General features: G+C 41.9%; 1 protein-coding gene across 6 annotated transcripts; it reads left to right on the forward strand.

Moving 5' to 3' along the window:
• Nucleotides 1-17,691: 17,691 nt before the first annotated feature.
• Nucleotides 17,692-429,939, forward strand: ZNF385D (zinc finger protein 385D). Of its 6 annotated transcripts, XR_008933693.1 has the most exons (10): nucleotides 17,692-17,965; nucleotides 245,294-245,436; nucleotides 276,703-276,840; nucleotides 310,045-310,155; nucleotides 355,327-355,489; nucleotides 415,523-415,759; nucleotides 424,639-424,817; nucleotides 428,044-428,145; nucleotides 429,482-429,801; nucleotides 429,858-429,939. XR_008933693.1 is itself a non-coding variant. In XM_056857457.1 (9 exons), the coding sequence occupies exons 1-9, from the start codon at nucleotides 17,692-17,694 to the stop codon at nucleotides 429,713-429,715; spliced, it is 1,581 nt and encodes a 526-aa protein (XP_056713435.1). In that variant the 3' UTR covers nucleotides 429,716-429,807. The 6 variants fall into 6 exon arrangements, 5 of the variants coding, with proteins under 5 accessions (XP_056713435.1, XP_056713436.1, XP_056713437.1 ...); XM_056857457.1 differs by lacking the exon at nucleotides 429,858-429,939 and having other exon boundaries at nucleotides 429,482-429,807; XM_056857459.1 differs by lacking the exons at nucleotides 17,692-17,965; nucleotides 429,858-429,939 and adding an exon at nucleotides 198,494-198,608 and having other exon boundaries at nucleotides 429,482-429,807.
• The last annotated feature ends 146,777 nt before the right edge of the window (nucleotides 429,940-576,716 follow it).

A 576,716-nucleotide genomic window follows, 5' to 3' on the forward strand; every position in this document is an offset into this window, starting at 1 on the left:
TGCATTGTGACAGCCAGATAGATTTCCCCTGAATATGGAAGATCCACTTAAGCAGTCTGATTTAATAGTGTGTGATAACCTCTTTTCCTTTCTGTAAAATTATTGAAATGTATTAGGACAGCAAGGGATTAGCTTGTTGCTGGGCAGGATAACTCTATGTGTGTGTTGGAGGTACTGGGGGAAGAGTCATGGAAAGTCATGGTGAACGATAAATGGGAAAAAGCTGTTGGAGCCCTAAAGGCTCCAGACAGTGTTAAACAACCAGATAAGCATGGAATGTTGACGTGGCCTTGTCAGAGCACGGTTTTGGATAAATGTCTTCTCCCCGTTAGAATCGGGGCTCAGTTATTTTGCTTGTTAAAGCAACTGGGTGTCCAGCTGGAATAAAACTGTTTTTCTTGATAACGGTTTTTGGGTCTCTTTTCCTCCCCCTCGAACCCGGGTTTTCCGTTACAGCATGGAGACCATTCTTGTTGCATTGGGGCAAATTACATTTTTCTTTAGTGTGTTTTAATTTTGTACACTGGAATATTCTTTAAATTAAATTAAAACTGCAACACACACACACAAAAACTTTAGACTGAGATTTTCTACAATTATTTGGATCAAAAGTTTGAAACTTTAAATTGCAACCATGGCACTTTTCTGTTCCTGGGAAAAAATGCACACCAGTGCAAAAAAAGAAAAAAAAAAGAAATCTTTAAATGGCCATAAGGTATCCTGAGGAAAGGGTCACTGCACGTGAGATCTCACAGCCATAGAAATGTCAGGAGACATGCTGAGGCAGCAGGAGAACCGCAGTGTAAAATGTTTTGGTCAGTGCAGAATGATAAACATTGGGATCAATAATCAAGTGATTTGTGAAAAGCCGTTGATGACGGTGTATTTAGGTTGGTACCAAATGTGTACTAGAGTGAAGCCAGTTTCTATGGGCAAGTATCCCTGATGTGCACAAAGGTAAGATACTTAGGTTTGTTTCATATTGAACATATTCTGTTGTTGAGTTTTATTCTGTATGGAGGAAGTCTGGAGAGTTAGCTATATTAATCAGTTGCAGAAATAAAATAGTCTTCTACCACCGTAAGGACTAGAAAATAAACTGTGATACAAGATTTAATGGGTTGTTTGCAAATCTTATGAACCAGGCTCTTGCCCAAGAAAGATATGTATGTCCTTAATGTGCCAGAAAACTTCTTGTTCTATATAGTTTTAGATAGCAAAATTATAGGTTATCTAAGGGAACAGGAGTTAATGGTGGAATGATAAACTTCTTAAAGGAAAGTAACTTATTGCACTGTTTAACTGTTTAAGTTTGCAATCATGCCGTATGTGGCAATATTAACCTTTTTAACTGATCTGGATTTTCTTCAAAATAAATATCCATATGGTTGTATTGCAAAAGCAATGAATAATATTTTATGCCTAAATACTGTGACAGCAAAACACACGTATTTAAATAACTGTGTTTAATATGTTAGAACCATATGAGGTATTCAGTGTATTCTTGTTTTCTTATGGAATAACTTTATTTTGACAGGTTTTTCTTTTGTTTCTGCTTAGTGTTCTATAAAAAAAAGATGTTTAATATTCTTTTATTAAAAAAAATTATTGTTTCAGTTCACCTTACTACAGCTTTATTTCCATGTACCACTCTTTCTCCACTGTAATGTCATAAAGTATAACTCTTGTAGTAACGATTTCATGTCTATTTAAACAGTCTGTGCAGTTGCTGTCTAATATATTTACTCCTTGTATGCAGTCTTACTCTTTGAAGACATTATTGTGGCTGCTTAATACTGTTTTAGAATGTATCCTTTCTTTTCCCCCTCCCTTCCTAAACTTTGGGTCTGTCTTGTAACAAAAGAGAATTCTATAATGATAAACAACACGTTAAAACAAACACACGCAAACTCTTGTCTGTTTAATTAAATTATAGTAACATGATGTAGGGTGCTATTACTGTCACGGTAAAAGGTGTTTGAATATAAAATTGAAGCCAGTTTAGCGTGGCCATTTGAATCATAAATTGGGCTGTGGTTTTTATAAGGTGAATGGAGACAGCTTCCCTTCATTTCCTCTCTTCATAATTCTGTTCCTTTTACATTGATTTTACATGTCACAAAATCTATTGTAATCTGTCCAGGCTCACCATTGTTGTGTAGGTGCAATGGCATGTGAAAGAGGATTTGCTCTTTCACTTGCTGAGGATTGCTTTGTAGACAGCAATACAATTCAAAATAGACCACTGGATTCCAACATTGTTGGTTCCAAGTGTTGAACCTATTTTTCCCCACAGGTCATCAGAGATCACTGCAAAGTTATATCTCGCTTCTGTCAATTAGCATACATATTAAGTAAAAATGGATCATGAGAAGCATGATCGGAACAGGAATAAAGCGTAGCAGTAATTTAATAGGATTCTTTTGAGCTTGTCAATAAGAGAGATGGAATACAAGCTAATGACAATCAGAATCCTACATGGAATAGCTTTTGTGGTACACATATGCAAGTATATGAGGTGACTCACTTATGCCGCCTGCTACATGCCCACATAAAGGTCCAGACTCTGCCAGGATGAGCTCTTCTGTCTCAAATTACCATGATCATCTGTATCGGTCTCTTAAGTGGTAAGCAGAATTTGTCTGTGTGTGTTTGTGCAGGTATATTGTCAAATGCTCATTTGTTACTAGCCTCTGGCATTACAGGAGTTGGCTTCCTTGGGGAAAGTGCTCCATTCATGTTCCCCAAGGGAGAGAGTTAGGTTTGGTGGCCAGATGAGAAAAGAGATGCTCTGGGAGATCACAAGATGATGGTGGGCTCTATTTAATTCATTGGAAAATATAAATGATGTAACATCTTTTTTTCTTTGATGGCTATTGCTGCAAGGGAAGGGAGATGCAGCATTTGTGGGAAGTAATCATATTTTCAGCTGCTTTGAAGACCTTACTTGTGCAATCTTGATACCGGATCACATTGGAGAGGCTCCTGGACTGAAAAGTTAGCATATGAATCATGCTTGTCTACTCTGAAAGAGTGATGTACAAATTTTTCCTCTGAGAAAAAGCACGCATAACAACATTTCTGGAGGTATTAAGGTTATTCCATATGAAACAATTTACCAATCCCAAGACGTAACTGGCTGTTCTGCTTCTGTTAAACTTTCCCATTGAAGATATCAGCTTGAATTCAAAAGAGTCCTATTTTACTAAAGTCTGCTGTTTCATCTTCTTTCATTGCTGCAAAAAAGTCAGCAGTACTTTTTTGCATTTCTGCACAGTCAGGTCAACCCTGAGAATTTTCAATATACGAATACTTTACAGGACATGGATATTGTCTTTTCTTTATTTAACAGTCTGATGACCCAACAGTCTTGGACAGATCCAGTCTTACAAGTACCATCCTCTTATTTCCATCCTTGCATAGAAGCCACTGCTGCCAGATATTTGTGTGTGTGTAAAGTGCCGTCAAGTCGCCACAGGCAAAGTAATACCAGAGTCTGTGTAGGCTAACAGGGAAGACCTAGAAGCAAAGGAAACGATCACTGGCTGTGTCCACAGATCTCTCAAAGGGGCAGTCAACACACAATACAAAATGGGATAATGTTTCAATCATCCCAGACCCACGTGCATGTGAGCTACCTTTGTATGGTACTCCTGGGAATCTATCCACCAAAACAGCAGAGGGGGAAGCATTTAGTCTAGCCAAAAAAGCCCTCTGATATTTGGGGACAGTCAGTTGATGGAAATAAGATGAAAGGGTAAGAGGGAGCACAATACCAACAAACAGCATTGAGTTCTATGAGCCTTGCCATGAGACAATTGATGGTCTAATGCCTCCAGTGCTCTGTCTAAGGATAGTCTAGCAGCCCGTGGATCAATAGACAGGAGGGACAAAGGGGACAGCCCCCAAAAAGAAAGTTTGGATTCAAGATTAGACTGCCAATGCAAGACAAAAGGATCTGACTGTCAAGAAAGACTTCTGAGAAAGAAACTTATTAATATCTTCAGAAAACAAGACCTTCATATAAAAGTAAAATACCAGCTTCCCAGCTTGGCATTCCACTGTTCCCAAGCCCAGCAGTCATAAAACAAGATACATCTACAAGTTTTTGTAGTACTCTTTGAGGCATTTAGGATGAAAATTATTAGATTGCCTACCAAGAATTCCAAAGAAAAGGAAAAGCTCCAAGGCATCAACAACTTCTGTGACTGCTGAATGACTGAATGGCAGGCTTTGCTGTATGGAAATGTTGCCAGATCTTCACCTGGATCTGAGTCAAGTCTCTGTATGTCCACTTGAATCCTGGTCTCTGCTAAACTGCCATGTTTAATGACTGGTATGATCTCTGAGTCAAGACCTAGCATGCCATCTGTTTGGAGCATGCAGGGCCTTTTTCTTTGTAGCCTAACTGAACCAGCTGCGTTAGCAGCTTTACTTCTACTGAGCTCTTAAAGATTTTCCTCATTTTGATCTTGTAAATCATCCTACATTTGGAATATTTAGGAGTTATTTTCCTGAACCTAGTATTTCATGTCACAAAAAACTTTGCAAAGTACTTCTAGTGAGTTTGTACTCATCTTACTCTCAGCCAGCCTGGATCGTGAAGTTTAATTCTCTCAAACCCAGGGAGAAGTTTATGTATTCTCTCATGCATGGTACAATCCTTTGCTTTTCTACAGAGTTTGAGCTTAGTGAGGCATATTGGAAGAGTTTACTGACTCTGCCAGATGAGCCACAGGGGCTTGAAGGAGTTTGCACACTCAGCAGGGCTGGCATTAGCACTCCACAGAGGCTAAGCATAGAGTAAAGCTTTATTACAACAGTAGCTTCAAGGCTTTTGTTCAAGTTATCTGTAACATTCTCCAGTGGAAGGAGAACAGCAAGTCTACCTCTGAGGTCTTCTGATGAGTGGAGAATAGCCTTGATTCTGATACTTCTGTTTCTAGACGCATAAAAGGGAAAGGAATGCTTTTTCATTCCTGTTTCTCTCCCTGAAAATTCTCTTTTGGGGTTGTTATTTTAAGGCACTGCTGTGAATTACAGTGAATACAAAATTTTAATTTTAAAACAGGCAAAACAGATGCGGGAATGTGGGGCTGGGAGAGCCAGCTTTAACCCAATTAGCAGTACAAATTGGGAAGTTCATTAACACAAGACAGCAGAAATGACACTACATTTTACAGAGAAAGAAGTGGAGCTAAAAATTGATTGTTGATCCCCGTGAATGGTATATGAGATATTGCACTTCCTTTTAGTAAAACAAATTAAACATAGGGAGGTTTTTTTCTGATTACCATCTGTAGTTGTTGCACCTGTGGTGGTGAAGCCTTTGATATTAACACTGCAATCCTATGCAGAGGTGCTCTGGTGTGAGCCCATTCATTTCAGTGGACTTAGACTAGAACAACTCTGCATAGGAATGCACTGTAACTGGCTAAGATGATATAGAGTTCTGAATACTTGGGTGAAGATTAAAAATGTCCCACATGGGCGATAAGATGATTGGTGAAGGAACGTGGAAGGGGCTAAAGGATGGGTATAGTGTAGCATTGGATAGCTAGAGAAAGGTGTAACTGAAGGAAGGATAGGAGGGCAATTATGCATAAGGGAACAGGCATAGGTATCAGGAAAACAAGTCAAGATAGACCTAATCGGAGAGGAGGCTCTGAAAAAACCTTACAACTTTTACGGTCAGGTTAGGGAAAAGATAACGGTAGGAAAGCTGGTCAAGAATTACAAGTGGGCTGAAAATCTTGTTCAGACACTAGGCATTAGAGACAGAGAGTTGAAGAAAGGAGAGATAGGGTTATGCCCTATTTGCTAAAAGGACATGGAGAAGCAGCAGAAGGTTGGAGTCTGTGGGCTATGGTAAGAGGCATAAGGTTGAGGGTTTGGTCTTTTATGCATGGCTGTTTCACTTGCCATCACCCCTCCAACGACTTTGGGTCTTTTTGTTGATTTTGCATGTCGTTTCCGATTGTCAGAGGTTGCCTCGATCTCCCCCTGTGTTTTTCCATATTTTGCCTACGTTTTCAGACACCTGTTTTATCTAGAATTTGAAACCGCGGGTAAAACACAGGGAAATACAAGGGGAGAGCAATTCAACCTCTGATGGTCGGAAATGGCATGCATAATCAACACAAAGGCCCGAAGTCGTCACAAGGGTGACAGCAAGTGAAACAGCCATTCATAAAATACCTTTGTCTATTGGAAGCCAGGTTGACACAGCAACCACACAAATATAAGTATGATAAACTTAAATTAATTTTAATTGGATTTTACATGACAGGTACCAAGTGCTCTTGTAATCCCTATATTCTAGAGCAACCACTGATTGTTACTTTATTCACAAGATGAGAATAAACTTGGTCAGTAACTGATTCAGGGAGAGAGCTGCAGAATCATCTAGCAACTTTCCCGTTCCCATTATTTTTCAGAAATTCTAGTGGAAAACTGAATGTGTGCCTGCACTGTCTTTAAGCCAAGATTTAAGGCAAGCTTCTAATTTGTATGATTATTTGACTATTTACTGAACCTTCTTTTTTTATGCATTAGCTTTACTCTGTTGTGCGGTACTTCTATGTGGGGGGAAACAGTTCAGTGCCTCAAAAGAATGTATGTGTAAAGTGATGTCAAGTCACAGCCAATTTATGGAGACCCTAGCAAGAGGCTTTTAAGGCAAGTGAGAAACAGAGATGGGTTGCCATTGCCTCCCTCTGCAGAGTCTTCCTTAGTGGTCTCTTTCAAAGTACTGACCTTGCTTAGCTTCCGAGAGCTAATGGGATCGGGCTATACAATGCCACATCCCCTCCCCTCAAAATAATATAACTCAGATGAATTACTAAATTTCCCACGATTACCTGTTTCTTGTGGGACAAATGCAGTTTGCTTTCAATAGAGTTCTGCTAACCATGACAAAGCCAGATGATTTTAATTTGTCTCAGTGTTGCAGAAACGTTATTAATTGTAATGTGGTATCTTCTGTTTTAGTATTTGATGCTTATAAATTAATCACTTGGTTTTTAAGTAGTTTCAAGCCACCCCAAATACTCTATTATGTTTACACAGGCTTGAGAAAAAGATACATATTGCTAGCTAGTTAAATAACATATGGTGTTGATTAGTGTTTAGCTTTTTTATAGAACTCAATTAAAGAAAAGAGTGCAGTATATTTTAAGATGACAAGGTTCCTGTGAAGGTTCTTTCCAGCATGAAGAACTGACTGAACTTATGCATGAACTGTTTAGATGGAGCTATAGATTCTTTTTAGAGTGCCTGGCAGTTGCTGAGATATAGTGTGCCCAAATGCTGGACCGTTTTAAGTATTCCTGAATGAAGTAGATCTTTTCCCATCTGGTTTGGGACCTGGATATAGGACTGAAACAGTCTTGGTTGCCCTTGTGCATGGCCTGTACCAAGGGGGTAGGTGTCTGTAAGTGCTCCTAGTCTTCTCAGTGGCTTTTGACACAATCAATCATGGTATCCTTCTGGACCCCCTTTCCAGGCTGGGACTAGGAGGCACCATTTTGCAGAGGGTAGGTTTCAGAAGGTGGCTCTCAGGGGCTGCTGCTCTGTCCTTGGCCTTTGGTCTGTGGAGTCCCACAAGCCTCAGTCTTATCTCCTATGCTTTTCAATATCTACATGAAAGTGCTGGGTGAGGTGAGCTGGAGATTTGGGGCTCGGAGTTGTTATCCATAAGCCGATGACACTGAGCTCTATCTCATGCTTTCAGCCAATGTCAGGTAGGCTGCAGAACCCTGAACCAGTGCCTGGAGGCTGTTTTGGAGTGGATGTGGGTGACCGAAGCTTAATCCCGACAAGATGGAAGTGTTACTGGTGTGCAAAAGGTCTGACTTAGGACTTAAGATGCCACATGTTCTGGATGGGAACTTGAAGGAACCCAGTTTGAAGGAACATATCTGTAGTTTGGGTAACCTCTTGGTCCCAGACCTACTGCTGGATAAGTAGGTGGCAGCTGTGACCAGGAGTGCCTCCTGTCAGCTTTGATTGGTTGCCATCTATGGACTTTCCTGGGCACAAATATCTGGCATTATGGTACATGCCCTGGTTACATATAGAATAGATTACTGCAGTGCACTCTATGTGGGGCTGCCCTTGAAAAGTGTTCAGAAACTTCAACTGGTGCAGAATGCTTCAGCCAGGATGCTGACTAGAGTGGGTTGTAGGGATCATATCACTCCAGTCTTGGCCCATCTACACTAGCTCCTGGTCTGTTTCCAGGCACCATTGAAGGGGATGGTGTTGCCCTTTAAAGCCCTACATGGCCTGGGACCAGCATACCTGAAGGACTGTTTACTCCCTTACAAACCTACCTGACAGCTACGGTCATCTAACAAAGCCCTGTGTTGGGTACCGCCACCTCTCTTCCTAGGGAGAGTTGTCTGTCCCTTTGTGTTCCACTAGCGGGTGAAGACTTCTTTTGTTTCATCTGGCGTTCCCTCAGTAAATGGATTTGTGAATGTATTTTAGCTTTGGTTTTAACTGTTCTAAAGATCTGTTTTGTTTGCTTATAATGCTCTTCAAGACATGTTTTTTTATTATGTACGTTCAGTCTGTTAGTTGCCTTGGTGGCTCCGATGTAAATCTTGTATATAAAAAAATTGATAGCCCATCTAGGAAGACATTGGTAATCTGCTATAAGGCAGTGATAGGAACCCCCCTGCTTCTATTAAATATAGTATTGTAGGCAGTACATAGCCCAGCAATAATTATTTATGTCATCTGTGATGGACAGCTAACTGCAGATGCATTGTATCATCTGAAAACACTGAGGGGGGTTCAGGGAGAATCCTTCTGTTTACCTGAGAGAGGTCAGTTGAGAGTGTCGGTTAGGAAGTAGGGTTGGGGGAGTAGAGAGGAGAGTGAAGGATTTGGAAGGATTCTGAAATAGGGAAGGAGAACTGATAGTCCTTCCCTGCAGAAAATACCTCCCATAAAGGGTGTGTGTGATCCCTTATGAAGTGTTAAAGGTGGAAAATTGTAACCTACGTGTATATCCCCCCCCCCACAGATTTTATTAACTTTGTGTCAACTAAGCTTGTGCATGTTTATCTAAGTCACTGGTTCCCAACCAGGGGTCCACGGACCTAAATTAAGGTCCGTGAAACAAAGTTATAAACAGATAATAAATTAATATTTTCAATTAAAAGTTCTCTATTATAAAAATATATATTCAAATATTATTCTAAGTTTAATGTTTAACTAACAGTTATGATTAAAGTTTATTTTCAAATCCTCGGAATTTTTATTTTGAACCTTGGGGTCCCTGCACCGAACAAAAAAGTCCTAGTGGTCCCTGGTCAAAAAAAGGTTGGGAACCACTGATCTAAGTAGTGACAGCAGAGGGATCGCTTTCAACCGCTACAAACACCAGTTTGTAAAACAAAACAGCTACAGTTTTGTGACCAACTGTCTATTGTATATCGTTATACAGAGTTTTCCTCATTCCTGTTTCCTTTTCACCTGCCAAGTTTAAAACTGAAATCTCTCACTTGACCATTTCCCAGTGGGAGTGAAATAAAACAGTTTTTACATTGTGAATTCATATCAGCCTCATGTGTATTGTATTCAGACATATACCAATAAAGGATTTTCAGTTCCTCCACATTCTAGGTTGGGTCATACTATTTCTATATATATTTTAACCTCTGGAGAATAGACAGGGGGAAAAATAATGGAGCCATTTGGCAAAGTGAAAGGGAGGGGGAGCATCATACCATCATACAGATATGTGGAGACATGCACATTGTATTTCCCTACAACCCTTTCAGTTGGTGAATGAGTTATTCTGTGGATTAAAAAAAAAGAAGTTGGTGAGTTTTGCACAGAGGGGGCACTTAGAAGTGTTTCCGGTCCATGCTTTCATGGTGGTGTCTATGAACCCACTTGCCCTGGTGCTGCAAATCCTCAGCAACACCTCCCCACTCTCACTTGCACCCTGATTTGTAAAGAATCAGAAAAAACAAGAGCAGTTTCCAACCATTTCTTACCTTCTCTATAACCCAGTACAAGTTAGAGAAATTCCTCTGCTTAGGCCAGAAGGCGGGGTGCGGGGGGCAGTAAGAGGTTGGTTTTATCTCATTTGTGTCAATCTGTGACGAAGATAAGAACAGCTTCAGATGATTCTGCTGTCTCTTGTCTTCCACAAAGAAAAATGAAAAACAGCTGTCCGTGGCAAGTGCAGAGGATGTAGAGCAGAGTCTTATCTATAATCCAAGGGAAAAAGAGAGAGAGAGAGAGAGATCCTTGCCTCTCCCTCAAACTCTCTGTGCCTGTCAGGACTGAGAGGAAGACATGGTGTTGTTTCATGCCAAACACAAATTTTGGCTTGGCATAATATTAATTGCCAGCCTGTGTTCATAGCCCCCCAAGCTAATAAGGCTTTGATCCTGTGGAACATCTTCATGGATGGAAGGGATTTCCTTTTGTAGAGTGAGCCTTTGGTGCCTGTCCCCCGCTGCTGCAGCACAAAATGACTCCCCCTATGCTACTCCTTGGGGATGGGACCATCATGAGGGGGACATTTGGGGCTTCCAACCTCCAGGTAGTAGCTGGAGATCTCCTGCTATTACAGCTGATCTCCAGCCGATAGAGATCAATTCACCTGGAGAAAATGGCCACTTTGGCAATTGGACTCTATGGCTTCGAAGTCCCTCCCTTCCCCAAACCTCACCCTCCTCAGGCTCTGCCCCAAAAACCTCCCACCGGTGACAAAGAGGGACCTGGCAACCTTAGGGACATTGGATGCCTGCAACAGGAGGAAGGAGCTGACAAAATCCCCCCCTTCTGCTTGTGAAAATCCTTTGTGAGATCCAGCCCTAGGTATAGAAAAAGGCAGGTACAATATGAACGTCATGGCCAATTGATACAAATTCCCTCTCCCCAGTGACAAATTATTAGATTATATGTTTCCCTTTAGTTTGGCTTGAAGATTGTGTATACTTACTTTATTATTGTTCTGCATTTTGGGTTCTGGGTTTTTTAAAAATATATTTTAAAAGAGCCCGACCCCCAAAATCTTAAGAGGCTGTGTAGATCCTGTCAATTGCTTTATAGGAGCCTGTCACAGAAGGCTATTTATTTAGATGCTTAATTGGTTGACTGTAAATGTATGATTAGAAAAAAAACAGAATTAGAGTAATCTGAACAAAATGTATTATTTACTCAGCACACAAAAATACAAAATTTGAAAGACAGATTAAAAATAACAACATTGGCCATTTTGGGGTGACTGGAAAGTGTACATCAGGATGGAATGAGAAGGAAACTACTATTTCAGGAAAGGAGCTCAGTTTCTAAATCTCTTTTACCCTACCTCCAATTGTATCTTTAAATTGTATTTCCAACTGTGTTAGTTAAGCAAGAAATTGCGACAAATTATAGATCTTTTAGTTTTCCACAAGGGGTAGGTTTAAAAAACACTTATGTACAGTTAATACAGTCCAGCAAAGTTCAATGTGCTTGCAAGCATCATTGAACTAGAATTGAGTTCTGGGCTCCAGGGAGTTCTGGGTATGTTGTATAAGTATGCTCCAGGTTTGGGTTCTTACTTAGTTTGCTAATTTAACTTCTGCTGCACTGTCTTCTTAAATGTACACATTTTCTCTCATCAGTCGATCTCTTCCCACCCCCTCCACATCTGTTCATAAAGTCCTTTGCATAGTTACTGGAGAGAAATATCTGTACACTTAATCAAAATTAAAAAGAGGAAGAAAAACACAGGTGTAATTTTATAACGCTATATAGGACAAACTAAAATGAACTGGGTTATTACCAGCAGCTGAACGAAAACTAAAAATAGGCGAATGGAAGAATGCTTCATTTCTTTTACAAGTTTATTAGTGCGAGAAATTTGTCCCTGCCCTGTTCCATTGCATCTAAGGCAGTCATTTGTTCCCCAGATATTACTGGTGGATCCAAGTTTGTGGTGGTTAGAGCTGCGTGACAGGCAAAAATTTGGCATGTACAGCTCTTTCCATCAAGTAGATGCAGTACAGGAAAAGTTGTGTGCTTAGTATTTTTACAGATATGCAGCTGTTAAAATCAGTGAGCACATTTCAAGTGGAAAAATCCTTGGCAGTTCTAGTTATAACTGCTATACACACTGTTTCTCATATATATATATATATATACACACACACGCACACACACACACAAATTGTATGCTACCTCCCCATACCTGCTTGAGGCAGATCAACAAAGATAATAAAAACAAAAGTCATACCAAAATAAGTCAATTAAAAAGGCAATAAAAACCAGCAAGGACATAAAACAAGATAAAACACTTCATTTCAGATCACCTCAGAACTCTTTTGAGTTGTGATCCTGTCAAATCAGCCGTTTTCTGAGACTTAACCGTGTAGTCAATGCACAGACAGTACAAACATTTTTTAAAAAAATTAAACTTTTTAAAATGTACAGTCTTTTTTTCAGCTCACGTTACCAAGAAATATATCTCACAATATATTAGTGGGACTGCAAAGTTCATAAAAGATTACTGACAGATCTGTACATAAATAAAACATAGTTATGATGCTGGATTTATATATACAGTGTGAGTGTAGTAATTTTAAATTAATACTGCTCTCTAGTGGGGAAGTCTTTCAATGCAGAAGTTGTATTGATACAAACCTGAGTTTTTGTCATTCTGATGTTACTTCCTTACTTTTGTGTAAGGGCCATACTACCGCTACTATTACTTCTGAAGATTTATCAGCCATGTTACTTGGACAGAACATTTTTCTTTTTCTTCTTTCTTCTACTAGATCTGGCAAACAGAGCATCCTCCCTGTTTCTCTTTCAGTAAATCTCCACCACGAATCTTCTGTGTGCCGCCTTTGCATTTTTATCTAGGGCCTTAGAAAGGCCATTTCATACTGCTTACTGCAGAGTTTCCCCCTGCTAGAGGGGGGGGGAGCAGAATATGGTGTTGTTGTTTTTGGCAGAACATGGAATGCATTTGTTCTACTTTACCAAAACTCTAGAGTGGCTTCTGGACGCTTTGATGATTTCTGCCATTCACTCTAGGTATGATTAGTAGAATTGGAAATGATTGAGGGCCTGGCATGCAAGGTGGCTTCCTAGAGCATCCTCAGATGTTCCTAAGGTTCTGTAGGAAGATACATGATGTTTGTTGATTGTATCTAGCAGGGGGTGAAAACTCTTGTTGTGCCAGACATACATGCTTGTGTGAGGGTCTTTTTCAAGCTTGCGTGTGGGGATCTTCTCTGGGTACCTGCTAAGGTTGATTTTTGGGAGCATCAAAAGGTTCCCATTGCTTTTTTGGATGAAATAACAGACAAGCTTGGATTCTCTTAATACTGAGGATAGGTCAGGTTATAGTTGAGCTGCACAATCCTGTGAATGTTTAACCAGAGGTGAGCTCTATTAAATTCATTGGGGTTTGCTACACACTGAGACAATGCAGTTGGGGTGGTCAGAAGAGAAAAATGTATGGCTGAGCTGAAGGTCAGAGGTAGGAGACAACATTGTAGGCACAGCAGAATCAGAGTCAGGGTTGGGTCAAAAGTTAGGATCTGAGGGAAGGCAGAAGCTGAGATCAAGCAACGAGTGAGAATCTGCAAGGCAGCTCAGGGCAAGACAAAGCATAAAATCAAATGGGCAGAGGTCAAGAATCAGGACTACCAGAGTTAACACAGTCCCTTACTGTGCCCAAATAGCCCAGATTGAAAGGCTTAGCCTGAAGGCATCAGCTTTATAACTCCATGCTATATCTCACTTGATCTTTCAGTCAGCTGCTCTCAGCAGAACTCATTGGGCTACTTCAAGTGGGATGTGCTTCCTCAGTTGGCTATCATGAAGGAGAGCCCTGTGTGTGGTGCAGGGAGGATTATACTGGCAGTGGTCACTGAAAGCAGGAATCTCAGCTGACACACAGAGCACGAATGTTGAGCTGCTGGCACCAGGTGCTTAATTTAAGTCCTTAGGGACCTGACAGACTTAATGTCAGGAAAGTGGGCATAGGTTGCAACAGGTCATGCCTCTTGTCACCTCCTGTCTTACAGCTGATGGTGGGAATATCCTTACAAGGGCCTTACAAGTAACACAATTGATAGGGGCTAGCCTCTATCAATAACTTTACTCCAGCATTTTGGACCACCTGACATTTCTGTGTGGTCTTCAAAACCTGCACCATGTAGCTTCACTGCAGTAATCCAGTCAGGTCGGGTCTTACTGAGAGGTATATTGATGGTATACCAACCAAAGATAGCAAAAGGGACTTGAAGTGACACATGCCACTTGAATATCCAAAGATAAGACTGGCAATAAAAGAAAATCTCAACTTTGGTCTTTCTCCTTAAAGGGGAATGTAACTCTATCTATAGGACAGGCAACAGAAGTGAAATACTGTAACTTTTTCAAGTCGTATGACAGTTTGCTAGCAAAACTGCAACTGGGATTTTCCTTTTTTTGGGGTTTAACTTAATAGGACAGACTTCTGAATTCTGAAATGTTTGTTCTTTGGGTCCTTGTCTTGAAGATGTGTATGTGTCTCCTTGATTTCAGTGAGGCAACACGTCCATGCTTTCAGAACTGTGGCTTTGTTGCTTGAGGGACGGCCATTTAATTCTGGGGATTAATATATTTAAATTTCCCTGTTGGATCCAGAGCTTTAAAAATGTAATCATTTAATGTTTTGAAGCTTTCTCTTCTAGCTAATGAGATTCATGATTATGAAGTTGAAGGATGGGGGGCGGGGGGAACTACCAAATATCACAAGCACTATTATAAAATTGTAAAATTTACCATTGCTGTGTGAAGACTCAAAGGTCATCCACTGAGTGCCGTATGCATTAAAAAGAAGGTATTTGGGTCTTAAAATAGATCTCTAGACAATCAGCCTTATAGTGGCCTAATAAAACAACGGGAAAGCCTGTGTAGGTTAAAGGAACATTTAATTAATAAATGATGGGATTTAATGCAAGTTGAATGAATACATGTTAGTATTTGAAGTTAAGGAATTAATCATATGGAAATAGATTCTTAAATGTCCATAAGAATGTTTAGGCTACTTTCCATGACCCTGATAGCAAGATTTCCCATGATACCTCTGGTTGGAAATCAGAATGGACTGTTTTACATTAAACTACAGTGTAAATGGATTTAATTTTTCACGCTCTCTCTAATAAGAAAAACCTCCTGCAAACAGAAAATTAGTGCATATGTCTGTCTCAGGCCTTTGCATGCTATTGATGTTTTCTATTCATAGGAAGTTTTTTTTTTTTATTGTTTCTTTTTATACAAATTTCAAATATACATTTCTTATTCTGCATACATTATTTATATGTCATATTTTTCACATTCCCTTCCATCCCTCCCATCCCATCCCATCCCCTTCCCTAACCCCACTCCTTTTCTATATTTTTTAGTCTCTTAATCTACGGGCACAAAGTCTGGATCTTCCACCAAATAACTTTTCTTCCTTCCGTTGATATCCACTCTAAATAGGTCTTCCATCTACTCGTGATTTCCCTGCTCTTGTCTTCCCATGAAGCCTTCTGGCGCATCATCTCGACGATATCCGACTGTATAAATTCAAACAAAAAGTTGTGCCAGATTTCTATAGTCCATTTACTTTTGTCCTTCCAACCCAGAGCTATTACTGCTTTTTTTGCTAATAACATAGCCTTGAATATGGCCTGGTCCCTCTTGTTAACCCCTGAGTTCCCTGTTGTGCTCATTAACATTAGGTTAAAATCTATGGTTAAAGATACTTTACATTTTCTCCTTATAATTTCTATTATTTGTGTCCAAAAGACCTTAACCTCTGGGCATTCCCACCACATGTGGGAGAACCAACCCTTAGATTGTCTACAGTGCCAACACATAGGGCTTAGTCCTGGAAACATATTCGCTTATTGCGCTGGTATTTTATACCATTTTGTAAAAAATTTATGTTCCAATTCATTGAATTTAATCACTTTTATTTCCTCTAGTCCTTTCATAATTTTACCTGCTGTGGTTTCTGATATCTGACCTTCCTTACTCCAAGTTTTTTGTAAATATGTTATTGTCTTATCTTTATTTGAGATCATTTTCCTGTAGATTTTTCCTGCCAATCCTTGTTTTGATTTTTGCATTTCTTTATATATTTCTTCCATTGGTTCCTCTGACCATATTTCCCCTTTTTCGTTAATCATTTTAACCCTTCCATAAAGGCCTGTTGTTTTTAGCCAATGTTGTTTGCCTATCTCTTCTACTATCTCCTGTAAAGGTTTTAGGGTTCCTCCTCTGTACATATCTCCCAGTTTATAATATCCTTTTGACCTTAGGGTTTCCCACCATTTACTTTCTCTCATTTCAATATATCATAGGAAGTTTTTAATCAATAAAAATGCTGTATCCCACCTGCCATTACATGCGATGCAACCACTTTAGGGTGGTTCCACACAACATTTTTGTGCTGCTCAGTCATTCCTTTTCTGCATTTGGCTGCAGGCGGCATTGCAGTAGAGTATCCCTGAGTGGGTAGGCAACACAACACTGAATTAATCAATTTCCAGGATTTTCCCATTCACACGGGGGGGGGGTGGTTCTGTTATGGTCATGAGTCTGCCCATTCTCATTATTCACTGAAATGAATGGAAGTATCTTCCCATGACCTTAAAAAAAACTTTAGTTGATTTAGAGCGAAATCCTGAAGGGGGGTGGGGGTAGTTCCGCACAGCCTAAAAAAGCATTTTTTAAAATAAAAAAGGAAAAAAGGGGGAAATGCCCCATTGAAAACAGCAAGGTTGCGCCACCAAAAATGGTTATACAGCCCTGCCACTGCTCAAGGGGGTGTTCCTGGGGTGAAAGGGCTGTGGAAGCTACCTAAAGGCAGCTCTACCCCGGGAATGCCCCCTTGAGCGGCATCTTCTTGTTCAAAACTCTAAGCTTTTCTTCTCAAATTCAGAATTTCCTCTTTGAGTGCTATATGCTGAGAAATGGTGTTAATTTTAATGGCATTATAGTGCCAATGTTTGGAAGTAACAAGGAGCAGCCAGAAATTTCTAATGAACAGGAAGGACCAATTAGAATATTAGCACAAGGTCCACCAGCACTGTAGAAACTGTGTTACTGTTTTATAACAATAGGGGGAAAATGTAATATGTAGTCTCCCTTGGGAAAAAGAATAGGAGAACTGTAGGTTGTTAGTGATGCTGTCTGGAGTCACCATTATCACTATGTATGGATGATGGCAATTGCACTATAATTGCCTGAGTGCCAGCATGCTGTAGTGGTTACAGTGTCAGACTGGGATCTGGGAGGCCCAGGTTGTAATCACCACTCTGCCATGGGAAGTTGCTGGATGATCCTGGACCAGTCACACACTTTCAGCCTAACCTACCTGGCAGGGTTGTTGTGAGGATAAAATGGGGGACAGAAGAACAATGTAAGCCACTTTGGGTCTCAATTGAGGAGAAAGGTGGGGTATTCTTTGTACCATAGACCATTGATTTGCATTGTAAATAAAACGCTTCTTTGATAGATAGCCTTTGTCAATCATCATGCATGCTGACATGTACACCAACCACATCATCCCATGAGAAATGCAGCCAGGTTAATTTCTTTTGCTTTCTACCATCAAGTTTCCACAGGTTAAATTCTTGCCTTGTGACACGTGCATCACTCATGCTCTTTCTTTTGCTTGTCCTTTTTTTAGAAATCATGAAGAAACCCTGGAATCCTATTTCTTCCCAAGACAATGTCCCATGTACTGCAGATTTCACTTGTTTGCATGAAAGAGAAAGTGAGACAGAATTAGCACCTGATGATAGTGAAGAAAAGCAAGAACGGGAGAAGAAACATACCAGTTTTACATTGTGCAGTGTGTGCAACATTCAGCTGAACTCTGCTGCTCAGGCACAGATCCATTATAATGGGAAATCTCATCAGAAAAGGTTAAAACAGCTCAGCAATGGAAATCTCAAAAGTGACCATGGTAGGCATTTTGATATATTTTGTATTTTTTGTGTCTACCAGATTCCATTGCAAAGGTGACTAATATAATACTTTGAAATTGTGGTTGCATCTCTTTGTGTGGGAGGGGTTTACTTGATTTTTTAAGTAGTAGTGTTTGTTGATGCTGTGCAGAGTTTAGATGAGTAATGCAGTGTAAAGAGTAGGATTATTAGGAAGTTTAGAGATAATTTCTGATAAATGGAAGAAAAATGGTGGTGCAAATTATTCTAAATATCAGTTAATGTGGTGAATTGGAATTTTACTGTCTGTGTTGGATCTGGTGGCTGAACCTATCTGGAGAAACAACTATTTCTTATAACCATGTTTTGCAAACTTAATGTTGGACTACTACAATTCACTCTATTTGTGTGATATATTTGAGGAGTGTCTAAAATGTTACTGCATAATGTTGCAGGTTGTTTTCTGATGTGAAGTAAATATTGAGATAATAAACCTCAATTCTGCCACATCTTTTTTCTGGCTACCATATAATTTCTGGTTGCAAAACAACAACAGGAGGAGTAAATACTTCAGCCCAAAGCCTTGGTGGAGTAATTATGTTGTAATTACTGTGGAGATGAAACAGGAGCATGTGCTTCATGAACATGTTGTCTCCCCTTCCCTAAACTTGCCCCCACTTTTAGCAGTTGTTCACAACCTTTTTTGAAAGAGTAAAAGTATTCACAAGGGCAGATGTTGAGAAAGAGTGTGAATGTATCCCTGTTGCTAAGACAATCAAACCAGTGCTTCCTTTTCCGTGTCAATTAGTGCATATTTAGTTGTGTGTGAGCGCCAGATAAGAACGTCTAGGAAGCCCACAAACAAGACAACTGCAGCAGCATTGTCCTGCCTGTGTTCTACAGCACCTAATATAATAGGCATGCTCCTCTGATACTAGAGAAAATAGGGAATAGGTATTCATCATGACTAGTATTCATTTTGACTAGTAGCCATGGATAACTCTCTCATCCATGAACATGTCCACTCCCCTCTTAAAGCCTTCCAAGTTGGCAGCCATCACCACATCCTGGGTCAGGGAGTTCCACAGTTTAACGATGCGTTGTGTGAAGATGGGGATGTGTATTTGAGTGCACATCCAAATGAACACCTGAATTGATATCCTATTGATATTCTGTGGCATTGGCTGAGAATCAGGTGTCACAGGCCACTGGATATGGGCAAATGTTTTGTCATGTAACACTGGTGAGTAGTTAAACTGCAAGTGCAGCATGACATGCAGAATGTTAACATGCTTGTCTCAGCCATGGGGGCATGTTGCTGTTAGAAATGTCTGTAGGTGGTTAACAGTGCTATCCTAACCAGAATTACTCATGTGAAGTCCATTGAAATCAGTAGGCTTAGACTGGTGTAACCCTGTATAGGATTGTACAGTTAACTTAATTGGCTGCATGGTATCAGCTGGCTATCACATTTACTATGGGATCCTTGATTGGTTGGTGTCACATGATGTTTTTTAAAATATAGAATGGTGCCAAACAGTAGCAGAAAGAGATAACTTGGACAAAATAATATATAAAAGAACGGAAGTCAAAGAGTTTTTCACAATCCTCTTAGATGATGATTTTAGCACTGAAAGTAATTGATCATGAAAATTTGGTTCAGTATTAAACATCCTCATTAAAACTGTAACAATTTTATTTCATTCAGGGCGGCTTTTCGCAGTCATAGGCTTGACATCCTGACTGAGAATATTGGTTGCTTCCTTTCTGTCCTTGGACCCAAAGTGTCAGCACTGGTTACTATTTGGATGAAAGACTGCTAAGGAAGTCCAGGGTTGCTGTGTGAAGGCAGGCAATGGCAAACCACCTCTGTTAGTCTCTTGCCTTGGAAACTCTATGGGGTGGCATAGGTCAGCTGCATCTTGATGGCACTTTCCACCACCAATGTTGCAGTATTTTAAAAACTCTTATGTAAGCTGGATATATTTTATAGTTGGCTGTTCCTGAAACCACAGAAATAATTTGAGAATATTTTAGAGGCCCCACACAGCAGCTGTTATTGGGAGGGGCAGTAAAGTGTCACTGCCATCTGTTATTGGGGGGGAACCCTTTTCTTTTAAGATTCTCTGGGTGCCTTTTGCAAGATTACTTATCGTCTTGAAGCCAGTTCATCGTGGCAGGTTGTGTGAAAACACTACTGTGATTTGTTTCTTGTGTCCGGGTTCAGGCCCATGACATCTTGTTCTATTTCTGTGGTGAATTATTTCTACACAGAACAAACATTTTGATGAGTTTTATAACAAGGGGTTTAGAAACTGATAAGCAGTTTATGTGAATCAGCAGTCACATTTGCAGTAGCCTACTGGATGCGAGCAGGAGTCCTCTCAGTTACACTTATGTAATTAAAGCTATCACATACTGATCTACTTGTCAGATCTGAATTAATTAGTTTCTGTTTGCTAGGTGCATGTTTAAAAATAATTGCGCCAAACCACTCTTCAGATATCAAATATCAAAGAACTTATTTAGAGTACAATGAGGCAAAACAGTAGCTGTGTTATTTAATTATGGGTTACACTAACTCAGACTAGGGTTGAACCAGTGTTGAAAATGCCTTCCTTTTTTGTGCTCACCTATTATTTTAAATAAGGTCTATTTATTTTCATTGTCCTCTGATGTTGTCTGTCTCAATTGTTCAGTCACCATATGGCCAACTCTGCTTGGCTATATAGGAGTGTGTCATTATCCTGCTTAATTTCCAATTGTATGCAAGTTCCCCCATGTGAGGGAAGAAAAAACAAATATTAATTGTAACAATAAAAACTCTGGCATCAAAACTTCAGCATTTTGGAGAAAGAATACAACGAATGAAATTAAAAAGCTGACTGTTCTTATGCTTAAAAGATTGTCCAGTAATTGTTTTCCCTGTCTCATGAAAACATTATTTTAGGCCTTGCAAATCTAAATGGGAGAGTATGTGGTACTGCCCTAATTCAGACATAAAACATCTTTGCTAGAGTTGCTTTGTGTGTGTAAAGTGCCGTCAAGTCGCAGCCGAGTTATGGCGCCCCCCTTTTGGGGTTTTCATGGCAAGAGACTAACAGAGGTGGTTTGCCAGTGCCTTCCTCTAGAGTGTAACAAGGAATTTCTCAGAATTAGAAATATTTATCTTTCCCTCTCTGAAGGAAGGTCATCCTGTAATCATTGGGTGTTTCTCGTTCCCATTGCTTGGAGAGGCAGGACGAAGTTTAAATTAACTTCCTGTCTCGGGGCGAGGAACGCCCACAACTCCAGTTTTTCTCCTTCCTTCGCGGAGAGAGGACGTCCCAGCCTTAGCTGGGAACTAGCATTGCTGAAATTTGAGATTCTGAGCTTTTTTCCTTACCCTTTGTTTCCTCCAATTTGTTTACCTTCCCTTCCTCCCTCTGTTTTTGCTCCTGGTCTGCGTCTCCCCCGTTCCTTCTCTCCCGCCCGCCCGGACCTTAGCGGCTGCCGCTGCATTGCTCCGGTGGCGAGGCAAAGCTCACACAGAGAGAGAAGCCAAGATGGCCGCCCCCGCGGCCCGTTCAGAAGAAGTTGACCTTCTCTCTGACAACGATCGGGACGCAGCCCTCAAACCTCTTTCCACCGCCAGCCGCCCAGGCGGACTCGCGGCTCGGGAATCAGGGCAAGATGCTCCCCCCCCCCAAGCCTGAGACAAGCGGCGCCGCTGCGGAGGCGGCTGGAAAAGAGAAAGAAAAAAAGAGCGGGAAAAGGACGACCCGCTGCCGCCATCTTAAGAGGAGTGCCGCCCCGACCTCTAAGGTCCTTGCCGGCTCCTCCTCATCCAAGCGGGCAGATAGAACGTCTAAGGGTAAAGTACCCCCCCTCGGCTGAGGGCGGGGCCCCTGATGTTACCCCTATCACTGAGGAACGGGTCCAGACTTTAATTAAAAATACTTTTGAGGACCATTTCCTCAAGCTGCAGTCCCTTATCCTGACTGCTCAGAAGGGAGGAATTGGCACCCACCACGGGGACCCCCACAATTTGGAGTCATCCTCACAATCACCCTCTCAATCCTCTGCAGCCTCCTCTCCCTCACAAGAGGAACCAGGCTGCAGCCAAACTAATACTCAGTGGTTAACTAAGGCTGCCCTTAAGGCTAACCCCAAGAGGTCTGACCTACCCATTAGGGATGATGAGTCCGTGACCAGCCGGGATATTACACCTGGGGTTTTGGAGGAAGGAGAATTCATCTCTGATGAAGAGCTCCCCTCCACTCAGGAACAGCAACCCAGACTCTTTCATCATGAAGACTACCAGTCACTACTGGCCAAAGCTTTATTTGCTCTAGACCTACTGAGCGAACCGGAAACCTCAGAAGAGCCTCAGTCTAAGGTTAAACGCAGGGGGTGCAAGGACTATTTTCCCCAGGGGGATTCTCATGTTATTAAGGTTCCTCTCCCTGTACACTTTGAAAACCTTATAAGAGCAGAATGGGATAAACCCTTACACAATAAACAGTTTTCAGGCTCTGCTAAGAAACTGTATGACCTAGCTCCATATGCAATGGAACTGTTGGAGCTCCCCGTAGTGGATGCTGCAGTAACTGCGCTCCAAACTTCAGACTTCTTTACAGAAGATGGGGGAGGGTTTATCAAGGATTTGCTAGACAGAAAGATGGATTTCCTTTCTAGGAAAGTCCATGAGGCTTCCACCCTTGCTATACAGGCCAACACTACCACCGCCCTGATAGCTCGCGCAACCAATGCTTGGACTAAGAAATTAGTTACACTTCTCCCTACCACAGATAAAAGAGTAGCTGAGGGCTTGTCCAGAGTTTTGCAGGCCTCCGCCTTCATGGCAGATGCATCTCTGGATGCACTCATCCTTGCCTCCAGTGCAATAGCCTCGAACACTGCTATATGACGTGCCCTATGGCTTAGGCCTTGGCAGGTTGACTATCGATCCAAGGCCATACTTTTAGCTCACCCCTTCAAGGGAGGCAAACTTTTTGGAGAACGACTTGACAAAATGTTAGTCGACACCAAAGATAAGAATAGGTATATGCTAAAGAACCAGCGAAAGGATCACAGACACTCTCAGTACCCTCAAACTTTTCGTTCCTCCCATACTCTCTCAAGGTTTAGACAGGATCAGAGACGATCCTCCTGGTCCTCCCAGCGTGGTTCCTTTCGCAGATTCAATCGTTTCGGAAGACCTCCTCCATCCCAGTCATTCAAAGGGGACAAATTCGACAAATTTGACAAGTCTCCCAGAACCAACAAACAGTAAAGATTCTGTGGTGGGAGGCAGGCTTCAGGACTTCCTCGCACAATGGATCATTTCTCAGGCTGACACCTGGGTACTCCAATCCATTCAATTTGGCTACCTTATAGAATTTCAGTCACTCCCCAGAGATAGGTTTCAAACCTCTCCAGTTTATAAAAACCCAGACAAACATAGGATTACCCTGAACGCCATTTCACACCTCCTACACATTGGGGCAATTGAGGAGGTACCCTTCCCAGAATGTTCCACGGGTGTATACTCTATATTTTTCACCGTCCCTAAAAGGAACGGAGACTGGCGAGCGATCCTCGACCTCAAATACCTAAATCGCTTTGTCCAGAAGAAAAAATTTCGCATGGAAACCCTACGGTCCATCCTCGAGGCCCTTCGTCCTGGCTCCTACATGTCTTCAATTGATTTAACCGAAGCCTACCTTCACATACCTATCCACCCCTCTCATAGGAGGTTCCTCCGCTTCAATTATATGGACTTACACCTTCAGTTTAGGGCTTTACCTTTCGGTCTGGCTTCCGCACCACGTGTTTTTTCCAAAATCTTAATCACCATCATAGCCTCACTACGAACAGAAGGGATTCAATTACATCCATATCTTGATGACATTTTAATCTGTGCTCCATCTGCCACCTTAGCTTCAGATCATACAAATCGAGTAGTCCAAACACTTCAACTACACGGGTTCATCATCAATAAATCCAAAAGCTCCCTGATCCCGTCTCAACACATCCGACACTTAGGGGCCATCATTGACTCCAGCTTAAACAAGGTATTTCTTCCCCAGGACAAGGCGATCAAATTGGCCTTGACAGCAAGAGCATTAGCAAGAGCCCCTCATCATCGTCTCACGACCCTTGCAAAATTTCTTGGTTCGATGATTCCCTGCATCGACTTGGGACCATGGATCCGCTTCCATTCCAGACCCTTACAGAATGCTCTCCAGCCCTTCCAGCTTCTGATCGCCCACAAGATAGACAAGCAGATCAACCTGACCACAGATGTCAGAAAGAGTCTCATCTGGTGGTCCAACACCAGCAACCTTACAGGCGGCCAACATTATCTTCATCCAACACCGATCCAGGTATTCACCGACGCCAGCCTCGTGGGCTGGGGAGCAACCGTCTCAGGCACCTTCACCCAAGGCATCTGGTCCCCCTCGGAGTCCAGATCGCACATCAATCTTCTCGAACTGAGGGCAATCCACCTCGCCTCCTAAAGTTCCAATCCATACTACTCCATCAGCACGTCCTTATCAGGACAGACAACGTGGCTTCCAAAGCCTATATCAACAGGCAAGGCGGATCGAGATCCAAGACACTGAACAAGGAGGCCATCGCCATTCTTTCTTGGGCGGAGAAACATCTTCTTTCGTTGAAAGCGGAACATATTCAGGGTGCACACAACCTCAAAGCAGATTGGCTGAGCCGCCAACCTATCATCGAAGGAGAATGGTCAAGCCTTCCGGCAAGTAGCGGATCAGTTCGGAACCCCAGTCCTGGACCTGTTTGCCACAGCTCAGAACCGCCAGGTTCCTCGTTTTTTCTCCAGATTCTTCCACAGGGAAGCGGAAAAAGTGGATGCCCTTCTGACCCCTTGGCCGAAGGGACTCCTCTACAGCTTTCCACCTCTTCCCATCCTTCCAAAAGTAATTCGGAAAATTCGCCAAGAGAGAGCAGAGATAATCCTAATAGCTCCCAACTGGCCATGCCGCCCTTGGTTTCCAGCTCTGATGGAAATGTCTCTCCATCCTCCATGGCATCTACCAACAACGCACACTCTTCTCAGGCAGGGGCCCATCTACCATCCGGATCCAGGCTGGTTTCAATTAACCGCTTGGAGATTGAAGGCCCTTTCTGTGCGCAATGACTTATGCGTTTTCCACAAAGATAGAGTCGTTCTCCGGACTGACCCTTCCTTTACTCCAAAAGGGCAATCACGATTTCATCGAACACAGGATATTAATCTTCCTTCCTTCTGTCCCAACCCTGCCAACCCCAGAGAAGCAGCCTGGCATACACTGGACCTGCGACGGGCCTTGCACGTGTACATCTCCAGAACCGCCTCTTTTAGGAAAACCGAATATCTGTTTATCTCCCTCAATGCTCCCAATAAGGGCCTTCCCATGTCTCGCCAATCAATCAGTTCAACCCTCAGAGACTGCATCAAGGAAGCCTACTTAGCAAGTGGCATTGCAGTGCCTCACGGTATCACGGCACATTCCTTACGAAGTACCGCCACCTCAGCTGCCTTATTCAAACAGGCATCAACCGAGGAGATTTGCAGGGCCGCAACGTGGTCCAACCCTTCCACGTTCATTAGGCACTACCGCATAAACACCTTAGCTTCCGCAGAAGCGGCATTTGGTAGGCACATTCTACAACATGTAGTGGAAGATGAGGACTCAGATTCCCACCCAAAGTAAGGGCTCTTGGACATCCCAATGATTACAGGATGATCTTCCTTCAGAGCGGGAAAGGTACATTGTTTACTCACCGAGAAGGTCCTTTCCGCTCTGAAGTAGAAGGTCATCCTGCCCACCCGGAGATGTAGCTCATCTTCCTAGGGTGGCTATCCTCTGGTCAGCCAACTATCTTACGTTATTATACATTTACACTTAGAGGTTCATAGAAGTTTTTGGAAGTTATTACACTCATTAAGCACCATACAGCCAGTACTGGTTTTTCCCCTGTTCTATTGTTTATTTGTTACTTGTTTAATTGTCTTTCGTGAGCTCTTAGTAGAAAACTGGAGTTGTGGGCGTTCCTCGCCCCGAGACAGGAAGTTAATTTAAACTTCGTCCTGCCTCTCCAAGCAATGGGAATGAGAAACACCCAATGATTACAGGATGACCTTCTACTTCAGAGCGGAAAGGACGTTCTCGGTGAGTAAACAATGTACCTTTTTGGATGAAGATGGGTGTTTGCATTGTATTGAATTTTTGAAATGGATAGTGAAAAATATCCTGTCTAGCATAAATCACAATTTAGCAAATGAGGCAGTGCTAAAGCAAAAAGCAAAATTGCTTTTCTGTCAACACTATAAATGAGCTGGTAGAAAATCCTGGTGTAGGATGGATAAGACAAAATACCACATATTTACCATATCTCTTCCTTTGAAATCTTAGGGAAGTACTGCACTGAGTCATCTTAGTATTTGTAGGCTTTTACAGATAAGATAATTTTCAAGGTGAATCTCTTCTTTTTAAAAAAAACAAAAAAAGAATACTGGTGTCATGGCCATCCAATCCTTCATGTGGGCTTGCTGGTGGAGCCAATGGACTACCTTAATCACAATAAGGGGGCTGCCAATTGTGTAATCCAGTGCAGTTCCTCCAGCCTGTGCTCATTGGCTTCAGTGGGTGAATCTCTTCTGTCCTTTAAAATTATGGCTCTTGCTAGCAGTAATTTGCCTTTTCATTGGTGCTTCTCACACATAACTGCTCATTTCTTGTTCCCTCAGCATTTTCTCTGTATCTAACTACAAAAGAAATAACTATCCAGGGTAATCACTATATTAGAACAGGGATTTAAAGATTTTTAATTTTTAAGAGGGTAGCCATGTTGGTCTGCAGTAGATAGGGTTGCTAGCCTCCAGGTAATGATATGAGGTAGTGCAAATGCCTAAGGAAAAAAATCTCAGTACACAGCCACTGTACCCTTAAATGTATTCAATTATATCAAATTCTAAGGCATCAACATCAACGTGTACAAGTCTTTTCAACTGTTACCAATTTTAAAGAACAATTCTTTACACTTTCTTATTAAGTTTAAATGATACAAGGTGGCCCTGTTATACAGAAAAACACCTTTGGTAACAAATAAAACGCCCAGGGGGAAAAAGGTGTCACTCTTATGAACTGCAGATCTGCAGTCAGAATAAATTGCACAGTCTGAGGAAGCAAGTTGAACTTCAAGTTGAACTTCAACACGAAACAAGAAAACAACTGGGATCTTGTAATTTATGTGCATAACATTGTACAAACAACGCTAGCTTATCCAGCAGCCGGGAGAATCAGGCTCGTCAGCCTGCCCATCAGCCGCAGGATTCAAGAGGCGTGATTGGCCAGCACTTGTCAGCTGACCGCAACACCGAGTGCATCCTTCAGCACAGCACGCAGGATTTTGCTGCCGGATGTTTATACTTTTTTTCCCTGGGGGTTTTATTTGTTACCAAAGGTGTTTTTCTGTATAACAGGGCCACCTTGTATCATTTAAACTTAATAAGAAAGTGTAAAGAATTGTTCTTTAAAATTGGTAACAGTTTAAAAGACTTGTACACGTTGATGTTGATGCCTTAGAATTTGATATAATTGAATACATTTAGAGTATAGTGGCTGTGTACTGAGATTTTTTTCCTTAGGGATTTGAACAGCCTCCAGGTAATAGCTGAGATCTCCTGCTATTAAAAATGGTCTCCAGCTGATAGAGATCAGTTCACCTGGAGAAAATGGCCATTTTGGCAATTGGACTCTATGGCATTGAAGTCCCTCCCCTCCCCAAACTCCACCCTCCTCAGGCTCCGCCCCAAAATCCTCCCACCGGTGGCGAAGAGGGACCTGGCAACCCTAGCAGTAGAACAGTTTGATTTAAGTCCGGTAGCACCTTAGAGACCAACACGGGTTTCAGGGTATAAGCTTTCAAGAGAAGCTTTGAATCTCGAAAGCTTATACCCCGAAACTCTTGTTGGTCTCTAAGGTTCTATTGGACTCAAATCTGAAAGATTTTTTTAATGTTCTCAACTTGAGTCGTAAGTAACATTATGAAACAGGCATTTAGCCTTCCCCCCCCATCTATCTTTTCTTGTTTTCCATTTTTAGTCCTTTTGCTTATCCTACATGTGCCATCTTCAACGTACTCTCTGTATCTTCCCGAGTTCAGATATTTGTGCTGACAGCTCTGAACAGAGCAGTCTCTTCTAATTTTATGTGCTACAATGTTAGACTTCAGTTTCTCCACTAAATGACTCATTCTGTGAAGGCTTGAGCACTCCCTCCACGTGCCAGAATTCTTTTTTTACATTCCTGGTGCTATTTTAAGATAGAACTAAATAATTTGTGACCCACCTAGTATACCGGTCTATATTGGAAAAACGGCAACCTCTGTTTCTTCGACCTTGGCTTCAGCAATGGCCTAAGAAAAGGTTGCATTCCATCTGCTACGTTGGAGAGTGTTTTTTTTTTAAAGGTTATTAGTCTGTTGCTTTACAATTTACCCTGAGTATGGCACCAGTAGCTTTTCTGACAGGGGAAATAAACAGCTGCACTTGCTCTTTAACTCGTTAAACTATACCAGGATGGTTGGCGTGACTTCTGCTCTAATTCTGCTGGTTCCATTGTCACCATATATGCCATGATTATGGCTTCTTTCCAGCTTCTGAAAGTAGCTTGTCTGCCTGTTAATGCTGACACATTTTCCTGCTTGAGCATCTGGTATATGGCAAATCTGATGAAAGTTATGATCACCATTTATTCTGATTACCATTTGGCACTGCCATTCTTATAGCAATCCCCTCCCTTCTTCCTCTGCGGACGTTAGTAGAACATAATTATTTTTTCTCATTCACACGTACATAGGTCACACAAACTCTTTTCAAACCCCTATCTTCTCTGCACTGATCACATCCTGAAATGGCACACCTTTTATAACTTTTTTGCCTCTACCGTTGGCTTTCCCCATTCCAGTTCATTCTTAACCATTTCCCATTATCCTCTCATTTGATATTATTAGTTTAAACCAGGCCTACACCTGTTAGATAATTTATTTCATGAATCACTGATTGGCTTTTTCATATATGCCTCTCCCCCCCCCCCTGAACAAATTTAGACTGAGAGATCTCAAGAAGCCATTTCAGAACTTTAGAGGATTGTAGCCTAGAACACTTTGGAAACAGGGCAAAGTTGAAAATCAGGATGGCTTTGCTGATGGTGCCTTCACTGTCTTGCTATTTGGTGCATTTTGAAACTCGTGAAATGAAAGATTTTAAAACATCCTTAAAGAGTCCCAAGGAGACTGCTTGCTTTCCTGTTAAAACACTAAAAATTAAGGCTGTAGATTTGTTGGAGTAAATTGAGCACGATAATGAACTATTTTATTTAATTAGGATGCCTTTAGTGATGATTATGTGGCTAGGGAATTTACTGACTGATGGTTCTGTCTCTTCCATGGTTTAACAACTGGCTGAGATCCCGCTTTAGGGTTTTGTTTTGCAACTTAAAAAGCACAATCAAATTCAGTAGTGACAATAAACACATTGTCTTCAGTCCTTTGGATATGTTAGAAATTAGCAAAAAGTGTAACTATATGTAATAATATGTAATAGTAAATTGGCTGCCCCCTGTGTGGCAATCAAATCTGCAAAAGCTGCCACCCACGGACAACATAAGAGTATCTATGACTCACAAACTCCTTAGATATGCCAAAAAATATGACTATGCAGAAAAAATATGACTTTGTAAATTAACCAAAAGGCAAAAAAGAATCTTTAAAAACATGTTTTTAAGTAAGCTCGTTAGTATATATGCTTTAGTAACTTGGAATGTTTAAAAAGGAGAAAAGTGGGAGGATAAATAAGCTTACTCAAACCTCTGAGGGGTAATAGAATTCTGGAGTGGAAAATTGTGGGGTTTGTGGGCTGGGGTTTTTAAATTGCTTCCCTCTGCTAGGGTACCTCACAGACCTCCAGGTTGTAGCCTAACGGGTTGCCAATCTCCTGGACTGGTCATGGCAACCCCGGCAGATGTGTGCAGCAGCCTCTCCAGACCAAGTGGCAAGCCTGTGCCGCCATGGAAAGGACTCCTCTTCATCCCTCGAAACCAGCAGTCAAAGAGCAGCAGCCAAAGTAGTCCCTCCAGCAAACCAGAGGGCATCCATGTTCCTGTGTATCCTGCTCTAGTGAAAGCCATATTGTAGGGAATATGTCCAGGCATGTAGCCTGCACCAACACCCCCCCCCCCTCTTGCAACATCCGGACTAGTTCAGCAAAGCCATTCAGCAGACATTAAGATAACAATGACTCGCTCTTCAGCAACGATCTCCAGACATTAGCAGCGATCGCACCTTTTGTTTCAAGCCATTAAGCCAATCAGTGAGACTCCTGACTTCTCCTGGGGTTGCATAAGTCATTGGAATCAGAATAGATTTCCAAATTCTCACTACTCCACCCCAAGCCACAGATTAAGTCTGTTGTCACCTTTTTGCCACCTGGGAACCTAGGAGGGGGTGAAACCCTTCTCCCCGCCCCCAGAAAAACAGTATAACTGGGGTGCTCCCAGCCCATTCATTCTCTCTCTCTCCCTTGGGCCTTCCCCTCCATACTGCCTGGCACTCTGCCAGAGGGGGTGTTCATGCTTGGACACCTAGCCCCCCCCCCCATGTCCCCTTTTTATCCCCCAAAGCTGCATGGAATTTAGGACGGACAACTACTCTGCAAGAGAGGTGCAGTATATTTCCTCCTCTGCCTGCCACATGGCAAAAGTCTCTTTATTCCTCTCTTTATTTCCTAGATTCTCTGTATGTGTGTATGCATAATTGAATGCTTGAATATATAAACACTATTTAATTTGGAATCCTTTGTGTCTGTCTTTATTCAAGATCTCATTAAACGGATTCTGGTAGAGTTGAGTGCGAACCCGCTATATAAATACATAGTTATCGATTGTTCAGCTAATTTCCCCATATAAAGGAGCAATTCGGCTAACAAGGTTCTCGCTATATCAAATAGTGAACTGGCAGACCTCTTCCCCATTATGTTATGAATACAGCAAAATTGGGTCACCCATACATACTTAGGGGAATTCACAGATATACCGGTGTGTGTGTGTGCCAGAAGGCATTGTATGGTGCCATTGTGACCTGGCTCTTGGGATTTGTTGAGCCCAGAACTAACTGAAATCTATTTTGTTCCCCACTAGATAAATCACTTACTACATCTTGGCTTGAATCCCAAGGACAGTGAGTGCACAGGTTTCAGGTAGTCCCATACAGTGTAGAAAAATTCTGTCAATGCCTTGTATGAGCCCAAATGTTAGCTTTCATTAGGTTGCTATGGGAAATCTCTTCACTTGCTGTGGGAAATCTCTTCATCGGAATAATAGCTATTGACAATGCCATCAACAACACCATGATGGTGTTTTAAAGTGTTACATATGAGTGGAGAGTTTTAAAATTATATTTAATTTGGGTTCTTTCTCACTCTCTTTTGATGTCAGTCACCCTTGATAGACATAAATGGCTTGGCTACAGCTGAGAAAGCCAAAGAAAAATATTTTAACTCCTTGGTGAGTTACATGATACATTATAATGACATATAGAGCTGGCATTTAAAGACTTATTATTAATAAATGAGAGTATCTGGAGAACCATTTTAAGCTTGTAAATTTTTATGGACATCACAAATTAAGTTTGCATAACTTAAAAAGAACTCCAAGCGGCAGAGCTGCAGCTTTAAAAACCTTTTCAAATAGGTTGGACAGATCCAATGTAAATTATGTGAGAAGTAGAAAGCCAGAATGGAATTTGACTGTATTACCATCAGTCTGGTATTAGGTCTCTCTAGTGTTTGGGAAAGTGGTTTCCAACACAAATTCTTTCAAAAATACGTTACTTTATGTACGGAGGTGAGTCAGTGTTCATTTTTATTCTCCTAGTTATTTGTTCTGTGAAAATGTAGCCCATATTAAACATGGTCTTTCAAAGTAATTTTAATAATATACTACTACAGTTATTTGTCTTCTCTGAAATGCACAAGTCACCTGTATGCAAAGTGAATGGTTCAGCTCCTAGATAACCATGGTTCATCTTCAGCTCCTAGATAACCATGGTTCATCTTCAGTCTTCGGTGCAGCCCCACATGTGGGTCTGGGCCTGCGCGCAGGCCTGTCGCCGGAAACTTTTATTAGCCTTAGACCTCTAAGGGGGATGCCCCTCCCCTTGAGCAGCGGGCCGGCTTGGTGCCGAAACCACCGCATGCTCCTGGGCGGGGCATCCCCTCCCTCTTCAGTTCCTTCTTTGCCGCCGCCAAGAATGGAGCTTTTCGCCTGACCTCAGAGTTCTTTTGTCATTCTACTTTCGATTTGTGAGTTTTTCCCCCAGGGCTGCCGCTCGGGTCTCCCCGGCCAGCCCATCGACCTATACCAACTTTTTCTACCGTCCAAAGGATGAGGAGAGAGAGAAAGTCTGTACCTCGGTTCCCTCGGCCGCGTGCTGAGTCCCGGGATGGCCCCCAAGACCCCGTTTAAACTGTGTCCTAAGTGCGCTACGAAAATACCGCACACGGACCAACACGAACTGTGCTTGCTCTGCTTGGGCGAGGGGCATAACTTATCGACTTGTGGCATATGTCAAACGTTTTCCACTCGGGCTCGCAACGCCCGTGCGGTCCGCTTGAACGCTGAGCTCTGGAAGAAGGCCCTGATGGCTCCCTCCCCTTCAACTAGTTCCAAATCACCCAGAAGCACGCAATCTGCTCGCTCGGCTCCAACTTTGCAGGCACCCGGATCCGGCTCGGATCCGAGATCCTCGGATCTGACCCCTCACTCAGATCCAACGCACGTCTCTAAGAAGCACAAGCATAAGACGAAGCATAGAGAGAAACGCGCTGGATCCAGCCGCCCAAGCTCAAAACTGACTACTCCCGCTCCTACTCTCCTGAATCTGAGGCCCCTTCAACAGGCGCCTCTCCCGGTACCGAGGACCCCGTCGTTCCATTCGGGCTCACCTCTCCAATGCTTCTCCGATGTAGAGCTGGATCCATTAGACGACCCACTCTTACTTTCGGATTCGAACCCCTCGGATCCGACTTCCTCGGATCCGACCCCACCAGATCCGAGGACTACTCCACGACCTCTTCAGAGTCTTTCTGCTCAGCCTACCATCTCTCCAGAGCTAATAAAGGACTGGATCAAATTTTGCAGGTATCGCCAGATCACCCTCCAGGGCAAACCCCTAGTGCTCGAGACTCCTCAACTCCCCTCACCCTTCACTCCTCTGACTCAGCGGAGTCCTATGGTCGATTCAGATCCGGAGAATTCGGAAACAAGAGCCTCAGTAGGAACGTCGGAGGACGTCTCTGAACCTTCCCCTGATGAATTGGTGGGCGATACAGAGACAGTGTCACCTTCAGAGGACCTCAAGTTAAGAACGGAACAGATGATTCGGATGGCAGAGGCTTTGGATATTAACATCTCCACATCAGACAACAAGCCTAAGAACAAGATCCTCAGCCGCTTGTATCCCGATTCCCCGGGAATTGCTGCCTTCCCCATCCTGGAAGGTCTTTCCGATATCACCAAAACAGTTTGGAAAAAACCATCATCCACTCCTCTGTCCACTAAGAAGATAGAAAATCTCTATCGGGTCAAGCTGGACTCAGCAGAATTCCTGATGGTGCATCCTCCCCCATCCTCCATTGTCACAGGGGAGATGCAGTCTAGACAAAGACAAGGGCATCACTCAACCCCTTCGGACAAGGAGAGCAGACGCCTGGACCATCTGGGAAGGAAGGCCTATACCTCCTCGGCGTTAAACTTCCGTATCGCCAACTACGGTTATGGGAGGGTACCAATTGTTCCTGTGGGAAAAGGCCAGCCCCCACATAGACTTACTACCTGAGGAATCCAGATCTGCCCTAAAACATATACAAGCTGAAGCGACTCGCTTGTCAAAGCAGGAAATTAGTGCAGGCAAACATGCCGCTGAAGTCGCAGCCAGGTCCATGGCCACAGCCATTACATTAAGACTCCACTTTTGGCGGGGACTTCCGGTGGTGACCCTGGGGTGAGTGCCACATTCCCCCAGAGCTCCTGGGGGGAATCCAAGTTCGCGTTAAATAGGGGTGATTTATTTCACCCCAACCCAACCCTTGCAAGTGGGTTGGGTAGCAGGAACTCCCTGCAGCCCTCCGTGCGGTTTGACCTCCTAGATACTCTGAGGGAGCTTCTTTAAGTCCCCCGGAGATCTAGATGCCGGTCCAGCGGGCACCAAGGGAATACAATTGCCAAAACGCAACTTCGGCTGAAGACTCTACCCTCCACCATCTCACTCACAACATAAGGATAACATCAAGATAATTACCTCACCTCCAAGCGCCCAAGTGAGTACATGAGAATTCTTCGTCTCCTTACTGGCATACCGAATAACAGAGGGGGTAGAAAAAATATTCCCAGTAGCCTTGGCCCTCCCCAAATGTAATCAGATGAATTTGGACTAAAAGATCCACCAGCATAAACGGCAGGAACCTTATCAAACTGATCAGTTATAACCAAAACAACAAGCCGGATGGATAGACTTGTGATGGAATGAACTCCTAACCAATAAGATGCATGTCTTTTAGAGGAAGGGGAGGGAGAACAACTTTTGGACTTCCTGGTTTAAAGAGTCCTCCAGCCACGTTGTAAAACAGGGGATATCCAAGACCGGAAGATACTCTGTATTGTTTACTCCCTCTCTATCATCTGAGTAACACCAGAAACCAACCCGCAGGACCGGAAACACGTCCCACTCGTGTCACACTGTTATAGTTCCTGAAGGAAATAACCAGCGAGAAGAGGCGGTAGAAGGTCCGCGGTGTAAGGAACTTCCGGAGCACTTCCTGCTTTTGCCGACCTAGAGCGTCCGGAAACTCGTTGGTATTTTAAAACTTTAAAGGATTATTTCTACGTGGAAAACTGCTCTATTTGACCCGAACTTTTTTTTAAAAAAGCTGATCAGAGGCCTACCTTCTATTGACAGTTTGTTTGAATCCTGCCAGAGGTGACTTTCTTTTCCAGCTTTAAACATATGTAAATGTCTGGCCGCCCTCGTTCCAGCTCATTACATAGTCCTGCCTTCACTAAACTTAAAGAAACCACACAGAACACCATGGATAAGAAATTACAAGATATGTTAGCCAAACAATCGGAGGCTAATGCCAAGCAGTTTGAACAGATGTCCATTCAGATGACACAACTGACTTCTATGATGACTATGCTTAGTCAATCGACCCAAGCCATTAATCAGAAACTGGATGTTGTTACTGAAGATGTAAAAGATGTCAAAGCTCAAATGTCAACTATGAAGATGGATATGCAGGCTATGGACACATCAATCAAAAAGGTGATGGAAGAACATAAAGACACAAAGAAAAAAATAGAATCCCAAGAAAAACAGATTGAAACAATACAAGGCAATCAGGTTGTCGCAAAGGACCAAATTGCCATGATGGAGATGAAGGTCAGAGAAACCAACCTTCGTCTACGCAATTTACCAGAGGCGATGGGTGAGAATAAAGAGACTCTCCTTCCCAATTTGGCTTACTTATTTAATATGGAAGAAGAACTATAAGGCCAAGCAATAAATAGAGCCTATAGAGTACCATTGCCGGCAAGAATGAAGAGATCTAAGCCAAGGGATCTTATGATAGTCTTCTATGACACCAGGATTAAAGACAAGATGATGAAGATTCATTATGACAATCCAGTGTCAGTAGGAGACACCTCTTTGATACTCCTTAAGGACATACCAAGACATTTGCTCTCTCAGAGGAGTAATTACAAAGAATCTGTATCTGTTTTGAAAGCTAATGGTATCAAATACCGATGGATAATGCCACAGGGCTTGGCCTTTACTTACAAAGAAATAAAGACAACAATCACATCGCCAACAGATGTTGGGAAATTTTTGAGAAAATGTAAGAGAGAACTTAGGGGCTTAACTTCGGAACAAAAAGAAGAGGATGAAGAAGAGGAAGAGGATCCACAGGGAGCAGAAGGTGGTGCTGATCAATAAATTTAACATTTTGCTTTGTATAATATTACAGTATGGCAAAAGTAATTTCATGGAATGTGAATGGACTGAATGAAAAATTAAGAGGGCCAGAATTTTTAAACATCTACAGAAATATAAATACTCCCTAATTTGTCTACAAGAGACTCATATTGCAACAAGAAACAGAAAATATTTGGATAGACAAGTGCTTGGACAAGCATTTGTCACTTCAGCCAAAACAAAAACAAAGGAAGTAGTGATATACGCACATCCTAGTCTGAGCCCTGAACTACTGTACAAAGATGATGAAGGAAGAATTGTAATTATTAAAACAATTCTTCCTTCATCATCTTTGTACAGTAGTTCAGGGCTCAGACTAGGATGTGCGTATATCACTACTTCCTTTGGGGCAAAAGACAATTGTGGTAGGAATATATGCATCTAACGAAGGGAAAGCAAAGTTCTATGAACAATTACATTAAGTAATCTCTCAATATGCAAATGAACAGATTCTCTTGATGGGAGACTTTAACGGCGTTGTTTCACCGACTATGGATAAAAAATCAGACGCAAAAGACAAAAATGAGGGATGTTTACCTAAAACCTTCTTCTCCATGGCTTCTGAACTGGAATTACAGGATATCTGGAGAACTATGAATACTACAGCCAAAGAATTTACTTTTTATTCAGCAAGACACGACTCACATTCCAGGATAGATATGATATGGACCAGCAAATCAATTTTTACGCAATTACGTAAAATTCAAATTGTGCCTAGAACTTTTTCTGATCATAATCCAGTTACATTTGAGTGGAACAGCAAGCAGGCATTTAGATGGCGATTGAATGATAAACTTTTAAAAGATGTAAAGATTCAAAAGCAACTACAGGATTTAATCACAGACTTTTTTAAATTAAATCTCAATGGAGAAACATCTCTAAACACATTCTGGGATGCATTCAAGGCAGTATTAAGAGGATTTATGATACAGAAAAATGTGGCATGGAAGAAAACTCAATTACAACTTACCAACAATATTCTTTGGGATTTACAAAAATTGGAACAGAAACTCCTTACATAAACACAAGATGATGAAAAGAAAGATATTTTAATGAAGATATCTGCATCAAAACATCAATTGAACCTGGTAACGATGGAAGAAATGAATAGAAATTTAAAGTTTGCTAAACAGAAATATTTTGAACATGCGAATAAACCAGGGAAGTTTTTGGCATCTCAGCTGAAAGATTCTTTTCAAAAAAGGATAATAACTAAAATTCAATCATCTAAAGGACCTGTGTATAACCCTACAGATATACAAAAAAGAATTTGTAACATTTTATACTAAGTTATATCAGAGAGACAATATTTCGAATAAGAAAATGGACAATTTTTTAAACTCAATACAAATGAAATCTCTTTCAATGGCCCAACAACAAATAATAGATGCCCCAATCACTAAGGACGAATTACAAGATGCTATAATGAAACAGAAAACGGACAAGACACCCGGGCCAGATGGAATAACTGCGTTATTTTATAGAACATTTAAAGACAGCTTAGTGGAAATCTTTTTATCACTTTGCAATACAATTTTGGATAAGGGGGAGTCCCCAGAGACTTGGTCCCATGCATTTATATCATTGATACCTAAGGAAGGAAGAGATCCGGAAAAAACCTCCAATTATAGACCTATCTCATTACTTAATGTGGATTATAAAATTTACGCTTCGGTCTCATCGAACAGAGTAAAACATTTCATTAAAGATTTAATACATGAAGACCAAGCGGGTTTTGTTCCAGGAAGGCAAATCAAAGATAACATCAGAATCTTATTAGACTCGTTGGAATATTATGACCAGAATAGTCAACAAAAAGCAGCCTTTATTTTTTTGGATGCAGAAAAAGCCTTTGATATGGTCTCTTGGGATTTTATGAAAAAAATATTGGAGAAACTAAACTTCGGAGACCGTTTTTTGAGAGGCATATCGGCAATATACACATCCCAGTATGCAAAAATTTTAGTAAATGAATCAATGTCAGAAAATTGTTCAATAAGAAAAGGGACTAGACAGGGATATCCCTTATCTCCGATACTCTTTACTTTGGTGTTGGAATCATTATGTTGTAAAATAAGAGACCTGGAGGACATCCGCGGACTAAGAATTAAAAAACATGAATTTAAATTGAGAGCTTTCGCGGATGACCTCTTGTTGATTTTAGAAGAACCAACACAATCAATGAAGCCTTTGATGGAGATTTTGGACATTTTTGGGAAAGTTTCGGGTTTTAAAGTTAATCGTGAAAAAACAAAAACGATATTTAAGAATCTGACAGAAATGGAACAGAGAGACTTTATCTTTTACACAGGATGGGAGAAGACTACCAAGGTCAAGTATTTGGGAATCTGGATCTCAGCAAAGAATAAAGAACTGATAATAATTACTTTAAGTTATGGGAAAAGATAAAAACCGATATGATCATCTGGTCTAATAAAAAACTTTCACTCTTAGGACGTATAGCTACAGTCCAAATGAACATTCTACCAAGAATACTCTTCCTGTTCCAAAATTTACCTATAATTTCACATATCAAATATTTTAATATTTGGAGGAAAGATATCTTAAACTTCATTTGGCAAGGGAAGAAACCGAGGATTGCATATAAATACTTAGTGGACTCTAAAATTAGAGGAGGTTTTGCGTTACCAAACTTTCAATTATATGCTGAAGCGGCTGCTTTAGTATGGCTAAAGGATTGGATTAATTTATCTAATACACTACTGTTAGATTTAGAAGGATTCGACAATATAAGTGGATGGCACGGCTATTTGTGGTACAATAAAATTAAGATACAAGCATCATTTCGTAATCATATAATCAAGTCCTCCTTATTTCATGTTTGGATGAGGTATAAACACATTTTGGAACCAGTAACACCGTTATGGATCTCACCTCAAGAAATGCTAACTTTGCGCCCACTTAGACCAGACAAGTTTTTAACCTATCAAGATTTGATTGTTTGGGATGGAACAAAATATTCACTAAAAGACTTTCAACTCTTAAAAGAAGACCTGCAATGGCTCCAATATTATCAAATTAAATCTGTTTTCTTGCAAGATATGAAGAATGGATTTGCTAAGGATAGGTCAGTGTTTCACAAACTTTTTTTAGCTAATAAGACTCAACTGATCTCTAAAATGTATAGTCTTCTTCTAACAATCTACTGTGAGCAGGAAATAATAAAACCAACAATGATTGACTGGGCGCAAACTGTGGGGCACAATATAACCTTAGATAAATGGGAAAGACTATGGTCAAAGGATTTGAAAGGATTAAATGCACAATCAATTCGGGAGAATATTTATAAAATGATGTATAGATGGCATCTAACACCTAAGAAAATTGCAAAGATATATAAGGTGACTTCCCCTAAATGTTGGAAATGCAGTAAAGAAATTGGTTCCTTTTATCATATGTGGTGGACTTGTGATAAAGCTAAAGACTTTTGGGATATGATTTACAATGAAATAAGAATAATTCTTCAAAGAAATTTACCCAAAACACTGGAATTGATGCTACTCAGCATGATCCCAGATGATGTGATAATACAAAGGACATTCTTGATCTATGCTACAACAGCTGCAAGACTGCTGAATGCAGCTACATGGAAAGGGGCAGATATTCCTGAAAAAAAAGACTGGATTATAAAAATGTTTGAACTGGTGGAAATGGCGAAACTTACAGCTACTTTAAATCAAAAGGACAGTGAGCAATTTATGGGGGAGTGGGAGGTTTGGATGAATTACTGTAAACATGAATTAAGACTGGGAAAAATGGAAAAATACTTATTAATCTGATCCATGTGGTAATAATAATGTTAATAATTAATATTGAATAGATTATATAGCTTAGGAATGAAAATGTTATGGTTTTATTGGAAAGAATTAGGATCAGAACCCATCATGACGGAATTTAACCATTTTATTAAGAGGCAGACGGAGGTGAAGGGGAAGTCAAAATTTCTTTCTTTTCTTTTTCTTTTTCTTTTTCTATTATTATGTACTTAGAATATTAGCAACATACCTAGATATTTAAATGGTATATATTTTCAAATTGTTGCTTGTCTATTGGAAAAGATATAAAACCAATAAAATTTATTTTTTTTAAAAAAAGACTCCACTTTTGGCTACGCACAACGGCCCTTCCAGCAGATACCAGAACCCAGGTCGAGGACCTCCCTGTACTAGCCGGGCAGGCAGGCGGGACTGCAGCACGGTGTATAGACCTGAGGAAGGGTGTGACAGGACGCTGAGGGGGAGAGACTGAAGCTGCTGCTGCTTCTGCAGCCGGCTGGCTGCACTGGGTGAGAGAGAGAGCAGGGAAAGCACAGGTCAAGTCCAGTCCAAAAGTCAAGCCGGGGAAGTATTTGTTAGGAGTTAGGCAATAGCGTCGTTGAGTGGCAGTCTGTGGTCAAGGTCACTGGCAAGGCAGTCCGTAGTTCTAAATCCAGGCCAAAGTCACAAGCAGGCAAGGCAATCCTAGAGTGGAGCGTCTGATACCGGAGGTCAGTAAGTTGCTTCCACAACAGCGTTATCTTCGTCTGCTCCTTAAATCAGGCTGGTTCTCAGAACGAGGCGGGCCTGGCAATTAATCACTCTCCTCGTCAGCAGCTGTTAAATCGCGCCTCGCTTGAAGACGCGCTGATTTACGCCTTTCACTCATTAGCTGCCTCATCTTTCTTCATCTTTGTTCTCCCGGAGAGCATTCCTCTGTTTGCTGGCCTCCCGAGGGGCCCTGCAGCCCTTCTGTCTGCTTTGTTGTTTCCATCGGCACTCTCCCATCATCTGATGTTTGAGGAGGTTCTGCCACTGCAGTCTCTGGAGGGGCTGCTACTCGTTCCGGTTCTTCCTCAGACGAGCCAGAATCTTGGGCCACGACACTTCCCTTTGAAGGTGAAACCTTTTTCGCCTCAGGCACCACTGAGTTCTTGATAAACATAAAGAAAGACCACCAGACCGCAAGGTCTTTAGGCATTACCACGGCCTTTCAACCCCAACGAGATAGATTTCAACCTCGACACCAGAGCTTCGGCTAGAGTTAAAGGTTCTACCCACTTGTTCTCCCGCCATTTCTGCACGGACAACCCATTTCCAGAGTTTGCTCCCCAGTTAGAGGAGCTGTTGTTGAAAGGAGCGGTTCAGAAAGCCTCCCCAACTTGTTATGGTTTTTTCTCCAGGATATTTATGGTGGAGAAAAAGGATGGAGGTTCCAGACCCATTATTGATCTCAGAATCCTCAATAAATGTTTACAGATCTCAAAGTTCCGGATGGTCTCACTGACTTCTGTTATGGAACTCATCACTCCCAATACGTGGTTTGCAGTGGTGGACCTTAAAGACGTGTACTTTCACGTGTCTATACACCCAGACCATAGAAAATTCCTCATGTTCCGCTATGGGACGGAGGTGTTCCATTATACGGTTCTACCGTTTGGGCTTAGAGTTTTTACAAATGCATGGTGGTAGTCATGTCATATTTTAGGGACAAGGGGTGTAGCATTTTCCCATACCTTGACGACTGGCTCCTGACAGCCGACAGTCCTACCCTTTTGTTGTCCAACCTTGAGCTGGTCCTTTCCACTTGCGACAGACTAGGCCTCTTGGTCAACGTAAAGAAATCTAGGCTGGACCCCTCTCTCCAGGCCCGATTCATTGGGGCTGTGCTAGACTCCAGCACGGGTAAAGCTTTCTTGCCACGAGAAAGAGTGGCAGCAATTAGACGCCTAGTGCAACACTTCTTGAGGTGCAGACACCAACCGATAGTCTCAATCCAGAGACTTCTAGGCCTCATGGCCTCGACCACAGCTGTCACCCCCTTTTGCTAGACTGCAGATGAGAGAACTTCAAAATTGGTTTCTCAGGGCATTTGACCTTACCCGTCACTCCCAGTTGCATAGACTCTCTATCCGTAGAGGGGTGTTAAGATCATTACATTGGTGGCTTGCTGAACCCAATCTACTAAAGAGTATGCCTTTTGGTCATTGGACCCCGGAATTCACTCTTACCACAGACTCCTCCATGGCGGGTTGGGGTGGTCATCGTGGCAACATGTCTGTACAAGGGAGGTGGGAGTTCAGGGAATCATCCCTACATATCAACCTATTAGAATTACGAGCTGTACGTTATGTACTTACCTCCTTCACAGATATCCTATGGGGCTCCAGAACTCTCCTCCAATCACAACAACAGTGTTCTACATAAACAAGCAGTGAGGCACGGGCTCCATCCCCCTGTGTTCAGAGGCACAGAGGGTCTGGCTAGTGGCCCTCTTGAACGACATCCAATTGAGAGCCATACACATAGCAGGGATACACAATACCTGGGCAGACTCCCTCAGCAGGAAATTCCTCACCAATCACGAGTGGGAGCTGCAGGAATGTTTCTTACAACCAATATTTCGGGACTGGGGGGTCCATCAAGTAGACCTGTTCGCCACCAGGGAACAGGAAGGCAGAAGGGTTCTGCTCGCTGGCAGGGAACGACCCGATGTCCCTAGGGGATGCCTTTCAAATCAAGTGGTCGGGCTCCCTTTTCCTCGCCTTTCCCCCATTTCCCCTCTTAGCAAGAGACCTGGGGAAAATCAGGTCAGACAGGACCTTGTGCATTCTGATAGCGCCCATATGACCTCGCCAGATATGGTTCACGGAGCTGCTGCGTTTAGCAGAGGGGAACTACAGACCCCTGCCCAGACACCCGTGTATGCTCAGATGGGGAAGCCTTCTTCATCACGATGTGGACAGGTTGCACCTAGCAGCTTGGAGGATAATGCCCAATCAGGGAGGGGTCTGTCCTCCCCAGTAAGAGAAGTAATTCTTCAGGCCAGAAAACCTTCCACTCGATATTCATATGATAGGAAGTGGGAAAGGTTTGATAAGTGGTCTAAGACCAAGGGACTTTTGCCTTTTTTCTGCCCACTCCCTCGAATCTTAGACTACCTTTTGGATCTAACTAAGACAGGCCTCACCGTCTCCTCGGTGAGGGTACATCTCGCTGCGATTTCAGCGATCCATGATAAGTTGGAAGGGTACACTGTTGTTTCCCACCCTCTTTCCAAACGTTTTCTTAGAGGTCTTAACAATTTGTTTCCCCCTGTTCCAAGGTTGACTCCTCAGTGGTCCCTTTCACTGGTTTTGGCCAGGCTCATGTTACCCCTGTTTGAGCCTTTGGCTCACATGCACTTGTCACTACTTTCAGCCAAGGTTGCATTCCTAGTTGCGGTCATTTCAACCCGAAGGGTTAGTGAACTGGCTGCCCTCAGGATCGATAGCCCGTTTCTCAGAGTGTTTAATGAGAAGGTGGTGCTACACCCCAGCCTCAAATTCAAGCCTAAGGTGGCTCCTAGCTTTCATTTGTCTCAAGACTTAGTATTGCCAGTCTTTTTCCCTAGACCAACTTCCCCTGCGGAAAAAACCCTACACACTTTAGACCTTAAGAGGGCCATACTTTATTACATTGATAGAACTAAGCACTTTAGACAATCAAAATCCCTCTTTATTTGCTTCCAAGGCCCCAAGAAAGGGAAGCTAGCATCCCCCCAGTCTATAGCTAGGTGGGGGGTAACGGCAGTGAAGCTCGCTTACAGGGAAGCAAGAGTGACGTGTCCTTTGGAAGTCCGGGCTCATTCTACCAGAGCTCAAGGCTCCTCGGCTGCGCTTCTTAGAAGAGTCCCCGTTGGCGACATCTGCAAGGCGGCGACATGGGCAAGCAAAGACACGTTTGTCAGACACTACGCGGTGGACCTGCAAGCCAGGAGAGACGCGGAAGTGGGAAGAGCGGTCCTTTAGACGTTGTTTTCCTAGATCGACACCCGCCTTCTGTTGGGTAAGCTTGCTAAAATCCCACATGTGGGGCTGCACCGAAGTCTGAAGATGAAAACAGAGTTGCACTTACCTGTAACTGCTGTTCATTGAAGTCTTCGGTGCAGACACACATCCCTCCTTCCGACCCCACTGTCGACCTAAAAAAAAACAAGAAAGAAAGAGAAGTAAGTTAATGTATAATACAGAGGAGAGAGTGTTGGAATTACTTGATCATTACTCTTCTGTAGACGGACCTGTGACTCTTGTCCCAGGATATAGCTGGAAAAATTATCTACTGCATTGGCTAAGTTTGGCGGCGGGCGAGGAACTGAGGAGGGAGGGGATGCCCCGCCCAGGAACATGCGGTGGTTTCGGCGCCAAGCCGGCCCGCTGCTCAAGGGGAGGGGCATCCCCCTTAGAGATCTAAGGCTAATAAAAGTTTCTGGCAGCAGGCCTGCGCGCAGGCACAGTCCCACATGTGTGTCTGCACCGAAGACTTCAATGAACAGCAGTTACAGGTAAGTACAACTCTGTTTTACTTTTCAATTCCCTTCATAAAATGGATGGGATCCAGAAAATAGTGAGTAAAATTCTACTTGCAGAAGGAGCTTCCCCCTTCTTCTCTTTAGCTAGATCCCCCCCCCCCGGTACACCATGGAAAAAAGGCACATGGAAATGGTGTGGAATATAGCACCAAAGGCTTTAGTTGAAGAGGGTAAATAGACAGAAAACATGAACATGTAAGAAGTCCTTTCCACTTGTGCAAACTGGTTCTTGGAACCAACCCACTGGATTACTGGATTCTACCCTTCTGATTATATCTCATGCTACTGCTGTCCAGGTACAGCACTCTTCAGGCAGAAAATACAGTATTTTCATATAATTTCTACTGTGTGTGTGTGTGTGTTCAAGTCGCTTCCGACTCATGGTGACCCTATGAATGAAAGTCCTCCAAAATGTCCTATCTTTGACAGCCTTGCTCAGATCTTGCAAATTGAAGGCTGTGGCTTCCTTTATTGAGTCAATCCATCTCTTGTTGGGTCTTCCTCTTTTCCTGCTGCCCTCAACTTTTCAGTTTCTACTGTACAATCTATTTAATAGGGATTACTTGTAACCCAACTCCAAAATTAAATATCTTGGCATACAATATTTCATTTGCACTGTGAAATCAGCAGAAAATATTTAGCCCTCGTTCAGAATATCTTAAATTACCCTGGGATACTGATGTTAAAGCTTTTTGTGGGGGAAGTTGATGGGGTAGACTGGGAAGGAAAAACAGCCTGGAAAAAGGGCCATACCTTCCAATGGAGGGAAGACTGATGGTGGCGAGGGCTGTGAGCCAGGGATGCTGTCCATGAGTCTCAGCTGTAGGGGTTAGCCCTGCTTGAGATGAAGTCTCTCTTGTCTTGCACAGGATTCTCTTGCCTTATGTGGGTCGGGGTGAGGTAAGGCCAGTCTCACTTGTGCAGGGCCACCACCAGAGAGATGGTGGATGACACCCTGTGGGGTGGTCATCCTCTATGCCATTGTCCGCTGGGACAGATCAAACGGTCATTGCCTTAATACCATGTTCACTTTCTCCCTGTAGGTGATAGGTGGTCTTTTGCTTAATAGTTATAAATGGATATTATGAAAACCTTAGAATAACTGATATATCCCACAATAATATAATGGTAATCATGTTTGTTTTTTTAAATCTAGCTGTGCTGTCCTTATTTTTTTTTGTCTGTATGAATTACAGAGAATTTTCTGTCTGTGAGTGTATTTTCTTTCAATGAGTGCATTCCTTGGAAGTAACCCCTATTGAATTCCATGGGGTTTACTCTCAAATAAGTGTACATAGGATTACTACCTTATCTGTTTATTGGCTACAAATAATGATGCTATGAACTGCCTATTCTAGATAATATTGACACTTGTTGTTATGTGTACAGATGTTTCCTGAAGGTTCTCTTAGGATTTTAGTAACATTCTGTCCTGTTTTTGAAACTTTAGATGAATATCAGCTAATGCTCATAATGTCTGTGAACTTGGAATGGCTAATGTGTTGTGATTTTGTAATGGTGTTGCAGCCCTCACACAACAGGTTCTACGTGGGATGGGCTGAGAGAGTGCTGGCGAGTATAACATTGTTTGTGCTAGAAGAAAACCTAGTAATTTACAAAGCCTTTGCTTAATACTTGTTAAATTTAAGATTTTTCTTCTAGTACAGTTTATTAGGTTTATAAAAACAAGGAAGAAACCCCCACAGAGCCCTACTGTCTTATTTACTTGCTAGTAGCATTGCAAATGCAAGTCAGAACTTTATATATCAAGGATATTTTTTCTAGCAATATCAAGTGACATAGCTTCTGCTTATGACATTTGAAATATTTCCAAGTGGGAACAAATGTACATCTTTCTGCCACAGTAAATTATGGTTCTTTTATCAAGCAAACTCATTCTCTCCTTTTACATTAGTCTACTGGTAAATAATTTTCCTCCTTTGATCAACTAAAGGGTTGGGGCTTGTCTTCTTGAAAGTTTAAGTGATCACGCTACTTACCCATCAATTAGAGCCTGCAGTCACTTAAGAATTACAAGAGTAGTATCATGGGTTTGGGGGAATGAACATGAGAGAAAGTAATAAGTACAAAATATTTACAAACATACCTATATTAGACTATTTAATAATTTGAAAGCGTTACTGTTCACTGTGTGTTATTCTGTACATCTGCGAGTGGATAATGCTAGTGAGTTTTTGCTTGCCAGTGGGGGTCATTTGTGTTACATGTCTATTGAGCTGTAACCAACCAACTTTGGTATTGATACAAATTCAAGGAGGAGCAATCTTGCTCAGTTCTCCTTACTGCAGTCACCACCCACAAGGCATTTAATCTACATATGTCCAACAATCCTTGGCATACCAAAATGGGTCCTCCCACTTTAATTATTAGAAAAGGTGGCAGGGTCCAATTTATTATTACTAACATTTGCTATTGATAGAATTAACTTGTTTAATATCTAACATCATATAGCAACTATATCAGAATACTGGTGAGATCTTCTGTGCTTGTCAGTTTCTGCATAGTTTTCCAAGTCAGCTGTTCACAAGTGGTGGTAAGGGTGAAATGTTAGAATAGATGTGAACAGTAAACTAGAATGATACATATCTGTAGAATACTGTGGACCCTTTTTGGAAGTGTCTTCCAGCAGGCAAAGACTTCTTCATTTCATTTGGCATATCCCCAATAATAGTTATTGGCCCTCCTCTTTGCTATATGTTTTACTGAATTATTGTATAGTTTTAATGTTTTTGTGTGCGTGTGCCACCTTGGGGTCCCTGATCAGGTGGAAAGGCGGTATACAATGTTTTTAAATAAAAAGATTGAGTCTGTCATCTGGAACTACCTGGAAATGGGTCTATCATCTACTCATCATACATATTGACTAGTGATACCTGAGCTCAGTTTAAATTAGCCAGCCTGTTAAAGTCATGCTCTGGATGATTTGAAAACTTACCTCCATACTCTGCCAGGGTACACTGGAGGTGATGAAAGGCAGAAAGGTTTCTGGCTTTACTGGTAATTAATGTTGAATAGTTTTAAAGTCACCTTTCAATCTCCCCAAAGGCTTTTGTCTTGTGGGTCCTCATTAAACATGGCATTATATAGCTAATAAATGTAGTTCAATCATACATGTACTTCAGTCTGTGTGGAATTACACATTCATATTTATTGAACTATCAGCCTATTCCTGACTTCTGAGGATGAAAGTCCTCAGGAGGCTTGGAAGGGGCCGCACCGGTGTAAGTGGCATGGCTGCTGGCGGCTGTGCCACTTACACCATGCAAGTTAGCATGGCCGCCAGTGGGGAGGCCCAGACGCCGGTCTTCCAGTGCTGCCACAGCAACGCCACCCAGGGATGATGTTTGAGCCTTCTGCTGGCGTCCCACCGTTGTAAAGGCCCTCACCGGTGTTCCGGGGGGTGTTCCGGCATCCCATGGGGACTTTCTTGGGCCATGCAGGAGGGAGGAGGTAACTTTAGGCAGCTCCCTGTTTCCTTTCAGCCTGGCATGCTGGCGGTGAGAATGACGGTGCACCTTCTTTTTAGCAGGTGGTGCCTTGCTCTTCTTCTCTATGGGGTGAAAGGCCCCATTTAAAAAGCCTTTAAAATGCTTTTTTCTAGCTTTCGGCAGCCAGGAAATGGGTTAGGAGGCGCCTCCTCCCCGCTGTCCCCAGCCGCTGACAGCTTAGGAATGGGCAGAAACTCTATTTTTTTAAAAGGTAATGTCAGCATGTGAGAATTCTTTCTGTAATGCCGAACCTGTAATGGTGATTCACATGTGCAGGCTAGCATTTAGTAGTGCCCTCATTTGGTTATATCCAGTGATGTAAATGAGGAACCTTCTTCAGATAGAAGTGGCCTTGCTCTGGTGAGTGGAGAACCATCACTTACAGGAAGGAAGTCACTGGATCCAACCTACCATTCTTGTGTGAACATATGGCCTTGCATCTATCAGGATCCACTTGTGGAGTGGACCTTGCAGAACAGGACTTTCCCCTTCCCCCTTCCTGCTACAGCCTACTAAGCTCCCTAGTGGGAAGGGTAAAGTACCTGCTTTGCATACAGAAAGTCCCAGGCCCAATCCCTGGAACCTCCAGTTAGAGGAACAAGTAATAGGTAATGTGAAAGATCTTTGTCTGAGACTATGGAGAGCCATAGTCTTAGCAGACAATACCAACCTTAATAGACCAATAGTCTGATTCTGGCCCTGACCTGGATAGCTGAAGCTAGCCTGATGTCATCATATCTCAGAAGCCAACCTTGGCAAGTATTTGGGTGGGAGACCTCCAAGGAATACCAGGGTCATGACGCAGAGGCAGATTATGGGAAAACACCTCTGAACATCGCTTGCTTTGAAAATCCTACCAGGGGTCTTTATAACTTAGATGTGACTTAAAAAAAGAAGAAGTCTGATTTGTGGATAAGGTGGCTTCATGTATTCAGTTTTGTTCCTGGAATCAGCAGACCCTTGGTAACAGCTTAGGGGGGAAAGTAGAAGTCTGCAATGGGGGGAAGGGAATCAGCAGAAATCACTGCCCTCCCTTCCAAAGACAGAAGTGTCCTTATGTCTTTGGAACTGTGTTTTTGGATGCAAAACTACTTTAGATTTTAGAGCAGTAGCACCTTAGAGGCCAACAGGAGTTTGAGGATATAAGCTTCTGAGAGTCAAAGCTCCCTACTGTCTTACTATGCAAATGTTAAGTGGAACAGCATTTACTGCCTCTAAGGGATCTGGTGGTGGGAGTCACATGTTTTCCCTTGTACATTCTCTGGTCTGGCACTCAATTATCTTGATGGGGGAGCAGCACAAAACATTCCCTTCTGCCACCCAGAGAACATCAGGTATGACCTGAGTGCTGCATATTAACATCTGTTTATGTGAAGGCTCAGGTTTTGTGATGTCATCTGCTAACCAGGGCTCTGCATCATCTGTTTAAACTTGGTACATTCAGATGAGAATGGGGTGGGGGGTAGGGTGGGGTGGAAGATTGGTTCACACCATTCAACCACACAAATTGAAGTGTTTTCTTTAGAGAGCATATGAACCAAAGCTGTGTTCCTTGCCTTAATACTTTTTACCATTGCCTCAAATAAATGCCCTTAATTTTTGCAGTCAGTAATGGATTCCAAATGCATTCGTTAATCATTCTGTCCATTTTCCTAATTTGCTACTGCCACATACACTCATGACTATATTGTGAAATGAATGCTGATATGTCAGCAGCCTGAGAACACAAAAGCCTTATTAGCTTCATTGTCACACAGGGTACAGAGAGAGAAAAAATGAGTTCCTTCTATAAATAACAATAAAATTTGGCAGTATTGGTGGGTAATGAAGGGCACTAGAAGGACTAGTTTCTCTCCATATCCCGATTATTAGGAATATCATCACTATGGAAAAAAGGGTGGATAGGAATGAAAAGAATGAAAGTCTTTCCATATTCTCTTAGTATACATATTCTATGGGTTTATATTAAAATGTTTTGGCTCTTAGTGTTTTTACTTAAAAAATTTTTTATTTGAGTTGTACCCCACCCTTTCCCAGTTAAGCCAGTCACATAACATTACTTTCTGTTAGCTCTATGCTTTCCCAGTGGCAGTATGTGAATAATGTTCTTTATGCACTATTTCCTTGGTTACCCCCAATAGTCCAGTTGGGGGGAGGCAGGCAGGTTCACTGTTTGTAGTTGGGCTATCAGCTGCACCCAGTGCCCTGGGCTATGCTGTGCCAAGATCGGAGGAACCTGTAACGAGTAAAGGTGTGCCCTGATTTCCCCCCAGCTCTTTGCGTCTGTGTTGCCCTTCTTTCCTCCCCCTTCAGGCTAGTTCCCACTGCAAACACAGTGTTCCTTGCCAGCTTTTCTATTGGTAATTTCAGTCTAAACTGCCCATAATACTCTTTTGAGGGAGTACTTATTCCTAAATATATTGGGCAACATTTGCCTCTGGCTGTTGTTTGAGTATATCCAATTTTTCTGCAGAGATATTATTGCTAACAAAGTGAACTCTGATAAAATAAACTCCTTAGAAACCCTGTCTCAGCTTTGCTTTTGAATTTCCACATTAATACTAGATGACACAGTAGGCAGCATTTCCTGTGCAATTTGTAATATTGATTAAAAGTTGTTAATTCTACCCCCCCCCCAATCTTTGGAGAGATGGTGTCTTTCCAGATGATTAATAAAATATCTTCAGATTCACAGAGCTATACCATCACTATCAGCCTCCCATCTACTGGGATGTATTACAAATCCAGCATGCCTTTGTGCTTTGGCCAGGCAGGGCGGGTTATAAATCACAAAATAAATAAATAAATAAATATAGCAAAGAAATTATTTTTCCAAAGTTCATGAACTTGAGGGAAGGGTAATCACTGGGGAAGGTGATTACTAGGGGTGAGCTGCAGAAAAAATATGTTTTTCAGAACCAGGTTTTCCGGGCTCCAAATACTGGTGTGGTATTCTGATCCAGGTTTTTGGAGATTTCTGAAATTTTCCAGCTTCATTATTCCCTATAGGTAGATCCTTCTGAGGGGCTGGGTGGTGTTTTTAAAGGTCTTGGCACCAGAATTGCAGGGGAGTTGCTAGTGTCTGTTCTTTAAAAAATCCCCAAATTTCAAGCGAATTGGGCCAAGGGGTACAGTTTTATGGGCCACTGAACAAAGTGCCCTGTCAGCCTCCATTGTTTCCTATAGAGGAAACCCCTTCCTGGAAAAATGTAAAACCCGAGAACTCCCCCATGGGAATGCTATTGAAGCGAATGGTAAGCTCTACCAATGTAAAACCTTAAAATCTGAAACTATGAAACACTAAAGAATCTGACACTATGTAACACCTGAGACTAATTAATTAATGATTATTTATAAAACATATTCCCTTTCTATTTCTGCGTTATCCAGAGTAGTCAGCAAAAAGCACCTCTTCCTCCTTAGGTGTTGGCCCTCATATTTTGCCAGGACCAGATGAAAGAAGAAAGATCTTTTGCATGTATCGTACTACATCCTGTCATGTCAGTGTGGGTGCTAAGCCTGTTCCTAACTTTTTGTCATGGGTAAGGCAATAATGTGGAATGGAATAGATGTCTGCCATATTCTTGGATTCCTTCATACTTGTGATTTGAGTCTTTTAGAAGCAGCAGTCCTCTACTAAGCAATATGCTTAGCTGGGCCTAACGGCTTCTGTTGTCTATGGATGTCATCTATACATTTGTGATGCTAAAATGTGAACAGTGCATTTGACGTGTAAAATCTAAAATATAATGCGCCTATGAATTTGTCTAACAGCAAAAGAGAGAAGCAGGCTAACACTGTTAAAGTAGTGCTTGTTTCTATATTTTGCTCTTCTTCTTGGAAAACACTACTGTTATACACACAAAGCTCGTCATAATGTTGGAAAACTATTGGTTGCCAGTATTCAGTGACCAGTTGTGCTTTCCCCCATCTCATTTAGTAGGTTACAATTTAAAATACTTTGATCAATATATTTTCCCCATTTAAATAGTATTAAGAAGCAATTTAAAGGTTTAATCAAAGGTGTCAGCAATTGTTGATCATTATACATGGTGAATTAGATCATGGGCTCTAAAGTGTCAATTGACTCATAAATGAAATAAAGGAAATAAAGTGAATCAAGGTTTTTCTGAGCTCTGTAAGCAAGTTTGCAAGTGGGGTATTGATCCATTTGTGTTTGTACTTCTCCGCTTGGCCAGTCAATTATTTATACATCACTGAGACACTGGGCTTCAATAATCAGATTCATGGAGAAAGTTGATTGTGCAATTCTTGGTATTTTGCTTTGGGCAATGAGGAACTAATAAATAGTTTACTGTTTTGGAAAATCTCACTAGATAATTTAACAGGCCATTTTCAGAATGGCAATTTTATGAAGATGCCCTTAGCAATATAACACACATGGCCTTTTTGATATAGATATGAAAGTTCCAGCCTCTCACACTATATGAGATATAATTTTTGAAATATGCTTTAAAATACTTTGTGATGATATAACTTTAGATTTATGTCAGTTATGAATTGTGTTAAAGTTGAGTTCTCATCCCAAAGTTGTCAGGTGCAATAATAGCAAAGATCAGAAGAGTCAGAGTAAAGGGAAGACAAAATGATAATGTTTTAATCTAAACCGCATAGTTATGAATCAAGATACATTTATATGTTTTCTTGCCTTTCCTTGGCTGTCTTGCTGCTAACATTCATACAGGGCATCCTATATAACTACATGCGTGTGAAGGCCTTATATGCTTGACAGTCTGCATTGGGAAACTAGATTTTAAAAACAATTCTAAGAATTTAGTAGTTACTTGCATATGATGACCATTAATCACATAGCCACTGTCTTAAAAATCATTTCAAATGTGTTTCCCATCGTAATCCAATGATCTAGTCTTGTTTCCACTAGAATCACTCCAACATTCCCTCTTGCTTCTACAGCATCAGGAATTTACATACAGAGACTTATGCTGTTATCAAAAATAAGCATGTGGGGTAAATATGCATCTCACAGGACTGAGGTTATGGCTGGAAATTTCACCAAGGATAAGTTATGCAACATGGAATCCAGAGTTTTGAACTGTTCCTAATTGTAAGCTCAGGAAAAAAAATATAATACTTTCTTCAGTGACCTGAGCTTTGGTGATCCTAAAGCTTGAAAGGGAACAGATTGTACAAGCTTACATATCTAGTCATAATCATGCTGCAGGCCAGCAAACAACACAAAGATTTTCATTGTACATTAACTCATTGTATTTTATCTGCCAACCTTAGTTGAATTTCTTGGAGCTTTGCAGATACCTTATATTAAGTTACCAACTATACTAGATTGAAATGAGAGACAAGTCTATCTGCTCTTTGACAGGTGGCATGCTTAACCGTTCTGTTTTATAGCCCTATCATTTGGAAGGATCAAAACAAGTTTGTGAGGTTGAAACTTGGTACTCTGTTACCCTGACGATGAAATAATCTATTTGTAGTTGCCATAAAGCCAACTAATCCATGATGAAGCAAAATAAAGACTGTCTGGCATTTGTACAGAGCAAAGAATTTAGGAGTGAGTTTTCAAAAAAAAAAAAAAGCAACTGATTTGGATATCATCTGTGCATTTCCCTAGAATTTAGAAACTTACTTGCCCTTATTTTTTAAAGTCCCAGTTTGCTAATATTGCTCTTGTTTTATATACTTTATACTGTTGTTCTGAAAAAACTAGCCTTCTGGAAAAAGACAATGTAATACCAAATCTGTTTGGCTTTGATAGCACACCACCGGTAGTAATGTACTAAAATATAAGAAGAGCCCTTCTGGATCAGACCAAAGGTCCATCTAGTTCATCATCTTGTTTCACACAGCAGCCAACCAGTTGGCCCGGAGGGCCACTGAACAGAGCAGAGAGGTGAGGGCCCTCCCCTGATGTAGCCTCATAGCACAGGGTTTCAGAGGTTTGCTTCCTTTTACTAACTATGGCTAATAGCCACTGATGGACCCCTTCTCCATGAACCTGTAACCCCCTTTTAAAGCCATCTGTGCTCTTGGCCAACACTACACCCATTAGCAGTTAATACTACAATTTAATTATTCATTGAACAAAGAAATATTTCCTTTTGTGTGTCCTGTACCTATTGCCCATCAACTATACTCGGTTCTCGTATTATGGGAGGGGGGGAAAGCTCCACTTGCTCCTCCCCATGCATAATTTCATAAACCTCTATCATGTCCTCCCTTAGCTTTAGGTTACACTTTTTCATTATCTTAGCAAGTTCAAGCCAGCTATAAACAAAAGCAGGGGATCCATCAAATCCTGTTGGAAGGAGGTTGACCCACTTTGTTTGCTTTCTGCTATTTAGAATAATGCACAAATCTTCAACAATCAGTACATCTAATTGCAAAATCTGTACAATAGGGCCAGTCATGAATATGAGCAAGTGTTCTTTTGTTTTTGTTTAAAAACAACAACACTCACCTAATTTGGGGGTAACCATCTCTAATGTACTAGTGATGTTTGCACATACACATGGGCAGAAATTTTTTAAAAGCAAGAAAACAGATTTTCCCTTCCTGTGATTCCTCATGGGTCCTTCAGTTCTTACTATTATATTATGCTATGATTTTATGTTGTGATTTTTATGCTGTTGTTTTGTGATTTTATTACACTTTTTCTTTTACTTGTGAGCCATCTTGAACAGGTCTCTGAACAGGTGCCATTAAAAAAACTGAATAAATAGTATTATTACCCTGCAAAATTCAAAGTCTTAGAGTAATTGCATTTGGCAGCCATTTGTAAGTGAAGCTTGCCAAATGACTTGCATTTGAACCATAGGGTCTTTCTTCATTAATATTTTGGATCTGACTAAGCTGTCCATTCAGCAGAATCATGTATCTGAAGTCATATGAGAGCCAGAGTTAATAGTATTTTTCATATTAATTTATATACCTAAACATTTTTATCTACAGTTTTAACAGCTAATTCCATTAGACTGTCACTGAGTGAGTATGTTTTTGAAATATTTCCCACGTAATGCAAACAACTCCCTGCATGTAGGGAGGGGTTGCGGGTCAATGGTAGAACATTGACTTGGTATTGGGAGGAGCTGTGGCTCAGTGGTAGAGCATCTGCCTGGCATGCAGAAGGTCCCAGGTTCAATTGCCGCCATCTCCAGTTAAAGGGACTAGGCAAGTAGGTGATGTGAAAGACCTCTGCCTGAGACCTTGGAAAACGGCTTTCAGTCAGAATGGACCAAAGGTCTGATTCAGTATAAGGCTGCAGCTTCTCTTCCCATGCAGAATACTGGTGCATTAAGGACAAAACATTGCCTTTTCCCTAGACTGCTAGTTTTCTATGTGCATATAAAATCTCTGCAGGACTATGAAAGTTAATTTTGCTGAATGTATGGATCAGCCCTTATTTACTTAGAATTTACTTGGAATGATCTTAATGATGTGATTATATTCTGGGTAACTGTAAGGAGATGGGAAGCTCATTGGTTCTTATATGTCTACAAATCTTGCAAATTCTATGAGAGAACTTGCTACAGCCATTTTAGTAGGCCTAGAAATATTAATGCAGTGATCATATTATGTAGCATATATGGAGTAGCTGTTGCCTATACTATGGAAGCCAGAGTCTGTTGGTGAATCTTATACTAGTTCAGAGGATTTTTAAAAAAAACAAACAGTGAGCTTCTGCATTTAGCAGAAGGAAGGCATAGAGACTAGAGTCTACAGAAGTAATGGGTTTCATTTTTAGAGAAGACTGTTATGTTGTTTTACTGATATGGTTGCTGCAGTGAGCATGTATTGCTTGCAACTTAGTAGAGTGTCATTTTCACATGGTTCAGGCATTTTTAACCACACCAGCAAAACTAGTCCTCAAAGACATTTTGCTGACATAGTTAATATTGGTGAAATGTGAGAAACTGCTAGTGAGGAATGGGCCTTTAGAAGAAAAGATTGATCTGTCAGCACTTAGATTAATTTTCTCAAGTTAGGTATCACTCCTTCCTTTTGTTTCATGATGTTTCTCCGTGTTCTGCAGGCCTAAAGCTTTCTTGCTGTAGCTGCAACAGTAGAAAGAAGGGATAAAAAATATCTGCACAATAAATTGCTTACATGTTTTTCACTCTCTGTAAATGGATTGTATTGTCTAAATGAATGTAATATTCATATCTTGTTCCAGTCACAGAACTTGATGTGTATTAGTACAGAATTCTGGAAACCTTGAATATAGTTTTGGTAACCAAACATCTTACAGGTGTTTGTGTGTATATCTATTATCCATAGTGACATCTATACTCTATTTTCCTGAATACAATAACCATACGTTTGGGTGTCTAACAGAATCATCAATTGTTCTATCCCATGGGCAACATTTGGCTTAAAAATAAACTCACAAAACAGTTGGCTTTGAGTTATGGCTCTCTTGTTGTTGTTAAAACAGTTATTTGCAGACATTTTCAGATTATTTCTTGCTCTGTTTTGAGCAGCCCTCCAGGGCAATTGCTGTATGATGTATTGCAGAACAAAAATAGCTTGAAAATTCAACCCTAGGGCATGATCTTAGTTGCTTAGCAAAGGAACGCTGCACAGCAGCTTTGCCTAGTTTATTTTCATAACATTTCCACATGTAGGTCAACTCAAGATGATACAGTAGTTTAAAAGACAGGAAGACTTCCCAGAGGGACATGATATTAGTGTTTTCTGTAATGTATTTTAATCATAAGAAGGATTTTTCTAAAAACATTCTTATTACATAGGATTTTTATTTTTTCCAGGAAAAATGTTTCCACTATATTTTATGAACTGAAATTGTTGGATCCTATGATTCCTTCATCCAAATCTTCCTTCAATTGAGAGAGGCTACTATGGTGGAGAAGGCCCTTCTCTGTTGGACATGGCCAAAGGGAGTCATAGGATTCATACCATCATCCCCATGAAAGACACGTAGTTCTAGGTAAGCCACTTTGATGAAATAGAGTCTTGCAGCACCTAAAACCAGGTGTATTATAGCATACACTTTCATAGACTAAGTCCTCATTTGATGTGTGTTTTTGGGAGGGGGAGGTCAACAGCAAGCAAAATGCAAGAATAATATGAGGCAATCCGTGCAAAGCTTATCTCAAACCATGACATTTCTCATAGTTCCTGGGAAGTAGACTTACAGACAATGTTTTAATCAAAAACAACTAGTCGTTAGTAATAATTTTATTTTTTTATTTATTCAGCAACATTTATACCCCTCCCTTCTATCATCATTAAAACAATTAAAACCAGCGCTAAAATATACATAGAAAGCATAAAACGTTAGGAAGGAAGGAGGGATCGCTGAAGGAATGCCAAATGACAACAGAGATGACACAACTCTAGGAACCAAACCCTGCGACAAACCAGATGCTAACCTTTCCCGAAGAACATCAGCCATACCATTAAGGGCTTATTCATCTGCCCAATGTCCAACAATATATATTTCATCACACATCATAACAATGCTCTACATAGGACTGGCTGGTGCAGAAGAACAAATGGTCACATCAGACAAAAAAAAGGCAACATTCAGAAACCTTACAATATGCATCAGTGATGGGGAAGACAGATTAGTGTACTGGATCTACCACATGGATCGAAAGAATCAGGGCTTTAAGTAAATAAATTGTGAAATATAATTTGTATAGTTTTGTATGCACTCTTTTTGCCATCTCTGATTTGACACTCAGAAGCTATTCTTCAGTAAAAAAAAAAAAACCCTCAGTGATAATGACATAATGTATTTTGAATCAACCACTTAGATATTGGTATTGGATTTAATTGGAAAAGTTCCTTTTGCTGGGAAGTAGATTCTAGACAGAATGTGTATGCACAAACACATGAGTAATACTAAAATGCATAAGGAGATATTTTAATATGTTTTTAGTTTGTTTCAGTCAAATGGTTGATTTGGAAATGAGTCAGTTACAACAGCCCTCTGTCTACAATGGAACTGGACCATTAATCAGAATTCTCTGCAGTGGCTGGAAACAGCTGTTTCTACTTAACGGCTAACTCCATACTCAATTGTGCTACTTGCAATTCAAATATTTTAGATTTCCCAGTGCATTAAGGGCCTTATCCCAAGTCCCAGCCTGAAAGGGTTTAGGGTAATGACTAAGCCTTGCATCAGTGGCAAGCTTTGTTGGCGCCACACTAGTTCTGTGCTGGTGTAACTGTTATGCCAGTGTAGAATTGGGTGACATCAGTGACTTGACTGCCTATGGTTCTCCAACCTTGGATATGGTACTGATATTAGAGCAGTGTTATGCCACTGCAAACCTTGGCATAGCTCAGATTGTAATCCAATACAAGGAGAAAATCCAACTGCTCCCACCTCTCATTTTTATTCCTGCTCTTTAACCCATTTACTTATTTAGATTTTTACCCCACCCTCAATCTCTAGCTAAAGCCAGGCTCAGGGCAGCTCACAGCATAAAAGTTAATATGATAAATACAATAGAGAAACAGTTAAACATTTTAACAGCCCCATGAACGTCAAGCAAAATCAGCATAAGGTAAAATGAAAGTGGTGCTCAATTTAAGCACGGGGCCTGCTGCAGGGCCTGCGAGGCAGTCAGAGCCCTCCCATAAATGATGGTAACAATAAAGCAAATAAAAAGGAGATGAGGGGGATGTAGGGAGGCCAGCACTGATGGACAACCATAGCTGTCTTCAACTATAGGCCTGGTGGGTCCTCATGTGGGGTTCCAATCATTATAAAAATACAATGAAAATTAGTAATACGAAACAATAACAGATACAGTATAGCCAAAACAAGTAGTCATCTTAAAATAATACAATCCACCAATGAAATAGCAGTGCCAAAATCATTCTCGGAGCATTAATCATTGTAAAGCTGGAAGACTGCTAGTGGACTTTTCACCACATTGTCTAAATTCTGCCAATAATTATATTCATAATTATTGGCTTTCCCTGTCGTCTTTTCTTTGAGATGGAAAAATCTGTCTTGGCAGGTGCAGCTTTTCTCCACCAAAATGCACTTTGACATGACAAGCTGAAACTGACATGATAATATTAACAGGTTGAGAAAGTTACAACCTTGCTGGATCAGGGGAATGCTGTAGACATAGTTTATCTTGATTTCAGTAAGGCTTTTGATAAGGTTCCACATAATATTCTTGTTGACAAATTGGGAAAATGTGATTTAGATCCTATTACTGTTAGGTGGATCTGTAACTGTTTGACAAATCACACCCAAAGAGTGCTAGTTAATGGTTCCTCATCCACTTGGAAAGGAGTGACTAGTGGAATGCCTCAAAGATCTGTCCTGGGCCCTGTGTTGTTCAACATCTTTAGATATTATTTGAATGAAGGAATAGAGTAAATGCTTATTAAATTTGCAGATGATACTAAATTGGGAGGGTAACAAATACAGTAGAAGACAGAGCCAGGATACAGGATGATCTTGACAGGCTGGAGAATTGGGCTAAAACGAATAAAATGCATTTCAACAGAGATGAATGTAAAGTTCTGCATTTAGGTAGGAAAAATCAAATGCATAATTATAGAATGCGGGGACTTGTCTGAGTAGTAGTGTGTGTGAAAAGGATCTTGGGTCTTAGTAGACCAAACACTGAACATGAGTCAGCAGTGTGATGCGGTAGCTAAAAAGGCAAATGCGGTCTTGGGCTGCATCAACAGAAGTATAGTGTCCAGATTATGCGAAGTGATGGTATCACTTTACTCTGCTCTGGTTAGACCTCACCTAGAGTACTGTGTTAAGTTTTGGGCACCACAATTTAAGAAAGATGTAGACAAGCTGGAACGTGTCCAGAGGAGGGCAACAAAGATGGTGAGGGGTCTGGAGACCAAGTCCTATGAGGAAAGGTTGAAGGAGCTGGGTATGTTTAGCCTGAAGAGAAGATATGATAAACATCTTCAAGTACTTGAAGGACTGTCATATAGAAGATGGTGCTGAGTTGTTTTCTGTTGCCCCAGGAGGTCGGACCAAAACTAATGGGTTGAAATTAAATCAAAAGAGTTTCCATCAAGACATTAGAAAGAATTTTCTAACAGAGTGGTTCCTTAGTGGTACAGACTTCCTCTGGAGGTGGTAAGCTCTCCTCCCTTGGAGGTTTTTAAGCAGAGGCTAGATGGCCATCTGTCAGCAGTGCTGCTTCTATGACCTTTGGTAAATCATGAGAGGAAGGGCATCTTGGCCATTTTCTGGGCATGGATAGGGGTCACTGGGGGTGTGGGGGGAACATAAGAACATAAGAAAAGCCTTTCTGGATAAGACCAAAGCCCATCAAGTTCAGCAGTCTGTTCACACAGTGACCAACCAGGTGCCTCTTGGAAGCCCACAAGCAAGACGACTGCTGCAGCATTTTCCTGCCTGTGTTTCACAGCACCTAAGATAATAGTCATGCTCCTATGGTACTAGAGAGAATAGGTATGCATCATGACTAGCATTCATTTTGTCTAGTAGCCATGGATAGCCCTATCCTCCATGAACAGGTAGTTGTGAATTTCCTGCATTGTGCAGGGAGTTGGACTAGATGACCCCGGTGGTCCCTTCCAACTCTATGATTCTATGATGTACAAAGTTTCAAATGTAGCTTCTTACACATTTTAGTTGACATTCTTATGAAGTGTTCCCCCCCCCCAGTGTGCTGAGTACACATGTAGATGCATATTTATGTCACTACAATTAACAATCTATATGTGTAACTTTCACCCTTCTATGTATTTAATATATTGGTCCTGTCAAACAGAAGCACATGGCCCTTTTATTCTCTGAGGGAAGGGCATCCTGAGCTGTGGGGTTGTTTTCCTCTCCATCCGGGTAGGCAGGACCAAAACTTTGACTTCCTGTCTCCTTTGGCGGGAAAACAGCCTGAAGGAAGCCAGTTTCCGTCCTGCCTATTCGGGTAGAACAGGCACCCTCGCATCTCTGTGGCCAAGGAATTATTAGTACTAGATAGGATCCTTTCTACACCTTACCTTTTTTGCTTCTACCACCTGTGAGTCTTTCCACTCTTAACCTCACCCCCTTTCTTCAAGTTATCGTCCTCCCTACCGTCCCTTCTGTGTTTTTTCTCCTCTTGAGGGAGAGAAGCCGACTAGGATTTAAAATGGCCGACACCATTAATGTTAGAGAGGATGACCTACTCTCCGAGAAAGATTATCATAGAGGGTTGGTCCAAACCACCCACAAAGACTCAGTATCTCCCAACGGCCGCGTTTGCAGACCATTAGGGAGCGCTACACAGCCGGACGAGTCCCTGTCTGACGAGCCGCCCGCGTTGCAGCTGAAGGTAAAAAAGCCGCGAAAAGCCGCTCCGCTGCACCTGGGCGGCAAGAAAAGGAGATGCGCAAACAGGGCAAACACAGGGCAGAAAGCCGGGAGGAGCACTCCCGACTCTTCCCGCAATGCCTCCATTTCAGTCCCCAGCGCCCAGGCGGCTTCGGTGGCGGCGGCATTCTTCCCATCGGGAACGGGTAACTCGGCGGCTGCGGGCTTCTTCCCGGCGGGAGTTGGCAACCCTTCCCCTCCTTCAGGCGGCGGCAGGCGGCCATTTTCTTTCTTGGGAAAATGCTGATGAATTGATTAATTGTGCCCTCCAACGCCAGTGGCAGGCCTTTAAAGCCTTTCGAACGCGTATTCCCCCCCCTTTGGATGGGTCCCTATGGAACACCCCCCACCTCCTCTATCCCGGCCACCAATGCAACTGGGGAGGTTTTTGGTCCTAGCACCTCAGGTGCCAACAGACCCAACATTTGGCCCACTAAAGTGGCCATGAAGTAAAAATCAGGGGAACCCAGGGAATTACAAACAGACAATTCAAAATCTCCTGACTCTTCTATTGATTACGAAGAGGAGGAAAAGGAGGAAGGTGAATTTGACTCTGATGAGGAGCCCCCCCAGAACGCAGACCAACACACTAGGCTGTTCTTGGGGGAAGACTACCAAGCCCTCTTGGCCAAGGCCATCCTCGCCCTTGACCTCAATGAGGACACGGATTCCTCTGACGAACCCAAATCTAAATGGAAACAGGGAGTCAAGGAATGTTTTCCTAGACCTCAGCCCTATACAAACCTGGTTCCATTCCCCGAGTTCTTCATAAGAGCAGTTAGAGAAGAGTGGGAAAACCCCTCTTCTAATTGTCAACTTCCCCCCAATATTAAGAAGCTTTACACCATCGCACCGCATGCTATGGCCATGTTTAAAGTACCACTAGTGGATGCTCCAGTCCTAGACCTGCAGTCCTCGGGCCTGGTCCCACAGGATGGGGTAGGATCCCTAAGGGATCAGCTGGACAGGAAATCAGACTTCCTAGCAAAAAAGGCACATGAGGACTCGGCCCGAGCTATCCAATCTAGCACCACAACCTCTATTTTCGCCAGGGCTTCATACCTCTGGATAAAAAAGATCATTCAGTTGGTCCCTGAGGACAATCTCAGGGTGATATGAGGTCTTGAAAGAGTACAAAATGCTATTACCCCTATGGCTGATGCCTCCCTGGATACCATGTCATACGTGGCAAGGTCAATGGCCTCGGTCACTTCACTTAGAAGGGGCCTGTGGCTGAGAGCTTGGCCAGCGGATTTTAAAGCCAAGACTTCTCTCATGGCCTACCCAGTCAAGGAAGGTCACTTGTTCGGGGAAAAGCTCGACAGCATTTTAATAGAGACAAAAGACAAAAAACAGGTTCTCCCCGTACAAATCAGGAAGGATCACAGACCTCTTTCATACCCGGCCTTTCGTTCCTCAAAGTTCTCACCCAGATTTAGACCCGACTCCCGGAGAAGGTCTTGGGGACCCGTTTGTAGACGAGGGAGAATGGGCCTTAGATCAAGAAACATTTCATCAAGTCACAGACATATTTGGCACCCCTTCCGTCGACTTATTCGCCTCAGAATCAAACCACAAAGGTACCAAGATACTACTCAAGGTACTTTCACCCACGGGCAGAGGGAACAGACGCACTCCTGATCCCATGGCCCAGGGGACTGCTTTATGCCTTTCCCCCAATTCCCATCCTTCCCAAGGTACTCCGCAAAATCCATCAACAAAGAGCCAATGTAATTTTAATAACCCCATTTTGGCCCCGCAGGCCATGGTTCGTGACCCTAAAGCGGATGTCATGCCAGGAGCCCTGGCAGATCCCACCGAAGTGGGCCAAACTCCACCAGGGCCCCCTACTACATCCAGACCCACAGTGGTTTTGTTTGACCGCGTGGCACTTGAAAGGCGGGTTCTCTTAGACCTCGGGTACTCCAATGAGGTCGTCAACACCATCATAGAAGCCGTAGACCTTCCACCTGTCGCATATACAACATGTCCTGGAAGGCCTTTGTAAGGTGGGCAAAAAGAAAAAAGATTGACCCACTTCAGCCAGGCATACCAAGAATCCTAGAATTCTTGCAATAAGGAGTACGACTTAAACTATCATCTTCTACCTTGAGGCGCCAGATGCCAGCCTTGTCAACAGTACTTCCCTTCTCAGAAGGATGCCCTACAGCATAACACAGGCATATTCCCGCCTTTTTAAAGGGAGTCTCTCAAACTCAACCCCCAGTCATTCATAGATTCCCAACCTGGAATCTCAACCTGGTTCTAAAGGCCCTTACTGCTCCGCCCTTTGAGCCCCTCAGATCAGTATCTCTGAAGTACCTTCGCATGAAGGTACTCTTCCTCACAGCCATCACTTCGGCCAGGAGGGTTTCTGAACTCAGAGCCCTCTCTATTCGAAAAGGACTATGTGTCTTCCATAAAGACAAAGTCGTGCTCATACCTGACCCCACCTTCCAGCCAAAGTTGAACTCACGTTTCCACAGGACTCAGGAGATTAGCCTCCCATCGTTCTGTCCCAAACCATCTGGTCCAAAGGAGACCTCATGGCATTCCCTAGATTTACACAGAGCCCTCCGCATCTTCATTGATTGAACAGCAGAATTTAGAAAGTCCGACTTCATGTTTATTGGATTTCCAACCCCAATAAGGGACAAAGAATGACAGCTGCGGCCATTAGCTACACACGCAAAGCCTGTATCTCAGAGGCGTACAAGGCAAGCGGAACACCTGTTCCAGAGGGCGTCACAGCACACTCTCTTCGCAGCTCGGCTACTACAGCTTCATTTGACAAACAGGCTCCTGTGGAGGAGATTTGCCGTGCTGCCACCTGGTCCTCATCCCAGGCAGTCTTTGGACGCAGGGTATTGCAAAACGTAGTTGAATACGTAGTTTACCCACCTGTTTGGGAGCTCTGTAAAGTCCCACAGTTCAGGATGCCCTTGCCTCAGAGGAGAATACAGCCTTGGTTACTCACCGTGAGGGCTTATTCTCTCCTGAGGTGAAGGGCATCCTGCCCCACCCATTTACGTATCCAATGCATAATCTCTGTCGAAGTACCAGAGTCCAGCTCAAGTCGTAGGTGTTCACGCTGGTTGGACTCTATCCAAGGTTTCTTATAGCCCAAATTTAGTTAGAGCCCAAAGTTTGTCTTTAGACACCTTTCACTGTTCTTCTGACCTGTTGAAGTTATAACTGAGTTTTTTCTTGCAAGTTTGTTCTTGTTACTGTCAACGTAGCTAGTCAAGACAGTAACTGACTTCCTTCAGGCTGTTTTCCCGCCAAGGGAGACAGGAAGTCAACATTTTGGTCCTGCCTACCCTGATGGAGAGGAAAACAACCCTACAGCTCAGGATGCCCTTCGCCTCAGGAGAGAATAAGCCCTCATAGTGAGTAACCAAAGCTGTAATCTCATCTGACAGTCACAAATTTTGCCAGTTCTTTGTTTTCAGATTACTTAATTTGACGCTCTACTGCTGTTGGAACCAGCAATGTGGTCTTGTACCAGCTGTTCCTTCTAAGAATGAAATTAAGTCTTGCAGTTTTAAACAAACAGGAGTATTTCATTTAGCATCCTGGCTATTATTCAGTGTCATAATTAACTGCAGGTGTTTAATATTTTTGTTCTTCTCAAGTTCAGGGAACACACTTCTTCCCAATACAGTTGCAGGGGTTATATGCTGGTTGCTGTCAGTTGGTTTTAGTCCCCTTCTCCCTCTTCCATGCTGAATTACCAACTGATGTGCTTGCGGATTTTCTTCCTCTGTGTGTGGAGGTGTGTGTGCAGCCCTGCGGATACTTAAATCTGCAGATAGGGGGCACACTCACCCCCAACAGGTTTTTCTGCAGACTTGGGGGACCTCCTGGGTCTGCAGAGAAATTCAAAAAGTTTTTTAAAATGGGGATTTAAATGTGAAATCTAAAGAAAATACATTGGGGGGGGGGTTAAAAACCCAAAAATGAAAATAAAGTCTACATTGGGGGATTAAAAATCCTAATCATCATGAGATTGCAGTTCTTCTTCCCTTTGGAGCAGAAGAGGAAGGCTAAGAGGGCCTTGTTGCTGCAGCTTGTCTGCATGGGTAGGTGCCTATCCCAGTAGAGCACATGTGCATTTTCCACTTGCTGCAGAGCTCCATTTTTTTTAAAGGTGAAAACATACAATACATGCCAATGAGAACAGCTCTCCATCATGTCACAAGCAAGTGCTGAGGGAACAATAGATCATCCCCATAAAAAAAATCTAAAATTCCTACAGGGAAGTGGAATAATATTAATCCACAAGTTTGTTACAATTTCACCTCCTTTCCTTTTATCCAAGCACTAAGAATAGTGCAATATAAAAACATGTCTTTGCCCATGGGGGGAGGGGGTTAATCTACAATGTCCATGTTCTCCCATGTGGAACTAAATTCTCATGTTCTCCTGTGAGAATATGCATGTGCGAATTGATGAGTCCAGTTTGGCACCAGTTTGGCAGTTACGATAGACACCACGTTATGCTGCCATAAGGAACTTACCAATAACTAAGTAGTACACCTTATCATAAAATGACATTTTTTTTCTTTTAATAATGTACCCTATAACAACTGGAGGTGGTAATAGCAGATGCAGCAGTGTTGGCAAAGCAGTTGCACCATAGCAGCATGTAAGTGCATTTGTGTAGTCATGTTTCTGTTTGTAGTTGAATATGTTGGAGCTGTTCAGATGCAGCCAGCGTCTAAAACGTTCAGCTCTGATGATAGCTGCCTTCAAGTAGGAACAGCATGTCATCAAACACCCTTGGCATTAATGGTATGAAATGGTTATATTTCTTTTCAGACTACAGCCTTACAGAATGCTCTGGAAAAGTCTAATTAAATGGTATGAAGATATATACCAAAGAAAATTATGCTGAGTGTAATTTAGATTACAGTTACTGCAAATATGAAGCACGACATCCACTTTAAAAAGTCTACTAATACAGACTGTAGTAAATAACTTGAGGAATAACAAACAATAACTTGAGGAATAGCTGCAGTTGTTGGGGAATTCGTAGAACAAGAGAGTTCAGTTAGAGGCAGGAGTGCACCATGAACAACTTTACTTCAGTGAACAATTCCATGAGATTTTATCTCTGATACTATCATCTTGTGTTTCCTCTTTCTGTTTACATTGCTCATGCACAACACACTTTAATGTAATTTGAATTGCTTATTAACTGAGAAAACTAGTAACTAAGGACACTTTCCCCCCAAATTGAATCCAATCTAGCATAACTTTCAAGCACAAAATTACATATAGTTGAAGAGTCTTCATTTTGTGCAGCAATGTGTAGTGTGTAGTGGTTTCCATTAAGGACCTTATAAATGCAGTTTTGCCATGGAGGGCACTTACATTTCTAGGCAAATATGGATTCCTGCCATGTATTCATATATCTAAGATGCATGGCCTTCCTAATCCTGCAAGAGTGGTGATATGGAACCTTTTCTCTCCAATGTGGAGCTTTCCCCCAAATGTTCCCCCAAATGTCCCAATTTTTTTCATGGGAAAAATTAAGCTAAAGTTGGAAAACACTGGAAAAATGGACATAGTCCTTAGACTTTTTCATGCATTTTATTTGGAATGAGTAAAATGCTTTTTAAGGCAAGTTCTTTCTCATTCCAAAAGAGAAAGTATTTCACAGTTGTTTTTTCACAGTTCACAGTTGTGAACATTTTACCCAGTTTTTGGTTTCTGGCAATTAACGTTGCGATCTGCCTAGCTTCCATTGATTTCAGTGCCAAGGAGAAGTTTTTGGTAGATAAGGCCCTTGTGTTCTTTTTTTTCTTCAGCTAAGCAGAGCAGATGCTAAACACGCCAGTGTAATAACACTGAAGCAATCAAGAGATTTTTGAAGGCTATTCACAATAATGCTGGCAGCTCTGAACAGTCTTACAGTACATTGATGTGGATATAGTTCCCTTCAGTGCTAAGCAATTTTTAATCAAGACTTTGCTTTTGATGTTCCATCACTTCATTAATTGATTAATGCATTAGTTTGATTAATCCTGCTGATTCACACTGGTTCACCTATTAATATTCTCAGTCCAAGTAACTCCTCACTCTCAAATGCAAAATCAACTATTTCATGTATGTTTCCAGCTGTAACTAAAGTTTACAATGCCATCCTAAGCAGTTATATCCTTCTAAGACTTCAGTGGACTTAAAAATGTAATTCTGTTTATGATTGCCCTGTTTTCTTTCTACAGCCCCTATACTTTTAACAGCTGTGTGTGTGTGTGTGTGTGCGCGCAAAGTGCCATCAAGTCGCTTCCGACTCATGGCGACCCTATGAATCAATGTCCTCCAAAATGTCCTATCTTTGACAGCCTTGCTCAGGTCTTGCAAATTGAGGGCTGTGGCTTCCTTTATTGAGTCAATCCATCTCTTGTTGGGTCTTCCTCTTTTCCTGCTGCTCTCAACTTTTTTTAGCATGACTGTCTTTTCTAGTGACGCTTGCCTTCTCATAATGTGACCAAAATACGATAGCCTCAGTTTAGTCATTTTAGCTTCTAGGGTCAGTTCAGGCTGATTTTTTTTTTTTTTGGCAGTCCATGGTATCCGTAACACTCTCCTCCAACAGCTGTAGGGAATGCAAAAGTTCGATATATGAGATTGTTCGATATATGAGATTTTTTCGGGAAAAGCTATATCTGTTGAATTTCTGCTTGTTTTACATCTATTAAAAGCATAGAAGCTGTGCCAGAAAAAATGTGGTGACTCTTTTTTTGCATGCTGATGTTTTGACATACTTATATTCTCATGTACATAATCCTGTGTAGAAAAAAAAATTGCCATGTGACAACTGGTCTTAAGGCAGTAAGATGAAAATAAAACCCTTTTTGTGTGGTTTTTAATGATGATGTTCAGTATGCTGTACAATATCTGAGTATATATATATTTTTTTAATATCCTTGAAACCCATTGACTGTGACATAGGAACAGAATATATTATTCATTTCATACACCAGACTCTCATGTATGGAGTCGAATGTCTAAACTTCATAGGTTTCCTGAACTGTTGGTACAAGCAGTTAATTTTGCTGAGCCAAACATGAAGCTCTGTTCTGTTCCCCCCCCCCCCCTGGCATAAGTATTTATTATTACATTGCTGGTTAAGAGACCAAGCCAACCAGAAAGGAAAGAATATAAATATAACTTGATATACTGGGTGTTTTTCTATCACTATGAAATACGAATGCATTCCACTTCACCCCCACACCTAAGAGGGTCAGCCTCCCCCTGAACTTCAGTGAGCTGTGCTCAGTGACAAGCTTTCTACTTCAGTACCTTTTCAAAGCTTTAAGTACTGCAGGGCTGTCTTGGTGAAAAGAACAAAAGCATTCTGAAAGAGCTCAGAGAAAGTAATTCTGGCTTGTGTTGTTTTCTAGAGCTGCTTAGCTCAACACAGTGTTTAACTCGGCCTCTGCTTGTCCTTTTGAGTCTCAAATCAGTATCAAACTGAAAAGCAACATGATTGGAACAACATACAGCATCCTCCACAGCTTTAGAATATTTTCTTTTCAACTTATCTTTTAAGCAATAGTGTATTGAAACTGGTGTCATGCTAGGTGACATGGGCTTAAGATAACATTACTCTAACAGTATTAAATTGCCTGTTTCCTTTCGAAGCAATATTAGAGTTTCACTTGCTCACTGACTGATCCTTCCCATATATATTTTCTGCAAATTATTAGCTATTATTCTTGTGTATCTCAGTATGTCTCAGATCAGGTACACATGCTGGGAAATGTAAATATATATCCAGAAAAAGGTTAATGCCAATCTGCACCTTTATACTACACAGTACATTTTCCATCTTAGAAATTATTCAAGTATTCATTATTCAAGAACATAAGAAAAGCCATGCTGGATCAGACCAAGGCCCATCAAGTCCAGCAGTCTGTTTACACAGTGGCCAACCAGGTGCCTCTAGGAAGCCCACGAATAAGACGATTGCAGCAGCATCCTGCCTGTGTTCCACAGCACCTAATATAATCAGCATGCTCCTCTGATACTAGAGAGAATGGGTATGCATCATGACTAGTATTCATTTTGACTAGTAGCCATGGATAGCCCTATCCTCCATGAACCTGTCCACTCCCCTCTTAAAGCCTTCCAAGTTGGCAGCCATCATCACATCCTGGGGCAGGGAGTTCCACAATTTACCTATGTGTTGTGTGAAGAGGTCATAAGGTCCTCCGGATGTCTTGGTTTCAATGTGAAGCCTCCTGATATTAGAAAAACAACAAAACAGAGGAATTATGTTCTACACAGCCAAAATTACAGCTATACTTCGTCACTCTTGCTTATATGTGGCAGTATGGTACAGACCCATGGTATAGACACTTGGCATGCTAACACTGTGCATAGAGGCTGCAGTGACCTGGATTAAACATGAAGTTGGCTGTGCAGGATCTGAAACAAGTAAAATTTTATTGGAATTTTTCTCTAGCATCTCAGAGCCTCTGTCGCTCACATCATTTCTCTCTTCCAAATGAAATATTACAAAGCTTGATCTTCTGTGGCCTCATTTTTACTCCATATAATTTGTTAATGTTTTAGATAAAGAGTAATTTTATCCATCGTATCACAAGACTAAAATCTCCCATCATTTTTTTAACAGGGAGCAGGTCATGGTTGAAATATCAGAGAGGCTCACATTTAAGCTGGGTTTTTGAGTGATTAGTCACACGCGGCACAGATGTGATTTTTACTCTTGACAAAAAAATATTCAGGGCAGCCCTGAACCCTCCTGGGGAATTACTTTATTCCCTTGATAGAAGTGGTCTTTTTGATGTCAGCTTCTAAGGGCAATTTTCAAAGTTTCTTTGTACCATCTCAGTAGTGTATTCAATTATTGATTAAGGAAGTAATTTTGGCTTTTGATTCAGGTCTTGTGTGTCACATGGCATTGTGTAGGTGAACTCTTTTTCTCATTCCTGTGTCTTTAGAGGATGGCTCAACACATTCTATTGCAAAGATTATTTCAGTAGTTTCAAAGGCAACTATGCTACCGATCTAGGGTTATATATAGATGCAAAAATTTTAATACCTTTTTGGAATTAAAAATCTCAACCTGTTCAAAGTTCTCAACCTGGTGTTACATAGGAATAGCTAAGTTTCTTTATGCTGATATGATATTATTCATTTTTACATAAGTAGTCATGCTTAAGTATCTGCCAGTTTGGCTCTGTTTGCCAGTTGCAAGCAGGGAGCCAGTTATTTAGCGGTATGTCAGAGCAAACTGAGATGTTCCCTATTAGCATGATTGCAGTGCTTGCCTTCATGATGATTCTGCTTTCCTTCAGGTGCCACCCATCTGCTGATTTCTCCAGGTTTTTAAAAGGCACATAGAAAAAATAAAAAGGAAGTTTGAGCTAAGACTTACTTCTTAGGTGTTTTTGTGTGTCTTCAATGTCTGCCCATAAGCTCAACAAATCATGTGATTAATGATTGCAATAGGTGTTTGGATAGATGCCTCTGACACTACAGGCACAAAGAGGAGACTACTGACAAGCAATTTCATGCTTTTGGTAAATGGATCCATTTATTCCCAGGGGAGGCATTCTTCTTTTTTTGTTTATTGAGGCTATTTTATTTCTTGGACTGGACAAAATCAGCTGTGATCACCTGGCCCTGTACTATAAGCAGCTACTGCACAGATAATAGAGGTATTTAGTATGGTGCTAGCCCAAGGTGATTTTCACCAGTGAAAATTAAGGTGATGAAATGAAGAGCTCTCCTTGCTTGCAATGGAGGGAGTTTGAACAAGGTAAGTTCTGGAAATCATGTTTGCATTAAAATATATTCATGTTCTTGGAAATACTTTGGGTGGTCACTTTAATTGCTGTCACTTTCTCTGTCTCCATGTTATTGTAGACATGCTGTGCAATTTCATTTATTCTAAGTACCAAAGTGTATCAAAAGATAACCTAGAGATTTCTAGTGGAACTTACATTTAAATGTCAGGTAAGATATTTGAAATCTTTTCATCAGAAGTGGCCAGAAGGATACAATTAAGGAAAGGAAGTTGCATCATAGAATCATAGAATAGAATTGGAAGGGACCACCAGTGTCATCTAGTCCAACCCCCTGCACAATGCAGGAAATTACAAACTACCTTGCCCAGTGACCCCTACTCCATGCCCAAAAGATGGCCAAGATGCCCTCCCTCTCATGATCTGCCTAAGGTCATAGAATCAGCATTGCTGACAGATGTCCATCTTACCTCTGCTTAGAAATCTCCAGGGAAGGAGCACTTACCACCTCCTGAGGAAGCCTGTTCCACTGAGGAACCGCTCTAACTGCTAGAATCAGGCCTGGGTATTCCTTGTAGCCACAGTATTCATAAGCATGGTCACTGAAAAATGGCATTACTACAACAGTGGTCATATTAATTTCCACAGACAAACAACATGGTCATCCTTATCAGTCATTGTTTTTGTGTGTGCAATGACTGTGTCTATGGAGCTAATTACATGCAGGTGTTCAAACCTGGGGGAGAGAGAGTGTTGAACCTCTTGATGAATCCGAATGCAGCACTTTCATATTGGCTTATCCCTTTGAATTTCTTTTGTAGGAGAATTGTAACCTTTAGAACTGCAACAATATGTCCTGAATGATTAACATTTTCCTTCATTGGTGTCTGAATATTGTGATTTTTAATGTCAGATGTGTACATTTATTCTTTTGTGTAGGGGTGGATCTGTTTACTCAAGAAAGTAAATAAAATCTTGAGTAAAGATTTATTACATCTATTGGAACAATCTGTTTATGAAACATGGTGAAATCCTGTCTAAAATGTTATATATGTATTAGGATTGTGGTTATAGTGCTGCTGAAAATGTGGGTTATGAGATAATCAATTTAATTAATCTTTTAGTCAGTTTCTTTTTTAAAGAAAAGTTAAATTGAAGCTGGTGACTCTCCTGTTGGTTCTGATATGTGGGAAGGCACACAGTGAATGTCCTCCATGTCCTGTTGGTTCTAACATGGTAGCTATTGAGAATGAACAAGATTGGAATGGTGGTGTTTAAAAGGTCAGTCCCTTTTACGGGCATTCCTCCACTCTTATTATGAGGAATTGGTAAAATAAAAATCACACTCCTTTAGCCCTTGGCAAGTGTCTCACAATTCAGCATTTCCCTTCATACTTGTCTGGTATTTTCGTTACTTGTTCTCCATTAACTGCTTTTATTTTTCTTGAAGCACAAAAAGCACTCTCTTGAGTCTTGAAACAGCAAAGAAGAAAAGGGAGAACACCCATTATCATGTCTGATGTTTCACTTTACACAGGAGATGGTCCTCCAGTTTGTATAAAACGCTGAAGTATTTGTGTGTGAGAGAGTGTCATCAAGTCACAGCTGACTTATGACAACCCTGTACAGTTTTCAGGGCAAGAGATGTTCAGAGGAGGTTTGCCATTGCCTGTGAACTGACCCTGGACTTCCTTGGTGGTTTCCTATCCAAGTACTTGCCTGCTTAGCTTCTTAGCTGTGACGAGATGTGGGCTAGCTTTGGCCATCCAGGTCAGGGCAAAGTGTTTATAGCATATACGAATACTTGGATTTGAGTTCAGTAGCACCTTAGAGACCAACAAAATTTTCAGGGTATAAGCTTTTGAGAGTCAAAGCTCCCTTTGTCAGATACGAGTCAAATCTAGGTGTTCTACTGCAGACTGACATGGCTAGTCTCTAAAACTAAAGAATATTAACACTGTTTTAAAAACGTCTTTCAGCTTGTCAAGAATAAAAACTACAGGAATCTCATCTGGCTAGTTTTAAGTGCTCTTCACTGGCTACCATTCTGTCTCTGGATACAGTTCAAAGTGCTGATTATTTTCTGGTGGGCCTGGGTGAGACAGTCACAACCAATGGGAATAAGCTCCTCCCTAGAGGTGGGCAGAGTCATTAATCTTTTGCCGACTCCTAGTGGAGAGGGGCTTTTTTCTCAGTCTCCCAGATTTGGCCAGTCTGTCTAGCAAAAAGGTGATAGTTAACTGTCGTTGTTTAAGACAGCAGTGACTCTTTTCTGCACTGCCTTTCTTTTTTTATTTTCACCCCTCCCCCATCCTCTCTGCCTTATTTGAGGGCCCCTCACAGGGTATCTTCCCTCTTCTTCTGCCAGGAGTCAGGGTTGGCTGTCCTTATTAGGTGAGCCCCCCTCCAGGGAGGATGGCCACTCCATGCTTGGGCAAGGAGTTTCCCCTGTAGCTCCCTTTGAGGCAGTGGAGTCGCATCAGTGGTTGCAGCACCCAAACTCCTGTCAGCTGAAGCGGCTGTGAATAGGCCAAGTGAGGTGGCCCTTGTTATTCCCAAAATTGAGATAGAGGGGCAGGGTTTGGGGCTTCACTAATTCCCGCCTTGTCACCCCATGTTCTTGGGAGTCTCTTGCCTTACTTTCAGAGTCATGAGTGATAATCTTGGACCAAAGCCTGTTGCTTTTCTCCTCCTGTTCTCTTACTGTAGTGGTTAATCATTGGCTGTTGGAGGTTTTTTTTACAGTGCAGCCATATGCAAAGTTACTGCAGTCTAAGCCCATTAAAATTAATGGGCTTAGACTGGAGTAATTCTCTTTAGGATAGCACTATTAGTAAGTGTTTTAGAGTTATTGGGAGTACAGCTTCTGGAGCAATCTGGGAGACTGAAGGAGAAGTAGGCAAAAGATTAATGATCCTGCCTGCCTTGAGGGCTGAGCTTCTTCACATTGCTTGTGACTGTCCCAATCTACGACTACTGAGAAAGGAAATTCATAGTAAGTGAACCAACTTTCCATTATCTTCATGGCCTGGGATTAGGATACTTGAAGGGCCATTTTTTACTATATTAGCCTACCCTGCAGTTGAGGTGATCATTAGAGGCCCTGTTCTGTGTGCTCTTCCAATGAAGCAACAACACCGCTGGCAATAAATTTATAGCTTTATAGGTTTCAGGCAAGGTTTTGTTTTAATTTTTCCAACCTTTTAAATTAGTCCTGTCTCTTTATGATTTTATCTATGTTTATGGGTTGTGGTCCCTTGTTTTATTTGAGCTGGTTGTTTTGTTTTGAGTTACATGCTCTCTTTTTACTGTGTTTTATGCCTTTGGATATTGTTGTTGTAAGCTGCTTTGAACATTTTAGCACAGAGTGAGGAATACAAATAGTTCTAATAAATATCCCTCCCAGTAGATCTGTCAGAGTGCATTCACATCTGCAGAGTAATGTGAAGAAATGCCAAGAAAGATGTAATACAAGTAACAACTTGCCCCCAAATATCTTGCATTGGTAGGTATATGTAGCATGGCCCTGAAATGTAACTTTCAGTTCTCTCCGTTCATTGACCTATATTTTTGCATTCTCTTTCATTTACCTTTAATTATTATTTTCTTGAAGCAAGAGAACAAATAGATGCTTTTTAAATAAAAAGAGACAAGAAGGAACTGATGGTACTACAGAGAATTGTATAGTAGGCAAAATTGCATGGAGCAGGTACTGAAGTAATAACTAGGTTGATTATGAAAGACTTTTTAATAATAATTTTAAGGCAATCGAAGCATAAGAATTGTGGTGCATTGTTTTAAATTATTTTTGTTTAAAATGATTTAAATTACACAAAGAAGGAATTGAATAATCTGTGATAGGAACTTTACACAAATTACCAATCTAATAAATTTGTTCAGTATTTACTAAGCAGAGATCATACTGAAACAGAAGGATAAGCATAATCCCCCCTTTGTATTGTGAAAGCATGGGCAATATTCCAAAGAAAATAAGCACTAAGGATGAAATGTGTTATAACAGCTACCTGAATAATATGTATTGTTCTTACTTGGACAGCAATCTGAGCCTCTACACCCTACCCCCGTGCAGTGCCTCTACCTTGTCCTTGCAGTCTTTCCCTACTGATAGGATCTTGCTTCTTGAATTGTCAGAACATGATTCCAATTTTGTAAATGCACATGAAGAATATACAATGCACCATGTGCCAGGGAACCTGATTCCTTAGCATTTTTAGTGTTGAAGATGGATTACAAAAAAACCTCGGGATAGCCCTGGATAGGTCACCATTCAAAATAAATTTGGACTTGTGGGTCATCGTAGAAAAAGGTCGGGAACCATTCCTCTGATCAACAGGAGTGGCTTTTTCATGGGACGTGATAACGGCAGAAAGAGGGAGAAGGTGGCAAAGACCCTTTTTTCAATCAGAGCTCCACTCATAGCAGTCAGGATACCACCCTTCATCATTAAACTGGCATAATAGGAAATATTCAGAACCTAAAAGGGATAGGGAAAGACCAAAATTAAGAGTTTTGTGATTATCAAATTAGAATAATAGAATCATAGAGTTGGAAGGGAACACCAGGGCCATCTAGTCCAACCCCCTGTGCAATGCAGGAAATACCAAATTACCTCCCCCCACACTCCCAGTGACCCATACTCCATGCCCAGGAGATGGCCCAGGTGCACTCCCTCTCATGATCTGCCTAAGGTCATAGAATCAGCATTGCTGACAGATAGCCAACTAGCCTCTTTTTAAAAACCTCCAGGGAAGGAGCACTGACCACCTCCCGAGGGAGCCTGTTCCACTGAGGAACCGCTCTTACTGTTAGAAAATTCTTCCTAATGTCTAGACGGAAACTCTTTTGATTTAATTTCAACTCGTTGGTTCTGGTCCGACCTTCTGGAGCAACAGAAAACAACTCGGCACCATCCTCTATATGACAGCCCTTCAGGTACTTGAAGATGGTTATCATATCCCCTCTCAGTCTTCTCCTCTTCAGGCTAAACATACCCAGCTCCTTCAACCTTTCCTCATTGGTCTCCAGACCCCTCACCATCTTTGTTGCCCTCCTCTGGACACGTTCCAGCTTGTCTACATCTTCCTTAAATTGCAGTGCCCAAAACTGAACACAATACTTTAGGTGAGGACCAGAGCAGTGTAAAGTGATACTATCACTTCACATGATCTGGACACTATACTTAGCCTGAAGAGGAGAAGACTGAGAGGGGATATGATAACCATCTTCACGTACTTGAGGGGCTGTCATATTGAGGATGATGCCGAGTTGTTTTCTGTTGCCCAAGAAGGTCGGACCAGAACCAACAGGTTGAAATTAAATCAAAAGAGTTTCCGTCTAGACAGTAGGAAGAATTTTCTAACAGTTAGAGCGGTTCCTCGGTGGAAGAGGCTTCCTCGGGAGGTGGTAAGCTCTCCTTCCCTGGAGGTTTTAAAGAAGAGGTTAGATGGCCATCTGTCAGCAATGCTGATTCTGTGACCTTAGGCAGATGATGAGAGGGAGGGCATCTTGGCCATCTTCTGGTCACTAGGTGTGTGGGGGAGGTAGTTGTGAATTTCCTGCATTGTGCAGGGGGTTGGACTTGATGACCCTGGTGGTCCCTTCCAACTCTATGATTCTATGATTCTGTTGATATAGCCCAAGATCACATTTGCCTTTTTAGCTACCACATCACACTGCTGACTTATGTTCAGTGTTTGGTCTACTAAGACCCCAAGATCCTTTTCGCACACACTACTGCTGAGACAAGTCTCCCCCATTCTATAATTATGCATTTGATTTTTCCTACCTAAATGCAGAACTTTACATTTATTTTTGTTGAAGTGCATTTTATTAGTTTTAGCCCAATTCTCCAGCCTGTCAAGAAAGGACCTCCATTTTTGTGAAAAAGTTAGTGGTGCCCACATTCTCTTGAAACCTGTGGGGGTGTAGTCGTTCATGACTAAGTCCTCTGCCACTGATTTGCGTCGCGTTTAAATGTACTGATTATGCTCAGCGTATATACTGTATTTTTAACAGTTCTTTCAAAAGCACTGTTAGCAATGTAAGCACACTTCTCTTATACAGTCTGAATTTTCAGTAAATGTTTTGAAGTTTGCAGAGCACTAAACAGCAAATGATTGAGAACAGAAATACTTTGTGTTTTAAGTGATAAATGTCTCAAGAGAATCGTTATGAACATTTATTAGCAGCAATCATTGGGCATTATAATAATGGTGAACCTTTCAAGTATACAAGCAGAAGTTAACAGAGAAATGCAAATATGATTGCCCTTTGTCTCCTTTTTTAGGTAATTTTGCAAATTGTATTTCTTTCAAATTAAGATATTCAAAACCATGCACTCAGTTTTAGTAAATTAAAGTGCATTCCTCGTAAGAGAGAATATAATGGATATTATTGACTATTTTAAGTCAATGTACTAATTATTTCAGCTTCAGTTCACAGAGATCTCGGACAACTGCACTTTGCAACATACTTTATGTAGTGCTCATCATACATTTGAATATGTAAGAGGAGAACAGGGGTTCTCCTATATTATAAATTACACCATAAATCCAGAAACCCCTGCAGTCTGCAGCTGAACAGCTCTTAAAATGCAATGAGAAAAGCAGCAGATTGACAGAATTTAGATGGATTGGTTTGAAGTAATTTCAGGCTGCCTGAATTATTTTTCTGTGATAAGCTCTCTCATGCAAACCTTTCAAAGGAAACTGATTCCTCATCTACCATTGTCGGCTTAGCTACAGTCTCTGGCAGATTCTGCAATGTTTTCCCACCCCATATTGGGTTTTTTTGGGACAAAATAACCTGATCACCTGTGAAGAACTAACGGCCCCAAGGCTATAAACCAATTGCTAGTGGCTTATTCAAGTGTGACACTTCTCAGTGTGATCCTGACTGCTTTTCGTAAAACAAGCCGGCAAGGAAAGGGCTCAACAGACTTCCTTCTATTCATTTCTGTAATAGTTTTCGTGACACGGAGGCTTAAGAAGATTTGTACTGCCAGCTTTCTTTTCATTAGTCGAGACTGCAATGCTGTTGGGTAAGCTAATGCATGCATGACTATAACAGGAAAAAAGTGAAAGAATTATGAAATCTATGAAGGTTCTCCTTAATTTGGTTTTTTTAAAAAGACGATTGTTTTCCTCTCCTGAATGTGGACAGAAATAAAGAGGCTTTAAGAGTGGAGATGTTTACAGCTTTGTGTGCTAGAGAATCAAACTCTAGCCTTCCTGGGTTACATTTGTTGAATGCAGTTGAATACTTTGGTGATTTGAGGGTTTTTATGGCAGCAAGGCATTAAAAATTCCCAGTATTCATATAAGGCAAAGATGATCGAGTTTTTAGCCCAGTCACAGTTGTAAGCATTGGAATTTACAATATTAAATTATTTCTTTGTGCTTCCTTTTGCAACATAATGGAACAGTCTTCCAGGAGCTCCTTTTGGACAGCATGCTGCTTAAAAACTTGCCATACTTTGATTACTGTTAGAAGAATTTACTTCTTTCTTTTATGCTCTGTTGGCTTCACCTAAAATATCTTAGGAAAATAATAGAGAGATTTTGCATTGAAAACTATGTATTATACTGCATGTTACATGTTTTCTTTCTGGTTAAAAACAAGCTGGGAAAGAAGTTTCAGTACAAAGTAGCTGTCGGGAAGGGTTTAAACATTCCCTTCTCGCTTGTCATTTCTATGTGGCTTAAGTATAACATGTAGTCTGTCACTTTAAAGTTATACATCGGAATTGCCATTAAAAGTTTGAAATCCGTTGAGACCTACTGAACCACAATTCTGAACCTGTACAGTTAAAAAAATCCACAATTTTGTGAAGCCTGCGAGTTGGATCCAGGCTTAACTGGCAATTTCCACTGATTCCCCCTTCCTGCTGCAGACCCCCCTCAGTGTCCCCTATGTCCAGGAGGAGCGTTTTGTGGAGTACAGTGGGCTGCATTGGGAGGGGGAGGCAGAAAAGTTCCATTCTGCCACTGGAAAATGTCCTGTAGCTCCAACCCATAGGCTATGGATTGAAGCTAATTTAGTAACACTGCAAAAAAAAAATTCATTACTCTCTCCCCAAATGAATGTGAGTAACACAGCAATATTCACATGCTCAGGAGAAATGCTGTGAGTATAAATCCAATTAATTTATATGGATCTTTTGCCTGAAAACATCCCGGCAAGTCTTCTCTTATGAGTGCTTGAGCAACATACTGTATCACACATATGGAGTTTGAAATTTTAAATACTAAGATAGAGTTAACCACTGATAAATATGTTATCTATTCCCTATTATGAAAAACAGGTTTTCATAGGCAATGTCTTTGCCAGCAGTCAGATATCTCTCTGTATACATGCTGTAGGCAGCAGCATTGCCACCAAAATACACCATAAATCATGTAAAAATGGTATTCTTGGCTTATTTTGGGGTCACAATTTGCATCAGAGTTACCAATTTTCAGTCACTACCCTAAGAAAGTTATAATGGCTAGAGAAGGCAATTCATCCACTCTGTTTGTATCAGTGTTGCAGGTAAAACTCGGAATTCATAAACCAGAGCCTTAAAGGAGTGTAGAAAATGTGTGCCACGTGTATCTTCTGTATTGACTGCACTGACAGTAGATAGAGCTGAAACACAACAGAATGCCTACAACATGAAGGAAGACAACTCAATGTAACTCCTGACAATTCTCAGAGTTCTTACATAAACACCTGTCTGTAGGTAGATGGTTCTGTGCATGTGTGCATGGCATAGTGTAGATTTCTTGATGCCACATGTGCATCATAGCACTATAAAGCTATGTGTATCCGTAATGGCAGATGACACGGCCTTTGTTCATCTTCTGTCTTCGGTGCAGCCCCACATGTGGGACTGCGCCTGCGCGCAGGCCTGCCGCCGGAAAAAATTCAATAGCCTTAGTCCTCAACCGGGGGATGCCCCTCCCTCACAGGCGGGGCCAGCCTTCGCGCCGTGCAGCCCGCATGCTTCTGGGCGGGGCATCCCCTTCCCTCCTCAGTTCCTTTTTTGCCGCCGCCTGGATTGGAGCTCCTTGCCTTACCTCTCCGAGTTCGTAAGTTCTGTGGGCCGCGTCCGGCCCTTCTTCTCTTCCCCTACAAAAAAAAAAAAAAAAAAAGAAGAAGAAAGAAACTTAAAAATAAAATTAGTAACTAAAGGACGTTAACGAATAAGCTGAATTACGTGATGGCCTCTAAGGCCCCCTTTAAGATCTGTAAGAAGTGCCCGGCCAAGATACCGCACTCAGATCAACATGAACTCTGCCTAACTTGCTTAGGCGAAGGGCACAACGTGTCAAAATGTTCCATATGCCAAGGCTTCTCTACCCGGTCTCGCAATGCTCGCGCGCACCGGCTGAGTGCCGAATTGTGGAAAAAGGCCCTTTCGGCCCCCTCCCCTTCGACGGGTTCTCGGACCCCGGGAGATACGCAGTCGACCAGATCGGTACCGATCCCTGGTACCAGTTCGACACCGAGACCCTCGGATCCAACCTCCTCGGATCCGTCCCGGAGCCATAAGAAACACAAGCGCAAGACGAAACATCTTGAGAAGCAGTCTAGCTCCAGCCATCCAGTGCATAAGAGGCCTGCGGAGACACCAAGACCTCTGGTACCGGACGTCTCCATCTCGGTACCGCCCTCGGTACCGCCCTCGGCACCGCCCTCGGTACCACCCTCGGTACCACCCTCGGTACCGAGGACACCCTCGCCTCACCTGGACTCTCCGTTCCACTCCTTCTCTGAAGCAGACCTGGACCCTCTCGAGGACCCTCTTTTGGTTACGGATCCGGACCCATTAGACCCAGCTTCCATGGTACCGACCCCCTCGGTACCACAACAGATTTTCCAACCAGTCCCCTCCACTTCTGGGCCCACAATTTCCCCCGAGTTGGTCAAGGACTGGATCGAATTCTGCCGCTTTAGACAGCTCTCCATCAGGGGCGAACCGGTGGTCCTTCACACACCTCAACTGCCCTCCCCATTTACCCCTCTGACTCAGCGCACTCCTAGACCGGAGTCTGAAATAGAGGAAACAGGGTCAAAGGATGAAAGCTCTGAAGATGCTTCAGAACCCTCACCAGATGAACTGGTGGGAGACACAGATGCTATTTCACCATCTGAAGACCTCAAGCTCCGGACGGAGCAAATGATAAGGATGGCTGAAGCATTGGACATTAATATTTCCACAACGGACAATAGGCCCAAGGACAAGATCCTTAGTCGTCTCTACCCCGATACACCGGGCATTGCTGCCTTCCCCATACTGGAGGGCCTCTCAGAAATAGCTACATCTCTTTGGAAGAAACCTGCTTCCTTACCAGCTTCTTCTAAGAAGGTGGAAAACCTGTATAGGACAAAATCTGAGTCGGCTGAATTCCTCACAATTCACCCTCCGCCCTCCTCCATAGTGACCACGGAGATGCAATCTCGACAGCGCCAGGGGCCACATTCAACCCCTGCCGACAAAGAGAGTAAGCGACTGGATCAGCTGGGCAGACGGACGTACACCTCCTCTGCTCTGAGTTTCCGTATATCCAACTATCAAACCATCATGGGGGGGTACCAGCTTTTCTTGTGGGAAAAGGCTGCCCCTCATATCGACCTGCTTCCAGAGGAGTCTAGGAATGCCATGCGTCTTATCCAAGCAGAGGCCACTCGCTTATCGAGACAGCAGATCAACGCAGGCAAACATGCAGCAGATAGTGCAGCTAGAACGATGGCTTCAGCAATCACTCTACGCCGCCATTCCTGGCTTCGCTCTACTGCCCTTCCGTTGGACACGAGATCGCTCATCGAGGATCTCCCATTTGAGGGCGATACCCTATTCGCTTCGTCAACCACAGATTTCCTCACGAACCTCAAGAAGGACCGCCAGACCGCCCGTTCTCTAGGGGTGGCTCCTCCTTTCCACCAGCAACAAAGGGACAAACCTCAGTACCGTCAGCAATCCTTCGGCCCCTCCTTCAACAGATACCAGAGATTTCAAAGATTTCACCCGTATCCTCAACAGGATAAATTCCAACATCAGCAACCCAGACCAAAACACGTTTTCAAGCAACGCTCTAACCCTAACCCACAAAACAAGGATCAGAGACAATCCTCACAAAAGTTCTGACTACTTCCGCAACCCTCAGAGGAGGGGCTACCATTCCTGAATAGGTTGGCTAAGTTTTCTGAGGCCTGGCAGGTTATCTGTTCTGATACCTGGGTTCTCAGGGTTATTTCTCAGGGTTACCACCTGGAGTTTAAATCCATTCCTGCTTGTTTCTCTGCCAGTTCTGCGGCAGATAACCCACTCCCAGAATTTGCACCCCAACTAGGTGAACTTCTCCTGAAGGGTGCTGTTGAAAGGGTTAACCTCCCATGTTTGGGATTCTTTTCTCGTATCTTTATGGTTGATAAGAAGGATGGGGGCTCTAGACCCATTATTGATCTCAGATTTTTGAATAAATATTTACGAGTTTCCAAGTTCAGAAAGGTTTCCCTACCCTCTGTGATGGAACTTATTTCACCTCATACATGGTTCGCAGTTTTGGACCTGAAGGACGCTTACTTCCATATTTCCATCCACCCTGAACATTGACACTTCTTAATGTTTCGCTATGGGTCTGAATTTTTTCAATATTCTGTCCTCCCTTTCGGCCTTGCCACGGCCCCCAGAGTCTTTACAAAATGCATGGCGGTAGTTATGTCCTTCCTCAGAGACCAGGGATGCACGATTTATCCCTACCTTGACGATTGGCTGCTCACGGCTTCTAGCCCTGAGTCTCTCTCCGTCAATTTGCAACTGGTTCTCTCTACCTGTTCAAGGTTGGGACTGATGGTCAACTTGAAAAAGTCTAAACTAAGCCCTTCTCCCAGAGCTCAGTTTATTGGTGCTGTGTTAGATTCCACAGCAGGTCGGGCATTCCTCCCCACTGAGAGGGTGTCCTCCATTAAGAGGCTAGTTCATCTTTTCATGAGATATAGACACCAACCAGTAGTCTCTATACAGAGATTGTTAGGCCTAATGGCATCGACCACTGCAGTGACCCCTCTAGCCAGGCTTAAAATGAGGGAACTGCAAAATTGGTTCATTAGGTCCTACGACTGCTCTCGCCACTCCAAGTGGTATAGACTGTCTATCCCTAGGCCTATTCTGCGATCACTACAATGGTGGCTCTCTGAGCCTAATCTTCTTAAAGGGATCCCTCTGGGGTTTTGGACTCCAAGTTTTACGGTCACCACAGACGCCTCTATGGAGGGTTGGGGTGGTCACTGCGGGAGTCACTATGTCCAAGATAGATGGTCTCCTAGTGAGTTGTCGATGCACATTAATTTTCTAGAACTGAGAGCCGTGCGTTATGTTCTTACCTCATTCTCAGATATCCTCCAGAACTCGAGAACACTTTTACAATCGGACAACTCCTGCACAGTGTTTTATGTAAACAAACAAGGGGGCACAGGTTCCATTCCTCTCTCCAGGGAAGCCCAGAGGATCTGGGCAATAGCTGGGAGACACAACATAGACCTGCGTGCCATGCATATAGCGGGGATCCACAATACCTGGGCAGACTCCCTGAGCAGGGTTTTTACCACAAACCACGAATGGGAACTACAGGATCAGTTTATCCTCCCCATTTTTCAAGAATGGGGCACTCCTCAGATAGACCTGTTTGCGACCAGGGGCAACAAGAAAGCGGTAGAATTCTGCTCTCTGGCGGGGAGCGACCCCTTGTCCCTGGGAGACGCTTTCCAGCTCATTTGGTCGAACCGCCTGTTTTACGCCTTCCCCCCATTCCCCCTGCTTGCTCGGGTTCTGGGGAAAATAGCTGCAGACAACACCGACTGCATTCTCATAGCACCCCGATGGCCGAGACAGATATGGTTCACCCTTCTTACACACCTGGCGGGGGGGAATTACAAGCCACTTCCAGACCACCCGAACCTACTTCGCTGGGGGGAACTGGCCCACCACGATGTACAGAGACTACACCTTATGGCGTGGAGAATCCTTCCCTCTCATTAGTGGGTTGTTCACAGTCGGTTCAGGAGGTCCTTTTGCAAGCTAGAAGGCCCTCTACTCGTTATTCGTATGACAGGAAATGGGATAGATTTCTAACCTGGGCGAATCAAGAAAGTTTTTCTCCCTTTACCTGTCCTGTTCCTAAGATCTTGGATTATTTGTTGGAATTAACCAAGAGGGGACTGGCAGTCTCATCCATAAGGGTACATTTGGCTGCGATTTCAGCCTTCCACGATAAGGTGGAGGGTTATACAGTTTTCTCCCACCCCCTTGCAAAACGCTTTCTGAAGGGTCTTAATAATTTATTTCCTCCTACTCCTATACTAACGCCCCAATGGTCACTCTCCCTGGTCCTAGCCAAACTGATGCTAGCACCCTTTGAGCCCTTAGCTCAGGTACACCTGTCTTTTTTGTCAGCTAAGATAGCTTTCCTGGTGGCTGTGACATCAACTAGGAGAGTGGGAGAGCTGGCAGCCCTTCGTATTGATAGCCCCTTTCTCAGGGTTTATAATGAAAGGGTGGTCCTCCACCCTAGTTTTAGATTTAAACCCAAGGTGATCTCTTCTTTTCACCTAGCTCAAGATTTAGTTTTACCAGTGTTTTTCCCCAATCCTTCCTCTCAGGCAGAGAGGACACTGCATACCCTTGATGTAAAAAGAGCTCTCCTTTATTACATTGACCGTACCAAACAGTTTAGAAGGTCCAAATCCTTGTTTGTATGCTATCAGGGTCCCAAGAAAGGTAAAGCCGCCTCGGCCCAATCTATAGCGAGGTGGGTGGTCACGGCGGTTAGAATAGCCTATAAACAGGCGAAGGTGACATGCCCCTTAGGCATTAGGGCGCATTCCACCAGGGCGCAGGGCTCTTCTGCTGCTCTCCATAGAAAGGTTCCTGTTGGTGACATCTGTAGAGCGGCGACGTGGTCTTCAGAAGACACCTTTGTGAAGCACTACGCTCTGGACCTGCAAGCCAGGAAGGATGCAGCAGTGGGTAGAGCAGTTCTGCAGACCCTTTTCTCCTGAGTCGACCCCACCACCTACTGGGTAAGCTTGCTAATATCCCACATGTGGGGCTGCACCGAAGACAGAAGATGAAAACAGAGTTGCACTTACCTGTAACTGCTGTTCATTGATGTCTTCGGTGCAGACACACATCCCTCCCTTCCGACCCCGCTGTCGACCTAGAAACAAAAGAAACGAATTATTAGTAGAAGGATTAAGTTATAGCTGGTACGTGTATGCCAGTCTTGGTCGGCGGCGGAGAAGGAACTGAGGAGGGAAGGGGATGCCCCGCCCAGAAGCATGCGGGCTGCACGGCGCGAAGGCCGGCCCCGCCTGTGAGGGAGGGGCATCCCCCGGTTGAGGACTAAGGCTATTGAATTTTTTCCGGCGGCAGGCCTGCGCGCAGGCGCAGTCCCACATGTGTGTCTGCACCGAAGACATCAATGAACAGCAGTTACAGGTAAGTGCAACTCTGTTTTCCTTGGCAAAGTTTCTGTGAAACTTAGAGAAGCTGCTCCTGTCCCAGGCACGTAGCGTTAACTATTTTTAGTTCTTAGACTTAAACCAGGCCCAACCATTCCTGCTGCTTCCCTTCCCCAGCAGAAGGGCATAAGAAGCCTCTCCTCCATACAGATGGCAGCAATGAATGCAAGGACACTATCAGCATGCTGAGGTATGCCAGCCTTCTGCCCAGGATAAGTGATGCCAGATGTAGGATAAGGGGTTCTCCACCCATTTTCTGAAGTTGTCTATTGACTAGGACTAAGAGTGCCACCATAAACAGAATTGCACCCTTGTAAGGCTATTGACATCAGTGTTCTTGAAATTCTGTTGCTGTGGGAACTGCTTGAGACTATTATACAGATTCCCCTAAAGCAGTGTAAGTGAAACCACAAAAGACTCCCTGAGCCAATTCACAGTTTGGGCAAAGATGGATTCTTGGCCCTGTCAATTCCATCAAGCAACTGTATTGGTATAGCCACCTTTGAGCTTGAATCCCAGGGGAATGTGTGGAAAGGAGATCAAAGTGTAGTTGTGTTCTGGGTTTCTGGCCCTTGTTATATCCTTGCAGAATGGACCTGAGTGAACAGCTTTTTGCCCATGTCCACCTGATAAAGTGCCACACTGGACTGATCCACAACAGCAGCCAAATATGGCTTGTGTGGAGCAGAATGCCATATTCATAAACTCTTGTTACAATGCCCTTGCACCTCCCTTTCCACTCTTCTTTCAGTGACAACTAGACACCTGTGCCAGAGCGTATGCATATAACTGCCCTACTTGCATAGATCCTAGACCTTGGCTCTAGAAATCATAATCTTTATATACAGGAACAATCTTGGGGCAATATTTTGGGTGAAATTGTGAAGGGGACAGAGAGACATGCAGTAATTTTTAATTGACGGATTTGATCTTTATCAAACATACACAAGTAGAATTAAAATGTAAAGGCAACACAATGCAATACACTATGATTGGGAAATATACTAGCACTAAAAATCAGGCAAATACAAATTGGGGAATAAGCAATCCACGAGCAACAAACAATTCCTACTGAAAGCTGCTGTATTAAAATAGATGTATTTGCTCATGGCTAATCAAAAACCTGCATCCTTCCCATGTTATGAGTATATGGTATCCCTGAGAGAGAGAAGGAAAAGAGAGGAAGTAGGATTTTGAAGATTGGGAGGAGAGGACTGAGGTATAAGGTTGTGCGCCTCTGAGTGGAGCTACAGAGGAGGACTGCAGCTGTGACAGAGGGTGAGAGCAACTGGGTTTGGTTTGGGAGGCTAGGGAGACAACGGGGAAGGTGATGGGCAGAAGGGGATTTAGAGGAGAAAGGAGTGGAAGGTTCATATGTTGCTGGATCTGTAGCACAAATTGGAGTTCCAAAGGGATGAGGGATGAATTAAACCAAAGGGATAATGGATGAATAAAGCCTGTTGTACTGGTAGAGGGACGGACATCCTAGGAATTGCACTGGACGTGCAAATGTGTCTTCAGGAGTCCAGTTAATGGAGAAAAAGTCCAATGGTGAGAATCAGCCTGAGCTGCCACTTCTAAGGATGTGCTTAATTATACAGAGGAGGGGCTTAATTAAGATTTACACTCTTTTTTGACAGTGGTAGGAAACTGAAACTCAAGATAGTGATTATTGTGCCACCTGAGGGTTTTTGTCAGCCTTTAAAATATAAATAATTGCTAGATTGCTGTACTGTTATGATGATCTAGTGTCACTAGTTACTCTGAATTCCCAGCTTTTATTTTTTTAAAAATGGAAGCTCAGAATTCAGAGGAATGAGTAGATCATAACAATAGATCATTATAATGCTCTAGTGATCTAGCAATTGTCAATTTTTTAAAAGCCTGAAAAATTCCCTGATGGTGGGGGGGGGGATGGTGGTTGTTGGGGGCTGGGAGCAAGGAAAATGGCACTGATATGGGCATGACCTTCCTACCAACAGGATGTGGAAATGCCCTTCAACTGCTCTGATCTTAAAAAAAATGTATCAAACCAAGTTTGGGAAAGATTGGAGCAAAGCAGTAGAAAACTGGAAAATGGACTATTATAGGAATGGCTTCATGTGGATTCTTTAAAAAAAATCCTGCTCCAGTTTAGATACCAGACTCCACGTGGAATCAATTTTTGTATGTTATTTTGCTATTTATATTGATCTTTTTAAGTTGCGCTAAAGGTTTAAACAACCACAAATTTCCTTGTAACAAACACGTCGGGATATAAATCACTTGGATTAATTGATTAAAATAAAATGCCAGAGATATCTTAGAATTATTATTTGAGTTATTGAAACCATTTAAATTAAACAGGGGGAGGGTTGTGCCGGTAAAACTTTTTTTGTGGTTGAAAACTGCATCCCAGAAACCAAAGCCTTGCAGAGAATGACAGTGCTATGCAGTGTAGTGAGAAAATAATTTTTTTGAACCACCAAGTGACATGTGATATGTAATGGTTACATATCCTTGTTTAGTGTTCAGGCACTTCTGTCCCAACCGTTAATTCAAAATAACTTCTCCTCATATATGAGTTGCAAGATTTGAATGAAAAAGGGCAAAGAGAAATACAAACAGCATTGCAGAGCAAAAGCCCTGCCGTTGCTCAAGAATGCACAGAGCAATGAATGTTTTTGCTAACTTAGCAGAAAAGTAGGTCTTTTCCCTGTGATTAGAAGCACTAAAACCTGAAGCCTAAATGATTATTGTTATTACAATGTCAGGTGGCTCTCTAGGTGAACTCAATTACATTGACACAATAGAGCAAATACAAGTAAAAGTCATTGGCTTTATTGTATTCCAAAGGTCAAATGCACCAGACTGAATAACGTTTAAAATAGAAGATAGAACAGAGTATGGGGCTTTGATTGAAGATGTCTTGGATCACAAGGCTCTATTGTACCTGGATGTTTAAAAAGCAGTCCTTTGCGGCAGCCTCGCTTTGTGACAAAGTTCCCCGCCTTACTGTCCTTCAAGAAACGATGGAAGCCGTTGTTCTTTAGAAGGGACTTCGGGGGCTAAAAATGTTAGATCTGGTTGCTGTACGAATAATTATATATTAAAGTTGTTTCTTGCTGTGTCTAGTTTTTTTAAAATGGTCATTTTTATTGCAACTTTTTTGATGTCTTTGTGATGACTTACTATTTTTTATAATGTGTTTATTGGTAGCCTCTGAAGGAGACGGCAGGGAACAAATCTTTAAGTACATAAATTTTGCTCTCAGATAGTTTCGGTAACACCTTTGGACTTCTCTTAATTGTATATTTTTGTATGCAGCTTTCACTTTTACACTCTGAGATGCAAGTCTTATTTCTGTTGACTCTACAGTTAAAGCTTAGCAATACAGAACAGCAGCACAAAGCTACTCTGCAAAGGTCATTAATGAGCAAAGTAATGCCTGCCCTGAAGCTGAGAGTCAAGGCCAGGGTCAATTAACAACAGGTGTCTGCCTCATTCAAAGGATTAGTTGCCTCCATGTTGTGGATTAAAGTAACAGCTGATGTGCCAGTCCTAACGATATGCCTAGCTACAGTAATGTACAGAATAAGGACTGCTGACTGGATTTGCCCAGGGTTCGCTAAGGCAAAGTGAGACAGTTCTGTTCATCTATGCATCCTGTCCCTGGGGAGCAGGAAGGAGAGATTGGGAGGAGCCCTACTGCTAGCTGCAATGTTTTAGCTGTGATTTTGTTTTCTCTTCCAGCCTCAGGTGTGTGTGTGTGCGTTTTTGTGTACACACCCATCCACACAAACACACATACATATTCATACACTAGATGTGGCTAGGAAGCATGAGCATGTAGGTTGTAGTCTGGACAACTTGCCTGTTTGATTCCAGACTGGCCACAGGATGTAGTTCTTGTCTCCTTTACACACACAAACACACATACTGTACTATTTCCTCACCTGTAGCTGCTTCCTCTTTTAGCATACTTAAATTATTCTTCAGGATCCTAAATCTCCTTTCGCCTTCCCTTTGTGGAGTCAAGATGCATACTTGGCCCCCACCTTCCTCCTCCTTTCCAAGACCGAATACAACATAATCTTTTAGTTTTGGTCCCTGCACTAGGGGCAGAATCCTTTCCCAAATTCAGTTTTTGCAGGCTCTACACCACTTGTGCTTTAGCAACATCAACACTCTCATCTGGAACATGCTATATGGCACTATCCGGTCCTACTCTTGGATTTGCTCGGTGTCTTGTCACTTGATTCTGTATATGCTTCTGTATATGTTTGGCTGTTAGCCGTATTTTAATAAAGAAGGTTAAAAAAGAAGAAGAAGGTCACTTGATTCTCCTATTGAATCACTGGTTGGACCTTCAGGATTGGTAGATATACATCTCTCCTTTTGCTTCTCTTTCCTTCTTTATCTCTGTTCTCTATTCTAACCTAGGGTTGCCACATGGGTGGTTTCAGTGGGCAGTTGCCTGCCAATCCACCAGGCTGCTCCAGAGCAGGAATCGCATGAGTGCATGGCCGTGCATGATGCGATTACATCACACGTAGGAGTACAAGGCATTTCTAGAACATAATCCAGGGAAGAAGCATCATAACTCTAGCAGGCAGAAACTCTAATTAGGCTGTGGTAAATTCCCTCACATGTACTTACATAACAGCATTAGAAACCCTTTGGGTGCAATCCGTCAGACTGAGGTTGTGATACAGAGACCACACTGGTCTAACTTCACATCACACTTCCTCTACTTGCATGTAATTTAAAATCCCAACTTTTGCAAGTGAGTACATAGCGTGTGTGTGTAAGTGGCGTCAAGCCACTTCCAACTCATGGTGACCCTATGAATCAATGTCCTCCAAAATATCCTATCATTAACAGCCTTGCTTAGGTCTTGCAAAATGAGGGCTGTGACTTTTTTTCTAAAGTCAATCCACCTCATGTTGGGTCTTCCGCTTTTCCTGCTGCCTTCCAACTTCTCCTAGCATTATTCTCTTTTCCAGTGGCTGAAATCCAGCTTTCCTTATATGTTCTGTTATCGATTGAAGAGATAGAGAGATAAAATACATCCTTGTTATTGTCTTGGGGGTATTTTCTGGTGTTATTTCACTTGTTAATTCCACTCCCCAGATATCAGTAGGATTTCCCAAAAAGTTATTTCTGATTTAATTCTATCCAGATCTCAGTGTTCCTTCAAACTTGTTGTGGGTGTCCCCACCTAGTCACAAAATCTTTTATTAGTAGTTTATGAGTCATTGCATAGAAATGATTTGTTTTTACTTTCTTAGCTAGTGCTAAAACCGACAGCATGTTAAAATGAGGAGTTGTTGGAAATTGTTTCTTTTCCCTTGAGCTATTTTGAATGTAGATTTGGGCTGTAAGTGAAAAAAGGGCTATATTCACAGAAGAATGTGTTTGCAGCACATATGTATTCTAATTACAAACAGTAACAACTATAGAATCCTTCTGGTTTAACCACAGTTCGCAGCTTCTGGACCTGACATAATCCGAGGATACTGATGTAGTGCAGGTTAATCCAGACAGGGAAGCAAGATCACTTGACATCAGAGCTTGGAGAGTAGGGAAAAAGGAAAGTGCACTGACATCAGTAACCAGGTGTATAACACTGCCTATGTGAGTAAAGGGGATGGGGGTGTATGGAGGACTTTGGAGATGTTAGGTTGCACAATCATTGCCCCAACAGAGTGATGGTTCATTGTCAGTCTTCAGTGCAGCTGCAGGCCAGCCTTTGGTGGAAGATTCTCTAGTCTCTTAGATACAGAAGGGGAGCCCCTCCCTTTCCAAGAGTGTGCGCGGAAGTCCTTCCCACCCAAACCACCTCGTGACTCAGTGGGAGGGGCGCCCCCTCCTCCCTCAGTTTCTTTTCCGCCGCCTTTTAGTGTGGACGCGATTGTTAAGTTCTCCATTCCTTGTGATTCTTAGCCTGAGACAGTTTCCACTGGCCTAGGCCAACCCCTTCTGTGCCGCAATGGCGTCTAAACCTCTATTTAAAGGGTGCGCTCAGTGCGGCACGAAAATGCCAAAATCAGATGACCACGAGCTCTGTCTCCTCAGTCTTGGGGAAGGGCACATCGTGCCAACCTGCTCTATTTGTCGCAAGTTCACGAGTACCGCCCGTAAAGATAGGGCCTTTCGCCTTAAAGCTACCCTCTGGGAGAGGTCTCTTGAAGCGTCAGCGCCGCAAGCTGCGCTGGCACGCTCTGTTCCAGCCCGATGTCCTGCTCACCTATCAGAGATGGCTTCGGTCTGCTCTGCAAAAATGAGCACCGCTTCTGCGCCGGCCAACCCTTGGGGCCGGCTAAAAAGACTCCGACATGCCCCCTGATATCGGTACCGGGTGGGACGATTCCAGCCGCTACCGTTAAGCTCTCGACCCCGATCTCTGCAGTTCCGTCAGGCTCCGCGGTTCCGGCCGGCCAGGTTATTGCCGGCTCGGTTCCATCTGAATCGTTTTCACCCAGATTGGGCCCGAAGGCATCAGACCCGGCAACCAAGGGCGCGGTTCCATCAACCTCGGTTCTGTTGCCCTCCAAACAGAAGAGCTCGTCTTCCCAGGGAGAGTCCTCGGCTAAGAAGCCAAAACACAAGGACAAGTCTTCAAAGAAAAGGAAAGCCCCCAATGGCAACAAACAGAAAGAGCGGTCCATGACCCCATCCCCCCTAAGACTCCGTCTATGGGATCCCCTGCTCACTCTGATGTGGAGCAGGATTTTGAGTATCCCTCACCTGAAGGGTTTGAATCCAGAGCGGGCTCACCTGCACCTCCCAGCTCTTACTGGCAATGTTATCAGCAACCCCAACAGATGCTGATTTCCCCGGCTGACATCCCGAGCTGGATTGATTTCTGCAGAGCTAGAGGTCTGGATATAGCTGGCCAACCTGTCCATCAAGTATTACCTCATCAACCGGTGTTCCAGCCTGAGTTTCGACAGCCCCATCCCTGACCCAGAAGACCCTCTGGAGGGTACCTCGGTTACAACAATAGGTTCCGATGCGACCTCAGAATATTCCCCTGACAACAAAGTCGGGGATCAAGAGTCTTCCTCACCTACTGAGGACTCACAAATTAGGGCGGACCAGATGCTCAGGATCGCTACAGCTCTGGATTTGGACGTCATGGCAGTTGATAACAAGCCAAAGGACAAGATCCTCAGCAGGCTCCACGCTGGTGCTGCTGATATGGTGCTTTTTCCGGTCCTGGAGGGCCTTAAGAACATTCAAACTCCTATTTTTAGCAAGCCTGGCTCTACACCCCCCACTACACGGAGGGTGGAAAATTTGTACAGGGTCAAGCCTGAATCCTGTTCGTTCTTGACTACCCATCCTCTTCCCTCATCCATCGTAACGGAGGAGATGCAGTCAAAGCATAAGATTGGACATCAGGCCTCTCCTTCTGATAAGGAAAGTAAACGACTGGATTCTTTGGGAAGGAAGGTCTATTCTTCTGCAGCCCTCAACTTCCGGATTGTCAACTACCAAACCATCTTAGGTGGTTACCAGTTGTTTAAGTGGGAGAAAGATTCTCTGCACATGGATGATGTTCCAGAGGAGCCCAGGAAGGCCATTCAACAAATTCAGGCTGAAGCCATGAAAGTCTCGCTGCAGGATATCGCTACAGGTAAACATGCAGCTGATACTTCTACTCATGTCCTAGCCTCTGCGGTTACGCTTCGGCGACATTCGTGGCTACGTAATACAGCGCTTCCGGTTGACACCAGGGCCAGGGTCGAGGACCTACCCTTTGAAGGCGATTCGCTCTTCTCCTCGTCAACCAACAATTTTCTTAAAGGGAAGAAAACCAACCGGCGACCGGCGAGGTCGTACGGGGTCCTTCCCTCTCCCGGTGGAGGAAGAGACCTTTCAACCCCAAAGGAAGCAGAGCTACTACCCATCCTACTACAGTCCTCCTCAACAGCAACAGCAACCGCAACCGTATCCTCGTCAGTTCCCACAGTATCAGCCCCAGGGGAATAGAAGGAGGCCTAACAACTTTGGGGGAAATAGAAACCGAGCTGCTTCAGCTCCCCCACCCCAGAAAGATGGAGGCCGTAGGCCAATATTGGATTTGAGAAATAAATTTCTGTTCATTTCACGTTTCCGAATGGTGTCTCTTCCAGGTGTTATGGAGTTACTGTCATGTGATGCATGGTTTGTGGTGATGGATTTGAAAGACGCATATTTCCATATTTCCATCCACAAGGGCCACAGGAAGTTCTTACGTTTTAGGAAGGGAGAGAGTATCTATGAGTATACGGCCTTACCCTTTGGCCTAGCTACAGCCCCTCGGGTCTTCACTAAGACCATGGCTGTAGTAGTTGCTCATCTAAGGATGCTAGGTTGTACCATCTTTCCCTATCTGGATGATTGGCTGATTGTGGCCACTTCTCCTACCATCCTGGAGGGCCAGGTCAGCATTGTCCTATCCACCTGTACACAACTAGGCTTAGCCATAAATTGGAAAAAGTGTCACCTCGTACCAGTTCAGAAGGTCCCCTTCATTGGGGCGCTCTTAGATTCCCGTCCACACCTTGGCCTACTCCCTGTAGAAAGAGCTGCTTCTATTAAACAGCTGGCTCACGCCTTCCAACAAATGCGCTGGCAGACCGTCAGGTCAATCCAAAGGTTGTTGGGGCTCATGGCCTCTACCACTGCAGTGGTCCCTGACGCTAGGCTCCGTATGAGACCCTTGCAGATGTGGTTCCTCAGTCATTTCAAACCTATGGTACACTCTCCTTTCCATCATTTTTCGGTCCCTAGAGGGATCCTTAGGTCTTTGGACTGGTGGTTGGTTGATCAAAACCTGTTCAAGGGTATTCCCTTTGGCTATTGGGCTCATGAGGTGGTCCTCACTACAGATGCGTCCCTATGCAGATGGGGAGCCCATTGCGAAGGTCAGGCCATTCAGGGTTTGTGGACTATAGATCAATCCACTTTCAATATTAATATGCTGGAATTGGTTACTGTGCATCTGGCCCTTACCTCCCTTTCAGATGTGGTTCGTGGTCACAGGGTGCTCCTCCAGTCAGACAACATGACTACCATCTTTTATATCAACAAACAAGGGGGCACTGGTTCCAGGTCCCTCTGCGAGGAAGCCATCAGGCTTTGAGAAGTGGCTATTTCCAACAATGTCTCCATGAGGGCCATACATATCGCAGGGGTGTTGAATACATGGGCAGAAAACCTCAGCAGACAATACGTGACCAATCACAAGTGCTCCATACAAGTGAAATACCTCCTACCCATCTTAATAAATTGGGGTTACCCAGAAGTAGATTTGTTTGCTACCCGAGAGTCTGCAAAAGCAACCCAATTTTGCACCCTTGCAGAGAATGACAGCCTTTCTCTGGGGGATGCCTTCCAGATCAGTTGGTCCCACCGGTTTTGCTATGCTTCCCCCCCCCCTTACCGCTGTTGTCCAGGGTATTGGGCAAGATTGTGGCAGACAACGCCAAATGCATCCTCATTGCTCCCAGTTGGCCCAGACAAATCTGGTACCCAGAGTTAATCAGGCTTGCAGGCCACAATGTTATTCCCCTTCTGCAGGTCCCAGATCTACTGGTGTGGGCGGGGGCATGGCATCAAGACATACCCAGACTTCACCTGACTGCATGGCTGGTCGGCTCACAGTCAACACCCTGAGTACCGAGGTCCAGGATATTTTATTACAGGCTAAGAAGCCCACTAGGGACTCCTATGCTAAGAAGTGGAGACAATTTGATAAATGGGTTTCTGAGAAGAATGCTTCCCCTTTTGATTGTCCCTTACCTTTGGTTCTGGAGTTTCTACTCACGCTAGCACATAGAGTTCTAGCTGTTTCCTCAACTAAGGTTTTCCTAGCCACAGTTTCTGCTTACCATGATCCCGTGGAGGGATCTACAATTTTTTCTCACCGCCTTTCAAAAAGGTTCCTGAAAGGGCCATGAATGTTTCCCCCCCGGTGCCCATTCTGGTTCCCCAATGGTCCCTTCAGCTGGTTCTCCTTAGGCTGACAAGGCCTCCCTTCGAACCCATGAGTTTTTGCTCTATGTCCTTTCTGACTAGAAAGGTGGTTTTCCTGGTCGCCATCACCTCCACTAGGAGGGTGGGTGAACTGGCTGCTTTGCGGTCAGACCCCCCCTTCCTGAAGTTTTTTTCTGGAGTGGGTTTTTCTTCATCCCAGTTTGAAGTTCTTACTTAAAGTTGTTTCCAAGTTTCATATGGCTCAGGCCATTACCTTACCTGTGTTTTTTCCTAACCCTTCTTCTATTGCTGAAAAGACACTACACACGTTGGATGTTAAGAGGGCTGTTCTTTATTACCTGAATAGAACTAAACCCTTTAGGATAGATAAGTCCTTGTTTGTCTGCTATGCTGGCCCCAAAAAGGCGCACTCCACAAGAGCCAAAGGTGCATCGGCTGCCTTTCACAGGAGGGTCCCTCTACTTGACATCTGTAGAGCGGCGACGTGGTCGGATGCGGAGACCTTCGTCCGCCACTACGCCTTGGACCTGCAAGCGAGAAAAGAAACAGATGTTGGGAAAGCAGTGCTGCAGTTGCTGTTCCAATAGTGGGCCTCCCCACCTCTAGTATTGTGAGTAGCTCGCTAAAATCCCATATGTGGGGCTGCACTGAAGACCGACAATGAAAACAGAGTTGCACTTACCAGTAACTGGTGTTCATTGAAGTCTTCGTGCAGACACACATCCCTCCCTCCATCCCCGCTGTGGCTCACTATTGTTTTTTCTTCCTTACGATAGGCGTTTTCGGCGGCGTACAAGAACTGAGGGAGGAGGGGGCACCCCTCCCACTGAGTCGCGTGGTGGTTTGGGTGGGAAGGACCGCCACTCGCACTCTTGGAAAGGGAGGGGCTCCCCCTCTGTATCTAAGAGACTAGAGAATCTTCCACTGAAGGCTGGCCTGCGGCTGCACAGTCCCAAATGTGTGTCTGCACGAAGACTTCAATAAACACCAGTTACTGGTAAGTGCAACTCTGTTTTACCCACTAAAGTAGCAGTTACGTTTCATAGACCTTTACTTTCAAAGAAGTTAAACAACTCCTGGGTTAAATAGACTTACCTGCAACTTAAGAACGTGAGAACATAAGAAAAGCCCTGCTGGATCAGACCAAGGCCCATCAAGTCCAGAAGTCTGTTCACACAGTGGCCAACCAGGTGCCTCTAGGAAGCCCGCAAACAAGACGACTGCATCAGCACCATCCTGCCTGTGTTCCACAGCACCTAAGATAATAGGCATGCTCCTCTGATCCTGGAGAGAACTTGAATGTCCTATCTGTATGCTTACTTTAAGAGGCGTGTTTGGGGGGGGGGGACAGGTGGTTTTCCTGACTGAGCTGTACATCACATTCTTCACCTTACTGTTCCTGATGCATCACTTGTGATGTATAGGCTTAGGTCCAACAGACCATTCCCACTGGTAGAAAGGTTTCCACCTATGGAACATGATTTTTTTTGCCTCCCCTTCCTGCTACAGCCTTGAATGCCCTCCTAAATGCTGTTTCTGGGGATGCCTTGGTTGTAGTCTCCCTTTTGGTTGATGATGGAGTCAAGTAATTGAAAATCTTGAACAATTTCAATTTTTTCATCATCGGCCTAAAAGTTGTATAATTTCTCAGTAGTAATTGCTTTTGTCTTGATGTTCAGCTGTAATCCTGCTTTGGAACTTTCTGCTTTGAAATTCAAGTTTGTATTATTTTTTAATAACATTAACAGATTAGTTACACGAGATCAGACACAAACAGTGCCTAAATATTTTCAACACGTTATTTTGACAAAGATTTCTTTATTATCGCTAAATAACAATTCCAAGTAACACTTTCCCTTTTTTACAAGAAATAAAAGTATTGTAAGGTATGTAGAGGGAAAGGATAATTTTTTTGAAAAATCTAATTTTATGTGATGATATTTTATCGTGGTGAAGGTTATGAAATTTTGTAATTACAGATACAGTGTATGGAGTAGTTAAAATAAAATATTACCTGTGATAAATAGAAATAGCAGCTCTTTCAATAAACACGGGATCTGAATCAATGAGACTTTTTCACCTTCGTTGCTTATATTGGTCTTTTTGTTAATATCATGCTGTTCAGTTTGTAAAGATTATCCTATTATTCAACGAATGAGGAACGGTAATAAACTGTAAAGCTTAAAAGTAGCATGAACTAGTTCCTTCTGGGAAGCTTTTCTTTTGTTTATTCTTCCTTCCTTTCAGGCTCTGTCTGTTAAAGGCCATTTTCTTTCATACGATACAGTCTTTAGGACAATACTTGGGCTACACTAGTTTTAGTACAGTGCCAGTTGTGTGTCATCTCACATTATACTTCTTGTTGTTTGTAGAACAAAGCTGGTCAAACTTTCTAGCAATGTGTTTGCATTAATAAGGAGTGTGCATGGATGTGTAGGTGAGTAGGTTTTGAGGGAAGGCAGTCCAGTGATGTGGTAGCAAGCTAGATGTAATGTGCAATGAAAGCCAGTGTAGTGAAGTGCTTAGAGTGTCAAAATGGGATCTAGGAGACCCAGGTCTGAATCTCTACTCTTCCATGGAAGCTTGTTAGGTGGCCTTGTGCCTGTTATATGCTCTCAGCCTAACCTATCTTGGAGGATTGTTGTGAGGATAAAATGGAGTAGAGGAGAATGGTGTAAGCTCTTTTGGGGTCCCCACTGTAGAGTGGGAAAGAATGGTCTCATAAGCCTGCTCGTCCAAGAGATTGGAGAAGCCCCTGCTGCTGTCGTGGGTCTCTGCCCGTTGAGACATCCCTTTCCCTCACTCCTGGAAGTATCAATTTCTCTCTGGGTAGTAACCTGCTACCAACAAATCTGAAACATTATCTGTATGCTAGAAGGATTTGTACTCCTATCACTCTATACTGTGTTGCCATAAAAGTGCACACATGGTCTGTACAACCATCAGATTGATCAAGGATAAGAAGAAATAGTGTTAGGACACAGTTCTCTGAAACCTAATTCAATACTTATCCTAAACTATGGTTGTTTATGCATGGGAGTTTTACCTGAAGTTCGTTGCTCGCTGGACCCACACTTTCCTGTGGGGAATCTATGCACCAGCAGTCTCCAAGCTCAAACTAAGTCCCCAGCCCCTTAAATGCTGCTATGTAATTGGCTTACATTGTAGATTTTACTGTGAGAGAAAATCCCCCAAACCCAATTGCTACATAAAAAAGAATTTTAAGAACAACAAAAAAAAACCAAACCAAAACAAACAAAAAACCACCGGAGCAATCTGAAAGGAAGGAGGGAGAAATCCAGGCCTTATTTTTAAAAAGCCTTTCTTTTGCTCAGAAAGACCTCTGAGGAAGCAGGAAGTAATTACATCCCCACCTCTTTACATGTTGCTTTGTAATTGGGTGTGAGAGAAACCAAGCTTGTGTGTCCCACACTTTGCCTTATGCATGGGGATTTAACCTGGGCTGAGATGGAAGGAGAGGGAAGAATCGGGTTAACAGAGGAATGGGAAGACCCGGGATTTGTGAGGGTTTGCAGTGATGTCATCTCTAATGGACAGAAAACCCATGCATAACTCCAAGGAACAACCGAGACAGACCAGTTGTGAGTGAAGATACCCATAAACAACCTATGTTAAACTAAGATAGCGCAGTAACTCTTGAAGTTGCAGCATTTAAGATTCCTCCATTACCGTAGTTCTAAGAGACTGGGATTTCTTCTCATTGTCCATAGACACAGGTCAAGATGGAGTCCCTAGGTAAAGTTTTAGTCCTTCATGGATTGTGCCAATCTGAAGAAGATGAACAAAAAGAAGAGAACATCTTTTTTGTGTCCTGAGAATTTATAATCTTCTCTTGAGAGCCCATCCTCTTCTGGGGCCTTTCAAAATCTTCCTAACCAAGAATAAAGACATGCAATCTAGTCTTTTGACTTCCCCAGTCTCTAGTCCCTTTAGGTGTGACCATCTATCAGATGGTAAACTCTTTGTCTAACTCTGGCCAGAGCCATTTGCATTTCTAAGCACTGGTCTGCATTTGGAGTTTGAGAGCCAGTGTGGTGTAGTGGTTATGAGCGGTGGTTTGAAGCGGTAGACTCTGATCTGGAGAAATGGGTTTGATTCCCCACTCCTCCACATAAGTGACGGAGGCTAATCTGGTGAACTTGATTTGTTTCCCCACTCCTACACACAAAGTAAGCTGGGTGACCTGGGGCAAGTTACACTCTCTCAGCCTCACCTACCTCACAGGGTGTCTGTTGTGGGGAGGGGAAGGGAAGGTGATTGTAAGCTGGTTTGATTCTCCCTTAAGTGGAAGAGAAAGTCAGCATATAAAAACCAACTCCTCCTCCTCCTCCTCCTCCTTTGAATTATCCCCTGGCACCTTTCCCTCTTTGCCAGCTACGAACTTGCAGCCAGGCTTCAATAGTGCACTCCCAATCACTGGAATATAAATATGATCTCTAGAGTGAGGGCTGTTTCTCTACATTGACAAAAAGGGCTACAAATTAAGTAACTAAATAAATGTGGGAAAGTGCCAGACCAGGGATTCTAACAGTTAGGCCTGGGAACCTCTCTCTGTCACCCTAGCACTTTTTTTGCTGAGAGAACCTGCTGTTCTTTGCACTGTAATGTGGCTACTTTCCTTTGTCACCTTCAAGCTTATTTGAGGGTCTCCTGACACAAGTGGATGATGTTGTTCCACCCAGTCCTATAAAGCTTCTTGACTTGGACTTTGGTCATTAGCCTGAGCTACTTGTGTTGTGTTCTTAGACTTTCAATATTTGTTGCCTCCAGCGTCCTACCTACCTGATCAGTCTTTTTTTGTTGCCGGATTGCCAACTAGAGCGCTGGATGAATTTACAACTCCTGAATATTTTTTAAAATTTAGAAAATATAATTAAGAAATAGAAGTTCATCAAATGGCAAATGCAAATTATAGAGATGGTGTGTGTGTGTATGTGCCAGTTGTTACTACTGAGATCCCAGTTACCACCTAAAAGGTAACTTTTGGCTTCACAACAGAAGTTCTTTCGTGAGGGAAAACATCTGTATCCTGCACATAGATATGCTTAATGGAGACTTGTATGAGCTGTTGCTCTACCACATGTCTGGTAGCAAGTTTCACCAATATGAAAATATGCTTATGTATAACACAAAAGAGACTGATTATGGTATGCCTCGTCAATCATTGTTGAGAATGTGATTATGCCAAATTATTGTGTCCCAGAAGTAGATAGCTTTGTTAGAAGTATTTGGATAGAAATAAAATCTAATTGTCATGAGCATCTTTTTTGGATTTTTTTTTTTTTTTTTTTGCATTCAGTACTGGAAGTACTCTCTGTAACTTGGAATTCTGGAAAATGTCCAACCATTCAGTGGTACATGAGCTTACTGGTATGTGCAGCTTGTTTTCTGCAGGCTAGAACAGCTCTGAGTACTGGTATATCAGGGAAAACAGAAGCAAGTATAAAATAATTTAGACAGTATTGCTGTTCAATAGCTTTCTGTTGGCATCTGTTGGCCTATGGGAAAGAAGCAAATAAATGGGACACATTCTAATAGTGTGTATGTGTGATATGTGTGTGTGAAACAAGTTATAAATACATGCAATAGGAAAGCAGCTCATTTGCCATCAGGAAACAGTTGTTCAATAGCACCCACCTACCTCTGTATATTCTTTATTAAGATATTCTTTAAATCTCAGCTTCATTTTATCTAGGAGTCCAAAATCTATATGGAAAAAAGTGCTCTCTCACCACATTTTCTGTCCAATCATTTACCTCCCAACCCAGAACAGAAATGTGTTTATTTCATTTCTGTAGCGGTGTCTTGACTCTGGAGTTTCCTTCCCACATAGGGGACCTAGGACTACAATATTTTGGAACCTAGACTACAGAACTTGGAGTCACCAGTGAAAATGTTCCTTGTCCTTCACAGGCTTCTTCCTTACCCTCTTCCTCTCTGTTGTTTTAACTGCTCATTTATATTGCCATTTTATTGTTGCTGGGCTGGTTTAGATTTTTGTAATAGCTGTATTTGCTACTGTTCTATATGACTATGCCTTTTCATTTATTATAGTGTGGCTTGCTCTTATATGGTTTTATTTATATTCTAATTATTGTTTTATGTTTATATCGGAAGCTGCCACTTGAACTCTTCATGGGTTAAGAGTGTGAGGAATAAATCAACATCCCACCTTTCTTCCATCAAGGATCAAAAGGTGTCTTAAATATAGTCCCCCAGTAGGAAACCATATATAAGCTACTGACAAGAACAAGTCCTACTTAGTTTCTACATCATCTTGATATCATCTGCCCTCCCTGAAAGCTGTTTGCTCATATTTCATATGTTTATTATTTTTGCTTTCTCATAACTTAGGGACATAATTTTTAGAATTTGATGGGGAAAGGCCTATCACTCAGCTGTAGATCACATGCTTTGCATATACAGTAGAAAGATGGTTCCACAGTTAGGTGTTGGCATTTTAAAACAACTATCAAACAGCTTAAAAAGAACTCCAATTGGTGCCATAAAATGGCATATTGGGGGAAAATGGTGTGGTATTTCCCAAAATTCATGATTCATGTTAAATATCTGCATCTACTCTTAGGGGGAAATTGTACAATAGCTACATGGGGGGTCAGGGTTTGTTTAGTGGTTAAGAGTGGTAGACTCTAATCTGGAGAAACGGGTTCAATTCCCCACTCCTCCAGATGAAGCCTGTTGGGTAACCTTGGGCCAGTCACAGTTCTCTCAGAACTCTCTCAGTCCATGCAGAGGCAGGCAATGACAAACTACCTCAGAACGTCTCTTGCCTTGAAAGCCCTATGGTGTTGCCATAAGTTAACAGTGACTTGACGGCACACACACACATAGCCAAGCATAGGGGATGGAGTGTATCCTTTTTCTCCAACTCCCCACCCTCCCTCCTTTGGCTACATCTTAGGTAGCAGGACTGAGAATGAGCCAGCTTGAGCTCACATAAACAGTCAGTCACTCCAAGCATCCAAATGCTGTGCAGACTACTCAAGAGGAGAACTAAGAGGCTGGGGGTGGTGGGGAGAGTGGGAGAAAGCAGGGATGGTTATATCTGCCAGTCCATAAAGGTCCAACAGAGACCTAGATTTCAAGACAGGGGTCCAAACGTCTGTACAATAAATAATCCTAAATAGCACAAAGTGCAAGAAAAACAGAATAAATGTGCTGAGGGATACTCTGTAGTTCACCACAGGGGTATTCCTGTGCAGGCAAATGCTAACTTTCGAAACAGATTCTGGCTCCAGTGACAGTCTAGAAAGCAAACTCTAAAACTGATGTTGGCCCCTAGCCTGGTACATAGAGGTTTATTGAATGTGGACATTTTCTTTAGTCACCATGATTAGTAGCCATTGATAGGCCTATCCTCCATGAATCTGTCTAGGCTCCAATCCATGTCTGCCCTGAATCTATTGGATGCCCCCAAGTTCTAGCATTATGAGAGAGAAAGGAAAGGTCTCTCTATCAACTTTCTCTACCTCATGAATTACATGTCTAATTCCAAACCAGGCCATTAAGTGTGAATTAATAGATCTGCAAAATGGAGTAGGGAATGACAGGGAGAATTTCGTTACAAGCCTGAAGGAAGTCCTTGGTTTGCAGAAAAATTTGAAATCTACCAAAATAAACAACCCCTCCCCCGGGGATTAAAACTCCCCCAGATATAGAAACAGTACCTATAGCATAAAGAAAAGAATACCCACTGAGCTCACATTTTGGTTTAAATTACTTGTGAGCCACTTTAAGTATGTTTGAGTAGAGCAGTAGTCTAGAAATGCATTAAATAAGTAAGACCTTTCCCTTCATGGCTAAAGGCACACTGATTAATTATTGAGGCCCTAATTAATGATCTGACAGTCAGATAATGGACACAGTAAGACTTCTACCATCAATAGCTATTCTGTCTCGTTAACGGTAAGAAAATTAGGCGTGATCCCACCCCTTTAATGGCTTTAGTTGATGTAATAGCCTGAACCTGACTAATGAGGCAGAGGGTTGTGGGTGGGTAAAAAAAATGAACCAAAGTGAAAGCAACATGGCAACATGCTGTCATGTACAGATGTAAAATTTCAGGAAATTTTGAACCTATGAGGGGGTGGGGTTCTGGTGGTTCCCCACCTCAAAACAAATTAAGGGGAAATGGAACTATATGCTATACTTACTTTCCTATCTAGTTTCAACCTGTTTTGCTGCCTTAACAACATAAATGGTATCATTAATAACTTAATGGCCATATAAAATTGTATTAACTGGCATATTTATGGAGTTTGACATTATAAATTCCTTAGCTTTCCACAAGCAAAATTTCAAATAGTCCCAATATTTAAGCAAAAGAGAACTGCAAACTGCTGCACCCCATGCTGTTTTAGCACATTTCACCCAAACTCCCAGTACTTCATGTCTCTATCCCCTTTTAGTGTAGTGGTTAGAAGTTAATCTAGGACCAGGGACACCCTTAGTTGAAATCCCTACTCAGCCATGAAGATCAGTAGGTAGGGTTGCCAGCTTCTAGGTTGGGCTTGGAGATCCCTAGAATTACAACCAATGTCCAGATGACAGAGAACAGTTCCCCTGGAGAAAAAGGCTGTGTTGGAGGGTGGACTGTATGGCATTATATACCAATGAGGTCCCTCCCCCTCTTCTCTCCTAAGGCTCTACCCCCAAAATCTCCAGGTATCTCCCAATCCAGAGTTGGCAACCCTGTGACCTTTAGCCTGTCACACTCTCTGTAACTTATAATAACCCGTCTCTCAGGTTTTGTGAGGATAAAACTGAAAGTGGGGGCTGGGGAGGGGACTGTGTAAGTCACCTTGAGCTCTTCTGAACTGAAAATTAAAAAAAAAATTCTACAAAAGTCAAATCAGACGATTATTTATAATATTTTAAAAATCCCTCTTTAACAAACGTAACTGCTGGGAAGGGATCCAAGCATATAGTGTCCAAATACATTAGGTGTACAACCAGTAAGAAATGTGGGCAAGCAGGGGGTGGAAAGGAAGGCTGTGCCTGCAAAAGATTCCAGAGCCCATAAATGATTTCATTCAAGAAAGTAATTCGTACATTGATTTTCCCCTTCCCTAAACCCTTTCTTGCTCATTTTAGAGTATATGCTAGGCACTTTCCTCTTTTACACAATTGCTTTAACATCAGCTTAACATATACATCAGAGTTGATGAAGCTATTTCCTCTCAAGCAGCTGTTTTTAGCTAGAGATTGACATTTAGCTAGAGATTGATATAAGCAGCAAATATATAGTGCTTCATTATATCACAGTGAGTACAAAAATCTGCTTTTCTGGTTTCAAACAAACAGCACACATGCCTTCACTGTATATCTTTTTAAAAATTTGTGTTTTAGATTAAAAACCATGGGTGTTTATTGGGAATCAGATCCAAACATAGAATGGTGTGATGGACATCTGAATTCTACAGAGTTGTCCTGGTCATAGAACTCCTGTGATTTACAGGGAGTTCAAATAGCATTCTGAGAATGTCATTTAAAACTCTGACAGTTGAGAACTGACAGTTGACTAGGAGAGAAGTTGACAGTGCTTGGAAACAGTGATGTAAGTTGTCTGGTGGAGGAATCTCCTCAGGTTTGAAAATTTTGGGGTTTTGGATCAGGATAGGATCCATAACTAGTTATATAAGGAAAATGGTTCTAAAGTTTATAGAGTGATTCCTAAGAGTTTAAGAAGAGTGATCCCAGAGAGAAACTGGGGAAGTGTGTTAATGTTCTTAACTCCTACAGATATAGAACCACTGTGTAAAAGAAAAAAGCTTAAGTTTAAGAAAGTTCTAAAGAAACTTAAGTTTAAGAGACAAACAAACAAGGAGAAAAGAGAAAACAAAGATTCAAACACTTATATGTGAAACACCTTGATACAATTGGAAGTACAATATATCCCTTGAACTTAACCATCTCAATCTTCTCAGTTCTGTTATTCTGTTACAATCTACGTTTCCTTATGAATAATTGTTCCCCTGACTTTTAAATCCCACAAAAAGAGACACATAAAACTATTTTTAAGTTGTGTTGCAAAAAGCCTCTCAAATGCCAAATATTTCTGACCATTTTATCATTCAAAATAACCCCCTCTGTCATACATGGTTTAAAAAAGGAATACTTTATTCATGCCTCTTGAGGTACAGAGAGACTAGTACAAGACACAGTTTTCTTTCATGCTACTAGATCAATTATGAATACAAATCACACCTAAAAGAAATACATTCAAAGAAATTAATCCAAATGTAACATTTCGTGTATGAAGCAAATTTGTTTTTGAAGATTATATTCAGCTGCTTATTTTTGTCAAGCTTTCTGTTTATCACCTCTTCAGGGTAAGATAAAACATCCCATTCTATTGAAATACAGTTACAGCAAAATGCCACCACAATCTAAACAGATGTATGTCATCATAACATACTCTTTTTAGAAATATTCAGAATTTAAACAATTATGTTTAGTGACTTATTGGCAATTAAGTTTGTTTGTCTGGGGACTCTGCATGTTAATGAAAAACAAACCGGCCCTTTGCAGATATGATCAGTTGGCAGGCAGACAGTCAGATGAGAAAAAGGTTTAATTGCATTTTTGTTTAATTCAGTGACTTTAAAGGATTTCAACAAAGAAAAGAACATGCACAAAAGAAAGAGCTCTGAACTAAAAAAATGTGTTATAAACAGTATTTTTGTTATTAAAATTGTAGTTTGTAAACTCAGAGTGTGTGAATATGATACATTCAAAATTATAAATTACTGTTGTTATTTTGATATAACAAGCGGGTGACCTGTGGAATTGTGAGGGAAGAGAAATCCCTTTATTATTTCTGTTTCCAATTCATTGGCTTTGCAGTTCTCCTCAGGCAGGGAAATCTCTGAGGAATCTGTCATATACCACAGTACAGGAGCAACCCTAAGCAGGGCTACTAAGTAGGGTTGACGGGTCCTGTCTTACCTTCCGTGGGAGTTTTTTTTTTCTGGTGGGGCTGGGGGGAGCAAACCATAGAGTTTTCTGAGGTTATGGCTAGAGCGTCCCACATGATGCTGGAACTTCCGGGGTAAACCCGGAAGTGGCAGTAGCACGCCAGGAGCGCGCGCGGGGATCGCTCTCCCCTTCCTGCTTCCTCCTGCTGACCACCAGCAAGTCAGTGGGCAGCCCGGTTGATTGGTGGGCAGTTGCTTCCAGGAAATTACTTCCAGGAAAGTTTTGTTATGGTTGCAGCTTAAGGTGCGGAGAGAATGACTGGGAAAGGATCCCTGCTCCTTCCATTGCCAGTGTCTTTGTCACTCAGTTATAATGCTATAGTGATACTGCAGTTGTCAGTTTTATAAAAGCCTGAAAAATCCTCTTTTTATGAGGGAGAAAATGATGGCCGGGGCTGGGGGCAAGGAAAATGGCATTGAGATTGGCAAGGCCTTGGAAAAAAAATGTGATGTTGCAATCCACAGAGCGTGCAAATGCTCTTTGACTGCTTCAATCTTTGTAAAAATTTGTATCAAACCAAGTTTGGGACAGATTGGAGCAGAGCAGAGGAAACCCTGGAAAGTGGACTATTAGAAGAACACGCTCATGTGAGTGCTCAAAACATTCTGCCTCAGTTTGGATACCAAAGCCTATGTGGAAGCAATCTTTGTATGTTATTTTGCTATTAATATTTATCAGTGATGGTGATTCCTCAGTGCCTGCCTGCGAGCTGTAGAAGTGCAGAGGAAGGACAGCCCCTCCTAGGAGATTTGTCTATCTGTCATTGTTTTCTGCTGGGGGGGCATTTTTTGGTTTTGTTTGGTGTTCCCTCATTGATCCTGTTTATGTGCTTTAATTGTTTCTAGTTATATGTATATGTGTGTGTGTGTAATGTTTTAATGTTTTTGTTTTAATGTTTTTGACTTTGCCAATTTGGAGACCCTAAATTGGGTGGATCACAGCCATAAAAATGATTGAAATAAATAAAATGACATAAACCTAATTTCCCCCACCTCCATTGCTGAGGTAAAGCAACCTGTAATCCATTTGCTTTCCTTAAGCATAATGACCACCGCATACAGGCAGTGCTGGTAGCTGCCCTCTGCTCTCATACCTCTGGCATTCTCTGGTACTGCACAGAAACAGCCCTATTTTTGCCACTTTTTTAGGGTTCCTGCTCCTGCTTTTGTGGTACAACTTGAATCTCATTTTTTTTTCTGTATGCCTGGGATTCTCCCTCATTTACAGAAATCTCCCATGACTGGGACTTTGTTGCTCTTCCTTCTTTATCAGTTCAGGAGCTATTAGAAGGTACAGGATTTGGGAGTAGAAAATCTTGAAATTCCACTCCGAAAATCTTCATTCCCAATGTCTTGAACTGGCTGATTTCCCCACCCTACCATTACGTTTAAAGAATGCTCAACTTCTCTCAGAATTTTATCGCTTCTAGAGCTTATTTACCTGTAAGCAGGCTGCCTTTTGAAGATTTCCCCCCATTTTCTTACTGATAATTTTACAAAGCCATGTATTTCTGCATACTTCTGGAGTCCCCCAAGTATGCAGAGACTTGACTGTTAGAGACTTGATCTTGCGAGTTTTGTTATCCACATAGTGGCGAGACAATTTACAATGTAATAACAATTGCTTATGTCTTGAAACTATAAAATAGGAAACACATTGCTGCCAACATTTGTTCCATCTAGATTAGCTGGGAGAAACTAATGGAACTAGTTTATACGACTCCTCAAACCAAAACCATAAATATATATCTCACGTGACTAGTCCTTACGAGGGTTTATCACAGAGTGTACCAAGTCCTGCACAGCATATGACATTAAGATTTAGCTGGGATTTCCAGGATAAATATTTAGAATTATAGTGGACTTTGGTGTATGCATCTGACTTCAAATGAACAAAGCAGAATCCCCCTGTGTATTAGAATATTAGCTAAATGCCTAGCAGCTGTCTCACAAACATGAGAGCAGACAAAACAACCAAGCTGTAAATCTGTGCAAACTGCACGAAAGCTATGTAATGCAAACTGATTACTTTAAGACTTGAATTAATATAGGTGTGAATAAAAATAACCCATCAGCAAACCCTCTTCTAACTTTAACTGCAACTGAGGGGTAAAACTCAACAGATGGTTATGAGTCTGTATTATGAACTAACAAGGTGATCAAAGGAAAAAAAAACCCTAAAATTACTAATCTTCTGAAGTAAAAATGTTTTGTGCCAAAAAACATCCAAAATGTTAATTTGACTGGAAGAATTTTATGCAGTACAAATATGTGTATCTTTTAAAACCATCAGAAGTGTGATGGTATGCATTGTAAAAGGTGGGAGGTTTATATTGAAGTGGGTCAAGGCAGAAACCCCTCCGAGAGGCTTAGCATAATAACATATTTTCTTAAAATCTCTCCACTCTTGAGGCAGCTAATAATACCTTACAATACCTTTAAAATTAAATACTTTTAAAATCAAAAACAGATAACAGCCAAGATTTCTCAAGCCCTTATATTGGTAGAACAGAATTTGAAAATCAAATGCCTTCTGCTCTCTCATAAATTGCTGGTGGAAGGTAAGTAAGGAAATGTATCTACAAACCTCTCTAGGAAACCCCATTTGAAGAAACAGGAGAATGCTTTCAAGGTGGCTGATCAGACAAAACTAGCATAGTATTGGGATATTTGGGGCATTTATGCTGGGCTGTTTCCCTTGCAGTCACTGTCAGAGGTCGCCTCGCTCTCCCCGTGCATTTCCACTCATTTTGCCCATGTTTTCCGGATGCTGTTTTAGCCAGAATATGGAAAATACGAGCAAACACGAGCGCGAGCCAACCTCTGATGGTCAGGAAATGCATGCAGAATCAAAAGGAAGCCCTGAAGCAGTTGGCGAGGGTGACCATGGGGAAACAGCCCTGCATAAACGGCCTTGGTTAATATACCAGAGTTTGCCCAGCCACAGAAGCATGATATTGAGTGCAGTAAATAAATCTCCCAAGATATAAGTTTTGCAAAAAGTAAAACTTAAATTTATTCAAGCAGATTCTGTTCACATTCAGGTTGCAGTTGAAAGGAGAGAGAGAGAGAAGCCTAATCTAAAGAGTACTTTCCCTCTTACAAATGGCTAGTTGATCTGGCATTGTGTGTAAGGGAGCATGAGACATTATTTCTACAGGAGAGACCTGTAGATACATGTGACTCCACGAAGAGCCATGTGGGGGGAGGGAGGGAGGGAGAGAGAGGGAGAGGGATCAGAGGGCAGCTCCCAGGTTAAGACAAAGAAAGGCATTCCATTCAATGAGATAACACTTATACCCACTTAGAGTGATATAGCGCCCTCCAATGTCCAGGCACGCTGAGTCATTCACTCCAATATATAGCATATGTGTTCCTGGAAGCTGCCAACTTTTCTGTGGACACATTTGACACAGAAATGTGTGTTCTTTATACACACCCATATGCCTGCTTGCTTAGGCCCTCAGAACAACTAAGCCCTTTACAAGTGAGATACCTGTGTACAAGGCTACACCCACAGGGGAAGTAGGAACAAGTGCACTGGTGTGGAAGGACTTCAGACAAACATGCACAGGAAGGGGTGGGACAAGTGCATTACGTTGCATGGGGGGCTCAGCCAAACCATTTGCTCCTTCTTCCCTACCACATGTGTTACCTTGCGCACAGATATGTTACTTAGGCAGGACTATATAGTGATGGCCTCACTGCACTGTAGGAACATTTGTTAAACTTAAGAAATCACTTTACACACTCTTTCTTAAAAACCTTTTCTTTCTGATCTGATACTCAACTATTTAGACATAGAAAAAACTTGATCATTTTTAGAATAACGTCACTGATCTTGATTTTAAGTCTGTTTCTTCATCATAGTTCAGGTGGCATGCATGTAGGTTTATTTAAATTATCCTATCTTTTTGTCATTCCCACCAATATACCATGGATGCCAGTGACATTTTAAGTGCATAAAATTGGATCAAATTGTGTGAGCAGCCAGCAGTCCATCATCGGCTGCCCCTATGGACAGTACTTGGGGGCCAGCTATGTGTGCAGTTGTAATGGCAGAGTAGTTCAAATGTTAGTCCTTGATCATGGGTCATCAACATGGACTAGACAAGGCTTTTAGAAGGTGATCACAGGAAGGATAACAGGCATCATTATGATTAGTTTAATTATGATCAGTGATTATTATTTAATATGACTAGGAGTCTTCCTGTGATTGTGCCAAACACATCTTTCCTGAAGGATCATTCTATGCCCTGCAATATAGGCATGGGCCTAAAGTACTGTATCATTTGAGAACTGAAATTATTTTGTACCCTTGAGATTACTGAGCCAGTGAGAAAGCACTTATTCAAATTGCATGAATTTTAATAAGATACACTTTATCATTCTTGATAGTTGCAAGGCGGCATATAGAAGGAGAAAGACTGTCTACGAATTTCAGGATTATTTTATTAGACGATTATCCTGGTATACAAGCAATACTAGTTCTCAGAATACCAACCATTTTATTTATGTAATTAATTTTTATTCTGCTTTTCTCCCATAAGGAGAATCAAAGCAGCTTTTCAACTCGGATTGTTTTAATTGCCAATTTTATTGGAACCTGCTTTGGGAGCTGTCATAGCTGAAAAGTGTTGGTCCATAAGCATAGTAAATAAATAATATAAATAACCAAACTGGTCCATCAGCATAGTAAATAAATAATGTAAAGAGCCAAACTACAGGACAAAAAGAGCAGGGGGAATTATTTTATGAACTCCATGTTTTGTTTCATTGGACTGTGAACACATGAACTCATGAAACTGTCTTATACTGTTAGTCCATCAAGGTCAGTATTGTCTACTCAGACTGGCAGCAGCTCTACAGGATCTCAGGTGGAGATGTTTCACACCACCTGCACCCTGATCCTTAACTGGAGATGCCAGGGATTAAACCTGGGACCTTCTGCATGGCCTGTGGATGCTCTGCCACTCAGTCATGGCCCCTCCCTTGTAGAAGAATATTAATCACAAAACTAAATCCACAGATTTCATTAGTATATATCGGATGAGATGCCACTTAAGGGAGATTTATACAAACTTAACTGCTTATGGCATGTGAGTTAATTTAAGGTAGCTGAATTTTATGCTTTTCCAGTAACGTCTGTAAGGTGGACTAAGGTGACTTGACTTATGTGAATGATGCGCTTCCGTTCCATGTCAGCACATCCAGTGCTCATGGAGCAGTAATGTTCCCTGGGTAGAAGCTACATAATTTAGCACAGTGATCTTCAACTCATAGGTCTGGACGTTCAGGTGGGCCATGGTTCCCCTACCTGCTGGGTCAAGATAGAACAGCCATTTCATTGCTGCCTTTTGAAAGAATAATGCATTGGTATGCTTGTACAGAAACAAAAGATCCTATGCCGCCTATCTCTCCTTGCATGCACGGTGAGTGAGTTAACAGTATAAGGTGAGGTCATTCAGTGGTGGAGTGACCTTCACTGCAGTGCGCCTCTTGGTATTTGGTTGTGTTTCCTGTTCATGACTCTTGGTCTGTTGCCTACAATCCTACTCTGACTCTTATAACTCTAGAGGTAGGCAAGGGGTAATGGGCAATAGACCAAGAGAGTCAGGAACAGGAAACTCATATGGACTTCCTGTCACTTTTTTTTTTAACAGCTCAGTGGGTCCCAGGTCCGGAAAGACTGAAAACTAATATATAATTTCTTTACATGGTAACAGATGTTACCAAAGCAACATCGAGTTCAGCCAGGTAAAAGAAGTTCCCATATCACCTTGGAAATATATGCATCCAGTCTTATTGTTTCTGAAATGTACATTATTATTTCTTTCTCCCCATGCTCTAGTATTTATTTATAAATGTTATATTTGCTTTTTCTTGCTGAAAATGGACATCTACCTAGCCTGACAAAACCTCAACAAGAAATTGGCATAGCTATTTGCAGTCAGTTAAAGCGCTGCTACTTAGAGTGATTTAATGGGCTCGACTCTTTTGTCCACTTCTAGCTCCCTTGATTACCTTAATAGCAGGTAATTCTAATCTCTCCTGTACTAGAGTTTCTTAGCAACAAAGGAATTATAAAAATAACCAGTGGAAGTCTGCAAAAATTCACAGAAAGGGTTATTCTAATTGGTTTTATCTAAATGCAGTCCTTTCCATCATTCAGCAGTAATGAACCAACAGCAGAAATGAACATGTGCAGGTGTTCTTCTAAAGGAAACTGTTCAGTTTTCTCTTAACAGTGTCATCCACCAGGATGACCCAAAGGAAGAAAATAGTGCATTGAATATTCAGTCTTCTTTTGATCCTTGGCATCCTTCTCACCACTATCACAAACAGGCCATATGTGCTATGTTTCTTCCAGAGTATTCTTTGACATTGGAACAGTTTAACCAGTATGACAATGGAGGGATTATTGTCTATTTCCCTCAGTCATCTCTGCAATCCATATCCACTGTCCATTCTAAGAAGTCTTTTCTGCATTCTGCTTCCTGGAGAGATGACAAGCAATTCTGTATTGCACCCTCTGGGGACTCTGCCAGGATTTACTTTAAGGCATCTCTTTGAACAGATAGGACTTAGTTGCAGAAGCTGCAGGTCACTGGCTGATGTAGAGTAATTCATGCACCCCCTAGAAGACCCAAAAGAAGCTTTTATTTCATAGGATTTTACGTCATGCTGCAAGGCTGATAGCTTCATTTCTGGTTCTCTTCCTAGTGCACATTCTGTTTCTAGGCCAAAACAAAACTCACCAACTTTGGGGGAGGAGTAGTTTGTGCAGGGCTGCAGCATCTGAGAATCTTCATGAAGTGTTGAAGTCTGCAAAAAGCAACTGGATTCTGTAAATCTTTCTGGCAAAATCAGTTGTCCATACAGATTTCTGAACGTATCTTGGGAACCTGAATGGGAAGTCCAGCTCTTCACTTCTCTAGTCATACTTACATCCCCCCTCCACCCCCCACACACACTGGAAGCTGTTGCATGGAACTTTTATTGCCTGGTAGTCCAGCTCATATGCCTCATATCAGTTCATGATTGGATGCAAGTAACCATTTGTCTGGTTTAACTTACCATGATATATATATAGGATCGCAGACATATTTATGTTCCACCAAGTAAAGGGACTTTTATCACACTGTTATCACATGTTAAATAAACATGACTTCTGTTTTATTATGTGGACCCTTGCTATGGTGGTTCCTCTTTTTTTAAAAAATAAAGAAATTTATGCAACTCCTTTCCTTGGGAAGAATACCGTGAGTGCTTAAGCTTTGTTTTATGGAAGCTATTGAAATGTGTTCTGTTCTGGGAAGTCCTTAATCCTTTGGAAACCTAGCATCAAAGGGTTGGGGTATGGAGAGGGCAAGGTGAATAGACAAAGAATAACAAACACATCATTTGAGTTGAAATAGCCACAGCTTTATTGATTGTGGCCTTGGCACAGAATAGGGCAATGAATCCAGGCATTGGCTGACCTGCCTCTCGGCTGATGCAAGCCAAAGGTTGAATACAGGTGTGGTGGGCCTCATATTTATGGTGGGTGGACCAGAGGGAAGATTCCCTCCCCCAGATCCACCCACTGGAGACCCCCCTCCGCCAGTCAGCACCTGATTGGCAAGCCGGGGAGAAGGAAGGGAGGACCTATGATATTGCAGAGGCTGCCAGGAGGCCCCAAACCATGCTGCCAGTGGCAAACAGCGGCCTCCCCATGCTTCCCCCCCCCCACGGGCCCGTGAATGGAGGTCCCAGGTAAGTCCAGGTCGTGGATTTTTCCATTTGTAGTTAAAATTATGATGATTTGTTTTTTGTGTTATTTTTGCTCTGTTTTTGGTTATAGAGGATTGTGTTATTTTTGCTCTGTTTTTTGGTTATAGAGGATTGTTTATGTTGCTGGTTTAGTTGCTGTCTGTTGGTGGTTTTATGAATTGATTTTGACTGCTGCTTAAGATTGGTTTTAAACTCTTAAAAGAGAATGATCAGAATGATAACTTCGGCTGTTATTTTAAATTACAGTCAATGAAAGACTGTGTAGAATCTCAAGAAACCTACCTAGAAACCTACCTAGAGCAAAGTAAAATTAACTAGGTTTTCTACAACTTCTGTTGAAACAGGTGAGCACTTCATGTTCATATCTGACAACAATCACAGCATATAAATATCTGAAATAACTAGTCAGAAATGAATCGCTACTGCCACACTATCCAGATTATATTAAATTTTATTATTATATAATGTCACCAGTAGGCAGGTGCTTTACAGAATATCAAGGACACGAGTCCCAGGCCCAAGGTCTTTATAATCTAAAATGCTCCCATTTCTCAGTCACTACATTGGCATATGCATTGGAATAGCATCGTCCCTTGGGATGTTGGTTACTGAATTACGTACTTTGAATGCACGCTTCTGGCTTGTTTACAATCCTTCAAATGTTGAACTCATTTAAATTCATGCTTAACTCTTAGTATGTGACATTGTTAAGTGCTTTGCTGTGGAGAAATACTTTCCAGAGTTCATTGAAGAATTCCTGGAAATGGATGATATGCGCCATTCGTGGGGTGGGTGGGGGATAATAAGGAGTACAGCTACAGCAGTCCTGTTTCAAATAAGCTCTACCTTTGTGCTGCAAGAGCTGTTACAAGGCTTTGCTTTGCTTTTCTTTGAACTCTTTTTTAAAGGGAACAGCAATCTCAAACCAGGGACCCCATCAGCCAGTCCCAAGTGCTTTGCTATCTGTGTCATGGGGACAGATCACTGGCAGAGTGATCCAGTAGCTGGCTATCCCTTGCGCTTGGGTGGTACCAAAGCAAATTTATAGATGGAGGCACTGCAGCTTCTGTATTTGTTGCTGGTCAGCCTGCACAAGGAGGCAGTGGGGTTTTATCCACACTTGTAAAAACTCAGTTTCTGGCCTGGCTTCTTGGTTTGTGCAACTCATCTCTAGGAAACAAAACAAATTACTGCCACATGCCCACCTAGTGACTTTGCTGTGCCTCTCAGCATCAGCCTATTCTGTGGTTACTATTTGGTCATGGCTGTGCCACCATACTGCCTGCTGTGGAACCCTTTTCCCACACTGTGAGAGACCAAAATCCCAAATGCCATGTCACTCTTAAGAAAAGGATACAAGAGACATGGTGTGATGGGAATGGAAAAAAAGATTAAATGTTACTGTGTGCGATCAGGGAGACAAGTGTCAGAGTAGAAGTGGTATCCTTCTCAGTTCAGCCCAAATCCATTCTAGACTACTCAAAAGTATAAGGAATAAACCCTTTCTCTTGCTGCCCCTCCATTATGTGCTGGAAGAACTGCTCGCTTTGATTCTTCTTCCTCAGATGCTACGCTACCTTATTGTTCAGCATTGATTAACCCAGTCTTATTAATACATCTTTCATCTGGCACTCTTTTCTGCCCTTACTGCCATCAAATATTTTTCTGGCATGGGCCAGCTATCTGGAAAAGGACAGTGATAAAGGTGTGTGCCAAGAAAAAAAAATCATTATACTTTTGGATCCGGGCTTTGGGGAAGTGGGATTTTTTACTGTGCTTATATTCATGTAGGACATTACAGGTTCAGGATTCCAATCCATGTGATTTTTGAGGGTTGCCAAGTTCAGGACCATTATTTTCAGGGAATGGGTACAGGAATATAGGGCACCTGTTTATGGAGATAATGGCACCAGATTTGCACAGAATACAGCCCTTCCTCTAATCTAGCAGATTGCACAGAATACAGTCCTTCCTCTAATCAATCTATCGACCTTTATTGGTATATTTTCAGAAATATAGCGTCCTTCCTCTAATCTAGCAGATTGAACAAAGGGATTCGATTTTACAGACCTCTAAGATAGGCAACTCTCTGTGCAACTAAACTACTACACTCTCTCTCTTTTAAGTCACAGCTGACTTATGGTGAACCCCATAGGGTTTTCAAGGCAAGAGACATTCGGAGGTGGTTTGCCATTGCCTGCCTCCATGTCATGACTCTGATGTTCTTTGGAGGATCCCATCCGAATACTAACTAGGGCCAACCCTGCTTAGCTTCTGAGATCTGACGAGATCAGGCTAGCCTTGGGCTATCCAGGTCAGGGAAACATCTGTCTACTGATTCTTAAAATGGCAGTCAAGCATCCTTCTTAGGTGTGACCTATTTGTTGCCTTTCACAATATGAAGTTGGCTTCCTTTCCCTGTCCCTTTCCATCTGTCTGCCATTATTTCCTATGAGGGTGTTGGAGTGGCTATTTTCCAACCAAATGACATCAGACTGAAGTGGAGTGAGTGCTACCTGTCCACTAAAGAACTCCCAAGTTTCAAGTGAATTGGACCAAGGGATCAAAATATACAGGCCCCTGAACAAGCTGACTCAGCCATCATAGTTACAGCTTCATTCTTCCCTATGGGGGATGTTGTGGGGGGAGCAGCTATTTATTTTTTTAACCAAATGACACTAAATTGAGGTGGAGTGAGTGCTGCCTGTATGCTAAAGAACCCAAAAGTTTCAAGCAAATTGGACCAAGGGGTCGGATTCTTTTGTCCCCTGAACAAGGTACTCTAGCTTCACTATTTCCCCAACTGTAGCACTTGCAAAGAACAAAAGGGCTCCGCCCCCACAAAGAAGAAAGTGAAAAGGACTGTGGCTCTTTGTGGCTTGTCTCCAAAGGTGATTGGCTGGAAGTGCTCTGTGCTCCTTTCCTGCATGAATCTGATTGAAAAGGAGAGATGCCTGGGAAATCAATGGAATCAAAGAAAAATGCAAGCCCATGGTTGCTAGCAGCCTTCAAAGACGAAAAACAACACAGATTGTTCCTGGAGGGCATTTTCATAATACCTAAGAATCTCAGATTTCTGTTATCATTCCAGAAAATCATGGTAATGACCTGAACCAGCATTTTCCATGTATCTTTGGCTCAGGAATTTCATAATGCACAGCCCTAGATGATGATATCTAAATACCAATCTAGAAAAGGGTTATTAGTGTGGCTTCATGGAAAATGTTGATAGTAAATATTGAGTAAAAAGAAAGGACAGAAATGTATCCCCTTATTCTGTTTCTGGGACTGCTATTGTGCTTAAGGCAGGGTCACTTGAAAAGTATATTAATGCATAGATAGTTAAATACAGAAGTATTTTTAAGAAAATTACAAACCCTGACAAGAAAGTAGATTATTTTCTGTTTTGTTTTTTTGCAGGTAAATGAAGTAGTTATAAAAATTAGGCATCATCATTGTGTAATGCAAATATACCCTGTTCATGAAGAAATGTCACCTAGATGCCAAAGACTCACCTGTACACTTTCTTGAGTTACCAGAATATCTTGCACAGCCTGAGATTTATTTACTATTGAACAGAAAGTTCTTCTAAAACACAAATTAACATGAATCATGGGATTTGAGGGGAATGCATTTACTGCTATGACAGGGCAGTTTTTGGAAGTTGAGAGCTGCGACCTTCCTCCTCAGTAGGGTTGGGAAATTCATGGAGATTTGGGAGTGGAAGCTGGGGAAGGCAGGGTGTGAGGAGAGGAGGGACTTCAGCAGGCTATAATGCTGTAGAGTCCACATCCCAAAGCAGCCATTTTCTCCAGAGGTACTCATCTCTGTCATCTGGAGATCGTAATTCCGAAAGATTTCCAGCCCCCACCTGGAAGTCTGCAACCCTTCTCTTCTGGCTCACCCTCTTGTCTGCCATCCAGGCATCTGACAACAGTAAGCTAAGCAAGTGGAGCTGGTTGTGCCGTCCTAGGCATGTGTTGCAATTGGCACCGCTTTTTTGTCCCTGTGTGGGTAAAAGCCAACACGCTAGAGTAACGTGGCTGGGGTTTAAAGTCAAAGCCAAATGCAGGGTCTGTGTAATCCCACTACAGCAGGCTCTTTTCAAGCTGCCTTTCACATCTAATTACTTCCAGGCTTGTTTCAAACTAAATGTTTTACAAAGAATTGTTACACTGAATAAAACCTTGTAGATTTAATATTGAAGACAGCATGCAAAAAGCAAACCCTGGATTCATGTGTAGTACATTTGAAGAAAGGGCCAGAGGGCTCTCTATTGAAGCCACAGTGTTTCAGGTACATCTGGCTGACAATTTGTTTATTAGGTTATTCGGTTTGAAACCAACAGCTGTGAAATTCCGTGGGTGTTATCTTCTCCACCGGAGGGAGCCCATATTCCATGAAAGCCTGGTGAGAAATGTATTGGGAACTGCATGAAAAGCGTACGCTTTAAAATTTAGCGTTTCCTTAGATTACAAAATTTGTTTTCCCACTTGTAATCATGACAGGGTTTGGGGCAGAATTTCAGTCACTTGTATTTTTTAAACCCTCTGGCTTTTGTTCAGCGTTGTGTGCATGTATCAATCTGTGTGTGTGTGTGTGTGTGAGAGAGAGAGAGAGAGAGAGAGAGAGAGAGAGAGAGAGAGAGAGAGAGAGAGAGAGAGAGAGAGAGAGAGAGAGAGAGAGAGAGAATGGTAAGAGAATGGTAAGAGAATGATGAAACCCTTTCGCACTAGCAGGAATTTACTTGCAGATTTTAAAAATATGTTTCTGAAAACATATGCAGTGCTTGTAATGTGGAAAGTTGGTAGTGTCTCTACAGACCTAAAGATATTGAAAACCTTTTTATTTTGGAAAACCTTTCAAGAAGTAACGTTTGGATACGCAAGACAGGGGTGCTTTTATTGCATCCTAGTATGTTTTGAATTGATTTCATGAGTATAGTGGGTTAGATTCTATGAAACTGGATATTCTTGGGGTCTTGGGACTCTCTTGGACAAAAAAAAAATGGGATGGCTTTTTTCCCCATGTCAGTTTCCATGAGGAGGAACGTTAGGTGGGGGAATCCTTCTCTTGTACCCGTTTGAAAGCTGGTACCATTCAATCCATACTTTTATAACATTTTAATGATGCTTATTTTTTTTTGTTAGTTACCTTGAGTATTTTTCTGGTAGAAAGGCAGCATAGGAGTGTAACTAACTAAATATTTGAATGAATTAACCAGTGTGCTGAGGAGATATAGTTTCTGTAGTAATATCCCGATGATAGCTGAGTTTTTTTCTTTTTAAAAGCAGTCTTCCCATCAAATTTGATTTTTCATGGATAGCAGTGATACTGCTGTTTTTTTTTTTTTAATGTTGCTGGAGTAGCTTCTCTGACTTTGAAGATCTGATACAAATTAACCATCTTCAAATTAAAGTTCAGCATCTCAGGATGTTTCTGACATAATTCTGTTTGTCATCTTCAAACTGTCAGATAACAAGCAAAAAGAAAAAAAATCTTTTTCTTTTTTAAATTCCCTTTGTGGATTATTTAATTTGTGATTTGCCTTTTCCTCCTTGACAAATTGTGTACTCAAACCAATTTGTGATAACATGACCAAAAAGCTAAATTCAGCCCAGAGTTCATGATGACATTGTTATTCTGCACAAGAGGCCCTGGTGGGGATAGATAATGCCATAATTCAGATAACATGATGAAATGAGGTCTTGTATCACGAAGCCTTTGGTGATTGAAGAAATGCAAACATCTCCTCTTTTTAATATATATTAGAAGAAGAAGTGAGGTTACATTGAAGTGCCAAGTGTCTTTGCAGCAATGTGATCTGAACATAAATGTAGGAAATTAGTTTGTCATGTTCATGTGACACGCCGTTTGGGGCACGTTTCTAAAGACGGAGCTTGACTTTGTCAAGTAGTTTTGATTTCAGATGGGATGAGAAACAAACCAAGCACATCACTATATTTATCCTGGTGGTTATTTGGATAGTAAATTTCTTAAGCCTAGAAGCATTTTCAATTTTCAATCACCCTTAAGAATTACATTTGGAGCTCATGAGGCAAAATAGAACACTCCTTGTCTCAGATGAAATATTAATTTTACAGTTCGGAATGTACGGATCTTGAATGTAGATATAAGATTTTTAACCAGTGATGTTATTTATTTGTTTGTTTGTTTTTATTTGAAACATTTATTGGCCACCTTTCTACTTTTCAGAGCTCTATGCAGCTTGCAATATAAATAAAACAATTTATCTGTCACCTCTATTTCTGTCCTTCTGACATTATTAGCAGTTAACTCATTCTAGTAATTGAAATGTTAAGTGAAGTTTGTTTGTACACACATTGGAAACTGTTGCATGGAACTTTTATTGCCAGGTAGTCCAGCTCATATGCCTCATATTGCAACTACAAATGGAGCACCAAAAGCCACACAGAGAATTAACATAGAGTTGGAAGGGACCTCCAAGGTCATCTAGTCCAACCCCCTGCACAATGCAGGAAATTCACAACTACCTCTCCCCCCACCCCGGTAACCCCTGTTCTATGCCCAGATGAAGGCAAAAAACCTCTAGAATCCCCAGCCAATCTGGCCTGGAGAAAAATTGTTTCCTGAAGGGAAAACACACACAAGTGTATCTTGATTTGTGAGAGAACCAGCTCTGCCATCTGAGTGGGGCCCCCAGGTTTTTATTAAGAAAGACACATAATGAATAGCAAGGTTGATCATTACTTTAGACAATGGAATTTTAGGCAATGCATACCACGATTAATGATTAATGAGATCAAGGCATAGAGAAACAATGATACATTCTATCTTGGAGTTAGCATCTTTACAGCAAACATCTGCTTGTCTAGTACCTTACAATGAGTGGATTAAGCTAATCCCTTTAAGATTGCTCCACTGAGGTCATTAGGTCACTATACAGTCGGTAGACTTTGGACAGTATATATCCAGAGATGAGACCCAGAAATCGTTATGACAATATTATAAGCAATGAGGGTGTGCCCAGCCAAAGCAATAAAATCATAAGAACTGCTACAGTTTCCTGACCCCAAAGTGGTGATCAGCATTACCCTGGGCATGTAAGAAAGGGCCCATATTGGTGACACTGCACTAATGGGTTCATGTAGGTATTAAATAGCATGCAGATATTAAATACATCAAACCCTATGGAACTCTACAGACCAGCCTCCATGGGGCAGAGGAGGAATCCCTCAGCCTCCCATATAGGACTCAAAATTACTGTAACAATACCATACCATGGTCGATGGTATTGAAGGCTGCTGAGAGATCCAGCAGAACTAGCAGAGTCACAGTCCACCATCTAGTTCTCAGTAGAGGTCATCTACCAAGGTGACCAAAGCAGTCTGTGTTCCAAATCCTGACCTGAAGCCAGATTGAAATGGGTCCAGAAAAAACAGTCTCTTCCAAGAGCACTTAGAGCTGAGAAGCAGCCACCCACTCTAGCACTTTCCCCAAGAATGGAAGACTGGAGGGAAGTTTTCCAGTATGGTAAGGTTCAGAGAGGATGTTTTCAGAACAGGTCTAATAACTGCTCCTTGAACACAGGTGACACAATTTCTGCTCTCAAGGAGGCATTTACCACTCTCCTTGCCCACTTGGCCAGCCACTTTCTGGCAACTTTAATCAGCCAGCAAGGGCAAAGGTCAGTGACACAGATGGTAGTCTTCACCTCTCCAAGGATCCTGTATCCATATGAATCAGACAAGCAGATGCCATGGGTATGTCATCTGAACATGCATCCATGCCAGGGTTTAACACAGAGTAGATCTGGGCTATTTTGTTTGCATAGTAAGCCAGCATAGTAAACCGGCGTGGGGTAGTGGTTAAGAGCTGTGGTTTAGAGTGGTGGACTCTAATCTGGAGCACTGGGCTTGATTCCCCACTCCTCCACATGAGCAGCAGACACTAATCTGGTGAACCATATTGGTTTCCCCACTCCTACACATGAGGCCAGCTAGGTGATCTTGAGCTAGTCACACCTCTCTTAGAGCTCTCTCAGCCCCACCTACCTCACAGGGTGCCTGTTGTGTGGAGGGGAAGGGAAGGTGATTGTAAGCTGGTTTGATTCTTTCTTAAGTGGTATCGAAAGTTGGCATATAAAAACCAACTCTTTTTCTTCCTCTTCCACAATGGGCCATGGTGTGGTCTGAGTCGATTTCTATGTGGCTATGATGTAAGAGGCCCCAAACCCTACAGAACAGGTCAGCATTACTTACAGTTGCACTGTGAGAAGTAGAAGCTTGAAATCTAAGAGACAGAAGAACACTTACGACAATATAAGTAGGGATGATTCTGGGTAGTTCGTCTAAATGGACATGGTGAAAGAAGGTCAAGCCAAAAGTCAGGTTAACAGATAACAACTAACAGCAAGAAGAAGTGATGTAGGGCCATGTATGACCTGAGATCATCCCCATTATCTGGCTGTTCATCTAAATGTGAGTTCAGGCTGTCCATACAACAACTGTGTGAGGTAGGTGATGAAAGGTGGAGACTAGTCTAACATTACCAATTGACCTTCACGACTGAGTGCAGCAGTGCAAGCCAAACATTCTATATGCTATACCATATGGATTCTTTTTTCATATACATCGTAGTGAGATAAGATAACAGGACACACAAAACACAAGAGCAAAGTGGTGGATAATAAATTGGCCTTTTGCTTAACTCCCAAAGGACCTCAGGCTCATGGCCACGTGAAGCAATGACAGGTGGGAATTGCTGTGTTGGAGGAATAAACCTGTATTTATTGTTGTTATTATTGTAGTAGTCATCATCATAATCTGTAATAATTGCCTTCTATTCTGTGCTGAAGTACATATGGACATAAGACAGAACAAACAAATAAGGAACACTGCAATAAAATCCCTCTGGAAACCCAGCCAGCGGTTCTTGAAAAATGCCTTTTTACAGGTTGATGCACAGAGTTGATGCACAGAGTCAAGCCAGAGTGGCAGTAAATGAAAAATAGCAAATAAAATCAGTAGGAAGGAAGGGGGAAAGATGACAAGCGATCTCATTTTTTAAAAAGCAAGAATGAATCTACATTAAACAGCATCTGAGACTTTAAAAGCAATTTAACATATTTTCCATTGCCTAATCTTTGTAGCGCCAAACCATTAAACAATAAATAATGGAGTTCTGGCAGAGAAGCCATCTCATGCTATCAAATCAGTGAAATAAATCCACCCATATGGATTAGGAAGGCATCCTTATCTACTTACAGTATAATCTGCTGGTGATACATAGTATGTTCTCCTGTCATTTCTTTAATATGTTAGGAGACAAAGAACTCGTTACTCATTCCTAGATAGCCATCAAAAAGGCTTCTGAAGTGATCTTTTAATGAAGGTAATTTTTAATACTGAATTCTTTATAAATGTTTTCTGGGGCCAAAAAAGAACTCAAGGAGGGGAAGAAAGAATAAAACAACTATAGCGGTATCACATCTGAAATATTTTCCTCTGTACCATTGCTTCAGTGCTTGCATGAGATCTATGTTGTTTTTTTCAGGCATAATTTGTGGTGCTGCTTTTAATGGCATTTAACGGTTTTCACCCAATATTTGGGAGAGATCTGCCCAACCAGATTATCCTTCAGCTTCCTTAAAAACAAAACAAAAAAAACTTGGTTATTTATTTTAATTACACTATGGCAGTATGAGAAAAAAGAGAGGAAATGGGAACCTTCTGAGCTCTCCTACCTGTTGGCCTGTACACTTTTAACTAACGTGTGGATAAGAGCACAGTGTATCAAATGTATCAAGATGGTCGCATATGAATGAAATTTTAGGTTGGATTTTGCAACATTTAAAATGTGCAATCTCTTAAATTGGTGGTGGGATGGATTGGTCAAAAGCCATAAATTGTGGTGTTGAAAAAAATCCGTATATTAATTATCTGCCATTTTGTTTGTCCATGGCACATCTTTTTTTCTGAAGCAGTAGTGCATGACTACGTCAGATGTTCCACTTGATTTGGAAAATAATTACTTTATTTGCATTGCATAAGGCCAAATTTTACTAATATAGGCTTATTAAAAATACCTGACTTTTTATGAGTTCTGGTACAGTATTCCGTAATATTCTAAAATCTTTTATTTTCCTCATTGGGAACTTTTTATTGGCGCAATGCCTCAATAAATGTTTCTGATTCTGATTCATGGGGAATTTATTGTAGAACAATGTCTATGCAAAACATCTACATTAACAAGAAAAAGGACAGAAGCACTTCAAAGCTAGCAAGGACAGCAATACTGTCATAAGGACAGGAATAAATGAATCCCTTGGGCTTCCTTCTAAGAATGGACTTTGTCCCTATGATAACTCTATGTGTAAGCTGAAATCGTTTATTAAAATAAACTGGTGTTTTCAAGATTTGGGTGTTTCAGCTGATTGATATTAAAGGCAACAGAAAAGGATTTAAAAGCCTTCGGGGTTTGAGTGCCTATAAGAGCAAATTATCTCATTAGCGGACTGTCTTGTTACTAATGAGCAAAATGTGAAGGGTTGACACATTCAGTAACATGTAACAAATGTCGTATTTGTACATTTTTAAACATTCTTTGAATTTTCTAAAATATAGCCTTCAATACTGATTATACAGCAAATGTCTTGGTGCCATGTGTAAATGCAACAGAGAATCACATTATATGTGGTTGTACATCTGTAATCACCGCTAATAAGGGTTGAAGAAGGGGAATCACTTTTAGTAATTATGTGCCTGAAAAACTGACATGTTATCAGCAAAGCCTTTTGCCATTTTCTCAGTTGAAAGTTCTGTCTCCTTTATGACATATAGAATTAGGGCAATGGCATCAATTGTACAAGAAGATTGAAAATGAAATGATTTCATGTATATGTATACAATTGGAAGATAATGTTTTGGAGAACTCTGAGGTCTTGTTTACTGATTCATCTTGAACTCTTAAGAATGGATACCATATTTGAAACTGAAAGTTGGTCTGTATTGGAATTGCATGAACATATTGGGCTGTTGTTATGGAAAAAAAGGCTGATGAGAACAGCTGACTGGCAGTAGCCTTAATACTTTGATGATTCCTATCAGGATGTTCTGTCAAGTACTGCTGTGTGATTACCCCAAGATACAAAAACACCAGAAATTACAAACTGTAGATGTTTACAAAATTTATATCCTGCTTTTCTGCCCTCACAAGGGCAGATGGTCATTAAAACTCATGGGCATTTACGTTGTCTAGTATCTTAGATTCAAAACTTAGTTTAAAAAAAATAGAAAATGTACTGGTATGTTATGCTAAAGGAGATGGATGCATCTGTATAAATGAAATTCTGCTACATGTCAAAATGTGTTTTCAAGCTCAGTGTTGTAGTACTGTGAAACACAATGATATGTGCTACTAGAAACATTTTTGTTTATGTGGGAATGTTTCTACCACAAGATGTACTGGAATTTGGCTTAGGGTTAGGGTTGCCAGCCCTGTGCTTTGGAAGGAATAGAGCATGGGAAGGGGGGACAGCGCATGGTGACACCGCTTCTGGTGATTACTCAGAGGTGATGTCACGGCTCCTCAGATCTGCATGGTAAAGACAGAGATTGTGGAAATTTTTAGGACATTACAGACATTGTGAGTTGAAGTGATGTTACTTGATCCATGATATAACCCCCAGTTTTCTCCCTCTGCAAGAGTGGGGGGAGACCCATAGAGGCAGGAGTTGGCCACCACCTGCTTAGCCTCCTTAGGGTAACTTCCTTAGAGCAATCAGGTTAGCCTACGTAGGGTAGAAATACATTACATATGCAATATGTGTAAGTTTTTAAAAGAGTTGTTTTAATTAAACATATATTGCAACAGGGATGCAGATAGTAAAGACGTCATAGCTTCATTTTTGGTATTCCACCAGTCATACAAAGTGTTTAACAATGTGGCTTGAAACGCTCTCCCATCAAATCAGATAACATTCTTTAATGAATAATACCAAGTAGTCAACAATCAACTAAGTGGAATTCATCAAATTAGAAATCATCAAGTTGTCATGAGGTAAAGATAAATTGGAAAAGGCACATACAATGGATCCTCAGCTGCTAAAATGAAAGAGTGAAGACTAGAAAGCTTTGTTAGATAACAAATACAGCAGTAAGCTGCTCTCAACTATTCCATATAGGTAAGAAGGAAATCTGAGCAGTATATAAAACCCAAAGAGGCTAAAGAAATTTCTGAAGTTAAATACTCCTGGAGAGATCCCAGAATCCCTGCTAATGAATATTAAAAACTACCTTTCAGACTCTAAACAGAAGATAAAATTTGGTTCATTTTGGGATACCCACATACATGAGTAACATCAATAAGATGAATCTGCTTTGGATGTGGACATATGAGCAACAAGACATTAAAATACTACCATTCTTCTTCCTAGGTTGACAGCCCTTGTCAAGTGGTTATCATCAAAAAGGTGGTCTTTAGCAATGAAAATGTAGTGCTATCTACAGTACAATGATCAAAACAATTAATTTTAAACATGGTGTTATCACATATTCTTCCACTTTTAGCTGCATTTTTGAAGAAAGCAAATCTTGACTACCCTAAAGGTTGTTGTCATGCAAAGACTAACTTCTGAAAGACTCACAGAAACTGCAAGGGTAGTGGAGCAATTAGTATAGTCTGTCCCAGGAGGTTAATGGATCCAGAGGGATTTCTTGACGAATTTCTAGTCAGCAAGGCTGGCATTCCTGTTGCAGCCCTGGTTGACCTGAGTCTCATTGCCCCTGAGTCTTCTCTCTCCTTCCATGGAGTCTGCAATGCTACTTGGTTTACTTGAGGAGATTTGGATGATGAAATGGTTAGGCAGGTGGTTAGAACGCAAGTAGAGAAAAAGCTTGAAGTGAATGCGACCAAACACATCATGCCTACTATATGGCAGTGATGACAGCAAAGAAAGTTCACATTTCTGCCACCATTGTGTTTGCACGATGACATCTGGTAGAGCTTTTCCAGATTGTGAAGTGGGTTTTATTTTAAGCCCCAGAAGGCACTGACTCAGAAAATATACAAGCCTGAGGGGATTCCTTTCAATGCCTTTTGCAGATAAAATTGCTAATATTCACGACAACTTAGACACCACAGGTGGACTGGTTCAATTACAGGATGTTATTGGAGCATAGTATGATTTCAGTTGTATGCATGACTTTCAGTTGGTGAGGCCTGATGAAGTTGATAAGGTGGAGGCTCAGGTCTCCTCCATGGCACATAGCAGTTTTTATTAGCTCTGGCGGGCTATGGTTGTTCCTCAAAAAGCATGATCTGGCCTCAGTGATCCATGCTCTCATCATATCTAAGTTAGATTACTGTAATGCTGTCATTTAGGGCCGACTTTGAAAATGGTTCAGAAACTTCAGTTGGTCCCAAATGTGATGGCCTGTAAGAGGTTGGTTACAGGGATTGTATCACCTCTGTGCTGAAAGATCTGCACTGGCTACCCATCTGTTTCTGGACACAATTCAAATTGCTGGTTCTTGCCTTTAAGGCCCTAAAGAGCTTGAGGCCACAGTACCTGAAAGGCCTTCTCTTCCCATACTATCCAGCCCACCAGTTATTATCTGCCTCTCAAGCTCTGTTCTCTATGTCCCCACCTTCAGAGATGAGGTGGGTGGTGACTAGAGACTGTGCATTTTCAGTGGTGGCACCTGACCTTTGAAACTCCCTTCCCCTTGAGGCTCACTTGGCACCTACTTTACTTTCTTTTAGGTGCCAAGCTAAAAACATTTTTTTACCCAGGATTTTAATAAGGAGTTTTATCTTATCGGTTTTAATGGGTTTCTTCTGATTTATGGGTAGTTTTTTTATGCTGCTTATATTTAGTTGCTTGTTTTTAAATGGGTTGTTTTTAACAACCTTTTTACTATCGTGGTTTTTTATTATAAGCCTCAGGACTCTAAAGAGGTATCATAGAAATATTCTAAATGAAGACATGTGGGTGCTTAACACCACAATTGAAAACTGCATAAGCCTGTGTTAATGCACTTGATAGCTTTGATCCACTGGTTTTAAATGGGCTCTATTAACTGCAATACTACCTCTTTTAGGGTTTTGACTTTTGACCTTCAATTTTTCAGGCTCTTGATGATCACCATTTTTTGTATTTCCTTGCTCTGTGTTGAGGGAGGCAACCTACATATATGTTCAAGCCATGCTTTTATTAAATTGGTAATGCATATGCTGTAACTAACACATTTCCCCCTTTTGCATTAACACTGCTTACAATGCATAATGAATCTGCATGACTGTTATTGTGCATTTGGAATGCTTCATTAAAAATGTATATATCTTTTTAAGGTTTCTAATAGCACTGTATTTGTCTGGGTAATAATTTACTATTGATTATCTGGGAGGATATTGCTTAATGATGCTTATTCAAGATTAAGGATGTATCCTACTTGTAAGATGCATAGAACACACATTGAGTTCACTGGGACTATTTATGGTTGCTGATAGAGCTAAAGTTTGAAAAATAATGAGCTCAACATATGACTTTACCCAGCTTTCAATAATGATCTAATGGTTGTATCCAACCAGCTGTTGAAAAGGAAGTGAGTGGTTCTCTTTAACCAACAAAAAAGACTATGCTAGCTGCCATGGGTCCTATATGTACAAAATCATGTGGAATGGGGCTGTAATAAGTACAATAACTGGGTAGAATTGAGTAAAAATACTGGCTGTTTTCAACCACATATTTTGAAGTGAGGTTCCTTGTTTTTGAAATTGAGTTTGAATTTGAATATTACGAAGTGTTAATGTCGTGCATGTGCAGTCTGCGTTAGAAAAAGATAACTGTTCTTTTGGCACATTTATTGGTTGGTGAAATTGACTTGAACTTTAAAAACTGGGTTTATAATTTACAGTACAATACCATGGCTTTTCTGAGCTGTGTCTCTGTCAACCAGTGGCACTGAATTTGAAGTATATCCCAGGGACATAGTATAGATCATGTAAATGTGGCCTTTAAGAAAGCAACTTAAGAGTCCTTCCATTGGGTGAAAAAACCTTGGCAAACTGATCTGAGGCATCATGATACACAGTGTAACTGTGAGGAAAAAGAACACTGTATGGCTGCTTAGGGCTTCTCCTGCAGGACTTCTTAAAAAGACAGAAGTAAAATCCAAAATGATCATGATAGGTTGGAAAGCTGGACTGAAACTAAGAAAATGAAATTCAACAGAAATAAACGTAAAGTTCTGTAGTTAGGCAAAAATAATGCATGGGTATAGGATGAGGAATACCTGGATTGACAAGCAGTAGACATGAAAAGGATCTCTGCGTTGCAATCAATCACAAGCTGAACATAAGGTTGCAAAAAAATAAAGATTAGTGGAATATTGGGATGCATTAATAGAATAGTGGTATCCAATTCATGACAAATAATTATCCCACACTACACTGTGCTAGTTAATACCTTATCTGGAGTACTTTGTCCAGTTATGGACACTGTACTTTAAGATGTCAACAAATTGGAATGGGTTCATATGTGGGCCATAAATGTGTTGGAACGCATCTTATGAAGAAGGGTTGAAAAAAAAAAAGGATATTTTTAGCCTGGAGAGAGAAAGAGGAACAGTATTTGTATTTTCAGTCTTTGAATGCTTGAGGCGCTGTCACAGGGAAGAAGGCAAAGACAATTTTTAACGGATTTAAGAAACATTAGGGTAGATTGCAGTTAAACATTAAGAGAAACTTCGTAATGGTGAATACAGTTTGGCAATGGAACCAGTTACCTGGGTAAGTTGGTGAAATTTATAGTAATTCAGTGTGCTTGATCTTGATTCCCAGTGGTCTCCATTAGGGGTGTGCTCTAATTTTTTCCAGTATTTTTCAGGTTAAGATACATTAAATGCAGAAATTTCCAAAAATCTGGAAAAACTGGCTTTTTTGAAAATTTCAGGTTAATAAACCCAAATCCAAAAAATATCCAAACCCGAAAAATTAGTTTTAGGTCCATGCCATGGATTTCTTTCAGATCTGCGCCACCCCCAGTCTGGCTCACAGATTAGAACAGCAGCCACTGTACTACTTTTTCAATTAATTTTATTTAATCTCTTGTTCTAATATGTGTAGGGTGCCTTCCTACACATAGTTATACCAGTCAAAGCTGGTGGAGTTAGAAGGGTGTAATTCTGCTTATGATGGCACTGGTAGAACTAGAGAAGTAGAAGATTTGCTTTCCTTTCCTTTGCAAAAGGAAAAGCAATATTCTGAGAAAGTGTTAAAGGGCTCAGCAAAGACAGACAAACTGTTTTTATTGTTCTGAATGTACTGAGAAGTATATTTCCTGAAATCAGAAGAATCACAATGTGAGCAATAATAAACAGGTCTGCTTACAGAACAACCCTACACAGAATTATACCCTTTTAAATCCTTCCTTAGTTAGACTCTGGTAGCATTTGTACAAGCCTAAAAGGATTGCAATATTAGAATCCATCCTACTACAGTCTTTTCTATGGGACTTACTTCAAAGAAAGTGTTGTTAGGATGACCCTGTAAATAACTCAAGTTTTTGACGGGGAAAATGTTAAGAGTAAAAATACAAAACTAAAAAGACAACAAAAACAGCCCAGTGCTGTTTTATTCACAACTTCTTCATACACATTGTTTTTGTTGAGCACCCAAGATTTGTTTAAATATATACTTCAAAACGTAAAGTGCAAATACAATAAATGTACAAGAACAATAGTCAGAGGGCTAATATTAGCTAGCTGCCTACAGTAGTTTAGTAGACTGAGACAACGGGTTAGGAGACCTGAGGGCTAGTATAAAGTCTGCACAGCTGCATTAGACAATTAGGAATAAAATAAGACCCCTCTTTCCCTTAATACTTGCCCCTGCATACTAATTTATCTGTGCATGCTTCACTTTTGCTCACAGTGTTATTTACCTTAAACCAATTTTTGGATTTCAGAGTATTTTTTATTTGGATGTAAGTACTCAATGAAGGCAGCATGGATCTCTCTGCTTTAGTAGAGACCTTGATGACAGTAAAGAAAAACAGGCTTAGTCAATGTTAATAGAACAAGTGGGAAACATTTTGCCCTCATGTAAACTTCAAAAATTTACTCAGCTGTAAATATATGGAGAGTCAAATCTGTAATCCTTAATTGACAGATGAATTGATTAAATTCTGGAATATACCCATCCCAGATGGGGCAAAATTGGTATAGAGGAATCAAGTGCTTAATGCTGTACTACAGGAGATCAAACACGGGAATTCAGCCAGTAAGAAAAGCGGATGAGCAATGCAGAAGGGAAGATGAAATCCTGGAATGTTTCCATACAACAGAAGGGTTGGTGTGAACAGACAGCTATGAAAGTGGATCAAGTATTGTATTTTTATTTCTTTCCTGGGTGGTTATACGCTACTGCAAAGAGATCGTTAGCAGGAACACAGCCATCCAGGATATACCTACTGTACACTAATGAGAAGACATTAACTACTGGAGCATATCCAGCATAAAGAGAGCAACCCCATCACAGCAGTGAACAGATCAAATGTTTAACACCTGGCTCTTTCAGCTTCAAATAAAAGAGCCTGCCTAATGGGCCCTTCACCTTCATGGCTTTTATTATCTACATTAACTTGGTTGTTTTCAGCTTGATTGTTCCAAGTGCAGCTGTGGAACATGAGTAGTGCCCAATTCATGCTTTAGTCAATTCACATTATTCTTGATAAAATCCCCAAGACAATAGATGTTCATTTAGCGTTAGCAATGATATCCTAGTTTATTATGAGAGCTAAGTTGTGGTCATAGTTCAAATATCAGAGCAACGGTGGTTCCCAACCTTTTTGGTATGGTGGTCAAATTGACTTTGTACTGTGACCCATCCAGGGCTGGCCCAAGGTTTTTGGTAACTTTAGGTGAACTATGACTATAGCATCCATCTAGTCCAGCATTCCATTTTCTTCAGTGGCCAGCTAGTTGTTTGTGAGAAACTAACAAACATTGCAATGAGCACAGCTAGCCACCCCCCCCCCCAAGAACAGTGGCTTTCCAAAGCACACAGCCTTTTCATATGGAAGTTACATTCCAGCCCTCTTCTTCTCAATTATTCCCTCTAATCCTCTCTAAGATTCTAAGAAACTTGCTCTAGTAACCATCAGGACATGTTTTATTAATAAACCAGCACCACTAGTTTCCATCTAAACTTCAAAAACACTCATGGTTCTATTACCACTGGGTCAAATCCATAATGCATGGGAGGATAATTGCTACTCAACAGCTGTTTTTCAAAACTACTTAGCACTGAGCATTATACCACCTTTAACCACCTTCATCAGCGCTTGCATTGTGATAAGAGGAAAGATATAACCCACACTTTACTGATTGAGTATGGAAATTAAGAGGTCTCCATTACACTGACCAGCCAAATCCATCCATACAACTTGTCACTCATGGGGAGGAACAGTTATAACAAGGAGTCTTCTGAGTGAAGAAATCGCAAGGCTCCTTCTGAGGTCAAGTACCTGAGAGTAAAACCTCTCTTGGTTGTCTGCTCCTTCTCTGCCAGCTGGGCCATAGCAGAGATTGAGGAAGCATGCTGGGGGAGAGGGCACCAGGTTGAGGAAATGCGTAAAACAGTAGATGGTAGCAAAGGGGTTGGAAGTGAGGGGCTTGGTGCAGTACATCTCCCAAGGCAGGCAGAGGGCAGTGAGGGGCTGCAGAGGGCTTGGCAAGAGGTTGATCTACTGAAAGAACACATTTATATACATGATTCTTTCTCTCCTGCCCTTTCTTTCCCATCTGCTCAATAGCTCCTGCCAACTCTCCAGCCTTTCCCCCCTCCTTTCAACTACAACCATAAAGTTACTAGCTACCAGAGGGCTTTACATCCCTCATTACTGTTGCAAAGGGAGGGGGGAGGGGAGAATGTGAGAAGTTGGTGAGGAGGAAGATGAGAGAAAGCAAGAGATGCAAAGAGCAGAGATGGCCATTCAGGAGGGCTGGCCTGTGACCTACTTTTAAAGTTTCTGTTTCTTTTCAGATTGGGGTTACTTTGGCCCTATTTTCAATGGAGACCAGGTCTTCGGCCCATTGAGTACAGTGGGATTAACATGGCCACTAGAATCTGGAGAGTAGGTCTGTTTTCACAATTTCCAGTCAAAGGTAGACCTGGTGTCAGTCGATCAGGTCTACTCCCATTAATTCCAATGGGTGGTAGACCTGGTGTTATGGGATCTGGAGGCCATGTCTCCAGATACCTGATATTCCCAAACGTGAAAATATGCACCCAAAACAGATTTCAGAAACAATACTAATACTCCTGAAATTTCAGGAAAATGATAAACATGTCCTTTCTAAAATAACAAAATGAAATTAAAATGAATGTTAAGTGTACTGGAAGAAGAAGAAGAAGAGTTGGTTTTTATATGCCAATTTTCTCTACCACTTAAGGAAGACTCAAACCGGCTTACAATCACCTTACCTTCCTCTCCCCACTACAGACACCCTGTGAGGTACCGGTAGGTGAGGCTGAGAGAGCTGTGACTAGCCCAAGGTCACCCAGCTGGCTTCGTGTGTAGGAGTGGGGAAACAAATCCAGTTCACCAGATTAGCCTCCGCTGCTCATGTGGAGGAGTGGGGAATTGAACCCAGTTCTCCAGATCAGACTCCACCATTCCAACCCACTGCTCTTAACCACTATACCACACTGGCTAGATAGTCTTTAACTTTTTTTCTCTCAGTATTTTATTAATAGTACTCATAGAATTTATAATGTGTGACATGAATATTTATCCTGCTCAGAGGAAATCAGTATGGCTCCTGCAAAGGAAAGTTCTGCCTCACCAGCTGTATACATTTCTGGGATTGCAGGCTTTTGGCATTGGCAGGTGCTTGGCAGTTCCAGGCATTCCAAGATTAAGGGCATGGCTCTGCTGAAGGCATCCTCTACATTTCTTTGGTGTGTGGGTGAAGGTATGGAGAATTGCTAGTACTGGTCTGTAGCTCGAAGAGAAAAAGTTTTGGCCAAGTAAGAACAGTTAGAGGGGACTTGAATCCACACATTCTCTGAAATAAGAAGGTTGCCCGTATTGAATGTTGGGAAATTGTTTGTGTTGCACTCAAGACTTATTATTTTCAAAGTTATGGTTCGAAAATCACCAACTTTTGCTGTCTTCTGTCTTTATTCTGAGGTTGTGAGGACAAATGTGAGTTATTACTGTTAGTAGAATAAAGCCTTCACCCTTTTGAATTACATTAAATGGTCAGATAGCCAAAGCCACAACCCACTGGGAATATTTCCAGATAAGAAATTATATTTCTTTATTGAAATAAATGGGAACTGACTGTGCAAGAGCATGAGAACTGGGTGTGCCACTCCCATTCATTTTGGTAGTTGGGTGACGAAACATTCCTAGCAGATCCTGTCAAGCTTTTCCTCCATCAAATTATGCACATGAGTTGTATCTTTACACATTTCTCCTTTCAGTATTTAAGCCATGTTTTGGGTACCTAGCCCAGAATACAATCCACTTACTATGATTCATTTAATAGGCCTTTTAGAATATTTATTTCTCTTTCAAAAATTAATTGGTATTGCTTATAAATTAATTGTTTCTGTCTGTAACATGAACTACGTGCATTGTGCTATATTTGTATACATATGATTTTTGCTGTCTCATTTATTTTTCAAATAAAAGCTTTGCAACTCACAAAACTGAAGTGTACTTAGGTTAGATTAATCAATGTATATTTATAGTAATAAGAATGCTTGGCAGTCTTAAGGGTTTTTTAAACCTGTATTTAAATCCCATAATGGTGGTTTGTAGTAGATAAATATACACTAAATTGTTATTGCTAGACAAAGAATATGGTAAAAACGCATATTCTTTATTTTTAGCTTGCCTCACAGTCCGGTGCTTTCACAGCCAGAGACATCTAAGTGCGTGGTGTAGATATTACTTACCTTTCAAGTCCTTACACTTTTAAGAGCAGTAGGATTAGAACATCCCATTCCTGAGAGGGAGGGCTGACCCGGTGGCTGGAGGCAGCACAGCCACACCACCTCCAAAGGAGGATTCACCACTCCCCACTAAAACTGGCACTTTGCCCTTATCTGCAAGCCCTGTGGAACTGCTCCATAGGGTTCCATGGGGCTACGCCACCTAAAAAGGTGGCATAACTCCAGGTAAGGGCAAAGGGGGTGCTCCTGGCCTGAAGGGGGGTTAGGGAGCCACCTAAAGTCGGCTCTGACCCAGAACACCCTGGGAATGCCCCCTGGGATGACAACGAATGGAGGTGTGCCGTCAGGACGCCAGCAGGAGGCCAAGCCGAGGCCAGTGTGAGTGGCCCAACCCTTTTTCGGTATTTCTCAGGAGGGTTTTGTACTGTTAAAAAGAATGGTGGCAATTAAAGGGAGCTGAAAAAGCAGATCCTAAATAATGCTGATTTTTTTGGGCGTTATTCAGGGCTGCTTTGGCCCCGCCACCATTCCCTCCCCCCCCCCCAATTTACCTTCTGGCTGAGTCCTCACCGTCGCCTGCTGCCCCCAAAGTCCGCATAAGCTTTGAAGGGGGTAGGTGGCGGGGATTGGAACATCCAAGCGTCCATGGAGCCCAGTTCAGCTCAGCGCCACATATTTTTTGGGTTTGGGTTTAATATTTTTGGAAAAAGCCGAATCTGTTATATTCAGCTTTTTAGATTTTTCAAAATTTTCCAGGTTTATTAAACCCAAACCCAAAAAATAAGAAAAGAAATGAAAAGATGCGCAGCCCTAGTTCAAACCTCATATTTAAAGTTAGACCCTTCCCCCAATCTGGAACTCCTTGCTTACCTACATTGACCTTCATTTGCTATACAGTTACTTGGAGCTCTTCACAACCTGCTTTGGTTTTCTGAATGATTTAATAACATCTGCAAAAGTAGCTACTTTGCAACTCACCCCCAGATTCAGAACATTTATGAACAAATTAAATATAAGTCCCAATATGGATCCTTGTGGAACCCCACTGCATGCTTCCTTCTGTTGTGAGAACTGTCCGTTTATTCCTGCTCTCTACTTCCTGCCATTAAACCAATTTTTAATCCATAAGAAGACCTGTCATCTCATCTCATGACTGCTGTCCCATGCTTTTCCCATGACTGTTGTGTTTTGTGAAGGACCTTTTCAAAAAGTGTGCCAGATATTCTTATCCACATGCTTATTCTTTTTGCTGGTCATGTTTTAAACTTACATTTGTTTTTCCAGAACCTAAGCTCCTTAAGGCTCACCTCATTTCGGTAAACCTTTTTTTTTTAAAAGCGTTTTTGCTTGTTAGTGGAAACCTTCTATTGGTACAATTGTAAGAAGAGGAACTTCATATCTATATATCATTTAGTGTAATTCCTATTTAGAACCTTAATATGTACCTTATAGGCTGTTCATGTCCCCCTTCCCCCGAGTTTATGTGCAATGAGAAATTTCTGTCCATGTTTTAATAGAGATAATACCTTTTCTTCCATAATGTGAGCATTGTTCATTTCATTTTCTAAAATGTAATGACACGCTAACTCAGATTTGCAGGCTGGGCCTCTGCTAGTTTAGTTAGCAACTGCCCTATTAGAAAAAATGCCAGCTATTTTAAAAACAAAATATAATAGTATTCGTTCTAGGCACAGTGTATTCAGAGCATTTATGTCTGGGTTTGCACCATATCAAAGCAATTATGCTTATTATATTCCATTACACAAGAAGTCACATCTGTGTTGGGGATATTTCTATCAAGCAGTCTTTGCTTGCTTACTTTCTATCACAGTTAATTTGTATTTCAAATAGCTACTTTGCTAGCCCATTAAAATATATTCTTAGAATTCATGGGAAACATTACAGGAAGATACAGCCAGTGCTTCTTGGTTCTTGTAAACTGTCAACTAGATCGTATCAGTTTGGGAATGATCAAGAATGAAAATGCCCAATCCCGGGGATGAAGCCAACACATGAACAGCTTGGACATATGTAGGCACTGTCCCTACATTTGTGTAAATACTTGAAGAAAGGAGAAGGACCAGTGTAAATGGTTGTGAGTGAGAGGCCAGCTTGCTTATTCCTATCATTCTGAGCAATAGGGTTGCCAGGTCCTTCTTCGCCACCAGCGGGAGGTTTTTGGGGTGGAGCTTGAGGAGGGTGGGGTTGGGGAGGGGAGGGACTTCAGTGCCATAGAGTCCAATTGCTAAAGCAGCCATTTTCTCCAGGTGAACTGATCTCTATCAGCTGGAGATCGGTTGTAATAGCAGGAGATCTCCAGCTAGTACCTGGAGGTTGGCCACCCTACTGAGCAAGATATGTTTTCTGTACAGGACGTGAGTGTTCTGATGAACTTGCTGAGGTGACCCTATTATACCAGTGCTACGAAAATGCTCAGTTTTGGTATTGACAATGAAAGCCCTGAATGGCCTAAGACCAAGGTACTTGAAGAACTGTCTCTACCCATATGAGCTTGTCCTAGATCTAAATTTGTCTTCTGGCATCTGTTCTGTTTATCCAATCTGACAGACTTGAGATTGGCTGGTAGATGAGACAGAGGGGGCTTTTGGTTGCATCTTCCAAGCTTTGGAATTCCTTACCCAAAGAAGTGCATCATGCTGCCTTATTCTTGGCCTTGTAGAAATTTGTGAACACTGGTCTGGCCCTGGTGTTTGGTGATTTTATCCTGCCATTGGAATTTTTATCTGTTTTAGTGACTATGCTGAGGCAGTTTTTAAGATCTTTAAATGTCTACTTACTTGTAGCTCTGTCTTTTAAAAAGATTTTATTACTTTTTTGGTATGAGTTTTATTTTAGCCTTTTCCTTCTGATTTTTTAGTGTTTTATTAGATTTTGCATTATTTTAACTATTAATTTCCAGTAATTCTTACAGAAGATAAAATAATGCATTCTCAGAAAACATACCTTTCCAACACATAAACTACTTTTTTTTTGTAATAAAGCCTTGCCATATAGTAATTCAATTTCATTGAGAAAGTAAAATCCCAGATTCTGTAGAACCATTCTTCTAATAGTAAGGAAAACTTCTTTTTCCTATGTAAGGAAATTGTCATTTTAGCTACTATCAGTAAATTTAACACCAGTTCCCAAAACATATTTGAATGTTTATAATTAATGGCTGCCTTATGGGTTATTTTTTGATCACAATAAGGTGAGATCTCTCTATATATACATTTTAACAAGTAAAATGATATTCTGAAGAAGCAAAGAACTCTACCACACATGGTAAGCAGACGCATCAGGCAGAAAACTTGGCATCCTGTTTTCTGTGTGGAAGAATTTATTTTTCACTTTCAACACTTGAGCCACTACCTAGGATTTTAAACAATTCAGCTACTCTGAATGGGTGCAGAAGTGAAATATACACATATGAATGCGAATAGCAATAAATAAATAATGAAGTATTGTATCTTTGAATTTAATAACAGCTCTGTTTACTTATTCCATTCCTGGCCCTCTCCCATAAGGAAGTTCAGGTGACCAGGTATCAGAGGAGAGTGAGTATTGCTGAGGACAAGACTAATGTCTTATGCCAGGCCGCCATTGTGAGGTGAACTTGATGGGCTATAAAACCCTAGCTTGCACCTCACTTAGCCTCTTTTGGCATTTTCCCCCACAACATTGCAAGGCTTGCTTGTTGATTGCCTCTCTGTGTCCCAAGTAGGATTTTTTAAATCCCAGCAAAGGGTCATGGAGAAGGGTGAGTTTCACCTGCTCCGTCTTGCATGTCACCATATAGATAGATAAAGCACATAAAAGCCAGAAGCAGCAGTAAGCATCCCGAATGTGATGGTGGCCTTTCTCGGAATAGAAGCTCACACCTCCTTGCCCCAGAAAACTGAGATTGGGATACTCTTGGGGCAGCCCTTCCCCTGGACCCAGAAGGTCATGGATAGAGTGAAAGCACACTTCCCTCAGATATCTGTAATTGTCTGGCTGGGAGGAACCTCAGCAGTTCATGTAACTGCTCATGGAATTTGTCAGATGATGAAGTTGCTCAGATGTCAGGGAGGTCAGCAGAAGGAGACCTGACTCCACCTCTTTCTTGATATTAATTACCCACCTTGTTGGCAGAATAGGAAAGTTCAGTGCTTCTTTTGCCCATTGCATATCCTTTGTTTGAAACAATGAAGTTATGTATTTATCCAAGTATGCTTCCATGTGCAATGGCACATGTGCAATTATCCATTATGCTTCCATGTGCAATGGTCCTCCTAGAGACTGCATAATATTTTAAAGTCAGAGGTATTGAATATTTCCTGTTGTAAAGTGGTATAGCCCGATCTTGTCAGATCTCGGAAGCTAAGCAGGGTCATTACTTGGAAGGGAAAACACCAAGGAAGACTGCAGAGGAAAGCAATGGCAAACCAGCTCTACTTCTCACTTGCCTTGAAAGCCCCTTGCAGGTGTTGCCATAAGTCATCTGTGACTTGACAGCGCTTTACACATACACAAAGTGAGCCCATGCATCTCTCAGGGTGAGGCTCGTGCTGCATGTTGACAAGAATTTGACATAAGCAATGTAGTATTCAGGCTCTTACAATCCCCTTTCAGTTTTATGAGTTGCACAGATGGCTGTCCTGTGTTAGCAAGAGAGGACAGAAACATCTCATTTTGTGGACATAATGGAAAGCAATGCATTGTAAATGTTTGGCAAGGATTGTGTTTTGTCCTCCATTTATCATTAAGATGTTTAATAATTGAATGATTTAGCAAATAAAATGACAGATTCACCCCCAAGTCTGATATATGGCACAGTTTGAATCTTCACCATAAATTTACTTTTCTGAAAATGAGCTTCTCCTAAAGGCCTATAGAGAAAAAAATGTGTTGCTGATAGAGCATAGTAGATCAACCAATGTGATCATATGTGACATTTCAACCTTCTGCATTTGGTATGTATAATTTGCAAGACAAGCTCTCTATGATTATTCACTTTCTCTTCTACATTTTCTTTTCTACTATTATGGTTGGTATTTTGCTTCACCAGATGAATTTTCTCCTGACTTATCACTTGAATATTGCATAACTGATTGCAATGTCATCTCCTAACGGTGATATTTTCAGGTAGTTCTAGACTGCGCTAAGTGGTTTTATACTGACCCTTTCTTTTGTCATTAATGCCAGATGTTCTGGTGTGCTTATATGAAAGGTTGTTTTAATGTTGACATGTTTACAATTTTCATGTTTGCCACCTTAGGGCAGCTGAAATGTGGAAAGGCACTGTGGAAATATTTTGAATAATGATAACAACTTGCAGTATTCACTGGGAGAAAGATAGTGGAAGAATAAACGTGGAAGTGACTGGAATGGGACTTGCCTATCTTCTTATGGGCTTTATTTGGCCCGCCCTTCTGAGCCAGGACCCTGGAATTTAACTCCAGAGTCCAACTCCCTGATGATACCAATTTGAACAAAAAAAAAAAGTTCAATAAAGTGCTAATTGATTTACTCTTCAGAGTTTGTCTCCAGGTTCTGGTGAGAATAAATTCCATGTGCCTGCATGACAATATTGTACAGACAAAAATAAAGGACCTGGATCCCACATTAAATCTCCTCTAATGGAATGTCTTCTGGTCAGCCAAACAGGACTTTCTGCTGTAGCCCAGAATGTTCCATGTAATATTGTCCTGTGGAAGATAGGACCACCCAGCTAAGTATGAGGAGTGAGTCATTGGTTTGCAGCAGAAGGGACTTTCCAAAAATTACCCTTTTGTCTGATAGTAGACATTTATAAGTTTGGGTGTATTTGTGCACACTCTTACTTCTGAAAGCTTCATGGTATACACCACCAATATTATAGCAATTTACTATATGCTGCTGTGACTCAGCCTTGGTGTACCAAAGAATACAGTGATGGCCACAGGCATAGACAGCTTTAAAAGGGGATTTGACAGATTTATGGAGGTATCTGAAGAAGTGAGCTGTGGCTCACGAAAGCTCATACCCTGCCAGAATGTTTTTTTTTTTGTTAGTCTTTAAGGTGCTACTGGACTCTTGCTCTTTTCTACACATGGAGGATAGGTGTATCAGTGGCTACAACCCATGGTAACTAATGGGAACCTCCACATTCAGATGTATTAAACTTTTGAATACTAGTTCTAGGAGGCAACATTAGGGGACGGCCTCGGCCTCTGTGCCCTGTTGTTGCCCCTTTCTGAGTAATTGGTTGGCCACTGAGTGAGACAGGATGCTGGACTAGATGGACCACTATTCTGATCCAGCAGGGCTCTTCTTACATTCCTGTGTCAGCTGTGACTCATTGTAAACCATTTTAGAGAAGTGACTCGCTATATAAGAGCTCCCAATTTGCTCTGTCACCATAATGCTTCTATAAAGGAAACATACGTTCAGAGTGATATGAAGAAAAACTATCTGATCCATATGCTGAGCTAAATTTGAGTCTAGTAGCACTTTAAAGACAAAGTTTTCCATGGTAAAAGCTGAGCTAATGTACATGAATGTCACAGACTGTTACCACATGGGGACAGATGCCACAGGGAATAATTTAAAATAGCTGAGATGTGGTGGCCATACTATATATACAAATCCTAGGATTCTGCTGCAAGGGCATAATAGAACTTTTCTACTACTAAAGAGGTAGGATTATAAAAAAAAGAGCTGTAGGGGTAATTTCTAGTAGTGTGGTATGTTGCTATATCAGAGATAATCCCTTTGCATCTACATGTTCAAATGTGGTGAAAGAAAACATATGTTGGAAAGAAAATCACAAGCATTGCCATGGTATTAGCATGCAACTCTACCTATTAAAACACCTTAACTGTATGCCAGCTGAATAAAGTTGATGATAATTGATCTCTTTTGCCATAGCATAAACATCAAGGTAAGATATGTGGAAGATATTTTCATTCATTTATTACCAAAAACATTCTATCTACTTAACAATGGTAGAATCTGGCTATGGAGTCACACAGTCTAAACACACATTTTTGAAATTAACCTCTGTTTAAAAAATGTAACATTCTCAGCATTCATAGATATTAGGAGATGGCTTCCCGGATTGCCTTTGGATTAAATCAGAATTCCCTGTTTCTTTTATTGCTATTTCATGAACTGTATATTTTTTATCAGTTTGATAGGAGTTCGGGTGGAACTTTATTTTGATCCTATCATTTCTTAAGATAGAGATGCCTAAAAAAAGAGATATTTTTAAAAACTGAAAAACTGTGGGCTGGAGAGGAAGAGTTGAACTGTTCCAGGACTAAACTTTAAAAATATTTGAACTCAGAAAAAGGATTTCAGGAATCACCTTGGGGTTATGATAAAATGTTGGTCATTGATGTTTACTGTGTGGTTCAATAGATAAGAGATGCCAGCCTTGGCCCTGAGAGATCTGACTAAAACCTTTGCTCATCTCTGTAAAACCATGTGCTTCTCATCAACAATGCCTATATAAAAAGTGCTTAGCATTCCTAAAAAAAATCCAACAGTCTGGATTCTGAAGCTTTTTATCTGTTAAAGGTGTGGTGTCTTAGTACTGGATTTTAATGTGATATTAGCCACTTTGGGAGTCAATTTGAGGCTAAAAAGAATCAAAATGTGACATACATATAAACAACAAGTGGGAACCCTCCAGGACTTGTAGGCAGAATTTCATTTCCCCTTCCCCCACTGTTTTCTCTTTCCCTTCCCTGAAAGTCCCCCATAGCCTCTCCCCTTTTCCAGCTACCTTTTCTCCTTATAGGGTCACCAACATCCAGATGGGACCTGGAGATCTCTTGGGATCATAACTGATCTCCCAACTACAGAGATCAGTTCCCCCTTAGGGTTTGCCACTCCAGGCTGGAAAATTCTTGGAGATTTGAGGATGGCACATTGGAAAGGCGAGGTTTGGGAAGTGACCTTAGCAGGGTATAATGCCATAGAGTCCATCCTACAAAGCAGTCATTTTCTCCAGGAGAACTGATCTCTGTCATATGGAGATCAGTTGTAATTCTGGGTGATCTCCAGCTCCCACTTGGAGGTTGGCAATGCTAGATCCCCTGGAGGAAATGGCTGCTTTGGAGGGTGGAGTCTATGGTATTATACTCTTCAGAGATCCTCCCCTTTCAAACCCCACCCTCCCCAGGCTTCACCTCCTCAGTATCTAGGAATTTCTTAACCTGGAGTTGGCAACCCTATCTCCTTCCCACCCAACAGCCAATCTACCTTTATCTGCCCCTCTGTCTTCAGCTTTCCCCCTCCCCCCTCCCCCGACAGCCTCTTACTACGAAAACTGTGACCCAGTTGTGTATTGCCAGCTACTGGACCAGGCCCACTTGCATGTTAAGGAACCCACAAGGACTTGTGGGGTAGCACCTCACTTTACCCTCTGTCCCCCTCCCAACACTATTTCTTCTTTCCCTCCTCCTGGCAACCCCCATGCTCTCTTCCTTTCCCCTGCCTCATTCTCTCCTTCTGAGCCATTCACCAATCTACCTTTTATCTTCTTCCCTTCTTCAGCTATATTTGTTATTATTTATTTAATTCATTTATACCCCACTTTTCTCCACAGTGGGGACCAAAGCAGCTTACATTATTCCCCTCTCTTCCTTTTCATCTGCACAACAAACTTGTGTGGTAGGTTAGGCTGAAATAGGGTTTCCAATCTCCAGATACTAGCTGGAGATCTCCTGCTATTACAACTGATCTCCAGCCGATAGAGATCAGTTCACCTGGAGAAAATGGCCGCTTTAACAATTGAACTCTATGGCACTGAAGTTTTCCCCCTGCCCAAACCACACCCTCCTCTGGCTCTGCCCCAAAAATCTCCCCCCGGTGGAAAAGAGGGACCTGGCAACCCTATGCTGAAAGTATGTGACTGTCTGAAAGTACCCAGTGAGCTTCCACAACAAAATATAGGATCAGTCTTCTACCTATGGGGAGTTTAAACTTGTGCTTATAAGATAAAAAAGAAATACATTAAGGTAGTAACTACATTTTATTTTCTTATATATTTATATAGAAATAGTCAGAAAGAGAACATGTTATTGTATGAATTTTCATTGATGATAGGTTGAGGAACTGATGAAGAACGAAACGGCCATCGTCCTCACCTGTCTGACTTCTGATTAATATATTGTTGCTAAAGAAGAAGAAAAAATGTTGTTAGAATTATTATATACATGGTGATGTGTTTACTTACCTATATTTAAAACCAGGATTATACACTTACCTGTTTGTATGCACCTACTGGTGAACAATACATGTGACTTTGTAATTTATGACCTGTGCTTGGATATGACCTAGGATTCGAGCCTGGGTCTCTAGACCCTACTCAGAAGCTCTAATTGTGACACCACACTGGCTTTCATAGAGTGGCTGCTGCTTAATAGTAGCAAGCAGCAAAGGCAAGTTGAGTCATGGAAATCAGGTGGTATGAAGTCACCCAGAATTTGCTGTCAGGCAGGTATGGCCCCAAGGTGTGCCCTCCCTCAAAGGCCAAAATAGGCCAGGAAAAGAGCATTGAATTACTTACCGTGAAGGCTCCTCCTACTCTGAAGTACGGAGGACGTCTTCAGCTCGGGTTATTTACCTTTCCTTTCTAGGGAGGCAGGAACAAAATTCTACCAGGCCTTCCTGTCTCCCAGGGGAAATGACCCCCTCCTTCCTGAAAGCTTCAGTAATTGAAGAGCTAAAATACGTAACGGTAGACAGAAAGAACCTAAGTATGAATAACTGAACTTTCTATATAGCTAATGCTATTTAAGATAAAGTAGAAAACAATGAGGGGAAAAGAGACAAACTCCCCTGCAAAAAACTCTGTACACTTGGTCAGGTAAGAAAATCTGTCAATAAATGTGTGTGTGTATATATATATCTATATCTATATATAGGTTTGTTTTGTTATGTTTTAACTTGCAGGTACCATCGGGAGGGGAAGACGCCCTCCGTACCTCAAAGCAGAAGGAGCCTTCACGGTAAGTAATTCAAGGCTCTTTCTCGCTCTGAGGCAGGAGGGCGTCTTCAGCTCGGGACGTATCAGAGCTACCTATGCATAGGGTGGGATTGATTAGTTATCCTGCACTGCCTGAAGTACCCTTTGACCGAAAGTGATTGCTTCCTGGGGAAAAAGGTCTAATTTGTAGTGTCTGGTGAAGGTAGAAACGGACGACCACGTTGCCGCCTTACAAATTTGCTCTATCGACACTCTCTGATTAAAGGCGGTCGAAGTGGCCGTGCTCCTAACTGAGTGGGCTGTGATATTGAGTGGAGGCTGGAGTCCTGAAGACCTGTAAGCGAGTGTGATGCATTGCTTGATGGTGTTGCTGATAGCTGCCCTGGACATCGCTTTCCCCTTGTTGGGGGCTGTCAACGTAATGAAGAGGGGATCTGAGGTCCTGAGATGTTGAGTACTCCTTATGTAGATTCTCAGGGCTCTCTTAACGTCTAAGGAGTGCCACTCTTTTTCTTTCTGATTCGAAGAGTGGGGAACAAAGGTGGGTAGCATTATCTCCTGTTCACGGTGGAAGCGAGTGTTGACCTTCGGTACGGAGGGGTCGGTGTGCAGGACCACTCTATTCTTGTGAAAGATGCATAAGTCAGGTCTGATGGACAGAGCCCCGAGCTCTGACAGCCTCCTGGCCGATGTGATGGCCGTTAGGAACAGTGCCTTCATTTGTACCCATTTAACCTCCACCATCCTTAGTGGTTCGAACGGAGGTTTAGTGAGAGCCTGTAGGACTGCGCATAGACTCCAGTTGGGGTATCGATGGACAATAGGCAAATGTGACTCCTCGCAAGAATGCTTTGATGTGTAGATGAGCGCTCAGGACGTAGCCTGACACGCAAGGAACAAGGGTGGTGATGGTAGCCAACTGACGTCACATAGTGGAGGTTTTAAGCCCTAATTTTCTCCCATCTTGGAGAAAGGACAAGATGTCGATCACCATGAGTTTGAGTGAATTCACGGCGTTTCTGGCGCACCACGTTGCAAAGGCTTTCCAGGTGGCTCCGTAAATTCGGTGGGTGGCTGGTCTTCTAGAAGTCCATATGGTGTTGACTATCTCTGCGCTGTAACCCAGGTCGGCTAGTCTTTGCCTCTGGGTTCAGGGACCATTCGGCCTCCTCGAGTTGTCGCTGGCTCAGCCAGTCTGCCTGTGTATTCAGGGTGCCCCGGATATGCTCTGCTGTCAGTAAGGCTAGGTGACCCTCCGCCAAGTTGAGGACTAGGGAAGCTTGCTCGTGGAGACTGGACAAACGTGACCCACCCTGCTTGTTGACGTGCACTTTGGCCGCCACATTGTCTGTCCTGATGAGTAGGGGCCGAAGTGCTGCAGAGCCTTCAAGATGGCTGTGATCTCCAGGAAGTTTATACTCTTGCCTTTCTCCTGTGGGCCCCAAAGGCCTTGAGCCGGCTGGCTCTGAAAAGTGGCCCCCCAGCCCGTCAGGCTGGCATCGGTGAATAATTGGACTGGTGGATCGTGAAGAAAAACCAGACTGCTCGACAAATTGGTCGGAATTTTCCACCATTTTAGACTTAGCAGGGCCGGGCTTGACAGGACTAAGATTCTGTTCCTTTTCCGGGTGATATCCTGCTGGAAGGCGCAGAGAAATCATTGGAGGGGCCTGGCACGATTCCGGGCCCAAGGAACCGCCGGGATGCAAGCTATCATTTGACCCTGTAACATGAGACAGACTGTCGTAGCGATTGCAGTTCTCTTGGCCATGGCTGAGATTGTCGTCACCTTCTCCGGAGGAAGGATGAGTCGATTGAAAAGGGTGTCTATGATCACCCCTAGGTGGGTCAGCCTCTAGGATGGGGTCAGGTGGCTCTTGTCCCAATTGCAATCGGCACTTGAACTAGCTGGGTAGATGTGGGGGGCAACGTATAAAACTTTCTGGCTACAACAGTGGTCTGTTTATTTGCCAGGGGCTTTCCCCATTCTGATGTAATAAGAGTGGTAAAATATTCAGGGACTGGAATAGCCCTAGAGGGGGCTGTATGTCTATGGAAAAATTCCCTAGATCCCCTCAGGTTATCAGGTGGTAGAGCCTCTTGCTCTGAGAGGTCTAACGCTGCTAAGGTCTTAGACAGCAGAGAAGGAAAAACCTCCTGTGGGAACAGTCTGAGTTGCTTTTCCTCGGGGGGGGGACCCCCTTCTTTGGAGAGAATCAGCCCTCCTCCCTTTCTTTGTCGTCTGTGGCGTCAGGGGACGAGTCAGCCTCGCCCCGTGTTGAGGGGGTAGGCTTTGAATGGCGAGAGTACTCTGCTCCACTGTGCCCCTGTGATCTCGGCTTGATCCTTCTAGGGGATCCTGAGAGAGATTAACATCATGCAGAGAGGGGGAGGGAGAGGCTTGAATAGCCTGCAATCCTTCTAAGAGGACGCTGCGAAATAGATCGGTCAGCTTCAGCCTCAAGGCAGCAGTTTACCCCCCAGGGGCGGTCCCTGCGAGCAGCTGTACATTACCCCCCCATGGTCACAGGAACGATGTTCTGAGGAGTAGGTTGCGGGACAGGTCAGTCTCCCTCCGGGGGAGAAGTGGTCCGTGGCCCCAGAGTTGGGCTAGAAGCCGCGTAGCTCGTCCCGGGCATCCGGCTAGCAGCTGCGCCCTCACTTTGGTTCCCGCCGCTGTTCTTTGGAGGCGGGTTGGGAATTGCCAGCGACTCGGCTGGCAGCCGCGCTAATCTTAACTCTTTCAGCCACCGAAGACAAGGCGCTGCTCTGTGGCGCCCAGCTAGAAGCCGTGCCTGATCCCTGTCTCTTGCTTCATTCCCGGCTGAGAGGAGCGCTTGGGCTTCTTCGCCCGTTTGTCCTTCTTTAGGGATGTTTTGCGCTTGGTCTCCCTAACCGGAGCCTGTGTTGGCTCCTCGACAGAAGGGCCGGCCTCAGGGTCTTCCCTGCCCTGGTTAGCCACAGTGAGAAGCCCCTGGTCTAAGTCTCTAGACAAAATGTATTTGTCGTTATTATGGGCCGCCATTTTTTTGGGGGCGGGAACAAATTAACCGCTATTTAAGGGAGCCGACAGATGGGGGACAAGAACAAGAACAACACTCTATAGTATCCTAAAACTAATTCTAATTCTAATTCTTATTCTTATTCTATTCTATTCTATTCTATTCTATTCTATTCTATTCTATTCTAATAACATATAAATTCTGTCTCTTAATCACTAACAGCAGCAAGACGCTGCAGGTCCTGCTTCCCTATCGAAGGCAGGAAACAAAACTGAAGCTTTCAGGAAGGAGGGGGTCATTTCCCCCGGGAGACAGGAAGGCTTAGTAGAATTTTTTCCTGCCTCCCTAGCAAGGAAAGGTAAATAACCTGAGCTGAAGATGCCCTCCTGCATCAGAGCGAGAAGGGCCCTCCCCCTCCCCCTGCCTTTTACTTACAGAACCAAGCCTGGAATCTATGGTTGCTTAGCAATGACCATTGAAGGAATCTGTTGCTTAAAGCTATAGGCACTCGGTTTATCATTTTTGGGTTTTTTAAACCCCCCAATGTATTTTTTAAATTTAAACCTGGGGTTCTTTTCAACTTTCTACTATGATCCTTCTTCCTGTTCACGGCTCCAGTCACTGGACTTAAGTAACCTCAGATTTGGCCGATTTCACCATTAGAATATAAATACATAAGAAGGGATAATAAATAACACACTAGTATTTAAAGAACATGAAAATCTATAATTTTGTGTGACTTTTGCTTGTATATATATGTGTTTGCTCACAAAATATAACTAATAAAATTTAGTTCAAAGGCATAGTTGTTTCCCTCCAAATCCAAGCCTAATAGAGCAGGCTTTAGAATTGCATGACTAATTTCACACAGAGAGGATTTTAATAATCGTATATAGACAGCCACAGAAGTTGGGCAAAGAGAGCCTTCCCCCCCTCACTTTCTCATAAAAGAACTCAAGATAATCAAAGGATTTTTTTAAAAAAGTATTAATATTATTATTAGTATTAATATTATAGTGTTAATAAAAATAGTGTACAAAATACTTAAAGTACAGAAGTACAACAAAATCCAGTAGTACATACAACCATCATCTAAATTAAATTGCCTCCCCTAAACAATAATAAATAATTGTCCTGTATTTATTTCAAGGATGCATAAAATGCATCGAATTTCATAATCCTGATAAATGCAATGTGTAGTAAAAGTGCTAGAACCTGTACTCGGACATTGCGGCTTGGTTTTATTCCAAGTCATCCAATGAAATTGATTCTCAATAAATTCAGAGCAGAAAAAGAAAGTCATTTAACAGAATGCATAATTAATTTATGGAAGTCACCGCCAAGAGATGTGGTAATAGCTACTGCTTTCGATTGCTTTAAAGCAGTATTAGGAGAAAAAAAAAACCATGCACCCTAGGGATATATGTATGGCTATTAGCCATGAAAACTGATGAGGACCTTCTTGTTAATAGGCAGTATACTGCTGAATACCAGTTGCTAGAAAAGGGGCAAAATTAGGGGAGGGTTGTTGCCTTGGTCAGCTTGTGGGTTTCTTGGAGCATCTGGTTGATCATTGTGGGAAACTAGATGCTTGGTCTGATGGCGTGGTTCTTGTGTTTTGACGATAAGACAACATATATGAGGACACAAACTATTTACCAAAGAAGGATGGTATATTGTGTCCCCCACTGGTTTTTTTTTTAATGCTGAAACTGCCTTTTTGTTCATCTGATAATTATATGTTGAATTGTAATATTAAGCGGGTTTTCTAAGCAATTCCTAGGTTAACAGGAAACACTACTATGCATGTTTGCATACTAAGTCCTGATGTGTTTAAGGAAATGTTCAAGTATGGGCTTGATTACAGCTTGAATGATTGAAACTGCGCTGCTAGTTTTGTTTGTTTTTTAATAAGGGCAAAGGGGGGATGCTCAGATTTCATAACCTGATTTCTCTTAAGCCCTTGCACCTTTTGAATTTGCTGTGCCTTTTGTAGTGAAGACATCAGGGGCAGGACCTGAGCTGTAGATTGGAACCCATAGCACAAGAAACAATATACTCCAAAAATATACTGGCAAAGCAAAAAGTACTAGATCAGATATAAGTCAGCATACATTGTTTAGGGGAAGGGAAAGCTCAGCTTGGGGATGAAAATCTTTTTCTGACTCTAAACCAACCAATCAATTTAATCAAAGCTTATGTTCATAGTTCTGATAAAAGAAATGTTATTGAGGTGCAGCTCTATCCTGCTCACCTGTTTGAAGTAGTCTTTTGTGCTTTTCAGGAAAGAGTTGAGTGCAGAGTCCAGCTGCAAAGGTTGTGTGAGGAGTGAACCTCTTATGGACCGCAGCCAGTTGCACTAGCACTAACACCAGGAATGATTTCCCTGGAACATACTTCAGTAAATGCAGGACCTTGGCCATCATATATCTGATTCTTAACCTGGCCTCAGAGTGCGGATCAAACAACTTAAACAATGGGAACCCCCAGATTTGCTGAAAAATTCCAGACATTTTTAAAAAAGAGGTGGTAGCCCCCTGGGTGCTCATCAAAAATAATGCTGACCAAAATATCATGAGAACAAAGCTGACCGTGGTTATGTTATGGGGTTCTCTAGCAACTCCATACAACAAGGTATTTAAAAGAAAACAAAAGAAGAGTAAGGAATTTCTTTGGGGAGAGGAAGAATGTGGAGACAGTTGGAGTGGGGAACAGAGCAAGAAGACAGTGGCAGTGGAAGGCTTGGGTGGAAGATAGAGCAAAAGAAGAAAGCGGAGGAGATGTCAATGGAAAGGTCGGGGAGGAAGGATGAGATGGTGGTGACAGTGGGAAGGAGGCAGTGGAAACAGAAGGAGAGGAAGTGGGATCATTGGAGGGATGGGATTTCCCTTTTCTCCAAGTCATAAGAGGTCCCCTCTTTTACCTTATATGTATCAAGCCATTTTTGTTCATTCATGAATAAACATGGATTATATTACGTGTATTCATTACTTTTATCAGTAACTGATCAAAAAGAGTGCTACTATATTGGTTTGTTTTATTGGACCACTTTAACATTCCATTCAGAGTTGGAATTACACTCTTGTATACCTGCATACAAAACTGCATAGCTCATTTCCATAAAAAAGGGCTTAAGCAGAAAAAAAAGAGAGAATACCAATCTGAATAAATAATTACAGAGCCTAGTTTTGTGAACAACTGACTGGATTTTGCTCATTTAAATACGTTTCAATCATCTTCAAAATGTTGCTGTTTTCTATAATATATAAAGTGTGATGATTTTCTTGACAGATTTTGGGAAACTGACTCACAAAAAGGAATGGACTGTAAATGCATGATGAACTCTTTTCTTTCTTATGCTTTCAGTCCAGTAAAGCAGCAACAAATGTTACATTCTATTTATTATTTGTTTATACTGTGAAAGGCGTTTGCTTTATTAGGCCCCACATATTTCAAAAGGGAGAGATGAGAATTGCTTTCACAGAAAGCAGGCTATAATTCATTAAGCCATTTCTGCGTTATGGAAAAAGAAATCCACATTTGAATATGTTTACTCATGCGCAACGGTAGATGACTTGACCAAATTTATTTATTATCCAGGGCAAATTGGAATTTATGCCTTCAGGGCAAGTAACACAATGTTATGTCAACTTGCTGTGTTTCTACATTTTGGAACTTGAATAAATTGCACACTAATTCCAGCTCCAGTCTGTTCCATACTGTTACTTCTTTAACAGATAATGTCTGCATTTAGGAGCCCCCTCTCCCCCCCAGCACCTTTTCTCATTTCAGGCCTATATGTGAAGGGACAGTGAAGTAATAAAAATATTACCTTGGGACACAAATATAAAGTGAACATGAATCTTGACCGTTCATATCATGTTTCCCGTGCTTCTGTATCACTGGTTGATAACATAGGATGAAATGAACCTTTAACCTTTTGGGCGGTTTCACATCTGTGCATATATTTGCTGAACTGGAAATCATGTTGTCCCCCCAAGAGGCAGATGAAAGAAAAATAGATGAGCAACCATGCATTTCACATCCCTTGGTATCTCACTGAGATGCACGAAGACGCAAAAACAAAATATATGTAATACATAAGTCAAATATTTCAGTGCTTTTAAAAGCGTCGTATCCCTTTGCATTTACTGATATGTGCTAATGCAGACCTATTTTAAATTAAAATGAAAGATAAAACGAAGAAGGGGAGAATGTTGTCAGCCATTTTATGTCACCATTGGGGAGAAAAGCGGGGTATAAATGAAGCAAATAAATAAATTAATGTAGCCAGCACTGAAGCTGAATGAAGGGGACCCTTCACAAGTAAGAGAGGAAATTTCACAGGAGAAAGGAAAAAAATTCCACTGAGGTGCCGTTGGTTAATCTGTCCTAGACAGAACAGGGAGTAGGAGTGGACTGGGCCTATTCCTCCCAATACTGTTTTCCCCACCATACTGTCACTATTCACATTTTACAACCAGGGCTATACACATTTCTGTTGTGTCTGTCTTTGAATCAGAACCTGAGAGGGCGGGCATCTTGGCCATCTTCTGGGCATGTACTAGGGGTCACTGGGGGTATGGGAGGTAGTTGTGAATTTTCTGCATTGTGCAGGGGGTTGGACTAGATGACCCTGGTGGTCCCTTCCAACTCTGTGATAAGGCAATGTACAAATTTTCAATGTGACTTTGAGGTCATGAGTTGATTTAACACTTTATAAAATTGCTTGGTTTATTGGGCTTTAAATTTTTTGGAGAAAACTGTATAATGAAAAGTTTTGCATAACCTGAAAACTTGCAGCCAGCTCCACTTGCTGGAGATCTTTGGAGCGGTGTTCTCTGTTAACATCTTGATATGGTGCCTATGCCTTATTCTGTTTTTGAATGTGGCTCACTGCAACCTGATTCGGTGGCATTTTATGGCTGGTGCTTCCTGGATCAGTGGCTTGGACTGGATGTCTTTCTATCTTTTCAAGTCTACGAACAGGTGTTGTATCGCCTTGAAAATATACCACCATACTTGTGACATATCTTTGTTTTCAGAATGTAAGAGAATGCAAGCATGTATCTCCATAGCGGTGTTATCTAACATTACATCTGTAGAGAGTATTTCCATTAGATGTGACTACCATTCTGGAATTCTTTATATGTCTATGCGATATATTAAGCCTAATGCTCACTCTGAATCAGATCAGACATGTAACTGTAAATATTGCATCTTCTCTACAAACAATCCTGAGAATTTTGAGTGCTTTGCGTGATTTATTAGGCAATGTCAGTTACGCAAACCCTGGTTTTGACTCTGTGCTTTTGAAGTGGCTGGAAGTCCTCTGGAATGGTACACTGAAAGAAGAGGGTAAACCACTTACTGTAAATTTCAGGTTTCACAATATGAAAGTGTGTCAGTGGGAAAGATAGCAAATCAAATTCTGTACGGAAGAGTGTAATTGAATCTTCCAAGCAAATTGCTGCATCTGTGCCTATGTGCCACATTGTCTCACCTCTCCCATTTTATACAGTGAATGCATAATTTGAATTGGCCACTCACAGTATGACACTCTCAGAGAATATATATATATATATATATCAGTTGACATTTGTTATATCCAGCAGATGGTTCTGCGCTTCTGGTAATAAGATCTTGAATTTTACATACAGCTCAAAAACACCCATGCATTTGCAGTTATGCCATGAGACTGGCGAGATAAAATATCACAGAATCCACCCCCACGGTACTTGGTATCTAATTCCTTGCATCTACTTTTATTATGCCTACTCTTTATTATAAATAAAGATGCCTTTGTGGATGCCAAAGGTGCTTCGGTGGATGAATAGCTGGTTGCTCAATTTTCTCTTCCAACAGCAGCTGCCCAACATTTTGAGAGTTAGTTTTCAGGGAATGTGAGACCCTGTCGTGGGAAGCAGAGACCCTGAAAAACAACTACCTAAACAAAAGCGTTGCAGCATTTTGGGAGTGGTTCAAGTTTGACCTTTCTGGAATCTCCAGTTGCCCTCTTGTGGAGGCACCATAAAGGCCCAGTCCTTCCGAAAAGCAAACGAGACGATAGGCCTGTTGCCGAATTGTATCGCTTCAGGAAGCCTGTGGGGGTTCACATGATTGTCAGACATGGAATACAGATTCCATATCTCATACTGGTTGCTAAAAGGTTGTGCTTCGTTAAATGGTTATATGTCTGCTTCTAAGTCTGCAGGATCAAGAACTTGCATTTATTTATTAATGTTTGTTTATTAATTAAAGGATTTATATACCACCTTTTTTTGTGGTTCAAGGCAGCTTGTTGCAACTGTCCCTGAAACCTTCTGTGTATTTCATTCTGTATATTCAGCAGCTTTAGTTTAAAATTTCAGCAACATCAGTCTGAAGTTTCCTTAGCCATGTATAGAGGTAGAGAATGCTTGTAAATGCATGTGGGAAATGTGTGTGTGTTAGGGTTGCCAGGTCGCTCTTTGCAACCAACGGGAGATTTTTGGGTCAGAGCCTGAGGAGGGCGGGGTTTGGGGAGGAGAGGGACTTCAATTGCCAAAGCGGCAATTTTCTCCAGGTGAACTGATCTCTATCGGCTGGAGATCAGTTGTAATAGCAGGCGATCGCCAGCAAGTACCTGGAGGTGGCAGCCCTTGTGTGTGTACATGCAGAAGAAGTAATGTCTAGGCCAAAGATGAAGGATCTCAACCCCTGGCCCTGGAACAAATTGTTGCATTCTGACATGGCACAAGTGAAGTTCTAGGACCTTTTCATGTAAGCCAAGCCTCTCTTTACCCTCCCATCAGTATTGTAAGAAACTCTGTACCCTCCCACCAGTATTGGAAGCAACTCTGAAACAGCAGCAAGATAAGAAGAACTGCAGAGATGGTTGGAACTGATAAACCTTGCAGAGACCGACAAAGATGTCAACAAGGCCCGAGCGATAACTGGACACAGCTTCATTTTGAAGAATAAGGGGGAAGGCAGAAAGAGGTGAAGAAAGAGCAAAGAAGGGCTGGAGACACTGTGACGTCATCAGCCCTACAAAAGGGAGGGCAAAGATAGGCTGAGGAGAGTTATACTTTCCATCCTCAACAGATCTCTCCTGCCCAGCAGCATGCTTAGGCAGTCTTTGCATACAACCAGCAGGTTTGGCCAAACGTAAATGAATGAAAAGGATTTTCAATAAACCTTTATTCTATTGAAAGGATCCTTGCCTGGGACTCTACTTCTGTTTTTTGCTTGATCAGGATCCTATGGGCCCAGGGTCTGATTAGCCCTGGAATAAAGAGCTAAGGGGCTGCCGGTTCAATTATTTACCTGACATAACTGTATGTTCTAAACATTTGCCTACTCACTGAAAGCTAGATGGCTGGAAGAAAGATTGTAGCCAGCCTTCTCTATGACATTCTAGTTTCTACGTGAAGAGAACTTTTTGTGTGAGGAAAGGAATTCAATTATGTGTGCTCCTACTAGTATCCTGAAGAATCATGTTCATCATTTGATCTGCTGTTTGTGAGAACTACATTCTCCTTTACATCATTTTTTTTGGTAATTTGCCACAGGTAGTAGTATTGCTCTTTTGATTTCACAGAAAAATTGCAGTGACTATAAAGGTTGTAATAATATTTATTACATTTATTATTATATTTATTACATATTCCCTATTACTATGTATGGGTGTGAAAGCTGGACAATGAAGAAAGCTGACAGGAAGAAAGTAGACTCCTTTGAAATGTGTTGTTGGAGGAGAGTGTTACGGATACCATGGACCGCCAAAAGAACAAATCAGTGGTTTATAGATCAAATCAAGACTGAACTGACCCTAGAAGCTAAAATTACTAAACTGAGGGTATCGTATTTTGTCACATTATGAAAAGGCAAGTCACTAGAAAAGACGGTCATGCTAGGAAAAGTTGAGGGCAGCAGGAAAAGAGGAAGACCCAACAAGAGATGGATTGATTCAATAAAGGAAGCCACAGCCCTCAATTTGCAAGGCTGTCAAAGAAAGGACATTTTGGAGGACATTGATTCATAGGGTCGCCATGAGTCAGAAGCGGCTTGACGGCACTTAACGCACACACACAATAATATTTAAGGTATGTGGGTTCCCTCTTCTGCATTACAATCTTCTAGTTAGTTACACAGAACAAACAAATGAAAGGTAAGAAGGAATGTGGTTCTGTGCGAGTCTCCTGCCCAAAAGATCTAGAAAGTTTGAAGAGCTGACACTGGTTTAGAGTTAAACTTCTTAGCAAATTAAACTTCTTAGCAAACTGTTCTTCTTTCTTCTCCATTAAAACAGCTTGTTATGTCTTGTGTTAAGAGCATAAAAATACAGCAACTTCTAGGATAGTGTAAGAAGCCATTTACCAGGCCTCTTTTTTACAAGTCTCTTCAAAGGCTCCCAGGACGGCTTTGCAACTTGACAACTTAAGTTCAGTGACCTAGGTTTATGGGTCCACCCACATGAATGCAAGTTGAAAGCTTATCATTTGCATTCAGATAGACGTGATGAGAACAGCTGACTCCCTCCCAAAGATGCTTCTGACGTTATGACAGCAACAATCTTTTTACAGCATTTGACATTAATTATCAGAAATGTGTCAAGGTAGCTGTCATCTGTTGCTGTCATAATCTTTCTGTCCTTAAACTGCGGGTCTGTAAAGACTTTGGTAAGTTATAATAATGCATTAAGATGTTCAGAAATACTAACTTAAATATGTTTGCGTGACGGCCATCATATCAGAATATAACTTTATCTACATATGATGGGTCCTCGTGTGACTCTGTTTTACAAGCATGTTAGAATGTAGTAATATTTGGAAAGTCACAGCAAGCTGTTCACCTGTGAGTTCTGCTTTCCTCAAGAGATGACACTGAACTCTAGTTCACTTATTGTTTTTTCTCCCCCCTCGTTTTGGTTATGCTGCCTGCATTCTGTAGCTTTTTGAAGAGTCAGATGTACATTTACACAAAATATTGTCAAAGGCTTTCACGGTCAGAGTTCATTGGTTCTTGTAGGTTATCCGGGCTGTGTGACTGTGGTCTTGGTATTTTATTGGAAAGAAAATACCAAGACCACGGTCACACAGCCCAGATAACCTACAAGAACCAATGTACATTTACACATTCATCCACGAATGATATTTTGTCTCCATTGAGGATGATGATATGCTTACATGTGAACACTGGCCCTGTAGTTCTAAGAAGTTTTATTTAGATTACCCCGAGGCCTATTGATGTCCATTGTGAGGAGGAGATGAGGAGTGAATCTTGAGATAGTTATAGTATCTGATCATAAGTATTTATACAAAAAGCTTACCTATATATTTTGGTGTCCTTGTGACACTAATTAAATTTTTTGATAATATGTGCCACTGAGGAAGGCTGGTTCATAATTTTTACAAGTAGTAGGTGTTTCATTTGTATCTGCTGTATTTAACCAGGCATTTGCAATATTTTGTATAATTTCTGTACTCGACACCTACATGCTGTGCTTTTAGGGTACATACCTGACTTTAAAAAAAATAAATTTATTAAAGACATCTGTCTGATTTTATATAGATATTTGACATTTTTTCCTTTTTTTTTTACATTTTTGGTTACCTAATCTACAGCTGCCCTGACCTGAATGGCCCAGGCTAGCCTGATCTCGTCAGATCTCAGAAGCTAAGCAGGGTCAGCCCTGGTTAGTATTTGGATGGGAGACCACCAAGGAATACCAGGGTTGCTGTGCAGAGGAAGGCACTGGCAAACCACCTCTGTTAGTCTCTTGCCATGAAAACCCCAAAAAGGGTCGCCATAAGTCGGCTGCGACTTGATGGCACTTTACACACACAATCTACAGCTGGTTGACATTGTCAGCAGCCAACTTCTGCTGCAAACCTGCAGAACCCCCCCTCCCTCGCTCAACCTTATAGAAGGAAAATGTTTTTTCTAACGAGTATGGTGAAGGCATTTCCAGACCAGCCTTACTGGCCCACAGATGTTACCTCTGTCTTCTCCCTCAGTGCATGAGTTAAAAGATGTTACCATGTTAAAAACAACAACAACAACGGCGATGAAAATAAGCAAAGAATAATAGCTTGATTGTTATGAATATCAGTACAACTACTGGAATGTACTTAAAAGCCAACCACTAGTTTTTAATGAATATAGCAGGGTTTTTTTAAATCACAGCTACCAAAATAATCATACATAAAATAATTCTTTACACAAGCTCAGAAAATTATATCCAGTGATTTAGCAGGGGAATTTGGTTCTGGTTTGAAAAGATAATGTGCATTTATGTACAAAAAATGGCTTGACTCATTAACATACTTCTGTTCTTCAGTCGCTGAAAAGCTTTAATGCTTGAAAAATTACTTGTACTTGGTTTTAGGAATTACCAACCATTGGATATATAAATGGCCTTATTATTCTGTCACATGTCACACTATATGAGTCCAAAATATAGTTATTGCTCAACAGGGGGCATTCTGAAATTATTGTTGTTTTTAATCACCAGAGTACCATCACCACTTGATTTTGAGATAACACAATGGTATATCATTCTGAGGATGTTTGACAGGAGTGAAAAATTTCAGAATAAAGTTTTCCACATTCTTCCAGCTAGTCATTATGTTTTATATAGTGATGTCTGCTTCATATGGAGGAGTGGGAAAACCAATCTGGTTCACCTGATTAGCGTCTGCTGCTCATATGGAGGAGTGGGAAATCAAACCCGGTTCTCCAGATTAGAGTCCACCGCTCCAAACCACTGCTCTTAACCACTACACCATGCTGACTATGATTTACAGGTGCTGAAATTCCCAAACCCTAAAACCCAAAAAGAATTACAGAAATGACACATACACCCATTTTGCGGTTCCTTTTTGTTTCCTATTCTTAACAGTTTTTCAAAGGCATGATCAGTCATCATGAAGTTCTTTTGGGGAATATCTTCCTTTCTTAAGAAGCAAATGTTCTTCTACATACCTAGGGAGTCCCTCCAATGGAGGAAAAGACTCCATTGACTCACTGAATTTGGATTGGGTTGCACTAGAATGGCTGCGTGTGACAAACTGGCATTTATACTTTAATATAATAACCTACTATTGTATTACTATTGAAATGATTTTTTTAATCCTACTGCTTCATTTTTAATAAACTGATAACAGAAAAGCTAACAGTAAGGTTTTCTCCTCCCCATTCAGTATTTGATCTACATTTAGAGTGAGAATTCTTTGTCCTTTCCTTTGTTTTCTTTTAGGGGACGATGAGCATAATGATTCCAAAAAGCTTCATAATGGACTTACTCCAGTAGAATCCAAAAGCCAAGAACCCTTGGCACGGTAGATTCCCCTTTTCCCAACTCCAAGGTTATATCTCCTTTCTGGATTCTTCTTTTTCTCTTTTATGTTATGAAACTCTAAATGACAAGTGATGGTTGCACAATGCATCTAAGTTAATGCATAATAATCAGGACACTGAAAGTATTTAAACAATAAGTCAATGTGCTCATTATCATGCATTTAGCTCAATTACAGAAATAAATACTGCAGGGAATAGGAGAGACAATTAGTTTGCTTGTCAATTGCCCTTTAATACCTTTGCACTTCCATTTCAGTCAGTTTCATTCAAGGTCTAACATTTTTGTGCTTTGGACTTATTTCGAGAACATAAAAAGGTGCAAACTCAATTGGTGGGTGGGATGATTTATTATCAGTAATGCATTTTTATTCATAGCAGTAGCAAAAATCAGAGCTGTGTTGAATAGTCGTAATGCTCATCCACCCCCTTCAAAATGTCTCTTTTGGGGCCTGTCAATGCCACATCCTGGTTCAAAGTACTCCAAAAAGCTTTTAAACTTGTGGGGCTCATTTAGTAGTTACTGGCTTCTGTCCAGCCAGCATTGGAAAAGCTCACCCCCCCCCCTTATTAGATTTCACAGATTCTGACCTCTGAACCTTACACAATTTGAGATATTTTGCATTCAGTGCTATTCTATTAGCCAACACAAGTTTTGCATGCAGGGCCTTTTCTTTATCACTGCAGAGCTGTTTCCTTGGACCGTCCAGATTGCTTTGTGGTTTCCTCTTTCAACCATGACATTATGATTGCATTTTCCCTCTATTGGAAAATATACTGATTGAATTAATCTTTTTAGCGCTATAAAACAAGCTATTGTGATTGTATTTTCTTCCTTCAAGAGAATTTGGGGGAAAAACACAGCAAAGCCTACAGTTTTAGTCTGTGTCATAGAGCGTCAAGTTCTCTTTTCTTGCTTTTTAAGAGATCAGCTCCCCCTTAGGGTTGCCAGCTTGAGGTTGTGAAATTTTTGGAGTGACCTCAGCATGGTATAGTGCTATAGAGTTCACCATCCAAAGCAGCCATTTTCTCTAGAGGAATTGATCTCTATCATCTGGGGAGCAGTTGTGATTCTGGATTATTTCCACCCCCCTGGAGCCTGGCAACTCTAGTTCTGCTAGGTAACCCTATCTCCTTCCCACCCAACATCCTACCTACCATTATCTGCCCCTTTCTTTAAGCTCCACAGTCCCTGGGCAGCCTATATCCAGGAAAACTGTGTCCTAGTTTTGTGGTGCCAGCCACTGGGCCAGGCCCACTTGGATTGTAGGGAACCCTCGAGGACTTGTGGGGTGGCACTTCACTTTTTCCTGTATACTCCTTCCCACACTATTTCCTTTCCCCCTCCTCCTGGTAACCCCCATATCCTCTCAGCTACCTTTTATCTGCCTCCCATCTGCAGCTATATTTATCATTTATTTACTTCATTTATACCCCACCTTTTTCCACAGCGGGGACCAAAGCAGCTTACATTTTTCTCCTATCCTTCTTTTTATCCCAACAACCCTATGAGGTAGGTTAGGCTGAAACTATGTGACTGGTGCAAAATCACCCTGTGAACTTCCACAGGAAGATGGGGTTCACTACTCTGAAGCTCTAATCACTATACCACACTGGCTTTCATAGGGTGGCTGCTGTTGAAGAGTAGCAAGCAGCCAGGCCCAATTGAGTCATGCAAGTCAGGTGGTATCATCATCCACAGGTTGCTGCCAGGCCTAGGTTGCTAGTAGGGTTGCCAGGTCCCTCGTTGCTATTGGAGGGAGGTTTTTGAGGGTGGAGCCTGATGTGGGTGGGGTTTGGAGAGGGGAGGAACTTCAGTGCCACAGAGTCCAATGTCCAAAGTGGCCATTTTCTCCAGTGTTGGAAAGCTGTTCAGTTGGGACTGGTTTTTGGTGTGTACAACTGAGTCAGCATTCAATAAGCTTTTAAAAATCCTTTTCTAGTAACCTTTAAAACACAAACTTACAGCGCATTCCTGAGCAGAATGGTTGCGCCGGTCATAGGAGGCAGTGCGGCTTGCGCTGCCTCCAAAGGAGGTTTCGTCCACCCACCACTGGGGCCGAAACCTCCTTGCAGCAGGAAAAATCTGTGCAACCCTTCAAATCTGCACGCACACCAAAATAATAAAGGGGTGTTCCCGGCCTGAAAGGGCTTTGGAGCCTGCCTAAAGGCGGCTTCTCCCCCAGCCCAGCGCCGGAACATCCTGGGAATGCGCTGTCCAGACACTGGCGGGGGCTGTGCTGGTGTCCCTGGGCCACGCTGCTGGAGCAGAGCAGGGAGGATGGCGTCCGGGCCTTCCCGCTGGTGTCCGAGCCGCTCTGCGCGGCATAAGTGGGACGGCTGGCGGCGACCATCCCACTTATGCCGGCGCAGCCCCTTTTTTGCCTCCTGAGCTCTTTCGGCCAAAGAGCCCAGGAATGCCCTGTTAGTGTATTTAGAAAAAACATTTTATTGCTTTTTTTAACGAATTGATAAGCTCCCTTCCTTTTATATGCCAATAAAGGCTTGTGTTGTGTTGTGTTGATAAGCCTCCTTGAGATTCTGGCTGAGGACAGGATCGAAATCAAGAAATATAGTCTACATAGTACATTGCCTTCTTATCCCACGAGATTGCCCATCTTGTGCAAGATTTTTAGAGAAATGGGACAGAAGTCTTATAAATAAATAAATACAAGTAGACATTTTACTTTGTTTATATGTGCCTGTAAGCAGTGTTACTTCCTAGCACATCTGTAGTACAACGAATTTTGTTCCATGCTACTGACATCATCTGGCTCTAAGGTCATTTCAACCGTCCTAGGAAGTATCGTGCTCTTATGTCACCAGTGTGACTAGGTGATGTACCCCAGTGGACTATGAAGTGAACTGGACTTGAATATGACAGGTTAAAGATAAAGAGGAGTGTTGAGAGAATGTTAATAAAACTTACTTTTGCCCATTCAGCACATAACTATGATTGCTTGGAAGGTATATCCTCTGAATGAGTGTAATTCAGAGATTACAAAATCATGAATGCAGTCTCTAAAAGTTAACATATTGGAATGTAAAATTGCAGCATGGGGAAAATGCATTGTCTGTGGTTTCAGCAGCTTACTTTGTCTATAGAACTCATGTAAACCTTGTTTAAGAATGTATGAGGTAGCTGATGGATATCAGGCATCAAATAAGGAACTGTCAAAGAGCTGACTGTTGATAAGGTATGGCAGCCATTGGCTTTGGTAATCTCAATGTGAAAACTCCTCGCGATCAATAGTGTATTAATCATTTAGTCTCTACTAGCTCAAAATACACTTCCTCTCAGGGACAGCTCTGGCATCTGTCAATATACCAAACAGTGTCACTTTGGAAAAGCGGGTCAAAATAATTGTAGTCGGAAACTCTAAATTGAATTAGGAGAATGCATTGCCACTGCACTCTGGGAATACAGGAACTTTATCTTGTTTGAAAGCTTCCCACCAAATGGAAGAAGAGACAGGCCCCAGGGATACCACCAGCAGAGAGTAGTGTATTCCTACGCTCTTGGAGCCTTTCCAACTTTTACAAAGGATAAGGAGAAAGCAAGCAAAATTAACACAAGTCTGTTATTTCCTGTTTTTCCCCTCTGCTGTCACAATTCTATTGTAGGGGAAGCAGACTCATTCAGCGGCAGACACCCACTTTTACTTTTGTTTCTTTAGATGGGTATGTTACACAAAGCCATTCAAAAGTAGTACTTGTGGACCGAATGGTTATTGACCTGACATGAAAGGCAGGAAAGAACCTTTAACCAAGAGTCATGCTGAAAAAGCAAAGTTTCACAACAGATGTCCACTTCACTTTGCAGTGTTTCATGAACAAATTATTTTACCATCATAAAAACGGATCAGAAAGTTTGTTTGATCACTTATGCTTTTTCTCCCCTGGTCTTTTCCCTTTTCCCCTCTTCAGAACTGAAAGGAAAGCCATACCAATAGAGGTAGTAATTGTAGTAAATAGTGGCTTCAGAAGCAGACTTGCAGGTATTTCTGTTCAATAAATTGCCTGGTTTCAGACTCCCTTGGAATGAAACCACCTTCAAAAAAGCTTCCCTAGGTCTCTGGGATAATCTCTCCTCCCTGTCTGGCCTGGAGTTCTTCAAAGAAGACAGTTTGTTCATAGATGTGACTGTGATTAAGGATAGCCCCATGGAGATGAGATGCAATCCCATGTATTTTCTCTCTCTTCCTTTGTAATTTACCACACTTCCACAAGCGCGCGAACATACATTCAGATTAATGTGGGGAATTAGTTTGTGTGTTTGTGCAGGGCACAGAAAACTGTCATCTTTTACCTAAAGAGGTGGCTGTGAGTAGCAAGTTTTCAGTAGGAAAAGGATGACAGAGGCTGATTTAAAAGGAATATAGAATTTATGGAGGGATTTGGTATAATAGTGTATGTGTGTGTTTGTGGGGGGTCTTACCCTAAGCAAACACTAGTGGTACTAGATCAAAGCACAGCCACATTCCTTATCCTAACTAATATAGCAACAACAGCCAAACATTCAGCATAGCTACTCCAATTTGGAGCAGGAGTTAGACTTTGAGCTAAAGATTTTCATGTGGGAAAATGGGAATAGGACAGAACAGAAGTTAAATCAGTTTCAGTTGGGATAGTGGTGTCCAGTCTTCCAGGTGTGAGGGCCTAAAGAGCAGAGAGGAGCAACTCTCTGTGTGGTTTCAGCGTGGTTTGGAAAAGGAGGATAGGTCAGATGGGGAACAAAGATTACCTGTCCTGGAGAGACGAAAGAAGGAGGGATCCTGGGTGTGTCGGGCACCTCTATTGCAGTTCAGTTGGTAGCTCCAGTTACTGGCTCTAAAGCCAGGCTAGTTACCCTGTTTTTGTACAACAGCATAAAATGGGTTCTTTTCAGGAAACAAAAGATTATGGCTGAAAATGCATGACCGTTTTGTCTGGCACTTCTCCCAGGAATGTTGTGAATCCCTGAGGTTGACACTCAAGCTTGTCACCCTCATGCGTGATCGACTCTCCTCCTTGCGCAACTCTTCCAAGTTTTAAAATTGTTGCGTTGTGCCGATTTATAGGTAAGCCTTGTGCCAGTTCCAAGAGTTTGCCTGTGCGTTTCAGCGCTTGGGTGAAATCCAGCGCTTGGGTGGGGAGACTCTGACTGGCTCCGGCATCAGCAGGTGCAGCTGCACTTCACCCCAACCCTGCGCCCTCTCACCCCCTCTCCTGCGCCCCCACTCGCCGCCAGCCTCCCCTCGCCTTCACCCAGGGCCAGCAAGGTGGAGGAGCAATGAGCGGCAGTGGCTCCTTTCGCCAGCCACCACAGCCTCCACCCGGGGCTGGTGAGGTGGAGAGAAGAGCAGTGGCAGCTACTTTTGCCCGCTGCTGCAGCCTCTCCCCACCTGCACCCAGGGACAGTGGGGTGGAGGAGCACAGAGCAGTGGCAGCTCCCTGCCAGGCACTCCTTTGCTCCATGCATTTGATTTTTGGGTTCCCATAACAAAAAAGCGTGCAGCTTTACTGGCACAAAGGAGCCATGCGTTAACGGCCTATGACAGAGGATAAAAGAATAGTTGGGAGTTGGTCAACTAATCAGGAGAAAACTATAGAACTGACAAAACGGCACCAGGGAAGAAGGGCAACAGGAAGAGACGTTTTTGATTGCATTGTAATTCAGGGTTACAAAACTGGAGACATGAAGCTGAGTCATCTATTCAGCAGGAACCTTGGTAGCATTGGGAAGATTTAAATTGGAGGTTCCTCACTGTCACGGGACCCTTACTGTCTGAATTGTGTTAATGGGCATACTCAAATTCTCTGCAATTCAGGAATAGGTAAGCTGTCTCTTCTAGCAAGAGCTCTAGAAGTTCTGATTTCAGAAGATTTGTAAGCAATCTCCTATGTAGCTTACCTGAATGTTTGCAGTTCTTGCTGCAGCCATGTGAACCAGTGGCACAAGCTGTAGGGCTTGCGGGACTCCTGGCTTTTCTTGCATCTTCTTGCATCCTTTTATGCTTGTACAGAAATTTTATGTCTTGAGAAACTCCCCTGTCATCAGTTCCACCTTGTGTGAGGACTGCACCTGACTATGTCATCCTTTCCCCTTGTACTTTCCCTGGAGTCTTAAATCCTTAAATCACATCCTTAACTCACATTCCTCAGAACCCCACACTGTGTACTGTCACAAGCCATTGATCCTGTAGTTGCCAGTGCATACATTAGAAGCTTATGCCTCTTTCGTATATAGATATCAGTTGAACAGTGCTTTCTCCCAATTCTTCCATAGGCATGTTGAGACAGCAAGAACACCACGCTCACCAGGCTTTTCCTGGCTCTGAGATCACTGGGTATAACTTATGAATACTGTATTTACGTTTATATTGCAATCATGCTGTGGAATTACAGATTAATAGTTGGGGTGCTAACTGCAGTATTCAGGCCTGCATGTACTGGATTTGATACATGTACATGGTATTCAAGAGTTGTACATGTATAGGGACGGATGCACCTGGTTTACATGACAGGGAATTTGCTTATTCTGCTCGTTTCTCCCATGTGTACAGAGTGGGTTTAAGGGGAATATTATTTGTTCTAGATACCATATTAAATTAGAAATAGGTAACTGATAGGCTTGCTGGCCTCTAGAAGAGCTTACAGTCTCGGGCACCTTATTAGGTCCTTTAGATGTTTTCACCTGCACATTCTGAGAATCAGGCAACCCCCTCTCCTGAATGAACAGCATCTGAGCTCTCCTGTTATTACGCACTTCAGGTGCTCTCTGTCATTTACCTGTGCTTTAGCTCACATTCAGAAATCAGCAAACAGACTCTTTGATTACTGGTGTTATGGACTTTTGCTTGTATCTTGGCTTCCATAGCACATAAGAATGGACAGATACTCTGAGAATATATGTATCTGTGGCTACAGTCTATGATGGCTAAATGGAGCCTCCATCTTCAAGGGGAGCATGCCACGATTCCAGTTGCTGGGAATGGAGCACAGTGAAAGACCTGTTCTCCATGGTGGTTTCGCTTGGCTGCTGTCGGACTATACAGACCCTTGGTCTCATCAAACAAGATTCTTACAATGTTTTTATGTTCACAGGACTAAGTCAATGTGTGAAGCCAATGTTTGTTGTTTGTTTTTTGCCTTTCGTCCCATGCCCTAAAAGTTTTCTTCAATTGTTTGATACTTTTCGCATATAGAACACATTTATATATTTTAACAAAGCAATGTGTGAATGGGTAAAATCCCTCCAAGCTGCAACACATTCTTAAAATATTTGCAATAAGATATGTACAAAGTTGCACTCTATGTGCTTCTTTATTCAGGCTGCTGCACTGCAAATTCAGACTGCTGCACTGCACATGCAATTGTCTACTGGCTCCCCCCTCCCCCCAAATTGCTTGCTTTGCGTGGCAACATAGGAGCATCCAAATGTGTGGGATTTTGTACTTGAAAATTCCTCTCTCTCCCTCTGGCTATAACATATTACATTTTGTTAGAGAAGTTCAAGCCAGAGCAACTGCGATATACAGCTGGATGCTATTTGTAGGATGGCCGCATCCAGCTGATCAAAATTTCTGCATTCCAGTCCAGATAATGTTTCATCTCTGCTGTTTATGTGAGGTGCACTCTTGTTTCTGATCTGAGGCAAGAATTTAGTTTAGGGTTTCATAGTCCAACTGGTTTGTCATCTTTGGAAAAATGGCAAGGATTTCAGTAGAAGAGAGTGTTGTTACACTTAAGCATGTGACACACGTGCAAGAATTCTTTCTTGAAACAGACTTTCTCATTTCATTTTTTTAGTTCAGAATTACTGTCATGTACAAAATGGTTGTCCACAGACACCACATGCTGTGTAACACACAATTTACTGATTTGGCAAGCATCAAGCTATATTTTGAAATGTTTCATTTGCTATCTTGAGCTTTCTAAAATTTCAGGTTTAGAAAAAAATATGAAAAGCTCCATGATTTCCTGGATATAGACTGCATCAGTGTGTTTATGCAGGGGTTCTTATGTGATTCCTTTCCAAGTCCATCAATCAGAATTTTTCTTCCATGAGTTGTCACCACCATCAAACCCAGGTGGAAGCAGACCTTGCTTCATTGGCTGTGAAATACCTGCAGGTTTAGTTTAACTCCGAGATAAATAATAGCGGGGGGAGGGACGGGACAATTGTTTCTAAAATATCATTTCTACACTTGAAAAGAGAGAGAAATACTCTGATGTTAATATAATTCAGTAAATCTATGTAAAACCAAACCTCTTCTAAATATAATTGGGATTTATTTTGTCATCTGGTCATTCACTCATGAGCACTGCTAGTATTCATGCATCAGAAAATGTGTGTTTGAACTGTGAACAATGTCAGTATCACTAACACGTAAATGTTATGAAACACATCAAGGAAACTATGATAAATCTGTCTTATGCTTTTTACTTTCTAACTTTCCATCTTGTGTTGTCTGCAAAGTATTTTTTTACCTTTAAAAATGATATTGGTAAATGTTCCAGTTCAGTTTTTATGCAAAATGAAGGTAATACAGCATACTAAAATGGGTTGCTGAAAAAGGTCAATAAAGGCTGTGTATAGGAGACCAAAGTTATCAAAATGCAAATATTTCAAACAAAACGGAATGTAACAATTGCAAAGATATGCAGTCCGTTCCAAGTGTATTGTGAACATTTTCTAGTTTACATAAAGTAATTAAATTCAAGCCTGAAGAATTCCAAAAGAAAAAAAATCCCCAAAGATATTATTGGCAACGTGATTTAAGGTAATGATAAGGCTTGGAAATACAACCTGACTGCAGTAGTATTTATTACAATGCTGTGTTAGAAAGCTGACAACTATTTGGAAGTAGTCTTATGAAAATTGATTCATTAATGATGGCTGGAAAATCAAGAGACTTTCCACTATCTGCCAGAGTCCTGAAAAGGATAGAATGGGGTGGATCCAACCATCCTTCAAGTAGCCTTCCTCCTTAGATTGGAGGAATGCTTCCAACTAGAGACAAATAGTGGGGGTATAAATAATAAATAGATTTTGCCCAGTAGAAATAGGATTAGGGTTGCCAACCTCCAGGTACGAGCTGGAGATCTCCTACTATTACAATTGATCTCCAGCCGATAGAGATCGGGTCACCTGGAGAAAATGTCCGCTTTGGGAATTGAACTCTATGGCATTGAAGTCCCTCCCCTCCCCAAACCCACCCTCCTCAGGCTCCACCCCAGAAACCTCCCGCTGGTTGCGAAGAGGGATATCTACATATACAGATCACCTTCTGTAACAAGTCCTTTGTGAATACAAGTGTGCATAAAATGGCTTTGTAGGCACAGTAAATTCATGTTTTTGTCCTAGAGGGTTGTCCTAGAGGGTTTTTTTTTTCCTTTGCCATCTTCTGGGCATGGAGGTGGGTGGTCACTTGGGTGAGTGGGGGGAGGTAGTTGTGAATGCCCTGCATTGTGCAGGGGGTTGGACTAGAAGACCCTGGGGGTCCATTCCAACCCCTTGATTCTATGATTCTGTGGTCAGTGCATAGATTGTATGTGCTTTGAACTACTGAGTAGGGCTGCAAGTATCCTCTACTACACATACTAAATGTCTTAGTTTCTGTCGTCAAGAAACATAGTTTCGTACATTACTAGTTCCTGAGATCTGACCTTGCATGGGAATTGCTTACAAAGCAATTTAAAACCAGACCATGGCAGAAATACTCCCAAGTGGTATTTTTTTTGTTTTGTTTTTTGAGAAATAGATGAAGTTTCTGTAGAAAGAAATATATTGTTGGAGGACAAAAGACATATTTGTTAAGTGCAAGTATGCAGACATGTTAATCCCAATTTATTATAAAAATGTTTGAAATATGTGGATTTACTCATGTTACATGAAGAAAATTATTTCTTATAATCTCTTATTAACAAAAGCTGGTTTCATATTATTGGATAGCTTGGTTACATGAATTTCTGTCAAAGTAAAACTCCCAATGGGAATATAGAAAGACTCAACACCCAGGTTTTCAGACCTCATTAGTATTGCAAGCCCTTCCTTTGTTAGGCCCTTCCTGCAGATCATGCTGTGAGAGGCTGTAAAAAGTTTACGTTATAGTCAATCAGAACCTGTCATGGGAATCCAGCCTAAAACGTTATTCTCACTCTGAGCAAGGAGGGCATCTTGAAACATTGGGTTATTCCCATCGGTTGCTCGGGGAGGCAGGAACAAAAACCTTCAACTTCCTGTCTCCTCTTGAGGGAATAAGCCCCTCCTTCTCCTCAGTTTTGTTTCCTGCCTTGCATGGGGAAGCAGCTTTTAAGCAGAGCTCTGCTACTTTTGCTTTCTTTTCGGAACCTCACCATATTCTTACCAGAAGACCCCATCGTGGGATTGCTCTTGGCATTGCTGAGCACTTTGGATCAGCCCGCCTTGGGCCAGTCCTCCAACAGCCACTTTTGTGGTCTCACAGAGTTGAAAGAGGGGAGAGAGTCGATCGCCTCTAAATGCCAGCATATTGCTGCAGCAAAAAGGTGGGGGGAAAGGCCTCACATAAGAAGAAGGCATCAAAAATGGCTCTTGCTACAGGCACTACAGGAAGGATTTCTCCTCCTCTGCCTGAGTCGTGTATCTTGCCTGCGACTGGTAATGTAGCCTTTTCCTCATTTGTCCCCAGCCAAAAAGAGCGGGGAAAAGGCCTCGCATAAAGAGGCATGGAAAATGGCTCTTGCTCCAGGCACTTCAGGAAGGATGTCTCCTCCTCTGCTTGAGTCTTACTCCTTGCCTGTGGCTGGTTATGTGCCCCCCACCGAGCCAACCAGTGGGTGGTCTCCAAGTCCTCTGTGCAGAACTGGCCTACTTAGGAGAGGAGCCTCCTAGATGGCTGGCATTCATTGCAGCTGCCTTCTCCCGCTCCCTCAATCAGAAGATCCCAGGGGTTGGTGCCAGTGCCTGCATGCTTGGATCCCCAGGCAAGGGCCGTATATATTGTAGGGACACCCCACAATCTTGTGCCCTGTTCTAGTTGGCCTACTAAAGCAGCAAGGAAGGCTCCCTGCCTCAGACTAGTGAGTGCGTTTTGCACAGCCTTCCCTTTGCTCCTCGACTGAGGAACATAGGGAAGAAGGAGAATTTTTCCTTGGATGATGAAGAACCACAAGAGAAACACACCAGGCTATTTAGCAGCAAAGACTATCAGTCTGCTGACCATTACAGCTCTAGACTTAAATGATGATCCCAATGGGTCACACACACCCCAAAAAATAAAAAAAATAAAAAATTTAAAGCCAGAAGGGACTAAGCAATTATTCCATAGGCATGCCACTCCTTCTCAGGGGGTGCCTTTCCCTGATTACTTCAAGACCCCTTTTAGGGCTGAGTGGGAAGTTTTTTAAAGTTTTTAACATGATGGCTAAAGCCTCAGAGTTGCTACAGCTCCCCCTGATGGATTCTCAGGTAACCACACTACAGTCCTCTGATCTCTTCTCAGAGGACAGCCTAGACTTTGTTGGGACACAATAGATAGAAAGGCTGACCTTGAAGCTAGAAACAGCAGGAGTTCTCTGCTCTTGCAGTCAGTGCATCAGCAACCTCCGCTCTTATTTCTAGGGCCATTATACTGTCGACTCATAGCTTCTCAGTGTATCCCTATTGATAATAATATTTTTTTTTAAAAAAAGCCTTAAAAGCTACCACCTTCTGGCTTACTCTGCCCTGGATATCCTTTGCCTCCAGGGCCATGTCAGCAGGCTCAGCCATTAGACGTGCCCTTTGGCTCAGATCCTGGCAGGTGGATTCCTGTCCCAAAACTGTCCTAAAGGGATATCCTTCCCAAGGGGAAAAGTTGTTTGGGAGAAATTAGACAGCATCCTGGCCGAAACCAGGGATAAAAGAAAGCCCTTCTCGGGATCTCTTGGTCCGGGTGGTCATTCAAATGCTGGTGGCTGCCCTTGGCTTACACCTATATGGAGTTATCAAAACAGTGCGCAGTTGGATGCACATTAGCCGCAGCCTTATTCCTGTTTTCTCTCTGTTATTAAAACAAAGGGGATTGAGATAATGTTCCAGACCCCATCTGCACAATGTGCCCATAGTGCAGAAATTCTTCACAGGGAGACTTGGTGGTTTGATCACTACAGACCTTTGCCCAAGTGTAGTCTTGGCCTCCCTCATCCTCTCAAAGATCTTGTTTACACAAAACGGTTTGCAGCAACCACAGAAGGTTTTTCATGGTTGGGACCAGCCCTTCAGTTTTGGGCCCTACCTTTGGCCTCCTTAGTATTCAGGATTTCCCCCCCAAGGCGTTTATGTCTATAGTAGCCCAGTGGGCTGAGCTCCGAGCTTCAATCCAGCTCACCCAGATCCTAGTGGATCTCCAGAAAATTGCTAAGGACTTACCTGTTATACATAGGGTTGGTTCATTATGTCTCTATTCCACACCAGACCATTCCTGTTAAAACAGAGTCTGTTCTGGTGGGCCATTCCAACAATCTGATCAAGGGTCAACAGCACTCCTGTTAGCAGCACTCCCATTACTCTTTATTTGAAATCTCTTGATAACCAGGGTGACCGGTGTAGGGACCCCTTCCCCGGCCAATCAGTTCAAGGTTCATGGTTTGTCATGGGAGTCTGAACATACTGGAACTCAGGGCCATCCCTAGAACACTACACAGGTGCTTCTTTTCTGTCAAGGCTAGGCTAACCGACATAGGTGGACCAAGCTAGCTTGAGTCTAGCACCTGGTTGGCCATTGTGTGAACATACTGCTGGACTTGATGGGCCTTGGTCTGATCCAGCAGGGCCTTTCTTATGTTCTTATGAGTCCCTCACATCCTTGGAGCTAAGCAGGATTGTGCCCTTGTTGATTTTCCACCCTCATCAGAATAGACTACTCTCTGATAAGTCCATATAATAAATTAGGATGACACAGATCTCTTCTTTGGCTGGAGGATCAAAGAAAGTACAGACACCGGGGTAACCTCCTTCCCATAGTACAGGTGGAATGCTAGGCCATCAGTTCACAGATAAATGAGTAGTCAGTCAAGTTCCCTCCAACAGTCAGTGCTCAGACTGGGTTTCCACAGGAGGGACTATCCACGCTAGGCTCTAGTCTCTATGGCCCAGAAAATTTTTCCCGGTATCACCTCACAAGGGCGGAATGGAAGGGATGGTTGCCCCCTGTTTTTTCTTTGGTTTAAGGTCTAACAATTGTCTTTTTCCTCTATAGAGCATTCCATGAACCTGAGAAGGTTATGACAGGAACCAGCAGTAGCTGTATTTGTGTACCTACCGTGTTTTCCCGAAAATAAGACACTGTCTTATATTTATTTTTCCCCAAGAAGACACACTATGGCTTATTTTCAGGGGATGTCTTATTCTGAGGGGGAATCGGAACTGTCCTCCCTCTCAGCTCCTGTTCTCCCCTTACCACCCCCTTCCAGTCCCGCCCCCAGAGGCCCGGGCGCGCTGGTTGCAGGGCCTTTGAAGCAGCCGCGGGAGACTGCATCTGCTGAGCTAGTCTCCTCCTGGTCTTCCCCTCCCCAGCCCCGGGCGCGCTGGTTGCAGGGCCTTTGAAGCAGCCGCGGGAGACTGCATCTGCTGAGCTAGGCTCCTCCTGGTCTTCCCCACCCCAGCCCCGGAGTGTCTTATTTTCAGGGTATGGCTTATATTGCACAAATGCCTAGAAATGCTGCTACGGCTTATTTTATGGGTATGTCTTATTTTCGGGGAAACGGTATGTGGAGTAAGGTAAAAATATGGTTTCCATTCGAGGGGAATTGGGCTATAAAGGAACTGTGGAGGCTCCTGGTATGCCAGGATTAGCCCACATGGCCTGCTTTCATTCCATGGATCTGGACCGCTACCGACTGCTGGGTTATCGAAAGACACTGGCAGTGACTTGAGGGAGCTTCCCTGGTCATGGAAAATGCTTCTAACCCTTGAAGATCAATCTCCAAGAGCATATGCTCTCACTTGTGAAAAATGTGTGTCCTCTAGCGCATGCCTAAGCATATGGAACTCTAAGTTATTAGGTTTGGCAGTTACTTGGGGCCTTGTAGGAAGGTGTATGCCAGAATGTCCAGTTCATCTGTGTGGCTTCTATGCAGGCCTACATTGGGACTGCGCAGGCGCAGGCCAGCCACGGATAAAATTTGTCAGCTTCTAGCAAAATCGAGAATGAGAGTGCTCCCTCTCCCCTCGGGGCATGTAGCCTTCCCGCCCAAACGGTCACATGACCCAGGGGGAGGGAGCACTCTCCCCTCCAGTTCTCCTTCTGCCGCCACGGAGTGGCCAGTCCACCTTTGATATTCAGGTTCTCTTACTGGGGTCATGTCTTCATCCACTAGGTATTTTCCATGGTGTTATGTAAATTTAAAAAGAAAGAAAGAAAGAAAGAAAGAAAGAAAGAAAGAAAGAAAGAAAGAAAGAAAGAAAGAAAGAAAGAAAGAAAGAAAGAAAGAAAGAAAGAAAGAAAACCTGAAGGAAGTTACACTCAGGTGGCTCCTATTAAGTCTCATCCTGATACCAGTAGTGTCAACCCATGGGGTACCCAAAACTGAGAACCCTATTGTTCCGGAAGTTTCTATGTGTGCGTATTTCTCAAAGTCAAGGTAGTACCATGCCCTGTTCCTACCTTCATCCTTTATGGAAACTGCTCCGTTTATAAGGAATTCCATCTCCTTATTCTAGCATAACATACCATAACATGTAATAACATAATGCTCAACCAGCTGGTTTTTTATTTGCGCTTATATCAGTCGCAGCCAATCCATGAGTAGCTCCATTGTTTTCAATCTTGGACCTTCCAGAATGAAGGGAAAGGTTAAGGCTTGAGTCATAGTAATCTGTCATAGTACTGGACAATGTATCAAACAGGCGGTACTGCACACTCTACACCTAGCACAGCCCCAGTTTTTCTTCTCCTTTACATAGGCAAGCTTGACAGAAGAGTTATGGTTACAACAATGTAGTCTCCTATGTTTGCCTTAGTCAGACAATACGGAATACATTCCATTGGTTCAGTGGATGCAGGCTCCACTACAAATGTTGGAAGAAGACTAGTACCCATCCGACAATGGGACACAGCTCTTGGAGATCCCAATGTTTCAAGATGCCCTCCTTGCTCAGAGTGAGAATGAACCTTGGATTACTTACCGTGAAGGTTCCTTCTGCTCTGAGGTAAAGAGGGCATCTTGCCCCACCCAAAATGAATAAGATCAACAAGTCAGTAAAATGACGATATGGTTACAAAGCTTGCCGTGCAGCTTACGGGCACAGGTTGATGTTCAGGTCATAAACCATCTCAAATCAAGGTTTAAGAATGTTTATAGGGAAAAGGACAACCTGGGTCAATTAGTGATCTCCTGCAGTCCTTCCATTGTCCTTCTGTTTGTTTAACTGTTGGCACCTATTCTGTTTTTTTTTTTTTTTTTGGTCTAGTTAAGAATGCCTTCGAATCCTTTCTGTCTCTTCCTAGCCTGGGAAGTCTTCAAACTGAGGAAGGGGTGATTCCAGACTAGGAGACAGGAAGTTGTAATTGATCCTGCCTCCCTGAGCAACCAGTGGGAATCCCGCACTGCTCTGAGGTCTGAAGGGCATCTTGCCCATCTGGTGCAGGTATTCCAGTACTACTACACAATTCAGCTTTTTATCAATCTGTTGATGTCAGGAGAAGAACGACAACTATTTCTCCAGCAGTTCCTCTGGAGGTAGAAAGAGTTCTCTTCACTCGGGAGTATCCTTCCACGTTTTTGCCAGTTTCCTCCTGTTACTGTTATAACGGTCTTTTCTAGGCTCCCTGTCCTAGGCAGAGTTTTTTGTTATAACCTGCCTATGGTTTTAATGTGTGATTACCTCTACCGTGTTTATCTCTGTTGTTCCGGTCTGTATATGGTTCCTTCCTGTCCATTCCTAGCTTGGGAAGTCTCAAACTGAGAAGGAGGGGCTTATTCCCTCAAGAGGAGACAGGAAATTGAAGGTTTTTGTTCCTGCCTCCCCGAGCAACCGATGGGAATAACCAAATGTTTCAAGATGCCCTCCTTACCTCAGAGCAGAAGGAACCTTCACGGTAAGTAATCCAAGGTTCATTTTCTGCCAGTATACTAGCACTACAACATATTTTGTATTGTTCAGTCTATTGATCTTGCAGTTTACTACGGTAGGCAAGCTGGGTACTCATTTTACCGACCTCGGAAGGATGGAAGGTTGAGTCAACCTTGAGCCAGCTACCTGAAACCAACTTCCGTTGGTAAATTAGCACTTAACTGAGTTAAGTGTATATTTTATTTGTGTTTAGCTTGTGTTCTTATGTTGGTTGATCTTTGATCACAATAAACACAACAAATAAACTGTTTTATATGTATTTCAGTGTTCGGTGGAATGGAACTGAGAGTTTCGATGCATGGCTCATAGCAAGGAAATGAATGATTCGAGCAGGGAAATGGTAGAAGGGAAAAGATTAAACAGCCTCTGTTCCCAGTTGCAGCAAGCCACAGTGGCTTTTGGTTGGGAGGGAAAATCACAGTACTGTATCAGAGTACTCAAACCACACTCACACTTCTATTTGTGTGCAAGTCTTTGTTCACTGAATTGAAATGTACTCCCAAGGAAGTTAGTACCAAAGAACTGATGAGCAATTTTATGTCTAGTCTTTGTGTTCACTATATGGGTTTTTCAAGTTCATCAAAGATAAGGAGAGGTTAATTCATGGCATTTCCTATGGCAAGAATTAAGGCCTTGTTTCCTTTATTGAGATCTGGATGGTACTGTAGCTGAGGTGTCCCAATATCAGTTAGATCAGCCTTTAGATGTTTCATGTGTAAACGTTTTCTGCAGAATTTCATCTAGTGTTGTTTCAGTGAAAATATTATTACCATTTGCCCCTTGCTGCTCAACCTAGGGAGTGTTCCCTAGTTTCATAACAAATAAATAACCACAAATTGGCAATATTTGAAAGTAAATCGCAGAGGGAGGAGGACTCTCTGATGATCTCCCCATAAGGATCTAATTTCTTCAGTTTTTAGATACCTCTTTCCTGGTACATTCCTGTGACTGCCTCGTTGCTATTGCATATTCTCTCAAACGAAGTTGCTTTAAATGAAATCTTACTGAGCAAAGAGTTCTGCATTCCTAACTGCATTATTCTTGATGTGAGAGCTCTTAACATCCATTCTTACTATACATAAGTGTCCTTGGGAAAGTAGCCTTAAGCTGTGCCAGCTTGAAGGGGTTGGTTTTAGGAACAGAACCTAAAACAAAGGTACTAATATTAAAGTACCATAGCTAGGATTTGAATGTGTACTTTTAATTTGAAGTATTTGTTCTGCTTCAGTTGACACAGATAGCATATGAAGTTTTAAAACATTTCTACTGTTAAGTCACAGAGTTTTGCAGAACAAGTATCCTTTTCAAGGTTTCTTGCATACATAATACTGAACTGGCTGCACTAGTTTTCTTGAATTTTCTTATGCAAATATTTTCCTTTGGGCTGATATTCATGATATCGCTACTTACCAAAAAAAATTTGCTTGACAAAGTTATATGTGACAAATTCCAGAGAGCATTAGAAATTGAAGTGTATTTTGGCTATAATTGCAGTTTGCAGCTTGTACATCTCACCACCTTTTTGCTATTGTAGGAAAAGATGAATTTCCTACCTGTGAATTTCTTTTGGACAACAAAAATGAGTATTATTTATTTATTTATTTATTTATTTAATTTACATTGTTTATAGCCTGCCTTTCTTTTTTTCCCCTTTTTTTATTTATAAATTTTTATTAATTTTTTAACAACATAAAAAAAACAAAAAAAATTACAACAACAAAAATAATGATTATAATAATAACCAAAGTAACAATAAGAAGAAACCAGGAGTATCCATATATATTCAGTAATACAATTCAAAATATCACTATTAACTCTATTAAGATACCCCTTTTCCCACCACCCACCACCTTTTGTGACCCTTCACCTGACTTCCGAAGAAGTGCTATGACAGTTTCAAACTTATTTATTACTATAAAATATAAAAATATTTTAAAATTGCTAATTTCTATAACTCACTAAATAATTTAATAAAATCCGTTTTTGCCAGTTTATCCCAATATGAGGCGGCCTTTTTCCACATGTTTTTAAATTCTTCCATATCCTTTCCATGAAGGAATTCCGTTAATTTGGCCATCCTCATATATGTCCATAATTTCTCTCTCCAATCAATTATTAGAGGTTTATTCACTTGCTTCCAAATTTTTGCCTTTCTCACTGGGACTTGAGATGGATTACACAGAGCAGGTCATTCAGTAGACAATGCAATAGGATTTGACTTGTAGAGGTCTGGAACCAACAAAACATGACATTTTAAATGAAAACAAAAACTACATAGTAGGAGTCTACTTACAGCAACAGATAATGTGAATGATACAGAGTAGTATAGTCAACAATAAAATTTCCAGTTAATAAAGAACTGTTTCAGTGCATCCCTGAAGGAGAGCCAAATGGTCATAGGAGGCAGCATGACCCCTACGCTGGCATCTGTGCCACTTAGGCCGTGCAAAGTGGCATGGATGCCGGTGTAGTGCCATTTACGCCAGCCTTTCTGGACTGCAGCAGTAGCATGGCCCTTGGACGTCAACGGGGCCTCCCGCCAGTGTCCTCTCTGTGCAAGTACCTGCGCCAGCATCCCAGGAGGTGTTCCCGGGGCATTCCGGGGGGCGGAGCTGCCATTAGGCAACTTCCTAACCCTTTCAGTATAGGAATGCCCCTAAAGCAATGTTGATGCTGTTCCACCTTTTTGTTGGTGCAGCACCACTGTTTGCTATGGGGTCTTTCCCCCCTTTTTCTTTTTCTTTTTTTATATATTTTTTATTTTGATAACATAACACATAAAACAAAACAAACAAATACAATAATAAAAATACAAAAAAGTATCAATAATATAATCTGCGTAATACATTCAAAATTGCAAAATTACAAAATTCAAAATATCCTTTTGACCCACCACCCACCATAAAAAGTGACCCGTCACCAGACATCCGGAGAAGTGTCTGAACAGTTTAAAGAATACACTATTGACAGTAAGATAATAAAAAAATTAAACTTATTTCTATAACTCATTAACTAAAATAGTAAAATCAATTTTTGCCATTTTATCCCAATATTTGATGGCCTTCACCCATGTTTTTTTTAAATTCTTCCATATCTTTTCCATGTAGGAATTCTGTTAATTTGGCCATCCTCATATACATCCATAATTTCTCTCTCCAGTCACTAATTGAAGGTTTATTTACTTGCTTCCAAACTTTAGCTATTATAATTTTTGCAGCAGCAGCAAAACTATATTGACAAATGACCCTATCATTTCTATCCATTTTTTCTTGAGGAATCCACAATAAACAAAATACAGGATTTCTTTTTACTCTCGTATTAATCAAATTATTAGTGTCTCTTAATCCTTTTCCCCATTTTTTTAAATTTTTTTACATATCCACCATGCATGCATAAAAGTTCCTCTCTCCTTTCCACATTTCCAGCATAGATCCATGTCTCCTTTTTTTCATTTTACTTATCACAGGAGTTATATACCATGTATAAAACATTGTATATAAGTTCTCTCTAATTTCATTGGTTATTGTAAATTTGAATTCTTTCTTCCATAAGTTTTGCCATGTTTCCAAATCAATATTATATCCTAACTCCTTCATCCATTTCACTATTACTGGTTTAATTCTTTCTTGTTTTAAATTTACTTCAATTAATAATCTATATATCCTTCCAATCAATCCTTTATTTCCCTTTATTAATATATTTTCTAATTTAGATTTGTTTTTATTAAATCCAACTTGCTTATCTTTGTTAAATATATCTTTTAATTTATAATACATAAACCAGTCTTTAATATTAAGTTCTTCTCTGCTTCTTAAAACCCAATCTCCTTCCTTACAATCTATAACTTCTCTCTATATATCCAAAATTTAATTGTATCCCTCTCTTCATAAATGCTTTTACTGGATTAATCCATCCCGGAGTTTTATTTTCTAAAAACCTTTTCTATTTTTTCCAAATTTGAAATAAACCAAATCTAATAATGTGAATATTAAAATCTTTGTTTACTTTTTCCTTATCATACCACAAATATGCATGCCAACCAAAATGTAAATTAAAACCTTCTATTTCCAATATTTTTGAATTCTCTAACAAAATCCAGGTCTTTAACCAAACAAACAAGATGCCTCATAATACATTCTCAAATCTGGTAACCCCAAACCTCCTGTTTCTTTTAGTTCAATTAAATTATTATATGCTATTCTATGTCTTTCTTTGCCCCATAAAAAAATTAGAATATCTTTTTTCCAAATTTTAAATATTTGAGCCCCTTTTATAATTGGTAAGTTTTGAAACAAAAAAAGCATTTTAGGTAATACCATCATTTTAATTACCGATTGTATGAAGTTAACCAAATATCCAAGTGTTTTATTTTATGTTCAATAGAGAAACCTGTCCTTTTGGATAATTCTTGCTGCTACAAAAGTGTCATATTTTTAACCAATATTTTATTTTTATTTATTTTAAAACCTGCAAGTTTTCCATAAACCTCAACCGTTTTGTTCCAATTATAAATTTGACTAATAGGATAAGTCAGAAAACAAACGAAATCATCAACATAAGTATTGTCGAAGGCTTTCACGGTCAGAGTTCATTGGTTCTTGTAGGTTATCCGGGCTGTGTAACCGTGGTCTTGGAATTTTCTTTCCTGACGTTTCGCCAGCAACTGTGGCAGGCATCTTCAGAGTAGTAACACTGAAGGACAGTGTCTCTCAGTGTCAAGGGTGTAGGAAGAGTAATATATAGTCAGAAAGGGGTTGGGTTTGAGCTGAGTATTGTCCTGCAAAAGTATTGTCCTGTAAGTATTAAGATAATGTGCTCATGAGGGTATGGTATGTTAATATGGAACCATTGTATCCTGAAGTGATCTGTTAATGTGTGTAATCCAAAGCTAATCTGTATGGCTATTGTTGAATGTTGTCTTTGGAGGTTTTTCAGGGCAGGAAGCCAAGCCTTATTCATTCTTAAACTCTCCTCTTTTCTGTTAAAGTTGTGCTGATGTTTATGAATTTCAATGGCTTCTCTGTGCAATCTGACAAAATAGTTGGTAGAATTGTCCAGTCTTTCAGTGTCTTGGAATAAGACCCTGTGTCCTGTTTGTGTCAGTCCATGTTCAGCCACTGCTGATTTCTCAGGTTGGCCAAGTCTGCAGTATCTTTCATGTTCTTTTATCCTTGTTTGTATGCTGCGTTTTGTGGTCCCGATGTAAACTTCTCCACAGCTGCAAGGTATACGATATACTCCTGCAGAGGTGAGGGGGTCTCTTTTGTCTTTTGCTGATCGTAGCATTTGTTGTATTTTCTTGGTGGGTTTAAACACTGTTTGTAGGTTATGTTTTTTCAAAAGTTTCTCCATCCTATCAGTGACTCCTTTAATAAATGGAGTCACTGATAGGATGGAGAAACTTTTGAAAAAACATAACCTACAAACAGTGTTTAAACCCACCAAGAAAATACAACAAATGCTACGATCAGCAAAAGACAAAAGAGACCCCCTCACCTCTGCAGGAGTATATCGTATACCTTGCAGCTGTGGAGAAGTTTACATCGGGACCACAAAACGCAGCATACAAACAAGGATAAAAGAACATGAAAGATACTGCAGACTTGGCCAACCTGAGAAATCAGCAGTGGCTGAACATGGACTGACACAAACAGGACACAGGGTCTTATTCCAAGACACTGAAAGACTGGACAATTCTACCAACTATTTTGTCAGATTGCACAGAGAAGCCATTGAAATTCATAAACATCAGCACAACTTTAACAGAAAAGAGGAGAGTTTAAGAATGAATAAGGCTTGGCTTCCTGCCCTGAAAAACCTCCAAACAAAGACAACATTCAACAATAGCCATACAGATTAGCTTTGGATTACACACATTAACAGATCACTTCAGGATACAATGGTTCCATATTAACATACCATACCCTCATGAGCACATTATCTTGATACTTACAGGACAATACTTTTGCAGGACAATACTCAGCTCAAACCCAACCCCTTTCTGACTATATATTACTCTTCCTACACCCTTGACACTGAGAGACACTGTCCTTCAGTGTTACTACTCTGAAGATGCCTGCCACAGTTGCTGGCGAAACGTCAGGAAAGAAAATTCCAAGACCACGGTTACACAGCCCGGATAACCTACAAGAACCATCAACATAAGCTTTAACCTTAAAATGATTTCTCCCAAATTGACATCCTATTATATCTGGGATATTTCTAACCTTTCTCAATAAAACTTCTAACACTAAAATAAACAATAAAGGTGAAAGAGGGCAACCTTGTCTAGTGCCTTTTTGAATTTCAAATTGTGATGTCAAATTACCATTGATCAGCAATCTAGCTGATTGATAAGTGTTAATATTTCCAATAGCTGACTTAAATTTTTCCCCCAAGCCCATATACTCTAATATTGTTTTTCATAAATTTCCAATTTACATTATCAAACGCTTTTTCTGCATCTAAAAATATCATTGCTATAGGAGTAGTTGTAGATTCTGCATATTCTAAAAGATCTATTACTAATCTAACATTTTGACTAATCAGTCTACCTGGGAGAAACCCAACTTGATCCTCATGTATAACCTGATTTAATACTATTTTTAATCTATTTGCCTAAATAGCTACAAAAAGTTTATAATCATTATTCAATAATGAAATTGGTCTATAATTTTTGACATCCAATAAATCCGAGTTTGGGTTTGGTATTAAAACTATATTTGCTTGTTTCCAGGTTTGTGGGATGGATCCGTTCTGCAAGCAATGATTCATCACCTATAATAAATGTGGAGATAGTTGTTCTATGAAGGTTTTATAATAATTCCTCCATAGTTATTCTAGAGTCCAATAATTCCTTATGCTCTTGTGATATTCCATCCCAATCAAATTTATTTAAATAAACATCCATTTCCCTCTCTGAAACAACATTTTGTCTATATAAATTTGAATAATAATCTATGAAAGTTTCCATAATTTTTTGTTTATCTGTTGTTATTTTACCCTCCTTCTTAATTTTTAATATTGGTAATTTCTTCTCTTTATGTTTAAGCTGCCAAGCTAATAATTTACCCGGTTTATTAGCCTGTTCAAAAAATCTCTGTCTGTTAAACATTATTTTTTTCTCTGTTTCTGAAGTTATTAAAAATTCATATTGATATTGTAACTTTTTTAATCTATCTGTTCTTGTTTGAGTGATTTATCTTGTGATTTTCTTAGCTGTCTCTCTCCCAGTTTAATTTCTTCTAATATCTTCTTCTTTTGTGCCTCCCTCTCTTTAAACCATCTTGAATTTTGTTGTATCAAAATTCCTCTAACTACTGCTTTACCGGCATCCCATACTACTTCATCTAAAATTCATTTATCTTCATTCTCAGAAAAATAATTTTGTATATCTGTTTCCCCCCCTTTTTCTAAATTTTGTTTTTAAAACCCCTTTTTACCTCTGCAGCAGCCATGAAACCTCTTTGGAGGTGCCATGGCAGCACCATGGCCATGCTGTCCCTAGCTGTTGCTGCTTTGAGAATGTTTATGAAATGAGGGATCATGATTAGATTTAAATAAAAGTTGAAAAGTTAATGCAAATAGATTTGATTACTGTATTTTTAATAACGGGTTTAGTTTTTTATAATGGAAATATAGTTATAGTTATAAGTAGAGGTTTATGTAGGTAATAGCTCTTTAGTAAAGATGAAGTATAGAATAGAAATGAAGTATCAATGAGTTTTGAATATCAGTCAAATGTGTTTTTATAAGAGATTTTATTCTGGGGTAAGAACAAGTTGACGGGCTATCCTGGGCACTGATATAAAATGAAATGTTAAATTTCCCCCATCTGTCTCTTTCCCTTCTTTTTGCTGTACCTCCTATCAAAAACGAATACAATTTATTTTAAAAAAAGAGAGAATAGGCTGTTAGATACCAGAAGTCTTAGTAAAGAGACAATACCACACAATCCAACTCATCCAGCACCGCAGCGGAATGTAAGTCTGTATGTAAGTCACACCCACATGTACTGAGATGTATACACTGAAGAAAATATGTGGCAAAATACAGATATGCCCATTCATCACATATTATCACACAGTATGACTTCTATGTAAGAATGTTTATTATATGTAACCTATGTCACGAGATGGGTTTCCTGCTGTGGTGTCGGAGGAGCTAGATTGTGTAGTATTCCCCCTTTTGATAAGAATGTCTACTGTTATCCTTCATTTGTTGTTTTTTTTGACATCAGATATAAGAATCTTTTTTAACAAATGTAAACAGATTCCCATAATTCCTTTTATCAGGTTCAAACAAGTCTTAATAATTCAGATATAATTCAAAATTTCTTCTTAACAGACTTGTCTAGTTTCATTCTGTTCCAAAATATAATACAAAGATGACATGCTTTAATAAATGGATCTTCTTAACATTCCTTCCCAGAATATCCTATATGCATCATGAACCATCTTTTTCAAAGCCATTTTTCAATCTCAGCAGTTACTTATTAATTGGTTGTTATATGTTTGATTCTCTCTCATCTCTTCGCTTCTTACTCAGACTGTAGCTAGTTCCTTTTTGCAACTGGTCTAGACCTTCTAAATCACTATGGCTTCAATAACCTACTCAACAAACCTTAAAGAGAAAGTATACCGTTCCTACATCTCCCCTGTTTTTTGAAACATCTAAAGATAATATAACTTTCAACATGTAAATCAACATTGCTGAGTAAGCCTTTCTGATGTTCTGCATATTCTGTCTGATCAGTGGGGAGATATTTCAGATTTCTCTGTCACCGAGGGGCGATTGAGTTCTTTTTATTCTTACATTCTTTCTTCTAAGACATTTTTCCTGTATCAGTTTCTTTATACTTTTCTTTTGGTCCCTAATCCCCTTCCCCTGACTCCAAAACAAGGTGTAAATGTCTCTCTTATGTCGAAAAGAGTGTACAACATGAGTCAGTACTTCACAGCATCATGAAGCAACCACACTGAAGACAGGTGCTTTCAGTGCCAAAGGGTTCCCACTGAAAATACCAGCATTGCCATTGGATGCGGTGCTGGCAGAGACATTTCATAAAAGAACATTTTCTCTTTTATCTTGTTCAGTTTTTTACACCTGTAGAAAGCCCATGAACTGTTTGTGCCAACTCAGATTACAGAGTTCTCTGCTTTCTGTTAAAAGGAATCACAGCAAGTGACAAACCATGCACCAGTGGGGACTGACTGATGATTCAAGGTTACTAAAGAAGAGTCCCTGTGTGAGGCAGTGGCTTTCACCAATCTTTTAATGATCTTAACACTATTTTTCACAACTCTATTAGCTTGCAAGGATCCAGAACTTGATTATTACAAACCATTTGTCCATGCAGTTTTTAAACTCACCCCCCTTCAACTGAAGGTCATTTTCTGACATCACTATGTGAAAAGGTTTCCAAGTGCCTCTTTGCACACGGTGGGAGGTTTTTGGGGCAGAGCCTGAGGAGAATGGGGTTTGGGGAGGGGAGGGACTTCAATGCCATAGAGTCCAATTGCCAAAGTGGCTATTTTCTCCAGGGGAACTGATCTCTATCTGTTGGAGATCAGTTGTAATAGCAGGAGATATCCTGTAATAGGAGATCTCCTGTAATAGCAGGAGACCTGGAGGTTGGCAACCCTACTATATGAGGCACACCCTGTCTAGAAAAGATCCCCTTAATTACATTGTATGACCTGTCAGGCTACCATGCTCTCCACTAAGGCAATTTCTAGAAAGCGTGAAAAATAATTGTAACTAAGTCTTTGCCACCAGTGTAAACAAATCAATTTATACTTTCTGTCGTGCTGTTTATATTTGATCATCTATCCAGGCTCCTTCTTGTTCTTGGACTGGTATCTTTAGGAGGCATTACGTTTGTGAACCATCTGTTCTGTGTCCAGATCCACACCAAGCCACAGGAGGACCTCCTGAGCCCTTTGTTTGGATTTTTTTTCCCAATGCCAGAATGACTCTTATGAATTCTCTCCATCGTGTCAGCTCTTAGTTTTTTAGAGAGGACTATCCTGGACTAACAAAATACCATATATCACCAAATAAACAATAACCTTTTCCTTTGTAGGACCCCTCCTGGCAGATAGCATTAGTTTGCTTACTTTGCCTGTTTCTCTGTTCTTGATGCTCCTGATTTGCAAGACTTGTGCAAAGTAATTAAGTTATTTGCATGCTTTGCACCTCTGTCCCAGTGCAGGACATTAATTCCATATTTCTTATTAATGGTTGCTCTTTCCATTGCAGGTGCATCCCATGGACTATCTGCACAAAATCCTGTTCTGCTTACTTGCATACTGAATTCTCCTTCCTTGTTTTTTTCCCCTTGCCATACTCTTGTTCTGTTTCATCAGTCTCTATCTTGCTTGCCATACTCTCTAGTTCTGCTGCAAGCAGACTCTTTACTTTTTTGTATAGAACAGAATCCACATTTTCGAAAAGACCCCTTTTTTGTAGTTTGGGATCCCTTATTACAATCTGATCTATTATTATAGACTCAGTGAGCTGCCAAACATTACAATGCTGAATCATCGGTTTTAAGTCTGCAAGCAATTCTTCTCTCTTTTTGAACTATTTAATGTAATTTATCTCTATCAATTATTTTAACTGATTTGCTATGCAGTATTCTGCAAGATATTGTAACAGATTCACATAGTTTTTCTTCTCTTTCTGGGTTAACTTCTTGCTTCTAAAGATAACTGCTCCACTTCCTGTTACATTCAGAAATATTGCTATTTTATGTTCATCTGTCTTTTCTTCATAGCCTGTTGCTTGTGTGTGTGCTTTAAATTCTTCCAGGATTCAGCAGTTTTACCTGCTGAGTTTTAGCCATTATGTGCAAACTTTTCAGCATGTTTTTATTGTCTTATTCTTATTCCTTGGATCTATCTTCTGGTACCATTTGATATTCTTTCCTTTAATAAGCAAGACTTGATAGTGAACAACTTAAATTCAACAGGACTTAAAGACATGGGTCTAAAACGCATGGTCACTTAGCACAGTTCCAGCCCAGTTCCATCCCGGTTCCACCCAGGATCAAATGAACCCGCATTACCTGGAATGAGCAGGGACTAAACTATGTGCAAATGGATCCATGAAACAGAAAACGCGGGTTCCTGTTGAGTAAGCCCTCTGCCCCCCACCCCAGCTCCTGGTGTTTGGTCCTTTCGAATTGACTAATGGAGGCTCCCCCCGCCGCTTGTAATTTTAAAAGCATTTTAAGAACTAAAAAAAAAAAAAAAAAAACGGAGCTACCTGAAAGAAGGGGGGGGGGATCCAAGCCTCTTGGGGGGATCCAAGAAAAAGACTTTCTTTTTCTCAGAAAAAGCTCCCAAGTAGCAGCAGGCAGGAAGCATTTGAGTTCCTGCCTCTTCACAAACTGCCTCGTGATTGGCTGTGAGTGATGCCAATCATCTGTGTTTCCCCTATTTCTGTTTCTCCCGGAAGGGGAAGGGGAAAAGGCAGGTTCATTTCGCTTCGATACAGGGCTGAAAGAAGAGTAAATAAGGTAATCTCCGTTTGCAAAGATTTGATCCTGGGTGAAACTGGGAGGGAACTGGGCTGGAACGGGGATGTAACTGGGCTAACTGACCATGCGTTTTAGACCATGGTATACCATTCCCACAGGCTAGGTACTGTTTCCCTAGCCATCAATCATAAATTTGAACCCTTGAACCACAAGAGTGGTATATTTTTTTAAAAATAAAATAAAATCAATCAATCAATAAAATTGAAGATGAAAAATTGCTTTCATTCCTTTGGTCAAACAAAGGACTTGCAGTAAAGTAGATTAGCAGCCAGTGGAAACGAGTATGCTCCCGCTATACAGGCAAGTAGATATTAGTATGGTGTAGACCAGAGCACTACTTCTACTGTATAAAAGCAGATGCTTCTGTGGAAACTCTGCCACTTTCTGAACTGCCTTCCCATTAACTTTCCCTTTGCTGTTTCTTAAGGAAGAAGAAGAAAACATACGATTGCCAACTTTGGGTTGGGAAATTCCAAGAGATTTGGGGGTGGATCCTGGGGAGGGCAGGGACCACGGTAGAGTATATTGCCATAGAGTCCAACCTCCAAAGTAGCCATGTTCTCCAGGGAGACTAATTTCTGTGGTCTTGAAATTAGTTGTAATTTTGGGAGATCTCCAGGCCCCACCTGGAGGATGGCAACCCTAAAAAACAAGAATAAGATCCGTGTACAGTCTCAGCCTCTTCTTTTCCAGTCTGCCTGTTCCTTTTTTTGTCAGTTTTGATGAGTCCCATAATAACATTGTTGAAATATCTATTTGGGCAAGATTTGCTGCGGTGAGTTTGTGGGTTTGTAACTTTGTTGGCTGATCCATTAATGATGGCATTAGGTTGCTTAAGTGAAAGCGTCTGTAAGCAAGAACAGGCGTACTCTCTCAAGAGAGAAAATTTGGAAATTTTCTCTCCAGGAGACTGCCAGCTAGGGTTGCCAACCTCCAGGTCCTAGCTGGAGATCTCCTGCTATTACAACTGCTCTCCAGCCGATAGAGATCAGTTCCTCTGGAGAAAATGGCCGCTTTGGCAATTGGACTCTATGGCTTTGAAGTCCATCCCCAGACCCCGCCCTCCTCATGCTCCACCCCAAAAACCTCCCGCCAGTGGTGAAGAGGGACCTGGTAACCCTACCGCCAGTTCTTAGTGTCCCATTGTTCATCTGGCCAGGTTATAGAGGCACAAGCAGCAGCTGAGATTAAACTGAACTGGAGCCCAAGAGATCAGTAGGAAGCAGGTGAGAGCCTGGAGAGCTCGAAACCTTCTCAGCAAGCTGGTGCACAAGCTGTTTTTTAGAAGGTGTTGAAATGGCAGAAGTAAGAATCTTAACTTTAAGGAACTAATAGCCTTCCCCTTTCCTGAAGCCCATGTAGGGCTGCTGATCCTGCCCAGACATAGAGTAGTATGATCTCCTCCTAATTCTCCCAGGTATGTGTTTTGGTTCAGGTGGACAGAGAAGCCATTTTCTATATGTGAGAGTGAGGGTCTTCGTCACATTAAATTATTACAGAAAATGTTGGATAAATAACTCTATTTGGGGACCATCCATTCCCAGTTTTTCACACTGGATGATATGGTCTGCTTTGTCTAATCTATATTTTCTTTTAAATGCAGAATTGATCATAGGGCAAGCTAGACCATAAATGCACTGGACATTCTGGGGTGGGGGTGGGAAATCAGGCTTCACATTTTGATTACAGTATATTTGAGAAGCATGACTTTTAAGTGATATCTGTAAAGCATATTCATCACAGGAAATTTAACATACATATATTTCATCAGTTCAAGGCAAACTGATAGAGAGTTGCTGAGTTGAAAATAGTATTCTCAGTGTCATAATTAAATTTGGAGCTATGAAACATCAAGTGGGAAATGTATAAAAAGATATAAGTAGACAGTGTGGCACAAGCCTAGACCATGATTTGATTCAATAAATAACTATCAAAGCTGGAGGCCAAAAGCTTCCATAACTCTTAATGAAAACACAGGCATACAGAAGGTCTTCTCAGATTTGTATAAATGATTTAGCAATTGTTATTCCTTATAAAAATTATTGGCAGTGTTCAAAACACACAATTTGTCTGTACTGGAAAGAAGCAGGAGCATGCTGTCTTTTTTGGAAAGACATTTGAACAAACAGTTGAAGCACTGCAATGAACTGGGGATCTGGTTATCTCAGGACTTGTGCGCCTCCTTATAGCCTGCAGTGGATCAGGCTGCCAGATTTCAACCTAGGGAAACCCACCTTTAATACCATCAATGCAACAGGTCCTATTACTCACTATTCCTATCCACTAAAGCAAGCAGAACTTGAATTTTACCCCACAGCCCACAGAAAAGGAAGACAAACACCAAGAATAATTCATGAGTTGCATGGGTGACACTCTTTATTTAATTTATTCACTTGAAGATTTTTAAGCTGCTTTTGTCTCAGGAAGAACCCAAAGCACCTTACAATATACACATAACAAAAATACCTGGGTTGATCTGGGTCTGGCCAGCTGATTTTTCACAGTTCCCAGGCTGTTAACCCTGCACTAAGAACCAAGGAGGAGCCCCGTGGTGCAGAGTGTTAAGCTGCAGTACTGCAGTCAAAAGCTCTGCTCATGACCTGAGTTCGATCCCAAAGGAAGTCGGTTTCAGGTAGCCAGCTCAAGGTTGACTCAGCCTTCCATCCTTCTGAGGTCGGTAAAATGAGTACCCAGCTTGCTGGGGGTAAAGGGAAGATGACTGGGGAAGGCACTGGCAAACCACCCTGCAAACAAAGTCTGCCTTGGAAACGTCGGAATGTGACGTCACCCCATGGGTCAGGAATGACCCGGTGCTTGCACAGGGGACCTTTACCTTTTTAAGAACCAAGGGTCAAGATAGGGTGGCCAGGTCACCCACTATAGTAGGATAGCTGCCCCCCACCGCTGTTTCCCATTGTTCCTGCTTGGTGAAGCAGTGGGTGGAAAATTGGAAGGGGGAATTGGTGTTATGCCAGAGTCATAATGTTACTTCTGGCATGAACCCAGATGTGACATCAGTGCTTTGGGCTGTCTCTCTAGGATTTACCTGAAACTGTAATTATACTACTTACATTGAATTGGCCATGCATGTTTATTTATTTATTTATAGTCAGCCTTTCTCACTTGGATTCAAGGTGGATTACACAGAGTGAGTCAACATAATTGATGGATTGGACATTCAGTAAACAATGCAATAGGATTAGGGTTGTAGAACCAACCAGAAGTCTAAAAACCGGGATGAAGCAAAGTATAAGTATTAACATGACACATTAAGTGATGCATTTGTTCTGCAGCTTCATTAACCTCTGATCAGCTCTAAGCATTTGTTCAAGCCAGCTTCATTAACCTCTGACCTGCTCTAAGTGATGCCTGTGTTCAATGGGGAAGGTTGCAACATCTGAGGGTTGCTGTTTTTGTCATAGCTTAAAGTGTTGGTTGGCTTATAGCTTAGTCCTAAGCAAATTTACTCAGAAATAAGCCCGAGCTTGTTCAGAGGGGTTACTCCCTAAAACTGTGTATAGAATTATAGCCATAATCACTTTTGCAAATGTAAAATTTACATAGATGAAAAAGTTCTCCCATATCACAAATGCCCTTGTTTTGTTCTCACAGACATTCTCATGTACATTAACAATACTAAAAAGTTCACATACATTGCACAAAGAGTGTCATGCAAAGCCAGACAAATGAAAACTCCTTAGTTTTTTTTTTTTTTTGGATTAAGTTCCAGTATTGTTCCATGCAGAGTTCTGAAATATTTGGGAGAGTTAAATAATGGTGTAGCTTACCACTGTTTTTAATCTACTATGTGTGCTGGTCAATCATCTGTACCAAAGAGATAATGCTTCCTTACCTTACAGTAGCATTGGAGAGATAAAGATCCATTAACGATTGTGAAACAGTCAGTGATGAAGGTCATATCTGACACAAACAATGTTAAGAGATTGGCACATGCTAGTGTTAAATCAGATAGACAGACAGACAGACAGGAGTGGAGAATTGCACATATGTATTATTTTAATTACATGGAAAAAACATACCTGCTGCAAATTTTGATCAATACCCTGATTAACAAAATTCTTATATTGACCAGTGTTGTCAAGCCAGCAAGTACAAGAATAATTACTGAGAAGGTTCCTTTTGATTTATTTTAAAAGGGGAGGAGGCATTTCTGCAGAACAACTACTAATCAGTACTTTGACTGGAAAAAAGCAACAACCTAGACTAAAAAATCTGGATTTATTCATATATTTTAATTTTGATTATTTAAATACTCATCAAATCTCCTGCTGTAAACTCTGTGTTACGGATATAGTAAGGTTGCTGCAAAACTATATAACTGAACTGATAAAGTTTGCATGGCCAAGACTTGCAAAGACCCTTCACGTCAAAGGTGAGCCTTTGTTTACCTCTTGAAAATGCCTCCGAAATAGGTTCTGGAAAGCCATTTCCAATAGAGAAAGGGCTGGTTGATCAGATAGAAGCCAAACTAATGAAAAGCATCATGGAAGTGACAGGAAGATTAATTAAGTCCCTCCAGTTGTATTCACAGGCGGCTGTACAGAGTTCCTTTGGGTACTGCTGCAGTTAAATAGTATTCATGGTGACAAATATTGCAGATTTCCAGAAGTGACACTTCTGATTCAAGGGTAAAACACACACACACACACACAACACCCTTTTCTATATTTGGTAGATTTGTCCAACGGTGAGCAGCAAAACCCAGGTGAAGAATACTTGTGATTTGTTATACGTGTATAGACAGCAGTCTATTTATAAGACAATGCCATTTGGGATATGGAGTTAGCATCCTTTTCATTCAGCCACCCACATTTATAACAAGGAAGCTATCACATCATTGCAAATTGGACGGAAGCCACCCAAAGCAACTTCCAACAACTCAGAATGCATTAATTTATTATCCTAATATAATGGCTAACTCTGCCGCATTGAAGTAAAACCGAGCTGAAATTTTACTTTATTGCACTCCAAAAAATAAATTATTTAACCAGCTGTCTGAACCTTAAGAAACTCTCAGAGAGGCCAGTTTCTAAAGGCTGCAAACAAGACCTTTAATGGATTGGGAGGAGGTGACACAAGGTCAAAATAATGTTCTTTTGGCACAAGTATCGTCTTTTATGTGAGAGTGCTATCTCAGAAAAGCATTGTAGAAAGAAAATAGTTCTTTAAATCTGGCATTATTTCCTTCTGCATACCACTTTATATTTCTTCCCTGTTTTTGTGAAGTTTTTGCTTTCTCCAATGTTCAGGTGCTCATGGGGTGCTCATGGGGTACAGGTTTCACGGTAATGTACCACTTCAGATTGCACAAAGGGAATTAGTTGTTTGAAAGTATGCTCCACAAGAAAATCTCCGTCCAAATGGAGCACATATTGAGGAGAAGACTTCTAGACTAGACTTTTGAAAGCTTGGCTCTTGATAGGGGATTGAGAATCTATTGAAGCGTGCATCCATCCTCAGGTACAGACTTCTTGTGTAACTGTACTGCCTTGAAAATAATTTTGGAGATTATTTGTTCATAAAGAAGTAGCTTTCGCCGTGATATGAAGACTTTACACATGGTGGAATATTTTTATGTGAGAGGTTCCCTAATACAGGGGACATTTTGATATGGGAGCACTTCTGAATATATACCCTTCCATGTGCATTCTTAAGTGGAGAAGAGATGTAAGAGGATTGTACTGTAGGTGCCTTAATGTTATAATTTTTGGTCAATCTCAGCAAACTGTTTCGTTGAAGTACATCTTTAAAGTAAATGTGTGTTTATGTTTCCTATCCCAGACATGTTGAATTTAAAGAAAGCATAGTCTTAGCAGTGGTACTTATGTTTTCGACTTGCAGCTCAAAGATTCTGCACGGTTGGAAACACTCTCAGTTACTTTTGGCCCTCAAATGGTTGTGCATGGTTCCTTTACTAAACTTTGAATGCATAAAGCTGGATAAAATGTCCATGTTCCATCTTCACTTAATATATCCTAATATTCATTTCACTTTAATTTTAGTAGCATTTTATCATTGGATGGGGGGGAGGAGAAAACAGCCATTGTAAAAATTAAATATTTTGTTTGCTCATTCTTGTTTTTTTCTGTTATAGTACAGTACGTTTTGATTCCTGATAGCTGCCTGGGACCAAAAGATAAAATTTATTTTATGAAGAATTGGAAAACCTCTCAAGTGTGCAAGATCTTTTAACCTACTGCACAGGGCATCTAGGCTGATAACGTTCTGTCACCCAATATCTTTTGTTGCACGTTATTACATTTCTGCAAACAAAAGAGTCCCCCAGTGTGCTGTTGCGCATATTCACAGAAAGACTCTGGGACAGTATCTTGAACTGAAATGCATAAAAGCCAACTAGTAAGAATCTGACAGTGCATTCCTGAGGTTGGAGACCGGATTGCCTTAGGAGACGACGTGACCCCTACACCGACGTCCGTGCCACTTGCGCCATGCAAACTGGCACTAACGCTGACGTAATGCCACTTGTGTTGGCCCTCCAGGACTGCCGCAGCAGAGCAGTCCTTGGACACTGGCTTGGCCTCCTGCCATCCTCCTGCCAGTGCAAGTCCTTGCACCAGGGTACTGGGAGGCATTCGGGGGGGGGGGCGGAGCTCCTGGTAAGCAGCTTCCTAACCCTTTTCAGCCTGGGAATGCCCCTTTTAGTAACAGCAGTGCTGCGCCAGCTTTTTGTTGCCGCAGCATCACTATTTTCAATGGGGCTTTTCAATGGCAGCTGATAATCCAAAAGGTAGCCTCTGAATTAAACAAACCATGAGGATTTAGTGCAAACCGAAGCAGTGCTTGCAAGGGTAAGAGCCATACTCCCAAGTAATATTCCAGATAAGAACCAGAGAAGCAGAAAGAAAAGGCACTAAGGGATATCACATCTTCCTAGAATGGGCAGAGCTTCTGTAGCTACCCCATGGATGAAATCAGAAGAAGTGCAAGCTTTAGCGATAGATTCTGACTTCAGTTATAGGACCTGGAAAATGAATGGATTACAAAAGATTGCTTTCTTCTTGGTTCCAAAAACGGGAAGAGACTCCATGGAAACTCAAATAAGAGTTTCCTGATTTCTAAATGGCGTGGGAGTTCCTGGGCCTTAAGGACATTTCCAAATAAGGAAAGGAAGGTTTGGGTTGGGAAGGTGACATGTTGAAAATGTCTTGGTTACCTAAGCACAACATGAAGCATCAGGAGTAGCTTCCAAATGTCCAGTCGAGTTATGTGAGGAAAACATTTTATTAGCTAAAACCAGTAATGTAGTTAGAGTCTTTTGTTAAAGAGAAATAATAATGCAATAAGAGTCTTCAGGGCAAAAACCACTTGATTGATTGCCAAGGCATCCTGATTAATAATCGAAAAGCCTTAGTACTTAAGTTGGTCTGTCTCTCTGAACTTTTAGTGTCTCTTTAGTGGGATCTGCAGAATCACACTGAGTCTGCCTTGCTCCTGTCCTGTTCTGCCAGTTCTTAGCCTTTGATCTGTAAATTGCTCAAAACACCATTTTCTGGGCCCCACATGAACATGAGTGGCAAGGAAACACTCGTTACAGAGCTAAGGTGAAGGATAAAGAGAGAGGCCAACAAAAATGGAAGCTTTGTGGCAGCGTGTGGGGAAGTAAAGAGCCACCTGTCCATCACTTGGCTGGCTGCTGCAGATTGCTCTCCCTACATGATAAGTTGGGGGAGAAAAGAGGAAGTGAGGGAACAGAGTTCTTCTATGATATGAATATCCCAAGAAGAATTCATGGCTATACCTTTGAGGGCTGTTCTAGAAATCACTGATATAATGAACGCAAAGCACTTTGAAATATCAACATTTGGTACTTCTGTTCAATTCAATATATTCAGTCCTGTCCTGAATAATTGTAGGAGGGCTAACCAAAAGTTAGCCAGAGATAAGGTCACTGAAGGTTTGACCAGTGTGAAAGCTGGTTTGGAGCACAAGTTTCACAGTATAGTATCTAACCTAGTCCTGTAAGTATAAAGAGATGGCTTGCTTACAACAGGTGTGCTTCCCAGGGTTTGGGGTTAACGATTGTCTTGAATAGTAGTAGGAGAATCTCCTATATTTTCCAGTATCTAAATCTGGATGACAGCAATAGCAGCCATGGACCAGCAAGCTCTCCATATGTAGCAGAATTGATAATAGCAGGAATATTGGTGTCATGGAATGGCCTTCTAACCCATGAGCTCCATTCCATTTCAGCCTCCAAGAAATCCCAAGTCTCCATCTGGTGATGCTCCGCTTTCCCAGGTCTGCCCAACTCTTGGAGGGGTTTTTCTTGCACTTCACCCTTGCTCTTCACCATCTGGTCTTTTTGGAAATTCCCACCAAGAGGCCAGCACTTAGAGCTTCCCTTCCATGTCGCCATTTAAAGGTTAGTGCCTGCATCTCCTGTGACCCAACAACTGGTTATCGTTTGCAAGTCCTAGCTAAGGTGGGCTCTTTAAACTTAAAAGTAATAGCATTCTAAAAGATTCCCATTACCTTGGGATGTTTGTCCAGGCTGCCTGCTCTCTGTCTACTCCACTTGGCAATGGCAGCCATCAACATGGGGCCCAGGTGTGAGAGCTCCTTCCTCAACATGAAATCAGCCGAATAGATCCTGTTCCTTCCATCCCAAGGGAAATTGCCTCCTCTTTCTGCCCACCCCTGTGGGTCAAATCTTCCTTTCCTGAGGTCTCTGTAAAGGTAGAATCTAGGCTTCCGCATCCCAAGACTCTGTTACCTTCTAAATGTCAGATTCCAGCTAAGGTGTGAGCTGGCTGTTTCATTGGCTTCAGCTGGGAGATCTATTTGCATTTATAAAGCTTTGATGACTGGGTACTTATCCGAGTAGTAGGATGATAGATAATTGGAAGCAATCAGCTTTCCCGCATCTTATCTGTCTTAACATCAAGTCATATCTGATTTATGGCGACCACTGGTGGGGTTTTCAAGGCAAGAGATGTTCAGAGGTGGTTTGCCATTGCCTGCCTTCACATCACGCCCCTGGTATTCCTTGGTGGTCTCCCATCCAAATACTTGCCAGTGTCAACCCTGCTTAGCTTCTGAAATCTGATGAGATCAGGCTAGCCGAACCTGTCTTCTGTCAACACACAAAAAATTTAAAACTGTGGCTTTTTCTCAAACTGCATACTTGGTCCCTATTTATAGGAGCAGAAAAGGTTGAGAACTACTTCTTTTGTGAATTATAAACTTCCTTGAAGAAAGGTGGGATTGTTTTAAAATAAAATAAATTAATGCAGTATGTAGCCACATGCCACTTTTAGGCTGTAGTTTGTGAAGGCCCTGGAGGATCATAAGATCTTAAATTGTTTGCCCCATACTTGACATGCTCTTCAACTGATGATTGCTAGACTGGGGTATGGACCATGACAATAGTTGGATTGGAACCTAAACTACATTTTTAAAACTTTGTGGGTGGGTTTTGTGTCAGTGCAAAGCAGTGCAAAAAGCTAGAAGAGTGTCTTTCAAAGTCAGGAGTTGCAATCAGTAAATGGGCTCTGAACAAGGTAGAATTCCATCAAGGAATGAATCTGCAAATCTCTGCGGAGGACATTGAAGGACAGATTCCATCTTAATCTCAGTGTTCGTATTTCTTGCCCAGTGCTTGAGATGAACTGTATCTCCAGTGGGTAGTCATGTTTTGAGCTTGGATGGTGTCACTGCCACTTCTGACCTTAGAATCCCGGCATTCGCATATGAGGTATACAGTGATTGTCACTTGCTCTTCTTCCCTTCTTCCCACATAATCTTTTAATCTGACCATGGTAATGTGATACACTGCAAAACCCTGCTGATATATTCTGACCCCCCACAATTGGCCTGTTCCTAGGATGTTTGTAGTCCTTTCACTACTGTGTTAGGTAGGCAGAACTGTGTGGAGCCAGGCTTGTTTTAAGATTAAGGAGTTGAGCTTTGAGTGTGTTAGAGCTGCCATCTTCTTTCCGATGTTGTAAAGCATTCATCCCATTTAAAAGAGATAGACATTACCACATGCTTTCACTTTTAATTTTTGGGCTCTTATTTTCTATTGTGTCTGAAACTTCTATTGCTGCCCAAGGAATTAACATTGATCATAATGAAAAACAATGCCGTATAGACAACAGTGGTGCAGTTTTTCACATGCTGTCTTGTCAATTTGCATCAAATCTGACCCAAGGCATCTCTTCTTAGCAGCAGGAATGCATGTGAGCATCTCTGTCTTTATTTCTTTCCTCGGAGCCTACCAGTTCCACATCCGAAAATGCCAGTTACAACAGTGCTTCATGTGTGAACTGGCCTGAGACATCACATTTGCGCACAAGCAAGACAGCCAGTCGTCTGCTCCAGATGTGCCTATCCATGCTGCCTGCAATCTGTGCAAGTTTAGAATTCTAAATCTCCTTTTCCTTTATCTTCTTGTGTTATGTAGAAAAGAAACATGAGTTTGTTGACATGAACCCCGTTGAAATCATGCGAAATGTTATCTTTTAAAATGTGTGCACAATGAGATTTTTAGTGCTGCTTATTTCATTGTGTGTGTGTCTCTGTGTGTGCACGTGTGTGTTTTTAAGTCACACTTTTAGGATTACATATTATTGGGGCTTAGTTTTTGCCAACACCTTAACACCTTTTCCAGGATCAGACTTACATATCCTGTATCATTTTTTCCCTATCATGTCACACTTTTTGGAAAACAGTGCTTCTGAGCATAAGCAGAGTGCCTTGTTACAGTTACAGTCTAGCAAGGTAAAACCTGTGGTGCAGGTTTGAGCCCCGGCACCAATTTCATTGCAAATTAAACATGACACCCATTGCCTTCCTAATTAGCATCAAGCTGGTTCTGCCACCACAGTGTACTCAGTATTTTGTTGGATCATACCCCTAGAGGGTGAAAAACAATACCAGCTTTGTGTTTCTCCTCCTGTCGTCCTCCCCATGCAATCAAACACATTATGTCACTGACTATATTTGATGCCAAGAAAGAAAGGGGGGGAGAACCCCTCAATGGCAGAAGGCTATTAAAAGATTTGGGAAGAGGCAGGGTTACTTTTACCCTGGTTATTAGTGAAACCTACCGAAAGAAAGAAAGACTATAAGGGAAGAAATGTGTTTGTAGTACTCCTCGTCCTGATGTCACAGGCACAGCAAGGACATCACAAGGAGGAGTCAGATTACAGTAAGAATGGGCAGTGCAGCGTGCAGCGAGAGTCAATGCTAAATCAGAGAGGGACTGTATCGGGGATAAGACTGCCTTCAAAGCCCTGATCCCAAGGAGGCTCACGCTGCTCCTCGCTCTCTTTGAGGCTGGGAAATTTCCACATCATGTAGAATGAAAGGAGCTTGCTCTGCTTTTCCAAGCAGCTCGGCGCGGGAGCTAATGCTGAACAGACAGCAGTGGGATCCTGACTGCATGATTAATGAGAAACATAATGTATTTTGGTAAGTCTCTGATGATGCCGCTCTACTTCTCCTTCACCTCTTCTTTTTAATCCGTACGAAGTGAGGATTTTAACATTGTTTTGCAGCTGCCAGAACATTTTGCTCTCCTCATGCTGACAAGCCAACCCAGGCAACGCACGCTGTTGCAAAGGAGGATTCCATTGTCTTAGATAGCGTGTCTGTTTCCCTGCTTTGTGGCTTAGTTTTTAACTGTTTACATGGTACTAATAATAAGGAGGATGATCGCCAGCCCCCTTGCGTTCCAGCAAATGAACCTGTGTGTCATCCGCTGCAAGGGTTGTGAAGCGTGGGAAGTTGGAGACAAACTTAATGTAATAATCTACAAGCCATCGCTGCGCTATTTAGGATTCTGAAAGTCTCTGTGTAACTATTTTTAGCTTTTCCACTGAAAGCCTTTCATTTGGTTTCGAGAAAGGAGAAACAATGCTTTCTTTACCCGGCTCTGTTTTTCTTGAATACTCTTTCCGCAGATTCCAGTTCTCTGGATCTGCCAGAGCAGAACACCAGGAGAAGCACAGTGGGGTTTTTTTAGCCTTCGGAGGTCTGAGAGCAGTTAAATATTTGTGCAGAGTTTAGTTTTGATGAAATCCTTCCTCAGATTTACAGCTGAGCTGGCTGCATATCCTAGAAGCATGTTGGAGCTCAGAAGTGTGTGTTTAGCAATGTAGCACTGCGTTGAAAGCTAGCTTGGATATAGCCCACAGTGTAAATCTATAACTTAATACTGCAAAAAACGGGGGAAAGAACTAGGATAAAATGAATTGAAAATCTTGTCCTGGTTTGAAAACTTGAAGTCTTTGCCAGAGTTAAATGTAGGTAATTGATATTCAGGGATATACACTAGGAAGCAGGGAACTCCTGGGGTAGTCAGCTTTCTTTCATTAAATATTATTTAATAATAGCTTTCTTTCATTAAATATTAAATCCGGAGTTGACCTGAACTTCAAGGGAGTATTTCTTTGATATTCTGCTAGGCTTGTGTCAGTTTCATTTTATTTTGACTAGCACATTTTTCATGCCAGTGGGTGTAATTCTAACTGTTATTTCTTAGGCATTGTTGCCGGTGCCTTAGAATGATAAGGGAAATATGACCAGTGATGAAATCCATGTGCTCTGCTTCAGAAAACGTGGTTTTTTACATACAGCCTGTTTTGCTAAGGAGAAAAAAGTTTAAAATTACTGTATATCATTGAAAAGGGGGTGTGTGTGTGCGCGTGCATGCATGCGAAGAGAAGCAACAATTCTTTTAAAAGCTTTTTGTATGATATCCATGACTGTTTCTAAAAAGGTGTGAGTCAATGCACATAATGGCACAATTAATCTCTCATTGTGCAATAAACATTATAGAGTTTAATGAACTATGTGCTTTTCTTGAAACGTCTCCTTTGAAAATGTTACTGAAATGGACTGCCAGGAGAGTATTTATAATAGATTTTTTCTGTACTCTGCACAGCTTTACAATAGTAACATGCTTGATCTTGGCAGGGACCTGTGATCTATGTTTGTAGGACCACAGCTGCGGATTTCAGGAATTGCTGGAATAAGTCATCTGTCCTATAGGGGGGAAAAGGGATCTTTAGGAGGTCTCTCCATAGGTATTCATTATTGGTTCCAGAGCTTAAATGTTTGTTCAGCGTGGCTTTGCTGTCCACAGGGTTTGAGGGTCCTAAACAAGATGTGCTGCCAGCCATTCACACGTTCATTTTGATATGCAGTATAATTCAAATTTTTAATTGATGAAGCATCTTGTCCTCACATTATAGGGAACGCGTTGCCTTAGCAAGCTTGACCAAGAGTGCACTTAGGCATCTCGGTAGCCTGCATTCGACCTTCTTGTTCAAATCAGCGTGTATGAGAGAGAGACAGAGAGAGAGAGAGAGAGAGAGAGACATCCCAGTCCTTACCTTCTTGTTCAGCTATTCTTACTTCCTTGTTCAGTTATTTTAGACAGTCACTTATTCATACCTTCAGAAGGCTATATCCTAGAATCTCACCTGTCCCCACTAGGAATATCCAAATCAGGCATGCCCAGGACAGCCAAACAGAAAACTGAGCATTGCATTGCCCCTTACTGTTTGGTGAAGAAATATATATAATGTATTCACTGGAATAGACATGCTCAAGCTTATTTTTTCCTGAAGATTTTAAAAAATGATGCCAGCCTCTTTTTATATAAAAATGTTATTAATCTGCACTAAAGTTTTACAAAAGACAGGGAAATGTATCCTCTAGGTGAATGTTTTCTTTGCTTTACTAGGCCTTGCCCTTAAAATGCTTCTAATTAGGGTGACGTTACAGTAGAACATGCCGCCCACTGAGTTTCAAGACTTGAAAACATAATAGCTAGAAAAGACCCCCTCTTGCCCCCCTCTAAAAACTCCACAATCTCAGGAGGACAAAAACAAGCTTCTGCGTATGGTGTCTTGCTAAACCACTCTGTTGTCACCGTAGGGGGACTATGGTTTGCCCATAAGAAAACCATGTTTATTTCTCGCATGCATAAGTATGACACTTCCACCATCTGTGGATTTCACTTTCTATATCCTATCCATCTGTGGTCTTCCAATGGAATTTCACCTTGATTATTAATTCCCATTGACTACATTGTGATTGGTGGCCTCTGTGTATGGCTATTTTAGTGCCCGTGCATTCAGTATTTTGAGTTAGATACAAATAGGAAATGCTATTGCTTAAATATTACTATATGGTATGGGAACAGTTGGTCTGAAAATTCACTACTCTAAGATCTACTGAAATGAATGAGATTTGTAGAAGAACATAGTGCTTTTGTATAACTGATTAATTCTGGTGATGGGAAAATGTGCATGAGAACATGTATGCTGATAACCTCCAATGTTACTGTGGTTTGAATGAAGCATACTATTAGGAAATACCTTTGTAGTTTAAGACAACAACAACATGTGGGTTGGATCTAGTCAGAGTTTTCACTTACTTATTTACTATCCTTATTGCAGCCCCCTTCCCTCATGGCTTTTGTCCATGCAGATATTCCGATTCCTTTGAGCAAAGGGGACCCCCCCTGGATCCCTTTGTCCATGCAGGTCTTCCAATTCCTGTGAGCAAAAGGGATTTTCCCAGCCCCCGATCCCTTTGTCACCAGCCCCGAAAACCTGGTTGGATCTAACCCTATGTATCTACTTAGGGTAATTATCATGTTGATTGTTGAGCATCTAATAAAAGAATCTGCTATGAATCTTTTATATAGATTAATAGGAAAGTGTGGGTGATTATCAGTGATTTTGGTTAACATAGAGACAGTGTTGACAGACTATTTGGTTCCAGTAGGCCTGCTCTGTTTTAAAAAGGTCGGGTATGGAAGTGTCTTGTCACAATAGAGCTTGTCCTGTCAGCAGAGTTGGTATTGTCTGGTATCAGCCATTGGATGCCCTGGGCTGGCCAGAAGGGCAAATTTAGTGCCATTGCAAGGCCCCAGTATCATTTGTGGCAAGTGAGATTGTGGAGCTGAATGCAACATGCAGTTTCTTCCTTGCATTCAATGGATATAGCTGAAAGGAAAGGCATTTGAGAGGGTTTATGAGCCAGCAGTGTGCTACAGCCGTGATTGTCAGTCAGAATAAATGCTTCAGTAATATTGCAATTACATGATTGTGCATGCTGTCTCAGAAAATCCCATCACCTCCACCGTGGAATGGAGGCAGTGCGTATAAATCACTCCATTTTGTAGATATGTTCTTCTAAATGGGAATGTTACCTATCCTGGTAGCTCTTTCCTCTTCTGTCTTTGCGGCAGTTCAAGGAGCTTCTCTTCCTTTTAGCACTCTGTGTTTTACAGCAAGATATGTAACAGCCATGTGCTTAATCTATCTGTATCTATCTGATGTGGGGGGCTACATGACCCTCTGTAAATGGAAGCAGCAGAGAGATGTGTCACATTCTTCTATGCAGTTTGGCTGCTTCTAGGGCCAGATCTCTCTTCCAGGGAATATAACTGTGGATATGATCTTGCCAGCCTTCATCTTCCTTCATTGAGTATCACTTTTTACTTCTGACATAGTTACATGAAGGAGAGATTCATGGTAGATGAGTCACAAGGAAAGAAGTGTCCCCCTCCCACTAAATCTCAGAGGCACTTTGAAGAAAATATATATTGGAAATGTGAAATAAATCACTTGCCATTTCATGGAAAGTGCTTCAACAGCTCCCATTTGTTTTGAGGGAGCTGCAGCATGTATTGTGGAAGATTACACACAGCAGAATCCTCCTTTTCCTAGTTATCTTCATGTGTGGAAGAATGAATCAAGGCAGATCCTTAAGACGGTACGTTAAAAAATAAAATGCTTTCAGACACTATTTATCGCGAGCTGTTCACTGTGCGGTATTTTACAATCAACGTGTGCAGTAAAACTGTGTAGTTAATACATAATAGATGCTGATTGCAACAGAAGAATGTTAGCTGAGGAGAGCCAAAGTGTAGAATCATGAAAGCCAAAAATATCTGTTAGCATGTCAAGCTTGTGTTCTGAAATAGATCAATACATAACGATAGGAGGGAGCATTTCATGGAATAACCATCAGTGTGCACACATTATAAATTCCTGTTGTATCTTATCTTTACAGAGTGCTATAGCATGCACATCCAGTCAGGTCATAGCATGCCTGCCCGTTACACATATCCCTGGTTTTAGCAGTTTTATGGAAATATGGTGGGTTTGTTTAAGAGATAAGTTACTTGCATTCTTTTGATAATGAGGGTTTCCAATAAAATTTCTTTGTGGATGGCATAATCACTCTAACATGTAAATCAGTGGTTTCATGCTTCCTGAGAACAGATATAGTGACATTGGCTTTTGACTGAAACATTTCTTTAGATCAAACACATTGGTGAAAAGGATACATATTTTGCTGAAGGAAGTGTCTTTCTGCTGTCAAAAATGCTACATCAGGCCCACCATAAGGTTACCCATTATCTTTGGTTTGTTGCTATGTAAATGTATTCCTATTCAACATTCTGCTATAACATCATACTACTACTACTACTACTACTGCTACTGCTACTACTACAGTAGTAGTAGTAATCATAATGTAATTCTTTATGTGTTCATAGTGCTGTGAGATGCTGAGACAGAGGTAGCAGAGCCATGCTTAAGGCAGCCCAGTTAATTCATAATTGTGATATGATTTGAATCGAATACCGCCGGGCATTACAGGTCTGTGGCACATCCACTGGACAGAGTACATGTTAAGAATAGTAAGGTATATTATAAGTGAATAAATGGTGTGTTTATATTGATGCTACGTTATATTGATGCTACGTGTTCGAGTATGGGTGTGGTGGGTCTGTGGGCACACATGGATGTCTAAGCAGGTATATTACCCGCAGTATACTTTGTAGTTCTTCATTTTAGCCCTAAACTATTATAGGCTGTTGTTGTTTTAAAAATATGTATAGAACGTATCACTCCTTTCAACAAAAATGGGAGGAATATTCACCCCCATATTTACATAGACATTTGACCTTGAGAATAAAAATATTTGCATTTTATATTAGGCCATCAAATGCCTGTAAAATGTTGTAAGAATTGTATTGCCTTGAATTTCAAGAAATGGGCTATTACGTACCATTTACTGCAAAGATTAGTGTTTGCAACTGAATTTCACAGATGAATGGCAGCATTAAGAGAAGAATATAGCCTGAGAGGTTGGTTAGAAATACCAAAGCCCTAAAGTACTCAAGTCAAATTACTAGGGTTGAGGATGAAAAGGTGCATTGCTTGGTTGCTTCACTAAGTCATTATATAGACGAGCAGCAGAGTGCAGGTCAGCTTTTGGGCTAGCAAATATTTGAAACGGCAGCCTATTTCTACAAAATCAAATGAACTAGCTAATGTTGCTTATGAAGCATTACCTTCTCCACAGTATTTTATTTTGTGATAGTTCCAAAACATATACATTTTTCCTTCAGTCTTTAATAGGATTGTGAACCTCCCGGTACTAGCTGGAGATCTCCTGCTATTACAACTGATCTCCAACGGTAGAGATAACTTCACGTGGAGAAAATGGCCACTTTGATCATTGGACTCTATAGCATTGAAGTCCCTCCCCTTCTCAAACCCAGTCCTCGTCAGGCTCATCCCCAAAAACCTCCCACCGGTGGCGAAGAGGGACCTGGCAACCCTAGTCCTTAACCTACTCACAACTTTTGCTTTTTCTCCTAGCCAACCTTTGGGTCTAGGACGTACTCAGTGTGCAGCAGTAAATTTGTATTTTAGCTGATGCAGATGCACATCCCTCCGTCATCCCCTGCCTCCCCCCTGCGCTTATGGTATTCTCAGCTCAAATAGTGCTGGGAACCTGTTGGGGCACAGGATTCATTCTCCCCACCCTCCTACCAAAGGATTATTGCTGTGAAAGCTCAACACTGACCATCTAACTGAGAAACTGCTGCCTAACCCATCTTTTGTCAACTTAAGGATGGGAAATGTATCTATTCAAAAACTAAGGAAAATGTGCTCATGGTTAAATATTTGAAGGTGTACTTGTGGTCCGGGAGAAGGGAGGGGGGAGGGAGGGGAAAAATGTAAATTCAAAGAAAGATTGTAAGAAAATATTTTTGTTATGTATATAAATAATAAAAAATAACAAAAAAAATTAAGGATGGGATGAAGTGTGACAAACATTTACACACAAGTAAGGCAAAGTGTAACCATCGAAGGATGGTTTCTGGGTTGCTCAGACTCACAAGTGAGTGAGCCTCACCTGTAACCTTTTGAATAATTGGACCTGCTAGGATCCGTTGTTACAAGGGGTCTCCTTGATTGCTAAAGCTGATTCCCACAGAGTTGTCCCCACTGTCTCAGAGCAGAGACTATCATTTCGGTCATCAGTTCAAGATCCACTGGCATCTTGAGTGCTGACACATAGAGCGGCATCACCCCATATCGGATGCAGCAATCCCAGAAATCATACACATAGTGTCTATGTACATGTACCAACTCTGCATACAATTCAGATGCCGATGCCTGCTTAGCACACAAACCTAATCTAAGGAGGTGTGTTTGCTGCTGGCTTTTTTCATGAGTTTTTCCTTTTCACTTGCTATTTCTACAGAGTCCTGGAACTGGTCCTTAAACTTCCCCATTTTCAACCCCCCAACAAAAAAACAATGTTGAGTTAAGCATGAGGGACATGGAAACAGCATATACATCTTACAGTGCAATATGCACTGTAAGCATGCATGGAACAACAGCCTTAGTTACTGCTATCTCTCTGTTCTGTTGAGTGGTCTTTTTGTGACATTGGATTGATAGTTCTTAGATGTTGATCATGAAACAGTTTTATTTGCTTGACTTCTAAGTCACTTAGATGAAGCAAAATATTTAAAAACAGAATGTCATCATTATTCCCGGCATGGAATCTGCACACACTGCTAATGGTCCTGTTGTGCTTAAGTCCTGCTATTTGTGAAATGCATGCAGAGGTATTAACATTGCGAGAAATGCAAATGCTGTCTTGAAAATATGGAGACTTCAACCTGAAGTTATCAGCCGCTGGCTTGCATGGGAGGACGGTGCTGAGAGGATCCCTGTGGCTTGAGCCCTTCAGTCTTCCATACTGCTGCCTGAATGTTCTGCTAGTGTATGAACTTTCCAAAACTGCAATGACAGGGAAGTGAGTCACAAAACTTACAGGCAGACGTCTTGCTTGCAGGGTCTTTGACGCTTGGGCTGAATCAGGAGATGCCATTTTTCAGTCCTTTGCCAAGTGACAGGGTCTGTTGTACCACCTCAGAATTCTACCACATTATTTTGCTGAATATCAATCTGAGATATCACTGCACCCCCCACCCCTGGGCCTGGATTTTATAATTGTGTTGGAAATTGACGCAAGGAGATTTCAGTCAGACTTTTTCACAACTCACTGGCTACTTCAATTACTTATGTTTGGGAAACAGCCATCACAAATCAAGTACTGCTGGCAGAACTTTCAAATTACCTGACATCACTTCAAGCACAACACTTAGCAATGGAGGCTTGCTTTTTGAGGCATCTGAGGTGATGTGTATATATTAGGAATGTACAATTTTTTTCATGTTCAATTTAAAAGCTTAGCTTGTGTTTATTAGATTTATTATTACAGATCCTCATTTTTATTATTACATTTGTTTTTATTCTCATCAGCTTGAAATGGGAAACCATCCTCATTCTCTTACTCCTCCTTGTGCTACAGATGATGCCAGGCTTGTGATGGGTGATGACTGGAAGATCAGCCAAGTAGCCACCCAGTGGGCTGACAACATGTTAATTTCTCTCCTGCCTCCCATCTTCCTTAATACCTCAGATGCTGTTTCAGTTATAGCCAAGTCACTATGCCTCAAGGCAGTCTGGGAAATGTAGTCCCAAGCATGCCTGAGGGTGCATTTCTCAGGGTGCACCAAGGCATGGAACCCCAGGCACTGCTGAAATGGCTTCTGAGTTAATACAGGAAGCAGGTGGAAAGGTTTTCATCTTGCTTACCCAGTTGCCGGCTAGTTTGCTTGGTGGCTACCTGTCAACCAATGCCACTTCAAGACTGAAGTCCAGTTCAGGACTACAACAGCAACAACTGATGTGAGAGTGATCTGGCAGCGACATTTGTCACCCTATTGATCGCCAGGGTTGATTCGGCTGACCTGGCTGGCTAGGCGGGTGTCCCCTCCCTCCCTCACAGCTCCATGTGTGTCCCTCCCAAAGCTGCACACTCGGTGGAAGAGGATGACTATCCCAGATAGAAGGAGTGTACCATTCTTCAGTCAAGGGTATACGATAGCTGCGCTCCCCTGCTAGAACCTCATACAGCAGCAACAAAAACCCCTTCTGCCTGCAGCACAGTAAGCAATACATGTGGAAGGAATGGGAATGGACAAATAGAATAAATTCCTTTTAATCGCTTTCCCCCTTATTAACCAACCAAATCAATCCAGTAGGGTTTCTTTGCCTCATCCCCCCCAACTATTAATTTGGAAATAAATGCAAACCATGTATGTGTACATTTGTGTATGAGAGACATAGAATCATAGAATCAAGGAGTTGGAAGGGACCACCAGGGTCATCTAGTCCAACCCCCTCACCAATGCAGGAAATTAACAACCACTTCCCCCCCACATCCCCAGTGACCCCAACCCTCCCCCCACCATGCAGGATCCCACAATCAAAGCACTCCCGACAGATGGCCATCTAGCCTCTGCTTAAAGACCTCCAAAGATGGGGACTCCACCACCCTCCGAGGCAGCGCATCTCACCGTCAGGAAGTTCTTCCTAATGTTTAGGTGGAATCACTTTTCTCTTTGTTTAAATCCATTACTCTGTATCCTAGTCTCTGGAGCAACAGAGAACAAGCTAGTTCCCCCATCAACATGACATCCCTTCAGATATTTAAACATGGCTATCATGTCTCCCCTCAACCTTCTCTTCTCCAAAATAAACAAATCCAACTCCCTAAGTCTCTCCTCATAGGGCATGGATTCCAGACCTTTGACCATTCTGGTCACCCTCCTCTGGACACGCTCCAACTTGTCAACATCCTTCTTAAATTGTGGAGCCCAAAACTGGACACAGTATTCCAAGTGAGGTCTGAGCAATGCAGAATACAGTGGTAGTATCACCTTGATCTAGACACAATACTGCTATTGATGAAGCCCAGAATTGCATTGGCCTTCTTAGCCGCCATATGACACTGTTGACTCATGTTCAATTTGTGGTCCACTAAGACTCCCAGATCTCTTTCACATGTACTGTTGTCAAGCCAACTATCTCCCATCCTGTACCTGTGCCTTATGTTGTTTCTGCCTAGGTGAAGTACTTTACACTTCTCCCTATTGAAATTCATTTTATTACTTATGGCCCAGCTCTCCAGTCTATCAAGGTCATTCTGAACATATTTCTGTCTACCTTTTATTAAATCTCCATACATCTCCATTCCCCCAACTTTTATATGCTCTCATTCTGCAGAGTGAAGCCTTAAGATTCTATCTGTGAATTTCTGAACCTCATTACAAATCAGTTCATCCAATTAATTCTTTCCTACCCTTTTTCTGGAACATCTCTAGATTCCTACAGAGGCCTCAGTCAATCTGAGATGGATCAATTCCATCAACTATGGGGCCATTCTTGGGTTTCAAATACATGAGTAGCTTATCTTAAATATATATTTTGTAAAGTTTTTAGTTCAAAAAGGCAGGCAGCAATTGAAAAATGCCTGTTGTAAAAGTAACCTTATTGAGTGTCCTGACAACATTTCACCTTTGAAACTGAATTTTAACAACTTGACGTATTGAATTGTGTATTTCTGTTGGTGTGTTCATAGGGGGGAAATGTGCAGTACAATTCACTGTAATTAATAGTATAAGAATCTAGTTCATCTGCGTGGCTTCTATGCAGTCCCACATTGGGGACTGCACAGGCGCAGGCCAGCCACGGATAAGATTTGTCAGCTTCTAGCAAAATCTAAGAGAGTGCTCCCCCTGCCCTTGGGGCATGCAATCTTCCCGCCCCTCGGTCACATGACCCAAGGGGGAGGGAGCACTCTTCCCTCCAGTTCTCTTTCTGCCGCCACGGAGAGAGAATGTGTTAGCTTTATCTCTAGCCATGGAGTCCAAGAAAGCTCCACTTTTCAAGAAATGTACCTCCTGTGGTACCAAGGTGGCGAAGAATGATCCTCACCTTGAATGCCTCCTTTGTTTGGGGGAAGGCCATATACCTGCAACTTGTAAAAGTTGCTCCAAACTCACCAACAAGGCCTTGAGGGTTCGGTCCACTTGCCTGCTCTCTCATCTTTATAAGGAGTCTCTTCACCCTCGAGGTCAATCTGCTGAGCCTGGTCCTTCGACCGGTAAGCCGCAATCCGACCGGGTCCCCCAACTAAAAAATCCAAGTGGGGTGGCCCTTCTAAGAAGCCCTCGTCGGTCGTTGTTCGTCCGGCAAAGTTTATTGCTCTGGGTTCGCAAGATGGCCTCGGCCATGGCTCTTCGCGCCATGCATCCTGCTCCAGATCGCCTCGGCGCCAATCACCCTCGCGTTCGCCGAAGTCTCTTCGACGCCGATCACCCTCAGCTTCTCGACGCCGATCTCAAACCAAGGCGTCTCAACCATCGGCGTCGCTCGCCTCCGAACAGCCCATTACCATCGAGGATTCGCCTCCTCATTCCCTGGCTACCCCCTCGGTTCCGTGTCCGAGCAGGGCCCAGGAAGACTCGGCTGAGTTCAACAGCACCTCCTTCACCTCTATAAAGATGTTCCTCCGGTGCGTACAAGGTCCCCATGGCCTGATGATAAAGGGCCTCGGGCAGAACCTACAGAGCTCCAGGTCGGTGCTGATGAGCGCTCGACAAGACTTCCAGCAGTCTGTCGAAAAGAACCAAGTGGAGTCTCCGAAAGGTTAGTCCCATCTCGAACCTGGCCAACGGCCTCGGCATTGATCGACTTCTCGACGCCACTCTCAATCTCTGGCTTCATCCAGATCCATTCGGCATCAGTTGAACTCGCGCCATTGCCTCCCTACCCGTCAGAGCCGATCCTCTTCTCGACGTCGGGCCGATCGTCGGAATCGATCCGCTTCCCGCAGATGCCGGTCATCCTCTTGTCGGAGCCAATCTACTCATCAGAGCCGTTCTTGTCGTTGGAGCCGATCCCGTTGTCGGAGCCGTTCGTCTCGTCGGAGCCGATCCATTCGTCGGCACCGATCTACTTCTCGCCGCTCCCAATCTCGTCGGTCTTCATCCAGACAGTTTTCTTTCGGTCATAGCCATTCATCCCGCTCATGTACTCCAGCCGTTCAGCAGCACCATTCATCATCTAAACAGTCAGTCACTGGACATAGCCATTAACTTCATTCACATGGTCCAGATGTTCAACCTCACCGTTCTTCATCCAAACAGCCAAACACCAGACATAGCCGTTCACTTCGTTCACGCAGTCCGACCATTCAGAGGCGCCATTACTCTTCTAGGAGCCGGTCTCCCTCTTGTCGGCGGCGAGATGTTTCTCGACGCCGATATCCTACTCCTTCCGTCTACTCGGGCTCTTTGGTCGACCGTCGTCACCAGCACTCCCATTCACATTCGCCTTCTGGGGGCTCTCGTCAGCATCGACACACACCGTCTCGCCATCCTGGTGATCACTCCAAGGATTCCGTCCGTAGGCCCTGTGGCCCTCCCTATGATAAAAAGCATTCTCGAAGTGGTCCGTACCAACTGGGCTAAGCCTGCCTCAGTCCTCTCTTCCACCAAAAGAGTAGAGAATCTATATAAGATTCGCAGAGAAGGTGGAGAATTCCTCTACCAGCATCCCCCTCTTAATTCCGTTATAGTGGAGGCTTTGACTGGTAAATATAGGTCAGGAGCACATTCCTCTCCACAGGATAGAGAGGGTCGCAAGCTAGATCTCCTTGCTAGAAAAATTTATACCTCTAGTGCGGTAGGCCTCCGCATTTTCAACTTCCTTGCGGTCATGGCCAGATATCAGTACTCCCTTTGGGATCGTGTATCCCCTCAAATTTCCATCCTTCCTGAAGACCAATGCCCTTCGGCGATAGCCATTCAGTCCGAGGATATGTCTTTAGCCAGGCAGCAGCTCACGGCAGCATGCCATGTGGCGGACTCGTCCAGTAAAGCCACTGCTTCTGCCATAGTCATCCGCAGACATGCTTGGTTACGTCAATCTGCGCTCCCCTATGATACTAGGGCACGTATCAAAGACCTTCCATTTGAAGGGACGTCCCTATTTAGCGACCAGATAGCTTCCTGGATCGCTTGAAAAAGAATAAGACAAATGCAAAGTCTCTAGGGATTGCCCCTCAGGCGCCTGATTTTAAATGGCGTTATTTTGGCCGACAACCAACCAACCTTCCTGCCCTTACCGTTTTCAAGGGTCTTTCACACAACCTTCATTCCGCCCTTCCTTTCCTCGCCCTCAGAATGAAAGGAAGTTGCAAAGCAAACCTAGGGTCCGCAAAGGCCCCAGAGGGTCTCCGGGCCGTTTTAACAAAGCAAAACAGGCATGACTAGACATGTCCGTTGTTTTCCGTGATCGCCTGTCTGATTTATTCCATGCGTGGTTTGCAATTACCAGTCATGTATGGGTTCTGAAAATAATAAATGTCAGTTACTTCATAGAGTTTCTTACGCTACCTCCACATAGGCCCTTGGCCTGCTCTCTGTCACCGGCCCCTGACCTACTTGTACAAGAGGTGACAATCTCCTCTCTAAAGGGGCTATTTCAGAGGTTCCATTTGCCGACCAGAACCGCGGGTTTTACTCCCGCTTTTTTCTTGTGGATAAAAAGGGGGGGGAAGCGTCCTATCCTGGATCTCCAGGACCTTAATGCCTTTATTAAGACCAGAAAATTTCTTATGCTCTCGCTCCCAGAAGTGCTTCCCCTCCTGGACAGGCACATGTGGTTTGTGGTGCTAGACCTCTGCGATGCTTACTTCCACATCGCGATTCACACAGAGTGTCGCCAATACCTGAGGTTCGAATGTAACGGAAAATGTTACCAGTACAATGCGTTACCCTTCGGGTTATCTACGGCCCCCAGGACCTTTACAAAGTGCCTTGCAGTCATGGTAGCTCACCTTGCCCTAAAGGGTTGTGTAATATTTCCTTACCTCGACGATTGGTTAATCATGGGTCCTTCTCAATCACACTTGGCCACGCAAGTGGATTTAGTCCTTGCAGTCCTTCATAATCTGGGTCTTTTAGTTAATTTTTCCAAGTCCAAACTGGTCCCTGCACAGGTACAGACCTTCACTGGAGCGCGCTTGGATGCCGAACAAGCCAGGGCCTTCCTCCCTGTTCAAAGAGGTCGCGCCATCCAAAAATTGGTGGCCAAGTTCACTAAGAAACGCTTTCGGACAGCCTACCACATTCAGCAGCTGTTAGGCCTCATGGCCTCCACCACAGCTGTGGTGGAGTTTGCACGACTTCGTAGGCGCCCGCTCCAAAATTGGTTCCTCCGGGTGTTCAGGCTCAATGTCGACTCAGTGTCGATATGTCATTGCTTCCCTGCAGTAGTAGGCGTATGACATCAACATCCTCTCAGGCGTCCCCTTTCATTGTCCTTCCCCTGAGAGATACCTGTTCACAGATGCCTCCCTTTCTGGATGGGGTGCTCATTGTGGTAACCTTACGTCACGGGGTACATGTTCACATTTAGAATCCCGGTTGCACATAAATTTATTAGAGCTTCGTGCCATCCGTCTTGCTCTGTCTTCATTTCCACCTGGACGGACATCACATTCAGATCGCTACGGACAGCTCCACTGCCCAGTATTATATAAACAAGCAGGGCAGCACAGGGTCTGTTTCACTCTCCAAAGAGGCTAGCAACATTTGGGAATGGGCCATAGCTCATCATACTACTCTCATAGCAATTCACATTGCAGGCAAGAGCAACACGCTAGCGGACGCTCTGAGTCGCCTTCCCAATCAAACACACGAGCTCATCTTAAGCGACAACTGTCTCCACCAAATATTCCGACAGTGGAGTTACGCACAAATTGACCTTTTTGCAACACACCTCAACTCTGTGTGTCGCAGGTTTTATTCAAGGGCGGGACCCAGCCCCGGATCATTGGGGGATGCCTTTCAGATGATTTGGAATGGGGCTCTCTTTTATCTCTTTCCTCATTCCCTCTACTTCACAAGGTCGTAGCCAAGTTGAACCACAACAAGACAGATGCCATCATTGTCACTCCCTTTTGGCCCAGGAGGTCGTGGTTCGCTGTGCTCATGTCACTTGCTCAAGGGAACTACATCCTTCTCCTGAAGGATCCCTTCCACTTCCCCCCCAGATCTGCAACTCGCTGCCTGGAGGGTTCGGCCCCAGGGCAGTGGTCTGACAGGGTAGCTAAGGTCTTATTGCACTCCTTAAAGTCCTCCACGAGACAATCTTATGACGCAAAATGGAGACATTTTTCTGAGTGGGCTAAAGTCAAAGATGTTTCGCCAATTACTTGCTCACTGTCTGTTGTGTTTGATTATCTGCTAACCCTCAAAGATGATGGTTTATCTAATTCATCCATTAAAGTTTATTTAGCCGCAATTTTGGCTTTTCACCCAGATATTGACTCCTTTTCAGTCTTTTCTCATCCCCTTTCCAAAAAGTTTTTGAGGTCTCACTAATTTGTATCCTCCCGTCACTCCGCCCATTCCTCAGTGGAGTCTCTCCTTAGTACTTTCTCAACTCATGAGACCTCCCTTTGAGCCATTGGCCACTTGTGAAATGGCTCTGCTGTCATTTAAAACAGCCTTTTTGGTCGCAGTTACCTCAGCAAGGAGGGTCAGTGACTTATCAGCACTCTCACACTCCCCTCCTTATACTAAGTTCCACTCGGATAGGGTGGTACTGAAGCCAAAGATCTCCTTTTTACCCAAGGTTGTATCAGCCTTCCACCTTACCCAGGACATTGTCCTCCTGGTTTTTTTCCCTCACTCATCCTCAGATGCTGATAGGGCGTTACACTCCCTCAATGTCCGAAGAGCCCTCCTTTTTTACATAAAGAGGTCTCAGAACATTCGTAAGGACGATAACCTTTTTGTTTGCTTCGGGGGACACCGTAAAGGTCGTCGTGCTTCTCCTCAGACTTTCTTGAGGTGGATCACGTCTACCATCAGATTGGCCTTGCTCACCAGGATCTTGCTCACCAGGAATGCCCTCCTATGATTAAGGCACACTCTACCAGAGCGTATGTGGCTTCCATCGCCTTTTCTTCAAAGATAGATCTCCGGGACATCTGTAAGGCTGCCACCTGGTCCATGCCCTCCACGTTTATGAAACACTACGCTGTGGATGTGGACTCTGCAACCGTGGGACGTGCCGTACTGCAGTCTTTATTTCGGTGACTGTCCCACACCCACCGTCCTGGTAAGCGAGCTCACTACTCTCCCAATGTGGGACTGCATAGAAGCCATGCAGATGAAAAACAGTGTTTCACTTATCTGTAACTGTTGTTCATCTGGTGGATCTTCTATGCAGGCACACATCCCTCTCTCCTTCTCCGCTGTGGGACCTCTCCGCTAGACCAGTGGTTGGTTCCGTGGCAGCAGGTTGGAGAACTGGAGGGAAGAGTGCTCCCTCCCCCTTGGGTCATGTGACCGAGGGGCGGGAAGATTGCATGCCCCAAGGGGAGGGGGAGCACTCTCTTAGATTTTGCTAGAAGCTGACAAATCTTATCCATGGCTGGCCTGCGCTTGCGCAGTCCCCAATGTGTGCCTGCATAGAAGATCCACCAGATGAGCCACAGTTACAGGTAAGTGAAACTCCGTTTATCTTGGCTATCAAGCACAGCTTGAACAGCACTTCGATTATTTTTATACCCTAAAGTCCTTTGGTTTTTAAAGGTAATTCTCATCAACCACAATGCTGAGTTTGCCTGTCAGCAATACATATAGAGCTGGTTGATATTTTCACACACACACACACATACACACACACACACACAGCATCTGGTTTATACGTTCTGATCTAAATGCATCAAGAATGGCATTATATATAAATGTGTATGCATTTATGTTTATATTCAGGAAAGAATTCTCACTTACTCTGAGAATTCAGAACACAGAGGGGTTTTTTGTCAGAAGTTGACCTTCCTAAGCATAGTAACTCATGAGGACAAGCAGAGATAATGGTTCTGTTTTCCAATACTGCTCCCCGTCCTTGTAGCAGGATCAATATTTTTTTTAAAAACAGAGCTTTGACAAGATCTTTAGTTGTAAATGCACAAAGTAAAGAGGATGCTACTTACCTTGGTGCTGCATAGAAGATAACTGCTTCACTGCCTATTTTTTTGCTCAGCCAAGTCATTTTTCAGAACATGTCTCAGGGTCTATTGTATCTACAGTATGATGTTTAGCAAATGAGTTTTTGTTTGTCAGCATTTGCCCATGAAAGCCAATCTAGTCACCTTCTGTCAAGACAAGCCATTTATCAGAAGCATTTAGTCTGTCACAGATTTGACTATTATATTGAAAGTGTACAACAATAGGCTATTCTGTTGTTATTGGTAAAAGTTAAAGCTAGAAGCAGGGAATTCTTTAGTGGTGTTGAGATGAGAGCTTAGCTGCATTTAAGGAGCTGTATAAGAACAGACATAACCAATGTCATACAAGTATAGCACACACAAATACACACACATATGTAGTACCAATCTATTTTATAAAAGCCAGTTCCAAAGAATCAATCACATTCAAGGGTGACTGTAAAAGAGGTCCCAGGATAAGGTTCTGTATATAATGGGAAAGGTTTATGCAAAAAGAAGCAGGAATGGTTCTTGAAGTCTAAATTAATGGGTTTAGGACTGGGAAGCAGATTTAGCCCCATCCCCAGCGATGTTCCATAGTGGAGATCCAAATCTCCACTTTTTCATGGAAGCTTGCTAGGTGGCCTTGGGCCAGTCACGTACTCTCAGCCTAATCTACCTCACAGAGTAGTTGTAAGGATAGAATGGAGAAGGGGGGAATGTTGTAAGCCACTTTGGGTCTTCACTGAGGAGAAAAGCAGATTATAACTAAATATTTACTTCCTCTCATATAAACTGCATGGTTACAACCACTGGATGGCCTGGCTGTCATTAATCTGGGATCCCAAAAGCATGCTTTATAGATGCACTGTACTCTTGGGGTCCTTGCAAAATACAAGCTGTTTTTCCACATACACCCTTCATATGTATAACATTTCCTGTTTCTTTGAACTACACATGAGTTGCCAGAATGGGAAACACATGTAAACGTCTGTGAATGTATTCACCTTTGCAGCTTTATTCTCCAACAATACTAAGGAACAAAATCAAAGCTTGTCTCTGATGAGGAGCCAAGATCACAGGACCACCAGAAAGCAAATCACATGTACAAGCCTTTTATCCATCATTTCCCTCCAAATTACATGGATCAACTTTCAATGGACTGCACTGTCTCCAATCTTCACTGCCCATGTAAACCTATCATGATTCCACACCAATTCACCTACAGTTCAAAGTGTTTTAGGAAGCTGCCATCATTCAATTGTGCTATTTCATAGAAGTTTCCCTTAGGCTGGGAATGGATTCACTTTTTTTTTTTTTTTTGCCATCAAGTCACATCCAACTTATGGTGAGCCCGTAGGGTTTTCAAGGCAGCAGACATTCAGGGGTGGTTTGCTAATTACTGTATTTTAATTTGGTGATAAATGTTTTGAATGCAATTAATAATTTTAATAGAAATTTTGAAAAAATTAGTTCTCTCATAAAAAAATCAGCTGTGCATTCTTCATGGCAATGTGTTCTTTTTATAGTATAATTCATGAAATCTCTGTCAATATGGGAGCAAGAAAAGCTTGTTTGCTACCCTGAAATGAATAAACCCCTTGTTTATTTAGCATACACACCGATACACCGATACCGCTTTTCTCCCCAAGAAGACCCAATGCAGTTAATAATACACAGGAGAAAAAACCACACTGGAAATGAAAGGTAGGCTACCAGTGGTCAAGCAGTTCTTATCTGGGTAATCTTCTGTCCAGTTCTAGTCCCAATGTTTAGGCTAAGAGTTGAAGGACAAGAGCCCTTTGGCTCGTACCTCTGAACATGCCAACCCTTACATACATGTGTGCAGAGAGAGCAAACTAAGTGAGATGTTATTTAGCTGCATTGTGCATTTAATTAGTTAGTTACTTTTATATCCCGCCCTCACTCCCCGGCCAAGACCAGGCCTGAGGGCGCCTCACAACATATAATAATAATACAATAAAACCAAATAATTCTTCCCCTGCCCAGTCAAATTGTAACCAGTAGCTAGTAGAATTAACTTTTGAAGAGTCTGCCTTCCCCAAAACAAGGTAAATGTACAATGGATTAAAAAAGAAGGTATAGAAGGCCTTTATATTCTTTTTATTCCCAGAAAATAAACTGTTTCATTGACTTTCAAAGCTCACTAGAAACACCTGAATTGTCAAATGTAGACCTCACAAAGTAGAAACAGTAATGTATATAATATGCCTGACACTAAAACCTTATTTCAGCGAGTAGAAAAGAAAATGTCAATTTAATATAATACCTGTCTGGTTAATACATTGTTCTCCCTTATACTCAATCAAAATTCCCAAGGCAATTTCCCACTGATGAAATAAAGGAATCAAATACAATAAAAGCCAATGCTGGCAAACAGTAACAAAATCAAACTAAAAACAGGAGCCATAAAAATGATTCTAAACCCAGTAGTGGCAGCAGAAAGACTAATTTAAAATGAGAACCCAAACAAATAAAAAAGGACACATAATACCACCCACTAAATTAAACAAAATGTGGTCAAGAGTTCACAAATTGTTGGGCAAACAAAATTTTTATCTGACGTTGATAGGGTTGCCAGGTGCCCGCTGGTGGCGGGCAAACCCCCGGTAATGTGCCCCTCTGCCTGTCGACCAGCTGAGGGCCAATAGGCAATCGTGCACGTGCACGCCGATGCGGCACTTCTGGTTCCTTGCGAGGAGCCTTAGACCACTCAAACTCGCTGCAGCCCTTTACCACTCAAACTAAGAGATTTTGCAGGAGATTTTGCAGGAGAAGTGGAGGTTACAGGGAAGGAATTTCTTAGGAAAGACCCTATTATAGGTAGCCACCCACCTCACCTTTAAAGGCAGAGACACGTGTTGCAGGACTCAGAGGATGATCACAATTCCTAGGCAACTTCATATGGGATTAAATGAGTCTTTAGACATGCTGATCCCAGAGGATCCAGCAATTTAAGTTGTGCCCAGAAACTTATTGGAAGCCAATGGAGAGATTTCAACACTCGAAAAAAAATTCTGCTATAATCAATGCTTACCTTGCTGCCATATTTTAAATTAACTGAAGATTCTGAACTGTTTTCAAAGGCAGCCCACACTGAACACACGGCAGTAATCTAAACTGGAAGTGGTCGGCACGGATACACTTTTTATAGCCTAGTTTGAAGGTACTTGATAGACCATCTGATCCCTCATCACCTCAGGCTCTACTTCATACTCCCCCACCTGCTGAACACAGCAGGTAATCAAAGAGTGTAGGGCCTTTTCATTGGCTAATCCCACTGGCTCTGGAATGCTGTTCCCCTCTCCATCCACCTTGCATAATCTGTGTATGTTTTTCAAGGCAAAGATGTGGGTTTGCTTTTAATTCATTGAGTGTTGACCATGATCAATTATTTTTCTGCCTTTTGGTTTGACATGGATGTTGTTTGTGGCGCTGCTGCTATTCTTGTGGCTCTCTCTATATTTTTATTATTTTATTTCTCTAGGGTTTCTAGTTGTTGGTTATTGTTATGACCCATTTTATTGTATTATGAACCAGCTCAAGATGCCCCTACCCAAGCATTCTCTGTTGTGGCTCCCACCTTGTGGAGTAGACATAGGGTTGCCAGGTCCCTCTTCGCCACTGGTGGGAGGTTTTTGGTGTGGAGCCTGAGGAGGGCAGGGTCTGGGGAGAGGAGGGACTTCAATGCCATAGAGTCCAATTGCCAAAGCAGCCATTTTCTCCAGAGGAACTGATCTCTATTGGCTGGAGATCAGTTGTAATACCAGAAGATCTCCAGCTAGTACCTGGAGGTTGGGAACCCTATCAGGAAGGCTCTCTCCCTTCTACCATTTCATAGGTTTATAAAGTGAATAAGACTGTAGTTAATTTTACTGTTGTATGTAATTTCTTGTGCATACTGTGTTATCTTCTAGTTTTGTAATCCATTCTTTGCATCAGTCATACCTTACAACTTTTTTTGTTTGCATTGCTTTCTACTTTTGTTATCCTAGTCTTATTGTGTTGTTTATTGGATGTCTTATGTTGTCTGATTTCATTGTTTTTATATTTTGTAATCTGCCTGGATTTTCAGTGAGAAAGTCAGGCTATAAATAAAGTACATAAATAAATAAATTGATAAGTCATTACTATTAGTCAAATAGTCCCTGGAATCTTCAAAGCGACCAGAGCACAGCAAGATAAGACTGGGAAGGTGAAAGCTTTTGTTTCCCTTACTGGTCTGCTCTGTTCTGATTCAACATGCACTATTCTTAGATGTGGCTATACATGGATAAGCATATACCATCACATTGATCCCACCAACATTGGTTTGCCCCCTATGGGAGGTTTTTTCAGCATAGGCTAGAGAAGAGCTATTCAAGTGTACTGATTTCTGCGTCTTCTTGGCTTAACTATATGTATTTTACGTGCTGGCCTCTCAACCTCTCCCTAACACCTCAAGCCTTTTAAGGTTTTCTGTGGCTGTGTATCTTCCCTTTACAAGGCTGATCCTGCATTGAGCAGGGGTCGGACTAGGTGGCCTGTATGGCCCCTTCCAACTCTATGATTCTGAATCTCCCATTTTGTAAAACACTCACTGTTAACCATACATAATTGGTGGGTTTATCAATGGTATTTGAGCATTACCTTGTCCTTGCTCATTTATGTCATGGTTATTCTTTTTTTTCCTTTGCAGAATTAAATAGCAGGGTACACAGTACAAAATACTGATTTTTTTTCTAGCAACAGATTCTGCATAGCAACACTCAACAGCTGTGTGTGCTGCAAAGTGGTTTGAAGTATAATTTAGCTGTCAGAAGAATGTGACGAAGAAATCATGACACTCCCTGTTTGACGTCTGTCTTCATCAAAGGAGCAGTTCTACAGATGTTGCCCAAGTGAATGTGTCAGCAGTATAGCCACCATCTGAGAGCAGATCCTTTTCTGGAACACTATCAAACGTGCAAAATTAAAGAGCACCCTCTCCTCCATGTTCCAAGCTTCCTGTGATTATTCCTTGGGATCACCGATGTCTCATGAAACATCAAGAATAATCACAACAGATGTTCTTTCTTTCTTTCTTTCTTTCTTTCTTTCTTTCTTTCTTTCTTTCTTTCTTTCTTTCTTTCTTTCTTTCTTTCTTTCTTTCTTTCTTTCTTTCTTTCTTTCTTTCTTTCTAAATTTAAGCTTAATTATATTCAAGAGTGGGCATTTGATCCATGCCACAAATTCTGGGGTGCCCCTACCCCTAATACTTTGAATAGGTACTTTTTAATGGTTTGCATGTCTACATTTGCAGTTCTGCTCTCCATTATAATTTGGTTTGGCTTTGTTTACTCTTGTTATCAACCTTGAGCATTTCTGGACTGGATAGGCAGCTTGCAGATGTTTCAGGCAGACAGACAGACACCACATTTTTAATAGTTTCACTGCACTTTCTAAAAAATAAAGGGACCACTTTCTATAAAATAAAGAGACCATCTATGGAGAGGGTGATGAGGGTCCCTCTTCAGGCCAAGGAGAACACAATAGCTGGATGGCTCAGTAAGGACATAGCTGTCTTTCTTCTTAATGTGGCAACTATATAAGAAAAACTAATATATTTTAATGGGATTATGACCCAGGGGGTTATTTTGAATACTAAGACAGTCAGAAATATTTGGTGCTCGAGAGGCTTTTTGAAAATACAATTGTAAAATAGTTTTATTTGTTTATTTTTGTGGGATTTAAAAGTCAGGTTAGCAAAACTTCAGTACCAGGAAATGTAGATTGTAACAGAATAACAGAGCTGAGAAGTTTGAGACTATTAAATTCAAGGGATATATTGTACTTCCAAATGTATCAATGTACAAGTGTTTGAGTGTGCTTACTCTTGTCAGTCTCTAGTTTGTTTCCTAAACTTAAGTTTCTTTTACACTTTCTTAAGCTTCTTTCTTTTTCACAGTGGTTCTTTACAATAGGAACATGAATACACTTCCCCAGTTTCTCTCTTAAACTTTTTATTTTTAAAAATAAAATAAAAAACTTAAACTTTGTATTTAAAAAAATGAACTAGGACACTACCAAAGGAATGTTGGGGCGCTGGATGAGCTTGTGTGTGTGTGGGGGGGGGGAGTGTTTGCTGTGCAGCGGCCAATCACAACAAATTTATACTACTTTCTCCTCAAGGGTGAGAGATTGCGGCAGGGAGCACAAGCGCTGTGTGACCACATAGTAAGGCAAAGTGGAGAGGAGGCGGGGAGAGCCTGCAGAGCAGGGCTATGCATTGCAATGAGGCCAAGAGTGCAAACTAGCCAGTCAGCAGTAGCTGTCCCCTCAGCCACCACCGTTGTTGAGATGAGCTGTCTGCCACCACACACACTTGCTCCCCTTCACAGGCCCCCTGAGCACAACACACTTGAGTCTCCCTTGCAAATCTTCCCCACCTCCCCATGGCCATTTACAGTGCTTTTTAATTCGTTTTAATAAACGCACCACTGCTGGTGTGCATGCACCCCAAAAAGGGGGGGAGACGGGGGAGCATCCACTACATCCGCAACATCATGAATGACGTGACGCTTTCCGAGGGGAACATATTGTGTTTTTTTTGGGAAGATGCAGACAGGATGAAAGGAAAGAATACAATGGCTAGGCCAGCTGCCAACTCCTGGGTGTCGGATTGCAGCGTCTCAGAGGTACATCAGAAAGCTGCTGTCAGGGCTGGGAGCATGCAGAGGAGAGTCAGAATGTCCCGTGTGTGTGTCAAGGCCAGAGATCAGAGTCCAGATCTGTTATCCAAAATAAGCCGTTCCAAAGTCCAAGGTCAGGGAGAATCATTCAGCGTGGGAGTCAGCGAGTTGCCAGGTATGCAATGCGTTGTTTCCTCGACTCTGGGCTGCCCCGCTGTTCCTTTTCTGGCGTACCGGTTCTGCGTTAGCCCTCATCCTGCGAAGACTTGCTGTCCTGCTGCTCCAGCTTCCATCTGGGCACTATGCCTTTTAGTTACCAGCAGCTTTCTCCATCACTGCTTCCACCTCTCAGCCCTTGACAGTACCTCTGGTAAGTCAGTAGTTTGAGGGCTAACAGCTGGGTTACTGGGTCCAGGCTACAAGCAGGGCAGGGGTGGTTCTGCCACAACTTCAGACTGCAAGTCCTGTGCAGGCTCTGAGGAGCCAACAGCTTGAGGACTGCCAAGCTCCTCGCAAGGCTGTGCTGAGTCTGATCCATCTTCAGGCTACGAGGCCTGAGGCAGGTCCATCGGGGCCGAATCCTCCTGGTAAAGTTCCTCCTCTGAGGATGACTCATCCCTCAGGGACTGCCCCATGGCAAGCTACATGCAGAGAAAAACTTTGCATTCAGTGCCCCATCTATAAGATTGAACACAATGATACTCTGCAGTAAGTTAATGGTGCGTTGACAACCTATAACTGATTGTGGATTATGTCCTGATCCGAAAACCCAGAATGTGTTTCTTTCCACTCCTGAGGAAAAAACCCTCCACCAGACAGCTTACAGTTTACACAACTGTTCCCAAGCTCTGTCAGTTAACTTCTCTCTCAGTCAGCTGTCAGTTCTGAAGTGTCAGAGTTCTAACTGCCACTCTCAGAATTCGATTCAAACGTCCTGTCAATGTTCGGGTTCTATGACCAGGACAACACTTCGGAATGCAGCTGTCACTCGCAGGGACACAAATTGAGAGGAAGAGTGAGGGCTCCCCCTACCTGTGGGCTGCTCTGTTAGTCTTCAGGTAGTAACTCGCAACCTGCCTTTTTACTGTGGCCTTCTTTCATATTAGTTGTTTTTGTAAAATGTGTTGTAAAATTGTGTTAGCATCTGCTCGCTAATATTTCTGAATTTCTGTCTGAGTTTCTTTTTAAAAAATGGATAGTCCCATCTCTCTCCCCTAAGTCTGGGACCCAAAGCAGGTAACAACCTGCAATTTAAATGTAACATGTTGATTTTATGGTTGTTACCCACCCTGAGCCTGACCTTGGGAAGAGAGGGTGGGCTATAAATTGAAATAATAAAATAAACAAATAAACACAAAAATAAAAACTTACATCCAAAGCCAGAACAACTGTTCACAAACACAGTTTGCCATTTAAAATACCACAAGATTGCCTTTCTGGGATTCCCCAAATGTCCCATTGCTTAAAAGTTCTGCATGAAGACTATCAGTAATTCCAACAAACTTAATCCCAACAAAATGGAGTGGTACTACTGGTGGGAGGAAGAACTGACCCAAGAATTGAGCTGTATTTTGTTCTGAATGTGGCTGCACTCCCCATAAAGGAGGAAGTCGATAGCTAAAGGGTGCTGATGGACCCAGGACTCTTGTTGGATAAGCAGGTGCTTATCTAGCTTTGGCTGGTAAGCCAGCAGCAGCCTTTCCTGCACAAAAAAGATCTTGCCACTGTGGTGCATGTCCTGGTAACATCTAGATTAGACTGTTATTATATGCTCTACATTGACGACTGTTTGGAATCTGCAACTGGTACAAAATGTGCAGCCAGAATGCTGACTGGAGTATTACTCCAGTCTTCTTCCATCTACACTTGCTCCCAATTTGGTTCTGGGCCCAATTCAAGGTTCTGGTATTGATCCGTAATGCCCTAAACAGCTTAGGTATCAAAAATAACAGCACATGTAGCAAAACTGACATAATTAAAGAGTATATTTTTTTGACATAAATGCCTACCAAACATAATATATTGCAAGTGCTAGCATACAAAATACTATACAATAATATGTCAATACATCAATCATCAGAAGTCTATATGCATAACAGCAACATCTGAGAATCCAAGAAAGGGATATTTGTATTGACATTCAACTATTTCATCCAAGCAGATTTCCTCAGTCCTATGTAACTGTTGCCACTACTAGCACTCAGTAAGCACAAATGTGGTTCTGCATTGCATTGACTTCTGAAAATGGCCAATATTGTAATACCCTTGTACACAGCTATGATGCACCCTCACTCGGAATGCTGTGTACAGTTCTGGTCACCGTATCTCAAAAGGACATTGCAGAGCTGGAAGAAGTACAGAACATGGAAACCAAAATTATTAAAGGGTTGGTGCATTTTTCTTATGAGGAAAGGCTGAAAAGTCTGGGACTTTTCAGTATAGAAAAAGATGACTTAAGGGGAGACATAGTAGACATCAGAAACCGAACTTGGCAACATCCCTAGTTCCCATTGTAATGCTTTAATGATTTAGTAGGATTACTGATATTTTACAGATGTTCATTTTAAAGGGAAGGGCATGATAATCAGGAAGGTTTTGTACTGAACAATATTGAAACCCTTCAAATAATTATATATAATGGATGAAAGTTTAGAAAAGGTTATGTGGTTAACCATGTAATTTATAGGAGCCAGTCTTTCAGTGTTACTACGGGCATATTGCTTCATTCGCAGTACTTTCTTTCTAAAGAAGAGAGGTGCTTTGATATTATGTTCTACGCTCAAGGCTGTCTGTCTACTTAGTCCTTGATGCTATTGTGGCTGAGGGCAGCTCCAGACATTATGATTGCTGTGGAAATCACCTGTGAGACCATGATAAATGCATGTATGCATGCATGCATCTTTAAACATCTGTCTCCCTGTATCTAGAATCCCTGATTGGCTTAGGGTGCCCAAATAAATGCATGTATGCAAACAGCATGTATGATCTCCGCACTTGTGTTTGTTTCAGAAATCTGTACTGTGTGTAACAGATGTGATATAGTAAAGCATGTGTTATGGCTGTTTAAAACGGACAGCATATTCTGGCATGAAGTCATATCAAAAATTCATGTTCATTGGACATTGTTCTTTCACTGCTTCTACCACCTCCCTTTGCTAAAGTCTCTATTCGATTTAGCAAGGGCCGTTACCTCCAAATCATCTATGTAATTTAGTCTCCCAAATGCACCTTTTCTCCTTTCATGATGCTCTTGTATAGTATACCCAAGCATTGTCCTGCTGTCCTATAGAAGGAAGATAATTGTTTCCCTCCCTCCCTTCTTCTTCTTTTTTTTTTTTGAATTAGCAACGTTAGGAACAACAGCCTGGCTGATCAAAAGCTCTCCTTATAAATCAGAACCAATTGGTAGTGTTTAAGTGATTCATTCCTTAGCCTGAAAGGGACAATGTTTTGTCATTTTTGCTTTGTGTTCTTTACCATTGTGAATCATCATCTATTTGTTATTTTGTAGACAACTTGGGGGTGAGAGAAATGTCTGGATTGCACATTTTCTGAATAGAATTATATCATGCAAGCTAGCCTCTTTATTTTATTTCTCCAATTTTGAAGTCAGGGTAAAGTTTTAGAAAATAAATCTTTTGCATATTAGTGTTGATGATATACTGGAAGAAGTGAAACAATTAGGGAGTACTCTAATACGCCATATTTTAATATAACTACTAAAGCAGATTTTAATGGCGAAAGAGTTTTATCCGCCATTTTGCTACAGAGGTCTTACTGTGGTGTAATTATGAGTTCGGATGCACAATGTCCTGTGACTTGGTCTTCCTTGTTTAAAGGATATAAGAGAAGTGCTTCAATGGATCAGCCAAAGGTCAATCTAATCCAGCATCCTAGTTCCAATAGTAGCCAACCAGATGCTTCTAGAAGGCCCACAAGCACAGCATGAAGGCAACTGACCACCCGAACAGATTGACATTCAGAGATATTCCCTGTAAGGAGGTTCCATCATAATTGTCAATATACCACCTATTAATCTCCTTTTAAGAGTCAGCATGGTTAAGAGCAGTGATCTCTAATCTGGTGAACCGGGTTCAGTTCCCTACTCCTCCACATGAAGCCTGCTGGGTGATCTTGGGTCAGTCACAGTTCTCTCAGAACTCTCTCAGACTTTAAAAAGAGACTGCTGGCAGGCCAAGGAAGGAAGTATGGAGTGTGATGACTTCCTGGAGTGAGGGAAGGCACATTCGGGGAAGAGAGAGGTAGGAGTGTTGTCCCATTTCTGTGGCCTGCTGAACTTCACTCAGGCTGGAGGACAGAATGGTGAAGGGGGGAGAAGCGTGGAGCAAGGGGCATGGACATCACAGGTGGAAAATATACTGTGCGTAATTTTATAACCGAAGTAATCTTTTTTCTCAACTAAACGCCCAAACTAATTAGTGTTCTCGTTGTTCTGTTTTGCTCTTTTTAAAGATATGTATCGAATCCTTTTTAAAATTATTCTGATGATGACCTGTTTGCTTGTTAATCTCCTTGTTAATAATTCCTGACATGGAATTTTACTTTTTAACTGCCAGTATGAGTTAACATTCTCATTAACCCCAAATCTCTTTCTTGTTTGGGGACTATCAGTTGAGGCTAGATCAGTGTATATATTAATTTGGGAAATGTGGTTGTTCCGATATTATTATTATGCTTTCACTGAAATTCATTTGCCAATCCCTTTGTCATGCAATTTCTATAAAGAGATTCTTTTGGAACTCTTTGCAGACTACTTGAGCTTTCACTGTCTTACAGTAAGAGAAGAACTTTCTCCCAAATTAAGTTGTTGGCTCACTTTATATGCATGTCTTGAACTAAAGATCACATAGGAATATCACAATTAGGTGCTTGTGGTCTGTGTATGGTATTCACTGTGGTCCAGAGTCTGTGGACTGGTCTTGGGGGAGGGCAATATGCTGGGTGGGCTAAGTAGACTTGGGGGTGGGGGGCAAATATAATGATGAATCTTACAAAAGTTTAGCTCCTCACTACTTCATTAGGAGAGAGGCCATGGCTTAGTGACATGTTAATTCACCACATGCTCAACCCAGTGGCTTGTTGGTTTATATATCACAGTTCGTACATATGACTGTTTACAGATTAATGTGTCAAAAGGTGAGTTCTTACCCCAGGGATTTACAGTCTAAATGTAAGCCAATAGTCCTAGCTATTGTGACTGAATGAGGCAGTTGCTGTGCAAATAAAACACTTTCTTTTCTTTATTACAAAATTTGTTTTCTAATTTTAACTTTCATTTTTTCCTGTCTCTCAGATGGCAGAAAATTAAAGTCCATGTACTAAGGCAGCATAGGGTACAGCAGTTTGCATCTCTCCCTGTCCCTCTCCCTGTCCCTCTTCCTCTCTCTCTCTCTCTCTCTCTCTCTCTCTCTCTCTCTCTCTCTCTCTCTCTAGTTAGGTATATCTGCAGGGCATTATAAGCATGCTGTTGCAGAATTCGGAGGGAAATGTTAATGCAGCTAAGAGTTATGGGTCTTTTATGCATGGTTGCTTCACTCACTGTCACCCCTTTGACATCTTCGGGTCTTTGTTTGGATTATGCATGAAGTCTCCAACCATCAGAGGTCGCCTCGATCTCCCCCTGCGTTTCCTCGTGTTTTGCCCGCGTTTTCGAATTTGAGATAAAACAGGTCCCTCAAAAGCGGGGAAAAGTAGGGGGAGAGCAAGGCAACCTCTGATGGTCGGAAACTGCATGAATAATACAAACAAAAACCTGAAGTCATCAGAGGGCTTATGGTAAGTGAAACAACCATGCATACAACTGAAGCTCACACACTGAGCTAGGTACAACTTAACTTACTTAAATAATATTTCTTTAACTGCCAACTGGCCACAAGCAGCATCACACTGAAACAACCCTTTATTACCCCCTTTTATGTTTAATTACTTCCAACAAACATTTTGCAACTAATAACGTAGTCCTTTTATCATTATCAAATAGTAACATCTGAATTAGTCTCTGCAAGGAAACATATGATAAACTGCCATAAAAACGTCTTCCTCAAATCCTTCCAAAAGCAACAGAACAGAAGAATGTGTTCCAAAGTCTCAGTTTGACCATCCCCACACTTACATATTCTGTCCAAATAAGAAATACCTTATAATGGCCCTCAGTGACTATTGACAGAAAGGCGTTTAACCAAGCAAGCATAAACACCCATCAGACACGAAAGATGTTGTGGGTTCGAAATCAAGGGGTTTAAGCCAAGAGCGGCTGCAGAACATGCATGCCTGGCTCTCTTCCACGTATGTCTAGAATCCAAGGATGTCACAACTGACTTAATTACTTTTATTTCATATGCGTTATTTGGGTTAAAGCCCAACAACTGCATCCTATTTACAACTACCTTTTTCCAAGAAGACAATGATGAGTCCTTTCTAATAATGTTTAGCAGCCCTTCATTAGCCATAATCAGAGCTAGGTAACTGAACTCCAGAGACATCATTAATAACTACTAGGGTTCCTCCCTTTGTGAGAAAGTCAGAAAATGAAGCTCTGATCTTTGATTTGGCTGATACTCAATTCCTGACTGGGGGAAAAGGCTATTTTGAAGCACACATAAACTGTTGACTATGTCTGACAGCATGAATGTTTATATCACTTGTAAATGTAAGCCATATCTAACTGTGAAGGTTACAAATTCCTTATAAATTCCTTATAAATCTCAGCTTTTAGATGCATTTTATTTTTCCTCTGTACAAACCAGTTTAAAGTAAAAATATATCATCCCACCATCTCAGTGAGAAGAGCATCTTGCTTTGTCTTTATAAATAATATAATATTACTTTAATCAACATTATCTGTGACTCAGAATCAAAGGATAATAGGGAGATTCCAAATTGCAGCATGTTCCAGAAGTAACTTTGGTTTGAAGTGCAGCATGTATTCTGAAAAAAGTCAAATGAAGATTCTATATTTAAAATTATTTAAACTTGTGCTTTTGTAGTAATATTCCATGAGGACATACCTTGGTTGATTCTTCATATCACAGGTCAGTTTGGCTGTTCATTCTAAGGAGTTTTAATTTCTTTACAGATCTGTAGATCTATGCTCAGGACTTCACTGATACTGCATTAATAGTATTGGATGAGTTCATTTCTTCTCCTGCATACTTGATGGAAAGTTTTCTGAATCAAATATTCCATTCTGCTACATCTGACTGCTGTTCTTTCTAATAAGTTACTCCAAATTTCTGTGAACTTTATTTGTGTGGATGAAGCCGCAGTATGCTTTAATGTACTTTATAAAGGTTTTATACACATTTGTTATAAGTTACAGCATGTTCTACATAATGATAATATGTATCCAATGCATATCCATCCCCTAAATAATCCAAAATATATCACAAGTGGGGGGGGGGAAACACACATCATGTTCCATGTTTTCACTTTGACAACAGATCATAATGGCATTTTTCAGACAGAAAGTTTATTGGAGAGGCATTCAGAAGCATACTTGCGATGTAATTCTATGAGGTGTTCATATTTGTTGCCATTGTTACTGTAGACCTGTAGTCTTCAGTAATTTCTGAAGTTCTGGTGTCATTCCCTTTTCTACTGTTATTTTTTTTTTCTTTTGTTCTCACTTCTTAATACAGAAGGATCACACTGTGCTGGATATTTTATATAGCCTATGAGAAGCCTAATGGTTTCTGAGCTCATGTCATGGTTTCTGATAAATCAGTGATATGAGAGATCTTTGCCCATGAAATACTGCACTTTCCAAATAGGCTATCCATAACTGTTGATTTCATATGAAGTGGTTCAGGTTTATTCATTAAAGAAAGACATAACCCCCCTCCCATTTACCTTGACTGATACACATTAGAGAACAGGATTTTCACACACATGTCATCAAACACTGGATCACTGCTGGGGAAAATGTTTCCAACACTTCAGGGGTGTAGTACAGTCATTGTTGACAGTGACCCTTCTGAGCCTATTGATTTCAGTAGGCTTGGTTTCACTGAACTCTGCTTGTGATGGTACTGTAAATTCTGTTCAGAAGCATGAATGAGAGCTTGGATTCAGCATTGCTACTTCCAGATAGCGATATCAAACCTGAGTAAAGTGCCTGTAATATGTATATCATATGTTTAGAATATGTATATCATATGTTTAGAATATATATGTGTATGTGTGTGTATATATATATACATATACATACATACCCAAATATATACAGTAGTTGAAATAATACATTTTATGATTGGTGAAATTTCCATATTACATTGGGCTCATTTTGCACCTTGTTTGAATTTGTCTGTTTTAATCATGCTTCATTCCAAACTGAAGCATGATTCATTCTATTCCTTGTTATTCTCTTTATTTATTGAGATTTTTTTAAAGTATCCACCACTCCAGAGACTTGCTTAACAATAAAAACACAACAATTAAAGCCCAACAATATTCAATAAAACAACACAATAAAACCAGCATCCGCGGCAATAAAGCTATTCCAGACTTAGCGGTTGTAAAAGCATCACAGCAGTATAAAACAATCTTAAAAGCTAGTCATAAAAAGGGAAATGGGTAGGAAACAGACCACATAATACTATAACAGATAAAAGTTCAGTTAAAAGCCTGATAAACAGAAAGGGGGACATGTTAAACTTCTAGACACCACCAGTCCCTTTGCATGCCAACTGGCTCCTTGGTTTTCCCCAAACTTACCTCCCATTAGCAGGCATGAAGCCCTCAGACTTCCATTGGGTGCTAATAATGGCTGTTACCGCACTAGGTATTCCCAGCGATGAGCTCTCAGAAGAGCTGATGAGAGACCATCAGAAAGTTCCTAATGCCTGCTCTAAGACAAATACTCCTCAAATACTATCAAAGGTCAGTGTGGGGAAAGGGAATGAAACCAAGCTTATTTATAAGACATCAGAATTCAAAGAGATTTTGGATTATTGCAGTAAGGTCAAGTTTTTTTTTTAATGTAAAGGTCTCATACCTCTCACATACTATTTCCAAAATGTTTCCATCCCTGATGTCCTAAGACAATGATCACAGTCCAGTACAGATCTAAGTGTACTTTAGTTGGCCTTAAGTACACCTGATTTGGGGACAGCCAAACCACAGACTGAAAAGGGGAGGGATTTTGTTGTTGATGATGGTGCATAGTAATGCTAACCTTTTTTTGTGTTCTGCACATTCTGTAGTCCATGCACACTAACAAAAAAAAATGATTTGAAGACCTGGAGGGCACAAGGAGAGCCAGTGGGAGAGGCCAGATCTGGAGCCTCCTGAACTAAGTGCTGGAAGCAGGAAGTAAGGTTTAGGAATAGTAGGAAAGGAGTTGCCAACCTCCAGGTAGTAGCTGGAGCTCTCCCTCTATTACAACTGATCTCCAGCTGATAGAGATCAGTTCACCTGGAGAAAATGGCTGCTTTGGCAATTGGACTCTATGGCATTGAGGCCCCTTCCCAAACCCCGCCCTCCTCAGCCTCCACCCCCAAAATCTCCAGGTATTTCCCAACCCAGATCTGGCAACCTTAGATAGGAAGCTTATTGCAAAGAAGAAGACAAAGGTGGTCAAACTCACAGTACAGTTCTAAAATCCCCCCCCCCCCAATCCTTCCTCTTTCCCTCCTAGAAACAATATTGCTGGCTGGGGAAATTTCATCAACCTACCCCTTTTCTTGGCCACTGTCATTAGGGTTTAAGAATTTATTTTGAAAGTTTATTGGGATAGGATGTAATCCTTTTGGTATCGCTAGAGCCCCTCTCACTGGTGACTGGTCTTCACAATGTCTGATACTGGGGGAAAGGCAAGTTTTGACACCACTTCAGTGGTGTTCTGAAATGCAGCATTTTCAGTAGAAAGGTATTCCTTACAACTTTACTTTTAGAATTAGTAGCTTTCATAGACTGTATCCACAGAGGTTTTTCTCCACCTTGGCTTCCAAAATGGAGCAGTTTGTTTATGAGCACATTGTCCTGTAATTGCTCGCTTCCCAGGCTTTCCCCATTTTTACTAGGGATGCACACCTCGGGGGAAAAGGGCATTTTTCAGAGTTGGATTTGAGGAAGGGCATCAATACTGCTATTCAGGAGTGTTTGGGATTAGGGTTTGAGGGTTTTTCCAGGGTTCTGGAGTTAATCTGGTCCCATTATGCCCTATTGGGGTTTTATGGAGAGGTGGCTGGAGTGGCTGTTTTTTAACCAAATGACACCAGCATTACATGGGACCTAGTTACCTGCACACTAAAGAACCCCCCAACCTTCAACTGGATTGGACCAAGGAGACCACCTGTACATGCCCCTGAGCAAGGTATCCCAGCCATCCTACTTGTCTTCATTGTTTCTGAGGGGGAAATACTCTCTCTAGGGCAAGACCAATAGCTAAACACACAAGTGCAAGCAACTACTGGCCAAAATCCTCCAAATGCAAACAAAATCAACAAGTCCAATAGAACCAACATCAAACCAGAGAATCCCAGCAGACCCACTGGCCAATGTGGCAAGCCCAACACATCAGTTCAAATTAGAGAATTGAAGCCCAAGCTGACAAGCCAGTACCCAGACAATCGGCCAGACCTGGTAGGACACTGACAGAAACACAGTACACTAATGTCACTTCCTCAAGGAAGTCCTCAAAAGGTTAGAGGGAGGGCATTTGGGGGCACCTGTTTGTGCCATCATCAGTCACTGTGTGTGTGTAAAGTGCAATCAAGTCAAAGCTGACCTATAGACCCCAGCAAGGGGCTTTGAAGGGAGTTGAGAAGCAGAGGTTGTTTGCCATTGCTGTCCTCTGCTGAGTCGTCCTTGGAGGTCTCCCTTCCAAGCACTGGCCCTGCTTAGCTTCCAAGATCTGATAAGATCAGTCTATACCTTGCTGCCTTCCCTGCCCAGTCAGCATGTAGCAAAGCACAAAGAGGTTATGATTAAAAACTTCTTAATCAAGCCAAGAATCTCCAACAAAACAGCAAGACCCTTTTGAACCCATCACAGCACAAAACAGAACAAAGAAAACTACATTTAAAAAGAACAAGGGGAAAAAAAACCCATACACACAACTCAGCAGGAAAAAAACACACAGAAAAACCTGAAATTTTTTTTTTACTAATATTTTATAACAGAATGCAGACCAATTCTGGCACAAAACAAGGAGAGGGTCTTCCCAGGCAGCAACTGCAGGCAGCAGAATTAATCCAAGGTCCACGCAGACCAGAACAGCTAGAGGCACACCAGAAGTACTCCAAAAATTCTTGCCCTGAAACTCTGGGGTAGAATAGTTCTGTTTTTTGAGGGGTGGGGGTTTAGCTTTGATACCACCCATTTTTAAAGTACAATTTTAAAAAGTGTGCATGCCTCAATATGTACATCCATTTCAATGTGCAAAAACCTTGGATTTTAGCTGCCAGCATTTCCTGCCAGTGCATGTTTGCTCCAAACCCCGTGGGAATAGCACTTCTTCAAACAGCAAAGCTCCAGTAAGGAGCAATGGGAAGCAATTATTGTGCAGTCCCTTTTGGCATAGCCTAAATAGCAGGGACGGGGCCAAGATCTGTGCAGAGCAAACATAACTATTATTTCATGCATTTCTTCCCGGCCTTTTACCTTAACACTTTATTTGCTGAACCACAGGGTAGACATTGAGCAAATAATGGAAGATCTAACCCAGAACAGCTTTACAGCCTGTTCTCAAACAAAACAAGCATTCTTTCATCTGTAGAATGTTTCAGTGGGTTTGAAGAAAAATATCAGGTAGAGTAGTTCTGGAAATATTTTTTTTTAAAAACCCAACACTAAGCAAAACAAAATACATCATTGCTTTTCTACCAAAGAGAACAATGTACTGTTTTAACAGAAGTGATTACTCTGGGTCACCACAAAGGAACACATTGCTCAACTTCTGATCTTCTTTCAGAGACAATTTCACAGTCGTGCCAAAAATAGCAACTGTGTGGCAGTCCTCTCGAATTCTTCAGAGGTAAACTACCTTAGTTTCTCAATTAAAACACTTGATGAGAAGGCACGCTAAGCCGTGATTTGATGTGCCGTAGTCACTGAGGAATTTGTAAAACAAATCTTCAAATGAGATTGCTTGGTCTGACATTAAATGCAAAAGGAGAATGATACGCTGTATTTAGATGGTAGATCTTCCACTTAAAAAGGGCCTGTTAGTGTGAGCACCAGCCAGTGTACAGAAGCTGCAAAAACTTCTAAAGAGAATGACAGATTTTGTGCTCAGATTAGGGTCTGTTGATTCTAATTAAATGCCTTGCAAAATGGAGCATTGGAACAAGCAGATCTGCCCCAATGTAAACTCATCAAAGTTACTAGAAATGTATTGATTTTAATTTACAGTGCGATCCTAAGAACACTTTACAGGAAGTAAACCCTCAATACAGAGGTTTAAGTAGGATTCTAAGTAAACTGGCTTAGGCTTGCCCTTTTAGGGAACAATTCTAAACAGGTCTACTCAGAAGTTAGTGTAATTTTATTCAGTAGGGCTCTTACTTTCAGGAAAATGTTCTTAGGATTTCAGTCTTAGTCTTTTATTTGGTTGTATGGGTTTTTGTTGTTGCTTTTTTGGTTTAAAGCTAGAACAAAAACCTGTTCACTGATATAAAATATGTGTTTATCAGATTAACATTTCAAACAGTATACTTATTTATTTAAAACCTTTTTGTCCCACTCTTCTCCAAGCTCGGAATACCTTGCAATGGAATCTTTCAAAATAGATATCTCAAGCAAGATTGTTGAAGATAGATTCTTATTACTGTGATTAGGTGGTAAAAACCAGGTTGAGTGAATGCTTTTACTCCTTTTAATTTTTTTTTTAATTTTATGGTTGCAGTGAATGTTGAAGTCATTGTTCATCATGTACCCAGGCCTTAAACATTCAAACTGCATTTACTCAAACTAGGGCTGCAATCCAGGGGTGGGGGGTGAAGCTCTTTAGGAGCCAGCGTGACCCTGCGCTGTTGTAGGTGGCACGTTATCACAGACTAAAGTGGCACCTACGCTGGCACGGGGACAAACATGCTAGTGCCAGGAAGCTGCCGGTGCTGTGCAGGGCTCCACCATTGGTGCAACTGCACCAGCAGTAAAATCCCAGAAGAGGGAACCTGTGCTGGCATGGGGGGCATTCCTGGAGTGGAACTGCCTTTAGGCAGCTTCCTAAACCCTTTGGACCTGGGAATGCCCCCTCAAGCTGCGGTGTTGCCATGCCAGCTTTTTTGGTGGTGTAGCCTCGCTGTTTGCTATGGGGGCATTTTAACTTTTTTTATTTTTAAAGTGCTTTTATTTTATTTTTGGTGGCTGCACCACTCCCGGTTGCCACAGAGCAGGGGTTCCATGCCTTGTAGTTTTTCAGCAAAGTTGTGTTCACTAAAAAACCAGAAAGAAACTGAGAGAACACAAATATTTGGGTGTGAATTAAGCTCAATAGACTTGTTTACACACCCGTTGTGGTACTAGATTGTGTGTCTTAATAGAAGAATATAAGAGAGTAGGATTGAGGAGTTGATGTCTTGACAGCTCCCAGACTCTAGTATTTAAAAAATGTGGATTTACAATTCATGTCCCATAGAAATGCCAATTGTTTTCAATTTTTCCAGAATGGTATTCATACATTTTATGTTGTTGTTTTTTCTTTCCACATTTTTTGGAAATCTGATCAAAAACAGAGCTGGAAAGTTACTACCTTCTTTGCCAGCCCATCATTATTAATTATATACGTCTTTTAAAAATTTGCAAACCAAATTTATTCAATCTTGTCACAAATAATAATTTATTTTCACCAATGACAATGTGCATGGCAAGTTGCAGATGTTTTTAGTTTAACAAAAAGAACTTTGTTTGAAAAACAAACGGAGAATAAAGGTTTTTTTAAAATTCCATACTTCTTATTTCCAAACGTCTTGGTCCATTTAAAAACTTTGGGGAAAAATTATTCTCTTACCCCTCATAAGTGTGAAACTTCTGCTGGATGTCAGGTCTCATCCACGTCTGACTTTCCCCCCCACAGGGTCAATCAATGTGTGCCCCATTAATTTTTCCCTCAGTCCTGTTATTTCACACAGGAATTGACAATTAGATTTTTATCCCACATTTCATCATTTTTTATTATTATAGAAACAAATTATAACCACAGTTCCAATTGAACAGCCCATATTTAAGAAATACTGTAGTGAGAGTACGGTGGTTTTGCATTAACATTTAGAGTTGGGTGTTATAAAACCTGTTATTGTTTTTCCTCATCCCTCCCTTTTAAGGATATGGATGGTCTCATTAGCTCTATCAGGATGTTCATCTTGTGAGAGTATTTTATTGTAGCAAACAAAAGAGCTCAGGGGAACAGCATGAACCCTGCGGCTATTCTCGGAAGAACCACATGAGGTGGGGGGATTAATCAGGATCAGGATCAGCTTTGGGGACATTAAGTGGACTATAGTTGCTTATGCTGAAGGTTCATAACTGATTTCAACGCCAAGGGTTTTGCATCTATTGATACTAATATTACATTGTGCACACATACAGAACTGAACCATACATTTCAAAAAAGTGGGGCAGAGGAACGTATGCCTTTCCTTCCCTAGTTCCTAGATGAATACAGGGAACAGGAATCCTCTGCTGAGATTCATAAGCTGCTAAGGTCATCTAGACCAATAGCTGTCTCCTTTAGGAAGCTTCTCAGATGTTGCACAAGTTACAGTACAAGTAGGGAAAGGAGAAGCACAAGTTCTTTAAAAAGGTAAAGGTAGTCCCCTGTGCAAGCACCAGGTCATTCCTGACCCATGGGGTGACGTCACATCCCAATGTTTACTAGGAAGACTATGTTTACGGGGTGGTTTGCCAGTGCCTTCCCCAGTCATCTACACTTTACCCCCAGCAAGATGGGTACTCATTTTACCAACCTCGGAAGGATGGAAGGCTGAGTCAACCTTGAGCCGGCTACCTGAAACCAACTTCCATCGGTATCAAACTCAGGTCATGAGCAGAGCTTTGGTTGCAGTACTACAGCATACCACTCTGCGCCATGGGGCTCTTTACATTCCCGTATTTGTAACATAGTGAAATGTGCTCCCTACTTCTCTGAATGATGAGAAATTCCAGGGGCAACACTACTGGGTGTAAGTTTTTTTTTTTTTTTTTTTGACTGGAACATCGTAGTCTTATGGTACTTCCTTTACAAATATGCGAGTAAAGTAGACATAGATGCAAAGCAGCACTCCTACAGGGCTGCATGGCAGTTACACCGCAAAAGAGAGAGAGATTCTGTATTCGAGCTCACTTTTCAGTTTACTCAGTGTGCTTATTCCCACATGTGCTCATGTTCTTGTTCGAATTGAAAACCAACCCTGCATTTTCCCATGCCTTTCCCTACATTTTCTAGGCCTTTTTCTATGTCCAAAGCACAGCCATTTTAGAGCCTCATATGCTTCTTTGTCTTTCTAAGAAGGAGACACCAGTCGGTCTCACTCTCAGAAAGAAATGTATGTCTCACCCCAGCTGGAGACAGCAAGAGAGGACCAGCTTATCGGTCTTGAAGGTCAGTTGTTTATTAGAGAGAAGAAGCACCCCAAAGATACACTTGCTGAGAACATACAGTTTCTGAAGTCCAGAGAAGGCTGGAAGAAGGGTCTACTGTCTTATCACATCAGAGGCACTTGCAACATGTACATAACATCTAATTGTGCATGTTCACTCTGACGCACTATGGTATCAGGAAATGTTTTGAACAGGGTATAAAAAGAGATCCTGACATTTGTAAAGGGTGGTGGTCTGTTATCCAGAGGGGGTGACCCTGCTGTAACAGTCCATCATCTGCAACAATTGAGAGCTTTGTCAGGTAATTAACCAGTTAACATTCTTTGATCAAATTCCTGACACTCATCAAGTGCCACTTTAGGCAAACCCTGTAGAAATAGAACTGCAATTGCACAACAGTTTTAAGCAACTCTGAGTTGTTAGGAATTTGAAATGAACCTTTTTTTAAAAGAGGCCTCACCCTCCAATTCCACCATAACAGATCTTTGTTCCAGTAGTTGCCTACCTATCCTCCACTGTGTTTATTGCAGTAGCAACCCTGATTAGAGGAAGGTCATCTTACTACTGTGAAACTAGTGATCTTCTGGCTGCAAGTGAATTTGCTTGCAATCTTTCTGAGGTTCCTTGGATCAGGCATTAGAAACCTTGCACCTCTGTAGAAAGGGGATTTTTTTCCTCTTGGTAGTGTGGAATAGAAAATGTAAATGTCAGTACAAAATTGCTCTGCCTGATTAGTGATGGTAAAATTTCCAAAAGGATTATGGTAGCTCTTAAAAATTCTACACTTTGAAGGTCTAAAGCACTTGAGTCTACAGAATATGGACTGGAAAGCACATTTCAGAGAGACATTCTGATACTATATCTACTTCTGGAGACTAATCCAGCAGTTGACAGGAAAGATTTGAGAAATGTGCTCATTTGTAGTGATAGAATCGGTAGAGTCAGAAGAATTAAATCTTCCTTCTCATCTAGGTCACACAAGACAGAAAATGCAGTGTGGTTGCCCAAGTTGTTTGCAGACTGTTGAGATATTTTTAAAATGATTCTGTCCGGTAAAAATCTAGAATTGCATTTCCAAGATTAGATAATCAATGAACAACCAAAGAGCAATTACAGTCAATCCATTCAGAGCTTATTGGACATTTGTTGTTTTGATGGGCTTTGGTTTTAAAAAAGAGAAAGGAAGGAATGGTGCTAAAATCACATAGGAAAGTCAAAAGAACTATGTTTCGTAACATTCTGAACATGGCATTAAGTATTCAAAAAACCAAGAGGTATATCATTCTCAATAGCAATTATATGATAGGCTATGATGGAACTCCTCTTGTTTTAATATATATTTTTAAATTTTTGTTCCCACACACACCAACCCTCATTATCTCTCTTGATACTTATAACTTGTTATGCCACCGTTGCCATTAATTAGGATGGATCCCTTATTTTCTATAAAACGTCTGAAATATATGGCACTCAAGAGGCTTTTTGAAGTGCAATTTAAAAATGGTTTTATTTGTCTGTTTTGGGGGGATCAACCTTAGAGCTATTTCCTTAGATAATTAGTTATGGATCCTTCCTGATCCAAAAACCCAGATGTGTTCCTTTTCGCTCCAGAGGAGAATCCTTCACCAGAGAGCTTGCAGATCACTTCGCTTTCTGCAAGCTCTGTCTGTTAACTTCTCTTTCAGTCAACTGTCAGTTCTAAACTGTCAGATCCCTCCAACTACCATTCTCAGAATTGTATTAGAACTCCCGGTCAATCATGGGGTTCTATGACCAGAACAACTCTTTAGATTGTAGCTATCCATCACACAGGCACACCATTATTTAGAGTTCAGCAATAATATCCTGAAAATATAAGTCATATAACATGGAACAAGTTATCTTGGTAACTATCAAATGCTGGAAACTATAATACCTGTTTTCCTGGTGCATATTTAATTTAAGATTAAACCCCATCACATAAATATGGGGGGGGATGCTACAACCTTATCAGTGTCATGAGCAGTTTATGAGATTAAAGTTGTCAGGTCTGTACAAACGTTGTGTGATCATTTTTCTTTCATTTACATGATCATCAGATTTCCCTCTGAGGCTATACTTAATCATGTAGTCAGAACGTTCTCTGAAAAAAAATAGTCCTCATGTCCTCATAAAAAACAAATGACAAAAATCAATAGATCAATAATATATACAGCAAAAGCGCTAAAATGGTTTAAGTTGGAGTTACTTCTGATACTGTTTTTTAAGAGGTGCATATTAAGACTGAAATCCCATCAGTTCTTGTATCTTGTGAATGGACAGGCTTATGGTCATGTTGCATTAATCAAGGGGAAATGTGCATATATATATATATATATATTTAAACATCTCTCTTTCTGTGTTGTTGTGAGGGATTCAACATGGGGAATCTATCATGGGAGCTGGATGGACTGTTTTGTAAGCTAATTGCACCAAAATTGCTGTGGAGCTGCTGGTGCCTGTACATTAAATAACCCCCTATTTTTAGGTAAATTGGACTTAGAGGTCCTGTTTTATGGGCCCCTGAACAAGGTGCCCCGAGCCATCCTCCATTGTTTTCTATGGTGGGTGTGAGCTTCCATCCTTTCTTCAGGGCAAACAGTAAGCAACTTAAACAACCACTGGCCAAATGGCTACCAAAGCAAACAGAACCAACAAGCCCAAAAAAACTAATGCAGAACCAGGGAATCCCAGAAGAAGCATGGGACAATGTGGCAAACCTTACACAACAAACTGTGAGAATCCAAACCAGCTTAAGCAATGAAAACAATGTTGTAACTTGCAGGACCCATAGAACTAACTTCATAGAATATAAGCCAAATCATAGAAAATAAGCCAAATCAACCTGGCAAGCTGATACCAAGCCTTGGGAAGAAGACACTGACAACAAAATTCAAGGGGAAAAACAGTTCTGAGAGCCTTAAAACACTGGTTCCCAATATTCCTGCTTAATCCTGAATATTTCCAGGATTTTTCTGGACATGTTTCCCAGTATTCTGGAAAATCCCAGATACCATCCAGAGACTCGAGCATATCTGGAACATACTGATACTTTTTGGATATACATTCAGTCTGGAAATATCCAAATGCAGATGCCTAAATGCCACAACAAAATTACTGCCCTCAGGCTGGGTCCAAGCTAGGTATTCTCCTACACTGAAGGCAACTGCTTCCAAATGGATGATCCCTGCATACAGAAAGACAATGCTTTGGGGGCTCTTTTGAAGCACCTCCTACTCCAATGAAATGGAAGAAAGTAGGATTGACTCATTGCTTTGGGAAAGAAGGAAGTGGGCTTTGATAATCAAAATGATGAGGTTAATCAAAAGCAGAATTTTCAGGATGATTTAGCCAGAGGAAAAGGCATGGTCAATATGGCTGTATAGCAGGTTACTTTAGGCAAGGCTTGCAGAACCACAAACCATGTTGCTGTGTTGTTATACTAGCAACTGTTTGTTATCAGCTGAGGCCAAAGGGCATTCCCTTGTCTCCATCACCTCCTTTTGTTTCTTAAAGATCCAAGATCTGACCATCCAAACAGTTACTCTGGTGTGTCTGTGAAGTTTCTGTTCAAAGATGTCTACCCTGTGTTACTGATGTTGAGTATCGCGCTATGCTGAAATGGATGAGGAAGGAGTCAGAGGCTGCTCATTTAGTCTGGTGAACACCAGGAAGGTGTGAGAAGGTTGTAGGCTGCTGGGTACAAGAAAATAAAATTACTGGGGAAAGTGGTTGAACGAATTTTGGGGAACTGGAGAAATTTTATCCGGGAACTCACTGTATTTGTCAGTGTCAGTGCCCTTTCCACCTGGAACTTTTCAAGATCTTAATTGGCCAATCAGATGAAGATTGACTGCTGATAGTGCCTTTCAAAAGTAACACTGCATTCTGTCCTTGCATCATCCTTGATATCAGAGAAACCTTCCATATTTTTAGATCTAGGGATATAGCCCACAGGTTGTGTCTCTAGCTTCTAACACAGGCCACTGCTATAGTCACTCGGAGTATACTTATTGAATCTGTTCAGTGCAATTATTGCACTGAAGTCCTGGATGAAAGGAACAGTCTTGTTTCCTTACAGCAGTGCTTTAAATGCTCCTGACTCCCCCCGGTCAATTTAGCCAATATTTAAGCAGCTGATAAATGACTGTCTGGTAGCCTTAGATGAGCACTGACTTCTTGTATTATTCTTTTATCATCTCTCCTCCCATAATAGTCTTCTTCTAAAGGTCAGATTCAATTTCTACTTTCACAATTGTTGTAAATCAGAAGAGATCCCAAGAAAGTCCATGTACGGTGTGAAATAAAAACAAGCCATAAATTGATGTCCTTGATTTGTAATTTTGGTGCTTCCTTTGCGCACGTACACAAAAGTTTTGTCAGGCACTTGAGAGAGGAATTGAAACAATAGAAAGAAGTTGTTGCCACATAATTGGGTCTTCGGCTGATTTCCTAGAAAAAGAGGGAGAGCTGATAATTTGATATAGCTGGTTAACTGAATCATGTGTTATGAGCCTTCAGTTAGAAGTATTAAAATGCAAGTCTGCTTAAGAGCTTTTCTGGCTGCATTTGGACATTCTCTGAGTGAATTACTCCAATTTATTTATATAAGAATCGGAATGAATGCAGAAATATATATAAGAGGTAATCCAATTTCTGACCCTCACACATCCTTTGAATAGTAAATTTGCTATGGGTTAAAAAAATTCCCACTACATTTTGTTTCTGAATGTTTCTTGGACTCTTTCCAGCAGTTGTTTTACAGTCTGTTGCCTGCCTGTCAGATTAAAAGAATACAGGCATATTTTAAGAATTTCCTAGGATTCAAAGAATCTTAATTAGCAGTGAATTGATGTTCTGGATGCGTACCAAAAATACAGGAGTCATTGTAAGCAGAGATAGGATTTGAATACTCCCAGCTTTCAGCCCATCGAATATGTGGTGGTCTGTGGCAAGAAACAAACAACAAGTGAAATTATGGTCTGTGGCACGCAGGTGCCTGCTTATCAGTATGCAAAGATATAGCTTCATTTGCATAATGTTCCCAGAGAACTGCTCGGGAGCAGCTTTAACAGGAGAAGTGCTTGCGGCACTTCAAGACAAGTCTTGATCACCTGAACCTTCAACAACAGCCCCCAGGGTTTGTCAATTCTTCTGAAGAGCAGCTCTGGGCAGAATTTCAGAGGCTGGCCTTACATCACATTGTATTCTTTTTAAAACCAATCCTTTGAAGTTAATTGTAAAGCCCTATGATTACTTTGAATAAACGAGTTCATTTGTTAAACGCGAGGAGAAAATCTTTAAAAGATTCTCAAAATAAATGTTAGGTCCTCTTTTTTAACTACACATAGTAAATTGAATATCTGAAAAAGAGCTTTAACATATACAAATGTTTCATCTTGAATCAGACTATTTGGTCTATCGAAGTCAGTAATGTCTAATCAGACTGACAGTTTCTATCCAGGGTTTCAGGCAGAAACATTTCACTTCAACTTTGACCTGATTCTTTTATTTTAGCTGAAGGTGCCAGGGATCGAACCTGGGATCTTCTGCATTACAACCAGAAGCTGTACCACTGAACCACAGCCCTAGCTACTTGTTGGCTATAAAGCAGTACAGAGCTTGCCAATGATATTAGATTTTGCGTTGTTGAAAGTTATTTAAATGAGGGTGGAAACCTCTTTTATCCATCCCAACTTTTTCAGTGCCATTTTTAATGTATCTTTTATCTGCTTGTTCACATATGTGTATGTCAGTAAACAATCTTGAAGCAGCCCATTGTGGTATAATTTAGGCATGCATATAAGAAATTTCCCAAACATTGTCCCAATGTTACAAATAGTTGTATCTTAGGCCAGCTCAGGCTGTGTTACATGACATGTTTCAAGCATGTATGTTGAGGTACATATTGTGAGACTTAATCCTACCATAGTATGAAAATTAACTGAACCCTGGAGACCATTCCCCTCCCCAATATATGTGTGTGTGTGTTTCTGGACAATTTGGAGAAGTGTGCTTGGTTTTTTAAGCTTTCCCTTGCCCACTGCTTCTCTGCTCCACATTGTTCCTCCACTACTCTGTTTTCCCCTCACGGGGTTCCAATGGAAGGCTTGTTAATATAAGTCATATATAGACTACCACCATCTTATTCTGCAGTTGGGTATAGGAGAAAAGCAATGAAGCTCTGCAACATTCTTTAAAAGACCAAGCAAGAAAATATCTAGAGAAGAACTGGGGAACTGCTTCATTGCTTTCCATCATCAGTCCACTCAGCCGAGGTTCTCAAGGACCTCCCAGTTGTCTTCATTGCTGGAGTGATTATACTTCAGCACAGGCCATATTCCTTGCCCTAGTCCAAACATCATGCAACAAGAGCAGAAAGACATCAAAGAGTAGTTCTTGGCTATTCTTGAAACTTCTATCTCCATATGGAGGCATGACCCATGGATCCCTTTCAAATAGTCTTTATAATCCATTTTGCTTCCTGGCTGCTAACAGATTTTTTAAAAAAACTTTTTCATACAAAGCAGCTTGTTTCCCATTCACAAAGTGGGGCTGAGGTGCTTTCTTCCATTTCCAGGTCTTTGTTACACTTCTGAATCGCTGTAGTGTGGTGTTTGAAATGCCTGAGGTGCTTCTGAAAGTGCCGCTTTTTTCCCTGCCCCCTTTCGCAACACATTCTTTTTCTGCTTTTTAAAAAATGTTCTACCTGTTGCGCTGTAATGCTAGATCAGTATAGCAATTAATTCAGTACTATATTGCCAGCATTCAGATGCTTGCTGAATACTGGCAATATAGCACTGAATTGCTTTATTGCTCTAGCGGTAAAGTGCAACAGAACATTTAAAAAACAACAACGAAGTAGAACACTTTGCAAAATGCGGGGGGAAGGGCATGGTTTGAAATGGGCAGCGCACTTCAGATACAGCTCATTAATGGATTTAAATACACTGTCTGAATTCCCCGTTCCAATATAGCTGTACTCGGGATTGGGCCGACAACAGATAACCACCAGTTTAGAATGGCAATGTAAAAGGTTTCATGGTTTCAGTGCCTCTAAAATCACAGCAGCTGAAGATTCTGGTTTGTGTGTGTGTGAGGGATGTTTTCTGCCAACCTGTTATTTTTTTTAATAAATATTTTTATTGACTTTTAACAATAAGTAAGAGTACAAAAAGAAAAGAAAAGGAATAGGGGGGGGAAATGAGCAAAAAAAAAAACAAGCAGTAAATTATTCAGTTAATATTTAACCGTATAGCGCTTTGCGCTACCCTCTAGAGTTTTTATTAATACAGTTATTTTCTAATAAAGTGGATAAAAACTCCACCTTGAGTCCATTGTAATTCTTGGAGTCTTATTATTATTTTTTGTTGCCATATAGTCATAGAAAGGTTTCCATTTGTCTCTAATTTGCTTTTGATTATTCATTTGCAAGGATTCAGTCAGATGTGCCATCGTTATATATTCATAAGATTTATCCATCCAGGTCTCTTTGCCAACCTGTTATGAGTTTAATTAAGAGTAGCGATTGATCATCTGAACTGGTTTTAACTATCTGTCATCTGACCAATGCAATCAGGGTTCAAAAGAAAGAAAGAAAAGAATACAGATTCAAATTTTGTTCCACATGATTTCAGTTGTTGCTTCTTTTTCTTCGTGTAGGAGGTACATGCCAGAGCCCTGCTCTTCCAGCACTGGTACGTCCTCCAGCCCCACCCTTGCAGCCATCGCTGGATATCAAACCTTTTCTTCCATTTCCTCTGGATACTGCGGCAGCTGTAAATCTCTTCCCCAACTTCAATGCAGTAAGTACTTTACTAAAGGGTTCATTTCCTTTGGAAGGGTTCATTTCCATCTCCTTGAGGTTCAACTTTAGCAAGGCAAACAATCAGCACATACATACACACATACATCTGACATGGAACCGCTGAGAAGGGAATCTCAAGAAAATGAGCAGAAACCATGCATGTGAAAATAATGAATTTCTTATTGTTTACACCAGAGTAGTCAGTAAAATTATTAGGGCTAGAACATGTCATGGATATGCACTAGGATATTATTTAATCAATACCTGATTTTAAAATGGCCCTTTGTTAGTCTTATAAGCAATCTGAATTGGAAAAAAATTAAAAGTTGTTATCTTCAAAAAGTGGGTTCTGGTAATTATTTTGTACTTGGCTGTCTGGCTTCAACATGAACAATTGCTGCTAGTTTCCTGTTACATTCTCTGGTGATGTACTTGCTACACATTTGTCCCAATGTGTTGCTTGTACACCCTGGCATACAGGCAGAGCAGCTGATTGGGGTGGGAGGATAAAATTAAATGCCATCCCTTTTTTCTTTGCCGAGCAACAGCACTATTAATTGGGCTGATAGTCAGAGGGAAGCATTTGTTTGCACCGCTAATGCTAATATGCATTTACTACAATGTTTATATCTGAAGCTGGTGTGTGTGTGTGGGGGGGTATTTTAAAATAATAATAGAGCCTGCACATGAGGTAGGGGGATCTCCCCCTATGCTTTACTCATGTTGCTCATGCTTCAACATTTTCTTCTCTCAGTCAGGTTTAACTTCTAAAATAGGAGCTAGGCAGGGTTGCCATGTCCCTTTTTGAAACCGGCGGGAGGTTTTGGGGGCAGAGCCTGTGGAAGGCAGGGTTTGGGAAGGGAAGGGACTTTAATGCCATAGTCCAATTGCCAAAGTGGCCATTTTCTCCAGGGGAAATTATCTCTATCAGCTAGAGATCAGCTGTAATAGCAGAAGATCTCCAGCTAGTACCTGGAGGTTGGCAACCCTAGAGCTAGGCTAGGGAGGAAAGTATGAGAACCCAGAGAAATAAGGACAGTTGGGGGGCAGGGTTTAGCATCTCATAGCCCCTGCCCATTTTGGTGAATGATGGCACATTCCTTTGAGAAAAATTGACACACCCATGTCATAGAGCAATGCAAGGGAAATTACCACAATACAGAAGAAGTATAAGTAGGAAGTAGTATAATAATACAAAACAATGCATGCATTATAAAAACTTTTATTTATTTACATATTTGTATTTCATTTACTTTCCATGCCATGAGTACATTGAATGGGAAGTTGTTGCATTTGGTCTTCTTTATGAATATTTTTGTCCGTTTTAATTTTGGGGTAAAATAAGTAGCACAATTAACAATATACTAAGGCAAATATACAGCTGTATTTGCCTTACTTGGGAAGTATCAGAATCAACATTTTATATAGTTACATCCCTGCTCTTTTTCAGCTTCTTGCATAACAAGCTGTTGGGGTTTGGGAGCAGCTTTCTACATTCATTAAAAGTTGCGAGTATTATTTCTTGTTGAGTTTTGAATTTTAAAGCAAGATTTAAACTCTAAAACTTCTTAAGCAGCATTTTAAATGATCCCCCCCAATACATAGCTTCTGCTGTATTATCAAAGTGCGCAAGTGCCGTCTCATCATGCGTGCCCAAATGAGGCACAAGTAATGAAATTAGCAGTAGGGCACAGGGTATAAAGATGTTCAGAAAGATGCATTTTGTGATTCAGTAATTTTAAAAAATGCTAGAAGTGTGCTGCGGTTGGAACTGTTTGCATAATTGGGAGCTAACCTATGTTAAATGGTAATTTTCTCTTCTTATGAAAAGTCACAAAAATTTAACAGGCAAAATATGCATTGAAATCAGTTCGGATGCTGGAAAGCTATCAGTGCACATTGCAGGAGACCCATGGTGCCAGTCAAGAGGTCACTTCTTTGCCAAGTTATTCCTTTATCTCCTATAATGTTCAGTATCTCACAGCATCATGATGTTGAGAGCCAGTGTGGTTTAGTGGTTAAGAGTGGTGGTTTGGAGCGGTGGACTGTAATCTGGAGAACTGGGTTTGATTCCCACTCCTACACATGTAACCAGCTGTGTGACCTTGGGCTAGTCACAGCTCTCTTAGAGCTCTCTCAGCCCCACCTACCTCCCAGGATGTCTGTTGTGGGGAGGGGAAGGTGATTGTAAGCTGGTTTGATTCTTCCTTAAGTGGTAGAGAAAGTCAGCATATAAAAACCAACTCTTCTCCTCCTCCTCCTCCTCCTCCTCCTCCTCCTCCTTCGTTTTGGTTCACTGTTCTAGACCTTTTCAGACATTACAATTACATGTACCAGGAGCCTATTCACTGCATTTAACGGGAATATGCACTACCCACAGTTTTCACAATATTACTTTTATGTTTGCACTTGGAGAGGGGTTTGAGGGTTACTTAAACAAAACCCCGAAAGCTGGGAATTCAAAGAACCTGATACCATTGGTGGCAAGGGGAAGAAACGGTGGGCACCACAGTCTTGCCTGGCAGGGGTGCAGGAGCCTGTCAGCCTGCCTACCATTTTCCATTTGTGGGGCAGGCTCGTCTGTTTCTAGTGCCAGCAGTGGGGAGAAGCCTCCAGCAGGAACAATGCTGGCATGGAGAGTCCAGGGTCAGTGTGACCCTTTCACTTTGAAAATTTAAGGGGCCGTGAGTATACAGACCATCAGCTGTTAGTTGTCATCTCTTTTAAAAGGAAGAGAGATGCTGACTACCATGTTCTTCCTGGGCTGGTTTCCTCGCTTTCCCTCCCCACTCCTGCACCTTCCTGAAATCCTAAAACACTCTTAAAATTCCATAAGATAAATTTTCATGACTCTTGGAATTTCGGAGTATTCCAAGGTCATTTCAGATATCCCCAAGGTGACCTGAAACAGCTAATTTCAAGTATTTTGGCTTCTGTGTAACTGAATGCATACCCCCACTCTTGGTATGTTGCTTGTAATATCTAAAAAAAACTCCTCACTCCTTATCAGCAGATTCTTTTGGCAGGGGTGTGGAAATTCACTGTCATGGTTTCATTACATAATGTATATTATGTAACATAACATATATTAAAACGGAAGGGGAAAACTCAGCAGAGGTATGTCATTTCAGTGACAGTTTCCTATAATGTGTACTTCTGCCCTAACCAATAGAATTTTGTTACCATTCCCAGTAAGAAAAGAGTGGTTTGTATGGAGGTTTTGTTCCCAATTAATTATCTAATGTCAGTTATAGAGATTGCACTAAAGAGAATAAGCTACCTCTGTTTGCTGATTTGCTATTTAGTAAATTCCCTTCATGGAATTAGATCACCCTTGGTACAGGAGTTCAGACATAGGAACTTAAGAAAGGCCCTGCTGGATCAGACCAAGGCCCATCAAGTCCAGCAGTCTGTTCACACAGTGGCCAACCAGGTGCTTCTAGGAAGCCCACAGACAAGACGACTGCAGCAGCACCCTGCCTGTGTTCCAAAGCACCTAATATAATCGGCATGCTCCTCTGATACTAGAAAGAATGGGTATGCATCATGACTAGTATTCATTTTGACCAGTAGCCATGGGTAGCCCTATCCTCCATGAACATGTCCACTCCCCTCTTAAAGCCTTCCAAGTTGGCAGCCATCACCACATCCTAAGACAAGGAGTTCCACTATGCATTGTGTGAAGAAATACTTCCTTTTATCTGTTTTGAATCTCTCATCCTCCAGCTTCAGCAGATGACCTGTTTTCTAGTATTATGAGAGAGGGAGAAAAGCTTCTCCCTATCCACTCTCTCCATATCGTGCATAATTGTATAGTCCTCTATCATGTCTCCTCTCAGCCGCCTTCTTTCCAAGCTAAACAGCCCTAAGTGTTTTAACTGCTCCTCATAGGGCAGTTGCTCTAGCCCCCAATCATTTTGATTGCTCTTTTCTGCACCTTCTCATGCTCTGCAATATCCTTTTTTAAGTGTGGTGACCAGAACTGTACACAGTATTCCAAATGTGGTCTCACCATAGATTTGTACAAGGGCAGTATGATAGCAGCAGTTTTATTCTCTATTCCTTGTCTAATTATGGCCAGCATGGAATCTGCCTTTTTCACAGCAGCTGCACACTGGGTTGACATCTGCATCGAGATATCCACTACCACCCCAAGATCCCTTTCTTAGTCTGTTGCTGCCAGCACAGATCCCATCAGTGTATATATGAAGTTGGGATTTTTTGCCCCAATATGCATCACTTTACACTTGCTCACATTGAATCTCATTTGCCATTTTAATGCCTATTCCTCTCATTTGAAGAGATCCTTTTGGAGCTCTTCACAGTCCGATTTTATGTTAACCTCCTAAATAATTTGGTGTCATAATTTGGTGACATCTCCCCTTCATCTCTACTCCATAGAGATTATACTTGGCAACATGATCTTTGCGTTCCAATGCAGATTTTTGACAGGCTGTATCACATCCCTTTGTCTCTTAAACCTATGCAGTATTGAGCGCAGCTGCACTATGTTTCTATGCCTGAGTGGGTTAATAGCTTTCTGTAAACCATGTACACTGAATGAGAAAGACTAGTGTATTTCTGCAAGTTGCAGCCTGACAGATCTTTGGGGACATGTCAAACCTGCTGGCATATTATCACCCAAGGAAAGGTAGATTGCAAGGACATACCTGTGAATGTGTTTGAAGAGAGGACATGCTTGTCAAAAAAATGTTTTTTTACAAATACAGTTATATAACAGTTTTTGATGTGATTTGATGTCTGGATGTGGTGGCTATTTTAAGCTCCAAGACAAGGAGTTGGTGTGGTGTAGCAGTTAAGGTGGTGAACTAGAGCTGGGGAGATCTAGGGTCACATCATTGCATATGGCCATAAAACCCACTGGGTGACCCTGCGCCAATCACTCTTTCTCAATCCATCCCACCTAACAGTAGCGATGAAGATAAAATGGAAGAGAGGAGGATGGAATAAGCTACCCTGAGCTCATTAGAGAAAGGGTGAGATAAAAATGTAACAAATATTTTTTAAAAAAAAATGCATCAATGCTGCCATCTAAAATTTACATAGCCTCAATTATCTAACTATACTCCATGCCATCATGCAAATGAGATCCTGTGTAAAAATGATTCTTGTCTAAATTGTTTGTTATTCATGGTAGAATAGCATTGTATTTATGACTTCAGTATGTGCCCATAATAGTGTGTAGTCTTCATTCTCACCCACCCACCCTTGTTTTCTCTCTTCCCTACCCTTGGTAGGTAATGAACTACTCATTCTTCCTATTATTTTTTCTTCTGAAACAATGTTCACGTGAGACTTTATCATACTTTTTATTTTGTTCCTGGTCAAGGTCCAGTTTAAGTTCTGCTGGATACAGTATTTTAATGTCCATCCCAATTAACTAGCAACATACCCTCTGATTATAATTTAATTTATTGAACAATATTTTAAACTCATCCGCCGAATGATAATCTTCAGTCCATTATAATATTCCTCTTGTCAAAATATGTGCGCCACACTAGTTACATTTGTTATGTGGGCCTTTTCCGAAATTTCCTTGGCTGACTTTCTAGGACTGAGCCGAGGTTTAAAAGCAAACTAATACCCTTTTCATGGCAAATGGCCCAGAAGAGGGACATTCTTTTTCCGTCGTTTTCGGTGTGTGGAAACTTGCACAGTTGGAGGGCAAAGAGGATAACAGACATCACAGTCTTGCAAATAAACACATAGTAGGAAGAATAATTTTTGTTTTCTTTAAAGCATCCTTTGCTGTGATAATTAGAGCCAAGTTCTTCATAGATGCTCTGTAAATGAGGGTAATAGAGGTACAATCGTTTGGTCTTGACTAACTGCTTCAGAGGGGATTTTGATCCCATTCGATCCTGCATATTCGTCAGTGTCGTATGGGGAGAAGTAGGGCTGGGGAAACCACTGTGGGTAAAGGGCAAGCCACATGTGCTTCCCCGCACAGCAGGGACTGAGATATCATTTTATGATCCTGTCATCCTGTTGCATTAAGTAGAGCTTTATGAAGCATCATATAAAAACAGCATGCTAATTAGCAAGCTGGTTAGCAGAACATTTGTAGGTACTATGTATTTAATTGTGTAGTGTATGCATACCCTCAGGTCATGTGTAGAAAGAAATGTTAACTCAGTCACTTAAACTGAAATCAGCACATTATTGTGCAGGCCCCAGAGAAGCTTTTGTTTTAAGTTCATAGGTTCAATGAGAGTTTATCTAGTAAAAATAATTGACATTGTATTTATTCTACTCCAGAATATGTGCAAATTATATAAAAATTATTTCTTAGTTTTGTTTCAATTAAAAAGAATATAGTAAGTGAACCCTTTTCAGCCATAAAGTCAAACCATGGTGTGGTGTTACAGGCTGGAACCTTAGAAGTGTTCAGGGTCACACACACTCACTCACCATTTCTCCTCCTTGGTGTGTGGTATGCACAGAGCACACTTTGCATCATGAAGTTCATTGTGATGTCCAAACTGGGAAAAAATTACAAACTGTCGTTTGTTCTGTTTTATCACCCAGTTCAACCATGGTGTTTGAAGTCCTAATTTGTAGGCAAGACAACAAACTATGACTTGTCATTTCATCCAGTTTGGATGTCACAACAAATTATGGTTTGTTAAGAATGTACAAACCATCAATGCCTGAGCCGCACTTGAGGGATGAGAAAGTATACATGCAGGTGCCAGATGACTTCTAAAACTTAGGCTTCAATCCTAAAGACACTTCCCTGGGAGTAACTTCCATTTCATAATATGGGACTTATGAATAGACCTGCTTAGGATTGCTCTCTTAGCCAATCAGGTTTTTCAGTTATCCCATAGCCAGTCTTTTGTCATATGAAAAATCTCATATATTTGCAACAGAGTTTTTAGCCAACCTGACCTTTTAAGATTTACCACACTCTCATGGTAGCCAATGATCAGATGTTGGACCTCTGGCACAAATGACTGCTTCATTAATTTTATCATGGAGTGATCAGGACAGGCACCAGAATTGCCTAATAAATAACCACTTTCTTAGTGAGCCTGTTGCAAAAGCACAACGAGAATAAAGACAGTGGAGCTAATAATCTCTATCTAAATGGATATATTAAGGGATGAATAGGGAATTCCTGGGATAACACCTTGGTAAATCACTCTGTTCTTATGATGAAATGTAGTATCTGCAGCTTATAGGGCAGCCAAAGAAGTGTTGTTGTGCCAAGCACGTAATAGTTTTTTGTGTTTTTTTTTTTAAATGGAGGTGGTGGAGCTTAAGGAGAAGGTACAGGGAACTTATCAGTCTCCTATACAGATGAAAGAAAGAACATGTTGCATTATAGGACAACTGGCCCTGTGACATCATTCTGTATGACAGGGAGGAAACTGATACATTTCCTGTCTTGTTTCACTGTAGGTGTGAAAGAGTGAGTGAAAAGACTGTTGTGTTAGAGATTCTCTTGTGCACTTGTCTCACATTTGCATAAGATGAACAAGGTACTATCAGGCCCTTGAATACAAATTGAAAGACAGAGATACTGATGACTAACCGAGCGATGGTTCATTTAATTCTTACCATACTGGAAGGCTTAGTGGCAGGAAAGGACAGTGATGTTTATGATAGTATGTTTATGGCTTTATTAGCCTACGCGAGGAGAGAGAAAGCGCCAGAAATGTTATCTTTGAGTGAATCAAATTCTATGTATTTGTGTGTGTAAGGAAGCCTCCATCAGTTGCAGAGTTTCACAAATGAAAATGGTATCCAAAAAGTAACCATCGAATTGTCTTAGTACAAGAATTAGATAAGGCAGGAAACCTTATTGTGGATCAAGACACTACAAAAGCTGTGAAAAAATAAAATAACAATGGAAAAAATAGTTCAGAAGTGTTACATTGATCTCATTTGTTAAGCATTTTTATGGGATCCAAGATCATTAAAAAAAAAAGAATAGGATGTAGCATTGAGTCACTGGTTTCCTTTTGTGTGTTTGTGCGTGTACGCTTGATTGTAAATGGATGCATATAATGGTGTTGGGGGCCAGAGGGTGAAAGAAAAGCAGAAAACGTACAGTTTCAACCCTTGTTGGCAGCAAGAAATGCTTCTGGTAAAAAACAGGTTCTAGTTTAAATGTTTATTTTCCGGGTTAACTGAGAGCATAATGTGACTCCCCCCCCCCCCAAAGCAAGCTATAGTGTCCTTCAAAGTAGAATGGTGATGACATTCTGCTGGGATATTCTGGTTCCAGGAAGGAATGGCTGTGACAAAACGCGGCATGATGGTTTCAATTTACTGTAAATCAGCACTTCATTTTTATAGGTGTATGTGGTAATAGAAAATCATTGCCAATGAGTTTTAACATTGCTTGGGAAAGAGAGTGAAAAAAAAGCTTCTATAAAATGTGGTGCTTTATGTCATGTCTATAATTTTTACAGAGCTGGAATACAGAACAGACATGGTTGTTTTCTGACTATCCTTTTTAAGGGAGTTGTGGTAGCATCATACAGGTGTATGAGTTGGTTGGAGGCTGTTTATCTTTCCCTCTTTGCCTTGCAGAGCAACTGTGAGATAAATGTGCTCCACTTGTGAGCCTCCATAATTTTTTAGCTAACCCATATTCCTAATAGTTGGGATAATTTGTCCAACCAAGCTGTGAAATTGGCCATGTTTAGAAAGTAAGGCTTGGTTATAAAGACTAATTGTCACCTATTAACTGTGAATTTCCATAGAAATCAGGCTATCTAGTAAAAACTAAGCAGGCATAAAAAGGTAGAGATAAAAATTAAGAAAGCAAGCAAAAAATGTGGCAATTTATAACTACATTTATTTGCTATTTTGAAATATATATATCCCGCTTTTCAGTTTTACTGTCAAGGTGGCTTGCAAGAGAATACTACTGGCTCCAACTTTCAACAAGAATTTAAGTGCACATCAGAATAAAAGACTAGATCAAAGCTAGCATTCATGAGAATGAAGGTCAACAGAGTATTTCAACCTCCATGACTATTAATGAAAGAAGATAGCCTACACATGACTTCTAAAATTCAAAAGAGAGATGGCCAAATGTGTACGCCAGGGATGGAAGTTTTCAATATCTTGGTAAGAACATGAAAAGGCCCTTCTGTACTTTTCCATCTGCTAAAATTTTGATGTCAGCAGAAGTTGTAGCAGATGGCTACAACTCATCAGAATGTATGTATATATTCATATTGGAAAAGGTGGTTTCTGAAAAACCAGATCCCAAATTGTATAGGGCTTTGAAGCTCAAAGCCCACTTTTGAATTAAGCTGGGATAGGAGACAGAAGTTGTAGCAAAGCTGTCATGATATGCTTAGATGGAAATTTGCATTCTAGACCAATTATTGTTTCTAAGAGCTTTTCAAAGAGCTGCACATAATTTGCATTACAGTACTCCCATCTGGAAGTCACCATAACATGTGTAACTTGGGCATGGTCAGACTTCTCCAGGAAGGGCCACAGATGTTATACCAAGTAAAAGGTAGTTGTGGCCATAGCTGTTACACAGACATCCAGGAGCAGTGCTGAGTTAAGATGTATACCCAAACTATGAATCTGGGACTTTGGGAGAGAACAGCCCATTCATTGCTGGATAGTTAACAGCATATGAACTACCTTGTGCAGTCAGACATTAATCTATTTAGCTCAATATTGTCTACACTGACTGGTAGTATGTGGGGCGCCCTGTCCCCTCTGCACTTGGGGCGCCTCCCACCGGTGCAGGAGGAGTTCGAGGTGGAGGAGCTTCCTTGGCCTCAGACCTTTCCAGGAGTGGGTCTGGCTTCAATTCCCCCGCAGGGGAAGCCAGGATCGCTGTGCCGCCTGCGCAGTCGGTCCCCAAAGACCCCTCCTCTCCTGCTCCTCCTCGGCCTCCGCGTCCTCCACCCTTTTATCCTCCTCCCCCCCGGTCCTGCCCTCCACCCGTCCCCGTGACTTTCCTTCTCCCTCCCCAGCTGTCGTCCCTCAGCCTTCCCAGCCGTTCCCCCCTCCCTCCCTCTCGATGCAGGGCTGGGATTCCCCGCCCCCTTCCGCTCCGGGCGCGGCCGCCCGTCAGCTGGCCCGCGGGCCTCCGCCCCCTCCGATCCTCTTCGGGGCTGCCACCTGGCCGTCGCCCCTCTCCTCCGCCGCCGCCGTCGCCCTCCGGCCCGTCCCTCCGCCGGCGAGGTCCACGGCCCCCTGCGAAGGAGACCGGGGGGCCCGGTGAGTTCTTGGGGGAGTCGGGTCTCTTCTCTGTCTCCCGGTGCTCCCCCGCGCCGCCTGCCTGCTTCCCCGCCGGCCCGAACCCCACCGCCGCGAGCGGCGGCGGCTCAGACGCCTCCTCCCCTGGCCTGCCCCCCCCTGGGGAGGGAGGGGGAGCCCCGCCAAGTCCGGCGACTCCCGGGGCTCCGGGGGTCGCAGGACACACACCCCCCTTGGACCGGCCTTCGGAGACGGTTCGAAGACGCGGGAGAGATAGTCTGCCAGGATATGGTGGGTCCCCTGCCAGTTTCCTCAGCATGTTTTTCAGCGTCTGGTTGAACCGCTCTACTAGCCCGTCCGTCTGGGGATGGGCCACGGAAGTGAAGATTTGTTGGACTCCGAGTGTTTTACACAACTGTCGGGTAATGCCCCCCGTAAAGGAGGAGCCCCTATCGGTTAATACTTCACTTGGTAACCCTACCTGAGCAAAGAACCTGATCAGAGCCCGGCAGACCCCCATCGCCTGCATAGACCGCAACGGGATGGCTTCGGGGAACCTGGTAGCATAATCTACAATCACTAGTATGAACCGGTTTCCCCGGGGGGTCCGTGGCAATGGCCCCACGAAGTCCATGGCGATGCGGTCGAACGGGGTTCTGATCACTGGAAGGGGCTGTAACGGGGCTCGAGGCGGAGGGCGAGGCGTCCAGCGCTGACATTGGGGACAAGACCGACAGAAAGCTTTCACTTCTTTGGAGATAGCTGGCCAGAAGAACCGCCCTAGGAGGCGGTGTAAGGTGTTCTTCACCCCCTGATGGCCGGCCCAGGAGTGATCGTGACTTAACCGGAGCAGTTGGGCCCGGTATTCGGAGGGGACCAACAGCTGTTCTACTTCCGTCCCTTTATCTAGGACCACCCTATACCACCGCCCTCGTTTCTCAATTATTCGGGGCCAACGTCCCGCCCTTCGGGTATCCCTCACCTGCCCTTCACTCACCGCCACCAACCGTCTCAGGGCTGCCAGGGTGGGGTCCTGGTTCTGGGCATGTGCGAACTGGCCGTCTCCTCCCCATTCGCGCGTCAGGGGATCCCTGGACGTCGGTGTTTGCTCCCCCCCGGCGCTGGAAGGCCCCGGCTGTTCCTCGTCTTCGACTTCTGTTACCCTGACGTGATCCTCCTTTGCCTCCTGGGTCGGGGATCCGATGCTTGCCATCATTTCTCCGAAACAAGGTGCGTCTCGTCCGATCAACATGGGGTAGGGGAGTGTTCGGACTCTCGCCACCTCCATCCGCCAACACCGGGCCTTCCACTCGACCCCCACTTGGACCACCGGGTACTCTTCCACATGCCGGTGGAAACACGCGATTGCTGCAATCCTCCGCACTGGCAGATTCTGGGGCAATAAGGAGTCGAGGACCATTGAGATAGATGACCCGGTGTCCAGCAAGGCCTGGAGTGGGCGTCCCCTCAACTGAAGGTCTACCAAGAGGGGCTTGGGTCTTGCCCCGGGTACCCCGGCCTGGAAAGCATATTCACCCCCGAAGTCGCACTCCATGACGGGGCACTCTTGCTTGAAGTGTCCCCACTGTCCACAAGTGAAGCATGGGCCTTTCCCCGCCGTCTCCCCACTTACTCCTTCGGGTCGGACTGGGGGACGGGTTTGCCCGCCCAGGCCTCCTCCGGGTCCGCTCCCGGGTCTCCCCATGGTCCCTGGCGGGCCACGGGGGTTCCCCCCCGGTAGTAGGCGGGGTAGGATACGGGCCCGTCCATCCCGGGCCAAACTGGGGGCTCCCACCTGACGACTGCCTCCTCGAGGGACGTCCCGTGTTGGCTCCCGGGTCTCTAGCGCGGACACGTTTTCCAATAAGGTTGTGGCATCTTCCAGAGTTTTGGGTCGGTTACACACCAGCCAGTCCTTGGCCCTTGGGGGCACAACCTGCACCAACTGTTCCATCACCACTCTTTCTACTATGGTTTGACTGGGGGTGACTGCCGGTTGGAGCCAACGTTCAGCCGCATCTTTAAGGGCAGTGACGAAAGCTCTGGCGGGTTCCCCCTTCTTCCACGTTAGCTGACGGAATTTCTGTCGGTAGGTTTCTTCCGAGATCGCATAGCGAGCCAGGAGAGCTTTCTTTAATTGGTCGTAATTAGCACTTTCGGCCTTGGGTAACGCTTTCAAGGCAGCCTGGGCGGGGCCGGTCAGGTGAGGGCCAATTATGAAAGACCACCTTTCTTTGGGCCACCCCGACGCCTCGGCTGTCCGTTCAAACGCCTCTAAATATCCGTCGATGTCGTCCTCCGGTCCCAGCCGGGCCAAAGGGATGGGGGGCATTCGTGGTGTAGAGCCTGGCGGGTTGCCCCTTCTCCATCTCCCCCGCTTCCTCTGGCCAGCTCCAAAGACTTACAGACCTCCCGCATCAGAACGGCCTGGGCCTCCTGGGTCTGGCGGGCCATGTCCATCATCATCCGTTGCTGGGCTTCTTGCTGCTGTTGCCACATTTCTTGCATGAGGCGACCTTGGTGGTCCGCCATCCACTTCCCGAACTGGGAGAAGTCGGTACCGGCCGCTCCGTGTGGCTCTGTGGGTTCCATCACGGCTCCGGTGGTAGGCTTGGGGACGGCGAAGACCGGAGGGCGTAACAAGGGCCGCGAGGGCCGCCACCCTGGTTGGGCCGGGATATGTGGGGGGGGTCGCTTAACTAGGCCCCCACTGCCCGCATCCTCCACCACTGTGGGGCGCCCTGTCCCCTCTGCACTTGGGGCGCCTCCCACCGGTGCAGGAGGAGTTCGAGGTGGAGGAGCTTCCTTGGCCTCAGACCTTTCCAGGAGTGGGTCTGGCTTCAATTCCCCCGCAGGGGAAGCCAGGATCGCTGTGCCGCCTGCGCAGTCGGTCCCCAAAGACCCCTCCTCTCCTGCTCCTCCTCGGCCTCCGCGTCCTCCACCCTTTTATCCTCCTCCCCCCCAGTCCTGCCCTCCACCCGTCCCCGTGACTTTCCTTCTCCCTCCCCAGCTGTCGTCCCTCAGCCTTCCCAGCCGTTCCCCCCTCCCTCCCTCTCGATGCAGGGCTGGGATTCCCCGCCCCCTTCCGCTCCGGGCGCGGCCGCCCGTCAGCTGGCCCGCGGGCCTCCGCCCCCTCCGATCCTCTTCGGGGCTGCCACCTGGCCGTCGCCCCTCTCCTCCGCCGCCGCCGTCGCCCTCCGGCCCGTCCCTCCGCCGGCGAGGTCCACGGCCCCCTGCGAAGGAGACCGGGGGGCCTGGTGAGTTCTCGGGGGAGTCGGGTCTCTTCTCTGTCTCCCGGTGCTCCCCCGCGCCGCCTGCCTGCTTCCCCGCCGGCCCGAACCCCGCCGCCGCTCGCGGCGGCGGCTCAGACGCCTCCTCCCCTGGCCTGCCCCCCCCCTGGGGAGGGAGGGGGAGCCCCGCCAAGTCCGGCGACTCCCGGGGCTCCGGGGGTCGCAGGACATAGTATCTGTCCAAGGTCTCAGACAAAGAAACACATGTTACTTGATCTATTTTAACTGGAAATACCATTGAGTTAATCTGGAACCTTGTGCTTGCAAAGTGTGCTCTTACCATTTATTTTCCCCTCCTACACCAATATGTGAGAGAGCCTAAATGTGTTTCAGCTACATGGAAGGGAGAATGAAAGCTACAGCTTCTCTCCCTGTGATACGTTAAAAGACAAGGTACTGCTGCTGAAATCTGCAGAGATTTTTCTAGATAAGAATTCCTTCTCAGTGTTGGCTGAACGGGATGGATGATATTAAGAAAAAGAGAATGTAGTTGATACATTTCTTTGTGTTTTGTCTTGTAAATGATGTCATGGCACAGGTTGGCATTTTGTTTTAGTTATGCCTATTCAGCAGAGTAGCATTGAGGCTCTTAGGATAGGACAGGACCCTCAAGCGTCTGTCATTGTGTTTCTGCCCAAGCAGTCATGTCCTTAACTAGTGGTGGAAAGTGCCATCAAGTTGCAGCCGACCTACAGCAACCCCCGTAGGGTTTTCAAGGCAAGAGTTGTTCAGAGTTGCTTTGCCATTGCCTGCCTCTGTGTAGCTATCCTGGTCTTCCTTGGTGGTCTCTCATCCAAGAACTAACCAAGGCCGACTCTCTTTAGCTTCCAAGATCTGATGAGGTCAGCTAGCTTGGGCCATCCAGGTTAGCTACAACACAGATTACCAGATGGAGTTGCATACCTGAATACTATCCTGCTCAGAGGGATTCTTTATGACATACCCTGAAGGACTCTTAATTGTCATGACTTCCTCTGCCCAGCCCAGTGACTCCATCTCCAGTTCCTCAGGAGAAGAGACTGAGGTGGACCAAAAGGGGCTGAACACGGCACAGGTGCCTGCTGCCAATGTTCCAGTAGATCCAGAACCTGCAAGGGAGAACCTGCCCCTGAAATAATCACCAGGCCTCCCCGCAGAGGATGTTCGCATTCTGCAGGAACAGCGGTGGCGAAAGGCCTGAGCCGAGGTGGCCCAAAGTAGGCAAAGTGCTCGACTGGCTGCACACAGCCCCATTCCAGAGCCAGGCAATGAGATCAGTAATTATTTGCAGGATCCTGGCTAAAGCATCTTGCAGCTGCAGGAGCTCAACTCCTGCCAGCAGGGCAACCAAGCCTGATTAGTTCCCAGCCTTTTTACGCTGAGGCTTGGGAAGGCTGCCTTGTTGGATGGGGTTGGACCCCCTGGCCAACCCCCCTGGCCTGGGCTTTGCTGGACTTCAGAGTTTATGTGGGGGGAGTCCCTTGCGACTGCCCTGGGGGTTTGGAGGCTCTGCCTCGAGTGCTGCCCCCACAGGGGTTTTGAAGGGAATTCCCATAGGCTAAATGGGCCCAGGTTTTTTCCAGAAACCCGGAAGTAAAGCCGAATGCCCCTTTACCGGTATGGGTGTTCTGCTTATTTCGGGATTCCTGGGAAAAAATCGGCCCCAATAAACCCAAAATTTACCGATATATAAATATATTTTGCACAGCCCTAGTCATGATGCACACCAATTCTCTCCAGTATCAGAGGAGCATGCCTATTATGTTAGGTGCTGTGGAACACAGGCAGGACACTGCTGCAGTCGTCTTGTTTGTGGGCTTCCTAGAGGCACTTGGTTGGCCACTGTGTGAACAGACTGCTGGACTTGATGGGCCTTGGTCTGATCCAGCATGGCTTTTCTTATGGATCAACTGGTCCACTAGGTGCAAGTGTGGGTGCCAGCTCCAGTTCCTGGCTGGCAGCACCTATTGGTGCCCTCAAGCCTTGCAATCTATATGTGAGCACTCTTCTCCAGAGGAGACCTGACTGGGCTGGTCTGCAGAGTGTGGGACAAGAACTTTGGCTATAGACTAGTTTGGAGGATCCCCCATATGTGACTGGAGTTAGGCTTGGAAGAGAAGTATGGCCTTCATTTTATTCTGTATAGAAATTTGTTTTTGAACTGATGGTTGGGATTTATATGGAAGACTTTTCTAGTTATCTCTTTCTGCCTTCAGCATATGCTAGAAGGGATGGCACAATGGGAAGGGAGATTAAGTAGCTCCGGTAAATTTTAGCATCCCATGCAATAATAGCAGGGTCCTTTTTTTGTGTACTGACTGTCCCTCGGGCACTTTTTTTGCATGCAAAACATTCTCACAGAGTTAATTAAATGGAGTGCTCTTCAGATTTGTCAAGTCTCGATGAGTGAAAATGCTTAAAAATAAATTTTAATATCGCATTTAAGTAATGTTTTAATCAGCTGAAGTTTACAGCTTTTGTTTTAATAGTGCCTGGCTGGAAAAGATCAATGGTTATTTTATTTTGTAAAGAGAATAAAATCTTTACTGGATGCATAATAAGCATCAGTCTTAAAATCCACACTTTAAATATGGATGGTAGTTATTAACCTGTTCTTAAAAAGCTGCAATTAGTCAAAAGTAATCACTTAGAGAAATGACTTAATTACTGTAGGCAGAAAGGGTGAAAGAATGAAAAGGGGAAGAGGGAAAGCCCAATGTAGCTGTTGATGAGAGTAATGTATTCATAGTTTATTTAAAATATGTAAATTTTATGTAGGCATTACAGATGTAATATATAAAATTAAATAATTATTTTCTAAATATAAATGTCCAGAAGCTGCACGGAAGAATTTTGGGAGCCACGGGGTTCCTGGTTTAGAGGAATACCTTGTTTTATTGTGCCTCACTTTATTGCTCTTCATAAATATTGTGTTTTTGACAAATTGAAGGTTTGTGGCAACCCTGCGTCGAGCAAGTCTATTGGCGCCATTTTCCCAACAGCATGTGCTCTGTGTCACGTTTTTAGCAATAATGTATTTTTTAAATTAAGAAATGTACATTTTTAGACATGATGCTATTACACACTTACAGCCCATTCCTGAAACAACGGTGGGCGGAGTTGGCGGGGAAGAGGCTCAGCGGCGCCTCTTCCTAAGCCGATTCTCGCACACCGGGGGAACAAAAAAAGCTGTTTCGCTATTGTTGTTTTTTTCAACAGGGCTAAAAGCCCCGTTGAAAACAGCGAGGCTGTGCCTGCTAAAAAGCAGGTGCAGCACCAGTGTTCCTGGCACCGGCATACTGCGGTGAACCGGGATAGGAAGCCGCCTAACCGGCAGCTCCTCCCCCCCAGCTGGCCCCCGGAACGCCCTCCTGCGCCGGCGCGGCCTCTCTACGCTGTGGCTTGCATCATGGAGAGGCCGCGCCGGCATAGGGGCCAGGTGCAGTCCCGCAGTGCTCAGCCCCCGGCAGGACTGGCCTCGCCGCCAGCGTAAGTGCATGTAATCACACAATTACATGCACTTACGCTGGCGGCGAGGTCACGCTGCCTCCAAAGAACGTTCGGCCCAATTCTCAGGAATGGGCTGTTAATAGACTACAGTATAGTGTAAACATGACTTTTGTATGCACTAGAAAACAAAAAAAACTTGTGCGACTCACTTTATTGTGATATTCACTTTATTGCGGTGGTCTGGAACCAAACCCACAATATGCCTGAATCCATGTTGTAATGGAGAGGTTCACAGCATCTTTCAGGAACTCTATCATCCAGCAGTTACTTAATTCACAAAAAATCACTTGATGACTAGGGGATAGTCTATAGCAGTGACTCATAGTGACTTAGATACTTACAAGGACTTGTCCATATACTTTGGGCCTTCTCCCTCCTCAGCTTCTGACAAGTTCTTGTTGCAGAATGGATGCCACTGAAAAACGCCTGCAAGTTTCTGTACTAGTAAGACAGCATGGTTGGATGTTGTCTTAAGAGCCCAGTGTTCTTGAGGTTCTTACTCTGCCCCCCTCGTCACTAGTTGCAGTAATAAACACTTTGCATCCCCAGACCAGCTTACCAAAGATCCCCCTTCATTCATAGGTTGGTTTCACTATCCTGTGATGGATCACAGCTCAAAGTTAACACCAGTAGGATCTTGGGTCCTCAGTTGGACCAATAAAAGTGCAGTCCTAATCCACCAGTTGTCACCCCAAGTTTATAACCTTGGTCCAATGGGATTGCAACAGCTAGTTTCTCACCCTATTCATCCAATAATCAGGCTTCACCATTGAAACCCAAGTAAACCAAGGTGCATAGGATAGGTTGGGCAAGCCCCACGATTCTGTAGATGGCCCTCCAAACCATCTTTCTTTGTAATCCACCTTGAGTTTTCATCTCTGTGTAATCTAGAATCATAGAATCATAGAGTTGGAAGGAAACACCAGGGTCATCAAATCCAACCCCCTGCACAATGCAGGAAATTCACAACTACCTCCCCCTCACACACCCCTAATGACCGGAAGATGGCCAAGATGCCCTCCCTCTCATCATCTGCCTAAGGTCACAGAATCAGCATCTAAGGTCACAGAATCTATTGTAAATCCAAGTGGGAAAGGAAAACTATAAAATACGTAAATTAAAAATATATATGCCAACATAGAGACACTGGGATCATCTTCAAGATCAAGTTACATATGACATGCTTTCCTCTCCCCCCTCCTGTTTCCATTTGCCCCAGCTTTCACTGACAGCTAGTTTCCTCACATGTTCTGGCTATTTGTCTGTCTCCCTCTTCCTTTGGTTAATATGGACTCTGGGAGAAACTTTCCCTAAGTTATATTATGTATTTGGTTTTGAATTGCTACTATTGAAAGGACTGTACTGTTTTTCATGTCTTTTTATACTGATTTCTCCATGTGTCAGTCAGGTTAATAAAACTGTTCTTATTAAGGATCCTGGCTCTCCTCCATCTTCTTACCCTCCCCCCGAGGATTATTGCATCAGATCTGATAGCTGTGTAGACACAGACCAAAAGATACCATGATTGGCCCGTGTGTTGTTGTTGTTTTTTGCTGTCAAGTCACAGCTGACTTATGGCAATCCCTGGTGGGGTTTTCAAGGCAAGAAACTAACAGAGGTGGTTTGCCATTGTCTGCCCTTGTGTCACAACCCTGGTATTCCTTGGTGGTCTCCCATCCAAGGCTGACCCTGCTTAGCTTCTGAGAACTGACAAGATCAGGCTAGCCTGGGCTATCCAGGTCAGGGTGGCTTAGTGTATTTTATTTATTTATTCTTTAATTTCTATCCCGCTCTCCATCCCCGGCTGAAGCCAGGCTCAGGGTGGCTTACATCATCGATGTATACATCAATGTTTGAAAAAAGGGGACACCCCTACCCTAGCAGATTGGGCACAGGTACAGGTTTGGGTAACATTGTTATTTCGATGAAGTGATTGAGTTCCTGAAACAGTGGACCAGCTTGGACTGGTCTGACAAAGGTTGAGCAACAGCTTCATGACATTTCCCTGGTTTGGGGATTGAATTACTAGGGTAGATGGTATAGTAAGGAGGATTCTATAGCCTGAGGTTATAATCCAGCAAACATAAGTCTATTCCTGTGTATGAGGGATCTTCTGGAGGCTGAGGACAAAAGGCCTTTAATGGGTATGCTCTTTGGAGCTTTCCAACAGGTGGGCTACTCCTGTGTGAGAGCATCCATGGGAAATTCCTGGTGGCTCAGGGCCCCCATCTTAATATTAAACTGGATTATTTTATCCATGCATCGGGCACCTAAGTCAGAACATCTTTAAGGGTGCACAAATGTAGGGGTTCTGGTGGGGAGCGGCCTCATTTGCAACAGCATCATACCAGTGAAAATATCAATCCATACTAGTTGTGGGAATACTATATGCTGCTCTAGTCATAGCTCTCCATATTTCTGCAACCTCTGGTTAACACAAGTGTTGGACACCGGCTACATTAACAGCCCATTCCTGAAAATCGGGCTGAAAGGCCTTAGGAGGCCGACGCTGGCTGGCGCAGGGGCCCACACCACTAGCGCCTGGAAGGCACACACCGGTGTGAGTGGCCCCAGTGCCGGCGTGCAGGCCTAGACGCTGGTCCCCAGCCGTGGCTGCGGCAGTGCTGGGCTTGGATGCTGGCGCAGGCCGCCGCGGCAAGCTGAGAGGCATTCCGGCGCCCTGGGAGGCATTCCCGGGGTGTTCCGACACTGTGTGGGGGAGGGACCGACGTTAGTCGGCCTCCCGAGCCGTTTCGGCTCAGGAACACCCCTTTTTGTTTTGTAGGCGTATCTCCCGTGCGACCCTATGAGGGTCGCACGGGTTTTTGGCACCGCTGGGTTGCCTCCTAAAACCGGCGCAGGCATTCCTTTCAAGAATGCGCTGTAAGTGTGCAAGCCTGCAGCGGGAATCCAAGACACTAGATGCTTGGCTGGTGGTCATTATCCTAATATCTTAGACAATAACTATGGAGCTCTTAGCTTATTTAGAGAGTCTACAAGATCATGAAAAGTAAAATTGGCAAAGCAGCAATTGACCTCTGCCACATCCTCTTCTTCCTGTAGCTATGGCCTTCTTCCTCCCTCTCACAACCCTTCCATCACCGCCATTTCTGCTCCAAGTCCAGCCCTCTCCCCATCACCTGTCAAATGGTAGCAAAAGAGCAGAGGGAGTAGAAAGAACACAGAATCTTTCCACTCCAAGCCTTTTCCTGACACCACTGGCCATGTAGCCCACTTTCTCCTCCTATTTCTCTCCTCTCTGTATCTAAGATCTCTTCTTTTTTTCTTTCCTGTCCCTACTATTCATGGTTTATCTCCCTTCCTCCTTCCATCCCACACATATACCTCTTTTTCTCTGCCACCAACTTCAACAGTGTTTATGGGGTTGCTAGGCAACCCCCCAAATAGTGGCTGAGATCTCAGAGGATCTCATTTTTTCTTTTATCTTACACTTTGGGTGGGACACTATTTTTTTCCAGATTTTTCAGTAAATCTGGGGGTTCCTCTAGGATTAAAAGGAAAAAAACCCACTCTCTGTACATTACCAAATTGTGCAGTTATTTTGAGCTGCACTCTGGATTCATGTTCAGAATTAGATATATAGATATGCATTTTGAATTTTTCTATGTATGGTACTTCTTTTATGGTGAATACCTTTTTAAGAATTATTTTCCCCATTTTTAAAAATTATTGAATCTTCCCCACCCCTTTCTCCCTTTTTCTCTTTTTTTTGCTCTAGATAACCTAATGTTTGTTTCCCTTCTTCACAGGAGCCACTGAACAGGCCGTAAGACTATACTGTATTCATCAGTGCCCTATGTAATGTTTTGTATCGACACATTACATATTTTCCCCTATTTTGTCAATTGGAAGAGTTTCAGCAAGGCACAGTGTAACGGGTTTAGCATAGTGGCTTTCAAGCATATTTTTTTTAAAACACACACCCTGTAATCACTGCAGTGACATTTATAGCAAAAGCAATTTGGCTACACCTGTGAGAGAAATGGCGAAGGTGGCATTTACATAAGGTCGTTCCATCTCACAGCCATGGAATACAAACAATAGAGTATTCTGAGGATTTATTTATAAAGAATAATTCAGTTGTGTGTTGCTAGTGAGAATACTCAAAATCCATTTCAAGCATATTATCCCAAAAGCTGATGACATAATTCAGACAATGGTTTTGATACTCTGTTGCCCACAGAATGCACCCAGGTAGTGGTCCTTCAAAGTGAAGTGTGTTAGCTGAGAATAAATTGCTAAACTTATTTTCTTGGAAATGCGTCTCCCTGGTTTAAAAGTCACACAAAAGGATCAGCGAGAGCCCAGAGGTGCAGTACGCGAAATGTTTTTGATTCTTACATAGATGCAAAAGACACTTATCTTCTACATAGAGCAATAACCATTTTAATAATGTTCAGACACGAAGTGTCTGTTATGCTATCAAAACAGCTACGTATTGAAGGAACCGTTCGTGGAATTGCTGCAGTTCTGAAATGGAGAGAATATACCACAGGAATGCAAGCAAACGTAATTCAGGAGTGCTGGCCAAAAGAACAGGAAAAAACATAACAGGGAAATAGCAGACGTAAAATAATATAGGAAAGAAATACACAAACCATGAAGAAGAGTTAAACTATTTTGTAAAGTACCATAGAGAATATGTAGAAAGAGGGGAAAGGGTGTACTCATGGCCATGTCCTCTGTGCGATCTAGGGTTGCCAACCTCCAGGTACTAGCTGGAGATCTGCTATTACAACTGATCTCCAGCTGATAGAGATCAGTTCACCTGGAGAAAATGGCCACTTTGGCCATTGGACTCTATGGCATTGAAGTGCCTCCCCTCTCCAAACCCTGCCCTCTTCAGGCTCCGCCCCAAAAACCTCCTGTTGGTGGCGAAGAGGGACCTGGCAACCCTAGTGCAGTCATACTCTGTAGACAAAGTAAAAATTGAGGTACAAAACAAATTCAGTAGTGAACAGAAGAAAGTGTATCATGTGGACAGAAACTCAGTCAGAGCCACAATAGGTAGGATTGCCAGCATGTTTTATATTAATCTAACCCTTATAACATTGAAATTACTGGACCCTGTATTAACTTATTATCATTAAGCACATTATAGCAAATTAATTATTGCCAAAATTATTTACGTTTTAACAAAAGTGAAAATATTGTATATTTCTACAGCACAAGAGGAGATTTTTATGCTCCCCAAATTTCCCAGTTTTTCTTTTGGAAAGCCCTTATTCTTTTTTCATGCTGTATATTTGGAATGAGCAAAAAGCTGAATAAGAAAAGGGTTTTTTTTAGTGATCCCCCCAAATTTCCCATTTTTTCTATTCATTTCCCCCTTGAAGATGGGGGAGGGGCAGATAAAGGTAGGTTGACTGAAAGGTGGGAAGGAGAGAAGGAAGCAAGAAAAGGGGAGAGATTATGAGGGTTTTCAGGGAATGGAAAGAGGAAATGGTTGGGGCAAGGAAAATGAGCACCTCCCTGCAAGTTCTTCATAGAATCATAGAGTTGGAAGGGACCACCAGGATCATCTAGTCCAACCCCCTGCACAATGCAGGAATTTCACAACTACCTCCCCCACACACACCCAGTGACCCTACTCCATGCCCAGAAGATGGCCAAGATGCCCTCCCTCTCATGAACTGCCTGAGGTGATAGAATCAGCATTGCTGGCAGATGGCCATCTAGCCTCTGCTTAAAAACCTCCAGGGAAGGAGCACTTACCACCTCCCGAGGAAGCCTGTTCCACTGAGGAACCACTCGTAACTGTTAGAAAATCCTTCCTAATGTCTAGACGGAAACTCTTTTGATTTAATTTTAACCCGTTGGTTCTGGTCCAACCTGGGGCAACAGAAAACAACTTGGCACCATCCTCTATATAACAGCCCTTCAAGTACTTGAAGATTGTTATCATATCCCCTTTCAGTCTTCTCCTCTTCAGACTAAACATACCCAGCTTTTTCAACCTTTCCTCATAGGATTTGGTCTCCAGACCCCTCACCATCTTTGTTGCCCTCCTCTAGACACGTTCCAGCTTGTCTACATCTTTCTTAAATTGTGGTGCCCAAAACTGAACACAGTATTCTAGGTGAGGTCCAACCAGAGCACAGTAAAGCAATACCATCCTTCAAGTGATCTGGACACTATACTTCTGTTGATGCAGCCCAAGATCGCATTTGCCTTTTTAGCTACCACTGCTGAGTCATGTTCAGTGTTTGGTCTACTAATTCCCCAAGATCCTTTTTGCACACACTACTGCTAAGACAAGTCTTCCCCATCCTATAATTATGCATTTGATTTTTCCTACCTAAATGCAGAACTTTACATTTATCTCTGTTGAAATGCATTTTATTGGTTTTAGCCCAATTCTCCAGCCTGTCAAGATCATCCTGTATCCTGGCTCTGCCTTCTACCATATTTGCTACCCTTCCCAATTTAGTATCATCGGCAAATTTAATAAGCATCCCCTCTATTCCTTCATCCAAAACATTTAGAAAGATATTGAACAACAGACGGCCCAGCACAGATCCCTGAGGCACTCTAGTCACTCCTCACCAAGTGGATGAGGAACCATTAACAAGCACTCTTTGGGTGCAATCTGTCAACCAATTCCAGATCCACCTAACCGTAACAGGATCTAAATCACATTTTCCCAATTTGTCAACAAGAATATTATGGGGAACCTTATCAAAAGCCTTACTAAAATCTAGATAAACTATGTCTTCAGCATTCCCCTGATCCAGCAAGGTAGTAACTTTCTCAAAAAAGGAGATAAAATTAGTCTGACATGACTTGTTCTTGAGAAACCCGTGCTGGCTCTTAGTAATCAGATCCATCCTTTCTAAATGCTCAAGGACTGACTGTTCGATGATTTGTTCGAAAACCTTTCCTGGTATAGAAGTCAAGCTGATGGGTCGGTAGTTGCGCGTTCTTGCATATCAGTTCAGGAAAACAAATAACTCATGGGAGTGAAATCCTCAGTCTCATGGCCAGTAGACTAACAATGCTATCCTATGGGGGGGAGTGAAAGCCCATAGGAGGCAACGTGATCCCGGCGCTGGCATAAGTGCCACTTGCACAGTTGAAATGGGCATTTAAGCCAGCACCAGGCCACTTACACTGGGCCACTTACACCAGCGCCGGGAAGCGGCATGGAAGTGCCACGCATGGGCACCAGTGCATTCGTGATGGCAGCGTACCTCCAATGCAGGGGCTTACACCAGCACCAAAAAGGGCATTCCCGGGGACAGGACTAACTTTAGTCAGTGCCCTGAGCCCGTTTGTCTTGGAAACACCCCCTTTTGCCAGCACAAACTTGCACCTGCAAAAATGGTGGCGCAAGCTTGTGGAACTGCATAGAGCAGTTTCACGGGGGTCAGAGGAAGTTGCATTTTCAACTTGCTGGCTCGGTGCAGCAAGCCGATTAGGAGGTGGCTCAGCTGCACTGTGGCTTTGCTGTCCCCAGCCACTACACAACTATCCCCCGCCCCAGGATTGCGCTGCCCAAGTTCTTCAGAAATGATTAAAACTAGTTAAATAACAGCTTAAATAATAGCATGCCGATGACTAGTCAGCTAATAAATAACACCATTGCTTGCACAACTATAGAATATTTGTTGTGTCCATGGCAGCTGCCAGAGTTTAGAAGAAAAGCGGGTAAACTTTTTGGGAACTGAAACCAGTTTCTTTGGTACTGCAGGCAAGTGAATGCAGAATGACATATTTGGAAGAAACTTTTTTCCACCTTCTTCTTCCCAATCTATTCATTGCTGTTTTTGAAGGAATGTTGGCTGTAAATCGAATTCCATTTTTGTCTAATCTCTAGAGGCAAAAATATGAAATTATTCCAAGTTATTCAACTTATCTCCCGATTGCACAAATAAGAGCTCTGAATTTTTTTTGTTAAATAAAAAAAATTGCCTGAAAGAGACTTGCAATTTCAAAGAGAATGGGTTTTTTTGCTGGAAACAATGATAAAAAGGGCTTTTCCGGACAAAAAGCTGCTGTCCCCCAGAACAAAGAAGAAAGCAGTTGTGGTGGGTCTGGAATACATTGACTTTAGAGAAACTGGAGAACACTAGAAGAAATAAATATGAAATCTCCAGTAAACCACCCAGAATGAAATGTTCAAAGTTTTAGAAGTGCTTAGTAATTATAAACATTGATGAAAGCCAAAGGGATTTTAGGGTACTGTTGGCAACTCACTTTGAAAATGCTATTTAGGCTGTTGCTAATATCGCCGCTTTTGAACTGCCTCAGCAGTTCAAGCCTCATTCAATTAAGTAGATGTCGTGCCAGCAAAGCCCTTTAAATATGAGGCCTCCCCTCATTCTCAATAGGTTTTCACTATAATCCACATTATGAACAGGAATTAAATGTGTATAAGTACAGCATGTGTTTTCTAAGAACAGGAGTCAAAGTGAAACATTAGGCACATGCAAAAGAAAATACATGTTTCAAATGTTGCAGTGCTCTTAGAAGGCCAATATTAAAAATGTGAAAACTTGAGAACTGTGAGGCTGGCTCCAGGGGGGTCTCCGATCCTCTCCCGGGATAGTAGGAGGTACGTGGTTAAAAATATCTTGCAATTATTAGAAAGTGGTGGAAACAAGAAAAGGAGAAAACCACAACTGCTCTTGTCTGCTGAACAGGAGACGTGATGTGTTTTTCTTCCTTTCTGGCAAAAGCAGAATTTATGCAATGCCAAAAGAATTGTGTTCTTTGATTCCTCTTTCATGTACCAAGCAAAGATGTACCCCCCCCACTCCCGCATGTGTAGGTGAGTAAACTATGGACATCTGTGGATTCTTACTGAATCCATAGTAATGACAAAATTCTACTTCATCATTATGCATTTTACAATCTCAGGAGTTAAACGATTAACTGTTCTCTAAATCCATTGTTGCAAAATTACTCAATAATGAATGCTTTTGGTTATGGCAATTCTACAGTGCATAACAGAACAATTTTGGGGAAGGATGTATTCAGCACAGAATGAATGTTTATGGTACATCGAAACAATGATTCCTCCTTTGGGGACAGAAGTAAAATGTGTTTCCTGAATCCAATACGAAAACAGAACGGAGCTGAAGCATTCTCCCCAAGGTAGAAGTCTCATGGTAAATTGGCTGTTCTGGCTACATCCATAATCCTCCCTTCCCTCCCTAAACCTTCCTCTCTCCAGCCAACACTTTTTAGAGGTAGAAAGATGCACCCTAACTACAGACATTCATTGTAACATGTGGGCCCAGTACAAATGGCATGACTAGGGATAAGCTGATGCACATAAAGGGGAATATTGTTTTTTTAACATTCATGGTTGTGGGGACAGAGTATTCTTATATACTGCTTGCATGTAGGTAGGTGCTGTTCCATGTTTATTTTTTTCATTTTTAAATTATGTCTTTTTTTTCTCCCTGATTGGGATCCAAAGTGGCTTATCACATCTTCTTCCTTACCTTTACAACAACAACAACCCTGTGATGTGAGTTAGGTCAAGAGATTGTGATGGACCCACGGTCACCCGATGAGCTTCCATGGCAGAGTGGAGATTCAAACCCAGTTGTCCTAGGTCCTACTCCAACACTAGCCAATATGCCAGCTCTCTCATACACACACATGAACACATGAAACTGCCTTATACTGAATCAGACCCTTGGTCCATCTAAGGGGGTTACCGCACTTTGTATTCCCAGCGATGTATTAAGAGTTTGAAAATGTTATAAAAAACATCGCTTTAAAAGGGTTTTTGGATACCACGGCTTATAAATGGTTGGAAGACGTCTTCTCAGCTAAAGGGGCCAAACAAAGTGCGAACAGTATTTTTTATAACGTTTTCAAACTCTTAATACATCGCTGGGAATACAAGTGCGGTAACCCCCTTTGTCAGTATTGTCTACTCAGGCTGGCAGCAGCTCTCCGGGGTCTCAGGCACAGGTCTTTCACATTGCCTACTGTCCTAGTCCCTTTCATTGGAGATGCCAGGGATTGAACCTGGGACCTTCTGCATGCCAAGCAGATGCTCTACCACTGAGCCACAGCCCCTCCACACATTTGATTGTCCTTAAATATGTCATCTGTACAAGGTTTCATATAGAGCCCTACACAGATACTGCTGACTCAACATAATTGGGAATCAGGGTAGGGATCCTAAACAAATTGTAAAGGCCATACATGCAAACACTGTACAGTTCTTCCAATGAATGGCATAGGTTGGGTCCACAGTGATCCTACTCCTTTCCAAGTGTCTTCATTCTACTCCCAGGGAACATCTGAAAAGAACTACTATCTGAGTACCAATTCTGCTCAAACACATTTGACCTTACCTGCTAACTAACTTTGTGCCTGTTGTATATATCAGCTGAAAAGCAGAAGGAAATGTTAAAGAGAGGATACCAAAAATTGTGGTATCTAAATCAATACTTTTTCTGCTACTAAATAAATGAAGGCCATCACAGGTCTTCCCATTTTTGTACCAGTGGCAAAGTATCAAGTTAAAACAAGATTTTATGTGGTTTGTTGTTCTGATCACCCATATTTTAGAAAAAATCATATTGAAAACAAGTGTAAATGAGAAAGGCTAGAATGATTATAGAATGGAGAACTTCATGGTAGATTTGGGTGTTTTGGAGCCCTTCAGATATTTCAAGGGTTCAGACTTCAGTTGCAGATGATGGTGCATAAAATTAGATTAGCAGTTAGGTCAGGTTCAAGAGAAAAGTGTATGAATGTAACTGGTTTAACATATTATATTTCAGTTGTCAGAGATGCATTCATTGATAGGGTGCTTCATAATTGCAAAATGTGCTATCCAAAATACATCAGGTTTCATTTCAGTAAAAATGCAATTTATAGTGTTTGTAGCTTTAGAAAAATGCTATGCTCTGTGTAGGTATACTCTGATATCTGGAACACAAACTAGATCTTAGAACTATATTTTGTTGGCTGTCATGGCCCTTTCTTACATGCCCAGGGAGATGTCAATTGCCACTCTGGGGTCAGGAAGCAATTTTCATCCAGGCCACACTGGCCAGGGATCCTGGAGGGTTTTTTTTTGCCATCTTCTGGGCATGGAGTAGGGGTCACTGGGGGTATGTGAAGAGGGGAGATAGTTGTGCATTTCCTGTATTGTGCAGGGGTTGGACTAGATGACCATAGAGGTACCTTCCAACTCTATGGTTCTATGAACCTCCCATTTTAGTACAGTTCTATCTACATTTACTGCTTCTTCTCCTTTTTTAGTAGATACCTGAGTCACCTGTCATTGTAAAAAAAAAGGGTTTTTTTAAAACCCTGAATTTTATATGCTGAACATTGTAATTATAAAATATCCATTGTGTGTGCAGGATATGGACTTTGTTTATCCACTTGGGAGCAGAATATATCCTAGATGCATAGCTTTGTTAATAAGCCATAATTCACCATAAAGGGCTGCTGTAATCGCTGTATTGTTGAAATGGATCCTAAGAATGCATTGAATAGTTCAGGACAAAATACAGAAAAACAAGTATACAGTAGCTTGGCATATATGATGCTGTGTAATGTGCACAATTAACCTCAGTGTACTGTATAAGATAATTGTTTAAACTTTCAGTAAGCCATATAAACCTACTTTATGCGATAGTGCAATTATAAGTTAGCTGCAGAGTTTCTACTGTAGAGTCTTTCTTTTGAAAGCAACTATAGTCAGTTATGTTTGTCTGTGTTTGCACGTAATTGTTTACAGTTTTTTGCAAAAAAGGTAGAATTTTTTTGTTAAATTTTTTTATTTATATACTTCTTTTATACCCGAATTCACTTCTCCCCATGGGGAGCAGAAGATAGGACTCGTAATAATGGGTATAAATTACGGGTGGAAAGGTACTGGCTGGATATTAGGAAATTCAGAGTAGTTCAGCAGTGGATTCAGCTGCCTAGGGAGGTGGTGAGCTCCCCCTGGCAGTCTTCAAGCAGCGGCTGGACAAACACTTATCAGGAATGCTTTAGGCTGATCCTGCATTGAGCAGGAGGTTGGACTTGATGGCCAGTATGGCCTCTTCTAAATCTATGATTATAAGAATTTAATTCTAAAAAAATAATTAATTCTAAAACCCAACATGGCTTACAACATTCTCTCATTCCCCATTTCATCTTCACAACAATCATGTGAGGTAGGTTAGGCTGAGAGTATGTGACTGGTCTCGCAGAAAGCTTCCTTGCCAGACTGGAGATTTGAACCTGAGTCTCCTAGATCCTAGTACGACATTGTATCCAAATATTCTAAAAAGCAGACTTCCTGATATTTCAAAATTATGCTTATTTTATTTATATATTTGTATTTATGTATTTATCGATGTAGGTGCGTACTTCTGAGGTACACTGTATGCATTTTTACCTTTAAGTGGGCAATATTGCAGTAAGTGGCAATACATAAATAGGCTTTCTGTAAACTACTTTCTATAAAGGATCTTGCAGGTAGAATGCAATTAAGAATCAAATGCCAACAGTTGGAACTAAAACAGGCCGCACTAAGAACAACTTTAAGCAGCCCTATTCAGCATCCTCCTCAAGTCTACTTAGTGGGGCTTACTTCCACCAAAGTTACTACAGGAAAAGAGATAGCCTAACACATAAGATATTGAGACCAGTGTGGAATAGGTAGGTAAAATCCTTCAGTATTGAAAAGCTTAGGGATAGTTAGTCAAGAGGTCACACGGGTAGCAATCAGCTCAACCTTGAGCTACATATAAGGATGCCATACTCCAGGTGGGACCTGAGGATCCCCTGGAATTACAGCTCATCTCTAGACTACAGAGATCAGTCCCCCTGGAGAAAATGGAAGCTTTGGAGGGCGGACTGTATGGCAGTGTACCCCACTGAGGTCCCTGTCCTCCCCAGGCTCCATCCCCAAATCTCCACATGTTTCCCAACCTGGATCTGGCAACCCTGTCCCCCATCTCCCACCGGTGTCTAGTGAGGACCTGGCAACCTTAGCTACATATGTATGCAAGTGCTGTCATGTCACAACCAACTCGTGGCAACCCAAGCAAGAGGCTTTCAAGGCGAGTAAGAAGCAGAGGGGTTTGCCATTGCTTTCCTTAGCGGAGTCATCCTTGATGGTCTGCTATCCAAGTACTGACCCTGCTTAAATTCTAAGATTTGACAAGATTGGGCTATACCATGGTACCTTTCCTCCTTCAACTTTGAGCTACATCTGATAAATGTGTCTATTTCTCTGATGAGTGGAGCTATGTGTGAGCTGGGATATCAATGGATCCCATCTGCCTTTGTTTGGTAACACAGACAACATTCCCACTCATGATCTTAGCATTTTGAGCGTGCAGGTGTCTCCCAAGGTAGCTTTTAGTAGTAATGGTATTTTCCGAGCGCCACACTGCTCCTTCTACCAAAGTTGTAACAAAAAAAAAGATAAAATTACCTCTAGCCAATACTAAACAAGAAATGCCAACCAGGAGAAGGCACGGCCAGGAAAGATGAGGGGAAAAAATTCCAGTTCAATTATTAATCAGAGCTAACATTTAGAATATCCTTGTGACTCCCAAAAAGAGTGAACAGCCAGTGACCAGCGGACCCAGTTGGATGTGCTGAGCATATGCTGTGAATGACCATTTTCTGGACATTTTCTGGTGAGACCCCTGGCCACAAACTTCAGGTCTCCCAAACTTGTAGACAATTCAGACCTAAAGCTTTGCTGCTGTGATACACAAAAAATGACACAAGTCCCTTCAATTTTGGCTTAGCCATAGAGATGGGAGGGTTTTTTTCACAGTTGCATAACTTGATTGAAGAGCACTTAATATTAACCCATTCTGAATTTTCTCAAACAAGCATTACAAAAGGAGGAAATAGGAAATTTCTGATACTCTCCAGGGGTACATTTATAGCATAGGGTAATTTTGTCATCATTATTGATAAAACAAAGCTATAGTGAAATATCAGAATTCCAAAGCAGAAAATTATTTATTTAGGATCAAATATTCCTTCTGCTCAGACATGTCAAGTACAAGACTGTAGGGTATTGTTTTTTCCATAATTCAGAGCACTGAAGAGATAACTATGGGGATGCCATTTAAGATGTACTACATTTTCTTAATGAATGAATTATATTTCAATATACAATACAACCTTGTTTAACCCAATAATCCTGTGGGTAGGAAGGCATCTTTCATTGACTAGGTAAACAGTGGTTTTCATTGTATGGATTTTTTCATTCACTGCATTGGAGTGTTTCAGGAATTTGTGTTCCAACTTTTGTTCCCTTTTCTATATAGTTTCAGAACAAGAATGTGCACATCTCTTGGCCACAGTTCTGCAACTCAGTTATATCCAAAAAATTACCAGGGCTGGCTCTGGGTAGAGAAGATTCAAAAGAGGTAGGGACTAACTTTGGAAGTCTACTGATCGGAGAAGTAAGTCTGCTCCCTCTGAACAATTCAATTTCATTTGTAGCTATTATGTCTAAGTCATTGATAGATCCATTTTCTATGAACTTGTATAATCCTTTATTAAAGCCATTGAGTGGCAGTAGCCATTGTATTGAATTCCACATGTTAATCATTTTGTGCATGAAAGGTATCAAATACTTATCCAGTCAATCTACTTACCTGACAGTTGAAGCTTTTTTTTAAAAAGCTGGTACTATTCCCTTGTCATTGGCAAGACTTGACCATGCACTAGGGGCTAGCAATATACCTTCTGCAGAGATTCCCAATAGCTTTAAAAATTTAAATTATGCAATCTAAAGCTCATAGACATCATAAAGTTTTTGCCTTGTTCAAAGCATGCACAGGAGAAGCTGGGCTGGTTCAGAATACTTGCCTTCCCATGAATAATGTAGATAGAGGTAGCTACCCTTTTAATAGAATATTATTTGCTGAGAATTTATTGTTAATATATTTTAAAATATGCTTCAAAGTGATTTTTAAAGCAAGGAACGTTGAGTGGGTATAGCAGCTGCCTTGTTTTATGTGCTGATTTTGTGCCAAAATAGCATATCTACATGTGTATATTTTCTTTCAGTCCTTTTGTAGGGAGAGTGGGGTTGTACTGATTATACTGAAGACCTCATTCCCCCCCCCCCTTAGAGAGACAGCATGGTGTCGTGGTTAAGGGTGGTGGTTTGGAGCAATGGATTCTAATCTGGAGAACCAGGTTTGATTCCCCACTCAGACACATGAGCAGTGGATGCTAATCTGGTTAACTGGGTTGGTTTCCCCACTCCGACACATGAAGCCAGCTGAGTGACCTTGGGCTAATCACAGCTCTGTTAGAGCTCTCTCAGCCCCACCTACCTCATAGGGGAGGGGAAGGGAAGGTGATTGTAAACCGGTTTGATTCTCCCTTAAGTGGTAGAGAAAGTCGGCATATAAAAACCAACTCTTCTCCTTCTCCTCCTCCTCCTCCTCCTCCTCTAAAAGCCAGGCCTTGCAAACTCATGGGAAGCAACAGGGTTTCTTCATGTTGATTTCCAAATAAGTCTCTCATTAGATATAAAGCAGTAAGGGTGCAGAACTTAAATCTGAAATGGAGTCAGAAGTGTCTGATGGCCCTGTGCCTAACACTGAAGTGAATGGAACAGCTTTTGTTGTGCTTTGCTGCGTGCACACTTTGGAGCTCCCAACATGCACACCAGAAGTGTTCAGCTGGGGCTACTGTGCCTGTATATAAAATGCTATGAAGGCATCAATTAAATAATAATGTCACTGCCATCCCCAGCCTCTTCCCATTTGCTGATTAAAAATTATTTACATAGGGGGAGAAAGAGAATATGTTTGTTCTTAAGTGCAGAGAAAAAGTTTACATATTTTATTCACACATGTATTTAAATGCTTTTCATTAGGTTCCTCTCAGTGCAGTCTGAAGCAGAATGATACTCTTCTAAGTCCTATGATTATGAATTCAATGGTCATAGAAGGGTATATCTCTGCTTAGGATTGCATTGTAAATGATCTAACGGCTGGAGTAATGTTGGTGCTGTTTGCTGCTGACATTAAATGCTGCAAACATTCTGCAGATAATTCGAGCTACTGTTTTGCCCCCTCCAGAGCACTTATCTTGTGCAAGAACTGATGCTACAATGTCATTATTGGACAGCTCATAGTTGTGTTTAAATTTGATATTTCATTTTCATGCTTGGCAATATTTGGCATAATGTGAGGTCAATGAGCAATGGTGTTTAGTATTTCAGTGTGTCTGATAAATTATGTGCATTAGTAATTAGTCTTTCAGAAATACTATGTAATAGCAGCTGATATACAGGTTTTAGCATTTGACGGTCAACATGTAATTCTTAGCAGTGGAGTTCACTAGAAATTTGAAATTCAGTAATTGGCAAAAATTATAACTTGAATGCAGTGAGTTTAATATTGATTTGAAAGTTGATAGGATGCAGCAAACAATATAGCCTGACAACAAGTCTGTACTACTCAAATTTTAAATGTTGAGGGATTTTGAGACAATTTTTACAGTCAGCTGTAGTTGAACTGAATATCTTCAGTTGTATCTTTGATTTCTTAATATGCAGCTGAAGTATTGAAGTTAGGTCCGAGTGTTTGAAATGCTGAACCCTCTTCTATTGAGCACCCAGCAGGTGCAGACTACATAATAGATGATAATCAGCAACAGCCTTAATCATTTGCAAATATTGTTTTATAAATTATAAACCAGTCTCCAGAATTCACAGTGGCTCCACCCAGCGAAATTCTGGCCTTCCCTTCTCTTGTTAGCCTTATCCAGAGGTTATTGCATATCTGCCCCAACCCTATCCATAGTGGACATTATTAATCTTATCCAGTATATGAAGCAAAGTTTGAAACAGATGAAGATGGAACCTGGTAATCAGTAATCACAGTTAGCATTGGTGTAGACGTGACAAGATTAATAGTGACAAGTGAAAAGAGCAGGGAAGATGGGGAAGGTGCATATGTCTATGGTTGTCTCTGAACGTGCAAACGGTGCTTTTCAAAGGAACCGTTGTACGTCTGCACTGGTCCAATTTTGGAAAAGCCCTTTCTAACAAAGAGAACAAAGCTGTACCTGGTGTTTAGAGTGCATCTAGCAAATGCAAGGTAATCTGTTCAGCAGATTGATATCCAGTAGAGATCATTCCCTGTGTTGCTGATCTAACTTCTACTAACTTCTACATGAAGTAGACAATGTTTGTAAAACAAACAGTTTAATGTGCACATTTGTCTCCATTTGCAACAGTAACCAGTGACATTTTTCAGGCATCTCCTAGGCCTTGAGCAGGCATACCGGTACCCCCAATTCCGCTTACAGAAGTAGCATAAACAGCTCTAACATTAATATGCAAAAGGCCGAAGCACCAGGTGTAGAAAATAATTTACCGCCAATCTGCTTACTGATATGTATGTTTCAAACATGTAAGCACCACCAGAAGTTTTTTTGTTTTGTTTTTTTAAATTTAGGGTTGCCTAATCAGCCATCGAGAAAACTGTTTTTCCCTTTAAGTTTCCCGATGCAGCAGAAGAGACAGCTGCTAAGGGGAGGTGAAAGTCAGTACTTGGATGTTGTTGCAGAGCAATAAGCATGAAGGAACAGGCTCCACATTTTTCCAGTGGGAGATGCACATGATGGTGGAAGGGGGCTGCTGGTATGCAGCTGCTGACTCATATAATCATATAATCATAGAGTTGGAAGGGGCCATACAGGCCATCTAGCCCAACCCCTTGCTTAATGCAGGATCAGCCTAGAGTATCCCTGATAGGTGCTTGTCCAGCCTCTGCTTAAAGACTACTCGTGAGGGGGAGCTCACCACCTCTGATTCCACTGTTGAACAACGCTTACTGTAAACCCCCCCTCCCCAATATCCAGCTGGTACCTTTCCTCCTGCAATTTAAACCCATTATTGCGAGTCCTGTCCTGTGCTGCCCTGCCCTCCTCTAAGTGACAGCCTTTCAAATACTTAAAGAGAGCAATCATGTCCCCCACCAGCAACTGCGCAGACAGTGCACTCCATACATGCTCAGGTTGTTGCTGACGGGCCAGCTGCAACACATCCACATAGAGCTGATTGTCAGCATCCACTGCCTGTGCTGTCGCCTTGTGTCTCCTGCCTGTAAGGACGTAGTGTTCCTTTCACGCAGCTTCTGCGCTGTGGTGGCAGTTAAATGCCACCTTCTGCCCCATCTCACTGTCTGAATGACTCGGGATTCTTAAAACAAAGAGCTAGGTTGTCAATCTTGTCCATCTACTTTAAATGCAAGTATATCGACTTATTTAATTATAGTATGATCACAGCATTCTGCTCAAGTTTGCTAGTCACACGGACGCTGTTAGCTCCAAGCCTAGCTGTAACCTATAAAAAGTATTTAAAAGCCTTTGCAAGGTTGTGAGTATCTGAAAAATTAATAATGTCTCCTCTGTGTTCTGTAGACATAGAATATAATCTAAAATTTCAGGAGCATGAAATTTCTCAACCTCCATACATCATTTCAAATAATTTTAAAATAGCTAAAATAAAATACATGCCAAAAGGCACCCTCGGCAGAATGCTGACACCATTATAATACTGACACTGTTCTTGATATATTAAAAATGATTCTATTTGAAGTTTTAGTATATTAAGAATTAACTGCTGTAGTACCCTAACTATATCGTTCCTACTAATTTCTGCTATACCACATTCCTCTCATTTTGGTAAGCAATAGTGCTGCTACTTCTCTGATCTTAGATGAACTTTGTCTCAAAGTGTGGATCAAAAAATTTGCACAATGGGGGATTTTTCTACAAAAATCCAACTACTAAAAAAATGTGCCTCCTATTAGACCCACACCTTAACGTGATGAGGGGGTTTGTGTGTGTCAGGAAAGCTGAGAGAAATACCATAAGGAGTTTAGACTCTGTCAAGAGCTGAGACACCAGACTAAGATGCATCCACCCCCTTCATAAATCAACAGCCACATCAGCAGAAGAGAACGAACAGTTCCAGTGGTGATGGGGGTGGAGGAATCCTTGACGGATAGCTACTGGGCAGCAGCAGCAATGAAAGGTGGCATTGGCAAAGGATCTTTCGGAGACAATGGCAGTGCCACTCCAGCTAACCCTGGTTAGTACTGCGCAGAAGAAGGCAATGGTAAACCACTTCTGATTGCCTCTTACCTTGAAAACCTTATGATGAAATGGGTGTTCACTAACATCTGATTGTTTTGATGTGCAATCTGTACTCTGGACAAGAGACTACTGCTAGTACAGAATATGGAGAAACAGAATGGTATCCAATTGGCAAAGGTGTCAGACAAGGATGTATTTTATCTCCCTGTCTGTTCAATCTGCTGGATGACCCTGGGCCAGTCACAGTTATCTCAGAACTCTGTCAGCCCATGCGTAGGCAGGGAATAGCAAACCACCTCTGTTGTCTTGAAAACCCTACGGGGTCACCATAAGACAGCTGTGACTTGATAGCGCACACACTCATCTGTTCAATCTATATGCAGAATATAACATAAGGAAAACTGGATTACATTTAGATGAAGGTGGAGTGAAAATTGGTAGAAGGAACATTAACAATATGAGATGTACATATGACACCTCATTACTGGCAGAAAATAGTGAAGACTTGAAACTACTAATGAAGGTTAAAGTAGAAAGTGCTGAAGCAGGATTACAGCTGAACATCAAGAAGACAAAAGTAATGACTACTGAGGAATTACACAACTTACATCAACCAAAAGGGAGACTACAACCAAGATATCAGAAGATTGAGACTGGGAAGGGCAGCCATGAAGAAAAGATTTGTAAGTGTAAAGATGTTTTGCTGGAGACCAAGATCAAGATAATTCATACCATAGTATTCCTCATTGCTATGTATGGGTGAGAAAGCTGGACAATAAAGAAAGCTGACAGGAAGCAAGTTGATACATTTGAAATGTGGTGTTGAAGGAGAGTTTTATAGATACCATGGGCTGCCCCAAGGCAAATGAATGGGTTCTAGATTAAATCAAGCCTAAACTCTCTCTAGAAGTTAAAATGACTAAACTGAGGTTTAATACTTTGGTCACATTATAAAAAGACAAGAGTCACTGGAAAAGATAATATTGCTAGAAAAAAAAAATTAAGGCTACAGAAAAAGAGGAAGACCCAACATGAGATGGATTGATTCAATAAAGGAAGCCACGGTCCTCAGTTTGCAAGAGCTGAGCAAGGCAATTAATGATAGGATGCTTTGGAGGTCATTAATTCATAGGGTCGCCATAAGTTAGAAGCAACTTGACAACCCTTTACACACACACACACACACACACACACACACACACAAAATTGAAAGGTTTTTGAAAACAACCCAACAGTGCAACTTATAAGAAGAGAACTGAATCACATAACTCTCCATTGTGAGATTGCAGTTTCCTTTTAAAGTTTGCTTTTAACTCCTTACTCAATGTTGAAAGGAACCCATAGTATCTGCTGCCTGGATAAAGGAAAATAAGGCAGCATCAGTGAGGGGGAGGGCAAGGGAAGAGTAGCAGAGGGAGGGAAAGTGAACTTCAGACAGCCAGAGGAAGAAACAGCAAAGGAAGGAAGAGGAGATGGTATTTGATTGGGCAGACAACTCAGTTGGAGAAAGGCAGTGGTGGGGTGGAGGCAGCAGCACCAGGGGCAGGCAATAATAAAGAGACAGTAGTGGAGGGTGAGGAAGAGAAAGGCAGGAGCAGGTAAGGCAGAAAAGAAGCAGGAGAAGGAAGCATGGACCATTGAGGGTGGGTGGATTTTCTCCTCCCTTCTAAATTCCTTGCAGTTCCCATTTGCAGTCTAATAATTTCAGTCTGAAGAGATATAGAGAAGGATGTAAAAAACATTTATTATCTCTCATTGTATGCCAGTCTAAAACTGTAAAGTCACTTGACAGGATAGTCAGTAATTGAACATGAGCTGCATTTATTTTCATCATTTGTGAAAAATAAATGAAAATGGTTTAGAAATTTTCCTTAGCACTTTAATTCCTTTATTTTTTGCGTATTACAAATTTGTCTGCTACCCTAGGGGAAAGTAGATATTCTATGATTCTAGCCCAATTCTGTACTGGAATAACTGTTGCTTTAAATTGTAAATGGGAGGTTTTAAACATATATGAAGTTGATGTATATTAAGTTTTATATACAGCTTATAAATGTTGTGTTCTTGGAATTACTGCCTTCTCTTTAAAAGCTTTCTAGTCTCCTTTTTTATAAGATCAGAGTGAGCAGTGAATAAACTTCAATTATATGAACAATAGCAATTTATTACTAAAACTCAACATAGACGAGATTAATATTAGTTGCTACATAACTAGGGTTGGCAGGTCCAGGTTGGGAAATACCTGGAGATTTTCGGGGCAGAGCCTGAGGAGGGTGGGATTTGGAGAGGGGAAGGGCTTCAATGCCATAGAATCCAATTAAACAAAGCGGCCATTTTCTCCAGATGAACTAATGTCTATCGGCTGGAGATCACTTGTAATCCCAGGAGATCTCCAGCCACCACCTGGCGGTTGGCAACCTTATACATAACTTACACATCTGTTATTTTGTAAGAACTTTTAACCTTTGCCCATACGTGTCTTAAGACTCCTAAGCTCAACTTCTGGTAGGACATTAGAATATGCCTGTCTGGAGAGTCCACTTTTTGTCTAGGGCCTGGCTCACCTTTCTATAGGCCTGGTTTCCTACATGTGTTGACCAAGTGGTGAACAAACTTGTTCAAGCCCTTCCAGAAAACAGACTTCCATTCCAGAATACTCACATGGTGTGCCTTCTGTTCAGAATGGGGTTGATTGCCACCACTTTTTGAGGTAAAATTGACTACAACTAGAAACAGACTTTTCCAGTAGCTGATTCCTTATTCTCTAGTTCCAATGTACATGAGGTCTGTACTTTTGACCATAAAGACTGTTAATTCAGTCCCCTTAAGCAGGTGACCTCTGTTCTTAAATGTCTTTATCACCCCAACCAGTACATGGCTGTCAGCGGGAAGACACAGGGCACTTTCACACATGCCAAATAACGCACTTTCAATCCACTTTCAATGCACTTTGAAGCTGGATTTTACTGTGTGAAATGGCAAAATCCACTTGCAATAGATTGTTAAAGTGGATTGAAAGTTGATTGAAAGTGCCTTATTTTGCATGTGTGAAAGTGCCCACAGACTCCAAACTGTTACTGATATGAATTAAGTGGTTTATTGGAAGGCATTATTGCACAATATGCTACGAAAGCAAATGGTAAACTGAATCAGATGAATACAAACCATCAGAAAGATGTACATGGCTGCAGCAAAAACTATGGGATGCATGAATAGGCAGGGCAGAAGCATGAACAAATAAAAACATGAGTCTGTAGCATAATTCTAAACTAGACCCCAGGAGACGACACACTAGGTAGTAGAAAGATGAACCATAAACCTATAGGCATTATAAATACACATAAAACAAAAGGTTGTAAGCATGAGAGCCAGCTTAATTATGTTAGCCCATCTAAATCTCAGTGTTAAACCATTAATTGCCAGCCTGCTGCCCTCCTGCCCTTCTGGTTATATCTCAGTTTCCTAACAAGCAAGCTGATGCCATTTCATTGGTACCTGTCCAGGGATCCAGGAAGGTTGAAGAGACAGTAATCGTAAAAGCTTGTGAGCCTCTCAGCCCTCCTGAGAATTAGGAGAAAGGGAAGTCAAGGTGCGGATAGGCCTTTGGAGGCCTCAAGACACACCATTCTCAAAGCAGGAGGACCCCAAACAGAAAAGGCAGCTTAGACAGAAAAGGCTGCTCCATAGCCTGTCTTTCTCCTGGACTTTTCTACATTTCGTTTGGGCAGTGGCAGTACATGGTGTCCCACTCCTCAGAGGTAGAGACAGAGACATGGACTTAATTTTTCCCTCATTCATTATTTACTTTGGCCTCCAGAGGACAGGAAATCCCCATAACCCTAACATCTTCCAGTTAACCAAAACAACATACTAGTCGGAGCTCTTCTTATTGGTCATGAGACTGGTCTTCTTTTTGTCAGGTACCCCAGGGGGGTGTCTTTTCTCCCTTATGTGTGGAACCCAGTCCTGTGCAATCTGGTTCTCATGGTGTGTCAGCAGCTGCTTATCTTAACTCAGTTGGCAGTGCTAATACCCCGGTTAGTAAATGGTCCTGGGTGCCTTCAGCTGAATCCGTGCGTTCTCCAAAAGTCACTAGAACAATAACACAACAAAGATGTACGCTTCCCCTCACCCCATAATATAATGTAGGATAAAACACAGTTGAAATTCTCTGATTGGAGGAGTCTTTCTGTTGTAAAATCAATTTGGACAAGTGTTACACAAAGTGTCCCCTCCCCAGTGCTTTCTCTCAATATTGTTACTTTTCAAGTTTTAACAGCTACTTGCAGTTTGCTCGTGCACAACAATCACTCTGTTCAGCATCGCGGCAGGCTCAGCAAAAATCACAATTTCTTGTGGTAAACTACAGAGTCGGGGCCCGATATCCATTTGGTTCAAAGTTGGAGGCTGTAACCGGGCCAATCCAGGGCCAAAAAATGTACCAAATTAACAAGGAGGGCTTTGAAAAAAATGTATTTTTTCATACAGCTTTTTAAGTGTAGATTAACAAGAACTGAAATCTTTTTTGTTGAATTTGCCTTTTGTATTATTTTTTTGGGGGAATGGGGGGCTTACAATTCAGAGATTCTAATGTTTTGTAATTAAATCAGAATTACTTTGCAGACTTATTAGACAGATGTATAGATTGGTAAAGATAATCCTTTCTTTTCACTGGTTTATTCCGTGATGCATTTGGCTTAAACCCATAGTTCTCATCCCCCAGTGGCTATGAATCTTAAGTACATTTATTTGTGTTTGCTTATATATACCCTATTCCTTTCTTCCCGTCTCTTTATCTTTGTCTTTAATTGCAGTTCCCTAAATACTGGAATTCATAGAATACTCACTACCCAAGGCAGAAGCCTCTAAAGATAGCAGAGAAGTGAGAGTGGAGTATAGGCTGGATGGTTGTCTAGCCAGGCTTCCTTGCTAGAAAGATCTCACTCCTAAAGACAATTCTTCAGTAGAAATCGCTGTGCATACATAAATCCAATTACAACTGGTTTTTAAGCCATTCTTCTCCTCTTTGAATCTGAAACTCAGGACAAATTTAAGTAGGGATGGATGAAGTTCATATGTGAATTGCTGCTTTTAATTAAGCCTTAACATAATTCTCCAGTGGGTGCATATAAATTGCCTTCCCATCAAAAAGCAGAAGCACTTTTCAATAAATTAAAGTTTTATGTTGGCTTGAAATTAAGGAGTCATTTCCAGGACTATGGTGCCTTGAAGGCACGAGAGATTGCAGACTGTTTAGATATGATACTTTGAACTTCACGCAATTACTTGAGCAGAACATATGCTGGTTGCGTGCTTCAATTAACTAGGCAGAAACCCAGTTTGGAAAAGTTAACACTGTACAAGAGGGTCAGAATTAGCACTAAAAGGCATGACACAGAGTTGAAACAACCGCTGCTACTTCTACAAAACTGGAGGCTGAATCATCTGGAAACTGAAACTTATACCACTTGGACAACAATTTCTATAGCTTGATGGTGCTTGGGTCCCACTGAGAAGGGCCATGCCTATTTTTTGCTCTTACTTGCTGCGTTTAATACTATGGACCACTGCCATCTTGTTGGGATGTTTAGAGATAGAAGTAGGTATCAAGGGATGTGCTTTGGAGTGGTTTAAATCTTATTCCTTATGTACTGGACTGAAGATTGCTGCTGGAGACCAGTTGTCATTCGTGTAGGGCATGTCCTGTGGAATTCCACAAGGCTCAGTCATATCCCTGATGCTATTCAATCACTACCGTAGGATAAATTAATTGTGGCTTTGGAGTTTGGTTTCATCAATGTGCGGATGACACCCAGCCCTACAATTCTTTATACATATTGCCTGGTGATATGGTAGAAGCCTCAGGCCCACAGTATGACTGATGTGGTTAAATGGCCACAAGTGAACAAGCTGAGGATGAATCCTGGCAAGATGGAGGTTATGCTGGTTGGGAGGGCAGAGGCATAAAAGCAAAAAAAGGGGGGACCTACAACCTAACAAAACAGCAAAAAAATGGGGGGAAGAAACAGAAAACTGTGATCTTTTAATTAATTGTTAACAGTTAACAGTTGTTCAGGAGGTCTTTTTTATAAAGGGAATAGGGCTGTAGTATAATGGAATGGTTCTGGAGGACACTTCTGTTGTCTACTCCATATCCTCCTCTTTCTGAATTGTCTTCGACTCTTTGAATTCCATTTTCTTCACTGTTTATGGTCTATCATGTCTGATATCTTTATCTTTTGCGTTGCTTTTCAATCTTTATATTCCTAGTCCTGTTGCATTGTTTATTGGATATCTTATACTGTCTGATTACATTGTTTATATCATGTGATCCTCCTTGAGTCTCAGTGAGAAAGGTGGGCTATGATGTAAATAAATAAATCATGTTCGTTTCAATATACAAAAATGCAAAGATTAAAATAATGATCAGTTATACTTAAAGCATAGTTGTCCTGAACTACAAGATAACTATGACATAAATATTAAATAATTTATAGTCTACTGGTTATTTATTAACTTACAAAATTTATGGCCTGCCTTTCTGACCTTATCAGAGCCACCAAAACAGCTAACAAATTAAAAACATACATTAAAAAAAGGTAAAGGTCCCCTGTGCAAGCATTCCTGACCCATGGGGTGACGTCACATCCCGACATTTTCTAGGCAGACTTTGTTTACTGGGTGGTTTGCCAGTGCCTTCCCCAGTCATCTTCCCTTTACCACCAGCAAGCTGGGTACTCATTTTACCAACCTCCGAAGGATGGAAGGCTGAGTCAACCTTGAGCCGGCTACCTGAAACCGACTTCCTTTGGGATCGAACTCAGGTCGTGAGCAGAGCTTGAACTCCAGTACTGCAGCTTACCACTCTGCGCCACGGGGCTCTTGAAAAAACATACATAAACACGTATTAAAAGCCATTAAAACCAAACAAAACTACATCATTCAAACCATTAAAGCCAAGTTAAAATACATATCCATACAAACAAAAATTAAAAATAGAGCAGAAAGGAAGGATCACTGGAGGAATCCCCCCCCCCTAAAAAAAATTTCACCTGCTGGTGGAAGATAGCAACAGAAGGGGACTGGTAAGTCTCTCTGGGGAGAGAGTTCCAGAGTTTTGGTGCCATGACTGAGAAGGCCCTCACCCAAGTTGCCACCCACCTAATCTCAGAAGGCAGGGGCACCCAAAATAGGGCCTGGTCACAAGCCATGTCAAAGGTCAAAACTAGCACCTCGAATTGTGCCTGGAAACAGATTGTGATCCAATGTAGATGGGCCAAGACTGGAGTGATAAGGTCCCTATGACCAACTCCAGTCAACATCCTGGCTGCAGCATTCTGCACCAATTGAAGATTTTGAATGTTTTTCAAGGGCAACTCCACATAGAGTGCATTGTAGTATTCTAGTCTAGCAATGCTTTGCTACATTACTATTGAATAAAGCCAAGAAACAGACTTGAAATCAGAACTGAGCAGCAGAGAAACAGCCAGCGTCTCTCAGAAGGAAAGAGCCTTACAGGCGTAAAGAGTGCAGCATTTGGATTTAAGAAAACATGCACACACAGGAGTGGCGAAGGGGTTAATACTTACACCCAGAAATGAGTCCTGGGGCTGTATGCTTACTGGCAACATAATGGGTTTTGCTAGGGACAAAAAGTTTAATTACTCCTTGAGTAGTTGAGATATTAAAGTATGAAAGAGCATGAGGTAATGGCAGCAGAGAAGAATACCTTAGTTTGCCTGATTAAATACCAGCAATGGCTGTAGTGTAGAGTTTTAGATATTTGAGGATGTGTGGAAGACTTTCCCTGGAAGGGAGTAGACAAGAGATGTCCTGGTTTAATCTACTAGGTAAATTAGATGGATCTGGAGGGTGAATCTAGATATGCTAAAAGACTGGTCAGAGCTATGAATGAACTCTGATTGCTAATGGGATTAAGGTGTTGTGCTGTCAGTCCCAGATGTCTGCTTGGAGTGCTTCATTAAGGATGTGAGGGAGGCTCCTTTACTCCCTATTGTTCCAGCTTTTCTACCTCAAGGTCAGAGGAATGCAAAACAACCCATCTCTTTCTGACAGCAATTGAAGCTTTACACAGGTTACCATTATGGCTTCTAAAGTCCCAGAAACTTTGGTTCACCTTGGTAGAGCAGTGCCATGCTATTCCCTATTGGCTTTGGTCCCAAATGCCCCCATGACATACCAGGTTGCTGGGCAGACAGGGGGCCAACACCTCCTCCTGAAGCAGTACAAAATAACCTCTAAATACTACTCCTGAGGGGATGAGGGACTTCCAGGAGCAAAATGAGGGAAGAGTTGGAGGGCTGCAACCAGGAGGGGTAATTGTTCCCTCTCTTGCATGTAAGGATCTTTTTTGATGGGCTCCAACTCTATGAACGTATGAAAATCCTTTACCAACTGTGTAATCCAAGATATTCCAGTCTAATCTTATGGACATCAGTGGACATGACTGGACTCCTTTGAAGAGGATTCCACTGCAAATCAGGCAATTAACCTATCTATCCTAGAATCATCTGCTCTGGCAATCTCTTCCCATGGTTTCAGACAGTACTGGAAGTACTGGGGATTCTGTTAAGCATGAAAACAGCTTATAACAACAAAAGATAGTTCTGTTTTCAAGAATACAGTGGCTGTGACTCAGTAAGTTCCTTAAATACATGCAAGCTATTTTGTGTGTATTTAGTTGCATGGATGGGTGTCTGATCTCCATTCCTTTCTTAGGACATCACAAGGAACTTTTGCAGTATGATTTGGATTGCAATTCAAAATTGTAACTCAGAGAATCTAAGACTGTTGATTCAAATTTCTCTGGCCATATAACTCAAGAGAGAATTGCAGAATCTGTAAAGGCAGTGTTGGATATGATTATAGCTTTGACTATTTACATTTCTTAAAGAACCAAATTTTCAGGTTTGACAGGCTATATTTTCATTAATGACGATGTCATTGATTGTTGTTACAGAGTGATAGATTTTATTCTAAAGAGTGACTAACTGTGCAATCCTGAAGGGTGGGGGGTTGAAAAGGATGAGGAGGAAGCATGACCCAGATAGACAAACACATCAATGTAGGATTACGTACGGCACCACAGTGGGGCTGTGCCCCACATGGGCACTAGCACAGCTGCTGCTGCATTTTTCCAGTGTAAGGCCTCATGCTGACATTGATGGGGGTGTTTCCAGGGGAGGAGCTGCCTTTAGGTAGCTTCCTATGCACTTTTGGGTGGGAACGCCCCCTCTACCAGTAGTCTACCTCAAAAAATGCCCCCCACCCCAGACCTATTCTGCTTTAACTTGCTCCCCAGGTATGTGCATTCGGTAAATCTGAACTGAAACTTTACCGAAATGGCTAATTTCGGGTTTATTTTCAGTTCAGGTTTATCGATATGCACAAGCCTACACATAACATATATCTTCAGTTACAACTATGTCATATTATTTGCTGGTCTTTACTTACTAATTTGCCCTGACCTGAATGGCCCAGGCTAGCCTGATCTCATCAGATCTCAGAAGCTAAGCAGGGTTAGCCCTGGTTAGTATTTGGATGGGAGACCACCAAGGAATACCAGGGTTGCTGTGCAGAGGAAGGCACTGGCAAACCACCTCTGTTAGTCTCTTGCCATGAAAACTCCAAAAGGGGTCGCCATAAGTCGGCTGCAACTTGAAGGCACTTTACACACACACTTACGAATTTGTACTTGATAGGCTGTAGTTATTCTATACAAGTCCTCATTTTGGAATGGAAAAGTTTATTGAAATATAGAAATTAAAACATTTGAAATTCTTAACCTAGATTTCATTTGGTGTTGTGTACAATCTCTCCACGATGTGTACAAAACAATCTCTCCACGATGATGGAAACTGAGACTAGATAAGAAATGAATCCACAAATTCGGGTCCTTTCCTCATCTTTTCCTTGTTAGGATACTGGAAGAAGTGTGAATAAATTCCACTCAGTATAACTACCCGGGATCGAATTAGAGTACTCCCTTTTCACTGATATGTGAATTCAGCTATAAAGTCTTGGGTGTAAATGACACAGTTTTGTTTTTGTTTTTTAACTGAAAATGTTAAGAAAGGTATTTTTATAGTACATTAAAATATACAAAAAAATTACAGAAACCAAAAAAATCACACACATGAACACACACAGCTGCCTAGACATTACCTCTGACAAGAGTCAGGTTGAGGGCTTTTGTTCCTTTTACAGTCAGACATGATGTTGGGAAACTATTGTGCCCGTGTGCATTGGGGATCACTTCAGCCAAGGTCACTATTGTTTATTCTGACTGGCAGCAACACTGCAGGTTCTCGAGTGGACTCCTGGACTCCTTTTACCTGGTGATACCAGGACTGAACATAGGACCTTCTGCATGCAAAGCAGATTTTCTACCACTTATCCACAGCCTTCTTCCCCAGTATATTCAGTTGGGTAGGAACACTTTCAATTTATACAAGGAATTTGATCATAAGTGTGTGGAATTGTCTACAAAGATAACACAGAGAATCCATTTTTCTCTTGTAATTTAGCTATCACATTTTATAGCTTCTCTTACTTGGTCCTTCAGTTATTAGCTGAAGTTGACATTTCTCACAAAAGTTCATTCTTGAGGGAGATAATAATTTGGCTGCCATAATGAATTACGTACGTAAAAGATTTTTGCTGATTTCAGTGCTACTTGGCAATTTCTTAGGAAGTTGGAGCCCAGTAAACCATCTTCTATCATCTGCAGGTCCCACAATGTCCAATGCAAGTTTAGCCTTGTTGTTTTTGTATGTTAGTCTCAGCTCAAATTATTCTTTACAGAATAATATTAATTAGTAAGTGATAGATATGAAGATTGCCAGGGACAGCCCATTAATTCCATTTACCTTAATAGCACTTAGATTTTAGCTTGCAGTACAGCTGTATGCAGAGTGGATTATAAATGTAATTTTTTGCATCATTAACTTGCCTGATTAATCTTAGACAGCAAAAGCATAATTATAGAAATCCAAGATTTTTGGCATGCTAGTTTTAAAGATGTAAATTTGCTCTTTTCTGTTTGCATCATTATGAGGACTGTAAAGGACAAGAGAATTCTGATATTTTTTCTTAACAATTAACCTGCATCATGTACTAGTCATTTTTCATTTCTGCTGCTTCTTTTTTTTTTAAAGTCAGCATACTATGCTCAGCGTTTAACAAGCACAATTACAGGATATTTGCATAGTAATTGACCTCCATTAGCAGTATGTTCACGCTGCTCAAGGAGTGTTAATGCATTTGCTCATACATTTCCCCGTATCCTTTCTTAGGATATCACCTGTTTTACAGTTTTCACTTCTTGTCCACTTGGGTGCCAGGGATTGAACCTGGGGCCTTCTGTCTGTGAGGTGTGTGAGCATTTGGACAACAGGGTGTGATATCTTGTGTATGTACTAAGCTGCAGCTCCCCTCGATTATCTGACTTGCCCCCATGGGCCAACATCCAAAGAGTAGTTTGATGATGATGATGATGATGATGATTAGGTTTGCCAGCTCCAGGTTTGGAAATACCTGGAGATTTTTTAGGGTGGAGCCTGAGGAGGGTGGGATTTGGGGAGAGGAGGAACTTCAATGCCATAGAGTCCAATTACCAAAGCGGCCATTTTCTCCAGGTGAACTGATCTCTATCGGCTGGAGATCAGTTGTAATAGTGGGAGATCTCCAGCTAATACCTGGAGGTTGGCAATCATGATGATGATGATGATGATGATGATGATGATGATGATGATTTGCATTTCTATCCCGGGCTCAGAGCAGCTGACATCTGTTAAAACCCAATACATAAAAACACATAGAATGTAAATACCACAATAAAATTATTAATAAAACAGATTGGTGCCCATATAATGCCGCATGTCCACGGCGAGCCCAGGGAAGAGCAACCAGGAACAGGGCCATCTTAACAGCATTATAGTCCCCTGAGCAAAGCAGTGCACTGGGGCCCCTACCTACACAACCACTCACAGGAATAAAAATGTAACATCTATAAAATTAAAGATATATTTATTGGTGCTTCCATAATGAACCAGTCCTTTCTTACATTATACTTCAGTATTTATTCTTAATCCAAACCCAAATTAACATTAATATTGTTCATTATCTTTAGTAAAAAACATACTAAATATTCAAGTCACAACATACACAGATTAGCATGGGGCCCTTGTGCTCGTGGAGCCCCCGGTCAACTGCCCAGCATGCCCATGTGTTAAGATGGCCCTGACCAGGAACCCCTATTAAACTCATGAGAAGGAAATAAAAGGAGGAGGGAGGCCAGCTAGTATGAAAACCGTTGCTGCCCTCAACCGTAGGCCTGGCGGAACATCTTGGTCTAACAGGCCCTGTGGAACTGCACTAAATCCCACGGGGCCTGGTCTCATAAGAGAGAGAGTTCCACCAGGCCGGGGCTAGGCCCAAAAATGGCTTCTACGAGAAACTTTAAGTAAGTCAGTGCAATTGTTGATTTTAAAGCAAAACTTTAAGTACATCAGCGCAGTTCTTTTTTAATAAACAGCTTGACCCACATGTCATCTCACGAACTACTTTGAAACTCCCAGTTTCAAAAGCCGTTTGTCATGTAGTCTAAAGAGTTGTTTTTACGGGGGGAGGGGCATGTATCTTAGACTCAAAATAATTTGTTTCATTCCTCTTTGTATCCTGGCCCTAATAAGTATGCTATCATATTATATCAAGTAGCAAAAAATCCAGTTTCAGTCTGTGCTCCAGATGGGTTTCCTTAAGACTGTTATGGGCTCTGGCATTTATGAGACAATTAGGCTAAAAGAAGCACATGTATCTTGCAGACTTTTACTATTTAAAGTTTAAATGCAATAATAGAATACTCAGTTAAGAATGTTGGGCCTAAATCATTTAGTATATAAGTTGTTTGTAATAGCGACAGAAATGATTTCTTCATTAAAATACTAGGCTTTGTGTAAGATTTCCTCTGTTACAGTCCTTACAGTAGGAACCTGGCAAGCCTAGACATGTCTGACCATTTGATCCTGTTTAAAATATAGGCAAGAGCACTTGGTGAACTACTCCTGGAATCCAAACAGTAGCCTGCCTGATTAAGCAGGATACTGCAGGATACGACACAAGCAAGATGCAGCATAAAATGTAAAATACGGCCATGAACAGGCTATGGACCAGGAACAGGATCTCCTAACACAATAGTGCATAACTGCAGAATCCGGAAAGGGGGCTGTAGTAGGCAAAATAAGAACAAATCCGGAGAAACCGGGTCTCCAAAAACATATAAAAGGAGGGGCTCTTCTGGCCAAAAGGGAGAGTCTCTTGACAGGTTAATCCCACTGGCCTGCATGGAACTCTCCGTCCCTTGCGTGGGATGTAGGCTCTGAGACTTTGATGCTTGCGTGGATTAAGGCTCTCAGACCTTCCATATGGGTTAGGACTTTTTCTTGCCTAAAAGGTCCCTCTAAGTATTTAGCCTTTGCAAGTGCTGGATACTTACAGATTTCTCTTACATTTACAAATCTTCCTGTGAGATTGGAAAACTCTCTAAATGGGGGATTCTTTTCAGATTATCAGCCCTTGCTAGGACTGGGTGTCTGGGCTGAATACCTACAAACGTCTCCATCTTTTAAGTAAGATGGAGACTCTTAGAAACCATCAACCTTAGCGTGGATTCTGAGAGCTTAGATCTCTCCATCCTTTGTATGGAGGCACTTCTTAATGCTGGCATGTATTGAGAAGTGTTCACTAAGATCTACCTAGCCTTTTGCATAGTCATTTCAGTCCTTACAGACATGGACTCACGGGTCTCTCCAGTTCTTCTATGAGCTGGGAATACTTGGAGTTTCTTGTTCTTTGCATGGAGTCAGAAATCTCTCTAACAACCAGAGAGGCTTCTGAACTCATTTCTTACACAGAACTTTTTAACATTTACACAGCTTTAAGCATTCACATAGCCATAGATAGCTGACTGACTTCAGCTTTGCATAGCTTCTATTTTAGCTTTGCACACACACACACAAATCTCCCTGATCTCAGCATAGATCAGAGGCCTTTCATAGGTTGAGAACACCTAGATGTTTTTCTAACAGCATTCACCGAAGATACTTAAAGACTAAAATAACACATAGAAGACCTTAAAAGGTCTATTCATCCTTACAATGGAGTGGGAACTTTCAAATACAGCCTTGCTGTACTGGGGAGGTTCACAACTGACATGATTGGGTAAAGTATGCCTGCTTATTATTATGATATTCTAGATACTTTGAATTAAGATACTTTTAACTAAATCTTAACTGTGTTCTGAACTAACCATTTTTACAAGATTTCTATAACTTTTATTCTGAATGAAATATTACTACTGTTTTAAGGTTTGATATTCTCATATAGAGGCATGGAGATTGTTAAAGATTGCTTGCAACATGAACATGTTCAAGACTCATAATGTCTGAACTTGTGTAACATTTTAAGACTTTGTAACCATCTACTTGCATATACTACATTATGTAAAATAAATTGTACATACATTTATGTCCCTTTTCATAATTTATTGACGCACTTCAAGAGAAAGTTTACTTCGGTAAGAAGCAGTTGAGTCCTGCTTATTAGGTGTCTATCTGAATAAGATATCATACTCCTTCTCAGGAAGGGGTTGATTCGAAGAGCATAGGCACTGAAACGCACTGACCAGCGACAAGACCTGTCCTTTCAGTTAGTAGCCGGGAAATGTAATATTTATCCTGACATCACATTTATTAGTTACTGCTTTGGCCAATTTTGGTATTATTATTATTATCAATGAAAGCATCAGTCAACCCTCCTTCCAAACTGTTGATTGTTTTTGCTCAAGCATTATCAATTTTGGTATTGAATAACAGCACTGCAAATTTCACACTGAATGTGATACAAAGAACCACTGCAGCTAGTAGACGGATAGAGTTTTATATTCCGGTTCCTTCTAAATGAAGTAATTCCAAGTTAAGGACTATTTGAAATCTTTGCTTTGGATGTATACTGCAGCACATTGTCTGTTTTTGTTAGAAATAAAGGCTGATGATATGCAGCACTGAGGTGAAGGGCAGTCCACCTGGCAAATTGTCAAAATACATTGAAAAGGTGAATGAGAGACCTTTGAATGCAAACAGACGGCTTACCTTTCTGCTTCTACTGAGAAAAGCTCAAACAAGTGACCTTATATTATAGCTTAAAAATGATTACCTAGAGAGTGAATAGGAAGTGGGGAAAGAGATGCTGAATTAAAGGTATTGTAAACTCTGTTGAACTATTCCCTACTTTTTTTTCTTTTCCTATTATAGTTAAAGGTTTTTGACAAGCAGACATATAAAAAGCTGCTTTAGGAGACCAGTGCCTAACGGAAAAGCTTCTATTACAAAAAGAAACACAGTAGTTGGAAGCTAAGCATACAGTGGCACTAAAATAGTCGTTCCTGACAGTCCTGTGTGTCGAAATTAGTGCTTCGGGTTGCCCCTGGGCATTACTTTCCTACCCAAGTAGCTCTTTAGTTGCACAAGTATTTTGCAGATTTGTTGCATACAGTCATTGGTTAAGCTAGTCTGCTCATTCATGTAGAGGATGGAATAGGAGGCTCTACGTGATGACATATTGCTTTGCCAGACCAAAAATTGCTGGCTCCTTTTTGCTTGATTAGGGTCACCAGCCTCAAGGTGGAGCCTAGGGTTCTCCTGGAATTACAGCTGATCTCCAGATAACAGAGATCAGTTTCCCTGGCAGCTTCAGAAGACAGACGCTATGGCATTACATCCCTGCTGAGCTCTCTTTTTTCAAACTCTTACCTCCCCAGGCACTACTCCCAAATCTCCAGGAATCCCCCAGCTGGATTTGGCAACCTTATCATGATTCCAATAGAGTATTCATGGAATCTTATTTATTTATTTGTTTGTTTGTTTGTTTGCTGAATTCATACATTTATTTCTCCCCAATGGGGACCTGAAACAGGTTGCATCTTCATTTCTCCATTTTATACTCATCGCCAATATGGAAGGGAGCTTAGGCTGAGAGTGTATGACTGGCCCAGGGTCACACAGCAGTCTTCCATGGCAGAGTGGGTACATGAACCTGGTTTCCCAGATCCTAGTCCAACACTCTAACCCAGGGGTGTTGAACTCAATTGTTTCAAGGGCCAGATATGATATAAATGTCACTTGGTTGGGCCATGCCATGCCTCGTCAGCCTCGATTGAGATTGTGGGGAGGGGTGGCTGGCTCGGCTAGCTCACGGGCTGGATAAGAACTCTCAAGGGACCGGATCTGGCCCTCAGGCTTTATGTTTGACATCCCTGCTCTAACCACTATACTATGCTGACTCTTACTTTATTTGTCAGCACCAAACCCTTCCTTTCCTGCAGAGCACAGGTGTGCTGCTTAGAGTACATATATGCAGTTGCCACACAACCTTATAAAAGGCAGCTGGTTTATCTGAAATCAAACCTATTAGCACTGTGTGTCATTATGCTGCAACTGGATACAAACATAGGTAGTGCAATCCTGAGCAGAGCGATAGCCTTCTAACCCATTTGATTCCTGTGGACTTCTACAAGGGTATCACTCTGCTCTCAACTGCAGTGATAGTTGCCTAAGTGGCTGTGGTAGCCAGGGCCTTCTATTCACCCCACATACTTGTAAACACAGTAATATTTATGGAAGACAGCACAGAGTAGAGCATGCCAGCGGAGCCTGTCTGAAATGATAGGAAGCTTCAGCATTATTCAGCAATAGCGAGTCAGATACAACAGTATCCTTCACAAAGCTCAGTTTTGTTGCCCTGTTTACATTATTGTGACTTGATTTAAGAAAGATCATGGTTGGGGTCTGGCATAATAGAGTTGTTATTGTTGTTGTTTTTGGTGTGTGTTGAATACATATGGAGGCTTTTATTTCTTATATTGAACCTCCTTTGTAGCTTTGGGGTTTCTCTCTCAAAAACTGTCTGCTTTTAACAGCATTAGAAGTGCTCAAAACATCATCCCCAGATGTTCACAATAAATTGTCCTTCTTTGCATTGTTGCTATTATACAGGCAACAAAACTATGGAACTTGCCTTGAACCGTGAACTACATGGAATTCCATACCATGAGCAATCTGAATTCTTTCCCACCTGATTGTAAACATGATAAAAATTATCTAATGTCTTACATTTAAATGCTGGCTACTATTGCTATATGGACAGCGAACAGGAAAAAGGAAAAAGTATTGTAGAGTACTGCTGGTCGTAGGCCAGAGTACCATGAGAGTCCATGGTATGAAAGACAAAGCTTTAATGCATGCGGGCAATGAAAACTTCACTATGAATCCCAGTACGGGTCATATATTTCTCCTTCTGTCTTTCATGTGCTCACCTCAAAAAACAATAAGATACTCTGTGCGATAGAAGAATGTTTAAACGGTAGAGCTAATGGCTTAGAAAGGGTGTAAATGGAGTATGAAGTTTGGATGGAGAGTGCTAGTCAGGCACTTTCGGATGGCTAGAGAGGTAATTATTATGATCTTAAGTATCCTTGCTCATTTCTCATATTTTGATATTTGTTTCTTGATCCTTCCATCCCTGGCCCTTCATAGTTTCTGCTACCCTCCCTGATTCTTCTGCTTAAGTACCCCTGTCATTTCTTCTATCATCCTTGATCACCCCATTTCTCTTCTCTCTTTTTTTTAATCTTCAGATTATGTTCCTTAATATAAATTAAACACAAAATTTGCTGTTATTTAAAAACAACCTTACTCCCAATGTTAGCTCCGTGCAGTAACCCATGATTCTTTCCAAACTCACCTCTTTCCCAGAGACCTTTCTTCTCTTTCCTTATTTGGAAACGTTCCGAGCAGCCTGGAGTTCCCATTACTTTTCTCTACCTCTCTATCTGCTTTGAAACTAAAACAAGATCTGTCCCCTGCTGCTCTTTCCTGGATTTATCTTTTAGGATTATTGTCTCTCTAGAAGCTAGGACTCCCTGCCTCAGAAATTGGACCTGTGCCTGGAACCTGCATGGATCTACCTCTTTGGCATCTTGTCCTTCCCCTTCTTGGGTGACACATGTTGCACAGTATGTGTGAGCATTTGGAACATTGCTATCTCAGTGTGTGCATTCTAACGTTGAGTGTTCTTGCCATTGCTTGATGTTATTGTGACTATTTGAGTATGCTAATTATTCCTCTCAATAAACTATCTCTGATTTCACCATGCTCAAGGTCTCAGTAATACTTCCATACTTCAGCAGTTTTTCAACTATCCCTTTATTGCCATTTGTGTGTCATTGTTCAGGGCATGCTCTGCTACCTCTACTTAGGATTGCACTGTAGTTAATCCTGTCTATTACTGCAGAATTTCTCATCACTTGGAGAGGTGGGCATTCTGAACAATATTTCATCTTCTGCCACTCTTCTTTTTATATACCTCTGGTGACAAATATATGATTCTGGATATTGATTATGGCAGCTTCTTTTGCTTGTTATTTAAATCATGCAGATCAAGAAAAAGACAAAACAGTTTACCTGCTGAGCTAGGAGTGGTCAAGCCGTGGCCTTTTCTGTGCCTCCATTTTTTTGGGTAGTATTAGTAAGTGAGGTTCAGCACAAGAAAAATTTGCCTGTTTTCATCCTCGCACGATTTCCTCCAGAGGAACAACATTCTTCACTGCATCTATGCTGATTCCCATACATTGGTACAGGTAAAGCAAGACATAGGGAGCGTTTTTAAATCCCTACAGGAATAAGTGTTCTCAGTATACTTTAAATTAAGTTCCTGATACATATTTAGTCAATATTTCTGAAATTACCTTTACCTAATAGCCCGTAATAATCTATTTAAATCCTGGGCCATTCATAGTAGTGTTCTCTGTAGGGGTCCAGTTATACAGAAATTAATAAAGTCCATATAGCAAGTTCTATGCCTGGCAAAGATCCTGTATTAGTTTGCCATGCATGATGAAAGGCTGGACTGTCATTAAAAGCCAATTATTGCATTTGGTCTAGTTCTCCGAAGATCTTTTATGTGTGAAACATCCTATTGGGAATTGTTGTGTAATTCTCATTACCCTTCTCGACTTTTTATACAGAAGTTCAATAAAGCTTGAAAATGCTCTGAATATTTTTATTGCGATTTCACTTTCTAATTTTGCCAAACTGAGTAATTGTTATTTTTTCTGGCTGCTTGGGAACTAGACACTTAGAAATCTTGATGTGTTTGTTGGATGACATCCAATCATCATACCTTTTGGTGTTACATTATGTGTGCATAGAATTGAATATTACCCATCGGTTTCATTGAAATAAGTCATTTGAAATAAGCAGCCAGACAATATAGGCATGTGTTAGACTATTACGGTAACTGCAAAAGAAGGAAAACCATAATTGGCAATCAAATCTATAACACTTAACTGATAATAAGAGAGTGAGTGATAATAAGAGATATTAGTAGTCTCACTTTCATAGTTCACTTGATTTAGCATTTGTACGGTAAACGGTTTTGTTTTTGATCCTATGTTTGATTTAAAAAACAGAGGCAAATTACACTACCCACCATTTTACAAGGCAGTCCTCAGCTGATTGACACCCCTAGAAACCCATTGACTTCAATATACTTAGAAGGATGTAACTCTGTTGACTGCATTATTAGCTCCAATGCTAACTGGGATATAAGAGACAATAAAATTAAATTTTGAGAATCTGATGCCACCAGAATCTGTCACTTGTGGAGCAAAGATTGGTTCAACCTTAGGGCTGAACTCTTGAGTCCCATAATGTGTCGATGAGATTAGATTACTGCATTAATCCAATGTCAGCAACACTGAGACTTCATTCTAGAGGCGTATGCCATTAGAGCAGCTCTTGCTCAAATACATGGTTCCAGCAGTATGTCAGTGCTGTTAGAGGTTTGCAGCATCCCAGAAAGTCACTTGGGTCCCTTGGAAGTGAAACAGCCTATTTTAGTTCTTTGAAGTATATTTTTCCCTGCCAGGCTTTAATATGGGAAATCAGCCAAAGTAGGGGAGTAATGGAGTGGAGCAATATAAGGCAAGATGGGTGGTTTATGCCCCCTCCTAAGAGTACTTATTTTTGTAAAACAACCCATATGCCGCTACTTGGGGCGTCAGGATCCCAACAAAGGAGGGGAAAGCTCAGTTGCCTATTCATGCAGCCCATGCCCACCCTACCAGTGAGATTGTTAGTTGCCTGTAGCGTTTGTATCTGTCTGAAATTTTGAAAAGAGGGTCACTTGGGTGAAGGGAGCAGCCCCTGAGAATTTTATCCCAATTCCAGGGGAAGGGACGTTACCTCCAGAAATGAAAACTTTGGTTGTTAATTTGAACAGCTCATTTAGCATTCTATCAATTTGTGTCCAGACTACATTTGTTCGAGTAATTATAGACAAAGCAATGATTTTACTGTCCTGGAAAGTGAAATTGAAATATTGCAAAACTGCTGGGCCACATAGACAAGGAGTAGGTGACCAATAACAAGATTTCCTGAAGGATTTCCTGTGATCCAATATGGCCCTACTTCCTTGGCAGGTATGAAGGAGGGCTGAATAATAGATCAGCTGGTATGACTCTTCTGCTTTCCTTTCCTATTTTCCTTCTCTTTGCCCCCTTCTTTTAGATGTTTCTTCTTGATACACTTGTATTTGCTCTCTTTTGTTGTTGGGATATAGTGGAAGTTCAGGTAGGGGAGCTGCTGCTGTATCTCACAAAGCATACGGAGTTAAAATTTAATAATAATTTTGACATAACCATAAAAAGATTGAGAATGATCTTGAGATAATATTAGTGTAGTGCTTGATATAAATATTTAAATACCACTTAAGGATCCCTCATCATGAATGATAAATCCTTTTCCAGATGATCTATCTGCTGTTCAGTTGTAAGAAGGTTAAGATAAAGAGTCAGAACTACTTGAGTTAGTACGTTGACTTACGAAAGCAGCATGTGGGAGAGTTCACATGTCTTTCAAAATGATTGGCTATCCATAGGTCAGAATTTTGTTTAGTTAAATTGTATGACTGCAGATTGACGTGAACTGTGTTTTAGTTTCTGATGTGTGAAAAACAACATATCACAAAATCTTGTAGTCTATCATTGATAAAAACGAGAAGCAACCATTCATTAAAAATGCTTGAACTTTTTATGTTGAATTTCTAATCACTGGCTAATTATTCACCACACTTACTGAGGCAACACTAAATGAATTAGCTATAAAGGATGAACCATGCATGATTGCACATCTAGAACATGCATTTTAAGTACTTAGAATCACTGGTTTTCAATTCTACATAAAAGCAAATTATATGAGTTTCTTTTTCTCTCCCCCCCTCCCATTATTTAGATATTTCGATGAGTAAGTTCCCTCAGCTGGATCCCTTGTTTATTCCAAATGTTAATTAAGTATTTATATAACTGGATAGGAGCTTTATTTGCTAGGCATGGAGCTATTAACAGCAACTTTCTATATGCTTATCTATCCCTTCAACCAAACACGTTGGCATGGCTCAGCAGGATGAACTCCATTAAGAACCATGTATTGATCATACACATTACCTACTGCAGTTGGATTCTCCAGGCATAGTTTTATTTGGGGTTAGATGTGCTTGTGTCTATACTAGTCCCCTGAACTGTCCATGTTCTTGTGGGGGTGGTGGTGGTATGGGCCCTTGGGTATTGACATTTTACACTTTTACAGTGGCTGTCCAGTTTCCTGGGTTAGGCAGCACAGATCAAAATAAAATCAATCCAGAAAGACTTTCTCTCCTCTACAGACTGCTCTGTAAAGGAAAGGAATGGAGGGTAGGTCTCTCTCTTCCACTGATTCTCTGCCCTGCCCATGCTGATTCCACACCATCCCAGAAAAGCTTCGACATATGAAGATGATCCCCTCGGTATGCAGAAAAACATTAGTTTTCATGATTTAAAAAGAACAAAACTCTTCCCCCTACAGCCAGCCTGTCAAGAACTGAACTTGCTCATTGCTCTTGGGATGCTGAGAGCAGCTGAGGTTCAGTTAAAGGAGGAAGAACAGGAGGAGGAGAAAAATTGGCCTACATAAGCCCCGAAGACGTTATAGCATCACAGAGAGACAGATTTGGGAGAGGGTGGAAGTAAATTAGCTTATCTCCATTACTACACTGCAATTTTGCAAGTATCTAATGACATTTGTATGAAAAGATTTTGTAAACTATATTTTATTGCTACCTTCTACAATGGCCAGGAGTGAAAAGCTGCTCAGTGAAGCCAGATTTGGGGAAGTAAAATGATGTCTATTCCTTTCTGCAACAGCACAAGGCTTAATGAAAACTCACCTGGGATGAAGGAACATAAAAATCTGCTCTTCCTCTCTCCTGTACTGCAGCTATACACCTGTTTATGCCTTCTTTGGAGACAATACCATCAAAATTAGCACACATTTACATTCAGTGTATATTTGAGTTGATTCAAAAAGGCTCCACAATACAATGAAAGTAACTTTGGTTACTTTCTTTAACTATCCATAAGTGACAATATTTTTCATAACTTTTTACAATGCCGCAAGGTATCAATAACCTTTGGTGAATCTGGGCTCTAAAATGAAGGGTCTATTTGCAATTCATTCTCCATGTAGGAATAGGATATATTTCATCTATTCTCGTGTGCTTCCAGAATTAGTCTATAGCTATCATTTAATGATACATTGTGCAGTGGGACTGGGAGATGGCTATAGAGGACTTGTGCATAAAATATTTGTTTGTTGAATCCTTCCCCCCCCCCCCCGCAAAATGGAGTAGGTTTTTAAAACAGCACATACAGTCAGATTCTGCCTGGAGCAGGCTGGTAAAATAGCCATTGTCCAGTTGCCTGTGGTAGGTAAGAATTGCCTCTAGGCAGACAAGCAGTTCCAAGAGTTGTTTCTTTCTCCCCTCTTGTAATCCTCAAATTACTAATGTAGGCCTCTGTGAACAAGCAGGCAAGTACATTTTGTGTCAGCTAATAATAGCTTTGAATTGAAAGGTACGCTGACTCGATGGGGGTCTTCCAAAATGAGAGCTTTCTACAAGATTGCAGTTTTATTTCAATAAATGTGTAAGTTTTGCATGAACAATTCTTAGAACATAAAATCTAGAAGGAGGGCAAAGAGACTGTAATATATATTTTTATGTATAGGATCAAATTTCCCAACTGTCTTTCTCTTTTAGTTCATTCCTCTTCCTTCATGCCTGTGATCCAAACAGACCTTTGTTTTCTTCTTTCTGATCAGAGTTTCTCAGGCTCCACAGATATTCCTTGCGTTATCCCCATGCCAACTTCCCTTTCTTATAACAAACATTTGGGCAGCTTATCTAATATTTATTTAGAATTTTATGGCTGGCAGCCATTCCCAAAAGAAAACTCTAGGAGGAATACTAGTGCCAAATATAATGCCAGAACTCTGACGTTCACTTGCTGGTCTCCTCTGGATTCATTAGACTCTGGATTTATAGAGTTTTTTAGGGAACATAATTCTGACTTGCTGTATCAAAGAGCAATCAGCAGAGAAGATATGTCTGCATTTGAATCAGCAGATCACCTGGGCAACCATCCAAATCTCACAGTTTTTAAGCTAAACTCCAGCAAGATTCATAAACTTCGGATTTTAGGACCACATTCTGTAGTCAGTAGAAGCTATGAGAATTTTGGGAGGTTGTTTCTCAGTAAAGGTATTTTTTTATTTGGTCTGCTTAGTTGAATGTGTCTGTAGAACAGGTTTTGTGAGCCAGCTCTCAGCCAGACATTGTAAGCAGAAGTTGCCTGTGCTATACATCCATCATGATCTATATAGTCAACAATTTGTCAACAACTTCTACTCACAGCATATGTCATTTACATGACATATGATACCTACTTTGAGAATGGAGGAAATTGCAGAGTTTGGGGAGTCAAGGACATAAAGCAGGAAAAAAGCACTGCATTCTGAAGTAGAATTAAACTTCTAAGTCCTTTGAAGTTAAGGGTCACAGAATAGTGAAACTCTTTTTAAGAATGAACTGGAGATCACTAAGGTGAACTCAATGGATTACCCTGGTGAGATACAGCATGTCATCCCTTGGAAATGAGCTGGAATTCTATTCCTGGGATTATTTACCAGTCTCTGGCCCCCAATATCCAACTCATATATAAAACTATATGAACACATGAAGCTGCCTAATACTGAATCAGACCCTTGCAGCCCATTCCTGAGCCATGCTTGCGTCCAGAACGAAAGCCCTTTAGGAGGCTGGGAAGGGCCTGCGCCAGCGTCTGAGCCCCCACACCGGCGTCCGGGGGCCCCGCACCGGCGTCCGGGCAGCTTAAGCTGGCATTAGTAGCCCGCACGCCGGGGGGAAGGCCCGAACCCTGGTTGCCCGCCACTGCCATGGCAGCGCCACCCTGGGACACCAACGGGGCTTTCCGGCGCCTTCCAAACGCCGGCAAAGGCCACACCAGCATTCCTGGGGCGTAACAACATCCCAGGAGGCGTTCCCGGGGTGTTCCAGTGCTGGCCTGGGGGAGGGGACACATTTAGGCAGCCTCCAAAGCCCTTTCGGGCCGGGAATGCCCCTTTTGATTTTTTCCTTTTAGGTGGCATATCTCCCGTGCAACCTTGTGAAGGGTGCCGAAACCTCCTTTGGAGGCAGCGCAGTCGCGTTGCGTCCTAAGCCTGGCGCAGGCATTCTGTTCAGGAATGCACTGTTGGTCCATCAAAGTGATTATTGTCTACTCAGACCAGCAGCAGCTCTCCAGGGTCTCAGGCAGGAGTCTTTCACATCACCTACTTGCCTAATCCCTTTAACTGGAGAGGCCAGGGATTGAACCTGGGACTTTCTGCATGCCAAGCAGATGCTCTACCACTGAGCCACAGCCCCTCCCCCAACCATATAAACTATATAAAATACTACGTAAAATACATGATCTTCTCTATGCAAACAAAATTTTTTTAGGTATGTGTGTGTGTGTGTGTAATGCATTATCTACAATGCCATATTTATAATATTTAACCTCACAAGGCAGTTATTTTATCCTAAGTTTCTTTGTTTGCTTGGAAATCTATCATGTGTTTTATATGTAGATGGACACAATTGCAGTTTTTAAAAAAATCTAAATATGGACAGGCAAACTCCTCTGGGATGTATTTTGAATAATGGTAGCAATTACAAGCAACACTTCAGAATTGTTTTAAAAGGTATGTTTCTCCTGAGAGTTCTACGTTCACCCATAACTACTTTCTTCCCCTAAAACCCTTTTTCTGACCTCCACTTGCTAAGGATAAAGGTGGTCTCTTTTACACACACAACCCCCCCATACCTCAAAAACTGATGTGAAAGTAAGTAAGTAAATGTTTATTTGTTGGTAGCAAAAGGCCTTTACAGGAGCCCCGTAGTGCAGAGTGGTACACTGCAGTACTGCAGTCCAGGTTCTGCTCATGACCTGCGTTCGATCCCAACCAAAGTTGGTTTCAGGTAGCCGGCTCAAGGTTGACTCAGCCTTCCATCCTTCCGAGGTCAGTAAAATGAGTACCCAGCTTGCTGGGGGTAAAGGGAAGATGACTGGGGAAGGCACTGGCAAACCACCCCGCAAACAAAAGTCTGCCTAGTAAACATTGGGATGTGACGTCACCCCATGGGTCATGAATGACCCAGTGCTTGCACAGGGGACCTTTACCTTTAAAGGCCTTTACAAAGAAAATTAAACAATATAACAAGAAAATTATACAATAAAGATAAAATGCAAGATGCCTGCTGTGAAAGTTTTCCATGAATGTTCACAACTTTGTTTTTCACAGAGCATTTATGTTCTTAGAAAGAACATCAAGCACTCTGAGAAAATGGGTAAAGGGGAAAGTAAGAAAAAGAAACCTCTCCTACTTCTGCCAACAAAGTGTGTGGATAGAAGGGAGTTGCATACATGAATTCTTTAGCTCCCCTAGAATCAGGCCTGGAGAAAAACTTTTTGGGATGTCTTCTGTTGAATACAAGCAATAATTGTTGTTGTTGTTTGTATTCCAAAACAAGGACAGCCTTCAATAACATCACTAGTTTAGACTGGAAAGTTTTGATTAAAGCCCCTTTCAAACTGCCCTTATAATCTGTTTGAGCAGCCGGTTGCTAGCAGATTTTTAAAATGTAATTTCAGATACAACCATTTTGGCTCCTGGCTGCTAACAGGTTTTTTGTTTTTACCTTTTCAGACAAAGCTGCTTGTGTGCCATTGGCATCCAGGGGCTCCGCCGTTTTTAATGAAAAGTGCTTTTTCCCATTTTCAGTTCTTCCTTCCGCTTCTGAATCGCTGAATTTTCAGTTCTTCCTTGAGCTTCTGAATCGCTGCAATATGCTGTTTAAAACATCTGGGAGCACTTTCAAAGGACTGTTTCTCTCCCCCCCCTCCCATCTTTTTTCGCAGTATGTTCTTTTTCAGCCTTTTTAAAAACATTTTAAGATTAGTGCTATATTGCTATAGCACCATAGCAATTCAGTGCATCTGAACTGTGGTGATATAGCAATTCAGTGCTATATCACCACTATTTGGATGCATAGGATTGCTGTGGTGCTATAGCAGTATAAAATTAATGTTAGAATGCTCAAAAAAATTAAAAGCTGAAAAAGAATGCACTGTGAAAAAAGACAGAGAAAAAAGCATGGTGATGTTTGAAATGGCCAGAACATTTCAGAGTGCTTTAGAGAATGCTCATTAGCGGATTGAAATCAGCTGTATGAAACACCTGTACCTGTATCACTTTACTCAGAATCGGGCCAACAATGGATAACATCCAGTTTCAAATGATAATTTGAAAGGGGCTATAATGTATGCATTATATTTAAATTTAACATGTTTTTAACGAGCCAGATAGGATACTTTTGCCCACTCTTTCTGCTTCTATTTTGCATTACATTCCTGTTCACGTATCCTTCTTCCTGCAACATACATCCTTTTGCCACTAGTTGCTGGAATTTTTACTGCAGAAGTCTAAAGGGCTGATGGGCTGTACTATCCTATCTTAAGCCCCACCACTTCACATTGTAAGGAAAAAATCAGATATTTGGGAGAATCTAAATAAATTTGAACCAAGAATAGTTCCTCTTCTGAAAGCAGAGTGCTTTGCCTTCACTACACCCACAAATCACCCTACCTAGTATTAGGAGATAATTTCTAGATTGGACAGAGTAATATGCAGGAAGGTCAGACTTGGGAACCTCCCATTGTAGTAATTAATGCACTATCCCCACCACTCAGCTTTTTAAACACTTTTTTGACTCTTCCCAACCTTATGCCCTGCAACATCTCTTGAAAGACCATCATAGGTATACTAATTAAATCAACAAAAGACTCCTGGTACAATTATAAGAAAATCCCTGGATGGGTGATTGTATACAGCTTCTTTTAAGACTTGTACTCATGTCTGCTTGTGATGACCGCTGCACATTAAAACTGGAAAGGGGAGGGAATAAACTGGCACTAACATCTCTACTACATTTTCCATTCAGTACCTAATTTCTAAGTTCTATTTAGGACCTAATTTCCATGTAGCCGCCTTTTCAAAGGTTCTGAGTCATAACCACATGTAGATACAATGTGGTGCATACCTATTGTTGTATGAAAGTACTACTATTAAGTCTGCTATTTAGTGTGACATTACTAGCTCCTACACCACGACCTGAGCAGGCCTTGCCCAGTGGGGCTGGGGTTTGGAATGATGCCCAGTTGCCAGTTTATAGTCTCTTCCCACCATGTACTTATGCCCACTACCATAACATTTCTGGCTCTGGGCCTGCCATTTCCTAAGGTGGAACATCTTTGAGAAAGGAAGAGAATAGGCAGGCTAACTAGCAATGTGTATTTGGAGAGATAATTCCATTTTGTTTAGAGTTTAGCATTGCTTCTAATTCTCAAAAAAAAACTTTCTTTAGAAATATAATAAAGTAAGCAAGATCTGAAGTTAACTGCATGTAGAGTCCTTGACATGATTATCCTATTTTCTTGAGTCTTGACATAATTATCCTATTTCCTCTTGAGTCTTCATCTTAATTTCTTTTCTTTCACAGTTCTTTCTCCCTTTTCTTTTCATTTGAGGCACAGTGCTAAGAGCCAGGGATGAACTATGTCAATGCCATGACAAAACTGCAGGGAATTGCTTTGACATTGCATCAAAAAAGAAAATGTTTAGGCCTTGACTGGAGTATTAACTAACTCCATTGCTAATGTTAGAAAGAGAGAGAATTTGTACATGTCAGAATATTCAATAACTATTTCTTCAGGTTCTTGCAATCTACCATGATTTTTTTTGTTCAAAAATATACAGTGGTTTTTCAAAATTGCTTATTCGTTTCCCTCAGGATTTTTGATTTTCACTTACAAAGAAAAATAAAATTTAGTTGTGGCAGGAGTTTAAAAAAAACTTTTCTGTTAATGTGAAAAATGGCTTTGACAGTCTATAAATTCCACTTAACACTGTAAGCAAAATTGGCAGACCTCCAAGAGAACAGAAAAGCTTTTATTTCTCTTCTTTTTGTTGCAGATGGACCCAATTCAAAAAGCAGTAATAAATCATACGTTTGGGGTTCCTCTTCCTCACAGAAGAAAGCAAATAATATCGTGCAACATTTGTCAGTTAAGATTTAACTCAGATGTAAGTAGATAATTTTCTATCCTCTTAATGAATTTATGTATGAGATAATGTTTTCTTTTTGCCAGTGGAACCTACCTGATCCTTGTATGTAAAATGTAATCACATTTGTGATTACTTATTGATACTCCTTGGTTGGTCTTTCATAAACATTTTGGGTTTCTTTTCTACAATTTAAGTTCTACCAAGTTTTTCAGAAATGTATGTGATAGAAGACTCGATGCATCATGACAGCAAGCTGTAGAGCTTACTAGCTCTTAACACATCCACTAGCCCCATATGTTTGAATTGAAACTTCGCCAAAGGTCTATACTGTCATTAATTCTTCCTTGAAGGTGTTCTTACCTAGCAGTTTTGTCTCCAGTAACTATAGCTTGATGATAATTTAGTAAAATAAAGCTATTTTACAGAACTAATTCAAATGTATAGAAAGTGGATAGGCTAGGGTTGCCAGGCACAGCCTTGCAACCAGCAGAAGATGTGGTGGGGCAGGGACATGGTGTGTGTTTGTGTGTGTCAGCAATGGCATGATGTCACTTCCTGGGAAAGCCAGACATGATGTCAGACCTAGCTAGGAATCTATAGAAGCTCTATTGTAAAACCATACAGTTTTCTGTGTTTCTTAGAGAGAACTGATACCACTTCCAGTTTTTCCCCTGACACCTTGCTGTCGCTGATGGCAATTTTTTATTTTTATTTCTCCCACTGGCTGCTGGTGTGCCAGCAGGCAAAGCCCACTGGGGAAGTGAAATCTCCCGCCCCCAACAGACACATGGCAACCCTAAAATAGACAGCCTGTTCTGTTAAGTACCATTTCAGCCTGTGAGTGGTATTGCATGTTATATGCTTTCCCATATGAAAAAGAAGACCCCTGATCATAAAAACCTAAAATGCCAGGAGGAGCGTTTTAGATTAAAACATGCAATCCTCGAATATGAAATGGTAAATTCTAGGAAATCCTGGAGAGTTTTATACTAAAACAAGTGATACTCTATCTTTAATATGAAGTGATAACATTCAAAGAAATCCTGTACCATGGAGCATTTTCTGGTTATTTGAATATGGTGCTGAAAAATAGATATCAGCAAAATAGATATCAGCAAGTGGAATCATCAGGTGCAACGAAAGATGATGAGAAAAAAATACAGCCTGTTTTCAGTTCAAAGCAAATAATGAGGTTTGTTGCTATTACTGTTATTATTGTGCTGAGATAATGTATGTGAAGTGCTTTGAACATTGAAGTGTGATAATACATATTATTATTAATAGAGTGCTTTCATTTCGGGTTTTCACTGTTTTCTGTAAACTTTCTCAGCAAGAAGGTTCTTCCTAGATTTGCCTGTTTACTTCTTGAACAGGCTAGCCAACATCAAAATGAACTCTCTCACTGAAAATAAAACAAAGGTGTAGATGCTTCCACAGAAAAGGGTAATCATGAAAAAAATGCAAAAAGATCCCTCTAATGATGGATTCATTTTACACTTGATATGGTAACCATAAGTTGGTGATGAAATTTCCTCTTATCCAGAAAAAATTAAACTAATCCAAGGAAATGATGAGTTAGTACATTCAACCCAAAATTAAAATTAATCAAGATTCAAAATGTTCACAAGATTCCCAAGGACTGCATAATATTAGCTCTGATCAATTGTATGTACTTTCAAGATATGGTATGCAAGTATTCATACAAGGATGTGAATGGATTTGTTTCACAGTTTGCTTCACAGTGATTCTGTGAACTCTTTCATTATGCATATGAGTAACTCTCCAAAACCCAGTTGCCGTTTATAAAAACATTGTGACACAAGTTGCATAAAAAAGCATTCCCTACAACACATTTCTGCATACATCCAATAACACTGTTATTTTAGATTTTGTTAGATTTTTTTATTTGTTAGATCTTTAGACTGACCTTTCCTAAGCAAGGTCAGGCTTTGTGCTTTTGGAATTGGGTAAATAAATACTCCCAAGACCATGTGATAGCTTTCCATGTTTCACTACTATGCAATGCTATTTCTTAGATTTTGTTAGATTTGAAGTTCTGGATTTTCTATTGGAATCATCTTTTCTCTGCTGTTACCACCACTGTGCTTCCACCACTTTTAAGCAATTTGCTGCAGATTTTCTAATATCTGGTTCTACACAACTGAGATTTGGGTATCTTGCACTGATGTTATAAAATATTCTAAAATAAAATTTTAGAAGCATTAATCAGTTCAAGGCCTCTATGGCAGATGAAATCAGTACCTCTAATTTGGTGGACAAAGAAAATTTTACTTTACAAATTGTATCGATTTTTTTTCTATTTGCTCTCTGTGTTATTTACTGATCAAAATCCCATGCTTCAAAACTGTTTTGAAAGCATTTAAGTGGTTTGAGATTGCAGGAGTATTCACCAAAGGATATAGTCACTGTAGTACATCTGACTATACATTAAAACCACAACACCTAAGACTGACACTACAGCATATATTGCTTTGCTATCCCCTGAAAAATGGGCTTTTTGAAAACTAGCTATCATATTGTGCTCAGGCTGGACTAGAAAGACAGATGGTATTCCATGTGTGAGATCCTCAGCAATTTCTGAAGACCCATGAGAATGGTCCAAGCATATCCTACATTGTCTTGCTATCCCTAAAGTGAAGATCGAATTCATGTACAATTTGAACATATGATGCAACATCTTATCAGGAAGCAAGCTGGATATAAAAATATCCAAATGAATATCTTTGGATCAAGGGAAAGGCTTATGCTAATATGTCAGTTATAATCCCTATTCACTCTTCTCTCATTAGGCAAATGGGATCCCTTGTGCTGTGGTGACATTATACTCTCTAAGCAGGGTGCATGATGCAGTCCCATCTTTATAATATGATTTCAGCTCCTCCAGTGAATCCAGATAGTATCCAACAGGGGATAGTGGTTGCCATCTGTGGCCGACTGCTGAGTACTGATGTGTTATCCTGGTCATGGAATCCTGAGTGACAGGAGGTTCAAAAAGAAAAGAAAAACCCTGAGAATTCTACAGTTGGCAGTTGAGAGTTGGCAGTTGGAGAATGACAGTGGATAGTTTGAGGCTGGTAGCCTGGGTGAAAGGAACACATCAAGAAGGATCCTGTGTGAGGGAAGTGAATTGAGTGTCCTTCCCTAAGGGAAATAGCTCCAAAGAAAAGGGGGTGATTCCTAACCAGTTTTAATGAAGAAAACTGGGAATTTGTGTGTTTTGTTCCTGCCGCCACCAATAATTGAAATATTGCTTCAAAGACGCTTATGTCAGTTAAACTAAGCAGTGACTGCCAAGTCTCAATCTATCTCTAAAGTAACAACACCTGTCAGTGAAACACATCAGCTGTAATCTGAATACAAAGTATCTATAGTATATAATTATCCTATATTTCCTCATTCCTATAGTTGTTTTATCTGCCAAGTTTAGTCCTAAAACTTCCCTGACAACCTGACTTTAACTCTTCCCCAAAAAGGAAAAATAAAACAGTTTTGTGTTTCTAATTCAATAAGCCTCTTGTGTGCTATATTCTGACTTATACAAATGAAGGTTTTTGGCAGTTTCCTCATCTTCCTAAGTGTGGGACAATTCATACACCTCTGGAGATAACGTGGTGAGGAAAAATAAATAAAAAGACATCCATTATGTCATAATTCCCCAAGAATCTTTCTCTTTTCACAGATTCCTAGTACAAAGGATAGCCAGTCTTGTTTCTTGTGTTCAGTACATTTTCATACTATTTGAATCAATAGAATTGCATCCAGTTCCACTATTTAGGGTAACTCGGAGGTTGTTGAATCCTAAAAATGGAGCCCCAGAATGATAAGAAATTGGCTATTAGATGTGAAGGTTTTGTCAGTTCTTTGTTGCTAATATCTCTCACATCTACTCTAACCCGGATGTCTGTTTTGGAACATATTAAACAATAGAGGTGTCTGGAGTAGCATCTGATTTTTTTACGTTTCAGCTTGGTGTCCCCAAGCAAAATTGACAGGATCCTGGGTAATGTGAGGACCTCTATATGCTGTCTTGACCATCCTAGCTGGTGAAGTTAGTCTATTGTAATGTGATTTACATGGGGCTGCCCATGAAGATAATGCAGGAACTTGGTGCAGAATACAGCAGATTGTTTGTTACAGTACTAGTATTATGCCTATTTTAAAATCATTGCATTGGCTGCCTCTTACAGCGCATTCCTGAGGTGCGCTGGTGGCCCGACCCAAAGGCCTTTGGAGGCCGGCGACGGCCCACGCCAGCGCAAGGGCCCACAGCGCTGGCGTCCGGGAGGTGCACGTCGGCGTTTGTGGCCCCAGCGCTGGCATGGAGGGCCGGCCGCTGGTCTCTGGCCGCTGCTGCTGCAGCACCAGGTTCGGCCGCTGCTGGAGCCTGCCTCCAGCTTCCTGCAAAGGCCACAGGTGCGTTCCCAAGCTGAAACAGCTCAGGAGGCCGCCTAATGGCAGCCCTGCCCCTGGCTGGCGCCGTAATGCCCCAGGAACACCTCTTGGGTCGCCGCCATGGCCTTTTAGGTGGTGTATCTCCTGTGCAACCCTGAATTGCACAGATTTTTGGCGTTGGGCAGTAGTTTCGGCTAGGCCGAAAATTAGTTAAAAGAAAATTAGTTAAAAGAAAAAGAAAGATATCGTTTAGAAAGTAAGAACATTGGCCCTTTCCATAAAATAAGAAAAAGAGTATTTTACATAAAGTACACTATACAATACTCAATAAACACAGTAATAATGTTAAACGGTATAAATTGTGATAATATAAAAAAAATTAAACCTGCAGTGAGCTGATTCAGTTCCAGCACTTACATTTTCAGACCAGCCTTGCTTACATGGTCAGTGGGCATCTGTTCCCTTGTGCTGCCTGAAGTTATGCAAGGCCAAGCTATTTTGGTGGGACATTAACTGGGGCAGCAAAGTTGTCTGGCCAGTTCTTTGACTGCTCGACTTTAAAGTGGTCATGTGTAAGATTTTAAACTCTCATTGTAATCAATTTTGAGTCCCAGAAGGTGGATTAAAAACAACTTCTGTGTAAAATAAATAATGTTTGTCAGGAAGTGAGCTAGTTAGAGAATAAGCCAAGAATTTTTATAAATTCCCCTAAGCTTTGTGTGTGAGTTGCTTGTAGGTGTACGTACAAAGACATGAGGGAGGTTGGCATGCTGTGTCCACATGAGTTTGAGGAATGTGAAATAATCAGAGAATCACTTTTACTTCATCTTTTTTGTTCATGGTGGGTTTGCCGATCTTCCAAATTTTGTGGCTGCTTCCTTTTTTTAAGAAATCAAGCATTTTTTTAAATAAATGTATTCATAGGTTTGTAGTGTGTCAGACAATGTGAACTGAAGTAAGTCCACTGGAATGCTCTAGTATTATGAGCATCCCTTTTGATGAAAAGCAAAACTCCATAAAAACAAGAGGTTTTTTTTTTTTTTAGATCCTAGAGATACAATTTATGTATCAGGAATAGACACAAAAATTATTTAGGCCTGATCATATTATGAAAATTATATTGTAAAGCAGCTCTTTATGATATTTCATTTCCTTTCAGTGTGGAGAAGCATTCTTCCAGTCACGGGGTCATGAAATCAGGTTTCCAGTGGAAATAAGAAAAGGCAGCACTGTCTTGCAGAATTATTTAAATCCTTTCTGCAGAAGTTATCTACGAGTCTTTGCAACAGCTGTGTGTTCAATATTGCTTTCTTATACAATGGAAAAGAGTAAGCCATATTTAGTAAATTTCTCCATGCTAGTACAGAACTGTGGTTCAAGCTTTAAGCATGAAAGTCTCATCTACAAAGAGAGAATTGCATTTTATGGGTTCTTTCGCAGTACATTTACAATACTCTCTTCCTCCATTTTATCCTAACAACCACCCTGTTTATGGATTTAGATACATATATATGCCATTCAAAGTCCTGCAAAACTTGGTTAGGTTCAAGAAGCTACTTTAGTCTACTGATTCTTTTTTAATATGTACTCATTTATTTTGAGAAATGTATATGGTGCATAAACAGTACCATAAAATCAACTCAACCTCAATGATCAGTTAAAGCCAGCCAGGGACAGGTGCCTGGCAAGTTTGAGGGAAGGCATTCCAAAGGCAAGGTGCCACCACTAGGGTTGCCAGGTGTGGCCTGGCAGCCAGTGGGAGATCCAGGGGGCCAGGGACATGGAGGGCAGCCAGCAGCATGTCATGAAGTTACTTCAGAGAAAACCTGAAAACGATGTTCCATTTCCTAGGAGTCAACAGAAACTTTGTGGTAACACCATAGAGATTCCAGCAATTCCTACAGACGACTGACATCTCTTCCAGGTTTTCCCCAGAAGTGACATCACACCTTTGACCTGACTGCCATTTTTACCCCTGCCATTTCTTTTCTTCCCCACAGTTCCAGTCGGTAAGAAATAAGCAACAGGGCGGGGAATTCCCTGTTTCCACCAGGGGGCTTGCAAGCCTAGCTACCACTGGAAAAAGCCCTGTCTCTGGTCTCCCCCTGACTCATCACTGCAGGTGAGGACAGATAGCAGGGTTTGAGAGGCCATTCTTAACTGTCAGACTGGACAATACAGAAAATATGAGAGTTAAAGCTATGAAGGAGCCAAAACTGACGTTTTTGATCATCAGAGAGATAGCAGGATACAGAGGGTTTTTCTCCCCAGTCCAGTCCCTCAGGTATATGAAGGATCTGCTACCTACCATCCATTGCAATGTAGGTCAATGTTATTCCATAAATAAAGGACAAGGAATCATGGCTGCCAAGATAATAGTCCTAGATGTCCAAGTCAGGAGATGCAACAAAGATTCAGTTCCTCAAGGTTTTTCTATGTAGGGCCATAATGCTTGAGGTTTTAAAAACTCATCAGAATTTATTTGAATGGACACACACATGTAGACCAATTCACAACATTTTTGAATTGCTATTGGTCCAACAATTCAGTTATGTCTTTGGGAACCAACCTGTGCAATTGCAGTTATCATGGAAGACCACTTGCTGGATCCACAATCTATTAAGTTGATGGTGATTTAAGGTAAATATTTATGATTTTTCCTTACACATCCCACCAGGTATTCCAAAATAAATGAACTGGCAGCTGTAATTAGGGATGCATATTCATTAAGATGGTCATGTATGATATGTTTTCACCATGGAAAACCAATATCGTAATTCCCATTTACTATTATTTTATTGGTGTTACTGTCTACCTCTCAATACCATGGTATTTGATGTGAGAGTTCGGGCATATCACACCCTCTAAGCCTAATCTCAGTTTCATAGGATTGTTGTTATTGGGTTTTATATATGGTTAATATGGCAGAGTTTGCCCAGTCATGGAAGTGTGATATTGAGTGCAATAAAATCATTCTTCCCAAGTAGTAAATTGCAAAAAAGTAGAACTTATATTTATTCAGGTTTAGTCTGTTAACATTCTTGTTGCAGTTTATAAAAGATAGAAAGCCTAATCTAAATAATACATTTCCCTATACAAGTGGCTAGCTGATCCAGCATCATGTGAGTGCAAGTATGATTGTATTGTGTTTTTTTACAGGAGAGATCTGTAGAAACGTCTGCCCCCCTGCAGACCATGTGGAAAAGAGAGACAAAATGTCTGCTGAGAGAGAAGGAGGAGGGGTTAGAGGGCAGTCCCCAGGATCAGACAAAGAGGAACATCCCATTCAAGAGAAAACAACTACAAATTTAGAGTAAATTAGCGCCCCCCAATGTCCCGGCATGCTGAGTCGCTCTCACACCAGCAGATGTGAAGATAAAATATAGAAAGAAGAGCCATGTGTGTAGTCATTAGTTCTTTAGAAAAGGGTGGGATAAAAACCTACTAGATAGATTTTTGACTACCTGGATTTTAAGCAGAGCAATTCAGACCAGTTTCCAGTCACCAGAAGTGGTTTGTTAATACTGCTTCAGATGAAAATGTTTTGTCAGTTTTCCGGGCTTTATTCCAGTGAAGAGTTTAGGCCAGGATACAAAAAACAATAAAAGCAGTACCATAATACCCAAAGTGGCTTCAGTCTTGTATTTCTCTCATACTTCATGGCAGGCTGATTCTGAAACTTAAAAGAGTTTTGAAGGCAGTTGGTGATATGACACAGGAATAGCTCCTTAGGTCCTTGTCTTCAACTTTTTTGTATAAGATTGGGTAAGATTACTGGTGGTGAGATACAGATTTTAATGGGACAAGAGAAGTTTGAGGTTTGGATAATTATTTCAGTAATGAAGATGATTCAAAGTTCAAGAAAATCTTAAATTGTTCACACCTTAGAATAGCATTCCTGGGTCGTCTTTATTTGCATTCCCTGCAAATAAAATGGGTACAACAAATTGCTTTAGAAGTGTTATTGTGAGTCTGAAAAAAGATGAAATAGCTTTGTAAATAAAGGCTATAGTATAATAACTATATCAACAGTTTCCTGTGCTTTTCATTTCATGGACTTGATCACTAACCACATCAATATCATCTCTTGTTCAGATCCTGATGCAGCACAAAGTCCATTTTTTATACAGAATGATATGGTTTCTCGGCTTTGTCCCGTGTTTTCAGGGTCTCCGTGGAGTCTCTGTTTAATCTTAGCTGTTACGATCACATGCTGAATGCCATAGTGGCCGTCCTGTAATGTGAAGATGGGAAAGATGCAGGAGTGGGGGGAAAATGGTACATACATCCAACTTTGACAAGTCGCTTCTTTTTGTGACTTCTTGTCCTGGGAAAATAACTTAGTTTTTGCAGTATTTTTTTATTAAAAAAAACTATTGTTGCCTTTAAATCTGCACAACAAAAAAACCCTTTCCTGCTATGTATAATTGTATAAAGTATAATATGTCTAATATGTCTAGTAATATGTCCTTCTCTGGAAATGTGATTCATGGCCCGTGAACGCACTAGCAACTTACCTCGCAAATTACACGCATCCAGTACGCAAGAATACAAACCGCCTTTAAATTCCTATTCCCAAAGTGCCTCCTTTCCCCGCTGCACTTGAAAATCCCCAGACCGGCACGCTTCCACGCATGCCCAGTTGGCGCTCCAAGCAAGGACAGCGATTGGTCCAGCGTTAGTAAGGGAGGCGGGGGGAGTGCGGGGGTTGGCTGGCAGCAGGAAGTGGATTGAGGACGCATTGCATGTTCCCACTTTAAGGCACCGAGTGTGGAGGACATTTTATTTTTTTAACTCGCCTTATCAGTGGATCCTCTTACCGCAGAGAAACTGCGCTCTGGAGACATCCTGGGAATCCTTCGGGTGAGATGAAGTGGGAACATGCAAGGAAACCCCGCAGAAATCGGAGCTGCAAATGGTAAGTGCGGACACGGCCATGGTCAAAATGCTTCTTTATTTCCTATCTTTTCCAGAAAATCTGGTTTATGTTATCAGCTAGAAAATGTAATGACAAAAAAATCTAGAAAGGAATAGATGTAGAGATTCCTGTGGGATCTGTAGCATTCACAGCTGCATAATTTAGAAACCCTATGGAACATCCAAACATCTTGAGACATAAGACTGTTGCCCTAAGGAAGTCTAGCCAAATAGCACAGGATGCCTTCCTTTTATGTAGCACATATGACTACTTTGAGAACAACCAATGAATTGTTTCACACTTGGATATGTGATGGCTTTTGTTTTTGTAGGCATATGCTGCACAGTTTGAAACATTACCTTATGTTTCCTAAGACACAATTTTAAAAGCTGGTAATACTAGCAGAATTCACAGTCAGAACCTAGGAGATGGCTGTAATGGGATGTGGTAGGAGCTATTTGACCACTTTAGAATAGTTTATTTTATCTCTACAATTGTTGTCATTACTGTATAATAAAAAAGGTAAAGGTCCCCTGTGCAAGCACTGGGTCATTCCTGACCCATGGGGTGACGTCACATCCCGACGTTTTCTAGGCAGACTTTGTTTACGGGGTAGTTTGCCAGTGCCTTCCCCAGTCATCTTCCCTTTAACCCCAGGAAGCTGGGTACTGTATAATAATCATAGTTATTATTCTTCGAGTTGATCAGCAATCCTACACATAGGATTGCTATATCCAACTGAAATTGATGGCAGTTAAGTATCCTAATGCAGAATTGCAGCTTTACCATGAGCAGTAAAGTGCAGAATTGCACATCTGCATGGTAAATCAGTTCAGCCAGCTAAAATTCCAAAATGCAATATAGAATCGAGGGTGAGCTGGCCCAAATATTTCTGGTGCCCTTGGCAAATGAATTGCCACCCCCTGCACTGCAGAGAAGCCACTGACGTCACCCTTCTTACCTCCTGTACCTTAGGGAAGGCACCACCTGCCTGAATTCAGGCAAGCCCCTGGGGGCAGAAGGCAGCAAGCATAGCCCATACACAGTCCAAGGTCAAAACACAGATATTCAGAAGTCCAAACATAAAAACCCAAAGGGCAAATCCAGAGAGCACATGCAAGGTCACAGTCTGTTGTGTTGCAGGCAAGGAGCGAGGGCCGGAAGCTGGAAGCGTAGTCTGGGGAACAGTCCAAGGTCATTCACAGTTCAGGCAAAGTCCAAGATCTCAATACAGGCAAGGGAAGGCCGAGGCGTTAGTCAAAGTCAGTCCAAGAAGTCAGGATACCAGGAATCCAAAGTATAGCAGGGAAACAAGGCTGATACACAAGGACGTTGGTGACAAGTTGCTTGCACAAGCCTAACTGATGGCTTAAATCTTTTTTCCTGCTGTTGTAGTAGAGCCAGCTGATGCTGATTAGGCTGAGTTCACAGGTGGTGCTTCAGCTTTGCTCTTCCTCATCACTGCTACTGAGGAGGTTCCTCTGTAAAGCCTTCAGTCTAGCACTCTGCCGTCTCTGCTGCATTGCAAGACAAACCTGTCTTCTTCTCTGCTCCAGTGGCCTTGGCGAGGCCTCTGGAGACACTGCACATTGCAAGGTGTCAGGTCCAACTGGAGTCCTTGAACTGGCAGACTGCAGGCATGGTGAGTCATCTCCTGACTTTGGCTGATCCCCTGTTCTGGCAGGCTGTAGGCCCTGTGGTTGTTCCTTTGGGACGTCTGCCTGAGGATGTCCCTCTGTTCTGGCTTCTGTTTCCCCTTCGTTAGAGGAGGTCTCTGCAGGCTGACTCATGACACAGTTCAAGGTCAGGGGTGAATGCAGTAAGCAAAGTCTCAGTCCAATCCAAGGTCAATCACACTGAGGTTTACAGTACAGACCACCAGCAGGTACACAAGGGTTGTGGACAAGTTGCTTCCATGCTGGTTCACCCTTTTCTGGTGGCTTTTATCAGGATAACCCTGATCAGGAACAGGTGCAACTCCTCTGCCTGCTGAGTCATCCAAGGAAAGGTGCAATTCATTGATGGGTGCAATTCATTGATCCTGTGATGACGCACAGGCAGAGGTTGATCAGTGTTGGGCTGTCAACCATGCACTATGGTGCCGCTCCTGCACCTCCCTCTGGGCCCATCTTCTTCAGTGTTCCAAGGGCTCTGGCAACCCTGGGGGTGATGCTGGAAGCTAGATCCATTCTATGTCAGCTTTGGCTCCTGGACTGTGAGACTGAGGGCATGGTGCTCTGACTTTGGCCTGAGACTCCCAGCCTGCACTTGATGGAGTCTCTACCTTGTCTTTTGGGTCTTCCTGTGGCAGCCAAGGGCTGGAGCCAGCTTCCCCTATCTCTTCATCATCTGAGGTGTTGCCAGGCAAACCCATGACTCGACTACTCATGCCACTCTCACTGGGGCAGGGCTGTGGCATAATGTGGTATCATACCTCCTAATGGGTTGGTTGGGAGACAGAAACAGCCCAAGAAAATGGGACTGCTCCCAGGTCCATCCACACCCCCATCCCCCCAATTGAGAGAAGACAGGAAGTAGAAGGCTTTCCATGGACTGCCCACAGAAGCCAGGGGTGCCTCTTGAGGCTGTTGCTTGTTGCAGCATATCCCATATCTGTAGGCAGGCAGGGCAGCAACAGGGCAGGTTTTGATGCCCCTCCGCCTCTGATGCCTAGCCTATCATCTACATGTGTTTTTGGGATAGGCTGGCCTTTTATTGACAAGTCTCAGGGGTGATTCACTCTGTCAGTTTGCAACACGTGTACAGCAGGAAGGGAAGAATTTATGTAATTTATGTAGTCTGTGCATATAAGGGACAAAATATGTTCTTCCTAGGGATGGACTTGCTAGCATTTTCACTGATTATTTTGAACACTTAAAATACTTTTTCCAAATCTATTTGAGTTGGCTGGTGAGTGGGTTTGGGAGAGAGAATTGGCTGAAGATACAAAAGAATACCTTCACGATGGATAAAGTGTTAAACTTTTCATATTGTTAAACCTAACTCATTGTATTTCTTATGTTAAAAATGGCAAAATTCACAGCAAAAGTATATTCATTTCTTTAAGAATGAATTCCACTCCCACCAGTATATTTTAGATTGCAAGAGAATTTGTTTGATTAGTTTCTGCCATACTTCTCAGTATTAGTAAGAGTATCAGCACAGATATATTTAAATGTTAAATATATATTTAAATAGTAACCATTTAGTGAGTTGACCAACAAGATGAGACCCGTGCCCTGCGGGACCTAGCTCCGTTCCACAGGGCATATAAGATGGAGATGTTCCACCAGGCATATGGTTGAAGACAGCAATGGTTATATGAATTAGCTGGCCTCCTGCAGCTTCCTTCCTTCCTTGTCCTTATCCTTCCTTCCCTTCTTTTCCCTTTTCAAGTTCCTTCTCCTTCCCCATTGCCTTTTTTTGTCCTTGGGCCTGTGGGCCTCTTGGAGGCTACTGGCCTTTCTGGTATTCATCTTTAGGCCAACCTCCTTGTCAAGAACATTCAATTTTAGGAACTAGTTATTGAGTTTGGGGTGCCATCAGTATTTTAAACTGGGTTATATTTTTAAAGTTCTAGTATTAATTGTATACTGTATGTATTATCTTGAAAGCTGCCTTGAGCTTGGCTGTGCCAAGGAGGATGGGGTACAAATCTAATAAATAAGATAGGTGTGTGAGAGGCATAATCATAGGTGATCTCTCCCTGTCCACACTGAGGGACTTTTAAAATACTGCAGCTTTGATATGATGCCTCACCTTAAGGAGACAGCAATCCCTAATGCATGTGAAGAAGCTGTAACGTTGGCTATTTCATATGGTATCATATGAATGTTGTCAAGCCGTTAACACAAAGTGCCATTTTTATTACTAATTCATGGTGGAGACAAACCTGGATACATACAAGCGTCTACAATGTGGAGAAGCCTTATGTAGCCAGCACACATTGCAACTTGGTTATGTACATTAAGAATGTGTAAACCAATTTCTTTCAAACATTTATAGAACTGATTTGTTGTATTGTGTTGGAAATATAACAATTGACTCTTCATGTTAATAACAGTATGCTTTGAAAACTTTGTTTCGAAGTTGTTGTATTTTTAATAAGCCTTTGAAACAAGACTTACAAACATAGATTGCTTTTAATGGCTGAATTAGATGATATCCCAGGGAATGCCCCACCATTTTGAAGCAGGGAGTTCCCACTGCTCAGGACTACTGTGGTGTGAGAGGAGGAGGGACTCCTGCCTTTCCCTGTGCTGTTTTTCTGATGATGTCAGGGTGCGTTATTTGCCCATACATCCCCCAGCACTGTTCCAGGTTAGAAAAATAGTATGCGGGAAGGCAGGAGCCCCTCCTCTCCCTACATCATGGTAGTCCTGACCAAAATCAGCCCCTGTGGTACAGTTAAAAGGGGCTCCCTGGTGGGAATTCAGTGTTTCAAAATGGTGGTGCATCCCCAGGGACGCCCAGGTTATCTCGTTTGGTCCTAATTGAGCTTCTGTTTTGATCAAAATTAAAAATTTAGAGGTTTCAAGTAGCCATCAGGGACTCACTTCTTCTCGTGATGGAATTAAAAAAGGCAATTTAAAATGAGATCCCAGAAGCTGGTAGCGATATGATTTTTGTGTAAGAACAAATACAATAGTAGTAGTAACCTACACTCTCGAATAGCAGATAGATCTTGGGAAATTACTTTTGTGTGAATTGATTTACAAGTCTTGTTCAACCAGGTTTCTATAGGTGTTAAGTGTGCACTTAAAGGAAAAAGCCACTGCTGCATAAATATATTTCATTTGTATTGGAGCACTTTCTTACAGGCATAAATGCCTCCTTGTATGCTTATAAAGAAGTCTTCAGGGATATTCAGAGAATTGGATTTATCCTTTCCCCAGCATAGCTTATTTTCTCTGCATCAGTGGTCTTGTCATGATAATCAACTTTTTTTTGTCCCAGCCATCAATCATTCTTGATTACAGCTGGGTAGAAGTTCTGTGCTGTTGATCAGCTCATCAACGTGCATAATATTATATCTGGTGACTAGTGAAAATTGTTGCTCAATGGGAACTCGGTTGCCTTTGCCGCTTTTGTCAAAAGTACTTTGATCTACCTATGGTTCCCCCTGCAGTTCTCACTTCTACCTTTGATTGTAACCTTTTGAATTTAGATTACTCTTTCTCTGAAGAATCTGAATACTGAAGTATTTCTCTTTGCTATAGCATTTAGTTGGACAAATACTACAGTAATTATTGGTACATAATACACAAATTAAAAGACAGTGCAGGTTGCACAACGGCCTTATTTCTCCAATGGACAGAGCAAACTGTTCTGAAAAGACCGGTCAGTGATTTCCATTGATTTAGTTAAGCTGAAATTTCATCACTTACAAAGCTTTCCCATTAGTAGCAGTGCTTTTCTCCAGCACAAGGGGCTTTCTGCTGATCTTGATGAGATTTAATATTTCTTTGCATGACAGAGATGCAGAAATTTTGGTAGCTGTATCATAAAACTACATACCTGGAAAATGTAGAGACAGGTGACAGTGACACATATAGGGCTGTCGGGAAAAAAAATTCGGTACAGTTCGGATTTGGCCGAATTTGGCCCTTGTGGGTTTGGTACGTGCCGAAGTCCGAACTCCCCCACTTCGGATCCGTTCAATTCGGCGGGAATTCAAAGTTCGGAAAAAAAATCCGGCCGAATAAAGCCATTAAAAACACAATCGCGCCTTTCCGCGGCTCTGGGGGGGCATTTTTGGGGTTAGAGGTCCCAAACATTCGGCAGAGCTTCAAAGGACGTTTATTGAAAGACTCCCCAAGTTTTGTAAAGATTGGGTCAGGGGGGCTGAGATATGGGCCCTGAAAGGGGTCCCCCCCACCCTTAATGTGCATCTCTCAGCAGAGCTTGCCGCCCACGCATAAAGCTCCCAGCCCCGACAACAGCTGAGAAATTTGCAAAACAACTAAAAACAACACAACCTTGTTAAATAACACCTTTGCAACACACAACTGAAACCTCCCCCCTCAAACCAGGGAGCGAGAGACTCGAGGGGGAACACACACCCCAGGCAGAACCAACGAAAGCCCCCTTTGGCTTCCCACCCACCCACAGAAACTGCTCCCTCCCCACACACACACAGACTCTGCTTTCCCCCCACACACACACACATACACAGGAGAAAAATTATAGATTAAAGCCCCCAAAGGGGTCTTACTGTGGCTGTCTTCTGTTCCATCAAGAGGGGCTGAAGAGGACTTGTAATCCAAGATGATTCCAATTAGGCACGGAACATTTTGCTCTGGAGATGCACAGGATCGGCTGATCCATTCATCCCAATAGGGGAAAGGGGAAAGCCCATATCTCGGGACCCCCTGACCCAATGTTCACAAAACTTGGGGGGTATCTTAAGAACACTGGTCTGAAACTCTGCACCCCCCAAAATGCGCCCCCTGCAGCCATGGAAAGAGAAAAGGGGGGAGGCGATATTTCTGCCCCCACTGAACCCATCTTTACAAAACTTGGGTAGTATCTTAAGAATAATTGACTGAAGCTATGCTAAAAGTTTGGGGGCTATATCCCCAAAAAAGCACCCCCTGCAGCCACATAAATGGAGAAAGGGGGGAGGGGAAAGGGAGAGAGCCCATATCTCGAGACCCCCTGACCCAATGTTCACAAAACTTGGGGGTATCTTAAGAACACTGGTCTGAAACTCCGCTCAAAGTTTTGGGATCTGTACCCCCAAAAATGTGCCCCCTGCAGCCATGGAAAGAAAAAGGGGGGAGCCCATATCTCGGGACCCCCTGACCCAGTGTTTACAAAACTTGGGGGGTATCTTAAGAAGCTTCATCTGAAGCTCCAGTGAAATTTTTGTGTCTGTACCCCAAAAAATACGCCCCCTGCAGCCGCAGAAAGGAGCAAATGTGCACAAGCACCCCCCACACACACACGAGGATTTCACTCTCTCTCTCTCTCTCCCTGGCCGGGCCGCACATCAGCTGATTCCTCCAGTACTCGATCCTGACTGATTGGCCAGAAGAAGACCCAGCTTGCCCACCGATTGGCCGGGGGAGGAGAATGCTGCTTACTGACGGTTATGCTGCTTACTGACGGCCGAATTTGCCGAATTTATTCGCGAACTCCCGAACTCGCTGAATTCGGCCCCCCCGGTTGCCCGCCAGTTTTGAGTTCGGTTCCTCCCGAACTAAAAACCACCGAATCAGGGGAAATTCGGCTGATTTTCAGTTCGGGCCGAACCGAATTGACAGCCCTAGACACATATGCCCAAATGTTGTCCCCCAGCATTCCATCAAGTATTATAGTTAGGGTTGCCAGGTCCCTCCTCGCAACCGGGGGGATATTTTGGGGGCGGAGCCTGAAGAGGGCGGGGTTTGGGGAGGGGAGGGACTTCAATGCCATAGACTTCAATTGCCAAAGCAGCCATTTTTCTCCAGGTAATCTGATCTCTATCGGCTGGAGATCAGTTGAATTAGCAGATCTCCTGCTACTACCTGGCAGTTGGCAACTCTAATTATAGTCAGTAAAGGAGAACAGTTCTCAGCTTGTTCAGGGCACTGGCAATGTAGGATTGGTACATGGACTAGGGTTGCTAGGTCCCTCTTCGCCACCGGTGGGAGGTTGTGTGGCAGAGCCTGAGGAGGACGAGGTTTGGGAGGGGAGGGACTTCAATGCCATAGAGTCCAATTGCCAAAGCGGCCATTTTATCCAGGGGAACTGATCTCTATCGGCTGGAGTTCAGTTGTAATAGTGGGAGATCTTCAGCTAGTACCTGGAGGTTGGCAACCCTAACATAGCAACACCCCTTCAGTATGCCCTTCCTGTCATTTCTATAGAGTACCAGGAGGTTGGCAATCCTAGCCTGGACTTGCAGGTTGCTTATTGTTTTGATTGCACTTTATGTGAGCCTTGAGATGTACATGGGAGATCTGGCTGCCGTGGCACAGCTGCTCCTTTTGCCTCTGCCATTTCCCCCCCCAGATAGCTGCTCTATAAAATAAGGAGGGCCAGGATCTGCTGCAGTGGTGATGACCTTTCACGGCAGTGGCTTCTCCATGCCACTTGCGCTGATTCCTTTTCCCCATGCTCAATTCACCTATTACGTTGCATGAACTGTTACAGGCCTATTTTCTACCAGCCAAAAGTAAGAGCCATACTAATGAATGGAAATTGTTTAGGGGCATTCTTTGGATTGCACCCAAATTGGCAGCCACTGCACAGGTTTTGCACTCACAGGACCTGGCCAGGTCGCCATATCAAAGAATGTGCTGAGTCCAAATTATATTAGTGATTTCAGTAGGCAGACTGAAATAACTGCATACCGTATATACTCGTGTATAAGCCGAGTTTTTCAGCCCAAAAAAAGGGCTGAAAAAGCCGAACTCGGCTTATACACGGGTCAATACGGTAGGAGAGGGGAGGAGGGAGGAACTTACCGCTGCCATCGCCGCCTCGCCCGGGAGCCTTTCTCCTGCCGGCAGGGTCCTTCCTGGGCCGGCAGGAGGCCCCTGCCGGCTGCGCCGCCGCCACCCACGAGCCCAAGCGCCTTCCTCCAGCCGGCAGGGGCCTGGAAAGGCCTCCTGCCGGCCCAGGAAGGCCATGCCGCCAATTCGCCGCATCTCCCGGTAAGTAGAGGGTTCAGGGGCTCTTCCCCCTCCCCCCCTTGGATGGCACTGGGGGTGGGGTGGGGTGGGGTGGGTGGGTCGGGAGGGCCCGGTAGGCCGGCGGGAGGACGACCTGGGGCAGGGGCTCTGCGCTCTAAAATGGCGGCCGGCATTTTAGAGCGCAGCATTGCCGGTAAAGGGAATTTCTTATTGACCCTCGGCTTATACGCGGGTCAATAAGAAATTCCCTTTTCTGGCCTCAAATTTGGGGGGTCGGCTTATACTCGGGTCGGCTTATACCCGAGTATATACGGTGGGTTGGCATTATAAAATTTAATTTTAATGCGGTTTTACTAGCCCTTTAATGTAGACTTTCTGCTTCCAGATATTCTTATTTAATGGATCTTTTAAAAATAATTCATATTGCAATGTGGTATTGTTTTACTATATTAATCCATAAACGTTACAATATTCTAAGTACTGCAAGGCCTTACAATACCATATGGAAAAACAAAGTGGAATGCTGGAGAACACAACTGTAAAGAACTCATGTTTTGATATAAAAGATGTAATTAGCCATCACTAATTTTCCTGTCCCTGCTAGCCATTATTTAGAACAGTGTTTTTCCTGATGACTCTGGTCAGGCCTGATTCAGATACAGGAAATCCTAGACATCTAGTTAGCTTTCCTATATCAGATCATTAATGCTTGGCAAGAGGTCAACTTCAACAATGCTTTTGGTTTGATTGGTGTATAATACACAAGTAAAAAATATTACTTGGGAATCTTGCCTCTATTTTATCTTTTTATTAAAACATAATTATTTACAACTGTAACATAGACTTACTTAAAAGAGTATAATAATTCCCCCACTGAATTTACATAGAACTTTAAAGGAGAACTATTATTTGGACCATGTACAATGGCTTACTATAGGTAAGCAGGTTACAAGCAAGTAGTATCTTCAAAGAAGAAGCTTCAGTTGAATTAAGTTTGAATAAAGTTGCACTAAGTATTTCTAAAATTCAAAAATAATCTTCTAGCAATAGCTAGCTGTCCCACCTGATAGGGTTCACATTCCTGCCTAACTAATTATTTTTTAGCTTCAAACACCATACAGAGTTTATCTGTATTCAAATATCTTCTTCAAATATATGACAATATGTTAGTTTACTTTCTGCTACTTTTTATCATAGCCAAGAATATCACAAATAGAGATTACAGGTTTCTCGTGCATACAGCCAACTGCTGGACTCCAACCGATACAACTATGTCTTCTGGATTCAGGTAGATATTCTTGCCATTCTCAGATGCTTCTTGCACCTGGGCCACAATACATATTATCCATTGATTTGGGTTAGACTGTTTTGAATCTACAAAAGGCCCTGTTTTTCTTTTATTCCTTTGTTCTTTACCTCTCTCCAGGGCTGGTCTATTCTGGGTCTCTGGGCTAAGGAGTGGGCATGTTGAGCTGACAGACCAGACCAGTCCTGTTTCTAGCCTACAGAGGGATCCCCCGTAACCCCACTGGTGGACAGGGGGAACCTGACAAACCCAAATCCTGCATGATTTTTTAAAATCAAGACCAGCAACTGTACTCTTATATTCCTGGTCATAGTGATCAATTACTTTAAGCAATGCCAGCTACAGAAGGTGTTAACTTCCATAAGACCAACACAATTCAATATGTTCTTCTGCCTCCTTAACCGGTACTATAGTATAAAATCACCAAAAATGTCATTTTTAATGAGCCACTGATGTACACTTGGTAGTTTTAAAAAGATAAAGTACTCACTCTGGAGGTTCGTTTTCATCTAAATTGATGATGATATTTATTTACAAATTGATGATCATAAAAACACTGTTGCTCCTCATGTTCTAATTACTTCAATACTTCTTGCATATCCAGATTTTCATCTCTTCAACAAAAATTCTTTCCATACCATGTTTATGCTTCTAGTTTAATAATCAATGGGAGCACGTTGTAGTATTAAAATTCTACATCAATCTGTATTACTTTTCCAGAGACTTGCCCCTCCTTATCACTCTGTAAATGCAAAAAAGTTTATCCCTGCTGAATACCCCTATCTATTTTCTAATATAATTCTAGTTGAATAGGTTTCTATAATGTATCTGTCATTATTTGTCAATTTATCATGTAATAAAATGCTTGTATCAAAATTGTATGTGGTGATAAATGCCTATAATAAAGTCTGTTGTAATGATAAACAGGCACAAAGCTGCAGCAATAAGTATTAGTGTATGGAGGTGATAGGAATCATGAAAGATGGAAAATAATAACTTTGTCTTCCTTGAGTCAGATTATTGGATGTTACTTAGAATTACAAAACTTTCATGTGCATCATTTAGCATCCCTTTGGCCAAAATCATGCCATATATAAAGGGAACTTTTAAGACTGGGTTGTTTTTTAAGATTAAGGCTGCATTCCTGGGGGGGGGGATCTCCTTAGGAGACAGTGTGACTCCGCGCTGGCATAGGTGCCACTTTACGATGGAATAAAGTGGCACATATGCCAGCGAGGGGGCAAACACACCGGCGTCTGGGAGCCATGGAACGCCGCTGGGCCCTGGCAGACAGTGCAGCCACTTTGGGAACTAATTCCCAGAAGAGGACATGGGGGAGGCATTCCTGGGGGCGGAGCTTCCTTTAGGCAGCTTCCTTTCTGCCTGGGATTGCCCCTCAGTGTGGTGCCGTGGCTACACCACCTTCTTTGGTGGCGTAGCCCCGCTAAAGTCAGTGGGTCTTTTCCCCCCTTACTTTTTTTTTTTTTTTTAAATTTACTTTTTAAAAATAAGTTTTTTCTCCATGGCAACCGGGAAGCCTCTTTGGAGGTGCCGTAGCTGCACTGCTCCTGGCCGCCGTGAATCTACCCCCTTCAGGATTGGGCAGCCTGGCTATACCGTATATACTCGTGTATAAGCCGAGTTTTTCAGCCCAAAAAAAGGGCTGAAAAAGCCGAACTCGGCTTATACACGGGTCAATACATTAGGAGAGGGGAGGAGGGAGGAGGGAGGAACTTACCGCTGCCATCGCCGCCTCGCCCGGGAGCTTTTCTCCTGCCGGCAGGGGCCTGGAGGGGTCGGCAGGAGGTCCCTGCTGGCCGCTCCGCTGCCGCCAAGGCGCCCGGGAGCCTTTCTTCTGCCGTCAGGGACCTTCCTGGGCCAGCAGAAGGTCCCTGCCGGCCGCTCTGCCGCCGCCCAGGCGCCCGGGAGCCTTTCTCCTGCCGGCAGGGGCCTGGAGGGGCCGGCAGGAGGTCCCTGCCGGTTGCTCCGCCGCCGCCCAGGCGCCCGGGCGCCTTTCTTCTGCCTGCAGGGTCCTTCCTGGGCCGGCAGGAGGCCCCTGCCGGCTGCGCCGCCGCCACCCACGCGCCCAAGCGCCTTCCTCTGGCCGGCAGGGGCCTGGAAAGGCCTCCTGCCGGCCCAGGAAGGCCACGCCGCCGATTCGCCGCGTCTCCCGGTAAGTAGGGGGTTCAGGGGCTCTTCCCCCTCCCCCCCTTGGATGGCACTGGGGGTGGGGTGGGTGGGGGTGGGGGTGGAGTGGGGTGGGGCGGGGCGGGAGGGCCTGGGAGGCGGCGGGAGGGTGACCTGGGGCAGGGGCTCTGCGCTCTAAAATGGTGGCTGGCATTTTAGAGCGCAGCATTGCCGGTAAAGGGAATTTCTTATTGACCCTCGGCTTATACGCGGGTCAATAAGAAATTCCCTTTTCTGGCCTCAAATTTGGGGGGTCGGCTTATACTCGGGTCGGCTTATACCCGAGTATATACGGTAATTCTGTTTATACTTGGTTGGTAGTAAGCTCCATTCAGCATTGTGAGATTTAATTCTGGATACATAGGAATAGGATCAGACTGAATGTTGTTCACTATTCCCAGAAAATGACCTTGAATATTGTACATTTTCCTACACATGTAAATCAGCAGAGCATGCATCTTGTTTCTATTTTCAAACACGTTATTCGTTTTCATTCTGTTTTTGTCTTCATTTTTGCAGTTGTGTTCATTTTTGTCTCCATCCATTAGTTTCAATTGGGAAATATATTTACATACAGCTAGGCTGTTAAATTCTTCATTTTTATCTTACTCACATTCCTTTCCTTTTTAATGAATGGAGCTTTTTCATGATTGTTTTCATTTGTTTTTAAACAAATGCATATTCCCAATGCAAATGTGTGTAGGGGGGCTAATTGGTTGTTATTTTAATACAGTAGTCTTCAGGTTTTTTTCCCCATCAGTGAGCACTAACAGTGGAATCCTAAAAAAAAAAAACATGCATGGGAGTAAGCATCATCGTGTAGACTTGAGTGGGATTCTTAGTAGATCTGCCTAGGATGGCACTGAAAGCTGCTTATGTGGCTCTGGGGAAGTTCCAGTTAATCTAGATAGATCTGAATTTCCTAAACCTTTTGTTACCATGTCTGATCAATGAGAGATGTGTATTGTAGAGACAAGTTATTGTGAATGAGGCCCACTTTTATGTTTGGCCCAAATCCAAACTGAAATGTCTTTATTTATTTAGAATATTTCTAGGCCGCCTATTCAGAGTCTTTCGGCTTACAATTAAAAATCAAGTACAAGTCAATTAAAAACACACACACAAGACATTAAACATAAGCAGCATAAAATCTGTCCATAACACAGAGCAGACCATTCAAAAATGAATAGATAAACCCCTAATTAAAATAATCTACCTTAAGGAAAAAAATCTTTCTTTCACCACTCCTCACTCTTCAAAGTCACTGGCTTTGAAAACAATCCTAAGCAGGTCTATTGAGTTGGGCTTACTTCCAAGAAAGGGTTCTTAGGATGGCAATCATAGAATCAAAGAATCATAGAGTTGGAAGGGACCACCAGGGTCATCTAGTCCAACCCCCTGCACAATGCAGGAATTTCACAACTACCTCCCCCACACATCCCCAGTGACCCCTACTCCATGCCCAGAAGATGGCCAAGATGCCCTCCCTCTCATAAACTGCCTAAATTCATAGAATCAGCATTGCTGACAGATGGCCATCTAGCCTCTGCTTAAAAACCTCCAGGGAAGGAGCACTTACCACCTCCCGAGGAAGCCTGTTCCACTGAGGAACCACTCTAACTGTTGGAAAATTCTTCCTAATGTTTAGATGGAAACTCTTCTGATTTAATTTTAACCCGTTGGTTCTGGTCCAACCTTCTGGGGCAACAGAAAACAACTCGGCACCATCCTCTATATGACAGCCCTTCAAGTACTTGAAAATGGTTATCGTATCCCCTCTCAGTCTTCTCCTCTTCAGGCCTAACATACCCTGTTAGAGGTGAATAAATATAGGAGGGCCTTTACGTTGGCAAGATGCTCAGCCCTACCTTCAGCAATTCTAGAAGGTAGATATAGGAAGGTACCAAGATCAGAAAGACTCTGCCCCTGCAAGTCGGGAGAAATAGAAACAGTTGAACATGCTTTCCTTAAGTGTCCCTTTAATGAGGAAGCCAGACTAAAGTTCATAACTCCCTTACTCAAAAAAACCACTGCTAGCTCCAAAGAGGGGAAAACCAAGTACTTACTTTGGGAGGGGGATGCCCTAGCCATAAAGTAGGTCGCTAGATTTTGTGCATTTATTTGTAAGACTCGCCACTTAAGAGTGGGACTCAGAAACTTAAATGAACGCTAATCTTTTAACCTCTCGCCATGCATGGAATTTTATATTGTTATAATAAGGTAGAATTTTTATAAGCATCCCAGGCGTCTTTTAATTTTGTATCTTATAACAGTTTATATATATTGTTGTCCGGCTTGTGCTGTATTAATAAATATTCATTCATTCAAACATACCCAGCTCCTTCAACCTTTCCTCATAGGTCCAGATGGTACAAAGTCAGGGTGACTGTGTACCATCTGGACATGTATTTATTTATTAAATTTGCTACCTTTCTAGGAACCTACCTGAGGTGGCTTACAAAATTAAAAAAAAACATTAAAAGGCATTAATTAAAAGCCAGCATTTAAAAACCCCAACCAGCATAAAAACATAGACCACAAACACAGTGGGTGCTCAGGTGAGTGTCTGCAGGTACTTGCCTGTTTTCCTAAGTGGCTGTCAAGAAACATGGACTTCTCCAATAGGAGAGGCTTGGCCATTGGCTAGAAAATTCTGCATCTCATTTGGTTATCCTTAAGCTGAGTATATTCACATACCAGGAAATTGTGCACCTGTATTATAGGGGAGGCATTCATGTCTCAGCTCTTCTATGCACGTCTGTGACTACTTGGGTTTGAGTTGTGACTTCACATCGTATGGAGAGCTGACATTTACACACCTTTCCCAACATGTTGTTATGCAAGTTCCTGATGTATTCACATTTTGGGAAAATATAACATGAGAAGCATTTTCAAAAATAATAGATAACTCTGTAAGCATTGATTCAAGTGTGTATAGAACTAGTGAACGTTCTCTTGGAAGCTTAAAAGTCATTTGTAGGCATTACCTCTCTTTCATACAAGAGGTTCAACTAATTATGTTACAAACATTATAAAGCAAACCCCTTACTTTTCAGCCAGGAAGAGTGGTTATAGCTAGTGCTTAATTGGTTATCGTCTTGCCCGCCAGCTTTTTGTTGGATTGCTGGAGTAACAGAGGATGACCGCATTTTAATGTGCTATGTACTGAAACATGAATTGCCTGTAGGAGAAGACTGTCCTTTAGTTCCACCACAGGGTATTCAGCATGTGCAAAAGTGCATTTTCCAAGTGACAAGTGATAGATTGGCACTTGAAATCCCTGGACTTGAGAGACTTGTTTGTATAAATTGTTTGTATCAGCACCATATATTATAGAGCAATGGTTTAATAAAGTAACATTGTACTTTTACTGATGACCAGTATTAATATATCTTGTCATTCTTTTGTGTAGACAGCCAGTGTAGAATAACAGAGTCTCAGAGTAGGACTGGAAAGACCCTCAAATTCTCACTCTGCCATGATGTCCACTAGGTGAATTTGGGTCAGTCATTACCTTTTAGCCCAGGGGTGGGGAACCGTTTTTCTGCCAAGGGCCATTTGGATATTTATAACATCATTCACGGGCCATACAAAATTATCAACTTAAAAATTAGCCTGCTATATTTGGTCAAACATTTAGCCAAGAGGCACAACCGGAGACAGCTCTGAATATCTGCCACATAGAGCAACTTACTTTTGAGCTCTGCTGTCCCCAGCTGGGCCCAAGAGATTCAGGCAGGCAGCATCCTTCTGAGCTTCTTCCAGGACCCATGAAGGGCCAGACCAAATTATTTCGCAGGCCTTATATGGCCCCCAGGCCTGACGTTCCCCACCCCTGTTTTAGCCTAACCTCACAGGGTTAATAGTGAGGATCAAATGGGAAGGGACAGCACCATGGATCTGTGTTAATATTTAATAAAATCGAACAAATAGTCGCCCTGAACTGGATGGCCCAGGCTAGCTTGATTTCATCAGATCTCAGAAGCTAAGCAGGGAGACCACCAAGGAATACCAGGGTCATTATGCAGAGGACGGCCATGGCAAACAACCTCTGTTAGTCTTTTGCCTTGGAAACCCTACTGGGTCGCCATAATTCAATTGCAATTTGATGTCACTTTCCGTACACACAACAAATAGTTAGTAAAGATACGTGTGCCACCCTGAGGTAGTGTGTCAGTTAGTAAAGATAATATCTGACAAACACTGGTGAAAACAGCCTCTTAATCAGTTCAAGAAATATGAAGTACTGTGTATGATTTTTTTTTTTTTTACTTGCATGTTTAAATTTTAAAATTTGGTAGTACATGTACCCACTCTAGATGTTATTCAGCTATGCAGATTCAAAGTTAACTCATTCTGTGGGCTGAAACATATTAACAAAGACAATAAATTCCTACTGCACACTCTTTCAGCCCATTCCTGAGCCGCGCCGGCGGCTCAACCCAAAGGCCTTTGGAGGCCGACAAAGGGCTCTGCCGGCACAGGGGCCCACAATGCTGGCATATGGAAGGCGCACGCCAGTGTGAGTGGCCCCAGCGCCGGCATGCAGGTCCGGACACCGGACGCCGGACGCCACTACAGTAGTGCTGGGCCCGGATACCACTGGAGCCTCCCGCCCACATCCAGACGCCGGCACAGGCCGCGGGGGAAACCCGGGAGGCATTCTCGGGGTGTAACGGCGCCCCGAGAGGTGTTCCCGGGGCATATCGGCGCTGCCTGGGGGGCAGGGCCAACATTAGTCAACCTCCTGAGCCATTTCGGCTCAGGAACACCCTCTTTTTTTTGGCAAGATATGCCACCATTTAGGAGCCATCTTATCCATTATGTTTATTCTACTATAGCGTAGAGATTCACCTTTTAGGTGGCGTTTTTTTGGCGCCGGGCAGAGGTTTCAGTGGTGCCGAAACCTCCTTAGGAGGCAATAGCACTAGGTTGCCTCCTAAGCCCGGTGCAGGCATTCCACTCAGGAATGCGCTGTCAGAATAATAAACTACCAATGCAATCCTAAGAACATTTTTGTGGGAGTATGCCCCTTCGTCTGAAATGGACCTGCTTAGGATTGCTTACTTAGTCAAATGGTGGCATTCACTTAAGCAAAAATCCTTGGGCTGAAGCCATCTTATCCATTATGTTCATTCAACTATAGCGTAGAGATTCAGCCAAATAGGATTCAGTGATATACTAGATTTATGGGATGCCTATAATCTGTGCATTGTTACCTGTTATGTGTAGGGCAAGTGTGCTTCTCCTCATCACTGTTGTGGGTTTCTATAATATTCCTTACAGATCAGAATATGGGGATTCTTCAGAGACCATGTCACAGAGACAGAACTACTAAAAAACTGGTTGCTTACAAAGGGAAAAGAACCAAATAAACTTCTCAGCGTAGTGTAGTGGTTAAGAGCGGTGGTTTGGAGTGGTGGACTCTTATCTGGAGAACCGGGTTTGATTCCCCACTCCTCCACATGAGTGGCGGACGCTAATCTGATGAACTGGATTTGTTTCCCCACTCCTACACATGAAGACAGCTGGGTGACCTTGGGCTAGTCACACTCTCTCCGTCCCACCTACCTCACAGGGTGTCTGTTGTGGGAAGGGGAGGGGAAGGAGATTATAAGCCAGCTTGATTCTTCCTTAAGTGGTAGAGAAAGTCGGCATATAAAAACCAACTCTTCTTCTTCTTCATTTCCCTCCACCCTAGTGGATTAACCAGACAGGTGAATTATTCTTGTCTACATGTACTTATTTGAGCATAGGCAAAAGAAAATGTTTCATAGAAGAGGCGGGAGGGTGTGTATACATTTTTCCCCCCTACAAAGTTATTCTTTCACAAAAATACAATTTCCATATAATGAAACAGGGATGGATCCAGCCAGCCTTGTCACTCAATCTTGCCTAATTTCCATCCTCACTATAACCCCTACCCCACATGACTTTTGTCCATTCAGGTCTTATGATAGCTAGCATATCTAAAAAATTAGAGCTATGGTGCCATTGTGATCCTAGACAGAGTTACACCCTTCTAAGTCCATTCTTAGGGAGGTATAATTCATTGTATGATTATTATTGCTCTATGTATCTTGCCAAACTAAGAATACACTTGTAAAATATTTTGCATATTTTGGAGACCCAGAATGAGGCCAGTCTTTCCCCAAAACTGTTTCGAGAAACTCAACCTCTTTGATCTTCCAAAATTCTCTGACCCTTAAAATCCCCCCCTCCGCAGCCACCACTATACTCATGAAATTTGCAGAAATTGTAAAAATACATTAGGCTGGCTAAAAGGAATGTTCTCTTTCAGCTGAATAAACTGTACAGTTGTCAATTTTAATCCATCCCCGGTAGAGAGTTTCTTGCCCTATTGGCAAATTCACACTAGAAAGCCCCTGGCTTAACTTGCCTGCTTTAAGTCTTTCCCCTGTCTGGTTATATGCCTGAAGGAGCCCATTAGTTTCACCATGTATAAGAAGCCTGAAGGTGATAATACATCTTAAGTCTGTGAGCTGGAAGGGAAAATAACTGCTTCATATTGGGAGTATGATAGAGTTTCATTACTTGCAGAGCATATGTAGCTGTAACCTGGAGTCTGGAGCAGTTTCTGAAAAGAATGGAGTTAAAACCCAAAGGGCCATGGATGGGAAAAAGTCCCAAGACTGTGGTCCTTGATGGAAAAATTGTGTCAAAGTTATTTCAGAAGGAGCACAAAAACATCTGAAGTTCTAATAAACATTTATGATGCTTGGCAGAACACGGGTATTTTTGCAGGTGGACCTGAGGAACCTGTCGCAGTCCTGTGAAATGACTTTCTCCCACTCGTGTGGACCTGCTAAATGCCACACAGGTTAATAGAAGCCAATGGGCAAGGCTCAGCTAAAGATCTCAAAGATAACAAGGAGGCATGTTGGCTCAGAAATCCTGACATTTAAATGCCTGGTCCTGGTGTGTTTTACTGAATACTATAAAATGCGGTGTTTATTTAATAGAAGCTTTCATGTAATACTGTTTTAACTTGCAGGGAACGCCATTACACTATTTAAATGTGTCTAAACCTCTTGAAGAAGATGTGTTTTATATAGATGAATTATTTAGAAATAAGTGTGTCTTATATTTCCTGAATGCAAAGGAGGCCTTCCCACTATGTCTAATCAGAGAGGTCTGGGGCATTTGCAGTTACTGAAGTGCCTGCCAGAATGCCGTCAGAAGGCTGTTTTTTGGTCTGCTTTCATTCTAATAGTTTGTGGTTTGCTTAGCCGAGAGTCGCGGTAGGTTTAGGTTCTTCTTTAGGAAGAATGCTTGCTCTAGAGAAAAGACAACGTATGTAAAATGCTCTGTGCTGAAAACGGAAACTCGCCTTCCAAGTGAGAACAGTTACACTATTTAAAACATAAACTTATGTTTAGTTGAGCATGGAATGCCTTTGTACATGCTCAGTTATCCAGTTTTGGACTATTAAAGGTAGGGCTGCCAATTCCCAGATGGGGGCTAGAGATCTCCCTGGGTGACAACTGAACTCCAGATGACAGAGATAGTTCCCCTGGAGAAAATGGCAGCTTTGGAGGGTGGACTCTATGGCACTGTGCCCTGCTGAGCTCCCTCCCTTCCCCAAACCCCACCTTCCCCAGGCTGTATCCCCAAAATCTCCAGTAATTTCCCAAGCTGATGTTAGCAACCCTAGTTAAAGGCCAGATCCAAATGTTACTTTTCTAGTGTCGTTGCCATTCTCACAATCTTGGTTCCCACTTTGGATGCATAATTTCTGCCCTTCCATATCATATGAATCATCCCAATTACATCCCACATGAACGTCTCCAATAGCAGTGGTGGCATGGGACAGGGGAAGTATGCTACAAATTTAATGCATCCTGAGGGAAGGATCAAAGAGTATGGACTTCTCTTTAAAAGGCACATAGGGAATAATATCCTAGACCCGGCACTGCGTTGTACTGTTCTGAATGTACCAAGAGGGCTAGAATGAATCTTTAAAACTAATGAATTCAAGAACAAATCGTGTAAGCTGAAAACTCATACATTTAGTTGTTTTGTTACTAACAAAGGAGTACAATGATGAGTTTTCCTAGAAGAATCAGAAAGCAAAGGAACATATTAAAAGGCAGCAGGCTAGATTTATGAAAGCAACTGTATACCAAATGTTAACGTTGTCTGATGAAATATCATATGTAGACCAAATGATTAATGCCATTAGAAGTACTACCCCAAACGTGCGTTCATCTTGGAAGTGTAGCAGAAAATCTTTCTTTCCAGCTTATTAGAACCACTTTGCTTGTGCATAATGGAAGATAACACATATTAGAGGGTAACTCATCAGTTGCAAATATGCTGATGTGAACATAATCAAGATAGACATTTGCATTGGCAAATCATGACAAGCTGAGAAATGAGGCTGAAGTCAAGAGGAGGCAAGGCATGTGGAAGGTGGAAGGCATGCAGCCGGGTACTGTTTATTCTGATTATTGTTTGTGAGTAGAAATTTAAAGATACTTAGGGATACTCTGTAAACAGTCACCCAGCTAACTCATGAGAGGCTGGCCACAGCCTCGATGGGGCTGTGCCTGCTATCAATACAAGAAACACTTTAAGGAGGGAAAGAGAGGGGTCCTTTATTTGATCTTACCGATCAGGTATACCATATATAGTTTTGCTGTGGTTGAGTATCACACACCTTATCAGTTCCGTGGTCAGTTTTCCAACCATAGCTCTTGGCACAGCCACAGTTCTGCAATGGATGATTGCTAGGCCTGGTAGTTAAAAGTTGTGACTGCTCTGAAGATGCATAAGAACATAAGAAAGGCCCTGCTGGATCAGACCAAGGCCCATCAAGTCCAGCAGTCTGTTCACACAGTGGCCAACCAGGTGCCTTTAGGAAGCCACTAACAAGACGAGTGCAGCAGCACCATCCTGCCTGTGTTCCACCGCACCCAAAATAATAGGCATGCTCCTCTGATACTAGAGAGAATAGGTACACAGCATGACCAGTATCCATTCTAACTAATAACCATGAATACCCCTTTCCTCCATAAATACGTCCACTCCCCTCTTAAAGCCCTCCAAGCTGGCAGCCATCACCACATCCTGGGCCAGGGAGTTCCACAATTGTGTGAAAAAAATTTCCTTTTATCTGTTTTGAATCTCTCGCTCTCCAGCTTTAGCAGATGACCCCATGTTCTAGTATTATGGGAGAGGGAGAAAAACTTCTCCCTGTCCACTCTCTCCAAACCATGCATAATTTTATAGACCTCTATCATGTCTCCCCTTAGCCGCCTTCTCTCCAAGCTAAACAGCCCTAAGCGTCCTGACAGTTGCTCTAGTCCCTTAATCATTTTGGTTGCTCTTTTCTGCACCTTCTCAAGCTCTATAATATCCTTTTTTAGGTGTGGTGACCAGAACTGTACACAGTATTCCAAGTGTGGTCTCACCATAGATTTGTACAAGGGAAGTATGATATCAGCAGTTTTATTCAGGAAAACAGGAAAAGAGAACCTTTATTGGCATTTACTGTAACAAAACAAACAGGTAAAGCAGCTAGATATGGATCTAAAAAAAGAATGAATACACAGTTCATCAGTAAATTTTATAATAAACAATTAAATGAGGGTTCCCCTCCTTCTTTCTCCCTCCTTTAGGACCTTGGCCAGGAACTCGGCTACTTGAGTGGTAACTTCAAAGCTTTTGTCATCCAATAAATGGCCTATGTTTCCAGTAGTCATTACAATAGTAAATTGAGGAAGGGAGCTAATTAAGCTGCATCGAAGCTGTGTGAAAAGTGGACAGTACAAGAGAACATGTTGTATTGTGTCAGGTTCTTTGCATTGACACCTACAACATCTTGCTTCGCGTGGTATTCCCTTGTATCTACCACTGACAACAGCTGAAGGGAATATATTAAATCTGGCCAACAAAAATGCTCTACGGTGAGAGGGTATAGTTAAGTTAGAAAAATACTGGGCCATAGAGTTTATTTGATAAGAAAGGCCTAAAAAACGAGGGGAGCAGATACCTTCAGCACCGGCTTTTATTATTTGGGAATCACTGTCCCATATCTTTTTTTGGATTGTCCTAAAAATATATAATTCACTGGAAAGTTTTATACTCTATTCCTCGTCTAATTATGGCCAGCATGGAATTTGCCTTTTTTACAGCAGCCGCACACTGGGTTGACATCTTCATTGAGCTATCCACTACCACCCCAAGATCCCTTTCTTGGTCTGTCGCTGCCAGCATAAATCCCATCAGTGATTATGTGAAGTTGGGATTTTTGCCCCAATATGCATCACTTTACACTTGCTCACATTGAATCTCATTTGCCATTTTAATGCCCATTCTTCCAGTACGCAGAGATCCTTCTGGAGCTCTTCACAGTCCGATTTTTTTTTAACCACCCTAAATAATTTGGTGTCATCTGCAAACTTGGCTACTTCCCTGTTTAACCCCAACTCCAGGTCATTGATGAACAGGTTGAAAAGCACCGGTCCCAACACAGATCCCTGAGGCACCCCACTGCTCACTTCCCGCCATTGTGAGAACTGACCATTAACTACTCTCTGCTTCCTATTTTTCAGCCAGCTCTCAATCCATAAGAGGACGTCCTCTTATCCCATGACTATGAAGTTTGCTTAGCAGTCTTTGGTGGGGGACTTTGTCAAAAGCTTTTTGGAAATCCAAATACACAATATCCACAGGCTCATTCCTGTCCACATGCTTATTGACGCTATCAAAAAACTCTAATTGGTTAGTGAGACAGGACCTACCCTTACAGAAGCCATGTTGGGTTTTTTCCAGCAGACCTTGCCCTTCTATATGCTTGACAATTCTATCTTTAATAATGCTTTCCACTAATTTACCCGGAACAGACATTAAGCTAACTGGCCTGTAATTTCCTGGGTCCCCCCGGAACCTTTTTTATAAATGGGTGTTACATTGGCCATTCTCCAGTCCTCTGGTACAGAGGCTGATCAAAGGGACATATTACATATATTTGTTAGAAGTTCAGCAATTTCCCATCTGAGTTCTTGAAGAACTCTAGGATGAATACCGTCTGGTCCATGCATATGATGGAGCTTTATGCTGACACCAGGCGTTTGACTATAGATGGAAGACAGGAACAGCTGCTTCTATGGGGGAGAAAGCAGTAAGAGACCCCAGTAATTGAGTTGTTACAGAGAAGGAAGAAGTTCTTATTCTCTTATTGGCAGGCATCACATAGCAGTGGCCATGCAGTCATATACAGTTATGCCCTTTAAAACCCATTCAATTGATTTTGAAAGGTGTAAACTTTTCTTAAGATTGTACAGTAAGGTGTCTGCTGGCCATGCAGCTGCCATGTGCAGTATAAGAATTTTATTTTATGCTCCAGTTGTTCCTGTTTACCAGAATATCACTGCTATATCCTGTGATGTCCTTGGTAGACCATTTTCCCAATTTTTGCCTTTTGGGGATACTTAGCTAAAAATTGTTGGGGATGCTTAGCTAAACAATATTTGTATAAAATTGGTACACAATTTTACAGTAGTTTTCAATGCAAAAAAATGCCTCAATTACAATTTTACTAGTATGGCTCTATAATTTCTTTCCCATATCCATTTTCTCCATGGATTTATACATTTAAATTAGCTATGAATATGTGGTATTGGGTTGCCAATCTCCAGGTGGTGGCTGGAGATCTCCTGCTATTACAACTGATCTCCAGGCGACAGATCAGTTTCCCTGGAGAAAATGGCCACTTTGGCAATTGGATTTTGTGACATTGCAGTCCCTCCCCTCTCCAAACCCCCTCCTCCTTAGGCTCCAACCCACAAACCTCCAGGTATTTCCCAACCTAGAGCTGGCACCCCTAATGTAGAATATTTAAAAGATTGAAGGAATGGTAGAAATTAGTATGAAAGGACGCAGCAAGTTTTTAAATAGACTACAAGCAAATCCTCAATGCAGTGTTTGAAAAGTTGGGCAAACAATCGACAGATGAAATAGCTAATGGAAATTTGTGAAGCGTTTTGATGAACATCTATTTTCGATAAGTCCCAGCTTTGAAGCCAGACTTCTCGAGACATTTGTTCATGGATGGTTTCCACCTTAGATCTCAATGGGGCTGAAAATATTCACACAAATAGCTTAGTTTTGAAGTTCCTTTGTTGTTTTTAGCACATTGAATTAGCTCATTACTGCTGAATATATAGTGGGAAAAAGCATCTGTTTACACTGTAATAATATAAAAATTACTTACAAGTAACAGAATAAGCAGCAATTTGCAAAAGCTAATCATATTTGTGCACTAGTATGCAAAAAGTAAACTGTTAATTCATACCCACAGGGGAATACACTTGCTGGCTGAAGCAATTTGGTTTTAGCATTAAGGGTAATATATTGAGCACAGAATGTCACAAAAGCAGTGAAATAGGGCACAGAATGTAACTGTTTTCTCACCAGTAGTTAGTGATATAAACACTTTAAAGAATTCAGAGAAAATCTGTAAGCATCTGATTGTGACGTTGTTCAGATACAGTAGAAAGTGCCTGAGGCTCCCATGCTTCCTCATATGCTGTGAACTAATTAATTACTTCTGGTTTTTCAGCAAGCCGTAGTTTTCCTTTTCAGCAGCATTCTCTGGGTTTGTAGTTCCCCTGTGAACCGTGACCATGAATTATGGCTTGCCAAATAGGAAGAAATCACAAACGGTTGGTTCACACCCGCAGAAGAATGAGGTTGCAGATACCTGAGGTAGTCAAATGGACAGTACCACTTGGGACTCCTGGTAATGGATTCTGGCTTTGAATAGCTTTCACATTAAAATGTTTCATGGAAATAGCCCAGGAGGGGAAAAGTTTCTACTTCCTCTCTTTGCTTGCTATGCTAGTTTTCTGTTGGTGGGAAGTTTGAGCATTCCAAAATGGGACCCTTCATGATCCTACTCCTCCCTCCCAACCATGGCATGTGTGATCAGATCCTATCTAGCTATGGCACTTGAGGACAGAAGGAAAAGGGAAATATCCTGGGTATTTTCCCAGCTCATCTGTGTAGTGCGAGTCTATGGGTTTGTGATTCATCTGAATAATGCCAATGGGAACAAGAGCTCTTGAATCACTCAAACTGAGTTTAAAAGGTAGTACAGTTCGAGTGCTATTTTCTCCTTCTGTCCAGGTCAGGTGTAACATTTACTGATCTATGTCCATTGTATTGCATGTTGTCAAGCTATAAGGTTTTGTAATTTAAGTAATTTGGGGGGTTTTATTGGCAAATTGTAGAGCAAGCGAGCAATGAGAGGTTGTTAATTATATTGGCTAAACCTAATAAATTTGATTTATATTTCTCATTTACGGGCATTAACAGATGCTCTGACAAGCAGATGCGTGAATGGATTGCATATCTAATTCCACTGTAATCTCTTAAATGTCTTCAGATAATAGACAATAGATAATATGAGAGAAAGAAAAGGGAGACAGACTAAGATTAGATGAGGTCCTGCTGCATATACAGAGGTACCCAAGTAAAGTGAGTAAAAATCCGAAACAGGGTTTGTTCTGTCATCGTGCCTTGATTGTGGAATTCTTTGCCTGTATCAGTTCACCAGGCACCAAGCATTTTGAGCTTCAGGCAACAGATGAGTACACTTCTTTCTCCCTCAGGGGGTTTTTTTGTTGTTGATTTTTTGTCCTGTGTTCAGTTAATTTAGCTGTTCAGGCCCCTTTGTGCGGCTACTTGATTGTTTTATTTTTCCCTAGTACTGGTTTTAAGATTTTTGTCTCCGTTTACCTGTTGGATTTTACTGCAGTATCTTTTAACCAAGTATGCATTACTGTTTGGTTGGCTTGTCATGTTTATTTTTCAAACATGTTTTGGGAGTAGTTTTGTTAGAGGCAGGGTTAAAATATTTCAATAAATAAATGAATATTAGGTCAATGGCTTCATTAATTTTATTGAGTTTTTTAATGTGTGAGAAGAACCATACTTTGGAGGGGGTAGTTTTATGGCAGAGAAAACAAATGCCAGAGCTGGGAGTCACTGTGGAACCTAGGAATAAACAGCCTCTGCCTTGGAGAGCTTGGGACAGAATGGACAATCTTGGTTGATGAAATTCTCAAGAGAAGGGCTTTCCTAACAGCTGGTTCAAATGATTAATACCGAATGACAGATAAATACCTGCATCTTTTAAAGAGGCAATGGTGAGGCCACTATTAAAAAAGGTCTGGTGTGTTAGAGTTGAACAGCTATTATCCAGTACCTAATTTGCCTTTTTAAGGCAAAAATTAATGAAAAAGTGGTAAGTTCTTACCTGCAGGTATCTTTATCTATACTCTTTTGATTCTGGTTTATGGTCCTAGGCATTGCATGGTAAACCAGCTGTTTTGATTGATATGATAGGTGATCTGTGCCAGTTAATCGAGGGAGAATAGTTGGTTCTGCTGGACCTCTCAGCATTTTTTTATAACATCCAACATAATATCTGTGTAAATTTCTTGACTAAAATAGGGATAGGAAACACAGTTTGTGCTGGCTCTGATACTTCCAGAATAATATATTTGAGAAGATGGTCTGGAGGACTACTACTCTTGGTGGTAGGAAAAGGGTTCCATTCTGCACCCCATGCTTCTTAACCACTCATAAAAACAATATGAGTGATGATTTGGATTGAAGGGTCACCGATAGGGTTATCCTGCCCAGCCTTATCTTTTCTTAACTGTGTAGACAGAAGCTGCCCTGCTACTAGATCACAAGGTTATACATGCATTTAACATATCATTTTTAAAACATATCATTTTAAACAATATCTTTGCATGGGCTTTGCCCTCACAACATCACAGTTCCCCGTATTTAGACTTCTAGAAAGGTAACTTTTTTTAGTACGTTTAAACAAGAGCAATAGAGAGTTTTGTGGCGCCTTAAAGTCTGGCACATTTATTGCAGCTTAAGTTCTTGAGGACCAGAGACCACTTTGTCAGTTGCTCAAGATGGTCGCCTAAGTAATATCTATACTAGCCGCTTGATGCAACTGACAGAGAGGCCATGCATACAAAAACACAATAAATTTTAAAGCTCCACAAGACTTTTCAGATTTAAAATACTTGCTTTGAAGTGGCCAGAAGTGAAGGAAAGTAATTGGGTCACTTGCTTGTCTACTTAACATTTGCTTTCTTTTCCACACATAATAAATCAAAAAAGAGAAGGCAAATGAGTTGACCTGATGGCTTTTTCAGTGTTCCTCTATGATTTCTAATATTATTTTTAGAGGCCTCCTACCACTATTTTTTTGGGCCCTGACCAAATCATAGTTTTTTAATTCCTAGTTCAATGAAGCAGCTGTTTTGATTGTATACAGACAAAAGAAGTGGTTTCCTTAGCAACAGGTTGCAGGTAAAGAACACTGTGGTTAGCAACACTATTCTCACCCACTCAAGTTTCCTTCACTTATTCTGTTCGCAAGGTAAAGCCTCACAAACTCAGATTAGTATTCAGTCAATAAGACCATTTCAGCTGATCTGAAAGGAGAGGCTAAGGACAGGTAAGTGCATTCCTTCATTGTTCCAGCTGAAGCTGTTGAAGAGATTTCCACTTTAAACTGAGATTCAGTAAGGCACTGGGCTTTATAACTCAGGGGTTATGATACGCTTTTGAACTGAAATCAGGAATGGTGCACTGCTCTCTTTTTGTTTCCCTCCCCTGCAAGTTCTCTCTAAAAAATTATTATTTTCCTTATATAGCAACTCCCACCACAGCATAACTGTTGAATTAATAACACTCGCTAAAACATGAGAGACCTAAACATGATAGAGCATCTGCTTGGTATGCAGAAGGTCCCAGGTTCAATCCCCAGCATCTCCAGTTTAAGGGACTAGGCAAGTAGGTGATGTGAAAGACCTCAGCCTGAGACCCTGGAGAGCCATTGCTGGTCTGAGTTGACAATACTGACTTCGATGGACCAAGGGTCTGATTCAGTAGAAGGCAGCTTCATGTGTTCATGTTCACTTTTAGAGGGTCATATCACCCCTGTACTGAAATACCTGTACTGGTTATCCATCTGTTTCCAGGTACAATTCAAAGTGCTGTGTTTGTTTGTTTGTTTTATTAGATTTATATCCCGCCTTTTCCTGACTATAGTCAGGCTCAGGACAGCTGACAACCAAAATAATACAATCAGTTAAAAATACATACTATATAATATATAAACTATAATTTAAAACCTTATCACTTTTAAAATTCCAATTGTCACCCTTAACATTAAATACAATGATGAGGATAACCAGTCAGGGAGGGAGGGAGGGAGGGAGGGGGGAAAAGAAAGGGAAGGGAAGGCGGAAGCAAAGAATACCAGAAAACGACTAAGGAAACGGAAGTAGCAATAGCGGTGGGGAGGCCAACTAAGATGTAGCCTTTGCTGCCTCAACCTTAGGCCTGGTGGAACGTTTCTGTCTTGCAGGCCCTGCAGAAAGGAGCCAGGTCCCACAGGGCCCGTGTCTCACTTGACAGAGAGTTCCACCAGGCCGAGGCCTGAGCTGAAAAAGGACAGCTGGACACTTCTTGGGCCAGGGACAACCAGTAGGTTATTGCTAGCTGAGTGTAACACTCTTTGGGGAGTGTATCAGGAGAAGCAGTCCCACAGGTGCAATGGTCCCAGACCATTTAGAGCTTTGAAAGTTAATACCAAAACCTTGAACCTGATCTGGTACTCAACTTGGAGTTAGTTTAACTTGCAAAGCATTTGGTTGTATGTGTGCTCCCCATGGGGTCCCCATAAGGACCCTCACCGGCGCATTCTAGACCAGCTGAAATTTCCAGAGCAGCCTCAAGGGTAGCCCTGCATAGAGCAAGTTACAGTAGTCCAACCTGGAGGTGACCATTGCATGAATCATTGTGGCTAGATCAGGGACTTACCATTAAGGCCCTAAAGGGGTTGGGGCTGGGGTACCTGAAGAACCATTTCCTCCCATACTATCCAGCCTGCCAGCTAAGCCCTGCTCTCTGTGTCCCTACCTTCAGAGGTGGGGTGGGTGGTAACAAGAGACAGGGCATTTCCTGTGGCAGCATCTCATCTTTGTAATGCCCTTCCCCTTGAGGCTCACCTGGTGTCTATTTTAAGTGACTGGCAAAACACATCTCTTTACCCAGGCTTTTAATTAGGAGTTTTGTCCTATCAGCTTTTTAATGGTCTGCTTCTGATTTAGGGATAATTCTTATGCTGCTTATGCCTAATGACTTATTTTTCATGTACTCTTTTTACTATTGTGATGAGTTCAATCGTAAGCTACCTTGAGCAGGTCTCTGAAGAGGCAGCATAGAAACATCCTAAATAAATAAATAAATTTAGAGGATGAAATCTTATTTTTAGGAAATTTATGATAATCTTTTGTGGGAAAAATAGAAACAGATTTTAAAAAATATCCAGTACTTTATAATTTTATTTGATGCTAGCTTCACACAGTCTTAAAAAAAACCCATATTAGCAGTTATTAGCAGCATGGGGGGGGGCTGCTCCTAGCCATATTTTTATTAATGTATAGCGTATAAATATATGCACATCTTGTTTCTCAGACCATGCCTTCATTTCAGGATGTATAAATTAAAAAAGTTTTCTCTGATTTAACTATACAAATGAAGGAATTGGTGGAATGTTTAGTTGACCACATGAGCTTTATATATTGGAATTATGCTGCTGTCTTCCTGCAGAAACCGTTGAGATTTTCATTGGACTGGCAGTTTGCGATGGATTGTAATTTACTTCACTGTAATAAAGTCCCCATGGATAAGCTTTCCTCCTGCTGGAACAGGTGCTGTGTGTACCACTTCCATCACAGCGAAAGCCATCATTGTGAAAGGTTTAACAAATCCATAGTAGATGTTGATGAAAGAAACTGGCCCTGTGATACCACCCCCAGATTGGGTTGATTTGCTTTGGGTAGCATTCTTGAAGCTTTATGAGAAATGTGAGTGGGAGAATACACATAGCATAACATGTAGTAGTCTTAAATGGGATGAATTAAAGGATCTGTTATATTAAGTATATATGTGCAATTTTCAGAATAACAGAGCTTGGTTACTTACAAATACTTACAAATCATCTAAAATAAAAACAATGTCAAACCAAATGTAACTGTTACCTTAAAGTCTGAAGGATAGATGCCAAAAGGGCTGGGGTAGGACATTTTGAATCTTCCTAATAGAAAAAGAGTAATAGTCTCCGGCAAGGCGTTTATTCTACGTAGAAAAGGTAGCTGAAGTTGGAATTGTCTAGGTTTATCTGCACATCAATCATTTGTGTTTGCATGTGTCATTATACAGTGAACATCTGAAGAAGGATGAATTTTTAGCATTTGTTTGTGTGTGTGTAAAGTGCCGTCAAGTCCCATCTGACTTATGGTGACCCCGTAGGGTTTTCCAGGCAAGAAACATTCAGAGGTGGTTTGCTATTGCCTGCCTCTGCATGGGCTAAGAGAGTTCTGAGAGAACTGTGACTGGGCCAAGGTCACCCAGCAGGCTTAATGCGGAGGAGGGAGAAATTGAACCCAGTTCACCAGATTAGAGTCTACAGCTCTTAACCACTATACAACACTGGCTTTCTCAAAGGGTATGGTTGCCGTTGTCCTCATCCTCTTTCCTTGAGAGCACAGCTGAGGGAGGGACATACGGGAAGTGGGGAGGGAGGGAGGAGACATCTGCCTAGCCAGCCAGATCAGCTGCAGAAGAGATCAATGGGGTGACAGATGTTCCAGCCAGAACAAGTTAGTTACATTGCATTCTGATCCATTTGGCTCATAAATACTTAGCTGTTCATGGAAAACTAGCACAGTAGCATTGATTTGTGTTGCTATGTTAGCACATCATCATGGCCCTATATCACACAACTGATAGATGAAATGGTCCTATTGGGCTGGATCCAGACTAACATCTCCACAAGTGCAATGGTTTCTATCCATGGAGCACGATTTTCTTGCCCCCACCCCTTTCATGGCAGTTTGAAATGCCCCCGACATCCTATCTCCAGGGGAGTGGGAACTCCCCGGAATACAATTTAAGGGGGCATTTCAGGCTGCTGTGAGGAAAATCATCCAAGCCTTTGATTTAATCAGATAATTATTTTGCCAGCACACAAGTGTACTGGCTCAGACCATAGGTGCATTAGCCTTGATAAGTAATCTTGCTCTCTCTTTTGCTTTGTAATTTGATAAAATCTGTGGAACTCTGAATCTTTAATGATCTTTCATTTTTTGAAAGCAGGTTAATCAAATATAAAATATTCTTACTTTTTTGAATCTTCAGTGTTTGGGGCAGTGTAGCGATAACTAGTTATGGACATCCGTAGCTGTTTGTGTCTCTTAAGGCAGACGCTTCCTATAGTTGCACCATTATGTACACATACATATCTTAAGAGTCCAATATTATCCACTAATATGGTGCTTTTGTCTTCTAAAAGTAATGTGAGAACTGATCATGTGTTGCCCTTCATTGATCTGTTGCTTGGCATAACTTTGATGACAGAATGGACTTTGCTTTGTATTATTGTGCCATTCCACACACAACATTAAAACATAGTTTTCCAGTTTGTCCTTGAATAAGTGTACACATACACAAATACATAAATAGGGCAATAGATACTTTTAATATTATTTCCATGGAATAGTATCTTACAGCTGGAAGAGCACTTTACATTCTATCAATTAATCATAGGGTCTGACAAGACCACAGGCTGTCTAGCCCTACCAAAACCAAAACTGCCTGCTGGCTCATTGTGGGTAAAGCCAGATTGTTAGTGTGGAAGAGTCAGAGGGTAGATGTCCTTTTCAAAAGTATGTGCAAGAGGGCAAGGCTTTTGAGACACAAGCAAATTGTAGAGATCATTGGATATGCACTGCCTAGGGATGCTAGGTCTAGTTAGGGAAGAAAACAAGGTAAGATAAGGGCGAATGAGCCTTAAACATTCTGTGGAAGCCCAAGATAACCTGGGAAGCAAAATGGCACTTGTATTTTTTTCCAAAGTAGATGAGTAGTTGGTTCCTTATATTGTACCTTAGCATGGGTTGGTATGGCAAAAGGACTCTCCCATGCAACTTTGCACTCAAGCAACATCTTGTTTAAACTGGTGTGCTACCTATGCAAACCAGTTATGATTGTTTAACGTCCATGCAAATGCAGCAGGGCTATGGACTGTTGGGGTACAATGTGTGTGTGTGTGTGTGTTCTAGATACACATACACAATGATAAAAGATTTCATACAGATTAGCCAATAAATGCAAATACTATTACCTTTTTTTTTACTCAACTGGAGGCTCTTGAATAGCCCCAAACTCTCCAGCAGATTAATAAAAAATATTTTTAAAATTCTGCTTTCCAGGATTTTTTAAAATTGTTCTACCTTTAATATCTTAAGGAATGTCACAGTATGTATGATTCCTACCTACCCCAGATAAAATGGTGCAATCAGTCATTCAGTCTCTTTTCACAGTTCTGCATCATGGTTTCCACTCAGACTGTGGCTCTTTTTTTCCCTTTTCTGCTTGACATTCTGGCATAATTACATTTTTCAGTCTGTCTAATTTCAGCCCTTATGCTTCATGGAGAGGCCATTATATGGTGAATGCAATTTTTTTTGGTAACACTTTAACTCTGTAAAGCAATTATTTAGCAAAGTAGTAGTGCCGTATATTATATATGTGTAAAAATGTTTAGAAATATATTTCCATTGTGCTTTCCATCTCTGAATAATGTCCTTTATTGGAAAAGACAATGACAGATTTTTGGAATTTTCCAGTTAGGCTCTAAAGGTTCAGGAAGGGATCCCTGGTGTAGTCTAATTTAGAAGTGGTTAAACTGTTGGCGAGCAATCTGTCTTTCCCACACAGAAGTACCATTAAACTGCCAACCTTCGTTATCTTGAAACAATCTTAAATGGCTTCATATCCCAATAGAAAATGAAGATTTACATTCTGAAATTTTAAAAACTCATTTTAAAAGCCTTATAAGTAGACAGAAAGGAATGTGTCAGTTATTCTATGGAAAGTTTGCAATGCACTGTAGCAACCATTTTGTCTAATCATTATAGATCGTAAGAGGAGACGCTTGTAGACTCTCATGGGGAGGCTTGTGATTTTCTTTATATTGCTGTTTGTGTGCACCTCCCAGGAAAGGAGGTGTGTGTTTCTTCATCTGAATAAAAAATACTATTTATCTTAAATAGGGGTCCCCAACATGGGGCCCATGGCACCCACCAACAACATTGTGGATATCTGTCAAGTATTTTTAGAAAGAGGGCGGGGTCATATGGGGCTTATACCCAGCAAAACTTCTGATTGGCCACTGGAGATCTGATTGGCTTTGCAGGGTTTTTTTTTTTTAAAGGTTGCTTCAGGAGGAGCTGCCGCCACAGCTCCATTGCATGACTGAAGATAAACTGTGTGTGAGCAAGAATTTTTTTTAAAGACATCCTGTTAAGCAGGATAAAATGTTGAAAAGTTACTATTAGAGTTATGCATATTCTCACTCCCTAACATTTGGGATTTGGCTCCAACTCCACTTTGTGGTTGTGCCCACCACCATGTCAGAATTCCAAAGATGTCCACAGGCTCAAAAAGGCTGGGGACCCCAGGTCTGAGAAGATGCCGTGAGGAAATTGAGAGAAGAGATTAGACTGACGTTATAACTTACATAGGCAACAGAATGAGAAAACATATTTTTTGTAATAAAAAATGTTGTGAGTTACAGTATTAAAATGTTGCTTTAATAAAGAGGAACTTCTAAAAAATGTTGGGCCACAGAAAGAGACACTTGGCAATGATGACATAAATGAGTACGAGATGCTGCCATTTTATTGTCATCCTAACCTAACACTGGTCTATCAGTTTAATAGTAATTAACACCTCTTTGACTGTTCACATTTGGCTTATAGTATGTCTCTTAATGTTACGTGTTGTTTGAAAAACTGTAAAGATGCATGATTGTGCTATTTCTGTTCAAGTTATTTCTGATTAATATCTTCACTGTCCAGTGTTCTTTCAATAAGGGTACCGACCACAATAATTAAGATGTTTCAGAAAGAAAGGGGGAAAATATATACTTTTGGCTATTAATACCAGTAGAGAAATATTTTCTAAAGCAATGCAAATTGGGGAGATGTTTTAAATAGAAATGATCACACACACCTTTGCCCTTTAGATACTACTTTAAAAGATATGGTTGAGTGCAGGAAGATTCTTTTCAGTTTGTAACTTGCAAATTAACTGCCTTCTACCTGCTGATAAAGGGGGGGAAACTGCAGCAATAGAAGCAAAGATCATACCATGGTCCCAAACCAATAGGACCATGGTGTGATCAATGAATGTCCAAAAGTCTCTGTGATAAGGTTGTCCTTTCCTCTTTAATCTCAGAAATTCTCTGCAAATATAGTGGACGCTGCCTCTGCACACAGTCATCTCTATTCATGGGTAAAAGGTCAACCCATCACATGCAGAGCTCATTGTGAGCACTGGAGCCTTCCTATCATGGTGTTCGTCTGATAAAACATAGATGTTATGCTTCAGCTCAGCAAAATTCTGAGTAGTTATCATGGTCAGAGTATGTGTGGAAGCCAAACTTGTATATTGTGAAGGCTCCAAATGTACAGTGTGTCTCCAGTACATAGACACAAATTGCAAATGCACATATACTCCATGGGAAGCCTGCCATTGGTGGCTTAGCCCCATGATGTCCAGGACAGGAACCAAGTTGTGATCTCGCCACAACAGTGTCTCTAGTGCTGCATTTTCTTTGGGGGCATGAATGGCAGCCATTCATTCCTATAGGAGAAAGTAAATCTGCTCCCTGAAACTAGAGATTTCAGCCAATGAGAATCATGTCTTCTCCCCTCTGCATAGTCCCAATGCTTTCATCTGTTTAGACCATCCTGTAGAGTGAGAGAATGATAGAAACTAGCCTTTATACGTTTAGATACTACTCTTATAATTTCTTTTAATTGCAGACTCTCCAAATGTGCCTTAGAGTAGCTTACACTTGAAGGACTATTTGGACAATTGATCAAGAGTTTTAGGCAGTTGAAAAGTATGAAATTTGAAAGTTCCATAGTATTAGCTCTTAAGGGACCTAATTTTTTTTTACAATATTGAAGCATAAGCTATCTGTGAATAAAATAAGTTCACATGTGATAAAGCGAATTGTTTTCTCTCTCTAATGGTTGGGTGCATTGACTTAATTCTAGTATTGACATGCTGACAAGTTCTAGAGATACAAATTATCCTGGTTTCACCCTAACCCCACCAAATGGCCTCAACATTTTGAAAAGTTTGAAGCTATATCATTGAACTTCAAAACGGCCTTTGGTAGTGATTATGTTTTTTTACAAAGAGGCACAATTAACCTATTATTTATTGGCACCTTCTTGAAACATTCCTGATCCCTCAGTTAAAATTTAATTCTGCCTTCATTATATTTGTGTAAGGACTTCAAACAAAATGTATCATTGTTTCTTCCCCTAGAGACCAAAATCCTTAATGGCCAAAATTATGAAAGGAAATATATTTGTTAAATGAAAAATTAAGAAAGCCCTAATCATATTTATAATATTGATGGTGTAGAGATAAAGTTTTCTTCAGTGTCCAAAGTATAATTCTTAGAACAATTCTGCATTTTGGTCACTGCCTTGGTATGGCGCATGGTACCCATTATTGAAAGGTGGTCTGTATTTGTACTAATACAGAGAATGCCAGTTTAGAAATGAGCCTGATTGCATGGTTCATTTTGTTCTCCTTTGTAGAGCCAGGCTGCGGCCCACTACAAAGGCACTAAACATGCCAAGAAGCTCAAAGCACTGGAAGCCATGAAAAATAAGCAGAAATCTGTAACTACCAAGGACACCGCAAAGACTGCCTTCACTTCCATCACTACCAATACCATCAATACCAGCTCTGACAAAACAGGTTAAGCGATAATCTCTGTTGTGGTTTTATTTCTTTAATTATTTTCTTTTCCTTGTTTACCGCCATGTCCGTTTGGTTATGTGCTTGCCACATTGATTCATGCTTGATCCATCATTCTATGTAATATTGATTTCTTTCTTCTTTGCAGTACACTTTGTGAGACTAAGGTAATCATAACCGATGGAGGAACTGATTTCTCTTGTGCACAAAAGATATTTGTTGTCATTTCAGGCATGGATGCATACATATAAGATGAGTAATATTTATGGCAAGCAAACACTTAAATAGAAACTGGCCCCGAACCTTCTTGTCTGTATGCAGTGCATATCCATGCAGCTGTCTTATGGCACAGTTTATTACAGAAACACAGCAAATAGCACTAATTGAGAGGCTGGAAGCCTCTGATAATAGCATTGTTCATCAGAACTTTATTGATGTAAATTTTATGCACTGCATTATTATTTCAAATGGCTATTGCATGGTTTTAAATTCTGTAATAGCTACATAGACCCCCCCACACACACCCACACACACACACTCATAACCAGGTAAGTGTGACTATTATTCTGCTTGCGTCATGCTTTAGATTGAAGGGAGAAATCTGTTAAATTGTGAATGGAGGACCGATTGTGCCCGCCCTTCTCATTCTCATTGTAGGCAGCTGGTGAAGGTGATGAGATTTGAGTACACTGGTGTTTAAAATGTGAGCCATTGTCCAGGAAACTTCAAAGGCAGTCAGTGCAGTGCCTTACATGAAAGAATTGATCTTGTCACTTTCTGCGGGATGTTTTTGTACCATGCAAAACCATGAGAGGCAGGCTTGAAAGATGTGCACAAAAGCTTGATACGAAATGAGCAAAGCAGTTTGCTTCTGCTGAGAGTCAGGGGTCATTTAATACAAAGATCTTCTCCATACTTCAATTTAGCATACCTCAAAGTTGCATGGCATGGGATTGCCGGATTTTCTCTGCCTTTATATTTAACATCTATTCTTCTAATTGCCACCCATTGTTAAGGAAATGCAGTTTACACTGCTGTGGACTCTCTCTGTGTGTAAAGTGTGATCAAGTCACAGCCAACTTATGGCTACCCTGTAGGGTTTTCAAGGCGGGAGACTAATAGAGTACCCTTGCCAAAAAGACAGCCCTTGGTTTTGGGATGTGGTGGGGTGTATGGCTTTCCTATTTACTAAACCATCAGAGAGGGGTATTGTTTGTCTGACATCTGTCACAGTAAAGTCTCGCCACCCATAGGTGATCCTTAGGATAGCTTAGAGACAGTGATTTGTCCAACACCACCCAGTGACTCTTTAGCACTGGCCTGAATCTGTAAGATTCTGTCAAGCAGATCATACAGAAATGCCCAGCTGTGTGCGATTGCATGTGCTGCAAACCTGTGCAGTTGTGCCAGGAATGTAAAACACAGAAACAAAGAAACAAGAACTAAGTGGTACCTCAGTTCATTTGAAATCAGTTAGCTTTGTGCTACGTATAACACGAGACATGACAGGCAGGGCACAGGAACCATCTGGAGCCATTTGCTCTGCAGCAACCAACAACCACTGTTCCAAGGTCTGGACAGCATTAGCTGATGCGTAAAAATCCCAGCATTTTGGGCAAGACATAGAGCTAGATTCTTTTTAAGTCTTTTAATTCATAGATATTCTCAGTGTTGATGAAGTTGATCAGCTTTTGGTTAGCTCAGCCTTAACTCAATTTGACTGTGATGCTGATTAGTATTGATTTTCTACATGGGAAACCCAAAATCAAATCCCCGATTAAACCCTTAAATGGGTGACCATAGCCAAGAAACACTCCACTTAATATACCACACAGAGCTGTCATGAGGATAAATAACTAAAGAACTGTAACACACTGTCCAATTAAAAATATTAGTGAAAGGTTGGGTAATAGTAAATTCATTGTGCAGAGAAGTTCAACATTTCCATGGTCACTTCACATTGACCTGGACATGTAAGAATTATTGATTTGGAATCTTTGGATTTGGGTCATCACCTTCATAATATATAAATGTTAAGAATGTTGTTTGTGTTTTATATGTCTGGATCCAAAGTAATTTAGTATGGCACTGTTTCTACACAAACCTGATCTCCCCCATCTGTAAGAAACTCATTGATTGCATATAATAGTAACGTGATTTTAGGTAGCGTTATGGCAAAGTCAAAACTATATCTATCTTAAAGGGTTGAAACACTGGGAAATCGTTTTGCTTACATTTCTTTTTCTTGAATTGTGGCAGAGTCTTGGCAGGCATGTAGAAAGACCCTTTCTAAAACACCAGAATGGAGTATTCTGATGTCATTCTGAATGTGATTCATCTCCTGGCAAAACCACTGTTCTGCTTGCTTTTCTTGATCTCTTGGTGCTTTCTTATCAAATGTTCAATTTTAATAAAAGGATTCAAATAGGATGTCTAAGGGATCTGTGAACTGCTTCCCCTGTTTTACAATATAGAATGCTATATTGCTGGTATTTGTATCTGGGAAATCCTGGCAGGCTTATTTACTTTATTTATTTAGTTATGTTATTTTATTTAGTTGTGTTATTTGTAGTTCGCCTGTCTCACTTGGACTCAAGGCGGATTACAAAGAGTGAGTCAATGCATTCAACAGATGGGATATTCAATAAACAATGCAATAGGATTAGGGTTGTAGAACCAACCAGAAGTCTAAAAACAGAACTGAAGCAAAGCATAAGTATAACATGACATGTTAAATGATGCAAAATTCCATAGTATGATCCTAGTCCTAGTTTCAACAAGCTATACACAGTAGTATAGACCACAGTCCCTAATAATTTTTCTAAGTAATTTTGTGAATAAGTCAGTACAGTGCAACTCTATTGCCGGCATAGAAAAGCCTACTTGAATAATTCAGTTTTGCTTAGTTTGCAGAAAGCCCAGAGCGTGGAAACCTTTTTGACCTCAGGCAGGCTGTTCCACAAGTTGGGGGCCACAGTGGAGAAGGCAGGTATATGCGTAGTTGTATTTTGCCCATTTGCAGGTTGGCATTTGCAGAAGATCCTGCTCCGATGAGCAAAGCTGTTGTGGTAGAGCATAGGGGAAGAGGCGGTCTCGTAGACATGAGGGTTCACTGCCTTTGTATGTATTCATTAATACCTTCGCAGTGCATTCCTGAGAGGAATGGCTGCGCTGGTTTCAGGAGGCAGTGCAGCTGCACTACCTCCAAAGGAGGCCCCTCCCACACCCGGGGCCGAAACCTTTCCCTTCACAAAAAAACCCATGCAACCCTTCATAGGGTTGCACGGGAGATAAAAATGTGGCACATCTCACAAAAATAAAAAGGGGCGTTCCTGGACTGAAAGGGCTTTGGAGGCTGCCTAAAGGCAGCACCTCCCCCAGCCTGGCGCCGGAACATCCTGGGGATGCTTTCTGGGACACTGGGACGCCTCCTGGGACGCCAGTGTAGGCTTTTATGCCGGTGGGATGCCAGCGGAAGGCCCCATCAGCTTCCCTGGGTGATGGTGCCACAGCAGTGCCCAGCACCCGGCATCCGGGCCTTCCCACCAGCATTGGGACCACTAACGCCGGTGTAAGTTGGCTGGACGGTGATGATGGGGTGGGGAGGGCGAACGCCGGCACAACGTCTTCCTGGCCTCCTAAAGGCTTTCAGCCTTCAGGCTCAGGGATGCGCTGTAAATTGAGCCCAGTAACTGATGGTCAGCCAGTGAAGTGCCAGCATGATGGGAGTAATATGTGTGCTCCATCTATGTGTGTAAAGTGCCGTCAAGTCACAGCTGTCTTATGGCAATCCCTTATGGGGTTTTCAAGGCAAGAGACTAACAGAGGTGGTTTGCCATTGCCTTCCTCTGCACAGCAACCCTGGTATTCCTTGGTGGTCTTCCATCCAAATACTAACCAGGGCTGACTCTGCTTAGCCTGTGAGATCTGGCTAGCCTGGGCCATCCAGGTCTCGCTTCCAATAATCTAGCTCTCAGCTGTACCAGCTGGACTTTCCAAATAGATTTTGAGGGGAGAACAATGTACAGTGTATTGCACTAGTCTAGTCTCAATGTTAATGTGGTGTGGATCCAGGTGGCCAGATCATCCTGTACTCCAGTCCCTGTAGCTCTTCTTGGTTTTGGTCCAGTAACATATAAGAGGGGAAATTCAGCAATGGTTAAGACTTGAAAGGATTGGCCCTAGCACTCAGTGCAACCCAATATCTGACAAGCATCAGCCAAGTCACTGAGCTCATTTGTAGGTGTGCTACGATTCTGGGATATTGAAATACATAGGATCTTTCAAACAACAGGTGATAGCAGAAAGGGGCTACTCTCAGGTGGGCAAGGTATAAAGTGACTAGATAGGACTATTATCTTAGAGCATTGCTGGCTTTGGCAATCTCTGGAAATTCTCCCTGATGAGTACTTATGAGGATATCTGCTTATGAGTTTTATGCTGTCCAACCTCTGTTTATAACAGTCCATCACAGATTTCATAGTATCACAGGTACTTATGGATTCAGTGGCTAACTTGGATGGCAAGCAAGCATTATCAAGACAACATAGTTTGAAAGTCAATCTTGTGCTAAAGGTGTTTATACACTGACTACCCTAGCAATTATAAGAACAGCATATAAAACAACAGTCTAAGTGTTTTGTATCAGGGGGGTTGCTACTGCTTTATAATTTTTTAAAAAATAGTCTCATACTAGACAATCAGTAATGCAAATTTTTATACATTAAATAAATTAGCTTGTGCCAAAGATGAATGGTAGTTCTCTGGGAAAGGTGCCAATGTCATTGATGTAAGGAATGCATTTTTAAAAGCATGCCTGTGTATAATGATTATGGTGATTTTGTAGGTCCTTTTGATTAACAGAGTGGTGCAGCATTTTCATGTCATTTGGAACAATGAACTTTTCAGAGATCCTAGTTGGTTTTAAAGCTTTCAGAACAGTTGTCTAAAATATCTAAAATGAGGCAAAAGCTGTACAAGATTCCAGGTTTGTTTGTTTTTTATTGTGATGACATGGGGAAAATAACTCCTGATTCATTTTGGTAACTTTCTTTACAAACTAAGTATGTGTGTGTGTGTTTTAAATAAAAGCATAGTGGAGGCATGCAAGACAGGCCATAACTCAGTGGCACAACAAATACATTGCATACAGGAGTCACAGATTCAGCTTCAAGCCCTGACATCTCCAGTTACAAAAACAGGAAGCGGGTCTGGGGAATAAACCTTTCACTTAACACCCAAACAGCCGGAGATAGGACTGATTGAGCTGATGGTTGTTTGGATTTACTATGAAGTTAAGGTTGCCAACCTCCAGATACTAGCTGGATATCTCCTGCTATTACAAATGATCTCCAGCCGATAGAGATCAGTTCACCGGGAGAAAATGGCCACTCTGGCCATTGGACTCTATGACATTGAAGTCCCTCCCCTCCTCAAACCCCACCCTCTTCAGGCTCCGCCCCAATAACTTCCCGCTGGTGGCGAAGAGGGATCTGGCAATTCTATATGAAGTACTTCCTTATATAGAATCATTCAGCTTTCAGTTGACATGAACACACTCTATACCAGTGGTTCCCAACCTTTTTCGAGTCGTGACCCCCTTTTACAATTGCCAAGTAACCTGCGACCCCGCCACATTTGCATAATAAAGCCATAAATGACATTTTCAATATGACATTGCACAAAACACATTGTGGCTTCTCTATGCCATTGCTGATCAGGGTGGTAAAGCCAAATTTTAGATAGTCTTCTGAATATTTACGTATTTTCTCCATGAGTACGGATTTCTGAAATATAAATACGAAAAAAATAAATTCTTTTACGTGAAAAAAATTGTTTTTTTGTTTGTTTTTTTTATTTGCGGGAAAAGGTTGTGAGAAGAGCATTTAGCACCGCTGTGACACTGTGGTGTCATTTGTAATTTTTACTGTCGTTAAAAAGGAGCAAAGTTTATGTTTGCACGAGGGCGTTCATAAGGCTTGGCGCGGTACCGAGTAAAAAAGCGCTTTGACTCTTGAAAGCTCACGCCCCGAAAATCTTGTTGGTCTCTAAAGTGCTAGTGGACTCAAACCGGGCTGCTGCAGACCAGTAGCGGCTACCCTCTGAAACTATCTTTTATGCTTTGGGCTGGTTTTACCTGATGATTAGGGTGTGATTGGGCTTTTCCTAACTAAAATGTGGACATGAGCCAAGCCAGATTGAAGCCAAATTTCATAGAATCATAGAGTTGGAAGGGACCACCTGGGTCATCTAGTCCAACCCCCCTGCACAATGCAGAAAATTAACAACTACCTACCCCCAACACCCCCAGTGACCCCTACTCCATGCCCAGAAGATGGCCAAGATAAGAACATAAGAAAAGCCATGCTGGATCAGACCAAGGCCCATCACAACACTCCATTAGTTTGGATTATGGCCAAGGCACTGGGAAAGAAGGGGAACTGCAATATAGGGCTATTAATCACCTCACGAGAGCGAAGGGCCAGGAAAGAGCTGAGGGCCGCTTATCCCGCTCGAACTTTTCGCGCCTTTTTCTCCCCTCCGCCAGTCACTGCTCCTTCTGCGCCTCACCGAACCCATGCGCTCGAGGGGGAATATACGGCACAAGAGCATAGGAATTCAGGACTTTTCGTGCCTTTTTCTCCCCTCCACCAGTCACTGCTCCTTCTGCGCCTCACCGAACCCACGTGCTCGAGGGGGAAATCCCGAACTGCGCATGCACCTCAGCTCTCTCCCCCTTGGCCTTGGCAGAGCGGAACTGATGACTCAGGGCAGAAAAGCGGAGCCGCACTACAGACATGCACACTTGGATTCCAGGCTGAAGCTCCCGCCCCACCTTGGTGTTTACTCGCGCGCGGCTAAAAGTAAAAACAACGTGGCTGCAGAGCTAGTGGCCTCAAGGGGGACCGCCCTCTTCTCCTCCAAGACCAGAACGGGCCGAGCCAGGAACCAGCCAATTGACAGCCGGAAGGAGAGAGGCGAGGAACCGGTCGACCGACACACCAGCTGTAGCCCCGCCGCCCAGCCGAGAGGCATCCCGCCGCGTCATCTGCCTGGCGCAGGTGCGACCGCTCCCAGGGCGGGCCCCCCCCGCCTCTCAGCTGGGCGGCGGGGCTACAGCTGGTGTGCAGCGGCATGCCGCCACGTCTTTGCAGCCCGGCTCCTTCCAGCTGTCGGTCAGCCAGTTCCTTGCCTCTCTCCTCGCCTCTCTCTCTCCAGTTCCTCGCCTTGGCTCTCTGTCGGTCGGCCGGTTCCTCGCCTCTCTCCTTCCGGCTGTCCGTTGGCCGTTTCCTCGATGGGATGGGGGCTGTCCCAGGACAGTGGCGGCGACCCCCCAGAAAACAAGGGGTCGCGACCCACAGGTTGTGAACCACTGCTCTATACTGAGTTGATAAGTACATGTTTGGACTGTATAGTTTTTAGAGTTTATGTTGTGGGTGCAGAAAAATCTTGTAGAAAGTGCATTGGAAAAGAAGAATTTATTTTTGAGCTTCTGTCTCACAGCGGCCAAGAGAATGAGCTGTGATTCAGGAGGAGCCTTACTGGTTAGGCTTAAGCAAATCTCCCTCCCTCAGACCCTCATCTGTAAAAATGGAGATTACAAGCCTATGGAATTGTAGTAATGATAATAACAAAATTATTTATTTGAGGTGGTTTAACACTGGAAGCTGTATAAACGCTAAGCACTATTGGTGGTAAGTGCTGTCAAGTTGCAGCCGACTTGTGGCAACCCCTCATGGGGTTTTCAAGGCAAGAGACTTTTAGAGGGAGGTTTCCATTGCCTGCCTCTGCACAGCAACCCTGGACTTCCTTGGTGGTCTTCCATCCAATACTCACCAGGGCCAATCCTGTTTAGCTTCCAAGATCTGATGAGACTGGGTGAGCCTGGGCCATCCATGTCAGGGCTAAGTACTATTAAGCTTTTAAAAAGATTATATAAAATTTTACATGTATGTTAGGACTACTAAAATGGATGAGTATTCCTTTACTTGGAAACTGTGTATCTTTCAACTTTGGGTGGGGGGAGAAGAAGAATCTTTTTTAACATCTTTGTAAAACTGTCTGAAAGATTAATTTGTGTTCCAGAATAAACTGAGAGGTCATATTGTCATCCCCACCACAATATTACCTACGAGCACCAGTTAAATGGTAGATAAGATGTCAGCAACAGTCCACTGGTCAGGATTTCAGCTGACTGGTTGTATGTACTCTCTATATCTCTTAGAAAACTTTCAGTGCCTAGTAATGAAGAGTATGGGGAAAGACTCCTCAATGTGCAACCTGGAAGAGAAAGAGCTGTTTGTTGTGTTGTTTATACAATTAGATTTTTGGCAGAGAATTATTCCAGCTGGGAGCTGTAGGCAAACCGGAGGTGGTCTGGAGCAATAAGAGAGTGCCAGTTGATCCAGGAAATTAACATCTCCTAGGGTGCATTCACATGGCACTTTAAAAAAGTGCTTCAAATTGTAGCTCCTAGTTTAAACATTTCAGCCCTGTGCATGCTTACTCTGAAGTAAGTCCTACTGAGTTTAAGGCTACACATTCCCACCACCCATGCTTTAATGAAATGTTTACATTCAGGAGAGTGTACCACCCAGCTTTCTTGGAGCAAGTCAGTCACCTTTATTTTCCATGCCTTGGAGTTGCATGGAAATGGCTAGCTCTGTGAGGAAAACTACTTAAAGCATTTTGTGTAATTGCACCTCACTTATAGAGCACAATCCCATCAAAACTAATCACTTCTAAATTCCATCAGTTTCTCTTCTGTGGTACTAGAATTAAGGAACTTGCTATTCTACATGTCTATTGCATTAGACTTTAAAAAAAATCCATCAGGCTCTTGGATAGCTAAATAGATGGCTATGTTTGGATTAAAACTTCCACAGGTCATTTTATTACATATGGTTGCTTTTCTTGTTACTTATATTTTCTTTACTATTTGTTTTTATCTTTTCATACACTGCTTTTTCCAGTGATAGAAATTTATTACAAAAATTAATTAAATGAGATAGATTTACCTCTGTTCTTTAACATTCATACTTAAATTACTGGGGTTTAGAAGTACTTAACGTTGCCCCATAATACTTTATTTGTTTATTTTATGTTATTTATTAATTTACTTTATTGTTAAGACTCAAGGCAGATTACCCAGTTTAAGTCGGTGCAATCAGCAGACTAAAATTAATTAAGTTACACAATAGGACTAGGTTTATAGAAATTTGTAAACAAAGCAGATGTATTAGACATGATATGTTAACAGTGCTAAAAGGTGGAATTACATAGGTAGATAAGAATGTAGTCTAATCAAGATAATATATATTGCAAACATATAAAGTATACTATATGCAGCTCACAGCCCCGTTGCATCATACTGTAGTTCTATAGACTTTGGGCTTTTCTGTATTCTCATTTCACTTGCTTGTGTGTTCCTGTTCCTTTGGGAGGGGGGCTTTCCAACCATCACTACCTCTGTCTTGTCAGGGTTCAACTTCAATTTGTTTACTGTAGCCATTTAACAACAGTCAGGCAATGGCTCAAGACCTCTACTGTATCCGCACAAGATTTGGATAGAGACGGCATCCAATTCCAAAACCACAGATTATTTCTCCTGAGTGATTAATAACCTGGGGGGGGGGGAAGACTGCACAATGTGCAACCCCCCAGGACAAATACAAACCCTTTGAGCCTGGTCCAAAAGGAACTATTGTAGTCTAGATAATTATTCCATAATATTCCTCACTCAAGCCATTGTCTCTCATTGTGGTTTTGTTGTGTGTTAGAAAATAAGATTTTGTGTGTGCATATGTTTAGTGCTGTAAACTTTTCCCCCACTGAACTAACTGTCCCAAATTAAACTGTAATTAGAGGAGGTGTGAATGGATAAGAAATGCATGGAATAAAAGAGCAGGATATATGGGAGGGGGGAACAAAGGCTGAACCAAAATAGCAAGAAATGTACTGCAGAGTTTGAGCACAGACATATGCTGGAACTGTAGTGGACTGAATGCATCTCAAACTCCTAATCTGAGGATAACCAGGGTGAACAAGGGACCCTCCTGATGGATGTTCAGGAAGCTCAAGGGACCTCTGACACCACTGGAATCCCTCCACTTGATTCTGAGGCCTCCATCAAAGGACCTGTCCCTGAAGGCTGAGCTCCAAACTGTGCTGCCAGCATACCACTTCCCAGGGGAATGAGCCACCTGCTTACTAGCACCAGATCCTAGACCACCAGACCCCTAGGTTCTCTCCTAGGGAGCGGCAGAGCTCGTGAGTAGGCAACCCAGTGATGACGAAGCACCAGGCTGGTGGCCCATGTTCCCGCTACTAAGCCAGATCACTGTCTTAGCACATATATTGCTTTGAAGGATCGGGTCTCAATCTAGTCCTGACTGGGGAAAGCCTGGGGACAGGTGGGGCTTCTCCAGTGAGCCTTGCTGATTCAACCAGTTTACATAGCCAAGTACTCTTCTGTGCTAACTGTGATCCTGGACCTAGCTGCACCCTGGCCTCAAAACTCTTTGGATGACCAGACCCTGTTTCTAGTCGCCATGCTGACCCTTGCTTTTGAGGAGTCTGAAGAGTGCTTTAAGGCCCTGCTGTTAAATACAGAACTATTGATTTCAGATATTTAACTTCTGTGATTATAGCATTATTCATTTTCTTGGAGGTTTATGGATGCATTGTGTTATTGTAGTTTATCATCTACCTTGGGCCTACTGCCAAGCTAACAGAATACCGATCCTCTGCAACTTCAATACTCTGCAGTCTTTCCTGTTCCACAAATTTGCAGTGGGAAGCCCCACCCACAGTGCTTATGAACGGCCTGAACAGAAGCTGACAAATCCTACTCTACATCTGAAAAACACTGTGTGAATTCCTCTTCCTTCACCCAAGTACGATATCCTAACCTTATTGCCAATATAATAAATCTGTTCGATTCTCAAGGATTTGCTGACTTCTGGCTGCAAGATATTCCAGCTCAAACATTCCTTCACACGCTGTGGAAGCTTTGGGGTGGTTGACAAATGACAGCATTCAAACATCTCATCCACAACTAGACATTGATCATAAATCAATGGAACTATGGGACCAAATAATTCAGTGGTATTAGCTGGTGTGTAGTCTCCCTTAATTATACCAGTTTGCATCAACAGAAAAAAAGAATACAATGCTTTTTTCTTTTTGTCTTTTCATTTGCCTGCCTAGTTATGTGTGTCATAAATCTCTGCTAGAAGGAAGAATTAAACAGGCCAGTGGAAAAGCTACAGTTATCCAGAGGATCACTAGTTCCAATATTGTTTCTGTGTTTTATATGGTGAACTTTTAGAATTGGATCAAAACTGTAATATATGTAATAGATACTTAACAAAGAGGAAAATGTATCTTTAGAGAGCAGTAAAAAATTAATATCTGAAGAATGCCCAGAAAATGCATTATTCTTTCCCTCTCCCTATCTACAGTATATAAGAATGGTCTCAAAATACATTCCTGCTCAAACAACTGTGCCATGATAAATTATCTTCTGACAAGGAAAGTGTTGATATGTCTGTTGTTATGCCTGAGGGTACTGATGGCAAAAGGATGAAATATAGTTATAGATGAAGCAGAAACAATAGGTGAGACTGAGAAACAGTCAAGAGAACCACGACATTGTACAAAACACAGCAATAGCACTTTAAAACAAATTAAGATTCGGACTGAAAGAAAGAAGGTGTCAGAGCCAAACAATACACACACACACAAACACTTAAGTCATTTCCCGCATTTCTGCTCAAAGCTTTCCGACCTAATATATAACTGGCCAGTTATGGTGAACAGATGGTGAACAGACTGAAATGGCTCAGAGTACCAATTTGGCAGGCCCAGTCCCTGAAAGGAGTTCAGGTGACATAGGCTATTGCAACAGCTGCTGCCACAAAGCCCTTGACTGAGAAGGAGCTATGGAAAAAAAGAACTAGAAAGAAATGGACTGAGATGGCACAAAAGATACATTGGACAATGCTAATATTGTCATTCAGCAACCATTTGTTGCTCTTATGGATATTATACTCAATATTTACCCCACTATTTTGTATGATATCCCTTTACGTAAATGCAGAATTATTCTTAGTCTTTTGAATGAGAGGTAAAATGATCCAAACTAAATATAAACGCTTTCAAACACTAAAGCTAACATTTCTTCACTCCCACTGAATTCTCAACTCAGATCTCATTTTAAAAAGCAACATTTTTTTTTTGTTTGCCCATTCAAGTAAGGATTAGATAACTAGTCCTTCTCTGAATGGACCAGAAAATGTTCCTTCACTGCTGGTGTACACATTCCTCTGAGTCAGGCCACATGGTATTATTATCACTGTTATTTATTTATTCATTCATTTATTTAAATCATTTCTGTGCTGCCTTTCCACTCCATACAGGTTCCCAAGATGGCAAACATCAGAAAATTAAAAACATTTTCAAACATTAAAAACATTTCAGAACATTAAAATACAAACGTATAAAAATTATTTAAAACAACTAAATAAAACATTTAAAACATGGACAGGAAGGAGGGCTAATAAGTGTTAACGAGGGGAAGCCAGGTTCTTTGAAATTAGTGTAATGGGGAGATGGCAAGGATGAGGCTGACTCAGGGCAGGTTGGGGGGAAGTGGTGGCCCATTTGGGAATGAAGATCCCTCACACTCACCCATACGTGCTTCATTGTAGGAGACAAGAACATTACAAATCCCTTACCCTGCTTTATTAATTCATTTGCTATACCAGCAATCAGATTCATATACAGTGTTTTAATGTTAGGTGTTCCCACTGTTCACTGGGTCCACTGTGACTTGTATCTTATTGTCAAATCCAGGGATATTGCCGGTACATTTAATATATAATATATTAGCAATTTACAGGGGCAAAATCTTGTTTCCTAGTGAAATAGTCCTCCTTTCAGTACAGATAAGGTAAGGCCTTCTATATTAAATATGAAGTACAGTTGACTCCTAGTCCTCTTTTTCATTTGTTTCATTCCCTACATCAAAAAGGGATTCCAGAGTTCTTGTAACCATCATTTTGTCTTTCATATATTGGCATTTAGAATATGCAATGCTAGAGCTTAATTAAATAAAATACAGCTTGTTTGCAAAACGAGTTAAATAAACACATTTGATGCCTGCTTGTATTGCAGTTTTGTAATTATGCAGCTAGCCTTCACAGTTATATTGATGAAGCAGAAAAAAAGAAGATTTTGTTAAAGCTAGGTTAACTCAAGCTAAAGGTAGTTGTTGGCACACATAGGTATATAAACCTTTGATTTCCCTCCTAAGCATATTAGTTTAAGTAAACATGTCCAAAATTAGCAGGACAGATATGTCCATCTCAACATACTTAGGATCAGACTGCAAGTTACCTAATCTATTTTATTGTCTGTCTAGTTGCTCCTTTAACAAGAACCCTTACAGTGAGAAAGGAAGAAAGATGCAGATGCTGACGAATGGGATTAAATAGGTCACAACTTTGCTTCAACCAGTGTGGGAAAGAGATAACCCTTCCTATTGAGGTGCACAGGAGGGCTGTTATGGAGAAGTCAGTTGCAGTGTCTACTGGCATCTTACTTGAGGTATACTTGATAAACTCTGAACATTTCTCTTGAGGTAGGTTTCTCACTTGAGCTGTCAACAACTCTGTTGGTTGTACATTGCTACTTTAACTCTGCAATTTTTCCAAGATCAAGGTAGTGCTAGCAGTTGTTTTCTTCCAAATCCACGTTCATCCTTCAGCAAAAGGTGGATCTGGCAAGACTTCCTGGGATATTAGCCTCAAATCTCACTGTTACCTCTCAGTCTGTACTTCCCGTGTTTGCTTCTTTCTCTTCCTGCCTCAGCTTCCACAGCCTTCACTGTGGCAGTGGCAGTTTGTTTGCTGCTTGTGTGTTCTCTTGTAGGATGGAACTAAATAATGAATATAGGATAACATAACGTTAAAATTGTATGAAACAGTAAGGGAAGCAAACAGGAATCAATGAGCCAGGATTGTCCAGACTTCCCCTTTTTTATCCTCTTTGTCTGTGACTCTTTTCCACCAAAGAAATCCAGAGTTAGACAAAGAGAACATTACTGCCCAATGAAGAGATATAAACGAACCTTTCACAGATGAAAGAGAACCTATTAGTATTGCCTTCCCCAGTTCTGCATTACCTGTGTTACCTATTTATCCCACAAACCTACAGTGATTAAACAGAATAATTTACACACTTTTTTTTTGCAGTACCTCAGTGGGTTAAACCTCCCCCTGATGACAGCCCTCCGACTCTGTGTTGCTCCTGGAGGTCCCCTGTCCCTCAAGATCAGCATTTCAGGTGGAATTTGGGGCTGCTCCAGGGAGGGGGGGCTGCGAAGGTTTTCTTCTGTGCACAGAATGTGGACCCAGTACTTGAATTATGCTGCAATCCTAGTCATGGTTAACTCTGAGTAAGATTGCACTGTTAATCTTGCCTTGACTTTAAATTTATATGCTGAAATGTATTTGTCATGCCTTGGTTCAGATCCCCATGCTACTGTGAATCTCACTAGGGCTGTTGAAAAAAAAATCCCGAAAAGTTCGGCTTCGGCAAAATTTGGCCCGATTAAAATTCGGGACGTGCCGAAGTCCAAACTCCCCCGCTTCGGATCCGCGAACTTCGGCGCGAGATCCGGAGTTCGGGGAAAAATCCCCCCCCCACACGCCTTCAGGGAAGCCCCCTGAAGGTGCGCGGGGGGGGGGAGGAACAGATCTGCGCCTTCCAGCTGGGAGGCGCAGATCTCTTTAAAGAGCCCCCTGCGCGCCTTCAGGGAAGCCCCGTGAAGGCGCGGGGGGGGCGAACACCGAATCTGCTGAATTTATTCGCCGAACACCCCGAAGTCGGCGAATTCGGCTCCCCTGTTTCCCGCCTTTTTTTGAGTTCGGTTCGTCCTGAACTAAAAACCACTGAATCGGGGGAAATTCGGCTGTTTTTCAGTTCGGGACGAACCGAATCAACAGCCCTAAATCTCACTTAATTACTGGGTCAGTCATATTTTCTCAATCAAACTTACCACATATAGTTGTTGAGAGGATAAACTAAGGAAGATACTGCCCTGAGCTCTGTACTATATAGTTTAGCCCTTGAACATCCATTCTACTATAAAGTTATTAGCCTAAAAGATATTATGTAGAAGGGAAATAAAAACCTGCATTTCCCCACTGCTTGCCAGAAAAGAATCCTTTTCTTCCTTACCCATGTTCTTAGTATTTCCAGAGAAAAGGAATACCTATGGACATATTGGTCCCCCAAGGAAAGTAGCCTTCCCAGTTCTTTCAAATATTCTGACCACCAAGACAAATTTATAGTTGCATTGTTTTTTCTCCATTTTAGGCAGGTAATTCATCTGTCTGATTTGTTTTACCATTTTATTCAATCATGAATTAGTACATGGAATGAGGAACATTGATTGCAACTGATGGTTGTTCAAAAGAATGTATTTCTGAAATACAATGAAAAGGAAACAAAGCAATATACTTATTAGAGAGCTGGGAGAACATAAGCCTTTAGTAAGCACTAGTGTAATTCTCTTTTTGAAAGAATGAAATAGTAATTGTTCCAACATTTTAAAATCAATTCTTCAGTAAAAATAGTGGTGGTAAAGAAATCCATATGAAGCTGAACTGTGCACTACTTTTCTTACAATTTAGAAAAAACTTGCTGGATTTTTTACATATTTCTATTCTTAGGGCCAAACTACACAATATCTTTGGCCACGAGCTGGGTCAGGGGACCCCACTCGCTTTCTCTGCAGCCAGATGGACAGCTGCTGGAAATTTAACTTCCTGAAGTGCCCTACTGCCTAATTCAGATGCAACATGGGTAGAGGAGGCGCCTCTGCCTTTCCTTCCATGCCATTTTCCTGACCCCAGGTGGCATGTGGGGGGGGGGACTTTATTGGCCTTGTTGCAGAGCTGCACATCCAGTATTCAGTGCACATTCATCCCCCCAATGGAGTAAATAATGCCCCTGGGACTGTTTTGGCTCAGGAAAATGGCGCGAGAGGGAAGGAAGAGGCCTCATGTAACGCATCGGGAAGGAAGCTGGCTGTAGAGAAAGTGAGACTCATGACTCAACATATTGTGTTGTTTGGCTCTTAGCCATGTGCTATGACAGGGACTTTCCTTACATGACATATACCCTGTCCTCATCCTGACACAATTAAATTTCATTTTATTAATATTAACCTCACTGCTATTAAGAATATGGATTTGAATAGAGTTAGATATTTCAAATTGGAAACAATATGCCTCTTATTCATCATTCCAGGGAACATGCCAGTACACATATTGATTGAATTTTTATTTCAATAGTGGGTTACCTGTCTTCTCTGTAGAAGTGAACATGGAAGATTTCCGATAAGGGAGTGCCATACATACGTCAGATTACCTGAGTATGTGCAAAGAGCTGCTGGATCTACTCAAATTAGAGATTTGTGAATGGTTTGAAAGAGATAGTCAACAAATACAACTCATTGTTACAGTCACTGCAGTGCCTTGAATTCCATCTTCCATGATATAGAGAGATGGGGGAGCTATATATGTGACAGAAGTAAATCTGGAGAATTTTTTTTTAATTTGCATGCATCAATATTAATTTCTTCCCTCTCTTATGTCTTCATTGATAATGCTTCTCATTGGAAGTCTTTTTTTTATTAATACTAGCATGATGCAATTTAAATTTATTTTTCTTTCCCCCTGGATCTGAATTTATGTTTGCTGGCTTGGTGCTTGCTTGCTTTCTACCTATTTTATCTGCCCTTTCTTCCATCCATTAGCACACTGTGTGTGTGTGTGTGTGTAAAGTCAAGCTGCAGCTGACTTATGGCAACCCCATAGGGTTTTCAAGGCAAGTGGTTTGCCACTGCTTTCTTCTGCTTAGCAAGCCTGGTAATTCCTTGTGGTAATTCCCATCCAACGACTATCCAGGGCCAACTCTGCTTAGCTTCTGAGATCTGACGAGATCAGGCTAGCCCACTTAAACACACACACACACACACACACACACACAAATAATAGAGCTTCAGGTGACATTCATCTGAGCTCGAGGTCTTTATAAGAGAGATCTAAAGAATCCAACACCTTTGACAAGAACCTCATACGTCTCCTCCCCTCAGAACTGTAAAGTTCAGTTCTGTGTTACTGCATTTTCTTTCCATGTTTTCCAGGTTGTCTCATTTATGCATGCAATAAGCCACTCTCCCCTAGAATGAGCTTTTTAGTTCATTCACCTTGTCATGGGAGTCCTGAGACATCTGTTGTACAGTTTTAATCCTTGGTAACAACCAGCGTTTCCAATTTGTGATCCAAATGTGTCTATTTTCTACTCTGCTGGTTTAATAGCTGCAAGAAAAATTTAACGCAGCAGGAGTCAATCCATCTGAGACATCCACCAGTCGATTATTGCATTAGCCAACCCCCCTCCCACCCAAATCACTCAAATTGGCTGCTGTTGTATAGAGTGCATCAACCAACAGTTACCAATTAAAATATTTACCAATAAATAACTATTAACTATCTACCAGCACTAAACAGTTTTTATGAACTATTTTTAGACAAAACAAAGTAAGGGGGTTTTCTACTGCTGTCTTTCATGGTTTCCTGCAATACATGCCAAAATTATCCACCAGTTCTGTGAAGCTAACAAATATATAGTATTGGGAATTAGTAACAAGAGTACTTTAAGAAAGATCTTCAGATAGACCACCCAGCATTTCTACTTTTAAACATTGGATTTGCAGGAAAAAGAGATTTCTTTGTTTCTTGCATTCCGAAACTGAAGAATGTTATAGCTGCTGGCTATATAAACCATTAAATTACTGATAGTGACGGTGACTCACCGTTAATAGTGATTTTTTTTAAAAAAATGCAAATAATTTAAATTCTCAAAAGGGTCTTTCTAATTCTGAACATATATGCCTCTGATGATATTTATAATCCATCATTAATAAGCCTTGATTGTCCCCCTCCCCCACGCTTCTAGTTTCTTTCTTCCTTTTTCCTCTTTAATTTAGTACTATCTGACTAATTTCAAAGAGCAAGAAAGTTGATTTGTTTATTCTTAGCTTCTAACAAACTCAGTTTGTTTGCTTCTAGCAAACAGTAGTTTGGTGGCATTCATTTGTTTTGACAAAATACTACAGTTCTTCAGAGACGACCGAATATCACCATATAAGCTTGTGATATATCGGATCAGGTTTATCATCAAGCTGGTTTCACTGCATCCAATTTGCTGTTTCTTTTTGGTTAATCTATGCCCTAACAGTGTCTGGGCTAGAAGCCCCTGTCTCTTCTTTGCAACATGAAGCACATATGCTAGAGTGTGATAAAGAGTACGAGCACATTCTAATATAATGGACATTATTGATTATGTGTGAACCTTCATTTTTTCTGTGATCTAGATGGAGCATACTTTGGCATACTGTCTGTATATCTGTGCACTGCATCACTACAGTATATCCTGCAAAGTACAACTGCTACTTATACCAGTACATAGCACTGCATGAGATAAGTGTATGTAGGAAAGTAGGCCCAGGTGAGGTTAGCAGAAGTAACCAGATGTCAACACAAATATAAATGGGTGTGAGTTAATGTTCTTCTTTGAGAATGGATATCTTTCTATTGGCTACGCATGGTTTATGAGTGACAATAAATGAGTGGACACTTTTAAAAGTAGATATGACTATAGATGTAGTAGAGCAGAAAGCGTAAGGGGTGCTCTAGGGACAAAAATGGCTTATCATAGCTCCCTCTTACATTTTACTTTGACCTTATGAAATGGATTGATGTTCAGTGTAAATAAATCTCCATTTCATTTCAATTTAGAGTATTGTAGTAATGGAAATGTTTTATGAAATGGTGCCAGTATCTGGGTGAACATGAAAAATTTTAGAGCTTAGGATAAAGGGAAATGGACAACGTCCAGGCCCATTGCAATTGTAACCATGCTCATCCTTTTTGGACTAAATGGGGACTAAACAAAGCAGAGGACTGTGCAGCTGCAAGATAGATCTTGCTGAAACAGGTAAACGTTAACAACTAAAAATTTGAAGTTGGAACTGGAGAATCTGTGGACAGTGGTGGTTATTTAACGTTGGTCAGAAAAGAATGAGACAAGCCAGTTGCTTCTTTTCTTTCCCCTCATAGTTATTATGTGTATTATGCCATAAAGCCCATTCTTCAATTTAAATACTTTCCTTAGAGTTTCACATTGATGTTCAGCCAGTTTTTCAAAATCAGTTTTCCAGCCTGTTTTCCCCCCATGTAATTACACTTCGCCTCACATGCCAGCTACCATGCAGAGAACATTTGCCATGACCCAATGCTATCTGAGCAGCAATTTCTTGGATTCTGCCATGCTTTTTTAAAAACTGCACAGTGTGTATTTCCAGGTGATCCCATAGCTAACTTTGGTTCACATGGAGAAAGGAAGCTGAACATTACTAGGTGAACTAGCCCTAGGGCGAAATCACTGGGGCTAGCAAACCTGAGCCTGGCCTTGGTTTTGCTTCTAGCGCAAAAGCTCCCTTCCCAGGGACGAACAGAGCGAGCAGTTCAGCTACTTAATACAGAGCTCTACAAATGGCGTGAAAGCCTGGCCGGGAATGAGAAAATGTCCCAAGGACTGATGTGGGTGAATAGGCAGGAAGACGAGGTGAAGAGAGCAGGGTGTCATTGCTGGGTGACTGACAGGAACAGAATTGACTACTGTACATGTTTATTTGGCAGAGTAGAAATTTGGACACTTTTAAAAGTAGGAAAAGCTGGACAGAAATCAACATTGTTGATATTTGTATATTGCTTTTTCTTTACTGTTTAGTGACTTCTACCAGCTATACCTTACAATATGCCATAAAACCACTTAAAACCATTAGAAAAACTTTCAGAGCTTAAACACTCATAAGATCAACCAAAACATAGAACAGAGAAAAAAGATGCTTTGGCCCTCACCTCTCTGGGTAGCCCATTCCAAATAAGTAGAGCTGCCTCAAAATAAATCCCTTTCCTGGACTGTAGCTGATCCAATTTCCCTCAAGAACAAGTGAAAAGTAGACTCTGCTGGGGAAAGCAGGCCTACAAAGGTAGAGGTCAGACAGATGTTTCCCAGACGGTAAAGGGCTTTAAACAGTAAATCCAGAATTTTAGCCTGCCTTTGTCACCAGAATCAAGGCATTTTACACTCAAAAAAGGGCTGCCTTATCTTTAGGGTTGCAGGGTCCCTCTGTGCCACCAGCAGGAGGTTTTTGGGGTGGAGCCTGAGGAGGGCAGGGTTTGGGGAGGGGAGAGACTTCAATGCCATAGAGTCCAATGGCCAAAGCAGCCATTTTCTCCAGGTGAACTGATCTCTGTCGGCTGGAGATCAGTTGTAATCTCCATCTAGTACCTGGAGGTTGGCAGCCCTACTCATCTTCCACCAATTGCCCCATGTCAAGCACAGTGCAGAAGCGTTACACTAACATGGATCAGATCTTCTAGATGGTGTGAGTCGAGGAGAGAATGCAATTTGTGTGCCATATGTAACTGGGGGTGGAGAAGCCTTCCTGGCAATGGTGCTGACCTGATTTTCCATTCTCAAGGTTGTGTCCAGATGTAGTGATCATGGCCAGTATGGGTCAGGTTTATCAATGTCTCCCCCCTCTTCAAACTCGTTGGCACTTATAGAATATGGTGGGCACTTGTTCTATATGCCTTCCTTGGCTGAGATAAGGTGAGCATCCTCAAGGAACTGAGGCTTTTTAGTTGTGGCACCCATCTGTGGAATGTTCTCTTGTTATATGTATGTATTGCCAGCTCCCTCCTAGCTTTCAAAAAGCAGAGAAAAACTTTTGTTTGTTTCAGTGTACCTTCAGTGATTAAATTAATAATTTATGACTATTTTAGTGTATCTTACAGTTGGCTTTGCAAACAAAATGTGTGATATTTATTATTTCCTTATAAAACCTCTCTATTATCCATGTTTTGTATTTTCCAGAGGCCTGCAGCAGTTTAGGAAAAAAGTGTAACAAGTTTTAATGAAATGCCCTAATTCTAGTTCACCTAGCACATCCCGGGTCTAATCTAAATTTAGTGCCTTTACTTCTCACAATGAAGACAATATGTCCATTCAAGATGGCTGTCTTTGTAGAACTAAAATAGACCTAAAATGTAGCTGTATTGTATGTACTGCTGACATTTCCAGTCTTACATATTTGGAAAAGCATTTAACTTCCTTTTATTGAGTGTCTTCATGTTCTGTGCAGCGGATATTGTGTACTGGACTGCATTGTGCTTTGCAGTACCCATTTTACATGTCTGAACTAGCCCTTTTTGTTTCTGTTTATCTAGTTGCAAGAAGATGCATATGTCCTCAGGTCACTGGCTTGGGGGTGTCACTTTTAAAAAAATGAAATTGGGATTTGTAATACATAGAGCATAGTAGATTGCATTGGAGATTTCTCTTTTAGGGCTAGTTCAGGTTCTTGGATATTTTAACATGTTCTTCTAACATGATATCGTCCATAACAAGAAACTATAGCAAGTTATTGGGGGGATGTGTTGCTAAAAGCAAGTGAGAATTAAAAACCCCTCAACGTGTTTTTTTCTTAATAAACCTGTGCCTAATGGGTTGATTGTTTGATCATATATGTAGTTAAAGTAGCCAGGATCCAAACAACTGTAAAATAATTTTTGTGACCACATAGGGGCTTAAGACCAAGAATGGTGCAGGAATCACAGCATCTTTTTATTTTATTTTATATAACTGTACATGAAGTGGATCTAGGCCCTTCTACTTATTGTTGGATTCTAGGGGGTGGAAGTTAGCTTTTTGGCCTTTCCTTCCCTGCCTTAGTGACCTTGGGCCTTGGAAGATGGGGATCTAATATAACCCCCTCCTTTCATATTCATGGTCTTTGACTCTCTGTGCTTTAGTCACCATTTCTCTTTGTGTATATATGGTAGTGTAGTCCAAGCAGTACCCAAATCCTCAGACACAACTGTGGACATGCAGTGCAGTATTTATTTATGTACTGAGCTATGTTTCTGCATAACGGCACTAAAAGGGCATCTGAAACATAAAAATCAGGATGGGGAGGATCAGAGATAAAAATATAAGATCACGAAAAAGTGGAAAGATAACATGCCCAAAGCAACACCTTAAGATACGAGAAGAACCATAACCAGTTTGATATATTGGCTGTCACAGCTTACCATTCTGTTAAGTGCCAGAGTTGAGTCTCATAGCTAGAGCAGTTGGATTTTTCAGCTCCATTTGACTCTAGCTTAGGGGTTGCCAGGTGCCTCTTTGCTACCAGCGGGAGGTTTTGGGGGTGGAGCCTGAGGAGGGTGGGGTTTGGGGAGGGGAAGTACTTCAATGTCATAGAGTCCAATGGCCAAAGCGGCCATTTTCTCCAGGTGAACTGAACTCTATCAGCTGGAGATCTTCTCAAAATTCTCAAAAATAAGCCCCCATGCAGAGTTTTGAGAATTTGGATGGGGAAAATGTGCATCTAGAGAGCAGCAAATCCAAGCCATAGTGTCCTCACTGCACTGTAGGACTATTGCTCTGGAATGGTAGATCACCACTCTACTGTCCTCTAACCTTTGGTGTTAAAACTGAGGAATATTGTAGCCACCTTCTCATTCTGGAGTTTGGTGAAATTGAATTGCTTGGTTCTACTTTTTTTTAGTTATCTGCAGAAGAAAATGGGAAGTTCTGCACATCCCTACTTTAAACTGCCTTCTCTTGCCCACATGGCAAACTGCACTTGAAACCACTGGGAGCTGCAAGAGCAGTCTGTGACATGGCACAGAGGCCAGCTGTTCAAAGAAAGAACATACAAAAAATTCAGTTGAACTAGCTCAACTGTTGAACTGTTCAGTAGCTAGCAGGACCTTTTGTGTAGCAGTGATATAATTAGTTGCGGCAAGGTGGTGGCATTGAGTACTGTTTTCCGTCCCATTCACCTGGATAAGTTGGTGGGACATATTATTTTGGACGGCAGTCTAATAAATGATCCAGGCAGATGCACAGCTTCCTCTGTCACATTACAGTGGAAGCATGAGAAAGGAAATGCAAATCATTCATGCTTGCTCTTTCTCTGCTACCCATAATGTACAAAAAGCACCACAATATTATCGGTAATGCATCCATTTATTTATTTGTGAATTTTTGTTCATGATTTCCACATTAAACAAATTACTTCAAAATTCTGGAAGGATGAAAACAAGCAGAAAAGGCCAACCTTAGTGTTTACGTAACTGCAATTACTGTAGATTCTGCTTGTATTAATATTGTGTGAGTGTCATCTAAAGCATTTGTAATCGCTAATGCATTCCTGTCAAATCAAGTAATATTAAAAGAGGGCTTTTATAATGAATATTAATACAGGAGACAGTCTAAGTGAAGTAAATTATACAGGCACACAAATGTAGTGTTAACTGCTAAAGCATAGTAGTCTTTCACTGTAAATTAATTTGTTTCTTTGAAGTTAATAAAAAAAAAAATTGGGCCACTCAGTATTCATACAGAAGCTGGAGAACTGTGATAGGAGTTTTGAAGTAGTATTCTTAGATACCTGGCTGTAAATTAAAAGTCTTATTCACAAAAAAAATTTGTTCACAGTATGTGCACTTAAGTACAGCTGTGCAATTATTCTGTATAGATCTGAAATTCTGGTTCACACATCTGCACATTAGATATCACAGAAATTTCAGGCTGGATAACACGAAGTGAAGGAAAAAGTGCAGCATTTAAGAATCAAGCCGAATGAGTTTAAATATTTAATTTGACTTTCCCATCTCTAATGATGCATTTAAAGTTGCCAGGCTTAAAACATGAACCCCAGCTATGGAGCTAAAGGAATTTCACTGATGGAATGGAGCAATGTGTTGCTATGTTCATGGTAGGCCAAGATAGCCAGAGGGGACCAAATTCACTTCCCTACACGATATCTTCTGCATGTCAGGCACTCATTGTGCAGGCTCGTACGCTGGGAAGCCTACTGCACATTATGCATATACCCTTAAAATAAATCACATCTGCTTACAACTATAGTCCACACAGCCTGAACTGAGGCTATCCTTCTATGGATATAGCATTGTGGTTCTGACTTACAATACACACTGCAGGCCCTTCATGTGTGTGTGTGTAAAGTGCCGTCAAGTCATAGCCGACTTATGGCGACCCCTTATGGGGGTTTCACGGCAAGAGATTAACAGTGCCAGTTCCTTCCTCTGCATAGCAACCCTGGTATTCCTTGGTGGTCTCCCATCCAAATATAACCAGGGCTGACCCTGCTTAGCTTCCGAGATCTGACGAGATCGGGCTGTACCATGCTACCTTCCCTCCTGCAGGCCCTTCATAAGTAATCCTTATTATAGGATTGAATCCAGACTAATTTTTCCATCAGCGGAACAGAAACTTTCCTACCTACACCCTCCCATTGCAGCCCTCTGATTACCCCCAAAAAATGCTGCTTCTGAGAGACAGAGGACCATGAGGAACAACATAGGGGCTCTGCAAAAGGAAGGGGGGACTGATTAAAATTGTCTCTCCGTTGCTGTTAGTAGAAAATTTTATCTGACATCCACTTCTGCTGTTGACAGAACAAAGCAATCCTTTTGGTTCGTAGACTAGTAATGTGATGGATATAGTTATCACAGAACGATATTAGGTGTGTTAGGCTAAGAAACAATGACTAGCCCAACTCACCCACTATGATGATTGCTAACGTTTTACATACTTCGGAATAGGTTCCTATGGTGGTAGTTATTCTGCTTGTTTTTACACCAGTGCCTCACTCAGTTAAGCTAAAATGCTGATCTGGGTCGGTGTGGTTATGCTTCACATGCAGAAGCTTGGAAGTTCAGTCTTAGAAAAGACCTTTCTCTGCCTGGGATTCTGAAGAACTGAACATTAATGAACTAGATGGACCAGTGGATTCATAAGATGTGAAAAAAGCCTTTAAAGTGTCTAAATAATGGTCATTTGGTAACATGGAACTTGTAGACCTGTTTCAGAAACTTGGTGCATTGTGTCTACCGGACTTGAAAATGACCATTGTGGTGTTACTCTCACCTTCAATCGTTCCGCTGCTTACATCAAACAGGTTAGTAGAAAAATCTGACATTCTCACTGATGCCTGTGGCCTTTTCCTGATATGGGCAAACCCTGCCCTTTCTCACGCCAGGAGATGATGGCTAAAGAAATGTCAGTATAATCTCCTGATGCATTGAATAATATAGTTCTCTTCCCTACTGCTTTGTAGAATATGTTTCCTGTGTCAGCTGAAGTCATCTGTTTCCCTTTTGAGTCTGCACACATGTGCAACATGTTAATCTATTTTATTGTGCTTGGCATAAAAACACAAAGGACTCCCAACCAAGCCAAGGGCAAAGTTTTTTTTTTCCCCAGCAGTCTTTATGGAGCAATGATTTTTAGTAGCTGCAGAAAATTGAAGTTTTGAATTCCTGTCTTGCTATTCTAGCATCCCTATTCCTCTGCTGCTATATATTATTCTTTTTTTGTTTTGTTTTGTGGCTAAGAATGTTTAAAGTAACAATCAGCAGCCATTTTCATGAATACCTCTGAGAAAGCCAACACAAATGTGTGCTCATATAGAAATGGAAGAATACAAGTAAGAGATAAACCAACAGCAGGCGAGAAGAGGAGTGTGTTTTCGCTTGTTTCCTCTGCATGCTTTGGGAGGAAAACACAACTTTATCAGTTGCTTCAAAGCAGTATTCTAAGAATGTTAGTACTCATTTGCCCTGATGTAAAGAGAGAATTCCTCTGCACTTCGGTTACCGATACTGACAATGTGAATTCTTCCATTTTAACACTGCTCACCCAAATTTGAAGTCAGTCCACATTCTTTTAAATTTGGGCTTGATCTTACATAAGGCCTACCTTCTCTGTAGGGTTGCCAACTCCAGATTGGGGTATTCCTGGAGATTTGGAGGCGGCCCATGGGGAGGGCAGAGTTTGGGGAAGGGAGGTAGCTCAGCAGGGATGTGTTGCCGTAGAATCTGCCCTCCAAAGCTGCCATTGTTTTTTCCAAGGGGAACAGAGCTCTGTAGCCTGGAGATCGGTTGTAATTCCGCAGAATTCTAGGCCCCACCTACAGATTGGCCACTCTACTTCTCGAGTATGCCTTTATCCTCCATTCTTCCAAACATGGCCGCTGGCACAGAAGGGTTGTTGTGGTATCACATTTCTGTGAGCCTCTGTCCATTGGGTTTCTTGAAGCTCCACAGGGAGCCATGGCAGACATAGTTGAGCTTTGCAGTCTTTAGGGTTGCCAACCTCCAGATACTAGCTGGAGATATCCTTCTATTACAGCTGATCTCCAGCTGGTAGAGATCAGTTCACCTGGAGAAAATGGCTGCTTTGGCAATTGAACTCTATGGCATTGAAGTCCCTCCCCTCTCCAAACTCTCCAGACTTGGCAACCCTAACAGTCTTATAGGTACAAAAGCCATTTAAAAAGTTACTGGATTACTTTATTTACTACTTCCGCACAGAGAATGTTATTTGGTCTTTAATTATAAATGGTTAACAAGTGCATTGTCACAAATTCATAAGAAAACCTTTGTGTATGGTTTTGTTATCTTCATAATTATAGTTACTGTTCACCTTTGTCTACTGCGAACATAATTATGTAATATGGTTAGAGCTGGACTGTAATATAGTTTCATGAGCATGTTAACATGGAGATATAATTTTATCATCCTTTTGCAGAAGTATCACAGCTAAATTAACTGGATCATAACCAGTCATTGTTAGAATGCCAAAGGAAAGAATGGCATGATGGATCACTGTCTTGCCTCCAGAACATGCTGCCTATGAAAACATAGCATGTCGAGGAGAAGATTTCTAGCCTCATTGATTCCATGAAGTGTTTTTTTAATGTGCAAAGAAGTTTATATGTAGGGGAACGTTAGAAGAGGCAATCTGAAGTAGAGGCCTTCTGAAGTAGTATAATCCCAAAAGATTTGGTGGCCAATTTTAAGCAGATATATTTGGAAGTAAGTTCCATTATATTCAGTGGGGCTTACTCCCAGGAAAGGTCTTAAGATTGCATGATATAGCACATACTTCTTCTGAACACATAGATCAACTCGTAATGGAATGGATCCAACTATCCTCCATCAGAAGAGACACTGAAGTTGGAGGATGGCTCCTTAAACTGGAGGAAGGCTTCAACCTTTGCTCAATAGAATGGTAGAATAGGATCCACCCTGGTGAATGTTCCAGAGTTCATAGTCTTCCTAAACAGGTAGACTCTCATTCTCCTAAATGAATGGAGTACATCCACATGGCTTACAAATGGTGTGATATCTCCTCTATTGAAGTGAGTGGGAAAGTCCTTATGATTAGAAAATCCTGTGTACCTATTGCAGTTCCTGCATATGTAAGCTGTTACCGCATGGCAGGATGTTATTTCTTTTCATCATTAAGGATATTGCAATATGTGAAATATTAACTCCTTTCAGAAACTGCATATTTATAGATACTCATTATACTAATTCAAGGTGTTTTATTCTTTGTTTACCCATTCCAGAGGATTTAATTGTAAAATCCAAAAGGGTTGTTTAAAAGGTACAATATAGCAATGTGTAGTAAGTGGGTTCTAATTTCATCCTTTTGTCTTCTTAATTTTCTTTTGTGTCTTCCTCTGGATCTGAAAAAAATCTTTGTAAAGGCTTTGCCTTTGAAACGAGCCTGTATTTGCTTGCGTGCTTTTGCACTGTTTGTCATTTGCATTCATCTAGATATATAATTTATTTCTACAGGGTTTAATAATGCATGTCTAAATGAGACACACACATACGCATCTATTTCTGTATTAAATATCATAACAGCTGGTAACTCCTGCCTGTTTTCATTTCTTTTAATCTAATCCCTCGGTTAAAGTTGCCCTTTTGTTGGTTGCTGTCCTTGTCCCTCCTTTACGATTAGTAATGAAACTGCCTCTATTGTTTTCTTACCTGCAGATTTTATGAGTGGAATGATGGCAGGACCATGATTGGGATGTAGAGGGTTGTGTTAAAATGCAAATTGCCTCTCGGATATAATTCTCCATATTTATATGACGTGGTTGGTGGGCAATGCCAAATGAAGACCTGGTTAAAGAAGTCACAGTTTTTTTTGGAATGCATAACAAATAATTGGTTCTGTGACATCTCAGAATGGCTCTCAAACAGATGACTCCATTGTAAAGGAACCCATCACTCTGCCTTAGCTTCCTGGTGGCGACTTCATTACAGGCACATGACCTCAAAAGCTAAATCAGGCCTTAATCCCATGGGGAGGATTGGCCAGTTTCTTTAGGATTTGTGGGTGAATATGAAGGTTCCTCAAAAGTGACATTTACAGGCTTGTACAATCAGAATAGTGTTTCTAAAGTACAGGCAAATTTCACAGTCTTCTTTGTGTCCATGACCCATTTATCTAGGAAGTGTTCCTGCATTTTAGCATTACATGCTGAATTCTCAAATTATTTTTATTTTGTGATCAATCTCTGTGCAAGACAACTTCCTGTAATCTCTTTGTTTTCCATTGTATCCTTTGCCTAGGGCTAAACATCTGCCTTAGCAATGGCCAATTCAGATAAGGGAGGAGAAACTTCCATTGCAGTCCCAAGGTAACCAGTGACGAGACCTGAGACAAAGTGTTGGTTGCCATGCTCAGCTGGAGTATGGGATAAGAAGATAAGGGCTGCCCCACAGCTTTCGTTAGTTTCCTGGCACAAGACAAGTTGTGACTTTTAATGTCCTCCTACATTTTGCTGCTCATCATGATTCAACACATGGTTTTTCTTTCTTTCGCATACATTCCATTCCCTGAGGGCCCAGGAGCAAAACCATGCTGGCCTCAGCAGACAGGAAGGCTATCGGAGTAGTTAGTGAGAGGTTATTTTTGAATGAATGGCCAATTTAAGGCTTTGGATTGTAAGAAGAGGTCAAAGCTTATCCATCTGTTGAAGCTAATAGGGCATTTTCCTTACCTTGTTGGCAGTGGCGCAGGTGGTAAGGAAGAAACATACACCTGCACGAGCAGTTCCCTTAACACTCCAGCTGCCTCTGGAGCATGGTGCCTTGAACTCTGCCAGCAGTGGGACAAGTAACAGGCAGCAAAGCATTTCACCACACTAAGTACTCTCACCTGTAGAGTCAAGAGGGCTGCAGAAGCAGTGCTTCCGTAGCCTGCCTAGAGCTAATCCAGGTGGCAGCATAAGTGTGGGGGGTGGGAGTAGGGTTGCCAACTCCAGGTTGGGAAATGCCTGGAGACTTAGGGGGTGGAACCTGATGTGGGTGGGGTTTGGAGAGGGGAGGAACTTCAATGCCATAGAGTCCAATTGCCAAAGCAGCCATTTTCTCCAAGGGAACTGATCTCTGACACCTGAAGATCAGTTGTAATCAATCTCCAGCCACTACCTAGAGGTTGGCAACCCTAGGTGGGAGGAGCATCTTTCTCAGACCTGCCCTACCAGACCTGCCCTTTCAGCGGTAGTGAAACAGTTTGGGGAGGGGGTCCCACCTCCCAGTCTTGCCTTGCCACAACCCTGTCTTGAGCAGTGAAAGAAAGAAAGCTTCTTTTGATGTCTGAATATGTAATGATGGAACATGTCAACATGACTGTACATTTAGGACTGCGAAGAAATAAACGTGAACAGATATTTGTTTATTGGCGTTATTTATAGTTTGCCTTTCTCACTGGGACTCAAGGCGGATTACACAGAGTGAGTCAATACAATCAACAAGGTATGACATTCAGTAAACAATGAAATAAGATTTGGGTTGTAGATCCAACCAGAAGTCTTAAAAAACCCGGAACTGAAGCCAAGCAGAATGTGTTAATACAACACAGTAAATGAGGCAAGATTACAGAATAGGATCCAATTCACAGAAAACTATACACAGTAGTATAGACCACAGTCCCTAGTATTATTTCCCTAAGTAAATTTGTGAATCATTTAGTACAGTGCAAGTCTATTTGGATGTGGTTCGGATGTGGGTCCAACAGCCCACTGACTGGAATGCATTATCACAAAATGAGAAGAAGTGGTTTTTATAGCACGATTTTCTCTACTTTTAAGGAGTCTCAAACTGGATTACAATCACCTTCTTTTCCTCTCCCCACAACAGGCACCTTGTGAGGTAGGTGGGGCTGAGAGAGAGTTCTGAGAGAACTGTGACTGGCCCAAGGCCACCCAGCAGGCTTCATGTGGAGGAGTGGGGAGTCGAACCCAGATCTCCAGATTAGAGTCCACCGCTTATGTGGAGGAGTGGGGAATCAAATCCGGTTCTCCAGAATAGAGTCCGCCGTTCCTAACCACTATACCAGGCTGGCATTGGTGGCTTGCTCAAGCACACGTAATAAAAAGATTGCCCCAGCGCTGCCTCGTTCCCTTGCTCGCATCATCCCACTGCCTTGACGTGATCTCCCAGTTGTTCCGTAGCTACTTCTTTCCCCCCTAAGTCGCAGCACTGAGTCTGCCTGCCAGATGTCTAGCTCTGACTTATTGCTGGCAGTAGTATCAGATTTTAATTTGTGTCCTTTAATTTGTGTACTTAATCAAAATAAACCAAACCAGGGGATTTTAAAACTTCAGAGTTTTTTATTTTTATTAGTTAAAAATACAAATTAAAACCTGTAGCCATCCACCCATAAACCCATTAGAAAGCAGTGTCCAGATGGCAAATTAAAGTGAAAATCTTTTCATAAACGGTCTCTTATTTTATTTCCATTGGATGTGTTACTGTCTGATTCCTAGCTGCATTTACCTTATGGCAATCCTGACATATAACAATTCAAGGCAGTTTCTCATTGTTTCTGATAATGCTGTAGAGAATGCTTGTTCAGTTGCAAGGCGTGGGATGTGACCAAATGGGTCTCCTACCACCACGGCCTCTGGTTCTACGAATCTGTAGTTCTGCGAACCTCATGAAGGGGCTCTTGCGGTCATCAGGGGCATTTGCGTTTAATAACTGGTTGTTTAATCAAGACCAAGTGCTCAAAATAGCCTCAGTTGTTGGAATGGAGTTACTAAAATAAGCACCACTGAAACATTCCACAATAGATGTTTAAATGCCAAGATTTTCATTCTTCAGATGTAACAATTAAATCCATTAGCTTGGCTGATGTCATTGTGGCTAAATTTAAATCGAAGAACATTTTGCCCATGCCTGGTGTCTTTGCAAGCTGCAATTCTCTCCCCCCCCCAAACCCTCTCAAATATAAATTTAATCATTAGTGAGCACAGATGAGGGAAGCCACTTCTATCATATTGGCTAAGTACATCCTAAACAAAGCCCTCAAAGAATATGATTGAGTGTTCTCATATTAATTTTGTAAGGTTCATTTATTTTTTTTCCTCTTCCACAGTTAGGAGATGAATGTGTGACTTCTTGTTGCTATTCTAAACAATAGGATTAGTTTCTAACTGGATCCCCTGGTCATTTATGCATGGGTACTTGCCTCCTGTCTGACTCGGTTGTTCCTTGGAGTTCTGCATGAGTTTTTCATCCATTAGAAATGACCATTAGAAATGTCAACCCTCGCAATGTCTGGGTCTTCCCATCCCTCTGTTAACCTGACTCTTTCCTCTCCCCTGAGCTTAGCACGGCTGAAATCTCTGTGCAGAAGGCAAAGCACAGGACACAGTAGACTGGCTTCTCTCACAGCCAATCACAAAGCAGCGTGTAAAGACACAGGGATTCAAATGCTTCCTGCTTTCTGCTTCCTCGGAGCTCTTTCTGAGCAAAAGAAAGGCTTTTTAAAACCGAGGCTTGGATTTCTCCCCCCCCCCTTTCAGATTGCTCCTTTTTTGTTCTTAAAATGCTTTTTTATGTGGCAGTTGGGTTTGGGGGAGGATTTTCTCTCACAGTGAGCACTGTAAAGTCAGCCAATTACAAAGCAGCATTTAAAGGGGCGGTACTTGATTTGAGCTTGGAGAATCTGTTGGAGATTCCCAACAGGAAAGTGTGAGTCCAGGCAGCAACGAACCTCAGGTAAAACTCCCATGCATAAATGACCCCTGTCTCTAAAGTGCAGGTGCTTGGAAATTGGTTTTGGTAACTCTGTTTTCAAAGATATAGTCTCTGTGTGTGTGCAGATTCTCTTTCTTTTTCAGATGTAAGCAGAAGTTTCCCAGCCAATGCAGTCCAGGTTCCTGAGCTGACCTCTTGTTAAAATGAAAAATTACAGATTTCTTCTGCCTGTTCAAGTGAATTACAGTTCAATCCTATTCAGAGTTACTCCACTCTGAACCCACCAATAAGGAGTAACTCTCTGTAGGATTGCACTGTTATACACACAAGCCAAGCTACAACTGATGCTGTGTTCCTTTGGATGTGGAAACTGTTGTGTACCCTGCAAGAACTGTTTGAGAGGGGAAAACTGGAACCCGGGAGAGCCTGAGCATCTTCTGTTTGTTTGTATGTATGTTCGGTATAGGAAGAGATTTGGCACTAGCCGTAAAGGCTGCCTGTGGACCTTGGCCTAAGGACAGGGAGAGTTGCATTGGGATAACAGAATAAAACAAGGACAGAAAGGCAGGAGGGTCAGGGGCTTGAAAACTGGAGAGCCCAACTACAAGTTCAGAAGAAGTATTTGTTGTGTTCCTCACCCTGCTGCCATGGAAGCCAGTAGTTTATTCAGAGTAGAAATCAGGGATTATCTGCCTGTGTCAACTGGCAGAGCAAGCAAAGAAAAACCAGGTATGGTGGAGGAATGAGCCAACAAAAAAAAAATGAAGCCAACGAAACAAAAGAGAGCACTGAGAATTGGGAGGTATCAAGGAGGGTAGTACACACACTGCAAGTATTTCTTCAGCAAGCTGCATTGCACTTGCTACACTGTTTGAACAGCTGTTTCTGTTTTGGAGAACATATAATTTGGCTTTTTCTGAAAGACACCAAGAAGATGGGCAAGAGTCAAAGGAATGTCAAGAGTGTTTAATGTCTTTGGGCCATCTTATGCAAAAACAAACCTGGGGGAAAGAATGTACTTAGATAGACGTTTTAGTCTGTTCTTCAAAATATTATGGGTAGTAAGGGCCGCTGCACTCTAGCAACTTGAAGTAGAGGACTGTCAAACTCTGGAATGAGAAAACCTTGACTAGGGAGATGCCCTGCCTACAAGTCTGAGCCCAGAAGTGTCAGAAGGAGAGAAATGGAGCGATGTTCACATTATTTTATTCCTCTTTCCTTTTGGTTTTAATGGGGCTGGGTTAACTTATAAATTAGACCCAAAATGAAGCCAAGAGTTATCAGGATTAGTGCATCTTGACCTACATTTCAGATTTACTGAAATGTACTGGTAGGCAGCATCTGTGGTGAATGTGTATTTGGAAACATTGGGAATGATTTCTTTATGCTGGTAAATGGATTCCATAATAGGAAGCTGCTTTCACACATGCAATTGTCAGCTGTTTATTTTGCTGTTGCCTTAAACAGCCACACTACTAAAAATAAATACGATACCCTTCACACAACTACATGTGCAAAACTGCCCTGGCTGATCCCTTGTCATCATCATCATTTATTTATTACGGTCAAAGACCAGTTACATCCTTGAATCCGGGTTCAGATCTCTTCTGGAAATTATGCTCGAGTCAAGTGTAAATTATTGAGACAGATGCCTTGTAATCAGTTGGGCTGCGCTTTTGCCTAAGGTCAGATTATATTATTTTATTGACATTTTTTTCTATTTCGGTGCATGTGGTCATGTTTATCTCTGTTCTAGGTGAACTTACAGAGAGCAAGCCTATCTGTGGGAACTGCCTTGTATTTTAGCTTTGAAACGAACTCACAGCTGTGGCTCATTAAAAAGTTGAAGGGCAGAGCTGACATCTGGGATCCATTAAGGGCAAACTGGGAAGACGGGAGCATCTTTTCCACTTACATCTTAAAACACTCACCACTTAAAAACACTCACCACTTAACATCTACACTTTGTTTAATAAAATCCTATAATCCATTATCTTAGTTTATTAGTTACTGTTTCATGCTCCTTAAATGATGTGTGAATTAATGTAGCCTCATTAAAGGGTGTTCCTACTATCTGTCTCCTGCTTCAAAAGCAAAGCATGCACTATACATGCATGTGCATCACTTTGTTGCTGAAGACACCTGTTCAAAATGTCTTAATGTGGGTTGGCTACCCTTTGACATACCTTAGCCAACCATGGCAGCCACAGCTGGGGTTATTAAAGTAAATAATCTGTCCATCTTTTATGAGTGCAGTAAAGAGTATGATCTGCTTTATAAGGCCCTGTTTGCAAGACTGAGCAGCCACCTTAATATCACTTCCAAGCAACTCTATGAAAGGCTTCTTACCATGGCAAGCTTGTTTTTCAGTATGTATCCAGTTTTATCTCAAACACTCTTTGGAGGCACTTCATCAGCATGTGATTTTTAAAAAAAATCAGCACTAGCGTAGATAGACTTGACTTGTCTGTCCTAGGCCTTTTCCAATCTTGTTTCAGACCGATTATGGGACAGAGGCAGCTCTGGTGACTTTAGTTGACTACCTCTGTTTAAACGTAGGCAAAGGTCACGCCTCCTTTTTGCTCCTGTTGGATTTATCTGTTGACTTTGTCACAGTGGACCATGCCATCTTGTTGAGACCCCTGGAGGCAGAAGTAGGGATCAGGAGTTGAGCTTTGGACCATTGTGAGAACTGACCATTTATTCCTAGTCTCCGCTTCCTGTTTTTTAGCCAGCTCTCAATCCATAAGAGAACTTGTCCTCTTATCCCATGACTATGAAGTTTGCTTAGCAGTCTTTGGTTGGGGGACTTTGTCAAAAGCCTTTTGGAAGTCCAAATACACAGTGTCCACAGGCTCATTCCTGCCCACATGTTTATTGACACTTTCAAAAAAACTCTAAAAGGTTAGTGAGACAGGACCTACCTTTGCAGAAACCATGTTGATCTTTGCAGAAACCATGTTGATCTTTGCTCAGCAGTGCTTGCCCTTCTATATGCTTGTCAATTCTATCTTTAATAATGTTTTCAAATCAAACATTTACTGATAATAAATCATAAAGAAACCTTTTACTGTTGCCAATTTTTCTGCGACCCCCACATTCAGTTATGCGACCCCATATGGGGTCACGACCCACAGTTTGAGAAGCTTTGATATAAAGGGTGTGTTACATATCGTTGTTAGAAGTTCAGCAATTTCCCATTTGAGTTCCTGAGGAACTCTAGGATGAGTACCATCTGGTCCCAGTGACTTGTTAGTTTGCGGTTTGTCTAGATGTTCTAGAACTTCCTGCCTTACCACTATTTGTCCCAACTCCCCATTCTCCCCTCCCCAAATCATCTGCTCAGGAAAAGGTATCTGCCCTATATCTTCAACAGTGAAGACAGATGAAAAGAATTCATTTAGTTTCTCAGCAATTGCTTTATCCTCCCTTAGTGTTCCTTTACTCCCACTGTCATCCAATGGTCCCACTGCTTCCCTAGCTGGTTTCCTGGTCCTAAATGGCTACCTGGCAGCTGTGGATAAATGGCTAAGAGTCAACAAATGAAACTAAATCCTGGAAAGACAGAAGTAATGCTGGCTGGGAAGGCAGAGATCTTGAAGAACATTATGCTCCCCACTTTCGATGGGGCTCATCTGACCCTTGTCAACTCAGCGAAGAGCCTCAGGGTTATATTGAACTCAACATTATTGCTGGAGAATCAAGTTAATGCAGTAGCAAAAAAAGGCTTTCTACCAACTCGGCGTAGCTTGATAAATGACCCCTTACAGTTGGTCTGCCCACTTAGATCCATGCCATGGTGGCATTGAGACTAGACTACTATCAGCCACTGTCCATTGGTCTCCCCTCAAAATCAATTTGGAAACTCCAGTTGGTGCAGAATGTCACAGTTTGGCTATTATCAGGAGCTAAATGGAACATACATATAACTCCTATTATGCAATCACTCCACTGGCTGCCCATCAGTCACTGGGTTCAATTTAAAATACTGGCTATCACATGCAAAGCCCTTTGTGGCCTTGGACCCTCATATCTGCAAGACCACCTCTCCCCCTGTGCCCCACCCCAACAGCTTCACTAATCAAAGCAGGGCCTTCTGGAAAATCAACAACTTCCATACGTATGCCTTCTCTGTTGTGGCCCCACCTTGTGGAATGGCCTGCCAGAGGAGGTCAGGAAGGATCCCACTCTCCTGGCTTTCCGCAAACGATGCAAAACTGAATTATTCAAGAGGGTGTCTGTGCAGTCAATAGACTTGCACTGTACTAAATGATTCATAAATTTACTTCAAAAAAATATTAGGGACTGTGGTCTATACTACTGTGTATAGTTTGCTGGAAATTGGGTCTTATTATGTACTTGTATCATTTAATGTGTCATGTTGACATTTATGCTTTGCTTCAGTTCCGTTTTTTAGATTTCTGGTTGGTTCTACAACCCAAATCCTATTTCACTGTTTATTGAACATCCATCCTGTTGATTGTATTGCCTCACTCTTTGTAATCCACCTTGAGTCCCAGTAAGAAAGACAGGCTATAAATGTTCCTTAATAGATTAACAGATTAGACAGATTCATGGAGAACGGGTCCATCCATGGCTACTAGCCATGATTATTTAATCATGCAGAGGCAGTTAACCTGTGGATACCAATTCCCTGTGTGTTGGCCCTCCAGTGAAACTGTGTGAAGCTGGTTCAGAGAATGATCTGGTAGGGTTCTTCTTAGGTTCTCTTTTTATAGCTAATTATGTAATAACCTTGTGCATGTACAGCTTTACTTAACATTCTTAAAAAATTGCAATAAAAACAATAACTGGGGAGAGGGTTCTGAAGAATCAGGGCCACAACAGAGAAAGCCCTGCTCCTCCTAAAATATAGTTGAATTATATACTAGTTTCCTGCATAATTATGGGTGTGATTCATGGGTGTCCCCATTCCTAGTCTACGTCTGATCAGTTGAACATGTATTATTCAAAAGCAACCTCACATATAAATTATATATTTTAATGGCTCTCAATAAAGCATACAAAGATAAACAAGAAACTCTTGATTTATATAGTCTTACTAGTTAGGTCCTAAATTATAAAGTCACATTGAAGCCATAAATTCAACTTAGTCCTATTTTGTGCTCTATGGGACCCTTTTTCATGGCTGTTGCATTGTGATAGAATTCACACATGAACCAAAAATGTACTGTGTTAAGTGTTAACCAGTTCATGGTTGAAACCAGAATGCACTCCTAAAATTGCAATTAATTGTAGAAATGTATCAAGGTACTATTCCCTCTCCCCCAAAAACATGATGCTGAACGGCTGCTGGCAGTAAACAGAATATCTTGAATGAAAGGGTTTTTAAAAAGACATTTTTCATAAACTCTGTTGATTCTCTTCATGCTCTAAAAACATCCAAGTGTTTAAAAAATAATGAAGTGTCTTCAACATTACAGATACTGTGAAAAATTCTTCAATTATGATTTGTTGGTCTTTTCTTGGGATCCAGATATTTGAACACACATAATACAAAACCATATTTCATTTTAAAAGTGGTTAGTGCATGAGATCAAGGGTTCTTCATGTTGATGACAACTCAAATTCTGTTTTAAATAGAACTTTGTTGGTTTTATCGTTGCTCTGGCCAAGTGTCTCACTACCTAAGGAAGGGTGGTGCTAGTACACAAGAATGAACATGTAATGAGCAAACATTTATAACTGCAGGCTATGGTTTCCTCAAAATTTCTCTAAGTTTCTTTGCATTAATACTTCCCAGTAAATGAACATCAGCACAGCATGTAAAAAGCTAGGCGAGAGCCGTTGACTCTGATATGCTAATTTTAATGTGCAGGAAGTTTTTACATGGGGTAACGCTAACTATATACATTCTGAAATTGTGCAGCCAATTGTACTACCACAGGATTCTACCACCTCTTTCATGTAGACCCCAGACACACTGCAGATGAACTCTGATTCTGGGATGTTCAAGAGCAGACTCAGCCACTGCTCTGAACAGGATGTACAATTTCACTTCTTGTTTCAGTGGAACAATGTAATTCAATGGAAACAAGCTGGGGGCCAGCCTTGCTTGGTAACATTTGTGTTTCCATTTTTTTAATAAGATTTTGCTTGAAAATAGTTGAGATAAAAAATGTAGTTTGCACTCTCATCCAAGCCCATCTAGGTTTGCCATCTCTGAGTTGGGAAATACCTGGAGATTTTGTGGGTGGAGCCTGGGAGGGGGGTGGGGTTTGGGGAAGTGAGGGACCTCATCAGGGTATAATGCCATAGACTCCACCCTCCAAAGCAGCCATTTCTCCAGGGGAACTGATCTTTTTCAACTGGAGATCAATTGGAATAGCAGAAGACCTCCAGGTACCACCTGGAGTTTGGCAAACCTACCAAACACGTACATGGCAAATCAACGTAACATATCCTCTTCATATGTTCATGTTTTCCATGTTTACTTGTTTGTAATATCACTGTGTAAGGCTTGGAATGATAATTTTTAGTAAATTTTTAGTAAATATAAAGTCTGATTTGCATGTGAATTTGTATCTTATAGCACAAAGTACACAAGGCACCAACATTCATTTGGAATTTGTTCTGCTCCAGACTGTAGTCCATGGCAAAGATGTTACTAAAACAGCAGTACTGTATAGGAAGCGCCTGCTAGATTATAGGTCCCAGCAGACTCTTTGTCTAAACAGCATGAACAAAAATATTGATCCCCCCGCCCCCCCCAAAAAAAGCAAAACGTGACATCTAGGTTAAATGGAGTGAAAGCTGTGCAAATTTGATGGGTGATTTAGCAGCAGCTGCTGATACTAGTTATGCAAGCCATTCTAGATCAAAAACATGGGTTATAAAGTGACACTTTGCAAGATACTGAGCTGTCAGATGGGAGAGGATGATGAGCATTTCAAAGCACTGGCTAGACAGAGCGAAGAAGAAAGCAGAAATGCCACAAATGCCACAGACACAAGGTTTTAGTAGACTATGCACGTCCTGAGACATCAAAACTTCTGGGAAATTCGGATATCAAAAAGCTAAGGGCACAAGTTGAAAACTGTTCCAGTTGCATGTATTTCAGCACTGGAGATTCAAGCATATGCTTGACTCTCCCATTGAATGTGTTGGGCATTGGAAATGCTTATGTTTGGCTGGATTATTCTATTTTGGTCTTGGAACTAAAGAATGTCAATATTTCACTTACAGTATGTAGCCTTTTATTATTTATGGGGTAGAGTCTAGCCCTGTCCTACCACTCCACTAAACAAAGCATGAATCCTTCCTCTGGCCTAAGGAACCTTCCTCTAACTTAAGTGGATCTACCCCAAACATGTTTTTAAAGATCTGCTATAATTGCCAAAAAAGTATACACATTTTGGCCCAAGTTCCATTGGGGGAAAATTAATGGGATTTATAGTTGAGATTTACTTTAGTAAATGGAACATGTTAATGGAATGTTGGCAGGTGATTCTTAAACCTTCTTCTTTGTGTTCATTTTTCCAGTCACTATCCCTCTCCAACATAGTTTTTTGTTTGTTTACTCCAGGGAAAAGATATGTAATATGTATATTTCCTCCTGAAGGGAGAAAATCCATTTGGGGTAGCATGCTTTTGAGTGGTATAGTAGCCATAGGGTTCACTCCTTCAGTTACCACCATTAATTCGGTCAAGCCTGCTCATTTGAAGATATGGGTGGGGGTGATACACAACTGCAAAGCCCATTTAGTTTGTAAATCACTTTTAAAAGGATATGGAGAGAATAAAGCAAGAGGAGAGCGAAGAGGCCTGGAGACCAAGTCCTATGAGGAAAGGCTGAGGGACTTGGGAATGTTCAGTCTGGAAAAGAGGAGGTTGAGGGAAGTATTTGAAAGTCTGTCACTTAGAGGAGAGCAGGGAGCTGTTCCTGTTGGTGGTAGAGTAGATCTTCCAATAATGGGTATAAATTATGGGTGAAAAGGTACTGGCTGAATATTAGGTCAAAAGTTTTTACAGTGAGACTTGTTCAGTAGTGGAATTGGCTGCCTAGTAGGTGGTGAGCTCCCTCTCACTGGCAATCTTCAAGCAGTGGCCAGACAAACACTTGTCAGGAATGCTCTAGGCTGATCCTGCCTTGAGCAGGGGATTGGACTAGATGGCCTATATGGCCCTTTCACAGGAGCCAGGCCCGTTTATGAATTCCATAGACTGTGAAAACACAGTGTGCACTAGGTCAGGAACTCTGTAAGAAGCAGTGGTACCAATTGCACGGGAAAGCCCACACATTTACGGTGTGTGCGTACATAGCTTCTGTTTTCACAGTCTAACGGACATTCACAGGTCAGTAGTGTGTTGCCTTTATTCCATCCCCACCCCCGGTTGTATTTTTTTAAGAGTATTGGATCCAGCCAACTTTCCTGCTCTATCTCATCCAATTTCTCTCCTTTTTGCGGTTCCAGTCGCACATATTTGGCTATTAAATCCCTAGTGGTCAAAGGGGATACCAGTTCATACCAGTGGAGAAGCTGGTAGGATCCAGCCCAAAGACTGTTGCTGAAAAGGGCTTAAATGTTATGCTATTGAACATTGTATTTCTGTGACAGCCAACAAAAGTTGTTCTACTAGTTACTTTCCATTGAAACTCTTGTCACAATTATGTCCCCAAACAAATGAATCTTAGTCTTGATTCACCCATAATGGCAAACCATGTGACACTGTTACCATGTGAACAAGCCATGAAGAGGCTTCAGGCCTGCGCACATGACTACATCCAGGCAGCAAGATAATTAGTTGGATCTGGGTTTACATTAAACCATCATTTGCTGGTACATCCAAACTTTCTAACTATAGCTTGTGCTTGCCCTACAAAGCATGATTCTAAGCAGTCCTTTATTCCCAGATTGGAATCCTGGAATGAACTTCTTATCTCACTGCATGAAGGATAGATGCCAGAGATCTTATGAGCACACTTGTTCATGCTGCAGACTGAACCAAGCTTTCTGGATTTAAAACAATTAGTTGCTGCAGAGTAGTTGAAACATTTTCCACTGGAACCATGTGTAGAGTACCCTGTGGAGAAAAACAGAATTTTATCCTAATTATCGTTTTTGGCATTAATTGTAGCTGTCATACTCGTGTGATTTTTTAAAAAAAGCTTTCTAGGTAGAAAAACTAGAAATTGTACTAGAAATTGTCTGCAAAAATCTTGTCTGTGCAGTATGCTTATAGGTTAGTTCTAATACTTAACATAAGCTGTGTCCGCACTTACCATTTGCGGCGCCGGCTTCCGCGGGCTTTCCTTGCATGTTCCCACTGCAACTCACCCGAAGGATTCCCAGGACGTCTCCAGAGCGCAGTTTCTCCGTGGTAAGAGGATCCGCTGATAAGGCGAGTTAAAAAAATAAAACGTCCTCCACACTTGGTGCCTTAAAGTGGGAACATGCAATGCGTCCTCAATCCTGCTGCCAGCCAACCCCTGCACTCCCCCCGCCTCCCTTACTAAAGCTGAACCAATCGCTGTCCTTGCTTGGAGCACCGACTGGGCATGCCTGGAAGCTTGCCGGTCTGGGGATTTTCAAGTGCAGCGGGGAAAGGAGGCGCGGTGGGAACAGGAATTTAAAAGCTGTCTGGATTCTTGTGTACTGGCTGCGTGTAATTGGCGAGGTAAGTTGCTAGTGCGTCAACGGGCATTATCTGTCATTTTTAATTCTGCCCTTCTATCTCTTTGACACTTGAAACAGATTCCATGGCCTCTGAGAAGTAAAGCCAAATATGGATGCTTCCCAGTCTATTCATAATTATTGATGTATTATGTGGCAAAAATAATAATCTTGGGTCTCCAGACGGGCACATTGATCAGTCAGGGAAACTGTAATTAAGCATCAGACATTATGTTGCCAGTCCTGAGATTCACATGCCAAATGATTTGCATCCGTTCTGATGTCTCTGCAAATTATCACAAGGCAGTCAAAGTTAAATTCTATAAAACTGGAAAGACTCAACCATGTGGGGCTCTGTATAGTTAAGAGGAACAGGAAATCAAGCTTCAGATTCCCCTCCAAGGGTAGAAAATTTATCTGAACATCTTTACTTAAGGCGATTTATTAAAGAGCTCTGTCAGCGATCATAAGACAATATTTCTAATGACAGAAGACAAACACTTTGGATTTATAGCAGGAACATTTTAAGGATTGCACTCCATGTCTCAAAAACTGCAAAAATCTCAAGAGGAGAGTTAGTTACTTAAGTTGTCTTCTGTTATAACATGAAAAAGTCATTAGATGTTCAGTTCAAGAAAAATGAGAGTAATTATAAATATCACAAACATTTATATGAGTTAAATGCAAGGAATGGTTGGCAGGCTTATTGTGTCAGACCTGTATATTTTGTTAACATGTGGAATATATAAGAAAAGAATGAGTATAATAGCATAAGGATCATGCACAGAAGGGCTAAAAATGGGGAAATGGAGCAAGGACTCACAGCCAGATAGCTGGTTTTCATTGGCCTCATGGAAGCTGGTACCCATAAGACATCAGTTTTAAACTTGAGACGTACAGTCTAAATGACTTTTAGAAAGAAAGGAGATGTGGTTGCAGATTGGAGTAAAGGATAAGAAGTTTAAAAAAAATAAAAGTAACAAGAGCAGATAAACAGAAATGGGAAAGAATCAGAAGACAGGTAAGACAGGTTAAAGAATATTGAATACTGAGAAAGCTATTTTAAAACAAAGTCATTGGGTATCAGGCTAACACATGTAAGGGATGTTGGTGGAAATTGAATGTACCTTATGTTCTCATGCTACCTTAAAAGTACACTTCTAAGCAAGATTTTATTGAATGAGGCTTATTCCCCAGTCATTAACTTTTAATGTACTATGGAAATGTATGTAATATTCACAGCTATTCAAGCTCAGTTCCATATTATGCTTTTTGAAATGGCTCTAACTGTATGTAATGTACTAGGAGATCTATTCTCATATAAGCAAAAAAAAGGTAGCAAAACGTAAAACAATACAAAAACAAGAACTTCATGTGGTCACTTACAGTGCATTCCTGAGCGGAATGCCTGTGCCGGGCTTAGGAGGCAACATGGCTGCGCTGCCTCCAAAGGAGGTTTCGGCTCCTCCCAGCACAAAAAATCTGTGCCACCCTCATAGGGTTGCACTGGAGATACGCCTCCTAAAAGGGGGGGAAAGGGGGTGTTTCCTAACGGTGGCCCCACCCCCAGTCCAGCGCCGTTACACCCTGGGAACGCCTCCCAGGATGCCGGTGCAGCCTTCACCGATGTTCAGACTCCGGTGGAAGACTCCGTCTGAGTCCCGGCCCAGCACTGCCACGGCAGCAACCAGCGTCCCAGCCCAGCGCTGCCACAGCAGCTGCCGGCAACCAGCTTCCCAGCCTTCCCGCTGGCATTGGGGACACTAACGCCGGTGTAACTTGCCTGGATGCTGGCATGGGGGGCCTTGACGCCAGCACAGGCCCTGCCGGACCTCCTAAAAGGCTTTTGCCCCGGACACCAGCGCAGTTCAGGAATGGGCTGTTTTCTATTCCTTCTTAATTTGAAAGTATTAAACTTCAGGAATTTTCTGAAAACCTTTGTCTACAATAAACTATTGGAAGGTTTGTAGAAGTAAAATTATGTTGTCATAATATATAGCTTTGGGTTCCAGCTCATTGTTTCCAGGCTACATCCAATTCTGGTAAACATGTCTGGTCTACTGGTAGTGTCTGAACTTAAATATTTACTCCTGAAAATTACAGTTCTAAACTAGACACATTGAAAACTTTCCACATGTAAGTGCAACCTTTCCTCTTGAAACTTCATATAAAATGATTGGAGTACATTCTAGTAAAGGGCTGATTTATTCCTCAGATCCATTGTCACAGGATTAGAGATAGAAATGGTTTGACTGCTAAGCCAGTGATGAAAAGCAATGTCCTTCTCTGCTGCCAAGTTATGCAAAATCAAGGGTGGTAGAGGACAGGTGACGGGAAATAAGACATTGCAGTAAGGTGTTGTTGGTCAACTGCCTAAAACTAAGGCCTGTGATGAAAAACGTACCATCATGAGCAGCAGATCATAAAGTCAGATCACAGTGATCGAAGGGGGCACCATCAAGAGTGATCTCACTGAGTAAGCCCCAGGAAAACTAGACCAGCTGTGTCACCTCTCCCTTGAAATCTCTTTTGCCAAAACCTCCCACTAAGGTGAGAGAAAAATACTTATTCAGCAAATAAAATTCTTCATCCAACAAATGTCTACAGGGGTGGGTCCCAAAAAAGTGACATCACCCAAAAGTGGAGCCTGTGCAAAGTTTCTGCAGAAGCTAAACAGTTGCAAGTGAACCTCATGGCTCTTACAAGGAGCCTAAAAGTCAAAATAATTACTCAGACAAATCAGTGCAGGTGTGAAACACATTAAAAAGCCAAACTGGTCTTCTGAAACCTAAGACAATGATGTGGGCTGCCTTTAAGCTTGACTCACTAAGTGTGGTTGTTTGCACTGGAATCCACTCCACCTTCTGCTACGCTGGTTGGCAACTGGCTGACAAGGAGAAATAAGGCAAAGACACTCTTTCCGAATTAGGTGCTCTGAGAATTTAGTGGAAAACATGCTTGCCAGGTGAACATAGCCTCATCAATCAGTCTTGATGTTCCCTGGCAAAGTTACTCATGGGCACAGTATTGTGCTGATCAGCTTTGTGCCTGCACAGGGCTGCTTGGCCATTGTAGCTTGCAGCTGCTTTTGCCCAGTTCAAGAACTAAACCCTCGCATATTTCAGAGAAGAGGCAGTATCTCTCAATGGTCATGGTTGTTTGGGTTGATAAATTGACTGACTAGTATAGAGCATGAAATCACTTATCACTCATCCCATTTTTGTGCCTGCATGGTCAAATGGATCCTATACATGGCTGACATTGAACAGAATGCATTGCTTAACTTTTGGGCCTGTACAGTCAGCAGCATCTAGGGTTATCAGGACTCTCTTCGCCACCGGCGGGAGATTTTTGGGGTGGAGCCTGAGGAGAGCGGGGTTTGAGGAGGGGAGGGACTTCAATGCCATAGAGTCCATTTGCCAAAGCAGTGGAGGAACAGGTAGTTAAAAATGTTTTGTGCTTCCCATTTCTGTCCAGGCTGGCCCATCAGGGGATTATACATCCTGCCACAGAAAGTTCTAATTTGGATGCTGTAGAGAAGCTGACAGGAGAAGCAAGCTGAAACCAATTTTCTCCAGGTGAACTGATCTCTATCGGCTGGAGATCAGTTGTAATAGCCGGAGTACCTGGCAGTTGGCAACCCTAGCTGCATCCGTTCAGGAAATGATCTCAAGAACTGATCACAAGATTACCTAGGTTCATGCACCACCACTGAGACATGAAAAGTAAATTTCATTTCAAAACTTTTCACCGCTTCATTTTAAACGTTGGGGGTAGTAGCAGTGGACCATAGATGGCAGGGGAAGGGTGAGAGCAGTGAGAAAGCCTAACTGTGTGTCAAAACACTGTGATCATGCAAACGGACATACCTGAATTTATTCAAATACATCAGAACAGCTGACCAACCTGCTGGCTCCTTGTTTGAGAGCAGAGCATGGGTCAAAGTGGTGGTGGTGGATGCTAGAGCATGCCGACTCTGAATGTTTGGTAGACAAAAATAAAACAAAAACAAAAAGAAAGTTGCCACATGGTGTGCAAGTGGTAATTCTTTTCTGTTAAATCTGGAAATACACAAGAATGTTTGTTAGCCTGGCTCTGCCCTGCACAGATACACATTCACCCATTCTTCAGTTCAGCAGCTGCATTACTCCAAGCCTTATATGGTGTCTGGGGATCCCTTCAGGCAGATGCTGTTGTTTTGATAGTGCTTTTCTCTGGGAGGAAATTGTCCTGGTAATCACTCCCTGTATGCTTCCCAAGAAGTAGGCCTGGAGCAAAGGCAGAGTTGAAAGGAACAGCTGCAGCTAATGGGAACCTTACAAAGGTAGCTCTGCTGGTTGCTGCCACCCATACATCTTGCTCTTGTGTGCTCTGAGAAACTGACATGGCGAGGGGAAAACAAAGCCATTCACCTCCAACTTCAGGCCACCAGCCAGGTTCAAATACAACCTTGCTTCTATGGTGTCCCCTGGATAAATAGACCCCCTAGAGTACCATTGTGAACGCCTGAGAGGGTCTGTGAACTCCAGTTTGAGAACTCCAGATTGAAAACTGCTGCTGTAGTAGGAGGAGACAGTTCAGTGGTAGCAGGAGATCCTTCTGGGAGAAATCTTTATAACTGGGTGGTTTCCTTTGGCTTCACCAACATATTAGCATCTGTGGCTGTTTCTAATTTAAACAAACATGGGCAAGGAACCTCATAATTATGCATTTAAAAATCCTGGTATTAATAATCCAAACATATTTCATGGAACTAGAAAAAAACCACAGTTTTAATTTAATGGCATGTCTTTGGTCATTTTACTTAATTTTAAATTATTTATTGTATTATGAAGTAAGGATATAATGAAATTAAGTAAAGATATAATGAAATGAATAGTTATGTAGGATTGTGGAGTCCAAATTTTAATAGGCACGTTCTAGCACACGCCTGGTTTTGTTATTTTATTTAGTGAAAGCCAACTGCTGGGTTGGGATGAAGGGTTTTTGTTTTTTGCGTTGTTTTTTTGTGAACCAGAAGAAGAAGAAAAAAGAGTTGGGTTTCATATGCTGATTTTTTCTACCTTTTAGGCAGACCCCTTATGAGGTAGGTGAAGCTGAGAGAGCTCTAAGAGAACTAGTCCAAGGTCACACAGCTGGCTTCATGTGTAGGAGTGGGGAAACCAACCCGGTTCACCAGATTAGAGTCTGCCGCTCATGTGGAGGAGTGGGGAATCAAACCCAGTTCTCCAGATTAGAGTCCAGCGCTCTTAACCACTAAACCACGCTGGCTCACTGAAGTCTGACTATAGCTTGGCTGGCTTGACAGTTCAGCTTGGAAGACAATGCAGACGAGTTCCATTTTCTGCAATGGTGATGTCTTGGGGTGCACTTGGTTGCTGTGTGGCCCTTATGATGATTGGGCCGGAAACAAAGTTTCATTGAGGCTGCAGAATCATTCTGGCAAGGGGTGGGCATATCATAACTTATATGCTTGCCTACATCTGCCTAATTGTCTGGTGCTTACAGCTTGGCTTAGTGGACAACTGAAACTGGGGAGCAAGGTAGATGAGTCGCCTTAGTGCAGTAGATGCCTCACCAATCATGGGCAGAATTCATCACCATCTGAGTCTTGTGGTTCAGGCTGCTATGTTGATGCGCTCTTTAGGGGTGATCATTAGGGAGGGGGCCTCATCTGTACAACATTAAAGATCTTTTGCTTTGAGTCAATCTGTAGAAGCAAAATACAGAGTGCTCAGATCAAACTCGTCTTAAAATCCTGGGCCTATCACTCTGCTGGTTTTGGCAACAGCAAATCTATCAGTGTATTAAGCTTGGTGGGTCACCCTGGGAAATAACTGCATCATAAATTGGTTATAACGTTTCTGTAATGCCAGTTGAAGGTGAGGACCGGTTTTTGGCAATGCATTGTAATGTCAAGAATAAAAAAAAGGCAAAGCAAAAGAGCAGTGAATAAATGGTAGAAGCCATTACTACTGTCTCACTACAGAACTTTTAAGCAACCAACTGGCAATTAGAATGAGTCAGCTTTGTTTCAGCTATGATTGTTTTGCTCTAATATCCCCCAGAGACACCTCATGTTATGACTTACGATCAAACATTACAGCTTCTTTTAGCACATAATGAACAGCCAAGTTGGCAGCCCAGTCACAACACTGTATACATATCTCCAGCAACAGAAAAGGGTCTTTCACATTGAAAATGTTTATACAGTACCTTTCTTGAAACTGGACGCCATCAATCGCTTCATTTTTTTATTACAGACAGGCAGACAGACACAGACAGACAGACAGACAGATAGATAGAATTTATTTATATATTTTTTAAACATGGGACCATCTGACTAGGCCCAGAGGAACCAAAGATAAAATCCAGCTCCTTTCATTCAAGATCTTTCAACAGTCCACAGTTATATTCAATGTTTCATCTTATATTGCAATTTAGACTGCGAAGATATTAATCCAGGACATGTGTTGTTTGGTTTTCCTGTTCATAGCTATAAATTCTCATGATTACCTCTTCTGAGACAAGATGCCAAAAAGATCATACTAGAAGCTTGCATCGGGTGGGGTGGGAAGGGTATTGGGTAATTATGAGATACGTTAGGCGGGAGTTATGCACCAAGGATGGTGATTGGATCATACTCCGGTCTAAATATGAGTCCAACACAATTTAAAACAAATCCATCTTACTTTCTTTTTTCCTCCAATTTCAGCCACTGTCCTACAGCCTGATTTTATGTTATATCTTTGGGGTGTGGGGGAAGGAGCTTGTTATTGCCAACTGAATGCTGTAGTAGTGAAGGGATTCCCCACTGGGTCTGATACTAAATTAGCAAGCTGTCACTTTAAGCTCTCTTCCTTTAGGCGTTCATTTGAATACATGACAACACAGGCTGGATGCTACCATTAACCATTCTTTTTCTTGTCATGTGAGATAATGGAGGGCCAGGTTAGATCTACATGACATTAACACCAATGTGTGATCAAACCACCATGTGGCAGTTTTTGTTCCCTTTCTTCAAAGCCCCGTTTTACATGATTAATCGGGCACTGCAGCCTCCAAAACAACAATGCGGCTATGCAATCTAAACCCAGTCCTTGCCCTTATGTTTCATCTTGAAGTCAAAGTCAAATAGAAACTCTGTGACTTTCACAGAGCAGCTGAAACGAAAATCATTTGTGATTCTCCCTGGTCTTGATTATAAGCTCTACTTTTGAAGCTCAGATCCTTATCCTTTGTCCTAATTTCAGAAACTGTTTTTTTTCCCACTGCACAGGCCCTATTAATTAAATGGCCGGAGTGGCAGCTTGAGCCAACACCACTTTCCTCTAAAGCTCCTTGAGCAGAAAACCTTTTCATTCATAGTTTCTGAAAACTGTTTCTATTTCTGCCTCACTGAGGGGGGGGGGATCTATATTATAGACTCGAAAGGACAGCTTCCAAATCTAGTCAAAACCAAGGTTACTTAAAATAGATCCGGAATAAATTGCTTCTTCTCCCCCTCTCCCCACTCGTATGCAGTCATCTTTCTTTAAATGACATTTCTCAGAAAGAGCCCTCAGCTCAAAAACTGCTTCCCTTTTCCCTGCCCGGCTCTCTTCCCACCCGCTCTTCAACCTCCAACTGTTGTTCCTGCCAGCTTTGTTCAATTAACTTTAGCAGGAATCCCATTTATGCAGTTAATTTCTTTCAGGATTGATGAACTGTGCATTGAACTGGAGGGACTGACGGTTGAAACAGAATACAGATTTCATTACAAAGCTGTGTACCGTTAATTAACAAAAACAAGTCACTTCAGGACACAGTCAAATGGAGAACACCCAGCCCCTGAACTGGTGTTGTATGTGATTACCTTTCTTTTTTCTTCCTTTTCCATTATTGAGTGTGTAAGCCTATAGCCTGATCTTTTATTTTTGCAACACATCAGTCAGATATATTGGCCAAAATGATCCCTGCCTTCCCCCCACCCCCCGCCAGCTTTGAGCTCAGACAGATGAGGCAAAGATCACACATGTCAGTCTATGAAATGCAAACTGAGTTCATGCAGTTGCAGTGTACCTTGAGGTCATAGAAGGAAGGTTTCACTATCTAAAACTTATTCCTTCGCATGCTATTAGTATTTTAGAAGACATTAGAAATTAATTAGAAACTAAATACCCTATGGCAATGATATCCATGCAGTTGTACAATACACGGCTAGGGTTGCCAGCTCCGGGTTGGGAAATACCTGGAGATTTTTGTGGCAGAACCTCAGGAGGGTGGGGTTTGGGGAGGGGAGGGACTTTAATGCCATAGAGCCCAATTGCCAAAGCGGCCATTTTCTCCAGGTGAACTGATCTCTATCGGCTGGAGCTCAGTTGTAATAGTGGGAGATCTCCAGCTACTATCTGGAGGTTGGCAACCCTATACATGGCACCTTTGGCTGTGACTGATGATGCCCCATATTGATAGCTGAATTCTACAAAAATTGTTAGTTCTCCAGTTCACCTGGAGAAAATGGCTGCTTTGGCAATTGGACTCTATGGCATTGAAGTCCCTCCCCTCCCCAAACCCCGCCTTCCTCGGGCTCCACCCCAAAAACCTCCTGCCGGTGGCAAAGAAGGACCTGGCAGCCCTAATGCATCTGGCTGAAAAGGGACAGCATTAAATGGGTGCCCAGTACTAATGGCTGATTGGCTGAGCTGCACATGACATGTCCATTTCCCTCTGTCTCCTGCATCTTCTGCCTTATACCTCATTCTTCCAAAGGGAAGACAGCCAGTTTATCCACACAGAGAGAAAGTCACGCAGATAACTGGCATGGACGCGAGGTTCCCAGAAATACTTTTCCTTTTAAAATGATGTGAAATATCTTTCACACTGTGTTTTAAAATAACATTGTTGCACATGTACCCAATCCATACTGCTGCAAATCACTTGGATCCAAGTTTCAAAGAGTAATGTGAGACTGTAGAATTGCGGCTGTGTTCCTTACCAGACAAACAACACTCTTAGGACATGGTGTCGGACAAGTTGCTTCCAGTATTGACAAATAACCCTTTTCAGGTATTTAGTGCAAGACTGAAATCTGCATGATTTCAGCCAGATATGGTGGCAAGACTCTTTTTTGCCAAGATTTCTTCATCACCTGCAATAAATAAAATGACCCAATGGAAGTATGACAACACACATAAAAATTAAGGGACAAATAATCTGTGAAAGGGTTCAGAAGCTTGTTTCAGTTCATGCAAATGTTCCCTATCCTGAAATTTGTGGTCCAATGACAGTTTAGAACTGGAAGCTGTACATCATTTCAGACACTGATTTTAATTAGAAAAAATCACTTACGTTGTGTTAGTGTTCTCATGGATATATTATTTCCTGAGCACAATATAAATGTAAATAAACAAGGCCTGTTAATTCTGCCTATCTCCATTTATTCTGACACATCCTGAAATAATATTGGCTTCTTAAATAATATTTTAAGTGCAACTGAATATCTTACTTTATTGCCACTCCTTAATTATGTAACCGGTTGTTTATTTTCTGCATTTTTCGCTATATATTTGAGGGACTTTTTCAGTTTATGCATGGTATTTTTTTTTGTCATCAAGTCGTATCTGACTTATGGCAACCCCTGGTAGGGTTTTCAAGGCAAGAGACGTTCAGAGGTGGTTTGCCATCATGACCCTGGTATTCCTTGGAGGTCTCCCATCCAAATACTTGCCACAGTCAGCCCTGTTTAGCTGATGAGTCTAGCCTGGGCTATCCTGCTCAGGGCATGCATGGTAATGCTTAGGTCTATATACTGGGTTGGATAAGACGTTTTCATTCCACTATCAGTTGAACCTTCCACTCATGCTAGGAGCCTGCTGCCAGCCCAAGAAGCCTTCTATGGGTGGAGCATGCCTCTTCTCCTCAAGCAAGGCTCTTGGTGTCATGGAAGGCTCCCCTGTTAGAGTTCCTCCACCTGCACAGACCCATTTCCTGGCTGCTTTAAAAGGAGCTGCTATCTGGTGCTGTCTGTGCTGCTGCTTGTCAGGGGGAGAACACTCCACCAAGGGCTTCCACCCATTCAATCCCATCTCTGGCGACTGCTCATCATGTGTTGACTGGCTAAGTGCCGCAAATAAATTATCTATCTATCTATCTGGCGACTGCTCGTATTTGATTATTGTATTGTGGTTTAAGTTTTGTTTGTTTGTAAGCTAGAACAGCTTTGCAGGAGAAAAAGTGGGGGGATATATTGAAATTTATTTATTTATTTTCCAATTTAAATAAATCAAAATGGTCTGCAGAACAGAATATTTGGGTCCAGCCCATTGTTTCTAAACCCAGATAATAAAACTTTCCTTTTATTTACTGCATCGTCCTGTTTTCAACTCCAGCTACTCCTGGTGGTTCGGGTACCCTCAAGAACAGTGTGAGACATAGCGGCAATGAGAATCAGCAGGAATTTCCCCACTCTTTTCAAGTTTCCATTCTATTCATGTAAGCGGCATGTGGGTTGAGGCTGCTTTCTCCTTTCTCCCTTCTTATTGCAGACTCTCCCCTCCATACCAAATCCCATGCTGTGTCCAAAGATCCTCTACTTCTCAGGAAAAATGTTTTCATTAGGGGTTGCAGTGGGAAGGGGAAAGCTGCAAAAATCTGTTCAACAACTTGGTCATTCCAATCTTTCTCAGAGATAGCTCTGACATTTTCTTAAGAGTTCTCCAAGAAAGAAAGGAATACAAAGCTCATTGTCAGTTGGACCCTCACACTCACTTCCAAAACTTACTGTGTCAGGGAATGAGAGAACCAATTAGGTAGGCAAATTGTGGCCTCATTCTAAAATTCCCAGTTTTCACATCATAAATGGAAGTTCCCAAGCACGTTTTGCAGTGTCCATTGCATCTGGCAAGTATGGGGAATTTTCAGTTCATCTTGGCTCATTGAAAAGTATGTAGTTATTTATTTAAGACATTTATAGCCCATCTTTCAACAAAGTCCTTGAGGCAGCATCAGGATTCTTGGTGACGATGGAAGCTCCTGAGCATGCTCAGAAGCATACCTTGTCACCTGGAAGCCTGGGAGCTGTGTTTTTGTTTTTTTTCCCCCAGTTCCAGAAGGGGTTGAAAACAATTCTGATGCTTCCTGGTGGCAATGGAGGTCAAGACCTCCACTGCTACAAGGGCTCCCTGATGCCATCACTCCCCCAATAGCCCCAGTTAGAAGAACAGGGATTGAGGAGCCTCAAGGGAGCCTCTAGGGAGGTGTGGAAACAGAGTGATGGAGCCCATTACAAAATGGGCCCAAACTTTAGTAGAAGTTAAAACTCAATAGCATGGCTCGTGGCAACTCTGGCGAGCCTCCACTTTCCTTTCTGCTTTTGCTGCAGTATCCAAAGAGGGACTCAGACGCTCGTATTCATTATAATACAGCATAGGGTTTTCAGTTTTCCAAACCACAACTGATATATTTGAAGCAAGGCACTTGACATAATTGTAAATGTTAAACAGGTTCTTTGTAACATATGCTCCTTATGAATTTAAAGAGACGGGCATGAAGTCTGAATGCCACCTTTTCTCAATATTGACACAGTTCAAAAAGAGTACAACGTTGAATTCAGTATCGAAAACCACTGAGGAAGTATGCATATTCTGCCAAGAGAAAATTAATTAAAAGTGTATTTGGCCTACCAAATTAAACCTGAGTACTTAAATCTTTAAATAATTCACTCTTGGGCTCCCGCTTCAGTGGGTGGTCTGCACTTTATGGAGAATTCACAGATGCTATTTATATGTACATTTTGGTTTTGTTTTATTGTAAAAATAAACCTGGGGATTTATTTTTCCCACTGTACTTAAGGTCTCCTCTTTTATAGACTCCCTAAACACTCTTGTTTATATGAAGATGAAGATCACAGCGGGAATCGTTATGAATGCTGAAGCATTCGTCTTTATTGGATGCTGACGTCCCATTCTGCACAGTATTAGCATTTGTGGCAGCGCCAAAGCAGAGCAGCGACAGTTGCAATAATGAATAATTACTGCAGGCCATTATTATGAAAATAGCACAATACAGCTTGCCTGCATCACCAGAACCAATTTATTTCATGCACGCGCTGAATGTATTTCTGACTTCTGTCCAGGGCTCTGTGTCATTGCAGTATTTCTTCAAGGGCTCAAATGAATACATTGACAAACTGGCAATTCTGATCTTCTGTTCATCAAAGTGAAATTGATGGAATCCCTTCAAATCCCTTTTGGCTTCTAATACAGCATCGTGCAATGGGAATACCGGTTTGCTCACTAGTGAAATGGCCAGAGTCTGCCCCAGGCTAGCCTGATCTTGTTAGATCTCAGAAGCTAAGCAGGGCCAGCCCTGGTTAGTATTTGGATGGGAGACCACCAAGGAATACCAGGGTTGCTATGCAGAGGAAGGCAATGGCAAACCACCTCTGTTAGTCTCTTGCCCTGAAAACCCCGTAAGGGGTTGCCATAAGTCGGCTGTGACTTGACGGCACTTTACACACACAAAATTACTGAGAATTATAGGGAAATGAATAGAAGAGGGCCATGGCATTGCTTTCTGAATGTTTCCAGCTGCATTTAGCCCCATTTTGGTGGGAAATATTTCAAATGATAGTTTTCAAATGGTGAAGTGGTCCTTCCTAAAGCAGGCAGTTCCGGGGGGTGGTGGGTGGTGGCAGACTCTAGGGATGAGCAAATGCCCCCTGCTTTGTTTCTTGTAATAGTCATTTCTATTTTTGTTAGTGGCTTTGTTTCTCTCTGCTTTTTAGCCGTAGTTTATCAGAGTTGTCTGTATTGTATATGCACGTTGTGTGATTTTTATATTTCCAGTCAATCCACCTTTACTTGTTACAATCACAGATCAGCCAAGATTGACAGAGAGAGTCATCAGCGCATCTACACAGAATAAAATTTCAAAGCCATATTATAGCTGTTTTTATATTGTACTTATGATACATGTCATTCTACATATATGTTATAAAATAGTTTATATCCAACCAGCTTTTCTGCTGGTGAAAGAGGGATTCCCTCTGACCACTCAAAAGGGCTAAGGGACCTGCATGTACAAAAGTCATATGGGATGAGGGTTGTAATAAGGAGGAGAACTGGAGGAGATTGAGTGAAAAAGCTGCCTGGTTCCAACCCAATATATAAAGCTGATATACTGATTCCGTTTTCAAATGCATGCACATTATAGGGGAAAGATGTGCAAGGAAATAGAAATGGCACATTTTTTAAAAAATTACATTTTGGAATTTCACAAGGGGGAAGTGAAATAAGAAAGACGATTTGGGGTTCCAAACAGTGAGGGTAAGAAATTCATCAGCATCGCTATGCCTCCTGTTGTTGTTTGAGGATGTTCAACTTGCTCTTAGCCACACAGTGCATGTGAACACCCACAGCTTGCAAATTTAGATTAAACACATAGAGGCTGCCAAGTGGAGGCATTACCCAGAGAAGGCCTGATGTCTGCAAGCTCTGTGCCATGTGCTCCTGCTCAGTCAGGTGCATCCTCTCTAGCCCAGTATCGGCCGTTGTCAGGATGGTGCAGTTCTGGCAGGAAGATAACTGAGCACGCTTGCATTGATGTATGTGGAAAGGTGATTGAATGTCTTGCATCTGCTGAAAGGAGTGCTACCACACTTGGTGGCCTGACGTTAGATTACAGGGTTGGGTCCCAACTGGGCAGCGTCCTAATTTTCTCATGCATTTTGCTTGCCCTGTGAATGTTCCCAGTGGACTGTCTCAAGCTGCAGGTCATTTCTTTTTTTAAAACATGCATTGATTTTAGAGAGTATGTGTGAGTTTCAAATGCACCTCGTCCTTTAAAATACATGGCATTAGCAACCAAGAAAAAGTCCTGCCAAAGGTACTGTTGTGTACCTTTAAAGAGAAATTATCCATCTAAATATGTTTGAATCTTCCCAAATGACATGATATATATCTTTATCACAAAATGTAGCAAGAGATTGTGAGAGTGACCACTTTCTAATAGCCTGATTAACTTTGTTGGTATGGAGAGGCTCTAGAAGTTTTCATTGATTCAAGGAATTTATTAGGACAAACGTTGACAGGTCCTCTTTTCTGTCATTTCTAATCTGCCAGGAGCGCAAGGGGTTTTCATAGTGTAGCATTCAGAATTTCTTTCTCAATTCTGTTATGAGTACATTTTTTCTCTTATTGACTGTGGCTTCTCTTCCCAAAACATTTTAATGCAACTTGTATAGTGGTTTGCATGCTTAGCATATGCATTAGGAGTGCCAGCTTTAATTGATTTAATTGGTAGATTAATGTATTAAAAATAGTTAATATATTGACAGAGCAACATATAATTGAAAGGTCTAAAAGAAGTTGAAAGCCACTGTGGCTCTATTATGCTGCTCTTGTGGAGAACAAAAAGAAAATATTAAATACAGTGTTTTCTTTCCACAATATTGGTATTGTTTAAAAGGTAAAGGTCCCCTGTGCAAGCACCAGGTAATTCCTGACCCATGGGGTGACATCACATCCCAACGTTTTCTAGGCAGACTTTGTTTATGGGATGGTTTGCCAGGGCCTTCCCCAGTCATCTTCCCTTTACCCCCAGCAAGCTGAGTACTCATTTTACCAACCTCGGAAGGATGGAAGGCTGAGTCAACTTTGAGCAGTCTACCTGAAACCAACTTCCGTTGGGATCGAACTCAGGTCGTGAGCAGAGCTTGGACTGCAGTACTGCAGCTTACCTCTCTGCGCCACGGGGCTCTTGTTTACTTGCCCCTAAAGAAGCAGGTTCTCCATTTGGAGGGGCTGCTTGACTGGGGCTTCCTGTTGGATATGCAGGTAGTGGCAGTGGTCATCACTGTACATTGAGTAACTGTACATAGGATTGCAGCAGAGTATGGTTAGAAGGCCCATAATAATAGCAACTTTGCTGAAGCTAAGCAGGTATAGGTCTGAATGGGAAATTGCCTGGAAATACAAGTTACACTGCCTTGAGTTTCCACAGTGGAAAGACACCGAGATATATGTGATACATACATTATTAGCCATTACTAACTTATTCCTTCAAGGAAGCTCCCAATAAAACTGTTACCATGAAAAAGAACAATGGAAAGAATTCAGATTATTTTACAAATCCTTCAAATGTTATGAGAACTATAATTTATACCACAAATTATGTAATCCAATGTCAAAAAACAAATAATAGTGACTACAGGGGGGGTTGGGGGGATGTTGCCTTGAAATACAAGCTGCAAATAACGGAATCCCAACAGAATAATCTATTTAGATGACTAATCTGGAGTGACTATGGCCTTTTATGCATGGCTGCTTTCCTCGCCATCACCCCTCCGATGACTTCAGGCCTTTGTTTTGATTATGTATGCCATTTCCGACTGGGAGAGGTCGCCTCGCTCTCCCCCTGTGTTTCCCCATGTTTTTCTGCGTTTTCAAATTTGAGATAAAACAGGTCCCTAAAAATACGGTTTAAAATGCGTGGAAACACAGGGGGAGAGCGAGGTGACCTCTGATGGTTGGAAACGGCATGCATAATCAAAACAAAAACACAAAGTTGTCGGAGGGGTGACCACGAGGGAAACAGCCATGCATAAAAGGCCTATGCATTGAACCGACACCAAATTTAGATATTGAACCCATTAAGAGAAATTTTGACAAAAATTGGGTCTACTCTGATCATACTTCTGTTTAGACTGCGATTATTCTTAATGCATTTGGACAATCCATCAATTTGAAGTGTTGCTGATCAGTAGGCTTTGCCTCTTTTCGTACACACTATCAGCTGAAAGTTTCCCAGATTTCAACTGGGCCATTGCTATTTAGGCAAGGAAGTGTCTTTTAATGACTTCTTTTGATGCCGGTGCTTCAGTATTATTTTTCCATGTGACAGGTGATTTTGAAGTGTCAAGTCACGTTAACCCAATGAATTAATCAAGGATGGAAAAGGACAGGAGAAGTTTTTAAGAAAGAAAGGAACGGTCTATTCTCTCTCTCCTCTTTTACCACACTTCACACCTTTCTCCAGAGAGCATGACTGACGACTGTAATTATACTGCATGATTATATCTCCCGCCTATAGAGGCAATTTTGGTTTCACCTCTAGGGTTGTTAGAGCTGATTGTCTCCCTGCATGGAGAGATGACTTACACTTTAATCATGTTGAAACTGTAGAACTAAAATTCCAAAAGGAAAGCTACAATAGAACAGAGAAAGAGGATGAATACTTTCCTAGGCATTACAGATGCAATGGAGGAATCTAATCTGTTGTTCTGCTGATGGTAGAAAGGTCCCTACAGTGTATTTCTGAAAGCTTCATTCAAGCTAATTTAAAAAGCATAAGTAACTGAGATCCTTTTCATTATGGAGTTAATTCTACAGATGCAAAGAGTCTATTAGATGCTGTAAAAACAACAGTTCACAAGATCCATCATGAAGCCAATTGCAAAAACTAGAATCCAAATCCAGTGCCACACAAGGGCAGATACTAATAGGAGGGAGAGAATTTGCTCTTTTGCCTTGATGATCTGTTTGCAGGCATAAATGGGAACAAGCATAGGGATGGTGAGGGACTGTTGTAATGAGACATTTTTAATAATAGTGAATATGAGCCAGTGAACATTTCACATTTTCCATAAACTGGAGGTATACATTTTTCATCAAATTTGGGGGAAATCGTTTTAAATAGATTTTCAGATGCAGTGAGGAGGCAGAATGTGAGAGAAAGAGAGGGATGGGATAAGGAACAGAAAGAGAGAGTGCTGAGGTGAGGAGGCAGGAAGAGGAGGAAGAAGATGACGACAGAGGGGGAGAATGAGTTGGATTTTATACCCCGCTTTTTCTCTTTTCTTTAAGGAGTCTCAAAGCAGCTTTCAAGCACCTTCCCACAACGGACACCTTGTGAGATAGGTAGGGCTGAGAGAGTTCAGAGAGAATGATGATTAGCCCAAGGTCACCCAGAAGGCTTCATGTGTAGGAATGGGGAAACAAACCAGGTTCACCAGGTTAGAGTCCACCGCTCATATGGAGGAGTGGGGAATCAAACCTGGTTCTCCAGATTAGTGTCTGCCGCTCTTAACCTCTGCACCACGCTGGCTCTCAAGAGAGAGGAAGAGAGTGATGGGGTAGGAGGCAGTTAGAAAGAGTGATGGGGTAGGGACAAAAAGAAAGAGTACTGGGGTAAGGGACAGAAAGAGATAGAGAGTGATGGGGTAGGGGGTAGAAAAAAGTGATGGGGTGGGGGCAGAGAGAGATAATGACAGGCATGGAGAGAGTAAGAGAAGGGGTGGGGGGATGGAGAAAGAGTGAAAGGCAGAGAAGTAGGAGAGAGGGGAGGAAACAGGTGGGGGATGGGATGGCTGCTCCCGTAAGTTCCTTGTGGGTCCCCACTTGTTTAGCAATTATTTCTTGTTCTCTTAACAATCTCAGTTCAGCTGAGTACAGCTTTCCTACACAACTTGATGGCAAACCACCAGTCATGTCAAAACCCTCCAGTTTGTGCTGTATATAAGGGACTGCAAAGATAGCACATGGTCAAGCAACTGACAGTCCACAATGTGTGGCTGTGTTCAGCTTAGTGGGTCACACTGGAAATTTACAGTGTATCAGTGTCTTCCTAAACTCAATACAGCACCATTTGCCTTTTACAACAAAACTCCTTTTCAGGGGAAAATCTTTCTGCATGTGCTTTCCGCAGCACAAAACATGTTCTGTCTGTTCCACAAAGGTATATTTCTGCAACAGAGACACGGGTTCTGTGTTTCCTTGCTACCTTATTGCAGTCCAGCCTCATTACTGATCTGTTGTCCAGTGACTAAATTAGAATTGAGAGCTAATTCAAAGTACAATTTTGTTGTCATCGGGTAAAATATAGGGGAGACACTATTTCCCACTTTAGATTATTTGGACAACTTGATTACAAAATATAATCAGAATACAAAGCTCTCATCCTCCGAAAGTGCATTTTAAAATATATTTCCCTCTGAGTCACTGACTGTGTTCAGATTGGATACACCATCTCTGTCCTCTCACAGCAGTGCAGCAAAATAGTCACCATATATCAGCATTTGTTTTTGGCTAGCCACAGAAACACTGTTCCCATCCTCTATAGTGCTCAGCAAGACTTCCAGTTAACGGACCAAGTAGAGGTACTTTGCAACTCAGTGGGGTAGGGCTTTTTTTTCAGATTCCTAATCACAAAATAAAAGAGTGTGATCTTGAGTGTGTGATTTAAGCTATAAGTCTTTTTCATTGACTCCAAATAAAATTGCTTTGGCCATAGATTTGTTCTGTTCGCCCAACACGACATTCTCATTGCAGTCTTCAAATTCTACACTGTATGAAAAGAATACTCATTTTTTCCCTGTCTCTTTTAAAAAATCTATAAAGCAGACAATACAACAGGGACACCAGCAATATCAACAACCACAGCAGTTGAAATTCGGAAAAGCAGCGACATGACAACTGAGATCACCTCTAAAGCTGAAAAGCTCCCCGCAACAGTCGCTATCAGCAACACGTGTTCTTCGGGAGAGACGGAGGAAGAAAAGGCCAAGCGACTCCTTTACTGTTCACTATGCAAGGTTGCCGTCAACTCCGCCTCACAGTTGGAGGCTCACAACAGTGGTGAGATATAGCAATTTCTTTCCTGAATCAAGAGGCCTGCAGTTATCTTCCCCTGAATAGATTAGGCTGCTTGAAGCTGGGAGGGGGGGTAGAGGTGGCAGAAAACCAGCAATTACATGGAATTCATTAACTATTAAAGAATAAAAATGGCATGCAAAAAGTCCTCCATGAAAGAGAAAAGGAGGAATTTTACTTCATGCAAGTGATCAGTTGCTTTAAACTTCCATTTTAATGCTTCTAAATATTGCATTATGGAAGAATACAACAGCTTGGACTTTATCATGGCACTCTTTTGCATACTTCCATTTATTCCCAGAAGCAAGATCAACAGTAATTTACAAGGTTGGATGTGAAAGGTGAATCATGAGCTGATATGAGTGGACTCATAGGTAGTTTTCATAGGTGACAAATTGGTTTTTGCATTTCCCAGGTATCAAGTGAAAAAGTTAATTGACTTAAGTGTACATTTGATATAACTTTTGTAGTTACTGTCCAATGTTAGTGCCATTCCTTCAGTGTCACATCTCAGACAAAGAGGAGTTATTGGTGTCATTTTAAAAAAATGCCGTTAAATCTTAAATTTACTCTATGCCAAGGAATTCAAGAAAACTGGCTGAAAATGTTACACAGGTGGCACATAAGGCCGAGCGACATCCAGAACATGAACAGCTCAACATCAGGCTTGTGTTGGAAGTGTGGGAAAGCTAGAGGCACTTTTTATCACTGTTGGTGGACATGTACATCAGTCCAAAAAATTTTGGGAAAAAATTCATAAGAATATAGAAACTATACTTGGCCAACCTATTATATATGACCCTAAACTCTTTCTTCTAAGTAAAGTACCAGTCGAATGCAGTAAAGATCATCAGATTATATTAAAATATCTAATAACAGCGGCAAGAATAGTCCTAGCCTCACTGTGGAGAAAAAATACCAAAAATTGAACTCTGGATTGATAAAGCATATGAATTCATAACAATGGCGCATCTAACAGAACTTTTACAACCAGATACCCAAAATTCAAATAAAGACAAATGGCACAGTTTCTACAAATTTATTCAAACCATAAAACAACGATAAACTTTTTTTTTTCTTTTCTGCTCTTTTCTTTTTTTTTATTTTACTTAGACGTTATGAAAATAAAGGAGACAAAGTATGACATGTTAAAAAACGTTGACTATTTGAATCCTGTTAAGGGGGTAAAAACATGTATTTTCCTTTTGTTAATAATCTCCCTTACCCTTTTTCCTTTCCTGTATCCCCATTTAATATCAGAAATCAATAAAAATATTTATATAAAAAAAATGCCGTTAGTCGAGATTAGACATCTAGTTAGACAACTTCCATTATCTAAGGCAGTGTCCTCTGTCTAAGTCATCACTGGCAACTGTTTTTTCTTGAAAACCTCCAGGTGCTAATACTTCCAAAATTCTCCTTACATGAAGTGGAGCTGATGCATTGAGAATCTTCCATTGCTCCATTTTTTTATTTCTGAATGCTGCACAGGCAGTAGTGCTATGTGAGCATTCGTTACAGCTCTCAGAACTTTCCATCCATATGCATTTCCTCTCCCCCCCCATGTTATCAGTGTGCATGACTACAATACTGTGAACAAGCAATCTTAATGTGACATATACACTTTTGTCAAGAATCTTTTTTATGAAGTAGTTGTGAAGGCAGGAAAAGCCATTTAGTGTCAACTTTTGCTTAGCATCACTATTTTCCATTTTGAATGCTTAGAAAACCGTTGTTATAATTGTAGAGGCCAAGTAGAGCCCATGAGAAACAAGGTGCACCTGCAAGATGTTGCCAAGCAGATAAGGCTGTGCAAGGCCGAACCAGCATACCAGCCTAATTGGGAGATGGTTTTCATCTGTGAGAAATTGGGAGGGGGGAATGACTTCACTCTTCACTCCTGAACCCAATCCAGCTTGAACCGGCCAGAACCATCTAGAGGTTTCTGAGAATTACTGTTCCTGATTGGAAGTCAGGGGTCATCTGACTGGGATTCAGATTGCCATAAGTTTAGCCATGCTTATGCTATACTAACTACTATCTATCATTATCACCTGAACTGCTTTGGCACATTACTCTGCTCAGATACAGCAATGCCGCAATGCAAGAAACTAAGGCCTGAACCAGCTTAGCTTAAGAGTAAGGAACTTCAGCTATGTAGTAGAGTTGTAAGTATAACCAGCAAGACTTTGTTATTTTCTTTGCCAGTGTGTCTTTAAGATTACTGTACTTGCATTTTAATTATTTTCTTTTAAACTCTTAAATAAACCTTTTCATTTAAAAGGTGGTTTGGGTTATTTGACCTGACTCGGTTACGTTACAACACAACTGGAGCTCTGGAGAGGGCGGCCAGTCGTGACATGGTGGCAGCTTTAAGGGATCAGGTCCAGTTACTCAAAAGTAATTCTTAAAACACTGGCAGTTTGTTATTTTGTGCAGTCAGGATGTCGTTCAGGAGTACTGCGAGTTTTGAGTTAGGCACCAAGCCGTGGCACAAATCAGCTGGAGCCGTACCGCGGAGGCAGCAGGCAGAAATTGAAGTGACTGTGCTTGGAGATACAGAGCCTAATCTCCTGCAGTTTGAGGAAGGATTTATGGGCGGCATGAACCCTCGGGTCGAAGGGAAGCTTCGCTCAAGGCACCGGGCAACTACAGAGCAATGTTGCAGAGATACCTCTAGCAGTTCCGATGCTGGAACGGATAGGGACTATGCAGATGACGATGACCAGAGGCCATTGCAGGGGTCGTTACCAGATGTCCAAGGAGCAGCCGGAGGGCCGAGTTCCAGGAATTGGGACAGAGACGGCAAAGGAGGCAGCCCAGGGGACAACGGAGGTGACAAGCCTAACAGCAAAGGTGAAGAGCCTAAAGGTCAGCCCGCAGGTTTCTCTGAATTCATCAAAGGCTTTATGGATTACCAGAAGAACATGTTTGGATATTTACAAGCGCAGAGTGCAAATTCTCAAAGGGTCCAGCAGCAAGCACCTAAGTGGTCGTGTAAGGATTTACCGAGCTACAAGGAAAATGACTGTGTTGTGACTTATTTAACGCTGTTTGAGAGAGCCTGTGCAAGTCTCAAAGTGCCAAAGGAATGTTACATGCAAGTTTTGTGGACTAACACCTCGGGAGAGTTGGCAAAGTTACTCACCCAGTTAAGTCCTGATGAAGTTCAAGACTATGAACTCTTTAAAGAAAGGGCAATCCAGCGTTTCTCCCTGACAGCAGAGCAACTTCGAGTGCGGCTGAGGAAGGCAGCACCCAAAGGTAAAGAGACTCTTACTGACTTTGTATACCGGCTGTTCCAGAATATTGAGCAGTGATTTGTTGCAGCTGATATTCGTTCTGTGGATGATGTCATCGCCCTTTTGGTAAGAGAGCAATTTGGGCAGTCTATAACTGAAGAGCTGCATGCTTTGATTCAAGCAAGGAATCCTAAAAATGTTGTGGAGATGGCTGCTTTTGCTGACCAGATACTTGCGGGGCGGAAGGAGGCTCATAAATCTCTCCTTCGGCTTGGACATGAGAGGCATGGGGCTACACCATTCCGTGGGAAAGAAGCAGGGACAAGAAGACCAGAGGTGAACCGGGAGTCGAGTTCTGGCAACCGGGCCACCCCAGTCAAAGATCCTGCCCAGCGGATAGACAAGCCCAAAGCCACTTCTACACCAGCAGCTACATCTGGATGCTTTCATTGTGGAAAACAAGGACATATTAAAAAGGACTGTGTTATTTGGAAGAACAAGCAAGCTTCTTCAGCTAAAGTCCAATGTATTGGAGGAGAAGTCTCTAACGCTGAAGCACAACCACAGACTACAGAGAACTGGGAGGCTGAGTATGTTCCGGAAATAAATCCAGAGCAGATCGTTCGAAGGCACCCTGTTCCACAAGATTGGCCGAGAGGGGCTGTGGCTAATCGAAAAGAAACTCAAAAGCAACCAGCTAACACTCAAGAAGGTGAACACACAGCAGCTAAGATGGGCTTTACAGCTACTGTGGGGAAGCTGAGGATTCTGGACTCTAAGGAGTTAATTTCACCTCATCAGCGAGCCTGGGTTAAACAGATGAGAGAAGAGGAGATCATCATAAATCACCGCCACGTAGTAAAAGGAACACGGGACACGGGCGCTGATGTTTCCAGCGTGCATTGTAAGTTACTCAATGACTGTGATTCTATTCCATGTGGTATTTTGAAGGTTGAAGCTTTTGAGAGTGCTGTAAAGCAAATGCCTCTAGTGAAAGTTCACTTACAGTTTGGAGGCTGGTCTGGAGAAAAGCTATGCCTTGTCCATAGTAAGGGAGACCAACCATTTATAATTGGGTCTGACTTGCTCTATCAATGTGCCCAAATGAACCCTGTGCAAACCAGGCAGCAAAAGAAACAGCTAGAGGGGATTCAGGAGAGTGAAACTGCAGATGCAATCTCCAGCCCTGGAGACGGGGAGGATGAGAGTAGCAAGGGGAGTGCACTCTCTCTCTCGCCATCAGAGGGGGGGCTAGAACAGCCTGAGCAGCAACCTGCAGCTACAAAGCCTGAAACCTTTCCTTCTGCTGAGTTTAATGAAGAGAAAGTTATTCTCTCAAGTTCAGCTTCTGATTTTAGAGAGGCCCAATTGGTCTGTGAAACTTTGCAGAGTTGCAGAGAGCAAGCTAACACTTCTCAACCTTTGTCAGTTGACAACCCAAGTCGTTTTGTGTGGCTTAATGGACTGTTATACAAAGAAACAATTCCAAAAGGATGCTCTCAAGACTGGGACACCGAGAAACTTCTAGTCGTGCCCAGAAAGTACAGAGAAGAAATCCTGAGAGTGGCACACGATATTCCACTTGCAGGGCACTTGGGAATCAAAAGGACGACAGCCAAGGTTCAGCGTAATTTCTACTGGCATGGACTTACAAAATCAGTGAAGGACTATGTGAGCACTTGTGATACTTGTCAACGTGTGGGTTTTCCTCAAGACAAGACCAAGGCTGAGTTACATCCTTACCCAGTCATCAAAGAAGCTTTCCATACTGTCGGATTGGATTTGCTGGGACCACTTCCAAAGTCAAGGTCAGGTAAACAATATATTGTTGTCATTGTAGATCATGCAACAAGGTTTCCTGTCGCATACCCACTCAGTAATATCACTGCGCAGTCAGTGGCTAAAAGCATTCTGGACTTTGCTTCAGTATTTGGTTTTCCTAAGACTATAATTACCGACCGTGGTTCTAACCTGATGTCTAAGCTAATGGCAAAAGTGTGTGAAATGGCAGATATAAAGCATGTCCCTGTGATAGCTTACCATCAGTCAGCTAATGGACTAACTGAAAGAATGATCCAGACTTTGGGCAAGATGCTAAAATGTTTTGCTCAGGAGCACAAAGATTGGGACGTGGCTGTTCCTTATTTGATGTGTGCATACAGAGATGTTCCCCAAGAGTCTTTACAATACAGCCCAAATGAACTCCTGTTCGGTAAAAATATCAGAGGGCCTTTGGAGATCCTCAAGGCAGATTGGGAAGGAGTGCTGTCTGAAAAGTGTCCAAAGAATGTTGTGGAGTACTTGAGCAACTTAAGGAGCACTTTGGACAGAGTCAGAGAAGCTGCTAGTCTGAACTTGGAGGAGGCTCAGAGAAAGCAAAAGGTGTATCATGATGAGCATGCTAGACATAGATCTTTTGTGGTCGGAGACAAAGTTCTTGTTTTGAACCCAGAGCATGTTACTAAGCTGGCAGTGGCTTGGTCAGGTCCTTTTGAAGTTTTACAAGTGATGTCTCATGATAATTATCTTATCAAAGAAGTGGACTCTGATAAAAAACCTACTGTGTTTCATGCAAACCGTTTGAAATTGTACAGAGAAAGAGCTAGTGTGGTGTTCCCCCTTACAGCGGTTCAAGAAGAGAATTGTGAAATTCCTGAGACTGCTCCAGAGGGTCAAAACAGTTTGCAGGAAGTGCAATTTTCTGAAAACCTGACAGTTAAACAGCAGCAAGAGTTGCAGGAAGTTTTGGAGTGTTTTCAGCCTTTGTTTTCTGAAGTACCAGGCAAGACTCATGTCATTTCTCATCATATTGACACCGGCAATAGTAAGTCAATTCAAACCAGACCTTATTCTGTCAATGGAGCCATGAAAGAAGTCGTAGAGACTGAAGTTCAACAAATGTTAGAATGGGGAATTATAAAGAAATCTACCAGTAGATGGGGAGCTCCTACTGTGCTTGTGCAAAAGAAAAAATTGGCAGAGGATGATCCACCTGAATATAGACTGTGCATTGATTATAGAAAGCTCAATGACATCACTGAATTGGATCCTTATCCTACTCCAAGAGTTGATGAATTAGTGCAACGTTTGGCCAATTCAAAGTACATCTCTACCCTTGATTGTTTGCGTGGCTATTATCAAGTTCCCTTGACACCTGAAGCTTCAGAGAAAACCGCATTTGTTTGTCATGCAGGACATTTCCAGTTTACGCGCATGCCGTTTGGATTAAATGGAGCCAGTAAGACTTTCCAGAGACTGATGGATCGAGTCCTGGAGGGTCTGCCGTTTGCCTGTGCATACCAAGATGACATTTCTATCATGTCTTCCACTTGGGAAGAGCACCTTCAGCATTTGAGGGAGGTTTTGCAAAGAATGCATGATGCAGGTCTAACAGTTAGAGCAGAAAAATGTCAGTTTGGAAAAAATGAGGTTACTTTTCTCGGGCATAGTGTGGGAGAAAATGAAATCAAACCTTTGGAGGCTAAGGTGGCCAGTATTGCAGAATGGCCTGTACCCATTACTAAGAAGGGTGTTCAAAGGTTTTTAGGCATGGTTAATTTTTACAGAAAATTTGTCCAGGGGTTCTCTGAACTCGCTGCACCTCTCACTGACCTGTGTAAAAAGAAAGCACCTATTAAGGTTCAATGGACACCTGAGTGTCAGTTAGCTTTTGATCAAATCAAGCAGAAGCTGGTGCAAGCTCCTGTGCTCAGAGCACCAGATTACAGTCAATCATTTTATCTGCAGACAGATGCCTGTGACAGAGGCCTAGGTGCAATTTTGGCGCAGATGGATGAAAACCACGAGTTACACCCAGTGGCCTATTTAAGCAGAAAACTTCTAGAGCGGGAACGGGCTTATTCAGTTCCTGAAAAAGAAGCTCTTGCAGTGGTGTGGGCAGTCAATAAGTTGCGTCCATACTTAATGGGTAACAAATTTTTCATTCAAACAGATCATAATCCGCTTGCTTTTTTGAATAAGATGAAAGGTAACAATGCTAGAATCCTGAGATGGGCTTTAAGCCTACAAGATTTTCAGTTTAACATCTCACACATTAAGGGGAAGAATAATGTGGTGGCAGATGCTCTAAGTCGTTGTGGAGAGTAAATTGTCAGTTCTCCAGTTTCTGATGCTTTTTCTGTGTATTATTGCATTGCTTATTAATTTGTTTCAAAGTGCTGCTATCAGTATCTATCTCAAGCATGTATGATTGCTAGTTGCAGTAGTAGCTTTACAGGATGGCAATGTATCAATGATGTTGTTTTGTGGAGTTGTCACATTAACATTGGTTAATGAGCCTAACTCTTAAAGGGGGGCGTGTGAAGGCAGGAAAAGCCATTTAGTGTCAACTTTTGCTTAGCATCACTATTTTCCATTTTGAATGCTTAGAAAACCGTTGTTATAATTGTAGAGGCCAAGTAGAGCCCATGAGAAACAAGGTGCACCTGCAAGATGTTGCCAAGCAGATAAGGCTGTGCAAGGCCGAACCAGCATACCAGCCTAATTGGGAGATGGTTTTCATCTGTGAGAAATTGGGAGGGGGGAATGACTTCACTCTTCACTCCTGAACCCAATCCAGCTTGAACCGGCCAGAACCATCTAGAGGTTTCTGAGAATTACTGTTCCTGATTGGAAGTCAGGGGTCATCTGACTGGGATTCAGATTGCCATAAGTTTAGCCATGCTTATGCTATACTAACTACTATCTATCATTATCACCTGAACTGCTTTGGCACATTACTCTGCTCAGATACAGCAATGCCGCAATGCAAGAAACTAAGGCCTGAACCAGCTTAGCTTAAGAGTAAGGAACTTCAGCTATGTAGTAGAGTTGTAAGTATAACCAGCAAGACTTTGTTATTTTCTTTGCCAGTGTGTCTTTAAGATTACTGTACTCGCATTTTAATTATTTTCTTTTAAACTCTTAAATAAACCTTTTCATTTAAAAGGTGGTTTGGGTTATTTGACCTGACTCGGTTACGTTACAACACAACTGGAGCTCTGGAGAGGGCGGCCAGTCGTGACAGTAGTAGAAGAAGAAGAGTTGGTTTTTATATGCTGACTTACCTTACCATTTAAGGAAGAATCATCAGCTTAAAATCACCTTCCTTTCCCATCCCCACAACAGACACCCTTTGAGGTAGGTGGGGCTGAGAGAGCTCTAAGAGAACTGTGACTAGCCCAAGATTACCCAGCTGGCTTCATGTGTAGAAGTGGTGAAACCAACCCAGTTTGCCAGATTAGCGTCCGCCGCTCATGTGGAGGAGTGGGGAATCAAACCTGGTTCTCCAGATTAGGACTCAAACCCACGTCTTAAAGATCTATCATGGTTTTCTCTTTCAGTGGCCACATGTTTCATTAGCAGCAGCAGGAGGCCCTAAAAACAAGGCATCCACCTCAGGCCTCCCTTACCATGCCACTACATATTGATGCCACCTTCCTTCAAAGCACACATTTGTCATCATATAATAATTAAATGTGAGGTAGTGAAACATAAGTATTACTTCGTTACTGTCATGGAGCCTGAGATCCAGGGACAAAACTGAAGGTGTAGCAAGAGAGAAGAAGGAACATTACATAACTTGTTAAAATGGCTTTTCTTTCCCATGTCTAATATCTTCAGGCACAAAGCACAAAACTATGTTGGAAGCACGAAATGGAAGTGGAACCATCAAAGCCTTTCCCCGGGCAGGTGTCAAAGGCAAAGGACCCATTAATAAAGGAAACACGGGACTTCAGAACAAAACATTTCACTGTGAAATCTGCGATGTGCATGTAAATTCTGAGACACAACTTAAACAGGTACTACCAGTGGAGACTAAGGGTTTCTGGCTGCTCACACTTTCCTAACATTCAAGGATCATTAATATGGGCTAGATTATACCTATCATGGCAGCAACCATGCTTTAGGAATGTGTGGGAGCCACTGTCAAGTTGCTGACCAGGTTGTGTCAAATCATGGTTTGTAGGAACATGTGACTCTATATGAGCTATTAGTCCACAGTTTCTTCAAATGCCACAGCAGTGACCTGGAAAGAATTTTTCCCACTATTACAGTGATTATAGTATTTGCATAAGCAGCAGCCCCATGGAGAAGCTGATGGTTTGCACAAGTGGCCCTTTCCTTCACGTATAGCCTGGCTGTGAGTCAATGGCAACCCCACACCAGGTTCTTTTGAAGTAACTGAGTTAGGGTTGCTTTGGTTATGTGTGAATTGGCCCTTTGATTCTGTCATGATTCTTCTGTCCAGTTCTTCATTTTATAGTGATGCTTTTGTTTTCTAGATTCATTTTCAACCCACCAGGCATATTTTCTCATATCTGTTGTTGGAACACAGAACTTTTTTTTTTTTAGTTACATGCTATGACAATGTATTTCATAAAGTCTGTCATTTTATTTACTCTTCAGTACAAAATTTTTCAGAAGATATGTGTTCTGAGGAATGTGAGTTGTTTTAAAAAATCAATTCTTCTCTGTACTTGGGAAGCATCACCTCCAAATTGAATAAGTTGTGTAGTGACAGTCATTCTCCTCAGATGAACTAATCCATTTTTTTCTGAAAAATAGTATCTTTATGTATTTTGTGGAATGATGAACATCAAGGGATTTTAAAACTACGGAGGAGACCTGTCTTACAAGAAAATGGGCAAGACAATGGTTTGTTCTTTTGTGAAAGAACAGCAACCTGTGTTCTGAAATAACAATGCTTTAACAAATCTTGCAAAAGGAATTTACTCTAAAGTTTGGCAGAAACTCAATGTGCTGAATTTTCTACATGGTAAAAATAATATTGTCAAGGAAATATCAGAAGACTATAACCAGTGAACAGTTACTATATGACTTTACATTTCTCTGTGAGAAATTGCTTTTATGTGCATAGAGGCTAATAATGTGACCTGTGAAGTCCAGGAAAGCCCGCAGTTCAAATATCAGACCCTTTATTTCTCTAGACCACAGTTCAGACATTATAACTAACTAGGGTTGCCAGGTCCCCCCTTTCCATTGGCAGGAGAATTGGTGGGGAGGGGGGATTTGCAAGTGCACAGTGCACACATGGAACAATGTCCCTTCTGGGGTAAACCTGGAAGTAACGGCGATGCTCTAGCACATCCCTAAAAAACTCTGTGGAAAGCATAGAGTTTTTGGAGACATGTCCCCATCAAACCTGGACGTGATGGGGACACACTAGCATATTCCTCCAAAAATTTTATAGTTTCTATAGTTTTTGAGGGATGTGCTAGAGCATCCCTGTCGCTTCCGGGTTTACCTCGGAAGGGTCATTATTGTGCCACCCTTTTGCTGGCCTATTTCCCCTTCCAACCAGCTGAGAGGCGGTGGGCAGGCCTGTAAATTAACAAGCACCTGGCAACCCTATAGCTAACCAGGTATGTGAACTTGGGCTTCAGATTTATTCACACAGCCCATTTTCTTCCCCTCATCTTTCTGTTCCTGTATGTGGTGAAAGAATTATTTCTGATAAATGCAGCTGGCAAACTGTGATTTCCTCGAAGGTGATCAGGGTGATGGTCACTCCTTGGCCATTTTATCCTCCCCAGAACCCCGTGCATTAGATTGAGCTGACAGAGAATGGCTGGCCTGAGCCTACCCTGAGCTTCAGGTATTTGAACGTGACCGCCCAAGTCTCTGTCCAGTACCCTAACCACTATTCTATACAGGCTGTTAAGTGTAAATGACTCTGAAGTTCACATAGAACACATCATAGTTTCCACTACTATTTATTGGGGCTGCACAAGTCTACTTGCAAGCTTGTTAAGAAAAACTCTCTGCAACAATTATTGTGGGGTCTCTTTTGAAGTTGAAGTTCAGCCACTATTTTTAGCTTCTTTAATATTGGTATAATAATATAGGCCAACTTCATAAGGCAACAGCCCTATAACTGTTAAGATATGTACGTATGTATTTATTTAGGAGATTTCTTGAGGCAGCTTACCATTAAAATAAATTAAGAAGGCAACCGAACGGATGTGTTTTGAATGCTTGAAAACATGCTATTGAAATGCTTAGCATTATGTGCCCGGCTTGGGGAGCAATTCTTTCAATGCCCATCAGTATGTTACCTGGACAGCATAAAATGGTTGCTCCACAGAGGCCTCTACCTTGAGGAGCAATATAAGGAGGTGTGGCGGATCACATGTATGAGCCTTCTAAGAATTAAACACCTCTGATAAGCTCTCTGGTTTGTGGGTTTGTGGTTGCAGGTTGCTGTTGCTGCAGACAAATTACCATACGGTTGTTTCCACAAAAGGCCATTTTAAAGCATCTGCCAGACAGTCACTTTTTCTTTCAGGGGAGGGGAAATCCTGCCAATAAAACCCAATAGCAAAGAAATCAAGATGGTTAACAGCCCAGTCCTGAACCCTGCGTAAGTGAATATGATGGGATGTACCTGTCCAAGTGAATGGAGGAGATCAGATGCAAAAGGGGGAAATTGAGCACTTGTGTCTTTTACAGTTGGGTAGAAAAGGGCATGCAGGCTGGTGCAGTTTTCCTTGCAGGACTGTAGAAAAGCTACACATACCAAAATTGTCTCTTCTACACAAATGTTAAAGGTAAAAGACCTCTGCCTTGCTTTCCATCTGGCCATCCTAGTTAGGCTTGGAGGACACGGGAAGGCATGCCTTCAGTTTCTTATTATGCTTCTATCCGGTTCTTCCTCCAAAGAACTTAGAAGAACTTACCTGGGTTCCAGGGTGGTCTCCCACTGAGACTTTTTACAGGACCTTAAACTGCTTTCTGTCAATAGTAAAACTGCAGCATAAGCCCACATCACTGCAGATAAGTCGGCACAATGTTTATGATGTGTATTATGGGGGAGAGTGAGGGACTCCTCATGAATGCAAGATTGCTGTAGGACACTTGTAACTGAAATAGATGTACTATTTTGGATAAGAAGTACTGTACTGGTATCAAACACATTTTTAGGGTAACCAGATGTGTTCAATGCTGAAGCAATTCATGTCTATAATAATAGCAGTAATAATAAAGCTATACTTGCCTTTCAAACAGCACATAAGCAGTAGAAGGCACAAAGACAGAGCTGCTGGGAAGCCCCCGAAACCCAAATACAGCCCCTACAACAAACTCCAGAAGGGAACACACCCTCTCGGGGTAAGGAAACAGTTTTCATAATATTCGATTAGGTCTGTAGTCCCATGTGCAGTTGACAGTAAGTCCTAGTGAATTCAGTTGGACTTACTTCCGAGTCAACATGCATAGGATTGGACTATGACTAGGCCTTTTATGTTATATTGTTGGGAAACAGAATGGAAGTGTGGGAATTTGTATTCACATGCACAGAATCTGGATTTGAGAATAATTCTGGTTATGTGCCTTTCTTGTAGGGTTGCCATCTCCAAGGTGGGAATTATCTGGAGATTTTGGGGGTGAAGCTTGAGGAGTGTGTCCTGTTCATAGGGTTGCCAGCTCTGGGTTGGTGGTACTTTCCTGCTATATCCTCAGCCTGTACCTCTCACTCTCATCTAATGTGATGAAGCCAAAAGCTAAAGTTTTTGGTGGAAGGATGTAATCCTAGCATAACCAATAAGGAGGTGATTCACAGTACAATCTAGGGTTGCTAGGTCCTTCTTCACCTTCGGCAGGAGGTTTTTGTGGCCGCCTGAGGTGGGTGGGGTTTGGGGAGGGAAGGGAAGGGACTTCAATGCCATTGAGTCCAACTGCCAAATTCGCCATTTTCTCCAGGTGAACTGATCTCTATTGACTGGAGATCAATTGTAATAGCAGGAGATCTCCAGCTACTACCTGGATGTTGGGAATCCTAGTACAATCCCAAGGAGACACCACTAAAGTCAATGGGTTTAGAAGGGTGCAACTCTGCTTAGAATTATTTAGTAACAGAAGTAACGATAGCTATCTGTTCAAACAGTGAGCTATTACTTGGTAGGCCTGATAACAAGAAAGCTGTGGAGGTTATTATTATTTTGAGGAACAAAAAACCTTGGAGGTTTTAAAAAGAACCAACAGAGCCCTCTACCCACAAAACATCATGCCCCATTTTGCCCAGCATGAAAAACTGGGCAGCTTTCCATGATTAGCAGAGGAGATACTTTAAGCTCCTGCCTCCACTCACCTCTTTCTATATTTTCTTTTTGATCTGCCAGTAATGGCACACAACTATTTTATGTATTTTCTATGCATATCTAGGGTTGCCAACCTCAGGGTTGGGCCTGGAGGTCTCCCAAAATTACATCTGACCTCCATACAGAGATCAGTTCCCTGAGTGCAAATGGCTGTTTTGGAGGGTGAACTGTACGGCATCGCATCCCTGCTGAGGTTTCTCCCTTCCTTGAACCCTGCCCTCCCCAAGCTCCACCCCTAAATCTCCAGAAATTTCACAACCCAGAGCTGGAAACCCGAAGATAAAGCTGCCTTAAATGTGGATAAGATGAACCACTAATAGCTCTTCTTTTTCCTCTTCTTCCCCCAGGTAAAATTAGTATTTTCAAAGGAACCTACCAAACCAATGGCTCCACGCATCCTACCAAATCCTCTCGCAGCTGCCGCAGCGGCTGCCGCCGTGGCTGTCAATTCCCCTTTCAGTCTTCGAACAGCCCCACCAGCCACCCTCTTTCAGACTTCAGCCCTTCCTCCGGCACTTCTCCAACCGGCCCCGGGGCCTATACGGACCACCCACACTCCCGTGCTCTTTGCTCCTTACTGAACTCCACAAAGGGATTAATTGTACTGCAATAATTTTTCAGAGCAAAAGCAAAACAAGAACAATGAACTATGCAGTGTTTATTTATAGTTTAATGTAATATATATATATAGATATAAATGAAGAGCTAGGACTTTTGATAGAGAACTGAACAAATTCTAAAGAGAGGAAGAGGCAGTATTTTCTCCAGAAGGAAGCATTTCTCTTGAACTTCGACCATTTAAAAAAAGTGATGCTACAAATGTTGATTCATAGCTATATATATATCTATTTAAAAAGGTATGAGGTCATTTTGACTGTGCTTTTTAGCACGCATCCCCCCCCCCCCGCAATGTCTTTCCTGCTTATGAAACAACTTTACAGAATTGTCTAAAGGGCATTAACTGGTTCCAATGTACATAAAATACTTAATTCTGTAGAATAAAAGCAAAACAAAAACAGAAACACTGTGAATAGTTGTACTCTTAACGAGGCTCCTGCCAAGTCAGCATTTCCTGAGTATTTATCAGAGTAAAAGTAGATACAATAGATGTCTTGTTAAAGCACTAGTATTGTGTCTCTATCTGTGCCACTAGGTTTGTGAGCTGAGACGGTAAAAGTGCATTTTCTCCCCTTGGTAAGTTGCCACAGTGATGGCGGGCCTAGTTACCAAACTGATCCCAATGACTGCATTGCAAGCAATGCCAGCGTGGAAGGAGATGCCTTGCAGCCAGAATCGAGAGCTTCTGCAGGAAGGCTTTTTCGTTTCTTTCCAAGCAGTAGCCACGCCCCCTTCCCCTGCCCCACTTGGTTCACAACAATGAGCTTGTTAAACTCTCCTAGGGTTGCCAACCTCCAGGCGGTGGCTGGAGATCTCTGGCTTTTACAACTGATCTCCAGCCAATAGAGGTCTGTTCACCTGGAGAAAATGGCCGCTTCGGCAATTGGACTCTATGGCATTGAAGTCCCTCCGCTCGCCAAACTCTACCCTCCTCAGGCTCTGCCCCCAAAATCTCCAGGAATTTCCCTAACTGGAGCTGGCAACCTTAAACTCCCCTGATTTTCAAAGCATTTTGCAAAGGGAGGGGGCCCCTGCTGTTCGGAAAAGAAGTGAAAAGCTCCCAAATGTGGTTTCCCCCCCTGTGTTTATCAGGATTGTGTCCAGGACAAACTGGAATCTTGATCAGTACAATGATAGAATATATGCAGATAACAAAGTGATAATATACCAGAGACTTATATTGGTTTTATTAGCTGCAGCCAGAAAGCCAATAGGTCAGGAAGGAATCAGCCATTGGTTCAGAGGCACTAGGGAAGGGGCATCTTACACTCTTACCGGTGGGCATTGTGTTGTGGTGCAGTGAGATCAGACCCATTTAAGCACATTGCTGCTAACTGACCAGCAAGTGACTTTAATGGCCTTGGATAAATTATCTTATTGGTCTGTGCAGGTTGCTACACATCTGTACATACCTTTCCCCTTTTTTGCTTTCCAGCTATGCCCATTGGTAAGAGTGATGTCTGACTTTTCCCCTTGGTTGCTGCTCAGTGATGGCCGTTGATTCTTGCCTGCCCCGTCATCTTTCTAGCTGCTGATTTTTGCCTCTTTGTCATGGCTTCCCTCAAGGAATTCTGGGTAATGGAATTTGGTGAGGTGCTAAACATTTCCTGTTAGAACTTATTCCCTCACCTCACTTGGATTCCCTGGGAAGTGGAAATGACTGGTAAGCCGATTTAAATGTAACATCTGTAGAATGGTTATGCCTTACAAAGCTACTATATATCAAATGGCAAATACTATATTTTTCAGCAGGTAGGGAAAATATTTGTTCAAACAGAGCCAAGAAATACACATATGAAATACTTTGCTATTATACCACACCTGTGGAAGCATTACAAGCCAGAAGTAGGAATATTTTCTTATAGGGGTTGTGGTAGGAAGGAATGATATAAATTGCTACTGAGATGCTCTAATTTAAATATATATGAGGATAGGTATTATAAGAGAGCCACACAGTCTTTGTGTGGGAGCACCTTTGGACCCTAAACCCCACAACTGGCCTTTATGAAACAACTTCTTAAGGGCTTGTGTTCACTGTGAGGCTTTAAAAATGATCTATTGGAGATCTAAAGAGATATATTGTATATATGCTAGAAACATAATTTATAAAGATAAAATTGCATACAATCATTATATACAGCTATTCAGAGTTACCGTAAGCATGGGCCACACAGTGGTTGGCAACAAATGGCAGAGAAAGAGAAAGAAATTGCACGTCTTGAATCTCTGCATATTTGCTGCTGACTTTTCCCATCGAGAACTGAAAAGGGTATGATCATAATATGGGGTGGTAATATGGTCACCCAGATTCAGCCGTACTGATTTGCATCTCCAATGTCTGCAAATTGAATTTAGCTACAAAAAAAGGAGTAAAACATATTTTAAGTTAAATGGGTTTGCAGGAACGTCAAAGATGGTCATAAAATGCTAATGATTCAAAATATAGGACATGGATTTGCTACATTCAAATGTTTATAGCACTTTGGAGTTATTAAAATTAGAGATTATTAAAGCCAAAAGTGATCCGTTGGTACTCCCTATTTTCAAAACAAAAGCTTTCCACTTAAAGTTTATATGTAAGAGACAGCAAGAGAAAATGAGTAACTTTTTCTTTTTAAAAGGAGTGTGTATACAGATGCGGTTATAAAAGGAGTAAGATATTCCAAAAATATGTGCCCCCAAATCCAAAGAGGTAGATATGTCTGTTAAGTGTTAACTTTTTAAAGAAATAGCTCTGTATGAATTATTTTACAATATTTCAACCATTTTACTTGCAAATATTTGTGCCTTGAAGTTAAAGCACTTTTTTTGTCTTTCCAGATCTTAAACCAGATATATTTAATGTCAATCAAATATTTTGGTGGTTTTCAGGCTGTTTCATTAGGCAAATTTCTCAAGAACTTTTATAATAAGAGTCTAAAGTTAAAATTCAAAATTCATGCTTGGGAATTCTGAATATTTATTATGAGGAGATGAATATATTCCTAATGCACTAGGACCTTGTAGGGGAAAGCACTTTTGGAAATAAAACCACAGAGAGCCCGATCTAGTAGCCTAAACGGAAATGTCTTTCTCTGGCCATGCTATGCTTTAAAGCAATACTTGACATTGGTTCCTGAGGATAGCCTCGAAGTACAGTCTTTGAAGTTGAATATATTTGTGACTGTCCCTGGGAAACTGCTCACAGTTGCAGCCATGTGGCAAACTATCCCTGTCCTGCACATTAACATGTACAAGTACTTACCACATGGATCAGAGATGCATTGCGCGTTTCCTCAACTCTCCCAGCAGCCACTGGGAATATGGAGTGGGTCTGTTGAGATGCCTACTGTGATCTGCATGGTCAGTATGTCTGCGTTGTATGGCCGGTACAGGAATGATTTGCTACGACTAAAGTTGTTTGCAGCTGCATCCCCACAACAACCGCTCTTGTTCTGTTTTAGCTTTTTTATGGTGTAGCTGCAGTAAGGGTGATAGCCTCAGCACTCTGGCATGTGCACACATGGCAGTGATTTTTTCAAGCCAAGTTCCATGAATGTTTATCGCCCTATAGGACTTTTGCTTGTGTCCACAAAAGGAAACCTCTGAGAACCAAGCCATAGCATATTGGAGGGGCTCCAAAGGTAGGCAGCCCTGGTATGGATTTTTATTCTCCTATAAAAGTAATATGCAGAATAAAATACTGGAAAAACACAAAGCAGAGAGTTGAGTGCGTAGTCCACCATGCACATGCTACCATTCTGTCCGAAATGTTGTGCAAATGAATATATTGATCCTTATGATGTTTTGGCCTGTGGCATGTATGGAGGCACAGTACGAATGGCAGAGATAATCAAAGCTTTGCTAGAAATGAGGAGTCATTCCTACTCTTCTCATCAGTTGATCCATACTCTTTTAAGTTGTCTGAACCTCTCCCTTTTGCTTTCTTTCTTTCTTTTGTCACCACTGTGCTGTACACAAACAAATCTTTTCTTCACCTAAGTCTCTCCTAAACTTCAGCTGTAAGCAACAAAACAATCCTTTTTATGTCTCTTACTCACTACCTAATAAAGGATAAAGCCTAAATGTCAAGAATGTGTGGTGGATTTTCTGTACATTGCATACTGCTGCAAATACTTTCTCTCTTGGGCGTGGTAGTCTCAGTGTGGAAGGTGTGCTGTAACTTGGGGAAAGGCAGATCTCCTCCTGAGGGGGTGCTCTCCAAGTGAGGCCTGTGATATAGACTGTCCAGTCTTTCTCAGTCTTTCTCCCCCTCCAGAAGGTATTGTTCGAAGCCAGTAGTATGGATCACCTCTGTGCCAATGGGTGTTTTGTGCAGCAACCCAACACTTGCACTCAGGCTGCTGCATTGGGGCTATCTCGAACCACCATAGCCATCATTTTTCCTCCTCATGCTGCTTACAAACTCTCTCACTCAAGCCTCTTTCTGCAAGACACAGATGGGAGGGTTAAATCACGGAGACATGATTTCTTCTGGGCAGCAGTTTTTGCTTTCCTATCTGTCTCTTGAAGTTAAACATGCAGCTTTCTCTGACTTCAGTCCTGATGATTCACCACCGTGAAGAGATGAATAGAGCATGCCTTAATTGCCGCTATAGACTAGGCCCACCAAGGTCAATTCAGCAGATGCAACATCTGGCAAAGATTAAAAATGAAGTGGAAAAGACCAGCGTGGAGCTATTAAGGGTAAGAAAGGCAATTAGTTGGGAAATGGCTATCAATTTTTAAATTAATTCTAAGGCTTTGCAGTTTTGATAATTAGTAGTATTATGTACTCATAGAAACAGGCAGGGCTTATAGATGCAGAAGCCAAGCAGGCAATAGGCTTAGGCAGCATCGCTGATTTTAAAGAACTTTTCACACCATTTATTTACTGGGCAAGGATAAGCAATTGATGGTATCTGATGTTTGCTACTATTCCATTTTATGTTTGTTGCAATGAGGACTAGATTTTTTTTTCTTTTAAAATGGAAGCTTGAGATTCTAATACAATCCTTCGACTGCACAAGCAATCTTTGGGAGAGACTTCCTCAGCGAGTTCTCTGTAATATAATGCTGCAGAGAAGTCAGTGTCATTGATTTTTATGTCCTTACTTCCAAGTGAAGAAGCAGTGATTGAGTGACAAAGCAAGGAGACTCTCCCCTTGACAATTAAACCAGGAAAAAGCATTCTGCCTCTTGTGAAGCTTCATTTGCTGTAGTTAACAAGGGAAAACTGTGTGCTCACAGTTCTGGATTGCAGCCAGCAGGTGAAATCTAGGGACAGGCTCCCACACTGCTGAATCTGCAGGCCTGTGCATTGGGTCCAGGTTCATTGAGCCAGCTGTAATGCAGGTCTATGGATTTCTTACCTTTGCTCATGTAATGATTCTCAAGTGAATAACGATTGCTACTTGCTTGTATTTTGTTAATACCTAATGTCATACAGGTGTGAGACAGCGTTGGGGTGTCAGGAAGGGCACAGGGCTGACAGGTCAAACCTACTGACATATTCAGGAGATCTGTCCATCGAAGAATGACAACAGCAGCACTGAGGATGGTGAAAAGGAAGGAGAAGAGGAGAGGAGGCGCCTAAGAAGGAAGCAACAAATAGGGATGCTACATATTTCATGCCAAACATATTCATGTTCAACTGTGACGGTCAGATGTAAACCAATCACTAGGTCTTTTTCAGTTCAGCATTGAATGACTCATAGCCATACATTTAAGCAATTGCCTGCCAAACACAGCAAGGGCACAACGAGGACAGGAGGAACAGAATCCAACAGAGCCAGCATGGTGTAGTGGTTAAGAGCAGTGGTTTGGAGAAGTGTACTCTGATCTGGAGAACCGGGTTTGATTCTCCACTCCTCCACATGAGCAGTGGAGGCTAATCTGGTTAACTGGATTTGTTTCCCCATGCCTACACATGAAGCCACCTTGGGCTAGTCACACTCTCTCAGTCCCACCTACCTCACAGGATGCCTGTAGTGGGGAGGGGAAGGGAAGGTGATTGTAAGCCAGTTTGGTTCTTCCTTAAATGGTAGAGAAAGTCGGCATATAAAAACCAACTCTTCTTCTCTGTGAGAATACACATGCACAAAACATTTGCACCGTACTGTAATGTTAGGAAGGAATCGAGTGAAGCAACTGCTGAACAGAAAATGAATTGAACTGGTGAGGGTTCAGGCATCCCTATGTACTTACATGTATGCCCACCTAGAGTACTGTGTTCAGATTTGGGCACCACAATTTTAAAAAGATGTAGACAAGCTGGAACGTGTCCAGAGGAGGGCAACAAAGATGATGAGGGGTCTGGAGACCAAGTCCTATGAGGAAAGGTTGAAGGAGCTGGGTATGTTTAGCCTGAAGAGGAGAAGACTGAGAGGGGGTATGATAACCATGTTCAAATACTTGAGGGGCTGTCATATAGAGGATGGTGCTGAGTTGTTTTCTGTTGCCCATAAAGGTCAGACCAGAACCAATGGGTTGAAATTATATCAAAAGAGTTTCCGTCTAGACATTAGGAAGAATTTTCTAACAGTCAGAGCAGTTCCTCAGTGGAACAGGCTTCCTCAGGAGGTGGTAAGCTCTCCTTCCCTGGAGGTTTTTAAGAAGAGGTTAGATGGCCATCTGTCAGTATGCTGATTCTGTGACCTTAAGCAGATGATGAGAGGGAGGGCATCTTGGCCATCTTCTGGTTACTAGGGGTGTGTGGGGGGGGGAGGTAGTTGTGAATTTCCTGCATTGTGCAGGGGGTTGGACTTGATGACCCTGGTGGTCCCTTCCAACTTAATGATTGTATGATTCTATGCCATCAAGTCACAACTGACTTATGATGACCCCAGCAAGGGGCTTTCAAAGCAAGTGAGAAATGATAAGGTGGTTTCCTCTGCAAAGTCTTCCTTGATGGTGCGCCATCCAAGTACTGACCCTGCTTCACTTCCAAGATCTGACAAGATTGGACTATCCCTCCCTCGAGTATCCCTAGTACTGGCATTCATTCACTCATTGCTTTTTCCCATGTTTTTCATCACCCAGGATAATAAAGCAAATAGGGGGCAGAGGCTGGTTTGTTGTTTCATTCATTTCAGTTCATTTTTTTTTCAATTTGTGAATGAACATCCCTATTCTGTCTGAGTAAAGTAATGCTCAAAATATTACAACAAATACTGTTGCCATATATGGAACGAGAAAAGTAAGACGCACTAGAGATCATATTGCAAATTTACATTGGTTACTGCAACTTTTTTTTTTTTTTTTGCCAGAAAGTCGCAGCTGATTTATGGCAACCCCATAAGGTTTTCAAGGCAAGAGATGTTCAGAGGTGGTTTGCCATTGCCTGCCTCTGCATCATACCCCTTGTATTCCTTGGAGGGCTCCCATCCAAATACTAGCCAGGGTCAGGGCTGAGAGTGTATGGATTAGTTTCAGATGAAGATGGAGTGAAAGTTGGTGAGAAATTAACAATTTGAAATATAAAGATGACAACATATTGCTGGCAGAAAATAGTGAAGACAAGTTGATGATGTGAAGACAACTACTGATGAAGTCTAAAGTTGGACAATAAAGAAAGCTGACAGGAAGAAAGTGGGTTCATTTGAAATGTGGTGTTGGAGGAGAGTATTACTGATAGCATAGACTGCCCAAAAGATGAATGAGAGGGTTCTGGATTAAATCAAGTCTGAACTCTCGCTAGAAGCTAAAATGACCAAACTGAGGATATTGTACTTTGGTCACATTATGAGAAGAAAAGACTCACTGAAAAAGATAATAATGCTATGAAAAATAGAAGGTAGCAGCAAAAAAGGAAGACCCAACATGAGATGCATTGACTTGGAAGCCACAGATCTCAGTTTGCAAGACCTAGAATCATAGAATAGAATCATAGAGTTGGAAAGGACCACCAGGGTCATCTAGTCTAACCCCCTACCCAATGCAGGAAATTCACAACTACCTCCCCCCACACACACACACCCAGTGACCCCTGAGCAAGGCTGTTAATGATAGGATATACTGGAGGTCATTAATTCATAGGGTTGCCATAAGACGGAAGCGACTTGACAGCACTTAACCCACACGCACACATTCTTTCTTAACCTTGTACCCCCAGTATCGAATGTCATTTAAAGACACAAAACACCAAAATGCTCAACTGCTGTTTGGAGGTGCCATTTGCCAAATGCAATGTGTACTGTTTCTGCCTCCTGTTGTTACTGCAAACTCTCACAATGCACAATAACTTCCTTAAAGGCCAAGCACTTGTGGCCTTTTATGAGACTGGGAGAGCTCAAGCTTTCCTTTTTCAGATGATTAATTTTCTAGCCATCAACTCTATGGTAAAAGGCTTGATAGCCTGAAGCCTCTTGGCTCAAATCCCAGCAGGCTGATAGAAAGAACAAAGTGTTTATTAATATTTTTAAAATTGTCATAATTTTTGAAGGCCTGGCTCATGAATTCTGCATGCTGGTGGCTTTTACTGCAGACTCTGTAAGAGTTATTGACATGGAGAGACCGTTCCAGAGTCCTGCAGGAGTACAAAGTAGTACGGATTATATGAAAGAATAATGCAGTGATACAAATTTAGCAGCATATGTAGGTCATATAATTTTAGACTAGACTTCATTTGCTATTTTGTTTAAGCCCAGAACAAATTTGCTGCGACTTGTGAGTTTGGAATTCAACAATGCGAAGTCCTTAAAGCGTGCATTTTGGAGTTGATAACAAACCCATTCTACCCATTCAAGTGATCCTTGTTCTGATCAAACCTACACAGCTGACCAAAGCAGAGGGTGATTGTTTCCTTACTGGACAGTCTGTACACAGCAAAAGATTTTGGCACAAATCCAAATACAGGGTGATAGGTGGCCTCAGCATATGCAACACAGGCATTCTAAAATAAGCAGCATTAACTTGTCTAAACAATTTTTTAAAAATCTGTTAGCACACACTTCTTGGGGTATCATCCTGTTCTATGGAGAGGAGTACTTTATGTTGTCTGTAATTCAATATGAACCATTTTAGGGGAGGGGCTGTGGCTCAGTGGTAGAACATCTGCTTGGCATGCAGAAGGCCCCAGGTTCAATCCCCAGCATCTCCAGTTAAAGGAACTAGGCAAGTAGGTGATGTGAAAGACCCCTGCCTGAGACCCTGGAGAGCCACTGCTGGTCTGAGTAGACAATACTGACTGATGGACCAAGGGTCTGATGCAGTATAAGGCAGCTTCATGTGTTCATGTTTATAAGGGTCAACATGTGCCTTCATCCGTGTTTGTTTCTTCTTAATTTTAGCATGTTTGCATACATGCTGTATTTCTCTCCAGAAGAAACTTGGTTCACAAGAGACAGCAGAAGACCAGGGATGGGAGAAGCGGGGAAGCAGTGCTTGTGTAATTAAGACCATGAGATGCCCCAGAAGGCTGAGTTCTTTTATCTTGAATAGTTAGGCACAAAAGGGAATCTCTTTTTGTACCTGTGTATACTAGGCGATACCCTGACCTGGATGGCCCAGGTTAGCCTGCTCTCACCACACCTCAGAAGCTAAACAGGGTTGGCCCTGGTTAGTACTTGGATGGGAGACCACCAAGTAATACTAGAGTTGTTGTGCAGAGGAAGGCTATGACAAACCACCTATTGCTTTGAAAACCCTACTGGGTTGCCATAAGTTGGCTGCAACTTGATGGCACTTTACACACACACATACTAGGAGATGGCATACTATCCTCAAGTCTATATATTCCTTCTAGTTTTCAAAACCTAAGTAGTATTGATCTCTGGAATGGCATCAGATCAGTCAGATAGTGACAAAGGCTGGATTTAGGTTCCTGTTCTGACCTTGTATGTCACAGAAGTATCAAATCAAATTCTGGATGCTTTCATAGCTGTTATAAGGTACATATGTGCTTGCACACTTCTGCAGCTTTAATCCCTTTGTAGATTTTTGGCAGTGTTGTAAGAGCTCTGCAATCTTACTGGGGTGTGTTGATGTGCCCCCAAGCATATGGGAGAAGTTTACACTGTGACTCCACCCCATGAATCTCCCCTTTGGAAAGTAGGATAAGGCTTGTATAGAAAAGATCCCAACTCTACCTGCATGGGCAATCTCAAGCTGCTGGAATGAGCCACATTTCAGAAGCTTCTAATACCATGATAGAGCTTGCTGCCTCCTTCCATCGGGGCAGGGGACCTGTTAGGATGGTCTTGATTCCCCAGCAGCTGGGGGAGGGGTTGAGACACTCTCCAGTGACTCTGTGGAGGCCGTTGTAGCCACCTGGAATGATGGGCTGGCTGGGGCCATAAACTCATTGGCATGCTCTCCCACTTTCTAGTAGGCCCCCTTGGTAAACCAAGGAGCTGGAAGATATGAAGCAGACAGGGAAACAACTAGAATGCCATTGGGATGAATCAGGCCTATTTGCAGGCCTATGAGGTAGCAGCTGTGACGAACACTTTCTTCTCTGCCACCACTGCATGAGCTGAATTCCACAAGTTCGTTGCCACCAATTGGTTCATAACCAGAGAACACCCATGTCTCAACTACTAATCTGACTCTAAGCGGTGACATTTTTGCAAGGCTGAACAGCAGGGCCAGATCGACATTTTTTTAAGGGGGGCAAAAGTACAAAATGACACCCCCATATATTATACGTATATAATCAATGTATATAATATACATATATAATCAACAACTCTTTGAAACAATAGAATAAATTGTGTTGAGTTGACCTCTATGAATTGTTAATGAATACTTACAAGGTAAAGGTGCAAGCACCAGGTCATTACTGACCTATAGGGTGATGTCACTTCATGATGTTTACTAGACAGACTATATTTATACATAAAAATTTATGTTTTGCCATTGCCCTCCCCAGTCATCTACACTTTACCCCCCAGCAAGCTTACCACTCTCCGCCACATTATCTTATCCATCTATTATCTATGAATCCATCTATTATCAGGCCTTTGCTGGCCCACAGAGAGCTCTTTGCCCTCCCTCTTTGCATCCCTGTTGCTTTTGAACTAACACAGCCAATGAAGCTGATGGGATGGATTCAGGATGGATAAAAGGAAACACTTCTTTACACAGTGAAATGACTAAAATGTGGAATTTGCTGCCGGTGGATGTCATGATGGCCACAGGCATAGGCAGCTTTAAAAGGAGATTGGATAGATTCATGGATACTAGCCGTGATGCATACCTATTCTTTCCAGGATCAGATGAGCATGCCTGTTATATTAGGTGCTTTGAAACACAGGCAGGGCAGTGCTGCTGCAGTTGTCTTGTTTGCAGGCTTCCTAAAGGCACCTGGTTGGCCACTGTGTGGGCAGACTGCTCGACCTGATGGACCTTGGTCTGATCCAGCATAGCCTTTCTTATGTTCCTATAGAAGAGAGGTCTATCTATGGTGGCTAAAGGGAACCTCCAGGTTTGGAGGCAGTCAACCTCTGAATCCCAGTACCAGGAGGCAACATCAGGGGAAGGCCTCAGCCTGTATGTCCTGTTGTTTAAACTCAAGAGGAAATGTTTGGCTACTGTGTGAGACAGGATGCTGGTCAACTCTAGATGGACCCCTGATCTGATCCAGCAGGGCTCTTCTTATTACACAGCGTATTGATGCAACACCTTTTTGATAGGAACATATACATGATTTCCCCCCTATCTACTTTCTAAATGAACACTTCAATTAATAATTTTCTGTCCTTTTGGGGGGCTAATTCAACTGTTTAAAGAGCCGACTTCCTGTTTCATCAGCCTTTTCCCTCCTGTTAGATCTTATTGATGTATTACTTACAATATTGCCATTCTGTAACTAATTGCTAATTGACCTTATGCAAAGAATTTGCTTAGATTGCCAAATGAGCCTCAATGGAGTAAACAAATATATTTGCAGATAATTTGCCCAAAGAAACTCCCTTTTTTTAAACAGAGGAACAACCAAGGTAAAGTGTTTCTATGTGAACAAGGACTGGGATACAAACTCCTTCATTACAGAAACTACAGAATCTTGCTCTCAATTTCGAGAGACAAGTTTGGCACAAAATACAAAGAATGTGCTGTAAATAAACTCTAGATGTACTACAAGATGATAGCTTTTTAGCAGTCTGGCTCTTCATTGTGGATTTTCAGCACCACTCGTTTTTCATTTCCACTTTTAGAAATGCAACCATTGGTTTTTTTTTTTAAATAATTGTTATTATTTTTCTGAAACAGGTTAACATATAAAAATAAAGAGAAAGAAAAGAAAAAATATAACAGGACTTCCCCTACATCTTCCTCCATCCATTAATAAATCTGTATACTCTTTGGTATCTACAATTCTAATCCTAATATTTCTAATTACACTCATTGAACTAAATCTCATACAGTTTTAAAAATATAATATTGAATGTAATCATTAAAAGGTGGTCAATATTATCTCAGAAAAAAGGAAGGTTAATAAATCTCACTAATAATAAATGGATTAGATCAATAAGTAAAGATTATCATCTTCTTCATAAAACAATACCTCCGTAAACCCTCCATGTCTCCCTACACCTATTCATTGTAAATTGTCTTTATAATGTATTAATATAGTAAATTCTACCATTATTGCCAAAATCAAGCCTTTTAACCAGTCCCTTGTCTATTTCCAGAAAACAAAACTAGACTCTTTTAGCCAGTCCCTTTGTCCGGGATTTCCAGCGTCTTCCACTTTTCTTCATTGAATCCAAACACCGGAGAGCATCCTTGGATGTGTTTGATAAAATTCCCTCTTCAAGCATAGAGTTCTCATAGTACATCTGCAATGTAGTTTCTTCAATTCCAAGTTCATAAAAAGAAATCCCGGTAGCTCCAGCCTTACCACCCTTCAAGTCCTCCAAGCTAATATCAAAGAATTCTTCAGGCAATTTATAAAGATAAAAGTCAAGGTCTCTCATGTTCATATCCTTCGTAAACAGCTGGTCTGTTGCAGTTTCCTGTTGAAGGGATGCACCATCTTGTTGTTTATCCTGGCTCTCCTTTTCCTTTGTGGGAATTTCCTGATCTTGAGCCATCTTCTCACTTGGAGAATCCACTGCTATCACATCTGACTTCGTTGTATTAGCTTGGTCCTTTATGTCTTTAAGAACATCCAAAATAGAATCCAGTTTTTGGCTGATAGATTGGTATATGGCGTTTATCATGGCAATTAATTGATCCATCTGTTTAATCGCACATTCCATGCTTGCTACTTTTAAAAATTTTGTTAGTTAGTTGGTAAAGTCCGGGCAAATAAGCCAAAAAATAGAGAAATGTGTAGGTGATTCAGCAGGATGCCTGTATTGTGGGTAGTATTTCGATGTTAAATACCATCAAGTTGAACACACTCTAGTATAGACTGCGGCAAAGAACAGGATATACCCATAAAAATAGAGAACCGTGGACCTTTCGTTACCTCCTCTTCCAGGAACTTGGGAGTGATTTGCCAGTTACACAAGGGAGACACACTTCCGGTCTCACGATCTCACAGTCTGTCACAGTCTCGCGATGGCATTAAACAATGAAGGCGGAAAGACGACACCTAAGGAGGGGGGAATCTTCCTCCCTCCCCTTACAACATCGAAGGATCTGATTGGTAGTTGTAATGTCTTTCAAAAACTCCTGTTTGTTATGTCTACCCACTGATCAAATTGATAGGATTCCTGCCGGATTATCTGATGCTTTTTTGTTTTATAAGAGTACATCAGGTGGGGAGGTACGGATTTGATAGATGTATTTGCCAATTCTTCAGATCCTCCAAATCCAGGTAAAACAAAAGAGTTTTTATAACTTACTCAGATTTTAGAAGAGTAGGTATTCTTGCTTCCGTATAGTTGCTTAGGTGGTAATAGGTAGAGGAGGACTGAGCCTAAATCCAAAGAGATGTTCGTGGTGTTGTATTTTCCCCTCAATGCCCGCGGGACCTTGCCCAGTTCCCCGAGAGTTGTCCTCTCTCAGAAAAATGGGGGTCAAACCGCTCTTCAAGGCTGCAGGAGAGTTCCTGGTCCCCGGTCCACTATTTAGGATCCAGGTAGGGTGCAGGATGCATCCCAGATTGGAACGTTTCTTGGGTTCTTTGGGAGCCCCCGAAGAACGTGGCGCTCAGTCCAGCATCTCTAGCGGAAGTCCGGAAATGCAACCATTGTTAATGAATGTTCAAGAAAACAATTTCTTTATTTTTTAAAGAAGGATGTTACCATCTGAGAAATAACATTTTTCCCCAAACACTGATCATGATCCAGCCAAGATCTGCTGAGACAAACTCCCACGGAAAGAAAGGACTTATATCGGTTTACATTTTCTGTTTATCTGTCTGGGTGTCAGTGGTGCGACTGTGTGCATGAAATCAGAGGCTTTATACATGCAAAACTGCCCTGTCACTAACTGATAACCTCAGACATCACTTAATATTAACACTTGCGTTTGCTAGAAATCTGGTGTACCACTGTGATGACACACAACACAACACAACACAAGCTTGTATTGGCATATAAAAAGAAGAACATACATTTGGGTAAAACTGAGTACAAATAAATAAATTTGGTTAAAACCATCCCAAATCAGCCATTAATGAAAGCTACACACCATTCCAGATACCTGATTGCCAGCTGTAAGAACCTTGCCACTATTCAATTATTTTTGGGTTTTGTGTGGTCATAAGATAGGATGTCCTTATTTCACCAGAGAGCCATTCCCTGTTTAAGAACAGTGGGTCAATGAATTGGGATCGGCTACAAGCATAAAAGCAACAATTGAAAAGGACATGCACAAGGGATTCAATTTCACCGTCATTCCTGCGATGATTTTTGTTCTCAGTCCTCCAATTGTACTGTTGGGGCGGAACAATGCTGCAGGGGACCCTATGCAACTGATTGCCAGAATTGGCTGCCCTAGCCCAACAGTTCCTCTCCAAAACCTGTTACATGGATATGAGGAGAAGGCCAAGGAGAAGTGAACAGGAGCATAGTATGAGCAATGGTGGTTGGCTGGACAGTGAATATACATTCAGCCCTTCATCCTTTTTTTAAGATGTTAGGGTATGTCAACCACTTACGGTCAACCACTTACGGAATCATCTCATAAAATGAAATTAGCACCACCAGCCGACAGAGGAGTGCAACTTCAGGACCAAACTGGATGGTACAGAATATTGCAAATTGCATCCTGACCACCCTCTGTTGATAAAAAGCTCATGTGATGTTATTACGATAGAAGAGGAGTGAGGTGGGGAGTTCAGTATGCTAAGGGGTTGCCTTGGCAACCAAAAATGGCCAAAATCTCATGAAAAAGCCTTTGGAAATTCCAAATGCAATATTGGTTGCCCTAGCAACCTCAACATTTTGCATGCATTTTAGCTACAAATCTGAAGTGCAATTTGGGATTTGCCATCTTTCTGCCTACCTGGGGTGTCCCCCTATATGCAGAACTTTTTCTGCCTATTGCATCTAGCCCTATTGTGTGACTTCAGCTTTCTGCATGGGACCAAGCCTTACCCTATTGAATTCAGTGACAGTTTTTCCTCTCAAGACTTTGTGTGAAGCTGGACCTTTGAAATAAATAAATATGGTAGAGCCTTTTACATTTCAGCTATATAACACCTAAATAGGTTTTATACATTTTCCCATCTGCCTCTTCTTTTATAACTACAGTTTTCTGGATTCCACACCCCATATGCCTCTCCAAACGCATTTCTTAAATGGGTGTAAATTAACCTTGATTATGGCTTGTTTTTGTCAGTACAGGCCTGGTCCTTACAAATAGTGAAAAGAGGAAAACAAAAGTTTCTCAGAAGTAACTCATAATAACCATGCAAAACAGAAAAAATTAAAACCTGAGATAAGGTTAGACAGCTGCCAACAGGAAGACTTAGAATCATAGAGTTGGAAGGGATCACCAGGGTCATCTAGTCCAACCCCCTGCACAATGAAGGAAATTTACTACCTGTCACCCTTGTTTTTGAAATAAAACAATGGATTATTTGCTTGGGCAATCTCTAGTAATAATATATCATGCCCACTTGCTAAGGAGACTTTTATTAGAGATGTGTCCTGAAAAGTAAAGATTTTAAAAAAAAAACACAGTAGTGGAAACTGAAAGAAAATACCTAATTTTCTTTTGATAAAATAGAATTCCATAGCAGAGTCTTATAGTGGTGTCCAAAGTACAGTTATACTCTTCTAAGCACATTGACTTATAAGCATAACTCTGCATTGGATAGCACTATTGAGAGGGCATGGTCTAACTTGTGCTTAGTTATCCCCATAGTAGTAACTTTATCTGGAGTGGAGGAACAGTTCATAGATACAGGAATGTATGCCAGATCCAGTCTCTGAGCCAAACTAGACATTACTGGGTCCACAGGTCTGACCCATGGATGGTGATGCCATTTTAGAGGTGAATTTGAGCCATTTAAAAATGACATGAAGAGCCCAGTCCTGATCAGTCCTGCAGCATCATTGGATCAGCCATTCTTGTCTCTCTCCCCCCACCCCATAAATTTTCAAGAGCTGAAAGAGTCCCCCACTTGAAAAGGCATGGTGGGAACAAGATTGCCTAGTCCCACTGTGCTGTGATACCAATCAGGATCAGGCCCTCATGGCATTTCTAAATGCCTCAAGATCCCTTCTAAAATGGTGGCACCACCCATGGTTTGAACCTGTGGATACTGTAGCTTCTAGGTTGGCCCTCAGATCCATCCATATATGGCAAGAACAAGCCCACAGTGAAAGTAGCCGCTATGGAAGCCTAGCTTTCTCACACAATTGTCCAGCATATCAGAGGCTGGCAGGGACAAGCTATGGATTTAGAAAATTAACAATGGCATCCTAAGAACACTCCTTGGAATAAGTCCCTTTGAATAGTCTTGAGTAGGATTTTGAATAGAACTGCTTAGGCATTCTCTCTAAGTATACCAAATGACTAAAACAGAGAGATACATTCAGGTACTGAAAGTAAGATAAGAAATGTTCATGGCTCAGTAACAGATCATCTACTTTGCCTGCAGTAGGTCCTAGATCCAGTCCTTGGTATCTCCAGTACAGGTGATGGAGAGTCAGTGCCAGTCAGTAGTTAGGCCAACAATCTTATCCAGTAAAAGGCAGGATCACACAATGCAGTTATGAGGGAAAATGCCAAAAAGGTTTGGAAAAGCCAAGGATTCAAGTTGAATGATGGCTCAGGAATCATTGGGCACATATTGTTGGTAAGTTTTAAGAGCCTCCTCACAGTATATCTTTTGAGAATACCACAGCATTCGTCACATTGCCCCATGTTATAGTAGCTGGGCCCATGTATCAGCCTTGCATTTCCACCCACTGGAGAAGATTCTGTTGGCCCTTTCAATTTCATAGCTTCTTCTCATATGAACCTGCCCATTTAATTAGGGTGGGGGAGCAGAGAAGCAAGCTCATCAAAAATTAGCCAACCAGTTTGTGCAGGTTTTTTTTTTAAGCTGGACCCGCTCTTACTCTGCTTCAGCTTAACTTTCTATGATGCTGGAGACTCATTCTCTCCTCCATCTGTCCACCCTTTAAAGCTCATATCAAATGGCACAATGTTCTGCCTAGGCATGAAGTTATCTAACAGAGAGACAAACTGTGCCATCCTAAACAGAGTTACACCCTTCTAAGCCCATTGCCTTCAGTAGATTTAGAAGGGTATAGCTCTGTTTAGGATTGTACCATATGAGAGCCTCACTACAGACACCTGACATAATATCTCAAATCATGATGTTCTCGTGCTTGGGTCGTTTCACAAATTCATGCTACAAGAAGAAAGGCTCCAAATGCACAGTTGTAGCATTTGATGGCTTTCACAAATCCATTGCCACATGAATAGGAATAGCAGCTTTCATGCAAACTGTGCTTCGCAACGGTTTACAGAACTAAAAAGCTTTGGGAGATCACAGTAGGATTCCAAATGTTTTGGCTAAAAAAGGAAACCTTCTGTTTTCCTTGCATCTGAGGCCAAAGCAATTTTTATTCTTGGCTTCTTTAATTAACATCAAGCCCAGTTTAGACAGAGTTTCCTCCCAAATAAATATTGCAGTGTTTGTAAATATACAGTTGTTCTCACTTCAGAATAGCTCTAACGCTGATATTCTGTCAGAGAGAACAATTATATCTGAAGTCTTTCTGGGCCATGGGCTGCTGGGAGTCACCCCTTATTTCTCTCTTTATTGGAATATTTATATCTCACCTCTTGATTTTAAATCCCCCAAACAGATAACCAGTTCCTAAAAATCCATAACAAAAGATAAAAACATTATTCATACAGGGAAAAATTCCCAACGATTTACATAAGCATAACATTGCAGTCACGGCTCACTGAGCAGCAGAATGTAACTGGACCATTAGCCAAAAATATAACAAAAATACCTTCAAACGTCTTCTGAAAGTACACTGCATTTGCCGAGCATCTGAGCACCAAAAACGATAACGTCAAGTTTACCTCACAGAAGACAAAATGACACATTCTGGTGCCACTGCCGAGAAGTCTCCACCCCAAGTAATCACCTATAGTACCTCAAACAGTTGAACATCGGACACACACACACCCCGGGAAGATCTTAAAGTTCAGAAAAGTTCATATGGAGAAAAGTGGTCCTTAATATATCCTGCACCAGTCTCTTTAGTGCATTCAAGGTCTAAGCCAGCACTCTGAATTATGTCCAGAAGCTAACTGGAAGCCATTGAAGCTGTTGTAAACTGGGCATTATATGCTCCATGTGGCAGAACCAGTTGTACACATGGACACATGAAGCTGCCTTATACTGAATCAAACCCTTGGTCCATCAAAGTATTGTCTACTGCCAGCGGCTCTCCAGGCAGCGGCTCTCCAGGGTCTCAGGTAGAGGTCTTTCACATCACCTACTTGCCTAGTCCCTTCAACTGGAGATGCCAGGTATTGAACCTGGGACCTTCTGCATGCCAATCAGATGCTCTACCACTGAGCCACGGCCTCCCTCCCCCCCCAAAAAAAACACATTTCAAAGGCTGCCCCACATAGAACGTCCTACAGTAACCTAATCTAGAGGGCATGTTCCTTCCTAGAATGAAGTCATGTGTCATTTGTTCAGTCCTAATAACAGCTATTATGTGGACTGCATTCTATGTTCATTCCTATCCAAGAAGGGGTACAGCTGGGGAACCAGTCAAAGTTGATACTTGTGCCATCTAAACTGGAAAGTTATAGACCTTAGATTAAAATAATTAAAATTAACTAGAATTGCAGAGGGTATGTGTTAAAATATCAACAAATAAAGACTTTTATCAAAACAAACTGGGGCAAATTGAATAAATTCAATTCTAATTAATTTTAATATTTTAATTTTAAATGGGAGGACCAAAACATTTTAGATGGGAGCACCAAAACATGCCTTTCAGCTGACATTATATATTGCAGTGAGTAGACAATTGAAGCAGTTGCTCACCATCTGTTTCTTTGTTTTATTTCTAAGAATAAACTAAATTAAGTTCCTTTATCAGTTATTGCAAAACTGGTAGAACCAGCATGAAATAGAATTTCTTTTGGCTGGTGAAAACTAGGAGACGGCTCAATTGTAGCTGATTTTGATTAGTGGCTACAATCAATACCAAATACATACATATATATTTGATTCATGTATAGTGAATACAAATGAAACTGCTTTCTATCGAGTCAGGTCGTTGGACTCCCAAAGTTAGTATTGTCTGTGTTGACTGGCAGAGTCAACTTTCCAGAGTCTCAGACAGAGGTTTTTCATACCACACACTACCTGATACTTTTAACTGGGGAGGGGCTGTGGCTAGGGTTGCCAGGTCCCTCTTCGCCACTGGTGGGAGGTTTTTGGGGTGGAGCCTGAGGAGGGCGGGGTTTGGGGAGGGTAGGACTTCAATGCCATAGAGTCCAATTGCCAAAGCAGCAGACAGACAGACAAGTTTTTATTGTGGCATTGCCATTCTAAAAAACTTAATAAAACTATTTACATTTCACAATTATAAATTAATTTAAAAAACAAGTACAAAATGCAAAATACAGAACAAATCCATCAATTTGAGTTTTACTTTTCTCCCTAAATTAAAATTGAACTCATCTTTGAGGAAACCTTTAAAGGGCGGACTTTAAGAACTATTGCACAAAACCCAGTTGTGGCTAATGTAACCTGTTCTTTTTCCCCCTCCAAAAGTGTCTTCAATATTGCTGATTCTGTGAGCTCCCTGGGGCCCTTTAACAAGGGGAGGATGTGCTTGGTACACGCTTCTTCATACCAAGGACATCTTAATAACACATGAACCACTGTTTCCATTTCTCCAGCAAAGCAGCCATTTTCTCCAGGTGAACTGATCTCTATCGGCTGGAGATCAGTTGTAATAGGAGGAGATGTCCAGCTAGTACCTAGAGGTTGGCAACCCTAGCTGTGGCTCAGTGGTAGAGGATCTGCTTGGCATGCAGAAGGTCCCCTGTTCAATCAGGTTCAGGGGCATCTCCAGTTAAAGGAACCAGGCAATTAGGTGATGTCAAAGATCTCTGCCTGAGACCCTGTAGAGCTGCTGTAAACAATACTGACTTTGATGGACCAAGGGGCTGATTCAGTATAAGGCAGCTTCGTGTGTTCAAAGTTCCTAACCAGGTGCTTTCACAATTTGAAGAGGCAAAAGCTTGTTTGAACTGAAGATGCCAGGGTTTGAATGCCCACATTGGCCACAAGAACTCTCACTCTATGTTTTTCTACCTATATAAGTAACAATTCTGTGGCAACATCTGTACCTTTTTTCCTTTTCTTTATATCTGTAAGTCATGGGGATATTAAATTTGCTTTCCTTGCTACCTAATGAGGAAAAATTAATCTTAATTTTTTAAAAATTATAGCCATCTAATAAATGAGATAGCATGGCTAAGTAATGGCCAGATATTTTTCCTTCCTATGGGAAAGAATTACGACAATTACACAGCTGAAAGTATTTAAAAAGTAAAGCTAAACATAAAGTAGGGCAAAATATTATCATATGCATGTTGGTTGGGAAATTATGCATCTCAATCAAGCTGAAGCTAATGAAGGTGGATGTTTATAGTTTGGTGAACACTGACCTTGTCACTTCTTATGTTACTCCAATTAGTATACTAAAATGTGGCATCATGGCGAAGAGTTGTCTAGTTAGAATATATCATACTCTGTGTTTGATTTACCTGTCCCTCCCTTCCTCCTCCTGTAAGAAATGACTAATTCATATTTAGTCAAGCAACCAGACCGATGGAAAGCAAGTTCTTATGGTTATTTGTGTTGACATTTCTACGCAATGATTGCATTCTTTAATGATACCATTACAAACTGAATTCTTATTTTAGGGAAAATTGTTCTCTCGCCTTGAAACCCCATAAGGGGTTCCATAAATCAGCTATGACTTGAAGCACTTTCCGCCACCACAATATTATGGAGCCCTGACCTGGATGGCCCAGGCTAGCGTAATTTCGTCAGTACTCTGAAGCTAAGCAGGGTCAGCCCTGGTTAATACTTGGATGAGAGACCGCCAAGGAAGTCCAGGGTTGCTATGCAATGTCAAACCACTTCTGTTTGTCTGTGGTTTAGAAAATCCTATGGAGACATCACACGTTGGCTGCAATTTGACAGAACTTTACATACATGCAATATTATGGTGTGACTGAAATGGCCCATTCGATGTTCGAATAGCACCAAAGAATCTTTCCAAGAGCACAGTGCTTAAATTGTACTCTGAAGGATATAGGGAATCGAGTGAACCAAGGTGCCATCAACATAATTCTAAAGAGAAAAAAAATCAGAAAGCAGTGAGACAGTAGTTAGTCTGTCGCTAATGTAGCATTAAATTTTCACATTAAAATGTATTATGTTGTCATTAGAGTACTCACATCCTTTGATGTAGCAAACAACTTTTCCTGTATATGTTTGTTGGCATCTTGACTGTTAAGGAAGTGATTATAAGTTACCAAGGAAACTGAAGCACTAGCTGCCAAGAAGAGCGATACAATTCATCTTGGCAGTTAGTGAGATGCTGCTGTTTTGATACCCGTCAAATTATAGCACCTCTTTGTGTTTGTTAAAGTGAGAGGAAACTTTGTGCCACTGCAGAAAGAACTACAAGTGCAATCCAAAGCAGAGGTATACCCTTCCAAGTTCACTGAAGTCAATGGGCTTAGAAGGGTGATACACTGTTTAGGATTGCATGATCAATGCCAAACCATGGCATTATCAATGCTGTCATTGCTCTAAGTTCTACATTTCTTCTTATCTCTGAAAAGATGAACATGTACAACCTGGGTACAATCCAGGGGTTAGCTGCACCACAGCAGGGGATGGCACAGCCACGGTGCAGCTGAGTCGCCTCCTGAGAGGGACACTCCCCCAATCCCTATGGAACTGCTGTATGCAGCTCCATGGGGCTGCGCCCACATTTTTGCTGGTGTAAGTTTGAGCAAGCAAATGTGGGTGTTCCTGGGACAAGAGGGCTCAGGCAGCTGATTAATGCCAGCCTCACCCCGAGCATTACCCCTTTGGTGGTGGCGCAAGCCCTTGCACCTGGCGGCTGTGCTGATGCCCATGCGTAATGCTGGTGCACCACTCCCCAGCACCGGTGTAGGTTCCCCAGCACCATCGTAAGCGCAAGTGGCATTTACACCAGCACCGGGGACATGCCCTTCTCCCCACTTTCAGCTCCTTCTCGTGGGTAGTGCTGAAAGTTTTTTTTTAAATGACATGCAGGATGTTCAAGATCCTGAGGCCAAAACTGCACCTCCATGGAATGCTTGCTAATTCAAATCTTGACATAACGTTGTAATGGAGTGTTCTGCTGTCCTGTTTTGTGCTAGTGATCGACAATCAAAATGTAGCAATGGGCAGTTCTGTCAGAAGCTGGGAGAACAAACAGCCTGAGTATCATGCAAAACACTGTTTGGAACTGTAGTGACCCGACAAAGAGACAAAGCAGTTCTTCATCTGGGAATAGGGTGCTACAGGCTGCAGTTCCTTGCTGCGGTTTTTTCAGTGGCTACCAGTCCAAGTATGATTTCCAGTTGATGCATGGCAGCTTGGCCAATGTGGCCCCTGAACCTAAGGATGCCTAGAATTTGCTGGGACTGAGGAAACTGAGGGAGCATCCGATGTTCCCTTTTATGGCTCCATTTCACCAATTACATTAATGACACAGGAACATCAATTCATGCTACTGCACAAATGCAATATTTGGGGCTATTTTGCAATGGTGAGGCCACTGGTGATCTCCAGATTAAGTACTTTGCTCGAAGGATTTAAGGTAAGGATTTAGCTCAGGAAAACTGGTACAAAGCTGAACTATTCATCCAATACTCATTATATTTTATTGCGGTCAATTGACCAGTTCCATATAAAATTTAGAGATCTACAGTCACTCTTCCAACATCCAAAGAATACAAACCTGAAACTCTTCATCCAAACACACATCTTGCAACAACATTATGAAATGATGGAATAGGCGATCAGCCTTCATTGGAGCTATACAAAGATGTACTTTCACAACTGATGTAATTGGCTTAATGTTTAAAATAATAATATATACAAAAAAGAACTATTTTCTAACTAAACGTCCTAATGAGATTTCAGTGTGGTCTGCAGCATCTTGTAAAGAACAGTAACTCCCACTGAAATAATCATAGTCGGTGAATTCAAAAATCAATTACGGAAAGACAAAATGGAATTGCAAAAGAATTAATCAAAGACAATAGTTACAGAATGATTTTATACCCATCAATCAAACTTCAAGCAAAGGAAGATAACAACATTTAACTTTATATTCAAATTAAAGAACTAAATTATATAGTAACTGGGAGGCCTATTTCAGGATTGCATAAGTAGAATCTAGACCATAATTTCTCCCTTTGGAATAAAGACGGAAATTTCAAAGGATTCCTTCAGGGTGAATGTGTTTTACATAAATGCATTATGCAAAAGTGTGAGCTGCAGGGGAAAAACATTCTGGCAATAGACGAAGCCAAAATTATGATATTTTAGGATATAACTTAAAATGTTTGTCGAAACTTATCATAGTTTGTTTATAGTTTTTGGACTTAAATCAACAACAAATTGTTTTCATGGCAGTCACGACATGGAAAGGCTGTAGGCCATGGAAAGCCTGAACAAACAGTTCTGCTGTCACAGAACTGACAGCGGCAGGGCAAACAAGTCCTTCTTAATCTGGAAAGCTCTTTGCCTTTGGAAGATTTATTTTGCCTTGGTTGAGAACAGCAAAGAACTCTGTCAAGGACCCACAAGGAACATATTGAAGTCTACTTCATATATTGCACAACATACATGGATCTATTTGGAGATCTATTGTGGAAACTAGAGAGATGTAAGCATTTGACGGATCTTCTTAACTTTAGCTCGCAAAGCTGGGAAAAACAATAACCCCCAATCACAACACTAGTTTGGGAACTTGCTGCCGGTTGTATGGAGGTGCTGGCTTTCCTTCCTCACTGATGTTTCTTCTGGTAGTCTTCTGATTTTCCAAGTCTTGGATTCCCCCCACCCAAGGATGAGGTTGTATTGAGTATTAGCTTTATAGTGGTCTAATAGCCAGGCAAAACAGCTTACTCTCACCATCTTCTCTTTCAACCTTTTACAATCCAAGGTGCATAGGCTGAAATGGTTTTGTTAGTCTTTGACTGAACCAGAATGAAAGAAGAAGAGTTGATTTTTATACCCTGATTTTCTCTACCAAAAGGAGTCTCAAACTGGCTTACAATCACCTTCCCTTCCTCTCCCCACAACAGACAGAGATGTTGCAGTCAGATCGCCCTCACATCATTGTGATGCAGTGACATACTTCCATTTTCTTTGGCCAGAAATGATGTCAAGGCATTGCGATATCGTTTCCACCCATCCCCTCTGCAGGACTGTCAAGGCCTGGCAACCCTGCCCCTTCAGACATTAGAAGAACTTGCTGTGTCAAACCAGTGGTCAATCTAGTGCACCAACCTGTTTCACACAATGACCATTCAGTTGCCCTGGTGGGCCAACAAACAGCATGAGAGGCCAAGGCTGTCTCCTGATGTTGTCTCCTAGCACTGACTACAGACTTAACTTTTGTAATCATAATTTGTTAGCTGGAGAAAATACTCCACAGTCCAATGAATTGGACTGTGGCCAGCTGTGCCCCTCTCTTTCCCCAAGCTATTCTGCTTTCACCTAATGGAATTGTTAGTGTTGGCTTACTTCCATCCTCTCCAAGCTAGGCTTCCAGCTTTAGTTTGGGAAGCAATACAGACAGCTCTTGGAATTCATTCGCTCTACATGTAGACCACTCCACAAGAGGATCACTCAAGCAGCCACATTATGTTAATGAAGGAGAAAAAGCTTTAAGAGGTGACAAAAAGGAATCATTGCAGAAATTCTCAGTGTTCAATGAAAGGGCAAAATAGTTTACCAAAGAGGTTCAACTATCTTGGGCTAATTTCTTAATATCTGTTAAACAGGTCTGAGATAAATTTTCAGAAATTGGAAGAACAGGGACTTTAGAGGGTATAAAATACCCACAGAGGGAAAAAAACGATGCCTTTTTGAATTTACAACCATTACTGTGTCTTTTACTCCTTTAATACCATTAAAAATTACTTATGTCCACATCATCATGGGTTTCACTTGATTCACTAAGAGTTGCTGGAATGCTTAGTAGGTAGGGTTGCTTCTCTAGAGGCCTAGATATTATTTTGTGTGAGCATACTTTTTTTTTGTAGCTCTTATGCTCAACATTAATATCAGCAGCAATTTTTTTTTACTGATTCATTCCTTTGGAATTACCAGCTGTCTGAATAGAAAAAATGTATCCCTAACATGTTAAATGATATCTCTGTGGAAGTTTTAAACACATGCTTAACACCAGAAGTTGTGTGTATGTGAATGAATTCAGTTGTTTTCTACTATTTGCCTTATGGAGATGGGGGAATTTTAAAAGAGAAATTATTAATTTTGTGTGTATGTCGGTGTGTGTGTGTGTGTGTGTGTGTGTGTGTGTGTGTGTGTGCTATCAAGTCACATCTGATGTATGGTGACCCCACAGGGTTTTCAAGGCAAGAGATTTACAGAGGTGGTTTGCCATTGCCTGCCTCTGCGTCACAACCCTGGTATTCCTTGGAGGTCTCCCATCCAATTACTAACCAGGGCTGACCCTGCTTAGTTTCTGAGATCTAACAAGATCAGCCTAGCCTGGAGCTATCCAGGTCAGGTCATTAAAGGTAATAGGAAATGAAAATCTGACTGAGGACTTGGATCAAAACAGAAATTTGTGAGCTTGGGCTACGTTCTGCCATGGTAATGTGATGGAATTTGTTGGAAGGTCATTCTTCAAAATTTGTAGAATATTTGAAAATTGTAAGAAGCCTAAAACTATGAAGCTGTCTCCTATGGATAAGTTTGCTTAGCGTCCAGCATGTTTCCCATTCCTGTCATGTATGGCCAATTGCTCTGCTTAAGAACTTTACTTTTGAAAATGTTGTTATATGCCATGAATTCTTTTGTGTCCCAGTCAACAAAAAAATTCTCCTTCTGTAGATGAAGAGTCTGTGGTGTCCTAAAACTAAGTTTACTAAGGTACACTTCCATCATTGCTTCATTTACACCCCATTCCTGAGAATTAGGCTGAAAGTTCTTTGGAGGTGGTGTGACCTCTCTGCCAGCGTAAGTGCGTGTAATCACGTGATTACACGCACTTACAATGGCGGCGAGGCCAGTCCCGCTGGTGGGCGAGCGCTGCGGGACCGTGCCTTGCCCCTATGCCAGCGCGGCCTCTCTGTGGCACCAGCAATGGCATAGAAAGGCCGCACCGGCACAGGGGGGCATTCCGGGGGCGGGCTGGGGGAGGAGCCACCAGTTAGGCGGCCTCCTATCCTGGTCCGGCCGGTTACGCCAGTGGCGGGAACGGCGTTGCTGCGCTTGTTATTTAGCAGGCGCAGCCTTGCTGTTTTCAATGGGGCTTTTGGCCCCGTTGAAAACAAAAAAGCCGCGAAACGGCTTTTTTTGTTTCCGCGCCATGCACGAATCAGCTTAGGAAGAGGCACTGCTGCGCCTCTTCCCTGCCGACTCCACACGCCGACTTTTCAGGAATGGGCTGTTAGATATAAAGGAGTCAGCTTTTCTGGTAAATGAAGGTTCTTTGAAAGAAAAATAAGAAAAGCCCAACTTAGCCCCATGTGTGAAGCATCATTTGTTTCAGGACTGACCGTATGTCTCAGACCTGTGGCTCTTTAAGCTTTTTATAAAGTGATATTCACAAAGAATGATTCACACCATTTGAAAGGTACAGTTTGATCACATTCCATTACTGAGAATGCAGTATAAAGCCACAACAGTCTTGTAGGAACTCTTTTTATCCTCAGCTTCCTTACTCGGGTTTACAGACTGTTGCACTATATGAAATTGAAACCATTTTTGTACTTGGATTTTCAGTTTTAAAGCCCTCTTCATATAGCTCACATCCCCAAAATAAAGCTGAGTTTTTCAAAGGGATGAAAAGAACCAACGAAGGGCATTATTAGTTTTTTCATCTGTGGTGAAAAGATTCAAGAAGTGATTGTGAAAAACACTTTAGTACTCACAGAGTCACATTACTCTTCTTCCTATCAATAGCAAAACTGTGAAGTGTCAACCTGAGACTTGAGAGAATTTTACATTATGCATTTTTTTTTGTTAAATTTAAGAAGAAATTTCACAACCACCCTATAGTGTCTTTAACTCTGGAGGAAATCAGAGATATTTTAATTAATGATAATGAGTTAGAAAGTTGAGATTCCACTCCCCTTTATCTAGAGTCTTGTGCCAATTAATTTTCTTATCAGATCATGAAAAGATTCAAGAGGTCATATGAAAACTGTCCTGTCAGAGATAATATATGCGTTGGGAATTACATGCACTAATTAAAAATATATAGTGTATGTGTCCAGCATTGCAATGCTTACTGGGCTAGGGTTGTGCATTCAGAAATATCCAGTCCAAATATCTATCCAAAAAATGGTTCTTGCAACATTGTATTCTTTGCGTGAGTTGCTTTGTGTAGGGTTTGCTTTTTGCAGTGGATGCTCACTTTCAAGAGTGCCTTTGATTCTCCAGGTTGTATATAGGCCTGGATTTTACATTGGTTAGGCTTGCAATAGCATTCTTCTTCGGTTTGGCTTGGACCATTCTCTTGTTTGACATGGGGCTAGGTTTTCGGGTTGTATATTTGTTGTGTTAGGCTTGCCACATTGTCCCACAGTTCTGACGGGATTCCCTGGATCTAAATTGGTTCTTTGGGTTTGTTGGTTTCGTCTGTTTAGAGAGGTTTTTGGCCAGGGGTTTGGCATGCTCTTGTGACTCTAGCTTTTCTTTGTCCTGGAGAAAGCATTGAATTTCTCCCACCCCCATAGCAAGCAATGGGGGCACCTTATTCAGGGGCACATAGAATTGGACCTCTTAGTTCAATTCACTTGAAATTTGGTAGTTATTTAAAGAACAGGCAGCAGCGCCTTTACTGCAATTTTGGTGCAATTTAATCAAACAACAGCCCCTCCAGCCCTCTGGAAAGATTCCCCATAAGGAGTCAAATAATATTGAAATCCTGGGGTGGGGTGGGGAAAACCCTAGATCTGAATACCAAACCAGTATTTGGAACCTGGAAAACCTGGAATATTTTTCAGCTTCCTGGTATCCAGATCTGAAAAAATATCATTTTCCCCCAACCTGCACATCGCTACATTGGACTTACTTTCTCAGAGGCCAGCCTTTACAAGGCAAGCGGCTGCTCTGACAGTGTCATCTTGGGAGATGGCCCCATCGTAATGGCAGGAAAGTGGCTGAGGCCAGTGTCAGTGACTCAAGAGCAGGATGGCGCCCCTCTGGTGCAGACTCTTTCAGCAGGGCCAGGGTACCAGACAACGAAGTCATCAGTAGCTGTCATGTCTCGTGGCAAGGGTCAATAGGGCAGCCAGCTGGGTGCTGTGGTACGCAGAGGGGCCCACCTCACAAGGGTGGGATCACCAGCCCCTAAGCAGGTTGGCAACCCTGATTCTAAACCCTGTTTCGCTCATCATGGGGAGGGAGAGTTTGCATGGAGGCACTTCCTCTGCACAGTTGACCCTGCAGATGACCAGGCAACTGCATGGTGGCAGGGTGTGGGGCCAGCACACTCGATCCAGCTTTCCCTCCTCACCTGTTCCGTGAACATGTTGGGCTGTCATGTGAACAGATTTACTCGCTGTGTTGGTTGCAATCTATTTCTGAGAGACTTCAGCATTCATTCTCAAGTTTCACTGTCTTGGGCAGCTTAGCCTTCACGTCTGCCATGAACGATGCTTTGTAGACTGAAAATATGGAGGAAAGTTGGGCCCACCCAATCTCCCATTCTTCCTCGAAGAGAGCCTACCCTTAAATGTCATCTACTGCAGTGATTATTGTAGGTATTATCTTGCTTTTACTGCATTGTCTTGTAATTCCTCTTTCTGAACTGTTTGTAATAAACCTTTGCCTTAGGCAGTCTGTTGTCTGCATTCTTTTCGCATTTGAATCCTTCCTAAGTCTCAATGAAAAAGGGGGCCTATAAATTAAGAAAACAAATAAATAACTTGGATGTTTTTTACAGGATGTACAGAAACTCTTGCTTCCTGAACTCCAGGAATGGAAAGGGCTGTGAAAAAGTGTTGCTTTTCTCTTTTTGTTTTGTTTTGTTTGGACCAGTTATAATCCTAATTTATGGTTCTGTGTAGATAGGTACTGTTCAGTTTCTATTTTAGTCATTTTGATTTGCACATATTTCTTAGCTATGATTGCCTGGCATCATATCAATCTTGAAATCTATGGCTTCTGGAATATATTCCTATTTTAAGTTCATTTTAATGCTTCTCTTTTACATTTTTAATATACAGTGCTACTGACACCCTTGGAGATATACCAGGCTGAGTTGTTTTCCTTATCCATCTCAGTATAAGACAGTGGTCATTTTTTAATTATATTGGTCATCTTTAAGAGATAGCCACCTAGCCTCATCTATAGAACAGTGTCTAATACGGAATTTTTCATTTCTAGTCATTGCTTTCTGCTTCTGTTTGTGAAGAAGTGAGGAAGATCTCTTTAGTGGGAAGCACCTTGCTGTATTTCAAAAGTTTTGGTGTGTCTAATTCTATTTTTTGATGTTTAATTTCTTCTGAATTTTTTTTTTTGCTCCTCAAGAAAAAAGACCATACAACTTAATTGGTTATAGGTTATCCTCTAGCTATGATCCACCTATCTGAATTCAAACGGATGGATTGAAATACAAATTGATTTAGAAGAAATATTCATTTTTAGCTAAAATTTTACAGAACAATTTCCATCTATTTCCTTCCATATCTTAATATTTTTTTTAGTCCTTTAAATCAGTGTTTTATAATATAGGTATGAGAGCTCTTCCAAATTGGGACTGATATCAGTTCCTTAATGTTTTCATGTCAAGAGTTTCCAAGGAAAGGGAAATTTTTGTCTCAGTTAAATCAATGGATAGAAGGAGTCTGAAATATTGTTCTTCCTTCACTATGAATGTCTAATAAACTGTCAATAACAATAAAATGATTGATGTTAAGGAAGTGACTGGGTAAATGGCTTTATATGCTTCTCTTGATTCAGTTCAGACGTTTCAAATTGCTTCTATGAAATCTGTCTCTGAGGATGTATTTATGCAGAGAACATAGCATGTGATCCAGGTTGCCCAGAGATAAAACTCCAGCTAGGGATAAGGAGAACTTCACTGGGCCCATGGTTGCTAACTGAACGTGCCATTTTCAATTGTCACTCCTAAGTGTGAGCCAAGCTCTGGGTCTCTTTGCTTTGGCACTGTACAACTCAAACAGCTCCCAAACAAGTTTGCAGTTGCCTGATGGTTGCTAATTTTGTTTCTTTAATCCCTCAAATCAGATAAAAGTTGGCTTCAGACCCTGCCAATCTTGCTGCATTAGGGTTGTCAACCTCCAGGTACTGGCTGGCGATCGCCTGCTATTACAACTGATCTCCAGCCGATAGAGATCAGTTCACCTGGAGAAAACAGGTGGCTTTGGCAATTGGACTCTATGGCATTGAAGTCCCTCCCCTCCCCAAACCCCGCCCTTCTCAGGCTTCACCCCAAAAAACCTCCCGCTGGTGGTGAAGAGGGACCTGCAACCCTATGCTGCATCCATGCAAGGCTGGGACTCAGTGAGAACATTTCTGTCCATGCCTAAGAGGCAGGCATGAGCAGCTGATCAGCCTATTGGTAAATTGGCCCCCTGACTACAACTGGTGATCAGACCCAGTGGAATCTTGAGCATCATTAGATGCAGAATTCCTAAAGGGGAGATGTAGAGATGGGCACAGCCAGGAAAGGTTATTGGAGAAGAGTTTCCACTTACCGCCCTAAGCACAGAATACAGCTGAAGATCTCTCAGAACCTGTGGACAGGGTAGAACATGGCTGCCTTTTAAATAATTCTTCTGGATTATGTTATCTTCAGCGCCTAGCCAATATTTCTCCTCAGGATGACTTAAAGCCCCACACAGCATTTAGTCTTGTTGGTGACAATGGAGAATGTATTATGTAATACAACAAGCAGTTAGAAAATCGAACAGCAGAGGCAGCGATATAATGGGAAACAAGGGCAGGAAGACAGGGTTGAGTAAGACTGCAGAGAACTTTAATGGTAAGGGCAAGGAATTTATACAATGGAAAGGACACTAAAGAAGAAGGATTTGCTAATTTGGATTAATGTTATCAGCTACAAGTATCTGGTAAAAAACCAGAACTCAAAATACTTTTGCTAGTCTGGAGGAAAATCCTGCAAGGAGTCACAAAGTCTGTTTATAAGATATCAAAAAGGCTGAGGTAATCTGAGCACTCTTTGAATCCTAATGTGGCTAAAATCAAGACACCCAGCATGGAGATGGTAATCTAGTTTCTGAGCTGAATAGCATTCTCAGAATCTTGCAATGACCATTTTTTTCTTATTTATGTTCTTGACCCATCTTTCAAGATTTTAGAAGAAAAATAAAATGCATATGACACTTGCAGAGACAGTGACTATAGACCCCATTAAGGCTTTTTAAAAATAATGTACAAAGGAAAGTTACATATCATGTCTGTACAAGCCATTACACACTCCACATGTGCTAGAGCACGGGGGGGGGGGGGAGAAAGTGTTTTGAAACTACAGCGTAATTTAGACTCGTGTATGTGATCATGTTTCAAACTCAGCATGAATGCTGACAAGCTGAACACCTCCTATTTGGTTCAGAGCATTGAAATGCAGTTTGTAATGTTGCCTCATCTCCAGAGAAGGCTGAGAAAAACAGCTCACTGTATTTTTTTTGAAGTGAGGGGGATATAATGGATACAACAGGAAACCCACATTGAAACTAATGGAGTGAGGCTGTCCACACCATTACTTTTCCATACATTCTTTCTCTTCCCACCTCCCTTAGAAGCCAAAGTCAATGTATTACTTATTCTATCTCTCTCTCCCCCACACACTTTTTTTTGAGGAAAGAAAGAAAGAAAGAAAGAAAAGAAAGAAAAGAAAGAAAAGAAAGAAAGAAAGAAAGAAAGAAAGAAAGAAAGAAAGAAAGAAAGAAAGAAAGAAAGAAAGAAAGAAAGAAAGAAATCTAAGGGAGTAAACCCCAATTCTCTCTATGTTTGTCTAGATGAATTGTCTCTGCATTCATCTAGATTTAAGAGACTGGAACAATGTTAATCACAGGAGTGGAATCAGCTACCAGGATAAAACATATTTTGACAAAATAACTCATCCGCAGTGTACGTGAAAGAACGGACAAGGGTACAGCATTGCCATAGCTTCTCTGAAAAGCTATGCAATCCTGTACAGGACTCCTTCGGATGGTATAAAAGAGTTTTAGCCCAAGGACTTTGCATTAATTCAGCTTTCTGTTTAGATCACAAAATATTTTTGCATAGCAATCTGAATTGTAGTTCAATCCTGTAACTTCTGAGCCTGGACTAACACGATAAAACCACCAACTGATTAAAGCCATTGACTGAGAGATGAGAGAATCAAAACAGACAAAAGGAAGTATTTCTTCACACAACTCATAGTTAAATTGTGGAACTCCCTGCCCCAGGATGTGGTGATGGCTGCCAACTTGGAAGGCTTTAAGAGAGGAGTGGACATGTTCATGGAGGATAGGGCTATCCATGGCTACTAGTCAAAATGGATACTAGTTGTGATGCATACCTATTCCTTCCAGTATCAGAGGAGCAGGCCTATTATATTGGGTGCTGTGGAACACAGGCAGAATAATGCTGCTGCTGTCATCTTGCTTGTGAGCTTCCTAGAGGCACTTGGTTGGGCACTGTGTGAACAGACTGCATGACTTGATGGGTGTTGGACTGATCCAGCATGGCTTTTCTTATGTTCTTATGTTCTCTTGACTGTGCAGAGACCCAGCAGCATAAGGTAGCTGATTTTCAGTGATGTTTAAACTGCACTGTGACTGTAGGGCATAGGCAAGTCCAGCAAGCCAGTCAATTGGGCATTCTCGGGGTGTTCACGGGGCTGGCTGGGGGGAGGAGCCACCAGTCAGAGGCTTCCTGTCCCCATTCGCCCCTTTATGCCGGCGCCGGGAACAGCATTGCTGCGCCTGCTTTTTAGCAGGCGCAGCCTTGCTGTTTTCAATGGGGCGAAAGGCAACAAAAAGCCACGAAACGGCTTTTTTTGTTGTTTAAAATGCTGTTACGGTGAACAGCATTAGGAGACGGCTCGCGTGCGCCTTCTCCCCGCCGTTCCCATACGCCAATTCTCAGGAATGGGCAGAAAGGCATATAATGCATCCTAAAGGTATTGCTCAACCAATAAAAGTAGCTATGTCATCAACATCTGCACTGAGCTAAATAGTCCTCTCTTGGAGGAGATCGTTCCTAAAAATAATCTAGATTTGCTGGTCACTTTCAGATGAAGAGTACAAAGCCCTATATGGTTTGGGACCAGGGGATCTGAAGGACCTTCTTCTTCAATACGTTTTTGCCCAGGAATGAAGATTGCAGGGAGAGGCTCTAGTCCTGACTGCCCTATCAATCAAAGAAGCTTGTTTAGTGGGTACAGTACACAAGAGGGGGCCTTTTCAGTGACAGCCCCATAGGGCGAAAACGCATGGTCACTTAGCCCAGTTCCAGCCCCGTTCCAGCCCAGTTCCCTCCCAGTTTCACCCAGGATCAAATCTTCGCAAACGGACAATACCTTATTTACTCTTCTTTCAGCCCTGTATCGAAGCGAAATGAACCCGCCTTTTCCCATTCCTCTTCTGGGGGAAACAGAAACGGGGAAACACAGATGATTGGCATCTCTCACAGCCAATCGCGAAGCAGTGTTTGAAGCGGCAGGGATTCAACTGTTTCCTGCCTGCTGCTACTTCGGAGCATTTTCTGAGAAAAAGAAAGTCTTTTTTAAAACGAGGCTTGGATTCCCCCCCCCTTCTTTCAGGTAGCTCCATTTTTTGTTTTTTACTTCTTAAAATGCTTTTAAAACTACAAGTGTGCAGGGGGGGGAAGCCTCCATTAGTCAATTCGAAAGGACCAATCACCAGGAGCTGGGGGGGGGGAGGGCTTACTCAGCAGGAACCCACATTTTCTGTTTACATGGATCCATTTGCACACAGTTTAGTCCCTGCTCATTCCAGGTAATGCGGGTTCATTTGATCCTGGGTGGAACCAGGATGGAACTGGGCTGGAACTGGGCTAAGTGACCATGCGTTTTCGCCCATAGTTATGGAACAGCCTCCCCAGGGAGGTGTGCCTGACTTTTCGATATTTAGGAGGCAGTTGAAGATCTTTTTATTTAAGACCACATTTGGTTAAGTTTACTAGTAGTTTGAATTGTGATTTTAGATTTTGATTATGATTTTAATATATTTTATTTTATGTGTTTTATCTATGTTGCAAGCCACCTTGAACTCCATAAGGTAGAAAGGTGGCTACTAAATGTTTTAAAGACAGACAGCATAGTGTAGTGGTTAAGAGCGGTGGTTTGGAGCGGTGGACTCTGATCTGGAGAACCGGGTGTGATTCCCCACACCTCTACATGAGCTGCAGATGCTAATCTGGTGAACTAGATTTGTTTCCCCACTCCCACACATGAAGCCAGCTGGGTGACCTTGGGCTAGTCACACTCTCTCGGCCTCACCTCCCTCACGGGGTGTGAGGGAGGGGAAGGTGATTGTAAGCCAGTTTGATTCTTCCCTAAGTGGTAGAGAAAGTCGGCATATAAAAACCAACTCTTCTTCTACTTCTTCTTCTTCTTCTTCTTCTTCTTCTTCTTCTTCAACAAAGCGCTTCTAATTTAGAAGCAAGATGTCCAGGCAAGCTTTGGGCTGTCTCTTAGTGACAGTATTCCTAGCACCCATTTGTAAAAACAACAACAACAACAACAACAAAAAGTCCTGAAGAAAAAGGCTAGATATAACCCAGGGCTCTTATCCCCTCCCTTCTGATGCTGTTGTCTCTAAGCTTTAGTAATGGGCTATATAGTTCTAACACTATGGCACTATCAATCTCAGGTGTTATAAAAGGGCTGGCAGATTATCCCCCAACGTCTTGCCCCATCCCTCCTGCTGCTGCTGTGGTAGCCCAGTATAGCAGAAGAAAGCCTTTTCCAGCCACCTGGCCAAATGACTGCTCACAGATGTCTCTGGTGTGAGACCAGCATGCAATATTTAAAGGGGAGGGGAAGCAAATATAATGGGATTCATATTCTGCCTTTTAAAAAAGTCAAGCATTGAACTTAAGCTAATTGCATATTAGCAAGATCAACTATAAATCTGGAGTTATGCATTTGGAAATAGTTGTTAAACATGGCCGGAGGGCTGTTTCTTATTACCGAGAGCTGATTAGAAATGCAGAGGGAATGCTGAAAAACATTTAATATAGTACAATTGGGGAAAGGTTACATGGAGAGTAAATAATGAGAATTGACTTGGTTTAAAATTTTATATTGGAAATATATGTAAAGATTGTTTCAGAAGAATGGTTATAGATTTGTTGTTATCTTGAGAAATTGTAATCTTTCAGCTTCTGGTGGAATTTGGTTCTAAGGGAGGGGAAACGAGTAGTAATACAGGCTCATAATTGATACACATTATGTGGAAAGAAGCTTAAAATCCTGGAGTGCTCAGTTCAATGTAATTATTAATGATCAACTTAGCTACTGGAGATGTAGACGATTGGATATGCTTAACAGGCTATGCTAAAAATTCAAAATGGCTTGGAATAAGCATATAGCAGTAATGCAGTTAAAGTATTTCATTCAGGAATGGAAAGCCATTGCACAAATATGAACAAATATGATTAATTTTCCGGAACCATCTAAAAGTATAAAGTAGATAACAACCCATCATTTCTACTAGTTCATAAAGATCTTACTTAAGTGATGAGAAAAGCATAAGACTGAGGGTTAGTAGATAATGTTGGTCTTGACCTGGAAACAACAACTGTATTATCTAGCAAAGATGGAATACCTGGCAGTTCCCCAAGGTGTACTTTGGTTTCAAAATTTATTCAGCTACATGACAAGCTCCAGGCAAGCCATGGGATTTGTTGTGACCTCAGGAAAAGACTGACCAGGATGATGGAGAGCGGAACTTCCTGGGAGACTGGAGTGCCCCCTTTTGCTGGAGAATACAATACAATCTCAATTGACAAAAGGGTGTTCACTCATCTGGCAACAGGTTAATTCATAGCTGGCAGTCTCCTCAGAGGGGCTGTGAAGGGAGGCTCCACAGAAGAACACATGAACACATGGACACATGAATCAGACTAAATCAATTCCTTGGTCCATCAAAGTCAGTATTATCTACTCAGACCGGCAGCGGCTCTCCAGGGTCTTGAGGTCTTTCACATCACCTACTTGCCTAGTTGCTTTGACTGGAGATGCCAGGGATTGAACCTGGGACCTTCTGCATGCCAAGCAGATGCTCTACCACTGAGCCACAGCCCCTCTCATAAGCAGTGGCAAATATCGGCAAACTGCTTCTGCTTCTTACTTGCCTTGAAAACCCCTTGCTGGGGTTGCCGTAAGTCGGTTGCAACTGGAGGGTATGTACTAAATGAAATCAGTGGATTCCTGCATAAGGTTAGATTACCCAAAGCAAATAGGATAGATGTATCTTTAAACTTCTGGACCTAGACTCATCGTCATTTGTTCCTTAATAAGCTGTAATATTTGTCTTCACCCAGTATGGCTGAAGAACAGTAAATGGAAGGATTTAAAACCCATTTGTGGCTAATGAAAATTCTCATCCACATTAGGGATTCTTAGCATGGAACTATGGAATGATAACTTGTCATGAGCAAAAGGCTGTGACCTTGTGGACACTTGTTTCCCAGCTGTAAAGCAATAATTTGCTTTATTAGACTAATCTATCATTTTTAATATTAACTACGTGGGCTTACAGCTCTGTCAGTACCTGTTAAGCATATAGCTTTCATTTAGAGAATGGATGTATGCCACAAACTACATTATGCAGTTTAGCAGGTGGAATTATCCATTACTGTTGGCCATCTCAAATTAAAAAGCACATTGCAACAGTGTGATAGGAACAGTTCAGGTTAGGATAGGAGTGAATTGGCAGGACTGAGTATGAATCTTGCCCAGTATCTCCCCACAGTGTGCTTGGCTTTAGCAATTGCAGCTGATCATTTTAATGTGCACTAATTCATCAACAAAAAGTGAAACAGTCATATCCCATAGTACTATTAATGTGCTAATTAGGACTGTGGCACTTAAATGGATCAAAAACAGACTACTATGCAACTGGAGACTTGGGCCTTTTATGCATGGACTGTTTCCACTGGATCTGCTGCTCTCTAACAGCACAGTATTTGCAGTCGAATTCTCAAAGCCCTATGCAAAGGGACTTTTTCTCCCAAAGAAATTTCAGGAGTACCTAGTGATCAATTATGCATCTCCAGCAAAAACGCAGAGCTTCTGAACCAGTGGGGGAATGGTCACAGATGTCGTTATGTGGCTTGCCACCCTCTTCTTTTGATTTTTTTTTATGCATGCATACTAGCAATAAATTGCGAGGTCACTCCTGAGAAAAAACACTTACATTGGTGCATACATGAGTCCCTCCCCCCTGAAAATGCTGCTTTATAATTGGCTGTAGTACATTTTTTTTGAAAAAGTCACCAGCCCCCCTCTAGCTCTGCAGCAGGATTCTTTCATTTGAACTGAACCTGGTAGCCATTTTACAGCCAAAGCAGAGAACGACACATATAAGGGGAAGGCGGCAAATCAACCCAGCTCTTTTTCATCCGGTCAAGAACTGAAACTGACCAAATAAGAAGTCTTAGTATTCCAGCATTCTCCCGCCAGTGCACTCACAATTTTAAAAAAAAAAAAACCTAAAAAAATACGGCTTTCATGCCTATAAGAGGACACTTAAAAGGGGAGGGTGGCAAATCAGCCCAGCTCTGTTCCATCTGGCCAAGAGGATGGAAACTAACCACCTGTTGTGAAACTGACCAAATCAGCAGCTTCATAATATTCCAACCTTCTCTCCAAGCAAATGGCTTCGAGGGGAGGGGTTGGATAAGGGAGGAGAGAAAAAGTGGGAGGGAGAAGCAAGAATGTGGGCATGGGGAGACAAACCCAAAGTTACAACTATGCACTGGAGTAGCAATCAAACTGGCCTCAACACAGGCATTAACCTAGCAGTAAAACAGCATCCTGACAATGCGGCGAAAATGTGAGGGAAGAGCAAAGTGACTTCCAAAGGTCTGAAAAAACATGCATAATGAAAATTAAGCCCTGAAGAAGTTGGGGTGAATGAGACGGAAACAACCCATGCATAAAAGGCCTTATAGTGTAATCCTAAACAAAGTGACACCCTTCTCAGACCATTGGCTTCAATGGGTTTAGGCAGGTATAACTCTGTTTAGGATTACACTGCTAGTTCTGTAGGCAGCAGTAAGCAACTTTTTACTGTTATTTCTGGTAAGAGAAAAGTCTTCTAAAATGTAATATTGCTCCACCTTTGGGTGGAAAAGAAATATGAGATGTCAATACACTTGGAAGCTGTGCTTTTATCAGAGGTACTTTCCATCATACTCTGCTTTTTAAAAATGTGAATGGTAGGTCAACAGAGATCTGTGAGGCTGGAGCTAGATGAATCTGGCAATTGCTCATCTGCGACAGGAGCCCAATGCAGCTGTGAGACTTCAGTATTTACTCTGAAATGCCAGTAATTCAGCAGCCTATGAGAGGGATAGCTGACCACCTATGCAGCGAATTGGATGGAGGAAACAATATCACTATTTTTATATGTTGCAGCATGGGCCAGCACTGATGACTGAGGTTCAAAGCAGCCAAGACCCAGGCTTATATCTCCCATCTCTTTACAGTTCTATACATTTCTTAGGGGGACATCTGGATTGGGAGATTAGTGATTAATTTTTACCCCTGCATCCTTTTCTCAATTGATCCTCTGCAGGGGTCAATGTGTAACCCTTTGGCCGCATGTTTTCCATACCAGCACATGTGGTACTTCCAGAAGACTGGTTTATATTGGGAACAGGGTGTGGAGAAAGGGTTAATGCCCCACACTTATTGCCCCAGTTCAGATTGTTCTGCCACTCTGCAGATGATATGTATCAGCATTTTAAAAGACAGATCTTCAACACTTTGTTTAGTTTGGCCATGATTTGAGTAGCTGCAATAGGTTCTAATTAGGGAATAATGTATCATAGGCTTGCTTTACCTTGTTAGGGGATGTTGCAGAAGTTTCATTGTTCATAACAGTCTTTTAGGTAGCTGTGCCAAGTCATCTCTGGATCCAGGTTACACCTATAGTTTGCCAAACCTCAGAAAACCTGGGGGAGGGGGAAAGTTAATCTCTGCATCCTGCTCTGCTGCCTGACAGAGCAGATTATGGATTCAGCCCTAAATATACTCCTACTAGATTATTCAGAAGTCTTTTCAGTTTTAGAAAAATTTTACATACTCTGAAAGAATAATAATTCTTGCTATGTGAAACCTTTCCCTTTATTTCTGTTGGAGTTTTCTGCTTTTCTACCCTGTTGACTTGGATAGCACAAATTAACCTTGTGTGTAGGAACTGAGGGGATGAATTAAATATGCATGGGAATGTGCGTCAGAATGCATCACCAAATGTGGAGGCTGTCCATTACATTCCCTAACATTTTCCTATCCTCTTTCTTTATCAGCAACTGTAGAATAAGATTGTCAAAGGCTAGGTTAACACTTCTGATGTCGCTGAGACTTCCTGTAGAGCGTTTGGTCCGAGCGCCATTGTTTCCTGGGGGCTCCCAGGAGACACCAAGAGTCGTTTAGATTTGGAGTGCAAAAAGCACTCCAACTCGGTCCTAAATAGTGGATCGGGAAGCAGGAAATTCCCCTGCAGCCTTCAAGAGCGGTTTGGACTCCCATATTCTCTGAGAGAGCTTTTATTAAGCCTCTCTTAGACTTGGAAGTTGTCCCCGCCGGCACATAGGGGCCACCATTGCCACGGACGACTTTTTGGATTATAGGCTTTGACCTCCTCTATACATTAACATCAAATAATCTATGAAAAGAACAAGAAGCCTCACCTTTGGAAGTCAGAGTGAGTAAAAAGACACTTTTTGCCTTTATCTTGATTGAGAAGACCTGAATGACGATACAAACACCTACGAAAATGGCGACTCCCTGCCCAGCGTAACGAGACTTTTAAAATAAACAAATGCCATTAAATGAACTGACTAAGACCTTATCAACTTGATCAGTGAGTAGACGCAATAAAAGGGACTTTTGAATGACTTTACAACTACCAATTAAATGCTTTGAGGGGAGGGAGGGAGACGAAAACCTTCCCCCCCCCACTTCCGGGTTTCTTTGATTCAATGTCCAGCCACGTCGCCTCTTAAGACCGGAAGATAATAAGAAGGGCTTTGTTACCATCGAAAAGACAGGGCAGATTGGAAGACTTGAAGTGAATCTCCCCGGTGTAACCATCAAATCGTTCCCACCACTTAACCACCGAGAGGAGACGACGCAGGGTCTATGATACTGCAGTTTCCTGTCTACTTTCTTTTCTTTATCTGTGCTGCTTTGAAGCGTAATTGAGGATATCTTGAAAATTACAAAGCCTGCTTCTATATAAGAATACAAGCAGATATGTCAAACAAGAGGATGGAAGAGATGTTACTCAAACAAATGGACATGTTTGCAGTGCAACAAGATTTAGTCTTTGAAAAACAACAAGCGCTCTCACATCAAGTATTTCAACTAGCTGAGGTGATGAATATCCTATTTAAATCAATTAATGGAAAACTGGATACAATTATTGAGGAGATCCACGATATGAAGACCCAAGATACGACAACAATTATGTCAATGGAAAAAAATGACAATGAATTAGAACAATTTATTTTTAAAGAGGTAGCTGCAAGTGACCAGCTGGCAATGAGAGAGAGCAACATGAGAGAACTCAATACCTCTACAATCTACTTGTCTGAGTTACTGCTGACAGGAGGAACATTATTATCCCAAGAAAACACTTCCTGGCAGGCAGCGATAGAGAGAGACATGACAAAGGATTTTACCAAGAAGCTGCTGGAAATTTTAACAAGAAGCCAATGGATACAATCACTGGGATCTTTTTTTACATTTTCAGAGGCCAGAATTGCAGCTACTATATTGAAAAACGGGGGGTGGGGATTGGGAAATAAAGAAGGACTGGCAGATCCCCTCCCAAAACAAGATAATGGCTAAAATGATGCTTATTTTTGGGGTGTAAGGGAGCCACGGTGGATTTACTTTGATGAATTTCTAATGGGAAAATTTGTTTATGTATTGATCTAATCCCTTTATTATAGAATAATAGAATGTTATATAGAGACAATGATGATAATATTATAACTAGGTAGGACTTGAAATTGCTTATAGAAGTAGTATAGATGGCTTAAAGCAAGTCTGTATGAGAGAAAATAAGGATTAGAAATTAATTTGAAATGCAAAAGTGTTAACCAGTAGAATTAGTGACTGAAGAAGATGCAGGGAAGTCACATATAGTAGATAGCATTGAATATTATAGATAACATATTCTCAGTAATAGCAATGAATTTTTTTTGTTACAAGCAGTTACAACTGAATATATTGTTGAGATATGTTTATTTTTGTTGAATTGTAGAAAATAATAAAAATAATAAAAAAAACACTTCTGATGTCGCTGCTTCCCCTATCATCTGGAACAGGCCTGTACAACTTGTGTCCTACCAAGTGAACATAGCCCACTAGTCATAGTTTGTGTTTGAAATCCCAACTGTTTTTTGGCAAGCAGCAGAAACAAAATCTCCATCTAACTCTTTGAGGACCTTAGTACTACTGTTGATGGTAGCAATGTGATTAAGGCATGCTAGGTAGGGTAGGTTTTATAGTACAGGATTGGAAAAGATTACTGTTTTCCATTCATTCACATTATCTAAATGATTTAAAAATATTGAATAATTGTTGATGCCAAAGAGTAATGAAGAGTAATAATAACTCTCTCAGTGTTTATGCTATCTACTAATTTTCATTTCAGCCTTTATGTGTCTTGGTTAGCATCTAGTTACCATGGAATTCCCTCACTCCTGTGCCATCACACAAAAGAAACAGTGGATACTTTTAAATCTGATCTACCTCAGGAACTGTAAACTCTTAAAGCTACAGGTAATACTTCTATTATTTGGGAAAGGTTAACCTCCAAAGTTTGTTTGTTTGTTTTAGATTTCATATTTCCCCTCAAGACTGGGGTTTCCCAGGTTTTTCTGTTCATGGCCCCAATCTTTGGGTTTAAGTGTCCACAGATTTGGCCAAGTTGAGAATTAGATACGTTGATGGTGATACAGAAACTTCACCAAATTATAATTCGAAAAATTCCTTGTAGAAAAAATATAGTAAAAGTTAAAGCAAATTTCCTTAAATTATTACAAAAAAGTACATGAACAGAAATTCTACTACTAGGATTTCCTGTCTTGCCTTACAGTTATCTTGAAAAAAAGGGAATGTTCAGAATGTATACTGAACATTTCTGACCCTGAACCAGAATTTCCAGCCAGCATGAGGTCTGAAAAATTCCCATTTCCAAAGAACCGAAAAACAGCCGAATTTTCCCTGATTCGGCGGTTTTTAGTTCGGATGGAACCGAACTCAGAAAAGGCGGGAAAACGGGAAGCCAAATTCAGTGAATTTGTGGTGTTCGGTGAATAAATTCGGCAAATTCAGGGTTCAGCGCAGCAGCATAACTGTCAGTTAGTAAGCAGCATTCTCCCCCGGCCAATCAGTGGCCAAGCTGCGTCTTCTTCTAGCCAATCAGTTTGAGCGATTGAGTGCATGAGCCCAGCTGCTGCGCGGCCCAGGAAAAGAAAGAGAGAGTATCTGTTTGTGTGTGAGAAAAGCACCCGTGGGGGAGTGCTTTTGCACATTTGCTCCTTTCCGTGGCTGCAGGGAGTGCATTTTTGGGGGTAGAGACCCCAAACTTTCAGCAGAGCTTCAAAGGACCCTTCTTGTGAGACCCCCCAAGTTTTGTAAACATTGGGCCAGGGACCCTGCTTTTCCCTACTGGGATGAATGAGATCAGCCAATACTGTGTGCATCTCAAGAGCGGCAAATCCAAGGCAAAACCTCCCGTGCTTAAATGGAATCGAATTGGATTATCCAGTCCTCCCAGTCCCTCCTGATGGAACAGAAGACATCGACAGTAAGACCCCTTTTGGGGCTTTAATCTATAATTTTTCTCCTGTGTGTGTGTGGGGTGGGGAAGCAGAGTCTGTGTGTGTGTGTGGGGAGGGAGCAGTTTCTGTGGGTGGGGAGGAAGCCAAAGGGGGCTTTAGCCTGTTCTGTCTGGGGGTGTGTGCCTCCTCGAGTCTCTCTCTCCCTGGTTTGAGGGGGGGTGGGTTCAGTTGTGTGTCCTCAGGTTTTCCCTTATTCATAAGATCGGTTAGGTCTATTTTGATGCTTGCTCAAAAATTGTTTTCAAATTGTGACTTAAAGAATGCATTTTCCTGGTCCCAAGTCTGATGCAAAAGGGGAAATTCCACCCTCTCCTGCTCCTGATGCTTAGCTAGCATGCCTCTGTCCCTTTCCATGGTTTGCAAACTCCCAGGCGTCAGGTGTTGCTCTGCATGGTTGCAAACGTGATGGTTTGCATGGTTGTGTTGCTTTTCATGGTTTGCAAACTTCTTTGCAGCTGCCCCGCCCTTGCTCCCCGCAGCTCAGCTGTTTGTCGGGGCTGGGAGCTTTGAGTGGGCAGCAAGCTTTGCTAATTGCAAATGTACATTAAGGAGGGAGGACCCCTTTCGGGGCCCATATCTCAGCCCCCGCTGATCCAATCTTTACAAAACTTGGGGGTTATTGCAAGATGGGTCCTTTGAAACTACGCTGAAAGTTTGGGACCTCTACTCCCAAAAATGCCCCCCCCCCGAAGCCATGGAAAGGTGCGTTGTGATTTTAATGGCTTTATTCTGCCGAATTTCCCCCCGAACTCCGGACCTCATCCTGAATTGCAGGGACCCGAAGCGTGGGAGTTCGGACTTCGGCATTTCCTGAATAAAAACGGACTGAATTTTGCCGAATCCGAATTTTACTGAATTTTTTTTAACAGCCCTAGTGGAGAATGAGAGCTACAAGAACTGTGGTTCAATTCCTCAAACAGGGACAGCTTGGAAAATTATTCCCATGACCCCTAGTACAAAATGTCTTCTTACCAAGCCCCAAACTACACTTCCCTGCACCAGTACTGGATACTGCCAAGGCCTGATTTCCTCATGAGGTAGTGTCACAGGAACGACTCAGTTACATAAAGTAATGCCCTCTGTTCCTTGGCTAATTTTCTGGATTGTACCTGCAGTTGTCACAATACAGGTTCATGGGTGGTTCTCAGCAAAGCTAACACAGCACAGTGGCATCACTGGTTCACTTAACTTGGTGGGGCATGCCACAAGTCCACTGAGCTTTGTGACTCTCTCAGGTCTACACTGGGTCTTAGTCAGCAGCTAATGTTGAGAGGCTTGAGGATACTATCAAAAGAAACAATTGAATTTGCCTTAAAGTAAGCAATTTCTGCTAAATTAGGGGCAGGTACAAATGTGTGAAAAATTTGAAAATTGTTTCTGGAAAAACAACTTTCTGCTGCTGCTAATCTCTACAAACCGCGATGATCATAAGAGGTTTCCAAGCCATTCCAGAGGAAAATTGAAACTGAATACTGGCCAAGTGCCAATTTACCGCCTCGCGTCATAATTATTTACTGATAGTGCAGCAATGGATCCAATCATTGCTTTAAATTAAATTGAGCACTCTGTAAAGCACTGGTTCCCAACCGGGGGTCCGCGGACCCCCAGGGGTCCGCGAGAACTAAATTAAGGTCCGCGAAACAAAGTTATAAACCCATAATAAATTAATATTTTCAATTAAAAGTTCTCTATTATTAAAAATATATTCAAATATTATTCTAAGTTTAATGTTTAACTAACAGTTATGATTAAAGTTTATTTTCAAATTCTCAAAATTTTTATTTTGAACCTTGGGGTCCCTGCACCGAACAAAAAAGTCCTAGTGGTCCCTGGTCAAAAAAAGGTTGGGAACCACTGCTATAAAGCAAAGAAACCCAACACACACACACACACACACATAGTAAAAGAAGAGCTAATAGGCTTCTTTGTTTGAATATATGCTACACACTGTGAATAGTATAACTCACACTTTATAAAGGAATGAGGAAAAGAGGCTGAGTGTGTAGCTGATAGTCAAATTCATTCTCGCTGGAGTACTAAGTGGAAGATATTAGTAGTGCATGTATCCTATGGGACCTCTTCCCTTTGATTAGCCTTGTTGGCCAAGGAAGGTCATTTTTTGTTCTACGGCAAAACAGCTGCAAATGCCTTTAACTATAAATAGAGAACTGCTGAATGCCAAAGAAAACCCCAAGGGGATAAATTGTGTGTTCAGTGTTTCTCTTAAATATCGAAGCAATACTAAATAATATTTTATGATCCCTGTCTAAGAGGTGGGCAGATTGTCTGCATTCATTGTTTACTTCCAACATAAATATCCATACTAAAGATGTCTGCTTGGCATTCCATTCTTTTATAGACAAACTCCTAAAAGTAAATAATGAGCCATATTCAGACTTTTTTCAAAAAGGGTTATTGACTGTGAGATTTGCCTCTCCATGGTTCTCTTCCATAATTTGAAAGTCCTCATTCAGTGCAATGAAGCAGGGTTTTGAAGTGGGTTGCTATTCCCAGTTGACCTGGCACTTTGGGACACTGAAGAGTTCTGCTGCTGGGAAAGAAGTGTGTGAAACGTGATGGTTTTCCATGAGCCTTAGAGCTCTCTGAGACCCTTCTTCAGATATAACTGTTAAAAATAGAAGCCCTTTTGCTGAAATTGCAACACTCTCTCCTATCTAGCTTTTCTCCTTTCAAAATCTAGCCAATCAGTTCAGTGTTGTGGGTGAGGGGCAACATTGTGGTTTATCTAAGGCTTTGAAAAGAGAGAATGGTGTCTGTGGATGAGGCCCTATGGAATGCAAAGCCATACAGTATGGTGATAGCCACTGACTTACAGGGAGTTGGAGAAATGTATGGAGGTTAGGTATATTATTAGCTTTTAGCCATGATACCCAAATGAGACCTCTTGATTCAGAGGCCAAGCTGTTATTTGTAAGTTCTCCTTGTGGGCTTTCCCATGACATCTGACTAGCTACTTATGTAAACAGGCTGCTGGACTCGATGAACATTGGTCTGATTCAGCTCAACTACTGTTATAGTCTAATGTTCATAAAGTAAACATATTTGATGTAGAAATCACCACAAATACAACATGCATGCCTTTCCAAAATTCACTTTTCTGGCCTGTGCTTGAAAGGAGAGGTTCCCTTTAAGAAGAAAACAGCCATTGTGTATAATAGCTGGAAGCAGATTGGCTTCACCCATCCCAAAAGCCAGCCCTGTGCTAATCAGAGTACATGGTGTGTGATTTGTGTTAGCGGGCATAGAAGCAGAAACTGGGTTAAGTTGTGTCCAGACTTGCAATCCTGTCACACTTCATTTTTGTGCCATTGAAAATTGTGATGGTATTTTCTGTACATCTGCCCTTCTCTCCTAAAATGGTGGGCTTGGATTTGTTTAGGTTTGGGTGCTGAATTAATGCTATGGAATCTCCTATCTTTCTCCCTTTTTCCTCTTTTTTTGTAAGAAGAATTTGACAGACAGTTGTATTTCTAAGAACATAGCATTTCTAAGGAGGTGTATTTGCATAACTCATCAGAACCTGAAATGGAAAACCTCTGTTCATTAAGTTATTATTACCATAAATAATCCAACTTGAAAATGGACAGCCCTATTTGGAAATCTTTGAATATGTGTATTATTCTAGTGCAGAGGTCCCCAACCGTTTTGGGTCTGTGGTTACCTTTGGGATTCTGACATAGAGTGGTGGGCATAATCACACCATGGCTGCTGCTGGAGGTGGAGCCAACCACAAAATGTCAGGTAGTGAGGTAATGCATAACTCGAACAGTAACTTTTAAACATTTCAGGCAGAAACTCTGTTTAGTATGGTGTCTTTTAAAATGAGTATATTGTTTAAAGGTGTTTTACTGTTTACATACAGTTTACCTTCAGTGATGCGGTGAAGATATTTGCAACGTGTTGGCAACTGCTACCAAAGCAATGTGGGTTGTTTTATATGCACAGCCAATCAGCTCTCCAATGGCCAATCAGAAGCCCTGTTGGACAAAAGTCCCACCTGGTTCTGCCCACTTCCTAAAAACATTTGGTGGGCACCAGGAAAGGTGTTAGCAGGTGCCATGATGCCCACAGGGACCCCTGTTCTAGTGCTTGGCTGCCTGGCTTAATTATCACAAAGAGATGAAATGGTGGAAAGCAAGTGAGCAAATACCGTATATAATCGTGTATAAGCCGAGTTTTTCAGCCCAAAAAAAGGGCTGAAAAAAGCCAACTCGGCTTATACGCGGGTCAATACGGTAGGGTAGGGGAGGGGGGAGGAGGGAGGAGGAAAACTTACCATTGCCGCCATCCTTCGCTGCCGGCCCGCTCGCCTTCCCGCGGCCTGGGAGTGGCCAGCGGGGCCTGCCTGGGAGCAGGCAGGCCTCGCGGCCGCCCCACCACACCCCCCGCCGCTTCGCCGCCACCGGCCCGCTCGCCTGGGAGCGGCCAGCGGGGCCTGCCTGGGAGCAGGCAGGCCTCGCCCCCGCCCCCGCCCCCCCCTCCCCCCCACCGCCCCCCCCGCCGGCCCGCTCGCCTGGGAGCGGCCAGCGGGGCCTGCCTGCTCCCAGGCAGGCCTCGCCGCCACCCCCGCCCCCCCGCCGTCCCCCCCGGCGCCGGCCCGCTCGCCTGGGAGCGGCCAGCAGGGCCTGCCTGCTCCCAGGCAGGCCTCGCCGCCGCCCCCCCCACACCCCCCGCCACCTCGCCGCCGGCGCCGGCCCGCTTGCCTGGGAGCGGCCAGCGGGGCCTGCAGGCAGGCCTCGCCGCCGCCCCCGCCCCCCCGCCGCCCCCCCGCCACCGGCCTGCTCGCCTGGGAGCGGCCAGCGGGGCCTGCCTGGGAGCAGGCAGGCCTCGCCGCCGCCCCCCCCGTCGCCCCCGCCGCCCCCGCCGCCGGGCCCGCGAGGGTTCCTCCGGCCGGCAGGGGCCGGCAGGGCCCTCCTGCAGGGCCGGCAAGGCCGCGTCGCCGCCCCCGCCGGGCCCGCGAGGGTTCTTCCGGCCGGCAGCGGCCTCCTGCAGGGCCGGGAAGGCTGCGCCGCTGCTGCCGCCACCGACTCTCCTGGTGAGTAGGGGGTTCAGGGGCTCTTCCCCCTCTCCCCCTTGAATGGCACTGGGGTCGGGGTGGGTTGGGGTGGGTTGGGAGGTCCCGGGAGGCCGGTGGGAGGGCGACCTGGGGCAGGGGCAAGATCTTCCCTGCGCTCTAAAATGGTGGCTGCCATTTTAGAGCGCAGCTTTACCAGAAAAGGGAATTTCTTATTGACCCTCGGCTTATACACGGGTCAATAAGAAATTCCCTTTTCTGGCCTCAAGTTTGGGGGGGTCGGCTTATTCTCGGGTCGGCTTATACCCGAGTATATACGGTAATGAAACTGATAGTTACATTATCTCATCTGCAGAGTTACACAGATCTTTCCACCAAACATGATTGTACTGACAGGTCTCTTTCCAATACGATCATATTCTGGCTCATTGTTTTTCTTTATATACTAGTTGTGCCCACTAGTTGAGACAAACTGTGCAAACAGTGGTTTGTTAATGCGAAGCACAGCACATCTTGTTTGCTGTATTTGCATAGTCTCTTCATTCTTCCTATCTCCCTCCTCCTCTTAAGTTAGTAACCAGATTTTTAAAATTTCCAGTTCAATCAAGCTCCGGTTTGCCAGGATGTCTGAATGCAGCTGTCTGGGTAAACCAGAGTTTCCTAGTTGAGAATGTACCTTTCTGTGGAGTAAACAATCTCCAAATCACTCTGGCACTGGCATTCAGACATCACATCAAATTATAGTTTGATCCATCTAGAATTGTTTTCAATCAAACTGTGTGTGAGAGAGAAGGAGAGAGGTGGAAGGAATGAGGAGATCAGGTGAACATTGGGCAAACAAGCTGTGTTCAGGCTCAGTGCCAAGAAAACTGTTTAACCTTACTTTGTCGTGGTATCTGAATGCAGCCACTCTGTTCTTTGATGCTATGACTGTTGGGAACAGGGGCAAACGTTTTGCTTGCCCACTCTGGTAAAGGCAGTGCTGAAGATGGGGAAGGGAAAGAAAAAAGACCAAGGACTGGCTAGAAAGGGAAAAGGCAAACCTTGTTTTGCTCAGAATCTCTCCTTAGTTTTCCAGGCTTATTAAATGAGATGAATGTTGATAATTAACACTTCAGTACTGAGCCAATGGGAAAGGGACAATTAGCATATGAAATAGAAATTCTTCATTCTACAAGGCCTTGAAATATAACCCTGGAAAGGAATGTCAGTAGAATCATAGAGTTGGAAGGGACCACCAGGGTCATCAAGTCCAACCCCCTGCACAATGTAGGAAATTCACAACTACCTCCCCCCTCCACACCCCTAGTGATCAGAAGATGGCCAAGATGCCCTCCCTCTCATCATCTGCCTAAGGTCACAGAATCAGCATTGCTGGCAGATGGCCATCTAACCTCATCTTAAAAACCTCCAGGGAAGGAGAGCTTACCACCTCCCGAGAAGCCTGTTCCACTGAGGAACCGCTCTAACTGTTAGAAAATTCTTCCTAATGTCTAGACGGAAACTCTTTTGATTTAATTTCAACCCGTTGGTTCTGGTCTGACCTTCTTGAGCAACAGAAAACAACTCGGCACCCTCCCCTATATGACAGCCCTTCAAGTACTTGAACATGGTCATCATATCCCCTCTCAGTCTTCTCCTCTTCAGGCTAAACATACCCAGCTCCTTCAACCTTTCCTCATAGGACTTGGTCTCCAGACCCCTCACCATCTTTGTTGCCCTTCTCTGGACACGTTCCAGCTTGTCTACATCTTTCTTAAATTGTGGTGCCCAAAACTGAACACAGTACTCTAGTTGAGGTCTAACCAGAGCAGAGTAAAGCGATACCATCACTTCATGTGATCTGGACACTATACTTCTGTTGATGCAGCCCAAGACTGCATTTGCCTTTTTAGTTACAGCATCACACTGCTGACTCATGTTCAGTGTTTAGTCTACTAAGACCCCAAGATCCTTTTCACACACACTACTGCTCAAACAAGTCTCCCCCATCGTATAATTATGCATTTGATTTTTCTTACCTAAATGCAGAACTTTACATTTGTCTTTGTTGAAGTGCATTTTATTAGTTCTAGCCCATTTCTCCAGCCTGTCAAGATCATCCTGCATCTTGGCTCTGTCTTCTACCATATTTGCTACCCCTCCCAATTTAGTATCATCTGCAAATTTAATAAGCATCCCCTCTATTCCTTCATTCGAATCATTTATAAAGATGTTGAACAACACAGGGCCCAGCACAGATCCCTGAGGAACTCCACTAGTCACTTCTCTCCAAGTGGATGAGGAACCATTAACTAGCACTCTTTGGGTACGATCTGTCAACCAGTTGCAGATCCATCTAACAATAACAGGATCTAACCCACATTTTCCCAATTTGTCAACTAGAATACTATGTGGAACCTTATCAAAAGTAGAGAGAGCATTACTCTGCTTTCATCCAAGGGATTTTATTGTTCATGGATTATTAGAAGTGGGAGAAAGCACTTCTTTTCATGAGGGTAGGCAAGCCATTTGGGTTTTATTTTGTTGGTTTTAAATTGTGATGCTTTTAATTATGATTTGTAAGCTACCACAAGCAAAGGTGGGATGTAAATATTTTAATGAATGAAGAAATTTTCTGCAGTTTGCTCATTATGTATGAACTAAGCAGTTATTTCTACTTTTTAAAAATTCTTCTTTTTCTTTTTGTTTGGATGTGTTAACAATGTCTTACTGCTTCAAATGGCGAAATCTGCCTTCTGCCTTTGACCACTTATGTGTTTCATCTGCGATTGGCTAGAAGAACATGCAAAAGTATAGGGGAAAGAGATTAGGGTAAATATATGCAATCCTTTCATACATCTATAATGTATTGTATTAGTATTAAAGTTGACACACAGAATTCATTGTCTCAGTATTTAATAAGTTTTATAAAGCTGGGGGTGATCAATATGCATGCACAATACAAGAGTTGTGAGAAGTGCATAGCTCTTGCGCACAGTACTTTCCCAAGTGAATTTAACGGAGAAACGATTCATACACCTCAGATCAAAACATTCAGTCTTCCTCCAATCCAATTGTCAGTGTCCTTTTCTAAAGTGGCATTTTATTCTTTATTAACATGTGCAGCCATTTCAAAAAAATGCCCTGGTGGTCTCTGAACTTTCCTCTATTGCTGATCTTAACAAACATAAGCGTAAAGGCCAATTTCATGCTGACGTGTGCTTTAACCTTACGCAAAAGCAGCGCTGATAATGGATTCATAGAATTTGAAGGGTCTTGAAATGCAATTTGCTTCATTCTGCCTGACCAGACCAATGTCCTTTTAGCTCCTCTCTTCCCATTTCCCTCCTTCTCATCAGCATTGCTTAGTGAACAGTGTCTTCCCTATCATATCCTTCTGCAGTGACGCTTTTTATTTATTTGTTTAAAACATGCCAGTGCTGCCTTTTCACCCAAAGGTCCCCACTTGGTTCTGGTCCACATGTTCCAACCCTTAAGCATCCTTTTCTGGGACAGAGAAGATAACAAAATCCTTTTGTGGTTGCTAGACAACCACAGTCCAGCACCCAAATCATGGTTAAGAGGAGAGGGAAAATAAGTTGAGAGGAGAGACTGATTAGATTGCGAAAACAATAAAGCGCAGCTCTGTTGTTGGTTTTTAAATGCAATTTGTTTGCTGCTCTCAGTGTTTGCTTTCGGGCTGAAGCTGTTGAGGCTAGGACAATCCACATAGGAAGCAAAAGTGAAAATTCTGCACCACACAGATGAGTAAATGGATATATCTTTTCTCTTCAGTTGGATGGTTGGATACATTATGCTCACCCATAGAATGATCAATATTCCACAATGTTCTAGCACGAAAGGTTTCTAATGTGAATGTATCCTTTAATCTCAAAGCCTATAATATAGGAGCAACCCAATCCTAATTGGGAGGAGCAAACCAGCTCAGGAGCTGGCATGACCCCAGCGCCCACATTAGTGCCACTTGCACCAGCTACATTGGCACTAATGCTGGTGTGGGGCCACCTGTGCTGGCTTTGGGGAGTAGAGCGGCAGCGTGAGCTGCCTCACCGGCAGCGTTTTCCCAGCATAAGGGCTCGCACTGGAGTCAAAAGGGGCGTTCCCGGGGGTGGAGCTGGCTCTAGTCATCTCCCAAAGCACTTTTGGCTCCGGAATGCCGCTTTAGCTGGCACCAAATTACATCAGCAAAAAGGCAGGCATAGCCCCATGAAACCCTATGGAGGAGTTTCATGGGGTTTTGTTAAAATTACCTTTTTGCCATCTTTTTCAGGTTGGGAAACAGCTTAGGAAGCAGCATGGCTGCTCTATCCCCAGGTGCTTCTTAACCATCCCCCCTTAGGATTGCACAGTACGTCTTTCCCCACATGCCCTCTCTGTCATGTGTCGTCTTTCCTGGTCTTCCTCCATCCCCATTTTCAGTTTGTTTTATTTTTTGCCTTATCTCTTAAACCTTATTATCCCCTTTCTAATATCTAATAATGAATCTCCCTAAGTCTTAATTGTTCGTGTCCCAAATGCCCTCTCCTCTGTGCATTAATTTCCCTAACCAAGCACTTCTGATGATACCATACTGAAAAAACAAACCATTAAAAGTGGAAAGCCTGCTCCTCCGGTCTGACTGTCAGTTTCTAGCTTTCTACTATTTCCCACTTAAGCCGCATGCATTAGTAACATAACATTCACTAAATGCAACAGCCCATCTTCCATGAACACTTTCAAAGGCAGGTGCTGCCGAGGAACATTGTTCTCACCATGTTCGTCTGCATATAAAATGCTTGGAACATATTTGATTGTAATCAAAGTCCAGTGAAAGCAAGCTTCAGCACTACTCGAACATTAAGGTGTTTTCACAAGATGATGTTGACTGGGCCTAGAGAACCTTGATTTTTGAAGTCATCTGTCTTTTAATATCCATGAGTTACCTATCTGTGGTGGCTATAACTTTTTCCTGAACGTAATGACATCTCCCTTAACCCTAGACACATTTTTGACTGGAAGACAAATACGTGGAAGAAAAAGGAACAACCAATTTATCCACAAAGCTGTCACTCTCATCTAAACCATAATTAAAATTAATTTTCTTCTCAGGCTCACTTTCAGGTTCATTTTTTTCTCTCTCTCTTGATGAAGAAAAATAAGTTTGAGTTGTTCCTAACTAAACCTTTCCCCTGTTCTTCTAACTTATTTTGATATAATTTAAGTTGTGAATAGAGGGGGGGGGTCTTCATATCAAACCAACTCACATTGTTTTGCCGAAATAAGAACCATCGCTGCAACTGAAAGGAGAAGAGAGAGAGAGAAAGAGCTGAGAGACCTTAGCTGGAATCCTGATTCTTCCATAGTGAGCCTGCACAGAAGAGGGAGGGTCTTAGGATGACTCCACATGAGGTTTTGCTCGGCTGGGCTTCTAGACTGTGGCTACTATACTCTAATTCAGTGCCATCTGTTGTCTTAGAATTGTTCAATGCTCTTTTAATACCATTGGATGTTTACTAGTTTTAATGTAGACATATTATGTTCTTATTGTATGTATGACTTTTAATATTTTTACCTGCCCTGAGCCCAGCCTGGGCTGGAGAGGGCAGGATAGAAATCCAAATAATGAATAAATAATTAAAATAAATAATTCCTATGCTTTTTAATGCTACAGTCACTGCACAAAAGCACTTAGGGCCTAACTGAGGCACCTTCACATGAACACATGAAGCTGCCTTATACTGAATCAGACCGTTGGTCCAGCAAAGTCAGTATTGTCTACTCTGACAGGCAGCGGCTCTCCAGGGTCTCAGGCAGAGGTCTTTCACATCGCCTACTTTCCTAGTCCCTTTAACTAGAGATGCCAGGGATTGAACCTGGGACCTTCTGCATGCCAAGCAGATGCTCTGCCACTGAACCACAGCCCACACAGCCACAGCTACAAGTCCTTCCAGGGCGGGCCCAAGGGTTTCTGGCACCCTAGACAAATGACTTTGCCCCACCCCACAGTGAAGCTGCCTCACACTGCCCTCGCTGAGGCCAGGGCTGTGGCTTGCCATGGTGCCCCCTGCCACCGATGCTGGATTTGGCAATGAGGGAAGGCAACACCTGGATGCATCGGTGCAGCACAGTGGTACTTGGGGCTGCCTCTTACTGTGCCACTGCCACCCTGGAACTGGTGATGGGAGAAAGCCGTGCCTCCTGTCCAGGTACTGCAGCCCAGTGTTGCCAGCTGTGGTTGATCTTCCAATGCTGCAGGAGGCATACCTGTAGGGTTGCCAACCTCTAGGTACTAGCTGGGGATCTCCTGCTATTACAACTGATCTCCAGCCAATAGAGATCAGTTTACCTGGAGAAAATGGCCGATTTGGCAATTGGACTCTATGGCTTTGAAGTCCCTCCCCTAACCCCGCCCTCCTTAGGCTCTGCCCCTAAAACCTCCCACTGGTGATGAAGAGGGACCCGGCAACCCTTCATCCCTGGTTTGGTGCCCCTCCAGCCCTCCGACAGACTGGCATTCTAAGCAATTATCTAAGTATGCCTAGAGGATGGACCAGCTCCAAGCCTCCTCACTACCACCACTGTGTAAGAAGTTAGGGTGGTAGGAAAGAATGGTGGTAGGCCAAACGAAGCAGAACTTTTGAGATGTTGGTATTGAGTTTATAATGGGCTAGAAGGCTCTGAACTGGCTGACTAGTCCCAAACCCTTCTGTTCCAAACAGTTAACACAACATGTGAATACACACAGCCAGTATGGCATTCTGCACTGCTGATGGAATTCTGCAGTACTGATAAATGTGAATTCTGTCTAGAATATTATTGTTGCTGCCAGTGAAGAAAGGATTCAGATGGCAATCAAGATGTAATTTATATTCTGCCCACCAAAGCTGGCCTGTTTTATATCTGTTTACTCAGAAAGAAAAGTGCCTAGAGCAATAAAGAACCTTGCAGTAAATGGCAGCTTTTATTTGTGTGTCTGTTTGTTTTCTCTTCTTATAAAACCAGAGAGAAGTTAACATTTCTAAGGATGCAACATGATGGAAAGCAAACATTTTTTAAATCAGTGGGTCGAGTAGTAGTGCTAGGACATTTTAGGACATTTAGAATGACCAGTCAAGAAAAGAGAATTTAGGAAACCACGGCATACCAAAATTCAGTGGCCATGCAAAAAAAAAAGAAAAGAAAAGAAACATACTACTTTAAGCAAATTCACATTTGTCTATTTGGATAGTGTATTCATGTGGCAAATGTCTTTTTTCATCTCCTTGAATTCTTGCAAGGTATGTTTGCTGCATTCTATGGACAAGGCAGCAAAGGTATGTGTTGCTGTCCCAGGGCTAGAGGGGAGACAAGCTTGGCCCCCCAATTCCCATTATTAACAAAATACAATATACACAAAACTGGAGAGAAACGGCCACAAGTTATTTATTTGTTCAAATTGCAACAGCTTTAATGCACTGGTGTAGCATATGGGCTTGATCCACTAACATCTGCTAACCCCAATGCGACTTGATGTATTCCCTTCTCACAGTGTGATGACAGTAGTGGGATAACACCTGGATGTGAGCCACCTGGTGCTTCCCCTGCCACTTGGAAGGAGTCACCCATGCTCGCCCATTGAGTTGGGCATGTCCTACCTTGGACCTCCCCCCAAATCCCTTATTGGGATCTCCCAATGCAGAGAGGCAAGGGGTGCACAGGCCACTTACCTCCCCAAAATGAATCCAGCCGAATGCTCCCCCGCCTAAGTTGTGACATAATATACGTAACAGAACAACTGCCCAAATTAACTGAATAACAGCCCAAATGAAGGGAAGGGAGAGTAGGATGAAAGGACGCGGCAGACTGAAGCCACGTGGGAAGGGAGCCCCTTTAAATCCTCCCAAGATGGACTGGAGTGGAAACTCTTCTCTGTCCACTCAGGAGCCAGCCCGGCCCGTCTAGCTCCAGCAGCTCCCATTGTCCCCTTCAAAACTGAAGGGAGGATGCTGATTGGCTGGGCTGTTCCCGTCCTGAGCAGCAACTGGGAGCGATGCAATTGCGGCCAACCGGATGCCGCTGCCTCCTCACTTTCTTCCCCCGCCCGCCCCAGCAAATTGGGGCTCCAGATAAGCCCTGGAACCCTTAATTTAGGGATGTGTGGCCAGCCCATTTCTGCCCCCATTAAAAAAAACTATTTGGAACTTTCTGGATATAGATGAAAAAACTTTGTCCTTGCTGGCAAATAGATTGGGGAAGAAATAGGCAGAAGGGCAGACTTTGCAGCCCCAGAGGCAGAGATACACCTACCCTACACACTGAATAGGAGGGATAGCTGCAGTACGTCTTGCCTGTGGGAGGAGACAACATCTGGGAAAGGCACTGACCTCGATGTCCTCTTTATTGGCCCCCCAGGGCAGCTGGTTGGCCAGTGTGAAACAGGATGCTGGATTAGATGGTTTGATACAGCAGGGTACTTCTTAATGTAAACCTAAGATACGATCAATCAGTGCAAAGAACAGAACAAGATCATCTCCCTGCGAGTGAGAGAAAACTTGTTTCAGGGTCCGTGATCTTTCAACATCTTTAATTTCGGGGGGGGGGGGACTCTAAAAAGCTGCAGCTTTTTGTGGTACAAACCACTCCCCACGCCCAAGTTCCTATATAACCTCAGTAGTGGAAAATACAGCATTCTCTTCTGTTCACCTTAACAGGATGAAATCGTTCAATTTTTACCAGAAAACTGAATTCAGCACTGAGAATGTAGCATCTGTTTTAAAACTGAACTGGACAAGACGTGTTGGGGTAGCTAAACTATGACCCATCCTGTACCTCATGGGAGTGTTGTCTGCATCTTTTCTGAAGATGTGTGTGTGTATGTGTGAGGGGGGAATGCTGAAAGCACCACAGTACTGCCAGGTAAGCTTCTTGTTGACAGTGGGGCAGGCCGGGCTTTTCTCTCCTCCCATCCTAAACCCAAGGATCCTGGGAAAAGAATAAAATAGATCCACACCTGCCTATGCCAGCTGTACCAGTGAAAATGTTAATTGCTTATGGAAAAGGAATGTGTCCTCCTCTGACTGCAACTTGGCAGGGAGTCAAAGGGTACAGCCCCGAGAATTTTATTCCAATGTAGAGGAACAGTTACAGCTGAAAAGGTTCTAGAGGGATATCTGGACTTGCAAAAGCACTGAAGCTACAGACATAACTGTCAGACTGATTTTGCGATCTGGCTGGTTTTTATTCAACAGTAAGGAATCTAAATAAAGTTTTTTAAAATGACCAAAAAAAAAAAAAAAAAGGGAAAAGAAAAGAAAAGAAAAAGATTGACAGTGGTTGCTCATGTAGAAGATCCGTGTGCCTTTGCAGTTTTTGTGGAGATATGAATTAGGATCAATGATTGTAGAATTTTATAAACAATGTAAAGGAGGGGAGCCAGAAAAATCACTAAATAATCAGAAAGCTAGATTTGATGCTGCAAGGCAAGATTAATTATGATTTATAAACTCTTGGATGCAAAGATATCAGTAAATAAAATAGATGTTACTAACACATTGGTTTATTCTTCTTCTATCAAATGACAAAATATGAGATTTCTGTACTTTATCAAAATCTATATAGTATAGTTTGAAATATGTTTTTTTAAAACAACAACAACAACAACAACAACATAATTTTTCTGGAGGTTTGAAGATAAACCCAAAGGTGAACACTTTTAATCAGTGATGACTGGAAAATTTCCAACAAGTGGGCACTAAGAGGTCCAAACAGAGACAATATGAGGTGTCTGAGAGAACTTTAAAGAGCTGCATTGAGGCTGATCAAGAAATTTTACTTCTCTGGTCTGAGAGACAATGTGTAATAGCGGTTAGAGTGCTGGCCTGGGATCTGAGAGACCTGATCTAAGAGACCAGGTGGTTCAAATTCTTATTCTGTCATGAAGGGAGGGGCTATGGCTCAGTGGTAGAGCATCAGCTTGGCATGCAGAAGGTCCTGGGCTCAATCCCCAGCATCTCCAGTTATAGGGACTAGGCAGGTAGGCGATGTGAAAGACCTCTACCTGAGACCCTGGAGAGCCACTGCCAGTCTGAGTAGACAATACTGACTGATGGACCAAGGGTCTGATTCAGTATAAGGCAGCTTCATGTGTTCATGTGAAGCTTGCTGGATGACCTTGGGCCAGTCCCCCTCTCTTTGAGGCGGAAATACAACAAAAGCACAGGCTCTTCAACAAAAATGAATAGACAAGCAGAAAAGTTGTGACTCATTTCTCCCATTTAATATTTATTTTGAGAAGTCCAGTGTGTATTGTCTGGTACAATACATACATTTAAACACATTTTACTGAAAGAAATATTAATGCCATGAACAAAAGTGTGCCAGTACAACGATTTATAGCCCATTTATATTTTACATAAAATTCATATTTAAATCATTCCTTCTGTGCACATTAAGATTGCCCCTCCAGGCCAGTCTTACTCTGTAAATTCTGGTGTGGAATTTGTGAGGGGGGCAAGTCCTATGCCAAGAAAAGCAAACAGTCACCTTGCAAGCACAATCCCCCCATTATTTATGAGTCTTTACCCTGTTAAGTAGCCATAGTATACAAGAGAATATACAAACCTTTATGCTTGATCAAAGACTTTAAGGATCATATGCTGTTCTCTGGCAGGATTATGGCCATATGCAATAAAAACAGAACTGAACTGGCAGGATTATGGAAGCTCTGAAGAGAAAAATTCATTATATATTTCGTTGGATACCTGTGGAGGGGAAGTAAGAGTCAGCAGAGCAATGCAAACATGATATACTCCATGATGCCCTTTCCTATGTAGGTGTATTTGGATTCCACTCCTGCATTTTGTATAAACAATTATTCTCATACATGTGTATTTCAGTTGCAAGACTGGACATGTTTATTTGTTTGATCATTTAGATTAAGATTTCCAACCTGCCTCATCCCAAGGAAGTATATTTTACTGAAAGAAGTATTAATGGGGAGGGATCCATTGCTCAGTTGTAGAGCATCTGCTTGGCATGCAGAAGGTCCCAGTCACTTCCAGTTAAAAGGATCATGTAGCGGGCAATGTGAGACCCTGCAGAGCTGATGCCAGTCTGAGTACACAATACTGACCTTGATGGACCAATAGTCTGATTTAGTGTCAGGCAGCTGCATGTGTTCATACATCATAAACAAAAACATTCTTGAATAGCTACTTAGTACCTGTTTCTAGATCATTCTTCCCCACTGCCATGAAGTAACAATGGACCTAGGTAAGAGATGACCTGTGCTTGATCTAAGAACAAGAGCAGCCTCAAGCAAGGGAGCTGGAAGGAGAGAAAGGTTTGGAACAGTATTTCTGTTGTAAGATGTCTGTATGACAGAGGGTCAGAAATATTTGGCACTCAAGAGACTTTTTGAAATACATCTTAAAATAGTTTTTATTTTATTTATTTGTCTCTTTTTGTGGGATTTAAAAGTCAGGTTAGCAATTCATAACAGGAAATGTAGATTGTAACAGAATAACAGAATTAAGACGTTTGTGATGGTTAAGTTCAGGTGATATATTGTACTTCCATATATATCAAGGTAGTTCAGATACAAGTGATTCAACCTTAATTTTCTACTGATAGTGTTTTCTCTTGGCAGTCTCTGGTTTGTTTCTTAAACTTAAGCTTCTTTTACACTTTGTTGAACTGAAGCTTCTTTTTCAGGGTGGTTCTTTAGTTGTAGGAGTTAGGAACATTTCTCCAGTTTCTCTCTCAAACTGGCCTGGGATCACTCGATTCACAAGCGATATTTCCCATTAAACTCGTAGGAATCACTCTATAAACTTTAGAGCTATTTTTGCTGGATAACTGGTAATGGATCTTGTCCTGATCCACAAACTCAAAATGTATTCCTTTTGACTCCTGAGGAGAATCCTCCAACAGACAGCTTACAGTTTACACAGCTGTTTTCAAGCTCTGTCTGTTAATTTATCTCCCAGTCAACTGTCCATTCTTAACTGTTAGAACTCTCCAACTGCCATTCTCATAATTCTATTCAAACTCCCTGTCAGTCACAGGGGATTCTATGACTGGGAAAACTCCTTGGAATGCAGCTGTCCATCACAGTCTGCTTCACAGACTCAGTTCAGATGTCACAAAAACTAACTGGTTAGAGTGAGATCATCAAAACATGTACCAATTCCTATCTATGGTTACTTAAGATGCATCAAGATAGGATCTGAAACAATGGTTTGAAGTAAGAGCATGCATTCACATATTCCCAAACTGAAAAGTTTGCCTGAAATTGTCTGTTTTATTTTGTATTGGGAAATCCCCAAAGAAACCAAAACCACTTGCTTGCTACTTTTAAAAAATTTGTTAGTTAGTTTGTAAAGTCTGGGCAAATAAGCCAAAAAATAGAGAAATTTGTAGGTGATTCAGCAGGATTCCTGTATTGTGGGTAGTATTTTGATGTTAAATACCATCAAGTTGAAAACACTCTAGTATAGACTGTGGCAAAGCACAGGATATACCCATAAAGATGTAGAACCGTGGATCTTTCGTTACCTCCTCTTCCAGGAACTTGGGAGTGATTTGCCAGTTACACAAGGGAGACACACTTCCGGTCTCATGATCTCACAGTCTGTCACAGTCTCGCGATGGCATTAAACAATGAAGGTGGAAAGACGACAACTAAGGAGGGGGGATTCTTCCTCCCTCCCCTTTCAATGTCGAAGTATCTGATTGGTAGTTGTAACGTCTTTCAAAAGCTCCTGTTTGTTATGTCTACCCACTGATCAAATTGATAGAATTCCTGCCGGTTTATCTGATGTTTTGTTTTGTTTTGTAAGAGTCATTTATACATCAGGTGGGGAGGCACGGATTTGATAGATGTATTTGCCAATTCTTCAGATCCTCCAAATCCAGGTAAAACGAAAGAGTTTTTATAACTTACTCAGATTTTAGAAGAGTAGTTGCTTAGGTGGTAATAGGTAGAGGAGGACTGAGCCTAAATCCAAAGAGACGTTCGCGGCATTGTATTTTCCCCTCAATACCTGCGGGACCTCACCCAGTTCCCCAAGAGTCGTCCTCTCTCAGAAAAATGGGGGTCAAACTGCTCTTCAAGGCTGCAGGAGAGTTGTTGGTCCCTGGTCCACTATTTAGGATCCGGGTAGGGGTGCAGGATGCATCCCAAATTTGAACGTTTCTTGGGTTCTTCGGGAGCCCCCGAAGAACGTGGCGCTCAGGCCAGCATCTCTAGCGGAAGTCCAAAAAACAATTTTTTTTGGTCCAGAAATGTTGGGAGTTGCAGGTTTGAGGAGGCAATGGGAGGTGGAGCAGCATGGAGAGAGATAGAGAGAGCCCCAGCTGACCCATTGCACTAATGCTGCTGCAGCCCTTTAAACACCCATTAACCTTTAAATTTCCTGGGCAGTATACCTGACCTCTAGAGGTCAGGTGTCCCACCCATTGGAATCAATGGGCAGTAAACCAAGTCGCTGAGTCTAGACACCAGATCTTCTGCCCATTGGAATCAACAGTGCTGATACTGCCATAGAACAATGTCCCCAAATGGATTTCCAGAGAGATAGCAATACTCCCAAAATTTCAGAATGGCAAAGCCCAGGTCCTTCCCGAAGCAGTGCCTCTGTATAAGATCTTAAAGATCAGAAGGTTCACATAGGGGCAGACACTCCCTCAGAAGAGTGATATGGTATGTGCATGCTGTGAGGGTTGTTTGAACATCAGCATCCTCTTAGTGTGTCAGTGGACTCCATAATGAAAGTTATCTTTCTTTGTCATCTAACAGAATACAATATGCTACATGTTCAACTTTGGTTCCATTTGCTTATGGCCTCTTGCACAATACGGCCCATTCTCAGATTTTATTGTTATAGATATTCAACTGTTACTGAAGGAATTTTTTTTATTTTTGTCCCCCCCCCTCTGCTGTTTGCAAATGTCTGTCTAATTGGCCACAGCTGTGCAGTGGCGCAACACCTACCAAGAAATGGGAGTTTTGATCATTTCCTATTTCCAAAGCACCTCTTAAATGTCTCGTGTGAAAATGCGATCGGTATTACCTTTGGAGTTTAATGGCATGGGATGAGATTTATCATACTGAGCTGTCTCCTGGAGGCATTTAGAACAATCGACTTTCCAGAAGTGTTGACAACAGTGCCATTATCCATAACTTCCCTGAAACATAAACAAAATGCACAGAAATGGTGACAAAGTTTGCAACACTTCTTTTACTGAAAAGAGAGAGCGAAAAGGGTGAATATCATTCTACTTTGCCCATACAGAGTTGTGTGCATGAGTGTTTTTAATTGGTGTTCTCTGCATCATCTGGGCTTGAGGCCAATAGAATTCTGTACATTATTCTAAAGTACTTCATTATGAAGTGTTTTTTGTCAACATCCTGTTGGCAATTCCCAGCTGCACTTTTTATGAGCCAATCTCTCCATTATATTCTTCGGGACAAATCCCCAAGTTGTATAAACTTGCTGATTTACAGTATCTCTAAAGATGACTTATTTCATCCCACTTCCTGAAGGATTTGTGGAAAGTCCCGAGATCTCTTTGCTGGAGATTAGGTCCAAAAGTTCTATATCCTGTTTCTGATCTGCTGATAGTGTGTGGACGCCATATTGTGGTACTTGCCCACACTTGGTCCCTCTGCTGCTTGACAGCTCAGGGCTTCCAGAGTGCAAGTTCACACCAGGAGCCAAAATCCACATCCAGGATTTATCACACTTGCATCCCACATCCAACATTTCCTCCTTCCAGCCATTAAGTACCCACTGGTACAATTTGAGACTTTCTGTGTAGGAATTCAAACCTCTTTATACAGTTGATCATCCAGTAAACATTAAAAGTAGCTCTACCCTCCTCCTGCTTCAATAATTTGCAGTGTAGGATACTAGAAGTCCCTCATAAAAACGGTTGCTTATCTACTCGTTATGGCTTAACCTATTTGACTGACGTCGCATGATATCATTAGGGCTATTTTCTGCCACATTGTGTGATTGTCTATTTTGAATTAGGACCATGACATAATGATCTGTGCCAACATGGCCTGGCATGATATGAATATTTATATTTGATTCCTGATTATTCATATGCACAAGCAGGTATCCTGATACTGTAGTCATGTTGTAGACTTTGAGACTCTGTCATGCTGACAGCTGCCCCCACCCACAATGACTTGTCCATTCATTTCAGTGCACAGAATGACTGCTTCTGCTTGATGGGAATGCAGAACGCTACATACATGGGAGTTCCCATCTGTGCACTATAAGCACACATGGGGCTCTGAATGAGTATGGAATACAATAAATCGGTGTTGTCTATTTTTAATAAGCCCTGACCTGGATGGCCCAGGGTAGCCTGATCTCGTCAGATCTCGGAAGCTAAGCAGGATCAGCCCTGGTTAGTATTTGGATGGGAGACCACCAAAGAATACCAGGGTTGCTGTGCAGAGGAAGGCACTGGCAAACCACCTCTGTTAGTCTCTTGCCATGAAAACCCCAAAAAGGGGTCGCCATAAGTCGGCTGCGACTTGACGGCACTTTACACACACACACATTTTTAATAATTCTGGGGCACATAACTTTCTGAAAAATTAAATGACATCTTTTGAAAAATAAAGACCCGAGATGTTTATATCAGAATGCATAGGTTTTTTTCATCAACACCAATTCAGTGAGCATCCTGGAGCAGTATATTGCTTTAAAGAGATATTGGAAAGTGTACTGTATTCCAGATGATTCCACAGAAACCATACACTAAATCTCTTCACAGAGATTTACAGACTTCCACTGTATATGCACTGAAACAGTTGTCTCTGAAATGCTATGCATATTATTTCCAAAAGATAATTACTGTGAACTATAGAAAAATCTATTTTTACAGACTAGTTTGTCTCCCGTGATAGAAAATGCATACTGTGTTTCTGACATCATTATCCTAGCTTTGTATATAATCATTTTTGCATGTGTTGAATAGTTTGGGGCCCATCTGAATTAATTTGTGCTACTTACGGGAGGCTGGAAATATGGAGCTGTTTAGAGAGTTTGTTTTACATGGGAAAAATGCATTTATCCAAGAGGAGTTGGAATCAGTTAAGTCTGCAGAAAGAGAAAATTAGTCATCTAAAGCTGAAATAAGAGCAGCTGTGCTGGCTCAGACTAACGGTCCATCTAGGCCAGCATCTTGTTTCCCGCAGTGGACAACTCAATGTCCCAGAAGGCCTACAAGCATGGAACAGGCATCAAAGCCTCTCCCTATTGTTGCCTCCCAGCACAGGTATCCAGAGGTCTTACTACATCTGAACATGGAATTGCATTTAGTCATTGTTACTAAATTGATGGACCTATCCTCCATGAATTAGTGTAATCCCCCCTTAAATACAACTAAACTAGTGGGACTCACTACATCCAGTGGCAGTGAATTCCATAAACTAATTACTCTTTGAGTGAGGAAATAATTCCTTTAATCAGTAATTAATAGGGATGTGCATTCTTATATATCTGGTTTGGATAGGTATAAAAATACCTTATTGATATTTTCTTGACATACTTGGGTCTCTTGATGGTATCCTAATTTGGCGGGGGGCGGGCGGGGGGATACTGCGAAATGCATCCTGAAAAATCCTGGAAAAATTCAGGAATAACCAAAAATATAGGGAGTCAGTTTTTTAAGGCTTCCAGGACTGTTTTTTCTTTATGTTTCTGGTGTGTCTTCTCAGGGCTTGGTATCGGTTTATCATGTTGGTTTGGCTGTGATTCTGTCCTTTTAAATTGATTTTGTTGGTCTTGTAACATTGTATTCTTTGTGCTTTTTGCAATGGAAGTTTTTGTGTTTGACATTGCCTTTGATTGTTGGGTTGAAGTATGGCTTGGATTCTCTAATTTTACATTTTTTGGGTGTGCAATAGTTTCCCTATTCGGTTTTGCTTGGATGATTCTCTGGTTTGACATTGAGTTTGATTCTCAGGTTGTACATTTCTTGTGTTAGGCTGGTCACATTGTCCTGTGGTTCTGCTGGGATTCCTTGGTTCTGCATTGGTTTTTTGGGCTTGTTCGTTCTGTCTGCTTTGAGAGGCTTTTGGCCAGCAGAAAGTTATCTTGTCCAGCCTCTCCTCTTCCCCTAGCACCTCCCAGAACTACCCAAACAACCCAACATGCTCAAAGCCAAAACCAGGCCCCTGAATGAAAAATGTTGGGACAAAAGTAAGTGAACCAAGCTAAATGCTGCAGATGAAGCCAAAGCAAAACCAAAGTCACACACTTTAAACTTGTGCTATTCTTACAAAACAGTTTCAATAGTGGTTGAAATTCCTCAGATCTTCCACCTCTGGAGGACTTAGCCTATTCCAAACCAAGGTAGGATCACTGATCTGTGAATTCCAAGGATGGGATCCAAAGAGTTAGTTAAGTTCACTACAGTCACTTAATTGGATCCAGACTAAATTGGCAATTTTCAGTTCCCCATTCCGGTTTGCAGGAAGGCCCTCACATATGTCCTCAGGGTCTCCTATCCTCCAGGAAGAGTGTTTTGTGGTGATCATTTGGCTGCAGTGGGAGGAGGGAGGCAGGAAAGTTCCATTCTTCCACTGAAGGATTTAGCCTGGATCCAACTCACTAAATAGGACTTTATATGTCTAAAAAATCTAGTGGCTGCAGAATAGTCCTGAGTGGAAATGAGGGAGCATGAATGTTGTCATTTTTGAAAAATGAGCCTCTCCCCCTCTCAGCAGTTTTTCAGCCCCCAGTGGAAAGGGAACAAAATGATTCACAATGAGACTGCAGATGCATGTGAATGCAGATGCCATTCCATTACATTATGTATATTTAAACCTCATGAAAATGTGGCACTAGCTTGGAATCAGCCAGTTACTGGAGTGAAGGTATTTCCTTGTGATGCTTTCCCCCATGGCAGGCACATAGACTTGCACAGAACAGGAATTATGAATTTGAAATGTGAATCGGTGAAAGCATATCACCGCAGGTGCCACTGAAAACTCTCCAAACATTATTGGATTTTTGTTTCAAGTTCAGAAGGACCAGTGAGCTATAGGTACATCTGGCATGTTAGGTTCAGTAAGCTTGTATTGGGCACTAGCAAATTCCTTTTCTGCATTTGGCTTCTGTTTTAATGCCTGGCATGTCAGACTTGAGGGCGTGACGGAATTTTTCTCCCAGGTCTAATTGGCTTTCTCCATAACATTTTCCAGTTCTGTATTTGCCGCATTAAATGCCTATAATCCAAGCTCTTAAATATCTTAGAGAATCAGTTACACAGACAAAGCTTGGAATTTTATAAGGGGCAAAAGCAGCTGACATGCTAAAGAACACAGAAGATTATTCATATTCTCAGTAATAAGCTTGAACTGTGCTGCTTTCATCTTTACTCTATAGACACTTCAAGAGAAGGAATTTAACATTTGAAAATAGGAGCTGATTAATATAATTTATGTCATCTTTTCTTTCCTAAAAGCAATAAGCTAAGTCTGAGGTCCAAAGTTCATTAACCATTCTGCGCTGTGCCGCTATTTTATTGCGTTGATGGCAGAAATCTCATTTCATTTTCTTTCATTGCGTTCATTTTTATCAGATGCCATTTACCTGGCAGCTTGCAATGTTCCCGCATGAAGTTTTTCTGTTTGACCTCCAGTGGGCTGGCTTTGTGAACAGGATAATGGGGGAGATAATTTCTGTTTGCAGAATAAATTACATTTGTATTTTTATCTGTTTTGGAATGTTAGCGGCTGACAAAATTTCAGATTGATACAAAGGCTTGCTTCAGATAAGAATCTTAAAAAGAACCTCAACAGAACTTTTATGCAAGGAGGAGAAAAGTGTGTGTGTGTATGCATTGATGAGTCTTTCTGTTTTTGAACGGTCCCATCTGAAAAGCAGTGCTACCTTGTGTAGTTTTGCAGCCTAAGCACAATATTAAAATAGAACCAGTATTGACATCCATAGCATGGAATAATTTTGAAACATTTGCCCTTTTCAGATGTGATCCTTTGATCCTCCCAATAACAGTGGCTGGTAGTTTGTGTGAATAGGATAACACACATATTTTCCAACCTTGATATACAAAAACTCTAATTTTTTTTAATATTTTGATGGTATACATTTGCATATATCAAAGTTGTATTCACATGGAAAAATACATGCGTACCTTTGTTCATGAAGTAGGAGGCACCCTTGTTAAATGAGGCTGGTGCACCAAAAACTGAAAGCCTGAAAAGGCTTCTAAGACCTAGCTAGCTATTTTCCTTCCTTTACTCCAAGAAACTCAGCTTACATGGATATCGCCTACATTTTATCCTCATAATGGCCTTGTAAAGTGGATTAGGCTAACAGAAAGCAACTATCCCACAGGTGGCCATGTTGCTTCATGGCCAAGAGGAGATTTGAACCCAGGTGTTCCATACACAGTTCCAGTACTCAAACCATCACACCATATTGGTTCTAACAGTCAGCCATTCATCTCCCTTGTCATCCACCACAGCTGACATAGGCGTTTTCCTCAATAGCCATTCTCCCATTCCACACTTAGTCTGATGTCTGCACCAAGTTGCTCTTTCTTATCCTCTCTCCATAGTCTTCAGTGGAACTCAGCCATCAAAGCCTGATTGGCTGCTTTACTTAGCCACTCCACTTTTCTACAGACTACTTATCAACTTTGTCCTACTTCCCCTTGCCCTGAAGTCCCATGGGACTATTTCTCCCTGTACTGACAATCCACTCCTTATACTGACAAGTCGTATGGTGTACATGTGACTTTCAGATTATCCTATTGCTATGAACGGTACACAGGCTGTCCATGAAGACTTTCAGCAACTTCAGCTGGTCCAAAATGCTGCTACTTGTCTGGTGTTGGGCATAATCGGGAGGGAACATGTTGGTTACTTACACGTTCTGGGCACAATTCAGGGTAAGGTTTTTGACTTCCAAGGTGAAATGGCTAGAAGGAGCAAAAACTCTCATATGCCTAAGAACTGCAAATGAGACTCAGTTCAAGATACCATCTTTGGTGGATGCAAGTTCAGCATACACTGGAAACAGGGCTTTTCATGTGGCATCCCCAACACTGTGAAACACATGCCTCTGGAATATACATTTCTGTCCCATCTCATTCCAGAGGAGGATAAAAACTACTCTCTTCCACTAGGAATTGGATTTGAAATGATTAAGCGTAAATATCCATTGCTTGTTGTTATTCTTGCTGCTGTTGATGGTAATCTGATTTGGTTTATTGGATGGTGATTCAATGTGTTTTCATTGTTTTTTTCTTGTTTCTATATTCTGTGAAATGCTTTGAAACCTTTTTAGTAATTTTGAAAGCAGCATAGACATTAGCAGCAATAATAAACAAAAGCTAAAACGACTCCACAGCACCTGTTATCAAAACAGATGAGAACTTTATTGGAATATAGTCAAGTCCTGGTCATGACCATCCACAGCCACCAACCTGTAGAACAAGTGAAAAATGAAGCTAAAATAAAGGCTTTTCCCTTAAGGGATCATGTTAAAATAACTGTACAATACAATAAGGGAACATTCCCAAATTCACAGCTCCCCATGATATAACAAAAAGTACACTTTCAATCTTCCAGTTCTGAATAATAGTGAAGGGGTGTACATTCTCATAATTACTATTATTATTTCTCTGAACAATTTGCTTATCCGAATTTCTCTTTACATTTTGAAATTCTGAAATTCCTGGCCTTATTTCTGAAATGGAATTGAAGATTCGGGTACCCATTTTTTCCTTTAATTCATTTCTTTTGTACAGAACACATTTACTGAGGCACCTTCCCAGATCCTTCATTTTCTGCATCTTTCCTCACCAATTCTAGAAAGAGACAAGAACAACTTGGCTAAAATCTGCTATTCTTAGACCTGCTGTGGGCTGTATAGAAGATGTGATACCTCACCTGCGCCAAAACCACTACCAGCTGTGGAGAAATCTTCCTGTTCTCAAAATAAAATGTTCTAGTACCTGCTCAGGGTAGCTCCTGGGTGAGGGGTCATAATCCACAATGAATCTGATTGAGGATGAGCAGTTTCTAGCAAATACAGGGCAGAGTCTAGTGGATACTAGCTGGTTCAGATGAGGAGACCAGTTGTAGAGCCAAGGTAATTTTGCCAAGTCTGAGGACTAAAACTTAATGCGAAAACTGCTAATTCCCCCTTCTCCCCAGTATGTTTAAAAAGAAAGGCTGGTGGAAGAAATGATTTAAACTTTACAACTCCTGTAACGGGTTCTGTCACATTCCTTCTGTTTTTCTTTACTGGCACCAAAGACGTTCCCAATGGAATTGTGATGCAATAAGACTGACTTTCCAATCCTAAAGAATTGTGTCAAATTGGCACATTCCAGACCCATGATGAAGTAAGAACATGGCACAAGTAAAGAAACAATTAGGAATCCATACTGGCGAGCCAACCTTTATCAAGAATCTGTAAGAATGGTGAGTTCTAAGAACAACTACTTTAAAGTGTGTTCTACTGATATTAGTGGGCAGGGGGTTGGGGCCAAAGATCTGTGGCTCTGCTCTACTTCCAGAAGAGAGCTTCCCTGTTCCCCCTTGTCAGTGGTCCCTTCAAGTCCCCTGAAAAGCTGCTCCTTAGGATCTAGGGAATACTTAGGGATGCAGCACGGGGATGCATCTTGTATGGGAAAACTACAAAAATTGTGAGTGGGAATGCCGTTTGCTCATGGAAGGGCACTTAAGTTCCAATACAGTGCTTTTAGGAAGAGGATTAATTGCAGTGATTGGCTCTGTGCAGAGTCTGTCCTTGTGCTGACTTTACATGGGAAGGAGAGCAGGTGCAAGTGCACTGGCCCCACCCCCATGTGATCACCAAGTCAGCCCCCCAGTGTGAACAGGCAAAGGAAGTGCCTGTATGTAGGTCCCCTCCCCATGATCAGGGAGGCTGCTTGTAGATCATGGGTAGGGAACATACGCATGGACACTTTCTCTCTGTGTTAGCATCATGCAGATGACTCAGCAATTGCATGGAGGCTAGGGGTGGAGCTAATGCATTCATAGCCTTTCTCCCTCCCCATGTGACAAGTCAACAAGTGAGCAGGTAGGGTTGCCAAACTCCAGGTGGTAACTGTACAAAGAGGCAGCACGTGGCTCAAAATAATAAACATCAATATCAAAATACAACAACAATTGTGTTTATCTTACTGCCAAATGTATTGAAAATAGACCACCAAAACAAATGAAAAGTGTGTCAAAAACACACACACAATAGCCTCACAGGGCTAGTCCTCACAGGGCTTAAGGCAGTGCCAGTAGGCTGAAAATATAGGAAAGCCGAACAGCTAAACAAAAATAAAGCCTCCCGGGCTGAATATAAACCAAAAAAGATATGGTTATAAGCAGTACATAACAATAGTGGTGGTTGTAAGCAATACACAACAATGGTGGTATTACAAACACAATAGTAACAAAACAAAAATGCGGTCCAAGGTGGGTCCGTTGCAAATATTACAAACACAATAGTAACAAAACAAAAATGCAGTCCAAGGTGGGTCCGTCGCAAATATTACAAACACAATAGTAACAAAACAAAAATGCTGTCCAAGGTGGGTCCGTCGCAAAGACGCGTTTCGAATCTTCTTCAGTTTGCTGACCCAACCACTTTTAGAGAAGGATTTAGAACTTAGTAGAATAATTCATCACATGTATAACCTCTTACCCCATCTGATACTACAAGATGTTAAGGTTTTTTCATAGTTTTCAATCCGGCATCGGCCTTTGCTGCTGGAGATCTCCTGGGATTACAACTGATTTCCAGGCAACAGAGATCAGTTCCCCAGGAGAAAATTATCACATTGGAAGGTGGACTGTATGGCATTATATCCCATTGAAGTCCCGGCCCTCCATGTAAATCTCCAGGTATTTCCCAACCCAGAGCTGGCAACCCTATGATCAGGTCATCTGCACTGGGATGGCTTCAGCCTGTTTTACTGGGCTCAACCAACCTGTGTTTCTGTAATTATGTTTCCCTCTCCTCCCAGAATATGTGGCTGTCTTGCAGACCCTGCTGTAATAATCCATATTTAAATATCTAATGCCACACTACGCATTCTGTCCATTCAAAAAGCTCTGACTAAGAGGATTTATTTTATTCTGTAAATTAAAGTCAAGGTTAATTCTATTGCTTTGGGCAGTATGTTAACATTAATTTCAGGCTGTACTTCTGAAAGTTTCCACTGGCATGTGCCAATCAAAACAAATTGGGGTGATGCCACTCCCTAGGTGTGCAGCTTCCCCCTGAAATTTATGCAAAGAAGGAGATAATGTCTGGACCAAGGTCAGAAAAATCTAAATCTCACCAGCAGAAGCTGTGTGCAAGCAGCTGGGGAAATAATTATGTCTGAATTTTTTTTTTAAGCATGGCTGAGGTCAATAACTATTCCAGTTCTTTGACCCTGGAGAATTATAGCAGTTCCAGATAATTCTGGAAACTCATTAAGAGGCTAAAGGATTTCTCTCTCTCATCTGAATTTCTATATGGAAATTATCAACCAACATGAAATGCCATTAGGAAGAACTTTCTACAGCCCACCAGCTATGAGGACTTTGAAATCCAAAGCTTTAGAAACAGTAGTCCAGCATTCCACTGGTGCAGGCATATACATAAATGATCTGGAATTTCAAACACGAAGAAGAAGAAGAAGAAGAAGAAGAAGAAGAAGAAGAAGAAGAAGAAGAGTTGTTTTTAATATGCCGACTTTCTCTACCAATTAAGGAAGAATCAGCTTACAATCACCTTTCCTTCCCCTCCCCACAACAGACACCCTGTGAGGTAGGTAGGGCTGAGAGAGCTCTAAGAGAGCTGTGACTGGCCCAGGGTCACCCAGCTGGCTTATGTGGAGGAGTGGGGAAACCAACCCGGTTCACCAGATCAGCATCCACTGCTCATGTGGAGGAATGGGGAATCGAACCTGGTTCTCCAGATCAGAGTCCACTGCTCCAAACCACTGCTCTTAACCAATACACCACGCTGGGTTCAGAAGCATAGGTGTTCAGAAGCATGGAAGTGAAAAAAAAATCCTTAATTATACTTCAGATTGCAGCTCTTATGACCTGCTGCATTAGACATCTGATCTTCTTGAGGGTGCAGTAACATCCAGGAACACGAAAACAAATGGGCTGCCTTATTCGGACCATTAGCCTATCAAGATCTATCAAGGTCAGTATTGACTACTCTAACTAGCAGCAGCTTTCTAGGGTCTCTGGCAGAGGCCTTTAATATCTTCAACTATGTATATATGTGCCATCAAGTCACAGCTGTCTTATGGTGATCCCATCAAGGGGATTTCAAGGCAAGTGAGAAGCAGAAGTGGTTTTCCATTGCCTTTCTCTTCAAAGTCTTTTTGTGTCCCCCCACTCATCCAAGTACGGGTCCTGGCATGGATATCCAAGCCTAGCCTGACCTCATCAGATCTTGGAAGCTAAGCAGGACCGGCCCTGTCTAGTATTTAGATGGGAGACCATCAAGGAATATCAGGGTTGTGACGCAGAGGCCGGCAGCGGCAAACCGCCTCTGAAAGTCTCTTGCCTTGTAAATCCCACAGGGTTGCCATGGAACAACTGTGACTTGAGGGCAAAAAAAATCCAATTATGTACCTTGCTTATCTTCCAAGATCTGACAAGGTCCGTCTGTACCATACTATTCCACATCCTACACCATCAACTGTGTGTGTGTGTTAAGTGCCGTCAAGTCGTTTCTGACTCATGGCGACCCTATGAATGAAAGTCCTCCAAAATGTCCTGTCTTTGACAGCCTTGCTCAGATCTTGAAAATTGAAGGCCGTGGCTTCCTTTATTGAGTCAATCCATCTCTTGTTGGGTCTTCCTGTTTTCCTGCTGCCCTCAACTTTTCCTAGCATGACTGTCTTTTCCAGTGACTCTTGTCGTCACACCATCAACTACCTGATCATTTTTAATGGGAGATGCCAGGGACTGAACCTGAGCTTTCTACCTGTGAAGAAGATGCTTGTGACATGGTTTAGCCCTACAGCTTATACATCAGGGCAAACATTAAAAAAAAAAAACACATATTTTTTCATTGCAGACTGCTAGTCTGGTTTGCTTGTTCTCTGAAAAGGCCACTTGATCTTACATTCTGGCCATTGTGTAAGAGGCCATTTCAAAGACTTCTACATTTAAAACTCAGTTCCTTCTGCAGCTGCACTAAATGTACAAGAGAAGGCATGTGGGGTAGCAGTTAGGCATTTCTAAATTTATACAGGCTCAGCATCACTATAGTTTTGTCACAAGACATTACTACTGAAGGATGATTTAACATACAACCTAGCAACACCCACCTGCTATCTGCCAAATTGTCCCTGTCCTTAACCTTGTAAGTTCAATGTAATTGCATCATATCACAGAAGTTCTGTTTTTTCTGGTATATTCGTTATTGCTTACTCGGGAAAAGGCCTTCAGCATTTCTATCTGAATTTGCAAAGGATCTTCCACTTCAGTGAAAGGGGCATAAGAACATAAGAAAGGCCCTGCTGGATCAGACCAAGGCCCATCAAGTCCAGCAGTCTGTTCACACAGTGGCCAACCAGGTGCCTCTAGGAAGCCACAAACAAGACGACTGCAGCAGCACCATCCTGCCTGTGTTCCACAGCACCTAATATAATAGGCATGCTCCTCTGATACTAGAGAGAATAGGTATGCAGCATGACTGGTATCCATTTTAACTAATAGCCATGAATAGCCCTCTCCTCCATGAATATGTTCACTCCCCTCTTAAACCCTTCCAAGCTGGCAGCTATGTGTCTCTAGTGGAAAGGTTAGGGATGGAAGAATTGTCTATGCCAATGTGAGCTCCCCAGCCTACCCAGGTATTGTTGAATGTGTGTTATTTGTGTGGCCTATGTCTTCTGGTGATTGCACTTTTGATCTGGCGAGTGTTTGATGCAGAGGAGCCCTTTTGTGTCTGCTGTTTGGTGCCACACAGCAAAATCGGAGAGATGAACCATTACAGAGATAAACACAATTGCCTGCATAGCAACATAAATATTCCCATTTGGAAGAAGAAGCACAACAAGACAGCTGAGCACTCCCAATAGCCTTGACTTAGCAAGTATTACTGGTGAGCAATGTGGAAGGAAAGGTAAGGCATGGGAATAGAAGTAAAAGCTGATATATGACCCCTGTGAGAAAGGGTATTAAGTCAACTACCAACTAATGCAGTACTGTAAAGCTCATAAGCAGTGCTCTGAAAGGGCTGTCTTTTAAGTGAAATACTTTCATTCACTTGATTCAAAATAATGGCATTGTGCGCTGGCAGCCAGCTGGCTGCCCTTTCCTCCACCACCAACAGAAAATTCAGCTTATTATAGACTTGTTATACCAATACATCTCAAGGTGCTCCCAGAGGATTCATGATAGGTCAATAAAGCAATCTGCTATGCCAAGTTAATTATTGAAACCAAAGGAGCAAACAAGCGAGTACTTTTTATTGGCCCAAGCAGTGGTGGTAGCTTTGACTTTTCACTTTAAAGGCTTCCTAAGAGACTATGCTCAGGGATGCTTTAAACTTTGAAGGTGCAAGGTGTTTTTTCCATGTGAAACGCATCAATGTTTTGCAGAATCTGTGGCTTAACAACTAGTAGTGATTTGTGGGATTGACTGTAGTGTACACTTTGGGAAGTGTGCAAACAGATAGGAACCACTGTAAGCAATGCAGTTTGTTTAAATGCAAACTTTTGACAATAATCACATATGCACAGACTTCATGTTTTATGTATGTGGCTCTTCTTAGGCATAATGACACCCAGACTCTGGAACTCGGTCCCCTAAGAGACTAACCTTACATCTTTACTTCTTGGTTTCTAATGCTGTGTTAGGTTGTTTTACTGTGGTAAAACACTGTAGATAGTGGGGTGGATCCTATCCCTTTCCTACCCCTCTGCTGAGTAAAGTTATTTATTAATTTAATACAATATGCATACTTGTCATGACCTTCTCTGATAGGGTTGCCAGCCTCCAGGGGGTGGCTAGAGATCTTCCACTATTACAACTCCATGAGATAAAGATCAGTTCCTAGGGTTGCCAGGTCCCTCTTTGCCACTGCAGGGAGGTTTTTGGGGTGGAGCCTGAGGATGGCAGGGTTTGGAGAGGGATTTCAATGCCATAGAGTCCAATTGCCAAAGTGGCCATTTTCTCCAGGTGAACTGATCTCTATCAGCTGGAGATCAATTGTAATAGCAGGAGATCTCCAGCTAGTACCTGGAGGTTGGCAACCCTATCAGTTCCCCTGGAGAAAATGGCCACTTTGGATGGCATTAGATCCCATTGAAGTCCCTCCCCTCCCCAAACACTGCTCTCCTCAGGCTCCACCCCCAAAAACTCCAGGTATTTCCCAACCCAGAGCTGGCAATCCTACCCTCTGACCCTCTCAGCAACTCAGACTTAGAGTCCTCAGAGGAAGAGCCCAAGGAGCCAAGACCAGCAGCTGAAGAAGACCAGTGGGACCAGGGAGAGCCTAACAAGGCTGAGGCGCCTGCTGACAATGGTCTAGCAGCACCAAAGGCCATCCTGCCTGAGCTTTCAAGGGAGGCCTCGCCACTAGCCCCTGAAATAGTCATCAGGCCTCTGCTGGGCAGGACCTGGGCCCATAGCTCCCCCAGGGATAGGTTTGCCAGGTCCCTCTTCGGCACCATTGGGAGGTTTTTGAGGTGGAGCCTGAGAGGGAGGGGTTTGGAGAGGGACTTCAATGCCACAGAGTCCAATTGCCAAAGCGGCCATTTTTTCCAGGTGAACTGATCGCTATAGGCTTGAGATCAGATGAAATAGCAGCAGATCTCCTGCTACTACCTGGAGGTTGGCAACCCTACCCAGGGAACAATCTCGCTCCGCAGGAACAATCCATCGCTCTTAATCACTACACCATGCTGGCTGTTCTGGCTGGTAGTGGTTGCAGCTTCTTTTCTCATCCGTCCCCATAGGAATGGGGACCTGTCTCCCTACTTGGTGCTCTGCCCTCCCACCCACCCATCTACCCATCTACCCATCTGTCCTGGCACGTCTGTACACTCACATGCCCTCCTTCCTCACTCAGCACACTGGCCACTTGTTGGCCAGCCTGACCAGCTGAAGTGTTGCTGCCACCTGCCCGCTACATTAGCTCCTTCTCACTGCTCCACCATCAGGCAACAGCTCCAACAGAGATGCATTGCCAGCACATGCAGACAATGCTCCATTGTTTGGGGGGGATTTCACCCCCTCCAGTTTCCCCCAGTTTTTAGATTCTGCAAATTAGAGTGTCTGCCACGTTTGGAGAAAAATTTCCCCCAGAGGCCCCAATACAGAGATTTAAGTCTCTGCAGATGAAGACACACTTGACTATTACACTATATGTTGTGAAATGGCCTTTAAAATATCTGGTTAAATTTAAATTTTTAAAATTTTGTTCTGGTCAAATTAAATGCATTTAAACACCCTGAGAAATCAAATGCTGCTGATTTCAGCTTGTATGTACGAATTGTGGAGAATATCCATATTTTCCTACCTTTAATCTGCTTGTAAACACTTATTTTAAATTCCTGCTCTAGTGAAAAAAATATTTTAAATATTCTGAATTACGGGTGCTGATAGGATCAGGATTGTTAAGGAGAAAAGGTACTAAAATACCACATTTTCAAGCATACATTTAACATTTTTCATTGATATTTGTCAACAGGATTCAAGATGTGGTTTTTAAAAGGATCCACTAATGTTCAGTTTCAAAGAAAAATAAAGATTTCTCAGAAGTTGAATATGGACAATGTCTGCCAATCCTTTAGGTATTGGCCAATCCCATGGTGGATTTTAGGAAAGATTTCAGCTCCTGCCATTGTGTGCTGATTTTTGATGATCAATTTGATAGTTCACCTGTTTGTTTGTAGGAGTTTGGCAGATTGTTTCACTGTATTCCTTACTAACCAAGCAGAACAGCTCCATTGGCTTTTCATGCATAGGCCTTCTCACACAGTCTGATTAGGTTCTGTTCCCTCCCCACCTTCCTTGGTGCATAACTGCTCTGCTCAGCAGGCAATTAATTGACTCACAGGTTCTATAAATCAGTAATAAATAAATGCTGTGTTTCGATAAAAAAAAACCCACAGTTTGTTGTTCATCTAAGTAGTCCTTAGTGACCCTGCTTGATGTTTCAGTCAGCAGCTTCTTTGTGCATGCACAGTGTTGGGGAAATGCTTTGCAGTTTGGCAGGCGTTCGTGGGTGCTCAGCACAAACTGAACAAACCAGGTAATCACCTCACATCTGATCACTGCCTTTAATTTGAGCATGGAAAGTTCAACCATTGAATGTGGTGGCAGCACAATTTACATTATCTCTAATAAGAGACAGCACCAGAAGTACAAGCCCAGGGCTACAGAACCATGAAATGTGCAGCTACTAAATGGATATGCTAAATGGACATATGCAGCTACTAAATAGACAAAGAAGTACTTCTAGACACGGTGAGTAATTAAAATGTGGATTTCACTGGGGCTGCCGATTCAGTTCCATCTGAACTGAAAAACAGCCGAATTTTCCCCGATTCGGAGGTTTCCAGAGCAGATAGAGCCAAAGTAAAAAAAGGCGGGAAAACGACAAAGCGAATTCACCAAGTTCAGGCAGACCCCAAATAAATTCGTACAAATTCGGCATCCCCAAATCGGCATTCTCCCGTGGCACCTTCCTGAAAAAGAAACAAAGAGCGAGCGAGCTCTCTTCTAGAAGGCAAGCAAACTTGCATTTCAGGAGAGACAACCATTACCAAACACCAGTGGCCAATAGGTGGCCAAGCTGGGTCTCCTTCTGGCCAATCAGAGAAGGGATTCTCCCATTTGAACCTCTCTGAATTGGCCAGGAGAAGAGAAGAAATACTCGCTGGCTGCCACGAGTCTTGCTGCTGCTGTGCTGCTGATCCTGAGATCCTGAGCTGAGCTGACCTGCTGCTAGAATCGTATTGGATTGCTCCTGAGTCCTGACTCCCAGTCCCTGCTCCTGATGGAAGAGAAGACATCCACAGTTTGACCCATTTTGGGGCTTTTCTCTATATCTTTTTTCCTGTGTGTGTGGGAAAAGCAGAATCTGTGTGTGTGTGTGTGAGGGGGGAAGCCAAATGGGGATGGGTTTACCTGTTCTGCTGAGGGGTGGGCTTGATTGCCTCTGTGTGGGACTGGGCTTTCTGCTGTTTTCACCGGTTGCCAACTTCGTCTGGAGTTAACTGTGGGTCAGTGAGTCTCTCTCTGGCTGGCTCCTATTGTTTACAATGGGCTGTGCAGCCACTCCTGTTGTTTCTAATGGGCTAGCCTGTCATTCGTTTTAGTACATCCCTTGTCAGTGAGTCTCTCTCTGTCTTGCCCGTTCGTCTCCTTCGTTAGGAATTTGCGTCTTCTGGTTCGGGATGTGTGTTCTGCTGGGGGTGGGCTTTATTGCCTCTGTGGAGTGTCATTTGGGAGGGGTTACCTGTCCTGGGGGGGGCTTGATCTCCTCTTTGCAAGTGTGATTGTTGCTGTGGAAGATTTGAATCCAGCAGCATGAAAGCTATCAATACTGAAGATACGCAATTTGTGCAGGTCGCACTTACGCTAGTAGCCTTATAAGATGCACTTTGGCTGTGTTGAAATGAAAAGATATGTTACCCATGCTAGTTACGCTGTTTACTTACGCTTTCAGCATTGTTGGATGCACTTTCGGCATAGTTACATCAGCTCTTAGAAGCCACGGACTGGCTTCTACTGTGTGTGTGTGTGTGGGGGGGGAAGCCAAGGGGGGGTGACCTCACCTGGTGTGGGGGGTTGATCTCCTCTTTGCGAGTGTGATTGTTGCTGTTTTCACTGGTTGCCACCTTTGCCTGTAGGTCAGTGTGGGTCGGTGAGTCTCTCTCTGGCTGCCCCAGAAACAATGGGAGGTTTTGCCTTGGATTTGCCGCTCTCTAGATGCACATTTCTCCCATCCAAATTTCCAAATCTCAACAATAAGCCCCCCTGCAGAGTTTTGAGAATTCAGATGGGGGAAATGTGCATCTAGAGAGCGGCAAATCCAAGGCAAAACCTCCCCTGCATAAATAGCCAACGAGAAACAATGGGAGGTTTTGCCTTGGATTTGCTGCTCTCTAGATGCACATTAAGGATTGCCAGCTCCCATTCATTCCAGTGGGCAGATGGGGGGACCCCTTCCAGACCCCATAACTTGGGACCCCCTGAGCCAATCTGCACCAAACCTGGGGGTTCTTGCAAGTAGGGTCCCTCCAAGCTACCCTGAAAGTTTGGGACCTCTAACTCCAAAAATGCCCCCCGGAGCCACGGAAAGCCGTGAATGTGCTTTAAATGGCTTTATTCGGCCAAATTTATTTGGGAACACCGAATTTCAAGCCAAATTCCATGAATCCGAATAGGGGGAGTTTGGACTTTGGCATTTCCTGAATAAAAACGGGCCAAATTTTGCCGAATCCGAATTTTACCGAATTTTTTTCCCAACAGCCCTAGATTTCACTGCCAGAGAATGAATGATGGCCACAGGCATAGACAGCTTTAAAAAGGGATTTGACAGATTCGTGGAGGATAGGTCTATCAGTGGCTTCTAGCCATGATGCCTAAAGGGAACCTCCACAGTCAGAGACAGTAAACCCCTAGATAGCAGCACCAGGAAGCAACATAAGGGAAAGGCCCTGGCCTCTGTGCCATGTTGCTGGACCTCTAGAGGAACTGGTTGGACACTGTCTGAGAGAGGATGCTGGCCTAGGTGGACCACTGGTCTAATCCAGCAGGACTCTTTTTCTGTTCTTATGACAGTGGAACATGGTGCTGATACCCTTGCCTTTGTTCAACTCCCTCTCCCCTCTTGATGCCCATGGGAAAGGGTACCACATCACTCTCTTTAGCAGTGTCATAGTGGCAGTTTTTTCTTCCAATAGACAATTTTGGATAGTCTTCTTAAATAGTTATGTATACAGGTATGGCTGGAAAACCCCAATTCTAAATGAAAGCCTCAAAATTATAATTAGGTTTATTGTAGCAGTGTTCAGGAATTAATAGTGCCATCCTGAGCACGCTTACATTCTTCTGAGCCCATTGACTTCAATGGGCTTAAAAGGGTGTAGCTCTGCTTAGGATGGTACCATCATTGATGAATCCCGGATATGTACATAATACTATGAAGAGTATTTCTGAGCATTTGCAGAGTGCCATTCCCCCCATTACTGGGCAATTATTAAGCCCACGTGATGAGGCATAATGTTTTGACTTGCTCCTGCATCAGACCAGTCTTTTGATCTGAGAACATGGAAGACCCCCTGCACTTCCCTGGGGGTATCTCTAGGGGGATGTTTTGGGACAATCACTTGGCAACATCAAACTTCCCTGCCTGGTGTCCTCAAAGTCACCATTATTAGTATTATAGCTTCAATTAGCATCGCTCTTTTAAATTCGCCAGTTGATATCATCCAAAACAAGTGAATGCATTTTCAACAGCTCCTGTGTCTAACAATTGACAAGAGCATGTCATTACAGTAAGTTAGATAGATGGAGTCTGTAGTTTCAGCACAGTGGTAATCAGATTTTTGATGCTATTAATGTATTTTTTAAAAATTAAAGGGGAAGCCATCAATTTGCTGAAACAGGAATACATGCTATTAGCCTGGAAACATATTGTGATGTGATATAGTAGTCTGGGGAGAGAAGGCACCATGTTATAGCTTGATCTCATCAGATCTCAGAAGCTAAGCAGGGTCGTTACTTGGAAGGGAAACCTACAACGAAGACTCTGCAGAGAAAGGCAATGGCAAACCACCTCTGCTTCTCACTTGACTTGAAAGCCCATTGCTGGGGTCGCCATAAGTCGGCTGAGACTTGATGCCACTTTACACACACAAATAGAACAGACTAAACTTTTTGACACTTATATGCCCCCTCACCCAGTTGGTCCAGAGTTTCGGGCTTGGGTATCATCAGTATGCTGATGACATCCAGCTATATTGGCTGATGGGCAGCCACCCACCTCGGAAAATCTGGCTGGGTGTTGGAAGACTGGCAAAATGGTTAAAACAGAGTCACCTGAAATTGAACCCATCGAAGATGGAGGTCCTGTGGCTGGGTCAGGGAGGTATGGCGTTTGCAACTTCCTGCTCTTGATCTTCAGGACTGCCTCTTCCTGTATAACTCCCAGAGAGCTTTACAATCGGCTGGCTAATAATCTATTAGAGATCCCTGGCCCAAAGGGCATCTGGCTGTCCTCGACCAGGGCCAGGGCTTTCTCAGCCTTGGCCTCAGCCTGATGGAACTCTCTGTCTAGTGACACCTGGGCCCTGCGGGATCTAACTGAGTTCCATAGGGCCTATGACAGAGATGTTCCACTAGGTTTGTGGTTGAGGGCAGCAATGGTATCATATAGATGCTGGCCTCCCCTCCCAGCTCCCTTTCCCCTCTTTTTCCCTTTCCCTGATTCCCTTTCCCATTCCTTCTCGATCTCTTATGCCCTTCCCATTACCCCTTACATGTCTTTAACCTACATTGTTAGCTGTGGTCCACCTTCTCCCCTGAGACATGGTATTAAAGCAGACAGTAGTTGCTGTAGTAACATCTCTCCTTACAGGGAATATATTTGGCACCAACGATTGAATTAGAGTTAATTTTAAATTTCAGCGTGTTAGAATGTTTTAACTTTTTGTAACGGATTGTATTTATTGTATATTTAATTATGATGTTAGCCGCCCTGAGCCTGGTGTGGCCAGGAGAGGACAAGATATAAATAAAAGTTTTTATTATTATTATATAAACAAAGAAGCTATAGTACATGGAAAGGGTTTCAGTGTTGCCAAATCAGTGCTTTAACACCCAAAGAAGCTAATATAACTACAACTTCCTCCTACACACATTTGGGATATTTCATAAGCTGCAGATAGCAGTCACAGGATAGGGAAGACAATTTGGTCCGGGATGGAAGGAGGCATAAATGGATAAGTCTTGTTGTGGAGCAGCAAAGAGTGAGAACCTCTGTGGATTTGGATGGAGCTCTTGTTCATGTGATGACAAGGAAGCAGTGAAATGGCCAGGTTGGCAGATGGTACCAGCTTATTCAGGATGCTGAAAACCAAAGGGGGCTATGAAGAACTCTAACCTGAGAATCTTTGCAAATTGCGTAACCAAGCAAATGAGGGTCAATCAAATTCAATGGACTTAAAACAATGGATACTGGGCTGAAAACCCACCCACATTGAAAGATGAGTGAGCATGAATGATATCTAGGAGTCCAGCAGATCATTCAATGGAAACATCAACAGAGTGAATTACACTGAAAAGGGCAACTTTGATGCTTCGTTCTCCTCCCCGAGTCCGGTATTGTTTGTGTTTTTATTGAATTATTGTTATCTTTAAATGTTGTTTTTAATTGTTCAAATGTTTGATGTTTTTATGTGTGCTGCCTTGGGGACTCTGATTGGGTGGAAAGGTGGCAAAAATGTTTTAAATAAAATAAGTTAAATTATTGGCTCATGAAAATACAAAAGACAGTGTTGTGCAGCACTGACATACATGATGAGTTGCAGTAAGGAGTCCAGCTCCCTCCAAAGAATGCACTGAAAGGGGAGAAAGGAATATGGTGCCAAGATGCAGCAACAGAAACATCAAGGTCACAGCTGCAGCATCATTTATTTTTATTTTATTTCTTTCAATTTCTACCCTGTCCATTCCCCACCTAAGCAGGGTTCATGGTGGCTTACAACAGATGATATATAAATTATTAAAAGACATTCATGTAAAACCCAATAATTACAAAATGTAATACAATTATACTATATTATAAAATGGCTAAATCTAGACCTATGGCACCATTTATAATGTTCCTCCCAATTAAGTTCACCAAACAGATAGTAGTTGGGGGAAGGAGACAGAACCTGGCCACCACCAGTAGTTCAGTGCTACCACTGTGGTGGAACATTCATGCATGTGTGCAGTTATTGAATGGATACTAGATCCCAGCACACATGCAGGAGATGACATCACTTGCAGGCATTAGGTTCTGCTATCCATTTGGTAACTGCAAGCCTGCATTGGGTGACCCTCTGGCAAGGGCACCACATCCCCCTCCCCTGTCAGTGGTCTTGAGTGGTAGGAGACACAGAAGATGCTGGTGGCCTTGTAAGGTAAAGGTAAAGGTAGTCCCCTGTGCAAGCACTGGGTCATTACTGACCCATGGTACTGACCCATGGGGGGACGTCACATCATGACGTTTACTAGGCTCTTGTAAGGGGCATCTGTATTTAGTTACTGTGAGAAGTTCTGGTTACCCCATCACAAAAAGGATACCATAGAGCTAGAAAAGGTACAGAAAATGATCAAAGGCATCTTCGCTACAAGGAAAGTCTAAAGATCTTGGAGCTTTACTTTAGCGGAGAGACCAGTGGGAAGACAAACAGAGGTTTATAAATTTATGCACAGTGTGAAGAAAGCAGATAGCACCCTTCTCACATTACTGGGACCTGACGCCACCCAAAGATGTAGTGGTGTAGTGGTTAAGAGCAGTGGTTTGGAGCGGTGGACTCTTAATTTGGAGAACCGGGTTTGATTCCCCACTCCTCCACATGAGCAGTGGAGGCTAATCTGGTGAACTGGATTTGTTTCCCCACTCCTACACACAAAGCCAGCTGGGTGACTTAGGGCAAGTCACAGCTCTCTTACAGCTCTCTCAGCCCCACCTACCTCACAGGGTGTCTGTTGTGGGGAGGGGAAGGGAAGGTGATTGTAAGCCGGTTTGAGTCGCCCTTAAGTGGTAGAGAAAGTTGGCATATAAAAACCAACTCTTCTTAAAATATTTAGGGTGGACAAAAGAAAGTTCTCCTTTGTGCCACATGTTATTTAGTGAATTCAGTACAACAAGTTTTAATGGTAGACTCTGGCTTAGATGCTTTTTCAAAAGGGGATTCTACAGATTCATGAAGCATATGTCCTACAACGCAAGGGATCTTCCCCTGATGCCTCTTCCCTTGGAGAAAGGCTCCTTGCATTGAAGGTTTTTTTTTTACAATGTTAACTGCATGAAACTTTGGATCCCACCCAATATTTGTCTAGCTGAAAGTATGCAATCGTGGCTTATATCCCCACACATCATCTTACTTGGGGTTGCAACTCTGAACGAGCAATGACAACCATGGAACAAAAATGGATGTTCTGTTCCAAATCACATACTGTATTGTTGGATACAAACCTATAATTATTTAAGTTGAACATAGCAGAATTATATGCATTGTACTTCCTTCTTTCATCCTAAAAAAGAAAGTATTCTCTAGGTTATTTCAGAATTGGCCAGCTTTTGCCAAAATCCACAAGATCGGTTCCAACCATGAAAAATATTCCTTTTGATGCAAGTAAACAATCCGCCGTACTGGTACCATTCTCTGTATTACTGAGAAGAAGCAATATAAAAACAAATAAGAAAGCACAGAATGGCAATGTTGGCATTTTGCAATGCCATCAGAGTGTGTTTGCAATCAGAATGCGTGCAGAAATTGTCACGGGAATCACAAATTTAGTCTAGAGCTCTCTAACTTGTATTAAAACCTTACTGAGGTGTGGATGATGATTGTGTTGTGATAATAGCCCTGCGAACAATACACTACCATAATGAACTGCAGATTTAAGAGGAAAGCATTTGGTGGCCAGATCTATTTGTAGAGGCAGTTAGATGTGATGGTTAATTATTTAGAATTTTTTTTTCAGTTAAGAAAAACATTAACAAATGTCATTAACCATCTGAAAAGAAAACTGGATTCTCATGTATGACAGGTGTTAACAGAGTCCATAGGTGGTCATATACCACTTTGTAGGCTGTATATAAAAGGCTAGAAATTCATTCATGGCTCTGATGGAGCCTAGGATGCCATTGTACCAGCGCCTCCATTTAAATGTGACCTGGGGCATCATTGGTAAACTGGGTTGGTGCCCAATCAGTTGGAAGGGTTCAAAGAAGATGATGATACTAACCTAGTTTAACCATATATGTCATAATTGGGGCAGGGACAGTTCTGGTACCAAGCAAAATAACTTTGTCTCACATGAAGTCACTATCTCAGTAAAGAAGCAATAACATCAGATATCAAGTATCTACCTACCTATTACTTATGTATGTTTGTTAAGTGCCGTCAAGTTGCTTCTGATTTATGGTGACCCTGTGAATTAATGACACCCAAAATATCCTATCGACAGCCTTGGTTAGGTTTTGCAAACTGAGGGTCGTGCCTTCCTTTACTGAGACAATCTATCTCATGTTGGGTCTTCCTCTTTTCTTGTTGCCTTCAGCTTTTCCTAGCATTATTGTCTTTTCCAGTGATGCCTGTCCTCTCATAATGTGACCAAAGTTCAATAGCCTCAGTTTAGTCATTTTAGCTTCTAGGAACAGTTCAGGCTTGATTTGATCTAGAACCCACTTATTTGTCTTTTTGGCAGTCCATGGTATTCATAAGGCTTTCCTCCAACACCACATTTCAAATGAATCAACTTTCTTCCTGTCAGCTTTCTTCATTGTCCAACTTCCACACCCATGCATAGCAATGGGTAACTTTTTACCTACCCTATCTGTCCCTTCTCCATCTCCAACGAGATGAGGGCCTCATATATAGTTCTCTGCTCCTGCATTTTGCTCCTGCTCTGCTCCTGCTCCTGCTCCAACACTCTAAAATCTATACTGCACTGGCTTTGAGTAAAAGGAGTCGTTGCCGTAGCCATGCTGGTCCAAAAAAACCCATCACCATATTATGCACTTATTGTCCTGGTATACCCCCCAAAGGACATTACATGCTGCTGATTCTAACTTGTTGGTAGTCCCCTGCCCTAGAAGTGTGCAGCTGTCCTTGATGAGAGCGGCTCCGGCCTGGTGAAACTCCCCCCCCCCCATAATATCAGGGCCCTGTGGAACATTAAGGAGTTCCATAGGACCTGTAAGACAGAGCTTTTCTACCAGGCCTATAACTGAGGGGAGCCGCAGGTGTCATCTGCTGGCCTCCCTCCCTCCCCCCATTTCTGGCTGTACCAGGTAATACATTATGGGGGGGTCTCTGTCTGGCTGCCAAGCGTTCAGCAGCTGTTAGACTTTTAATTGAGCTCTATCTATTGTTTCATTGTAGGTAAGATTACTAAATTTTGTTTTAATGATATTGGATGTTTTAGTGAACATGTTTTATGTTTATATTTATAATTTTACTCTTGTTACTCGTCCTGAGCCTAGCCTTGCTCGGGAAGGCGGGAGATAAATTTAATAAACAAACAAACAAAATACTGCAGAGCTGTCAAGCTAGGTGACATTGATGCGGAACAAGATCCTTCCCTTTCCTGCACAAAAGCTAACTTTCAACCTCATATGTAAAGTCCTTTGTTTGGATTACAGAACCTCACTGCTTCATTCAGTAGCATAGCAAAACAAACTACAATAATCTAATAATGTATAGAGAGTGGGTCTCTCGATGAGCTGGATTCAACCATCTGTGAGTGGTGATCTCCTCATAGATGGGAACTCTCTGTTATTGTCTCTCCTGTGTTGTCTCAAAAATGTTACCCATGGGATTCATAGAACCCTCAGGAGCTGCACTGTATGTATTGTGGGTATCTGCAGCGGGAAGGGGAAATTTGCAAAAATAAATTGCCCCTCCTCTGCTGACAGAAACATGGACATAGACCATAGGATCCAAACCACAATGAGGACCACCCAAGAAGATATCGATTCATCCCTCAAGAACTGCACCCACTTTTTCAGTGCAATGCAATGAAATGTAAGATTTTATATCCCCAATTTCCACTATACCACAGTACAAGAGATGCCACCAGTATGAGAATGGTACTTTGCTAACCATCCCTGAGGGTCTCATTGAATACTTATCTTTTTTCCTCAGCTTTTCTAGGGCAGTCACCTTTACATTACATTAAACTTACATTTCATTACATTTAAAGGTCAACATGTAATCAGAAACAGTACAGAAGTAGGGTCATCTACCACTAGAAATGCTGAATAGATTGGATGTATGCAGAATTTGTTTCACTAGCAACACTTCACAGTAGCTTATTTGCTATGTTTTAATAATGACAAATTTGATGGAAATGGAATGAAGTGGTAAAGAAAAAAATATTTCTTTTGAAGATGAAGAAAAATTAATTTTTAAAATCCGTTCTGACTCCTCTTCTGCACTTAAATCATTTTATTCTTTCTGTTTCAGCTGCAAGTTTTGGTTGCACGTTTTGCATCACATTAAACCTGATCAGTATGGTTTCTTCCTGACAACAGTTAGTTTGATTGCTAGTGCTTCTTGAAACAAAACATTTTTTTGCCACTCCTTGCTTCCCAGGTTTTCACAAGGCAGCTCCTTCCCCTCCTTTAACCAGTTGTAGTATACACATGGAAAAAATATATGCTAGAAGTATAATTCAATCGCCATGTGTGACTGCAGATGGGGAGGGTGGCCACATTAGAGTTATAAAATGCAGATCATCAGAAGGAAATGTTCACTTCCTTACAGTGCCACCCTAAGCAGACAAGACAATTTTTTTTTACGGTCAATGACCAGCACAGGTAAAACAGGTAAGGTACCAATTTACATAAGTCTAAAATACACATCTGAGTAAAACATGCTGGTTCATTTGTTGGTATATATAAAGCATTTGGCGAGAAAGGGAGCACATATAATTAAAACTGTATCCCTTCATTTTCAGGGCTGCTGAGTAGCACGGACCCTTTTCCGTCGTAAGTCAATTGCAGAGGCACAGAATCTAGCAACCGAATATGTTGTGTCGGAGTTCACGTCTTGTAACAGAGATGAAATAATGGAACTGTCACATATGGCTGGGAAATTTATGAATTAATGGCGAGATGAACCTTTCTCTGATAGCTATATAATATTGACAGTGGGGAAGAACATTTTCAAAAGTTTCTATGTATCTAGAACCACAGGGACATTTTCTTTCCTCATATGGCATCTTCCTGTAGTGGCCTTCCTGGATGGCTGAGGGGAGGGCTTGGCATCTGGCCAAGGTGAAAGCTCTTCGATGTTTTGGAATTTCAAGTTTGGTTAGATACTCCATAGGAGTAATAAGGTACCTGCAGGATTCGCTAATAATGAAGTTTGGTGTTCTGGCTAGATCTGTTTTACGCTCTGTGTCAATTATAGGCTGTTTAATTGTTGCCTTGGCCTGATCCTAGCCCATGTCAGTTAGTACCTGCGATGTAAAGCCTAATGTTGACATTTTATCTGTCACCGCTCGTTTCCATGACGATTGAAAGTCATCCATTATAATTAAGGGAGCAAGGCCTCGTGGTTGGCAGGATAGCCTGAGCCAGGTGTTAATTGCGGCCATCAATACTCTGGCCTCAACTCGTGTGAAGCCTGTTTCGAGGTGTAAGGTGGCATTAGAAACATGTTTTGGGACTTGCAAGGCTGATATCAGGAACTTAGATTGCTCATGATGATATATTGGCACAAGGTCCTAGTTGAGTACCATAGAGAAGCTCTGCAATCGACTTGGCTTCAAACAATTTGAGGGCAGCCGGGATGTATTGGCCACCTTTGGCCCTAAGATATTTTAATATGGCAGCTGCACTTCTTTGTGTGTTCCCAGCCGCATAGTCACCATGAACTTTTCTAGTTCCAGAGGAATGGAAGATTACTCCCAGATATTTAAAGCAGTTGAACTGTTCTATCTTGTGGCCATCCTAAGCAGAGTTATACCCTTCTGAGTCCAGTGAAGTCAACAGAATTAAAAAGTATAACTCTTAGGGTTGTGCAAAAAATAAAAATAAAATAAAAGGTAAATTTCAGGTTCGGGTTTAGACCCGATTTCCCCTCGGTAAACCCAGAATAAACTGAATACCCATACCAGTAAAGGGGTATTTTGACTTTATTTCCGGGTTTACTGAAAAATTCAGGTCCATTATAGTCTATGGGAATTTTTTTGAAGCTCCTCCTGGGGCATTTTTGGAGGTAGAGATTCCAAATTTTCTGGGTAGTTTCAAGGGACTTTCCTTGCATGAACCTCAAAGTCTGGTGAAGATTGGGTCAGGGGGTCCAATTTTATGAGGTTCGGAAGGGGTTGCCCCCCTCCTCCATAGAGAAGTATGTTGAAGTTTGGGATGGATGCAGCCAATAGAGACTGTGAAAAGTAAGTACTTTTAACATTCTTGCTGGGGGATTTTTTGAGGTAGAGTCACCAAATTCTTAGCGTACCCCAGCCACCATGGTTCAGTAGCCTCCAACCCCAGCACAGTTCAGCAAATGGCTTTGTGTATGTGTGTTAAGTGCCGTCAATTGGCTTCTAAACTATGGAGTCCCTATTAACTAATGACCTCTGAAGCATGCAAGCCTAACATGACCATATCATGACATTTAAGACCAACAAGTCCAGAGTCCTCTAGCGAATTCATAGATGAGCAGAGATTGAAAACCAAGCACTGCTGGTCCAAGTCACATCCTGTATCCATTACAATAGCATGCAGGCATACAGATTCCTGCACATGCTATGTTATGAGAAGTAATTTGTGCTGTACAAAGAAAGCACAATGTTTAATCAAAGCAAAGGGTTTTATCTATAAACCCTGTTGCCTGTTGACATACAACAATGTGACATGTACAAACAGCTCTGTGTGTGCGCGCGCGTGTGTGTTTGTGTGTGAAATCAATGTGTCTCTAAAATATTATGAAGCATATGCTTAAACATACCGTGGGGCCTGGTGGGTATAATGGTTATTCCTGGTGGGTGTAATCTCCCACTCATTGTTGGTAGGACAGACAGCGTCTCTCTCTGGACTACAGGTAGGATATGATGCTTGAATACATTAAAAACTCATTACGAGTTACATCAGAAACTCTCTGAAAATTTAAAAGTAGCACTTCATTATTGTCACCTTATTCTGCTAGATGTATAGATCAGGCCTGACACAGCTTTTATAAGGCAATGGCTGAGGAGCATCCTTTGCTAGGCGCATCAACTAAGGAAAATGGTGTAGCAATTATTTTCAGTCACAGCCATGACTACCAGTGGAAAAGAGGTGATATTGTTGAAGATGCACTTAAGTCCCACATTCCCTCATGAAGAGTTCAGCATGTTAATTGGTTCAGCAGGGTAGCCCATCCATTACACTTTTGTTATGAAGAAGCATTGATACAAACAGTATGATTTATTTGAAAATTTCCCTTTTTTACATGGACGGTGGCACTTATTCAATTTTTGATTGTTTACTGAAATCGACAACACTGAAGTTTGTAGCACTGCCAAAAGGTAACGACATCAGTTTAGTTTATGTGTAGAAGAATCATTCCCCCCCCCCACACACAAATGTGTTAATTCCTGAGAAGTACCCATCTCATAAAAAATAAATGGACCATGCTTCTAAATCACTCAGGTGCTTAGGAAAAAGTGGTCATGTTTCAATGTAGTCAGGTATTTAAATTTAAGTCTAAATAAGGATAGTAACTGCTTTCTCAATCAATGCTTAATTACACCAAACAAAGGGCAAGAAAAGTCTGAATGCTGAAAGGCTAAAACATCTAGAGTCAGCATCTTGGTTTGGGTGTCAATGGAAGATCTGTTCATATGCTAGTGGGGCCATTTTGCAACATGACCTTAACTTACCAGAGCGGCCTTCTTACTTGAGCAGTAAAGTATGTAATGTGTGAATCATGGATTTTAGCTGAGGCAACTTCTGGAAGACATATGTGTTTATCACTTCGTAGGAGGTACAAAAATTCTGATGAGAAAACTAGGGGTGTGCACCAAATTCTTTTTTGGGGCGCACGGTATTTTTCAGGTTTGGGTTTATTAGACCCATAATTTTTTGAAAAATCTGGGGAAAGCCAAATACTTAATTCGGCTTTCCCTAAAAAAATTGAAAATGTTCAGATTAATAAACCTGAACCTGAAAAATATGGTGTGCAGAGTTGGAGGCTGGGCTCAGAGCGAGCCCAGCTCTCAGTTCTGCATCCCCCCCCCCCCCCGCCAAATTCAGCATTATTCAGGGATCCGTTTTTCGGCTCCCTTTCTGTCAATTTTTATTGGTTCTTCGTTAATCCACAGTTCTGTGGCCCAACATCATGCAAATGTGAATGGTGAAGGTTAGAGTTTTTGGGGGCAGCATTTCAAGTCTGTGTGGAGTATGAGCCATTTTTCAGTTCTCTAAAAGCTCGTTTGGTACTAAAATCAGCCTTGATTAAGTTCAGTACACTGTGCACCAGTCATATGATTTTTTCAGCACCTTACAGGTTGCATTCCCTGTACTTACTTGTCAGTTTCAAAATTTCTTGATGGTCATAACCAATTTTGAGCCATCCTTGAGTCAACAGGACTTTGATTATTTCCACAAGCTTCCTAGCTAAGGCACACTTCAAGATATGTTGAATGATTGTCATTTTGGAGAACAGATCTTTTAATGCAGCACTTACAAGAGTTCCTTCTGCAAAATCCAATCTGCTTTTGTGCAAAAAATACCCTTCCCTTAGCAAAGCAATTTACTATATACAAGAATAATTCAATCTGATTTACCTTCATGTTATAATATTTGTATATACACCAGTGATTTCATATTTGTTGGGATCCCTGTTAATCTGATCATATATTGCTTCCAGCAGTTCCTGAAGCTGGGTTGTTTCAATTTCTTTTGAGAGGCTGTAGCACAGGCAACAGAGAGCGCCTGAGAAACTTCTAGCATATAATTTGCATTTAACAATATTATTATTTACAATTTGTTTTAACAAATGATTTATGGTGACAAAGGGATCTTTATTTGTTCTGAGAGCAAGTGCTCAGAATGATTGGTGTACACATAGTTTAACTTTTAGTTTAGTAAATGCTGGTTTCCCCTGATGCACATAAATCATGAGTGATGGAATTCAGTTGTGGTTCATCCCAGAATTTTTGCTGAAAGGTACAAAGAGACCCAATGGAACCATTAATCTAGCACATTGGCTTGGTTTTCATGTGTCAAATGTAACTGAGCATGCCACTAAAGTAATATCTATGTGGTCTAGACTTCATGATAAATGCATCTCACCTGCTGTGGAATCTTAGATTCATAATAAAGTTTACAATGTATAAAATTTTGTCTTAAAATACTGAAGTGGCTTTATGGATACACTTAGGCTGGATTTTCCATTCTGTCTGTATTATGCAGAAGTACAAAATAATTTGTTCTTCTTGCAGAAAAGCCACACTTTTCAGCTGAGACTCTTTGATGACTGTAATGAAGCCCCCTGTTATTTTTAAACTGTATCAAAAGGTATTGGATAGTGTAATCGTGGATAACACAGAATATGAGAACTAGGGATGTAAGAATATGTATTACTTTATTCCTTTTAATTTTCATGCATGGTTGGGAAGACCATTTTATCTGGTAGTTTCTCATTTTTTAAATGGAATTCTAAGCCATCTTTAAGTTATATAACCTGTTTGCACTATTTATATAGTACATGGAACATGCCCTGACCTGGATGGCCCAGGCTAGCCTGATCTCGTCAGATCTCAGAAGCTAAGTAGGGTCAGCCCTGGTTAGTATTTGGATGGGAGACCACCAAGGAATACTGTGCAGAGTATTCCTCTGCTGTGCAGAGGAAGGCACTGGCAAACCACCTCTGTTAGTCTCTTGCCATGAAAACCCCAAATAGGGGTTGCCATACGTCGGCTGCGACTTGAAGGCACTTCACACCCACCCACACATGTATACCATTTATATGCCATTTTTATACAACAGATGCAAAAACAGGCATCAATTTAATATTTCTATTCTATTAGGTGAAAGGATGACAACAGTTTCATCCTGCGTGTGAAGAAACCATGAAAATAATTAAACCACCATCAGCCCAAAATTCAGTAAATAACATTGCCTCAATGGACAAGACTTGGAGGTCTTTCTTATTCAGCACATTTCCTCAGATGGTGGTGAGAGTGATGTTCCTGTGAAATTCACAAGCAAGTCACGATAGTTATAAATTCTTCTGTTTCTTTCCACCATCTGGACTACTACTGATTATGGAGGTTTTATTTTCAGTTCTCTTGGAAACTTCCTCCATGGGTTTATCCTAGAAGTCACACCTGTTTCATCCAAGAAAGAAGGTATTTTTCTCTCTCCACCCAGTTTCTTTGTTAGTGTGGTATAAGTAAGGAGAACTTGGGGTTGCAGAAATATCATAAGACCACGGAGATGGTCTTATGATATTTTTATTTATTTATGCAGTTAAAATATTTATCTGCCCACCTTTCTCCTGAGCATCCCATTGTGCTTTTACTTAGCATGTAAAGCTTTCCAGTTACAAAATGGGGAAAATAGTTGAGCCAGTAATATCTATTTATGACAATTGAGCGAAGTAGGAGGGGAAAGGCATAAGCACATCATCTTCACTTGCACCTTTAAAACATATCTACAGATGGAAGCAATGTAAGTACTACACTTGGAATACCACGTATTATTTCAATTTAGCTCATGGTATTCTCAAGATTCCAGGTTGGATTCAGATTAAAATTTCTGCTAATGAAAGGGTGGGGTAATTTCCACCAGTTCCTTCTCCCTGCTGCAGAGCCCTGAATAGACCCTCATGCTGTTCTTGAAGTTCTCCTGTCCCCCTGGAGCAGCATTTCAGGACAATCAGTAGGCTGTTGTGGGAGGGGGATCAAGGAATATTCTGTTCTACTGACAGAAGTGTCTTGCATGAGCAGAAAATTTAGTATGGATTCAGTCCTCCATCTTCCATACTGTAGCTCCTCACAGCATATTCTCTCTTCCTAAAATCTTTCTTCTTCTCCAACTAGTCAATTGAACTGTTTCTCAAGAACACCCTTTTGTCTCCCTTTAATGCATCGACACATTTTCTACAGCAGTAGCTTGTAGTCCCATTAAAACTAACACAGCTTCACAGCAGTTTATCATACTCAGAACAGCAGTTTTAGGCTGAGTTCTTAGTATGAAAAGAGTAGAAAAACGTTTTCCACAAAACCTGTGATTTAGCCACAGGTTATCCATGGTGTGAGGTTTCATTTCACCAGATATCAATTTATCCTTAGAAAACTGATATTCCTTGAATTCAAACAAGGCTATCTAGAGGTATGAACTCCCTTAATAATGTGCAACAGTTGTTCTTCTCTTAGTGGAAAACAAGACAATCATGAAACATTGACTATGTTATATAGCAAAGAACATTGTCAGACCTGTGACTTACATATGCTTAAAGAACGTGAGGTTTTAATAGACTTCTTTAACAGACAGACGAACATCCCCCACCACACACAATTAACCCATCATTTCATGGGGCATAACCCAGACCTGGTCTAAACTATGCATTTATCATTTTCCTGGTTGGTGAGGTGATATGTGATTGAGGAGTACCTGCCCCGGGTTTTCAGCATGGTAGTTTAAAGTATTTTTTTAAAGTCCCATAGAGAGATGTTACGTCTCCTGGAACTCCGGAAGTTTAATAATCCATGAGTCATTGCTAACTTACTAGAGGAAATTGTAGAAGCCAGTAGTTTGAAGGAGAGCTATAGACACACAGATGGCGAAATAGTTTCCATTCTGTCAGAGGAGCCTTTCCCACATGCTGCAGTTACTCCTGATTTTCTTAGGAGTCGATCCACAAGCACTGAAATCGGTTTGGGCAGGGTTCTTCTATGAATGTCCTCTCTGGGCATTTTACAGTTTATTTTCTACCTTACATGGCTTAAATAATGAGGATTTTCAAAAAAGGTGCTGTCATCATCGGTGTCATTATCAGTGGCGTCAAATCACCCCCTTATTTTTTTAAATGGCCTTAAACTGTTGACATAATGCTTTATTTAGTGTTGTAATGATAATTTAAGCAAGTTCTCTGAATTCCCAACTTTCATTAAAAAAAAGTAAGTCTGTAACCCTTCTCTCATGGTGATATAAGGGGGGGAAAGCATATTTTTGAAAGGGAAGTTGCTAGAGATTTATTTTGTTTAAAATAAAAGCTGGGAACTCAGAGAACCAGCTTAAATTATCACTACAACACTACAGCATTATATCAATATTTTAGAGCTATTAAAAAAACACCCTGAAATCTCTCATCTTGAGTGGGAGGGTGTTTTAATGAGGATGACATTCCAGTAATTGAAAACTGGGCCGGAGACTGGTGGAACAATGAAAATTGATAGAAACATTATACACTAGGAATAAGCCAACTCAAAATCAGCTTCCAGAAAAACATCAGGGTAAAAGTGGTCTCAAAAGATCTGGAGAAAAACTAGGGGAAACAAAAAACAAACAAAAACAAACTGAAAACTAGAGGCACAAAAATATATGTGGAAATCAGGGGATAAACTGAAGCGGTATGGGGCCAGGACCGATGGTAAAAACCCATGCGGAAAAGCCCAGGGCTTTGAATCAATGACCAGCAGGTGCTAAATCCTCATTCCACATGAGTGTAATGAAAATGTTCAAAATGGCAAAGGCTAAAATGTTCCTGTCAAATCATTATGAAATTCTTGGTGTGCGTTCCTGCACTGCAAGCTAGCAACTCAACTCACCAAGTGCACATGATAACTTTTGCTAATGAAAACAAGTCACGTGAAAACCGAAAACTTCCTTTGGTGACTGTGTTGTTTAAACCAGGTCTCAGTGATTCTGATACGGCAACATACCGCAGCGTCAGTGGAGCCTTCTAGATGATACCAAGGCCAGATTATACTTCTTAACACATGATAAAAATCAAAAGCCTATTTTCAGGCTGAAAAAGAAACAGACATTTTCGACCTGTTCTGTCTTTGTAAATTCTAAGCTAACTGCTCCTTGCAATGCTTATATCTATCAAAGCAGCTCAGATGTTACAAATCTACCTTAATTAATGTCTGGTCTTTTAAAAGCACTGACATGTAACTGTGGTTTTAACTTCCCAAGACTGAAGTCTTTACATGTGAATTTAGCTTCACAAGACTGAGGTCTTTTTGTTTAATTTTACAAGGTTTAGTAGCTGATTTGCTGCAGTGCTTAAGCTGTTCAAGAGGTCGAAGCAAAGCAAAGCATTTCACAATGTGATTCAGCTCCTCTGCTATATAATTAGTTGTGGAAAGGAGCTCAACTGTGTGATGCTTGTTTCCTTGCGATGGGCCTGCTCAGTATCCTGATCTAATAGTCCCCTTACTTTGAAATGTTACCTCCGTTGTCAATAGTATTGTTTAGCAAACTTGGAAGGTTAAAGCAGAAGAAGGGCAAAGTCAACAGATCGTATTTCAGAGTATATGAGAGATAAAGTAGCCTTGAAATTGAATATTGCATTTTTAAAAAGGAAGGATTTCCTCGACTGAGCCTAAAGAATCAAATTAAAGGTTCCCACGAGGCAGCTGAATATTTATTTATTTATTATTTAGAAAAACCGTGTAAACAGCCCCTCCATACATGGTCCAGGTGGCTTGGAAGAAGAAGAAGAAGAGTTGGTTTTTATATGCCGACTTTATCACTTAAGGAAGAAACAAGCCAGCTTACAATCACCTTCCCTTCCCCTCCCCACAAGAGACACCCTGTGAGGTAGGTGGAGCTGAAAGAGCTCTAAGAGAGCTGTGATAAACATGAGAGAGAGAGAGAGAGAGAGAGAGAGAGAGAGAGAGAGAGAGAGAGAGAGAGAGAGAGAGGATCTGCTGCACAAAAGTGGTGAAGGAGTGTAGAATGGCAAACTATTTAGAATGCAATTTAGAACAATGTCAACTACCCTACTAAAAACAAACTCTTCGATTGTTAGAGGTTGCTGATTGAAGTCTGTTGTCAAACGGTGATTCAAGCAAAGTAGTGATCGCACAGCACTCATTTTTTGAACAAGTTATAGATTGGCCTTCAATGGGAATCAGTGGAGTATGCGGTGGCCCACTGTGACCATTTTGCAAGGCACTTCAAGGACCAAATCACACACATTTGTTCTAAATTGGATGTCTCATCATTTAAAGGGGGAGATGGCTTCCGTGTGTCCAGATGCATTACATTCCTTTTCACTTGCTCATTCTGAGAATGTAGAGAGGTTCTTAGAGAGGTAAAGTATACCGTTTATATGCTTGAGCCTCCTTGTTCTTCCCAGCTAGTTAAAGCTGCCAAGGGGAACTGAACAGGTGGTTGAGGAAGGCTATAAATGCATCTCTACAAGAGGGCAGGTAGCCAGACAGCTGAAGGAGGCCATGATGAAACTGTTACCGATGGAATCCTCCACCAATTTAACTTCTGATCCGACACAGCGGACTGTAATCCATGAAATCTTAAGGTAGGGGAAAATGTGTTAGTCTTTGGCCATTTCTGCACCATTAACTTACCGCAAAGTATCCTCTTCTTTGTTCTTACAGATTTGGTATCTAAGGCAAAAAAATTGTCCGCATGCACCCTCTTTCGCCATTGTATTCCTTCCGTTTCATTCTGTCCACTCCTTCACAAAAAAACCACTGGGTGTTACCCTGGGGAGCATTGCATCATTCGTGACATCACAGATGCCCCCCATCTTTCCCCTCCTTTTCTTGTGTTTGTGCGTGTGCACCAGCATTGGTACAATGGTGCACTTTGGCTGCCATTTGGCTGCCATTCACAGTGACTTCCTTGAGCCCTGAAAAATTGACCCCTCTGTTGCTCTTCACCTGCCTGCTTCCTGCCTTGGATGCCCCTTTTAGAAGTGTTTGCTCACTTCTTTTTCCCCCCTCTTAACTCTGCTGTTTGATCACAAGGGAGGAGTGGGGGGGTAGAGGGTGTGTTTCAGCCCAGAGACGCAAGAGTCTTGCCCCCCCCAAGAGGTTGCACATCTTTTCGAAGCCCTGTCCTAAAAGCTCTTTTCCCAATTACAGACCATTTCCTTGCAAAGCCCAATGCCCCCTTCTTCCTCCATCCCCTCTCCTCCTCTCTAGCCTCACAACTCGCAAGGAAGCAAAGTGTTTCTGTTGCAGGGACAGTCTCTTTAATGAGAAGCATCTATCTGGTTAGCCATGGAGAGGAGGAGATGAGGGAGTGGGCTGAGAGAAAGAGAGCGAGAGAGCAGGCAGAGTTGTGTGTGTGTGTGTGTGTGAGGGTGCTGAGAAGAAGAGGTATCTGTTCCCCTCCCCACCTATTTTTTTCTTTTTTTTGCCCCCACACACAAACAATTGAAAGCCCATTTAGGATTGCTCCCTTAACACAGGAGACTACTTCAAACATGCACACCCTCCCCTCAAGCCATGCATGGAAGTGCATGGAAAGTCAGACGTGGGAAAGAAGCATGATGGGGCAAAGGGCTAAATGGATCTCCAGTAAGAAAGCTACAGGCAGTCTCAATTGGGGGCCATGCATTGTCTCTGCTCCCATAGTGCAAACCTAGTGGCCCTTTTCCTGAGCCCCATGGAATAACATGGGACGTACTTCTGAGGAGACCCATTTAAGATTGCTCCCTTAACACCGGAGACTACTTCCCCTAAAGCTGTGCACAGACCCCCACTTTTCTTTCTAAACCATCATTCCCTTTAATCAGAGTACTGTTGATGTTACAGTAAAAACAGTAAACACAGGTGACTACTTCAAACATGTGCCCCCCTTCCTTCCCCTCAAGCAACCCCTTCCTTTAAAAAAATCTGGAACTCAGATAGAACAGTGGATCTATCTAGGTGGGATCTGTCTAGCAGGGGGCTAGTATAATCCAAACAAGGTATCTCTTCCAAAACTCATAAATTTGGATTATGGAATATTTTGGATTATACACAAGAGAAAACCTATGCTGCTAATTCGAAAGAACAAGAAAAATATTCAGCCCATAGCATTGAATCAAACGGACACTGTATGTCACAAATTATGTGATAAAGATATCTTGCTGTTTGAAATACTGGCTGACGAAGAGTAGTCGAAATGGTGAGGATAATCTGGAGTCCCGTCCCAACGTTGGCACACAATCAAGGTTGCTGTTCTCACAGTGCTGGATTGGGCTACAGGCTTCTGTCTACAAACTTCCAGCCATAATTGTTTTGAATAATATACAGCAATTGGACTGTGTTGTTGCAGTTTAAGCTATTCTGCAAGAGCTTAGATTGTGAACCTTTTGACTGAAGATTCACCTTTTTACATTTGTTGGAACTGCGTGAATAACTTGGAATGTATGACATATATTTTGGATTATGGCACATTTTAAATTTGGATTGTACTGTGATCTTTAGGAGCCTGGTATAATTTGTGATAAGTATTGCATGGTGGCATGGGTAACCACTTGCAATAGTTTCTCTGTGGGCTTCATCTCAGGACTTAAGCAGGATTTATTCACCTCCTAAGGCACCCAGGTGCCACAAATATTTCGAAAGTTAGCAACTCTACCCTACGCAACCCTAGAACTACTATTTGTACCATAATTCTTCATCTGCTTAAGGATTTGCACATGCAACCTGTTGAATACTGAGAGCAAGGAGAATCTGATGAAACAAATACATTTGCGTTTCACTCAAAATGTCATGTGAACAGTTTACCAAAAATGAAAACACATGAACTATGCAAACAGATGCTAGTGTTTGAAAACAATACATTTTTAACGTACAGTACATACAGAGCATCTGCAGCCTATTTGCCCTCCTTTTACACATTGCCAAATCGCTTCCAATAAGGCCCATGCAAGACCTTCAGAAGCCAATTTCATGGTGAGGAAAAGCTGTAATTGGGGGAAAAAATGGCAAACAGATTGGATGATTAACTTTATCCTGGATTTTTGCGCTCTGATTTCCTTTTCTGCCTTGGAAGCTTTAAATGGCTGAGAAAAAATGCACACAAATAAACCATGGAATGACTTTCCCCCAACAAATGAGAAACTGAAGGCAGGGGGGAGGAATGCAACGTGTGTTAGAGGAGAAATTGTTCAGAAATTCTGCCATCCAGTATAAAGAAAGAAGTACATCTACAAAGTTGAGTGTGACAAATACTGGGTTTGTCTCATTCGTGTTATTAATAACACAGTGCTATGAGTCTGTTTCTAGCCACAAATATTACTTTAGCATACACTAAAATCCTGCAAAATCAGTTTTGAGCAATAAAACATGTAATGTAATTAGACGTCCATGTGATGACAGCGAAGGCAGCTAACTCCGTTTCATCTTCCTGATACTCAACGCATCAACACAAGACTGATCTGCTCTTTGTGAAATAAGGAGTTACCTTGTGACTTCCAGCTGTTATAATTGGCTTGCCAGAGTATTTCTAGGGTGCTTTCACACCATTGCCATTTCTACTATAACACCCTAGGTTTGAGTGGCAGAAACTGCATCTGGCATTGTCAAGCTTTTGTCTTCCCCATTGTTTAAAAATCTCTCTCTAACCGTATCACTTCATGCACCAAGGCTGCAACTGTTTCTGGATCAATCAGGGGCAACACATTTGAGATGATGTCACTCCAAATGACCCAGAAAGCCAGGAGATACTGGAATGACACATCTGAGAAAAGATGTTTAAATGGGTCTCTCGAGACACTCTAGTGTCAGACTAAACTAATATCATCTAGGTCCACATCTTTATACTTTTACGAAGTACGTATGAAAGATCCAAACATGACATTAGTTGACTAAGTGACATTATTAGTGTCTGCTGTAGCAAAGGAAATCCGAGGTATTCCCTGGGAAAACTTTATTCCTTGTTTTCAAGCTACTATTAGAGCTAGTGTGGTGTAGTGGTTAAGAGCAGCTGACTGTAATCTGGAGAACTGGGTTTGATTCCCTGCTCCTCCACATGAGCGGTGGACTCTAAACTGGAAAATCTTGGCCGAGGATTGAGGGTGGGATACAAATCAAAAGAAACAAAATAAATAATAAATCAACCCAGGTTTGATTCTCTTCTTACAATCACCTTTCCTTCCCCTCCCCACAACAGACACCCTGTGAGGTAGGTAGGGCTGAGAGAGTGTGTGTGACTAGCTCAAGATCACCCAGTTGGCCTCATGTGTGGGAGTGGGGAAACCAACCCAGTTCACCAGATTAGCATCCGCCGCTCATGTGGAGGAGTGGGGAATCAAACCCAGTTCTCCAGATCAGAGTCCACTGCTCCAAACCACCACTCTTAACCACTACACGATGCTGCTTCAATGAAGAACACCTGGCTACCTTCTGCAGACTCTGGAAGGAAGTGCTGGCAAGAGGAGGAGGAACAAAGTGCTGGCCAACACCCTGCCCTCTTGAATTTGAAGCTACTGAAAATGTTGCGCAGGAGATAACACGGGCTAAGTCATACAGGCCCTGACCTGGATGGGCCAGGCTAGCCTGATCTCGTCAGATATCAGAAGCTAAGTAGGGTCAGCCCTAGTTAGTACTTGGATGGGAGACCATCAAGGAATACCAGGGTTGCTGTGCAGAGGAAGGCTCTGGCAAACCACCTCTGTTAGTCTCTTGCCATGAAAACCCCATAAGGGGTCGCCATAAGTCGGCTGCGAATTGACGGCACTTTACACACACACACACACAAGTCATACAGAGTGGCAGTGCCCTGATCCCACCCCCAGCAGCTTCAGTGGGGGTATATAAACATGGGAAAGAGCCTCCCCTGATCTTTACAGTAGTTGTTTGAGTAGGGTTGCCAGGTACAGCTTGGGAAATATCTGGAGATTTTGGGGGTGGAGCCTGAGGGCAGGGTTTGAGGAGGGGAGGGACTTCACTGCCATAAAATCAAATTGCCAAAGTGGCCTTTTCCCCCAGGTGTACTGATTTCTATCGGCTGGAGATCAGTTATAATAGCAGGAGATCTCCAGCTACTACCTGGAGTGTTGGCCACTCTATGCTTGAGGCTGTTAATTAGCTCTAAAATAAATTCTTCTACCTTGGTCCTAAGCATCTCCCTGACAGGGAGGGTGAGATAGATTATATTTAATTTGACAAAGTACCCCCCAAGGGCTATATGTTGTTATAGAGAGAATGAAATGGATCTTAATGTGAATTTAGAGTCTGCAAAAGGGCATATTTATGTATGGAAACCCACGTGTAATTTGCTAATACATCTATTTTAGTTCAACGCTTTGGAACAATTGGCATGCTAGACCCATTGGCTCCGTGCTATTTCCCCATGGAAATGAAATGAGGGTGAAAAAGCTGTGCTTAGAATAGATACTTATTTTGTCAAACCTGCATTCAAATTTGCATATAAAATCACTTATTTCACCCAATGATTGCTTAAGCAGTCTTTGATGAGCTGTAATAAATATATAAAAGATAAACTATTCCTTGTTATATTTTTTACTATATTGGCAATAATAGTGAGCTGTGCTTTTATACTGATGCATTATTCTTACATTGTTTAATTTACTTGTAAGGCAAAGTTTGTATAGAATATAAAAAGATACTGTACCACAGCTATAGGATATTGGATTTTAATTACCTTTCTTATAAAATATAAATTAGCATGGTTAGCAGTTCACTTGAAATCTAATTAACTTGCCTCTGCTATCTTGTCAGATGCCTCTAATACAGAAATATTCCTTACAAGGCTCACATATTAATAAGAATGTGATTTTGCCATTTTGTTCATTTAGTTACATTAAAAACTTGGTTAGGCTCTCAGATACGTATCAAGCATCAATTCAATAAGGGCTTCTTTAACAAATCATTTGATCATTGCTTTATGTAATCTGATGTATCCATTCCATATTCATTATTAATTCCTCTGGGACTTAATGTCCAATTTGCATTTTATTGTCACATTGTGTAAGGACTTCTAAAGACTTTCTAGGAGTCCCTCCCCCCCAAAAAAGTCCATAGATCAAGTTCTACACAATTAAAATGGGAAGCTTTAGAGCAGGGGTTCACAGCCTGTTTGAGCCTGCGGGGACCTTTGGATTTCTGACATGGCATAATGGGTGCAACCACAAAACGGCTGCCACAAAATGGCTACCAAAGGAGGAGGAGCAAGCCACAAAAAGGCTACCAAAGCTTACCTTCAGTCAAACACTTGAAGAACTTTGTGCTGTAGTGACAGCTATGGCCGCAGCAATGCTTTTAAACATCCACAGAGCCAGTCAAATCTCCAATGGCCAATCAGAACCCTTGCTGGGCAAAAGCCCCACCTGGCCCCACCCATTTTCTAAAAACATTTGGCAGGCATCAGGAAAGGTGTTGGCAGGTGCCATGGGACCCATGGACACCACAATGGGGACCCCTGCATTAGAGTATCCTGCTGTCAGCTCCAGTCTCTCATGGTTTGGGACATTGCAAGTACCTGGTGCAGAGAAGTCCAACTGCAGACAGTACAGAAGTCCAAAGGAAGAATCCAGGGGCTTTTCATAGCATCAAATTGCCCAAACTGAGGGAGCGCAGCACATCTTTTTAAAAGATACGGGAGTGGGCCCAGTTTCTATTCCACTAATGGCACAGCCTTCCTCCACTGCAAGGATACTTTTACCATTTGAATATACCTCATGCGGTAGAGGAATTTTCTTACGTTGCAGAAAGACTCCACTATTAGCAGAACAGAACCTTTGAATGCAACCCTTTTTTAATTAAAACAATTCATTCATTAAGAAGCAAAATAAATGCAGCAGATTTTGAAGCTTCATGGCAGCCAGTGCTATGGGATTGGTTCTCTGTGATCACCTGATTTCCAGGATCATGAGGATGCTGGCCAGCAAAGTTGATATCCAAGATTAAATTACTTGCAGTTTCTTTCTCTAACCTGAGATGCATGGAATAAGAAATCAAAAACTGATATTGCATTTCTTAGGCTCTGAGAGAGAGGGGGGGAGAGGGAGAGGGGGGAGCGAGGGAGGGAGGTTAGGTAGGGGAGGGCAAAAGGGCCCCCACTTTTGATTTTGTTGTGGTGTGTTGTGTTTAGGGTTTTTTGTTAAGAGTCTCGGCTCCATAGACTTCTCCGTGTGGTTTGTTGTGCTGCTTTTAGGTAGCTAGGTTGTGATGTTGTCTGGTGGTTGTGTAGGGGTAGCATTAGCTGTTAGGGAAGAAGAAAATAGGCTGGGAAAATTTAAGGCAATGGGCTTTTTTATTTGTGAAGCTCCTGGTGGGCATTTTTGCAGGTAGAAGTCCCAAACTTTCAGAGTAGCAGGAAGGAACTCTCCTTGCAAGAACCCCCATGTTTGGTGAAGATTGGGTCAGGGGGTCCGAAGTTATGGTGTCTGGAAGGGGTCGCCCCCCTTTCTCCATAGGAATGAATAGAAACAGATTTCTGATGCTTTTAGTTGGAGAGTATATCCCTCCGCACGGAACTGGGTGAGCCCTGTCTTTTAAAAGACTCTTCTGCTATCCAGATTAATCCACTGAAGGTGATGGATAGTTTGGTCTGACCAAGTTGGCTCCAATTAAACAGCCCCTACCTCAAAAAGGACCCAACTATGGGGTCCTAAAAAAACCAGCCAAAGACAGAAAAATGGGAGAAGGCACAGAGTCATGCATCTGAGCAAAAAGGAGTAGCCAAAACCGGAAAAGTCAAATATTAATTCGGCGTTTCGGGAATTGCCTATTCGGCTTCAGGCAGATTCCCATGTTTTGGTATTTGGCCAAAACTGAACTGGAATATTGCCGAAATGGCTAATTTCAGGTTTATTTTCGGTTCGGGTATATTGATATCCACAGCCCTAGTCAGCTGTCCTTGAGAGTTACTGTTGGTCACTTAGTAGCTGTTCATCTTCAGGGCTGACCTACAGCTCCCAATGCAAGCCAGTAATGAAGTACCACCTACATCTTGGTAGCTATTCAGAAACAGCAACTATTTACCGGTTTAGTTCAGACACAATTTATTTTGATGATGATTAGTTTGTGAAAGCAAATTCATCCAAATTCTGCTTGTCCTCCAAAATACTGGTTTCGTCACCTTTCCTATTTGCCATGTAATCTCCATACAAACCTGACTGGTATCCTGGTTTGCATTTTGGCAAAGACAGTGCCTTTGAAACAAGCTATGATGCTCTATGTTCAACAGGATGTTGACAATCAAATGTCATGTGAAACCATAATTTACCTGGGGTAAATAAACCAATTTCCAACCACAATTTCAGATCTTGGCTTGACACTCCTTAACAAACCAATAGTTAGTTGAGTATCCCACATCTGAATGAACATATTATCCTTAGTTTAGTTATACCATGGTTTTGTGGGACATCTGAACTGAGGCTGGTCTACACAGCAATGACTGTTGTGCTACCTTTGCACTACAGTAATCATTCACCTCTAGTTAGTTTTGATTCCAGTAGCACCTTAGAGACCAAGATTTTCAGGGTATGAGCTTTCAATAATCAAAGCTCCCTTCATCAGATATAACTCCCTGATGGAGCTTTGACTCTCAATAGCTCATACCCCAAAAATCTTGTTGGTCTCTAAGATGCTACTGGATTCAAATTAGCTATTCTAGTGCAGACCAACATGGCTACCCTCTGAACCCATCATTCACCTCCAGGACTGCCTTATTCACAAAGGCAAATTCTGTTGCAAATTAATAATGCAGCGCAAAAATAGAAACTTATCCAATGATGTGTGTATGGAGTCTTTTGGCAGTATTCTGGACTTGAGTAAGTTAAACCTGATAGGTGGGATAGTTTTTCAAATGGAAGAAGGCACAAACTAATTGGGGGAAAAAAGCTGACTTTTCACTGAACTTTCCAACATCTGAAACATCTGAGAAACAACAGTCTCCTTCTATATGTTCTTTCTATGGTCACCTCTCACTGTAGGTAAGACATGTAAAACAGTTAGACATTTACTGTGCATTTAAGGTTTTCATTTCTCTTTTATGTCAGTTCAACTGAGGATCAAGAAGTACAGAAAAGATCTACTTCATTCCAAAGCAGGCGAAGAGTGTTTATTGGGCACAATCAATCATTATCCTACAACGTTGCCCTAAACATAATTTCTTCTTTGCAATATAAATCCCAATAAATTCTACTGCTTTTCTGGAAAAATTAGTTCCTATAATATTATTAATAGACAGATAGCCAGGTCCTATTGTAGGGAGTGTGACATAACACTCTTCTCTTATAACAAAAATGATGTCAGGGATATTCCATTGCAGACAACACAAATACCTTTCTGTGATTAGTCCATGAAATTGACCTCTTTCCAGAGACTGGAGTTCTTGAAAGTGTACAGGGTAGCATTTTAAATAAGTGAATAAATACATTTTAATAGGAGGGAACAGCTGGTGACCATTGTTCATGTTTTATTGGGATGGACAGAATTGGCATACTTCTTGTCTGCTTAGAAGAGGGGTTACCAGAGAGGCAGAAAAATAAGCCGTGTCTCCATAGCGCTGATCTAATTTGAGGCGGCATTTTCCCCCAAACCGCTCAGTTATTAGTAACTGGGAATTCAGAGTGTGTCCCCTCCACCAAGTTTCCTGATTAATATGCATCATTAATCAGTATAGCGAAAGCTGAGCTTATTATTTCCATGCACAATAGGCCACATGACCATTAATGCTGTGAAGTGATGAGAGGTTTTTGTATAAGCTTGTTGATGACTATTTTAATTAAAAGGAAGCAACCTATTCATGGTAATTCATTTTCTGATTATTGCTTACTTACAAATTTGTAAGTCATGGTTTTTTTAGTTTTATTTATATGCAGATAGGTAAATTATTCAACAAAATTGTAAGGATTTCCTTACTATGCAATATTGCATTGTAAGCATATAAAATATTACATAGTTGATGTGATGGATGAGCAAAGGTCCTCCTCTTTTCTATAAACCACCAATCTCCTGCATGACTGTTTGGGATGCATACAGAGCAGATAATAGCCAATCAGGATCCATGGAATGCTGGAGGAGCCAGATGGGAGGGAGTAGTAGAGAGAAAAATCCATTAGACTGCCACCTCTAGTCAGACAGGGTTTGAGCCTCCAGAGACTGAGACTGGAGGAAGATATATATATATATCCACATATATCTTTAGGTATATAGTTTTTCCACAACACGGATGTGAAGACAGCCATTTTATTCTATGGAGATTTTTTTCCTAGGAGCTCTAGGGAAGCATTTTTCAAAATAGACTCATCAGATTCGCAAGGTGGCTGCAAGAGACTCTCCTTGGATGGACACCAAAGTTTGGTAAATTTTTGGTCAAGGGGTCCAGTTTTGGTGGCACCCAAAGGGGTCACCCCATCCTCCATAGGAAACTATTGTGAAGTTTGCAATAGTTTCCGATGGAAGATGGGGGGTGACCCCTTTGGAGACCATAAAATTGGACTCCCTGACCCAAACGCTACCAAACTTTGGTGTCTATTTAAGGAGAGAACCTTGCAGCTACCCTGCAAATTTGGAGACTCTACCTTGAAAATGCCCCAGGAGCCTTGAAAAAAAATCTCCCTAGGATAAAATTGACCCAATTTTTTTTTTTGGGGGGGGGAATGGAAATAAAGCCAAATACCCATTTACTGGTATGGGTATTCGGCTTATTTCAGTCCTCCCCTTTCCTAAATTGGGAACAATAAAGCCAAACCTGAATTTTACCAGAGAAAAATGCATAGCCCTAGTACAATCCTAAACAGCATTTCTCCCTTTTGAACCCAGTTATTTTATTGGACAGGTTTAACTCTGTTTAGGATTGAACTGTAAGTCCTCCAAACAACTTCTCTGCTTTCTCACACTGCACTAACTGAAATTTCACCTAAATGAAATATAAAATCCTTGCTTTTTAGTGAATTGTTCTGGTCCTTTTCTTTGTATAGGCAATTCATATGACACATAGTATTTCACCTAATAGTTTAATCACAGAGCAAAATATAGGGGCAGATGAAGATCGCACGTCTCCATCTGTGTGTAAAAAGAAAAGTACAGATAGCGTCAGTTTGCCTTGGGACTGTATGGGGAAAAGACAAGGGGTTTAACCCTTCATCTGCATTAGCACATGTAGCTGAGTGTGTGAGACTTGGCTTCATGTTCTTCTCAATGAGAGATGTGATGTGACTGTTAAACAAACTAGAGCTTACGTCTATAAATGCCTGTATGAGTAAGTGCTGTTCATTCCTTCCTTCCTTCCATCCAACCCTCCATCCCTCCATCCATCCATCATGAAAACGCTGTGGGAGGACTATACGATTGGGGCCCACTTGGATAGCTATTTGTATATGTAGACCCTGGTGAACACTATGCTTTCTCCAAGCAATAACGTCAGGTCAGTGTCTGCTGTCATGTTTCTGGTGCTTCACAATGCAGAGGGAAAGCTGACCTTTTTGCTTACTGTTGAAATGCAGCTCATACTCAGCTGTCATATCCAGAGGTATGGTCTGACTGGCAGTTGAAGATATAATGGACTGATGTGTTCATTGTTATAGGTTCTTCTTGTTAAATGCACACACACACACACAATCATTTTCAAGTTGGTTTGATTTCTTCTTTTTTTAATCTATTTTTTTCTTATATATATTCATGTATTTGTCGTTCATTCCAATTGTTGTTATAATAAACATCAACTTAGGCTAAAATGGATTATACCATGTTTTAACAAATAGTCCACATCTTCTTGAGCAACTTTGGAGCAAAAGGTTCAGTTCCTCTTAGAGGACTCGGACCCTCAGCATACTTATTTTGTTGCTCATTTTCTGGAGGCTGCAGACAAGAGACGAAGGGAGGTGTTTTTAGAAATGGGTCTTATATAAGTTTTATGGTTTTATTGTTCAAAACCTCGGTCTAAGAACAGGGGGGAAAGAAAGACGACTGTTATAATAAACACATTAATTCTGCCTTTAACTTTCCTCCCTCCATCCATTTGGAATGACAATCTCTGGGACTGTATTTTCGGCAGGGAAAGCATAGGCAACTGAAATTCTTGCTAGCGCTGCTAGCAAGCCTGGGCAGTGCTTGGAAGCCAGGAATATAGATAAGGGATGATAACAAAACAATAAGCAACCCCCCCCCATTCACATGAAAAATTAGAGATGGGGAGCAAAACCAAAAATGGAACACATGGACCTGAAAGAAATAGAATGCAGCCATGTAAAGTGCATACGGGAGGGGCAGCAACAATGAGTTTGGTTAGTGCCCTTTTTTAATATTAGGGGAATTGTACAATTCCCCTCAGTACACTTTATGTTGTGTTTTCACCTTATCCACATTCTAAATGTTGAATCATTGCATGCACCTCTCAACTTAATCCGAGGTCCTTTATCACTATTGTGTCAGTCAGTGCTCAGATTGGCACAGTTCCTTTAAGGTGGACGTACAGTCTAAGCTTGCAACATGTATGGAGAATCAAACCAGAAACTCACCTCAGGCTAATGGCCCACCAACGTGATTGATTTAAATGCTCATTAGAAAGGCAGACCTATCAGCACAATCCTTTCTGACAGCAAGTTCTCTGTGTGGCACTTACTGATTGGCAAATGTCTTGCCAGTCACACATCAGTTTAATTCATTCTCTTCACTTTCCTTTGTTGGTCAAAGCAGATGTAATAATCCCAGCAAATGGAATGTTTGCAAATATTACTGTCATTTGTTTCCGGCTATACTCATGAATGGGCAATATTCAATCATGGTATTGATTAGTTAATATCTGAATGCACATCTATCTATTTCCTTTTTGTCTCTAGCCTATAGAACTTCCTAGTCAGAGGTGTGGGGAGTCTTTCATATCCACATATATGGAAGTAAGCAGGAAATGGCAAAAACACGCCCAGGTTGAAACTTTGTGTGAACAGAGTATACATCTGCCTCTCTGGGAACAAAGCAAAAAATTCTACAATAGGCTACTGCTGATGAGATGGTTGGTATTTGTGGCTCATCCACCTACTGTTTTGATGGATTTAAGAGGAAAGACAAAGTGTAAAAGATTCAGCTGCTAACCTCCTATCACTGAGGATCAGTCAACAGTGATAAATTGCAGATAACAGAAAGACGTTACTTCTGCTCTGGGCAAACAGTGCTCTAGACACCTTTGAAAATCTGGGTGTTAATTTTCTGTCTCGGGGGAATAAGCCTTTAACAACCTACCTAGTATTTTTTTAAAAAGCTTTTCTTCTCTGGAAAGGCTGCAGTTGCTTCAGGAGCTTTTTACTAACTATAGGATTGCTTATTTGTGGGGGGAAATGCCTGATACATCATTTTCTGAGGCCTAGATCTGTTTCTTGTATTAACCAGTATGAATAGGGTTGCCAACCTCCAGGTAGTAGCTGGAGATCTCCTGCTATTACAACTGATCTCCAGCCTATAGAGATCAGTTTGTCTGGAGAAAATGTCCACTTCGGCAATTGGACTCTATGGCATTGAAGTCCCTCCCTAAACCCTGCCCTCCTCAGCCTCTACCCCAAAAACCTCCTGCCAGTGGCGAAGAGGGACCTGGCAACCCTAAATATGAAATAATTGCCTACTCCTTAGGTTGTGCCGGGGGGGGGAGTTCTCCTTAGACAAGTAGCTTAACTCTTCCACTCCCCATTGCTGCATTCCAATGGCCATAGTCACTAGGAAGAAAGGCACTTTGCACATAAAATGATTTTCTTTATCCTTTTCAATAAATATACTGTCCCTCTTGGAAGTCCAGAGAGGCCTGAGCCAGTTACAGCTTTTGAGGCCCAGGCAAAATAAAATAAAAATAAAAAGTGACAAAATGTGAACACAAAATAAGGAACCAGAAAGTTAGAGTGAAAAGATGAATATTTTTGATTTAAATTTTTTTTTTTAGCCTTTTTCTGGGCAAGCTGCAAAACTTATCATATGCCAAAAAAAATAAATAAAATTGAGGCCTCTTTGAGTTTCAAGTCCAGGCTAAATGGACCTCCTGGGTTTCCCTCTGATCGGCCCTGTCCATAGATATAAAGAGAAAATCCCCAAGTTTTCAATTCCTTTGACAAAACTGGGTGGGGAAGAGAACTTCAGACTACATTCATCTCTCACTCACTGGCTTCTCCTTTTTTGTGTGTTATGAAGTGGGAAGCACTTTCTCCCCATCACCTTTCTTTGGCATAACATCCTTCCCCTCTAGGGTTGCCCCACCTGGCCTGGCAACCAGCGAGAGCTGGGGGGGGGGCAACATTGGGAGGTGGCCATCAGCAACATTACAACATCACTGTCAGGTTTTTCCCCTTGGAACTGACATCACACTATTGGCCATTTTAACAAAATTTTCTCCCACTGCTGCACAGAACAGTGGTAGGAAAGAAGAGTTGAGGATCCCCCACCCATGCTGAGGGACAGGAAATCCTATTTCTCACTCTTGGGGGGGGGTTTTTCCTGGCAAACAGGAGGCTTTGCTGGGTACCCAAGGTTGGGTGAAAAGACAATATATATAAGTCTATGTATAAATACTGAAAGTATAATTTATTAGAAGCGCTATGTAAAAGTTAAAATTATTTAAAAGCATTAAAATAGCACAATGGCATTTCCTGAGGTTGATAACTGTAACCACATACCAAACGCGTTTCGGCCTATGGGGCCTTCATCAGTGGTTAATTAAAGCCCTTTGTTAAGCCTGCACACATTTACAGAAATACATTAATGAATACAAATACAAACAGTTCAAACCCAACCAGGTGTGTGTATATGTTGTAAATTCTATTCCCAATTACTCAAACATCTGGTATAATAGGTTCTTGTTGTAATACTGGTTAGTTTAAGTCTCTCATATACTAGTATGTGTGCAGGTATCAACCTAGTAAAGCAGAAGTCATTGGGCCCAGAATGGTATAACTCTGCTTAAGATTGCACTGTTAATATAGGCTATGCTATTATTTCACTTTCAGAAATCGAAATCGTTGGACAAAGCTCTCCCCGCTTTAGAAATACACTTTCCCCCACAATTGCTTTAATTTTCTTTTGGGCGCCATCTCTGGCCTGAACTAAAGACCTATAGTTGCTATCTGTCTATTTCAATAATGGCAATAAGAGCATGAGCCTTTTTTTCCAGGGCACTAGCTGTGTTGATGTTAATACTGGGGAGGCAGTGAGAAGATCAGGAAACAGATACCATGTCCCTGCCTTCAGATATTGATTTCCAGTAGTGTCGGAAGCTACGCTCTTAAAGTCAGTGTGGATGGAATAAAACAGCTTACAGGGCCAAGGGACAAGAAGACTTTGCACAGTTACCAAGATGTAGGAGACAGAAGTAGAGTCCTGAGAAAACTGTAAGCTGAAGGATGGCATAGGAAAGTGGAGATTTGTGCTCGGATCCCCCCAGTTGTAATCCCAAACTCTTAGCACTAGTCCACACTGCCTTTCTATTTTAAAGTGACTTCTTTTCAAGATTTTCCTTGTACCCGATTCTTGAAAAAGGGGTTACTTTCAATAGCCTCCAGAAGCCTCAACGGGCTCCAACTACTGTCCTCCAGTTCCACTAACTTCTGAGTCTTGTAGCACTCATGTTCCTGTGGCAAATTGCTCGGTACTTGTGGCCTGTCCTTCTTGGGGGGACGCCACACAGGTTGCCTGAGCCCTCTGTAGAATTGTCAGGTAGGCTGTCATGTAGAGATGTTGTTCCTGGCTTTGGGCTTTGTTATCAGGAGCTGACTTTGGACAAGCATCAATACTTTTCAGTTTTCCTGATAAGTAATCAAAGCATAATGGCAATAATAATACATCAAGCTTATCCAGCTGTGGTGATAACAAAGTTACTTATTTATAGCTCGATTGGATTGGAATATAATGGAACAAAGTGATATCTTTGTTCACTGGGACACTTCTCCTGCCCCATGTTTTTGGCATTCTCCCATGATGAATGCCCACCTCTCTACAACCCTGATTCAAAATACCTAACACAATAAAATCAGGGCTTTAAAAGCTTTTGGTGGTTGCTGTTTTAGTACATTTATGCGGTTTCAGTAACCTTTAGAAAAACAAATGTGGTGTGGCACATTTTATTATTAACCAGAAGTGTTTTTATAAGTTAAAATATTGATTCAGGGTGTTTAGTAATTCTGTCAAAGGAATCACTGTACCAGAAGATCATTCCAAAATTAATCCTGCCCACTGGCTTAAAAAAAAAAAATGCTATCAATAGCTCAAACCACCTCTGCCTGTATTTCTGGCCTGGATTTTTAAATGCAGAATTGTACCAGTAAAATGGAACCCTTTTGCTGTATAATTAATATATTCCACAAAGACTGAAAACAGTTTCAAAATAATGAAAGCTTGCCTTCTGGTCCCTAATACATGTAAGGACTTATTTATTTGTCTGTCTGTCTGTTTACCACCTTTCTCAAAGGGACTCAAGGCAGATTCCACTAGTGAGTCACCTAGTATTTTCCTTTTATTATGTATTTGTGGTATTATTGACATGTTTGTAATGGCCTAAGGCTATATGCAAATAAAACTATTAACTAGTGAGTCAGTACAGTCAACAAAATGGGACATTCAATAAACAATGCATTAGGATTACAGCAGTCTGGAACCACCAAGAAGAACTGAAGCATAGCATAAGTATTGACACGACACATTAAGCAGTCATCAATGGAACATTAATGGACCACGCGTGCTCACATGCTCTGGCAATGAACCTTGGTATGAGGGCAAGGGATTCAATTCTACGAGCTCGTGAACAAGCTGTCCTCGGTCATCCTACTTGCCAAAGAAAAAAGGTCTCTGCTTCCACAATGGAGGAAGGGAAGTAGACGGAAACAGGCAGACTTCCAGCTCTGTAGACTTCCTCTGCCGACAGTTGCCTTCCCCAGTACGCTGCCTGGGAAATTTAGAGGATCAAAGAAAAATAAGATACCTGCTGTTGCTGGTAAACATCTGAACATAAAAAACTACACAGATTTTTTTTTTGGGGGGGGGGTCGTAATACCCAAGAATCCTGGATATGTGTAACTATTCTGGAAAATCATGGTAAAAACCCAAGACAGTGATTTTCGTATATATTTTTGGCTTGGGAATTCCAGAATGCACACCCCTATCTCAAATCACTGGGCAAGGTGGCTTTTGTAGCTCACAGTTCCTTGTAGGTCAGACAGAAGGAAGAGATTCTAAGAGCTGGCTCCTTCATACGGTGATTGGAGGTAGTCACCTCAAATGGCAGCTTTTGAGGAGATGGCAATCCTGCCTCCTGTCTCATTCATTGCTTCTCTCCCTGCTGCCTTCACCAAAGCGACGAATCCTCCTTGACCTCTTTCCCCAGCACTTTTTAAATAGCACAGCAAACCAGGCATGTCTGATAGGGCTTCTCAGGCTCTCACAAGAATCCTTCTGACAAGAGTTTGGCCATCATTCTGGGTACCTAAGTAACCATGATAATTGGCAAGTTTCCAAGCAACCAAACTGATAGCTGAACTGTCATGAGAGGAAGGAATCTCATGAGCAGTGCCGGAGTTACCTATAGGCTTGGCAGGCTGAAGCCTAGGGTTGCCAGGTCCCTCTTCGCTACTGGTGGGAGGTTTTTGGGGCGGAGCCGGAGGAGAGTGGAGTTTGGGGAGGGGAGGAACTTCAATGCCATAGAGTCCAATTGCCAAAGTGGCCATTTTCTCCAGGGGAACTGATCTCTATTGGCTAGAGATCAGTTGTAATAGCAGCAGATCTCCACTAGTACCTGGAGGTTGGCAACCCTACTAGGGCCTCAAAATCTAGGGGGCCTCTGGCCAAGGTGCATAAGGTTTTTTTTTTTTCAATCACTACAGAATTGAACAATAACATCTTATGTCCTGTAGAGGAAGAATTGTGAATTTCAATATTTTAAACACCTGTCATCATCCTCGGCTTCACTGAGTTTTGTTTAAAACACTCTTCCATCTTCCTCTATCTGAGAAAGTGGGGGATTGGCCTCACAAGTGGAATCGCCCAGGGCAGGGGTGTTGAAGTCATTTGTTACGAGGGCCGGATATGACATCAATGTCACTTGGCTGGGCCGGGCCATGCCTCACCAGCTCAGATTGAGAGTGGGGGGGTGGGTGCTGCCTCGGCTGAACATGTCAGGAAAAGGGGTTGGGGCACCATCTTATGTTCTCCTCAGGCAGTAAAAGATCAGGCAGGGCTTACTATTCCTCTGACCTCACAGTACAACTTCAGGGAATCATTATAGGGCGTGTGCACACTAGCCAGCTTCTTATCAGGAAACAGAACAAGCTGTTATGACATGGGCCCTTCCTAACTCAGTTTGTCCTTTTCTGTTCTGTGTGTTTACATCCCTTTCAAAACCATATTGTAATACTTTGAGCATTGCATTTTCTACTGTCTAAAGAATATAGCCAGCATGTCAAGAAGCAATGGAAGTATAATATCGAGTGAAATGGTTAGCTATTGGGACACAGATCAGATTAGAGGTTATGAAATTTCCTCATTCAGCCAGTGCCTTCTGTCAAAGTATCACAATAGGAATGGGAATCCAATATCCTCTCCCCCTTCAGATCATATTATCCTCATATGGCTTTTGGACAGGTTTCCTGCTGTGTAAGAGTCACTCTTCCACGAGTATATCCCAAACAGTGATACAATCACCATGGGACCAAGGGTGTGAACAGAACTAATTGAGAGCCAGCATGGTGTAGTGGTTAAGAGCGGTGGACTCTGATCTGGAGAACCGGGTTTGATTTCCCACTCCTCCACATGAGCAGCAGAGACTAATTTAGTGAACTGGATTTGTTTCCCCACTCCTACACATGAAACCAGCTGGGTGACCTTGGGCTAGTCACATTCTGTCAGCCTCACCTACCTCACAGGGTGTCTGTTGTGGGGAGGGGAAGGGAAGGTGATTGTAAGCCGGTTTGATTGTTCCTTAAGTGGTAGAGAAAGTCGGCATATAAAAACCAACTCTTCTTCTTCTATTAGCACCCTGCACCTGTTGGGATGCCACTTTGGTAGGAAAGACCAATATGATTGGTCTTACTCCCATGATAGCATCATACCTTCTATCTATCGCATTTGTTTTATCCAGTCCTTTCTCCAAGGAACTCAAGGCATCATACACAGTTCTTGGCTTTCTTTCAATAATCCTGTGAGATAGGTTAGACTGACAGATAGGGCGAAAATGCATGGTCACTTTAGCCTCCTTTATTCCCTGTTTCAGCCAGGATTCAGCCAGCCTCGAACGCACATTCGGCGAAACGCATGCGTTCAATCCTGGCTGAATCCTGGCTGAAACAGGGAATAAAGGCTAAAGCGACCATGCGTTTTTACCCATAGTGAGTGGCCCAAGGTCAGCAAATGAGATGGATAGCTGAACATGGATTTGAACCCAGGTCTCTTCAGTCAGAATTTGATATTCTAAACCTTTCATTACTCTGCTTCAGTAAGAAGCAATTCCCAGCCATACATACAGGATCAACTCACAGAAGAGTGCCTCAGACAGTTCAAGGGATTTCAAAAAGGCATTATATTATGTCATTTGACCCTCCATGTCTTGTTTTAAAACAGTGTGTATGCTAAAAGTCTTGTGTGAATGAATGCCCATTTTCTTTACTCATAAGTCACACCTGCTTTCTTATTCTGAGACATGGACTTTCCACGCAACAGCCTCCTACCACTAACAAGTCATAATTCTTATGAAGGATGCTTTGTTGTGGTTTGCTTATACAGGTTGAGTATCCCTTATCCAGAAATTCAAAATCATCAAAAACTTTTGAGCGCTGAGATGATGCCGACATAACGCCACCTGACCTCATGTGACGGGTCTTAGTCAAACGCAGGCCCACAACAGAGAGTTTAATCAGCATCCCCAAGGGAAAATTGCTTATTGGTAGCATATAAATTCAGAGTCAGGAATGATGGTGATGCCAAACAACCACAGATTGTCCACATGGGTGGCTGCGATAGGGACACTGATGCTTTCTGATGATTCAGTGTACACAAACTTTGTTTCATGCACAGAATTATTAAAGATAATGTATAAAATTACCTTCAGGCTATGTATATAAAGTGTACATAAAACATAAATGAATTCCGTGTTTAGACTTAGGTCCTATCCCCAAGATATCTCATTATGTATATGCAAATATTCCAAAATCCAAAACACTTCTGGTCCCAAGCAGAATAAGATAAGAGATACTTAACCTGTATATGCTTCTTGGGTTCTACAGTCTAATTTGGTCCGCTTGGAAAACAAACCGTCCCCTTTTCTATTACTTCAGTTTCTTCCAAGCAGCTCTTCCCTCCCTGCCTTGTGATGACTGCCTTCCAGCTGAAGGCTTAGTTTACCCTCAGCCCTTTTAAGTCTCTCAGGAGGCAGTATTTTAATTATGTCATTACTTGTTTGCAATTCCTTTTTTATTGTTTCTTGAAATGTTTCTGTTTGTGCTTTGAATGGATCGCCCCTGTAGAGTCAAAAGCTGAGCCTTTGGGGCAGCTCTGAACGAATTTCACCGGCTGTTGCCCTCAGGATGTTAATTGGAAACAAGATGTTGCATTGGATAAGAAGTCTTGCGATACAAAAAAAAAATTGCATTCCTATGCTATTATAAAAAACCGGAAGAGATATACCACAAGCAGATGAAGTTGCTGTAGCTCTGATTTCCAGTTTCAATTCTATCATAGAACACTGATTTTAATTTATTTAAGCAAAGGGTTGCAATTAAAAAGTGTCATATGTATGTCATATGCTCAGAAAAGCAAATCTCGCTTAATTTCTACTGCTTCTCTATATAGCTGTCTAAGGGCCATAACTGTATGCTTAAGTCAAATGTTGTTATTTTAGTCCCAGAACAATTTTCTTCTTCCTGCAAAGAAACACATTTTGCTGTTCAAGTTAAAAGAAAATTGATACCCTTAGCCAGTCTTGTGGTGTGAAGCCCACTGCGTTCGATATACTCTGCCACTCAGCCTGTGTGCCACTTGGTTCCTGAAGGATTCTCAGAGAAATGCTCTGAAACTTTGCTATGTCATTTTTTGCACTTTTCATTGCCAGTTGTTTTGAGCTGTGATCCTATGCACCTGTAACACAAGCCAGGGAGAAGGACACATGCAGCTGAAGATATTTTGAGCATTTTCGCTGAAGCTAGTCACTCCACTAAACACTCAGGTTGTAAATATTGTCGAAGGCTTCCTACTCTTCCTACACACTTGACACTGAGAGACACTGTCTTTCAGTGTTACTCCTCTGAAGATGCCTGCCACAGCTGCGGGCGAAATGTCAGGAAAGAAAATACCAAGACCACAGTTACACAGCCCGGATAACCTACAAGAGCCAATGAACTCAGGTTGTAGTTTTAAATGTAAATGGACCTTTTGAGGGAGGGAGGTTTCCAAAGTGTAGTTCTTCACAAAATGTGCAGTTCTAAATCTGATTTGCGTGGATACAAGGAGACATTTGGACAGTTCTTTTTTTTTTAAATATAATTTTTATTAACAGAAAAAGATTTTTTTCTTTTTTTATAATAAAGAACATACAGAAAAAAATGGAAAGAAAAAAGATTTTAAACAGAGTTAAAACAAATTAACAAAAAAAAAGAAATAATATAAAATTAAAAGTGAAAGTCCCCTTCCCTCCCTCGTGTTGTGTGCCCACCCACCAACCATTGTGACTTCCGGAGAAGTACCCCTTAACTTTATATCATCCATTATATATTTAGTTTCCCTTTACTACAATATTTTATTTACAACTCTTTCACAATCTTCATAAAATCAATCTTTGCCGTGTTAGCCCAGTGAACAAAGGCCTTATGCCATCTCTTTTAAACTCTTCTACATCATTTCCATGTAGACTATTAGTTAATTTGGCCATTTGTACAAAATATAATACTTTGTCTCTCCAATCCTTTAAAAGAAGCCTAGTTTCTCCCTTCCAGGTTTTAGCTAATATTATTCTTGCAGCCGCAAAACTATAATGGCAAATTATCTTATCTGCCTTCTCCATTCCTTTTGGTAACAGGCCAAAATTTCCGGTTTCCGTTTTATGTTCCCGTAAATCAAATTGTTAGTTTCTCTTTTAATCTTTTTCCAAAACTTTTTAACTAAATTGCAGGTCCATCAAGCGTGGAAAAATGTGCCTTTTTGTTCCTTACATCTCCAACATTTATCAGAAATAGATTTGTCCATTTTGGGCAATATCTCTGGGGTTAGATGCCATCTATAAAACATCTTATACATATTCTCTCTTATACTACTAGCAATTGTAAATTTAAATTCTTTTTTCCAAAGTCTTTCCCAATCTTTCAGATGAATATTATGTCCTATATCTACTGCCCATGCTATCATAACCTTTTTGACTCTTTCTTGTTCTAGATTATATTCTAGTATCAACTGATACATTTTGGAAATCAAACCTTTATTTTCTGATTCTAATACTATCTCCAAAGTTGACTTCTTATCTAAGAACCCTAATTTTTGATCTTTTTGAAATATATCATTTAATTGGAAATATTTAAACCAATCTAAAATACCTAATTCTTCCTTACTTTTTAATTTCCATTCACTATTTTCATACTGTATATATTCTCTATACGTCTTGCATGAGGGTCCATATTTGGACCTCTTCTTGAGAAAGCCTCCAGGTGTCTAAGCCATCCTGGAGTTTTAGATTCAAAACCTCTCTTATATCTCTTCCAAACTTGTAGTAAACTCGCTCTTATAATATGATGCTTAAAGTCTTTGTTCACCCTGTCTATATCATACCATAAATATGCGAGCCAGACGAATCTCATATTATATCCTTCTAAATCTAACAATCTGGGGTTTTCTAACATAATCCATTGTCTTAACCAGACAAAGCAAGTCGCTTCATAATACCATCTTAAATCACGGAGGGCCAAACCCCCTCTATCTTTGGCATCGATAAGATTTTTATAAGAGATTCTATGTCTGCTATTAGCCCAGATGAAATTCACCAGCACCCTTTTCCACTGTTGGAAAATCTTAGTTCCTTTCAAAATTGGCAAATTCTGAAACAGGAACAACATCTTTGGAAGAACCATCATCTTTATTATGGCAATCCTGCCTAGCCATGAGATTGGTAATTTCCCCCAATGTATTAGGTCTTTTTTAATTTTTTCCCCATAATTTCACATAATTATTTTGGTATACATTTATACTACACTTAGTGATCCAAATACCTAAATATTTAATTTTACTCTCTATTTTACAGCCTGTTATTAAAGATAGTTCCTGTTGTTGTTTACTTGTAAAAATTTTCCCTAACATTTTAGATTTATTCCTATTTAATCTAAAACCTGAGAGGTTTCCATAGGCTCTAAATACTTCCATCCATTTTTTAGCATTGTCTATAGGGTCGGCAAGAATGCACACCATATCATCAGCGTAAGCTCTTACCTTATATTCATATTTACCAACTCTAACCTCTTTTAAAGCTCTATCTTCCCTAATTTTTTTCATTTAAAATTTCTAGTACTAAGATAAATAATAATGGGGAGAGAGGACAGCCCTATCTGGTACCCTTTTGAATCTCTATCTTATGTGTCTCTTCCCCATTTATAAGTAAAGTAGCCGTTTGAGAGTTATATATGCTATCTATGGCCCTCCTAAATTTGGAGTCAAAATTCATTTGTTGCAGCACTTTTTTCATAAAATTCCAATTAACATTATCAAATGCTTTTTCAGCATCCAGAAAGAATAATGCTAATTGCAAGTCAGGTTTTTGGTCCGCTAATTCTATTAAATTCAGCACTACTCTAACATTTTGACTAATTTGTCTTCCCGGTAAAAAACCAGCCTGATCTTCATGAATTATCTCATTAAGTACAGTCTTCAGTCTGCTTGCTAAAATATCAGCAAACAGTTTATAATCATTATTCAGCAATGAGATAGGCCTATGGTTTTTTACATCCAAATGGTCTGTATCTTGTTTTGGTGTTAGGGTAATATTAGCTTGTTTCCACATTTGTGGTAGTACTCCAGTCTCCAAACTAGCATTCATAATCTTCAGAAGGAGAGGACTAAGGAGATCTTTAAAACACTTATAATAAATTCCTGTAAAACCATCGGGTCCTGGTGATTTATTAAGTTTACTTTTATTAATTGCTTTGTTTAATTCCTGAGTTATAGGTTCCTCCAAAATATTTTGTAATGTTTGATTAATCTCTTTACATTTATTTTCCAACAGATATACAGCCATCTGTTGTTCATCTACATCCCCTCTTGCATATAATCTAGTATAATATTCTATAAATGTTTTTTGAATATATTTGGTGTCAGTTGTTATAACACTCCCTCTTTTAATTTTTAAAATTGGTTCTTTCTTGTTAATCCCTTTCATTTGCCAGGCGAGTAATTTACCTGCTTTATTCGCATGCTCAAAATATCTCTGTTTATTAAACAAAACCCTTTTTTCAATCTCTGTTGTGATCAGAACTGCATACTGTTGTTGTAGTGTCTTTAGTTCATTCTGTATTCTTTGTCTACTGGTTTTATCTATATTCTTTATAAGGAGCCTTTCTTTTTGCCTTATATTCTCTAAAGTAGACTTTTTAAGTTTTTCCTTATTTTTATACCAAATAGAATTTTGTTGGATCAGGACCCCTCTAATTACTGCTTTCCTAGCATCCCAAACCATGTATCTGGAGTTCCCCTATCTAAGTTATTGATTAAGTATTCTTGTATAGCTAACTGTATTTTTTCTCTACACTCCTTCCTCCTCAATACGTTTTCATTAATCCTCCATATTTTTCTTTTATCAAAGCCCATTTTAAATTTAGCTCTTATTGCATTATGGTCTGTTAAAATCTTTGGTAAGATTTCTACTTCCTCTAACTTATTCATTAAAGCCAAGGAGGACCAAATCATATCAATTCTTGTTAAGGAGAGATGTCTGTCTGAAAAAAAAGTATGGCCTTTTTTGGTAAAATTCCTACTTCTCCAAGTGTCATACATATTCCAATGATGAGCCATATTACAAAAAGCATCTGGAAGCTTCCCTTCCCTTTTGTCTCTCTTCTTTTTAAAACTCCTGTCTATGCTAGGATCTATTACCCCATTAAAGTCCCCTAGCCATATCATTCTATCATCTCCAAATTCAGCAAGTATAGGTCCCAGCTCCACAAAAAATTGTTTTTGGTTCTTATTTGGTGCATATAGACCTATAAGAATAATATCTTGTGACTGTATAGTTATTTTTATAATTAAAATTCTGCCTTCTTCCTCTTTATAAATTAATTCTGGTTCCAAATATTTTGCCACAAAAAAACCACTCCATTCGTTTTTTTGTTACCATTACAAGCCGTGAACAAGCCTCCAGTCTATTACATGCTAGCAGATGTACATCTTTCTGTAGCACGTGTGTCTCCTGTAAACAAATAACATCAGCTTTCAAGTTTTTTAGATGCTGAAAAATCTTTCTCCTCTTATTTGGAAATTAGAGCCCTTTATATTCCAAGATAATATCTTAATAGACATAAATTTCTCAAATGTCTCCCTCCTCCCTCCTGCAACACCCCTAAATAAACAAATCAAGTTATATTCAGTCCCGCAGTTAACCTCCTCCCTCCCATCTAGATTTAAACAGCATCAGAGTTCTCATCCCCTGTTATCCCTCCACTCGCTTCTGATTTTTTCTGGTCATCTGGTCTTCTCCAGTCTTGTGGATCTTGAAATTCCTGCGGTGATGTCTTCCCTTTTTTAAGTTCTTTGTCATAATGCCGTAGAAATTCTTCCGCCTTCAGAGTGTCCAAAATTCTATGTCTCTTTCCCTTGTAAAAAAAGGATACTCTTTGTGGTGTTTCCCAGAGAAATTGGATCTGATTAAGATTGAGTCTTTCCATCAGAAATTTAAAATCTGTTCTCTTTCTCAGAATTCTTGGAGGAATCTCCTTCATGAGGTGTAATGTTACTCCCTCAATTGTCAATGGATCTTGGTAGTGCTGACGAACTATGAGATCCCTGTAGCTTTTGGATTGTAGCTGGATTATACAACCTCTGGGTACTTTGTTTACCTTGGCATAGGCGGAGTTAATTCTACAGGCTGTCACCAGCATATCTTGTATGACATTTTCATCGTCCTCTTTCAGAAATGTTGCCAGATGTGAAATGAGGAAGTCTCGCAAATTTGTTGTTTCACTCCCTTCTCGAAGTCCCTGTAATCTTATCATCGACTACTTCATTTTTAAATCCAACATTGCTATCTGATCCTGATGCAGTTCCTCTCTTCTTTCCAGCCCCTCTACTTTAGATTACACCGTCTCCATCTTCTTTTTTGTATCCTTACTGTCTTGCCAGGTCTTTTGGAGTTTTGTCTCCATTTTATCTTGTTTTGCGATAAGGCCAGTGAGACTGTCCTTCAGGGAATCAATTGGTGTTTTGTTGCACAGATTCTGACTGTTGTTTCAAAAGTTCTGTATGTTGAGAAATCTGTTGTGAATGATCTGTCAAGATCGTGGTATGTTGGTTTAAAATCTGCTGATTTTTAATCACTGTCTCATGGATAGATGCCAACTTCTCCTCCATACTCAATTTAGGTTTCATTTTTACCCCCTTCGAAGTCTGTGGGGCAGCCATTGTTAAAACAGTCAATGTTTGGGGAGTCGATATGGAAGCCCTTCTCACTGGTACTGTAGACAGTGTTAATTGCTGGGTTGTTAAAAGTTTTTTTATCCTCCCTTTTCTCCATTTAGGAGCTTTATTGCGGGTCTTAAACCGATTCAATTAACATGCCATCCCAAACTATTTCACATAGTCCTGATTCAGTCCTATAAAACTTAGGTCTTGGAGAGAATATTTTCTTCAAACTCAGCTGTTAGTGTTTGGACATTCTAAAAAGATATCTCCATTATATTTTTACCAAGATGTACCCAGGCAGATAAATCCGTGTAAACTTTTCCAACAGCTCAGAACTTAGCAACAGTAAAACTCCTCCCCCCTTCTTCTTCATCTGTCGAAAGAGTTGTAAAAAGTCTTTTAAGATTTATAGCTTGTTAACACTGCTGAGAGGTACTCCAGTTTGTGACTCATAGGTAATTGAGAGTTATTTAGTACTTAGATTTATTGCTTACAGTAGTAGAAAAGAGCAAGAGTCCACTAGCACCTTAAAGACTAACAAAAATATTTTCTGGCAGGGTATGAGCTTTTGTGAGCCACAGCTCACTTCTTCAGACCACTGTGAATTATTGCTTACAGTTCTTTTGAGCGTCCATCCAGCCAGCGGGAGATTTTCATCATGGCGCTGGGAGCGTCCCGTCACTGCAAACACTGCGATACTCAGCCAGAGCCTCGCCGTCACCTCGCCCCAGGACTTGCCATCATTCGCACCTGGTACCACTCACCTCCATATACCAGAGGTGGTGTTTTGAAGTAGGGGGCCCTTTCGGAACCCCCCCTTCTGTCCCCCCTCGCCGGTGTGCAGAAAATTGCACATCTGCGCTCAGAGCTATAAACCCCGGAAGTCCACATTTGGACAGTTTTGAATCAGTAGTCAAAGAAAGTATATTTGTCTGACAAACACATTATTTGCACCAGGGAAGGGATATCTTGGGAATGTCAGCTGTGTGAGAGCTCGGCTGAACTGGTGTTTCCTTCCCTGTAACAGGTATTTAAGCCTCAGTATGGCCAAAGGGCTCTTGGCCTGAAACCCTTGGCCCTGTGTCAGCTAGAATTGTGCATTTTATTTTATGTTTTTTGTGCATTTTATTTTATGTTTTAAGTACTTTATCTACTCTGTAAGCCTCCTTGAGCTCCATAAGAAAGAAAGGCAGCTAATAAATGTTTCAAATGAATACATAAATATTCCTAATGTAATGTTCTATAAGTGATTTTTTTTTAAAAGGAGTGATGTAGCAGCCACTGATTCTCCAGTTCTTGATGGATTAGATCCTCTCATCGGAGATCATCATATAAAATTATGATGCAGTGAGCGTGCAGCTGATTTTTTAAAAAGAACAAACCCTTAGTGGTGCATATGCCAATCGTTCATCCTGTCTGAAACTAGCTTTACAAGACAAGGATATACAGCATGCCTTTTTTTCCTTTTAAAAACATAGCTGTTATTTGTTATTGCATCTGAATTTTATTCACAAAACCCTTACCTGAAAATTCAGCCTGACCACGAGTTCGTATTAGCAAGCAACACAGCTTCCTGCAATTGAAGCGCTGCTGAGGGAATCAAAGAGCTAGAGGTTTACAGTGGAGAAGAGAAAAATAACAGGTCACCTAAATCAAGCCTCTAGTAGCGAAGTGCTGTATCTTACACTACCCTGTGTTTTCTGATCCTTTCTCTCCTCGAGTTTTAGATGTGTCAGGAGGAATACTCCCTGTGGAAAACCATTCTGCACTTCATTAGATCTTACTGTTAGGATGCTTTCCCTGATGTTCTGTCCAATTGCTCAATCTTGAGGCAGTGCTGAGCACAACCAAATTAGCCCTCTGCTTTTTTCCAGACTAGTTGCTGTGCAGATATATAGTTCAAAATGCATCACATGTCCTCTTCTGAAATGTGTTCACCTCCACTTTTAACAATGAAAAGGTGGTTTTGCTTTGTCCTTAGCTTTCATTCTCATGCCAGCTGAAGAACTGAAGGGCAAGGTAATGTAATTTTATGGCTAATTTCTAGCGGCAGAAGCACGGGCCTGTGACTGTTTATTTGAACACTGCAGTTAAATAAAAAAATCTGTTCTTGGCAGTAGGGCTATTGATTCGGTAAAAACCGAACTGAAGAAATACCAAATATTTTATATGCAGAAATACCATTTTGGTAAATTTCTGGTTCAGGTTTACCAAATCAGCAAAATCCGGGAGTTTGGCAAAGCCGAATTTGCCATTCCTGAAAATTCAGCTTTATTAGAAATGCCTTTCCGCGGCTCCTGCAGGGGCATTTTTGCAGGTAGAGGTCCCATAGGAATGCATTAAAAACCGTTTGTATTGGTTTTAAGACCCCATACCTTCGGACCCCTGACCCAATCTTCACCAAACTTGGGGGTTCTTGCAAGGAGAGTCCCTTCAAGCTACCCTGAAAATATGGGACCTCTACCTGCAAAAATGCCCCCCCAGGAGTCACAGAAAGCCACAAAATGGGTTTAATGGGTTTAAATGGCCGAATTTTTCAGGAATCCAGAATTTAAAGCCGAAGTCCCACCTTTACCGGTTTAGGGGAATTCAGCATTCGGGTTTTCCCAGAAAAAAAGGCCAATTAAAGCCAAACCTGAATTTTCCCGAATTTCTTTTTCAACAACCCTACTTGGCAGTTCAAAGGTAATTGGTGATGCAGGTCAAACGATTTCATTTTTTTTTGCCATGTTTTGACTGGAATTCAAAAACCAAGGCTCTCTTCTTGTCCTTTCTGGAACCTACGCTAAGCTCCATTCCCTTTTATTTTTTAATTGAGAAATGATGATGCTTAGCACCATGGGTGTTGCCTCCCCGAGCCACTTGACAATGTGGGCCAATAATGGGATAGCTTGGCAGCAGCCCTTCATCCTTGAATGCCTTGGGGTGCTTGCCAATCAACCCTAACTTAACAACCAGTCCTTACCAAACCTTAGTTAGGATATTACTAGTCTACTTTAACAATGTCTATCTAATTAAGCCCCTGCCCCCTGATACAGTATGAAGCCCTATGAGGAAAGGCTGAGGGAGTTGGGAATGTCTAGTCTGGAGAAGAGGAGGTTGGGGGGGCATGATTGCTCTCTTTAAGTATTTGAAGGGTTGTCACTTAGAGGAAGGCAGGGAGCTGTTCCTGTTGGCAGCAGAGGATAAGACTCATAGTAATGGGTTTAAATTGCAGGAGAAAAGGTATTGGGGGGAATTGTTACAGTAAGAGTTGCTCAACAATGGAATCACTGATCCTGCATTAAGCAGGGGGTTGGACTAGATGGCCTGTATGGCCCCTTCCAATGCTATGATTTTATGAAGGGGGGAGGACTTTCTCTGGCTAGAGACAGGCCCCAAAAAATTTTGCTCAGGCCCCAAAGGACTAATTAATCAGTCCACATCATAAATGAACTCCATTCTGGAAATCCTTTATTTTTACTTTATTTATTTACTTTATTTATCTGTGGCCTTTTATGCATGGATGTTTTTTCGCAGTCCCCTCCCCGTGACTACTTCAAGGCTTTGCTTTGATTATACATTTTCTGTCAGAGGCCGCCTCACTCTCCCGGTGCATTTCTACGTGTTTAGCCCATTTTGTCTGGATGTTAGCTGAAACAGCATCCAGAAAACATGGGCAAAATGCGCCGAAACGTGCATATGCATTAGACTGCCTATGCATTAGACTGGAACAACTCTGCAGAGGATCGCACTGATAGTGTAGTAAATTGAAAAAGCTGTCCAATGCTGTATTTAGTCATGCAGCTATGTGTTTCATTGTCTACTGGGTAAGATTAAGGAATTTACCATTAAAAGAATGAATTTAATGTAATAATTTACCATGCCTATATCCACTTTTTGCTACCTTCTCTAAGTTGTGCTAAAAACAGAGACATGTTTGCAAACACCATAGGAAAGGTCTGGTTAATACACTGTGCTGACATGGAAAATATTTTTGCTAATGTGTCTTTTATTTATACAAAAGACAAATTACAGTGATCTGGAACTGGATTTCTTGAACACAGAGGAGGGTGAATCTACATTTTAAAAATAATTTAAATCTTTAAAAAAATGTTTCCCAATCTAGCAAATCCACATCTGGGAATGGATTAGGTGCATTTAGACACACACAGTTTCAATTGCATCGAAAGGACTGGATACAACTTTGGATGTGGATGGAATGAGCTTACCCTTATAGGCCCACAAGTGTTTTTTTTAATCCAAATCTGTTTTTTTAAGTACCTCTTTGTACATTTAAGAATTCATCACCCAAAGCAGCCATAAGGAAGTAATAGTATAAAAGACCCCAATGCTCCAGAACTCTGTTTATACAATTTCTATCCTGCAAAAAGTTATGGAAATTGAACTGAAATTATGAGAGTGAGACTGCCTAGATATCAGCATCACCAAGAAAACTTGGGTTCATAAACTAATTTCCCCATATAATTGCAATGATGGAACAGCTTTGCCTGGATAAATGAGTTACTCAAGGCCTGATATAAATACTGGAGGATATAGAAACCTTTGTAGGCTTTTATCTAGGTGGGTCTACCATGCTAGACCTAAAGGTTACTCCTACCTTCTTAATAAAGGGAGTCCTTCTTTCTGGAACTCCATGCAAAGATCCTCTCAGGAGCCTCCCAACATAACTTCATGAATATAACATTACAGCATCACTGCATTTGTATAGTAAAGGTAAAGGTCTCCTGTGCAAGCACCGGGTCATTCCTGACCCATGGGGTGACGTCACATCCCGACGTTTCCAAGGCAGACTTTGTTTGTGGGGTGGTTTGCCAGTGCCTTCCCCAGTCATCTTCCCTTTACCCCCAGCAAGCTGGGTACTTATTTCACCAATCTCGGAAGGATGGAAGGCTGAGTCAACCTTGAGCCAGCTACCTGAAACTGACTTCCGTCAGGATCAAACTCAGGTCGTGAACAGAGCTTTTGACTGCAGTACTGCAGCTTAACACTCTGTGCAACTGGGCTCTCTATTTTTTAATAGTATTTTTATAGTATTTTATATTTATATTTGTGTTTAAAGAATTCCTGCAACTAAGGCCTATGGGAGCAATCCTAAGAAGGTCTGCTCAGAATCCTACTCAAGTCAATTCAATGGTGTTTAGTCCTAGGGAAATATTCTTAGGATTGCACTGCAAGGTTTGGATCCAAAGGTTTTACTTTAGTAATGGTGGAGAGTTTGACAATGCAAGGCACCCAACTGCTGGAAAGCTCCACCATTAGCAGACTGCTACCTTTAGCTCCAACCTCATGCATTTTATTTAGTGAAGCTTAATTATGTTGCATGCCGTTTGTCAGTATCATTGTTTTAAATGTGAAACACTGCGATACAGCTTTTATTTTTGAATGCTGCACTGACTATATTTTACTACATCAAAGTAAGCAATAAAGGTCAAATAATATAGAATGTGAGAACAATCAAAAAGGGCAAGTTGCTTGAGACAAGTATGCAAGAACTGCAAAATATCAATGAACGAGCCCGAAACATTCGTGACTTTTAATTCAGCACTTACACTCCAACTAAGTAACATGAGCAATGTCAGATGTCCACACCTTTCTTCTCTCTTCTTCTCCACAAGATCAATTTGAAAAATGTGATATTGTGCCTTACCACTAACAGCCAGTAATGGGAAGCTGGGCAGGGGAATGAACACCGTGGTGACATTATGTTGTGTTTAGCTATAAGGCAGAAAAGGGAAGAGATTTAGAGTGACAGTAGCTTTGAGTCCTTTGTAACATCTAGTTAGGCAGGCAAAAGACAGGGACTGGCAACAAACATTTGACATTCTGCTTACCCTGCTTCTCTTATTGAAATAGAACAAACAGGTTAAGGGGTGGAACCGCTTCCTGTGCCAACCTTAATACCTGGTCCTCTTGAACAGCTAGAATTGTGTATCATTGTTATTGGAATAATGGCAGATGATACTTCTCAAACAGATGATACAAGCCTTCAAAAAGAGATTAAAATTATGTTGCAAACAGTGGCATGCATTCTGGAATTCCCAAGCTGAAAATATGCATGAAAATCACTGTTTCGGGTTGTTAACCATGATTTTCTCGAATGGTTACACAAATCCAGGATTCCTAGGCATTATGCAAAACACCTCCCTGAAAAATCTCTGTAATTTTTCATGCTGGGGTGCTTCAGCAGCAGCAGGTGTCTTGTTTTTCTTTGATTCTCCACATTTCCTAGGCAGTGGCCCAGGGATAGTGGCTCCCAGCTGGTCCAAACCAGGCACAAAGCCCAGCAGAGCTGCTAGTCTGGCTAGTGGCTTCTTCCTCCCTCCCTCCTTGGTGGGGGCAGAGCCCATTTTTCCTCTGCAAGTAGGATGGCGGGGAGCACCTTGTTCAGGGGCCTGTAGAACTGGACCACTTGATCCAATTTGCTTGAGCACCAGCTCCCTTACAATTTGGGTGCCCTTTTGTTGAAAAGCAGCCCCTCTGAAAAAGTCACCGATAGGGAATAATAGAGCTGCTGTTCTGGATGGCTCATTCGCCTTTCCTTACTCCTTTGTGTGGGTGGGGGAGGGGGAGAAGAAGAGTTGGTTTTTATATGCAGACTTTCTCTACCACTTAAGAAAGAATCAAACCAGCTTACAATCGCTTTCCCTTCCCCTCCCCACAACAGACACCCTGTGAGGTAGGCAGGGCTGAGAGAGTGTGACTAGCCCAAGGTCACCCAGCTGGCTTCATGTGGAGGAGTGGGGAAACAAATCCAGTTCACCAGATTAGCCTCTGCCACTCATGTGGAGGAATGGGGAATCAAACCCGGTTCTCCAGATCAGAGTCCACCGCTACAAACCACCACTCTCAACGACTACACCATGCTGGCCCTTTCCCTCTTTGAAAAGTAGGTTGGCTGGGGGCACCTTGTTCAGGAGCCTGTAGAATTGAACCCCTTGGTCCAGTCACTTGAAACTTGGGGAGATCTTTAGATTAGAGGGGTGGACTATGTTCAGTGCAAATGTGGTGCTATTATCTTTAGAAGCAACTGCTGCAGATCCTCAAATTGGTTCCCCATTGAAAATAATGATCCCAAAAGTCCAGACCTCCCCTTCAAATACAGGTTTGAAACCTGAACAGTCAATCTCCTACCTGAAAATCAGCAATGACGGTAAACGTTTCCTCCCCTAAAGCCCAGATCTGAAATTATAAAGATTTTGGTTTTTTTGGTGCATACCCATAACTGCTAAGTATGATTACTTGGAAGTTAGTTCCACTGAGGTCAGGTTTACTTTTAAGTAAAGGTGGTTATGATTAGGATACCAAAAAATCTTGTGAAATTGTGTGTGAAGCTTTGTTGCCCTTTTGAGTTACAGCCAGTGTAACCCTAAGCAAAGTTTCACCCTTCTTAGTCAATTGAAATTAATGGTCTTAGAGGCGTGTAACTGTTTTAGACTGCATTGATTGTGTGTGTGTGTGTGTGTGTGTGTGTGTGTATGTATGTATGTGTGTGTGCAAAATTGAAGGGAAGACACAGAGACACCGTGTCTTGATTTCTAAAGATCGGTCCTCTCATCCCGAGCGATCTCCCAGTTTATTAAGCAGCAATAGCACAATCAAGCTCTCCACCCCCTTAATGTCGTCAAGTCTCAGCCAACTTATGGTGACCCCATAGGGGTTTTCAAGCTGAGGTGATTTGCCACTTCCTTTCTCTGCAAAGTCTTCCTTGGTGATCTCCCATCCAAGTACCAACCCTGCATAGCTTCTAAGATCTGACAAGACTGGGGTATATTATATAATTCCACATCCCACGTTAATTATACATGTCATTGTATATAACATGATGTGATGTATCATAAGAAGACCTGTTGATCTATTAGATCTGGAGACGTCCTTTGCTTGAAAAAGAAACATATGAACACTGTAGTGCTGACTTTGTCCTGCATAATGAACTAATTTCTGCATAAACATGTAGGAAAATGGGTGCGCCCTGACAGACTGCAAGAAAATATTAAAGTATCGCTATATATTTAGGTACTATGTACACTCAGAATAAGAGAATGTACAGCTGATTTTTATTTTGAAAAGCAATATAGCATAGATTCTATTGCATGGAAATGAGATAATTGCAGGAAAGCATCAAATTGAAAGGAGGGTTCCAGTTCACAAAATATTGCCATATAATCTAAGGGATCTCTCTGAACTGGGTGTCTGGATTCCTGAATATCAGGAAAAATTCTGATTAAGAGCTTTAGGTGTAATCAGGAAGGCTTAATCACTCACTGGTTTGGACTATGTTCTGTTCATTTTAGGGACAATGTTTAGGAAAGTGCCTACATGTTCCATGAACTGAGAGAGCTTTTATAGTTTTCTGTGAGAAGGGCCAAGCATATGTCTGGGCCCTAAGGCCTATAGAGGAGGCTCTTATAGTCTCCAGGTGCCAGCTGATTATACTCGAAGATGGAATTTGAGATTCAAAACCACACTGGACCAATGTGCACAGTCAGCCAATGACTGATCCCCCACACAGGGTGAACATACATATATACATATATAAGAATAAATATATTTTTGTATCACTCATGCAGAAAACAGTTTCTAAACCACATATATTATCAGGGATTTAAATAAATGTTCTACATAATTTCCTAAAATTCCTTGGGTCCTGGTTATCTAGGAGAAAGGTGGGCTTGTAAATATTTTAAATAAATAAATAATGTTTTGAACTTTCATATTAACAAGAAGCCAGAGGTACTTTGAACCAATTCTTATCTTTGTCCCCAAGAGAAGAGAAACAATTTGGCATACCAGCAATCTAAGATAATAGTGGGGTGCATAATTAATTAACTGAATGACAGGCTGTTACATCTTAAAATAAGAAACAGGTAATTTGTTCTAAAGGATTATCTTTCGTTGGTGTTTCCCAATAGGTACAGATAACCGGCTCTCCAATAAACAGAACTATTTATGTTTTCCCATTTAATGGAGTTTCTGAAGTTGATTTCTCATGGCGTAATTCTATGAGCTGCTGCACTGAGGATAACTATTATTAAGTCTCCTAAAATAACAGAGCTATACTTTTGAGTCAAGAACATAAAATAACCATACAATCCTAAGAAGAATTGGTGGTAGAAAGTGCCATAAAGTGGCAGCCAACTTATAGCAATTCCATAGTGTTTTCAAGCCAAGAGATGTTCAGAGGTGGTTTGTCATGGCCTGCTGGGCCATCCAGATCAAGGCATAAAATATTTATACTCTTCTAAGTCCATGTATGTGTGTGTGTGTGTGTTTACTTACCAATTTCATTTATATCCTGCCTTTCTCCCCAATGGGGATCCAAAGTGACTTACATGATTAGGTTCCCAACTACTTGGTTAGGGCAGGCAATTGCTCATGAATAACTTCTGCTGCCCGCCTACTCTCAGCTGGTTGGCAGGCGGAAGCAGGCTGGGGGAAGAGAAAGGGAGCAATCGGTGTCATCTACATGATGATGTCCCTTCTGGTTTATTTGGAGGTTCCGGCATCGCACTAGGGGGATGCTGTAGCACTCGCAAAAAAACTCTGCGAGTGCTAAAGCATCCCCCCAGTGCAATGCCAGAACTTCCACATAAACCGGACGTGGTGTCATTGCGTGGATGAGGCCAATTGCCGCACCCAACCCCTCTTCCGTAAACCTCCTGCCAGTTGCAAGGAGGGACCTGGCAACCCTATACATCATTCCTCTCTCCTCCATCATTCCTCTCTCCTCTCTCCTCACAACAAGCCTGTGATGTAGGTTAGTCTGAGAGTGTGTTAGCCCAAGGTCACCTGAAGTAGAGGGTTGAGTGTGAGTTGGTTTTTTTATATGCCAACTTTCTCTTCCACTTAAGGGAGACTCAAACCGGCTTACAATCACCTTCCCTTCCCCTCCCCACAACAGACACTCTGTGAGGTAGGTGGGGCTGAGAGAGCTCTAACAGAGCTGTGACTAGCCCAAGGCCACCCAGCTGGTTTCGTGTGTAGGGGTGGGGAAACAAATCCAGTTCGCCAGATTAGCGTCCCCGCTCATGTGGAGGAGTGGGGACATGATAGAATGTCCATCGTTGTGAAATCGCAACAGCAAATTCTTCTTTCAATTAAAAAAAATGTCCATGAAGGTAGAAAACGTGTGTGCAAACAATCAAGCTTCTCCTTGCTATCAGAAAACCTGAAAAATCAGGTTTCCAAATTGCATAGAGAAAGCCATACATTTATACATTGGTAAACTCACAGAATCTATCCATATATTCTAATGAGCATATGAAGGTTGGGGGGGTGGGTGGAGCTTGCCATTGTAATTGCATCACCCCACCCCACCCACACATTCACTGAACACACCTAAAACATCTGAAAAGGACTCATATCTGGTCCTACACAAAAATCAGGCTTAGGAAAAGTTCAGCTCAAACCTCTGCTGACTGTTGCCCAGGATTCAGTACAAAGATCTTCCTTACCCTTTAAAACGAGGGACACATAAAACAAATTGCTCAGTAGCCAGAGATGTACTACCTCTGTACAAGCTGTGCTAGTTGATTTGCACTGTGTGAAATCTTTACAAAATTTTAAGGTGGATAAAAAGTAAGAAGAAATCAGGAAGCAATTCAGGACGCATATCACTTTTCTTCCTTCTCTTGACCTAAAATGCTGGCTGTGTTTCGAAAATTGCTGCTATCTCAGGTTCTCAGATGGTATTTTGTGTAATTCCATCCAATCATGCTCCAGTGCATGTCTGAATGGGGGTCATCTTATTAGCAATTTTTATTGTAATCATTTATGGAATGAATTACCTTCTGACAATGTGAGTCGTTTCAATTGTTAAGGACTTTAAAAACACTTTTGCGGGCTTGCACAAATTTCTTCCTAGCAAATGGGTCGTACAGCACTTTATAACACAGTTGCAAGTCAATGAACTATAAATCAAGGCAACAGGCTTTGGTGCCCCCCACCACATTTTATCAGGCTGGAAGAGTACGATATTCAGAGTACAAATGCACAATGTCACAAAAGCTGGAGGAAAGCCAGGCCTAACTGGAAGTAGATTTTCCGCACTTAACCAAATAGAGTAAGATGGCTTTACCATTTACCAAAAAGAGGTATGCCATTAGAAAAACAGCTAGTTTTTCTCACAAAAGTAAGGAATTATTTTCATCCACTTTCTCTCTTAGAGATCCTTTCATTCTCTTGTGCAACATCTGAGCATACATGAAACACTCTGCAGTGTCTTGGGGTTAACTTGTTTAGCAAAACTAGGGAAATCATGTTATTATAAGTTACTGCTATTGTGTATAGTTCTGAACTTTTCTTGATCCGGATCCTGGCCTCTGGGCATACAGCAAGGGTCACTGGGGGAGTGGGGGTTAGCTATGAATTTCCTGCATTGTGCAGAGGGTTGAACTAGATGACCCTTGGGGTCCTACCAGCTCTGTTTCTATGTGCATTTAACTTTACTCCTGGGTTGTAAAGATTTATTCCAAGTGCCTCTTGCTAAAAGGACATTGTTTACAGAATGCTTGCAGCTATGATTCATAACCACATTAATATGCATTTCACTAGGGATTAATGAAAGCTGTATTCAGTTTAATAATTTGTAAATGCTTTATTGTTGATTGCTCTCAGTTTAAACAGCTTTTTATTTCCACCATAACAGAAGCATATTCTCTGCATGTTTAAATGCCATAAGGACACAAATCTTATTTTATAACAATTAAAACAAACAAACCAACCCTTCTAGGGAACCCACAAGATACTAAAAATATCATTCTGCTTCAGCAGTGGCATACTAAGGTTCAGATTCAACCATAGAAACATAGAACATAGAAACCCAGAGCTGGAAGGGACCTCAAAGGTCATCTAGTCCAAGGAAGAAAAACTCATCTAGTCCAACCCACTGCACAACACAGGAAATTCACAGCTACCTCCCCCTCTCCCCAAGTAACCCCTGCTCTATGCCCAGAGGAAGACCAAAAACCTCCAGGATCCCTGGCCAATCCTGGCCAATCTGGCCAATCTGCTCTACATCTGTGCCATCTTCATCTACACCTTTTGTTAGTACCACAAGGCTTCTGTTTATCCAAGATGATGGTATTCAACCTTCTGAGAAGGTGTTGTCATAAATACTCACCTGCCATGCTTCTGAAACGGACAGCATGTACAGCAAATTCGGGTGAGTGAATGCCCAGGCAGTTTTGAACAACAGAAGACAACTGATGATGCTGGATATTGATGCCGTTTCTTGAATTCAGCATAGATTGATGTGGGCTAACAGTACAATCTTACGCAAATTTAGTTATAAGTAAGTCCTATTTTATTCAATGCAGCTTACTCCAAAGTAAGTGTTCTTAGGATTACAGCCTAAACTTTCTTACTATGGGAACATTAGAAAAGGGAAGGGGAAGAAAGGTATTGAGACAGGAGAAAAGAACACATGGCAACAAAAACTTAAATGAAAGGCTTGGCCTGCAAAGCTTGGATCTTGACCAGTAAAAATAATTCTTGGCAGATAATGAAGCAAATAATAATTTCTGCAGACTTCCAGCAACTTCTGCAGACTTCTAGTCACAGACAGACTTCATGATTACTAAGCAAAAGTTTAATACAAACAAACTGACAGAATGCGCAGTTGTTTCCAACAGCATACAACTGCTCAAAGAATGTGGTTTTCTACAGAAGACCAGCAGTGGAAATGATACAGTTCATATCATTCATCAAAATGAGAGCTGTAGATCACATTATATTTGCCATGGAGGTATGATGCTATAGAGATGTTGGGAGAATTGTAGACTCATGTTGATTTGGGAGTTATTCCAGTTTCTTGTGTGTTATAGGCTTGGTGGAATGATTCACTGGGGGAAATGGGATCTGCTTAATACTGAGACACCAGCAACATTTATCTCCACGTCATATATACCCTATCTTAATGATGTCTGCAGACCAAGTTGCTGTGTTAAAGATGCAGGCCAAACCCTTACTTTCCTGGTCATGAGGCAATCCTAACCATAAAATGGCTATTATAAGGTCTCCACCTTGAAAAGGTTTTGGCATTTATGACTGACTTCAGAAAGGATATGTGGGTTGTGATCCGCAAGTACTCAGGGAAATTTCTCACATTATTATTTTTATAATAATGGCATGAATGCACATATTGACAAATAGCATGGACAGTGCAAATCAAGAAAGCCTGAAAAGATCCATATAATCCTTAACACCAGAGCATTATCCCACTTGCTTTGACAAATTCCTGGAGGGGAAACCATATTGGTCCTATGTAGCCAAACAGCTAGCTTCCGTTCTTCTTAGAGATTCAGAAACATCTGGCACCTTGAACACATTCATTGCGACATACCTTTCTTGTGAGCCTGAGTCAGTTTTGTCAGATGCATAAAGTAATGCTCACAAGTAATCAATTCACAAGGGTACAAACAGAAAGAGCACAAGGAGGGAGAGTTATTTCAAGGAGAGGCGAGAAGGATCCCAAAACATCACATGGCAGTGCACAGAAAAAGACATTCATTCATTACCTTTATTAAGCATTAACATAAATGGACAAAATTACAGAATCAAGTAAAACGGATTACATCAAAATAACATTACTTAAAAGTACGAACAAGGTGTTCGCATATCCTTTGTACAGACAGCAAAAATCTGGCAACTTGTTGGGTGACAGAAGAGACTCTATCGGATAAAAGGTACATCACCAGCTGCTGATCTGAGAAACTCTGAACACTAAGCAGTAGGGGTTTAATATAGATATTTCTCAGCCTCGTATAAAACTTACAATACAACAGCACACGGGTTAAGTGTTCAGGGACCCCAATCATACATGGACAATACCTGTAGTTGAGAGGGATTCCTTTGTATCTTCTTTGTAGGATAGCTGAAGGGAGTATGTTAAGTCTAGCAAGCATAAATGCTCTGCGGATGTCAGGTGACTCCAAGTAAGACAAGTAGGAAGCTGCAGATCCATAGACCGGGATAACACCATGAAACATGGGAGAACAGTATCTATTATCTAGGGAGGTCAGGGTCTGCATTTCTATATCTAGTAGGCACTGACATATTGATCTAAATGCCATCTCTTTCCTGAAAAAGTCAAAAGAGTAAGCAATCCAAAGATGACCCATTTCCAACTTTTGATGAACTGGCAAAGTAAGCTGCAATCTATAATGAGCTAACTGATTCCCATCCTAATGAGACTAAGGTGCTATTTACACAGCGCAAATAATGGACATTCAATCCACTTTCAATGCACTTTGAAGTTGGATTTTACTGTGTGAACTGGCAAAATCCACTTGCAAACGATAGTTAAGGTGCAGTGAAAGTGGATTGAAAGTGCATTATTTGGGCTGTGTAAATAGCACCTTAATCTGATAGTGCCAAATCTGTGTATGAAGTCCAGCTCAGCAACATATCAAATGCTGAAACTCTTTTGTTGAAGTGTAGAAACCTTGAATGTCCAGGGAGATGGAACTGCCCTCCCCCAAGTGTTCCCCTCTTTAATGTCTGCTTTATGTTCTTTTACTCTCTTAGGTAGAGACAGTTCAGTTTGTCTGAATGTCATTGTTAGAACATGACACTGTATATCACGCTTGAAGATATGCAGATGAATGAGCTCTGGATGGTATGGCTGGAGGCGCTGGATTTTCTGATAGTATTGCTTGAGTAGATATGGAGACAGAGTTGTCATCAGGATTTGTTGTAGGAGTTAGTTTGCTTCACATTGTCGGGAAGCAAAGATATTTCATTTGGCTGTATATGCGGGAAAGAAATTCATATATAGATGGCACGAGCTTCTACAGCCAGGACGGCTCCTTTAAAGCAAATAGCCCCGGGAATCAAACCCAGGGCTATTTGCTTTAAAGGCAGTAATGATGCCTCGCCCCCCATTAATGCCAAGGGAAGAAACAATTCACCTTCTCTTTCATCCAGGTGTTAGCGTGAAAAGACTGCTTCATCAGAAATAAGGTAAATGAATACTAATTGTGGTTTTGCATTTTTAAACATGACCAGAAATGAAAGAGAAAGAGCAGAAATCTTTAATATAAAACCCATGCCTTAAAAGCACTTCCACGAGTGAATACTGTAATGTCCGAAGTGACCTTCAGCCATTGTCAATTTTGTCCGATCAACCGTATTTTTTTTTTGATCTCTGGGTTGAATGTGCTCTTAAACCACTTTGACTGTTCCATCCTCAGCAGGGTGAGACTGGAAGAATTGGCTTCTTTCATCTGGGAATCTGTTTTCTGTAACAGAATGGAGATTGGGACTGCACTTCTGTCCATCAGCGACGATGGTGCAGATTTGCCAGCCTTGCATGTGTGTCATCCCCCTCTCTTTGATTCAGTGTGTCAGGGATTGGTTCAAAGAGGAACATGACTTGATTGGGAAGGACTCGTGGCACTGCTCCAATGTACAACTTTTAAGGCGTGTGCCATTTTTGTTCCTAATCAATTTGCCACTAGCTGCCTTATATTCTGCCTTGCTGAACTCCTTTTATCTCCTCTCCCTTTTTTGTGTTTTAGTTGAGATCCCCCTGCCCCAAGTCATGTCAGAGGCACTGAAGACAGGTCCCCAGCCACTCATTCTCAGGTAATCACTTTTGGCATGGAACATTGGCTGCATTGTTAAGGGAAGCCACATCCCAAGCCAACTCTGAAATGCAGCTCGCTTAGCTTGTCTGCCTGTACTGTGCACTCTATACACTTTTCTTTCTGTAACAAAAGAGGGCATCAAAGAGAAGGCTTTGCTTTTTGGAACTGGCAATGCCACGGTCTCATTAGGGTCGGCTGATCATGAAGCGGAGGTAATGGCACAGAAGGTTATGCAGGATTCATTATTTTAACACATTATTGTCATTATTTGGGGAGGGGCTATGGCTTAGCGGTACAGCACCTTCTGGGCATGCAGAAGGTCCAAGGGTAGGGTTGCCAACCTCCAGGTACTAGCTGGACACCTCCCGCTATTACAACTGACCTCCAGCCGATAGAAATCAGTTCCCCTGGAGAAAATGGCAGCTTTGGCAATTGGACTCTATGGCATTGAAGGCCTTCCCCAAATGCTGCCTTCCTCAGGCTTTGTCCCAAGAACCTCCCACTGGTGGCAAAGAGGGACCTGGCAACCCTATCCAGGGGTCAACTCCCAGCCTCTCCAGTTAAACTGCTGGAATAAACTATGTTAGTCTTTATTCTGCTTTACTCTGCTGCTACAGAAGAAGAATTGGTTTTTATATGCCAATTTTCTCTACCCTTTAAGGAGAATCAAACAGGCTTACAATCTTATTCCCTTCCTCTCCCCACAGCAGACACCTTGTGAGGTAGGTGGGGCTGAGAGAGTTCAGAGAGAACTGTGAGTAGCCCAAGGTCACCCAGCTGGCTTCATGTGTAGGAGTGGGGAAACCAACCCAGTTCACCAGATTAGAGTCCACCGCTCATGTGAAGGAGTGGGAAATCAAATCCAGTTCTCCAGATTAGAATCCACCACTCTTAACCACTACACCATTATACAAGTAATCATCTGGAATAAGAAACAAATAATGGGTGATATGAAATTTCTCTATCTACACCCTGGAGAGCAGCTACCAGTGACAGGAGACAATATTGACCTTGATAGACCAGTTATCTGACTTGGTATACGACAGTTTGTGCGTCCTACATTAAGAGGTGATACTTGGATTTTCAAGGGTCAAAAGGTCTTTTGCCAGCACACACATTTATTGGCGAAAGACATCTTCTCACCCTCCCCAAAACATTATTATATCACCTACAAACTGACATTACGTGGGAACAGAATTCATTTGAAGAAGGACTTGAAAGTCAAACACCATATAATTATGATATGCAGTAGAAAGAAAAGGTTAGGCTATTGCCATTAAACTTTGTAGGCAAGCGGCTTAAGGTTATACATCATTGGGCTGGATCCTTTACTGGTGTAAATCGGTGTAATCGTGGAAGCAAAAGCCAATGGCACTACACTGAAAATTTAGCTTACATTATTCTTCAGTGTTGAAAATGTTAGCGCATGATTAATATGGGTCAGGACAAGTTTGCCGTTAAAAAGTTCGAAAGATCTGGTTTTTGACAGATCTTTCTGTACAAACAGCTTTCATAAGCAGGTCGAAGAATGTGCCCTTTCAAATTACGCACTTAGGCACTGATAATGTTACAGAACAAAAACATTAACTCCCATAATTCTCAGTGATGCTGAATTGCTGGCTCCTAGGGATGTGATTCATTTTTTGAACCAGTGAACAAAACAAACTAAAAACATTCAATTCACGAGAGGAACAAAATGAATGGAAATATTTATGAATGTTTCCTTCATGTCATGCCTTTCCCTGATGCTTGAACTCTAGGGGTAGGGTCAGGAGACACCAGGAGATATAAAACTGACATTGAACCTTTCCAATCATCAAAATCCAGTAGATCTTGCAACAGCAGAGAATTGTGGCAATGGGTCTCTCTTTTCACAATGTTTCCACCAGTCACTGGTGGCTCAGCTGCTTGGAGAGGAGTCTTTGACTACATGAGCAGCATGGTTCTTCATGACACCTCCCCAGTTCTATTGTTGCTTGAAGTAGTTCTCTTTAAGGCTGTGCCTGCTCAGTCTGTTTACGGTACATTGCTATTTAGCTAGTCCTCAAGGGCGAATGGCTCCCCGGAGAAAAGGGGGGTTGAGAAACAGCCAAATAAACACACACACACACATACACAGTACTTTTTGGGTAATAAAATGGCCACAGCTTTATTGATCACAACAGAATGGAGCATTGGCGGAAAACCATGGGGGCGGATCCAAGTATCGGATCACCACCCTGTCATCCGATGTATCGAAAGCATCAATAAACAGCCCAACTGCCTGTTGGGACAACCACCAGAGTAGTGCTGAGATGGCCCCACCAGGACAGGCATCTCTGTGTGAGGCCACGCCACCTGGGATTGGAGCACTGAATACAAGCCCCGCAGCTGGGCAGCGGTGTTGTACTCCATCCCAAGACCCCTTATGGAGGTCCCCACAAATGGGAAGGAAAGGCACCTCTTCCCATCTTGGATCAGACCTCATGCAAAGAGGCCAGCGGCTGGCTTCATGCCGCTTTTTAAAGGTGCGGGGAGACGTGCGGGGGTCAGGCGGCTGGCCTGACATCACTCCCCCGCGCCACCCCCGATCGCCAGGAGGACCGCAGGGCTGGCGGGGCCTCGCGGGATGAGCGGCGAGGGCACCCCCTGCCTTGAGGGCACACCCCTTTTCTCCCCGGAGCCGCCCGGGTAAGTCCACAATGCACGACCTGTTCAATCAGGTTGCCTTTCTTTCCTTTCCTTTAGTGGGTAGCTTGAATCTGTCTTGTCTGATTGTGTGTGTCTTGTGTGTATGCTAGTTGCATTACACACCAATACTGGGTTTGTCACTTTGTGTTACTATTAACTGAAGAGTACATAAGAAGAAGAGTTGGTTTTTATACCCCGATTTTCTCTACCTTTAAGGAGTTTCAAACCGGCTTACAATCACCTTCCCTTCCTCACCCCACAACAGACACCTTGTGATTAAGGTGGGGCTGTGAGAGTTCAGAGAGAACTATGACTAGCCCAAGGTCACCCAGCAGGCTTCATGTGTAGGAGTGGGGAAACCAACCCAGTTCACCAGATTAAAGTCCACCACTCATGTGGAAGAGTGGGGAATCACTCATGTGGAGGAGTGGGGTTCTTCGGATTAGAGTCCACCACTCTTAACCACTACACCATGCTGTATAAATAAATACAGAGGTTGTCAGTATGTGTTATTGACTGCACTGTACACACACAAGACAAACAAGTAATGTTCATAAACAGGCACACTCATTTGTGTTTTAGCTTAGTTCGCAAAATGAGCAAGAGGTGGGGAGGTGTGCCAACTGTCTTGGTTTTGGCCAGTCCCTGCTTTGACAGTCCTGTATTGCTGCCGGTGTTCTTTAGGATGTCAAATACAAGCTACTGCCCACTTGATCACAGAGAATGCCCCTGGAAATGCCCCTGGTTGATGGGTATAAGCCTTGCAAATATCACCCAATTTAGATGGAAAACAAAGAGGGTACAGCTGGAAAATGTTTTCCAACTGAAACCAGAGGATACAAAAACAAATGTAATGAAAATGACTATGTGTAACAATGCACATGCCTCATAATCAACTACTATCATGTGTCTACTGGTTGCCCATCCATCTAGAACCACCAGCTGACCTCATTTTCATCCTTTGTGTCCTTATACTCTTTGGGAAAGGGAAATATCTTGAATGTGAAATACGAACTTGCTTAAAGAGGGGCCATGGCTTAATGGTAGAGCATTTGCTTTGCAAACTGAAGGTCCTATGTTCAATCCCCGTCAGCTCTAGTTAAAAGAATCAGTTATTAGGTGATAAAAAGAACTCTACCTGAGACCCTAGACAGCTGCTGCCAATGAGAGTAGACATGACTGAGCTTGATATACCAATGGTCTGACTACGAGAGTGAGCCTAAGCAAGTCTACTCAGAATCCAGCTCAAGTATGTTTAATAGGGCTTATTCCCAGAAAAAGTAGATTTCAGTGACGTGCGAAAATATTAAATATAGTTTCCAGTTTGGATGTTTTTGTTCCATGGAATAGCCTATTATTCTGTTTCCTTTACTACTGCAACATAGAAGTGGCTCATATCAATCACTTGACTTCTGTTTCACTATACAGAGCATCAACACATTTTGTTAATGTGTTACAATGGAAAGCTAATAGTATGGAAGAAAGCTGCCAATATGATGAAGGGGATGTGAGGACAATTTTGACAGAGGCGATATGTATTTTGCTTTCAACTTGTTCGCAGAGTAAAAAGTACACAATGACTTTAGACATGAATCTTTCATGTTCCAGATCAAGTTCTCTTCCAAGTAGGGGTGCGTTAGCTGGGTGCCCAAGTCTGTTTCATTTGCCTAACAATATATCTATTTCCTTTCCTAACTATGCCATAGAAGATCTGTAGAGCAGCAAAATGGAGCTAGGGACAGATGGGGGGAATTTCTTTATAAACCTGAAGGAAGTTCCAGAATTGCAGAAAAATCTGAAATCTAAAAACAAAACAAAACATTGGGGGATGAAAACTCCCCCAAAGAATACAAACACATGTAGCTTTAAAAAAATGCCCACTGATCTATCAGTGGCTGTCTTGGAGGTTGCTAGGCAACTACAACTATACTGCTGAGACTTCTAAACTTTGTTTTCTCAAACCTAGAGACCAAAATAGCCCATGACCTTGGATATATGAGGACTCACTGGGGACAGGCCCAGAGGTGATCACCAGAGATTCCCTACCTACACAACAGGGCCCAGCATAGGGTTGCCAGGTTTCTCCTCTCCTCCGGCGGGAGGTTCTTGGGGTGAAGGTGAGGGAGAGATCATGCGCGCACATGCGCGGCCACGCTGATGCAACACTGGGAGTTTGAATGATAAAAGGCCCATTGTGCTGTGGCGCTTCCGGGTGTAAACCAGAAGTGATGTGTCGTAGCGGGCAGGTGCGCATGCACACATTGCCCGCCAACTCTCAGCTGGTCAGCAGGCAGCCAGGTGGATTGGAGGGGGTTTGCCCGCCACCACCTGGCACTTGGCAACCCTAGCCCAGCAGCAGAGCCTGGAACCATGCAACTGGCCTGGCCTGGCAGAGCAGTCACTGCACAATTGAACCTGGACTGGTGGGCACTCACCTGCTTGTCTCAGGATCATCAACCACTACACAATTCGGCCTGGGCAGTCACCAAGCAAACTGGCCAGACATTCCTGAGGAGAGGCTGCCGGAGAGAGGGAAAGAAGGAAACTGAAGACAGGTGAGCAGGTAAAGGTAGGTTAGCCAGAGGGTGGGAAGGACAGAAGCAGGAAAATGCAAGAAGTTATGGGGCTGCCAGGGAAGGGAAAGAAGAAATTGTGGGCTGGGGGACAAATTATATGCCCCCTGCAAGCCCTTGTAGCCCTCTACTCATTCAAATATATTGGCATCCATTAACATTGCCAAGGACTACTTAGATAAACACTTATTTGTAGAATTTTGTTAAAAAATAGTATTTATGTTTGATTGATGGATATGAATTATGACATTTAACTGTCTAATTAAGCAATTGCCCGCTGAGTGGAGCAGTAGGTGTAAAAGGGCGGGACTCTATTGGGCTATGGAAGAATAAGCTTGAGAGAAAAGGCTGTACTGTCTATTAATAGCTCTGTGGAATCATGAATAGTAAAGAAATGGCAACTAGTAACTGTATGGTTCCTTGTGTAATATCACAGCCTGGACTCATTATTAATACTCAGTGTAATACTCTAGTAATTAGAATATTTTGGATTAAAGGATTCTATGAAAAATGCTCAGAATATAAGAACCTAGTTCCAAGTTTAAAACCTTTGTTTAAAACCAGTGTTACTACTCTGAAGATGCCTGCCACAGTTGCTGGCGAAACGTCAGGAAAGAAAATTCCAAGACCACGGTTACACAGCCCGGATAACCTACAAGAACCAATTAAAACCTTTTGTTCATTCTTTTTGTTTTAAGTGTGCTTCAGGTGCTATCATTAATCTCCTGAAAGGGACTTAGCTTTTCTTTTTCTTTTTGGCTGTCAAGTCACATCGGACTTATAGCGACCCCTGGTGGAGCTTTCAAGGCAAGAGATGTTCAGAGGTGGTTTGACATCATGACCCTGGTATTCCTTGGAGATCTCCCATCCAAATACTTGCCAGGGTCGACCCTGCTTAGCCTCTGAGATCTGACGAGATCAGGCTAGCCTGGACTATTCAGGTCAGGGCAATAAGGTCTACATAATTAATTGTTGGTGTCATATCCTTTTCTTCAGGGTGGCTAGCTAACATAAAGGGGGTGTTCTCTCTTAAGATGTTCTCTCTTAAGACTGAAAGAGAAAGAAAATACTAATTCCAGTTCCCTATCTTAAACACATATCCATTAAGGCGTGCACTCAGTAATCAGACTCACTTCAAAGAAATAACTTGTAGGGAGTTAAGCTAAACTATACCATTGATTGCTGGCTTCATATGCTAAGGGGAACATTGGGAAAGTCAGTGTTTTATAAACATCAGTTCTCCATCATCAGCATAATCACCAGACTCCTTCCCCAATAAGGGAAGCCCAGCTTGATAGGGAGGGAGGGATATAAGATAAAACAAACTCTTTTTGCCTTCTCCAAAATACCTGCTTTTTGTGAGCTGCACCGCCTCCATCGGGCGCTGTTTCCCCCCCCTCTTTGTAATGTTTGCTGCCCCTGCATCAGTGTGGATCCCACTGAACAGAATCAGTAGCTTAAAGCTTAATTATTCTCCCTCTCTCTCCTCACTAGCCCTCCTGTTTTTATCCCTCTTCACTTGTGCTGCTATTTTCACTAGTAAATACAAAATATTAGGTACTTGGTATTATTTTTGTTGCTTATAATTGCTAATTCCCATGCCCAGAGACTGCACTATTTCCCTCAATAAATCTAATTTCTGATTTCATCCTAGTTAAGATTCTTTATTTTTTTAAAATTAGAATATTTATATTCCGCCTTTCCTTATGTGCCAAGGAGACTCTAGGTATACCTTCCAAGCATGTAGTGGCTTAGTCACAGATCCCAGAACTGGTGTGATGATGATGGGGAACAGCAGGTGCCTCTTTGTTGGGATGTTGATGGGTAGCAGCTAGGGCTGTTGATAAATTTTTTTTGATAAAATTCGGATTCAGCAAAATTCAGCCCGTTTTTAATCGGGAAATGCCAAAGTCCGAACTCCCCCACTTCGGGTCTGTGCAATTCGGCATGAGATCCGGAGTTCGGGGAAAAATTCGGCCGAATAAAGCCATTAAAAACACAATCGCGCCTTTCCGCGGTTCCAGGGGGGGCAATTTTGGGGGTAGAGGTCCGAAACCTTCAGCGTAGCTTCAGAGGACCCTTCTTGCAAGAACCCCCAAGTTTTGTAATGATTGGGTCGGGGGGGCTGAGATCTGGGCCCCAAAAGGGGTCCCCCTCCTTAATGTGCATCT

This window comes from Euleptes europaea, chromosome 11, assembly GCF_029931775.1.
Source record: "Euleptes europaea isolate rEulEur1 chromosome 11, rEulEur1.hap1, whole genome shotgun sequence".
Classification (NCBI taxonomy): domain Eukaryota; kingdom Metazoa; phylum Chordata; class Lepidosauria; order Squamata; family Sphaerodactylidae; genus Euleptes; species Euleptes europaea.

Excerpts from the sequence above, each read along its gene's own strand:
- ZNF385D (XM_056857457.1), top strand. The coding sequence starts at position 17,692 with ATGAAGAAACCCTGGAATCCTATTTCTTCCCAAGACAATGTCCCATGT. Across the intron at positions 276,841-310,044 it reads GAAGTCTACTGATCGGAGAA|ATGGACCCAATTCAAAAAGC; the intron begins GTAAGTCTGCTC and ends TTTTTGTTGCAG. Across the intron at positions 428,146-429,481 it reads AGGGAACACACCCTCTCGGG|GTAAAATTAGTATTTTCAAA; the intron begins GTAAGGAAACAG and ends TTCTTCCCCCAG.